General features: G+C 29.4%; 5 protein-coding genes across 5 annotated transcripts in view; 3 read left to right on the top strand and 2 right to left on the bottom strand.

Moving 5' to 3' along the window:
* The window catches only part of Hcs (holocarboxylase synthetase-like protein), a 74579-nt gene extending 60313 nt beyond the window's left edge, over window positions 1–14266 (top strand). Inside the window, exons 14-18 of the mRNA XM_075371441.1 lie at window positions 1280–1412; window positions 4960–5120; window positions 5350–5464; window positions 11320–11533; window positions 13807–14266. Coding sequence (XP_075227556.1) covers window positions 1280–1412; window positions 4960–5120; window positions 5350–5464; window positions 11320–11533; window positions 13807–13984 — 801 coding nt within the window. The 3' untranslated portion in view covers window positions 13985–14266. The remainder of the gene's footprint in view (window positions 1–1279; window positions 1413–4959; window positions 5121–5349; window positions 5465–11319; window positions 11534–13806) is intronic.
* Window positions 14267–52310: 38044 nt separating this feature from the next.
* tweek (transmembrane protein KIAA1109 homolog tweek) lies at window positions 52311–312619 on the top strand. The gene is made up of 90 exons (XM_075370220.1): window positions 52311–52540; window positions 52978–53301; window positions 62936–63079; window positions 71347–71505; window positions 74103–74215; window positions 75594–75740; window positions 80265–80388; window positions 84924–85012; window positions 85150–85248; window positions 87246–87353; window positions 92476–92613; window positions 95570–95720; window positions 97957–98112; window positions 98404–98501; window positions 99883–100043; window positions 101049–101238; window positions 106824–106946; window positions 108075–108305; window positions 109576–109773; window positions 110724–110843; window positions 110938–111186; window positions 112072–112259; window positions 113840–113965; window positions 116120–116311; window positions 117768–117924; window positions 121147–121337; window positions 121951–122206; window positions 123602–123819; window positions 125378–125531; window positions 126587–126709; window positions 126971–127147; window positions 130808–130910; window positions 133284–133466; window positions 133602–133722; window positions 137838–138102; window positions 146279–146422; window positions 148617–148815; window positions 151843–152003; window positions 154823–154924; window positions 156786–156939; window positions 157071–157164; window positions 159671–159808; window positions 163862–164042; window positions 165192–165350; window positions 167161–167289; window positions 176894–176993; window positions 205403–205608; window positions 208395–208548; window positions 215061–215356; window positions 218973–219177; window positions 219389–219538; window positions 223528–223745; window positions 223993–224131; window positions 225859–226089; window positions 227566–227728; window positions 227868–228025; window positions 228406–228643; window positions 230294–230477; window positions 234819–235022; window positions 236530–236676; window positions 237992–238100; window positions 239272–239393; window positions 245605–245736; window positions 248162–248408; window positions 250084–250295; window positions 250899–251015; window positions 252752–253043; window positions 254630–254829; window positions 255221–255453; window positions 255613–255759; window positions 259730–259873; window positions 267668–267811; window positions 270561–270752; window positions 272824–273037; window positions 273357–273561; window positions 273865–274108; window positions 276242–276354; window positions 280328–280510; window positions 281863–282040; window positions 284208–284296; window positions 290690–290840; window positions 292008–292165; window positions 292768–292963; window positions 293604–293851; window positions 298945–299232; window positions 304565–304759; window positions 308006–308197; window positions 309148–309278; window positions 310773–311002; window positions 311533–312619. Exons 2-90 carry the CDS (start codon window positions 53049–53051, stop codon window positions 311747–311749), a joined length of 15282 nt encoding a protein of 5093 aa, XP_075226335.1. The 5' UTR covers window positions 52311–52540; window positions 52978–53048; the 3' UTR covers window positions 311750–312619.
* Window positions 312620–329367: 16748 nt separating this feature from the next.
* On the bottom strand, window positions 329368–359538 carry LOC142328287 (serpin B4-like). Its single transcript, XM_075371991.1, has 8 exons — window positions 359445–359538; window positions 349906–350024; window positions 342747–342926; window positions 338566–339022; window positions 336575–336795; window positions 333591–333782; window positions 330193–330331; window positions 329368–329504 (listed from the first exon to the last, which is right to left on the bottom strand). The coding sequence occupies exons 1-8, from the start codon at window positions 359485–359487 to the stop codon at window positions 329368–329370; spliced, it is 1488 nt and encodes a 495-aa protein (XP_075228106.1). The 5' UTR covers window positions 359488–359538.
* Window positions 359539–370860: 11322 nt separating this feature from the next.
* LOC142327295 (constitutive coactivator of peroxisome proliferator-activated receptor gamma-like) lies at window positions 370861–477473 on the top strand. Its single transcript, XM_075370199.1, has 10 exons — window positions 370861–371087; window positions 374062–374446; window positions 377918–378187; window positions 379855–380050; window positions 385818–386008; window positions 388540–388696; window positions 465624–465790; window positions 466811–467017; window positions 473327–473425; window positions 476915–477473. The coding sequence occupies exons 1-10, from the start codon at window positions 370996–370998 to the stop codon at window positions 476990–476992; spliced, it is 1842 nt and encodes a 613-aa protein (XP_075226314.1). The 5' UTR covers window positions 370861–370995; the 3' UTR covers window positions 476993–477473.
* LOC142327294 (uncharacterized) lies at window positions 390711–461470 on the bottom strand. Its single transcript, XM_075370198.1, has 15 exons — window positions 461313–461470; window positions 434532–434662; window positions 432654–432842; window positions 431438–431651; window positions 428826–429040; window positions 423326–423511; window positions 419678–419819; window positions 417830–418006; window positions 409077–409186; window positions 404922–405107; window positions 401855–402068; window positions 398760–398974; window positions 398138–398323; window positions 396199–396340; window positions 390711–392760 (listed from the first exon to the last, which is right to left on the bottom strand). Exons 1-15 carry the CDS (start codon window positions 461359–461361, stop codon window positions 392411–392413), a joined length of 2706 nt encoding a protein of 901 aa, XP_075226313.1. The 5' UTR covers window positions 461362–461470; the 3' UTR covers window positions 390711–392410.
* Window positions 477474–495216: the final 17743 nt, after the last annotated feature.

Raw genomic sequence — 495216 nt, 5'->3', positions numbered from 1 at the left:
AAAATTATTTGCCTGAGAGTGTGTAAATAATTTGTCAGATTTTAGTTTTTTCAGAAATTATATAAAAAGAGCTCAATTACTAGTTTCCCCTTCTAATTTTATAAGCAACTTTGTTTTGATTTTCTTGAAAGATGTTTATCTTATTTTGAAAATCATCTTATGTATATTTCTTTGTTAGTATTTGTACAATGTATACTGCCTGCTTAAATTCACATTTTTTCACAATTTTGGTTTTTTACTTACAATTCAGGTTTTCAGTAGGAATATCATACATATAATTCTATTTATTGTGAAAAATGTCTGTATGAATATTGTTGTAGAACTTTTTAAACTAAAAAGTATTTATTTTTTGTGTGATAATGTAATAAAAAATAGAGAAGTAAATGTATAAACATCTCCTGAATCTGTAAAGTACCAGGTTGGAGTTTATTGAAATATTGATTTTATTTTTAGTAATTTTTAGAGTTTTCCATTCTAATATATGTACTGAATAATATCAGAATAAAAATTTACATGATTCTTCTTTTATCTGCTTTCATTATATTACTCTGCTTTGATTGTAATTATTTTTACATTGCTGAAATGTAAAATTTGTTGCATTTAAATATTTACTTAGAAAAATTAATAAGCAACAGGACAGATCAGTATAATTTGTAATAAGTTTTGTATCTTCTAACTGGTGAATGAAACCCAGAAGTTATATTTACAATTTTTTTTGGCTGATGTCACCATGTAAGCTTGTAGCTTGTGTGCGGGATATAAAAATGGAAGTTAGTAGCTTAAGAAACATTCCACACCTGATTGGGATTTGAACCTGGGACTTCCGGATGAAAGGCTGAGATGCTACCACTCCACCACAGAGCTCGGCAAATTATCAGTTAGTTGATAACGTCTCTTAAAGTACATTGATTGCAAATGCAATTTGTTACATTGATCGTATCATTTTTATTAGAGTGATTGTCATCTTGATGAGTGAATTTAAAAGGCAGTTGCTTAAACTAGCAGTATAGGACAGTACTATCAGTATTAGTTCAACTGGCAGTCATTACACAGTAGGAAATTAAGGTCACTTAATGACTTTCTACGACAACTTTAACACTTCTAAGATTAAAAACAGGTACAGTATTTTATTTTATTTATAAAATTGATATTTTAGGTATATAAGAGTGTAAAGAATCATTCACTTCAAGCCTATAATCAAATGTAAGTTAAACACCCTACATTTATAACCATATTTTCAATACATCATTTCATATTTTTAAACATTTCTATTTTCCAGAATCTTGGTACAAAAAAAATAGGAAGGTTGGTAATTTATTCTCAAGTTATGACAACTTCAATGGCAGTATTGAATGGTCCTCCATTAGCGCATGGATTAGCCGTTATACCTTGCATTCAGACAAAAGGAACAGGTTGTTATACTTAGATTATTATAAATGTAACTTATAAAAAATGTGTTATTGTTTTGTTTTTCATATTTCTTTTCAAAATATTTAATATTTTACTAGCTGAACAAAGAAATTTTCATATTTCAGTATTTCAATAGCTCTAAAAACCAGATTTATGGTAATGTCTATACATTCACCTAGGAAACCATACTGATATTGAAAAACTAGTTTGTATATATCAGAAATGGAAGAAACAACTTGAAATTGAACTGTGTCATATTTAATCAATAGTTATTGAAAAAATGTAATATACACTAAATTAAGGACTGTTTTTTTTAAACAACTATAATTAATTAATATTTAAAGATAAAGATTTTGGTCTATGTAACTTTCATAGAAGTATACCTGTAAAGTATAAAGACTTTCCAATAAGGATGCCGCCACCAAGATTGATCAGGTGAACAGATTACTTTATTTTTACGAAATGGCATACTGAGTGAGTCTAAAGTATGGAAACCCCCTCAACAACTTTAAAACTGGCAGATAGAATATTGTAACATTCAGGATAAGGTATCGTCCACTACTTTACCTTCTGGCGAAAAATATAATTTCAACCTCTTCTTGGGGGATGGCCCAGAAGTTATAACCCAAATATTTTAAATGGTAACACCCTCTGTGTTATACATCATTTTAAAGGTATTTTTAAGATGTGGAAATCTTTCATTTGCTGTAAGAAGTTTCTTCGAATACCAATTTTTGTGAACGATGATGAATTGATGTTGTTGAACTACATTAATACTTTCAGGCACAATGGTGATGTTCTTAATAGACGACTAAAATGAGAACCCTCTGGTAATTTAATATTTGCAGTTGAACCTGTGTCTTCAAATTTCTTGATCAACCTTCAAACTTTCATCTCAGGTTCATTATGATGACTGAATATTGCATGAAGCTTTTGAGCAGCCTCTGTGAAACACTTGCCATTCTTGTTATAAGTTTTAACAATCAAAAGTTGTTGTTCCATTATGTAGGACTACATCACAGTTAACTGCAACAAAAACAGATAACAAAATTTATAAGAACAGTGTAATCAATCCAACAACAAAGCAATCACATGGAATTCAAATCTGATGTTCTTGATGGAATACCTGTTAATTAAACTATATTAAATATTGACTTTAATTTTTATTGTAAATAAATTTCAAATTGATAGTGGATATTAAAAAGAAATAATATCAGTCTAGAGTTAGTACAACAAAATGATTCTAAATATGTATAAATATATATATATATATATGTATTTTTTTTAATTTAGATTACATTTTTTATAGTTCTTTCTTTCTCTTTTTCCTCTGTACATTAAATAACTATAAATAATACATAATATGAAAATGCAGAGAGTTACATTTTCTTTGAAAAAATAGTTGTAATTTAAGGTTGCTTTCAGCTGTACTGTGTTCAGAAGATTGAGTGATGTTGATATGGCTGTTTAAGTCCTCCTGACCTACACCCTTAACAACTACTGAAAGAACTGCTGCCCTCTTTCAGGAATCATTCTATAGTCTGACTCTCAACAGATACCTCTCTGATGTGGTTGCACCTTCGGCGGAGCTACTCTGTATCACTGAGCACTCAAGCCCCCTCGACATCAGCAAGGTCTCATAATTCATAGAGGGAGAAATTTTTAATGGTCACATTAAAAAATTAATGTATACTATTATTTATTACTATTTCTTTCTGAAGCTTTTGTTTTTTTATCTCTATTCATTACATCATACTTTTAGGCTTTTGTACCCTTTATTTTTTAAGCCCTTTCAAATTTATTTCTTAGGTCATTTTAATGGTGATAAATATTGCTTATATTTATACAAAAGAATAATGGAATATAATTAAATATTTAATTATATTTAAATTATTATTATTATTATTATTTCAATTATTATTTTGCATGCTGAATATTATCAGGCCACTGAATCCGTTATGTTCAGGTTCAGAAATACCTCGGGGTGCTCCTTCACGCAAATTTTCAACTCAAGGACAATTTACAATATCTTGTGAAGAAGGCCTATAGTGCTTTGTGCTTCTCTGATATTCGGCGTGTGATGAGTCCAGATTGGAGTCTAAATTTTAAGACTATGTGTATTCTTTATAAAGTTCCGTGTGAGGCAGTGATGTTGAATGGGTGGATACCTGTATGGGATACCTCCCATATTATCTATGTATGGGATTTTATGGGATATAGATACCTGTTACCTGTATGGGCAGGTAGGCTAAAATATAAAAATTATAGGTATATTTTACTGAGGGCCCAGCACGTCTTGCTATTAACAGTAATAGGGGGTTATCGCACTATCTCTCGTGAGGCTGTTCTGGTGACTGCTGGAGTGAAACTCATTTATGTTCTTGCAGTTGAGTGTAACAGCGTTATTTTGCTAAAAAGTTGGGTGAATTGATTTCTGCAAAAATTCGAGAAATTAAGAATAGTGGATTTCAATTGTAGCAGGAGAGATGGGGTGAGACAACTAATAGGCGTTTTATGTATGGTTTCTTCCCTGATGTGAGGAGTTTACGGGGCTTCTCCTGGATATCTCCTAATAAATGTGCCACACAGTTTCTTTTGGGCCAAGGTGCTTTTAGGAATAAATTGACTCGTTTTTGTCTGGCAGATTTGGGTCTGTGTCTGAGTTGTGGTATAATGGATGATGATGTTTTGTATGTCTGTTTTTATTATGAGGACAGACAATTAGAGGTTGTGAGGCAGCTCAGAGATATTGGACCTTACTTTGATTTGGCTGTCAATTGTAACAGCTGAGCCGAATGGGTTATGGTAGAGAGTTTCATAAAATAAAACATATTCACTGAGTTGGGGAGGGCGTATAGGAATGGATGTTCATATAACATGGGTGACTATGGTTGCTTGGATATTTTGGTTGCCATGATAGGCATTTTTGAAGTTTTGGTTTTGTTATTGCGGTGCTGTTAATTTAATTTTCTTTGTTGTTGGGCATTTAGCTCAAAATCTATAATTTATTCTACCCGGTCTATTTTGTACGAGTGGTTTTGGTTATTTGTTTTTCGTTACGTTAGTTTATAGGGTTTGCACTGATGGAAATGTCATTCATGGCATTTGCATCTGTGGCACTCTGACAGAGACCAAGATGATGAATGAGAGACATCAGTCAGTTTGTGGGCCTAGTAGATGAATGACCGGAATCATCACATGATGGGATCTTCCCCTTCAAGATCAGAATGATGTTGAATATTCTAATAATTAAAATTGTTTAAAGAGTTGTTAAAGAGGATTTTACTTAATAATAAATTATTTTCTCTTGAATTTATTAATGTACAGAATTAAATACAGTATTTATTTGACTGAAAGTAAGTTAATTTTTTGTTTTGTGTTTTGTTACTGAGATTTACAATGCAGCTAACAAATACTAATTTGAATTAGTTGTTAATCGATCAGTTCCTCCTTCTGTTACATCTATTTTCTTTTAATGACTTAAATTTTAACGTATTTTATTTACTAATGTGTAACTGTGATTTCATAAATGTGTATTTTTTTTAATAGGTCGAGGTGGTAATGCTTGGTTAAGCCCAGAAGGATGTGCTATGTTTTCACTGCAGCTTCACATTTCACTAGATTCTATTTTAGGACAGCATCTCTCAGTATTACAACATCTTACTGCACTTGCAATAGTTTCAAGCATATGCTCTCTTCCTGATCTACAGGTTATTATTATTACTCATAATTTTATTAGTTGTTTAAAACTGATGATTTCGTATTGTTTAGGTTGAAGTTTATAAAATGAGGAAGATATCTTATGTACTGCTCAGTTTGATGACCTGTCAGAATTTTATCTTTTTTTTTTAAAGAATCAGTTCTAATAATTGTGTCAAAATTGGTTTAATTTGGTTGTTCAATGTTACAAATTTACATTAATTTTCTTTTTCTTTACAGGGATTAGATCTTGGACTTAAGTGGCCAAATGATATTTATGCAAGTAGGTCAATAAAGATTGGTGGAGCAGTTATAAATAGTACATTACAGAATGGAATTGCTATTTGTAATATTGGTCAGTTTGTAAAATAGTATGTTTTATTATAATTTGTATTATGAAAGAACTTTGATTGTTTATGTGTATAATTAATTTCCTATATATCATTTATTCAGGAAGTTTACAGATTTGAATCTTGGTTAGATTGGATATTTTTCACCCATTATAAAATTTAAACATCATATCCTTTGCACAGACCTTCTAAATTTTATAATCCATTATAATAAGTTATATATAATTTATTAAAATTGGTGATTACCTTTAACCCAGCCATACGCAACCTATGGCCCATGGGCCATGTGCTATTGCATTAATAATACATTAATACATATTACATAAAAATAAAAATTACATAAACATAGATTGTTACTGACCTAAATAGGTATTCTTCTTGCAAAATGTAAGACAAATAAATTTTTTAAGTAGAAATACTACAGTTGTTAAGGGACAAGATAAACTGGTCCCCCCCCCCCCTTATGAGCACGGAGGTTGTCATGAAGGAGGGAGGCCTCGTATGCTGACCTTCTGAATAAAGTAAAAGAAACTTAGGTACCAACTTGGTCAAAGACATTATGTTCGTAAAAAAGGGTAGAGGCGGTGAACTTGAGGTTAAGCTGTTGGGGAAGAAGGCCTCCAAAGTAGTTGCAGCCACAGATGTTATTGCTATAGGCAAGGGAACTGGATCCAAAGGGGTAATCTTGCATGTTAAAGATCTAGACATTGATACTACAAAATAGGAGGTCATGGAGGCCATCAGGAAAACATTGAAGAGAGATGTAGAAATAAAAATAATGTCTACGTTCTGCATACGGAAGCTGCCAGAACGCAACAGTTATCCTACTAGGTAAGGATGTCTGTCAGCTCTCAGTTCTGAGCTGAGTAGTTGTCGGGTGGCATTCCTGTAGAATTGAAGTCATCAAACTGGACTCCAATTGCTTAAGGTGTTGGGAGCCTGGCCATATGGTGTGTACAGTCTCGGATTGCACGAACTGCTGTTACAACTGTGGTGGGTCCGGGCATAGGAGGGCAGAATGTAAGGCTCGTCAGAAGTGTGTGGCTTGTGGAACTGTCGGGCATTGGATGGGGGCCCAAGTCTGTTCAAAATTTCAAGCATGAAGATATTGAATGTAAACAGGAGCTGGGCTGTGTACGACCTTGTGTGACAGACAGCAAACGAGTGCGACAGGGATTTCCTCATCATCACAGACCCAAATCAGGCTCGGGACAGATAAGGACTCAGACGTGGCAATTATCAATGTCTGGAGGCAGTTTGCTGTGGAGTAAGTCACCTCTTGTGATAACTTTGTCATTATTGAACTCGCTCACTCTGTTGTGGTGGGTGGATACACCTCCCCAAACTGGGAACAGTCAGTTTTCAATAAATTCCTTGACAACATTGTGTGTCAGGAGACAGCAAAAAATTTGTTATCATAGCCGGGGATTTTAATTCCAAAAGCCTAGACCTAGGTGGAGTCCGGGACACAAGAAGGGGCTTTAGGTTTGCAACAATGTTGCAAACCTTTACAAGGGGAAGGGACGGATCTGTCCTAGATGTAGTTGCAATCTCAGTGAAAATGCACAACTGGGTAGAGGAATGTAGGGTACTTGAGGAAGACCATTGCAGCGATCACAGGGTTGTTCTGTTCCAGATAGGACATCATAAACCTAGGGGTGTGGTGGCTCATACAAGATGGAAACCCAGTGAGAGACAGACTCAACGGATCCTCCAGGTCATCCACTCAGGGCGCAGAACTGAAAAGGTTGCATGAACCTGCAAGATTGAGTAAGCTCCTGCAGGAAGAATGCCAGAAGTATAATGCGATAAGGTCTAACAGGAATCAGGTCTGTTGGTGGTCCAATGAAATTGCTGAGCTAAGGAGAGGAACATATAGGGCTAGAAGAATACTCCAGATGATGAGGGGTAGACAGTTGAATGTTATTGACTTGGCTGAGGCAGAGTATAAAACCGCTAGGAAGAAACTAAGCGCTGCGATTAAAAAAGCAAAATCAGATACTTGGAATAAATTAATTTTTGGCTTTGACTCTAACCCCTGGGGAAAAGGCTCTCAGATAGCCATTAAGAATCTGGGTAGACGGCTCCACTGCTTTTCTAGGGAGCAGACAAAGAGGGCAATATCTGGCTTTTCTGGGTTGTAGAAAAAGATTGGACTGAGATTGTCAGTGATGAGGTACACAGGTTCTCTCTGGGGGAGTTATAGTTGGCTATATTGCCAGGGTCTGTAATAAGAAGATAGGCAGAGTGCCATCCCTGGGCCTTGTTGGGAGTACTGAACATGGCTCTTGGAGGGGGAGACTTCCCCTACAAGTGGAAAGTCACAAGGTTAATCCTGATCCTAAACCTGGAAACCGGATGCAGGAGAATAAGAATTATAGACATATATGTCTTATTAATTCAATAGGAAAACTGTACAAACAGATAATTGCTAGACGGATACTGGAGGAGATAGAGCTCTCCTGTGGTTTCTCAGACAACCAGTACGGCTTCTTCATGGGGCGCTCTACTGTTGATGCTATTAACTATGTGATGCGATAGGCTGCGATCAAGGTCGCTGGAACAAGGAGGAAGAGACAGATTCCCCTTTAAATTTGTCAGTGGGTTGCTCAGAGAAAGCGGGTCAGTGGGTTGCTTAAATATGGAGCTGGCTCCCAATAAGATGGTGGTGTTGCCATTGGTTGGTCAGTGAAATTTTAGGGAGGGATATGACTGTTGTAGTAGACAGACAAATAATAAAGAAGGATAGGGTAGTTATACTTGCAGAGATCCAGGAAATTTACTACTCATGCCAGGAAGGCTGTTGCAAAAGCTGAGAGGACCATGATTGCTCTAAGAAAACTGATACCGACAAGTCTGAAACCAGAACTGGTGTAAGGAAGATTATTTTATCAGTAGCAATACCTGTACTGTTAAATGTGGCCCCAGCCTGGAGGTCGGTATGAGAAATTAAGAGAAGCTGTGAGCTTTTACAGTCATTCCAGTGTAGACTGGTGATCATGTCTGCTATGGCATACCGAACAGTATCCAGGGAAGCAGTTGGAGTAATAGCTGGGTGCCACTGAGATCAGCCTATGTATGTAGAATTTTGGAAATTAGTGCCTAAAAAATATAAGGCTGTACAAAAATGTGTACAAATGTTGCTCATATTTTTCACATCAATATATCTTTGTGAAATATCCTATTCCAAATGAAAAATAAAAATACGAAAAATGAGAAATATGAAACTGACTTAATAAGCCGGTTTCTATTTACAGAAACCGGCTTATTATTATTGTTAATAATAATTCACATCTTGATGAATTAAGAATACTATGTAGCAATTATAAACTTAGTTCATCTAAAATTTTAAAAGTTTATCTTGGTGTCAAAAATTGCATTAATACTTACATAAATATTTTTTTTGGAATATTTAAAGTTTATTCTATTATATTATAACTCCTTTGATTAAAGTTGGCAGCAGTTTTAATTAATCTGAACAATTTTTTACATTACAAATTGCATTATGTAGCAAACAAATTTAACTGGCCCAAAAGAAAAAAAAGGTTGAGTATGGCTGCTTTAGCCTATTAACTATCATAAGCAGATTAAATAGTGCTTAAAATTTTTAAATTGTTTTAGCTCAATACCATTGTGTTATAATGTTTGAAAGAGTGATAGAAAATATCAGAATTCATTCAAGTTTAACCCACACAGGGTCTTGGTGTAAAATCTTTTCTAATATTATTTTTGTTATGATTTGTAGAATAACAAGAAATATAGTAATTAGTTTTTTCTGTATATTAAAATTCTTAATTTGTGTAATTTGTTCTTAGGAAAGTCTAAAAAAGTTATTATTTTTGCTTTAATAGTGAAAATTATATAATAATGAAAAGGGCGTATTAACTGTGTTGTATAACAGTTAAATAGCTGATTAGTGTGGTAATAATTTAGTACATCTTTAATTAAATTACATTTTAAGTAACTTGTAGCTATGTACCATAGATCACAATCTTTTGTAAGTTTTTGCTTAAGTCAAAAGAATAACTATTAAAAATTCCATACAGACCCATGAGTTAGTTCATTAAATTAATGTAGAAAACATTTTGTAACTGGTTTCTACATAATGATACTGGTTTCCACATAATGACGTAAAAATGTGGTATATTTCTGTATGTTCTGTGTTAAAATTTGATGTAGAATGAAGAAAAATCATTTGATGGGAACTGTTGGCATGGTGGGTCTTAAGCCTTTTTTTTTCTAACCTATACCAATGTTTAAGTATTGAGATCCTTTAGAGATAACTATATCTTTGCTTAGAATGATCTTGTAGTTATACTGACATATTAATCCACTAGTTTAGTATATAAAAACCCACTGGTGATTTTTAAAATTATATATCATTTTTTCAATAGCTTGAAAAAATGATAAGCTATTGAAGGAGCTTATCATTTAATAAGAGGAGGCTGCTCGTGGATAATCCTTTGCAAGTTAATATTTTATTATAGTAATTACAGTGCATTTTATCTTTTTCAACCTTTTTGAAATAATTCCAATCATCTGACATCTTGGGCTAAACTAAATAAATAAATGAAAATACTTACAAATTGATATTTTTAACAGTATAAAATTATAATAACACTGCAGTCTGTGCCACAAAATATTAAACATGAGAATTGGATCTGAATTTCATTTAAATAATCTCTACATACATTTGTTTACATACACACCAAAAAAAAACATGTTAATTGCACATTCCTCCAGTCTGGTAAAGACTGGCCCACTGGGTCAGCACATCATGTGTTCTTGTGCAGTTGCTCTCTACTCAGGCAACAATATTGCCAGACCTTTCTCCAGTATAAACAACTTGCTGTGTAATTTTTGCTAAAATTAAAATCATTATAGCGGATTAATATATAAGTATTATGTATAAATTTAAAACTGGCTTTTTCCAGTAAAAAACCGGTTTTAAATTATACACAGCAATTTTTTACAAAAAAAAAAAAAGGTTTTTGAATTACATTTCTTTTAAAAACCGACAAACCCTATTCTGAAAAGATTGTATTACTGCTCTTTATGATTTTTTCTTTTAGTATCAAATGTTCCAGGTTTTTTTTTTATTATCAAAAATGTAAAGCAAAAAGAATGGGTTGTCAGATCATTGTTTGGTGCCCATAAATATGAATCTGATATTTAGTTGGCTGATGTTAGTTGATATAGGCTGATATTTAGTTGATTAAAAATGTTAATATACAGTATTTGAATATACAATATATAATATATATCTACACAATATCTGTACTTATAACAAAAGCCCTTCTTGTGTTTCCACTGGAATTTTTAATAAAAAACCAAATCATTTATACGATTTTCTCACTAATTTATTTAAAACATAATTAAAAGATATTTTTAACAAGACAATACCATTTTATCAATTAGTTTTTGAATAAAACTACTTGCAACAAAATTAAAAAAGAAAATTAAATTTTCTGCACCACTATTTAATGTCTACATAAATATTGGCTTATTCATTATTTTATTAATACCTTGTGAATGTGCTATATTTTTTAGTTATTTTATTATGTATTTACTATCTTAATTTATTTTATTACTAATTTCATCATTTATATTTTAAATTATGAATACAGCCTTTAAGCACTTCTAATTTTTATTTTGTGATGATGCTATGATTCAAGGTTTTACCATGAATTTCCCTTAATCCATTTAGGCAGCTTTTTTTTATTCTGTGGGATAGCATACCTAATGTTTACTGAGATATGATCTAAATAATTTTTATTTTTATATGCTAGATTAAAATTAAAAATTTATTTATTTATCATTGTTTTACTGAGCAAATAATTATAATAACATTTATTTTTAGGTGTTGGATTTAATTTAAACAATAAAGAACCAACAACTTGTGTCAACGAAATGATTAATGAACTTAATAAAAAGACAGGATCAAAAGTACCACCTTTATCGTTTGAAAAGTATTTTGCTATTATATTTACTGAACTAGAAAGATTAATCAATTTAACCCAAAGCGGTCACTTAGATGAAGTTATTATGTTATATTATAAATATTGGCTTCACAGGTATGTATTCTTATAATCTTATTTAAATTTCTTAACAGAAAATAGTTCATTGATTGACCTGTAAGTTCCTGAACCAATATTTAGGTTCATATCTTCCTTACTGCAACACAATACCCCAATACAGGAGATTATATTTATTATCATTTACAACTTTTTAATGTAAAATCCGCGGAATGAAAATTTCCATTTCAGTTAATAGATCAAATATGTTTGAATCTATTGTGTTTTAAGTTTTGTTTAACTTTTTTTTTTTATTAATATCCTTTACTCAAAAAAAAGTCTTTCTAAAAGCTAATGAGATGCGTAGGATATAAAAATGTAAACATTATATAAAAATGAAAATTGGGTGTATTTCTAAGACTATCTTTTCTGTTTAATTAACTGATAGAATTGAGATAGAAACTTAATAGTGATTAGTAAAAGTAGTTCCTGATTACTGCATTAGATTTATTAAAAAATTTTACCAAAAAAACAGTTCATAACCTAAATAAAAGTTTGGTAAAATGACAAAATATATTTAATAATCCCATCCTATTATTACAAGATATTTTATCAGTATTTTATATTTTTAACATATTTCTAACATATCAGGTTAAAAATTAATCTATTACAGTTGGTTAGAATGATTCAAAATGTAAGCCAGTGTTCGTTCAAATACAGAATTTTTAATTTATTAAAAATTTTTTTTTTGTGACTACATCTGTTAACTTTTGCTGGTTTAAAAACTTTTCTTGCAATTAAGAGAAAAAGTATTTTAAATTGTATTTTTATATTCATCAAATCGGTTATTAATTTACAAAATATTTTTAATAAAGCAGTTGTACTGATCATATTACATGTTCTTTATTAATTAATATAAGAATTGAGATGGTTTTGTTTTAGTATGAAACTTATAATTTCTCTACGTAATAGTAAATTGAGTAAACTTTAATTTTACTTTGTCTGGTAATGTGTCACAAACTAATTTTTTCCGCATAAGAGGAATGATTGTTCCAATAATAGGTAGATTCATTGGAAATTGATGCATTACAGGCTTATATTGTAATAATTTATATCTATTTTAATTAAAAAAACCTAATTCGATATTAAAATTTACTGACCTATTGCTATTAAAAAAACTGTTTAGATTATAAACTTTCCTCATTATTTCACTTAAAGCCTAAATAGCCGTTATACTTGTTGGTGATAATGAATATATAATCATCTCATTCAATCACTACTGATACATTCATCATTAGTTGATTGTACAGTGGTTAGGCGTGCTGGACTCTAGGTCTGATAGACTTGCAGATTAAGAAATTTTTCTTTCAGTAACTCAGAACTTAACTGGAATAAATTTACTTATTTGAAGATTGTTGATTTTTTGTAGTTGCATGTTTATTGTAGGCATGCTCTAACGCATGTATGTATTAGTAAATATACTCTATATTACTATATAGTATACTAATATAGATGAATTTTAATGGGAATCTCAACAAAAATGTTTGTTAGTTTAACAATCAGTTGAAATACTGTAAATATCAATTGGGGTTTATTACAACTTAATAAATCTTCTTTATTATAATTTGTAGTTTCAAAACAATTACACTACATACTAAATTTCCTCATTTATGGGCTCTATATAAAAATATTTATAAATTATTTAATCTGTATATTCATTTTAAAAGTTGGTGCACATACACAGATATGTCATGGACTCTAAGAAAAATAATATTTTGGTATAATACAATTCAGTTGTGGTAGACTTATTTCCACTAGTATTAAAATATAAATTAATTTTTCTAAATAATAAAAACTAAAAAACAAAATTGTATGAAAAATAATTAGCTATATTTTGAGCATACTATATTATATAAGTACTGTACTTTGTGATTCTTTAGTTGTCATGTCACTATATTGAAAAATATTGGTGATTGGATGAAATGACAAAAAGCTCTTGTATTTTCTCACTCAAACTGGGTGAAGGGAATTGTCAGTGTAAGGATTAAACAATAGCTTTTGCAGTGTAATGGCATGCTGTTGGTAATTATTAATGGCTATATTAACATAGGAATCAATGTCGTGTAATGGAAAATTGATTCAGTAGTCCTACTTCCTAATGTTGGAAAGAAAAGATGTGCATGTCTGTATGATGCATATGATGTATTTGAATCTGAACATACTTATTATGATTTGCCAGTTGAGTGTTTTCTTGAGTGTAATCTTGTGTTTCAATCTGTTAATGGTTATCTTTAATTTTTTTAATTTAATAGTAATTTTCTTATTCTTTTTAGCAATGCTGAAGTCTCTGTTGTAACTTCAGATGGAAGTTCTAAACAGGTAACTATTATTGGTATTGATGATTTTGGATTTCTTAGGGTCCAAGATCAAGAAAACATTGAATTTACTGTTCAACCTGATGGTAATTCATTTGATATGCTGCATGGTTTAATAGCTCCAAAAGTTAATTAAATACTCAGCTATTTTCAAAAATTATATCATATGCTTTATTTGTAATAAATTTATTCTAAAATTACAGCTTTTGCTGTTATCAAATTTTAATTGTATTCTAGGCACTACTTGTGTTTTATTTGAATTTTTTTCTGTTAAGTATTAGAAGATGTATATGCGTAAACAACTTTGAATATTTCTTTTAGTTATTTATTAAATTAATTTTAAATTGGTAAATAAATAAATATATAATTACATAAGAGATATTCAAATTGATTTCTTATCTTAATTTCAATTAATAAATTCTAAACTGTACTCAAGTCATTCAACTTGATATAAAGTGTGTCATTCTTTAAACCTTGAATTATTACTTTTAACAACAGAAATTTTGCTTATAGTAGAATTCAGCAGTTTTTACAATCTGCTCCTTTACAGTTTATCTATATGGTTTTTTAAGTTTGATATTTTACCAATGTATTTTTAACTTTAGTTAAGTCGTTTCAGTAATATACTCACTGTTCTTTAACTTTCTGTAATTTCACTCAGGTGTCAGATTTTAATTGATGATTCTGAATCCATTAAGATTTTTCCCTTTGATAACTTGTTCTTTAATGAATTATACCAACAAAAGTAATATAATAGTTGTGTATAATAATTAATTTTTATTCCAAAAAGTTTTTATGTTGGTACATACTGGACACTGTGGTATATTTATTAAAAAAAAAATTATTATGGGATTTAAAAAATCTTATTTGGAGTAAAGTTTAAATGTTTTGATTCTTTTTTATTTGGATGTAAAGAAAAAGAATACAGAAAATAAATTATTTATTGATGATATATATATATATATATATATATCACAGTTATACTCTATTGTATGATATATATATTGATATATTTAATTGTGTCTGGTTGACTAGCTTCAAATTATACTCTTTCTTGCTCTAATATTCGAGGAATTTGATCACACCTCTTTTTACCTCTCTTTTGTCTATGGTGCTATTCAATTTGCTGGGATCATATTTACCAGAAGTTCGCAATCGAATAGATACTTGTTATTCTGGATCTTGCTGCATTCAGAGGTTCAGAGCTGGAATGATCAGGTCTCTGTTTTTGATGGATTTGGCTTTAACTGGTTAGCTCTGTAATAAGTGTCAAGTTCCTCTATTGCTCCACTTTAATGGTTTTGGGTTGGGCTGTTAGTGCGAGATCATCTGCGTACAGGAAGTGATTATTGTGTTCTCCTATTGGCTGATCGTTGTTGTAGGTATTAAAGTGTTGGTGATAGTACACTGCCTTGCTTATGATAAAGCATTCCTTTGCCATCTCCAATTGCTCTCCTTGCCATCTAGTGTTACATAGAACCGATGATATCTCGGTAACATGGTTACTATGTGCTGGTCTTCAGTGTGCTGCATCAAGTTCAAGATTTGGCCCATACAGGACTTTACTGGTTTGAAGCCAACTTGTTGCCAATTTAGGCATGCATCAATCCTCTCAGCCAAGCAGTTACGAATGAGTTGTTCGAAGAACTTATACAGATTGACATGCCTGGTTTTTGCCAAGCTATGACGTGTGCTTGTCGACAGAATCTGGGTATCTTCAAGGTTTCAATTATGAGTATTATACATTTTCTGGATCCAAGTTATTGTCCATAGTATTGGCCATAGTATTTGATCTGCCCTACATACATGTTATCTACCCCAACAGCTTTGCTGTTTTTGGCTATTTGGACTCCAGAAGTTATCTTGTCATTAGTGATTCGGATAGCAAAGTTTTCATCTCGGAGACATGACATCTGGTAATTTTCTTCAGCTTTCCTTGACCTTTCGTCTTCCCATTCAGGAGTAATTGGTGGACAACCTGATTAGCTGTTATGTGTGTGAAGTTGCCTTGGTGACCTTTTTCGCCGTTTAATTTCTTTAATACCTGTCACACCCTATGGCTGTCTTTGCAGAAGTGCAGGTTTTCCACCACTTCCCATCAGTCCTTTGTCTTGATTCAGCTACCTCAAGTACGAGTTTATTGCCCAATTCTATAATATCTGTGTAAAAGAGGAGTATGTGGTAATATTAAATATAATCGTACATAAAAAGAGAATTATCTTGTGAGCAGTAATTATGTGTATGCAAATATATGAGGAGCAGTAAAACGGGTTATTTCTACTAGGATAAAGAAAAACATGAACATTTTTTTATTTAATGGAAACTAAAAGCTGAAAATTTACTTGTCTCCATATTTATTTTATCAAAATATGCTGTTAGATTTTACATGTCTGTTGAATTTTTCAAATTCCTATTCATCTGTAATAACCATTCCTGAGTTACATTTTGAACTTCTTCATTTGGGTGATATCACCACTTTGCAAGGGCCTCCTGTTGCACGAAAATTGCCTGCTACAAGGTAAGGACTCTAGGAAGGGTATTCTATTCCCATACAGTTATTTGAATTTTTTCAGAAGGTCCTTCATGATCTCTATCAAATGAATTGCTGCATTTTCATGCTTTTGTTAGTTTTCCAGATCATCTATTTTTAATCACCTTTCTCAGTCTACTCAAAGGTTCATAATGTAAATCTGCAATAATTGTAGAGCCTTTCAGCTTGAATTCAGTATGTACATACCTTGTTTGCCAAAGAAAAGTCAGAATCACCTTTTTCATAAACTTTATTTATTTTAACCCTTTGAACCCTGGACCAAAATTTTACGTAAACTTTTTTCAGGAGGTATCCTTAAAAATACTGCTTTAACCATCAAAACTTTGTAGCGTAATGGTAAAAAATTAATTTCTCATCTTCTATAAGTATTATTGTTATAACTGAGATGTCAAAATGATAAGAATAAAATTTTCTACATTAAGAAGCTATTTTATTGATAAAAATACATTAAATTTTATTTTAAAAATAAGAAATAAATATAAAATGTAAAAATAAAGCATTTTCAGAATGTTTATCTAAAAAACAAGAAAGAATTATGGGAAATTATTTTATTTCATTCAGAACATAGTTTATAATGTACAATAAAAAATTATAACCCTAAATAAAAAATTAAATTCACTACACAATTTTTTGAAATTTTATGCAGCGATTAAAAAAAAAACTTGAGATTGACTTACTAAGTTGTATGAGAAAAACACTGACTCACCTTATATTTATATTGATATCCATATAAGCCCTTCAATTATTAAAAAAAACTCAAGAAAAACTATTTACAATATATAAATATATATATACACACACTAAACTATTAACATTTAATTTAATTTTCAAGGACAGTAACTATTTACATAAGTGCTTTGAGAAGTACTCTGGATAACATCCATCCTTACACTTATGCATACGGTTTTTGATTTTTTCGTCCCTTTGGTTATAGTTGGTCATCTCTTATTACATAACCCAGCAAGTTTTTTCCTATCTTTCCTCTAATTTTTGTAGACCTGTTGTTCTAGAAGTAATTAGTATTTTCATGTTGTTGGTTAGATAGCCATTCATCAGAGATAGCATCAGTGGAAACGTAAAAATGTTATCTAGACATTGGTTTCCTCCCAGGTTGAATTTGAGTTTCCTTGAAAATAATATAAGAGTTTAAAGCCATCCGTGCAAATAAGTTGAAAACCACTTTTTTCCAGAATGTGACTGTCCTATATTCATCAAAATAAGAATAGAGCATCATATCATTACTCTCAATTACACCCATATATTTGTTGTAGTCAGTAATTCCTGATGGCTTTGTTTCTGTACTTGTTCTGCCATGCCTTCTTTTAGTGTTCTCAGCATCTTTCACTTCTGGTTTTGATGTTAACAACATAACAGGTTTTCTTTGCGATTTCTTTTCCCTATACGCTAATGTAATTGCATTCTGTTTTTTCTATTTTTCTTAACAATTCCAGTGAAGATTGTGCAATTGTCATACAAATATTTAACCACGTTAACACTAGTGAAAAACCTATCAGTAAAAATTTGGTAATCTTTTCTTAGGTAATTGCTAGCAATGAGAAGTTTTCTTACAGCTGTGTATCTAAGACCATATCTAGTTACTACTTCTTGATCATCTATATTACTTTTCCCTTTCCCTTTATAGCAAACTAAACTCAGGCAATAATTTGAAATTGAGTCGCACAGTACCCACAGTTTTATGTCCTAGTGGTGTTTATATATATTGGGCATGTATTGCATAATTTTGTTTGATTTTTAGTCCCCATAAGAGATTCATCTACAGAAAGCTGGATGACCAGTGTAATAATGTTTGAATAATCTGTTACAATGATTAATCATAGGTTGAAACATTTGGGCCACATTCACCAGGTTTTGGAAGAGCCTCACTGTTTACAATATGGAAAAACTTAGAAAAGCCTCAAACAAATTCCTAGTAAACATTTTCCCAAACCAAGGGGTTGATTGTGAATCCCTTGTAGACCAGTACAATTTTATAGATGGCTTCTGTATAAATCCCATGTTGGGAAATGTGTAGGCCCGGGTAATTTGTGAAAATCAAAAGAATGAATAATATTTTGGGGCTCTGCTTCGTTTATTCTTTCCCAAATTTCATTATCATTTGCATCTACTTCAGATAAACAAGAATTATCATTAATTATCTTCCTACTAAGTCTATACTGAAAGCTGAGAAAGCTGGTCAATCATAAGATCTGTATCTGTAAACAAAATATCTCTAAAATCAGACTCTGAATCATTTTCAGGAATATATGTGGGCTCTGTATTGGTATCATCATAAAGAAATGAAATTTCTGAGGCCAATGATCCATCATCATTCTAAATGTAGCATCAAGCTGTCGGTCAATTTCATTCAATTTGTTGACTATATTTTCAGCCACAGTTCAGTTAAATTATAAACATAAAACAGTAAAAGTGTATACAAAAAAGATAAAAATAAAAATCACTATACACATTGAAATAAACAGGAGCACTGGTGTTAAAATAATAATAGAACACACATACCAGCAACATTAGTAAACAAAGATGACAGCACATGATCAGGCTACTATCAAAATAACCTAGTAAACAAAACAACAGCTGATACCAGATGTCGGCTTCGTACAGTATACATACTTATTTTGTTACAGCACTTAAGTAATAAAATTTTTATTTAGTAACTATTACTAATATATTAAGGATATCATGGAATACAAAAAAAACATGTATTATTTTCAGAAAAATATAAAGATAATCAGTTTGAAAGCAGAAATATCTCTGTGACAATATATTGCCACTGTGGGATTTTTAGTAGAATACTTTGGTAACGATAAATTGGCGCCTAGGGTTTAAAGGATTAATACCCTAATGGGTCCTCAAGTAATGCTAATACCTTCTAGGACACTGTTTATGATGCATTTATTTTCTACCATATATATTTTGTCCTTTTTTGATTTATATAGCTTTCCATATATATATTTGTGTATATTTGGTTGAGGAAATTCTCATATAATAATATACATAAGTAAACAAATGTTGTTACTTAATAATTTTAAGCTACTCTCCTTTGCATTAAATTAAAAAGTAAACTGAACCAGAAGGCCAAATTTTTTCATGATAGTTAATAAAAGAATTTGAAAAAAATTTGTAAAAGAAAAGTCATATTTGACTTGTACTGTGTAAAGATGTCATTTTACGTCTACCAACGTAAAATTTGCTAAGAATTTATTTTGATTTTATTGTATGTTTGATGATTTTTTTATTCTTGTCATCAAAATATACATTCAGATTTTACAACAGCAAATTTTATATTATAAAATACTTTTATCTCTGAATAATTCTCTTATGCTATATTTATAATCATATTATTAATGTGTAGATATATTTTATTTAAATATAACAGATTCTTAAATTATTTTGCTTAAAATTGCACAAGTTATTGCTATAGAATTATTATTATTAATTTTTTTGGGGTGCCTAGAAATATATGTATAATGAATATGTTATCTGTGTATTGAAATAATTAGAAATATTTAGCTTTATGTAGTTTCTCTGCAAATAAGGTGGATCATAATTCATGAATTTACATTTATATGAATTAATTTACATGTTAATGTAAATGTTGATGAATGTTCATAATAATAATAATTTGATACATTCCATTTTTTAATACATACTTGTGCTTAGGTGTGTGTACTATTTTTATCATTATCTATATTATATGTATAGATATTTTATATGAATAATAAAATAATAAATTATTAAAGATAAAGTTTAATATAGATTGTGTAGTGTATATTAATAAAGAAAGACTTTTGGAATTGTTAAAAAGAAACATATGTTTATCAATTAACATGATTATTTATATTACATCTTTTAAAAATAATCATTTTTCTAATATTATTTATCTATTTATTATAATAAAATTAATTTTATTTTTATATTCATGTATTAATTATATAATTTTTTATGAATAGTTGTCTTGAAAGTCATATCACTGAACTAGAAGAAAAATTAAATTTTTATATGTGACTTGAAAAAATAACAATATTTAATTAATACTTTTAGAATAAAAGTAGTATTTCGAATAAGTGATGCACATTCATTTAAAAATTAAATTTCATACTCATCTTATATTTTTAACTGCTTCCAACTCCTTACTTAATATTTTGTCCATTACATCATTACGTGTTTTTACTCAGTCTGACATAACCTTATTTTTAGACAGTTATTAACTAATTTAAATACATTCTCCTTCTCTGTATTAGGCTTCTTTTTAACATTTGTTTTCATAAGTTTTCAATTATCCTGAAGTTAACTATTGCTGGTTGATAGTTAAAATTAATCTATTCTCTCAGTAGTCATTGAATTCACCAAAAAATTCCAATATACATGCATAATGAATCTTTGAGAATATATGCTCTAACAAATTGTACAACTGAATTGGATATGTCTACATTATTAAAATTTTGTTTATAAGTATCAAATGTTATGATGTTTCTACTCTGTAATTATTACTATTATAAAGTATCTAATTAAACAGTTGCAGTAAAATCTATCATGCATATTCAAGTAAACTCTTGTCCTCTGTGAACACGTACACCTTATGGAGTAAGAAATAAAACTAAGATTTCTTAGTTTTTCTTCTTCTTTTTTTTGAAAATTCAAATAATCCATCAACAAATTGACCACTGTACTAATTAAACTCAATAAACAACAAACTAACCACAAAAAATGAAGTATAAAGTACCATGATAGTTTTACAAAATTACAAGAAAATAACAGAAATTAATTAGTAATAGTATTTTTAGAATACAATTATACAAATAAAATAATAGAAAAAATTACTAGTGTGTATCAGAAAAATAAGTGCAAAAAAACATGGGAACCAACTAACCATATTATGAAATATTTAAGGAATAACAATAATAAAAGTGATGGGGAGTACTTAAGGGGATATATAAAATTAAATGTAATAAAAATTATATTGGTAAAAACTAACAGATCATTTAAAAAAAGGTTAATGAAACATTACATTTTCTTAACAAATAAAAGTTTTAATTTTGAAATTAATGGAAGAAAACTAGTCTTAAAAGAACCTCTTGTTGAACATTTTTAATTTGGTTATTTACCTTTAATTTTTTTAAAGTTATATCATAGTAGCAAATTTTTATTTCATTTGGAAATTTTTAATTTGTGAAAGAAAAGGTAATTTTTACTACTGAAATCATACGTCCATGTTCAAACAAGACATAAAAAATTATAGAAATATTTTCTCATTCAATTTTAATTCATGTGCAGATTTAGTTTATATTTTGGCATTTAATCTATTCTAATTGTAAGATATTGTAATTTTCCACAGTATACTGTTAATTAAGAGGCTTCTCTATATTAAAATCCTGTGACAACAGTAAAATATTTTATCAAAGTAGCCAAAAATACTTTTTTGGTGTTATTTTGAACATACATCTTTAGTGTTTCCTCCACAAATTTAAACACACATTGTATCATTTTATAATAGAACTATAATATGTGAATCACAGCTAATTAATTGGATCTAATGTTTTTTTAAGTTTGAACATTATCACTGGTTACATTAAGCAAGTAGCTTTTCTCTTTAAAATACTTATTGGCAATGTGTAGCCTTCATCAAAGTAGCATATAACATTAATTTTGACTTTTTCCAGTTATTTTATCCGTACAAACGTTTTCTAAAAATCAACCCTACAACTATAACTTTGATAAAATGATGTTGTATGTCAAAAGAAAAAAAATTAATTTTCGAAGAAGGCTAACTTATTGATGGTTAAATCAAATTAAATTTTTTAATACTGGTGTGTTCTCTATTTTTAAAAGTGTTTTGCTTTTACAAAAGTTTTTTTGTTACTTTAGTTTTTAAACAGTGAAAATCTAAGTAGCATGAAAGTCAAATCTTGATTGCGGTTAGATTCACTATTAAACCCTAACACTATACTGACTCCATGACTTAGTTCAGAGAAATTATACAATGATAATAATAGGGTGTTCATGCTTCTAAGTGATTAAATAATGATCTTGCAGCAAATTTGTGTTGAGGAAATATTATGTCTGAAAAAAATAGTTAATGTTAATAATAATTAATGTGATGGACTTGTAAATAATATTCTGTCATTGAAGTACTTTAAAAAAATAAAATTTTAGTTGTATTTGTAGTAAGTTTAAATTCAATAAGATGTGACATAATTAAATAGTGTGTTTGACTTTACATGTTATGTGAAAATTATTTCTTTCTTTAAAATAGTTTGTTTATTTTCAGGTCAAATTAAAAATTTTAATTGTAAGCATATCATGTAAATTTAGAAAATTTTGGCAACTATTCTGTTATATAATTTTCTTTTTTGAAAATCTGAAAAGTTTGAAACCAAAGATTAATCATGTATATAGTAGAATTTTATCTTGTTTTCTTACATAGAATGAAACTGGTAAATTTTTAACAATTCCATAAATTAAAGCTAGTCATGTTCTAGGGAAATAGTAATGTTTATTATCTTAAGTGTTTTAATTTATTACTTTCTGTTTTAATTTTTTTTTTGTGATTAGTTTAAGTTGTATTAACTTTAATACATTTATAGTTACTGTTAATTTAAGAGGTGGATTTAAAAGGTACTATTTATTACCACTTTTACTAGAATGCATTTATTTTTAATTACTGTTTAATTATTTAGGTGTATAATTTAATTGTATTAAAATTGTAATTGTAATTAGTTTAGGAAGTAATTCTCTAATACCATAAAAATTTGTATTTTAATAATTATTTACTCATTTTTGTATGGTTATTCATTCATTCATGTTAATTAAAATAGTTTAATTTTTAATAAACCATAATTATAGATTGAATATAAAACTGAACTTTAGCCATGTTTGGAACTGTTAAGTATTTGAATTATCTTTTGTGACCACATAGGATCACTTTAAGTCAGACCATTATCCAAGTCTCTTTGATGGGACTGTTTGGGCCTTGCAGTCCTCCCAGTACTTTTTCATATGTTCTGATTTTTGTGCCCCTACTAGTGTTGAAAATGTTTGTGTTGCGAGTTTTTTGTTGTGACTGTGAAACGAGTGTTTTTGTTCTTGATTTTCTTGTTTAATTTTATTTTATCTGCGTCTTCTGGTGTAAGGCCAATTTCCTTCAGATCCTCTCTTATTTCTCTGATCCGTTTGCATCCTGTCTTGGTGTTTTTCGAGTCGAACTTATACTGCAGTAGCTGTTTCAGAAGTCTTGAATCTCATCCATGTCCAAAGAATCATAGTCTTACACCAGTTACAGGATATCAGTGACAGGTTCTAATGTTTTGTACAAAACTTTGTTGGGCACAATCCACCACTGCCTGTCATTCTGATACGTTTTATTGTTCCATTGATGATTGTTTTATTGTTTCGATTTTCTGGAATCTTTCCTGTCTTTGATTGTTTGTTCAGTTGGAAGTGTATTTCTGCTGCAAAGTGGCTTCTGGTTTTAAAATTGTGTTGTAGTGTCTCATTTTTGCGTTTATTGATAGACATTTTTTATTTTAGGTGTACCAGGTGAATTTTTGAGTTTTAGCTAGTTTGTTTCTTCTTAGTTGGATTGAGGTTTTTTCATATAGGTTGTTTGTTATTATTTCTCAGAAGTATTTAAAGTAGATTACTATTTTGATTTTATTATTATATGTTTACTTCTTTTAATCGTATTGGTTTTTGGAGTATAATTTCTGATTTCTTGAATGATATTTTGAGACCAATTTTATTTGCAATGTTTTGAGGTTCTAATATCTGTGATTTAGCTTTGTCAACATTGTTTGCTAGCAGTGCCAAGTCGTCTGCTAAACCAAGACAGTTTGTTTTGATTTTTCTGCCTAGTTTTACTTTTGCGGGCATTTTTTGAGCCATTCCCTCATTACCATTTCTAGACTGTAGTTGAATAACAACAGTGAGAGCTTTGGCGCAGTCCTGTTTTGATCTCAAATGGTTCCAAGAGCTTGCCTCTGAATTTTACCTTCAACTTAAGTATTTGTGGGGGGTCAGTTTTATCATGTTTATTAATTTGGTATGTAGTCTGAGGTGAATTATGGTATGAGTCTTAGAATTCTTAGTAGGGATTCTTTGTGGATGCAGTCATAAGTTTACAAATTTTATCACCATGTCTCTGTTTCTTTTCCTGTTGTAATCCATTATTAGCTTGAAACTCATGATGTGGTTCTGGACAGCTCCTTCTAGGTCAAAACCTCCCTGGTATTCTCCTAGTTCTTTCTCAAGTTGTGAACCGATCCTGTTGAGGATGATTCTTGAAAGGATTTTGTATGTTGTGTCTAGGAGTGAGATTCCCCTTTAATTGTTAGGATCTAATTTTTCCCCTTTTTTGTTTAGCGGATGGATGAGGGCTGTCGTTCAGTGTTCTGGTAGTTCTTTTTTGATCCATATTTAGACAAGCTGTTGATGAAGGGCAATTTTTTCTGATCTTCCTGCACGTTTTCAGATCTCTACAAAAGTCTGATCTTCTCCTGCTGCTTTGTCAAGTTTTATAATATAAAAAATAATAATTGAATAACTTGGGCACAAAGATGGACAACTCTTTTTTGGACAAAAAACTATGGTGAAAGTGTATGACTCCAGAATCTTAAAAAAAAACCAATTACATAATTTTATGGTTAAAACAGCTGCAATTTAAGATTCAAAATTGCGATTCTCCACATATAAAAATGAAACTGCTAGTTGTCCGTTTTTGCAACTAACTATGACCACTGTACATTTTTGCAACCAATTTTTTGTAGTGAGTGTTATCAAAGAAAAACTTTGATAATAATGTTTTGCATTTCTGTTATTTAATTTGGTTAATAATATTAGGATTTAATTTTTCCATAATAAGTTCGTGCATTATACATTTTAAGTGACATTTTTTATTTACCTGTAGAATCTGACTAATGAAAAATATTACTTAATGTAAAGAAACTGGCAACTAACAGAATTTGCTGTTCTGTTTTTTTATTATTATCCATGAAAGAAACTAGTTTAAAAAATTACAAAATTATGTAGATACACTGTATTGTCAAAAAAAAGTAGCTTTTGTTATAATACATACATATCTTTAATTTATTTTCCTAAGTTTTTTCCAGTAAATGTTATGTAATTTTGTTTTAAATCAGAAGTAGTTAAAATATCATGATAATCTTAACATCCATAACAACATTTTCATCTGAAAAATCATCTTATTGAATACATTCACATTCTTCTTATAGACAGTAATTTTCATATGAACAAGTTTGTGATTATTTTCATTGATCACAGAAACAAAGCACTGAAATAATTCCAGTGTTTTCCACTCATTGCTGAAGTGTTTAGTGAGCAATTTTTCTAAATTTCTCACTTTATCTGTTTTCAATTTAACACCAAGTGGGAGCAGTCAGGGATATACTACTTTGAATGTTTTGCCAGCTTTACAAGTCGTTCATTCATGACCAATGTCAGGGTTGTAACCTTATTTTCCTTTTACTGGAATTTTCCTTTTTGCTTCTACTCTGTGATACCCTACTATACTGGAAAATCTTGAAATGCAGTTGATTGGCTGACTTCATAGATACCTTGGATTTTTCTTTCCAACTGTAAGCTAGCTATCCAGTCTTATCTCAATCAGCCTCACACACCCAAATATCTAAAATACTTCATTATATTCTTCCTTAACAATTATATATTTTTTGTTTTATTTCCCTCTCAATTAGCCCAAAAACCTAATCAGAGATAAATGAGTGTGTCCAGTAATAGGGTAAATTATTTATTAATTTATTAATATTTTCAGGTATATAAGATTTGACCCTCTTACCACAGATTCATAAAGCATTAACATTTTTGTTTTGTCCTGCATACCAATTTGCCTTAAGGTGAACAGTTGAGTTATTTTCTTGATTAATGCTATTTTGTTCATTAAATACTACGGAGGCCACTTCATTATAATTTTTTAATCCACTTCTTTTATTTACAAAGTAAAAACTAAAGCATAGTTATTGAGATTATGTTTACCTCATCATTTTTTTGAACATTTCTTTCCCATGTTTCAGTATGACGAATCCTTTCCTTTGATTTTTCCTGAGAAACTGTTAGCTATTTCTTCATCCATTTTAATACAAACAGAACTTGATAATTGCTTGTTTATTTTAAATGTAAATAATAATAATAGCTAGATTCACAGGAAAAACAAACTCACATTACAAGTGTGTCAAAATAAGATGCCATGACAGTTAAATAGGTCATGTGACTCATCTATGCAGTGTTATTGGTACATAATGTTCCTGGCCATTTTTTTAAGCTAATCTGTCTGTATTTTTGGAACAAAGTAATTCTTACACTGAAAAGAGCATGTAAAATATACCGAATTTCGATTAGAAACAGTTTAGGATCAGTTTCTATGATTTTACGCACTCGGTTAGTTTCATTTAATTTTTTGAATTTTAACTTATTTCATGCTGTTATGCACATACTTATATAAATAAATAAATAAATATATATATATATATATATAGACAAATATAGTTTTTTAGAAATTCATGTTTAAAGCTATTTTTTTATGCAAATACAATTAATTATACTTGAAATTTTTGCTTTACTTATTTGTCGATTAAGGATACAGTCTTCTGTTTCAACAAAAGATATGTAAAAGAAAGATTATATATATATATATTATTGCAAACAAAGAAGAAGCATGGTCTTATTAGGTTGCTATATGTTACTTTAAATAGAACTTTGTTCTTTATAAAAATGCAAACATTAATTTTTTTTTTATCTTCAATCACTTGACTGGATTGATGCAGCTCTCCAAGATTCCTTATCTAGTGCCAGTTGTTTCATTTTTTTATACCCCCTACATCCTACATCCCTAACAATTTGTTTTATATATTCCAAATGTTGCCTACCACAATTTTTTCCATCTACATGTCCCTCCAATATTAAAGCGACTATTCCAGAATGCCTTAATATGTGGCCTGTAAGTCTGTCTCTTCTTTTAAGTACATTTTTCCAAATGCATCTCTCTTTATCAATTTGCTGCAACACCTCTTCATTTGTCATTTCTTCCATCCATCTGATTTTTAACATTCTCCTATAGCACTACATTTCAAAAGCTTCTAATCTTGTCAGGTACTCTGTCCTGTTTGTCCAAGTTTCATTCCATATAAAGCTACACTCCAAACATATACTTTCAAAAATGCTTTCCTGATGTTTAAATTAATTTTTGATGTAAGCAAATTATATTTTTGACTGAAAGCTCGTTTCGCAGTACTCAGAAGATTGAGTGATGTTGATATGGCCGTTTAAGTCCTCCTGACCTATGCCCTTAACAGCTACTGAAAGAACTGCTGCCCTCTTTCAGGAATTATTCCTTAGTCTGGCTCTCAACAGATACCTCTCCGATATGGTTGCACCTTTGATCCAGCTATTCTGTATCACTGAACACTCAAGCCCCCTCACCATCGGCAAGGTCTCATGATTCATAGAGGGAGAAAGAATATTAATTACACTTTATTATATTTTTTGAAGTTCTTTGTTGAAAATGTTGGTCAAAAAGGATGTAAAAAGTAACTGCGAAATAAACATTTGTAAGAAGCACCACACTTGAATTTATTGAAATGAATTTATTCTACTGTTCAATTTATTGAATTAGCCAGATGAACAAAAAAATTTTAAATGAAGATATTTTGAAATAATGTTAAACATGTATTGATATCTTGAATCAGTAATTTTTTTGTTACGGTGATATAATAATATGTTATTGCAAAGTTTAATTAATAACTTTTTACTGTACACTTTTTTCTAACTTTTATTTCAACCAAAAAAGTGGAAATTGTTTCTAATATAAATCTGCCTGTACGTGTCAAATGGGAAATAACTGCCCATTTAAACTCTCTAGCAAACTATACATAAACACATTTTTCATGCTTTATTTTTCTCTTAAATGAATTTAAATTTTTCTTATTTATAATCACAATATGCACAATATATAAAGAAATAGATGACAATAAAATTAATAAATTTTCTTCACAACTTTTATTATAACAAATTTGTGTATCTCTACCCCAACCGTTGGTCTAATCGAATCCAAAATTGCCCAATATACTTAAGTGAATCTATGAATTTTCATGAATATATCTTTTGTGGTTCCAGAATTAATCCTTAGAAGTGGTCAATACATGTACGTACAAATCTGTTAATTTAGAGATTTTTAAGGTTGTATTTTTTATCTTGGGAGATTGAAAATGTTAAAAAATATCAGGGAAACGTGAAATTGTTACCTATAAAGTAAACAAAAAAAATCTTAACCTGCATGCAGCTCCCTTTTTTTCTCATGCTCTCTCTCACACACCGTCCACAGTATTTTCAGATGTTATCCCCATATATATTTTTTTTAAATTAAATATTTTTGTAGAAAGTAATAGGTGCCCTGTAAACTTTCTCTAGTGCTCTTTTATTGGTAATGATCTTCTTTTTTGTATTTTATGTATTGTGCATTATTTTATTGATAAACAATTTAATTGCCTATGAGTAAATATTTTTAGATTAAAAATAAAAGGCCTATTACTAAAATTAAAATTAGATAGATATAATTTAGCATAGTAGAATAAACTTTTAGTAAATTAAATTTAAAAAAAGAAATTTATGATCTGCAGCTTTTTTATTTACAATTATTTACTGTTAACTTTAGTTTAAAACTGCTAGTAAATTGTGTACTCATTGATTTTTCATATTAGAATATCTTACTATGATGATTTTTAATGTACTATGTTGATTACCTTATAAAATGTCATAACAAAATTAGTATATACTTACTTTCTTGTAATTTTGTTAAGTAGACGTGATCTCTTGTACTGTTATACTGTGAGCTGTTATTATGTTTGCTTAATAACTGTTAAATAAAAAAAATATTTTTAAATTGAAAATGTTCTTTTTTTTATTTATTTTTTTAATATACTGTAGTTTATATAATCTTTTTATATTTTCTAAGAGGATAATTTATATATCCTAATTATATTTATATATAATATATCCCAATATTTATATATTCCATTGCCTATCTTTTTTGATGTTTATACTGAATACTCATTAATCAGATGCAGGTATTTATTTTTATATTTTTTAACAAGATTTTTCTACTTCATAAATCCTGAAGTCTTCTATATAACAATATTATTTTTGAGATTCATAGTATCTGAAGAATACTAAATTTGTCCAGAATAGAGGACAAAATACGTTTCAATCTGAGTTAGGAGTTGTGATTTTATTTATATTATGCTTAGAATGTCAATGACCTTGATCGTTGACATGTCATGTAACATGTTGTAATAACATTGTCATAAATTATAACAAATTAGTAAACAGTACACAGCTACAATGATATCTTACAATACTACAGTTTTGTACTGTATTTTCAAATTATTTCAAGGAGTAAGCCACTATTATGAAAGATTTATTTTAAAATTTAGATTTCTTATAAAAGATTTTAAAGTATGTTAAGAAAAATGAAATACATTTATTATGAGAGAAGTATTGTTATTATGGGTGAAGTTCTTAATAAATGAGTTCATTAGGCTGATCCAGGAAGACTTTTATGAAGAGATATGGGAGAGTTTATGAAGACATGGTGTAAGGAAGCAGGTACTTAATTGTAACCATGAAAAGTGTTTGACTGTAACTACTCAACTTGGAATATTTTCATTGTTATAAAATAGAAATGATATAATTTTTAATTGTAATTTTCATAAAATAAAAGAGAACTTATAAATCAATTTTTTGGACAAATCTTTCCTTTATAACCCTTTTTACCCCTCTTGGGTCCTTAGTGTGGAGAACCTGCTACTTATTACTGTGTTTTTTAACAAATGTATTACTTGACTGATAGTATCGAGTGTAGTAATAATAGTAAAAAATAAAATTAAATATATATAAGGGTAAGCTAAATTACAGATTTTCTTTATATAACCAGTAATTTATAAACAGCTCTTCTGTTTCAATTTTTCAGATACAAGTTTTTGTTATTACAAAATAAGTGTATTCTTATTTTGAAGTAGTTAACAAGAATCAACAACTTTATTAATTGATGCCTGTAATGGTGAATTACAGAATCTTTTTCTTATTGGGTTCATTTTCTTTTTTTTTTCATTTTTAAAAATTATTTTATGACTTTTTTAAGTATACTTGTATTTAATCTACACTGATAAGATGTCCGATTAAATTCTATACTACCAGGAATCAAGAAGTCAGTTTTTTTTTAATAAGGAGGATAGTAAATAGTTATACTTTTGGCTAGAACTTTTTTACACTGTTTTGAATATAAGTATATTCAAAATATATTATGTTGAATATAATATTTATAAAGTTGGTAATATTTTTTTAATGATATCAATGAATGAAATAAAAAATGTATTTAATAAGTCAATTATATTTTTGCGTAAATTATGTATTATGTTAATGGACTGAGGTGTAGTTTTTATTTTTTCTTTACATTAAGTAGTGTGAATGTAAATAAATTTATCATAAATCCAAATTTTATGGTTTTTGAAAACAACATAAGGTGTATGAAGTAGCATTTGTAGATGCTACTTAATATTCTGATGGCAACTTTGATGATAGAATATTTCAAGAATTTGACCTAGATATTCTAAACAGTAATGTTTACCTTAAGGAAAATTTCAAATTAAACTAATTCCCAGTAGAAAAGTTTTCAGTTAAATGAAATTGAAATCATGTTTCTTTGTTATAAAAATAAATTATCTTTGTTAACAAAATGTTGAGTTATGCTGCTTTTTAGAAAAAAGTTAGGAAAATCTTAAAAATTCATGGGATTTTCAGTAGGTTTGCAATTTCCTTTCCAAGTATTACTTTTACATTATCTAAATTTTACGATTACCTGCTTCAGACTGATGAGCTCTAGAATCAACCAGTAAGGTTAATGTCTCTTATATAGACAGACTGAATTGCACCTAATATATGAAGTATGTGTGGCATGTAACTTAGGACTTATATTTTCCCATCTACTTTGTCACCATATTTCTAACTTGGATTATTGCACAAAAAATAAATTTAACTCTGTTAAATATAAAAATAGATAGATTTAACATATTAAAAATTATTTACATAGAATTGTGTTCTATAATAATAATATAAACTCCCAAAACACTTATTATAGGGGCATTAAAACTCCCAGAGTAGATTAGAATTATATTATGTGTAATACATTTTTGTTCTTATATTGAATTTTTTTACAAAACTAATAAAATAAATAAACTACATATAAATAAATACTAAAGTTTATAAGCATTTTTTATGATGCGTGTTTTTAATTTTAACACATATCGATCATCATCATCGTCTCATTTTGACTTTCACTTCATATATACACTGATTATAAAAAAATGATCATACATAGTTCAGTCAAATTCTTTTGACTACTGTAGTTCATTTAATTTGTTTCTTTTCATAGCATTCAGTAATTATTACTTTTTTTACTTCTTTTTTCATATTTTGATAAAAGAATAATCTCACTCATTACAAATTTAACATATAAAATCATATTATGCAATGATCATTAATACAAATTAAAGAGATAAATGACTGTAGAAAATTATTAAATATTGACTATGAAACTAATGCTACTTTCCAACATAATCCCTGGCTACATTTAGGCACTTGCCCTGTCTTTCTGGGAGCTTTTTTATTCAATTCAGGTACTAAAGAGTTGTTCATCTCTGCGTATGAGCTACTCCTGACAAATTTTTCGATTCTGGCAACACTTGTAGGCAAGCATTATCATTCAGAAGAATTATGTATTTTGAGAGTGAAAGAGCAAGTTTCCTCCTTATAGCGGGTTTCACTATTTTCTAGCATGTCAAAGTAGTAGTTGTTGAGGAGTGATTTACCACGCTGCAGTAAGACTAATGTTGTTGGGCATGCACATTTACCAGAGCCAAGGTGGTTTACTGTGGCCAGGCTCTGTAGAGAAGGCTACCATTGTGATATTGGGGGGTTGTACATATGTTGTTCTTTCAAATAATCAGAATAAATTGGGCCTTTATAGTCCCAAAAGTTTTTCACAAGTTGTGCAATCTAAAGAATTATTAACTTCTTCTAAAAACCATTTAAGTGCCATAAAAATGTGATTCGTGAATCTTATTCATTTTGAATCAACTGTTTTCAAACCCAGATTAAACATGTATTGTGGTAATTCTGTTTATCACTGCATGGATAATGTAATGGATAGTGCAAATACTCACACTGCAAATTTCAGCAGTTTCCCAAATTTTTATGCATTTGTCCTTGCAAATAAGATAATGTGATTTTGCAAAACATCACAAATCTTAGTTTGTGATATTTGTTTTGGAACAAAATGTGGAAATGGGAGGGCTTTTTCGAAAAAAACAAAATATCGCTGTAACTTTCCAATTAGTAAAATATCTAATTCGTTTTTATAAAGTTTTTTTTATATCACCAACCATTGGCCCAGGAGGTGGAAAAAATCGGGTTTTGAAGACAAAAGAAAAATCATACCTCCCTTAATAGGCGCAGTATCGAATCTGTTTAAAGTGGTCATTAGTTCTCTAAACGTTACCTAAAACTTTTGTCTGAAACAATTTTTGATATAACCAACCCTTGACAAGGGATGACCAAAATGTTGCTGGAATTGTAAGAAAATAGAGCTTGTCATATGCTAATCATGTGGAACTTTTTTTACATGCAACCATTGTTGTGCTACTTAAGGTGGAAATATTTTTTATCCCTTGCTTAGCACCTCTGCCTTCTGGCGTGCCAAAAGCAATTTTTTTTTTGTAATGTTTAAAATATAATCAGAGTAGACCCTTTTCAATTTCAGTTTAATATAAGATATTAAATTGTTAAGTAATAGTAATATTTTACACATAATTGTATTATTAACTGTGAAAACAGACCTGCTTTGACTTTACCTGTTTCCTTTTTGCATTTTCTGAGTGGGAATTGTATTGAGCTGTGGCCAGACATGTTTCATGAAATTTTACATTCAGTGTAGTTCCTGCCGTTTGTTAGAACAATGTATGTTTATCTATTTTCTATTAAATTGTATTAAAAATTTCAATTCTGTATATTAGTTAAGTTTTAACGAATTTAATTGGCTACTTTATTTCATATACAGTACTAAATACATAAAGTAAATCTACTACAGAACTATTAATCTTTTTTTTTACATTCTAAGTTAAGACAATTTGGTATTTTCCATACAATTAAGACTGGAAAATATTTTTTTTTTGTGATCTACAATTTCAGTGGTAATCAGTATTGTTGCAAATATCTTATTTGTTCTACAACAATGATATTGTGAAAAATCTGCTTTAACAGGATATTTATCAGGGAATAAAACAAAATATCATCAAGGTGGAATTGGTTTTTTTTTTACACAGTTTTCTCCTACATGAGGTGGCCACAGGTATTACCTGGATTGAATGTGACAAAGTAGTCTGAAGTATTTTGTTGGATGAAGTGGTGTGACTTACTTCTATAGTGAGATTAAAAATATTTCTCACCAATTACGCTATCTCATCTGTAATATGTGACAACTTAGAATTTGACATTGAACAGTTTCAGAAATTGTTAAATCTTACAAGGAAAAGTCAGTGGAGCACGTTACTTAGAAAATAGGACTACGTATTAACTAAAATTTTTAAACTATGTACAGATTTTTAACTGTTTTTATATATAGTGACAGAACAGCCAGATTGCTGTAGAAGAATGAAAGCATACAATAATTATTTGTATAACCTTCTATTTAGACAATGTTCCTGGAAGTATGCCACATACTTATGGGTTAGGGTAACAAATGGACACCATATTATGGATACTATTAATGTACTAATTTTTATTTATATTCTTATTAGAATATTATTAATGGTAGTAAAAACAAAAAGAAATAGTTTTCAAAACAAAATTTACAGAGGAGTTAAAAAACTTACAGAAACTATTGTTGTCATGCGAGACATAAACAAATTTTTCATGAAATGAGTTTTTGTTGTGTTACAAAAATGAGTCATACTAATTATTAACTGTGCCATCAAGTTTTGTGTTAAACTCTGAGAATGCTACCGAAACTTTTAAAATTGAAAAGTGCGAATGGAGATGACGCAAGCATTTTCAGATGGCCAGGAATCAGTTACAGACGATCCATGCTCTGTAAGATTTAACATCAAAAAGGGACAATGTTGAGTGAATCAGAGACTTTTGGAATTTTTGTCTACAGGACAGACTGTAAATCAATAAGTTTACCAACAAATTCTTGAAAGACTGTGGAAAAGAGTTGCCCGTGTGAGACCAGCCATTAAAGACAACTGGATGTTGCATCATGACAATGCACCTTGTCACACTACACTCAATGAATATTTGGCAAATAAAAACATTCCTGTAGTTGCTCAATCACCTTATTCACCTGACTGTATCCCTGCAACTTTTTCCTGTTCCTGACTTCACCTCAAATGACACCAATTTGGAACATTAGAAAACAAAAAAATGTAACTTATTATTTTAAGGATATTCCGGTTTCTGAGTTCCAGCACTGCTATGATGGGTGGGAAAACCATTTCAAGTGTTGCGTGGCTTCCCAAGGGAACTATTTTGAAGGTGATGTATAATTGTAAATAAAAGGGTTTTCTGTACCAGTCTCATTACTTTATTTACAGAAAAATTTACTGATAGACAATAATATATCCACAGTTTTCAGTTTGAAAACTGTGGATATAAACTGTGGAAATTCTTAAGACTTTAACAAAATAGAAATATTTGTTTTGGTCAACTGCTATGTGCTAAGTGTCAAGTGGCAAAAATGAGGTTTATCCCATTGTCGTATATTGGTATGGTTAGTTACTAATATACGACCTGACGAAATTGGTTTTACCATATCTGCTGATCAACAAAAATGTTGATCCATTATTATATGCCTGTTTGTAAACATGTGTTACAGACCATGACATATGGAAAATGCACTTAGGGAACTTTTTTTTTTTATAAATCAGGTGATAAGTTCTGGAAATAAGTCTCATTTTAATAGGATAGAGATTTTCAAAATGGCTTCTAGATTAAGGATAGGGATTTGAGTAGAAGTACAAAATTGATGCTAACAGTTTACATTCACAAAATCACAAAAAATATTCTACTGTTGTATACAAAGTCCCTTTTCAACATAGTAGATATTTTCAACATATATATATATAAACTAGATAACACAGTTAAAGGCTGATGCCCTATTAGAATCATCATTCACTAAAGGCTACACATTGTCGATTTAGCCACGTCATTCTCATCTACGCCTCTCTCTTCAAATCATTATATGAACCAAGGCCAATCTCTTTTTTAACATTATTGATGATGATGATTGCTGTCTATCTATCTACCCCTAGGTTTTTTACCCAAAACCTTGCCCTCAAATATATTTGTTAAGAACTGGTCATGTATTATTACATGTCCTATCAATTTCACTCTATTTCTTCATATAACATTTAGCAAGGGCCTCCTCTCACTCACTTCTGCTAACAATATCATTTCTTTTCTTATTTACCCAGCTTGTTCTTGTTATTCTCCTCCAAATCCACATTTTCATTGCTTCAAATCTTTCAGCTTTCTTAAGCGTCCTTTCACACCCACAAGTTAGAACACTCCAGACACAAGTTTTAGCAAACTGTTTCCTTATTTGCATACTATGATTATATTTTATTATATGGTCAGTATATTATTTTTATCCTGGAAAGCTCCTTTTGCCAGTGCTGTTTTTTTTTACTTCTGTGGCACATTAATTATCGCTAGTGACGGTGCTTCCCAAATAAAAACTGTCAACCTTCTCTACAACAGTACTGCCTAATTTAATATCAACCTTTGTACTTACTTTGTTTTTCCTACAATCATAATCTTTTGTAGTTTTATTAATTTTTAGTTTTGTAAGTACTTTAGTGTTTTTAATATAATATCCATTCCTCTTGCTGATTCCACTAGTAACACAATATCATCTACAAAGTAGAGGCAATGGTTTTCCATTGATTCTGATTCGTAATTTTTTTTTTTCATTTCTACAATAGCTTTTTCAATAAACTAATTAAATAGAAACTGTGACTAGTGTGCTACTTTGCCCGACTTCCTTTCTTATTTTGGCCTCTTAAGTAGTTCTCAGTTTTCTGCATTTTATACAGATTCAGATCTCTCCAGTCTAGCTTTTATTTCCCTCATTCTTTGAAATAGCAGTTCCCAATCCACCTCGTCAAAGGATTTTTCATCTTCTACATATTCCCTACTGTTAATATCCTTCATATAGCTCCTAAATATATTCTTTCCATCTGTCACCTATATTATCTAAATCAAAGAGATTATCCCCATTTTTATTCCTTACCATATTTGTTTTCGTTCTTGATTTTATCATCATTGACTTAATACTCGAATAAGCCCTGTCAGTTTTCCCTCTTTCTAGGTTTTCACCTTTCTTTTTCTAGTCTGCATTCTCAAGTAATCATGCTCTTTATCCTTTTGTACTTCTTCAGTCTTTTCCTCTTGTTTCACTCTTCGATGAGGTCGAGTATCTCTTTAGTCATCAATGGTTTCTTTGGTTCTAACCTGTTTAGCCCTATTATTTCCTAAGCCATTACTGTTATAGTTTCTTTCATTCCTTCCCATCCTTTGCTGATTCATTCCATCCTCTGCTGATCAACTCATGTCATTTTAAGCTCCTTAACTATTTCTTCTTCCTTGAGTTTTCCTATACACCATTTATGCTGGCTTATAATAATAAGCTTATTTACAAGGACATGATCACTATCTATGTCATATCCAGGGTACGAATGACTAGACTTTATTTGATTTTTAGGCTTATCCTTAAGAATATAGTCTATCTGGTACCTCCATCACTTGGCATTGTCCAAGTATACCTTCTTTTGAGCATTTCAAAACATGTGTTAGTGACATTCATTCCATACTGTTCACACAAATCTAGCAGTCTTTCACCTCTGGCATTCATCTTTCCTAATCCAAATCTGCCCTTCCATTTTTGTTTAGCGCTTTCACAGACTGATGCATTGAAATCACAGACTATAATTAGATTATCCTTGTCTTTAACGAACTTCATTAAATCAATCTATCTGTTCATACATTTCCTCCACTTCTTCATCCTTACTATTAGTTGTAGGTAAGTAGACTATAACATAAATTAACAGGTTGGGCTTTAATTGTAACCATGATTACTCTGTCACTACGGTGGTATGTGGTCAAAACATTGTTCTTTCATTTCCCTCTTAAAACTACAACTCCATTTCTTCCTGACCTGGCATCACCACTGTGAATAACTGAAATCTTCAGACTGAAAATCTTCCTTTCCTACCCATCTATGAAATTTATTACAATTTTTAAATTTACAATCTAAAATTTTTAAAAATTGTAATAACTTCTATCTCAAAAAAAGAAGACAGTTCTAATAGGACATCAGCCTTTAATTGTGTATCTAGTATATCTACCATGTTGAAAAGGGACTTCATTTATTTTCATACAGCAGCAGAATATTTTTATTTAAAGTTTTCCCATCTTAATCCTGACTATTTTTTTTAATGATTTTGTGAATTTAAGCTGTTAGTACAAATTTTGTACTTCTGATCAAATCTCTATCCTTAATCTATGAGCAATCACTATCCTATTGAAATGTAACAAGAACTATTACAATTAGAAACAAAACTAATAGAATGCATATATACACAGCACCAACAATTTTTTTTTATTTCATTACATCATTTTAAACATAATTTTTTATTAACACATGTAAAAGATAGTTTTACACAATTTTTTTATATAAAATGATTAACCAAACATTTTAATATTATATTAAAATAATTTCTTTCCTTTCATCAACCTTTTTTAAATTAAAATGAATTAACCAAATATGTTTTAATAATATTTGTTCATGTTAAAAAATAATCTCCTTTCATAGACTTTTTTTAATACTGGATACTTTGCAATTCATTTACAAAACCTTGCTGTTTTGAAGGTGTCGTTTGTGGAGGCACACAACAGGGGTTATCAACTTGTATCACCTGTTGTGATATACTAAAATTGAAATCTTGTAAATCTGGTAAACAACAGTTATTCTGATCAAACATTTGTCCATTCTGTACCATATTTGAAGGATAAGAATTCTGCTGAGGATCAAAAGGTCCATTTCCTTGCTGCAAGAATGCTTGTATTGAGGGGTTTTGAATTTGAGGATCTGGGCAGCACTGTTGCTGTGGCTGTGTCTGTGGCTGTGGCTGTGGCTGTGGCTGTGGCTGTTGCTGTTGCTGTTGTAGAAAATATTGATCTAGCCCTTCATCACAACAAAACCATGCATTTTCAGATTGTTCTGAAGGACAAGGGCAATCATATCCTATTGGTACTGATCCTTGATTTGCTTCTGGTAGGGTTAAATCCATAATAGCAGGATCAAAACTATCCTCATCACTGCAGTCATCTTCATCCTCAGATAATTCAGATTTATATGGTCCATTGGTTACAAATGACTGTGGTGGGGGAGGAAGTAATTGAGATATTTGAGGCTGTTGACATAATTGAGGAAGTTGCTGTTGATTTTGTTGTGATAACTGTTGAGGAGGAAGTTGAGAAAACTGCTGAGGAGGTAGTTGACACAACTGCTGACATAGCTGCTGAGATAACTGCTGAGGAGGCAGCTGCTGAGATAACTGCTGAGGAGGCAGCTGCTGAGATAACTGCTGAGGGGGAAGCTGCTGAGATAACTGCTGAGGGGGCAGCTGTTGACATAACTGCTGTGGAGGTATCTGCTGCGATAACTGCTGAGGAGGCAACTGTTGGGATAACTGCTGAGGAGGTAGCTGTTGGGATAACTGCTGAGGAGGTAGCTGAGGAGGCTGACATACCTGTGCACATAACTGTTGTGGTGGTGGTAGTTGTTGAGATAACTGTTGGGGTGGTAGTTGTTGTGATAGCTGTTGGGGTGGTAGTTGTTGAGATAACTGTTGAGGTGGTAGTTGTTGAGGTGGTAGTGGAGGCTGACATACCTGTGCACATATCTGTTGAGGTGCTTGTTGAGATAACTGCTGAGGAGGTACTTGTTGAGATAACTGTGGTGGAGGTGATGCTTGTTGAGATAACTGTCGAGGAGGTATTTGTGATAATAATTGCTGAGATGTTTGTTGAGAAGATGATTGAGCGCTTGCTGAGCGTACTTCAATAGTTGTCGGTGTTCCTGGTACTATAACTATTGTTTCTCCTTTGGATACTTGTATAGCTTTACCTTTTGAACTACTTGAACGACTTTTCTTTGATTTACATTTTTCTTTCTTCAGTTGAGAAGGTGCTTGTGGTACTGGCTCATTTACTTGTCCTCCCATCATCGATGAAATTGGTGGATATTGTTCTATTTGAGAAGCTGGTCTTGCTTGTGTTGATGGTGGTCCTCCTGGTGCAGTTTGAGAGAATTGTCCAGCTCCTGGTGATACTGGTGGCCTTTGTTGCGGTTGGGAATAACCTCCGGCTGAAGGTATTTGAGGATATGGTCCTGGTAATGGCATCGGATACTGTACTAGTGAAATCGATGGTGGTCGATTTGGATAAGAAGCCGGTGCCGCTTGAGGAAGACAATATGGTGCCGTCACTTGATTTCTTGAAGGCGGAGGCATAGATTCCACTGTAGCAGAATTCTGTCTACCTTCTGAAACTTGTCCCTGATAATCATTCTGTTGTGATCCAGTACGTGGTGGTTTTTGAACACATCTTGATTTTTGTTTCTGATATTGTCGTCCATAATTTGATGATGATTTAGGTTTTGATGTTACTGTAATAAACAAAATAAAAATCTAAAAAACATATTTTTAGCATTTTAAAATGTTTAAAAAATATTATAATAATATCTTATATCTGTATTGAGAAAGTAAGAGAAATGTAAAACTAAGATGAGTTTATATACATCATTTAACAGTTTGAGTTAATTTGTAGAGTTACTTGCAGGGACTAAAGAACAAAATTTGTTTGAAATGGGCAATGAGATAAGAGTTAAAACCCTTCTATGATTATCCTAAGTATTGGCAAAGAAGATGACATTCCTACATAGCATCTAGCTGTTATCTACAACAGCTGCTAAGATTCCAGATCATAGTATTGAAGATTAAAAAATATAACCTGTTGATTAATTTCAGTCATTTTATCTTCCTTGTTAAAAGACAAGAAAACCAATTTCCAAGATTAAAACAAACACTAATCTTTATTGACTTTTATTCTATAAAAAATGATAATTTTTATATTATTCATATTTATTTAGAACTACCACAGACTGATATAGTATGGGAAAGAAATAAAACCAAAATAGTTGTAATGAAAAAGTTACAAGTCAGGTAGTAAAAATCTCTCATTGCTGTAACTTTTGTTTCATTATTTCCAGAGAAAATATGAAAACTGTAAATAGAATCCTTCCTCAGCTGTCAGTAAAATTTACTTTTTCTACAAAGTAAATTTATGTAAAATTTACTAACTCAAAATATGATTGTAGAAAGCCTATGATTATAAGCCTAAGATTATGATTGTTAACACCTTGATGTAGATTCTGACAATAATAAAGAAACAAAAAAAATGTAATGCTTAAAAATTATTACATATAGTAAAACATTTTTAAATTAATGGAACTTGTTCTTTCAAAAGCCTTTCAGAACCAATAATTACCTCAGTGGAGTTTCCAGTAGCACTGTTAACAGTATTAAGGGTTAGTCATTCAATACCTTAATACATACTCAAATAATATATTTCAATCATTAAATGCTAGTAAATATGTTAATATAAATTTAGAAATTAATACAGAATTAAAAATATGACTATTCTGGTTCGAATCCTGGTCAAGCATATCATTTTCATATGCTACAAAAGACCATTTCCATATATTAGCTCCTCTGTAAGGTTTTGTGGTGAATTAACATGTCAAGAAGAAAATGTGTTTACTACTGTAATTATAAAGATTCATAATTTTATATGCTTAAATTCTTTGGGGTAATATATCTAGAATTATAAAATGCTGCAAAAAATAAATAAATATGTTATTAACAAGTGGGATAAAAATGAAAGATTTATATTATTTGTTTACCCTTCGAAAGAAGAAATAGCTAAATAGCAAATTTATTAGTGAAAAAACCTATGGCAAATGTAAGAATTAGGTAGTAGGTAGGTGGTGGTAGTTAGCATAATTAATAAATCTTGTGGAAATAATATAATAACAAAGAGGTTAGAAAAACAGGTTTACTATGCTGTCTGCAGTTGTTTGGAGCAATAAATGGATGGCATTTCTGTTCTTTGTTTTAAATAAACCTGGATTTTTTATTTAAAATATATATGTATACATACAATAATTCCTTAATCCTTAATGGGTTCCTTAAAACTTGGAAGTCAAAAATTGTTACACCCAAACAATTTTTCATGATTATGAAAAAACAAACTTTTAAAATGACCAACTGAATTAAATTTAAAAATATAGTTTTAATGGTATTTTTCAAAATACCATTTTGTTGTTTCTTAAGTTTACTGATGTAAAGCCATTATGTAAATGCCATTTTTGTTGTTTCTAAAGTTTACTGATAAAGCCTTTATTACACATTTATGTTATAAACTCTTTCTATAAAATAAATAAAAACTATGTGTATGTAGTTTAAGAGTAGGAGTTGTTATGTTGTTATGGAGTATAAATGTTAAAAGGTAGTTAAGAAACTGAAGTAAGTTTAGATGTTAAGTAAATTAAATTTTTTTTAGATTTTGTTACTCCAGAACAACATACAATTAATCAGGTGATATTGTTTAGTGTTGCAAGAATGTTACTTTTCTTAATGTAATTTTTGTGTTGGCTTGAGAACTTTTTTAAGAAAGTTCATAACATAATTTTAGTTAAGTTACATAATTTTTTGTTTATTATTATTATTATTATTGTATCTCACTCAAAGCCACCAGTACATTTTGAATAATAAAAGTTAATGTTAATTTTTTTTACATTAATGAAACAATATCTTTCAGTGGCAGTATTTATCCAAAACCTCCTAAAATTCACTTTAAGTAGGCTCAAATATATAAAATGATGTACAAAATATATGAAAAAAATTATCCATATAAGTCTTATATTTAAAAGAAAACTTAGAATTATCTATGCTGGCATTTCTATAATAGTTTTATTACAAATTTAGCAAGCTACATTTTTATTTTAACAAGTAAACCTTGTTTAATAAATAAATGCAATGAAATAGGTACATCAGTTCACAGTGATTTACTCCTCTATTGTATACAAAATTTCTATTTAAAATTGATATAAAAGACTCACCATTTTCACGAGCAGCTTGTTCATATTGTCTGAAATTTCCCTCACTGGGTGGAGAGGTAAGACTATCCTGTGCTGGCTGTGTTTTTTGCTGTGCTCCACAGCATTGAGATCTTGGATCTGAATCAGTACTACGTCTTCTTCCATTGGAATTAGAGCTACTCTGTTTTCTTGTTTGAGATTGTGTTTGACTTTGTTGTGTTTGTGCTACATCTGTAGAATTTACTTTTCCTCCTCCTTTACTTTGATTACGACACGGTCTCATACTGATGAAATTTGTATTATACAACTATTGTGCAAGAGAAAAAACTTTAAAAACATGTTTAATAAAGTAGTAAAAAAATCAAAATATTATTATTTAAAAAAAATACAAGTAATTGTTTCTGAAAAATTCTTAAGTTTCACGTTAAACCTGAATGTACTATACCCCACAAATAAAACAGATCAAAAAAATTTCTTTACATGGCTGTGCCTAATTTGTACATCACATTTTCATAATTTGAAAAAAGTACATTTCATTAAATTCAGTTAAAAATGTGTGCCACTCACACACATTTTTAGAAACTTGACATCGATTTATTGTTCTTATGTTGCAGTTATTCATAGTAACTGCTAAATACTTAATGTATTTTATTAAGATTAGTTAGTATAAAATATATTTTATGATCCACTGCTGTGGTTGTTAATTTTTTCTGTTGCATCATTCTCTATTCAGAGCAATTTTAATACCTATATCAAAAATTAACTAAAACAGATTTAATTCAATTAAAGACAAAAATTATGTATGTAAAATTCAGTGAGACTTCAATCCTGATTCAAGGCTATCCAGTCTGAGAGTGTCAAATTGAATATCTTGTTCAACTACACTTAAAACTTTTAATTTAACACTTAAATTTTATGTAATTTGGACTGTTCTGCCATATTATAGTACAACAATCAGTGCTGAAAAATGGGCAACCAAAATTTTGGATTTTCTATTTCCCTAATAAAATATAGTTTTTATAAAGAATTTTTATTTCCTCTAGTAACAACAGGCTGATAAGAATTACAATTACTTATTACATCAATTTGTAGATTGTGAAAAAATATCTTTCCAGATAAAAGGTAGAGAGATGGCTTTCAATAACATTTCAGTTATTTTAATGTTGCTATATATAAACTATTCTAATTTTGAGTTGATTTGATAAAAATGATTCAAACATCAAACAGATGTAACACTAACTTTTGGTTTTTGTTTCATGGTTATCACTTGTTTAATCATAATATATAAATTGTTAATTTTACTATTTATTTTTGTCTGTAATTATGATTCTAAAGAAATATCAGGATACTTTTTGAAATCTAAAAGTAAAATTCTCAATGTAGTTTTATAAATCAGTACTTAAAAATAATCAAATCTTAATGTGTAGAAAAGAATAAATTATAAATTTTATAAACAAGGAGAATTATTTTTTCTGCTGATCCTCTCCCTCTTGAAAGCATTGCAACAACCTTTCATTCAGAATGGTGAAGATACGCCTTGTGAAGGTAATTAAATTTAACATTTTTTTCAGCGAAAAATAAATGCAGTGTAATAAATACTTTTTATATCAAATAAAGGGTACTTTTTAAAGGTATCCAAGGTAGAAGTTTTAAAGATACATTTTTATCTTAAAATTAAATGTGGTACACAGATTTTTAAAAGGTTATAGATAATTAAAATTCTGAGAGTTATTTGCCAGGTGATCATTCACATGGTTGTAAATCTTGTATATTTAAAAAAAGAAAAGTTGCAGGAAAGCTTTCTTAATTAATAAACTCATTTAGGAAAAATTGCTTGTCATCATGTAAGTTAAGAACTCTTATTTTAAAGGCATAAATTTAAAAATTAAGAAATTGGATTTCACATTGCAAAGATTGTGTACAAATTATCAAAACTAGGCTCGATTCATAGCGAGAGAGAAAAATGTTACTTTTAGCCATAAAGAATAGAAACTGACAGCTATTACAGAAATCTGGAATAGGATAAAATAACTCTAACCTTAGTAAAATCAGTAATTTTTAACTAATCTTAAGACAAAAAAAGTTTATTTTTTTTGTAATAAAGAATTTAAAAATGCTAAATAATGTTATTAATGTTTTTTTATTGTTACAATCTACAAAAACATGGCCACTTTAACTGGATTTCTTATGAAACTTACAGTAAGTAAACTCTTTAATAATTAAATAAATAAAAGCTATCTTTTATTAATTAAGATTATGATTAATAATTCATGATTATTATAATTAAAAGCATACCTGAAATCTTTTACATGTGTTAAATTTTTTTTTTTAATTGTGTAAAAACATGTGTGTTAAGTATTGATTGATGAAAAGAAAAAAACTAAATGGTCATTATGATCAGTTGCTATGTTACAATTTTTTTATCACAACAATGTTATTATGTGTGTGTCAGTTGTCATAACCTGAATCTCTACAAATTGTAGGCTACATGACATGAGACACAAGTCACTTCCAAAAACCTAACATATTTTTAAACTTTAAAATAGCAAAACATTATAAAGTTGAAATTATAGATAATAAGAAATGAGACTAGTCACTAATTATAAAGGTTATATGTCTGATTAACCAAAATAATTGGATTTGCCTTTAACTACAGGAAAAAAAGAAATTAAGAAAAGGGGGACTACAATGCTTATAAAATACCATAAAAAGGGTCTTTCGATGTTCTGAAATAATTTATTTTGATAAAATAATAAAACTAAATGGAATAAAAAACTGAGTTGTATATACTTATTAGAATATGTTGTTATTACTTCTGTTTTTAAATGTTATCAACAAAGTTTAGCAAAAAGTAAATTGTGTTTGACCAAAAAAAAGATTTCAATAATAAATTGTGTTTACTTTTTGCAGTTTAAATCAGTTTTAGTGTAAGTAAATTTTCACTAAATAGTTAACTTGTTATAAAAGAAGTGTTCAAACATTTCATTAGTCATGTGACAAATTTGTAAAAGTAATACATTAAAAATAGAAATCATATTAGGATATATATTTACATGTTTTATTTCTTTTTAACAATATTTAGTATTAAACAATAAATATATTACACACAGTTTATCAATATTTAAATTTGACAAAAGGTTTCAAATGAAGATTAAAAACGTTTCCTTGTGAAGGTAACCTCACATTTAATATCAGTTTAACAATATCCAATTGTGTTAATCAGTTATCAGAAATAAAAGTTTACATAATAAAATTTGAATCCATGTGGTCACTGAAAAAAAAGGACAATCCTTATCTAAATTCCTGAGCGGCAAATGGTACTGTAAATTTCTGACTGGTGAAAATTTTTGTCATTGAAATCATCGCCTACCATATTTGTCATTACTTTAACTCTCATCTCTCATGATGATAACTCTTAGAATTCTATTTACGTAAATTTTTCCAAAACTAGTTGCTGTATCTGTTCTATTCTCGACCAAATATTGTATTTGTACATGCTCTTTTTTGTATTTTCTTTTGAGCGTAAGAGAACAATCTTAAAATCAATGAGCAATTTGTAGAATAAAATTAAGTTAAAATTCAGTCCGAACAAAATGAGTGAATTTGTATTTGATAAGGTTTTTTATGCCACAGTCTAGTTTGCTATTGTTCCTAACACTTTTACTGTTAATATGAAATCACATTTTGTAGTTTCACCCTTCAAAAAGTAGATTAAAGGGAAATCCTGAAATACGCTTTCATAGTGTGTTTTAGTAAACAACCAAATTTTTATATTCTATTAGTAATTTATGTCCCATGAATAATAGAATCCATGTTTAATCTCTCTAATTTTTTCAGATTGTGTGCTGAATAATAACGCACTGACTCCCGATTTCCAATTTGTTTGCTCTTCTGATACACTACTTCTCCGGCAATCATACTTCTATCGCTTTCAACAAACGCGTGAATGTTGAACATGTCAAACATTTTGAATATTGAGTTCATGGCAATGTAAAATATTTTAAATAACTGTGTATTATCTATTTACCCTTAGTGTATTATGTTGATTCTAATTTAACTAACTGTGTTTTCGATGTTTCAGATCTCAATCGGGCCTTTCCTGTGCGGATTGTATTATTAGTAAAAAAGTAATCTTAACTGATTATTTAAAAAAAACAACATATATTTTAATAATCACTGTGAATACATCTCTAAACAAATTATTAAATAGTTTTTGTAAAAATAAAAAACCAATGAAAAATTTCTTAAAAAATTTTCTTTACGTTGAACATCAAATGTCCAACATCACAGATAACTGTTTTTTTTGTTTTTTTTTTTACACTTGTCACTTTTAAAATTATATTTAATCACAAAATTATGTTGAACAAAACAGATATATCAAAATAAACAGTTAATTATTAAAAAAAAAAAAACAAAGCATTGTTATAAAAAACTTTCGCATGCAACGAATACAAATAAAAAGTTATTACTTCAGAGGATGAATGAGAATGATATGTATGAATGTAAATGAAGCGTAGTCTTGTACAGTCTCAAGTCGACCATTCCTGAGATGTGTGGTTAATTGGAACCCAACCACTAAAGGACACTGCTAACCACGATCACTCTTAATCCAGCTTCATGTTTTTAAAGGTGGGCTAAATTTGAAACCTCAGATATGTTTTCCAAAATTATCAAGATTTAATTTTTTTTTAGTATTGTTGGATATCTGATAAATTTCAGTGTTTCATCTCAATTGGAACCACTATTTTCGAAAAAATTGGTTTAAACATTTATTAACTCTTTAAGCGAGAAAAAAATACTCTTGAGTTGTTTACTATATATTGGAAACATAAATTTTGAATTAAACATGTACTTTCATGTAGCTTTCAAATTTTCAGCCCTTCAAATTTTAGCATCACTTTTAATTACTTATTAACATACAATTTTTTGAAAGATTTCGTTTCCAGATAATACACCTAATATATTAAATATAAATGGTACTTAAATAAGACCCTAAGTGCAAATACAGATTTTTTTATTTATACGTCTCAGTACACATGACCCAGCGTGTCATCAGGTTGCGGTTGGAGGAAAGGGCTGTAAGAACGGATGTAACAGTTAATGTAACAAACATACGCGGACAACTTTTCTGAGCTGGGTGTAGGAATGATGACACATATAATGATTGAGAAACATAAAAGAGGGTTGACATATAGAGCCCAGAATAAGTTTCGTATGTGAGATAGTGCTGTTGGAATATCTGGTATCTGTAACCCCGATGGCCAGCCAGCTCATACAAGATACCCGAAAGAAGCTGATTGGGCATGACAGGGCACCGATTAGAATGCAGTCCGAACCTTGTACTAACCAGCTGGAGAGGCTGTCTACATAGTCAGTGAGATCCTTGTAGTGCAACCTAGGATCTAGTGGCAAAAAAAGTAGAAATGAATATTTTGGTGAAAATAAATTTATTTATAATTATTTAGAAAGATGCCGTGCATTAAAAGGAGGTGAATCCCCTACCGGGAGTCTTACTCTTTAAGACTTTGGGTTGGTGTCCCCACGACCTTTGACTAGGCAGTTTTACTTTCTGCTACACACTGAGCTGCTGAACCTTTTACAATACACATATACCATATCACAAACGCTGCACAGATTACAACATATATACCCTTACACAGCAACATAATAACATCTTACACCATTTCTTCTTACATTTATATTCGTTGGTGCTACGTCACCTTACGAAACACAACCGTAACCCAAGGTGGAAAATACCGTGACTATGGATGGATGGCTCAGCGTAGTGAGTCTCAAACGATGTCCTCTGGGTACCAGGATGAATCCATGTGTATGCAGCTCTAGCTCCAGTACGAGTGCATTCTGCTGAAAAGTCCGATAAATTTTCGGTACTCCTGGAAACCGAATGTCAGTCCCAATTAAAAATCATTTGATGATTGTTGGTTCACTTGAGAAAACCAATAGAAATTGAGGTTTGAAAAGACTTCGACCAATGTTATCAGACAAAGATGTGTCGAGTGAGTGAGAAAATTAATTTAAGAGAATGCTAAGTTATATAATGATATAATGTTATATAATGTAAGATTTTTTATAGTGATACGTAAGAAAGAAGGTAAATCATTCCCTAAGGTTTCCCCACTTTTAATAAATAAATGCGTAGTAACAGCTTGTGGCTATCGAAATCAATTAAACAACTTAGGAGTGGTGCTCTGTTGATTGAGGTGAATAATAATGAATAGAGCTGGAAGCTTGTAACCCTTAGGTATGTAGGAAAGGACGAAGTGATAGTGGAGCCATATAAAACGCTAGATTCCACCTTTTGCCATGACTTGGCTGTTATTGAACTATCAGATATCTCAGAAGAGCTGTCACCACAGTCTGTCACTTCTGTGCAGAGGATCATGAGGAAGGAAAATGATGCTGATGTGGCAATATCCTCACTTATCCTAACCTTTTCTTCAACAACTGCTCCTGAGAGAATAAGAATTGGCTACTTCTCTGTCCATGGGCGACCATATTTACCAAACTCGAGACGCTGCTTTCAGTGTCAGGGTTTTGGTCACAACAAAATTGATTGCATAAATGATTAAGTATGTGCGCGTTGCAACTGTACGGAACTTGGTGATAGCGCATGCACTGAAACTGAAAAGTGTATTAACTGTAAGGGTCTACATTTGGCTAAATTTAGAGAATGCCCGGTTTATAAGGAGGAAACAGCTATATTAAGAATTTGTATTGAACATAAAATGTTCTTTCCTGTGGCTCGTCGGGAATATAGAAAATCTTTCAACATGAGGAATCCTGTAACTCCCGGTGTTAATTTTTTCCAGGCTATTTCTAACAATGTACAAGTGCGAATTGTGGAAAGAACTGATCAAATTGGTCCAGGCTTTGTCAGACCAGGTAAAATCCCTCACTTCTGCTATTGCAGCGTTGACTACTGACAAAAAGAAGGATATTTTTGGTGGAAGACATATAGTGTTTTACCGAAAACCACTTCAGTTGGTACACAACTAAATAAAATTCCCGCTGCAACAAAAAAGCAGCAAACTACTAAGATCTCAATGAAGGGATCTACAAAAAATAATTGTCTCCTGGTATGGTATCTGTATCTCCGGCTTCCTAGGCTTCCAAATCCCCTTCACCATCTCGAGGTTTCTTCGAGGATATCGAGGCGTTTGAAGTGCTCGAAGAAGCAAAGCACTTCCTAAATGTTAGAAAATCTCAACAAAAAAAACTGGATGCAAGGATTCCTTTGGCCAATACGACGAGTGGTAGCACGATCCACCAGCTTGCCAAGTTTACACATCTAGTACTCGATAGCACGAATGAATTTATCTCTTTAACATCTGGTAAGCCAAGGAGGTTTGTTGTTCCTTGGTGGGATGAAGACTGTAGGAGTGAACTAAGGGATCGTCGCAGGGCTTTACGTAATTTCAATCGAAGACCTACGACTGAATTTCTAAGTGCCTTCTGCAATGTGAGGGCTGTATGCTGTCGTGTGTTTCGATGTGCTAAAGGGAATCATGGCTGAATTATGTCAATACCATTTCTCGGACAACTCCATCTTCGTTTGTGTGAGGGAAAGTTCGGGCCGTGTGTAGATCAGGACAGTCACTGCAGCCGATTGGACTGGAAAGCAATGTCATCCTTGTCACCATGCTAATTGATGTGGCGAACATGTTTGGAAACTCGTTTAAGTCAGTTTCACTTACTTCATCATACTGTACTGAGTTTAAAACTTTTACTTGCTAAACCTTTAACTGAGTTAAAGTTTTTTTGTCTTCAGTCATTTGACTGGTTTGATGCAGCTCTCCAAGATTCCCTATCTATTGCCAGTCATTTCATTTCCCTACATCTTACACCCTTAACAATTTGTTTTACATACTCCAAACGTTGCCTGCCTGCACAATTGTTTCCTTCTACCTGTCCTTCCAATATTAAAGCGACTATTCCAGGCTGCCTTAATGTGTGGCCTATAAGTCTGTCTCTTCTTTTAACTATACTTTTCCAAATGCTTTTTTCTTCACCGATTTGCCACAACACATCTGTATTTGTCACTTTATCCACCTATCAGATTTTTAACATTCTCATATAGCACCACATTTCAAAAGCTTCTAATCTTTTCTTCTCAGTTACTCCAATCCTCCAAGTTTTACTTCCATATAAAGCTACACTCCAAACGTATACTTTCAAAAATGCTCTCCTGACATTTAAATTATTTTTCATGTAAGCAAATTATACTTCTGACTGAAAGCTCGTTTCGCATGTGCTATTCGGCATCTTATATCACTCCTGCTTCGTCCATCTTTAGTAATTCTATTCTCCAAATAACAAACCTTTTCTACTTCCATAATCCATGCCGTTCCTTGTTTCTTCTAAATATTTTTTACTCTCAGCTAGAATTACTATATCATCAGCAAATCGTAGCATCTTTATCTTTTCATCTTGCACTGTTACTCCAAATCTAAAGTGTTCTTTAACATCATTAACAGCTAGTTCTATGTAAAGATTAAAAAGTAATGGGATAGGGAAGATCTTGGCATTGTATTTTTAATTTAATCTTAGCATATGCTACAGGTTTTTCATTTTAATATGTATTTTTATTTTTTTAAACATGTTTTGGTTTTTAATTAATTTTTACTTTTAATTTTGAATTTTTATCATTTAGTTTTTAAAAACACATACTTCATGTTAGGGCGATGATAATGCTGAAGCATTTTTCCGCAGACAAAACAAAAAAAAAAAAACAAAAAACGCTTTCCCCTGCAATGGTGAAGAATGTGTCAATATTACCAAAAAGTAGAAAATTATTAGTTTTTTTTTTGGGTTGATAAAACAATTAGTTTAAGATATAATTTTGTATCTTGACAAGAGTCAAATGGATACAAAACAGAAATCAAGATTGTCTACTTCGATATCAGGAAATTAGGAAGGTTGGCTGAAGATAGAGACTGGGAGACCATTGTTGGTGGATGATTGAATTTTCGAATTCCTAAGGATATGGAATAAGTATTTATAAAAGCAGGATTGTTAAACTCTCACATGAATTCACTACAAAAATAAATATTTTAAAAGGACTAGAATAAGGATATGTTATTAATCAGTTTTAAAATAAAAAAAGAGAAATTAATTCCTCTGTTTGGTACACTTAAACGTATAAAAACCCCTTAAATTCTTCATGACACTTGTAGGCAAAGTTTGAAAATGACGCTAATATATATAATACTTGTGAAGAATAGCAAACCTATCAATCTTTTAAGTGCTCTCGTCATATGCAATCTGATATAATTTAATCTTATTGTGAATATTATATTATATATATTTATATACTGTAATAATTTTAACTGATTAAAGTATTCCATTTATCACATTGATAATCATTTTTTTTTCTGAACACAGAAGTAAATGTTTTATTTTGCAGACTATTTTTCATCATTTATAATATCCAAGAAATTACGGCTGATATAATTTATTGAAGTCAATAAAACTTGCAAAAGGAATTACTTTACTTTTTTTTTAATTTCAGTTATTATATTTAATTTCATATGATGTTTTATTTTGAATGTTGCCAACGCTGTTTCGATTCGAGATTTTTGACAGGTAATGGTTAAGTGTTTTCGTAGTGTAGTTTTGTTTTAGATTTTAGAATTGATATCGATTTTAGGATTTTTTTGTATTATGAATATTTACTATTCATTATATTTACGCTTGTTTTGTGACTACTTTACGAATGACTGCATTAAAGTCGAAGGTCTCACTCACTTAGTCGAAGTAAAAATGTCAAGACGGCATGAAGATTTAAAAAAAGATTTTTCTTTAGTGTAAGTCCTTTTAACTTTTTTCTTATTTTTTATATCTTTATAAACTAATTAATAATTTAATTAAAAGTTATATTCAGTTAAGGCTGTATGATAGGTCATGTTGTATAACCTAAATTCATTTTAATTGTATTCTTTCTTGAGAATAACATTTATTTGGAATCAACTTTGAACTTAAATTTTTCAGTCAATTGCAGTTGTTTTTTAATATATTAGTTTGCTTTGTAGCTAATAGAATAATATTACGCAGTTTTTTAGAGGTTTAATATGCTTGCTGACAATTTGTTTATTTTTCTTTTTTTCATACCATATTATTTATTTTTGTTAACATTGGTTTCTTTAGAATATTATTTCTGTTAAATTTGATGTTTCACTTAATACTTTTACTCTGAGTCAATGTGCCTTTAAAAACTGTAATATGCTTTTATTTTGTTTTATAGGTTATTAAGATAAATGAATATGATAACTTAATTTGTACTACAAAGTGTAAAAGTTAAAAAAAAACGTAAAAATGGTTTTCCTAGCATCTTCATTACATCCTGAGCAACTTGAAACATTAGAATCTGAATCTTCTCATTTTAACACAAGTCTAGTTAACTTAGATGATATAAAAATGGACAGTAATTTTGCTTGGCTTCTTTGTTCACTTGTTTCTACCATGGCATGGGTTATATACATAACATACTACAATTCAAGAGTTGCTGGATATTTCATGACAAAATTGCTTAACAGACTTTTTGTCAGTGAGGGTTACCTTAGAGTAGGTAAGTAACTTTTATCTATTGTAATAAGTATAGATTTTTCTCTTTCCAGAAACATTTTCTTTTATTACAATTAAACATTTTAGATAATATTTTGAAAAAGATAACAAAAATAAATATTTGCTCCTAATAATTTATAATTTTTAAAGGAATAAAAGATGTAAGTTTATGTTTCATATAGTCAAATCTTTGTGCATATAATGATGGATTTTTAGCCTTGCTGAATATTCTCACAGCTCTTTTGTATTGAAATTCATCAATTAAAAACCTTGGCAATTGTGGTAGTATTGGGGGTCCACTAATAAATTTTTTCCGTCTAACAACAGTAAGTTATTCTGTACTTTTCTGTTATTCACCTCCAATTCTTTAATATTTAAGACCCATATAAATATATATAATAAATAAATCTAAAAGTATAAATATAGTTGAACCAAACTTAACGTACTCTTGCTTTGCTCGCCAATCAAGGTTAGCGAGCGAAGCAAGCATAGGTTAAGTTTGGTTAGATTATATTTATTTATTATAATAATGTTGGGTCATATATATGTGGGTGTTAAATATTAAAAAAATTGGGGGGTTAATTAAAAAATTAACAGAAAAATACCAGTTATTCTTATGCTGATTAACAAATTCTGGCAAGAAAGTTTATTTTGCTAACAAATTAGCTTTAAAAATAATGTAAATTGGTACAATTATTTTGTTCTAAATGAAACCCAACTTACTATTTTGTGTTATGTAATCATTACTTTAGTTTAATTATTAGGTGTTTATTGATACTTTTTAGTAATATTTGTATGTGTGTGGTGCATGCAAGTGGACATATGTGTAATTTGAGCATGATAATTGTTGAATGTCAGTGAAAAGTTAGAAAGTCGCGTTTTTTGAATACATAAATTGTATTGTTTATTTATATAAAATAAATATATTAACAGGTTAACTGGAATTTAAGAATATTTAGAATTGCATATTTAATCAAAGATTTTTTAAACATTTGTATTTGATTTATTATTAATAGTATAATTAGAAAAAAATTATATTATCATCCATGGAAATATATAAAAAAAATTTGAACAATCCCTATGACTTCTCTGGGTTGGGTAGATGTATTTTATAGTGGTAAGCAACTCCTATCATAGTTATCATAACTCCTATCATAGTTATTTCTTGCCTTCTTCTGTCAAGTACATATGTTTCACTTCAGTATATTTTTCATTATTAGTCTACTTTTTTTAATCTGTTATTATTATTGCATTTTATTCAATTGCTACATTATTATTTCATTTTTACAGTGTGTAGTTATAAAGTTTGTTATTTTATTTACTACAATTTCAATATTAGTTTAGAAGTTAGATTTTTTGACACTTGAGGATGGATGGTTTGAATAACAGGACAAGGACGTTGATGGAGTTGTCAAATCCAGCTAATGAAAAATAAGTTATTTGCTTTGTGTAGTTCAATACTTTTCTTTTTTTTCAGTTTATTTTTTTTGTTATGCTTTCCTTTCAAATATTTGACTACCTGAAAGTTATATTTTATGATTACATAAATTTATGAAATTTTAGTTTGTTTATATACAAAAATTATATTTTTTGATAATATATATTTTTTATTTCCTGAAAGTATCAGTACACCTGTAAAGTCTACAGGAAGTCAATTTTGTATTTACTATTTGTAAGACTGGTAATTACAGTCTTAAAATCTTGTCAGTTATGTCCAACATTTTCCCTTAATATATTATAATCTTTAGCAGTTTGTAACCTTAAAAATCAACATTATTAATGTATTTAATTTTTTGATTTCTATATTAACACCCATTATTACCAATGATTGAAAAAATATAATGAATAAAACATTTCATTTATTGTATTTTTGGCTTAATTAAAATTAAGATCAAGTCTATGTGTGTCATTTGATCCTAATTATAATTATAATACACTGTTAAAATTTTTTTGAAAGTGTAAGGTATGGAAGGAGTCTAATGAATTGTTATTTTTGGTCACTGTGAAGACAATGCTCTTACTTAGAAATTTAAATCATGCTGTGAGAATGAAAGAAGCCCCTAGAAAATGAACTTAATGATCCAGTTAAGCATCAGGTGAAAATTCTGCAGCCCAGAATCTGAAGTTCTGGCTACAGAAACAAGTCATATTACTGGAGATTAAGGCCAGTGTGATGAGGCTACTAATTTGGATGATGACACTGTGTGGAGATGTTTTCTTGGAAATACCAGTTTTGATAATGGTGATGAAGATTTCATGGATGAGATTCCATATATATTTTTTATCCTTTATTAATGATTCAGCTAGTGATGATAGATGAAATTAATTTGTGGGTATTATTACTATTCATGTTTTTAAATTTTGTGGCTTGCAGTCTATTGTCAATTTACTATTTCTCTTCAAATTTGAAAGGTGAATTTGTATTGTAAGTATTTATAGACAAACAATATGAAAAAACAGATTTGAACTTATGTTAAGTTGGCATTTTAGTTACAACAAGAAATGTCCAGGAGTCAAATTTAACAAAATACTGTCTATAATAACTATGAAAAAAAATTCAATTCTGAGGACAACTTGTACAGACATTTAATTCTGCACAAGACTATGGAATAAACTATTCAAGCCTTGTTTAGGTAATGATCATACTGGAATTTAAAGTTATATTTTGGTAAAGAAAAGATGTGATTGTTTCAACAAAGGTTGTCGTGCACTTCTCAGAAAAATGATTAGGGATGGGGAGGTAAAGAAAACTGATAATTATTACACTAGAGTAGAACCTAAAAATAAATTGCTTTTTACAAAAACACATTCACTTGGAACATTAAGAACAGATAGAAGAGGGAAACTATCAAAATAACTTGAAAGAAATTGACAGATGGTGAGATTACAGCCAAAGAAAAATCAGCATAATATTTGTTATGAAATTTCATCTGATATCCTAGAATTAACATCAAATATATCAGTATGAAGGTTGTTACTTTCGTGTCAGTACTGTTGAAAAATGCGAAGTAATCATTGATTACTACAGTGGATAAACTCAACAGTGACAATTGACATACTTGACCAGCTTATGAGTTACAATACTTGTAAGTTTTCAGAAAAACATGAAAGGTACTGGAAAAACAGAATTAAATTGATTTTAGGTACACCACTTCTTAGTTCACCTAATAACACTTAGTTCAATATTTGTCTTTACACTAACAGATTTTTATATGAGGATTCTGTTGATCATATGTTAATGAAACAGGAATTTAAAAACAATAAAAAATTAATTGTCCAGTGCTAAACAAGTGGTAAGTAGCCTAGATATCCATCCACTTATTTTTTTTTTAAATTCTTATCTATTTCATAAAATGATAAGATTTTTTTTGGACTCTAAGGAAAGAGAAGTCCTAACCTCCTCTTACATATTATGCTTGCGAGGAAATATCTTAAATTTTTACATATTTAAGTTATTTTATCACTTTCGGGATTTTGTATGTATTTTATTTGTAAGACTTAATTGTATAAGCATCAGTATCACCAGAAATTATTTTCTAATAAATTAGTGATTCTAAAACCACAAATTTAGCCTCATACTAAAATGATGATTGAGTCAGGTATCAAATAAATTAGCAATATTTGCTATTGATTAACAATACTGTGATACCATTAACTCAGTGATAAAGCAGAAAACATCTAATTTCATGTGGGTTTCCTTTAATCTATATCATACATTATTTTTATCTAGGCACTGTTTACAATTGTGAAAACTTTTTAATGAAATAAACTTTCTGCCCTTCAAACAAGATTAATATTCAGTATGCAACTGATGTGCAAATTTAGTATGAAAAAATATTTAGTTAAAGTTAATTTAAATTAATTTTATTTACTATATTTCTAGATTGACTGCCCGGTTGTTAACAAGAATTCTAATTATTTATGAAAGTTGTTAATTAATTTTGATTATATATTCAATGACGATTTATTTTAATGTATTAGTACTATTTATCCAAAGATTTCTGGCATTTAAAAAGTAATTGAATGATTATTGAATTTGTATAATTAATTTATTACATGTAGGAAATAAGTGAGAAAGTTTAACTCTGTAACTTATTTTGTGTGTTAGTACTGGCAAAGTGATACTGAAAGATAAATCACTTTGTTGGAGTATACATATAAATTCACTAATGCAGAATTATGGATGAATAATATGCAGTCCCAGTTTGTGTAAAAATATCCTGATCTTGAGAAGATATGCTGCAGGCAGTACATACACATGGCCATACTGCTGCATTATGGAGATCTTAAAGCTAATCTTTTGATGATTCTCATTTGTATTGCCTCTGGGTAGATCATCTTTTCTTGCAATTCAACCCTTTACCTTATCCTTGGTTCCTTCATTTTCATTTTGGATTCTATCAGTGTAAGTCATAAATTGTTGATTCATATTAGGATGAGGTATTCTTTGTTGCTGATTATTTTTGTGATTTTAGAGGAGGTTAGTGGTTATGCACTTAGCGGAAAACTGTTTCCTGTCCAAAGATTGGCATTGTAGTCTTTTCTAAAATACATGCAGTGAGGTAATGTACGATGCATGAAGTGAATTTTCTTATTCCACTTCATCGCATTATAATAAAAAAATAATATCTAGATAAAATACAAAAACAATACAGATCTCCTCATCCTAATATGAACCAAGAATTCATAACCTAACACAGACAGAATCCAAAATGAAAATGAAGGAACAAAGGGTAAGGATTATTTTATTGAAATATATTCTAATAATTTTTATTTTATGATTTTCAAATGAAAATAAATTTTATCTGTTCATACATATGTGAATTAGAATAACAAACTTAATTATGTTTTTAATTAATGTTTTGTTATTGACCTTGAAAAAATAATGTGTTTCATTAAATAGAGTATTGTCTATTGATTAACAAGTTTAGTTGCATAACTTGATTTGCAATTTCTGTTGCCAATTATATTTGGATCAGATATTTGAATTTAAAAATTATAATATACATAATAAAATTAGTGTGTATTCAGTTTTTTTAAAAATAAAAATATTTTATTACTTTAAACCTAATTAACTAAAATTAATTTTTTACTTAAATAATTTTAAAATTATCTTTTTTGTGTTATTTTAAAAATTATTTAAAAACTTAACAGATTATATTTTAACTTAATGTGTAGTACTTTTTATGTTTTAATTTCTCAATAATATTGAATTAATTCAACATTAAAAATTTCATTATCATTTTTTGTTTGCTTCTTGTTTATTTATTAAATAAATTTTTATTTAATTTATATAGGATTTATTAATGAAAGTAATAATAATAATTATTATTTATTTATTAATTACACACCCATACATAAAAAAATGCAAATATGTTTTCTTTTGAAGTAATTTTTGATCTAATGATTTTTTGTTGTGATGACACTTAACATCAATAGTGCTTTCTCCCTAAAATTCAAACTAATCATCTGCTATCAGATTGTTTTTAATATATTTAAAAAAAACAGATGTCTTAAGAAAAAAGTTTTCTAATGGAAAGAATTACAGAAATTTAATGGTATCAATGCCCCATATATAGAAGTAATGTGACCAAGTTTGGTCAAAATTGGTTGAGTAGTTCTGGAGATATAAGGTGATTTAGGAAGTGACACCGAACACATACGCCACACACATATATACAAACATTCAGAAAGTTTCCATCTGGTTTTTTGGGTTTCTTAGATATCAAAACGTAAAGATCCGGTGAAACCGCATATGCCCAGATTGGACCGGTTACAATACTTACCTTCTAAAGCTATAGCTCTGCTATAGCACTAGACAGGAAAGTAAAAATGACATTTATAATTTTAACAAACAATAATTTTTGTTTTTAAAATTTATAATTTTTCTAACAATATTTCATTTTTTGTATGTGCAATTGTTAATGCCTATGGTTGTTAGTAGTTGTAATAAATAACTTCCTTGGTTTATTATATTTTTCTGTTTAGTCCTGAATAGTAAACTTTCCTTATTTTCTGAGGCAGTCTGTTTGTCCTACTTGTAATTTGCTCATTCCCAACATTTATTATCTTTTATCAGCTGTAATTTCTTCTTCCTTGGGTAGATACCAAGGGAATTGCCACAACTTTCCCCAATTTCATCACTGATGCTGTAGTGATACCATCTTTAGTCCATAGACTTACCATGTAGGGAAGCCACTTTCTTTCTGGGATTGGTGACTCAGTTTGTAGGATTGCCTGTGTCTCTTATTTTTCTCTTTGAGGATTACATAAAAAACTGAATTTATGGCTACTATGCTGTGTTTATTATGTTAAGTGGAAACTTACTTGAATATTCTTATCAAATAAATATTTGATTCAGATAATAATATAATTAAAATTAATATAGTTATATATTTTGCATATAATGTTGGAAATATCAGTTCTGTAACTGGCATAAATTTTATGCAGGAGGAAGTATTATTTTGTTATATTGGCAGGAGTGCATATAACGATATTAATTCTTGTTAGTTTCTGTCTGTCAGACTGTTTCTGTTAAGTCGGTTCTTTTTATGGTACTTTGCAGGATGTTGTAAATTTATTGTGAACAATAACTTTTTAAATGGTTCAGATATGGTGGAAGCATGAGTAGACTGTGAAGTTATGATGAGTTTAGTGCTAATTTCTAGATACATCTTTTCCATCTTGACTAGATTGGTGAAAATTAAGTGTAATATTTTAAATGTTGGGAAGTTTTACAGTTGTAAGTGTAAGGATGACCATAATTGGCTCAAATTGAATTAAATTTGTCTGGTTGCTTAGTCTTATCTAAATTGGTCTCACAAATTAATGTGGAAGATTTCCAGCGATGTACTCATATCCTGAAGAGCATGTAAATAATGGTGAAGGATTTAAATATGATTGTTGAAAACGTTAAAATTTTGAAGAATTTATTGTTCTCTTTTACTTCTTTTCATCATTAAAGTGTAATAATGGAATGAAGCATATTATTTTTAAACGGTAATGAAGCCGATCTAATTTTTTTATGAACTGATGACACATGTTTTAAGATGATGAGGTATATCATGTGTATTAGTCAAACAATAATCCTCATGAAGTTCTATGGATGGAGGAAAATGTGTCCTGGTATTATGATGCAGGAAAAGAATTAGAGAAAGGGAAGAACTATTTATAATTATTATTATATTTTGAATTATTATTGTTATTGTTAAAAGGGCTTCTATTTTTTAGGAAACCTTTGCCCCAGCAAAAGTAGTGTTACCAGAACTATAAAACAGTCTAGATTATGGTATTCATTATTTATCTAATAGTAAATTGGAGGGTGTATCTGGTAGCACGTTTGAGTGGTTTAAAATTTTTTAGATTAAAAATTTGTTGAATGGGTTGAAGTATTTGGCATAATTGATTTGCGTCTAGTTGTTTGGCTTGACTTGTGATTTTTCTCTGTGAGCTATTATTAAGAATTTAGAGCGTTCTTTTTTTTTATCAAAACATCAACAAGTGGACTGAAAACATTAGTTGAAAATGCAATGCATTTGATATTGTAAACTAAGGTAAACAGTTATTGTGAATCTGCTTTCAAGTTGTAAAGTTGTATAGAATATATTGAAAATCAAGTAGAACATTTTGATTAAAAAGTGATGTGTTATAGTTTGTGTAATAAAAAATATATTTTTTCTAAAGTGTAATTTTGTTATTATTTTCATTTTTCATTATGGAAGAGAATACTGTCTTATTTGCCACTTTGATGATTGTGGGAATGGTTGGTGAGGTATTCCATAGATATTGAAAAGGAACTGTCTAGCATTTAACTGAAAGGATCAAAGGACATTTTGATAAAACCTTCAGATAATTACAAAGTATAGATAAAATAAATGAATTAAATGAAAAGTGGTTGTAGTCCATTATGTAAAGAATAATAATAATGTTAAGTAGTAGATAAACAGCTATATGAATTTAACAAATAAATAAAATTGGTTCAAAATAAAATTAACAATTTTTAAGGCAGTTATTGTTGAGTAATTGTGTACATTAAGTAATTTTCAATAAATGCATGAAAATTTTATCTAATTACTATTATTTAATAATTCATTAACAGAGTAATATTGTTTCTATAAAAAGAATTGTTTAATTTAATCTTAAATAAATTAATTGAAAGGCCTTTAGAAGTTATGTAATTTATTAAACATAAAAACAAGCACACTAAGGTACTTCTCATAGTCTGAAATATTATGCTATATAACATGTGAGCAGTTCTGTTTGGTTTTATAGAAGTGAATGTTCTTATTGTTATAATGTGTTATTGTTATGTTCTTATTGCTCTTGTTCTTATGTGTATAAATGACTATTTTTAATACTCATGCCAAACAATGATCTGATTGGCCATTTTTGTGTCCTAAAAACATAATCTAACTTTTTGAAGTGGCTTCAAGAGGTCAGATTATTTTATCTAATTATAATTTTTATTTACTTATAGACATTGTAGCTTTTTCTTTATTGTTTGAAAAATATAGGAATTCCTTTAATTAAAAAAATATTACTTTGCTTGAATTCTTAAGTGTCATGTCATTTATTAATTTCAGTTAATTTTATTTATTCACAATTTTACTATAAACCACAAACTATGAATATCTAATTATACATAAACAACTTAACAATTAATAAAGATCTGTTAAGCTGTACCATAAAGTGTGAAATTAAATAAAAAAAGTTACAATCAGTGCACTGAATGAGTGCATTGAATGTAAGTGTCTTGTGTAAACCTCATTAATTTTATTAATGCAGCAGTTTCTACATTTTATATGCATGTGGGTGCTGTGAATGAAACTTTTATTACCTTAAAAAGTATATTACAGTTTTCTCAATGGAAACGGATCATGTGTTTCATTGTTCCCAACCTCGAATACTAAGAGGTAAGTTTTACTGCAAGAATATTTAAACAGTATTACAGATCAACAGTCTTGTATTGAACATGCATGTTAAATGTAGTAACTGTCAGAGAACAGTCTCATATCTTTGGTTAAGAAAAGTATTGTCTATCCAGAATTTTGTGGTATTGGGAACTATCCAATCAGGCACCTGCTGAAAGATGGTTATCTTAGATGCCAAGCTACATTCAGTTTCATCATTTTTTATTTGCTGGTAGGTATTATATCTTTTTAATTTGACATTTAATTATAATCTTCATTGTTAGGTATTAAAAAATTATATTTAATTCCTTTCTTGTAATGAAAGCATATAACCAGTTTTGATGTATAATTTAATTTAGATAAACTGTAACAAATGTTTTAGTTATCAGTATTATTTTGATTATCAGTACTGAAATATATAATGATGAGAATAAAATTTTGTTATATGTTAAATAAAAAAATTGATGTGTGGAACCTTTTTAATAAGTGTGCAAAAACACTTAAGTGGGAAATTTAGATAAATTTGTGGAAATTAGCTGCAATAAAATGCATCAGACTTCAGGCTAGTTTTCTTCTGATTTTTTGTGATTATATCACATTTGTGATAAATCTGCAAAATTTGTTTTTTATTTCATACAGTTTTAAAAAACTTCAGGGAATTCCTGAACTTCTAATTTTTTTAAATTTGGTTTTTGATACTCACCAATTTTTAATATTTTTTTTTTGCAGGTTCTTTTACACTGTGTGCTCTTTCTGGTAAAATTATGTTCAGGGATATTGTGTATATCACATATGATTATACAGTTCGAATACAAGATGGTTGGATGATTTTTCGATGGTGGAGAGCCTATGTTCCTAAAGATGTCTCTGAAGGTGTGTAGTCTATGTTAGATCATGTAATATTATTATTTTTCTGTTAATTAAAAAAAGGCTATTATATTAATTATTGCCATAAATTATTATTAATTTTTACTGTGATTTTATAAAAAATTAATTTTAATTTTTTGTTATAACAAATTGAAAGTATTAGTGTCTTATTGAATGTTGTAAATTTAGGTTAAGACAATCATAATTTATGATTAAATGTAAAATATGTTTTTGTTCTAATATCTGTATTTATGATTTGATTTTTTAATAAAATTCTTTTTTCTTCAAGCAATTCTCTTGATTGAAACTTTTTATATTCTTCTGCCTCCTCTATGAATCATGAGACTTTGCCGTCGGTGAGGGGGCTTGAGTGCTCAGGGATACAGAGTAGCTGGACCGAAGGTGCAACCATATCGGAGGTATCTGTTGAGAGCCAGACTAAGGAATGATTCCTGAAAGAGGGCAGCAGCTCTTTCAGTAGTTGTTAGGGGCGTGAGTCAGAATGACTTAAACGGCCATATCAACATCACTCAGTCCTCTGAGTACTGCGCAGCTGAAAGCAATGGAAAACTACAGCTGTTTTTTTCCAAGAAAATGTGGCTCTCTGCATTTTCATATAGCAATGATGGAGGCGTCTTCCTTGGTAAAATATTCCGGAGGTAAACTAGTCCCCTGTTCGGATCTCTGGGTGGGGACTACTAAGGAAGGGGTCACCAGAAAATTAAAAAATAACATTCTACGAATCGGAGCGTGGAATGTTAGAAGTTTAAAAAAGGTTGGTAGGCTAGAAAATTTAAAAAGGGAAATGGATAGGATAAATGTGGATGTAGTAGGAATTAGTGAGGTTCGGTGGGAAGAGGAAGGCGACTTTTGGTCAGGTGATTTTAGAATAATTAACTCAGCTTCAAATAATGGGCAGGCAGGAGTAGGTTTCATAATGAACAAGAAGATAGGGAAGAGAGTAGAGTATTTCAAAATGCATAGCTATAGAATCATTGTAATAAGGATAAAATCAAAACCTAAACCGACGATTGTTAACGTCTATATGCCTACAAGCGCCCATGATGATGATGATGATGATGAGGTAGAGTGTGTATACGAAGAGATTGATGAAGCAATTAAACACGTAAAAGGAGATGAAAATTTAATAATAGTTGGAGATTGGAATGCAAGCATTAGAAAAGGCAAGGAAGGAAATATAGTGGGGGAATATGGGCTGGGCAAAAGGAATGAAAGAGGGGACCGACTTATAGAGTTTTGCACGAAGTATAATTTAGTAATTGCCAACACCCAATTTAAAAATCATAAAAGAAGAATATACACTTGGAAAAAGCCAGGTGATACTGCAAGGTATCAGATAGATTATATCATGGTTAAGCAAAGATTTAGAAATCAACTCGTTGACTGCAAAACTTATCCTGGAGCAGACATTGATAGTGACCAAAATTTGGTGATAATGAAATGTAGATTGGGGTTTAAAAACCTGAAGAAAAGGTGTCAGATGAATCGGTGGAATTTAGAGAAGCTTGAGGAAGAGGAGGTAAAGAAGATTTTTGAGGAGGACATCGCAAGAGGTCTGAGTAAAAAAGATAAGGTAGAAAATGTAGAAGAAGAATGGGAGAATGTTAAAAAGGAAATCCTTAAATCAGCAGAAGCGAACTTAGGCAGAATAAAGAGAACTGGTAGAAAACCTTGGGTTTCAGATGATATATTGCAGCTGATGGATGAACGTAGAAAATGTAAGAATGCTAGTGATGAAGAAAGTAAAAGGAACTATCGACAATTAAGAAATGCTATAAACAGGAAGTGCAAACTGGCGAAAGAAGAGTGGATTAAAGAAAAGTGTTCAGAAGTGGAAAGAGAAATGAACATTGGTAAAATAGACAGAGCATATAGGAAAGTTAAGGAAAATTTTGGGGTACATAAATTATAATCTAATAATGTGTTAAACAAAGATGGTACACCAATATATAATACGAAAGGTAAAGTCGATAGATGGGTGGAATATATTGAAGAGTTATACTGAGGAAATGAATTAGAAAATGGTGTTATAGAGGAAGAAGAGGAAGTTGAGGAGGATGAAATGGGAGAAACAATACTGAGTTCTGAATTTAAGAGAGCATTAAAAGATTTAAATGGCAGAAAGGCTCCTGGAATAGACGGAATACCTGTAGAATTACTACGCAGTGCAGGTGAGGAAGCGATTGATAGATTATACAAACTGGTGTGTAATATTTATGAAAAAGGGGAATTTCCGTCAGACTTCAAAAAAAGTGTTATAGTCATGATATCAAAGAAAGCAGGGGCAGATAAATGTGAAGAATACAGAACAATTAGTTCTAGTCATGCATCAAAAATCTTAACTAGAATTCTATACAGAAGAATTGACAGGAGAGTAGGAGAAGACCAATTTGGTTTCAGTAAAAGTATAGGGACAAGGGAAGCAATTTTAGGCCTCAGATTAATAGTAGAAGGAAGATTAAAGAAAAACAAACCAACATACTTGGCGTTTATAGACCCAGAATAGGCATTCGATAACGTAGACTGGAATAAAATGTTCAGCATTTAAAAAAAATTAGGGTTCAAATACAGAGATAGAAGAACAATTGCTAACATGTACAGGAACCAAACAGCAACAGTAACAATTGAAGAACATAAGAAAGAAGCCGTAATAAGAAAGGGAGTCTGACAAGGATGTTCCCTATCTCCGTTACTTTTTAATCTTTACATGGAACTAGCAGTTAATGATGTTAAAGAACAATTTAGATTCGGAGTAACAGTACAAGGTGAAAAGATAAAGATGCTACGATTTGCTGATGATATAGTAATTCTAGCCGAGAGTAAAAAGGATTTAGAAGAAACAATGAACGGCATAGATGAAGTCCTACGCAAGAACTATCGCATGAAAATAAACAAGAACAAAACAAAAGTAATGAAATGTAGTAGAAATAACAAAGATGGACCACTGAATGTGAAAATAGGAGGACAAAAGATTATGGAGGTAGAAGAATTTTGTTATTTGGGAAGTAGAATTACTAAAGATGGACGAAGCAGGAGCGATATAAAATGCCGAATAGCACAAGCTAAACGAGCCTTCAGTAAGAAATATAATTTGTTTACATCAAAAATTAATTTAAATGTCAGGAAAAGATTTTTGAAAGTGTATGTTTGGAGTGTCGCTTTATATGGAAGTGAAACTTGGACAATTGGAGTATCTGAGAAGAAAAGATTAGAAGCTTTTGAAATGTGGTGCTATAGGAGAATGTTAAAAATCAGATGGGTGGATAAAGTGACAAATGAAGAGGTATTGCGGCAAATAGATGAAGAAAGAAGCATTTGGAAAAATATAGTTATAAGAAGAGACAGACTTATAGGCCACATACTAAGGCATCCTGGAATAGTCACTTTAATATTGGAAGGACAGGTAGAAGGGAAAAATTGTGTAGGCAGGCTACGTTTGGAATATGTAAAACAAATTGTTAGGGATGTAGCATGTAGATGTATACTGAAATGAAACGACTAGCACTAGATAGGGAATCTTGGAGAGCTGCATCAAACCAGTCAAATGACTGAAGACAAAAAAAAATAAAAATATTTTTCTGTTCATATTAAAAGCCAACATCTATTGGTTTAAATTATAATCATTACACTTTTTAATAGAGATTATCAAAATTCTCTTTTTGGCTTGCTTATTTATCTCTACAAGTGTCATTTTCTGAGTCTGATTCCTGGCCTAGTGATCTAACATTTCTATCTAATAATCTTTACCCCCTAGTAATCAAACCCCTTTCAGGGGTTTGGCAAAACTATACATACAACTACAACAAAAAAGTTCATGTGAACAAATGTTGCATCTTGCTTCATTTTTTCTCTTCCCCATTTTGTGTTTTTTCTGTAAAAATTTTTATCTTAACCTTTTGCACTCTTTTGTCGAATACAGTTTGACATCATAATTTATCAATACCACTCCTTTGTCAAGTATAACTCAACAGTGAAATTTACACGAAGCATTCCTTTGTTGAGCATGGCTCAACATTTTTAAACTAACTGCTAGGGAGTACATGTTGAGATCTGAGAGAGTGAAGATGCCTTGTTCGAGCTCTGTTTTTGTCATACAATTGTGCTTTCATTTTCAATTATTTGACTTTATGTTATTAGTTGTTTTATTGGTGGTTTTATGCTATTTGTTCATGTTTTTATTAGTTTTTTGTGTTTTTGTTGGATAGTACCGTTTTAGTTAGCTTCCATACAGGCTACTCCTGACCTAATTACCAATGTATTTTTTGTGACTATTTAATTTAATTTAATTCAAACATTTTCCTTGTGTTTTGTTTTTTATTTGTTGTTAATTTAACTATTTTCTGTGTTTTTATTTAATATTTGTAAGTATAGCCTACGGTTGCTAGGGTATATTTATTGTAGTTACCCATCTGATTTATATTTATATTACTTGTTTATGGTCACCTTGTAACAGTTCCTAAGTCGAACAACTCTGTTGATATTGACTTAGAAAAACTTTTTTTATTTATTTTTTTGATCAGTTGTTTGATATGGGGAAATTGTGGTGAAAAATTCTCTCACGCAGTGTTAGTTTGTAATTATGACTGAACGTGATCGATCTGGAGGTAGGTCCCCTCCTATGGAAGAGGGATTTACTACTGTAGAAAGGCGGCGATCTAGTAGGATGCCAGGTGTTGGTGTTGTCCGTGAGGTCCTTTTGGCCGACAGCGGTACTGATAGTACGTCGAGCTACAACCGTGAATCATATCGCCGGTCGGTAGCTCGGCAATTAGAGGCTGCCAGACGACTGTACAGGTGGATGTATCCGAGCATCGTCAACAATGTGCTGTATATGCAGTTGAGCGATATTGATTTTATTGGAAGTGACATTGAACTCCCTCCACTGCCGGTTTCTTTTGTTGAGAGGATTGGGAGGTGGTGGGACGATCGTACACAGAATTTTTCTGAACGGTTCGAGACATTGTGTTGTCGGATGATGTGAACATCTTGTTGGTGTGCAGAGGTCAGGGAGAGGACCTTCACATCTGGGTCCAGGACATAGGAGACGTGGCTACCATGTTAAGACAGCAAATATTGGACAAAGTTGAAGGCATCATGGTTGCAGCGGGTACACTTACTCATTGATGTTGACCCTCAAGGATGATGACTCAAGGATGTTGACCCTTAGCTCAGAGGAGGGTTTGGTGCGTGAGATGTGCAAAGTTGTTGGTGGTTTGGTTATCATCAATGTCCTCTCCCTGAGGGCATCATATGGTGAAAAGCAAAATTGGCAACGGTGGTGGTCCCTCCTCTGCTGGCGACAGAATTATTGAAGGTTAGCCGAATTAATCGGGTGGTTGCCCAGAAGGTCTGATGAAGAATGTTGCTATCAGTGTTGGGGTAAAGGGCACCAGGCAGGAACCTGCAATGGTCCTGACAGAAGGGGGCGATGTTTCAACTGTGGGGCATCTCCATAAGGACTGTCCAATGGAGGCTGAGTGTTTGCACTGCAATGCCCATGGGCACACTCTTGGGGTCGTGGCTGCAGGGCTGGTGCCCAGAAATCAATTCTGTTGTCTTCACTTTTGGAATGAATTTAAGGTTGGGACAGCCCCGTCCAGGAGGGATGGGCCGCTTAGGTGTTCCACCCTCGATAATTGGGTGGGGACTCCCTTGTGGCTTCAGATTTTGGGGGGTAAAGAAGACTAGTTCTGATGAGGAATCCCCCCAGGAGTTCCTCACCAGAGGCAAGGTGTAAAGACCAGAGTTCTGGTGGGGGGACACCTTTGGGATTTCTCATTAGAGGCATGGTGTATCACCAAAAGACTGAGTCCCAGCCTTGAGATGAAAGCATCTCCTGGAGCTGAGTTAAGGCTTTAGTTGTGTGTCCAGCTCCAGGTGGGGGATAATAAATGACGCACTCAAAAACTAATCACTACTATGCACAGAGATTCAAAAATGAACTCACATCTGTTTGTAAGATTGTAAACCCATGTAATATCAATATTCAATATTGATACAATTGAAAATTAATCATTTTACCCGTAATTACGTTCCTGATGTGAGGTTTTGTATTCTGTGAGTCAGTATAACATCTACAGTCATTTTTGTAATTGATATTGAAAATGTGAGTTTCATGATAATAGTGAAAAAAATTCTATTATAATTTTGAAGAAAGTGATCAAGAAAATCCTATTTTTGACAATTATAGTAAAAGTGAAGGTAGTGATGATGAAATAGTTGAACCTCAAGGTAGATTTACTCCTATCATTCCAGAAATCTGGGTTTACACCCAAATTGTTTCAACAAATATCACACTGAAAAAAATTACGTAACTGACTTTTAAGTCCTATTTTTTCATTAAATGAAGGTTTTTTGTAAAAAGATTTTAATTATTTTGATATAAGCAATTTTACCATAACCAGCCATAAATTTAGTTAATAGCTGAGAGGGAACTAAGTGATCAATATTTCATGATTGGAGGATAAATGGTTAAAAACAAATTGAGATATTGTTATGAAATTTGGTTATTATCCAACAACAAACATCTTGTACAAAATAAATATGAAAATTGTATCCTTTAAAATTCCAAAATGACAGCTATTAATAGTTCTTAATTATTTACTGTATAAGTAAAATGTAAAAATATTAGTGTTATTGAATTATGTTTTATATACAAGGGCTATTTGGAAGATAACTTTCAATTTGTTTAAAAAAACACCAATTGATAAAAATCAATTTATTATATACATTTTATAGTTAAATCTTTTAGCTTCTTTTCTACATAATTGCCTTGCAAAAGTAAGGCACTTATCATATCTGTAAGCAAGTTTTTGTATATCCTCGTCCTAAAACTATTACCTGTTAATTAAGCCAGTTAGTATTACTGTTTTTCAGCTCCTTGCAATAGAACTGAAAGTTAATTTTTGAATAGCCCTGAATTGAAATAATGCTGAAACTTAATGCAAGGTGTTGCAGAAATTGAGAAGGGCCTTACAAAACAAATGATGCAGCATACTGAGTTCAGGCATCGTTTTTCTTCATGAAAATGCTTGTCAGCATACTGAAGTACACAACACCAGATCGATAGTTTCAAATGGGAGTTGATTAATTATCCTCCATATAGCTCTGATTTGACTCCCAGTGATTATCACTATTTCCTGAAAATGAAAAATAGTTGGTGATGCTGCATTTTGAAAATAACGAGGAGTTGATAACTGTGTTACTACCTGGGTTAATTCACAGGCGGCAGTTTTATGACAAGGGTATTCTAAAGTTTGTTTATAGAAATGACAAGTGTCTTAATTTGGATGGCAGTTATGTAAAACAGTAGCTAAAAGGTGTAACTGTTAGATGTATGTAATAAATTGGTTTTTTATCAATTGGTATTTTTTAATAACGAATTTGAATTCAATAATGAATTTTTCAAGTAGCCCTATAAAATGTTAAGTCTTTCATTGTGAACAAACTGATACATCATTTGTTCAAATTGGTTGTTAAGTAGCTGAGATATGGCTGAAACTGTTAGTGGATCGCAAAAATTATGCTTGAAAGTAGGCACAAAATTGTCAAACTGTATAACTTTTTGTAGTCTGTCATCTGTCTCTCTAATCTTTAAAAACTATGTTCTTGTATTTTTTTTTTATCAATCCTCTGATTTGAGTCATCATTATCTTAGTAAATGTAACCTTATGAAATATATATTTACATACAAATTACACAACACTGATGTATTAGATAAACAATATAATAGAAGTTGACACTTTTGAACTGGATTCTAAATTTGTATTTGCCGAACTCAGAAAACCTGTCAGCAATAACATCAGCTAATGTCGAGGTGAAACAGTAGAATTATTACTGAAGATGGTTTTAAGAGCACCTGAAAATGTTTTCAAATAAATGATTAAAAAGATTGCATTTATTGAATTTGATTCAATTTGTTATTTCTAAAGTTAATAGTTTATTACTTTTAGTTAATAGTTCATTTAAATGTACTAGCAGAAAAATATATGTAATATTTATCGTGGAATTATACACAGCACTATTAAATAAAAACAGAAAAGAAATCCAATAATCCAAAAGGAAGAAAAATTAGAAGAAATCATTCACTATTTTTTCATTTATTGCTTTTTTATAAATTAAAAAAAAAAATTTTCCACATTTATTTTGAAATTTTGATTTTTATATTGGCTTAATCTTTTTGTTGTTTTGGGTTTCTTATTCTTTTTTTTTCGTAATAATTGTTTATTAATTACCAAAGTTTTATGTTTCAGATTTATCTCATTCAGATACTCGACTATCTGTTATGTTAAATGGTTTTGAATTGCATATTTATAATCGATGTGCTGTTTATGGACATCTAGAAAGAGTTTTTGGATTAGAACCAAATATTTTTCCTAGTGATGTCCATGAATTCTCTAGATCAGACCCAGGTATGAGTATTATTTAAAATTGAGTTTAATTTGATACGTAAACTACTATTTTTTTTCATTTATAGTTCACATTTAATCCACTGAGATTTTGCTATGGAACATTTTCATACTCTCCTTCCATTTGTTCTAGGAAGGTTTAATGTCCACAAAAGCCCTTTTTAATCATCTTACTTAAAATTTGTATTTTAACATTTAAAATATGATTTACTTATAACATCTTTAAATATTTTGATTAAAATGTATTATTTACATGATGCTTTTGTAAAGCATTCTTAAATGTAATGTATTAATACTTTCTTGTTCTAACCTAATTCTGACTAATAGTTCAGTAGTAAAAAATGTAGGACAAATGACTACAAATTAATGAAATTAATTGTTGTATTGATTTATTTTGAGTGTGATTTAAATAGTTCAGCAGTGAATGTGGGCAAATATGAAGAACGAATCATTATTATTATTACTGATGATGAAACAGTTGACTATATGCAGGATAGCAGTTACTTCTCGTATTTAAAATGAAATGTTAGATTGTATATGTGAGTTGTTAGAGTATGTATATTTATATACACATCATATTTACTCAATTCTAAGATGTACTCCCATTTTAAAAATTCATTATTTGAAATAAAAAAGATTTGTAATTAAAGGAAAAAATATAAACACATAATTTTATAACAATATAATTCAATTTAAGTTTATTACAGTAGAAAATACCTATATTATTAAGTACCTATTTGTATCTGAGAAGTCACTTTTATATTCATTTTTATTATCACTTTCTGCTTCTGAATCAGTGCAATTTTTATTTGCATCTTTGCAAATGTTGGACTAACTTTTCTGGGATTGTTAGTCTCAGAACAACAATCCCATGGGTTTGTTCAATAGTTTTATTTTTTATTTCTTTGGTTAAATAACCTCCAAATGCATCTAGTATTAGCATATTAGGGGATAGTTTACGTAGAAATCTACATCTATTCCATACCACATCCAACCAATCCTTCATAAGATCTGCTTTCATTTTCATCAAGCGTTGCTTTTGTGTTATGAATACAATATCACTGGGAAATTGTTCATTTTTTGGCATTGTTTTTCTATTTAGTTTTAAATATGGTGGTAATTTTTTACCATCAGTTGTACACATAACATTACCATAATTCAGTGTTTTTCATAGCCAGTTGTAACGACTTTAATTTCCTCTTATCAAAAAAAATATGTGTCTCATCAGCATTACCAAAGTGATTAAATTGATAGTTTTTCTTTTTAAATTGAATTGCTTATGTTTGAAAATTTGTTAACTTCTGTTCAAAATCTACTGGAAGCTTGTGATAAATTGAATGATCATATCGAAAAAATAATGATTCTTAGAATTGAATAAGTACAGTATATATTTAATATATGAAATACAAATCACCAAAACACAGTATTTAGATAGTTAAACTGACATTATTAATTTTCAATAACCAGTTTTTGCAGTATCCTGCATTTTCAGTTGATATTAAGTTCTATTTTTATTATATTAAAACTTATTATTTTTAATGATTTATCATTTGTCACTTGTGTTCTTCAGTAATGAACAAGTACTGCCAGGTACACATATGTTTATAATGTAATTTAAAATTTGACAGTAGAAAATACTATAATTTCTGAAAAAAAAAAATCATTAAATAGAATAAGTTTTAATGTAATAAATATAGAATTTAATATCAACTGAAGCTACTGCAAAAACATGTTATTGGAAATAATTAAGGTAAATTTAACTTATCTAATTACTGTGTTTTGGTAGTTTATATTTCATTTAGTATTAAATATTATTAGGACAGTGATCAAAGTTTTATTGAATTATTTGAATATTCAAAAAAGAAAAAAAAATATTTCAACAATCTAATTGGACTTTTAATAGCCTATATTAAGTATATTGATTTAAAGGAGGTGTTGTATTTTACCTTTGTGTTGCATTTCTGAATTTCATTTATTTTCTATGATGCAAAATATTTTTCAAGTGGCAGTGGCTGAAATTCATTATATAAGTTCAAGCTTGATGTTATGTCTGCCATTTAATAATTAATACATGATTAAGCCAGATTAGAGAGATTCTATTGTTATATTTTTTCCAAAAATCTCTTGAATATGGAAATAACAATCATGTATTAGATATTTAAGAGTGATTTAATGATAAAACATAAATTAAACCATTTTGATAATTGTATTTTGTACTCCGGTGTAAAGTTAACTATGTTTGTTCTTTCTTAATTGGAAATTAATTTATTTGACCATTATTTAATTTTCATTGCATTATCAAAGATCTTTAGGTAAAATAACTAGTGTTGCATTAGTATTTTATGTAGATCTTTCAGTTTTGGTCATAGTGTTCTCTTGTTATTTTCATTTACCACCTTTATGTTGAAATGTTTGATTGTATAAAGACAATAATAACAAAATGCAACAGTAAGAACTTTCTTAAAAACAAGTACAAATTCAATTAATCCTTTTGATTTTTGTGTAATTTGTTTTACTGATAATGAAATGTTAAATTTTAAAGTATTTCTGATTTTTATTAGTTTTTTGTGTTTCTATTTTCATTTCATTACATTTTTCAGAACGACAGTCTCAGGTATCTCTAAGTAGGCGAGAAAGGCCGCAACCTGGAGCCGGTTCGCTTGGGAAAAGTTGGCGAGATCTTATTCCTGTTATTAAAGTAGATGTGTCTTCTGTAAGAGCTTTCAAAAATATGTTTATTTTGTGTTTGTTATTCTTATTATTTTATTTATATGTTGTTATTGTGGTACATTTTTTCATTGTAACTTAGTTGTATTAAGGTGAATCTGATACCAAAACCAAGTATTTTAATTTCATTTGTTTGTGGTCGTGTTCTGAATAATCTGGTTAAGGTTTTAATTAATGAGATTGTTTTCTGTTATTTTGAAAATTTGTAAATTAATAATAATAATGGTAAAAAAGTATATTTGTACATTAATTCTTTCATAACTTACATGTGATGCTTGTAATTCTACATCACTTTTCAGTGCTCTTCTAGTTTAAAATTGTAAAACTCGTTTATCTGTTAATTTAAAATAAATTGTTTTATGATTTAATTTATCATTAAGCTTAAAGCTTACTTTTGAAAATGTGATCTTAGCATTTTCTTACAGGTGAAAAATTGCCAAGCTTGGCTGGGATTTGATCCTGGCTGGGATTAGAATTTCATTGAAGAATTTAACTACCCAGGAACAAAAAAAAAAAATTGTCCCTGGCTGGTTATTAATTATTTAGTATGTATTGTAGGTATATTTATCTGCTCATGTAAACTTCTGCCGACATTTGAGGTAGGACAAAAATGATTATCTACCTTCATTACTGTAGTGCAGTCATAATGTAATGCATCTTGCCATATCCTTTGTTTTGTGTAACAGTTTATGTGGTGGCATCTGTGAGGATCAAACTGTTTGTAAGGTAATAACTTATACTTCATTTTTTATAACCTTTTACATTATATTATAACCTTTTTTTTTTGTAAATTGAATATGTTTTTCCCGCCACTTAACAAATTTTTGAATGCAGTAAAGAAAAAATTTAGGTGAATTATTCTTCATTCATTGCTGGACTGTCTCCTTTATCATTTGTGTTGAAATGAGTATTTTGCCCTTTTTGAATTTAGGTGGTATCATTTGAGGCGTTGAGTAGCATTTCACTACTTCAATATTCCACTAACAGTTTATAGAAGTTTGGAAGGAAATTTAGATATTGTTTTTACACACTGCTAGTAAAAAATAAGTGAATATAAAATATAAAGCCTTTTTCATAAAACATCTTTTACATTTAAAATAATCATTTACTTGTGAACAATTTCAGTTTTCTGTTATAAAATAATTCATTTTTGTGTAATTAGTTCACTTTGTCTGTTACTTATATTTCACTGCATATTCATATCTGTTTCTTTTTAAATATTTTCTCTAGTGGTTTTGTCCTGTACATCAATGGACAATTTTGTTCTTTCCAGACTACTAATGTGTATATTATGTATTATCTTATTTATATTATGCCTTCTACTTCAGTAATGTTTGAGTTAGCATTTTTGGTTTATTCAACAGGGTCGTTTAGTGTTTGGCAATAGGCTTGTTCCTACTACTCTCTCAATTCTTGTTGAAGATGCTCATTTTGTATATTCAACAAAACCTGCTGCTTCCAGACTTGATCATTTTATGCACTTTGCCAAATGTAAAGCAGAGAATTTTAAGGTATGCAAATAACATAGTTTTTCCATAATTTTTATTGCTGTTAATATTTGTGTTACTTTTAAACTAATTTTGGTTTTATTAATGAATATGTGTTATTTATTGTTTGTTAAAAAGAATATTGATGTACATTAAAAGTATGAGGGTACTGTATTAGTTCATCACTTAAGCAATCAAATCATGGTAGATTCAAAACACAAAAATGATATACATAAAAAATCCTTTATAATGTGCACTGAATCAGACAAGGAAATGTTAGTTATATTCTTTATTTAATTTTGCAATGGAATAAACTTTATATGAGCTGAAAAAATTGGATCATTAGTTTTGGTTAGGATAAAAACAAATTATTGGATTTGATGGATATTTTTACTAATAAAAAATAAAAAATGTGAGTATCTGTACTGCATTTTCAGTTGGCTTAAAAGTGAAGCTGAAAAGGTTTGTCTGTAAATGAGTGATAAAAAAAATTGTTCAAGATTGGATTTTGAAGAAGAAAGTAAAGATCTCAAAGTTGGGAACTATAATTTCAAAAGAATAGGGAAATCTAATTACCAGAAAAACAAAAATTGAACTGAAAACAGCTTGCAACAGATGGGTGTTACGGGCTTGAAAAACCTGTTATTAGATATATTTTTTTATTTCCAGTTAAATTAAAAATAATATATATATAAAGCAATTCTTTACTCTATATATTTAGACTGAAATGTGAAGACTTAATTCGTTACCTCTGTTACAAATACATAGACCTGTAGTCTTGTGTTCCAGGACCAGACTTACCCTAAAAACTGATGTTGGTTTGATCTATACTCAATCAATATCAGATCCCATAATATATAAACAATTTCAGTATTTTGTTTAACTTTTTTTTATTCAACCTTCATCCACTTATATTCATTTTGTTGCTAAGGCATTCAGAACTATTTCTTTTTCATTGTCTAAGTGTTGGTTCTAGTGAGGTCTTTTTTTTTTTTGATGCAGTCTTGTTCAGTCTACATTTTGACACAGTTTAGCTAGTAAAAGTATGCTTGTTAAATTATTTTTACCATAAAATGACAAATAAGGCATAAATTTACAAAAAAAAAAAAAAAAAAATGCATTACATTGTTATTGAAAAGGAGTGCAAGGTTACTTGCCAGATTGGCTTTGCCCACTATCAATTTATATGATCTTTTAGATTCTTTACAAATATATCTAATAATTGATTAAGCGAGTAATTGAGTACATTATAATTTTTAAAAATATAAAAGCTTTATTGACAGGAAACTAATCATTCTGATTTAAAATTTTCTCATCCGAGTAAATAATAATTTACTCACTGGAATAAATGATGGATTTTCATATAACTCTTATAATAATTTATTAGATTTAATGTAATATTTAATTGTGCGACTGCAGATTTGTATTCTCTGTAATAAAACATGTGGTGTGGAATTAATATATGGAATATTTGTATCACAATATTTATACCATAAATACAATTTTATTACTCGTAACTGAAGATGTTCAAGGAACTTTTTAAGTAATAATAGTAAGTTTACAGTTCTGCCATTATAGACTTTGAAGTACAAACTTCTCTGCTTTCCCATGTGAGATAATGAACTCATCCTTTCATTATAAATCTAATTACACTAAAATTTGAAAAAATAAATACCTGGAATTACATATACCAGTGATACTAATCTGTTTAGTTTTCTGTTAATTTAATGGAGTTTATTTGAAAACATAATAAATACAAGAATAGTACAGTATCTGCATTTTAAAGCCTGATATTTCAGTCGCAATAGAGTTTTCTTGTGAAAAACTTTACTATCAAGGTAGCTTGCTACATATCTTTCCTATAAAAAAGGATGGTACATGGGTGTTTGTTCATTGTATGTGCTCATATTTTGATTTTAGCTGCTATTGATGCAGAGCAAACCAATGGTGGTACGCCAGGTGACTGTGTGCAGTGCACGAATGATTCATTCATTTTAACAATTTGTACGTCATTTACTAAGCATTTGGCATCTTTGGTATGAATACAATTGTATAAATTAAGTTTCCACTTACCAACAATTTAAAAAGTGTAAATCCTAGTACTTTCAGAGCTTTTACTCCGTCTTCAGGGATTTTCTAAAAGATGTTAGTTTAAATTCAAATCAATAATCGTTTTTAAATTAAACTGTTATGTTCATAATAGTCGGTAATCAAGAATAAAATTAATTCGTACTTCAATAAGACACTAATGTCATGTTTGTAAGATGTTTGCAACTATTATGATAATAATCACAAACGAATAGTATTACTAATATTTATAGTATTATTATATTTATATATTTTTAGTGTATTAGTACATTTATACTAATAGAATTATAGTAGTACTAATAATATAAGATAATAGTCGCAAACATCTTACAAACATAACATTACTGTCTTATTGACGTACGAATTAATTATTCTTGATGACCGACTATTATGAACATAACAGTTTAATTTAAAAATGATTATTGATTTGAATTTAAATTAAAATCTTTTAGAAAATTCCTGAGGGTGGACTAACAGCTCCGAAAGTACTAGAATTTACACTTTTTAAATTGTTGGTAAGTGAAAACTTAATTTATACTTCTTGAACAATTCATTCATTTGAACAATTTATACTTGTTGATACAAATTAACTATCTAAAACTATATTTGTGTTTTGGGAATAAAAAAGGAAAACATTGGGGTTAGAGCTGTGTTAAAAAATCGCAACTCAAGAAACAGCTAAAAATGTTCAAGATTTTGAAGCTTTTCATTGTAAAAGCTAAATTATATGCTAAATTCATGAATGTTATTTAGTTTTACAGTTGGCAGACATTTAACAAAATCATGTGTAATGAAACTTAAACCATGTAACATTTCTGTGGCAGGCCCTAGGCCTGCTTTTTATCTAGTTAATAATATTACTTAAAATAATTTACAGCTTGATTCTTCTGTAAATTTTGCGATCTACATCGATTTTTTGTACTATTTTGGATATATACTTTCAAAAAAATATTTTTTTGCTTGCATACATGTAACATTTTATATAGGGTTAAAACCTTAAAAATGATATAAAATTAGAATTAAAGAATAATTTGCCATACAGCATAGTTTTTTGATCTTAGTATGTCCTATTGTGGTGACACACTGCGGCATACTTTCTCCATATATGTCCTATATATACTATCTCTGTATATGCTTTAGATTGAATAAAAGTATTCCTAACAGTCTAAAAATAAAAGCTACGTTATGACAACAGGAATGTCATTTTATGAAAAAGGGTGGCACTGAGAATGTTGCTTCAGAGAGGAAATATATAGTTTTTTATTTTTCCAGAGAAAAATTTAGGTCTGCGTGAAAATTGAATTTAAAAAATAAGGAAGAGTAAATATTATTATAAAAATTTATAACAAACCTGATACATAATAAGAGAAAAGAGTGCCTGAAATGTATTATGCTTGTATATTATATACTCTAGAAAAGAAAGAGGTCCAGTATTAAGATATATCTGGGGAAGGGAGAATAAGCATATCAATATTCAGAGGATTTTCCAAGCTTAGGTGGGTAGACCAGATAGTTATGACTTGTATAATATTCAGGTATTAGTGGAAGAAATGAAGGTGGAACCGTTTTATTGATGAGATATAAGACTATTGAGCTTCAAGTGACTGTAAAAATAAGTAAGGAATATTTCTTGTGAGTTAGTGGGCCATTTAAAGATTCTGGAATTGAAACTGCTGTCTGTAAAGTGCACACAGAAAAAAATGAACTCTATCATTGGAGTTCAAACATATATACAAGTATGAGTATTTATATAAGTATGAGGTCTGTACTGAGGTGATGTTCTATAATAACCATAAAGTTAACTTTACCTTTTTCTAAAAGATAGTTTAGATTCCAAACTCTTTTAGTGTGAATTTTTTTCTTCACAAATATTTTCCACCCTTTTGTTTGTTAAATTTATGGAATAATGTACATAGTGGAACATTTTGTTAAAACACATGGTTTAACAACATGATTTTTAGTATATAACAAATTTTCAGTAAATCTCAGCAAAGATTTACAGTGACTTTAATAAAGTGAATTTAAAAAAAAGACTTCTGCATTGAAAATGATCTTCAGAAATTAAAAAAAAAAAGAAAGTATTTTAATCATCTTTAAAAATCTGTTTTTAAATGTACTTAAAAGCCAATTAAAAAAAACAAAAACCACTTAAAAATTATAGAACGTTAAAATTTTCAGTACTGAGATGAGAGGTAAAAAAATTTTTATCATTAATGTTCCATGTTTTCTTCAAATGAATTGAAAGGTTTAAAAATAAGATAGAAAATTACCTTAGAAAAACTTGCTAGAAAAAGTTTTATTGGAGTTTAAAACTAATTTTTTTTCTCGTGTGGTTCATAAGAATAATTCATCAAGGACAAGTTTTTTTATTCCATAATTGATATTGCAGTTATTTTTGTTTATATATTCATGTGTGTTTTGCGTTCTGATATTAGCAGGAATATTTTATATTTTTAACAGGTTATTTTAGCACCTAGTCCTAAATATACTGGAATGGCGGATGATCCACCTAGATATATGGGAGAAGGATTTGTTGTACTATCTTCAAATAATGTTGAGCTGTACTATTATATGGATGAACCAGGTAATTATTTACTTGGTCTGAAAGACATAACATATATTTAAAGGTATCTGATAATTACTGTAGGATTTAAGTTGTGCGACATTTTTTTCTGTTGTTTGGCAACGTTCTCTGAAAAAATACTATTAATTATGAAAAATATTTAGTGGCCTCATAAAGTGGTTGCATTAAAAATATATATTTCAATCCTAACAAAATATTAAAGGATTTAACAGTTTGTTGCTTTAAGATTAACAGATATTCTAGATATTTACACTTTTAGAAGCTAGCCATTAAAATACTTAAATAAATTGTCATCTTTTATTTCTTTTGGTAACATATTATTTAAACTGGGAACAACTTTCAATGACTTTCCACATGTAAATTATTGTATTTAGAAATAACAAATAGATCTTTATATCTAGTTCGATGAATTTTTTTTTTATTTAACATTTTTTTCATATGGAACATACATATTTACTGATAAAAACCTACAGTGATAAATTAGGGAAACCTACAGGTGATAAATTAGGGAAACCTACAGGTGATAAATTACAGGTAAATTATGGAAAAACCCTTTAACTAAATAATTTCATCTGCAATATTCCTTAATCACAAGCTCTAATTGAATCAGTTCCAGGGATTTGTTGATATTTATTTGTAATAATATTTCCTTAATAACTTGAATTGTTGCTGCAGGTAAATAAAAATGAACTGATTCTGGGTTTGTATTCAATCAATCAACTCAACAAGTTGGTTAAGTTTGTTTTACAACCAGTACAAAATTATGGCATTTATAAGTAAATGCCATATTAGTATCTTTGTCAGAATCCAAACATCTTGAGTATTTAACAAGTATACTATCATAATCATCAAGTATACTATCATAGTCATCCTTGCGTTTTTTTCCTGTAACTCTATTTATTGCATGCCATAATGTTTTAGGGTTGGATTTATTTTTTATAATTTCTGGCTCGTGAAATTTATATTTTCTGCCCCTAGTAAGTCTATTCACTCTATTTCTTCTTATTCAAATATGTTCATTTCTAAGCCTATTTGTTGGCATATTCTTCCATTTTCTAAAAGGTTTACCGTTTTCCTGGATAACTTATAATAGTAAAGTTTACCCACAGTTTACTTGTCTGAGACTAAACTATTTTCAAATTTTTTTGTATAACAAAATTAAAACAGAGTTTTGATTTTAAAACATCTTAACAATATCATCATATATTAAATTATCATCATTTTGCATATAATTGCTAAAAAGATTCTTTATTATTGAAAAAAATTTTTGCTAATTTTAAACTATCTCTTAAAATTAAATTACCAGAAGTCCTATCAAAGCTAATACCTACAATGTAGTGATCTGAAATATTATACTTCATAACACAGATGTTAATAACATTACAAGAGTTTTTAATATATATATATATATATATATATATATATATGAATATTATCTTAAATGTAATTTATTTAAGTTTATTTTCCTCTTAATTGGATAGAATTAAATATAGTAACAAGAAATATTTTACTTAAAAATATTATCTTTATTAATCTCTTGGATAACCAATCAACTAAACTAATTAAATTCACTACGTTTCAGTTAGAATTCTCTAAGCTTCCTTAGGTGACAATATACACATCATACAAAATTCTCTTACATACTAAGAAATTAACTGGTCTACCCATCGTACATGACAATATTTATCTCCACCCTTGTTGTAACAGATCCCCTACTCATAAACTCATTTTATCTTTAGATAATTATATGTAACTCTTTGTATAACCTATTTGCTATTTCCTGTGTATTGAATCCTTTACAATGCACATATTTTCTCAACAAAAAAAAATATATATATGTATATATGATCTAAACATGATTGAGCCAAATTGACCTTTCTAATAGCTTCAAACATAATGCCATAAATCCTGCTTACAAAACCATGTGATGCTAAGAACATTCATATCCAACATAACATACAGATTGTTTAAATTGAGGAGATTAATATTAGTATCCCCAATTACAATGTAACAATTCTTTTGTCTACAGGTATTCAAAAGTGATTCCAACTCATCAATAAAAAATCTTAAGCATTTAGATTGGGGGGGGGGGGGGATGATAGAGACTTATTATGCTAATTGTTTGTCTATCACTTAAAATTAAATCACCCAGAAGTATTTCAAATGAATTGTAGTCAAACCTATTCTTAATAGAATCTGAGCTATATTTGTAAAATATAACTATATCACCTCCATTAATATCCCTTAATTTATAACATTTATTACTATTGTTAGATTGAAGTGTTGAACCATGAAACATTGAAGTGCTATTCATCAATAGCCACTTTAGACAAAATTATGAGATAAAAATCATAATTATTAATATATATTTCAAATTCTGACCATTTTCCTCTTTTGGATCTAATATTTAAATGAATAAGAGAGATGAATCTTTTATCACTACCTAGAATTTTAATCCAGTCATTTGCATCATTACACTCACTATATTTATCACCAGTTGACTCTTAAGATATCAGTTGTCCAGCCACTCCTGTTCATCTCAAGCAAGGTATAGTATTATATAAAGGGAATTTAATAACATCCTAGTAGATAATGTTGATAAACCAAAATAAAAATAATAGTACTTCAAATGTTTTAAGAACATGTAAATAACATACAGCAGTAGTAATAATAATAACAGTACTAAGATAGTAAGTAGAAATTATGATGATATGCTTCAAATATTCTGAGAAAAAAAATACTAATAAGGTATAATAAGTAGAGAGAGTGGTTGGAATTAAATTCCACTTTTAAATGATCACTCAGATAAACTATTATTTATAGACTACTGTACAAGCACAAATTATAATCAAAACTGCAGCATGATATTGTGATAGTTTAAAGAAAGTAACAGTTTATAATTTAAGTCATGTAATTTCTAATATTAACAACCTTTGAGTCCCCATCCATTCTACACAAAATCCTGCCATTTTTGAATCAAATGTATTTATACTACTTTTCTTTAGCTTTTATTCCTTAAGTAATCTTCTTGAGAAAATAAGACATGTCCTCATTAAAATAAATATTTGAATTGCCATTATTGATTAAGATATCAGTACAGTTAATTAGCCGCGAGATTTCTTTTTGCTTTTTTCGTGCACTTCAATCTGTGAATCCCTGATGATACTAGAATGAAACTACATTAACAATTTTGCGTCTTCTGAGAATTTTTTCTCAGACTCCTATGTGCTACATCACGTCTTCAGAACTGTATTTAAGCAAGGCTGGTAATAAACCCATTCACATCCTCCATATTGTGGTTAAGAATATCGTGAATGTCTAAATTCATCCTCCGCCCTTGTTGTTCCAAATCATTCAACTTATCCGTTAAATCTAAGATATGTGTACTGCAACCAATAACATTTTTATGAGAAATTTTATTTCACTTTTAAACTTTTTCTTTTTTTTTATCTTCAAAACCTCATTTAGAAGTTATATTTTTTTGCTAAAAATTCAAGTGATCTTTCCACATTCGTAACCAAGTTTTTCCAATCTAACAGAGAGTTTAACTTTTTTTAATAGAATTTAAAATTTCTTTCATATCACCTGATATAAAATTATTAGCTAGACATACTTTGGACAGCCAAGCTTCTTTTTCTTCTTTAGTCACATTAATGTTGGTAGTTTTTTTAACACTACACTTATAATGAAATAAAACTCACAGTTATTACACATAACACGTTCACCATTTACAGCTAAACCCTTATTACATTTTCCGCAAACACTTTCCATGTTTAAAAGCTGTAATACAAACTAGTGATTAAAGCTGTTTAAATAACTTTACAAAATCAACCAACATGTCCGCTCTCTACGATTGCCTCCGATCGAAGGAGAAGAAGAATTGCCAAAAGCGATGTTCAATATTTCCAATGTGGTGCTGCAGTTTATTTAATTCTTAAAGAAAAATTTAATGCAAATTCTTTTGTTTCATATTTTCGACAAGTTAAAAAACCATACCAGAACATGTAACCTTTTTGACAGCCAACAGTCAACTAAGCATCCAATATGGCTACCAATGCAAATATATGTTAGGGACAATTGTACAAAAACAAAACAAATTATGACAATTGGACTTATACAGCCCAGGAAATTTAAAACTTCCACAAATTTTTTGATAATAAATTTTTTGATCATAAAATTTAAAGTAAATTTTATGATTATTTAACTGTTTATTCAGTCTTGTAAGGGAGGAGTCCTCCAGGAAAATGTAATGATTTTAATTGCATTGCATAAATGTTATGAAAACATTTTGCAAATGTTAATACAGATATAAGTATAATACAATTTTACTACATTGCAAATTTTAACACCTGAACAGTAAGTTCAGCAGTTTTACTGCCAAGTCAGAACAGGTAAAGGTTTTCAAAATATTCAGAATTGCATCTCTGTCATGAAAATGTCCAATAATTTATATAATAAAACAAAAATTCAGTTAGATATTGTATTGTTTTTGTGTAAATTAATGATCTTTTTGTTAATTCTTTTTTGTTTTCCAGGTGTTGTACCTGAGCAACCAGAAATGTTACGGCTAGCTAATGGTGATATTGTTGAATCTGCACCTCCTATATGGGGAATGGATATAAAGGTAATTTTTATTTTAGAGTTGGTACAGAAATTATTTAACTCTTCGATTATAAACAGTTAAACATTAAATCCTATTGTGTTTTAAAATTAAATTTCAGTTGTGATATATTAGTTACATTTTTCTTTTTTGCTTTCTAGTGTGGAAAAGGTACAGATTTCAGTTATGGACCTTGGGCTGATAGGCAACGAGAACATCTTTTCAAGTTTTTTTTCCCACAAGACTGTCAACCTCTCAAGGTAATATTTTGTGCAATACTTTGATTTCAGTTCTGTTAGTATATATTTTACTTTTTGTTATTAATCATGTAACTGGTTTCAGCACTTCAAAATTCCTTTCTGTTCTTTGTCAATCTCTTAGCTCTATTATCTTACATACTTGGTTAACTACTTCAAATATATTAATCTTTATTCCTTTATTACTTTTACCTTCAATATCCTTTGTAGACCCAAATTCACTAATCCTGGATGCCTTCATAAAATAAAATTATGTTTTATTATAACGCAGTAATGATCTGGATATTTATTGGCTTGAACTAGTGAAAGAAAGCCATTTAAAGGTAAACAGAAACTACCTTTGATGTCAGTTTTTATGTGCAATTACAGTATTCAGTTTAACCTTATTTAGTTTATTGGGCTAATTGATGAAATCTGAAGACAAAAATCCTCAGTTTCGTATATTCATACGAAATGCCTCAGTTTCGTATGAATATACGAAACTTTATGTATGAATATTATTGTATGAATATTAGTCAGCAAAAATTATTATGGGAGATAAATTGTGTAGTAGAATATAAGTTGTAACTTGTATTATAAATTGTAATGAATTGCTTTCCTGTATTTTATGTTTACACTATGAAACTTATTATATGGGTGTGATTTTTATCTTTGCTGTTCAATAGAATTTATTTGATGTTTTGCGAGTGCAATGGACAGAATTTTTTTTGCGTAACAATAACTGTGAGGTTATAAATTCTATGTCCTAATGAACTGTCTGATAAATTCTGCTGTTTGACTGTGCCAAAAAAAAAAATGTGCATAAATCCTGGTGTCCACAGAGCTGTTAAGTAAGAGCAGTTTTGCGATGGTGATCATCAAAATATGTGATGGTAATCTGAAGTGGCATGGTGGTAGCATGTCCAACAGTAACAAAAACTATAATTGCTGTGTTGAAAAAATATTCTAACAAAAATATTTTTGATGACAAAAAATTTTAACTTTTTTGTAACAAATTAAATGAATCAGTATGTAAAACAAATAATATATTTTGATGGAAAAAAAAGATTTTAGAAAATTTAGTTATTTAAAGAATTCAATGTTTACTGAAAAGGTCTATATTATTCTATCAGTAAAAAGTTAAATGTGCAATATTTTAGTTTAAAATTTACCTTCTAAAATTAGTAAAAAGAATATAAGTTGGAGACTTTCTGCAGTGCCTAAAAAACGTATTTTTGTAACATTAAAATAAGTTGACTAATAAAGAAAGAAAAAAGAAACTCTCTTTTGTCAAAAGATTGTGTACTTAACTGGAACTGTACTAAACATGAAACCATTGAATCAGCAAAAATAGAATTGTAAATAGTATAGCTGTTTTGCTATGATACCTCTTAGTCACTACATCCCTGGCAAGTTGTTCTATTGGCACTACTGCTTATTATTCATTGTTGTTAAGTGTTACCATCCGCCTCATGCCATTTCTATGATTTTGGGTGCTCTGGCTTAAAGAGGCTTAATATTACAATAACCTGTACAGTCAAAACAAACACAAAAAGCACTATAACGGAGTTGTTTAACACAACTTTTAGCTTCATTGTCATCAGATTTGTTTATTTTCATTAATTATTGTTTATCTGGTCAAAAGTACAGCAGTGGAATATTTATAGGGAAATAAATCAGTTATTTTCAAATAATTTCAGACACTAATTTTTTAGGCATTTTTCACTTTGTGATCACTTTTTACAGTGTGTTGAAATACTAAAATTTAATTATAAAATGGGTTACAGAATTCAAAAGGAAGTTATTTTTATTTTTCCATTCATGTCATTTTCCTCCAAATGTAAGAATTTTATGCAGCTTGCCAGTCCAGATTATGTGGGAGCCTGCAATAACGGGTTTGTATTGTGTTTTTAATACTATTTATTTGTATTACTAATTCTTCTTTTTTCTTGTTAAACATTTAGAGTATTATGTGCAGTGAATTTTTACACGTATTCTTTTTTTTTAATTTTTGCTTAAAGGTGACAAAAGCACCACAACCAGGTGAAAAACGACAAGTTCAGTCATTTGATATTAGACTTAGCACCTTATTTGATGCCACTATAGATGTGCTATTTTCAAAAAACAAGGTTTGTATAATATTTTTATTATGTTTCTGAATACAAGTATTTTTTTTTTCTTAATTCATAGTGATGTATTTTATATCACTGGGGATAGTGTAGAGCACTATTTCTCAACATGTAAACAATAATGAAATCATTTTATGAGAAAAAAATCATTTATTATAAACATTTTACTTACATTTATAAGTACACATTATGTAAAGAAAATAAATTAATGAGATGGATGCATTTGTTTTTCACTCAAAAGTTTCTCCATATGTGGATATGTTTTAGAAATCCACAAAAGTAAATTGTTTTCAAGAGATGTAAGACGATTCCTATACTTATTTCTTAGCATAACTGTAGACGAAAAACCTTTTTCACAGAAGTAAGACATGGTGAAAGATGTTAATATTTTCAATGCTTCTGTGAATAAATTTTGATATTCACTTTGATAAGCAAGCCAAAATGCATGTAATTATTCAGAGGTGAATTGTAATTGTAACATTTTATTGGCAGACATTTCAATCAGCTGGTCGTGAATCTCAATTGGTAACGTAGCAGCTCAGCAATGTTTTCACTAAGTGGATTCAGTACCCATCTCTTCAAAAAATCATTTTTATTTTCCGGGAAATGCTCTGCCAACTGAATTTTTAGCTCACACAAATGCATCTTCATGCTATTTAAACTGTGGTGAATAATAGCGTCTTCTTCATCAAAAGTTTTCTAGATGTAATCAGAAGGGATAATCAAGCTTCTTAATCTTAACATGAGCTTTGTCATTAATAAAATGTTTTTAACTCATTCTTGTAAATTCACATTCAAGTTATTTAAATGCGAAAATAGATTAGCTAAGTAACCTGACAACAACATATGTTCATTATTCTGTAAAAAAATATTGACAATGGCATTTGCTTATCCTGAAAAAAATTATTAATTCATGTTGCAATACAATAACTGGGTTTAGCACTTTCCTCTGAAATAATAATCTGACTGTATGGAAAAGAAGAGATTTTTCTTTTCGCCCAATTCATCGCATAGTTTAGCAAAAAGCCTATTCTATAATGGCCAAATTTTAATAAAATGAACCATTTTTACAGATTTACAAAGAATCTAGATTTTCCAGCTTATTTTTTATGGCAAGAGCAAGTCTGTGAAGGAAGTAGTGTGTTCATTCCGCCCTTGGTATAAGGTAATCTTTTAATTTTTTCAGAAGCCCACACTGTTATTGCCTTTGTACCTTCACTACATACTGCAATACATTTTCTTTAATCTATGTTATAGTTTGTAATAGCTTCATAGAAAATATCAAAAAGATATTGTTCTATTTTATGACCAGGAATTGATTTGCAACATATTTTCTTTGATTGAACTGTAATTGCATTCACATCTCACAAAACATAAGAACTAAGAAACGTTTGCCACATCTGTTGATTTATCAAGTTGAATACTTAAAACTTCATTTCAACTCGCTGAATTATTTGATTGCAAACATCAACAGCAATGTCATCAATTTGCCTTGATATTGTGTTGTTAAAAAGGGGAATTCTTTTCAGTTTTTTTGTTTCTTCCACGCCTATTAAAACACTGATCATATCAATTGCAGGAGGCAATATGAGGTTTTCTGTGATTGTACAGGATGTGGACATCTTAGCTACAAGATAAGATGCTTCAAGTGCAATTTTATCACTAATCAGGCTCTATTTATAAATAGAAGCCTGTTGATTTCTTAAAGTAGTAATTTTATTTTGAAAAATTCCAAGGATTTGCTTTTGTGATTCGGATGTTTAGTTTCCAAGTGTTGAATTAAATTTGATGGGTTCATGCTTTCATCAGAGAGAACTATAAAGCAACCAGTGCACCATGGCTTTCCATCCAATGTAAAATCATAATTAAGATAACTGTCATTATACAATCTGGTCTTTTTACCATCGATTCACTGGATGTAGATGGGTAACTTTGTTTTTTCACAAATTTTATCCATTTTGCATAAGAATTTAATTGAAAAAAAAGAACAAAAACAGTTATACTGTACACACTAAAAAACTGAAACCTCAATTATTATTATTTTTAATGAAATATACTTTTAAAAGCTTAAGTAAAGGCACCAGATACACACATCACATTCAAAACCAAACTGGCTTTCTGCAATCCCTTATGCCTCTTTTATACTGCTGAGAGCATGATGTGTACAATATCATAAGCATGTTCAAACAGGACACTCTTACGAGTATTATGCATACAGACCAGATCCATTGTGTAGTGATGCATACTGCATCACTATACAATGGATACCAAATGGATTTGTTTTCCATCAAATTGCTGCAAAAAAAGCCAAACTAGATGCTGGAGTGCTTGCTGAGTAAATTTGGGTTTCCTATTCCATATATCCTATTACTAATGTTATAGTAACAAATATTGAAAAATACCTAAAATAACATTTCAGATAAAAACAAAGCTAATGTTATTTTTTTTACATTAAAAGAAATTTGTTTCTTTTGAATCACTTTGGATGATAATAGTCTTTGGATTACTATTATTTAAAAAAAGAAGAAATCATTAACATTAAAAATGAACCCTGTAATACACAGAATGTAAAAATACACAACATAAAATGTTACAACAATATCCGTACATATACATATGTATGTTATATAGCAAATATGAATGCGTAAGGAACAAACATGGCAGGTTGTGAAGTCGACCCACCGGATTGGTCTAGTGGTGAACGCGTCTTCCCAAATCAGCTGATTTGGAAGTCGAGAGTTCCAGCGTTCAAGCCAGCTATTTTTACACGGACTTGAATACTAGATCGTGGATACCGGTGTTCTTTGGTGGTTGGGTTTCAATTAACCACACATCTCAGGTATGGTCGAACTGAGAATGTACAAGACTACACTTCATTCACACTCATACATATCATCCTCATTCATCCTCTGAAGTATTATCTAAACGGTAGTTACCGGAGGCTAAACAGGAAAAAGAAAGGTTGTGAAGTCAGCTGTATGAAATAGGATTTCATAATGATAAAATATTTTTGAAAAATTGTTTGAAATATGTTTATATCTAAATTAAAATTGGGTCAGTCCATTTGAAGTGTCCCAAAAAAAAAACACGCTGGTTGCTTGACCAGTTCAAAAAACTGAAACTTACCCACTTGTTTCACAACCATTATTATTATTATTACTAAAAAGCTATTGGTCCTGGAAGGACCAATGAAACAAAAGCAATTTAATCATATTTTCTCAAGGTAAAAGATCAGTCTTTTACCGTGAGAAAATATGAATAAATTGCTTTTTGTTTCATCCTTCTAGGATAATTAGTTTTTTAGTTATGATTTTTTCCCGTAAACCCTTACAATCACAAAAATAGGTGTACAAACAAAAATGGCCGCCGCAGGTATACTGCTTAAATAAAAAATCTTAAAAATTAGTTTTAAGGTCCTGAGACATGTAGGAAACAAGTGGGTAATTTAACATTTTTTTTTAATTGGTCAAGAACACCACTCTTGGCTCACTTCAAATGGATTGACCCAATCACCTTATTAAAACGATAATGTTTATATCAGAGTTTAAAATTATTAACAAAGTTGTTTTCAAAATATATAACAATATTCTAAATATGGTTTTTCAGTGCTACCACTTGTGATGTTTGAATATTTTTTTCCTGATGTGTATGTTGCAATCTGTTCAACTAGTGTACAATAAACAACCCCTTCTCCACGGCGCAATGTGTTGGAGATGATATATATGGCATGTAAAAGAAGTGTAGTCTTGTACAAGCTCAGGCCGACCATTCCTGAGATGTGTGGTTAATTGAATCCCAACACCAAAGTACACCAGTACCCATCGCCTAGTATTCAAATCTGTATAAGAAAAACTAGCTTTTACTATAATTTGAACCTCAGAACCTTCAATTTTGAAAACCAGCTGATAAATATCTGAAATGCAACAATGAGTTAACCACTAGAGTAGTTCAGAGTCTTAGTTATTTATGGTTTGTTATTGTAATTACTTTACTTATCTGAATCTATTGTAGAATGTAATCTTTTGTTCTTTCATTAACCTTTTATCTGCAATATTTATGGAGGGAAAAATATCTTAAAAAATGGAAATTTATTTTTGAAAACTTTTATTTTAAGTAATATTTAAATAATTGCATACAACCTGACATAGTTAACTAGGAGCAGATTAATCACCATTGCCATTATTGAAAGAGCATTCACTAGTATTATTATTTTACTACTTGCATATTCATTTGCATGTTCATTTTGTTTTTCTCATCATTTGTTTTGGTTCTCAATATTGTCTTGCTATCATACTGACTAAATACACCATCGCAAATGCTGTCTGCAAATAAATGTCATAATTATTTTTGCTATTCACTTGCTTCACACTTATAATTAGTAAAATTTACTGAAATACAGTTTAAAAATATAAAGAAAAAATTTAAAACAAAAAGCACTACAAATTGAATAAAATAAATAAGTATGAATTTAAATATATAAGTATGAATTTAAATATATAAGTATGAAACATCTGCATTTTGACTAACATAAATGTATAAATAAATTGATAATGCACTTTATAATTGATATAATTTCACTTTATTTAGATCAAAAGCATTTTGCTAGATGCATTTGAGAAAATTGTATGTATATAACAAATTACAAAAAAAGCTATGTCAGGATGTATGTATAAATTGTAAATTGCAGTATGTGACTTCCACATGTTTAAGATTATGTAGTAGAATATAGTAATGTGTTTTCTCCAGAAAAGGTTTAAATTAATAATGATTAAGTCTGCATAATGCATTTTTATGTCAAGAATAGAAAATTTCTACATTTACATTTTTCTATTTATTTTTTGTACACAATATTTATATTTTGTAGTTATAGTGAATTTTTTTGCTTTAAAGTTTGTGAAAACTGTGATATGAAATGGCCATCCATTTTTATTTTAAAAAAAATTATTTTAAATAAATAAATAACATTTCTGCTAAGGGTAAGTATGTCTTCATTAAAAAAAAATTAATTTAAGTTTTTTTTTTGTATATATTTTTCTCACAGAGCTATTTAGGTTTATTTTAATATGTATGTCTGATGTAACTTTTATATTATTTTTTAATTTATATATTTAATATTTAACAGGAAACAAATGCAGTACATATTAATGTTGGTCCAGGGTCTTATTTAGAAGTAACAATGCCTTGGGTTGTTTCACCTGATGGTTATACAACTAAAGTTACAGGCCAACTATTACATTTAGAAGCTACAACAAGTTTACAGGTATACAAATGATTTCTTTTTTATACTGTTTAAAAGAATGACAACATGCTACCTTACCAAACAACTATTTAGAACCAGAATGTCATTAATTCTATCAGGTTGAAAATTGTTGGTTATAGTAAATAATAATTTCTAGTTCTCAATTATCATCAATATCAAGTATCATCAATTTTAACCTTTCAAGTGTTGTAAATAAATAGTTATGATGACCTGATATGACTGATGAGATTAATTTTAAAAGTTTAAAATGATTAAAAATTGTGATGTGATGAAACTTGACACAGCTGTTTTCAAGAGTAGAAGTTTTCAACAACTAGACGTACTTCGAAAGTAGGAGTGATTGGTTTCTTGTTGACTTCCACAGTGAGCTGACTGCATTCATGATATCAAGCAAACTGGATTTGTGTAATTCATTCTGCTAGCAATACATTGTTTATCAGTATTGTATTGTCAGTGTATAGAAAACACTGACAATACAGTTTTTGTTTCCTAATGTGTGATACATGATTTTAATCTGTTTTTTTGATGCTGAAGATGTACTTAGAATATTTCCATCACCCATAATTTATGACAAATTTTCAAATTTGAATTAAAAATTTTTTTCATTTTTCAACATATAGTTTGTTTTTTTGGAATTTACTTCAAAAAAATACAAAAATTTCAGGCATTCAAAGCCGACAAACTAACTTTCTCAGTACTTTATTGAAAATAATTTGGTTTATTGCACAAATATTGATGAGCTTATGTTGGACTTAGGACAAATTCATAAACCTGAGGGCTGGTACCTTTTCATGGATTTGTATAATTTAAAAGTGGTTCTACTACACAACAGTAACAAATATCCTTCAATACCAATTGTTTATGGTATTAATTTGAAAGAGACAACGATGTGATGAAAGACGTTCTTGAAAAAATATACTGGAACATATGTGGTGATTTGAAAGTTATAGCTACTTTGTTAGGCATGCAGTTAGACTATACTAAGTAAATGTGTTTTCTTTGCGAATAGGACAGCCGAGTAAGGGATAAACATTATGTTACCAAAGAGTGGAAGAAACAAGACAACTTAACTCCAAATGGGAAAAAATCAAAAATGGGCCTTTAGTTAACCCAAAAAAATATTTTTACCGTCTTTTCATATTAAGCTAGGACTAATGAAAAATTTTGTAAAAGCAAAGTCTCAGATTTTTGTACATCAGGCAGAAATTTCTGAATGTAAGTGAAGGAAAAATTAAAGAAGGAAATTTGTTGGTCCTCAAATAAGAGAGTTGGTCAAAAATGATGTGTTTAACTTAATGTTAAATAATGTAGAAAGTGCAACTTGGGCTTCATTTAAAGATATTTGCAAAAATTTTCCTGGCAAACAAAAATTTGATAATTACTACGATATTGTTAATCAACTTCTTACTTCATACAGAGCTATGGCATGTAATATGTCTTTGAAAATACATTTTCTCCATTCACATCTGGACAACTTTGGAGATGTAAGTGATGAACATGATGAATGTTTCCACCAAGACATTTCTATGATAGAAAGCCACTATAAAGGGAAATTGAATACTAACACGCTAGCCGACTGTTGGACATTAATTCGGGATGTACCTGAGGCTATTTATAAAAGAATAGCATGATTGTAATCATTCTAACATAGGTATGGCCATGCAAAATTATAAATTTTACAGATTTTAACTATATTTTCCCTTAATTTTTTTTGAGGCGTAATTTATTTAAAACTTATGATGATAGAAAAGTTGTTATTTTCAGATGTGTAATGTTCACAAAAAAGCAGCAATTCAAGAAATGGTATCACACTTAGAGAAACATTAAAAATTTTTTTTGTCTATCAGTGATATTTATATGAGGTGTGGTATTTAACAATAAAAATTGTTATTTTCTTCAAAGAAAGGAAATTTTGATTACTTTTACCTCAGGTACGTTTTGTGTATAACAGTAATGGGAGAAACTTTGGGAGAGGTAGGACAAAGAAAATTAATCTTTGATCACATTCAATCATGAAAATATGTTGTGGTCCCTGCCATTACTCAGTATGGAAAGTTATTAACTGAATCACTTAACTATATAATGTACCAATATAATGAATTAAAGAATAATGATATAACCAAATTGCATTACATTACAATGATGGATTGAAAGATCTAACTTTGAGGTTTTGTCTGTTTCTGTAACTAGTATTTTTAGTATGCTGATTAAAGATCTATTTTCAATCTTTTTTGTTAGATAGAATGTTTTTAATATGAAGGGGGTTTTATTAAAAATTGAATTTTTATTTAGTAAAACATTTATAAATTTTCTTGTTGAATTAATAAAATATAAAAATTGTTTTTTGATGGTTCATTTAAAATTAGAATATTTTAGAACGTTAGTCTGTTACTGCTTTAACCAAAAATATTGTTGGTAATTTATGTTAGATACAAGTTTCTTGTGAAAAAACTATAGCCTTGATTATGAACAGTAGTCATCAGTTGCTGGGCATATAACACAAGTTAATGAAGTAATTTTCTGTTGTCATTATAAGTGTTAAATATGCTATTGTACATCAGCTAAATAACTGGAGAACAACTTTTGTAGAATTATGTACAACTTCTACATTGTATATACATAGTATATTACATACTATGTAATTATATTACTACATCTACATAGTATATTACTTAATAATGTAATGTATGTTATTATGTAATAAGTTAAAAATGCTCCTTTCTGCCATGAATTAGTATTTATGACTTATGTATTCAGTGGAGGATTTTGTATGTTTGTAAATTTGCAAACATAGGTAAAGGAATTCTCAGAAAATTATCAGATTTAAAAGAAAGTTATATAGGAGGTGGAAACTTTGTGACAAGCCTTAATTTCATAGATAAGCCTTAATTTTCATTTTTGTCCCAAATATTTAATAATATTTTCTGTTATTACTTTTTATTTCTTTTCAAAATAGTACCGAAGTCTTGTTGTCAGTGAAACTCTGGAATTTACAGTTAGATCACGATATCCATTGAAATGGAATGATCATCAGGAGTGGTTACTGAATTTAACTGGTTGTAAGGCAACTGTCTGGTTTATATATGCACATAAAGAATTTTTTCAAGGTAAGATTGCTATTATTATACTCAGAAATGGACAATCAAATTATATAATTTTAACTCTTTATTATTTGTTCTTCAGTTATTTGCTTATTTATTTTAATAATTAAAGAGTAACATTCAATAACAATTATTAATGAAAGACAAATTTTGTAGCACATGAAGAATGTCAAGCTTGACTGGGATTTGAACCCAGAATCTTTTGGATGAAAATGTTGGGAGACATACCTCTGCATCTTGGAGGTTGGCAGATTTCCATGATATAAGATAATGATTAAAATTATTGTTATTTTTATGTTTATTATAACATAAAAATATATTATATACTAATATATTATATGAATTGATTACACTCATCTGCAGTATATGCACAAATAAGTTTTTGCACCAGTGAATTGATTTCCAACTGCAAGGATAATAAGCCATCATCTGATCTTAGCGATTCCTGATGTGAACTTGTACCCTATAACAGCGGGAGGCTTTTCTATTTCCTGGCCTCTTTTGTTTTGAAACGCAGCAAGTGTATTTTCAAATTCTGTTGTGATGGAATTGATTATGTTTGTCTCACCATTTTTGTACATGCACTCCATTAAAAAACATTGATTTGTTTTCTTCTCTTTTCAATTTGGCAGCCATTACTTCCTTAGGAATATTTTTTCTGTTAGTCTGCAAAGTTCCAGTGCAATATGTATTTTGGTCCAATAATTTGATTGCTAAATTAACACTATTGTGGTAATTAACTAGGTACACTGCTTGTCCTTTACATAAGTTATCTTCAAGTTAGTGACATACAGTTTTTCCGATTCCACTTTGCTACATACATCTGAAGAACTTTCATAAATATCAAGTTTTTGTATCTGTCCTCTCGGTTGAGTCATCGTATACAATTTGAGTCCATACTTATGGCGTTTATTTTTTAAATAAAAGGCAACCTAAAATAAGAAGAAATCAATTCCTTGATTGTAAAAAATCATCATCTATAATTAAGTGGAAAAAATCTATTTATTGGTTTATCTTCTTCAAGAATAGGCACCAGAATTTCTTGTTCTGTAAATTTAAATTTTCATAACTTACCTGTGTTTTGCCATGTTATGTTGTGTGATGTTTGGGCCACAGAAGCAGTAGAAACTGGTGACCTGTTGGGAAAATTGCTGGTGAACCAGAAATTAATGGGGGGTCTTATCTTTGTTATCAGTACTTTTACTTGAACTTGAACCATCAAGGTCAGAATCAGGATTCCAATTGTCACTGCTGCTGTCACTGTCTTGTAATTAATGCAACAACTCAGTATCACTTGACCTTTTATTTGAAAAAGAAAGATTGTATGCATTCAATGAAGGTCCTGGATTGTTACTCATTTTCACCAACACATTGTAATAAATTTGGAAAAAAAACCACAAAACCACATTAAACCCTGTTAAAAGCAGTTATTCACTAAGGACACCAGATAGTAACAACAACTGCACATAATGTTGATGACAGAATAAGGCGGGAAACTGTGGGATGGCCCCCCTGATTGGAATGGGTGGCGCTAACAAATGTAGCTGATGCACTCTGATTGGTGGAGTGATTGGCAGTCAACCTGTTAAACTTGGAATTTCAAAACGTTTAGAAATTGATTTTTAGATATTCACCTGAAGATTACATACACCAAAAATCAAGTTGGAATCTCATTTCTATTAAAAATAATAAATTGTAAATTAAAAAAAGTAGTAAATTTCATTGTTAATCCATTTTAACTCTTTAAACTCAGATTTTCAAAAAATTATTTTTTAGTGTACACTTGTGCAATTGCACCATAAGAAGAATGCTCGTACAGATTTTCATCAACTTATCTTCAGTAGTTTTAAAGGCCGTTGATTATGAATCATTCACGGCATGTTCTTTTATATATACATATACACATATACATCCATTATGGGCAGATAAAATAGGTATATTAAGGATTGGGATAGGAAGTTGATACTTGGAGTGTTTGAGAATTGATGTTGAGCACTTCACTGTTTGTTGATTAGGAAGTGGAATTGATTTTTTTATTGGAAACAAATTTTTATTTTTGGCCAACTCTCGTCATTTTTCAGTATTTCCATTTTTGTTATTTTCAATATTGTTAAAATAAAGGAACTGTTTATCTCTATTAATCAAAGGATAGGTGTAAATTTGTGTTATTTTTATTATCTTGCTACAAGGTAATATTATTTTTTCTTTTATATTATTAACTTTGATTTTCTGTGATTTTTAGATATGGTTAATGATTGGTCAAGTAAAGCAAGGCCTGATCTTTTACATTTTATACCATATACTTGGCGATTGACTCTTTTAATGAAAGAATTTGAATTTATCATGCCATGCAATGAATATAATTGGGTTGATTGTTCTTCACAGAGTCAAGAAAATAGTGAGTATCTTACTGCATGTTTTTGTTATATTTTCTTTACTAAATTATGTTTTACAAAAATTAATGTTTTGTTTTTTTATTAAATTTATTTTTGTTTTATTGTAGCATTATTATTATTTTCTGCATGGTTATGTTTTATGTTTATTTATCTATTTTTTTTTTTTTTTTGTTCATGTTTACTAAGTTGTATATTACAACTTTTCTTTTGCCATATAGATAAATATTAATTTTTTATGAACCTGTATTATATTATTTTTGTAGAATTCTAATGATTATTTATATTGTTTTCAGTGTGCATTGCTTTCTGTGGAGAATTGTTTGATTTTTCATTTGATCTTCCATTTACTGATTTTTTACCTGCAACACTGCCATTAAGATTTTGGATTCAGGTAATTCACACTGAAATATTATTTTATTTTACGTATTGTAAAGGCATTTCAAGGTATATATTAGTTCTAGAACTGAAAATTCCAGATATACGAACTTTAAAGTTGTCCATATACCTTTCCAAAGGTTATCTGGATGACCTGCAGTTATGATATTAGTTCAGCTATTAGAGTTTTAATGCATTTTACCTTATATTCTTTACATATACATACAGAACAAAATAATTGAACTGATTAGAAAAATCAGGAATTAAGTATAGTATTTAAAATACACCAACAACTGGAACACATCCAAAATATACATTGTCATTGGCATTTGATATTTTAAGTCATATTTTCAGACTCAATTTACATATTGTTTGGTATGATATAAATTAAATTTCAGTGAATTGTAATGTATTTTCACCCCCCCTTCCACCCACCCACACACACACATGTTTGCATGTTTCACTTTTATACATACTTACACATGTGCGTGCGCACATGTGTAAGTAAATATAAGTAAAGAAATAATTATGTAATAGCTTAGAAATGGTAATAATAATAATAATAATAATAAACTTCCCAGGGAAACTTATAAACTGTATCCTGTACAATTTGATGGTTCTGCATCAAATTGTATGGAACATCTTGTGTAATGGTATGAGTTGTGTAAGGATTTAACCACTTAGAAGATGTAGAGGTATTATACAGTTAACTGAAAACATTCTGATTTTACCTATATAGAATATGCTTGTGCATTAGGAAATCACTAGGTAACTTAAAAGTGCCAGCCTCCGTGGAGCGAATGGTAGCGTCTCGGCCTTTCGTCTGAAGATCCCGGGTTCAAATCTTGGTCAGGCATGGCATTTTCAAACGTTACAAAATTTTCATTTCATTTCATCCTCTGAAGCAATACCTAACGGTGGTCCTGGGGGCTAAAAAAAAAAGAAAAAACTGAGGTAATTTAAAAGTGACTTGATGATTTATGTGAACTCAAAACAAGAGGCATATTCATTGTGTCTCACAGTTATAATGAGTAGAATTTATACAATATTATGATATACTATTATTTAAATTTTTTTTTACTTTTAAATTAATTGGCAGTGATTGCTACCCACAAAACTGTATCCATGGTAGTTTTAACTTGTTTGGGAACTTAACTTAGTTTTTTTAGTAAGCTTTGTTGTTAATAATCAATATTTCATCTTTATTTTAAACATTCAGTTTTTTAGTATCTTTTCTTTTTTAGTACCCTAAAATATATTCCAAGGTTTGTACGGTTCTATCAGTTTGAATGGGATTCTTTTGTATTCTCTTACCCTGAATTAAAAAAAAAAAAAAAAATTAAAATAATAAAATAATGATGTGTATTATTTTTAAGTATAGTTTAATTCTCTTACAGGGAGAAAGTATGGATCTATCGTTATATTTACCTGGAGTTTTTACGAGTAGGGCAGTATTATTATCATTAGACCAGAATGCTAAACTGCTTGGAAGAGATGGTAACATTATTCATCCTAAAGTAGAAAGCGCTAGAAAATGGAGAAACATTTGTCAAAGAAGGTAAACTGTAGTAGAATTTTTTTAATGATGAGGAACGTGAGATGTAGAGTAAGTAAGAAATAGGTGTACATAAATGTCATATCAGAAGTCTGAGTTGTCACTGCAGTTCATTAGAGCTGTTGTACAGGTGGAGCAGAAACAATAAGATGATGTAAAAGTCGTGCTACACCGACATCTGTGTAGGTGCTGGGAGGAAACACCCCATTTTATCTGAATAAAGCAGTTTAAAGCCTTTAGTTGTGATGCAATGTTGGTTGAAAGAGTTACTCTTGGAGGAAAGTCACACATGATTTTTATACTGAATAGTAGTTAGTTTAATTACCGTATGTTTAATTTATTTTTAAATATTTGATGATTTCTTTTAATTTTAGTTTTTAAGTGATAATCTCTTATCACTTAAAAAAAATTTCATAGTACGTTATAAATTCAATGAGATTAGTTTTACTTTTTTATGGGTTTATTTTTTCATTCAAGTTTGAAAGTTTTTCTTTTATTTGATCTTTACAACTTATTGTTTTCAAAGTTTACTATTTGTTTTCATATCTAATTTTTTTTGTGTTTGCAGCATTTTACTATGAGTAAATCTTTATTGCTAGCTTTATCTTTTATGTTTTGGTGATAATTACCTGTTTAGCTGTTCTATTATTAAAACAAATCTGGAAAAATATAGGAAATCTAGTAGCAGTATTAGAAGTTTTTTCCTTCTATTAATTGAATTTTAAGTAAGTTGAAGTTGGTGGAACAAGAGAAGGTGGAAGAAGAAGAATTGATGACTTTTTTCTCACCACTTAGTAATTGCTGTTAAAAGGTGTTTTAAACAGTTTGCTATTTTAATTTTATTTCTCTTTAAATAATTATGCTTTAAATTGCAACTATTAAATTTTTTGTACAGACAAAGTGCTCTTGCCTAACTAATAAAAGAATTTGACTAAAATATAATTATTTATTTAAATTCAAGATGTATTAATGTATTGATTTTCATTTTTGTTTCCTGTTTTTTGTTAGTGAAGGGTGGTTGGATTGTTGGTCAGTTCCTATAGTTGCTCTTAGTATTAATTATACCTATCATCCAATGCCACCATACGGTCCTCCACCTCAAGCTGATATTACAACTCCTGAAAAAGAAGAAATTCTCCTGTCTCCTATGAGAATACCTCGTAGTAGAAAATCACCTGCGATTCATCAGTGGAGACAGGTAGTGATTTTTCAGTTGTATTTTATACAAACTGGTTTTTTTTTATTTTGGTTAATATTTAATTTGTGTTAATATTTAATGTTGTAATTAATAGGTATACTCGTAAAAAACCAGTAATTGTGTGTTATTTACAGAGTCATCATAAATAATCATAGATAGTTCATTTTTGGTTATTATTTTAATTAATGGTTTCTTTTTAATAGAAAACTTGTTTTGTAATGACATTATATAAAAGTGGTGAAATATCTGATGTTAAAAATTATCAGCCTAGTAAGTGCAGTGTTATAGCTAAACTATTGGAAAAATTGTTCTGCAGTAAGATCACTTTATTTATTAAGAAATATATGAAATATATTATTCCAGAGCAGCATGGTTTTCTTGTGGGTAAATCTACTCAGACAAATTTAAGCATTTATACAGAATACATTGTTAGTTCTTTCAGTAATGGCTGGATTGTTGATGCCCTTTACTCTGATTTTAGATGTGCATTTGATGTAAATGTCAATCCACTTATTTGGAAATGATCAGTTCTTGGATTTAATGAACCTTTACTTTCATGGCTTTATTCATTTCTTATGAATAGAACTCACCTAGTTAAAATAAGTAATTTTATATCAAGACCAATTCATGTAATGTCAAGTGTTGGTCAAGATACTCATTTTGGTCCTCTGTTGTATGTAGTTTTTATAAATAATGTTAGTTTATTTATTCGATTTGCACAAATTTTGCTATTTGCTGATGATTTAAAACTATAAAACAGTAAATAACCTTAATGATATTAAATTACTTCAAAGCGATTTAAGGCTTTAAAAAATTGGTGCGAGTCTAATGAGGTTTGTTACAATCTTGTTAAATGTTTTCATATTACATTTGGAAAAGTTAATGCTGCTGTTCATAATTACATTTTAAATGGCAACTTGTTTGCAAAAGTTGTCATACGTTAAAAATCGTGTTATATTTATTGATAGTAACCTGACATTCCAATACCATATTGAACATATTATCTCAAAAGTTTTTAAAAAGCTTGATTTTATTAAAAGATGTTTAAATATATTGAATTTTCTAGAGCATTGTATTTTTCATATATTTAACCTGCTTTAACATATTGTTCAGGAGACCTTAAACTGATTATCTTAATAAGTTGTTTGAAAAACCTCACCATGCTTTTTTAAGATATCCTGTGTAGAAAGTACTAAGGATATATATATATATATATATATATATATATATATTTACTTTATATATATTTTATTTGAACTTGTTGAGAATTCCTAATTTTGAATTTTCTTTTGATAGAATTGATTTATTACTTGGTTTTAGGATGTTTAGTAATTATTTTGACTGCTTTGAGCTATTACAGTTATTTAGTTTTAATATTTCTCATCATTACTATAAACAACACAGAAATTATTATTTTTATATAGATGTAAATTCACAATGGAGATCACCAATATCTCGATTATCTGTACTTTGTATTTGTAAAACTGACTGGTTTGACATTTACTAATGAAATCCAATTTCTAATTTATCCAGAAATATGTTATTTGAATTATACTTTCTTTGATTATAGTATCTGGATTGATTATTGTACTTTGTATTATTTTATTTGTATATTTTGTCTGATTATTATACAAAAATAAAGGTAAGAATATTCTTTAATTCTGTACTTTGTGAATGGCTGAAAAATTATTATATTATATGATTAGTGTGTATATATATATATATATATATATATATATATATATATATATATATATATAAAAAATAGGATACTTATATATATTAACATTCATGGTAGATTTCCAATTCATTTGAAATTTATGTTATAGAATTAGTTACCTAAATACCTTGAAAGTATTTATTGCACATGCAAATTATATATGAAGTGTCATGCCGTGCACATAAATGTAACAAAACAATCCTTTTTTATTAACTATAATATTTTGCACAATTCAAATCTATGTTATTCATAATTTTTAGTTTCCTTAGCTCGGTGGAGATAATTTATGTTATATAAAGCATTATTTCTTGGTAAAGGAAATAAGATTAGTCTGTTACTTTATATCACCTATCCCAGTCTTTCTTAGGGGTGTGATGTTTAAAATATCTTGAGATACAAGAGATGTTAATTAAAGTCTATTTCTCTGACAGTAAAGTTGTTAATTATTCAACCAATCCCTGTGGTGAGCAGAATGAAGGTATCACTTGTTGGCCTAAACTTCTGAGTTTTGGTGAGCTTTGAATGCTGATGTTCAGCAGTATGTTAGGCACAGTGAACAATAAAAGAGAAGACTACTTCACTCCTTACTTTTCTTAGTAATCCTGGTGTGGATTGCTTGGTATCTTGAGAATGGCAAGTGCACAAATGACTTATGTCTTATGTCACGTCGCCTTCAACCCTTTTGTTTGTGATGTATAACATATATATTGTTTTATAAATTCCAAGAAAAGAGGATAATAATTAGATAAATTTAGGATTACTGTTTGTAATGTATTACAGTTTTATTTTAATAAAATGAATAGGTTTATATAAATGTAAAATCTACTCAGTAGTTAAAATTTATAGTTACTTCAGTTTAATTGTAAAATAATATTGGTTGATATTTAAAAGATATAAGTAAAAACTTATTACTAAGAACTGTAGGCTAATTGAAAACCTTATTAAATTAAATTGAAGGATTTATTAAGAAGTGTAAGTAAAGTTAAAAGTTCTGAAAGCTCTAAAAAAATATTACTAAAGCAGACAGTGAAAAATATGAATGGATTAGACACCAAGAGTCTCCAAACTACGGCCTGCAGGCCAACACCGGCTTGTGAATATCACCAATCCAGCTCGCGGATGTACTCAGTATCTGACCCGCCATTGTTTATTTTGATTACATTGTAAAATTTACAATGTAAGACATACATAATAATAAGCAGATGTTTTTTATTTAACAACCAATTAAAATTATAATAAGTGATGTATATAGGTAATTCACAAAACAAAATTAAACATTATAATTATGATTAATGAGATTTATTTAGCTGTAACTTTCCGCTGACAATTGTTTGCTGTTGTGGATCAAGTTTACTAGTGGAAATTATCCAATTCTCTACAGCGACTTCAAATGCTCATTGGTTAATTTGGATCTGCAAATAATTTTTGTATATTTCATTTTGGAGAATGTTTTTTTACACAGATAAATGGCTTTTTTCTGCGAGCGGAATTTCCACAGAAAATTTATGTAACTGATCAAATTGTGTGAGTGGAAGAAGATTTATAAAATTCCACCAATGATGTCTTTAAGTATTTTTATTTAAAAATATTGCAACACTGCAAATAATTCATTTCCATTTGAAGTTCTGAGGAAAAGGTTTTGTTGGGTTGTTTTTCGTGTTGTGATTTTAGTTTTATGATCGTTTTTAGTTTATGACTGAATAGCCAATAGGGCTGTGTTGTTAGTGTAAGGCTTCTGCTGTAGCAGTAATTTAAAAAAATTGGTATTGTAATGTTATGTCGTTGAGTCATATCGGTGTTATATTTCTTTTTGTTCCTGTTTTACGTGGTTCGATCTCTTGTTAAAGTTAGAGTGAACCAGTTTTGCAGCCTGCACACCCTGATGTTATGCTTAATGGTGGTTCTGGGGTGAGTAGAACACCTTACGGGTTGGTGGTCCTTACGGGGCTGGTTTTTAGTTGGTAGTCTGCTGTGCTGGTAGCGGTTGGATAACACTATCAGCAGCAGCCTGACACTCTGTGTGTAAATGCATTTTCACCTCAAAAAAAAAAAGAAAGGTTGGTCCTTGGGACTTAGTGGAGGAGTCGGTATGGCCCTTAGGTTAAAAAGTTTGGAGACCCCTGGACTAGACCAGAAAAAATAAATACTTAGAACAGTTGGCATTAGGGAAAAAGATTGGGGATTTAAATTTTATTTATTTTCTTTTTGTATTGATTGAACTGTTTACTCTTTGCTCCACAGCAAAATATTGCAAACAAAGTTATTATAATAAATCTATTAAAATATTATTATAATGTAATAAGATATTATAAAATTTAAGAAGCAAGAAATAATTTTTAGTTTTTATATATTTATTTAGTGTTGGCTTTCTTACGTATATTAATAAAATTACTGTCTGTCTGTACAATCAAATTTTTAAGAAACATTTTATTTGCTTTTATCAGTTAGTGATGCTAAAACTAATGTGATCTAATTTTAATAAAACATTCATTATTGAAAATTTAGACATAAAAATTACTTATTGTTGGTGTATTTGTACGTCTTAAGCGTTTTATTTATTTATTTTTTTTTTAAATATGCAGTATCTATCTCAATTAAAAACTTACTTTGGTGTACTCCAACTGCAATCATATCTTCTGGCTACATAATAATTAGAATTAAGCTATTCACTATTTTCCCTGTAATATATATGTAATCTATTTAGTACAAATGGTATTTGTAAATTGATTTGTGCAGACTCTAATAGTTTCAGTGTCAAAATAGTAGTTAAATATGATATTTTAAAGCTTCCCATATTCACACCATAATGAAAATATTCAGCATTGAAGGAAACAGAATCATTAAATGACTTTGGTAAACTTAATTAGGGAGTTCTATAAGGAAGTAAATATATAAATACTATATAAAAAATATAGTTAAGGATTTTCAAAAAAAAAAAAATTATTTTCCCAGAGGAGGGAGTAAAAAAAATTACATTTTCAGAAACATACAATGTTTTGGAACCCATTTAAACATTGTATGTTTCTGAAAATGTAATTTTTTTTACTAGAGATATTTACTAAATTAAAAATGGGTTCAATTCTTCATAGGAAAATTATAATATAAGGATAACAGTTCTTATATTTAATTTGTTAAAAAAGAAATGTTCACTTTCTGCTAAGTGATTTAGTGTTATAAAGAGTGCAGTGTTGATTAGCAGAAGAAGAGTTAACATTTAAATACTAAATCAGCTTTTGTCTCAAGTATCCTTCATAGTTGTGAATCCACTTTTAGTAGTGTATAACTTTTATGAAAAGCAATTACAGCTCTTCTCTTTTGTAACACTCTTTGTGCATTCTGCTTGCAGCAAGCTATCAAAACGAAATCCCAATTAATTTTAAATAATTTCTCCAAATTAATTTTAAGGCTCGTGTAACCTCAAAAATGATCAGTAACAACCTAAATATGCTACATCCAAGAACTGGATTTTGCAGTGTTTTTGAGTCATTACTTCAACCTAATTTCATAACTTCCTGGAAAGTGTTCTGTGATTGTTTCTGAACTAACAGCACTCATTCAATTTGAGGTTACCAATATCTGAGAAACCATATTCCTTCATTTTTGTACAGTAATTTTTAAAAGGGATGTTTTTTATATTGAATAGATTAGATAAGCCAGTTTTATGTGATAGATACCATAGTCAAGACTATTTCTGCAGTTGTCGGTAAGTATATATCGAGAAAGATAAAAAGTGCAAAGTTGTGGAAGAACAAATTTCTCAGCTTTGGCTTTGTTCAGTATATTACAGTACCTACTTAACTGTAACTCACACTAAAAGGTAAAAGTATTGTTTTGTTAATTGTAATATTCTTTTTTGATTTTTCAGGATGGCTGTCCAAAATTTGACCCGACATCATTTTCACCAGATAAAGTAAATTTGGAGTTAGAAATAGGACCATCTGTCCTTCTTGTTTATGGTTCTTGGATTCGAGGATTTGTTAATTTAAAGGTAGGTTTGCAGATCTCTTGTGTTCTTGTCATACATTTTTTTTACCTCCAGGACCACCGTTATTAGATACTTATATAATTTATTTTTTACTTTTCAGTGCATCTTTATATTTGTTAATATATTATATTTTTTTGTTTAAAATTCTCAATTTGATTTAATTCTTATTTTTTACTTTTTAGAGGGGTTTTATAATTTGTTTCCTTTTTTTATTAATGTTAATATTAATATTAGTTAAATAAAAGCTTTTTTAAAAAATAATTTTTTATATGTAATCAAATATATTTATATAATTTTTTTATTTTTTACTTTTTAGTCTTAATGAACAATAAACTTTTTACATTCAAAAAAAATATTCGTAGTAATAATTATATCTGAATATTATTGTTTGTTTATTAAGACTAAAAAGTAAAAATATTTATTTTTACGCATCAAAGTTACATACGTGTACCAAATTTCAATCATTTTCATACGATAGTTCATGAGAAATGAAAATTTTCAACTAAATGCATGAATTTAGCATAGGGGTAGCACCTTTGGGCGGGTGGGGGTGGGTCATATCAAAATGCTTGTATTGTCATCGAAGTTACATACGTGTACCAAATTTCAGCAGTTGCAAGATTTGATTATAACTAAAGCAAGTTAAATGAAAGCTTATAATAAGAAAGGATTTTGATCGATAGTAGTGAAAAACATAAAACGCAATTCTGATGTGGATCTCTGAACGTAAAAATTAATGGTTGTGAATGTTTTGAAGAAAATAAGAAAATTTGTTTGTTTATGCATGTGTATGTGTGTGTGTGTGTGTGTGCATGTGCATGTGTGTGTGTTTATGGGCACACGGACAGGCACACATACACAGCTATTTTTAAATTGATAGGCAAATCAGCCAAATTTATAGAACTTTTTTGCATATTTATATTAAGATATTTGTACTGATATTTTTTATATGTGAAACTAATAAGGAAATAACAGTTTTTACCTGTAACTTTGGTTAGTTTAAAAATTATTTTTGTAGTTTCAGTTTTATTCAGTTTAAGTAATTTTCATTAGCTTAAAAAAAAGTTAATATTTTATTGTGGATGAATTCTCATTGTCTTATAAATTTATTGCATTATTAATTTTATATAGGAAAATATATTTGGTGATGATCAAGTCTTTACGGATATGAATGAAAAACCAGAAGTTCCTTCACCTGCCGGAGTACAAAGTTCTGCTGCTGGATTAAGTCAGCCAACTGATAATTCAAGTGCTGATGAAGAAATTGGACTGAATAAGAAAAATTTTGATCCACGTTTATTCAGACCTCTAGAAGTAACTGTGTCTATTACAATGCACGACATTCAGGCACATCTTGTTAAGGTAGAAAATCTCATTTATCAAAAAAACTTCTTATCGTTTATTAAAAAAAAAGTGGTCCTTAGCTTTGTGTAGCTGATTTTCTTGCAGTACAGGCTAAGATGCTTATAACTATTTTATTTTAAAATATATAAATTTTAAAGTAAAAAAAGTAAATGATTAAAAGCAAAAATTTAATTTTCATGTAATTTTATAGTTTTGGTTTTTAAGTGGAAAAAAATTTATTAAAAGGATTTTAATATCAGATTTTTTTTGTGATTTAATCTTGAGCTAGGTGATAAAACTGCCAATAATCTAAAGGTTTATACTCCTTATGCAAACCTCTTGATTTACCTTCACCACTCATCTCTTTTTTTTATTTATCTTTTTCTCTAACTGGTTTTTTGAAACTGTCATTCAGTTGATACATTGGCTTTGTTGCAAGGCTGGGGGAGTAGCAGCCAAAGCATCTGGTAGTTCTATAGTGGAGCTTTGTATAATGGAGGCTCTGTCTGAGAGTTTATGCATGGTTTGTCTGACCGTAGTTGCATAAAGACCCCAGCAGGGGCCTCATCCATTATTGGGTGAGGTGTATTTTATATAGTTAGGCCACTTATTTCTGCTGTAATCTAATCTAAACTGTGTTGAATTTTGATTTTTTTCTTACTTGTAAACCATTACATTAAGGATTTAATTTTTTTTTGTTTTTGAAGAAAATTTTTTTTTTTTTACTATTAGTATGCACTTTTAAGGTTCTCAGATTTTTCTAGAATGTTTGTACAATTAGTTAAACTTTATGGTAAAGAAAGAGAACTTTGTAGGGGACATTCTATCCTACTAGCTGTAAGGGGGTTGATCAACTACAGACCGATTGCCCTTACAAATTTATGGTTAGACTATATTCCCCTCTGGAGAGCATAATTATGTATGATGATCCCCTTGATTGAAGTTTATAAAAAAATAAAAATCATCAGTATTTTGTTTTAAAATTGCTCCTTCTCTTGCCAAAGCTGCTTCTATCAACATTTTCTCAAATGTCGGACCTTTCTCAAGATTTTAATGATTTTTTTAAAGTTTTGTAAAGTAATGCTGTATTTTACATGAAGGAAGCTGGAGTTTGCATTCTGATAAAAATCCTGTTTTTATATTTGATTGATTTTTTTAGCTGCTGCCTCTCCTGTAGTAGGCCATTAACCCAAATATTGATTTTGTAAAGTTGAAAAGTATATTGCTATAATTGATATAGATAATTGTTCTGATTTTATTTATTGTAATGCTCATTTTGTTTTTGTAGAATTGTAATGAAAATGACCCACCTTGTCCAATAATATTATTAGAAAGGTTTGGATTTGAAATGAAGAAAGGTTATAAAGAGACACAGCTTCAGTTGTTATTGTCACCAGCAATTCTTTTAAGCACAGATAAAGTATCTAGCCGAACCAGCAGAGAAAAACATCTTAATCAAGGACATTTAATGCTTTCAGGTTTCCAGGTATGTTCTTAATAGGTCTTAGAACTTTAATTATTGTTATTAATTATTATTTTATTATTATTATTATTATTGTAATAGAGTAATATTATTTTATTAGTAAGTGGTTTTACCTTTCCCTAGTTGTAAGTAGTTATCTTTTTGATTTAAAAGTTAAGCTTTTCTTTTTTCTTTTTAGTTAGTTGTTTTGTAAATGTCCTCTAAATAGTTACATTTGTCTTTTTTTGACAGAACAATATAAATAAATTTTCTTGTTTTTTTACTATCGCTTTTGTCTTTCTTTTCTTTTGTTTGCTGGATGTGTAACTACACAAACCACCATTAGATTTACTTTTTTTTTAAGATGTTGATGTTGATTATTAAGTTAATCCCTTTAAACCAACTAATGGTGTATCTTGTAGAGCTGAATATAATCTTTCAACTATATGGCACTATCATAGTTTGCTAATATATATATATATATATCATAGTCAATCATAAATCAGTATCATAAGTTTACTGACGTTTAACAATATATTTACATTGTAGAAGAAAACAGAAACTATTTTTACTGTCTGTTGTAATTTGGGCATGAAATTGCTGTTTATTTTATAATGATAAGTTTGCCTTTTGCAGTATATCTCCTGTTTTCTATCAATTTCTACATTTCTTAAATATTTAAAAAAAAATTAAGGAAATTCAAACTTAAATAGTTTTGTTCTCAACTAGCCTATAAAAATAGATGAGATATTTATAAATTGCTAAGGAATAGAACTAGAAGCAATATTCAACTGAAACGTTTATCATACGATGGTAATCTGTATACTTTTGTACTTAAGTGGGATATGGGTCTGTGAATGAGCAATAATAATTAAAGTTATTTTTTATATCTCTTCTTATATGATCTTGAAATAAATAAGAATGTATTATTTAAACATTATTATTGATTTACCCTTTTTTTAATTTTTTTATAGTTAAGAGGTCAAGCAATGTTCAGTGATGAAGGAAGACGTGTTGATCAAGAAACTTTGGAATACTCATGGTTATTAGAAATACAACTTGGAAAATTAACTGGAAAAATGACAACACCTCAGGTACATTTTCTAAAAATTAATACTATATGATGTTTTGTAAAATTTTAAAATGTGTATAGAGATTTATTATATAATTTTTCTATTTGTATTTCAGCTTCATCATCTTTTTACTGGCTTAGAAACATTACTGTTGTTAACATGCGATTCAGAAAATAAATTAGTACCACCTCGTTTACCACCAGCTTGTCATCATGGTTTGCCACCAATTGAATGTCCAGAGAGTGATCCTGATGGTTCGTACAGATGTCCTTCTACTGATCAGATAAAGTACAGAATGGTTCGTATTGCTGTTGATGCTCTTGATTTGTATGTACTTGAAGCTGGTACTGCTATTAATCTTTGGGTAAGTTTTTTATTTTCATTTTATTTTAACTGTAATTCTCTCCCTCTCTCTCTCTCTCTCTCTCTCTCTCTCTCTATCTATATATATATATATTCATTTTGGCCATTCTACTGGTGGAGAAGGAGGAGCAATTCTAACATTATTGATACAATTGGTAGTGGAAGATCACTGTATATATAGTAAAGTATTAGATCTAATATAATAATGTATCAGTTGACCTAGCCATTTAATTTGTAGTAGTCTTCCAAATTATTAGTTATTATGAATTATTAGCATTATTTATTATTATAAAGGCTGTTGTTATTAGTAGCATTTATTCTTCATATCCCTATTTCCTGTATTTCCCTATTTCCTTTTTGAAATATTGCAACCATCGTAAAATTGTAAAAGAATACTACCAGGACCACAGAAAAAAAAACTTTTCCTATACCTACTTCTTACATTCTAACATTGATATTTTTTTCATTTTTATCACTTACATAGCTACATTAAGATAGGAACATAAAAACATGTTTGATTTAAACCTTTTTTATTTTGGATTTTGAAACTGTTAGTACTGCTTTGTTCAACTTTTATGTATCTCAAGTGGTGGATTGAATGCAAAAATAGATCTTAGGTAAACATAGACTTATCAATATGTCTTCTTTTAATGTAGATTGCTAACCATTTGTAAGCATCTATAATTCAATCTTGGTTAAAAAAAAAAAATATTTACGAAAGATTTTTCTGTATTTGGGCAGTAAAAGAAGGTATGAAAAATATACCAGTGTTACTTTACAAATCATGAGTTTTTTAAAAATTATAAATAGCAATTTATTATTATTACTTTAATTGTCAGATTAGCATTATAACTTCTTTTAATTGTTTATTTATTCATTCATTCAGGCTTCATCAATTAGATTTTCCACATGTAATCTTCATGGGAACCAAGTGAAGTCTGGAATGACTGGTGTGTTGCCATCTGTAAAAGTAAGACAGTTTATTGCAACTGCTAATCATTTTGGCCATTCTACTGGTGGAGGAGGAGGGAGCAATACTAATACAACTGGTAGCGGAAGGTCACAACATGGCAGGTAACACTTTTTTATTTTATTAATCCTTTTAGATGTAATATTTGTTGTAAGTTTCAGTTTTTATTTTTTTATTACAAATGTATTAACTGAATGTCAGTATATTATAAATTTCTATCTCTAGAATTGTTGTTGTTTCTGCAAGTCTTTTATAATTAATGTTATTTTTTGGTAGCTGCAGATTTGTATGACGGTCAATAAAATATAAACCAGACCTTTGTTGGGTCATCCTGTTTACCTAATGACTTGGTCATTTGCAGGTCTTATGTAATTCGTTAATTTAATTAATGATGTTATCTTTTGGGAGCTGCAGATTTGTATGAAGATCAGTAAAATATAAACCAGACGTTTGTCTGGGTCATCATGTCTGCCTCATGACTTGGGTCATCATGTAGCCAAATCTACTAGGAATGAGCAACAAAGGAGGCCATGATGTTGTAACACGGTACATAAATAATATATCATTCTATGTGTTTAAGAACAAGTGCTGCAGATGAAAACATTTGATTGATCCATGATCTTATTGAAAATGATCAGCACCCTATGGTGATAAAATTACTTCAGAAGTGTGAGATGGGTTCCAAGTGTTTGGTCCAAAATCAGAAACAGGCCTAACAGGAAATTTACAGGTGCTATTGAATCAGTCTTGATGAGAGGGAAATAGTTTTTTTGCTGTGAATAGTCACATGAGATAGACAAAAGTCGTCCTTTACTACACTCCCAAGTTGAAATCTGCAAGTATGGAGTGGTGTAGGAGTGGAGAGCATTTGTGTAAAGGCTAAAATGCATCTGTCAGCTAGAAAGTCCTCGCTTTGTCTTTTGGGTGTAGAAAGCCTTATTGTTTGTCAATTTCTCCATGTGAATGCTGCACACTACTGCCAGTTCTTACACAAAGTGAGCTGCCTACAGGAACTAAAGGTGCAGTCATCCAGTCAGAGATGTGATTCTTCGCAACCACATTAGACCTCACACAGCTGTTAGCAATTAGGATAAACCAGACAAAATTTTCTTAGAACATCCTTGAATAGTCCAGATTTATTCCACTATGATTTCTTTTTGTTTAGGCCATTGAAAGAGGCACTGGGAAGACATTGATTCCAGAACAAAATAGAAGAGTTTGTAGACACTTGGCTTGTGTTCATAACCTCTAACTTTTTATAAAGAAGGGATCCACAAGCTTCCCACTTGTTGCAGAAAAATGTATAAAAATTCATGGGGACTACATAGAAAGGAATAAATATGTATCATACTTTTATACATATTAATAAATTTAAAAACAAAAGTCCAGTTTATATTTGACTGATTTGACTGATGATATTGATAAATTCATGTTTATTGATCTGGAAAAATGTAAATGTATAATGTATAAACGTACTCAGTCTTGTTTATTGTAAAAAAGTTTTTCCATAATTAATTATTATTACTAAATTTTCATTGTGTGCAAGATTTTTATGCGCTAGGTTTTTTTAATGTTTTGGTTTCTATTTTTTATTTTATGACAAATAGTGTTTATTTCTATTCCCACATACTGTATTCAGCTTTTTTTTTAATTATTACCATATGTATTATTTATTTATATGAAGGTCAATTGCTGCTGATGGTGGTGAATTGTGGCTCGAAGTTGGTGTAGTTTCATTGGGCCCTCTTATATTAGAAGCTGCAGTCTCCTTATCAAATTCTGATCGGAATCTTCATCTTGTTCAGCATAAGTATGTAAATTTTATTGTTTATATGAAAATATTTTTGTTCCTTAAGCATTAATTGAGGAGAAATTATTAAACTATTGGTTGGCTGATCTTGTCAATTATATTGGCTCTGATGTTATATATACATTCTTACATTGATTCAAAGTGGTGGACTTAAATAGTATTTAATGTTAAATTAATTTTCTTTATATAATCAATTTATTATTAGTTTAATTTCAGGAAAATTAGTTAATGTGTTTCAGTTCTTTAAAACCAAATAATTATTTTAATTAAATTAAATCAGACACTGGTATGTACATACTGTGTGTATGTGTGAGTGTGTGTGCATGTGCGTGCACATGTGTTTATATGCATAGTAAACAGAAAAGTTAAACTTATCAAATTAATACCAAGAATCAATTTTGGTGGTATCCCGCATCTTCAGTTTATATTTAATTCCGTAATTAGATACCACATCATTCAGACTTCATTAAATCATTTACCCATTAATTAAATATCACATCATTCATCATTAAATAACACATCATTTCAGTAAATTTAGTTAGCACAGTGGTCAATAAGTTAATGTATTATTTCAATTTAAAAATAAAAATATATATTTATATAAGCCATCAAATAGTTATGGAGAAATTGAAACGGGACAGTACTGAGTTTTAGCGTGATACCATTTACAGTTGTATTTGAGAATTGTAATTAGTTAGCTAGAAACCATTTGTGACTCATCTACTTAAATATTTAATGATTTGTATCATTTCACGATTCATCTACATCTACCTAAGGATACTGGTGTTCTTTTTCTTACTCCTGTTAAAGCCCATCAGGGCTAGAAAGGTGAGTGGTGGTGTGGTGTCTTCTCCTACGGGGTTGGGATGTTCTTTTTGTTAACATGCATACAATACAAATATGTGGTCACTTGGTATGTTGATGTATTAGGTGTTGTAGTTATGTCAATATGTTCATTGCCTGTCCTGTCTGTCAGTCATGATTCCTAGATCGTCTCTCAGCCCTTCCATGCTATAAAGGAATGCTAGGCCTGATTATTTTTTATTAAAATAAAATAACTATAATGCATGGACATTGAATAATTTAACGAAAATAAAAGTTAATGTTTTTTTAGGTTGATATTTAGATGTAATGGCCGGAAGTCCATCAAAGTCAATTCGTTAAGTTACCATAGCAGCAAGATATCAGACTTACTTGCTACTGCACATAAAGCTGTAAGAAAAGAACTGAAACCTACAGATCATGTCAAAAAACTAAATTGTTGTGTCAATGGTTTAAACATTTTATAGACCAAAATTCCATAGGTATCCTCAACATTACATTTTTTTACAGATGAAGCATGGTTTCATCTGGGAGGGTATATTAATTCACAAAATACAAGGCTGTGGTTGACTATTCTTTTTGATTTTAGGTATATTAATCATTATTTATTATTTTATTTTTATCATCATATAAATCTCTAATGCTACACTATCAAAATGCTACACTATATCTCTAATATATTATGTTCACTGATGTGTTATTGTGAAATACAATTAAATACCTAGAATACCAATTGAATACCTAAAACACAACTATAAAATAACAAAAATACTATACTAAGTACATATGTTTTGTTTAATAGTTTTATGTGTTTATTAGTGTTTAATAGTTTTATGTGGTTTGATAGTCCCTGGAGAACCTTGTGATACACCTGTATTTGATTGACAACTCTCAGTAAGGGTGTCTGAGAATTGGATATTGAAGCGTACTTTTGTCTCTAATTCTGGTATTATAGTTATGAGCCACGTTCCTTGAAAAGAAGGCTACTTTATTTTTCTTAGCATGCACTAACAGTTCATAAATACAAGTCAAAAGGTTCAGTATATTCATTTTTATACAAAAAAAAATATTTTCTCTGCAGGCACATCAAGATCTTAAGCTTTTAATTTTAAAAGCTTCAGCTGCTTATGAACTGAAGCCTAAAAGTTAAAAAAAAATCGTATGTTTAAAATTATAATGATCCCAGTTAATAAGTAGTTGCAATATTTTAAAAAATTTGTTTTAATTGTATTTTGAAGGATTATTTTTTTAAAAAAACTATTAGTTGAGAATCATAAAGCGTACAGAATTTTTATAATCAAGTTTATTTTTTTATTTATAATTTTTAATTAGGTATCTAAAGATACATGATGAACGTAGCAAACGTTTGTGGTTTTTATGGACTGGTGATGGTAAAACTACTAATACAGGAAAGTGTGGCTGTATTGGGGGATGTGTCTTTTTTGGTCAAAATTGTAATGGACAGAGATTCTTCAAACCTTCAAAACAAGATGTTGCTGATGGAATAAATATTGCTGCTTTCAGGTAATTATTTTTTTTTTACTTTGTACTTTTCAGTTTTAAAATATTATGTGTCCATTTTTTCCACATATTAGTTATGTTATGTGCAGCTTTGTTTTTAAATGTTCAGATGCTTGTATACTGGAATAATTAATTAGTTTATTTACTTGAGCTTGCAATGGTAGGATGATGTTGAGGTTACTAATGAGGCAAAATACTTTTATTTGGTTGAGATATAAATTGATGTATTTGTGTTAATTTTATTTTTTATTATTTTGCATTATATTTTTTTAAATATGCTTGATTAATGAAGTATCTCTTTAATTTCTATTGCACAAGATGTGAATTAGATCTGGATTTTTTTGTTAAATCTTGTAAGGTTCTAGTTTGTTAAGATTATGAACCCCCCAGTTGTCATTTTCTGATGGAAATTAGACATGTTTAATGTCATGAAAAATTATATAATATAAAGGAATTACTTGGCTCGTTATTTGATTATGATGTAATTAATATTTTAGAAATTCTTAATTAGATCTAAGGAGAATCATTAATTCAAGAAATAAAAAAAAGTTTGAACTTGCAAAAGTGACAAAGGAACAGGAATAAAAAGAATAATATCACTGTAATTTATGATTTGAAGGCTGTGTAAAGATTATTGTTATGATTAATCTGTGAAGTTATGCTTCTTGATATCTCTTCCAGTAGTAGAATAAACATTTTTTTTTTTTAGAAAAATCTTTTGAATTGAGAAAAGTATAAATAAATAGGATAATAAAACCTGTAGATCATGGAATCTAATGTGAAATATATTTTAAAAACTTTGTTATTAATACAGCACAGTTAATTGATGTACAGCATTGGATAGTACTGAATTATTTATGTACAAATAAAATGAAATTCAACCTTACCAACAATTTGTCCATGTTCTCTTTTCTAACACTTTCATCATTCGACCATCCCCAGGAAAGTTATTCTTCAATTTGAGATCATTAAAATTATAGTATGTAGAATTTAAATTTATAAAATGTTAAAATCACAGCAACTGGCCGTCATAATATAAAGTTAGTCATATCTATTATGTAAGATAACAACTGTGACCTTCTTACATAACAGACATGACTAACTTTATACTATGATGACCAGTTGTGATTTTAACATTTTATAAATTTACATTCTACATACTATAATTTTAATGATCTCAAATTGAAGAATAACTTTGAGGATGGTTGAATGGCCGAAAGTGCTAGAAAAGAGAACGCGGATGAATTGTTGGTAAGGTTGAATTTCATTTTATTTTTATATAAATAATATATACCAACTGCGCCATAAAAAACTTAACTTATAATAATGAATTGTTTATCAACTCAGAGAGAAGGAGGATGTAATTATATGTGTGTTTGCATATGCAAATTCATTCATGCACTTGTGCAATAACATAATGTGATTAACGATTATAATTTAAAGCAACTTTTTTTTATAGGATAAATGAATCTGGTAAAGATCCTGGTTTCGGTCAGAGTATATTGCATGAAAATCAACTGGTGTTTCATACTCCTCCATATAACTCACATGATGTCTCTATTCATGACACTGCCGCTGATTGGAATGAAAATAAACAAAATGCAGTAAATGTTAAGGTAAGATTAATCTATATGTAATAATATATTAAGCATATAATTTTAACATTTTTAAAGTAAATGTTTATTCTGATTCTATTAATTTTTAAAATGAAATTTTTTGATCAGGTAAATTCTGACAGTGTTCCTGACATCTTGTTTTAGAATTTTGAAATTATCAAACTAATTTGAAATTTTTATTTTTTTCCATTGAAATATTTTTGTAAATATGAGAAAATTAATTATATTGATGGGAAAATAACTAAAAATTCTCTACTTTTAAATAAACAGAATATACTTGATATATGCACTTTATTAAAAATAAAAGGTAGTGATTTTTTAAACATCTGTTCAGAAAATCTTTTGTACAAATTAAAAATAATTTTTAATAAATTATCTTCATCTCATAATCTGAGAGCTATTTTAAATTATACTCCGGCTGAGGAATAAAAATAAACAAAAACCAGTAAACAGAAGTTACATTCATACATATATTACCTTTCTATATAATCCCTGCCCAAATTCAAATGCTTGTCTTATTGTGATTCCAGCTTATCTATTGCCTCTTTAAAGACCAGCCAAATTACTTTTCTAGTCATTGAGTCCATCCATGAGTTCATCATTGCTTTTAAAGTGTTGAGTAATTAGCTAACGTATGACTAGATGAAAATCAGATAGTGTTGAATGAGGGCTGTAAGGAATGTAAGAATCTGTCCCTTAAACTTATTTAGTGCACCTGTAGTGGTAGCAGCACTTTGAGGATATGTGTTATGCAAAAATATGATTCTGTTCATTAGTATCCCTTGCTGTTTATTCTGTATCACTCACCTAAGTTTGTTAATGTTTCACAATAATCGTCTACAATTATTGTATCCAGCTTCATAAATTCTGGAATGAATGAATTTATTCCTTTATTTTTATAAAGGAATATTTTGTCATCAGAATTCCTTTATTGTCCTAAAACATGGTAGCCATAATTTTTTCAAATTGGTTTGTTTAAATTTTTTGAGCTTATTTGGTGATTATGTTGTGTCCATCATTTGGACTGTTGTGTCAGTATTGATGAACTGGATCCCTTTCTTGTCCCAAGCAGCAGTATTGTCAAGAAATCACATCCTTTATTTTGGTATTGCTGAAAAAAAGTCAATGCTGCTTTCATTCTTTTTGTTTTGTGGACATCTGTAAGTCGTTTTGGTATCTATCATGTACAGTACCTAAGCAAACCCCAGTCTGTAACATCTCTGTATAAACTGGATCTTGAAATTTAAAGAAAATTTTCACTAAGTTTTTTTCATCAAGTTCATCACTCAGAATAGAATTTTGTTTTCTTCCTTCCTTGTAGTGCACATTTAGTTTGCTCTCTGAATTTCCTGGATCATTCTCTCACAGAACCATCACTCATTACATTATTGCCGTAAACTACATGTTGCTGACTGGATCTCGGCTGCAGGTATTCTGCTTGCAAAAAAAGAATTATGCTAAGTATCTCGAAACTGGTGGAGCTGTAACAATCTCCATATTTCATGTACTCCATATTTCTTCATGCACTACTCAAGTGGTACAGAAGGAAATGGTGACTTAATTTTTTTTGTGATGATATTTAAGCTTAACTAATGTCTGCTGTAGATGAACTATGTTGCTATGGAAACTAGTAACGCCCAACTAGAAGTTAATTTATAAATAGTGAATGGAATAGATATCAATTAAAAATGTTTTTAATAATTTTTTAGTCTTTTGCTCTGTTCGCATTATTTAGCTTCCATTTATGATAGCGTCTTTTGAAATAAATTTAAATTGTGCTGTTGAATGTGAATACTGCCATAAGGTATTCAGAACCAGAATAAAAGCATAATTATCATGGGTGTCTTCATTCTTCTTTATAGCCAACTTTTTAAAAACTAAAAAATATTTTTTTTAAGGGTAACAATTTTAGATCTACAACATTTGTATATGTAGAAACTTAGAGCTGCCAGTAAACTGAAATCCTTTCAGAAAATCCTTTCTACACCACTATTTTTTTCATATTTAATAGGACTTTCCTGAATTTAAAGACATCGTTAGAACATCATGAGTTATCCCAAAAAACAATTCCATATTTTAATATGTGACATAATGAGACCATGATGAACTCTCTTATATCTAATTTTTTATTGTTCAGTCTACCAATTCTTTTTAATATATATATATATATATACACACACACACACACACACACACACACACACACCAGATGTTACTTTACCACATAAATCACCAATATCTGTTAAATATTTTTCAATAGAAACCACAAGAAATTTTCTTCAGTGTATTCTCAATGATTTTTATGTTTAATGTTAAATAAAACAAAGAATAACATTATGTTGATATTGAATAAAACATTTTATTAATTTTAATATTAATATAAATATAACCCTTTTACTGGTTTGTTCAGCTTTAGTGAAGTTTGCAAAATCTTCCTTTATTGCTTAATTCATGGTTATTAACTATTTTTCCATTTTTAGCTTTATTTGACTGTAGTTTATAGACTAGACAAAAATTACACTATTAGTCTCTGAAAATGTGCTGCCACCTTGTGGTGCTTAGGAAATATGGCATCCAAATGCCTAGCTATTCATAGTTTTGGTTATTTATATTCTTACTGAGCATAACAAATGATTTGTTTTTTGTTTTTAGTATAAAGAATCTTATTTTAAATGAAGTAAATAATTGTTTTAAATGGCATTATTCTAATCTCTGTATGTGTCAAATTTTGAACCGCAATTTTCATAGTTTTTTGTTAATGTTTGCATGCTTAAAGGTTTTAATAATAATTTTTTACTTTATATTGTAATAATTAACTGCTTATTTTAATTTAAATTTATTCTGCTTAACATAATTTTGTGATATATCGTAATTTAAAAATTGGGATAGAAACAGTTAATATTTTCATAAATGTTCATTTGATAGTCAAAAATAATTTTAGAGGAAGTTTATAGTTAAAAATTATTGAATATTTAGAAAAAATACAGCATTCATAATGTTTTTTAGGTTAAATTAAAGAAAAAAACTTCTTTGTCAATTACGTAATCAGTAAGGAAAAGAGCTGAATATTAATAAGAAATGAAAAGATGGATTAATATTAATAAAATGGGTTTTGAATGATGTGTTTTTGTGGTTATACATATTGATTGTTTTATTTTAATATAGTTTGTTATACTCTATTTATGCCAAATTTTGTTTTCAATTAAATGCGTTTATTTACAGATTGGGTCTGGTGATTATAGTCCAGGATTACAATCGAGAGTAGAGCGATCACGTTCAGTAACTGAATCACATAAAGATAGCCCTTCAGTTAATAATACTGGAAGTCGTCTATCAACTGCAACTCCTAGTCCTGTATCTTGTGTTAAAACATCTCTTGGAAGACGATTCTCCTACACTTCTTCTAGTAACAGGTGTGTGCATTAAATAAATTGTTTTAAGTAAATTTTTTTTGTGCTTAGATAATTTAAATGTATAGAATTTGTAAGTAACTAATTCATCTCATAATTTAATACATGTTACTCTCTTGATTTCTAAATCATGAATTTGAAATAGTATCTAGGTTTTAGGGGTGAATTTATTTTGTATTTTTCAAATATGGGAATATCTAATTAATTAATATATTCTATATTGTATATAAAATATGTCTTTCACCTGCAGAACTTCATTAAAAAAAATCTTAAATCAAGTTTTTTTATAAAATTCTATATTACTTTCTTGTAAAAAATATTGAATACATCTGAAAGACTGTACTTATGCTTGAGTTTAATTTATTTGTCAGTCAATTCAAATTTATTATGATGCTATTTTATTGCTATCTTTATTTGTTAATCATTTATTTTTTATTTATTTATTTATGCAATTATTTTTAATTATTTATTATTATTTAATTATTTATTCACACAATCATTTATTTCTTTAAGTATCACAAGTAAAGAAATAAAAAATACTAAATCTTATTGTCAAAAGGTGAAATTGTCTTGATTTTGTAAAAAAAAGTGGTTTTTCTGTTTTATTTTGTTTCAGAACTGTTAATAATGGGCAATGTAGAGATGTACCATATGCACGCCTCCTTGATTCTAGTCCTACTAGTTTACTTCCTCCTAAGTTAGATTCTGATTCTCGGTTAAATACAAATGAAAGAACACGGTCAATATTAAGTGTGCCAGAAGCTGAACCGACTCCTAAATCTAGTGTCTCAGATTCAAAATTAGCTGTCGATTATTTTAATTCGACAGCTCAACAATATAATGCTCTAATTAATAGTGTTAATATACCTCAGGTAAATTTATACATTTTCATTAATTAGAATTTCATTCTTAAATCTCATTGAAGTTTATAGTTACAGTGTGTGTGAATATTTGACTGCAAGATGAGCTTTTTGCCACTCTCTTATTTATTATATTCCAGATTTGATTCGTTTGTTTCATTAGTGAAGTGAAAGTAAAAAAAATTATTAGAGAAATAGTTTTAAAATGGTTTATCTTGCTTGATGATGCGAAGTAGGTTGCCTGTAACAGTACAGTTGGGTTATATATTTGATTTTAACTGGGATAGTTATGTTTGGTCATTTAAGGAGTTCTGCTAAAACTTGGATAAATATATTTTCTTAAATAAAAGAATTTCCCTAAAATCAATATACAGTTTCATTTTTCGGTAACTGAAATCTTAAGCAAGAATTGTTTTTATTGTTATTATTATTTCTTTGTGATGGTTTCTGTAGGAAGTAAGTTATGAAATAGTAATTACATCCGTAGGTACATTCCACATCAAACATGAATTTTTATGTTTGGTCGGTAAAATATTTTTGCTACGTCAGTAGAGTTTACAGTTTTGTTTTCTATCAAGACTGAATCACCGTAGACTAGGTATCATGTTTATTGTTTCTGAACACTAAGACATTACTGTATGAAACTATTTGTTTTCACTAACCAAATTTTTTAATTAATTTGGTGGCTCATTTTGTTGAAATTCTGAGAAGCCTGTTATAAATTTTTGTTTTGGTTTTATGAAAGCAACTAGTAAGTCTGTTCTATTGCAGCAAAATTTATTGCCATTATGTTGGGTTCTAAATAACGATGCATGATGAATCTGGGAAATACATTGCTTTAATATTTGCTCTTAATTTATGAGCAAGAAATATTGCTACTTACAGGTTCTGATTTATAAAGCTGGTCTTGATATTCTGGAGACTTTTAAGATTATTGTGTGACTGTAACTCACTGAAATTCTAAAAACAGCTGTATGTAATGTATATTATATACTTATCAGTGTGTAAATTGTTCTCCTAATCTGGTAAATTAAGTTTTGCAGAAGCTAGTTGTGGAGGGTGCAAACAAAAATCTTTGATTTAAGAATAAAGTGATAACTGAAAGTGATGAACAAAACCTGTTTAATAGCTGATCTTTTTGGGATTTCAAATGTTACTTTTGCCATGTTAAATAAATAAAGCAAAAAAGTAAAAGTTTTTCTTTTGTTTCTCACAATGGGGAAGATTACTCCCGTCATCTCCTAGAGTTGCGCATGATATTTTCAATTTATTAATTTTTTAGTTAGCACTAATTCTGTTTTTTATAGAATTTAGATTATCTATAATTACTTGTTTATTATGATTACTTGTTTACTATTGTAAACAATATTGCTTATTATTATTGCTTGTTTATTATTTTATTATTAGGGAGGAAATACTGCTGTTTTACCATCAGATTCTGATCATTCTATTGGTCAAGAAGAAAAAATGGTTGAACGCACTATGTCTATGTGCAGTGAAAATCAGTCTGAAGCTTTCTTTTCTGCAGAAGAAGAACTAATTGGTGGAGCTTTACCATCTAGTCGATCATCATCATTACGCCATTCTATTGGAATCTACAGACAAGACAGTACTTCACACAACAGGTAATTAATTGTTTTTATATGGTTTTTTTAATTTGGTATGATATCAAAACCAGTTCATTGGAAATCTGGTATTCTTTAGGTTTAGAAAATATATATATATTTTTTTTATTAAAATTTTTCATTATTTAGTTTTGAGGAATTTAAGATTAAAGTTGAAACTATTAATTTTTCAGAAATATATTTTGCCCACTGAAATGTAAATAAAATTACTGTAATGTTTTTCACATTGTAGCAGTTCTCAACCGCTACATTATATTTTCTAAAAATAACATGATAGAATAATCTCAAATAAACTAGCAAGCAACAACTTTCTTAACAAACATGAAAAAATAAATTTTTTTGAGTTAAATATGCTTGTTGAGAACTGATTGTACTAAAATCATTGCTAGAAATTTGTTAGTTTCTGTTAAAGTATTATTATTAAACCAGAAATTAAATTTTTTCATTTATAAATATTTGTTCATGTTTTCTTGAATATTAATTTATTGTAACTTGCAAAGTTGATCTTGTAAAGTGGTAATTCATAGTTTTGCATTGTGGACTGTAGTTCCATTTGACTGAAACCATGTGGTATCAATTTCTGAATAAATCTTCATTTCAGTGCTGAAAAATGTGACATTGTTCTGAAGTGTCAGTAACTAGTTGTGCAACCTCTTGGTCAGCAAAATTTGCTGCATTCAAGTAGTTAGTTCTTTTTTTATCGTAACTATTTTGATGAAAGTGAACTTCATCAGACAGTATATTTTCATCAGATTTTGTTGAAAGTTATCATCTGAAATAATTCCTCCATTGACTTTGTTTTCAATACCTGAAAACATATGAATTTATTATAGTTGAAAGTTAAAATCAAAAGTCAACATTCTACCTAACTGTGTTTAGAGAAGGCTAATGATGCATGATATCTGTGATGAATGTTATGAATTCTGAGGGAATGAGGCTGTTATTATCTTGACAGTTTCTGGCTTTTGGATATTTTTTATTGAACCAGACTGCTTCAGTCTCAATACTAGTCCATAACTGTAAATTTTTATTCAATTTCTTTACAGCATGAACTGATTGGAACAAATCATGATGCTGAAGTTAACAGTAACAACATTCTTGTGTCATGGCTTCATAATAATAACAATTTTATAATTGGTTATAACCATTTTATTAAAAGTGTGACAATACCTTCCAGCCAATGTTTTGTTGTAACTAAATAGAATTAACTAGGGAGGAACAAACTATGTGTATCAGTCCTGCCACTCACACATTGTACCTTTACAGTATATGTCTAAAAATCATACATTTTTCCATCCCATTCATTGAAAAAACCATGTATTGTGTTAGTTTATGGTAGGCTTTGGATAAAAACAAATGTGGACAACATACGCATTATGTGTGCACACAGATTTTATATTAAAACCATAAACTTGCTGTGCATGTTGTCAGTGGTAAAAGTGTTACTTTTGGTTATGATGAAACCAACCATTAAACTTGTTTATGTTAGGTTATTATCATTATTTTCTGAATGGAATGTCAAGACTTACTAATTGTTATTGCAATTTTTTTCTGGTAGGAAAAGGTTTGGAAGTGATATGAGTATTGTAGCTGGTGGAAGTGCTTCTGTACAGTCAGGAGCAAGTGAAAATAAGGTACGCCTTTCAACTCATAGAAGTGATCATGAGATTCATACACCTGAACATAGAAGTAATAATGGTCGTGGGGAGCAGGTAAATATTTACTTTTAAATATAAACCTTTATATTGGAGTGGAATGCTTAGTAATTTCCAAGAAAATTATGTAAACATGCTTTCATTTTTTTAAAACACGTTTGTTATAAACAACTTGTTTTTTAAACAAGTTTGAAATAAACTTAAAACAGATTAAAACAAAATAAATTACTTAAAACTTAATTTAAAACAAGTTAGCCCTTGAACACTATGAATAAAATATTTATTGTTTGTTTATTTGATCTGCCATATTTCCATGTGAATCTCCTAACCTTTCTTTCTGATTTTGCGGTAATCATTTAATTTCAAAACACTTTTATACATTAAGTTTAAATATGTTCTTTATCTTTAATTTGATTTAGAGTTTACTGTAAATTTTTTCACTGTTTCTTTATTTTTTATTCAGTTTTACTTGAAACTTTTTTCATAATGACATCTAATTGTCTTTCTGTTTGAGAGAAATTGTAGCCAAGTCCCAACCATAAATTTTTAATTCAGCATATAAGTTCTGTATCTGGCATGATATTTTTTTTGCTAAGGTTGTTTTAAAAATTTTATTGTTGGTGGTAACTGAAAAAATTTAGTTTCTAACATTATGATTGTGTGTGTGGGCACACGTACATGCACATGTATACACGCATGTGTGTATCACCAAAATGTAACCTGGTGGGTAACCCAGAGCTTTGAAACAAATGGAACAGATTCATTAAATCCATCTCATGGATGGGATTAATGAATGTGTGGATATCTTTATATTGACAGGGCTCTATTAAAGACCACATATGATATTTTTCTGAATATACACACATTATCATATTGTGTGGTGGTTATGTTGTGTCATTAAGTAGATATTTTTATACAGGTAATTTTTTTTATTTTTGTATACTAAATTGAAAGATAATTTTTGATTTACTTTTACAACTTTAAATGAATCTTTTTAACTATTACAAAATACATGTTGCATCATTTTTTATGATTTTTCATAAAGCAGTGTTTTCTTGTGTAATTTTAGATTTTCAAATCATTGATGCTGAATAATTTATTTTTATTTATAGACTCTGAATGGAGTGGATGTTGAGAAGACTGGTACCAATGTAGGTTTAGCTACTCCACTTTTGAGACACGGTATGCCGAGGTCTGTTAGTCCAAGATGTGTTGGTGGTATTGATGATGCTCAGGTGAATGATTGAATTTGAAAAAGGTCATTTTAGTAAAACCAGATAGAAGTTTACATATTAAATGTTATAAATTAGCTGTTTAGCATAAACGAACATAAAATTAGCATTAATAATAAAAGCATAATGGTAATAATAATATAACTTTATTTAATTATTTAATAATAATTAAATGCTAACTTTGTTATTTTCTAATTTTTGTTAAGTTTGCATAAATTTTTCCCATACAAACTCATCTATTAATGTAATGTGTAATTTTTTCAGGATGCATCAGCTGCTTTGCTTGATTCGTCAGATACCCATTCTATTTCTAGTACATCATTTATTTCTGCAGTTTCCTCTCAAGAAGATCTTGCTCTAGTCAACCTTCATATGCAAGTTAACAAACCTATTATTGAATCACCATTATTAATGTCCAGTTATGTTAATCACCTTTCACAGGTAAAAAATTAGTACTTTTAAACAAATTATTGTAATTTTTTTTTACAGACATCAGTTAGTCATCGACCTAACTCCCTATCTTTTTTTTTTATTTATATATCCTACTCCAGAATGCTTATCTAGGTCCGTTTGTATTTTAAATGATTTATCCTCTTGGGTTGTTTACTTTCTGTGCACCTTTTTTTCATTTTTTATTTAACTTATCTTGATTATTGGTTAAAATCTGTAACATGTCCTCTTTGAAAGGTTTGTAGTTTATGTGTTGACTTATAATGCACTTGTGCTGTTAGGTTATACCTTATAACCTATTTTCTATTTAGAGAGGTAATATCTTAGATTACATTACTCTATCTATTTGTATTTAGTACTTGTATGTAACTTCAGGCACTGAATTTAGTACTTAAGTGTGTGATATATTTTGTATACCAATATAATGAACTATACCATTTCCTAGAGAAATATTATTACATGTGTTTTTTGCTATGGTGCTATATCTTTCATGGTGGAAGAATGAAGAAAAAAAAAGATTTTAGAAATCTCTGCATAAAATAAAAAAAATAATTCCAGTTTTCTTTAAATTTGTTACTTTCAGAATTCAGCATCAAATTAAAAATGAATACCACTCATGGAAAACTTCTCATTTTCACAAACTCAAAAAAATCAGAAGTAAGAATTAAAAGTGTTTTCCTTTTGTTTTTTAAAAAGTACACAGTTTGATGTCAGTGATATTTTTTTTAAATGTTCTCAGAGTTATTTTAATGTAAAATTTTAATTTTTTTTTTTTTTGTCTTCAGTCATTTGACTGGTTTGATGCAGCTCTCCAAGATTCTCTATCTAGTGCTAGTCGTTTCATTTCAGTATACCCTCTACATCCTACATCCCCAACAATTTGTTTTACATACTCCAAACGTGGCCTGCCTACACAATTTTTTCCTTCTACCTGTCCTTCTAATATTAAAGCGACTATTCCAGGATGCCTTAGTATGTGGCCTATAAGTCTGTCTCTTCTTTTAACTATATTTTTCCAAATGCTTCTTTCTTCATCTATTTGCCGCAATACCTCTTCATTTGTCACTTTATCCACCCATCTGATTTTTAACATTCTCCTATAGCACCACATTTCAAAAGCTTCTAATCTTTTCTTCTCAGATACTCCGATTGTCCAAGTTTCACTTCCATATAAAGCGACACTCCAAACATACACTTTCAAAAATCTTTTCCTGACATTTAAATTAATTTCTGATGTAAACAAATTATATTTCTTACTGAAGGCTAGTTTAGCTTGTGCTATTCGGCATTTTATATCGCTCCTGCTTCGTCCATCTTTAGTAATTTTACTTCCCAAATAACAAAATTCTTCTACCTCCATAATCTTTTCTCCTCCTATTTTCACATTCAGCGGTCCATCTTTGTTATTTCTACTACATTTCATTACTTTTGTTTTCTTCTTGTTTATTTTCATGAGATAGTTCTTGCGTAGGACTTCATCTATGCCGTTCATTGTTTCTTCTAAATCCTTTTTACTCTCGGCTAGAATTACTATATCATCAGCAAATCGTAGCATCTTTATCTTTTCACCTTGTACTGTTACTCCGAATCTAAATTGTTCTTTAACATCATTAACTGCTAGTTCCATGTAAAGATTAAAAAGTAACGGAGATAGGGAACATCCTTGTCGGACTCCCTTTCTTATTAGGGCTTCTTTCTTATGTTCTTCAATTGTTATTGTTGCTGTTTGGTTCCTGTACATGTTAGCAATTGTTCTTCTATCTCTGTATTTGAACCCTAATTTTTTTAAAATGCTGAACATTTTATTCCAGTCTACGTTATCGAAAGCCTTTTCTAGGTCTATAAACGCCAAGTATGTTGGTTTGTTTTTCTTTAATCTTCCTTCTACTATTAATCTGAGGCCTAAAATTGCTTCCCTTGTCCCTATACTTTTCCTGAAACCAAATTGGTCTTCTCCTAACACTTCTTCCACTCTCCTCTCAATTCTTCTGTATAAAATTCTAGTTAAGATTTTTGATGCATGACTAGTTAAACTAATTGTTCTGTATTCTTCACATTTATCTGCCCCTGCTTTCTTTGGTATCATAACTATAACACTTTTTTTGAAGTCTGATGGAAATTCCCCATTTTCATAAATATTACACACCAGTTTGTATAATCTATCAATCGCTTCCTCACCTGCACTGCGCAGTAATTCTACAGGTATTCCGTCTATTCCAGGAGCCTTTCTGCCATTTAAAAAAAAAAGCCATTTAAAATTTTAATAGACTTGCAAAAAATGCTGAAAAGAAATTCAAAACCTGTGTCTTGTATAAATAAAAAAATAAATGCAGAGAAACTACATAAAGAAATTTCTTTGGAGTGTATGCTAAGACTGTCTTGAATGCTGGAATGTGCATTATTTTTTTTTATCTTAAGATTTTCAGTCAATTTTCTTGAAGTTTTGGATGAAAATATTTTTAATCTCAGAATGATATTTGACTTTATATTATTATGAATAAAATAAAGCAATACTCGTGAATGACGACAAAAATTTTTTTAAAATCTTAATTATTTTTGTAGACAGTGTGATTTTTTATTTAAAAAATCCTCCACATAATTTATCTGGAAGCACAATTGATCAACCAGAGAAACTTCCTCTCTTCAGTCTTTCAATTGACAGGTTTCCATCTAAATCTGTAACAAACCATTCTTTTTCATTCCTGAATTAACAATGAATTTCCTGTACAAAATTAAAAAAAAATCGATCAGTCCATTATGTGTTGTAAAGAGCGAATAAAAAACAAGATAAAACAAGTCAGATTGAGAATTTTCCTTTATTGAAGTTTATTAAAAAAATCACCTCTCTACTGTATGCATTATGGTGCACAACATTGAACATACTAATTTAAGAAATACTTTTAATCTTTTTTTTAGAAATGTTTGTTATTTAGTATTGTTTAAACAAATATCAGAGTTTCTTATGTTTATATAAAAAAGCCTATAATTATAATGGCTTTTCTTCCAATGCAAACTTCCCTAATATTGTCTGATACATATTAGCATGTTTAGATTATTCAAAATTTGTCTTCATATATTTTTTCTAGATGATCTCTAATCATTCTAAACGTTGTTGATTTCTTGAGGAAACACATTTTCAGTGTTTTTTTTTTTTTTATATGTTTGTCTTCATATGTTGGGGATTTCATTTTTATATTTAATCTATCTTTGAATGTACTATTTTAATATATGTTTAACGTAATGTTATTATTTGGAATAAAGATCTTTTTCTGAGCATGGAATAAAATCTTTTCTTTAAAAAAAAGTGTTACACTTTATTGTTATTAAAAAAGTAGCTACTGTTTACAAGTACAAGTACCATTGGTACAAGTATCATTGTACCTGATTGTTTTCATATATCTGCTTTCTCTCAAGTTCTATTTTTTATTGAACCTTCCTTTGAATTTAATTTCAATTTAATCGATTGTATTTCTTAACAGCTCAGAAATATTAATGTTTGTTCCTCCTTGATTAAATAACATCAATGTGCAGTATGTATTTAATAATATATATTATTTATAAAAAATAAGGTACTACTTATTTAAGAATTCTTTTATATTTTTCTGTATATCCAGTACAGTATAATTATTTAAACACTGGTTTCAATTTCAGGTTGGTTGTAGTAACTGGGCTTGTTCTTCACTACCTTCTGGATCTGATGCTTTTACAGTACCTCTTTTTCAGAGGACAAATGATGGAAGACTTGTTTATGTTGGTCAGTACTATTTTTCATTAACTTAGTGGAATGTAACGTAATTTGATAATTATCCTCAACGTTTATGACAGATTTTATTTATTACATTTTGTATTACTGGTGTTATTTTATTCAAAGGTTTTGCCTGAAGATTTAACTTATCATGTTCTCAAAGCATTATTAAGATTCTTATAATCACAAGGAAAGATTACTTTTTTTTACAATAATATTGCACGTTTTTTCTTCTTGTAAATGATTTCATGAGATGTGTTTCAAAAGTAAATGTGAGTTGCTTATAAAAAAAAAGTGGTTGGCACGTACATATTGCACGTACATAGCAGCTCAATCATTTCATTAGCTAGCTTTCAGCTTTCTTGTTTGTTATTCTTTGCCTTACTATTGGTAGTGATTAACATTGGCTGCAGCAATAAACAGTCTCTTCAGTTTGAAATTCAGAGTCCTAAATGTGAAACATTATAATGTTTCTGAAATTCATTGCAAATTGTGTAAAATTCATAGTTCTACAATAATGAATTAGGAAAGGTAGGACAGTAGTGTTTTGAGGTTAATAAAGGCAGTATAAATGTTCATGATCTAGAGAATATGGTAGGCATAGTATTTAAAAAGATGAACAAGTGAACGCAAATGTTCAAGAAAAGTGACGCTGTATAGTTAATTCCACGTATTCCATGAAGTATATTGTTTGGAGTTATTACTGAAAGACTAGGCTATTATACACTGTGTGCTAGATGGGTCCTGAAAATGTTAATTGACACACAAAAATCAAAGGATGGCATCTGCTTGTGCCTTCTTGGATTGCTGTGAGAGAGGGGGGACAGATTTTCTTTTTTCTGGTAATGAATCGTGGATTTTCTACGCCTACATCTAATTAAAATAACAATATATGCAGTGTAGTCATTCACGTTAACTAAAGCGAAAAAAAATTCAAGCAAACCTAACTAGCATGAAAGATTACTGTGACTGCTTACTGGGACAAAAAAGGTATCCTACTGGTAGATTTCATGGAGCCAGGAACAACAATCACAGGAGAGATATATTGTGAAATACTTTCAAAACTAAGGATGCAGTTCAGAACTGGTAATGAGGAATGATTTTGTCTGTAATTGTTTTCATTGACAGTAATACATGCCTACTATTTCGAGAAGATAAAACAGATGGGAACTTTTTGATCACCCACTTACAGCCTAATTCTCACATGAGTGAAACTGATACACTAGTGACTAAAGTGTCTTCATTTATGTAAAATAGACATTTGGTTCTTAACAGTGGACAAATTGAAAATTTGTTTTGATTTGGCTAAAATATCATGTAGCAGATTTTTTAACAGATAATTCATTCTTTATTCTTTGTTTTTTTTTAATGACCGACTGCCCCTTAGTATTGAAATGCACCTTATTCTTGTTCTTTTTACTTTGAATTGTTGCAGTTCTTGATTATTGAAAGGATTGGATTTAGGCTGTTTGTGAAAAATTTGATTGAGTGAAGAGTAATGAATAAAATAACAATTTTTACAATTTATTCATTAATTTGGGTTAAAGTGAGCGAGTTACATGATAAATGATTTTCTTGTGAAATCTGAAGAAGTCAATTTATTTTTTAATAAGTACTTCTTTTTTGAGCAACCAACAAACAAATTTTTACAAATGCAAAATTGTGTAACAATCATTTATGAAATGAAATTATAGAAAACATGTTGCCGTAATTTTTTATTACATATTATTCACTTTCATTCAGTTAGCATACTGATAATTGCTACTGTTATAAAGTTACTTGGAACATTATTAAAACCATTTCATACTTTTTTTGTAGCTTACCAACATTACAATCAAGTACTTATAGATTGAGCAGTATAATTATAGACTGACTAGTACTAGCAAGTGCTGTTAAATTGACACCCAATTACCACAGATATTAGGATTAGTACTAAACAAATTTCAAGTAATTGTATCTTTAATTTAATTTAATTTTTTTAATAGATAAATATAAATAACACACACAGAATACAAAACAAACATAATTTTAAATAAAACTTGAAAAACAGCATAAAATTTAGAAAAGTCTTTGCAAGGATAAGTTGAGAGCTTAAATGTTTTTGATAAACTGAGCATTGAGAACTATTATAGCAGGGGGAACCACTATGGTTTGAATTTTTTTTATTAAAGTTTTAAAGTATTTTTATTAAAGTTAAAGCTTGATTACAGTTTTCTCTAATTTAATATGTGTTTACTAAATCACTTCTTTTAATAAAAAAGTAGGAATTACAATTTAGCATAATAATAAAGTTTTTATGTTAATTATTTTAAGTTTTGTTTTTTTAAATATACAGACCAATTTATCTGAATTATTGTTGAAATTTTTGTATTTTTCTTCTAGGAAGTAAATATACTCCAAGATTTGAAACTCTAACTGAAGGGTTTACATCACTGAAAATGGTCAACAGAGTTAAAGATGGAGGTCCAAGTTCACCACCACCTGCCTCAACTAAAACACCAACTCATCCATACAACTGGGACCAGTCAGAGATTTTTGGATCAAATAACAATAGTTATGAAGCAGGTGATTTCAATTTTTTTTATTTAAACTAATTTTTTACTAAACATAATTCTACTTGATAATTTTTATAATGAATTTAGTTTGAGATTTACTTTTTATATTGGGTTTTTATCCCTTTTTTCCTTTTTACTGTTGTAGGAATTCAAGAAGAATTTTTGTCACTGAGAAATGAAAGTGGCACTCGTACTACAGTCGTTGTAAACATGAAAGGTGATGTTGATATAATGATAAGTCCACTTGTATTAGAATCTTTGCAGAGGTAAGTACTACTTTTAACTATAAAATTTAAAAAAATATTTTTTTATAATTTTCTATTATCTGTATGAAATTTACTATATTTAGCAGAAAGGTAGTACATAAATAAAAACAACTGACACGATTGTTATTAACATTGTAATGAATAAAGATAAATAAATAAATAATAAGTAGAAATTTAGCAGAAAAGTTGTAATACATAACAAGTGACAAAGCCAAATTCAGCATTGTAATAAATAAAAATAATAAAACTATAAACAAAATTATTATAAGAAAAGCTTTCTGTTTACATATATAAATTCATAACTTAAAATATTTTTCTTTATATGCATGCAATATTTAAGCTTCCCAATAAAGGTGATAAGACAATGAATAGTATCGAGAAAATTGCAACTTATTTTGGAAGTGCATTATGAATAATGACAAAGCCAAAATGACAATGACTTTTGTGTCATTGTACACAAAGCCTAGACTTCACAATTTTAGATAGGGTTTTGAAAAACCTGTAGCAGGTTATACAAGAACAAAACCTTATGTTATCATTTGAGTAGAAGACAAAGAAATCTGATGAAGAGATAAGTTTGATATGTAGAATAGACATAATAGAAGGAAAAACAAAAAAAGTAGAAGATATCACAGATTATTTAAAGTCTGTGAAATTCCCTATTATTGACTTAAAGAATAGATATTCTATTTTTGACTTAAAGAATGATAGACCTAAAATCCTGAAAATAAAAAACAGAATTTTTTAAAAGTTTGGATAAGTAATTCAAATATATAAATATAAATGTGTATTGCCTATGAAATACAGTACTACCCATGAAGTAGGTAATGCTTTATTACATATGATTATAAATGTGAAATCTTCTTTTAAAAATTTTATGTTTGGCAAGTTCCTAAATGAGTTATTTTTTAAATTACATATGTTATTTATTATTTGATAATTAAATCAACAACACAGTACAAAATTATTCAAGAAGAAATCATACAACTAAAAATTTGAAAAGAAGAATAGTTCTGTATTTTGCCAGATAAATAAAACTTTGTTTGAACTTTTCGAGATAATCAGATTCAGTTAATTTCATATTAGAACCAAAAGCATAAAAGATAAATATATTAAAAAAAGACAAAACAATGAGGTACATAAAGCAAGTAATCAAGGACAAAGAGAGTCGTACATTAAAATAAAAATTTATATTAAAGTCTTAACATAGAAAAAAGTGAACGTAGAACTCCCCAAAACAATCCCAATTATGGGGATGATGAAAAAATATCTTGAAGAAGAATCCATACGTATTTTTTAAAAACATAATAATTACAGTATTTAAAATATTTTGAATTTATTAGTTGTCTAGCATCTAAATTAAAAAGGTATATTTTTTACTAGATAATGCCAAATACTTCCCAAATAGCCTAAATCATAAAAGAATTATAAAAAAAATCTGATGTGGACACCACATGACTTCCATGTACACCTATTAAATTACATATACACATTTAAAAAAAATGAAAATTACATAAAATTTTATTTCATTAATAACTTCTGATATATTTCATATTTTTTTTATTTATTTATTGTTATTATTGGATTATTATTTATTGTAAAACTTTTATTACAATCAAAAACTTGATTGTGAATCAATTTTTTTGTGATCACAATACTTCATATAAGGAAGTAATAAATAACTATTAGTGTACAAATTTATCTGAATTAATTTTTTTTTTTATTTCTATGTTGTGACTATACTGCTTGACTATACCCATTCTTTAAGTTGTTTGTATAATGTTACGTTATTGCTCTTTGGTTATTTAGAAATTTTCATGTTATAAATAGTATTTTGTGAAAGTTTATTCCATTTTTTATTACAAAATCATATTTTTGTATTTTTTGTTCAATATGTCTTTAATTATATTAATGGACATAACTCCAAGAAAGCATTCAAAGATTGTTTCTCTACCTGAGCATACCAGTATGACACAATGACCAATAGCTTCTGATTAGGGTGTTGGACTAGGGACAGTGAATGCTATTTTTAAAAAATGACTTTTTCACCTCAAAGCAAAGACAAATATTGTTGTAAAAGAAAAAATTACTTCAACACATGATCAGTTATTCTAAATAAAGTTTTTTTTTACTACTTTCCTTGTCTTTTTTTTATTTAGATTTATTTTTTTAATTTTCTTTCTGGTTTTAATGTTAATTTAACTTTGATTTTAATTTTCTCTGTGTTTAGAACAAATTTTGTTGTTCCTTGTGTATTTTTTTAAAAGTTTGTATCTAGCTGTATTTGTAAGAAACTAGTTGTTACTTATGGTTGTTCTATTACCTAAAACTGCTATCGCTTGGTAAATTGAAACTCTGTTAGTTTTCCTCGAATAGCAAAATTAGAAATTTTTACTTCTGTCAGAAATTCTAATAGAAACGATTCTAAAATATTATGGTAGCTGCTAAAATATTATAGTAAGTTGTGTGGTAGCTGATCTACTTTGTTACTTTTTATTCTATTTTCAAAACATTATTATTATTATTATTTCATCTTTTCATATAAGTAAGCCAGTATTGTATCAGATATGAGTTGTAAAATTATGGGATACTGCTTAATAACGGCTAAGATCCATATAATTTATATTTACATGAATTTCCATAATAAACCACTGTTAATTTTTACTTCCTTGTATGAAATTGGTTTTCAGATTTCAACAGAAATATCAATTTTGACCATCCCTATATTTGTTTTTACTAGTTTTGGCATGATGCCTGTACTACGTACATATGTATCTCGCATAACTCAAAAATGATTAGCAATCAACTGGACCAAAGGTGTACAAAAAAGTCCAAAATCAAAAAAAAATATGGATTTTGGAGTTTTTCTTAACTGCAGTAATAAGCCCTCATTAAGAGCTTTTCAACGATATCTCATAAGTGGTACTTTCATTAGTTCCAGAGTTATAGCCAAATAAAATTTTAATTAATGAAATATTTGGATCTTACAAGAGGAAGGTACATTATTAAAAAAAAATATTATTATAAATTTCTCTGTGATCATATATATTATGTTTAAAAGAATTAATTTTTATTGCTAATTAATAAATACACAGATATTAAAAAATAAAAGGAGAAATTCTTTTATTAATTTATTTTTAAAGTTTCTATATAATTTTGACATTGTGATTGTTAATCATGTCAAACTTGATCCCTTAAACATCTGAATAAAGCAAGTGTGCCACATAGGTGAAAGAAGAAAGATTATTAAATTTCTAAATTCAGACCATCCATGAATGATGAAGGCCACTTTAATAAGTCTGAAAAACATATATTCAAAATTTTTTATCCTTCACCATTTTTTCTCAAGAAATTTGAAATACAATTATGATTCAAAGCCACAGAATTGACTGTTGATAAATGATTAATGAAGTAATATATACACTTTACTTACAATCTTTCTTTTTTTTGACATCGATTAGTTTCTTAGTTTATATATATTCTTAAAATTCTTTCATTTTTAAGTTCCTAGTAATTAAATATCTATCTGTATTTTTTAAACTTAATTTATTAATTTGTTAAAAAAGTTTTTTTTTTTGAGAAAAATGACATCCTGTTTTAACTTAACCTTAAAGGGTCTTCATTTATTTGTTTGCATTTGTCATGGATTTAAGGCCAAACACGTTTTCCTTTTATATTGTGAGGAATGATTTTTCTTAAAAATTTTCTGTTTAAAAATGTCAGCTACTATTTTTCTTAGAATGATAGAGAACTGCAGTAAAGGTAAAGTTTTCATTACCAAGCCACCCATAATTTGTTCTTTTCACTACTCTTTATGTTACTCGCTATTAATAAATTTGTGTTTCAGTGCTAGACATACAATATTTCATTCAATCATGCTTTAAATGGAACTGAGCTAACAGAATTAAAATTAACATTAAGCAATTTTATATTGTTACTATATCATGTTTTAAAGTTGTTCTGTCTGCATAAGCCTGGGAAAGTTATGCAACCCTTTGCTGTTTTTTCTAGTCTACTTTAATTTTATTCTAGTTTATGTAAAATTTTATTTTCATCAAAACTTTATTGTAAATTTTTATTATAATTTGTCTTATTCATTTAATTTTTTTATGAAGATTTATAGACGCATTAACTCCAACACTTAGCAGTTTACATCCTTTAAGCGTATTAAATCATTTACATTGGAATTGTATGGAAAGAGTTGAAGCTGCTAATATATTAAAAAAAGATAAATATTTAAGTCAACTACAGGGTGGAGGCAGTAAACGCAGCACTGCTGAAAGAACTAAGCCAGGTGGAACTGATGGAAGTAATCAGCCACATAGTGTTTATGAAGAATGTATTGCTACACAGATTCAGGGGACTGTCATATTACCTAAGGTTATTGTTTATTTTACATTTATATTTGCTAGTGTTTTATATTTTCTTTGAGTATACCTGACAGATGTTTAGAGTACCTATTAAATAAGGGTTATTTTATTCATTCTAATGCGTATTCAAATTCTAATTGTATATGTATGAGTACTTTAATTTTCTTAATTATCAGTGTTTAAAAATTTATTGTAACAGGTGTTTCAATAAGGATGAATCATTCTGTATCAGTGATTGCTAATTTAAATATTGGTAAAACTCTTAGAAAGTTATCTTAGTATTCAACTGTCAACTATTGCTGCTTTCTAACTTATCCCATTGTTGTTGTTCATGAGTTGAAACAATCAAATCCTGAAATATGTTTGTTGTGTTGTCATTGGTTTCATTTTTTAATGATGAATATGAAATTGAAGTACAAAAACACGTTTATTTTAGAGATAAGGCGCGGTTCTGCCTGGTGAACCATCTTTGGCTATGTGAACAGTCAAAACATATCGATGCAGAATAATGAAATCCTCTTATATTTCACCAATAATGATTAACCAATATAAAATTGGTATATGATTACCAATATAAAATTGGTATATGATTACCAATTTTAAGGTAATCTTCATGCCTTATATTGTTCCTGTAGATTTTTAATAAAACTAGAGTTGGTGAAGTTTATTATGACATAATCGAACAGTCTTATTATACAGTTTCAGCTAGATTTCACTACTTGTCATATTGGTAAAGTGACAATACTCATTTGGAAGAAGTTTTTCCAGATTTTACTCTATAAAAGTTTTTCCTTTAGGGATGCAATATTTAAAAAGTATGGTTTCATAGAGCACTCCTTGTGTACTTGATGAACAGGTAAGTAACATAACAAGTGTAAGATTTCATATACGAGGGTAAGTCAATTATTATTCGCAATGTAGTTATAGATTTTATTGCAATACAAATGGGAAACTTACATGTAAATCTTTTGTGAACATAGTCCACTTGCATTTCAACGCACTTGGTCCATTATTGCATAAGTTTCCTGATGCCTTTATAAAAGAAGGTTTTCGGTTGAGCTGCAAGCCAGGAATGCACAGCTTCTCTCACTGTTTCGTCTGAGGTAAATAGACTTAATGCCTCTTCGAGTGAAGCATACAAGTGGTAGTTAGAAGGGGCAAGATCAGAACTATACGGAGGATGAGCCAGTACTTCAGAGTTGAGTTTCTGGAGTGTTTCAGCAGTGTGGGCAGCAGTATGTGGATGGGCATTGTCGTGCAACAACACAACACCTTTCGACAGGAGTCCTCAGCGTTTGCTTCGAATTGCAGGCTTCAGCTTGGCAGTAAGCATCTCACTGTAACGTGCACTGTTTATTATCGTGCCCCTTTCTTCATAATGTTCCAATACTGGGCCTTGTGAGTCCCAAAAAACCGTAAGCATCAGTTTTCCTGCAGACGGTTGGGTCTTGAATTTTTTTTGCAGGGCGAATTTGGATGTTTCCATTCCATACTCTGCCGTTTACTTTCCAGCTCGTAATGATGGATCCATGTTTCGTCACCAATGATGATTCTGTCTAAGAAGATGTCCCGTTTGTTACCATGCGATCCGAATGTTTTTGGCAGATGTCCAAGTGTGTTTGTTTATGCAACTGTGTGAGTTGTTTTGGGACCCATCTTGCACAGACTTTATGAAACCCAAGTCTATTGTGGATGATTTTGTAGGCAGAACCGTGACTAATTTGCAGACGATGTGCCACTTCATCAATAGTTACTCGTCTGTCTAAAAAACCCATGTCATGTGGACACTCAGTGTTTTCCTCATTTGTGGAGGTAAACGGTTGTCTGGCTCCTTTGTAATGCGTAACGCTTGAGCAACCATTTTTGAATTTTTCAATCCATTCATAGACACTCTGTTGCGGCAACACACTGTTCCTGTACTGTATCGAAAGTCTTCGGTGAATTTCGGCTCCTGATACACCTTCCGATCACAAAAAACAGATCACTGAACGTTGCTCTTCTTTGGTGCAAACAGAAAGTGGAGCAGCCATGGTTAATGGCAGGGCAGCAATAATGGAACTAACCTAGCAGCATCAAACCTGCACAGACATAACAACAATTAAACCATGCATGCGTCATCTACACAACACGATAGTACTACCAACATAAACAAAAATATAACTAAATTGCGGATAATAATTGACTTACCCTCGTAGTTCATATTACGGAAAGTAACTAAGTATAGGTTGTATAAGACTGTTATTGAGAGAATTTTATTGTACGGGTCAGAAGCTTGGGAAATTAGAAAAAGAGATGAGGGAAGTTGGTGGGATAATGATGAGGGAAGATAATGGTTGTGGAGATGGATGTGCTGTGCAGGAGTTGTGGAGTTTCAAGAATGCAGTGCAAATCAGCTAATTTTGAAGTCAAGAGTTCTAAGGTTCAACCCTTAGTAAAGGCAGTTACTTTTATACAGATTCGAATACTAGATCATTAAGATTAATACTAGATCAGTTAACCACACATCTCAGGAATGGTCGATATGTGGCTGCACACGACTACACTTCAATTACATTCATACATATCTTCCTCATTTATCCTCTGAAGTGATACCTTATGGTGGTTCTGGAGGCTAAAAGAAAGAGGAAGAGTGCATGAGAAATGGAGGAGATCAGAAGAATTGGGGCAACTGGTATGATGGTGGATGTTTTGGAGGGAAGATGACTACAAAGGTATCAGCATGTTCAGATAATGGAGGAATATAAATGGCCTCGGAGGTAGTTAGAATGGACTCCAGGAGAGAGGAGTAGACATGGTCAACCTCCAAAGCAGTGGATGTCTTAAGTGATAGAGGTGATGGAGAGAAGGAATGTGGAGGAGCAAAGTTGCCAGGTTAGAAGAGTTTGGCAGTTGGGATGTGAGAGACAGCCTTTATAGATGTAAACACTCTACACTAGAAGAAGTGTAAGATTTTGTATATTAGTGAACAGAAATTTTGAAATGTTCTTGCAGTAATGAATAAAAACCTGTATTCAGGCTAGAGGAAATCATTTGCAGTATCTACTGTGAGATTATGTAATCTTAATATTTTTATAATTTGAGTAATATGTTCAGAAAAAATAGTACATATATATGTATACAATAGCGCACAAATTAATCTGATCACAGTGAATTTTTTGTTTATTTCTATGTTAAGGCTGTACTGCTTGACCGCACCCATTCTTTAAGTTATCTGCATTATGTGAGGTTCTTTGGTTATTTAGCAATTTTCATGTTGTAAATAGAGTTTTGTTAAAGAGTATTCAGTTTTTTCAAGATGCTTACTTCTTGCAGCTGGATGGAAAGCTTGTCAGCTATCTAAAAAGCAGCTTTTAACACCAGCAATATGCAAAACAGTGTTCTTGCGGGCCAAAGCACATGCTAACTGGACCAAAGAAGACTTGAAAAATGTATCTTTTCTGGCAAAAGTTCCACGTGTTAGAAAAGTATCAGATGAAAATACATCAGCAGCTTATATTCAGCAATCAGTTAAACATCTCCAGAAAAAATGTTTTGGGTTGTTTCACATTTGAAGGTCCTTGTTCATTACTTCCATTAGGTGATATGTTGAAAAGCGATGAGATATCAAGATTCTAAAGAAAATGGTTGTGATGCAACTTCAAAACAAATTTCCACAATTGACTTTATTTAAGCAATAATATCTCTTGGTATGGTTTCATCATGAAGTAAAAAAAAAAAGTGTAGTACATTTGTTGAATCTATGTCAACTCAAGTATGAATCGTGTTCGTGAAGTGATTTAGAATAAGGGAGGACATATTATTTTCCAGATATTAACAAATTTTACAGTTATGATTTTTTTAAAGTTATTTTTTATTAAATTAATCTTTGTTCATATTAATTTTCATTCTACTGTATAAATATATAACCTGTAAAACAAATGCATACACAAGAAAAAAAGTTAATCATATAAATATTCTTTCAGCTACTCCACAAAGTACAGAATTAAAGACCATTCTTACCTTTACTTTTTTTTTGCTCATTGTAGCACTTTTGGGCATAGCCCATCTTCAGTAATGTTTTCTTTAAAATTTTTATCTTTATTTACATTTACAAATTAAAATAAAGTACAATACGAGGTTTATTTTTTTTGAAGGTCCGATCGGTCGCAAAATAAAAACCCACGCAAAAATTGGATGAACCTTTGCGCAAATGTGTTGCGCAGCGTCTCTAGTATGGCCTTCAATCACGCCGCGTCACTTCATGTAGTTCTAAACATGCACCTAACACGTAAACATGTCTACAACAATAGCATCTCCTGCCAAGTGTGAAGTGCGTGCAGTAATTCGATTTCTTCAGGCTGAGGGGTGTAATGCAGCTGAAATTCATTGACGAATAAGTAATGTGTATGGTGAAACTTCAATGAGTGACAGCAAAGTGCGACAATGGTACAGGAACTTTAAAGCAGGACGTGCAGATGTTCATGATGCAGGCGGTCAGGGAAGGAAGTGAGTATCAACGGATGATCTCGTTGAACGAGTGGATGAGACAATTCAAGAAAATTGTCTGTTCACAATTTCTGTATTGAGTGGTTTGTTTCCTGAAATTTCAAGGTCAGCTCTCTACACCATTGTGAATGAGAGACTTTAGTACCGCAAACTGTGTGCAAGATGGGTTCCCAAGATGCTGTCCGACCATCACAAAACAATGAGGATGGATGCCTCCCTAACGTTTCTCCAGCGCTACCACAATGAAGAAGAAGATTTTTTGAACAAAACTGTCACAGGGGATGAGACATGGGTCCATTTCAAAACTGAAGAAACAAAAGAACAATCCAAACAGTGGATGCATTATCATTCTCCCAGTAAACTAAAGAAGTTCAAGCGAACCTTCTCCAACAGAAAGTGTATGGCTACTGTGCTCTGGAATCGTTATGTAGTTTTCTTGGTGAAATTCATGGAACGTGGCACGACCATCACTGCAGCCTCATACTGCGTGACTCTTCAATGTCTATGAAGGGCAATTCAGAATAAGCGGAGAGGAATGTTGTCATCAGGCATTGTCTTTCTCCATGACAATGCTTGGTTGCACACTGAAGCTGTAACAAAGAAGCTCCTGCAGCATTTTCGTTGAGAAGTGTTTGATCACCCACCATACAGCCCGGACTTGGCTCCATCCGATTTTCACCTCTTTGCTCATATGAAACGCTGGCTAGGAGGACAACATTTTGGCACAGACATTGAGCTGCAGACCAGCATAGAAACATGGCTGAAAACACAGCCAGCTCATTCTATGACGAGGGTATTGGAAAGTTGGTACCACGTTACAACAAATGTCTAAATTGGAGTGGTGACTATATAGAGAAATAGCGTAACTATGTAAGTACTTGTTACAAATAAAAAATGTTTTATTTTCACTGTGGTTTTAATTTCGTGACCGATCGGACCTTGAAAAAAAAATAACCCTCGTACATTAAAATCTATAGAACAAATATTTGTTTAGTGAAAAATTTCTTTTTTTAAATTTAAAATATTGCTATTTAAAATTTTCTATAACAAGTTATCTGTGTGTTAATACAGTGTACGGTACTTATTATTTGATTAAAATTCTTATCAGTGTATTACCAACTTAAGTAATATTTATAAGAAAGTCCCCATCACCCTCTGTCTGCAGATTCATGATGCTGAATTTACGTTTATATATATATAAATTTTTTCAAAAATTTCTCATTTTTTTATTTTTACTTATGTGTTTAATATTTACTTTTCAATTATTTCTAAATTATTTTCCAAACTAGTTATATTAAATATCAATAATAAAACAAAAATGATATGCTTCGATATAACTAATATATACCCCAGTATTCCTATTGATATACAGTTTTATTAATAAAAAATAAATTAATAAATACATGTGAAGATCAAAAGTTTATAAGCAATATTATAATAATAATTAGAAATATTTGTAAACAAAATTATTTCAAATTTAATGGTATCTGTTATACACAAGAAAATACTTTACCTATGGGTTTTCCCTTATCTGCGGTAATGTCAGAGATTTACCTACAAGAATCTGAAAGCAAAAAAAGTGTTTAGTATAAATCATGTGCATAAAATTTTATTATGGGTTAGATACGTAGTTGATCTTTTAGTTATACATGAACAAAGTTTAAATAACGAATATGAAATAATTTTAAATAAATTAAATTTTTATCATGAAAGATTAAAATTTACATATGAAATTGGACATAACAGGGAAATAAAATATTTAGATGTAAATATTAAAATAAATAAAAACAATCAAATAATATCTGGAAATTATAAAAAACCTACCTCCAACGAAATTATTATAAACAAAAATTCCAACCATCCTTGGTCGCAAAAAATTAATATTTTTAAAAACATGATAAATAGAGCAATAAAATATACAAACGATAAACAAGAATTGCAAAACTAAATAAATAATATAAGGAATGTAGCTATAAAAATGGATATGATACCTCATTGATCAATAATATATATATAAAAAATATAATTTCAAATACTTTAATAAAATAAACATTACTACATTAAAAACCCATAAATGAAAATGAAAACAACGTAAATGTTTGTATAAATTACTCCTATACAAATAAAATTATAGAAAACTTAATGTGTTCTACAGTCTCAGGTTTAATTAATAAATATAAACCTGCTTATATACCTGATAACCATGTAATAGAATATTTAAAATAATAACTTTTTAAATTAAAAAAAAAATTTTTTTGACTAAACAAATATTTGTTCTATAGAGTTCTATACATTAAAATAAATACATTTTATTTTAATGTGTAAATGTAAAGAAAGAAAAAAAATTAAAGAAAACATTACTGAAGATGATTACTGAAGATGTTATGCCTGAAAGCGATTCAATGAGCAAAAAAAAAATTAAAGGTAAAAATGTTCTTTAATTCTGTACTTTGTGGAGTGACTGAAAGAATATTATATGATTAGCCAAAATTTTTGTACGGAGGAGATAATGACAAAACTTTAATTCAAATAAATTAATATATATATATATATTTATGTATATGTGTAATATATATATATATATATATATATATATATATATATATATATATATAATATTATATGTATTTTTATAGGTTAATGTAGCTCTGTTATAAGCATCTGTTGTTGTCACTTCCTGCTCTTGGCAATATTAGTGATGTAAAATGTGTTTCTTTACTTGCTGTTTTTACATATACATATGAAAATTTGGGGTTGCATTCTCGTTTTGAAACCAATTTTGAATTTTGAGCCAGTTTTTGAAACTGTTAATTTATTGATTACAGAACTTTAGAATAATTGAAAATAAAGTTTTCTTGTTAGATTTTCTGATATAAATAAATTATGCAATAAGGAAATTCATTGAAAATTGTTTATTGTTGCTGTATCACGATGGAAAAAGTTTAAAAAGGAAATTCAAATCAACTGACATGGTCTTGTAAGTCAGAGTTTGTAAATAGTTTGATATGATTATTCTTAACTGGATTTTTCTATATGTTAAAATTCTCTTGAAGCTAGAAAGGTGTCCAAACTCATTATCATGCAACCAATTAACTACTACACTTATTCACCTATTGCTTTGTTTTTTTTTGTATTAAACTTGCAAAAAAGAAGTACAGAAAGTTTAGTATAATTAGTAACATTAATAAAGAAACATAAGTTACAAGTACGCATAAAATTATCTTGTACATCACTTTTTTTTTTGCTGGTTATAAAAAGAAATTAGTACAAAAAAAGCATAAATATTTAAAGTACAATATTATAATGATAATTACATAAGATAATATTTTGTACTTGCATATTTCATAGAATTTTAGCTACTTAGAAAGGCATGTGCTTTAACTCACTATTTTGTTTTATAATATAATTTTTGTTAATAAAAAAAGTTGAAATTATAGACTGTAAAGTATGAACCCTATATTATTTTTAACATCTATGTATATTTTTTCAAAAATGTATTTATTTAATATTATTTTATAAAGTCTGAGGAAGAGGATGGGCTTGACTATAATAATAGTTGTTAGTTATGTCTCCTTTGATATATTTGTTTAAGTATTAATAATTTTTGTTTCAAGTATCACCATATATTTACCACACACACATATATATATATATATATATATATATATATATATATATATATATATTTGTGTTTTTTATAGGTTAATATAGCTCTGTTACAAGCATCTGTTGTTGAAGAGGTTATTTCATTTTCTGCTCTCGACAATATTAGAGACTTAACATGTGTTTCATTACTTGCTGTTTCATTGGAAAGTGTCACTGCAAGATTTCATTGTGGCAAACAGGTATTTACTCATGTTATTTTCTGTTTATTGAAGTTATTTGTGAATAATTTATGTAAAGAAAATTTGTGTTTTTTTTTTATAATTGTTTGACAACATGCTGAATTCTTGACCTTAGTAAAACTTACAGAATATATATTTTTTAATGTACATGTGTATGATTTAGTCAATTTATTTCCTTTGAATACAGAATTATTCACAGGTAATCAGTAATAAAACTGTAATAAATGTTTATTATTTAATTTAACCATATTAGTAAATCCTTTTTATATAATTAATTTAAAAATGAAACAATTAATGAATTCTCAGATAATTGTAAATGGGGAGGGGAGGTTTTAATCAAATTATCACAAAAGGTGGTAAGAAAGTTGTGTGTGTGTGTGTGTGTGTGTGTGCGCACATGTACGCATGTGTGTAAATATATATATATATATATATATATATTTATTTATTTATTTACTTACTTTTCTAAAGTCAATTTAAGAATCATATTCTTCTAATATCCAATTATGTTATTTGATTAACGTAAGTAAATAATTAATAGAGTAGGATGACACTTACACTTACTTATTCCATTATACATGCAAAAACGATACTATGCGGAAAAAAAGAATCTCTTTCTTTGGTCATCTCATAAGGACACCGGAAACAAGACTGTCAAGAAATATTGAATAGCTCTGGTTCCAAAAGCTAGAAGTAGGATGGATCAAAGAAATTAAAGAAGATATGAATGAATTGGGAATTTTCCTGACTGACCTACAGAATAAAACTGGAAAAATTACAAAGCTAAAAGACAAAAAAATTAGATTTAAACAAAAGACAGACAAACGACAAAATGCAAAGAAGAGGGTGTTTACAGATGAAGAAAGGAAAGCAAGATTTGAACGGATGAAGAAATACTGGGCAGCTCGGAAGAGTAAAATAACATACTTTTCTCAGAAAAGATCCAACTAAAATTGAATTAAGTGGTCCCATGTTGGCTGTAAAAGCATAATAATAATAATAACATGCAAAAATGCTTTTGCGAATTTCTCGCATCATCAGTCGCATTAATTTCTTTTACAAAAAATTAAAAATTTTTTAAATTAAAAATTAAACTTGAAAAGTAAAAATTAAAGACTACATATATAGAAATAGTTTTAGTAATTGACGTGATATTTCTATATATGTAGTTTTTAATTTTTTACTATGTAAAGTTTTTAATATGTAAAGTTTAACTTTAATTTTTGAATATAATATATAAAAAATAATTTTTAATTTTAATTTTAATATGTAATTTGATGTGAATAATTTGTAAAAATTATTAAGCGTGAAAGCGCTTTTGCACATATGATGGAATAAGATAAGTGTTATCCTGCTTTATTTATTATTTTGTACTTAGGTTGATCAAATATATATATATATACTGACACTTATAACATTTTTTTAAAAATTAAACATAACTAATTTAAGGCTTAGCTAGAATACTGTAAAACAATTAAGGTAACTGTAATAAAAAATTATTTTTTAAGTGTTTTATTTCAATTACATAGTAGATTAGATAAGATTTTATGAGGATAAACTTCATACAACAGGGAAGTTTGGCCTTCTGTACAATACCCGAATAAAAGACAGAATTCTTGGAAAATTTCACTGATGGCTACTACCCTACTGAATACCTACCCTACTGATAACTAAAAGGTATGATGAGAATGATTTCATAGTTAGAACTAGGGCAGTACGTGGCCCAGTTCCCATGACACTCATCACAGGAAGAAGGAATAAAGGATAAGAATAGAGGAAGAATAATAGGTTGTTCAACCTGTAGAGGGGCTTTCTTTGATCTGTGTAATTTACTGACTTGCTCAGAACTTCAGTTATGTAATAATAGTATTGCATAATGAATATTGCTTTTACCTTTTATAAATACAAATGATGTAGGTAAGAATATGTTAAATTTATATTTAAGATTATAGAAATTCATTTTTATTTATTGAAGGCTTATTTATTACTGAAGGATGTAAATTTGACATTATGAAGTATTGTAGTCTAGTATTGATTTAATTTCAGTAATCTAAAAAAGATATTAATTCAAAGTTATTTAAAATTCTTTATTACAGTTAGTGGGATTAATTTCTAATACAATGTTGTAATTAATCTCTAATTATTGTTTGGTCAAATATAATGATATTTATCTTTTTTGTTTGTATTTTTGTAGGCTAGAGAAGTTGTGCAAACATTTCATCGACCTGCTGTTTTACCTAGTGGTCATAAGAAAGGTGGATTGGTTAAAAGTGGTAAAGCAATTTTACTTGGACATCAGACATCGGCAGTTGCTGATGTCGTAACTGGGGAGCCTGTTTATATTGAAACATCAGAAAAACAACAAGAAGAATCTGTTATTACATTAAATATCAGTAAGTTTATTTTTCTTTGTGATTGGATATGTTGCATGTTTATTTTTTAAAAAATAATTTCTGTTTTAAACTACATGCTCTAAGCATGAATTGTTGACATAATTATTCATTTAACTTTTTTGTGATAAATTTTTAATAAGCTATACATCAATTATTTATGAGTAAAATATTAAGTCAAATAGGAATTTATCAACATAACATTTTTTATTTATGAAAGGAAACATAAAACTAATAAAGCTAACTGCATAGTGAAGTTAACTTTGAGATAAAAACATCAATTATTTACCAGTTTTACTAAAAGAAATTAATCTTTCCTTGACTGATATGGTTAAATACATAATTTCACCAAATTATTAAGATTTTAATTGTTTAAAAATGATTAATGTTTTGTTTTGCTGAGTTTGAAATAGTTCTCAATAGAGACTACCTATGCTTTTCAGTTCTCACAATCTTTTTGGGTAGTGTTTCTTGTTAAAATATTTTGTAACTCAAAATATTATCAGTTTAAAAGTTTCAGATGGTTTTTTTGTTCTCGTTTTCCTATACCAATCAATCACTAATCAAAATTTACGAATGACCTTACCTAGAAAATTTATATGTTGTTGGTACCCAGAAAATTAACTATTTTTTCCTGATTTCGTCTTTCTTTGTTAGCAGCATCTGTTTAGGCTAGGTAAAGTTTTTCCATTAAAAAATCATGTAGGCCCAAAATAGTGTTTTTTTAACCAGAGAAGTAATTTTTTTTGAAAGCTTAATATATGTTAAAACACACATACATATACACACACATGCGCACGCATGTGTGTTTATATCTATGAAATATAAACCACCAAAACACAGTGATTAGATAAGTTAAACTTACCATATTAATTCCAAGATTCGATTTTCACAGTATCCTACATCATCGGTAAACAAATCATAAAGAAATATATTTTAATGTAATTACAGAATTTAATATTAACTGAAGATGTGGGATTCCTTCTGTTTACTGTGATTTGGTGGTTTATATTTCTTTTAATATTAAATTTTACAAGCACAGTGGTGGTAATGAATTATAATGTAATTTCAGAATTTAATATTAACTGAAGATGCGGGATTCCTTCTGTTTACTGTGATTTGGTGGTTTATATTTCTTTTAATATTAAATTTTACAAGCACAGTGATGGTAATGAATTATTTGAATTTAAAAAAAAATAATCTATATATGTTTGTTGCTTTTAGGATGTTTAAAGTTGATCTTCAAAAATACCATAACTTCTTAGAATCCTAATAAATTATAAATATTCTAATTAAATTAGAAAATGAAAAAAAATAATTTCATATTAATCTTGCTAGTTTTTAAATAAATAAATTTTACAATAATTCATACCAATTAATAAAATAAAATACAGTAAAGGTAGAACAAGGATTATTTTTAAAAATGTGTAACATTTCTAATCTGATAAAGAGTACAAAATAATAAACAAGTACGAGTATTTAAAAATTGTTTTTATATTTTGGGATTTTACAGTAATGAGATCATCTGCTTTAAAATTAAATCAGACTGCTAAGTTTATCATTGAAGATGAATTAGAGAACATTAACTTAAAGCCTGAGTAGTAAATTAATTTTTTCCAGATAAGCCATTCCCAACCTATTTAATATTTTAAATAATGTTACTACAAAAATTTAAAAATGTTTTCAGTTAAACACCTATTAAATGAATCCATTAAAAAACTATTATTTCAGAAATTTATGGGAAACTGGAATTTCTTGCTGCACATCCAGCTAGATCTACTAGTCATCATTATCATCACCCATTATGCAGTTGTTAATGGGTCAGGTTGCAGATCACGGGCTTCTACTTTACTCAATTTCTTCATCATTCTTAATCAAAAGCAAAAAGAAGAGAAGAACTTTTGTTCTCTTTTTCAGGTTTTCCTTTACACAGTCTTTTTCTTGATTTTCCTGAGGGTCTTCTTCCTATTGTTATTAAATTAAACAGATCTTTTGTTAAGATCTTGTACTTACATAAGTAGTAATTTGCTGATATTTGATATACTCTGTTTGATATTTATAACCTTAGAGTTATTGCTTAAAAAAATTAAGTTACAGATTTCATGTTTGTCCATTGTTTTTACCTTAAATTTAGGTACTCTCTACATTCCCAAGATTATTTTGTGATTTTTTAGTATGTACACAAGTTAAATTATCTTTGTTAAGATTTATTGTAAATATATATTTTTTTAATTTAATGCTTCTAAAATTATTTTAGAAAATTTATTTTCTTGTTTGAACGATATGAGTAATCAAATTTTTTACTTAATTTTAATTTTTGCTGCTGTGTTTTGCTTATAACTACATTTATTTTTCTATTTAAATTTATCAAATAATGGATTTTGTGCATTCATATTTGCTTTTACTTCAGGATAGCTCCTTTTGCTCCCTACATGCATTGTCTCTTATTATCTTTGTATACCATTACTTGAGAAAATTTTAAGTATATTTTTTTATATGTTTGTATTGTAATATCGTAAATATTGTAAATATTGTAATATTGTAAAGTAAAATTAAATTTTACATTTGTTTTTCGGTTGTTTGTTGAAAAAAATGCATGTTAACTATAGTAAAAGATGCATGTTAACAATATGATGTATTCAGTAACATCTACAGCTGCTGAAAAACCAAATTAACCTATATTTGTTTACCAAATAATGTAAAAGTTATATTTTTATTTAACCTTTTGCTGTGCATTATTGTTGGTTGGTAATGCATTTATGGCCAAACACATTATTAAATTTTTATACAATTTTGCAGTAACTTTTCTTGTTATCAAAGAGATTGACAGGTGTGTAATAATTTTTCATTTAGCTTTCCCTTTTCAAATGGCAACTGCAACACTTCCTACTAGGGTTGGATAGAGAGGTATGATAGAAGAAAATTCACAATCAATCACGATTGACATCAATATAAAACTTTTCATATTTTAAGAATATATTTTTTGTGCTTGTGATTATATAATTTATAATGGTATTTTTTTATTTTTAGATAAAGTTCATGGACAGCTTAGACGTTTACGAAATGAATGTTCAATTTTAAAAGATGCTGTCATTACTGCAATCCCTAGTCATTGTTCTCGTGTTATGTTTACAACTTGTTCACATGTTAGTACACCTCCACAATCACGTAATAATGACAGTGAAGATAAGGTAATGAAAACAGTTACATGTATATATTCTATAATCTATATTTTGTAGATGATAACTTCAAAAATTTAATTATTCTTGTATATTTTGTAAATTTTAACTTTTTACTTTACTAATCCTGGGATCTTATTTGAAATGTACACATTTAAATTATTACATACTAACGTGTATGGATTAGTATCAAATCAAGCAAGTTTTAGTTTACAAAAACTAAAGTAAAATAAAGTTTAAGAAAAATAAAGTTTACACTAAAGTCATGAAGTACCTTATCAAAGACCTTATGAAAGTCTAAATAAACATCAGCTTGTTTCAAACATTTAGACTCAACATCTATAAAAGACAAGATTTCATTGAGATTAGTAAATCTTAAAAACCCAAAACTTCAGTGATAAGAACATCAACTGCACCTCTAGATCTTAGAGACTTGATGACTTTTAATTCCTCTTCTTCTGAAATGTCATGCAAGCAATAACATTCATTTTATATACTCTTCATCACAATTGGCAGTGTATGGGATTATTCTTTTGAAATAGAAATTGAAAATATATTCCAAATTCCTCATATAATTCAGCTGCATGAGTAATTATTTTTTTATCTTATTTCATTGATCTTGCTCAGCAGTTTTCATTTAAAAAGTACTTATATATTAAAAAAATGTAGTCTACATTTTAGATTAGCCACTTCAGCTTTAGCTCAGGTAATGTTATTCTTCTTTAAAAGCAGCTTGCTTGTCCCTTTAACTCTGAAAACCTTTGATAATGTATATCACACCGGGGATTATAAGGTACATCAGAGACGCAGATAATTAGTATTTGGGGCAAAAGCAATCTCAGTGCGGGAAAACTCAAAATCAAGAATATTTTTACCACCTTTAGGAAGTTAGTAATTAAACTAAATTATCTTAAGATTATTCATGAAACTGAACAAAATTTAGTTTTCTTTTTGGCATAGCAATGAGCATTTAGTATGTTAAATTTCCAATCAATAACTAGCATATGTTAATCTCAGTCTGGTTAGGTACTTGATTAAAATAGGACTCAAGTAATGCCAGAATGGTATCGGGTCTAAAATATTGATTATAGATTAATAATTATATCCATTTTTCATTTTTACTTAAGTTCAGACACACTCAGGTGCTTATTCTAAATCACTTGCACAGACTCTCTGAATAGAGGACGGAACAGTAACCTCAGAGAATTTCTATCAATTTTTTACCAGAAATATCAATCTGACTATCAGCTTTGTACACCACCAAGTTATTAGGAAAAAACACACAGAACTGTTGTTGAAGGAAGACTGCGACAGTATTGATGATAGATTATGTACTACAGAAATATAGAATTCATCAGATTTAGCATGAACTCCTTTGATATTCTGATATGTTAAGCAGAGGAATTTACAAGGCATTAATTACTTGGAGTAGAAGTGCCCTGTAATAGTGATGATAATTAAACCTTGTGTGTTTTGACATTATTTTCACAGTAAAGCAACTAGTTAGGTCTCTAAGAACCATATAATGAAAAAATGCACTCAGAAGGCCATACCATTCAAGAAGCTGTAAATTTACATTCAACCACCTTAACATGAAATGAAATATAATCTGGTTTATTAGTAGAAACTTAATTCCAAATCTTTAACTGAAGTAAATTTAAAAGTAATCTTTTCAATATCATTTTCAATAGCAGTAGGGCTAAACCTGATGATAAATAAAGCTTAGGCTGTTGGTAAGACTTAAGCTGATTGCCAGTTGTCTGTTCTAATATTTTAAATAAAAAATCTCAGCAACTTGAGACTTTGTCAAGAAGTTTATTTTTATCATTTTTAATAATGGTCATTAATTAAATTTAAATGGTTCATGACTAACTTATCTGGACAAGATTCAGCATCCAAACCTTTAGCCTAGATTTTTTCCTGAACCACAAGTAGCTGAATGATCCTGTAATAAAATATCTGAACAAACATCATTAATAGAATATCTGAATTATCATCATCAGGTTGAGTTGACTAAGAAACCCTTAAACAAGAAATATTATCACCTTTACTGCAACTGAAGTAAAGGTGTCTAGAAGAATTACTCTTTATGTAAAATTCATACTTGGTCAATTGCATTTTAGCATGACAGATGGATTGTCTTTTTACATTGGTCTTTATATTATAAGGCAGCTTTGCTTGCTACCAAAACCTTTTATACACAGAACAGGTCAAAAACTTTACAGGAACCATCAAGCAAAGTATCTGATCAAACAAAAGTAAACAAATATTATACTTAGCCTCGGGGTCAAAAAAGGATCATTTCCGATACCTGCCAGAAGATCTAACACCAGTTGACCTCAAGACCTACCTCAACCAGAATATATAGTGAACCTATCTAGATGGAGAAATTAGTGGTATGATGTAAACCACTACCTAGAAAAAATCTGCATCAGTTGTAGATCCTTTTAGCTGTACATGAGGAAATAACCTACAGTGACCACTTAGGTTGGGCATACTTTCCAATCCCAGCTCAGAGATTATATTTCCTGTGAGGCAGATCTTGGTACTTAAGAAGGTATAGTATAGTCAGCTAGTAAATGAACACACCCATTGCATAGGCATAAAATAATTTATTAGCTACAGCATTTGAATATCAATTAAAGGGAAAATTGCAGACTCATTGTGAAACCATGGAACCAGAGGCAGGAAAACAGTCATAAATCATTAATAAAGTTAACAATCTGGTTAATAAAGTGAATTTTGTCTACTGGGATGTGAGTTTTATTAAAATAAAATTTGTTTTATAGAACTTAAAAATATTTTTTCTTAAATTTTAATTTATTTTTTAGGTACTTTGTTCATATAGTGAAGACACACCTCTGGTCGGTTTATCAGAAGAAAAAATGGGTTTTATCATGTTTGAGTGTGGATTGGAAGGAGTATCATTTAAGGTAAATAGAAAAATATTTATTTTTGTTTTGTTTCATTTTATAACAACTGATGGTTTTATATATTTCATAGTTTTTTTTTTTTTTTAATTTTCTGTGATATTTACAAAGAGAATTTAGTTATTTTAACATTTCTGGATGGAGATATTTGTGTGTTTCTGTGGTTGTTGTTTATTAAGATGGAGAAGATTTAAGAAATTCTTATCATTAACATCTTTCTCTGATCATTAGAATGCAGTTAGCAACACTGTCTCAAGCAGCACATGAACAATTCATTCATTCAAACGATTTATATTTTTCGAACAATTCATTCGTCCAAATGATTTATTCTTCTCAAACGATTCATTCGTTCAAACAGTTAGTTTTCTAAAATTAAATTTGTGTTTTGGGGATAAAAATGGAAAACATGGGGGTTAGAGATTTTTTTACCTCTGGGACCATCGTTAGGTATTACTTCAGAGGACGAGATGAATGACAAGAAGCCTGTGTAAATGCCATGCCTGACTGGAATTCGATCCTGTGACCTCCAGATGAAAGGCAAAAATGCTACCACTCGTGCCATGAAGGCCGGCATAGGGGTTAGAGCTGTGTTAAAAAATCACAACTCGAGAAACAGCTAAAAATGTTCAGGATTTTGAAGCTTTTCATTATAAAAGTCTTTGTTATTCTTGGTACGCTAAATTCATGAATAGTTTTTAGTTACAGTTGGCAAAAACACTTAAAAAATCAAGTGTAATGAAACATAAATTATGTAAATTTTCGTGGCGAGCCATAGGCCCACCTTTTTTCTAGTATAATATTTGTTGTGGGCTTTCTATAAACTTAAGTTTCTATTAAATTATTTATGCTTATTTTAATTTCAATATCTAAAAAATGTATTTTTTTTGTTATTTTCTATTTTGTATTTAAATTCTAAATTCTTATTGTAATTGTTAAGTTTAATTAAAGTGATCAAATGTTTGTTATTTATAGTTGGGTTATATATGACCAAAATAACATCTATATAAGTTATCCATAATAATATTTGGTGTGCATTTAATGTGCCATGAACTATTTTATTTTCAAAATCTTGAATAAATATTTCAGACATAATAGCAGCTATAGATAATCCCATTCGTAAGTCTTCTGTTTTTGAATAACAGTTATTTTTATACTGAAAATAATCTTGAAAAAAAAATTATTATAATAGTGATTAATGCATTGGTGTATTCTGAAATTTCATTTAATCTATTTTTTATTATTTCTACTGTTTTGTCAATTGGTAAATTAGGGTTCATGTTAGTGATATCATAACTTACCATTTTGTGTTAAAATTAACTTTAAAATACTATGTTTTAAATATTACATCATTCCAGTACTGGACAGCAGAATTTGCATATACGTTCATAATAAATTTCAAAATTTTAAAAATAGAATACAGTTTCAACAAATTATAAAATAAATATGTTAATACAATTATAAATTCAATACCAACTGAAGATCTTGTGAAAATTGATTATTGGAATTAATATGCTAAGTCTAATTTATCTAAATAAGGTAGATTATCTAAATAACTGTTTATTTAAATAATTTATCTGTGACTTATCTAAATAACTGTGTTTTTGTGGTTTATATTTCATATAATACATATACAGTTGTATAATTAGCTTCTTTTTTCAAAGAAGGATAATAAAATATTGAAATGTGAAAAGAAAGATTACTTTATATTGAAAAGTTATGTTGTTTATTTGATTGGAGAAAACTTAAGCATAATAATAATTAATAATGATAAAATAATTATGGCATAAATTCTACAGTGGGAATATAATTTTTTTCATGTTTTTATTTATTATTTTATGTTTCTTACAAGAAGATTTATTTTCAGGTTGTTAAGAGATCTAAATTTGATAAGGAGAATGAAGGAGATAGTGTGAAACCTCAGGGTGCTGAAAATGAAACAAATTATACAGATTCTGTTCGTTCTAAAGAAGAATTTGAAAATGTTGTAGTTGTTAATGAACATACTCAGCAATCAAGTAGTAAGTGTTATATATATATTATCTAACTAATTTAATGCGCATTGCTTATAATATTTTGAATGTATTGAATTTGTGAGAAATTTTGTGTTTTAGTAATTTTTATAAGTTTGAAATTAATACAATTGTTTTAGGTGGAAATGCACCAGTTGCTTCAAATACTTCAAATAATCAGCCTGAAAACAGTAGTATCAATACTCAGGAAGGAACAGCAGATGCTAATAACAGGTGTTATATTGTTTTATATTAAGTATTTATATCTGTATTTAGTTGCTAGTTGGAGCAGTCTTTTTATCTATTTTTAATGCATGGGAAGTCTAATCATATCAGGATACCAATCTTTAAAAAAAAAATAAGTAGCTTATACCTTGCATTTTTTTTAGGGCAATGTTCATTGTTCTATCACCTTCATGTAATGTTCCATATGTTATGAATTAACAAGAATACATATTTATTCCAGTAATAGCTGGTAGTGCAAATAAAAACATGGGTTCCTGAAGGTAGGTGGTGCCCTAACTGAAAAACATTGAATGGTTATATCTATTTATAGTAAACATATTGTATTTTTATTAAGAATTTATGAACATGAAGTAAACAGTGATGGATGACTTATAAGATTTTCAACTTAAGTATAAAAATTGGTTCATGAAAGCTGATCCATTAAGTCACTTGTAAACGACAAAGATAATGCATAGTGGTTTACTTATTTTTATTTTATTGGTTCTGAGCAAGATGATAAACAGTGTTGATTATTCCTCCAGAGGCAGGTCCTTCTTTGGGTCATTCATCCCTTCCTGCTACCATCTCCCTTTTATTATCCTTTCCTTTTTGTTGTGTAAATGTTATGGGAATGATGTGTATGCCAGCCACTACTATGGCTCAATCTACATTATTATTTATTATTAATGGAGCTTTTCAGTGTTCTTGTTTTTTTCCTATACTATGAACTTTACGCCAGCTAGTGTCTAAAGTGCCTCTCTGATAAAAGCAGGACTTGTTTTCCTTTTAAAGTGTAGATATACAACTCTTTATTTTTGTACTATAAATATATTTGCTTGTGACGATAAGTATCTTCTTAAAAACCATTATGAAATTTATTGGTACGCATGATAGATGGAAACCTAAAATGAAAACCATGATATAAATGAAATCCTATACTCCTGTAGTATAGTATACGGTTTGTATAAACAAACCATCTAGACCTGCAGGCAGCTTTTTGTTTTAAAAATCAGAAATTATCCTGTAGATAACATTGTCTATAATTTATTCTTTGTTTCCTGTATTTGTTGTTTCAGCACACAGCATTCATTTCATTTTAGTCAACTAAAGTTTAAATGTGTGTTCAGTTATGTTTTTAGAGTTAGTAAAAATGAGCTATTGAAAATAAACAGTTATTCATGAAGGTGAGGAAATTGTTGTTAATTGTCAGTTGGCTGTAAGATTTCTTGATTCATGTATAACAGACTGGAGAAAGAAAAAAAAGAAGCTTAAAAGTAGAAATAAAAATAGAACAGCATTTCACAGCGGAATACAAAAGTTTCTACCAGTAGAAGAGCAACTGCCCTCTTGTGTTTAAGACAGATATCAACAAGGGTTTGCTTTATCAAAAGTGATTGGTCAATTAAAGGGCACACTAATAGTGAAGGAACTTCATGTACTGGCTGACAATTTTAAAGCAAATTGAAGATGGCTATGTCATCTTATGAAAAGGCACAGACCATTTTTAAGAAAACATATGTCTATTTCTCAACATTTGTTGGATGCTATGACAAAAAATTATTGGTCTTTCAGAGACATTCAATTCAATTACAAAAAGAAAATAATTTTTTAATGCGATGAAAAGGAGATTCTAATCAAACCTTTGTTTATATTATACTAGCAGATTTAATGCGGTTGGGGATAAGGCTAATTATATACACATTTGTTGTTGTAGGTAATATATTTATAAATATGAAAAACTTCTGCCATTTATTTTATTTAAAAAAAAAAAAAACCTTCTAAAGGGTAAGCAGGAGTAATTGTTTGGTCCCTAGAAAAAAAAAAGATGAAAAAGCTCCAGTATTAGATAGTGTAAAGTGTGATTGGGAGTGTCATTATGGTACTTTTTTAAAATTGAAGAATGTGTTAGTGATGGACTGTTTCTACAGACATACAACAAATGATGTGAAGAAAATGTTTTGAGAAGTTAAAACAAAGCAAGTTTTTAATCCTGATGGGATGACATCTTTATTCATTTGATGTTTATTATAATTGGCCTTTCAAGGCTCATTTAAAACATTTATTTGGAGTAGATGGTGGCTATAGTCAATGAAAAGAATGTCTTCTTCAGTCTTAGTGGAAGACTGAAGAAGCCTCATTTAGTCTCTTTTTAATATGAGTGAATTTTGGCTGCATGGTGCCCTATTCCAAATAATCTTGTAGTGAAGATCTTAAAGAAATATTGCGTATCAGTAGCCTTGACATAAGTAAAGATTATGTATGCATTTCTATGTGTTTCAAATTTCAACTTTTGTATAGCTATATGCAAGTGCTATCAATCAATATATTTTTCTTTAAATATAGTATTTAAAAACAATTTTTTTATTGTAAACAAAAAATTAGATCCATATTTTTGTATGGGGTCTTACATTGGATGCATTGTATGCAAGCAGATAGTTTTTTTTTTACTATTCATTGATAATAATGGGCGTTGTCTTTTTTTTTAATAACTTGAAATTTTTTTTTAATAACACAGTAATCCAGGAACTAATGCTGTAGTTGTTAAAGGAAAAGATGGTAATGCTTCATCATGTGTTATTCAAGTCCAGCAGGTATGGTTTAATTTTGCTGCACCACCTCGTGCACCCATTACCAGAAAAATTGATTATACTAGGTAATTATATTATTATTTTGTGTTTTTTTTTTTTTTTTTACGAGAAATTGTAAAATAGTACAGCCTTATTACTTTACATTTCAATGTTTACTATTTAATATTTTTTGTGTTCATTATCTGTACTTATTGTTAAAATTTTGCTATTACTGTCAGAGCTTTCTGAAAACTTTAAAATGATGAAAACTACAAAAATAACAAGTTTAAGAAATATGTGGTAAATGAATATAATCTGTGTTTATTATAACAGTTTCCCAAATTAAAATTAATTAGCATTATGTTCATATGTTATATTTGAGGAAACTTGTAATTTTTTTCTTTTTGTAAATCTGTGAGAGAGATTGTGTGTTGCACAAGCAAGACAATCTAGCCATGGTTTCATATGCTTTTAAGTTTAGGTGTTAAGTGTCTGTATATGTATAAATTAAAAAAAATATTTAACACATCATCACTGAAAAAAAATGTCTGTCCAGTTTGTCATCAGCTTATTTTCACTTTAATCAAAATAAATGTAAAACATACCATTATAAAGTTGCTACAGTAGAAAATTACCTTAATGTATTTTCTGTAGATAAAACTTAAATCAAACAAATAATGTAAAGAGTTTAAAAGAGAACGCTTTACTTTTTCAAAGACAAATTAAAACTGTTTTTATATTCAATATAATTGATTTTTTTATTGTTTTAGATGGCAGCAGCCATTTTAAAGTAATAATTTTTAAATTGAATCAAATCTTTTTTAATAATATTTTTGTTTAAATGTAAATGCACATAGTGAGTAACATTTCCAATTCATTGTGATATCTATCTTTATTATTCCAATTTTTTATTATTTTTAAGTTTGATTCCATTTTTATTAATTGAATCAAATATGCCAAAAAATATCTGTGATAAATTAGATATTGCTAAGTTATAAAGAATTTGATGAACTGTGAAATATATATAAAAAAACATGTTTGCAGTATTTGCCAAATCTTTTTTACTATGTATAGTCAAAACTAAATGTAGGCTTACATTTTGAATAAATATAACAAGTTCAACATTTGGCCTAGATGTTACAAGATAAAAACATAGAATTTTAGTCTTGTATAAAATGTTTCATGATGTCCCTGTAACCCCTGTAGCATTGAATGGGTTAGTAGATTCTGTTATGAGAAGTTACTCACACTGTAGTTATAAATTGATAAAATTTCTTTAAACATTTTTGGGTACTTGTGCATTAATTGGAATGCATATTTTCTTTTACATATACAGTTAATATACATGTATAAAGCTATTATTTTACATTTATAGTTATATATTATTATTTTTTATATTATTATTATGCATTATTTTCATTGTGCGTGCTGTTATATATATATATATATATATATTACGGTAAATTTGATTAATCTGGTAATTATGCATAGTTACCAATGAATTTGATTTATTGCCTCCAATGTTGGAAAATAACATCTATAATTTGTATATTTAACGTTAAATGGACGAGGTTAGCAAGCGAAGCAAGTGTAGGTTATGTTTATGTACTGTCGCCGAATGACTTCAATGGCATGTGGCACTTACTAACATCATGGTAGCCCTGAGAAGGGTAATTTTGTTGTCGATTGGCTTCGACAGCTCATTGTAATTGCTAACCTTATGGTAACTCTGAGAAGGGCTGTTGTCGTCAAATGGCTTTGACGGTTTGTAATTCATAACCTTGTGGTGGCCCTGAAAAGGGCCGTTTTTTGTGTTAGCTCTAGAAGAGCTGTTGGGTATGGAAGCTGGGGAGTTGCGGCTCATCCATTGAAGTCTGACCGAGCTTTTCCTCAGTGGCAGTTGGGTCCCCACTTCAGTATGGCAGTGGTGGCCCCCCGAGCCCTGCAGTATCAAGTCAGCATCGGTCATCCTTTGCCGGCATGGTCAAGCCGGTTCTCCTCAAGCGATCCCACGTTGGACTGACTCCTGCTGCTGAGTTCGCCAGCCTGGGTGATTGAAGCCTGATTAGCTAGAGCTGGAGCAGGAAGGTAGCGTCCATGTCCAGCGACTCCCTTGGTGGGCCAGCCAGGCCTGCTGTTCCGGCAGGGATGTTGGCATCTGCCATGAGGTCCCACATTGAGTCAGCTGGGGAACTTCTGTCTTCTTCCATCTTCTTCTTGGTATTCTCCAGGTGGTGGTCGACGATGAATTGCAAATTCACTCTCATGTACGCTCTTTTATTGGAGCTTGAAAGTGGTGGGGCTGCAGCACCCCTATGTTGGGAGAACTGCGCGGCAGTAGTGATGCTTGTATCAGCACGTCCATATACTGTGCGCCAGCTCGCATCTGAGTTGCCATTGTGTTTGCCTGTGGATATTAAATTAGGTATATATGTGGTAACAATACGTACAATTCATCAGTACATGGAATCCACATAATCTAACACTCACTTCACTTGCTAACCTCGACTAATTAATAGTAATGTTTTGATTATTTAAATAATAAAGTCAGTAATTACTGCTGTTAACAGCTGCATACATAAAAAAATATGGGTGCCGGTTAATGCACAAGTACCCATTTTTGTTATTCGTTTTATTTAACATGTTTTATGAAAAATTATTTTCATTAACCACTATAAAGATTAAATATAAGTACTACATGAATTACTTTCATAGCAATTCTGATTTAACTTTTGGGCAATGTTTAATAGATACATGTGTAATATGCATACAATTCTTAGTTAAAATATGAAGGCCAACATTAAATGAGAAACCTAAGAATTGGCTGCTCCTAAGCTAATGGTTCATAAGGAAAGAGCCAAGAAATAAATTTTTTACTAACATGCAGCACAGTAAAAAGATGAGCCAGAAAAACAGAAATGTACTCTCTGATTTTATGCAAAATTTACCTTTCCCATGGATACTTGCACAAGATGTGTTTTATTTGAGACAGCTGAGGGTTAATATTTTCAGTATTCATAATCTTGATTCTAGAGTCCATTACGTATGTATACCATGAAGGCATAGTAAAAAAGGGCGCCAGTGATGTATACCCTTTTATTTTACATCATATTAAAATTCATGTATCTGATAATATAAAAGAATTTCACTTTTATTCCGATGTATGCATTGTATAAAATCAGAATCATTCTCTAATAAAGAGTTTGTGCAACATTAGTTGAAACTGGTAAGTTTGAAGCTGTATGTCTTTTTTAAAGGTTCATCCACAAGCAGGATAGGATATTATGTAAACGAGTATATTTCAATCGTTTTAGCAGCTGCTGAAAGTAACAGATTTACTGTGGGAATGGTAGATAGTTATGACATTGTGGATGTTGTTAAATGTGGGCTAACTTCTATAAGACTGCTGTAATGACTGAAACTATTAACAGACCACGCGACCAATGAATTCTGTTTCATTGTTTTTTAATCAATTTGAATACTCTTCGAAGGCCCGTGGACAAGTATCCACCTCAAAATTTATTGGTGGTTTCTCTAACTGCATATTTGATCTAAGAAAACCAGGCTGAGCAAATTTAATTCAGCTTCCAACTTTTAAAACATATATTGACAAAGTGCCTTAAGTAACAAAAAGATAAAAAATCTGAAAAAACTCATGTGTTGCATACATTCCAGAACACAGACATTTCTATGAAGAAATTTTGAACTGGTCAACATGTGCAGAAGCTATTGATGAACTATAATAATGATTTGTTGACATTTTGCTCGTTTGTTATTTATTTTGTATATTGAATCATATATTTAATAAAACTATAATTTTTGCTTTCATTTTAAATTGGTATTGTAATTTATTTTTAACCTTAACGTGAAAAATTTTCTCAGTTTCCAACAATGTAATTTTTGAAACTGCTCAATTCCATGATTTCAGATTTATTTGTATTACAAAGTACTTCATAATACAAAGATTTTAAGCTGTTGCCAGCTTAAGTTCTTTAAACAGAATATAAAGATACCATAACATAAAAAAATTTGTTTTTTGAAAATAATTAGTTTTCCCTCTCCTGAAAAATGTTCATTTGGATCATTGAGCCCTTTCTTAAAGCACTGATTCATTTATTATTTTTTGATGTATTTTACAGGTTGGACTGGAATTTGTTAAGTACAGCATCACCTGCAATCAATGCATGGATGAATCCAAGCAATCGTTTTGCTATTAGAGTTGTGCATATGCTTCGTGGTAGATATCGTAGATGTACTGCAATTGTGACTTGTCTTATGGCTGAAGCTCTTGATGTACAAAGTATACACATGCCAACTAAGGTCATTAATTTTTAGCTTATTGAAATTAAAAAAAATTGTCTTTAATTGTTAATCCTTTCACTGTTAAAGCCAATTGAGCTGATATGAAAGGTTTTTTGTCTTTAGTTGTATTGAGCTGATCATATTAGTTTTTTGTTCTATTATTATGTTTTCCTAATTATCATTATCTTTTTAGCTTATAACCCATTTCACTTCTATATGTTACTAATATTAAAAGCTTCTAAGTAATATCCGCTTTTTGCCGTCACACTAGTTATTTTAACTAGGAGATGAAGATTAAAAGATCACTGATCACTGATCACAGCCGGTTTTTTAATCTGTACTGTGCATGTTTATGTATTTATTTGCTTTATTTTCATTTGAAATGATATTTACATGTTGAAATAATTTGTAAAATTAATGGATCTATTACTGTAAGATCAAAGAAAAAACTGTATTGCTCTCTTTAAAAGAATAGAGAAGGCATTCTGTAACAACTTGCATTTAGTACAACAATTGTGTGAACAAAACATGTCAGTTTTTTAGATTATTTCAGTGGTATCTTTTTTAAATAATTTTTTTTTTTTTATTAAATTATATTATCTTCTTACACACCTAACTAATATTACTGAAAAGGTAGATGTATGTATCAAAAATTTTATTTTTATTCTACCTAGAAGATATTTATAATTTTTATATTTTTCCTATTTCAGTTATTTTGAAATATTTAATGAATCTTCCTGGAATTCATAAGATTATAAGGAAAAAACTATTTATTTTTATGGTTTACTTTAAACAAATAAGTCATTTTTTATTTAAACATCATTATATTATTTACACATTGGTAATTAAATGTTACAGATTGTAAATATTAAATAAATTACATTGATCAGGATTTATCCTTAAAACAATAACCAAAAATATTATTCCATCTGAAAAATTGAATTTTCTTCAACTTTTATTAGAAACAGATGAAAAGTAAGATGTTTACTCTGTTTTGTGATTTTCCATTTTTTCTGTTCATGGTATTTTTCATTGAGTAATGATTGTTTTGGATACAGAATTATTTCTAGTTAGAAAAAAGACTTAAATGTTTATTTAGATGAAAATAAATAATGTTATTAATTTAATAACTAAAATAATTTTTTGGTGATTTGTAATGTTTTTCAGAGTCGTTATGGAAGGTTTACCCCACTGTCAAAAGCTCTACAAGAAGATCCATCATGTCAACTGTGTTGTGTATTACAGAAATATCTTTTGCAAAATACTACCAACGTCGAAGAAAATTTAAAAGAAGCTGATCTTCCTCACCTTTCTACTCTTAGACAGGTTTGTTGTACAATTTTTGTAGCATTTAAAACTTCTTGAACTTTCAGAAAAATTTTAATGTTTTTTTTTACAGTTATTTACTTTAGTATAACTTGAAGAGTAGTTTTACAGCTGTGTTTCAAAAGAATAGAAGCATTGTGGTGATGCTTTAGAAAATTTTATCTTGAAATATATATTTTTTCTGAAAATTGGTCTTTTCCAAGAAAAATACGAGTATATCAAGTTTTATATATTTTTTTGAATTTACTAAGTGAAACCCTTCAAACACCAAAATAAAAACTTAAGATAAAACTTTTAAAATATATAATAAATTTGTTTTTTAATGATTTTAATGCATGAAAATAAGCCTTGAGGCTGAGTTGTTTGTTATTTAAAAATACACTTTTTGGTAAGCAAATTTTTATCAAAACAGATAAAAAGTGAACTGTTGCCTAGAAAAAATATGAAAAATTATGAGAAAACTGTGATTGGAGTAAATAAAATTAAAAAAACTTAATTTATAGAAATAATTGAAATTTTATGTTAAATTTCATAAAATAAATAATAATTGAATTTTAGTTTACATTTTATACCATGTTTTAAAAACTGATTATGTTTCAACTTCTTAATAAATTGCGAAAGATTTAAAACTTCTAAGATTTAAAAATCTTAATTTTTAAAATGTTTTCAATAAAAAAAAAAAAAAAAACAGTTCCTTGGGTTTGCAGATGATTTAGTAATTTTGGCTAAAAATGAAGAAGAAGCAAGAATAAAAATCCAAAAATTAGAAAAATGTGTGAGTAAAATAAATAGGTTTACAAATCTCCTTTAAAAAACACAGAATGGTTTTTCAACAGTAAAAGTAATAGAAACAAAATAATCTAAAGATCAGAAAATAAAATGATTAAAAGAACAAATAAATTTAAATATCTGGGAGAAGTAGAGTAGTAGTTTATTTAACAAAAAACTTATATAACAAAAAATCGCTTTCAAAAAATGCAAAAATTAGACATTACAGAACAGTCATTTAACCAAAAATCCTATACGGAGTGGAATGTTTAAAAAATTTTCAAAAATAAACGTATTTAAAATGGAGAAGACAGAGCGGAATGTTTGCTAAATTAAAAAAAAAATTAATATAATTAACACAGAAGAAAATATTAAAAATTCACGGCCCTAAAATCATCAATAGAGAATATAGGCTTAAAAGCTCAGAAGAAATTTGGAAGTAATAGGAACTACAATAAGAAAAAGAAGACTTATTTATGGACATCTATACAGAATGGATTAGAACAGAGTAATTAAGCAGTTATTTACATACTTTAAAAATAGAAAAATAAAAATTGCATGGTGTAAAGAAGGAGATCAGGATTTAAAAATATTAAATATCTCAGAAGAAATAATTGAAAATAGAAACACATTTAGAAAATATGAGTGTAAATTTCCAGAAAAGCTGAAAACTAAAAATGAAAAATGAAAATAGAATAAAGAGAGAAGAGAAACACACAGGAGAAGAATGAAACAACTTTGGAAAAGGAGAAAGAAGCGTGAAGCTGTGCAACGTGATCCTTAGATGGTCCATTAAAAAAAAAAGTTTTGAATTTAATAAAATTTATTATTTAAAATTTTTTGAGAATATATTTAAATTGATATTAAATTTGTTTTTCTTTGCTAACTAAATTATTTAATAAACTAAATCTACTATTGAAACAGTTGAAAATAAAAAAAATTGAATTTGGTATGAGTTTATTATTTATAATTTTACATTTTAAATTATTTTACCAATATTTGAAATGTACACCATGTTACAGTATTTCTTTTTTTTATTCAGGGAGTGATTGTTTTAAGTAGACAGTGGAAAAATATACTTTATACACCTCTTTTGCTGGAACACAATTTCAAGAGTAAACATCTTGTGAAACCTTTCAATGTCACTTTTGCTATACCAGATCCAGATGAGGTATTGTTATTTTTAATATTTATTGCTTATTGTATATGTATATCTTTTTTTCTTTTAGTTTGTATTAACAAGTCATTAATAGTGCTGTCTTTTTTTTTGTCATCAGTCATTTGACTTGTTTGATGCAGCTCTCCGAGATTCCCTATCTAGTGTCAGGCATTTCATTTTGGTATACCCCCTTCATTCTACACCCCTAACAATTTGTTTTACATATTCCAAATGTTGCCTGCCTGCACAATTTTACCCATCTACCTATCCTTCTAATATCAAAGTGACTATTCCAGTATGCCTTAGTATGTGGTCTATAAGTATGTTTATTTTTAACTATACTTTTCCAAATGCTTCTTTCTTCACCAATTTGCTGCAGCACTTCTTCATTTGTCTCTTAATCCATCCATCTGATATTTAACATTCTCCTATAGCACCACATTTCAAAAGCTTCTAATCCTTTTTTCTCAGGCACTCTGATCACCCAAGTTTCACTTCCATATAAAGCTACACTCCAAACATATACTTTCAGAAATGTTTTCGTTACGTTTAAATTAATTTTTGATGCAAGCAAATTATATTTCTTACTGAAAGGTCGTTTTGCCTATGCCACTTGGCATTTTTTATCGCTTCTGCTTCGTCCATCTTTAGTAATTCTACTTCACAAATAACAAAATTCTTCTACCTCTGTAATCTTTTGTCTTTCTATTTTTATATTTAGTGGTCCATCTACAGTATTTCTACTACAATTCATTACTTTCGTTTTGTACCTGTTTATTTTCATGCAGTAGTTCTTGCGTAGGACTTCATGCCATTCATTGTTTTTTCTAAATCTTTTTTCCTCTCAGCTAGAATTACTATATCATCAGCAAATCATAGCATCTTTATCTTTTCACCTTGCACTGTTACTCTGAATCTAAATTGTTCTTTACCATTATTAACTGCTAGTTCTATGTAAAGATTAAAAAGTAGCAGGGATAGGGAACATCCTTGTTGGACTCCCTTTTTTATTTTGGCTTCTTTCTTATGTTCTTTAATTATTAGTGTTGTAGTTAGGTTCCTGTTAGTGTTGGCAATTGTTCTTCTCTCTCTCTCTTTCTGTATGTGAACCCTAAATTTAAAAAAATGGTGAACATTTCATTCGTCTGCATTATCAAATACCTTTTCTAAGTCTGTAAGTGACATGTATGTTTGTTTGTTTTTCTTTAATCTTCCTTTTACTATTAATATGAGCGCTAAAATTGCTTCTCTTGTCCCTATACTTTTCATGAAACCAAGTTGGTCTTCTCCTAACATGTCTTCCACTCTCCTCTCAATTCTTCTGTACAGAAAGTTTAGATTTTTGATGTCTGAGTAGTTAAGCTAATTGTTCTCTATTCTTCGCATTTATTTGCTCGTGCTTTCTTTGGTATCATGACAGTAACACTCTTTTTGAACTCTGATGGAACTTTCCTTTTTTTTGTAAATATTACACACCAGTTTGTATAATCTGTTTATCACTTCCTCACCTGCACTGCGAAGTAATTCTACAGGTATTCCATCTATTCCAGGAGCTTTTCTGCCATTCAAATCTTTTAATGCTCTATTAAATTCAGATCTCAGTATTGTATCTCCCTTTATCCTCTTTGACTTCTTGTTCTTCCTCTGTAACTTCAATATATTCCACCCACCTATCAACCTTTTTTTTGTATTTTAAATCGGTGTACCATCTTTGTTTAACGCATTATTAGATTTTAACTTATGTATCACAAAATTTTCCTTAACTTTTTCCTGTTTGCTCCATCTATTTTATCAGTGATCTTTTCTCTTTCCACTTCTGAACACTTTTCTTTATTCCACTCTTCTTTCGGTAATTTGCCCTTCCTGCATATGATATTTCTTAATTGTTGATAGTTGCTTTTACCTTCTTCATCATTGCATTCTTATACTTTCTATGTTCATCCATCAGCTACAATATATCCTCTGATATCCAAGGTTTTCTACCAGTTCTCTTTGTTCCACGTAAGTTTGCTTCTGGTGATTTAAGAATTTCTTTTTTAACTCATACCTTATCTTTTTTACCCAGATCTCTTGCGATGTCTTCCTCAAAAATCTTCTTTACCTCCTCTTCTTCAAGCTTCCCTAAATTCCACCAATTCATCTGACATCTTTTCTTCAGGTTTTTAAACCCCAATCTACATTTCAGTATCACTAAATTATGGTCGCTATCAATGTCTGCTCCCTGGATATGCTTTGCAGTTGATGAGTTGATTTATAAATCTTTTGTTTAATCATGATATAATCTATCTGATACCTTGCAGTATCATCTGGCTTTTTCCATGTGTACATTCTTCTATTATGATTTTTAAACTGGGTGTTGGGAATTACTAAATTATACTTTGTGCAAAACTCATCGGTCCTGTCTTTCATTCCTTTTGCCCAGCCCATATTCACCTGCAATATTTCCTTCCTTGCCTTTTCCAATGCTTGCATTGCAGTCCCCAACTATTATTACATTTTCATCTCCTTTTATGTGTTTAATTACTTCATCAATTTCTTTGTATACACACTCTACCACATCATCATAATGGACACTTGTAGGCATATAGACGTTAACAATCGTCAGATTAGGTTTTGATTTTATCCTTATTACAATGATTTTATCACTATGCTTTTTGAAATACTCTACTACTCTCTTCCCTATCTTATTGTTCATTATGAAACCTATTCCTACCTGCCCTTTATTTGTTGCTGAGCTAATTATTTTAAAATCACCTGACCAAAAGTCATTTTCCTCTTCCCACAGAACCTCACTAATTTCTACTACATCTACTTTTAATCTATCCATTACCCTCTTTAAATTTTCTACTCTACCAACCTTTTTTAGACTTCTAACTTTCCATGCTCTGACTTGTAGAATGTTTTTTTTTGTAATTTTCTGGTGATCCCTTTCTTAAGCAGTCCCCATCCGGAGATCCGAATAGGGAACTAGTTTACCTCCAGATTATTTTACCAAGGAAGGCGCCTCCATCTTTGTTACATGAAAATGCAGACAGCTAAATTTTCTTGGAAAAAAGACTGCTGTAGCTTTCCATTGCTTTGGCTGTTTAAGTCCTCCTGACCTATGCCCTTAACAACTATGAAAGAGCTGCTGTCCTCTCAGGAATCATTCCTTAGTCTGGCACTCAACAGATAGCTCTCCGATATAGTTGTACCTTTGGTCCAGCTACTATGTATCACTGAGCCCTCTCACCATCGGCAAGGTTTCATGATTCATAGAGGATGTTGTCTTTTAAGAAACATAATTTAAAAAAAAGAAAAACAATCTTAGACTCTAAAGGAAAACTGTAGATGTGACTGCCCCCCACCCTTGAGTGTTAGTTTTTTTTAAAAATATATATTCTATAGATTTTCATTTGAAAATGGGTCAAACATTTGGGATAATTTTAATTAAAGTACATCTAATTATTTTTTATTACAGAATGCTTTTGAACGTAATTTTTTTTTTATAAAAATAAAATGTTGGACAATTGTATTAATAGTAAGGTATTGTGCGTATAAAAATTATCTGCAAACTGCCATTTAATTGTTTAATAAAAACAACTTTAAAAACTTCTTTAAAAAAATCTTTTTATGTAGTTGGTAACGGTGTTGCTGCTCTGTTTTCTTAATTATTTGTTTGTTGTCTCATAATGCAAGAATGACAGCATTTTTAGTCAAACCCTAGATTATTTACTCTTTCACTGAAAAGATATTTCTTTAAGGAAGGCACAATTTCGTAAGTAGATTGTTAAAAGTTCTTTTTATTAATTTCTTATATTTTACTTGTTTAATTATTTTTATTGATAATCATGTTCTGATTACTCAGTGCATAGTTATTTGAAATAAAATTTCATTCTGTATTATCATAATATTCACTTCTGAAAGATATGTTTGTCATCAAAGGGGTAGTATCCCCATTTAAAACAATTTTTTAATTATAGATTTAGTTTATTCTTCTTTGACAAATAGATGAATTTATTAACCAACACCCTTTATTACTTGGCTAGTAATTAAGGTATTAAAGTAGGTTGTGGTTTTGAGCAAGGATATAAAAAACTGGCCAGCAGCAATAAAAATGTATACTCTGATGTCAGTTCAAGTACTTGTACTTGCAGATGAGTTATGTTTCAGTCATATTTGCCACAAAAAAAATAATTCAGTTTTATAAAAAAATTATTTCTTTCATATAAACTATAATTTTAATGTAGAAATTACAGTTTAATTTTTTTTAAATATTTCTTTTGTGTACACAGTTATACACTCTGTAGTGTACACTGCAGTTTTATGTAAGTATAAGCTAGATATGTTTCAAAAATTAGTAATGCAAAAATTAATTTAAAAAAAATACAATTCCATTTTATGGATTTACATATTTTTTTGTGTGTTATAAGTCTTCAACTTTATTATTGTTCTGTTATTAAGACCAAATGACCAAATGGTTCCAATTATATCTCTTTAAATTATTAACTATTTTCTATTTACCTGAGCATTTTTGTTCATTCCGTTGTAATTTTTTCTCTCTTTTTTGTTTTATTATCTAACTGACAATTATTTTATTTCTGTTTAGATTATTAGATGAGTACAACTATAAAAAAATTTTGTGAAAATTGTTAGTTTTTTCAGTTTTATATCTTATACAATTTTTATGCAGATTAATCAGTTTTTATTACAAAATTGTTGCTCTGTTGTGTGTTAAAATGTAACAACTTTTAAAAAATATGTTTTAATTTGAATGATTCTTTTACCATTTACAAAAATTCATTATAATGGAGCAAACTTTCTTTATTACCAATAATGATTGTATTTGATATATTTTTAAGTACCCATAACTTTTTAAGTGCATTTTTTTACACCATATTTAGCATTTGTCAGGGTCATTGCAATTTATATAAAAATTTCAAAAAATATTATGAAATTAAAGATTAACTCTATTCTATTAATTCTTTAAAGTTGAAACCATGAAAATAATAAATTATGTTTCTTAAAATTCATTGTGTGTGGTTGTATATGTGCATGAGTATGCATGTGTGAATGCATTTAATATTTAGTCCTAGTAATTTTTTTTTTTGTAAATGCTAAGTCTATAAATATATTTTTTTTAAAGTATGTAGTTATTGCAGTAGAATGTTTCAGAACTTTTTCTTTTAATTCTTCTTAAGTTCTATATATATTTTCTCTGTATTTATGTTTTATGTAATTTGTTTAGCGTTCATTGCGGTTAATGTATGTAATGTATGACAAGCAATGTATGATAAGTTACTTTACACTTGTTTTATAATATAAACTTCTTAACTTGGCCAGTAATGTTGAGCCAGCTAATGCACTCATTCTCATCAGCTTGTACAGCTTCTAATAAACTATTTTACAGAAAGGATTTTCGATATGGAGAATATAATCTTCAAAACCCAAAATCTTTTTCAAAGCATTACTTTGTAATTTTAAAAGCTATCACTATGTGCAACTTCAGGAACATTTCATGCTAGACTTATGCAATAATCCTTGACATAAAAGCAATCAGTAGGATACCAAACTGATCCCAAAAAAAAGTATGCATCAACATGAACACAGATGGATTTTTATTAATTTTATATGCTGTTGGTGGTTTTTTTTTTTATTTAAGGATCAGTCTGATAGTTTTTTGATAATTTCAACATCAGTACGTTTCTTCAAGTTGGTGATGATCTAATTGTCAAGACTGCTCTTTGTCATGCAGTCTCACTTTACCATTCTGTAACATTTCATACCATTTTCATATATTTGTTTTATTAATTGCATTAATATTATATACAGGAAACTTTTCCTGTACGTAATATTACTGTTATTTTTTTCTACTAGTGTGTCATTTAATTTTGCATATGTAATGAAGATATTTATAATCTGTATAGGAAACCAGACAGCCCTTTTAATAATATTACTAGTTAAGGTTACTGGAAGGTATGCATTAATAGAACATCCATATCTATACAGAAAGAATCATATGCTTGTTGAATTTTTGTGCAATAAATTCAAGAAATAATGGGAAAAAGTTTTAATAACTTTTTGGGTTCTAGATGCCATGTTGTGAATAATATTTGGGTGATAGAAAGCAGTATGTTGAAGTGATGATTTCAGAAGAAATTCCTTTTTAAATAGACCAGATTTTTAAATGGAAATTGATAGTGTAAAAAATTCACAGTTAATTGTTAGCAGTTGCTGTTATTCTGTAATGGGAGGAATTGTAAGTTAAGGCGCTCAGATCAGATTTTATTTATGGTCACCAGGATCAGAGGATCTGTGACTGGTTCTGAACTGTTGGATGTGAGCTCAACTAGTGATTGAATAATTACTATCTGCCTTTGTGAACGATTTTCTTAATTTTTTATATGCCAGAATATTTATTTATTAAAACAAACAGGGTAAATCCCATGATACAAAATAAATGGTCAACATTACACTGTCACATACAATTATTTCATTTATATTTTAATAAACATTTAGATTTAAATTTAATTTTATACAAACTAAAATTATACAAATAATATTCAGAATTATACAATTCATGATACTTTTTCTTATTACTAATCGTTTTAAGTTCCTTTGAGAACGACTTTGGAATAAGTACTTGATGTAATGCAAATTTTTGGTACATTATCAAGAATAATATTATTTATAAATGTATTTAATTCAATAATATAATCATTAAAATTATTTTCATTACACATCAGTAGGTAAATCTTTATCAAAGAGACTTAATTTACTACAAATAGAAGTATAATCAGTATTTCTGAAATAAAAATGTAATCATTAAAAGTTAACTTATTAATAAAAATAACTAGAAAACTAATCTCTAAAGCACTGTGAAATTCATCACAATCATGCAATACGCAGCATGAAAGCTTAATAATATTAGAAAAAACAAGATCCAGAATGTTACCTCTAGCATATTCATTAAATTGACGGAGACTGTATGTTATACAAAAGTTAGTGGCACATGAAACCGAATCTCTAATTTCAACATTATTATTATTATTATTATTATAACTCAACACTGATGATGCATTACCATTTGATATACATTTGAAACCTTGATATTAAAATCACCAACAATCAATAAATTTTCATAACCAACACTAGACACGTGGAGAGCTAGTGAATAACAAAAAACACCATAATAATAATCAGATAGTGAATCAGGTGCAATAAAAGAACTACCCAAAAAAACGAATTTACCATTATCAATGCAAATTTTAAAAATACACATTCAAAAAAATTATCAATGAGTGTAGTATTTTCAAAATTAAATTTTCTCTATCTACTGCAACTAAATCACCACTATGTTTTTTTTTCACTCCTAAGAATTGATCTATCACATCTGACTATATTGAATCTTTCCATTCCCAATTCACAGTTATTAATGTCCTCATCTAGCCAAGTCTCCGATAAAACCTAATGTCATAATGTTCTAAAAATTTTACTCTTGCTCTAAACTCAGTTAATCTACCATGCAAGTTTCTCACATTCTGATAAAAAATTTTGAAGTGATAAGATGAATGGGCTATATATAGGCAGTTACGAGACCCACCTTCCTGTTGGGCGTCCGAAGTGTCAACATCAGAGGTTAAGTCAGCCTAATGCGGTTTTTCACAGCTATATAGAGAACAAAAGTAAGCGCACAAAAGTGTAATACTTACTTTATTGGATATCATAGATGATATTCGATAGAGTATTCTTATCTTCACCATTTTCTACTCTTGTTTTAATGCCATTTCTTAATTTTGTAGAAATCCAATTGCTTAGGTGTAAAATCTCTTTTTATCCATAATCTACCATTGCCGAGCAATCTTTTATTATGAAAAATCCAGTCAACATCTTCACTTTCTTTAAAACCAATTCTTAATAGGTGTACTCTTTTCTTACCAGATAGATTACTACCTAACCTTTTAACAACAATTTCATTGAGATTGAATGGCAAATTTAGATCACAATCCAAAAATAATTGTTTAATAAGTGCCAAATCTGAGTAATCAGGTCCTGGTTCTGAAAGTCATAGATAATATTCTTCTTCCTACGAATTCTATCATTACTTCACTTCATTGAATCCAAATTTTCTTCTGTTATACAAATTCTCTCCCCAATAGAGGCAACATTCAATGTTAGAGCTTCAAGCTTCTGAACAGTATGATTATCAATTAATTGTCATAAGGGCTGCATAGATGCCTCCAAATGAGCACCAGCTTTAGCTTTTACATCAGATGAAGACTACTTATTAATATTTGTAGTAATATTTGTATTAATATTTTCTACTCAAAACTGAACTACCATCCCTTTTACAGTATAAATTTCTATTATCAACGCTATTTAATGAAACACATTTTGCACAGCTCTATGAAAAAATTCATGACACGACTTACATTGTACAGCTGCATTAATATTCAAATCACTACTTTTGTGTTTACAGGAAAAGCATTTATCCATAGTCATGATTAAAACAAATAATAACACAATCAAAAAAAATAGATAATGTAGTACCTCAAGAGAACGTGCAAATTTTAATCTACCACGTGTTGAATTTTAGGTTAGAATTCTTAGATTATTTATTATACTGATAAATTAAAAAGAACAGCAGCTACTTCCCTAAATCCTTTTCACATAGTATTGCTGTATATGAATAATATCAAATAAATATCATTAATCCATAAAAACAGTCAATTAATATTCACAATAAGCCAAAACTGAAAGAGAGTATACAAAGTCCACTGTACGCGACAGCGCCACTTTGATATGTGATGAATAAAGAATTATTCATCACATAATAATATAGATAATATATACACATAATAATATAATAAGAGAGGTTTGTTACAAGTCTGACAGAGAGGTTTTGAAGCTGATTCCTCAATCAAGTAATAATCTGAGTGCATAGTCTAGTTGAAGTTATATATAGAAAGAGTTTTTGTGTGAAACCTTTGGTGTTAGAGCAACGCACAAGGATCATGCCTCCACAAATTGGTTAATTTGGTAGTTGAGGGTTGTAAGTTATAGTAGGTGGTTGTGGATGGAGGAGGCCATGTGAAGGTTGTGTAAATACACTGACTGAAATGTCTGCCAAGGCATTTGCATTGGTGGCATCCTGACAGAGACTAGACTGATGATTGTGTTGTGTTATAAAGTTTAGAGAGTCTAAAAGATGACCTCCAGTAAAGCCCATCAGGACTAGGAACGGAGGGTGTGGTGTGGTGACTGGGATTGTCACAAGGCGGGTTTCTCTCTTTCCCTATGTGTATAGGATGATCCCTCAATATAGCCAATTTTCCAGAAACAGTAGGATGGATTGCAATATAAATCAAATTAAGTTAACTTGGTATATATTTAATTTTTTTTTTTAAAGTCAAATTGCCTTTTGGATAATTCTCTTTCTCTGTTATTATTAACTGGACTGATATACTTTATTTGTAATTTCTATAGTGTTCTTCTTTGCTTCTTATGTAGCTGTGTTAATTCTCATATTTTTTTATTTTATTTTTTTTTCAGTTTTTGTTTCAGAATTTTTGTTTTAATATTTATTATAATTTTGTATGTATGTTGTGTTTTTTCTATGTTGTTGTTGTTGAGATAGGAATGTACATCACCACCTGCTGATCATACATACACTTGCTCTTATTGTGGTGAAACTCTGGAACAGTCTGACCCAATTGTCTGTCAGGATTATGTTGATCGTAAGATTGTATTATGTGACTTGTAATTTTAATTATTTATTGTGATCTAAATAATTTATTTTATAATCAACTTATAAATATTATTTCTTCATTTAAAAAATATTTGTTTTCTGTATAGTCTTGAAAAATTTTCAATACAATATTTTTCTAATTGACGAATTAACAGTTTTTAAAAATTTTTGATTAAGTACTAATTATAAAATTAATTAATTTTTCAAAATGAAATAGCTAGCTATTTCATTTTGCCCTTATAAAAAAAAATAAAAAATAAAAAAAAAGTTGGAAAAATTAATCAAATTCTGTATATACATAAGTACTTTTTAGAATTACCCAAATTATCATTATTATTTTTTTATTAGATATTTTCATTAAAAACCTACCTTTTTTTAAATAACTTTTCAGTGAAGAATTGTAGAGTTTTGTAGCTAGAGGAATAATGGTGGTAACCTTTTAGAGTTGTCTGGTTTAAATTATACAATTGCTTGCTTATTGCCTAATCATTGTGTTGGATAATTTTGTTTTTACTATTTACAAACTTTTGCTTAGTTACTATTGTATATCATAAATGAATTCTTTCATCAATGATAATGATCTAATCAGGGTCAGATCAAGCCATTTCTGCTGTTTCAAATTTACTAAATGATTATTGAAATATCAAAGTTTTTTTAAACTAAAAATGGATTTTTTTCTACTGTACAGAATTGATGAATCATATGATTTTTTTTCTTTTCCATTTAGTAAAACTCAAGATTACATCCATAGTAGAAGCAAAAATTAATTTTCTCTCTCCACACACACACACACATGATTTATAGGTAGAGAGAGATTAAATAAATTTTATAGTACTTACATTTATTTTGTTATAAATATTGTATAACATCAATATTCTTTAGAAAGGTTTACTGTATTTTAAATTTTCATAATTTGTTTTTTTTGGACTTCCAACTCTAAAATTTTCTCATTTTTGTAAAGACTTTTTTGTCTGTATTATAGGACTGATCCTGATTATTATATTGTAATAATTTTTAATATCTGCTTCCTACATCTCAAATATTATGCCTCCCAAAATTGTTGCTGTAGATGAAGACAATCTTACTTCCTACATAGTAAAACCCAGGTTGTACAATAAACAGATTTTTCTTTTTGTTTTGCACAAATGTCTTATATAATGGCTATGTTGTTTTACCAAAATTAATCATTTTAAGATTCATATTATTCCTCTGTACTGTTAAATTATATTTAAATTCTATTAAATAAACCAACTAGTACAGAATAGTGAGGTACTTTTTCATGAGTGGCCATTTTATATTGGCAGTTAATTTATTTTTTTTTTAAGTTCTGGAAATTTTAATAAGTTCCTTATTTTTAAAGATAACAAGTTCAAACAAATATTACACCAATCTGCATAGAATATACTATATTTTATTCTAAACATATTTTGGTCTATAATGAAAGAAATAGCTCAGAAAATTAATTGAAAAATCTAAGTTATAGAAGCACAAAATCTTGGAATTAAATATTTTTAGGTAAAATAGAGGCCTATCTTCAAATATTTATTATGATTAGAAACTGCTTTCTGAAGAAGTCTGAGACCTAGAGTTATCCTTACTTTTTTAGAAGCCTTTAAATATTTTTAATTTACGTAAAATTGATACATTCAAACTGAAATAGCTAAAGATACATCACAAAAATCTCTAATTCTCACAAAAACAACTTTAAAAGCTGCATAAGTTCAGAATGTGATAAAATTATGTTTACAATGTACTGCTAAAATTTTGTTACTAAATTGTAGCAAACAAGTTAATTAACATTATTCTTTAAAGTGTATTTATTAACAAATTATTTTATTGCTGTTTTTGTTAAATTTATAGATCTATCTCTCATACTATTTATGCTAATAGTTTTGCTTTATTTGACAAAAATTAAAATCATAACTATTTTTTGTTTAAAAACTGTGATAAAACTACTGTAAATAAGTACAACAGATCCTATAAAATTTGTTTATAATAACCTGTTAAATGTGTATTTTTTATTTTAAAAGTGAAAATTGTGTTAACTACTATTAAATTTAAAGATAAAGTCAAAGAAAGGTGTTCGTAATTTTTTTATAAATTTTATAAAACCATAAAATAAAGATGATAGATCTTCTAGACGACCATTACCAATAAAACTCACATCACCCATGATGGTTAGATAAGTTTTGAAGTGACAGATATATCACAGTCCTCTGCTAACCTAAAACTGTCATATAATGAATACAACAAACAAAGCACAAAGATGGTAGTTAACTCAGTAAGTTAGCATAATAATATAAAAACAGCATTAATTTACAATGAAGGTTGTTTTTTTAATTTAATTGTCATCAGCTGTCTATCCTTGAGATTATTTAAACCATTCATAAGTACAGATAACTCATACACTGATCCAAGTCAACTTTGAAGTCTTTTTGAATACTTTAAAGTCTTTTTAAATATTATCATAAGCTTGTCATAAATTGTTATGTAATTCCTTCCTTCATATAAGCCAGATACATTTTAAAAAACAGATAACACTTTGTAAGTAGTCAACAAACTTATCCAATACTTTGATTAAGAGCAAGAAAATGATGCTTTTTTCATTTTATGAAGGTAAACATTTATTAGAAAATGTTACTTAATTGATGATTAAGCCTTTTAGATAAAATTTATGTGATGCTCTTGGATAGTTATTGATCTGTATCTTGAATAGGTAGATTCAATCTGTAATTTTTTTCAATACATTAAGATATTTTTAGAAATGAATTTGATTTAATTTGTTATCTTTGGAATTACATTTTGAAATTTTGTTAATTTAATGGAAGTATAGAAATTTCCTATTTTTTCACTGTATTCTTATATTTCCTAATATGATTGCCATTATGCTACTTTTTTTCAAGTTTTATATATATATATACATATACACACAAAACTGTACCCATAAATATGCAGTTCTATAGTAATCCTAAATAACTAGTACCAATATTTGTATGAACTCTGATTTTTTAAACCAAAAGTTTCATTATAACCTTTACTATTACTCCAGATATAGGTTGTCTATCAGCTTGTGAGCTCTGCTGGTTCATGTCGAAGGAACTCCACTTCACCCTCTCATCCATACAGTGTAGTCTCTTGACTGTTAATCACAACTATGTTGATTTATTTCCATAAACAATTTAGTGACCTAAATTGCCTTATAAATTTACTTTTACTCTTTTATTTATAGGTTCACTCTTGTTTATCTAATCACCTTATATTTATGTTTACGTCCTGCTTTCTTATTTTGGTTCATTGACGACATAATAGTTATTTTTATGGAATATGTGAATGTACATCAACATTTGTTTGTTATTTTATTAAATTTTATGAAAACAAAGTGTTTATACTGGATATATTTGTTACTGAAAATATTTCTTAAACATAGTTGTTTATTACTGTATTGCATTGATTTAGTGTTTAAAATATTTGGTGCATATAAATCGTAGGAATGTGCAAAAGATCTTCGAGGAAATTAAAAAAAACCACAAAAAAGGATTAAGGGTGTTGAAAAAATAAAACTTTTAAATTATTTTTTTTTGTGAATTTTCATCTTATTTGTAGAAATGATATGTAAATACAAAAATAGTTGTCATTTAATATTTTGAGCAAGCTAATAATTATAGTCTATTTTTTGTTATTTCTAGGTAATTAATTTAAAAATTCCTTATAAGCTTTAGTAATTTCAATTTAAATTATAGCAATAGTATTAAAAAAGGAACTTTGATGAAATATACCCCAACATGTGTATGAACAATTATGTGAATCAAATTTATCTTTAGAATAAATTTCTGCACAATAATAACAGATTGTTCTTTTCTTTTTACACTGAGAGGTCTAGTGTTGATATGTGGTAAGACTGTACCACTCAGAGCTCACCAGTGTGTAGATGTACTCTAGCGTTTGGAATTTCCAGTTCTGCAATCAGTCCAGTTCTATTTGTGCTTATTATTTCTTATTAATGCGCACTGTTTCAGGGATGTCTGTAAGTTATTGCATGGTTTGAATGATATGATGCTTCTTGTTTCGATGACTTGTAAAAATGAACTGTATTTATATGTGTTGATCTATTTATTTGTATTCAATTTTCACTGATGCTTTATGTAAATTGATGTATTTTATACGCATTAGAAAATGTGAAAATTACTGTCATATTATATTATAGTATTATGTACTTGGTATTGTTAGATTAAATTTAGTTTTAAAGAGTACAGAGTCTAGCCCTTATAAACCTCAGATTAAAAGGTATTTTGTATACTCCTAACCTTCTAGCATAGTTCTATATCCATAGCAGGATTCTGAACCTGGACTACCAAATTAAAATTCTTTACCCAAGGAATTGAGTACCCAAAAATTAAATCCTTCAATTTTGGAGCACCTCAGAATTCCAGGAGTGAAGGCCAAGTCTCACTGGATTGTTAAAATAACCAACTTATGAAGTATTCTTGAAAAATAACCTTATTTTAAACTGTTCTTTAACTAGTATTTTACAATACCAATCTACAAAAAGATTTAGCTAGATTCGGGGAGAATCCATAAATTTACCTTATATTATGAAAGAGTTTTTTGGAGTGGGATTTTCATATTTATATTTTGTGTAGTGGAAAGTTGTTCATAAGTAACATAGGTTTATCCATGAATGTGGCTGTTGCTGCAGCCTATAATAATTTTACAGAAGACTGCTGTCAGCTTGGATCCCTGAAATTCCTACTTTCCATATTCTCAAAAGTGGAGAGTTCCTGAGTGGAAGTTGGAGTAAGATTTTCATTCATTTTGAAAGAAGGTTTTACACTTATTGCTAGTATACATTTTTATGTGCACATTTAACATCTTTTGAAAACTGCTACTTTTACATATGTGATCCTTACAGTATTATTAAACTCACTGATTCTGTATATGTATGTTTTAGCACTTTATTAATGATTATATGTGTCTGTGTGTGAGCTAATGTGTATGGATTTTTTAATTAAAGGTGATGGGCTCTTTTATATTATTTCTTGAAGGATGTAATGTAAGTATAATTAAAAATGTTGAAAAACATTTGAAAGTTGATTTATTATACTGATTTATTTTGGATATGGTGGCAGGTAATTAAAATTTGATTGAAAGATTATGTTTATTTACTTTAGAAGTGTGGGTTTTTAGTTTAAAATAATGGGGCCATTTTTTTTTTTTTAAATTCAGTATAGTCCATAAAGAATGATGACTGAACCAGATACATGTGCTTTATTTCTTAACATGTGTTTGTGTTCAAAAAGAGCTTCAAATCAAACCATTTAAGAAATTACTATAATTAGTTGCAAACAAATTGATTAAGCAATTTAAACCTAAACTTATTTTTAATATTATTATCATGGTATTATGTTTTGCTATTTAGGCGACACTTAGTATCACTTCATTAATCCCTGGTAGCCTTTTCATTCATACCTGTATTTTTCATTTTTCTTTGATATCCGTGAACTTCTACATCCTCCTCTTTTTTACCTTTACCAATTTTTTTGTTTTTAACGTAATATCCAGTTTTTTATCCATAATAAGTTTTTTACTTTTCTGACTGTTGCTCTATTGCATAGCTATGAAAAAAATTATAGAATCAGGAAAAATGTTATCATAGTTTTTGCAAATTGTGGTTGATGTTTCAAGAACTTTTTAAAAAAAGGGGTCCATTGAGATCTGGCTGCAGAATTTAAACAATTTTTTTTATTCTTTTTATAATTTCTGATACTATTTGATTTTCAAGTTGTGGATGCCATTAAAAATTTTATATGAAGTTGCTATTGAATAAGGAATCAAAACTTGTTTACTAATTATTTTTTGTTTATTTATTGAATATTTTGATTTTTTTTTTTTACAACTGTACTCTAAGTACTGCACAATTAATATTCATTAATATTCAAAAATCCTATGGCATATGTTTTAACTCAAACAGTATTTTTCAACTTTACAAAATTGTAACAGACTCAGCAGAAGAAAACCAAAGTCAACAGGAAGATGTTGATCGGTAAACTTAATTGTTTTAAACAAATTGCATATTTGAACAGGATTTAAGAATACAGGAGAGAAGGTAGACTTACAGTATTTCCTAACAAGTACTACATTCATTCAACACATGTGGATTGTAGTGAACATTTACAAGAAGAAAATTGTAAAAGGATCATATCCACACTGATAATTGGAGGAGTGGAAAATCATGTTTTGGTATTCAAATCATCAAAAAACAGAGGACTGCCACAATGGAACAAATACGAAAAACTTCAAAAAATGGACTAAAAGCAAATTGATTAGAAATCTTCCTGGAGATTCAATTTTTGTGGAAGATAATGTTCATTGTTATCAAAAAATACATCCTACTCTGAACTCGAATAGTAAAGTAACAGTAGTACTGCTAGAATTGTTAAGAGAAAGGAAATTTTATCCTCTGAAAAAGATGGTAATCATAGCTACAATTTCTAATGAAAGTAATTTAAAAATATCATGATATTTACCAAGTGACTGATTAAATTTTTTTTTTTTAAATCTACTTTGTTTTCTAATTTTTATACATTTTGATTTAAGCCTTATAAGATTATCAAGTCAATGTTGTACAATATGCAAGTATTTTATATCTCATGAGATGGATGGAGTAAAACTTTCTAGATATGAAAATACTTTAAAACAATGTAGAATTAAAAATTACATTCAAACTTTTCAGTCACAAATTGTTTCTTCTTTTTTGAAACTTACTTCCTCTTCAGATTCTAAACAACCACTAAAAAACAGTTAACATAAGCTCATTTTTCGTTATGTCTGTAATTTTGATTTATCAATATTAAATTTGGAACCATGTGCTAACTATTCTTTCTTTTTTTTAGACGATCAAAGATGTATAGGTCATCTAAAAAAAATAAAGAACAGTTAGCACATCGGTTTCAAATTTAATATTAAAATTATAATTCTAAGTTTAGACAACACTATCCTCTTTCTTTATAATGCATTTGAATTAAAATTAAATATTCAATTCTTTCAAAAGAATAATAATGAATAAATAATTATGCCAGAAAAGAATTAATTAATGTAATGCACGAAAGCTGTGGTGTGGGAAATGAAATCAGTTTTTTTCTCTCTTTCCAACCAGCTAGTTACAAAACCAGAAGCCATATATGCAGCAGAAACACTGTTCCATCTGAAAGAACAATCAAAGATCGACAGACTCCAAAAAGTTGAAAGAAGAATTAGATGAACTTACATCAACAGAAAGTACCAGAAAGATGGGGAGTGGTGGTGGATCGCGCCCCACAAAATCGTGTACACTTAGAACCCATCTCTGATACCATGCGTAAGAGGAGACTAGGATTCTTGGATACATCATGAGGATGCAAGACTCCTGAAACAGCTGGTAAAGTACAATCTTGACTTGAAAAACACAAAGACAGGATGCAGGTGCATCAGGAAATAACAGAGAGTCTGAAGGAAATTGGTCTTACACCAGAAGACACCATAGACAAGATAAAAGTAAAAATCAAAAAAGTAAAATCAAGGACAAAATTACTCACTTCATACTCTGAAGAAAGAAACTCAAAACATGAACATTTTTAATACCAGAAAGGGCATGAAGATCGGAATGTATGAAAATGTACTGGGAGAACAGCAAGGCCCGAATAGTCCCTTCGAAGAGACTGATAATGGACTGGAGTAAAGTGATTCTGTGTGGTCATAAAAGATGGAAAAAATATATAAGCAATTGTTTTTTTAAATTTTCTTTAACTATTATTAATTTCCTTTGGCATTGATATTTTATTTCTGTATTTGGATTCTTTATTTTCTATTAAAAATTATGTTAATTGATATTCTTCAAAAGGATGAAGATTTCTTGCCATCCTCTGATAGCTGTCTAGTAGAAGTGAACATTTATATCTTATATCCTTTCCAGTTGGTGTAAAAGGATTACATTTTAAGTCACGAATGTCAGATAACGTATTCACATATTCGTAACGTACTCACATGTACATGGGAACAAAAGATACAAGTAATGTAATTGTCAAAGAAGTATTTTTGTTGTTGCCATGAACTTTTAAGAGTCCTTGCAGTGCTCATGAAGCCGTATAGTGCTACCAACGAATACTTGCCCTAGTGAAAATGGCTAATTATAATTTTTCATTGAGCATAAATTCTCTGTTATTATATTTTTTATAAATCCTGAAATTCCACTACTAATTTTCATTGAATTATTTAACTTTTATATGTTAATGCATGCCATAACACTGTTAGTACAGATGGATGGATTGTAAAAATGTTTAAAACATTGAAGAAATGCTGCCTGTGAATGAAATTGTAGTGAAATTTGGAATCTGATACATTACACTTCATACATTGGATAAGAGCATATAATAATTTGTGAGCTGTTGTGGTTTTGTCACAATAGCTGATGACCACAAACTCAATGAGAAAACATCACATCAAACTACTTAAATGATGAGGAAACAGAGCAGGATTTCCTGTGCAATATTGTAACGTATGGAAGTTGGTTTTAACATTTTGAACTTGAAATTAATTCTGGAGTATGTGTTATCAGCTCTTAAAATGAGGGTGTACTCTTTTGGGATGAAGTTGGATTGAATATTTTGACTTAATTTTTGGAATCTGGAGAAATCATAAATGCTGGTTATAATATAATATTTAGATACTTAAAAACTTTTTTGTACAATATGCAGACAATGCCTTTGGGGAAACATCATCCTACACTAGACCAATAACTTGGCTCAGGGCTCTTCTCAGCATGGTGAGATTGAGAAAATTGGATGATAAATTCAATTTCCAATTTGCATCTTCTTATAATAATATTTTTGATGTTATATAACATAATGTAAGAAGAATAAACAAGAATCAGCTATAAGAAGAATGTTGGGTAAAGTTAAAAAATAAAAAAAACACACAGCTAGTATTTGCCAAAAGAAATTGGACTTTAATTATGTAAAACAACTGAACTTATGTTAAAGCATAACCTTAAATTGAATGAAATTATGAACTAAACATAACTTAATTTCACATAAGAAATATCAACTGAAATCATCATATCAGTAATAATATTATTAAAATGAGATTTACAATTATATACTTAGAAAAACAAAACATCAATAGACATAATATAACTGGAAAACTATTGCATTACTGACAAATGCTGTAATATTGAAAAATTAGCAATGAACAAATGTCATAACCTTAGAAAAATAAATTAAAGTAAATCTTGATTGGCATTGGCCTTTCCTGATTTATGAACCACAAACTTAACGTTAAATAATGTAAAAATGTAATTTTAGTTTGACGTAGAAAAAGACACAATAATATTACAGTACAAAAGAGTTAATTACAATATAATCACACTGAACTTAATTGAGCACATGAAATGGGTTGCAGCTGAAATGACAGTCTTCTGTAAGTGACCTGTCGTGACCGTACTAAAGTGAAATTGAAACTTGAACGGCATAGGTAGGATGAACGGAATGTTCCACAGATTTGAATGATAACATAAAGGTTTAACGTAATGAGCAAAGAAAAACTGAACTTGCCTGTAGCAACCAAATATTTGCCAGAGATGACCTCGTAACAGCAAGTACGGAAGAATACCTCTGTAGTCCTGGGCGTAGTCCGCACGGTGAATCAGGAATACAGCGGCGTGATGTGGTTTAGTGGTAGAGTGAGGCGCGGAATCTCAAATGTGTTGTGATGAGTTTGAAATTCTGCTTGAGCGTGAATGTTAACACAGAGTTTTGCAGGAGAGTATTGCCATAGGCGACTGCACTGGTTAGATGTTGGAGGTACTCAGCCGAAAAGATGGCGAAAAAAGGCGGGGGTAGCCAGATCCAGGTAATGGACAGGAGAGTGTGTGTGTGTGTGTGTATAAGGGGACGAAAAGATAACGGGTGTTTGAAAAGGTTAGTCAGAAATAGCTCGATAGAATAAGGGGCGCGGTCGCTAAGGATGACGGGGGGAGGTTCGCACGAGAACAATAATAGAGACAGGTGGACTTTACCGACCCTAGCAATACGAAACCAAGTGGAATTCAAACATTCCTTGTAACAAAACAACGGGACCTACCCTAGCTGGGAACTCGTAGAAATAACGGAAAAACTTTATGCCAGAATGGCGTAAACATACTGGGGGGCGAGCGAGCAGAATCATGAAGAGAAGACCAGAGGATGAATCTTGTTTACAGGAGGAGTGATGAAACCAGAAGAGAGTTTGATACGGATGACACGGAAGATACCATCCTTACCAGGAAATGTTTCCGAGATGACATCAATGGGTTTTTCGGTAAGAAGATGCGGAGTTGAAAGAACGGATTTGAGAAGTCGTTTTCTTGGGCTTAGAAAGAGGTATGCGATTGATAGGAACGTGGAAGGCTGGTGGTCCATTCCACCAGGAATCGCGAGTAGGAAGCTGTGAGGCAGAAGATCCTTGAAACGCGATGTCAGAAGCGTTATTTGAAGAGTTTACAGAATGAGGTGAAGTAGTTTCCAAAGTTTGTTTAACACGGTTAGCCTTGTAGGTCCGAAATTTGTATGATCTGTTGCGGTTGTTAGCTACGGTCGTAGCATCTGAAGAAAGAGCTGAAGCGACAGCGTATCGTTTTTCAGGACTTCGAGTGGTTTTAGGATGAAAAGGATGCTCATATCGTTGATCATCCGGATTGGGAGGCTGGGCATACATAACTTCCTCGGTTTCCCTACATTTATGAAAAGTGTCACCAACAGAGTCTTCTTGTGAAAATAGGGTGTTGAAAAAGGAAGTTGATTCTTCAGACGGCGAGGCGAGAAATTCGGAGGTGTTGCCGATGATTATCCATCCAAAGACAGTGTATAGCGCGGAAGGAAATCCGGATTCTTGAATATTGCCGGAAGGCGCCAAAACATGGCAGAACAGGTCACTGCCAATGAGAAGATCAATAGGCGAGGAAGAGCAAAACGTCGGGTCAGCGAGATGGAGATGTTGAAATTTGTGGGCGACTGAAGGGGACAAAGAATGCGAAGGAAGGTTACCAGAAATATTAGGAAGAACAAGTGCCTTAGATTGAAAGGTCCTTTTGAATTGAGGTAAGGAGTGAATTTTGATGTTAGCGGTACCAAGAACAGAAGCATGGGTAGAGGAAATACCGGAAAGGCGTATTTCAGAATTTTCCAAAGGAAGGGCAAGACGGGAAAGACAATTTTTGGTAATTAAGGTGCGTTGCGAGCCGGAGTCCAAAACAGCACGGACCGTATGCAGTTTACCGAACGAGTCTTCTAAAGAGACGATGGCAGTGCCAAGCAGCACAGTCGAAGACTGTTCACAAGAAGAATGACAGGCAAAACAAGTTGCGTTGGGATCAGACTGCGGTGAAATTGGAGTAGAACTGATACGGGCGGAATGAGTGACGGGTGAATTATTCGAGTGAAAATTAGGGGCTAGAGCGACGGAAGGTGTCGTGGGTGTGATTACAGCGGGTGAGGGGCAAACATTATGAGCAGAATGACAACCGGATAGAGTGGGGGTATGTGGGCGTAGAGACGAGTGATGGGACGATTGAAAATTACTGGAAGACTGAGATGGACAATTCTGTATAATATTTTGCCGGGAAAAATTAGGAGACGGAGGAGTGGTACAACGACCTGAAGATAAAAAGGGTTTCAAAGTGCTGTCGTTAGAACTTCCGAATAGAGCGATGTTACTCTTTTGACACAGTAAAGTATGGTGCGAGGAGTTATTGCAGTTTCTGCAGTTGAATTTTGACATACAAGTTTTCGGCGAATGAGAGCCCAAACAGCGGAAACAACGATCATTTTTTCGTAACCAGGCGATTTTTTGTTCATGCGACAAAGTTTGAAATTGCTTACAGCCATAAATACGATGAGCGTCCGCACATACCGGACAGCGGCCGGACGGAGTGTGATTTTGAAGAAAGAGGGATTTTATTGGCTTGGAGAATTTTGATGTTTGAGGACTAGGGTTATTAAAGTACGTAGGAGATTTTTCAGAAAAGGTGACATCGGCGTCAAGGCTTTCGGAAATTTTTTCCTCAACCGTGAGGAATTCAATCAGCTCTTCGTATGCGGGTACGCTTGACGAGGCGATACGATTTTCGAAACGCGTTCGAACATTGGGGGTGAGTTTTTCTAAACCAAGCTGCAGAAGAAGAAAATTTTCTAAATTTATGTTTAGACTTTTCAACGCATTAATGGAGGAAATGTACGTGGCCTTAAAATTAGAGAGGTAATTTTTACGATCATCGGACTGAAAACATTTAATACGGCTGTAAAAGCTATTTAGAAGAGAACGTTTGTTGTCATATCTGGAAATCAAAATGTCATAAGCGACTTGATAATTTTCCGCAGAAATTGGCAGAGATTCAATTAATAGGAGCGCATTACCAGATAAATGTGTTCTTAGAATTTGCAGTTTTTGCTCAGAAGATAACTGTGAATTTTCATGGACGGAACCTTTGAACAGATTGTGAAAATTTATCCAGTCGTGGAAATTTCCAGAAAAAATGGGAATTTTGAATTTCGGAGTCTCTAATAAGGAATGAAAAACTGGTTTGATATTCTGTTTTAAATCGGGAGTTTCTGATTCTACAAGTTTAATGGGACAAAACAATGAATCCCATTCGGTGCTGATTAAATTTATATCACAAATTTCGGATTGGTTTTTTATTTCTGAGTTATTAATAAGAATTTCATCGATGATGCCATAAAACTGTTGATCGAGGGCTTTGATATCATCAAGTTGTTTACTAGATACAGAAATTCCGTGAGAGTTGACAATTCTACTGAGTTTGTTAACACGAAGCTGCGCTTTGGCTAACAGCGCAGCGTTAGCTGAAATGATGGTGGCCTGAGCACGAGTCATGTTGTGCATTAAGTTTACAATAAATATTTAAATAGTAAGATTAGATACAATATGAAATACCACTCTTAAAAATAGCAACTTAATTATACAACAATAATATAAAATCAGAAAGAATTTTTTATCAGAGAATTAATAGATACGATAATCGTTATATTAAATTATCACAAGCAATAATTAATTATATAATTACTGTAATTAGTAGTTGTTTACAACTTTCATGACATCATTACTTTCAGTAACATGCTTAAAAACAATACAATATAAGATATTCTAAATTTGAAAGAACAATTTAAAGTATTTATATAATAGAAAAAGTTTAGATCAAAAATGTTTGAAAGAGATTTTATGACGAAAATTTACTTTAAGAAATGTAGTATGAACTGTAAATCCGGAATTATATCCGGCAGCCGGAGGACCAAAAACAACTAGCTATGTTGGGTAAAGTTAAAAAATAAAAAAAACACACAGCTAGTATTTGCCAAAAGAAATTGGACTTTAATTATGTAAAACAACTGAACTTATGTTAAAGCATAACCTTAAATTGAATGAAATTATGAACTAAACATAACTTAATTTCACATAAGAAATATCAACTGAAATCAGCATATCAGTAATAATATTATTAAAATGAGATTTACAATTATATACTTAGAAAAACAAAACATCAATAGACATAATATAACTGGAAAACTATTGCATTACTGACAAATGCTGTAATATTGAAAAATTAGCAATGAACAAATGTCATAACCTTAGAAAAATAAATTAAAGTAAATCTTGATTGGCATTGGCCTTTCCTGATTTATGAACCACAAACTTAACGTTAAATAATGTAAAAATGTAATTTTAGTTTGACGTAGAAAAAGACACAATAATATTACAGTACAAAAGAGTTAATTACAATATAATCACACTGAACTTAATTGAGCACATGAAATGGGTTGCAGCTGAAATGACAGTCTTCTGTAAGTGACCTGTCGTGACCGTACTAAAGTGAAATTGAAACTTGAACGGCATAGGTAGGATGAACGGAATGTTCCACAGATTTGAATGATAACATAAAGGTTTAACGTAATGAGCAAAGAAAAACTGAACTTGCCTGTAGCAACCAAATATTTGCCAGAGATGACCTCGTAACAGCAAGTACGGAAGAATACCTCTGTAGTCCTGGGCGTAGTCCGCACGGTGAATCAGGAATACAGCGGCGTGATGTGGTTTAGTGGTAGAGTGAGGCGCGGAATCTCAAATGTGTTGTGATGAGTTTGAAATTCTGCTTGAGCGTGAATGTTAACACAGAGTTTTGCAGGAGAGTATTGCCATAGGCGACTGCACTGGTTAGATGTTGGAGGTACTCAGCCGAAAAGATGGCGAAAAAAGGCGGGGGTAGCCAGATCCAGGTAATGGACAGGAGAGTGTGTGTGTGTGTGTGTATAAGGGGACGAAAAGATAACGGGTGTTTGAAAAGGTTAGTCAGAAATAGCTCGATAGAATAAGGGGCGCGGTCGCTAAGGATGACGGGGGGAGGTTCGCACGAGAACAATAATAGAGACAGGTGGACTTTACCGACCCTAGCAATACGAAACCAAGTGGAATTCAAACATTCCTTGTAACAAAACAACGGGACCTACCCTAGCTGGGAACTCGTAGAAATAACGGAAAAACTTTATGCCAGAATGGCGTAAACAAAGAATAAGTAAGAAGAATGAGCAGGTAGATTAAGATATTTCTGGAAGATGTGAAAAGAATAGTGTTGTATCTTGAGGAGATTTTTTTTTTTAAATCTCCAGAATGAGGAAGAATGTTTATTATTAAAAGAATGGAAAGAACATGGAAAAATAAATGAAAATGATAAGATTTACCAATTTTGTTTGCAATAAGTACTCCTGTATTTCTTGCAGCTTATTACTTTCAATACAATTTTTTTTTGTTCATATTCACATTTTCTTTTGTTTTTTCTGGTTTGCATCTCACCAAGACATATATTTCATTGCTTCTCTTTGTCTCAACTGTTAAAAACAAAAAAATAAGTTTTGTCATCACCAAATAATTACTGCCTATGTTTGCCTGATCAAATACATCATGTCATTAAGCTTTCATTCTGTTGGATTCATTGCTTCTTAATGATTCAGCTTAATTAATTGGTTTAGTTATCCCTACCATCTGAGAAATTGACAGTAGTAATGCAATTCCTATTTTTTCCCTAATAACATAAAAATGCTTAATTAGTTGAAGAAAAGAACATGTTTAGTTATAATTTAAATTTGCTAATTTAATTAATTTCTAATTACAGGTTGTATGTTAGTATTATAACACTTATGTATTAAATTTTTATTCTGTGATTATTTTGACTTGTATTAAATTTTTAACTATTTTGTCACTATAACATTTATTTCAGCTTATTTATTTGTTTTTCTATGATTCAGAATATTTTTTTTTGTAATCTATTTTTATTCTTAATATGAATTAATTATTCACTATTTTATTATAAAGCATGCTCACATTTGTTTTTATGTGTATTTGTTTTTCAATTGAGGTTTTTATTCTTAATTGTACTATTTTTCCTTTCATTATGTATACATATTCTTTGGACATGCTGTAGCTATAATGTCATCACATGGTCATTTTTATTAGTATCATTTGAAATTGTAATTACCTTTTATGCTACATTTTTCATCTAATGATATTTCATCATTAAAAAATGTTTTAAGTTTTGTTTACTGCCGTGTTGTAATTTAGCTGTATTAGTAACATTAGTTAGTTGCAAATTAAAATAGACAAATGTTTATTTTAACTTTTTTTTAATGAAAATAAGCTAATTACCTTAAAATTTAATTATACCTGTTAATTTTTGTTTAGAAATATAAACCCTTGTTTATTATTATTATTAAATATTTAAATTATAATATATAATGAGTTTAAAATTACATCAGAAGTAAAATTGTTGCTTTCAATATTATGTAATACCCATCTACTTTTTAATTATATTATCTTCTTTTAGTTCTTTTCTTTATTTAATTAATTCCCTTTGTTAAAACACCTTTTTATTTTATAATTAATAAAAATATGAGACCAGTTCAGTTGACCTGTAAGTTTTAATTAGATATTTTTACTATTAATCAAGCTGTAGTTTCATGCCGGTTGGTTTAGCAGTTCTCATTTCTCATACATTTGGTACAAGGTTTGATTTCTGATTAAAAACTAGGACAAGTTGCCATATTGGTTTTTCAGAAAATTGTCTTGACATTTAAAAAAAGTATATACTGGTACTAGCTTGTGTAAAGTGATGTGTTGATAGTGGAATCTTTGGGATATATATATAAAATATTTTTATAGAAAAAATTTTAAATGTAGATTTTATATACTTTATAAAATTAATTTACAGATATTTAGTTTACCTGCTGATAATTTGTTTTTTTTTACATTTACCTGCTGATAATTTGTTCTTAAGAATTTGTACATATTCATAGTAATGGTCAATAATTTTTACACCTTAACCCCTTTGAGTTTTCATTAATTTTCGTTTTGTAACCTTTAAAACTTTATTTTTACACAATTAAAATAAAAATTCTTTCTCTAAAATAAATTATCTTCTACAAAAGCTTTTAAATCAAAGTTCCCTTTTTATGAAATTGTGTTTTAATTGGAAAATGAAACCTGATTTAAAAACGAAAAGTAAAATCTACAATATGAAATGAATGAAACAAAATTTATTAAATAACCTATAAGACACGTTGCAGAGCAGCCTAAAGTACATACTTAATTTCATTGTTTTGGACTGTTGCCTAAAGAATAATCCAAAAGAAAGATTTAGATTATGGGTTAATATGCAATAAATAGCTGCGATAATCAAAAGCTTAGTAGTGACATAAAACAATTCAGAATCAAACATTTTCAGCTGTGTCAAACATAGTTGACTGTAGTGTTACTATGTTTACCTCCAACATTTATAGTCAACAAAAACTTTTAAGAGGCTAACCTAGCTTCTATGTGAACAAATCTGGCCCGCTTCAGTACTGTGAATGTAATTAGTCTGTGAACAGCACACATTTACTGTAGTGCTACTATTATGTTTACCTCCAACATTTATAGTCAACAAAAACTTTTAAGAGGCTAACCTAGCTTCTAGTGAACTAATCTGGCTCGCTTCAGTACTGTGAATGTAATTAGTCTGTGAACAGTACACATTTAGTGAATTTGTTACAGCAGATGATAAAATATTATTTATTATTATGATGTATATAAATTATCAATTGAATAATAGAAATGTTTAGGGAATCCTTAAAGAAAGTCTGTTTGTTTGAATTATTTTTATTATAAATTAAATAAGAAAGAGGATATTAGCAAAAGTTTTCAATTAGTATAAACAAACCATGTCCTTCTGGAATTTAAAGAAAGAACCGTTTTGTTTAAATACAGTAATTTATTTCAACTCTAATATCAAATTAACTTACTAATACACAAACATAACATTCTGATTTGGCTGAATTATGACAGAACTGGTAAATTTAGAATAAAATTTAAATTGTTTGGGTCAGTTTTGTTATGTTCATTTATCTTATTTAAAGCTCATTAGATCAATTTATTTTACTAGAATTAGTGATAGATGTGATTTTCACTTGTCTTTTTTAGAATTCTTTTCTTTTTGGCTGAATCTTTTTTTTAATCCTTATATTGGTTCTACTATCTCAAAACATCGTATTTGCTACACTACACAAAAAAGAGACCCCAGACAGGCCCTTAAGTTACTGCTTTCTACTTGATCCCACCAGAAATAAACCAGCCTTAGAAGTGCTTACATGCCTACAATTCAGACTGGGAAAAAGAAATTGAGGATAAATTTTTGATTTTCGATTTAAAGTTTGATTTTCAGGCAGAAAGTGTCCATCTCACCCACACATTGATAGGAAAATTGATATATTCTTGTCTTAAATAGGAGCTAGACATTGTTAATAAAAAAACTTTGCTTTTATCAGCTTAAATGTATGTTACAAAAAACTTGATTTTCTTTCAAAATCTAAAGAAAAACCTGGAAAAGGACTCAAGGTTTCTAAAGAGGAACACTTGCAAACATTCCTGTACTTGTGTAAAACTATCTAACCAAACTATACATTTTTCATCCCCGCCTTTCTTGTAGGGTCTTCCTATGTATAAAAAAAGTGATTTGATATATTTTGGAAGTGTGTTCCTAACATCAGTATAAGAAAAAGGGGTGCCTGTGTACATAGTCTAGAATTGGCTCTTTATCTGTCCATTATTGTATTTTTAAGTAGAAATCTATATCTCCAGAACAGATTAACATTTTTAATGAAATTTGGCGTATCTTTTTGAAAAAATATCTATATGAAATAAATATGGAGATTTTATATTTTTAAAAGCCAATGGCTTAATTTTTCATTCCACAACTGTTCAAGAACTACTGGTATTAGGTAGTAATTGTGTATTGCCCAGAATTTAAAAATTCATTGTGAAAAAATCTGTTTTTTCACTTTAACTTGAAACAACCACGTTCCAATGGAAAAATTCAAGTTTGCAATTAAAATTACAAAATGTTTCTGTAGTAAACAAAAATTAATATTAATAATAATTGGCAATCTTTGTGGTGGTGTAGTTGCGTCTCTGTCTTTGATGTGGAGGTTCCAGGTTAGATTCTCAATCAGGCATAGCATTTGCTGCAGACTACAGTATTCATTATCATCCATTATAGTAATTGTAAATGGGTGTCAGATCGTTATTGTTTAAACAAATAATTGTTTGGATTGTTGCATGTATTTTAATTAACCTAGTTATAAACACAAATATGTAGACTGGAAGTCATTTCCATATATATATATTGGGGACATTTTTCTTGTATTGATGTTAGGAGTGCACTACTGAATAACCTTACTTATACAGTGCATTTATATTCATGAAAATCACATTTTTAATCATTGTGACTCAGCTTCCTAAAATATTACAGGAATTATGAAATCATTAGATTGTAGAAATGTAGTTAACATTATTGTCCATGATCAATCGGTTGTTACAATTACAATTGTTCAGTGTGTCATTTAATACCTGGCATTACTCATTGGTACTGGCTAAAGAATTATCATTTTGAGATCAATCAAATCTACTGTTGAATAATAATTAGGCTTATAGCTTATTCTGAAGCAGGATAATTAAAAAAAAAAATTGATTTCTGGATTTTTTAACTTTTCAAAACTTGTTGACCATTCAAAATTAAAATTGTTGGAAATCGTTATGCCCAGGTTCTAATGAATAAATTTTAATTTATTTGTTTTAATAAGTACAGCATATCAGTCTATTGAGCTGCTCATGCTAATCCTGCAATTTTAATTTTGTAATAATTTTAATGAATTATATTGAATGAAAATCTTAAGTTTTTTTTTAGATTTAACTTAAAGATTCTTTTAAATTGATATTTTATGAAGGGATGGTGATCAGGTACCTCTTTTTTGCCTTTTTTTTACCTAACGTAGTGGACATATTATTGTATGTGTTGGGTGTTTTAAATTTTAATTTAGTAACTGGGAAAACTATGTGTGTGATTTTTGTTGCGGCATGTCCTGAGATTTAGTCTACAAATTAGTTGAATGTATTGCAATGCTATACGTACCGGGTTGTCACAGGAGAATGTGCTTACGGATGGTGATGGGGAGGGGTCAGGTGAAGAATGCGAAGTTACTGATGAGTGCGCTATGCTACTGAATGCTGAAGGGGGGTCAACTCTTCATAAAGTCCTCAAGGGTTCAATTCATAAACATGGTAAACAAGACATTCATTCATGTAATTTATATTTGTACAAAAATTTAACATTTATGTTTTTATTTATTAATTTGTTTATGTCTGAATTTGTTTCACCTTCATTTGTACAGAACTACATATTTTTTGCACTTTTTATGCTGTTGTAGCATAAAGAAGGTGAAAAATATTTGGTAATCAGTTTTTTTTTGTGGAAAAATATTCCTGTGAAACTTAACTTCAATTAATGTTATCTGTGCTTTTTCTGTATTAATTATCTGTTAATTTTTTGGATTATTTCTTAGTTTTTATCTGTAAATGCTTATTGTGTTCCTCCATGCATGACTAATGAAATATATGGTTGTATTTTTCACATTTCACTGACCTTTTAATTATTAAAACCTCCACATATACAGCAGTTTGAAAATGGAATTAAGAAGTCACAACTTTAAACTTTAATTTAAGCACTTTTGATTGAATAGCCCTTTCTTCATTTTTGATACTACTGGTAAAATAAGATAAGATCTTAACAGATCGTTTATTCAAAATTAAATAAAAGGTTTTATGTTTAAAAAAATAAATAAATTGATTTATTTAAAAAGAGATAAAATGTTTTAATTTGGTCAATTTTTATGTAATTAGTATTAAGTAATTACTGCTAATCTAATGATGTGACTCGGTATTGAAATTAGTTATTAATAATAAGATATGTAATATACTGTATTCATATTAGTAAAATTGTTGTGTAGCATGTAAAATAAGTACGCTTACAGCTTATTTTGCCTACATCAAGATTTATGTAAACAGCTGATGGCTTTGAATAGCTATACTTTAATGAAGTATCATTTATTAATATTGTAAGTTCTTTCATTTTTAGTTTTATTCAGATTTAATTTTGGTACTTATTCTACCTTGTACAATCTTAATAATATTGTAATATTTTAAATGTAATTTATTTTTCTGCTTCTCAAGTTGTACTAAATTATTATCTTGCTGTAAAATATTGTTAATTACATGAGCGTAAATTAATAATTTTAGAAATTAATGTGACTGTGCTGCTCAGATAATATATTAGTGATGTGAAAGCTGTTTTCCAATTAATTTGCTTAAAGGTACTACTCTCTACAGTTTCAATTAATGTGATTTAAATTAGAACAATATTTCCCTTTTGGAGCCGATATTTACTAAAAAAGTAAAATAAATTAAAATTAATTTTTTCATTTTGATTTAAGAAGGAACCTTTAAGGTAAACAATATTTTAGTTTTTTTTTCAGAAAATAATAAAAGCTAGGGGTGAAATTTATTTTTAGATAAATGTACTTAAATCTACTGTAATGATATAAAAATTTTGTGCTGGCTAATTGCTGGTATACAAGGTAATTTACTGAATAGGTAGTAAAGGTTTTTGTTAATTCAGTTTTATCAGTCACAGTAGTTTTATATAAATGAATTACCTATTTTGTAAATTATCTTTATGCACAGTATCTTTATGCAAATTTTTGCTGAATGTTATATTGTATTATTAATTTTGATTAATTTTTCCAGTTTTTTTTTTTTTTTAATTTTTTTTTTATACAATTTTTTATTAGTTGGTTATTGTTCTAAGTTATTTTAAATTTTATGTATATTTTAAAAGTTTTTTTTGAGTTTTAGGTTCATTTACATAATAATTTCTATATTTTAAAGGTTGCCAAGACAAATTATGCTGTCTATGCATTTGATTATTGATTTAAATTTATTAGAAATCATATACTGGCAAAATATAAGTGCTGCAACTGAAAATAGTTACATTATTGTTGCTGATTTTTGTTTGTTTTTATTAATTTATATTCACTATACTACTCTGGTTATACTTTGGTTATAAGTAAACAGACCTTTGTTGGCATTTGTTTAAATGACAACTTGTCAGTTTAATTATTGTTTTTCATGACTTTCATGGCAGTAAATATTTATTATTATTATTATTCATTAAAAATGAACACAGATTCAATATTTTTAATTAAGTTTGCATATAAAAATTTTCTGATAAATAAATAAAAAATAAATTGCAATTACACATTTTCCTTCTATATTTTTTGTATTTACGAATCTTAAATGTATGATTTAAATTATTTCAATGTCATATATTTTTTACAGTACAGCAGTTTTAACATTACTATAGCCTTATTTCCATAAGGAAGAGGACTTTATCACTATCTTCTGTGTGATAACGAATTGATAAATTGATATGAAAAGAACGGTTATGATAATTTCCTTTCTTAAACACTGAGTTTATCATAACTTTAATGTCTGCATATGTGTCTGTTGTGCATAGTAATAAGTCATTTCATATCTTCTTCTAATACAGATACATTTTAATAAATCTCAATATTTTTGTATTACAATATGCTTGCCAGAATGATAGCATAAGAGTCTTTCACCCATTAGATTCTGACCTTGAATCTCAGTTATGTTTAACATTTTTCTTTCAAAGTACAAACATTAAATTACAAATATTCACACCATATTCCTTTATATAAACTTTTCAACCTTATGTATAGAATTAATTATCTATAAAATCTCATGGTACCTGTACCATTTATTATTGTCAGCTTACAAAGTAAGTTTATATTATTATTTGAAATTTAAAAGTCATTAAGTATGTATAATAATGATTTTTAAACATTAAGAGGTATGAACATAAATTATTCTGAGATTTTTAATTTATTACTTATGTAATGAAAACATAGTGGCTGCAAACATTAGCTAATGCCTATAGTAATTAGTGTTTCTTAATTTGCATTGACTGTGTTGTTTACTCAGTCACTGAATTTTGTTTATTATCTACACTAATAGCTAAATAACACTAATAACATTTTTTCTAACAGTTGTTTGGCCTACTTAGTAAGAAGCTTTCAAAATTTGTTTCATTAGTTTAGAGAACCAGCATGATAGAAGTGTTTAGTGTGAAACGTGCAATATATCTCTCTATCTTTAATGTGTTAACGATCTATTTTTCAGCTTTATTTATAAACAATATTACTATTCTTTTTATTATAAATAATGTTACATAAATTTCAAATTTTATCAAAAATAATTAGATTATGGCTAATTAATTATTATAACAAAAAATTAAGAAAAGAAATTTTTAAGTTGTTAAATGATGGAAAATATTGTTTGTTTAAATTGATATTTATTATAGCTAATTTATCTAAACAGATATTTATTTTACTTAATACTAAAAATGATTGGATTTATATTTCCAAAAACTTAATTTATATGTAATTAAAGTTAAAATATAAGATCTTTCTTTATCCCTGGCTCAGTTATGAACAATGCACAAACATAAATCACTTTTATAAAGCCAAGCGTATATTACCAAATGCCTACTAACACCAGAAATATCTCCTGATTGGTGTTAAAAACCAATGTGTACTGTTGTCTCACTATTTGAGGCAGCAAGTTGATAAATAAAACCTTTTTCTCTGGTAAGACATCCTCAGCAAATAAATTTATACTAGGAGTTTTAAATATTCAACAACTATCTTAGTGTATTGATCTAAATAAGTTCTTGCATGCCGAACTAGATAATGGAATAATAACTCTTACCACTTTACTTCAGAGTGTATCTGTTTATTCCTGTACTGAAGACATCAGTTGTTCCAGCATTCTGTTGCACATTTATTGACTCAAACTTTCAATTATAATGTTTTCTGCAGGGGACTTATAAATTGTGATTGGAAAATTTAAATACTAGGCTTGTAATTTCAAAATGGCAGTACTAACAGGCTATTGTGATGGATCTCCTTCTGACTGAATACTCTGACTCAAATAGTGTTTCCACTTTTAGAAACATTCTCTGAAATTTTCTTTCTTAAGAGTCTAAGAAGAACTCTCTCTGTATGTGCCTGGAAGTCTTCAGTTGAGTCAGATCAGTTCTGTTTCAGCAAAAATTCCAATTTAGGAAACAAGTAGAAGTCAGCAGGGCTAAATCAGGGGGATAGGGGGGTTGCAGAAGAACAAGGATTTGGAATTCGACAAAAAATTATGCGATTAGGAACGAATGATGAGCCATTGCATTATGGCGAAGGACCCAATTCTTGTCTCACCAGATTGCAGGCCTTTTCTTCAGCACATTTTCACACAAATGCTGAAGGAAAGTTTTATGTTATTCCTGGCTGATTGGTTGCCTTCTAGAGGCAAAATCTTAATGCATGATACGTGTAGAATCGAAGAAAACCACCAAGATTGTCTTCACATTCGACTGAGTTTGTGACACTTTTTTCATTTGTGGTGAATTTGGACCCTTCCACTGCGATGATTGTGGTTTTTTTCCAAGTTATACCCATAAACCCATGATTTATCACCTGTAATTACCCTATTTGACAAACCTGGATGATGAGGGGCAGGGATAAGGTGGAGCCTTGACCTCCAGAGGGGGAAGGGTGTGACCTTGACCTTTATCTGGAGGGGTGACATCATGTAGTCAAAGGTTAAGTTTGTCATGGAACAAACATTTCTTTACTACTAATAGCAATTGAAGAAAAATTGTAGGCAATTAGAAGAATTAAAAATGGTGAGATTTTGCAAACTGTGGGAATTGATTTTGTTGTTGGTGTTTCTACTATTTCTATTTCTGATTGGGTCAAGGTGAAAAATAAATTTGAAGAGTTTGCTTGTATGATGCCAAACAACAGAACAATGAAAATGTGCCAAAACAAGAAAGTGAATGAGCCTGTGTTCTTCTTTGGTTTATGCAACAAAGGGGAAAAAAATGACATTAACAGGCCCAATTATTGAGGAAAAGACAAGCTTTTATCTGAAATGACAGGTGAGGGAGGTACAGGATTTAATTGCCAGTGCAGTGCTAGATGGCTCAAAAAATGGAAAAATAGGTATGGAATACATCAAATGAATCTCTGTAGAGAAAGGTTATCTGCCAACATCGATGTTGTAGGCAATTTTATATATAGAAATGGACATGACTTTTTCCAAGGATACACAGAAGACAGATCTATAATGTAGATGAAACTAGCTAAATTTTAAAATGTTACAAATCACTTGCTTCAGGGGATTAAAAGAGTGCTTCTGAACATAAGATGAACATATAAAGAGTGACAGTGTAGGAAAGTATACACTATCACTAAGTATATACTGTATTTACTGATTGTATATATATATATATATATAAAAATAAAAGTATAGTAATGCTTCAGGAACTCGACTATGCCAATGACTATCGACTGTGGCTTATGTTCATTTGTAAATCTCAAAAACTCTGGACCTTGAAAGATATTGTGTAAAATGCAAAATCTAAAATATTTGGATTTTGGTTTTTTTTTTAATTGCAGTAATAAGTCCTCATTGAGAACTTCTAAATGATATATCATAAGTGATACTTATTTTCATTGGTTCCAGAGTTATAGACAAATTAAATTTTAATTAATAAAATATTTGGATCTTAACAAGGGCAAAGCACATCGGTTCAAATCCGACTTTATATATACATATTTTTTTTGTAATTTAAATATATTGATCTATTAATCTCTGATAATAAAAATATTTTTTCAATAATAACAATAAAAAAAAAAATATGAAAAAAATCAAAAGTTATTAATGAAATAAAATTTTATGTACTTTTAATTTTAATTCAAAAATTTTTACAGAGGTTAATAATTATTAAATCAATATATTTAAATTTTTAAAAAAAGTAAGAAGATAAAAAAATATATATGTATATGAAGTCAGATTCGAACTAATGTGTTCAGGTTAAGGATCCAACATGATCTCACTTACACCACATTACTACGTGAGCGACATGAAACAAAATTAATATATGAACTAATATAAAATGCTGATATGGATACCACAAAAAAAATGTGATACAATGTGATGTACATCACTATGCAATTGTGTAACTGTCCAGTTTATTAAAGAACTGGAGGATCGTATCTCATTTTCAAATTAAGTAAGTTTAAATGAATTGCAGCAAAAAATGTGTATATGTAATTTAATAGGTGTACAAGGAAGTCATGTTGTGCCCACAGGTAATTTTTTAAAGTTTAAAACTCTTTCTGGAAAGACTGTTTTACTCATTGAACACATTTTCAGAATCTGTGCAACAGTGACATAATTGTCTGTCTTACAATCAAATATAGCAAATTTGATCCAACCTTTAGATCAAGGGGGATAGAGTGCTTCAAAAGGTATTATTGAGCATTCTTTCTGAAACTTCTATTACAAGAGGCAAATGACTCAAAGATTGTACCCGAATTCTTGTCCTTGAAAATGATAAACATGAAAGATGTTGTTTACTGGTGTGTTCAATCCTGAACATTATCCAGTTTGCAAAAATGTTGGAATATACTTTATGATGGAATATTAATTGGGGAGTTTAAAAAATATTAGTTTTTAAGAATTTATAAATCTTCAAAGCGGATTTCTCAGTTTTCAAACAAAATTTGTTACAAACTCATTGTTCCATTTTTTCATCCATTTTGCGAAATCAGTAATCTGCCAAAAACTGAAAACACATTTTCATTCACCAGGATGCCTCTCTCTACTAAACAAAGATATTGTGGTGATCTTTTCAGGACGTTTCAAAAACAAAACAAGCTTCCTCTTCAACATTTGTAGGCAATCCTATGTCCTCTTATTGAACAATGGTGACACCTGTCTTAAAACTTTCCAGTCATACTTTGTAGAAAAATTTGATCCTTCCTTCTATCAACTGACTGATAAAATGATAATTTTTTTATAGTAAACTTATTTACCTTATGAAGGATATGATTTGTAGACATTTTAATTTTGTAAGATATATTTTAACATTTTAAATTGTAAGCACACTACTATGACCAGTGACTACTGTATTTACTAAAACAAAGATCTGTTTTTCAGTACTGTTATAGAAATAATACAATTAGTGATGAAGTAATATCCTATGCAATTATTTAGTACTTCAATTATAATAAGATTATGGTCTCTTGTGTAATTGATTATTGAAAGACTACAGTATAAATTCTTTTGAGTATGAAAACTTTTTCTATAAAAAAAAGTTGTAGTGTAGCAGGTTCCTAATTACAGCATTAGCATTTTTTCATATGTACTTAGCTCAATCTTTTTGAATTCCTGTAATAGTCTAGAAGATATGTCAAGGAAAATAAAGAAATTGGATAGGAAAATATGAAAAATTCTTCTATTTTGTTATATATTTCTGAATAATAAAATTTAATTTTAATGTTTTGATATACTTCAGTATTACTAAAGAGAATTGTTGAGAATATAAAACATGAATACTGTTACAAAAGTAGATGTTGGAAGGTTAAATATAAAATGGTCAACATTATTGGAATCAGTGGTATATATATTGGCACTGTATATGGCACTATATATATATTTTACCTATAAAAAGTGAGGAATTTTCAAATTATTCATTTTTTGGTTGTAAATCAGCTATGAAATTCTTTCAAAGACATTTAGTATAGGTAAGCATGACAAAATAATATTTATACTTTAACCAAATAGAAAAAATCAATGACTACCAACACCTGGAAATACACTTTCAGAAAAAAATTTCTTGATGTTTCAAAAGAGAGTTATTAAAAAATAAAAAGGAAAAACTACTTGGACAGATTTTTGTAGAATATAATCATTATTTTATGTTTTATTATTCAGTTACTTTCTAATTAAATAGAAGAATTGAGTATACAAGCTTCTCCTTACTTGACATGGTCTGTTTATGGGTTTATTTCCAAAAGGAAACCAAAATTTTTTAATTTATTTTGTTTTTACTTATTACAACTTGATTAGATTTATCTCTTTTCAAGTTATTCCAATATTAACACATCACTTCCAATGATTTTTCAGCTATCCACATGTATACATGTTCATTTTTTAGAATGGAATAAATGTCCTGTATTAAATTATCTTTAATCTTGTATAATCTCTGAGACAGCATGTTTGCAAGATTGATTTTATCATAAGAAACAAAACAGATACATAATCAAATAAATGGGGGAGCTGAAGCAAAAAATTTCTGTTATGCTTCACCAAATATTCTCCAAATAGTTGTTGAATATACGGGCACTTAATCGTGGTTCAGCAGTATTCATGCTTTGTTTGCCTGTATTTCATGTTTTGTTTTCAAGCCCTTTCTTTCTCACTGCAGTATTACTTCTAAATAATACTGTTGATATCACTACACGATATGAACTCATAATACCATTCCTCTAAAATATATTATATATATATATTATATATATATACATATATTTTGCAATTTTGATATATTTGATTTGAAATGATATAATCATATCACAGTGCACAAATTGTAGATTCTTCCCCATAAACTACTTTCAGCATTTTCAGTGTTTCTGTAAATGTCCTGCCCAGTGTAAAACAAAATCTTTAATAAACATTGTTCTACAAGAAGCTTAATTTTTTCAGTATCAGAAAATTACAAGATATACAAAACACATCATGATGTGTGTTTTGTATTTCTGCAACGTGTTATATCTGTGATGTATTTTACTACAAATGAAACATCTAGTGACATGGAAAATTTAAGATTATTTCTAAAGGATACTGCTATGCAGTGACACTAGCATAATAATGACTACTGATAATTATTAGTGCACTATTTCTTATTTTGGAGAGATCTCATAATTTATTTACTGTTGTTTTGCTTATAAAATAAAGTAATATGTTAATATATAGTTGTCAGAATGTGATTTAATTTTGTTTCAAAATAATCAGTGTTTTTGCCTTTCTTTTAATTAGGAGTAACACAAGTATCATCTGGTGTTAATCGTGCTAATATGACATCACCCGTTCATTCCGGTAATGTTGCTACTAGTACTGCCCCAGGTGGACCATCAATTGCCATACATTCACCACCGACTCATTCACCTCCTAACGCTCATTTGACTCTTGATAGTCTTATATTCAGTTCACCTACATCACCGAATTCATTACAGCTGCAGCAGGTAATTATTATTTAAAGAAACTTATACTTTAGATAGGTAGATTAATAATTTATTTTTATCATTGTAATGTAATCAAATGTAAGTTAAACTTGGCTTTGCTTGGGTACTGCATGCTGTAATTCACCTATACCTTATTGACTTGGTCAGTAATACTTCATCCAAGAAAATTGTACAGGTACAATTATTAAACTCAATTCAATTTTTACACCTTTGTTTTATATAAATTGGTTTTCTAAAATAAGGGAATTACTTCTCATCATGAGAGGGGCAAAACTATGATTTTAATTTATAAAAATCATCTTATCATTTATCACAGCAAATCTTATTTTTATTTTAATCAAATTTTATTTTTGTTGCTGTTAAAATTTATTTTAAACATTTTTTTATGTTATCACATCATAAACCATAAGAGAATGTTAGAAGAAAAGGTTAATTTAAAATGTGAGTTAAACTGCACTTGTAAAACCAGTCATACAGTTATATTGAGAAATATGAGTTTGTGGAAGTGGGATGAATTACAAATTTTGAGGATTTTTAATCTTCCATATTTGATTTTAATTCATCAGATACATTTATGATCTATTTGACTTGAAAAAAATGTATTTTCTCTACTAGATGTATGAAAGCCTCACTTGTAATAACATAAAAAAATCTTTGTAAATTTCATTAGCATATTTTTTATTGTTTATAATAAGAAATGGATTATACAATGGAAAAAAGAGGTGTATTGTGCTGTTGAGTTCTTGGCCCATCCTTATTATGTAGTAAGAACGAAAGCTATTCATAAAATGAAGTAAATCAGCAGTTGCAGTTTAGAGTAACTTGTCTCTATTCAAATTGAAACAAGCTCTTCATGTTATAGAGACGGGAATCATTACATATAAAATCAAGGCTGTAAGAAGGATAATTAAACACTTTCTACTTAAATTTTGCAGGCAGGTATTGTCAGGCAAGAAAATTATACATGAGCTCAATATGCTATCAGGTTGGTTTTTAATAGCTCTTCTTAACTGTTTTTTAATGTTTTACAATATATTTCCAAAATTATTCTAGTGTCACCTTCTATGAAAAAAAAAACAAAACTAAAATATATATATATATATATATATATATATATATATATATATTTACTATTATTTTCCTGGTAGTTTGCAGACACTTTTTTTTATATTTTGTGAGCGAATATGAGTCCATTCCATTAGCTGATTTTTTGTCTGTATGTGTATATACAAAACCCAAGACCCATTGTCTTTAGCAATTTTATCCAAAAATAGCATCATCTTCGATGTTGTAATGCTCAAAAAAAAAGAAAGATTAATGCTGTCTTCACCTTCTGTGTCAAATATTTGTTGTGAAAGAAGCTTATGAACCATTGGTTACAAAATATCGCTTACTAGTATTACTGTGATCACTTTATAAAAATCTGAGCAAGAAATATGATAAAAAAAAATAGAAAGTTGTGAAATGATAAATTGATAGTTTTCATAAATCTTCTTTACAAAATTAATATTTTCATTGTGAACATTGTTCTACCGATTTTTTAATATGGTTCATCGTTGCCTCATTACAGTTACTCTGAACCTTCACAAAGCAGAAAATTGAATTAAACTGATTTACAGTTTCTGACTAACGGAAATATGACTACTGGGAATAATTTGCAGCTGACAGTCTTCTTAATTGTAGCATGCATTTTTTAAATGGTTATTATTGAACAAGCAATAGGAACATATACATATCTTGTTCCTACCCACATTTATTGCTAATTGTGTACTGTATCCTACTACACAAATGGGCTAATGAACTCCGCTACTCATACATATTTAACATTTAAGTTACCTTCCTGACAGCCCTGATATAAATGTAACACATTTTTTTTTTGTTAAAATTAACAATTATTAAACAGTCCATTTCTATGTGCATAATGGTGTAAGATTAAGTTTTACTATGGAAAAAGTTAATATTAAAACGTATTTATTATAGAAATATTACATTTTTTATTTACCTTCATAGTGCATATAACATAAAACACTAAATTAAGTATACAACTTGAACATTTTTAGAAGTATTTTCTATTCTATTTTTTTTTTTTTAATGTTCCCAGAAAAGACTTAAGTCACATCAGCTTTATGCGTTGTTAATTTGTAATTAATTGATTATATAGAATATTTGTTAATCCTGTCTAATACAGATGTTCTGATCAATTAATCAATCATAAAAAAATCAAATTTTAGAATTTCCTACAATTTGGTAAAAAAAAAAAAAAAAATGTGTGTGTATATATTTTTTTTTTGTATGTATATACACATATATATATATATATATACACACACATATGACAGTGTGAACGCTTTCTGTAATAGGGCTCTTCATAGTGAAAATTTTCTTTAACAACAAAATTGGTTGGTCCTTTCACAATTCCTATACCAGCCATTATATTTTAGGCTCTACATTATCCAAAAGAAAAAACCAAAATTTTCCTTTATGGCTGAAAAGTGTGTGCATAACTATTTTTGAATAAATGGGTTTTTCAAGAGTTAATGACCATAGATGACTCAAATCACAGGTGGAAGAATTAAGTTGAAGGAATTCAAAAAGCTTGCGGATTGTTGCAACAAAAATCTAAGTTTGACCAGAGACTTTATAGAAATGTAAGTTTTAGTAAAATATATTGTAAATATATATTTTAGTAAAAATATTGTTACTATTTATATCTTTTTTATAATTTAACTCTTTTTTCGAGATAATCTTACATAATTTTTTTAATTCTATTATATTTAATTTTATAGACTGGTGGTAATAGAAAGAAATCATTGCTACCATCTCACCCTCCAGCATCATCTAGAGCTAGTATTGTTTTTCCACTACTTAGTGGTACAAATCCATTTTTACATCACCAGCATCGGCGTGTTGATAGCCAGGGGGGTAATGAGAAATGTATAGGTAAGTTTTTTTAATATGAGTTTTTATGTGTATATATATATATATATATATATATATATATATATATATATATATATGTGTGTGTGTGTGTGTGTGTGTGTGTGTGTGTGTGTGTGTGTGTGTGTGTGTGTGTGTGTTATAAGAATAAAATTTTACACAGGATATGAATAAAACCACTTGCAAACAAATAAAAATTTTAAAAGTTTTAGATTTTTATTTTAATGATTTATGTGCCTGTCTTGTTAAGGGTTTACTTCAATAACTGTTTCTCATAACTCTTTCTTTCGATTATAAAAAAATATATAGATTTATTTATGTATTTGTCTGATTGATAAAAATGCTAAAGAATTTTATGGAAGTTGAGTATAAAAGCTGGCAAAAAATAAAGAGAGAATACTGTGTTAATTTTAATAGCTTTTTATTTATAATAGTTTTTTTTTTTTAATATTAAGCGAGCTACTGATAAATACATAAATGAGTTATTACAATTTTTTTTAAATTTTATTTATTCTAAATGACTGTTTGTCTTGTACTAAATTCCTGAATCTGTTTTGAGAATGAATTGAGTAAGAACAGTAAATAAGGTTAGTTAAATAAAGGATAAATAAAGGTTAGATTGTATGAAATTGAAAATTGAATATATAGGGTGAACATTGTGATTAAGAGATTGATATTTGATACTTTTTTTTATTAATTGTCATTAATTATTTGGTTAATGAAATTAACATAATAAAATATATTGAATAAAATTCTCACACTATATTATACATTTACAATTTCTTGTGAAAATTAAGATAAGATTGTGGATGCTGACATAGATATTAAAAAAAAAAAAAGTAATATCCTCATTTAATCAGTCAACCGACACAGGTGATTGATGAAATAGAATAAAAAAGAAGGTAAAAGCAAATAAAAATGAATGGGAAAGTGCAAAAGAACACTCACATGACGGATGGTAAAAACTATCCTGTTAGTACGAAGGTCTTAGCTTCTGGGTATGAAAACCATTAAAGGGTGAAGGAATATTCGATGTCCTCTTGTCACAGTTAATTTCAGGTGGTTATTTACCACCTGAAATATATATATTGCACTGGCTTTCTACTTCTATACTTTTTGTTGCACTTCTTTTCTCTTGTTGGCTTTCAGTTAAAATACTAATGTGAAAGTTTTAAACATTAATAGTTTTTGTAACCTGATGTGGAAGGGAGATGTTCTGGCTAACAAGATGTGCAGGTTACATTTATTGTTACATACTTTACCGATGTTAATTGTTTCACCCCCTCTTCATACATTATTGTTATGGAGCATTGTTATACTTAATATATTATAAAAAGAAGAGTTTCCATAGTACAGTTTTTTTTTAATTTTTTGTGCTGTGAACCAAGTTATTGTATTATTAGTATAATAATAAATTGTTATCTTTTCATTTAAATTTTTATCTTTATCTTTAAATATTTTGTTTTAAGTTTCATTGTAAAATTTAAGCTATTCAAAAAACACATTTTTTATCTTAAAACTCTATTATTATTATAATTATTATTAATATTATTAATAATAATAATAATAATATATTTTAAATCCAAATAAAGACTATGCAATTTATAAAACAGACATCTAGACAGTTTTTCTAAGCTATATAAATGAGTCATTTGGAAAGTACTCAGCCTCATAAAGATTTTTCAGAAATTTTTTTTATTTTTCAACATCGTCACCTTGTGATTTGATACAGAAAACTTTCCAACTTTTTAATACATCAGTAAAATAAGCAGTTGCCTCAGTTTTGACCTTCAACCAGTAAGTCATTTCACCAGGTTTGTTATAAGGAAGTAATTGCACTCTGGAAGTAATCTGGTGGATACAGCGCATGTGGAAGCACTATTAAATTAAACTCTTTTTTATATCCAAAGGAGTTAAACCTTTTAAAACAAACCATTTTTTAACAGCTCCAACTTTAGTTTAATCCATTTTCAGAAAAAGACTGTTTGCTTTAATTATTACAAACGAACGACTAAATGCATACATCTAAAACTTTGCAGCATGCTATATAAAGGATCATATTTACAAGATATCATAGTCATTTGATCATACTTGTGCCATCATTTCTGTATCAGGCCGAGAACTTTCCAAACAACCCTAGTGTGAGTATTTAACACACATCTTCCTGTTTTCCAAAATCAGTTTTTGGTCAGGACTTGATGGGCAATGTTCCTTATCTGTTTCACTCCAGTTCACACATCTTTTCAATGATTGTATTTTCTGTTCTGTACCTTCTTTATCTTATGAAATAAGTTTTCCTAGGTAGACCTATTTTACTTAAATCATTTATCACCAAATTACAAATATTACTATTAAGTACTGTTTTTCCCTTTATTCTTTCATAATATAGCTGAACTCCTGTATCTAATCGACCTATATTTACAACATAGTGTCTTCCGTTTGTCCTTCAACATTTTATTACATTAACCTATCTATTCTCCTCAGCTTGAAGTATAGTAAAAACTGTGCTTTAATTTAGATACTAACAAGATTATTCTGTTAGGACTTAAGGTGCCAGGAAGTTGTGGGTGTGATACAGATAATACAAGTATGTTTTTTTAACATAATTAAATCGTATCAGTAACTTTTGGTTCTGCATTATGTAAATTAACCTTTTCTTAGATGAATATTGTTATTGTGCTTATTTAGTAATTACAAAAAAAAAATCATGAATTATATCTGAAAACATTTGTAAATACTAGTTTAGTACTTTAAAATGTTTGGACATCTATCCTTTATGTTCCAGATCGTAAGTTGTTAATGAATCATCCTTTTAGGTTTTTGAAGTCCATGAACCTGTTGATTTACCTCTCAGTGTAGTCAAAGAAGTATTATATGTAATACAGTATTATTTTTTTATATATAATATTTTTATAGTATTACTTTGGATTGTTCTTATTTATTGTATTTAATTAATATTTCAAAACTTGCTGTATTGCTGCCCCAATTTTCTTTTCTGATGTGAACACTTTTTAATACCATTTTTATCAGACAATAATCATGCATATAATTTTTAATGATGAAAAGTTTTAAAGGTTTATTTCTGCATTTATAATGCCATTCCCATGGTAGGATGGTGTAATATCTGCCTTTCATTCAGAGGTTCTGGGTTCAGGTCCCAGGTCCCAGTAAGGCATGACATTTTTCACACACTTTTAAGAATTTATTATCATCCATTATTGTGGTTGTTGCTTAGCGGGCTTAGCCTACTGTTAATAAGGGATGTTTTAAAAGAACTTCTTGGTTTCAATTATTATTTAAACAGCATTATATTTAAAGTATTACTTATTTGAATTTATATTTTGAAAGTGTGAATTCTGAAATTGTTTTTGTATTTAATACACTTCAATATGTGTACCATTCATTGTCCTGCACATACTCAGATGTTGTAATTCCCAGCAATTCCCACGTACTCGCCAATATATTGGTCGTAATGAATGCTACTGCTGCAACAATCTTCTCCTGTAGCTGGTTCTCCGAATAAACAATGTTTTGAAACCAAATGTTTAATGCAGCATAGACATGGTTGTTGTAATGTGGTGGAGCGCCATCTAGCTGATAGAAAAATAATCCTTTTTCTTCTTCTATATCATCAGTCTGCGTCGTAAATTTAATCTACCCAGAAACTTCCGTGGTATCTTGTACAATGATAATGAAATTTTGAACCGGATGTTTCTGTTTTTGCGTAGTACAAAAAATTTAATATTATCATTTATATTTTATGCTAGAAGAGTTTTTGGTAATTTTTTTCCTTTACTTTCAATTTTGATTTTTTGGTTCTGTCTTTAATTTTATTATCCGAGTAGGGAACCTTTTGCACTCCCTATCGGAATTAGTTAAGTTTTATATAGTTTCCTTTTTCTATTATTTTAGCTTTTATATTTTAAAGACTCCATCTACAATATTAATTTTGAGTTTTATTTCACTTTTTTAACTTTTGTTTTAATAAATTTTTATTATGTAATTTATATTAGTTTTAAACCTTATTCAGTTTTATTATTTTAGTGTTATTTTACCTTTTTATTAAAGAAAATTCCGGGCGATGATAACGCACAGACGTTTTTGGCCCCCCCAAAAAAAAAATCAGTCTGTGGAAAGATATTAAGATCAAACATATCACAGAAAATATCCCCATTAATTGTGCTTTCTACAAAAATGAACGAGCCCACAATGTGGTCATTCATCAATCCACACAAAATGTTGACTTTGGGAGAGTTCCGCTGATGTTTAATAATTTTATAAGGTGGCTGTGATCCCTAGGTCCTACAATTGTATCAGTTTACTGACTCACTAATGTGGAATGTCGCCTCATCTGAAATCACACATTTTCCAGGTTATCCTCATTTTCATTAATATTGTAAAGCATTACAGCTGCAAACTCCAATTTTTTCACTTTGTCATTGGGTTTGATTTTATATAAAAGTTGTATCTTTTATGTATCTAGTCATTCTGTTTTGATATTAGACAGCATGCCTGGTGAATTCCCCTTTAAAACACTGCCTTTCCTTAAACTGATTAAACCACTAGAATAATGTTTTATTTGTAGGCATGGCTTTGCCACATTCACATCGATAATTATGCTGAATTATGATAACTGATCTTGTTTCAATAAACCAAATCACGCACTCAACTGCTGCAGTGTTATCATGACTGAGAGTGAGACTGCCGACCGGATACATAGTGAAGGTTACACAGTGGTGCCAACCGCAATGAATATTTGTGATGAAAAACTTAGTAATATAACAAACATAAATATGAAAACCAGATCCTTTTAATTGATCCCATTACGATTTTTTGGAACCATGGAAGTTTTTTTATAAACCCCCACATTGTCAGAATAAATAAACTCTAAAATTCTAAAGCAAGCTAAAATTTTTCCTTTGGCATGTTTTAATTAAAAGTCAGTTGTTCTGCTACTGATATCATCTATTATTTAATTTGCAAATAGCTATTTATAAAATGAGTCTTTGCAAATGTTGACTAAAATATTAAGTTAATTAATTAAAATTTTATTGCTATTAGTAATTCTTTTTGTATATAATTTTTCAAGTTAGTGTGATTTGATTTTTTGTTTTCAATTTGTAAAAAGACTATAAAAAAAATTTCTGCCTAGTTCTCCCTGTATAAAATGCTTTGCTTTTTTTTACACACCTGTTTCATTATAAATTTACGATTATATTTATTTTTATTAATCATTTATTTATATTTTTATTGTTTGTTTTATCATGCTCTTTGTATCTTGTAGTTTTATTTAACTTATATTTATAATTGGTTTTTATATACTGTAATTGTGTTTGTCATGTTTATATGATGAAGTTTTGTAATTATTATCTATGTAATTTAGAACTCTGTTAATCATAATTACAGGTTGCTATTATTTTTAGTAATAAGGATATTGGTTGTTTATTGTATTAAAATTATTAGTTTCCTGTAAACTCATAATTCTGATTTTTTTATGTTTATATATTTAAAAAAGGATTATTTTATTATTTCATAATCTGAATTAAATTTTACTGTAAATTAAAAGGATCATAGTGATCTAATATGGTCTGATCAGTTTTACCTGATCAACTATTTTATCAGCCTTGAACTATATTATACATATATCATTTACAGCATCACCTGTAAGTAATGTGTTGTTTAAGTAACATCAAATTTTGTGGTCCTTAGCCACTAAAAAAAATCTCTGAAACATGTTGTGAAACTAGACCTAACATTGTTTATTTTGGGTGATTTATAGGCTTAATTAATATGGTTTTAGGCATTAACATTTTATTTTGATATTAAGAAGTCTGTTCAGTAGGTATATAACTTAAAGGCATTAAAACAAAAAGATTTCATAAATTTTCTTTGAAGTATGATGCTTTTCGTTCAATATATCTAGATTAGTGATTTTTCCTTTGTTAAAAACATTTCTAATAATCTTGCTTTGGAATGGCATCAGCTATGACAACATAATTTTCATATTGACCTCTCAGTTCTTAAAACATAACCCATTTAAATAGAATTCTCAGCTTTTCAATAATTATAATTTTTAATTGTGGGTTTTTTCAAAGTAAATTTTTTTTGCAAATGGCATCAGTGTGGTGATGGAGAACTTACTTATGAGTATTAGCTATGGTAATAAATAAATATATATATATATATTTATTAGTCACTGTATTGTAGCTAGTGAGTGAGTTTGATTCCGTAGCAACCTCACTCACGTGTTTAGTTATTACAGTTTAGTATATATTGTTTATTTTATCACAAGAAATGAGTATGTCATGGTGAAACACGTGTTTGACAATAGTCAGGAAAGGTACCTGATCATCTTTATGTATTGTGTCTGTATTATTATCAACTTTAAAACAAAGAAGTTATGCAAAAGATTTCTGAGATTTATTGACTTCTCTTTACAGATTTCATGAATACAATGATGATCTCTAGTAACTGTTTAGATTATAGGGATTTTCTAGATGTATTATGAATTGCAGGTTATTCAACTCTGAAAGAAGATCATAAATCACACTCTAGTCATCCAAGTCTTTATTCAGGTGGAGGAGGAGCTGGAACAGGAGGTCAAGGTCAAAGTACAGCAGGTAATAATGCACCTGAAAGTCAACATTCTATGACGAGTCTGGAGAACCAGAATTTCTCTCCCAGTTCTTATGTACCACCTACTTCTAAAGAAGGTGAAGACCTTTATACATGGATGGCCAAACAGCAAGAATTTGTACAACCTAAAGATGAAAAAGTTACCATTTGTGGAATTCCTAAAGGACATTATTGGGTAATTAGTCTTTTTTTTTTTTTTATAACTTATGTAAGAAGTTTATTATAATCTTGATGTTTAATTTATAAATTAGTATGTCTTATTTTAAATAATTTCTGAGAAGAAAGTAATTGTTATTTGTTTCCACTGCTTTTCTGTAAATTGACTTAGCTAGGATTTCTTAATTCATTTTTCTTTGTACAGTCCTGTCAGGACTCATTTTATCAGGAGTCTGCTGTTTGAATTTTATTTTTGTTTGATTTTATCACATACATTTACATTTAAATTCATCTGCATCACTTTATTAGTATTCCTTTATGTTTAGCAGAAAGCAGGATACAACATAAAAAGTGATGTTTATTTACTATTATTTAAACTGTAACTAGCATTTCAATAATGGTCAGGATACCAAATCATCTTAACAGTTGCCCTTCCTGCACTTTTTATAAAAAAAAACCACCCACATAAAGGTCTGATAAAAATGGGTAAAAATTTATAATGAATAATTAACTTTTCAGCTGAAACAGTTTAACCATAATATTGGAATGCATTTCTGTATCATATATTATTTACTTGGCACTTGTCTTAATATTTCACTTTGATTCATTTTTGAAAGGACTATTGCTGATGAATATTACCAAAATTTATAAGAAATTGAATTTGATATAAAGTATATGGGTTAATTTTTGCTTAGACAGTATTTTGAATTATATGTTAGCAGTTTAAGATAATAAAAAATACATTTATAAATAGGAAAGCAATTATTATTATTTTTTTTTCATTCATTAATCATAGTTAAAAAAATCATTGTAATTATAAATATTTCAAATTATCAAAAATTGATTTTTTTTTTTTTAACTGTTGCAAGTATTATAAGAGAAAAAAATTCTACACATTATCTAAGTAATAAATCAAACTTGCCTGTTGCTAGATACAATGAATAAGTTTGAAAAAGAAAACATTTTATGACAACCAAGAGAAATATAGATTTTAATAATATAAAACGCCTTTGTCAAAAACTCAGATATTTAAAAAAGATAAGTACAATGAAATTGTACTTAAGGGTTACAACTGTAGGAGTATGAGAATTGTTAGCCATATCTATCAGCTGTGCTGTTTAATAAAGTTAACTCTCTTAAGTACTCTGTAAATTGCCAAAAAGCATGAAATATAGAAAACAGAAGCAAAATATAATAAACCAGTTTTCTGAGATCTCTAAATTTAAACAATGTGAGTACATCCTGACCCCATAGGGGAATACACCCACCACCACCCTTTCTGTACCTAGCCATTATGCACTTTACTGGAGATCTTTAAAATTTTGGCATTTGACATATTTCAGTCCACCTCAGACAGGATGCCACCAATGTGAATGCCATAAGTGACATTCCCGTCGGTGTACTACTATCTATAAAGAACTCATAACAAAAATATCAACCAAGTGTTAAACAAGACTGAATGGACTAAATTAGCTCAAAGGAACTCTGCCTACCCAAAATAGGTAAAGTTGAGCCAGCATGCAACAGCAAAGTACAATAAAAACCTAAAAACAACAGAATCATAAACCTCAAATCAAAACAATAACAAGAATACAAGAAAGGAAACCCCAAGCAGGAGCCTGTATTCCTTCAGCAATTCTCTCTTTTGCTAAATAGACTATAAAGTTTTCCACAATTGCCCACTCGGCCTGATTCTCCGATTTACCCAGAGATCCAATACTGACCCATTAATATTGGGCTGAGAAATGGTCTCTGTGCGCATTAACTTGTACTTAGAGCATTTGTACAGTACGTGGTAGGCATCATTTAACCGTCCACACTGTGGACACATTCATGAATCCACCATGCCAAATCTCTGCAGTCTTTCCCTGAAGGCCCCATACCCAGAAAGAAATTGCATCACATACTTGTTCAGGTGTACCCAAGAGGCATTCCACAACATCAGGAAAGAGTTCATGTGTATAATACCCAACCTCATTCACTTGCCTGATCAAGCAACATGGCATTGCCTTGTTGCTCAATCTCCTGAACTTTCTCCAAAGTCAACTCACCATACTTCTTAACAACATAACACCGTTGCCTTTCTGATGCAATCAAGTCAATCAGTTTCACACCTGCAATCACCAAGATCGCCTCCCGTGAAATTGTACGGTAGCCTCCTGTCACCATTAACAATATAAAGGGTAAGCCCTTAATAATATATTCCTACAGCTTTTAAATTTTAAACTATCCACCCAAACAGGTGCCGCATGTGTCATAATTGCCTAGTACACGCCCTTTAACAGGATACTTGTGGTCTTTAAGTTAAGACCCCACACAGGATTGCCTACACATTGAATTCCAAAGAAGGCACTACAGGCCTTCTCTGCGACATATTGAAAGTGCCTCTTAAATTCCAGTTTCTCATCAAGAAACACCCCAAGGTACTTTTGAACTTGAACATATATTATACGCTGGCCTAACATTGATACAAGGGCTTGCCGCCTCACTGCCAAATGGCCTTTGAAGAGCATCATTGTGGTTTTCGCACTGTGCCAGAAGCAGCTCTGGGATTCTAAGGAATTGGATGAGGTATTCATACTCTTCCTCAAAAGATCTGACCAGAGGAACAGAGCCACAGCCTTCCCATCCATCCTAATAAACTCCTCAGTCAGACTGTCCTTACTGGCCTATGAAACTCCAGAGGCACACATCCAGAGGCTCATTCTCTCCAAAAGAAGAGGTAGAGTCATCTAACTTCACCTCAACCATTTTTTCAGGGGGTTTGACCTGCTTGGAACTTCCCGTCTTTTTCCCTCCTTATCAGACTTCAAATATCTGAATACTCACAAAAATAAAATAAAATAAAATTTAAATTTAAACAAAACACAATGTAAATACAAAAATAAACAAAATTCAAATATGAACAAGTAAATAAACAAAACCAATAAGGTCGTTGTAAACAAACAAAAACACTCCAATCATATCGCAGCAATATGGCTATCATCAAACACAACAACCAATCACAGCGAACAATATGGCGCCATTGTCAACATAAACAACCTCTATTGAAATAATATAAAATTTAACAATTGTAAACTAAATGTAGAACAAACAAAAATTATGTTATATATATCTAACACAATATTAGATAAAATATAACTACACAAGAAGGCACTTTAAAAATTAAACCACTCTTCAGGCTGATATCCTAGTTAGCCTTTGGGCTATCTAAGTAGTAAAATTCCTAATAATTAACAGATAAAGTAAAATTGTTAAATCTGTACAAAACCCAACAGGTTACCTCCTAACAGACAAAACAAAAACAATACTTGCATATAATAATAATAATTATTTTGCAAATGAAATCAGTATTTATGGAGCCTACACAAACACATCTGACACATTGAAGTCATGTACTGAACTACAATGTGAGTACAGTACTTAGTTTTAAAATAGTACATACTTAGTTGGTTAACTGCTATTTTAAAGTTTTTAATGAGAGTAATTGTCAATAGTACCTGTATAAAGTGGACATTTTTGACACCAACACTAAAATAACACACTATTCTAATGTATTTTACAAAAACACTACATTTTGTATTGAAACAAATTCCAAACTTGTGCAATTAAAATATATTTAATTTTTTTTTCAGCCGAATTCTGAAACAAAGATAGCTCCTGTCAATGTAGCACCAAATGGTGGTACTTTTGTGAATACAGATTATTTATTATTAGCTGCGGCAGGATATAGTTTATATCCTATGCACGATTCATTACGACTTCTTGATGCACATCTCATTTTTGAACCTCTTCTCTCAAGCCTTGGTGTTATGCCTCAGCAAATGATTAGCAGTATTGGTATGTATAATACTAAATATTTTTATATTATTTATATTTTAGCTCTTAAATTGGTGTTACATAATATTGAATTATTATATTAATATAATTTATTATTTTTAAAAATTGTAATGACCAAAATTTAATAAATAATTGATATTTAGTAAAAACAATATTACAGTATATGATGTAGATATTAAATTCAAAACTGACTAATTTTTCTTAATTACAGCAGGTGGTACAAATTCGTTAGATTCCTGGGGTTCAAATCTCTCCTTGATTGGTGGAATGGAAGCAATGAGAATAGATATTGTTGTTAGCGAGTTTGGAAAACCACAAGAGAAAAAGCCAAAACCTACTAAACCACAAACTACTAAAACAGGTATTTACTGATCTGTTAATTTAGGAAAATTGTTTACAACTGTGTAAAAATCATAAGAGTTGTGAAATTTGGATTGAAGATTTTCAGCTATGTAATTTGTTAATGGATCATTATTTTAACTTGCACACATATTAGCCAGCATTGTACTGGAGGTAATTGGTTATTTACAGCAGCATTATTTGAATATTTGTTTGTTGATATTTATATTAATTTTCTACCTGGAATAACAGTTTGAAAATTAATTTTAGCAGTTTAATATGTATAGTTTTTATTTTAGTTTCTTATCATTAATACTTATATTGAATTTTTTAAGTGTTTCAACTTTATCTACTTGTATTTATTTATTTATTTATTTAAGCATAGTATGAACTTATGAAAGAAATCATTAACTGAAAAAATAATCAAGAAATTTTACCTTTAATGATATCTAGAAAATTGTTATACACACTGTCTTAGGAAGTTTTTTCCATATTTAGGTTTATTCCCCTTATAATAACAAAAAAGTTAATAAACATAGATTTAAAAATAGGTTTTTTTTAGTTACAGCTAGCAAAAGATTTTCCCTGTATTTCTGCTCTAAAAGTCAATTAATGGTATTCTAAAACTGCTGACGCAAATTAAATGTACTTCATGAAAAATTGAAAAAAGGGAGTCCCAAAACTGTATCTCCAAGAAAATTGTTGTAAAACCCCCCAAAAAATGGAGTGAAAAAGCAATCTTTTTTGTATTTAATGTAAATCTATTTTGTTAAATTGCCAATTAAAATTAATTCTGAAAAATTTATGTGAAAAGATTGATTCTTAGAAAACTTTGTCCAATTAAAAAAGTAAATTCATCCCAAACCTAAAAAAAGTTAAAATAGGTATCTTTATTTAAAGTTTTTTGTTTAAAGTGATTAACTTACATACCTTTAATCTAGAGCAGTTTAATTTAAAATCATCAAATTTTTTCAATACAGGCTTTTTACATTTACTTTTTTACTTGATGTTTGTACAATCTTCTTTTCATTTCATATTGTATATTATGCATATTTATAATGGATAACATCCATAATTTCACAGTTAACAACACTATATATTATTTCCAAAAAACGGGTATTTTTTTGCAAAATTTATTAAAAATGATTGTCTTTTCACCACTTCTTATTGGTTTACTTTAATTTATATTTCAAAATTCTGTAGGAAGAATTGTCATTACCATCAATATGAGATTGCATAATACAAGATCACATATACAATAATTTACTGTTCTACAGACTTAATTTCTGATTCTAACAGAAGAAAAATGATAATAATTATATAGCACTGCTTCATTAGAATACAGCTTACTGCCTATATCAGGTAAAAGAACAATTTTATTATGAGCCATTTCAAACATCATTTAGACTCGAACTGATGTAAAGGTTTTGTATTTTATTCACAGTACAATAATAAAAATATGACTGTCAAACATAAGACTATAATTATAATAATGTTGACAAATAACACCAAAATTTACATTCATTGTTCATGAATTAAAAGTACTAGACCATAAAAAATATTTTTAGTATTTTCATTGCAATCATTTCTTGCTGAATATGAGATTGAGGTGCTGGATCACATTTATTTTAATGAAAGTGCTTAGTATCAATTAGCAGCTTCATGAATAATTAAATTAGCTTAATGTGAAAAGTCACACTTATGACCAACCATTGAATATGTATTGAATTGATGTTTAGTATGCAACCTCCTGTCTCCTTGTTATAGGTCCTTTATTTTTATTTTGTTTAAACTCTACATGAAGAAGTTATCACATAAGAATCCAACAATTCATTTGTTTGAGGAAAACAGATAAGAATGTTGGTTTTTTAACAAAATGAAATTGTTTTACTGCTGATAAGACAATACTAGTTGCAAAAAATTTTTTTCATAATGTGGCCTCAAAAAGTTTTGGCTACCATGATCTCTAGATTTTTCAGTTTCAAGATTTTTTCTTTTGGAGGTGTATTGAAAAAGTGTAATTTTTGAGATTAATACCACATATGAGGTGTGTTAACAAATTAATGAAAATTTTAAAATTTTGCCGTTTGTATTAGTCTGATTCTCTGGATTTTTTCATTGTTGTATTGGTAAACATGTCTGAAAAGTATCTGTACATGTTTAGCCATACTGGATGTTTAGTCTGTTGTCAGCTGTCAAAAGGATAACGCATGTTTTGGTATGATCAGCAATTTTTTATTTGTATAAATAATGGATCAGAGAATTTGTATTAAATTTTGCTATAAGAATGGAATAAAGTATACCAATGTTTTAAAAATGTTAAATATTACTTTTGGTGAGTCTGCTATGAGTAAAGCGAGAATTTACAAGTGGTGTAAGCGTTTCCAAGAAGGTAGTGAAGACGTTGAAGATAATGAGCGCTCCGAATGCCCTAGCACATCAACAACCAATGAAAACGTGGAAAAAGTGAAAGAATTTGTTATGAATAATTGCCAAATCACAATCAGAGAAGTCGCTGATGATGTTGGGATATCAATTGGCTCATGCCATGAAATTTTTTCTGGTGTTTTGGATATGAAATGTGTGACAGCAAAATTTGTGCCGAAATTGTTGAATTTCAAACAAAAACAGCGGCAAGTGGAAGTTGCTAAATGAAGTCAACAACAATGCAGAACTACTGAAACGTGTCATAACAGGTGATGAAACATGGGTTTAGGGATATAATGTCGAAACGAAGGCTCAATCGTCCAAGTGGAGGCATTCTAGATCACCAAGACTGAAAAAAGCTCGACAAGAACAGTCGAATGTGAAGGATTTTAATGGCATAGTGCATCATGAGTTCTTGCCACAAGGTCAAATGATCAATAAGGAGTATTACCTGCAAGTTCAATGCCATTTGTATGAGGCAATCCGAAAAAAATACCTGGATTTGTGACAAAGCAATTTATGGCTTTTTCACCATGATAATGCGCCTGCTCACAGTTCATTGCTTGTTCTTAATTTTTAGCCAAAAACAAGACTGTAATAGTACTCCAGCTGCCATATTTGTCAGACATGACCCCATGTGACTTTTTCTATTCCCAAAAATAGAAATAACCTTAAAGGGCCGTCATTTTACAAGCATAGATGAAATTAAAAGCGAATAGCTGATAGAGCTAAACACTATTCCAAAGATTTTATTCCAGAAGTATTTCGGGGATTGGAAAAAGCACTGACATAAGTGTATAATATCTAATGGGGACTATTTTGAAGGGGATAACATTAATGTAGACAAATAAATAAAATTTTTTCCAAAAAACAAAAATTCTTGTTACTTTTTGAACACACGTTGTATGTGGTCAAAACGTATCCAACCTTGGCTTATAAAGACAAAAATACTTAATCTGATTAGTTCAATGACTTGTTCCCAAAGTAGGCCTCTTGTAATGGGACACTTATCTCAGCATTGTCTCCATTGTTGGAAGTATTTTTAAAAGTCATTTTTTGTAAACACTATAAGTCCTTGTTGCAATTCTTTTGATCTCTTCTCTGTCTTCAAATCTCTTTTCTTTAAGTGGAATTTTAAACTTAAGAAAGAACCAAAAATCAAAAATTGTCTGGTGAGTAAGGAGCCTTCTGAAGTTGTTTTTTGCTGTGTTTTGCCAAGAATCTCTGAATAGATTGTGATGCACAGGCTGGAACATTGTCGTGGTAAATTTTCACGACAGATGAAGGTCATACTGATGGACTTTCTGATTATCAAGGCATGGTTCATCATGAGTATAATCCTTAAAAACAAACTGTTGATAAAGAATATATAACTGTTCTTTGTCGGCTAATAGCTGCTCTTTGATGCAAGAGATCGCACATCTTTGGGAAAGTGGTGATTGGAAATACGATTTTATTTTTTAATTTAGAAAATATTTGGTTTCATAATATATGTATGTTTATTTTTTCAGGTGATTTTTTTTAACTATTTTAGTTTTTTTTTAATTACTTGATTATTATTTTTTGCTTATTTCACTTTTTCAGATTCAAAATTTTTCTTAGAAATTCCACCAGAGACTCCTGCGTTCCTTTGTGAAAGAGTTGGTGTAGAGTTAGAAATGTGTAGACTGGCTGATATGACTATAGTTGAAGACCTTAGTAGACAAAGAAGGAATATGTTATATGTTTCTAGAGGCCAGCTGAAAAAGAATTCTAATACTACTTTGAATCTCAGTGTTTCTGTTAGATACATTTCTCAGCAGGTCAGTTAAATCTTATTTTAATTTACATCTAATTAATTTGTGAAGGTCGATAGTGAATTAAGTTATTAAATAATGTCAATAATATTTTTCCATTTGTTTTAGAATATAATATTCAGGGTAATATTGTGATGTATGCATTTCTTATTAATGCATGATTATTTAAGTTTAAGATATAAATATGTTGAAGTATAGAATAGTCTAATCTTTGTTACTAGATCTTAAAATATGTAATGTTTTTTTTTTTCAGGTAAATATGCCTCTTTTAAGGCTACTTCATCAAATAAGTAATATGTATCAGAATGTTAAAGAAACACAGTCTGAACTTCGAGAACAACAGCCAGATAACAAGAATAATGCACCAAAGACTCCTCCAGCTAATAATTCTGGTAATAACTTTAATAGTTATTTTGCTTTTTATTTCTTTTTGTTTTATTATCAAAATTATTTTATAATTAGATTGCAAAAAAAAATATTTTATTGTACCCATTAATTATTAGTATATCTAATTTACTTTTCTATATAATGAATGTATCCATGTTAAGGCATTTATCACATGACATCAACTTTTGCAGACTTCTTACCAAAAAATTTCTCCTGTCAAACTAACAATAAGTTATTAACCTCAACCATAACTTTTACAGCATTCGCCAATTTGTTTTAAAATGCTGAATACCCAGCCAGCCTAAGTGAAGAACGCAGTCAAATGATGCCAAGTCCAGGCTGTAGAGAAATAATGCAAAATCTCCCAGTTGAACAGCTCTGTGAAAGTAAAACCAGCTCTGTTTAGCAGTATCCAGCCACCCATTGTGAACATTCTATATTTATTTTCAGTTAACCTAGAGAATTTCTTTAGCATTATACAATAAATGTCTGACAGTTGTAATTTTTTAAATTCGATTGGTGAAATTCTTTAACATCCAAACTCTGTTAATGTAATTTTTCACTTTGTTAGTGTAGTGTTTGCTTGACCTATTTTTGGCTTTCACAAGAACAAATGTGCATCCACACTCATTCACCTAATTATGGTAATTGCATTAATTTCGTTGACAAGATATTCACCATTGATGAACTTTGGCAGTCTTGTCTGTTATTCCTGTTAAAACCAAATTTCAACATGCTTTTCAAAATTGATTGGGGTGAGAATGACAAATTCTCTCTGTTTCAACAGCACTGAGTAGATGGTAGACAGATGGATGGAGGATAAGATTTTAACAAGATTGGTGGTGGTTGTTGTGCAGCTTATTGATGCCATGACAATTGGTTTATTTTCAACAACCAATCAAAAATTCCGTAACATTGTTTTAAATAATTTTCTTTTTGTACCTACTTATTAAAAGAATCATCATTCTAATATAAGTTGTTCTCTCAAAAGTTATTTACAGTGAATATTTTTTAAACCAGATATTCTTTTTATTTATTTTGTTTTTTAAACTGGTTACTCACACAACTTGATGTTTATTAGTGATTTATTAATAATATTACAAATACTGTAATTGAATATCTCCTAAAAAAATAAAAATAAATAAACTAAACCATCAACAGAAGTTCATCATTGCTGAAACAAATACAAAATTATCATCAATGTATATGAATTAATTGTTCTTTTAACTTTAGATATAGTATTTATTCATAAACTCAACTTACAATTTTAAAATAAATTTTGTCAAAAATATTAGCTAAAAATTAATAAATCTCATAAAATCTATGTATTTTTTATTAGATTTAAGAAATTGTATTTAATTCTAGGCTATGTTATCAAGATATGGGTAGAACAGAAAACTAATATGATTACAAAATGATAGTTTAGTATACCTTGAACATCAAGTATTACCATTCTTAAAATTGTAACAATAACAACAAAGTTTTTTATGTGGTTGTCCACTTTATTATGTGGGTTAATCTCTTTTAAATCATCAAATTAAATCAGTACTGAATATAATTTTACATGGTAGGTGATTTGTATTGCTGATTGTTGTTATAATAGTCTATGCTAATAAAAATAATGTATTTTAAAATATTATTCTTTTATGTAAAATGTTTTTTATTTTAAATTGTAGAAAGAGAAACTTATTATAGTTAATAAGTGATAATTTTGTTATTTCTTTGATTTAAGGCCTCGATTTACCTGAATTAAGCTTACCTTTATTATCGGTTGAATTTGATAAGAAACTACCCGTACCACCTTCTCCTAGTGAAGCAAGTAAACCATCAGGTCCTCTACCAGGACCAGCGCAGTTGTCATCTACCACTGGTGCAGTGATATCCCCATCATCTTCTGTGAAATCACCTCAAAGGCATCAGACATTTGCCCAAAGACTTCGTTCATCAAGCAAGAGTGTTAGAGGTATTTTATAACATTATCTTGTGTTTTTTATTATTATTTTTTTTCATTAAGATAATTTTTTTATCATTAAGTGGTTAAGAATCATATATGGTCTCATATAATTTATTTTATTTTGATTTGTAAGTAATTGTTTTTTTGTTACACAAGTAAGTATCATTAAACACTTTTATATTTTCTTCCATGTCATGTTTCTAGTTTAACCCTTTAAACCCTAGGTGCCGATATATTGTTGCCAAAGTATTCTGCTAAAAACCCCATGGCAACGATACATCGTTGCCTGTGTCAAAAATACCAGGTTACAATATATTGTCGTCAAGGTATTTATTTTTTAAAATGATTATTTTTATATTTTTGTGAAAATAGTACATGTTCTTTGTATTACGTATTATTCTTAATATATTAGTAATTGTTACGAAATATTTTATTACTCTAAAAAGTGCTGTAACAAAGTAAATATGTATACTGAATGGACCTGTTTTGTTTACTGTGTAGTTTACTAGTTGCCCGTTCATGTATTGCCATCTTTTTACTAACATTGCTGGTATATGTATTCTATTATTATTTTAACACCAGTGGTCCTGTGTTATTTCGATGTGTATAGTCATTTTTATTTGAATCTTTTTTGTGTATAATTTTAGTGTGTTACATTATAATTAAAATGAATTTTGGCCAAAAATATAGCAACAGATTAAGTGACAGCTTGATACTACATTTACAGTCAATAATGGTGGATCATTAGTCTTAGAAATTTCAACTCTTTTTGTTGATACCGATGCAGACCCCATATATATTCCTGAAAGTGATTCAGAGCCTGATATTAGAGCTATTTTAACATTTATACCGAACTTAAGTTTTTATTTAGGATTATAATTTTTTTGTACATTATAAACTATGTGTGGAATGAAATAAAACAGTTTCCTACAGATAAATTCTCTTGTTTTTTAGATAAAAATTTTCAAAATAATGTTTTATTTTTACATTTTATATTATTTCTTATTTAAAAATTTTTAAGATAAATTTTAATGTATTTTTATCAATAAAATAACTTCATAAATGTAGAAAATTTTATTCTTAACATTTTGACACCTCAACTATAACAATAGCACTTACAGAAGATGAAAAATTTATTTTCTACCAATACCCTACAGTTTGAATAGCTAAAGCACCAGTATTTGTAAGGGTACCTCCTGAAAAAAGCTTACCTAAAAAATTGTAATTATCAAAATTTTGGCCCGGGGTTCAAAGGGTAATGATGGCTATTGTTTTGAATGTTAAACAATTTCATTAGTAAGATTATATTCAGTTGCAGTGAATGTTTACAGTAAATTAAAAATCAGTAAATTTAACCTTAAGTTACTTTTTAAATATATTTTTTATACAATTAAGTTGTTATAAAATGCACAATAAATAAGCTCTTTACTATTATTTCCTTTTATTTATCTTTCACACTATATTTTATTTGTTTTTTGTTATCAGGCTACATGAATCTTAGTGAAGCTCAGGTTACTGGTGTCAATATTCCTCCTAGTCCAACAGCAGAAAAAGAAGCTGTAATAATGACTCCTCGTTGTTGGAAAACAGTTTATTATTTATTGGATTTATATGCAACCATGCCTGAGACTAAAACAGTTGCACATAGGTAATCTTAATACATAATGTATTTATTCGTTATTTAGTTTTTGTCAGTATACCTGTAATTTTTGTTTTTGTGTATTTTATCTGTGTTGCAAATATTATGTGCATTAAGTGTGTGTAATTAATGTTTTCATCAATTCCAGTCGATTTTCTGTTGCTGGCGATGTCTCTGAAGGATATAAAGGTAATCGTAAATATGATATATTGCCAGAAGTCAAATCAACAGATGATGTAGAAAGAGGAGAGAATCCCCCTCCATCTACACCTACACCAGTGCCTTCACAGCAACTAAAAGAAATGAGTAAGTAAAATTTTTATTTATTTATTTTTTATTTCTTGTGTAAGTATCTTTTCAGTTTTAATACTATATGAAAGTTACTTAATTTTAAAGTAGATTAATGCTGTTCTCTAAAATATTTTTTAGTTCAAACTTCAGCTTAACATTGCTTTATGCAACATTTTTTCCTTACTTTTGAAAGTAATCATCAAATGAATAATTGTTGCCATACTTTTTTTTTACTACATTAACAGTGCAATTAATATTAAAATTATTAACTGTATGTATAACACATATTAATCTGTATTTCAAAAAATAACATTTACTGACCCAAGATTGTAATCTGCTTTTATTCATTTAATATTTGATTGTTATTAATTTACTTTGTCTTTTTTTTTATCTAGATGTAGTCAATAGTAGTGGGGAAAGAGCAAGATTAGTGGTATTAGCAGTTGCTAGAATTCATAGAACAAGATTATTGGCTACTCTTAGTGGTTTAAAACTAGAAGCGGAGATAACAAATTTACATTCCAGTTTAACTGTTAAAAAGAAAACACGTCCACCTAGCCTTGAATGTTCTCTTACTGGACATGTTGGTCGTACCATGATTGTATTACTTGAAGGAGTTGCTCCAAATCAACAGTAATTATGAAAAAAATTTTTTATAAATTTTATTGATTGAAATAAGTGCAATTCAGATTTTTTTTTATATTATGGTTGTTATTATATATATGCATATATATATATTTTTTTTTTTTTAATTACCTGAAATTTTCCTTATATCAATATTTTCACTTATTAATATTTTATCTCAGTTTCTTTTTTAAGTGATGTGTTAATTAATTATTGCTCTGTTTACAATGTGAAAAAAAGAAGCAAAGCCTTTTTATTTTCTTCAATTACATGTAAAAATTTTATTATATTAATTGTGTAAAGTAGCTTTCTTGCACATATGTTGACATTGTTTTGAGTAAAAACAAATATTTGTATATTTTGTAAGAAAATGCTATTCTTACACTATAGTGCAAGGTTATTTTTTAAATCTTTTAGTTTTTAAAAGTAGCTCATGTTTGAAATTATAATTAACATTAATTTACTTTTAGCTAGATTTTAGTAATAAGATATTTAAAATTAATGGTACTTTGAATTTTAAACAATAGCAATTTTTTTATTAAAAATTAATTGCTGCCTTCATTTCTGTCCAAAATGTTTGAACCAGGTGCTACATTCATAATATATTGTCAAGTGTCTCTCCATATGGAGGTAATGTCAAAACAGTCATTGTTTTGTGTTTGAGGTTTGAATTCATGAAGGTGGCTCTTATTGCTATTAGCAAACAAGGAAGTCGGACTTAAAATCTGGAGAAATTACTGGGAAATGTCCCAAATTTCAGGATCATTTTAGTAGTAGGTTTAACAAGGCTATACAGCTTTCATCTCTTCATTAGTATTTATTTATTATTAATATTGTAGCACGTGAATCTTATCAAAACAAAATTTAACTCATTAATATCTTGAAAACACTTTTCCTGACAACTTTAAAGCCACAGATACTTCACAATTTGTTTGTAGGTTAAATTTAGATATTGCATTTATCACTTAAGTTTCTTTATAAGAGAAGATCTAGTATTTTCTCCGATAATTATTTGTCAACTAGAGAATTTTTCAGCACAGAGATACGTACTGTTACAAGAGAGAGAATTATGTCATTAGACCACCTATAAAACTAGTTTATATTGCAGGTTATTGAAATAAATTAGCTTTTTCTGTGTTTATGCATAGATCACTGCTCAATCACTGAATTTCCTACTTGGAAACTGTCATGTGGTATTGTGAGAGGCAATGTTTGTCAACATTTAATGCCATAAATTTCAAAATATTTAGTGTTTCTATTTAACCATCTACATAGCAATCCACCATTGATTTCAATGTCACGTACTGATTGCTGGCTAGATTGAAAATAAAGCACTAATGTGTGAATTTATATGGCTGGATTCAGAAATTGGGCTTTAGAGTTTATGTGTGATTGGTTTGCATAATTATGAGACACTTTGATAATTTTATTGAACTCTTTTTTCCTTTTTTTTTTTTTGAGATTGATGGGCATTACTGCTGTGGTTATTTAGCCCCTTAGAATTTTGTAGCGTATGAAAAATGTCATGCTTGACTGTGATATAGTCCCAGGACCTCCAGATGAAGACCGAGGTGCTTCTACTCTCCCATGGAGATCAGCTATTAATGTTCTTGTTAATAGTGTTGTTATTTACTTATATATATAAATTTTGTATTTCAGGACTGTTGTTAAAGTTACGGTTGGTAAATCACAAGCTCTATATTCAAGTGTTACACGTAGATTAAAAGATAAAAATTCTGGACTTTTGACTATTGGTGCAGTATCAGTTGATATACCACAGCATCCTGTTGCTTTGCATGGTATGATGACTCGAGGTAGCAAACAACTGTCATCTACTCTTCAGGTTTGTACACAAAAAATATTATTTTAAATGTATTTTTTAACCACACACACACACACATATATATTATTATTATTATTATTATGCTTTTACAGCCAACATGGGACCACTTAAGTCAATTTTAGTTGGATCTTTTCTGAGAAAAGCGTGTTATTTTATTCTTCCGAGCTGCCCAGTATTTCTTCATCCGTTCAGATCTTGCTTTCTTTTCTTTATCTGTAAACACCCTCTTCGTTGTATTTTGTCATTTGTCTGTCTTTTGTTTAAATCTAATGCTTTTATTTTTTAGCTTTGTAATTTTTCCAGTTTTATTCTGTAGGTCAGTCAGGGAAATTCCCAATTCTTTCATATCTTCTCTAATTTCTTTGATCCATCCTACTTCTAGCTTTTGGAACCAGAGCTTTTCAATGATATTTCTTGACAGTCTTGTTTCCGGTGTTCTTATGAGATGACCAAAGAAAGAGATTTTTTTTTCCGCATAGTATCAGTAACAGGCTCTATTTCTCGATACACCACCTCATTTGGCACAATCCACCATTGGCCTTCTTTTTGGTGTTTTTTATTGATACACGTTCTGAAAATTCTCCTCTCTATTTTCAGAATTTTTTCAATTTGGTTTTTCTGAGTGATTTTGAAAAGGGTCTCGCTTCCGTAGGTGATTTTTGGCTGTACTACAGTTTTATAATGTTTAAGTTTTGTTTTAGCAGAAAGGCATTTTTTGTTATATGTTGACCAAGTTAATTTTTGGGAATTAATCATTTTATTTGTCCTCTTTTGCCATGTCACTTTTTCATTTAAATTATAAGTTATTATTTCCCCTAGATATTTAAATTGTTTTACTATTTTAATTTTCTGATTGTTTACTGTAATGTGCTCTATTACCAGAGGATCTATGGCCATTAGTTCAGTTTTTTCGAAAGAGATATGAAGCTTTTGTGCTAGGTTCTGAAGGCTCATGATTTGCGTTTTGGCTTCTTGAATATTATTTGCTAAAAGAGCGAGGTCATCTGCAAATCCTAGGCAATTTAGTGTGATGGAGTTTTTCTTAGTACCATTTTTATATTTTTGGGATTTATTTCATACCATTTTCTCATGACAAATTCGAGGGCGCAGTTAAAAAGGAGTGGTGAGAGGCCGTCTCCTTGCCTCAGCCCAGTTTTTATGTAGAAGGGTTGAGAGAATTCAGCTCTGAATTTCACTCTGGACTGGGTATTGGTTAAAGTTAATTTTATCATGTTTACGAGTTTAGGGTGAAGGCCCAGGTTTCTCAGAATATTCAGCATGGATGGTCGGTGTATACAATCATAGGCCCTTTTAAAGTCGACGAAGGTGATTATTAGTTGTTTTTTCCGTCTTTTATATAAGTCCATCATAAGTTTTAGGGATATTATTTGCTCCGGGCAACCTCTCCATGGCCTAAATACCCCTTGGTATTCCCCAAGTTTCAGTTCAAGTTGGTCTTTGCATCGGTTGTATATGATTCTCGACAGGATTTTGTATGTGCAATCCAGGAGAGATATGCCTCTGTAGTTTTCCAGATTAGTTTTATCCCCTTTTTTATGTAATGGATGAATGAGGGCTGTGGTCCAGTGTTCTGGAAGTTTTTCTTCGTTCCATATTTTCACGAGGCATAGATGTAGGGAAGTTTTGACTGAATAAACTGATGAGTGTTTCCAGAGTTCTGCGAAAAGCTGGTCTTCTCCGCTTGCTTTGTAGTTTTTTATTTCATTTAAGGCTGCGAGAACTTCTTGAATTGTTGGCGGGTTGATATTTACTGGTGAAGTTTTAACTGGAGTTTCAGTGTCAATCTCAAAAAGCTCTGGGGGGTCGTCACAGTTGAGGAGTCTATTGAAGATTTCTGCCAAAATTTCAGCATTTTCTTTATTGGTGTGGGCCATATTTCCTTTTTTTCCTCTCAGCATAAGGGTGGGTGGTTCATATCTTTGAAGAGCCTGACCAAAAATTTTATAATAGTCTCGGAAGTTAGTTTTCTTGGAACTTTTTTCTATTTGCTGAATCAAGTTTTTTTGGGCTTGTCGTTTGGTTCCTCTTATAATTTTCTGAGTTATTTTCCTTTGTTTGGTGAATTCATGGTTAGATTCTTCAGTTTTCTGGGTTTGGTGGTTGATCCAAGCCCGGTGTCGGTCTTTGACTGCTTTGTCACATTCTTCATTCCACCATTGGTGTTTTTTTCTTGGGTTTATAGGGGCTAGTTCTTCAGCTATTTCTTTCAGTTGGGATGTCAGTTCTTTTAAATTATTAGTTAATTTGATTTTTTTTGTTGTTTCTTCAAAGATGGCATTGTTTATTAATTTATGTGGATCATAAGCTCTTTTGTTTTTAGGTTGGGATTTTTTCTTTTTATACGGGGTGAATTTTATTTTAACATTAATTAAGTAATGGTCCGATCCAGTATCTGTTCCTCTCAAGACTTTTACATTATAAATCTCCATGTGATAATTCCGGTCCATGCAAACATGATCGAGTTGCCATTCTCCTTTTTTCCAATCTGGGTGTTTCCAAGTCTTCAATTTGTTTGGTTTTCTCATAAAATAGGTGGATTTTGAGATCATATTATGGTTTCTGCAAAATTCTACAAGTCTTTGGTCGTTCTTGTTAGTTTTCTTTTGGGCAGGCCATTTTCCGATAATATCACGATATCTTTGTTCTTTACCAAGTTGGGCATTAAAGTCCCCTATTAAAATCTTGGTGTGGGTCTTATTTATGTTGTTTGCAGTTTGGTCAAGAAGTTCCCAGAATTTGTCCATCTCTTCTCTATCTTTTTTAAGATTGTTTTTGTCATTGGTGGGAGCATGGACATTTATTATGGTGTAGAATTTATTGGCTGATTTTAGGGTTAAGGTTGAAATCCTGGGGGAGTAAGACTTAAATTCTACGACTGAGTCAATTATTTTTAGATTGATTGCAAATCCTGTTCCGAACTGTGGGCAATTCTTCATCACACGTTTCCCGGGGATTCCTTTGTAAATTCTGTAACCCTGAGATTCAAACGGCTCTCGATCGGTGTTTCTCATTTCTTGAAGTCCTGCGATTAGGATATTTTGTTTGTCCATTATGTCTGTTAGAGTTTTTAGTTTGCCGGGTTGAGTTAGAGAATTAATGTTGTGAGTGGCAATGTAGTTTATTTGCTTGTGTCTTATCCTCAATTTTGAAGTTGTGTTGTTTTTGGGTGTTTCCAAATGCTCCGATTCATTGTTATCTTTTAAGCAGCTGCCCACCGGATCCGAGTGCAGCCTTCTCTGGTATTTACCAGACGGTGGATTTTTTCTTAAAAGACCTTCCATATTTGACTTTCCCGAGTTACAACTCTGGATGTGATCCAGAGAGGTGATTCCGATTTAGTTCACCAGTAGAAATCTCCACGTTTCTAACTGGTTATCCAGACGAACCAACGTGGAGGCGCAAACCGATTTTCTTAATTGAGATTTTAAGTATGGAGAAAGTTTAAATCGGTTCCGGAGTCATTTCGTCCACACACACACACATATATATATATATTATTTATTTATAAAATTCTTGACTTTTTATTATGGAACTGTTTTTTATATTATTGAATCTAATGTAACTTGCACATGCCTTATGCTCTTATATATCTACATTTTGCTTTTTTATTTCTTATTCATTTTTGATGTATAAGAGCCATTAAAGATCAAGTTCAGAAAAATATATCTTGTTAATTATACATGAAATACTTAGAAATTGTATGTTATTGTATTGCAATTGTAATATGTAACAGAAAAAAAAAATGGTATAAAAAATCATAGAATCATTATGTATGTATTGTACATTCATCCATAAAAATGAATTAGTCATACCTAAAAATTTAAATCACTAGAAAATGATTTCAGTATACAAAAACAAATACCAACATAATAAAGTAAACTTTTTAGAGAAGATTCTGTGTTTGGATTAATTACATTTATTCTTATTTCTTGTACTATGATCATAGTTAGGTAGAAGAATATGGAATGATTCTTTCGCCCAAAAAGTAGGAAAAGAGGCAAGTAAATATTTGTTACAGGTGGTACACAGTGTTATTGAAAACAGGGAATGTTTTATGAAACTTTAACATTAATTAAATTTGCCTGTCTACATACACGATCAACTATTTATTTATATGATTGAGCTAGTCATTAACAAGTAATAATAAAAACAAAAGCATTATTTTCAGAGTTTTTAGCCACAACATCTATATAGCTATTTCAATTTGGAACCCTGCAAATCATTGAATATTTGATGTAAAATGCATCTTCTTCAAGATATTTTGTTTTTATTTAGCTGTAGAAAAGAATTAACTGATTATATTTATTATTTTTCTTTCAGGAATTACGGGTTACACGCACTAGTAGCAGGATGAGTAGAGGTACTACTGTCGATGATGTTGATTCTGCAACACAACAGTCACCAGGACAAACCAGAGTGTTTAATCCATTACAGAGAAGTCATACTACATCACATAAACATCAGATAGTTGAATCTAGTCCATTGTTACAACCACTTGTTATGCAGTTCAGTGTAGTATTACAGGTAACCATATTACAGTTTAATGTTTTCATTGTTAATTAGTATTTTTTATATAATTAATTAAATTGTGTAATAAAACTTTGTTTAATCATCTTAGGTAATCTTAGGATTGTTGTCCAAAAAAATCTTTCCCTCAAAAAGAATCTGTATTCAATATTCCTTGGTTAAACGATGAGTTAAGCTACCATGTAACCATCAGATGCTTCCATTTTGAATCGGTATAGGCTTCAGTTAGAGGAATTAACTCCAAGTGAATTTTATGTTTGCCGCCAGAATTTTATGACTGTGCAGCCACATACATGTGTTTTTCCTGTTGTTCCAGAGGTTCCTTTTTTAAAAAAAAAAATTACTAGTTACATATATAATTATATAATAGATACATATCAATATTATAAAATACAATGTAATTTATATATAGTTATAAAATAGTTCATATATGTATGATGAAATACAATGCCTGTATGATGAAACACATCAAGCATAAATAGCATACAAGTGATAAGTATCAAAAAGTTAATATTTTATATATCTTAGGTTTCAAAGAAATATTTTAATGTTAAAATATTGTTACATTGTTATAAAAATATGTTTGAATTATCCATGAGTAATTATAACGTTTTTGCTGTTTCAGTGAATAATCTTTATTCCATAACAATACATTAATCTCCAACTAATAATTTTATTTGATACACAGTATTTTATATTAATTCTACATTGAATATTCTATTTATTCAAAACAATATAAAATGATTCTGTTTCCTAAAATAATAATATAATTTAGAGACTAGAAAGGTCATTACATAGGATGAAGCAAAGGCAAGATCTTATCGACATAGCAAACCCAATAAAAAAGTAGATACTATAAATATTGCCTGATCATGGTCCAGAAATTGTATAATAATTTTAAAAATAATATTTCCTTGATATATAAAAACCATAAAACATTTCTACTGAAAAACTTGCCAAACCTGTTAAAATAAATTAATAAAATAAAAAATTATGTTTGATGACTACTTTTAAAAATGAGTAAAGGTTTAAACTTACATCAAAATACTACCCTTATTTTCATTCATACCACATTTAATTTTAAACCCTGCCTCAAGTTATATAATTCTTTATAGTAATAGCAAATCTAAGTTGTAGCAATGCATCTGTTGAGTTATTTATTTAAGCACTACAAAATTTGGATCTTTCTGAGTTCTGTATTGTAATAATAAGAGTATTGATAACGTTCTTTAACCCTTCACTGTTGAAGCAACTAGAAATACCCAAAACTCCAAGAGCAGGAGCAAACTTATAAATTCATGACTAGTTACTTATTCATTTAACTGAGTAGTTTTGTAAAATCCTTATTGCTGAGTTATTCTGATTTTGATGTCTGATAGTTCATCTAAAAGGTGCAGTTGACTTTTTAGGTTGTTGGGTGAAGAGAACTGGTTGTGGAAAAAGTAATAGCTGTTGTTTTATATTCTACATTGAAGATTTAAAAAAAATCTGTTTCTTATTTCAGAGCCTTAGTATCACTGCTGCATTATTACCTTCTCTGCAAGCACAATATAAAATGGATCAAGTCACAAGTACTGGAGTTACTGGTAGCAAAGCTAAGTTTATCATTGATCTTCCACATCATTCTTTATCATTTTCCACTAAAGTTCAGGTGAGTTTTTATTATCACTCAACTTACTATGACACATATGACACTAGAACAACTTAACTATGATATAAATAAATAAGAATTTAATTGTCTAAATTTATGACTTAAATGCAAATTACATTTTATTTAACTTTATGAACACATAGCTACTTGCATTTATTAATAATGAAATTAATTGCATTCATGTATTATATAATTTTCTTGTGTTAGTCCTTACTTCCTGATGTTTAATAACAGTTTTGATTAACAAAGCATTTGTATAAAAAAGAAAACATATAATGTTTAATGTTTTGTTCTCCTATAAACAACCTTTTATGTTGTTTGAATTGTCAAAAATTGATTATTCTATCCTAGTTTTCTTGATTTTATCTCACATTGCATGTCAAATCATATGTTTGATGGATTTTTCTAACATGGAATAATGGTTAATTGTGTCTCAACATTATTATATATTTTATGTAGTTAACTTATATATTGAATACCAATATTTTCCAGTTACCCATCAAATTGCAACATTAAATTTTTATTTTAGCCATTTTTTTAATTATTTGGCATCACTTTAATTTAGTGATCTATAGGAATTGTTGGAAAATAAGACATTGATCATTATTATTATTCATCTTTACTTCATGTATCTTCTAATTTTTCAGGATTTCATGTAACCATACTTTATTTACAACCTTTACGAGTATTTCTAGGATACTAATCTCTGTTATGTTCCGTGTGTGGGTGAAACCATCATTTAAAATTTTGTCAAACCAAATTTGTCTTTTTTTATATGGATGCATGTTAGGTACAAAAAAACCGTAATGGTTGTAGATGTGAATTACATTTCCCTCCTGAAAATGGCAGAACGTTCTCATTAATAACAATCATCTGTTCTAAGCTTAATAAGGAAAGTAAGGAATTATACTGTTTTCAATGTCTTATTTATTGAACCAAAATATACATTTGCATATCAGTATGTCAATCCCACTGATGAAGTCTATACAATATTCAACTCTATGAGTGATACTGTGTTTATTTTTAGCATAAAGACTAGGTTATACAACTAACCTTATTATTATCATTTTCAGAGAAAGAGAATGATTTAATATTACTTATGTAACAAATTCGAGTATTTGTATGTATATGCCTGACAGCCATAAGAAATACAGATTGATAAAATCAAGTTACAAGTTAAGGGAACTGTTTGTCATATTAACAATAAATAGTACACATTATCTAAAAAGTAATGAATAATTTATAAAAGTATTTTGTATTTTACATTTACTAACCAAACTCTGTATACATATTTACTAAATTTATTGTGTTTTAGGTAACTGAAGCAAATCTACCATCTGAAGCTAGTATAGAACTTCCTAAAGTTCATGTTTCTGCAGAATACGTTCAAGATGGTAGCAATACACGTGATGGACATTTTGCTGGTACATATGTATATAGATATATATATATATAGTTTAATTTTTTTATAAAATATTTACAAAGTTTGTTTAATTTTATTTATTTGTACTAATACTTCAATTTAATAAAAATCTTGTTAAAAAAATTGTTCAGTGAATGATAAATTGAACAGTATCAATGAACAACATTCTTTTTTTTAAAGAACATATTTTATAGAAGATTATTCTTTTAAAATTATATTTTTAATGTGTAAACAAAATAGGAAAACCAGAAAATGGGTTTAGAAATATAAGCAAAGATTATTACCAAAAGAAAATTATACAACTATCTAGAATAGAAAATTAGAATAATTATCAGTTAGGGTAACTAGATTTTTAAAAAGTAATAGAATGTTCATAGTTACTGTGTTGATCTTTAAGTACATTACACTGAATAAATTGATCAAAAAATATTTACAAAAATAAAGAAAAGATATTCTGAAAATAAGGAAAAAGACCAGAGAGAAAGAAAGGGATTTTTATTAGAAATTAATTTACTATTTTGTTTATTTTATACAGATTTTAGACAAAATTGATAAGTAAAATTAAAAAATAAACTGAATTTTATTATTATGACTTAAAATTCTAAATATAAACATTTATGCAAAACAAACATTCCATAAGTTTCTATACAATGCAATGAAATGTTTAAAAAATACAAATCTTTATTGAAAAAAAAAAAATGACCATTGTAAAATATATTATTATACATCATTAGTAAGAGCCTAAGACAATAAACTAGTTCTTACAGTTTATCCTACCCCACTATTCAAATCAAAAGTAATAATCACAGATTTGTACAATTCTACTCGAAAGTTATTAGAGCTATCATGAGGAATCCTACTGCATTCTCACGTGATCTCTTTGTTTTGCCTATAATGCTTCTGAGGAATTTCATTTCCATAGGTTGTAATTTACTTTATTCCTACCCTTTTGTAACCCAAGCCTCACACCTTTTGTCAAAATTGGCATGTTATAGTTCACATTTCCTTGGTACTTTCTTACTCCATAATAATTTTTCTTACATTCTAATGAAAGCTTCTCGCGTCCTGTGTTCATCCTATCTCTCCCCAATCTTCTACCAGCTCTCTACCCAAGTGCAAAAAATCTGTACCATTTTATATAAATTTATTTAATCATAATCATTTTATTACAGATGGAGTTGTTTTAAGGCAAGGTAATTACATTAGTGCAGTGGCTGATATTGGAGTATTTGAACATTCACTTACCACTGATCTTCTTAATCATTTGGTATTTGTTCAAAAGGTTTTTATGAAGGTAACATTAATTACATAATTAAATATATACAGTAATAAGTAATATTGTAAAGGTTTATATGCATGTAATAGATTTTACCAAATTCATTAAACTTTTTAGTATTTTTTATAAAATTTCGTAAATAATAGAACGAAAAAGTATTAAATTATATTTAAGTTCTTTTGATAAATATCTAATAAAAATATAAAATTAAATTTTTTTGGTGGTTTGTTGATGTTTGAAGATTATATCAGATTATTTCAAAGTATTGAGACAATAAAACAGTAAAACTATTGAAACAAAACATTAATACATATTATCACACTTGTTATTTTTTTGTGGCATTCTACATTTGTAAGTAATACAGAGTGGATCATGAAAAATAGCCCTGCCAACAGTCTATAGCCTAATCAGACAACTGACGGTCAAAACATGGAAGGGAGGAAAGGGAGAGACAATCTCATGACTTAACACGAGGGGAATTCTTATCTAGGAATGTACATCCCCCTTCCTTTGTTCCAATTTCCATGTCAGTGTCTTGTGCGCAAACTTATGATGTTATTCTAGTCAATATAATACCATATTCTGTCAGGGCTACTTTTTCTTGGCTCACTGTATTTTCTGTATTTAAAATATTCTGTTGCTTTCTGCTGCAATAAACACGTTTTTCTTTCATTATGTTATGAATATTTTTCTAAAGTTACTGGTAAAAGAATTATATAAATACTATATTTTTCAATACATTTAGAAGGTAATTTTATATTACAATCATAACAAACATTAACATTATTAGAAAATAAGTAACAGTGAAAAATGAAGCAAAAGTTTCTCTATCAGGCTAGTTTCAAGCTATTTATAAAGAAAAATGATTATTCAAAGTTTATTTAATTTTTCATGTATTTACTTTAAGATTATTTAGTCATGCAGTTCAATTAAAAAAAAAGCTGACAACACAGTTGTAGGACTTTCCCGCCACACGGCTTTTTTCTGATGACGGCATACACACACAACTTAATTTAAAATACAGTGGAATTCCTACAACTCAAATATTAAAGTGAATAAAAAAAAAATTGACTTATAGAAAATTCGAGTTACAAAAACATACATGTTACCAAATTACTACTCACTGTAAATTCACCACATAAAATGTACAGCACTATTTGAGAAAATATTGAATTTTTTCCATATACAGTCTTATTATATCATAGCAATATTATTACATGACATGATTCAGCATTATAAATACAGTATTCAGTACGTAATACTGGTTAGTACGTATATGTAGTTAGTAAGTTAAACTTAAATTACTGAAGAGTATTCATTACCAAGGAAAACACTAAACAAAATGTAGGCTAATAAATACACATGAAAACCGGTACATTTATCACATTTTTTCTCTCCGATAATCAATTTATTGCACAAAAATATTAATGAATGAAAAATACAAAAGGTTTAAACTTAATATGAATAGTGAAACATACTTTTATATATAAAATACGATTCATTTTAAATTCAAGGATTGTGTTAAAAGTTTTTCAGATAAAATAAAAACAATATTAAAATTATAAAAAATAAAATAAAAAGTGAAGGAAGAATAATTGGTTGACTCTTTCATAAAAGAAATTGAATTTAATTAAAATCGATTAAAAAAATTGTTTATAGTTGTCTGACGTTTATTCTGATGCAGTGTAGTCAACCATTTTTCTACATTTGCCACCGCGGAAGAAACCAATTCTGGTACATCACCTTTGTACTCAACATATCGTCGAACAGAATCAATGTTATCCATAACTCCCATTAAAGTTGGGTATAGTACGCAGGGTACGTTCATCATTGTCATTATCTGAATCAGTCTCTATGGTGTCATTCTCATTTGTCTTTGCGTTAATCATATAGATTAAAACATTTTTTTCAGTAGGGTATTTGGCTACTACCAAATCTTCATCTATATAAACATAAGTCTGAAACGTTACGTCGCTGGGTACTTGCAAAACATTGGTATCTGACTGTCATTCATCATCATCATCATCACCATTATTGTTGCTAGAACAAAGGTTTTCACTGTTGATTTTGTTTCTAGCAAAATAACAGGTTGTTGTGGATTTTAAATCCCACAACAATCTTTCTATTTTTCGAATGATAATTCGATTTGAATAACCATTTTTTTGAAGATTTCACTAGTAACCCACGCTTTTCTATTGGCTTAGTACTGAATAGGTAAAGATTTAATGTTAGCAAAACAACATGGATTTTTCGATTTACCAATTAAGAGAGGTTTCAACTTTTCTGTCCCTGACATGTCATACCTAAAAGAACTGTGATGCAGTTTTTAGTTTGTTTCCCACCATGGCATTTAAAAGTTAAAGTTTTGTCAGGTAAACATTTATAAAACAGTTGAACATTTGTTTTGTTTTAACATTTAATGGCATCAATACAACATATACAGAAGTTATCTGAAGTTTGGTCAAAATTGGTTGAGTAGTTCTGGAGATTAGAAAGTGATTTGGAGGCCAACACCAAAAATTGAACACACATACACGTGCATACAAAGATCTGGAAAATTTCCATCTGGTTTTTTGGGTTCCTTAGGTGTCAAAACATAAAGATCCGGTGAAAACTGCATATGCCCAAATTAAACTGATTACCATACTTTCCATTTTATTGCTACAGCGTTAGGCAGAAAAGTAAGAAATTCTTTGGAAAAAATATTTTTACTTAATGCTTTAAATTAATTAAAGTTTCAGATTTTCCATGCAAGGGTCAGGAGTTTAAGAAGTTAAAAAAATTTTACTTCTGTTCCTGAGGCGCTTAGTAAAATGATTCACACACACAGTTATCTTAGTTATTAATGAGTTAAAATTTTGATTTTTGGAAGAAGTTATATTATCAAATTTGTAATTTTTTTATTTTTAAACAGTTTGGAGCCTGAGCTTTATTAATCACATTTTTTATGCTTTTTACAGTCTCAATTGTGACGATTTTTTTCCATATTTTGTAATTTTTTATATCTTTGCATTACATGTCTAAATAATTTAAGTATTTTTTGTCCACAGTATTTAGTAATAAAAGTTACACTAAACTATAAATTTTTTAAAAATTAATTAAAAATTTAATACAGTGCACCCTCAATTAACATGTAATTTTTTTATGCAATTTCAGTTATACACGCTTGAATAAGTTAGGAAAATTATTTTTGAATACATGATAGGTTTCACTTACGGTCGTTATCATATTTTACTCTTAACAGAGTAAAATACTGTAATACAGTACATATTTTGATTACGAGATTAAAAATCCGCACATTTACCAGTACATTTATCCTGTACTAACAGGAAACACCTATGAGTCATTGGAATGAACAGTGTTTTCACAATCATCGTTCATTCACAGTTTATGTTAGCCTACATGTGCCTGTGTACAAAAACACTGCGTTGAATTCATCTCATTATTGTTATTGAGTATTGGTGTGTTTTGCAGCTACGTTTGTAAGACTATTTTTTTTTGTAATGTACTGTTCCTTTACATAATGTAATCAAAAATGAGTGCTGTGTTAAAACCTAAGAAACAAAAAAAATTTTATCGTTATTAGAAAAATTAAAATTCTAAATTGTCTAGATAATAAAGATACTGTGGTGTCTAACTAGAAAGTTTAACTTAAATGAATTGTCTGTGCGTACAATATGGCTTAATAAAAACAAAATACACCAAAGTATCGCGACCAGTGTACCAGTTTGTGCCAAGGTCATTTTGTACACATGAAATCTGGTATTGGAGAAAGTTGAAAAGTTGTTAGTGACATGGATTAAAGACCAAACTCAAAAGCATATGCCATTAAGTTCAGCTTTAATTTAAGAAAAGGCTACGCAGCTTTATCATAGGGTGTTCAGTGAAAAACACGTAATGAATCTGAAATTTCTATCAATAGTTCATCCAGTTTCAGTTTTAATGCTAGTAAGGGCTAGTTCGAGAGATTTAAAAAAAAAAACAGTTTGCACAATGTGAAACTTCAAGGTGAAAAAGCTTCTACAGATTTCAGAGCTGCTGAACAGTACCCAGCACAATTTTTAAGCATCATAAAGGAGAAAGGTTATATACCAGAACAGGTTTTCAATTCAGATGAAACTGGTGTGTATTAAAAAAAAATGCCAAAGCATACATTCCTTTTTAAAGAACAGAAAACCGCACCGGGTCATAAAGCAGCAAAGGATCATTTTTTGTTGTTCCGCTCAAATGCATCTGGAGACTGTTTGGTTAAGCCATTGTTAATTTATAACAATAAAAAACCAGTCCTTTAAAAACATTTTTAAAAATCAAGATCATTATTAGATTATTTTTATTTTTTGCATTAAAAAAAAAAATAAAAATAATATTCTAGTTTTCTGGTGAGCTGATAAATATGCTTGGTTATGGAACTGTTGTTATTTGTATGGATTGGTTTAATAACTGTTTTAAACCAGAGGTTAAAAAGTACTTAGCGTCCAAAAATCTTGCGCACAAAGTTTTGCTTATTCTAGACAACTGTACGACTTACCCAGAGGTGCTACTGAAAAAAGCTGTTGAAAATATCCAAGTTGAGTTTCTCCCACTCAACACTTCACCACTTTTGCAACCCATTGACGAGTGTGTAAATGCAACTTTCAAAGCATACTAAATTCGTCAAACATTTAAAAAACTTTTTGATGTCATGGAAGAGGATAAATCTTAACTTTGAGTGAATGCTGGAAAAAGTAGACAATTGCTGATTATATTGCAAATATAAAAAACGTTTTAGACGGTTACAACAGAACACATTAAACACCTGCTGGAAGTAGCTTTGGTCCGAAGTGGTAAAGACCTGGCCAAAGTGAAGATGTAATGAAGCCATAGAGGATAGAGACAAAATAAATAAAGAAATAGAGGGTACTTGTAATGAAGTAGTCAACTGCCAGAATAAGGGTGTTTAGACATATATGTGCAGGATGTAAATAAAGAATTAAGTGATTCGGAACTTATGGAGGTGATAAAAAATGAAATCGTATAAGACAATGATGAAAATGAAGAAGAGAAAATTTAGATAAAAAATAAACAGTGAACTTGAACAAATTTAGACAAATTTGTAAAAATAGCAGAGAAATTGAAAGAACTTATAATTGCCGAAGATCCAGTGATTGAGTGTAGTTTGCGGTTTCAATGGGAACTAGAAAATATAGTTGCACCATACAAGGAAGAACAAAGACTTGCTGAACAAATCCAAACAGTCCACCATTACTAATTTTTTTAATGTAAGTAAAAAAAAAAAATAAATTTTAAATGATGTTAGTGGAAATAATCTATGTGCAGTATATACAGTACATATTTTTTTCTTTTTAAATAAAAGTATTATTTTTAAATACATATATTGTACTGTAATATCATTAAAATAATACAGTGATACTGTAATAATGAAATAATAAAATAAAGTACAGTATTTTTTGAGTACTGTAATATACGCATATCATTTACTGTATAACAACTAAAACATAACCTGTATTTCTGCATTAAATGTAAGTCTCAATTTATGGAGTTTCAGTATATGCAGAAATTTTCTGGAACGTACCATCCGTGTAAATTGAGAGTACCTACAGAATTTCAAAAACTCACATCAATTGACTTCATTAATAAAATAGTTATTTTGCTTCTATAAAAAATTATTTGCCCAAACTGTTATTCAGGTATATCTTATTTTATTTCAGATAAGATATGATTATTACATTTTGTTTTGAAATTGTTTAAAAATGTAAAATTTACAGAAAAAGTAATGTAAAAGTACAGAAATGCTAACACCGCTACAAATGAACCAGTATAAACTTCATGGCACTTGTATAGAAAAAAATTAATTTATTTTGCAGCCTGATTTATCAGGTAAGGAAGCTAAAATCACTTTCAAATATTCATAAGATGTCAAGCATTAACAATTTTGAAAAAATAATACTAATGTATTAATAATGTAATTATTTTGAAATAATAATAAACATGGAATATGTTTGATTTTACCTTTGGATAGGTGAGGATTTGACTGGCAATATATAAGCTACTTCATTAGGCTCAAAAGTGTTAAGAAAGAAGTTCTTAATATATAAATAACTTATTTAAATTTATTTAGTGACTGAAAATAAAACTACTGATTTAAGGTTTGTTATTGGAATATAAGATTTTCGTTAATTAATTTTTATATAAACTTTCTACTGATTATTAAAATACTTTAATTTTGTAGGAGGTTAATGAAGTAGTACAAAAAGTGTATGGTGGTGAAAAACCAGTTCCATTATGGTTAGAAGATGCAGAAGAAACTAGTAATACATCTGCTGTTAAACGTATACTTTTTTCCTTAGTTATCCGCATCAAGGTATATTATATACTTTATTTTTATACTGTTTATTTTAATATTTATTTTACCTTATATATATTAATAAGTACCATTCTGGAAATTGCATACTCAGTAAGGTGAGAATGTAACACCATAATCTATGGCCTATAAACTGGTTTCTTTAGATCTCTGAAGTTAACACATAATCGTGTTTGCTTTAAAAATAAATTGGTTGTCATCACTATCATTGCATGTGTAGCTGGATTCATAATGAAGTTGGGTCTTCCATTATTTTCTGTAATAATTTTCAATATGTATTTTAATTATTTCGCTGACTATTGTAGCCTATAAGAGAAACATTTCAAGATCCCTTGAGTTCACCAACATTAAGATTTTGGATATAAAGTTATATTTATGTATGTAAGCAAGATAATCTGTGGAAAAATATAGTAAGCAAAATATCTGTGGATATTTTTGTTGGTATAAATAAGTACTGACAAAATGATTAATTAAATGCTTATATTTTGTTTTACATCTAGAGATGTAATTATTTTTACCTAAGGGAACCATTGTCAGTTAATTAGTTTTGAAATCTAATTAGTGAGTTCAGGAGCAATTACTTTCCTGTAAAAAATACAAAGTGGAATCTTTTTTAACTTTTTGCTGTTTCAACCTATCAACTTTAGATTTATTTCTGTTTCTTAATGAGATCTAATCGGTTTTTATCACAAATGTAGATAAGATACTTTTTTAAAAATTTCTTATGATTTATATTTTTCTGTAAACAACCCAAGGTATTGTAATTTGACGAACTTTTATGCTTGTTTTAAGATATATTACTATAGTTTAGCACAGGTCTTGTATTTTTACATTCTTACAAGTTTAATAAAAAAATCTTAGAGCCATTTTTTATTAGTTAAGTTACAAAAGTATAATTAATTATAATTAATAATTTAATTAATTAATTTATAATTAATTTTCAATTTTATAAGAGAATTGAATTTTAATCTATATAAATGTTGGTGCTGTATATAATAAATATTGTTGATCATTTAGAGCTTATGATGTTATCGGCAAGTATTATGTCAGGATATCAAATAAATTAGAAAAACAAGTTAGAGGTTATTAAATGTGTGGAAAATGTGCTACATTACATTGAGTCTGTGAGGAAGTTGGAAATTAAGAGTTTCTTGGTCAAGTATGTAGTACCATTAGTAAGATTCAGTCATTCTATCAGTGACTACTCAGTATCCTTTGAGAAGAGTATGCAGTATGTAGTTTACCATATACATAAAAAAACAAAGTACTTATTTCACAATTTCTACATTTCAGTCTTGCAAAATTTCTTTGTAGTAAACTAAGGACTGAAGTAATGTTAATGTGTGAAGCTTAAATTGGTTAGGACTTTAGCTGTTCTTCATTAATTTCTACAGTAACAACAGCCTGATGTCCAACTACTGTGGTAGATAGTAATAAATTTTGTTGTGTGTAGAACACATGCCTCTGACCAGGACTCGTACTCAGAACCTCCCCCCAGAATGAAATACAGAGATGCTACCGCTCCACTATGGAGATAAGCAAAACTTACTTAATTATAAGATAAAAATGATTAATAAACTGTGCAAAAATGTTATTTTTAAGTACCTACAGGCTAACCACCTAATTAGAGCTGCTGATGGGAGTGAATTTTGTAGCATATGAAAATTTCTCTTCTGCTGATTGTGGTTGGGACATGAGAGAGTTACGAGTTTTTAATGTCAGGAGAAAATGCTCCATTATGTACATGATGCAACGGCCGCTTGACTATGTGCCACTTCCTTGTGGATTGCATAAGTTATGCAACGTTGCATCTTAAATATAAATTTCTCAGAAACATTAGATGAAACCTGGGCAACAGTAAGGAAATTTTAGACCCACCGTTGTTATTTCTTAAGGTTGTCTGTTTATACTCAAATATTTAATTCAATGTAGTGTGTATTGGCGCTTCATGCTAGTTGCCATGTAACAGTTTGAAGTTTATTATTCTAATTAAGATGTAAAATGTGATATCTGTTTGTTTTATTGCAACAAATGTATTATGTCCAGGCAATGATAATGCCAAAGTGTTTTTTGCCCAGAAAAAAAGAATAAAAATGACAAGCCTGACCAAGATTTGAACCTGGCCAAAAGGTTAAGAAGTTCACTTCACTATGGAATCAATAGACCTCATAAAAAAAAAATTCCTCATAACTTTTTTTTATTTAATTTTACTTTAATTTTGAGATTATACTATGTCACTGCAGAGTTTTAGTCCAATTTCAGTTCTGTATGTAATGTTCCAAGTTTAGTTTAACAAAATTTAATTATAACATTTCAATTGTGCTGTATTGCAAAATTTTATTTATTTTATTTTTATTTTTTAAGATATGCATGTTTAATTAATCACTTGTAGTGTCATGTATATGTTTGTGATATTTTTATGCAGAGAATACAGTTAACAGCAACAACACCTACAAATTGTGCTGTAAGATTAGAAACAGGAGCAGTTGATTTTCAGTTATCAAATCGTGTTCAAAATGTATCAGGATGTACTCAGCCCAACACAACCCTTAAAATATTTGGTAAAGCAGCTGTTGATGTCAATTTAAGTCTTGGACAACTAATTAAAAATGCTCTTTTTGAAGAAGCTGAACCAGAATTTCAACAATTCGCATTCTTCAAAACACGTATTGGTCAGTAGCTTAAAAATTCAAAATATATATATATATATATATATATATATATTACTTTACTGAAATTAATCTTTTTAAGATTCATATTATTCCTCTGAACTATTTAATTATATTTCAATTTTTTAAATATACTACCTAGTACAAAATATTGAGATAAGTATTTTCAGAGGATCCCACATCCTCAGACCATCAGACAGTGTTTCATGGTGACAGTCTTACAAAAACTACAAGAGATAGCAGCACTCATTTAAATTAATATGCAATTTTCTTTATTTTTATTTTTAAATCTTTATTATACAGTAACAAAATTATTTCAATCATGACTGAGGATGTGGGATCCTGCAAAAGTATATCTTGAAAAATTTAGGTAATATGTCTTATTTCAATATTCTGTGCTTGTTAGTTTATTAATAGAATTTAAATTAAATTAAACTAAATTTAATATTAATGAAACTTAAACCATCAAAATACAGTAAACAGATAAGTTAAATTTACCTAATTATATACCAAGAATCTCTCTTCACAGGATCCCACATCTTTGATTGGTATTAATACTACATTACATTAAAATGACTTGTTTTTTTTTAATTTAGAGTTTAGAAACTGCTGAAATTATTAGTTACTGTTTTATAAGTTATCTATTACCTTTAACTTACCTTATAGGTAAGTATAAGTTACCTTTTATAGTACACCTATAACTTTGTAGTATTAGTTATCTTTTATAACTTAGCTATTTCAACAAATTTACAAATTACAAATAAATATTTTAATATAATTATAGAATTTATTAGCAACTGAAGATGCAGGATCTTGAAAAAATCAATTCTTGGAATTAATATAGTAAATTTAACTTGCCAATTTACTGTGGTTTATATTTCAATTAATATTAAATTTTATTAGTATAATAATCTATATGTTAATGAGTTATTTGAATTTTCAATAAATGATTTTATATATAAAAATTTAAATAATGCCATTAACATATTGACCACTGTGCTAATTAAACTCGAAAAACAACTTAACCACCAAACACAGTAATAAAAAAACCTAAAACAAACTAATTTGAGTTTAAGTTAGACAATAGTCAAACTTGACTTGAATAGTCAAAATTGACAATAGTCAACTTTCGACTGTATATTGGTATAACTTTTTGGTATTGGATATATGGTATTAGTTTTTCTGTAAGTATGTTTGGTGGTTAAGTTGTATTTTGGATATATATATATTTTTTTTTTCTAAAATCCTTACAAGACCCAAATCACCTCTGCACTAATAGTTTAAATATATATAATTCAACTCAACTCAATCCATCCAAGTACAGAAATAAGACAACTCTTACCTTATTTTTTTATGTTTTTGTAATTTTAATCGTTTAATTTTTCTTATGTTTGATATGTAATTTTATATAAATATATACGACATGGTGCATGATCCCGCAAAAGTGCTTTTGTAAAAAATTATATGAAAAATAAAGATAAGGTAAGAGTTGTCTTATTTTTGTACTTGCTGGATTGAGTTGAGTTTTATTATATATATATATACACATAAATTGTGTTTTATATTTGTATTTAATTATATTTATTTAGTTTGGTGTAATTATTCATATGTTTATTGGTTCTAATTTATTTCACATTTATTTGTTGTTAGTTTAAAAATATTTTAATTGTTTTTAAAGGTTTAAGAAATGCTTTTCAAGGAGAAATGGTTGGTACTGGTAGTGAAGATAAAGAAGTTGTTCTGATTACTTTAAAAAGACCTTTAGTTTACATTCAACCAGTTGCTGTTGATAAAGCTATACTTGTATGGTTAAATTATAAAAATGCATATGAATATTGGAGTGAACAACGATCTAACCTTAATAAAGAAGTTTTAACTGCTACTCAACAGGTGTGTATATATTTAAAAGTGTAAATTAATAAAAGAAAAATTATTTATTTCAGAATAAAAAGATTTCTTGCAAGACGTGAGAAGGTTTAAAAATCAGTTTGGTTCTTTAAAACTTATTTCAGTATTTACATTTATAGTATTTGCAGTTTAATGCAGACTTTGTTAAGTATAGTCAAAATTGTTTGTATAGACTGATTCCAGCTAGTCATATCAAATTATTAGCAATAATTTTAATGAAAATATAATAAATTGTATTACTTCCCCAACTTAATATCCAATTTAATTGTTGTTTTTGTGTATTTAACTTATTACTGAATAGCAGAAAATACATTTTTGAAAATGATGTATTTACTTTTTCATAAAAATTCTATTGTTGTACTGTCAGATTAATTCAGCTTAAAAATAAAAAAAATTATTAATTTTAGTTTATGTTTAAATAATCTAATAAAAAAGATTTAATTAATTTTTTTATTTATAAATAATTTTATTAAGGATTTATTTCTTCTATTCCTTAATTTGCTTAAATTCAACAATAAAATTAATGTGGAATATTAATTATTATGAATTGAATTATTATTAAAAATTCATGTTTATTATTTTTAGGTATTTGAGAAGGTACCATTTGAAAAGCTAACAAGCAGCCCTCATTTAGGAACTTTGTTTCTACAGTTAACTGTGGAGGATATGGGCATCTGCATACCTCTAAACCCTTTACCGCCTGTAAGAGAAGTATTTTATTGTGCATTTGTGTTATGTGTATGTGTGTTTTATTATATTCTTTCTGAGATATATGTATTTTGACATTATACATTTATTTTGTATTCTTTTCCATCTTAACTCCTCTTTGTACAGTAAATATCATTATATATATGTATTACATCTAAAGTAATTTACTCATGTACATTCTTTTTATGTTAGTAAATGTTAGTGGTCCCAAAAATACATGAAGACAGAAATAAGTAACTTAAGCAGAAATGCAGTTTAATATACTTTAAAATCGTTTAAAAATCTTTCTCTGAGTCCCTGGCCTCCTATGTTTTTTCAGTTGAATGTAGTTCATTCTTCTTAACTATTAGTAATTTTTTCGTGTTTTCTCTCACTTGGATCTTGGCTTGTTGCGCAATATTTCCGCCATTGTATTTTTTCGTAATCCATTTATCTCAAGTGTGTTCAAGCCATTTTAAAAATTGTCTTTGGAATATTACTTTCACACTTTTTATTGCTGCATTCATTTTCATTACAGTAAAACTTATATCCATTATTCAGTCATCAGGGCCAAGGAAATAAGGCTTTTGCATGTTATCACTTTGCTAAAATTCTATTTCAGCTACTGTACACCAGAAAATTACTCTGTCTATACTAGTTTTATTCCACTATATCTTGGAATGCTGAGTTTTGAAACTTAATAATTCACTTTATAATACAGCAGAAATTCCAATATGGTCTTACTTATCACATTTCAATTAAAACCCATACAATTAAAATACAAAAGTATCCTTTTCTTATTTTTAAAGTTGTCAAGTTTATGATGATATGAAATGCACTAAAATAATTCTAAAATTGACTCCTTAATAACCAATTTTTTCATTCTCTTCACCCATTTAGACATTTTTTAAAACATCCAAATTGAGTATTTTGAACATTTAAAAAATGGAAATATCTGTCTACTGGAAATGGAAATAACTGTCAAATATCTATTTATTAGTTTGTTTTATCTTTTTGTAGATTCTAGATCTTCATTTCCACTCTTACCTTTTTAATTTCAATATAACACCAGGATATAAATAAAATGAGGTACTTTCAAAAGTATTATTGTGTATTTTACAGTGACAACTTGCTACAAATTATTTAATAAAAGATAAAAATTGTAAAAAAAGAGAAGATATAATGTTGTTATCCAAAAAGCAAAAAGAATATTTTACATTTTTCTCATCATCTTGCCTAGTATGTTCCCAAAAAGGTACAGACATAGTCTACAAAATCAAAACCTAAAGCTGTGAGAATAGTTGGCTTAGAAAAAGTATCTTCCATTTTAAAACCTCTTATATTATAAGAATGTTAAAAAATTCTAAACAATTAAAATTTATAATAAATATCTTAACTTATTAATTTAAAAAAATGCTTAATAATTTTAATTAAGATCATAAATCATAATAAAATATAACAGATATAGCTTAAAAAATCTGCTTACTGGTGATGATAATACAATTCAACTTTTTCCTGTTAAAAGAAATGTATTAAAAGCACCTTGCATAAACTCATGTAACAGATGTCAATTGTCTGAGTACTTCATGCAAATAAGCATGAAATGTTCATTTCAAATAAGCAAACTCATGGAAATAATTACAAATAAGGAAACTGTAAATGTGTTATACTTACACCTTGTGTGTGATTTTTAAAAATCACATTTTTATTAATTTTTGATGTGTCATATTTACATATTACTTTTATTTTAGCCAACCAGTTTTTGGGGTATAAACAGGCAATTATTCATGGATAGTGACTCATGCGCTGCAGTGGTTGTTACTTTGGAATCTACAAGTATTTCTGCTTGTAGCTCAGGATCTCTTGTTAGTAAAGGACGATTTGTTGGTCTTTGTCTACGATTTGCTGATGATTTTGAGACATCATTAGATGATTGGAAACCAGATACTAGTGAATCTGCAATTGCAATGAATCTTTGTGTCGTATCAGAAGGAACATATGAAGTCTGTAGTCGAACAATAGCTGCACAAAGATTGGAATCTGGTATGTTTCTACTGTTTTAAATGGAAAATTAGGTATACGAACTATTTGTTAATATGTAGTATGAATACCTTTTTATTTAATGCTTGCTCCAAGGCACACTTAAAAGCTCTAAATAAAAAAAAAACATACAGCTTAACTTTTTTAACACCTTGCATAACAAATAACCAGTCATGAAGTGTTGAAAATATGATTGAAGCATTAATCATATTGTCATCTGTCTAATCATCTCTGTCTATCAATTCAAAAGTTTTACTAGAAGTTGCTTGTATTCTCAGTAAATATAAATAGTAAATGCTATTTTGGTTTAGAAAACAATCTGATATAAGTCAAATAATTGAGAAATCTTGTAAATTCATTCCTAAGAATGCTATTCTTAGGTATTAAGAATACCTAGATGCAAGTCAATGCTAGACTTCACTATTAAAATTCATAACTGTAAGTATACTTGTAACACATCATTTGGAAATAATATGAATAATTGACCATAATAATTCACTTTCACTGAAATGAATCACAAATTGCAAATTTAACTTGTTTACATCCCATTGTACACATAATGCAGATGATTTTGAAAATAGTTTTGTATGACACTACAGTTTGTTGTTTTGTTTGTAGTTAGTGGTATTAAAACCTGTCCAAAGGGAAACTTCATCTAGCATTGTGTGATTTTGATGATGTGTGTGAGTCAGTACTTGAAACAAATTTGGTTTTCCTTTTACTCTGAATTGTTCTAATGATGTGGAAAGTAACATTTTAGTTGCAAAATCATCATGTAATAAGGGAATACAGTTTACTATCTTATCAGCATCCAGTTAATTATTTATAATTCAAATTAAATGTATTATTATAATATTTGTTTAACATAGTTTTATATTATATTTTTAGATATATTCCAAATATTCATGATTTGTATGATGACTGCGTATTAAAAACGTTTGGTTGAAAGTGAGAATTATGTAATATGCAATATATATTTCATACACATCCTTAATTAATGTTTTTGATTTAAATCATTCAGAATATGTGATTGATTATATAATATGAACAACTAAACCAAAGCGTTTTCAAAAAATCTTGGTTGTAGTTGATGATGTCAAGATTTCCTAGAACACTACTCTTATCATCCGTGTTCATTGTTTCATTCTGAAACATTTTATAAATTTTATGCATATCTTGTATTCATTACATTAGTCAGTTTATGGATTTAGCTAGGGAATTCATGTTGTTTTGAAAATCCAAAAAAGTATCAACACCTGAAAATTATAGCAGGTCATAAATGATAGCAATTTTCTTATTTATTTTGAAATTTTATATTCCATACATAAATAAATAATAATGAGCTGCAGTGAATGGAAGATTCAAACTGCTGATGTCAGCAAAAAATGTAATAAACTAATTTGCGTTATGTCCGATATAGAAGGGTCAGAATCAGTTACGTAATATTAAAGCATAATTTAATTTAATCTTCTGATTAGATTTGTTTGTTCTATGTAGAATACAATATAATTAAATTGTAGTTATACACTGTAAAGTATTTTATACTATATTTTAAAATAGTGTAGTTTTTAAATATATTCTGCTTACAGAGAATGCTAAATGGTTTCTTAATGTCCAATGGGCTATGGAAGGAGTTGATATTCATTTGGATGTTAATATTGGTAAACAATTGTCAGCACTAGGTCATACATTAACTATGTTGACTGGTGTACAAGAAGATGAGGCTGTTATTCCTGGCAGCTATGATAGTGATGAACAAGATACTGGTGATAATGCAGATGCATCTCAGGTAATTAACTCTGTCTTTAATCACTCATTAATTTTATTATATTTTGAATCATTAATAATGTAACTGAAATATTTATAGTTTATTATTATTTTATGGGAGAGAAAATAAATACCATTAAATAAAAATTGTTATAACGTTTAAAAGGTACTATCTGATGACTTGATACAATCAATGTGTGTAATATATTAAATTGCCTGTTAGTTAAAATTCTTTTTTTTCCAAATCATCATAAATTCTTTATGATGATTGATCTTTATTGTCATTGATCTTCAGTTTTTCATTTTTTTAAATCAGTTCTTAAGTTTATCAAGTTGGTATAGATTTTTTCTGGTTTGTTTTTAATATAAGTATTATGCTGTTCATTTTATATATGTTTTATGTTTTCTTACAGGAAAGTATGCTTCTCAGAAGAAGTCGTAACTTAACATGTGATAGTTTACCAGCTTTTGCTTTTGATCCATCATTAGATGCTAAAAAACGATCGAAATTAATAGAAAAAGAGATGAACGAACAAGCAAAGATAATTAATGATCTACGTGCCTTAGGTGCTTCTCATGGAACTATCGAACAGGAAATTAAAAGGTTACAGGAACTTGAAGCAATGGTTTTTAAAGACTTCAGAAGGTATGTTTTTAATAACTTATGATTAATCTTTTACCAAATATTAATCTTCCTTTTATTTACAATTTTTAAAATAAAAATAATTTAATTATTTTGGCAGATAACTAAAACAGTTATATTTTTATGATTTATAATTAAATTATTTATTTATTTATTTTACAGAGATATGATACAAAAATTACGACGGCAGAGTGTGAAAGCAGCTGCTGTAAAATCAAAATTAAGTGTAGGCTCTAAACCAAGCACAGCACGATCTCGCTCATTTATTGTACCGTCCCCAACAATAGAACACCATCTTGAATTAGACAGGTAAAAGTTTTGTGTAGATGTACATGCATGTGCATATATATGTATCCTCTTCTTGTGTTATCAATTCTTGGATTGGTTTGCAACTGATATCCATGCATCACAATTCTCCACAAGTTCCTTAAACTGCACGTAAGTTCCACAATCTGATAGATTTACCTCAGTCTTAGCCTACTTCTAGCATTTTTTCCTTTCCACAGTACCTTCTATTATTGTTTTAATTAACCCATTATTCCTTAACAAATGGCCAACCCATTTGTCCGTTTGCTTTAAAATATTTAAGAGATCAAGGCTTCACCACATCAATCCTCCTTAACACCTCCTCACTTTATCCACCCATCAGACTTTAATCAATCTGTAGTAGCACCTCATTTCAAAACTTCGGTCCTCCTTACCTCTTCAACCTCCGTACAGAATATTGAGATAAGATATATCGTATCTTAATTTTGTACTTATATCTTATCTCAGTATTCTGTAATAGATGGTTCATATTAATAAAATTTAAAATATCCTTTAACAGTACAGAGGAAAATATGAATCTTAAAATATTAGCTTCAGTAAAATAATATATATATTTAATATTATATGAAACATAACCAAAAAACACAGTAATTAGATAAGTTACTTACCATATTGATTCCAGTATGGACAGCAGAGTTTGCATATATGTTCATAATAAATTTCAAGACCTTTTAAAACAGATAACAATTTTGACAAATTATAAAATTAATATGTTTTAAAGTAGTTATAGAATTCAATACCAACTGAAGATGCGGGCTCCTATGAAAATGATTATTGAAAATTAATAAGTAAGTGGTAAGTTTAACTGATCTAATTACAGCATTTTGTATAAAGTATATATATATATAAATATTGAAAATGTAAAAGTCACATTTGAAATAGATAATAATAGAATGCCAAATTATTTAATGTCAATATCAAAATAAACAAGGACAACCAAATTGAAACATCAGTGTATAGAAAAACTACATCTAATAATATAACAATTTATAAAAAATCAAATCGCCCTTGGTCTTGTAAAATTAACACTTATATGATTAATAGAGCAATCAAAAAGACACATAATAATAAAGAAAAGTTGATTGATGAAATAAATACCATAAAACATGTAGCGGTTGAAAATAGATATAATACCACTACTTTAATTAATAATATTTATAAAAATCAACTATCAAAACATAATAATGAAATAAATACCTTACAAACAATACATTATAAGATACAAAAGAGTGAAAAAATATACATTAGGTATTTATGTACCAATAATATAATTGAAAACATTACTAAAACTTAAAAAAGAAATATTTAAATCAGCATATAAACCCTAATAACCACATTATAAAATATTTAATAAACAAAAATAATAATAACAATGTGTGGAATTTATAAAAGAAAAAGAAATGATTGTGATGCAATTTAATAGGAAAAATAAATAGATCTTTTAAAACTAATTTCCTTGAACATTACATAAATGACAAAAATAATAAGTTAGGTTTATCTAATATGGCAGACCGTTTAATAAATAATAGACATTATATTTCTTATATTAACACTAATTTAAAAATTATTAGAAATTAATAAAAATAACATAAAATTAAATATATTTTTAAAATATTACATATTTAAATAAACAAAATTTCATTTGATAAATTATCAGACAATGTTTGAGTGAGACCTTATAAAAACTGCAACAGATAGCAGCATTCGTGTGAATTAATACGCAACTATTAGTATTTTTATTTTTATATTTTATTATTCAGTAATGGAATTATTTCAATTGCGGGATCCTGCGAAAGTATTTTTATGAAAAATTAAGGTAAGTATGTTTATTTCAATATTCTGTTGTAGGTGGTTTATTTAATAGAATTTAAATATAATTATTAATATATTATCTAATATTAATTTAACCTTGATGATGAATCAGTCAAGAATGTTTTAAATAATTTAAACATTTTTTACTTAAATTTGAATTGACTTTAATTGTTAAAATGCATTAGTATTTTACACTAAAAATTTCTAGTCTTTAACGTAGTTCTAAATCCTATATTATAACTCTCATGTTTTCTGAAAGGCAAAGCTCTGTAATAATATAGTTTTGAAGTCTTCATTGTTTACAATAACATAAGGACATTTAAAATTGGTTTTCATTTATTTTAAATGCATCTCTGCCTGTCTGTCCGTCCGTCCGTCCGTCTGTCTGTCTGTTTTTTTAGTCAAATTCCAGTAGGATTTGTGAGATTATGTTTAGTGAAGTGTATGTAAAAAAACTCACTTTTCTGAAAACCTTTGCTTTTAAAATGTTAAAAAAATAATATCAATTTTATATAGCTGAATTTTTTTTTTGTTTTGATAGTTTTATTATGTAATAGAGAGCAAGTTTTAAAAACTAAGATGAGGTAAAAAAGAAACATTATAAAATTCCTATTTTTATAATAAAAATGCACATAGCATTTGTGAAAAACCTGTATGTGACTAGGTTTAGCATGCAAAGCATTTAAGAATTATGTCATTAAAAAATTTTAAAAATAAAACAGAAATAACCTTCAAAAAACACTAGCTGACATACCTGTTGACTATGGATTGTAAAAGTACATCTTGTTACACGACTAATATTTTCATTATTTTTTTTTAGAATTTTAAGAGTTACAAATTCATGAAAATTTTCTTACTTAAAACCTTATCCTTAATGTATCTTTATTTATTTGTAAATCAGTTATTTTTCATGAAACGTTAGTTTTTATTAGAACAATAAAACCATGCCTAATTTCAGACCTTCAAAGATGAACTAAAATCAGTTTTATGATGCGGGTATTATTGAAGTAACTGCTGTAAAATTGTTTTGGTTCCTTGTAATATGTTTTTTTTTGTTGAAAGTATGATTAGTAAAACAAACATATTTCTTATCGCACTATTTCTATTCACCATTGCACTTTACAGTATAGACAGTTTTGCTTTAATTATTAGATGTTTTTTACTTTTTTGTTGAGTCTAGTTGAAATTTTTAACACTAATATGGCTAAATTTTATTTAGCCATATCTTTTAAAAACATTACCAATCTTTATTTTATTAATATCTTTAAGAAAATTGGTAAGCTTGGTTTTTTATCCTTATTGCTACTTTTATTTCAGAATTATTACTTTAATATTTTTCATTAATATATAGTGAATTGTTTTTCTTTTATCTGAAGTCTAAATTGTAATTAATCAGATGATGAATTGTAGTTCTGAACCCTACAAGTTTGTAACTAATTCAATAACTTTAAGAATTTAAACAATATTTATAAAACTTACAAAGTTATACAACATGATAAACATTGTAATATAGTATTAAGTGAGCTCTGTTGTCGATATGTATAACATGCTATATCAGCATAGTATTGTGTCAAAATTATGCTAGCTAACATTAATTCAAAATTTTTAATCGTTTACTTTTGTTTTCTTATTTAAATTTTTGAAGAATGACATTAATTTTACGGGATAGATATTTTTATCAATATGCATATTATAAGTTATTAACTGATGATGAACGTGCTTCAAAATGCATTTTAGCAAATACAACTGGCTGAACATCATAATCATAGGTTTTCATCTATAAGTAAATTTTTTGGAAATTTTAAACTATTAACTTGTTTTTTAGCAGTCTAATAGATTATTTCCTGCGCACATTTTTTGAAACTTTGGTTTCAAAAAAACTTTTGTTTCATAGAAAGGTATATATAAGATTTTTTCATGGAATATCTTTGGTATCACATCCTAATTTAATTCATACTTTGTCAGTGTTGTGTAGGTATATAATGAAATTCAAATCAGCTGTCGAGCTGATTATTAAATTATATATTAATATTATATCATTGATTTTTAAATAAATAAGTCAAACATAGAATATGTTCATAATTATCAATTTCTACTTATTCTTAATTTATTTCTTCTATTTTTTTTTTTTTATGTGAAGTCCTGATGAAACAAGAGCAACAAGCATTACTTCCGGTAGTTTTGATAGTTCTCCACGATCTGGACCTAGCCGTTCTGCTTCCTTGAAAACTACTCGTGGGCTTGGTGCTCCAAAAGTCACATTCTGTGAACAAAATATAACAAGGTATTGTTAAGTAACTTTTCTACATGTATTTATGAAAAGTAAGGGTTTATTATGAATGGAGGTTGGACTTTTTTTTTGTGTGTGTCATGAAGCAAACCGATTTTATTTTGCATGTTATCTGTTGTTCTGAAGCTTCCAAATGCCTAATTATCAAGAATTCAGTTGAAAATTCATAAGATGTATTTTTCATAATTTTTTTCATTCTTATAAAAGGATTGTATTCTTTAGAAATATTACAGTTTTTATGTACTATTTCTTTTTATTTGTTATTCGCTTTAATTAACAAAAATTTCTTATGTTTTTTTTTTTTTACATTTTTAAGGTTTATAAATAAAATTAAAAACAGTTTTACCGTAGGAAGCATTTTATTTGTTTCTTTTAGTAACTGTAAGCCTCCAAATTTTGATTCAGTCTGATAACTAAATAGACAGATTTGTAGTATCAGTATTGTACAATATCCATTTGATATCAAATTGCAGTATGTATCAATATGCATTCACCCATTTACATTAACTGGTACCCAGAAATTCAATTTATTTTAAGGGAAATATCTGTTTATTTGAGCAAATCAATTGTTCATTATATCTGTTGATTTCCTTAATGCATAATTTTAAAATAGGTTCAGATAAATAAAAGATAATGATCGGTAGGGGCAGAGAGGAAATTTTCCTTATTTTTAGTCTCATCTACATCAGATTTTATCTTAAGTTCAGAGTAACATAACTAAAATCTAAATCTAGTGTATATAACAACTCTCATAACTTATATTATTCAATTTCACCATAAATCTCAGAATTGAGATCATGTGATGAAAACGTCTTTTCATAAAAAAAAAAAGAGAACATAAAGATTTACTGGGATCTTACATGGAGGATCTTGATCAACATTATTATTAAACAACAATCAATCTGTACATGAGTTATATCACAGTTGTGTTGCCAAAACCGTAGTAATTTCATTTGTGAAAAAAGTATCAGTTATTTTGAATATAAATAACCTGAAAAAATTTTTAAATAAGCACTAAATAAAATTAACGTAGTGTATTTATACTTACATTAACATTAGCATTAACGTTTGTCAACAATTTGACTAGCTTAGATGTCAACAAACACAGGATACCAGCTTTGTTTAAGTGTTGCTACTACGCACTAAACAACAAGGGCTAAGATGATCTGTTGTACTCTTTTCACTTGTCATCTGATGTCTAATTATTACACAATAAATTTTGAAAACTGCGAACTTTCTCATCATTTAATGTATATTATTCTATCATTATTGTCAATTAATTAATTATTCTCAAATGGTATTTTCATGTAACTGATACAAATTTAGCCATAAATTTTCATGTAATAATTATTAATAATAATATTATTTGTAAAAAACATTACTCAGTAATCTCAATATTGTAAATTGTATGAATACTGATCATTATCTTTTAATTATTTCATTGGATACATACAAATAAAAATCTTGTTGCATTAAAATAAACTTACTTATATTCCCCAGTCATCATTCAGTGCATTTCATTTTTCATATTGTTCTGTTAGCTTTATATTTGTTTGAAAAATGTTCCCTACCATTGATTTAAACTATTAAATGGTAATTATATATTCAGTTACTAACTTTTAGATCCTCATCATTCCCTTGTTATGTAAGTTACTGTTAAATTTAGGAAAAGTATTTATTATTCACTAGGCATAAAATTGAGACTGGTGGATATTCAAGGTTTTCCCAGTAAAATTGATTTAATTATTGAACCATTTTTGTTGTACTATGCAGTTGAATGTTGCCACACAAAAACAAAATCCCATTGCTCTGCTTCTCCTATCTATTTTCTCAACAGCATTTAGCCCTTCATAAAAAAATCAAAGAGTTCAGTGAACAATAATATCTATCTTCTCAAAACAAAGAGCACCATATTTTAACTTTACCTTTCTTTATACATAAAATTTAGTTCATAAACATCGCAAATTTCTTTGTGGATTTCAACTGCAGATTTATTTTTCACTTAAAAAATGATTATTCAAACTTTACACTTCATCAGGATATTCATTTTACTAATCACTTCAGTCAGGTTATGCATTCCACTAAAGTGAATTAACCCAACAGATGGCTTGTGATACAAATAATAGTGACGTAAGGACTATCTTTCTCCAAAGTATAAATTGATGTGATGACAAAGTTTCAGACGGGCATTACCTTAAAAAAAGCCCTGTAGATACTCTTCAGTATTAGTTTTCACTTCATTCTTTTTCTTGGCTAATTTTTGCTTATAAAATTACCACTTCTTTTTATATTAATTTACAGTTTACTAGAATATTCATCATTGCCAAGAATTAGATTCATAATATAATTACAAAAATAAAATATAATATAAATGTATAAAAACAGTGTTATTGATTTACATAGCAGAAAATAACTGTGATTGCTCTCTCAGGAGAAAAAATTGTAATATTGAGTTGAAAATTCAATATTAAAGGCTGCTACTGCTGCAGCCCTGAACAGTATTGTAAAGGGTAAAGAAGGTTCCACTAATAGTGCCAGAATAAGAAAGAGAGAAAATGAAAAACAAAAATTGAAACACAGATTGAAAAAGAAAAATCTCAAAGAAGCAACAACAAAGAAACTTTGTAGACTAGTGTAAACCGTTTGGACAATAGAAATCATTATGCTTGAATGAACAGAAAGGTGGGTCGGTTGCTGTTATTACAGGTCAATCCCTAGACTCGAAGGTATAAATATAGCTGGGGATCAGTACAATGTTTGATAAATGGGGAGACAATGGGCAAGAACATTTGAAGTGAGTGTACGATAATCATTGAGCATATGAGCAAAGAGTGAGTGTATCATTCCAGTTACCGGTTTGGAAATGGGTTCTTTTCTATGGTTAAGTACAGGAAGCTGTTCAGTGAGCTCATTGTAAACATGGGACAAGGTGACCTAATTCATTGATAGAAATATGAGCTAGTTTCCTTTTCTAAATATTAAAAGCTAATAATTATTGTATAAAGAAATTTCACCTCATGCGCAATACATACTGGGTGCTTCATCCTTCCATTTCTGGGCACAATTGGTGATTGCATAGTTTGTTCATTGCACCAGTTTGAATATCTATTGAATTGATGTAATCAAAATTAGGCTGATATTTGAAAGAAGCCTAATTGACATAGAAGCATTGCCGTCTGTTCTGCATACAATGAATACACTGGTCATCAAGCCAATGCAAGTGTTTAGCTGACAATTCACATTGTCTCTTGAGATGAAGTCTCTGTCCATTGTTGTAATAAATGTATTTCTCAGATTGGGCTTCTTGCAGTTGGATGTCTATTTGCAGCGGACATTCTCATTTGCAACAATCAAACTTCATGCTTGTCAAAATTTTCATTTATTGTTACAGATGCCACATAACGTGCGGTAGGTATTCTCAAAGACAAGGGAACAGGAAAATGTTCAGATCCCTGAAATTTCCCCCAAACACAATTTTTTTGATCAGAAATTTCCCCAAAACTGAGGCAATGGTTTATTATGTTTTGCCGACCAATTTATTATGTGTGATGAATTAAACAAAAAGAAGTAATAAAAATACATGGGTTGGAGACACTTAATCTATTCAAAAGATTATCTTATGAACAAGAAATACATTAATAATCACAACTCAACAAACACAGTAGTCTAATATTGGCTGTATTGTGATAGCTTCAAGGGAAGATGACCACTAAAGAGGACACTGAAATAAAATAAATATGTTAGGCTTAATCTAAGAGACATGTTAAAAGATATTACTTATTAAGGTAATTTTTAGAATACAAATCAGCAACTGAGACGTAAACAGTCGTAAATCCAATTGAAATCCGATGGATTTACCATCATTTACTTCACAGGTGCTGAAATTTATCCTGTTTTATTTTTAGAACATACGTAAATATTGTAGGGCTAATAAAAATTCTGCTGAGTTGATCCTGTAGGATTAACTATTTTGTTAAAGGTACAGTAATGAAAAATTGTTTTAATATTATGATAAAATTAATAATACTTCATATAGACAATTACCTGTAATGTGTGCAGTGATGATTATCAGTTCAAGTCATTAAGAAAAGGCAGCCTTCCTTTATCTTTGTTAAGATGTTAATGACTTTTGATGTTTTGAACATTTTTATACGATTGGTTGAGGAAAATCTCTTAAAATGTTATTTTCTACCATTAAAGTGTCTGTGCAAAGATCTCTTTAAAAGATGTGATGCATGGTGAATGGGAGGACCATTCCATGAAATGAATACTTCTTGAAATAGAGCGTCAAATTTTACATTTTTGTTGTGCAGATCGTTGCAAATGACTGATCCAACAGATTCACATACAGTCTCACTACAGATTTTTAAACAGTTTTTAAGGAGTAAAATTGTTTCTGAGATTTTCAGCATCAACTAAAGTGTAAATAGTTATTTAATCACTCTGTTTTGTTCAATTAAAGAAGGTTTTTGGCCTTATTTGAAGAATTAAGTATTATTTTGAAAAAATGTAAGTTTGCAAGATTGCTCTTTATCATTTTTAGCTGTAAAAAAAGAACTTTAACATCAAAGTTGCACCCTCAATTTTTATTGATCCAATTTGTTAAAATTACTAAAGATTCAAGTTTATTTGCATCTGTTTCTTCTGTTATTCTTACGAACTTGCTTCTAAAACATTGTCTCATATTTTCTATAACAGGAGGCTCACTAATTTTCATTTAAGTCAATTTTACAATGCTACACAATACACAAAGGTTTTTCTAGTTTTTTCTAGAACTTATGAAGGTTTTTTCATTTGAATAAATTTGTTCTCCATCTTGAAATTATTTCTGAGTTTTTGAACGGCTTGATCTCCAAATCTTCATCAGGTACTAAATGTTATTGGTAAACATTGTTATTAAGCTTTCAAGCTCCTTAAAAATTCTCCTCACTTAATTTTGCACTTTTCATTTCAATTTCCATTTTCTTCAGTGTGTTTTACATTGAAGTGTAATAATCAAAAACTGTCCAGATACATAATCTGTTTACATTTTGTGTATGCAACTAAATTTCATCACTAATTCTAAAATATCAATTGTCACAAGTAGCTGGTAAATGAACTCAGACTTAGAGAATTCTATTAGCTCAATGTTTTTATTAAGTCCGGATATCGCCTGATTTATAGTTGATAAATATTCAAAAACATTATGATAAATAATAATTATGGTCTGTTACAATCGCCAACATTGGCATTGTTTTGCCTGCAAGATAAATTCATTTCTGTACAAAGTAATTGTGATTCATCAAGTTTTATTTGTTTGTTTAAAGGTTCACTGCTACTTATTTTATCAGTCACATGTTTTTGTTTTTAAAAATACAGAAATACTAGCTTGATCTTTAGTTCTTGCTTTTTCATTTGGGTGTTTATTTTCAAAATGATTTCCAAGTTTATCGCGTCTGCCGTGCCATTCATAAAAAGCACAGTTTACATTTTGCTTGCTTTTAAACGTCAATATAGTTAATTAATGTACAATTATAAATTTTGTACTCACTATATTGTATATTATATATCACTTATACAATATATTTATCTATACTTATTTTACAATTTACTTATTTTATATTGTACTGTATATCACTACGCTTGCAGCTGGCCAACTAATATAAACAAAGAAACACTACCCAAGAAGATGAGATGTACTTACACATGCACACACTGATGACCACAATGCGTCTTATCAGTAATGCATCCCTTGCCTATCGTGATTTGAGTCTATGAGTTTTCACTCACCAGGAATGATGTTGCTACCTTTATTCTCATTATGCTATTAGACATAATGAGAACAAATAGGATACTCAATAGGATAAATGTTTCTTTTCAAAACCTGTTGAAAGATCAATTATTCTAGTTAATAATTGTATAAATGATGTGAATACAACATCAGTTGGTATTTACGTCATGATTTCTATTTTTCATGACTGGTAAAATATTCTTGAAATTTCCCTGGACAGCCCAAATTTCCCCCAAATCACATTCACACGTTCGGACATATTCTGATCCCCTGCTCCAAGACAGTCTGGATTTTGGCATTTTACAGCCGAGATATTTGTCCTGAGAAAGACAAATATGAATAAATCTGATCAACTAAATGGCCAAATAAATTGCTAAAACCTTCACCATATGCTGAACTACAAAGTTTTATCTCGATGAATAGACAAAAATTGACTGAAGTCGGTGACAAAGAACATTTTAGAACAATGATGAATATTTTTCAAAATCAGATATGCTGACAAAAATAATTGGTCAATATCTAAAGACTTTTGGTGTCAATTTAACTGCAGTAGCGGTTTGCCATAAGAAAGAAACATGAGAATTTAGCAGCTCTTACCTATCAGCCTGAATGGGAAGTGCAGCATCGTAATAGATTATTTATTATTTACATGTTTTAATAAATAATTTTCCATCTTAAAATAGCTTCTGACACTTCAGATTACATAATGAAGCTACTGTTAAAATTTGATAGCAATTAGTGTAGTGGTTCTTGAGATTTATGTTTACATATAAACTGACGTTTCCTCTTTATATAACAGTGACATGAGAGAGATAATTATTTGTTAATTTTGTATTAGGTATTATTAAGTTATAGTGTAATCCAGAATTGTATTTTAATTTATAATTGATTTATTTTTATATAGTAACTTATTTAAGAGTAAATAAATTATATTTGTAAGAATTTTTATATGTGCTATCTTCAACATCCTTGTTGAACCATGAACACGTAACAGTATGTTTGTTAGTACAATCATAATTAAATTCAAAACCAATATGCATATTTATATATAAACAGTAAATCTCTGTAATCTTTCTTAAAACTCTTTCAAAATGAAGCTTCAACTTTTGCTTTGGATAAACTTGTACACCAAAGATTAATTGTAATTTATATAAGTTAATTAATCAATAACAAAGCTTAAACAATATAAAAAAAAAAATAATAACACAAAAATGAATTCTATGTCAAAAAGTAGATTTTTGTTTCAAACTTTTTTTTGAAGTTTATCATCTCACACATTTTTATCTTTTTAACTGCAATCAGTCACTTTCAGTATTATTTTTAACAGAAAAAAATAACCACCTAGATAGATTCAGTTAAAAATAATTACAAATTAAATTCCATAAAAGTACTGTTCATTGGCTATTTTTTATTTCAGTCTTTGTTTTTTGAATGTGTCATTTTATCTTTGAATTTATTTTATAAAAAATTTCATTGACCATGAAATTTACTACTATTGTTTGTTTTGTTTGTTTTACGGCTTTTTTTAAGGAATAGCTTTTTGATAGTTTTTAGTTACTAAAGTATGTAATGGGTGGTCATGTATTATTTGTCTTTTCATTACTTTTATGTATATGTCTTTTATCAGTCAAAGTTTAACCATTTAATTAGAAACTAGACTACTTACCTTACTCAGGATCTTCCTGCTCAAGAACATTTTGGCAGTCTAAAAGTATAAAGAGAAATCTGGTAAGTTTGCTACACAAAATTTCTGTACATTCCAATTGAGATCAAAGTCTACTACAATACCCAGAAAGTTGATGGAATTTTCTCATCTAATTTATCACTCTTCTGTTTGTGGTAGACCAACATTAGAAATTCAAAATAACTATAAAATAAAAAAATTAAAATTCACTTCATTTGGTTTTATTTTAATGAACTAAATGTTATTGTAATTTTTATTATTGTTTACAGTTTACAGTTTATAATTTTTTCTGGCTAATGTAAATATTTTATTGCATTTTATTTGCAATTTTTAGGCAGTCTTCATTGCCAAGTGCTAGTTCAGAACTAAGCCTTCCAATTGATGGAGAGTTACTAGATTGGCATAATCCAGAAGGAATTCCTACTTTAAGAACTAAATTATCACCTAATAAATCTAGTTTTGATTCCACTGATGGAAGGTACTACATGTTTATGTATTTATTAGCACTTGCATGCAATTGCATAGAATTATAACAGTTGTAACAGGTAAACAAAAATAAGAAAGCAGAATAACAATGTTAGCAACTTGCATGCAGAAATTTCAGAAGTTAGGTTATTTTTTTAAAGAGTGTTCAAAAACTGACACAACCTTATGAGAAAATGAGTAGATGACAATAGTTGTTGATTGTGGCGTCCAGTATACAATTCACATAATCGTATATGATGTTACATGCTCTTAAACACATGTTGTAACCTTTGTTGAGGAATTGCAGTGACATATCGTTCAGTTTTGCTCTGCAATTCGGGAAAAGTGTGAGAATTAGTTTTTGTAAGCAGCATCCTTAAGGTATCCCCACAAGAAAAAGTCAGGAGGGGATAAATCAGGAGACTGAAGGAAATCACAACCCTTTTTAAATCACTTGTCCATGAAAACATTGATCCAAGAAAATCATAGTGTTGTTGTCTGTATGTGTTGTTGTCCGTAGCATTGTCATGCTGAAACCATGTGTCCTCTAGCCGGTCTGCAGGTATAGTGTTTGCAAATTGTTGCAAACACTATATGTAGTGCTCACTGTTCACTGTACCATGAAAGAGTGTCATGAAGATTTTTGCCTATATGACATTGCACACCAAATACCCACTTACTGTCTGTGCAGAGAAGACTCTTGCAGCTGATGTGGATTTTCCATACACTAGATGTTTGAATTCTGTGCATTCACTTATCCATCAAGGTGGAACCATGCTTCATCAGACTAAAACCAATCATCAAGTTGTTCCCCATATAGCATTACAGATGACATGAATCACTGAAGAAAGTACATGTTTTCCAGTGATTGCAGGTAACAACTCGTGAACATCATAGATTCTGTATGGATGCTTCTTTTAACACTTACACAATGTCATGTGGGCATTACCAATGGAGAGACCTGTCTGGCTAGATAGGTGTTGCACAGACTTCTTGTAACTAACAGAATATGCAGCTTGCATGTCAATCAACTTTTCTGGTGGTAGCACTTTCAATCAACCACTTTTGGCTGCATCTGCCACATTCCCTGACTCTTGGAACTTATTATACAGTCGCTTGATAGAGAACTTGTTTGGTGCATTCATACCATATTATTCTATGAAGGCATTCTGGATTTGGGCATAACCTAGAGACAATAAATTGAGAGCTGCTGTATTCTCTGCTGTATTGTGTAACCCATTTTTCCTCAATTAAATTTGCAACAAAAGAAGGAAACATTCTTCCATAAGATTGCATCACTTTTTGAACACTAGAATATTTAAAAAATCACTGTATATAAAAAATATCCAATAATCTTGATTTTTTTTTTTGTCTGTCTTTAAGAAGAATTTTTCTCCTGATATTTTTTAAAGCAAGTGGTTGTAAACTGAAAATATTATTTTACATATATAACAAGAAGAAGCTTCAAAAGCTGATGTTTGTGGCTATCAAGTCTTAGGAACACCTTATATCATGATTATGCATGTGCTCTCCAGTACTGTAGCGTAACACGTGTTTAAAAGCTTATTCACCCTGTTTCAATGAACTTAATATTATATTCCTTAAACATGTCTCTGCATAAATCCATCGGTGATCTACTCGTTATCAGGCACAAAAACCATTTCTCTGTTCTTAAATTTCTTATACATTATAGACTTACCCCTCCCAAATAGCAGATGTGGTGTATTTAATAAGTGATCCACCAACAAAGGTATAATAAGCTGTCATCAGGGTCTTCCTGCTCAAGAACATTTTGGCAGTCTAAAAGTATAAAGAGAAAGCTGGTAAGTTTGCTACACAAAATTTCTGTACATTCCAATTGAGATCAAAGTCTACTACAATACCCAGAAAGTTGATGGAATTTTCTCATCTAATTTATCATAGCATAGGAATAGAAGAATATAATGAAGTAGTCTATCATTTTTCAATTTGAAATTAATAAAATACTTTATCTGAATTAATACTAAAAAAAAATTAGAAACAAACTACTTCTTCAAATCATCAATGGAACTGCTGCTTAAAATATTTTTTTTGTGACTAAATGTCCTTGACTGATAGCACACAGCGATCACATAAAAACTCGTGGAATGTCATTAATGAAAATGAGGAATGAAATGGCCAAAAATGATCACTGACACATCTGAAAAAATATTCTTAATAGGAGAAAAATGTTTAGCATTTTGACTACTACCAAATGAACAGTACACCCCAATAAACTAATGTCCACCCCCACAAATATGAGTGTAATCATTTCAGTGTCCATCAGAAATACCATATTATTTCAGCTTTCTCAGGAAGAAAGAAGATTCAATATTATAAGATGCTTTAAGAATATGGATACCAGGGAATAAGTGCAGTTTTCTCTCAGACATTGAGTCTGGTTGAAACGCTATCAGGAAAACCTTTGTTACAACCTCTACAGTAGTTCTATCTTTTTGAAAACCTGACAGACAAGGTAATAAGTTTTTTTTTTTTGTAAAATTATCCATTATCTCCTGATATACTATTTTTCCATGACATTAGTTGATTGTGAAAGGAAGGCAGTTGATACATTGTTATTATAGGTTTTAGCTGTTGAAAAAATCCAATTTAGTATATTTGAAATTTTGTGCTTGATGTTTTAAATCTTTAGTCATAGATAATTCTAAATTAACAAACCCCTGTTGTATTTCATTAATCTTATAATTATTAACTATCTTTAAACCATTTTTTTATGTTAACAGTACATTGCTATTGGTTGAACCAGAAACTGCTCGAGAGCAAAGTGGTTTATCACCTACATGCAATCCATCTACTTCTCAAACTAAACCACATGAACCAAATATTGATTTTGAGCTTGATGTTAAGGTCTTAATAAATAGTGGAAAGTGCGTACTTCATACCAAAGATCAAGCTAGAGAAGATGAACTAAAATTGTATGTATAAAAAAACATAATGCAATGTATAGATTAATCTTTTTTTATGATTTATTCCTAAATTTTATATTAATTTTTTTCACCTAATTGATTAATTTTGAAAGATTTTTTTTTTAAAAAATCACTGCATTCATCTGAATATTTAAAGTATTTTTATTATTAGTGTGATATTTTCTTGTCAAACATTGTATGTGGAGTTGTTATTTACCTAAGTTTGCTGTTTAACTAATAAATGATATCTTTTAAATTTAAAGTAAAAATGAAGATATTCCTTAATTTTGCATATTTTTTTAATGTTTAAAGCCCTGTTACTTATTTTGTAATCTTATTACAGCTATAAACTATTCAAATATTAAAGTATCACATACAAGTGACAAAAAAATAAAAAATAAACAGGAACTTTGAACTCCCTCTATGACTTTCCAAACTATCATTGGTTTTGTAAATTATTTTATGGCAAAAGCATGTTGTTGACCTTTGCACTGCTCCATGAAGATTGAATGGCAAGGTTGCCGTTGAATAAAGCAATCCTACCAACTATGTACATGCCTGCCACTACATATATGGAAAGTTTCTCTTTTTTTTTGTCACCTGTATATGGATCTTGTACTCATAAATTATCATTAAATTTATGTCATGAATGATAGAAATTAAAAATTTAGAATATATTTAAATTATGTGTGAGGATGCTCACACTGATAGTTGCGTGCACATTCTCTTACAGCTTAGCAGTTTGTGTTTTAAATTTAATTTTAATCAGTTTGTTTTTATTCTTTTATCAAATATTTTTCCCTTCATTTCTTTGTCAGTGACTACAATCATCATCAGTACAGGTTACCAGTAGATAGTTGAAGAAAACATTTAATATAAATATTAAATCTCCTAAAGGGATTTCAAGCATTATTTTTTATAGATTACAAAGAAAATGGTTTATGCTGGGGGATGAATTGCATAAAATTGTTTCATGTAAATAAAACAATCTCATTTTATAAATGATTCGCTTATGTGAATTTTTTTTTAAATTTACAACTACTTTTAGTTTTTAGTGTTCAGCATGTTTTCAGAAAAATATTGTGCTAGTACAATTACTGTTTAATTGAAAGAGGACTTAATGTCATGAAACATTAAAATCCTGTGAGTGACACAAGTTCTTATGTCCCTTGTTTCATCAGGAGATGTCAAGCTTGTTTATTAATAAATTTTCCAATTGCCGTAGTACATCAGAGGAAAAGTATTTTCTATTGGTCAGATAATAACCTCTTGTTATTACATTTCTCAATTTTTTGTGAGCCTTCTGTCAAAAAATAATAGAATAGCCCTTGTTAGAAAATTACATACCTGCTTATGTATGTATAACTTATGAATTTATATATCAGAAACCTTGGACCTTTGGATTTATATCTCAGAAGTAATTTAATTTATAATGTTGAAATATGTGGAATAATAGTTTGTATATCTGATAAAAATAATATATCATAAAAAATACATTTGCCAGTAATCCTATTGAAAAATATTTCCTGGGATTGTTATTTTAAATTAGATTTTCCACCTCTAAAAATCTGATTTTTATTTTTATTTTTGTTGCTTTTGACTGTTTCACCCCATAATTCTAAATTTTTGTTACTGTTTTTCACAAAATGAGGTGTTGAGAAAAGGAGACAATTTCATTCCTACAAGGCTAGGATTTAATTCTATCCTTAAAAGTAAAATTCCATAAATTTTTCGTACCAAACTTTTTTTTGTTTCAGCCAGTGGACTCAGAACTTTCTTTATTATTCTTTTTTTTCTGAATAGGACATTAACAAGTAGACTTTTTAACATCTAGAGGTAAAATTTTAAGTAATTATTTTTCAGCAGATCAAAACATTTTTATACAATGTATAATGTAATATTTATTTTACTACAAAAGGCATAGGAAACATTTTTCTATGCTTTTTAATTCTGTAATAAGAATAACTTAATATACAAGTGAATGTGCACTATTTTTTGTACATTAACTACATCTATAAATTACAATGTAAATAAAGTTTTAAGGATCATTATTATCTTCATTTTTTTTATCACTTTTCAGATTAAGTCGTATGAAGAAGGAAAGGAGCTGTTCTGGTGGTATGTTTGAATTTCCTCCATCTAGTCCTAACTTAAATCGTAGATCACATAAAGACAGACATAATGCGAGTTCAACAACTAGGTTACGTCATAATCTTCAAATGCAAGCTAGTGCAGCAACTGTTGCTCAGTTAGTTGATCTTACTATTTTTCATATTCCAGGACTTGATGTAAAGGTAATTGTTAAATAACTTCTATTGAAATATTTTTTTTTTAGTTATTAAAATTTAACTTGATTTAATAATAATGTTATTCTTATTTTATTGTTAATTTAAGTTAAACCTAATTTTAATGTTAAAAATAAGTTTATTTTTATCTGTTATTACAATAGTGAGTAACATTATTTTACTCACAAAAATAAAATTATTATACATAATAATTTTGCCTAGTTAAATTTGTATAGCTAAAATAAGAATTGTATAATTAAAAAAAAATTATGAACTATTCTATTAGGAAAAGCAATACAGGTTTATTTTGAAATTATTATTTTTATAGGTACATTATGAATCAAAAACCTTATCAGAAGAAGGAGAAGGTACTGCTGGTCGCAAAGGTGGTACAAAGAAAGCTAGTCTATTTGCATGGACAACATTGCAGAGTATACCAGAGGAAACAATAATATCGCCTCATATACTTGAATTCTTAGAACAAACTCTTGAACCGATCCCAGCTCAGGGAAGATCTCCATTCCCATCTGCGGGTAAAATTTTATTTATTTGTTATTATGATTAATCTGTTGATATTTCAACTTATAAAAATTTTTACTAGAACTTGTTAATTTTCTTTTTTGTATTTGATATATTAGTAAACATCATCTATCTTCTCATCTTCTTGTTAAATAAGTTTAACAATAAAATAGATTACGCTCAATTCTAAACTCACCTTATTAAAGAGTTACTTGACTTTTTTATTTTATCTTTGTTGTTTTCTAATTATTTTATATACTTTTTTATTTTATCTTTGTTGTTTTCTAATTATTTTATATACTTTTTTTTAATTACAGTAGGTCCAGTTAATTCAATGTTCACAATGGACAGAGATGATGAAATGACACCTGGTCCATGGATAACACCTGGTGGCCAATATGTTTATGCTTCATTTCCTGTTGATGTTATTGTTTACTTCCATATGCAGCCATCAACTTTTCGTTTTTCATGTTTACCAGTATCTAGAGTTGAATGTATGTTACAACTGCCCAGCTTAGATATTGTATTCTCTTCTAAGCGTGCAGAATCAGAAGTTAGCGGGTAAGACTAGTTAGTATTGTTTTATTTGTTTGAATGTTATTTTATGTTTTTTGTTTTATTGACTTAACTTTTATAAAATTACATGTTATATAATTTCACATTCTTTAAATCTGTGATTAATATTTTTATAATTTTTTTTTAGAAAAAATTAATTTGTTTTTAATAAAATTACTTAAGGGTGTTCTGTTAACCATTTGCTATATAAGCTGAAAGGAAAGTAAAGTATCATTTTGATTTTGTGATACTTAATTTTATCAAATTCTGCTTCATGTTAAAGCTCCTTACATTTATGCTTAATATGTAGATGATTCATTAACATGTTTGTTGTAATTTTTCCAGTAATCTAGTTTACCAACCTAAACAAATAGTTTTTCACAGTTCTGGACATGAGGGTTACAATAAATGGGGAAGAAATTTTCAAAAAGTTTACACCATTAGACCCACCCAAAAAAAGAGGGGATCTTGTAATGGATTGGATCCATGTAATCTGTTTTTCATAAGAAACCTATTTGAAATATCCTAATAGTCTTGGAGCATCCTGAATCTACACTTTCATGCAATAGTGTATATTCAGTACCAAAAATATAATTTGTTTTTTAAGTGATGACCAATTTTTGAAACAATGTAAAAAGTTTTAAAATATTTGTTCAAACAAACATTGAAATTGTATAATAAAACAATAACGGATTTTTTAACCAAAAGTCTTATATAACTATAATTCAAATTTTTACACAAAACATGGAAGATCTTGATGGTGAAAATGAAAATATAACGAAAGACAGAATGATAAAATAAATATAGAACTCTGAAAGTTGACATAAATATCAAATTAGGGGAAATAAGTTTTTTTTAAATACTGACAAACTGTCAGTACTTTTATGATTGTTGTATGTTGCTACGTTTGTGTATGTTGCATTAAATAAATTAATCCAGAAATTGTTGGAAAAAATAAAGATAATAACAGATATGATGACAGAGTATTGATTAAATAATAGGAGATTTTTATCAAAGATTAGAATATCTGAATAATTTTACTTCTTTTCAGGAGTTGAACATTAACTCACACATGTTTATGTTTAAATTGACTAATTGAGATGAGGGTTATAGCAAATAAATAATAGCAAAAAATAATATTATATGTATTTTGATTGTTAAATGTTCATTCTGTAAATTATTCAGTTGTAGTTATTAAAATTAAATCTGATATCACAAAGTATTTTTAAATATAATATTAAAGCAGATATAACATGGCTAATGCTCATCTATATCATTTTATAAGATTAATTTACAGATAAATCTCACGTGAATTATTTTTTTGATTCATTACTTAGTATTTATCTTTAGCTGAAAATTATTATCAGAAGTTAATTAAATCCTTTAGGTTTAAATTAATTCATTAAAATTCCTTCAAATGTTACTTTTAGTCTTCTAAGAGGCTGTGTTTTCTGGTTTTTTTTTTCACCTATTTAGCTATTTAGCAAAATTGGTAAGTCTCTGAGCACTCAATGGTTCACTTATGTACCCATTTTAATGTAATAAATAATTAAATTACATTATTTTACACTTGTATCAATTATTTACAGTGTTAAAATGAGAAAATCATATTATAAATTTACAATTTTCCTTTGACAATAATTGAAAATCAAGCTAGAGTAGAAATTTTGTGACATTTTAATTTTAACACATATATTTTAAATGTTTATTGAATCTATAGAAAAATACATTTTCATATCTTTGTCTCCATATCTTCCCAGTATTTATAAATGAATATTATTCATGTATTACAGTGAATCAGTGTGATTTTTTTTTAAATGATTGAAAATATGTTTATAATGTTAAGTTGTTACAGTTTATCTAGTAGAAAAAAATATACACAAAAACAATTTCTTTCTAGATGATACTGACATGGAGAGAACTGTAATATACAATATGGAATGGATGCTGTGTGTGATACGGGATATAAATGTTTAGAAATGTTACAGATTGTTCTCTCTGTCTTTTAGGTAGCTCTGTTATGGGTTAAACAGTTATATCTAGCAGGGTGTGTGTTGTATTATATTCAGAGTTTATAGGCGTTTAGTTTATTGATTGAAAATATTTGTCAAGAATTTTTTTTTTTTTTTTTAATTTCAGAACATCTGGAAACAACAGTTCATTACCAGCTGCTATGGGTGGTCTTAGTGTAACAGGTTGTCTAGCCGATTTTTCTGTTTATATATTTCATCCATATGGAGGAAAGAAAACTGGTTTGTAGTTTTTTTATTTTTTTCTATGTTTATAATTTTTTTTTACTCCTGATGAGTAGAGTACATTGCAATTTGTTCAGCTAGTGAACAATAAGTAACCCCCTCATGGCCTAAGGAGATGAGGATGATACATGTGACATGTTTATGAGATGTAGTCTTGTACAGAGTCTGGCTGTCCATTCCTGAAGCATGTTGTTAATTGAATCCCAACTACCAAATTACATTAGTATCCACTATCTAATATTCAAATCCTTATAAAAACAACTAATTTTTACTAGGATTTGAACCTCAGAACCTTTGACTTCAAAAACCAACTGATTTGTGATCCGAGTTAACTACTAGGCCAGCCCAGTGGGCTATATGACCAAAATCCATATACAACCGATGCAAAGACCAACTTGAACTGGAACTTGGGGAATACCAAGGGGGATTTAGGCCATGGAGAGGTTGCCCGGAGCATATAGTATCCCTAAAACTTATGATGGACTTATATAAAAGACGGAAAAAACAACTAATAATCACCTTCGTCAACTTTAAAAGGGCCTATGATTGTATACACCGACTATCCATGCTGAATATTCTGAGAAACCTGGGCCTTCACCCTAAACTCGTAAACATGATAAAATTAACTTTAACCAATACCCAGTCCAGAGTGAAATTCAGAGGTGAACTCTCTCAACCCGTCTACATAAAAACTGGATTGAGGCAAGGAGACGGCCTCTCACCACTCCTTTTTAACTGCACCCTCGAATTTGTCATGAGAAAATGGTATGAAATAAATCCCAAAAATATAAAAATGGTACTAAGAAAAACTCCATCACACTAAATTGCCTAGGATTTGCAGATGACCTCGCTCTTTTAGCAAATAATATTCAAGAAGCCAAAACGCAAATCATGAGCCTTCAGAACCTAGCACAAAAGCTTCATATCTCTTTCGAAAAAACTGAACTAATGGCCATAGATCCTCTGGTAATAGAGCACATTACAGTAAACAATCAGAAAATTAAAATAGTAAAACAATTTAAATATCTAGGGGAAATAATAACTTATAATTTAAATGAAAAAGTGACATGGCAAAAGAGGACAAATAAAATGATTAATTCCCAAAAATTAACTTGGTCAACATATAACAAAAAATGCCTTTCTGCTAAAACAAAACTTAAACATTATAAAACTGTAGTACAGCCAAAAATCACCTACGGAAGCGAGACCCTTTTCAAAATCACTCAGAAAAACCAAATTGAAAAAATTCTGAAAATAGAGAGGAGAATTTTCAGAACGTGTATCAATAAAAAACACCAAAAAGAAGGCCAATGGTGGATTGTGCCAAATGAGGTGGTGTATCGAGAAATAGAGCCTGTTACTGATACTATGCGGAAAAAAAGAATCTCTTTCTTTGGTCATCTCATAAGGACACCGGAAACAAGACTGTCAAGAGATATCATTGAAAAGCTCTGGTTCCAAAAGCTAGAAGTAGGATGGATCAAAGAAATTAGAGAAGATGTGAAAGAATTGGGAATTTCCCTGACTGACCTACAGAATAAAACTGGAAAAATTACAAAGCTAAAAGACAAAAGCATTAGATTTAAACAAAAGACAGACAAACGACAAAGTACAACGAAGAGGGTGTTTATGGATGAAGAAAAGAAAGCAAGATCTGAACGGATGAAGAAATACTGGGCAGCTCGGAAGAGTAAAATAACACGCTTTTCTCAGAAAAGATCCAACTAAAATTGACTTAAGTGGTCCCATGTTGGCCGTAAAAGCATAATAATAATAATAGTATATATATCTGTATCTGTCAGTTATAATCAAATATTTTTTTATGCATTAATGTACATTTTAATAATACATTTTTTTTAAAAATTAGAAAAGCGTTTTTAAATCACCATGTTATTTTACATATATGTAGATGCAAATATGTTTCTCTCAGATATAATGATGAAAGACTTCAAACCATTTTTTTATTATTCATGGAATAGGATGTTATAAAAAAGAAACAATTAATTTATGAGTAATTCATACAGATCCATTATTATGTGTAGTGCACTTAAATGATTTATCTTCATTTTTTGAACTGTAAATTAAGAAGGTTAGAGTCATGTTAGAAAATTATTAAACATCATTTATTTCTCATTAATTTAATTTTTATATAACTATTTTAATAAATGTTGGTAAAACTATTAATATTTATACATTTGCCACTGATTAATTATTATATTACATTTCTATAATCAATAAAAGATTATGAATAATTTATATATGTTTATTACAGTAAATTGTTTCATATCAAATATAAATCTACGGAAAAGTTTTAATATATAAATAGTAAGAATGTTGTATTATATGCATATTTCAAGTGTAAATCTTTATCCTAGAATCTTCTTCATATTTCTGGAAATTAAATTGTTTTTAATGATATTAATAATTGTTAAGTTAAATAGTTTTTTTGAAACAAGATTCAAAAACTTTTTTTTAAAAAAATGGCAGGGAAAAAAGTATAGGATTATAGAAGATCTTGGAGAGATAAGTGGAGGAAGCAAGGAAGCTCTCTCATATCAGAGAGAAATGGTAGAGAACAATTAATGGTAGGATTGATTACCAACTTTACATAAAATAAAATACAAAGAAATATCCATAATGAACAATTACCAGAAACAGAAAATGCGTAAATAACATTTTACTTCAAATTTAAAATTAGAAGCAATTTTGATTGTTAATCATCATAAAATTGAAATGTGTTAAATCTTTACTGAGGAGTCAATAAACATATGAAAAAAATAATTATTTAATAAGTAATACTGACATAACACTATAAATGAATGATTATTTCTAAATATGTTTCAGAATAAAAGTAAAGAATACAAAAAAAACCTTTTGTCATTGCAGGCAGCCCAATCAAACCATAAAGTAAGCTTTTATAAACATCTAAACTACTGAAACTTTCAATTCAAATTTCACAAAGAGCTAATGCAGATTTATTGAATACAGATTTATCTCAAGAAACTAAAAGTATTATTTATTAATTATCGTTCTTTTGTTTATTTATTTTTATTTACTAATTCTTCAGTATCTTCTGATTATGATTATTTAAAATTGAAATTAAAGTAGATTTGAACTACATTTTTTGTAAATAGTTCTTGTGCATTTTCTTGTTTTCTGTATAAGATTTGATAAGATAAGCACAAAGAAAAATTAAGAATAACTCGTACTTACATTCAAAGTAAATTTTAAGGGTTTAATAATAGTATTTAATTATTTTTTTATTATTGTAACATATTCGCTGCATGGGATCATCCTGGTTATTACTCCAGTGCTGATTTAAATTTTTTTAGCAAATATTGTAATGGAAATGGGAAAATTTTCTTGAAATGTTTAAATCCTTCCTATTACGATAAAAAACTTATGGCATATCTGTGTGTCATCAGCACATTGCATCTGTATTTTTGATATGCAGATGATGCTCATGTACATAAACATTTTAGTTTATTAATAAACATAAAAAAGGATGATACATGTGTTTGTTTTTTGATGTGTGTGCTCAAATTTTTATTTCAGAACTGTACTTATTCTGTCAGTTCAAATTAACATCATTTTAAAACTCTAAAACTGTTATTATTTTAATGATAAACTGAAAGTATTTATTTAGGACAATGTTTTAGAGAGCTCATTTCACTTTTAGTCACGTTTGCAGCAATATTCAATGACTAAATTACCAAGGAGAATTATTACAAGTTTTTAAGCATTATATTGGAATTGCTTTTGTGTTTATCATTAAAAAATTAATGACTTTAAATATGTTTCACCACCAACAATAAATAATAAAATCCACCATACACACAATCGCATACTATCACCATAAATAAAATTATCAGTAACTCTGTTGCATTTTCCAATATTTAAAAAAAATTTCAAAATTATAAATTAATTTAATATTTGATATATCTGTATTTTATATAGTTAATTTTTTCAGGTTTAAAAGAAGCTCAGTGGTCACCATTATCAGATAGTGAACGTAAGGATTCTCTAAGTGTAAATGTTGAATTTGTTAAATTTCATTTGTCTCGAAGCCGTAAAACTAGTTATGAAAATATTACATCAAAAGGTACAAAGTCTAGTGGCTCTGATCTAAGTCAAGCTATTATACGATTTTCTAGTAAGTAATATTTCGGTTATTAATTTTTATTGTAAAATTATCATAAAAATATAAAATTGTTGTTTGAAAACTCAGTTAATAAATTTTATTAAGCAACATTAATTTAGTCTATTCTTGTTTTATACTTATTTAAGATACTTTTATTAAATCATTCTAAAAAATAATCTCCTATTTACCTTTTCTCCATGAAAATATTTTCTAATTACCTCAATTATACAAAATATAATTTCTTTATTTTCCATTTAGTTAATTTTTATGTAATATAATTTTTATTTTCAGGAAACATTTTAATTTTAAAAATTCTAATATTTTAAATGTAATGTTATTGAAAAAGATAGCATAAACTTAAACAGGAATTGTAAAATTAAAAAATATCATAACATTATAATATGATGATGTTAATAAAGCATAATATGGTGTTATATTATAATGGTTTATGTTAACAATAACGACAAGCATTTCCACTTACTATAACACTTTGGAATATCTTAGGTTATTTTACATCCTAGGGAAAAAGGATGTAAAATAATAGTAATTGGCAGTAAGTAATTCCATATTTAGTAAACTAAATTATCCCCATTGAAGAATACTTCATTCAAGTGGACGAAAGTATGTGACTTAAACCACCATTTCGGTTAACCAAAATATTTAAAAAGTAAATTAAAAAACTGATAAAAAGTAAGTACTATTAACATAATTTAAATAAAATTAATTTGATTACTCTGTAGACAAAATAATAGTTTTTTCTGCTTATTTTTTTAGAATGTTCAAGCCTAATTGGTCATATCAAGTAATCATAGAAAAAGAAAAAGATAGTGTTAATTTGTGATATGCCATTACCATAATGATTTTAGGCAGTCTGAAATTTGTTAAATAATCACTCCAAAAATGATTCACTCGTAAATAAACGCTCAAAAATCTTGAATAAGGATTATTACCAAAGAAAGGGATGGTTAAATTAGTTTTATGGGGCCAATTTACTGTTTCATATAAGCACAAAAAATTACTGTTTCCTGAGCCCACAAAAATGAAGGTGATATTTTGTCCCATAAGTGAAACTTTTAGTCTGTTTCCCACAAGGAGTGGTATATAAACATCATTATTTTCATAGAAGTCAACCTGCCTAGTTCCATTTGTAACTCAGATGATTTACATGTCCCAAAGCCTTAAGAAAAAAATCATTCATATATTTTAATAATAAATAGTAATAAATTCACCCTTTTCTGTTGAGAAATAGTTCATTATACTTGATTGCTCAACTTATTAAGGTAAACAAAGTTCATAATAATGTTAATTAATTGTTAATGTTTAATCATTAATAATATTCTTAAAATTGTATTTATTATTTTCAGCAATTGTTGATATTGGTTCTGCTTCGTTTAAATATGATATGCGTCGGTTAACTGAGATTCTTGCATTTCCAAAAGCATGGTATAGGCGAAGCATAGTACGTAGATTGTTTTTAGGTGATTTAAGCACTATGGCTGTATATAGTGAGGAAGATTCTAGTCCTGAACATGATATCGAAAGGTAAATGTATATATATTTAAATTAATGTATTATTCACTTTTTTATAGCGCAGGTGAAACAAGCCTTCATTCAGAAATATAATTTGTTTTCATCAAAAATTAATTTAAACATCAGGAATAATTAATAATTAAATTAAACATCATTTTAATGTTTAAAATTAATTTAAACATTTTTGAAAGTATATGTTTGGAGCTTAGCTTTATATGGAAGTAAAACTTGGACGATCGGAGTACCTGAAAAGAAAAGAATAGAAGCTTTTGAACTGTGGTGAGACAGGTAGAAGGGAAAAAATGTGCAGGCAGGCAACGTTTGGAATATGTAAAACAAATTGTTAGGGATGTAGGATGTAGGGGATATACTGAAATGAAGAAATGAGATGACTGGCACTAGATAGTGAATCCCGGAGAGCTGCATCAAACCAGTCAAATGACTGAAGATAAAAAATATATATATATATACAAAAAGGACGGCCAACTTACATATGACTATGCAGATATCACTAATTTCTAGCTTCTTTTCAGTTCTATGCGTTTCTCACTTTTTATGGCAGGGCCTTCATTATTGCTAAGCTGTCCTTTTTTCTGCCATAAGAACTTTTATTTTGTAAATTATTCTTTGGAGATCATCTTTACTATAGTTGTATAATGTTTTAATTTCACAATCTTCTGATTCTTCTTATACTAAGTGTCTTTGGTGATAAATATAAGTTTCTCCAGTTTTAATATTCTATTTTCAATTGAAACTATCTATTCATGATCTGCTTATAATCTCTTCTAGGTACTTAAAGTGATTGGTGACATTTATCTCTCCATATTTAGTCCCTATTGTCCTTTGTGTGAATGTTTGATGTTTGTCTTGATCTCCGTCTTGGTAAAGGGGGGTATCTGGTGGCCTTTTTTTGGACTGTTCCTGTTAACTCTTCTATTTGTACTACTGTATCTTCCTATTCAATTCAGATAAAAAAAGACTCAGGTCATCAACAAAGGCTAGGCATCTTATTTTGATTTTTTGGATCTGATCTTTGCACCTGCTACCATTTATATGCCAAATTCTTTTCGTTATCTTGTCCAAAACCACATTGAATTTTATGGTTATAGTCCATCACCTTGTCTCATTAACTCTGTTGTGACTAGTAAAGATTTGCTTATTTCTTTTATAAATTTAACTTTATGAGTGTGTTTGTGAGTGAACTGAATGAAGTTCAAAGTTTTCTGGTATTGTTTTTATTATAGTTATTTCTTTTTTTATTTACTTTTTTACATATTTTGTTCTGAATATTCTTTTTCTGTTATTTTTACTTATGATGATTGTTAAATTATTGAAATTGCTATCTAGGTTGATAAAGGTAAAACTTTTTGTGAACAGTTTTTAGAACATTATCTTGTGAAGATAAAAATACTTTAGAACAAAATAATTATATACCTTTCACATAAATTTGTCATTACAGCTAGTACAATTCATTTCCATAACCTCAAGCTCATTAATATTTTTATCATTTGCTTAACATCAAGATTTAGTATAGCCATCATCTATTTCATAAAAACAGAATTATTATTTATATTGTATTCCCACATTTTATCTTAAGGAATATTCTGAAATTATGCCAAAATAAAATGTAAAGTTAGAAAAACAAACAGTACTAAAGCATATATAAATATGCAATTCACTAGTATAGATGGTGACTTATATCTGATTGGTTCTGAATTTCATATTATTGTTTATAACACTGCAATGGTTAAAAACTGTAGATACTTCTGGAATGTGTTGTGATTTGTTAATAAACCACAAGTTTGCTTTAAACCTATGTTAAATTATTGTGTAGAGCAGAAGTTGAAATCATGCATATATAAGCGTATCAGGAATCACTTTTGCAGAATCGTAAATATACAAACATATTGATTAAAGGATTAATTACTAAACCTTAAACAGTTTCAAAACATGAAGCAAAGGAATGGGTGTCGAACATGAGAAAACAAGTGAAACCCCCCCAAGAATTGGAAATGCCTAGGTCTATGTTTTAAAAATCCTGTAGTTCTGAAGATTATCTGATAAGAATTAGCTGATTAATTACCATTGTATTTAAAAAAAATACAATTTATTTAAAAAAATTAGTTTTGATGTTTTAGAATTTAAGTATTTTTTACTATAAGTGTATTGTATGTTTTAGTGAAAGAAGCCCAATGTTGCTCAGTAATAGAGAGAAAATGAGGCTGAATATAGATGGTGATCTTAATCATCATGCACGTTTACGTTCAGGTATTATACGTTTTATTTTATTTTTAATGGCATACTTTAGTATTACAGTGTAATCCCATAAAGACAACTTTTGTCAATATAACAGCCTTGTAATTGCAACATTTTTATCACAACTCCATGAGAACAATATAAATGGTTTCCATTCATTATACTTTCATTGAAAGATCAAATCTCATTGCCCAAACACTTTTTATAAATGAAAATTCTGTATTTTATCAAGTCTGTAATGTTTAAAATATTACAATGAAGGTTTGTCATGATCAGCGTTTCTTACACTTTTAAAAAGAAACTGATCAATAAATTTTTATTTTTTGAAGTACGTCTTATTATATCTTGAGAAACAACGTAACATCTCCTTCTATTGCAGTTTATTTTAAAAAGATAAATTCAAATATGCAGAGATAATTCAGGCAAAATTATAGTAAGCAAGGATAAATGACAGCTACCGAATTCTATTAAAAACGTGAAAGAAACTTAATGTTTGAAGAGATGTAGTGATCATATTTCAAGATGGTTTAATAAGAGATTTAGATAATGAAATTATCAGCATGGGTGTAACTAAACCAAATTCATTGCATATAAGATAACCCAAACAGACCTACAGTTTTTTTTTTTTTTTAAATGGTTATTGCCTTCTACAGCAAGAAACTGCTATTCAAAAAAAATCCAACTGAACAGTTTACTATGAAATTGAGCATAAGGAATATCTCATATCATCTTTGCTCGCCATATTTATAAATTCTGTTTAATTTTATTATATTTTCAAATGTTTAAATTAAATCAGAAAAAGAGCATATACTGTGATTTAGTTTTGAAACTAATTAATACAAAATAAAATTAAAAATTAATTAATTGTTTTATAATACAAAATAAAATTCAAAGAAGCATTTAAAATATACATAATATAAATACATAAATATGAGTAACAGTATATTATACGAGGTGCTACCCAAAATTTCGGGGAATTTTACCATAAAAATAAAATATCTTACCATAACTTATAATTTCCACTGTCTCCTTCAAAGTAATCCCCTTGGGGATTGTTACAGTGATCCCAGCTTTTTTCCCATGATTCCATGCATCTCTAGAAGTCTGCAGGTGTAAGTGTTCCAAGCACGTTCTGCGTTTCTTCCTGAACCTCCTTTGAAATTTTATTTTTGGAAAGAGAAAAAATTTGTGCGGGTCAAGGTCAGGCAAAGGGTGGTTGGGGAATCACTACCGTCTTTTTGGAAGCCAAGAAATTCCAAACAGCTAGCGATGTGTGCTCGGGCGCGTTGTCATGGTGCAGAACCCAGCTGTTGTTACCCCACAGATCTGAACGTTTGCGCCTAATGTTTTCACGTAACCGCTTCAAAACTTTACAACAGAACACCCCATTGACAGTTTGACCAAGAGGAACAAATTCCTTATGGATAATGCCTTTGATGTCAAAAAAAACAATCATCATGGACTTCATGTTGCTGCGAATTTGATGTGCTTTTTTGGCCACTGTGAACTTGGCGACTACCACTGCGACGACTGCTGCTTAGTTTCAGGGTCATAATCATACACTCATGTCTCATCACCAGTTATGATAATGAAGTTAGCGTTATCTCTTGCTGAAATTTTCAATTCACTACAGACAGCTACGCAATTTTGTGATCTTTTTGACAAGATGCGTTGCACAGACCCATATGACATTTGTACAATTGCACAAACATCATGGATTGTTTGTCTACGATCTGCAACAATAGCCTCTCGCACTTTCACAATGTTTTCCAGTGTTGCGCTTGTTGATAATCTTCCTGAACGCTCATTGTTATCGACTGTCGTTCGTCTATCTGTGAATCGTTTGTACCACAAAAAAGTTTTACTTTTACTCATAGCATTGTCACCAAATGGTCCCACAAGCATGCAATGGGTTTCTGCACCAGTTTTTTTAAGCATGAACCAAAATTTGATGCAGGTCTTTGCTCTTTAAAATCATTTAGAACTTCGCCAAAGCAGTAAAACACAACGTTACACAACCGCATGAAAGTGAACAATGCAGCCTCTCATCGTCACAGCTGTTGAACGCTGATTCACAAAGAGTACTGTTAATCACATTTAGCGGCAGCAGGTCGTACCAGCAATGTTTCGCATGTGAAATTCAAATTCCCTGAACTTTTGGGTAGCACCTCGTATATATAAATAATATAACATTGGTTGGCCAGGTTACATAGTATCTTTCAATTTTAGTTTAAAAATATTTATGTTTGTATGTAATGTTATGTAAATATCTTGTATACAACTGAAAATGCGTGATCCCGTGAGAGTGCTTTTGGAATAAAAAAATAAGGTATAATTTCATTTGTAAGCTTCTATATTACACCAAATTTAATTTTTTTACAAAAAATAAAAATTTTTAATGAATTTGTTTTTAAAAAAAAAAGATGAATTTACTAATGTTGGGATTTGCGAAACAATGTACTGACTATGCTGCTTGATAGCTTATATCCTAAGATAACATAATACCAGTTGCAGTAACTCAACACATCAAAAAATGTTACTAACAGCAGTGAATAATTATACATTATTCGTTTTGAAACAAACTATTTATATGTAAAAAGAACATATAAAACAAACTATTTTGCTTAGTGGATGTTTGACTTGATCACCCATTATTAATCTACTTGAACTTTGATATTTCTATATCAGAATTTCACAAATCTTCTTATTAATACTTATTCTAATACGGAACTGGCCAATCCGAAATTAATTCTAGTTATAATTTTAAACATAATTTATCATTATAACAAGTAACATTTTTAATAGTTCTTTATTAAATAGTCGATGGATTAGTAATACTGTAATGGATCCATTGAAGTATTTTTTGCAGAGAGGCCTTTAATAATAGTTTCTCATACCTGTATCCAGAATAAAACATAAATTGCAAACCTCCTGAACAGTTTTCCAAACAAAGTCATTGCACTCAAGCTCACACCGACAAATCCGAACACAAACTGCGTCTTTTGATGGTATCCCAGTCTGCCCCACTACCGTTCCTGAGAATTACTCAGTTTATGTGAGTGCATGTATGCACACTAACATAACGCTTTGTGTGGAAAAAGTTTGTTCCCATTGCGACCATGTTATCGTACTATGATAAAATTTTATTTTTAGCAAGAATGTGCGATAAGAATTGAATTATGCCGTGTTTATCCACAATCAGTCTTCTCTGAATAAATCCTTTTTATAAAATAAAAAGTATATAATACAAATAAAGTAACCAACTTAATTAAGCCCTATGAGCCTATTTTAGTCAAAATTTATAATGGTTACACATTTACTTTGTAATTCTGTACTTGGATTGTTCATGTTGGTTTTTGATTATAAAAATACAAAATATATATATATATATATATACACACACACACACACACACACACACACACATGAGGCATGTTTTTGAAGTAAGGCTCATTTTGAAATGAAAATAAAATTGAAAAATATGAACAAATTTTATTACTTGCACATAAAAATTACATTTCTTTTCTGCTTAGCTGCCTTCAACTGCAACACATTTTTCGTAGCATTTCACTAGCTTCTTCATTCTCTGTTTAAAAAATTCTGCCACCAGTGACTTAACTACACAGTAGTGCCATTTTTCAAATAATCATCATTGCAAACATTTTTTATGAAAGCCACTGTTAAGGTGAAGAAAAATAAAATATTTGCTGGGAACTAAGTTGCCTTTATTAAGCTGTAGGATGAATGATTGAAAATTTTCCGACAAAACTTTTCCAATTGCACTACTGTCTGTCTGATATGCTGGTGTCACCAGGCATTATCCTTCAAAAACAGAATCCCACAGGTTAGCATCCTACATCGTATTTTATAGCTCTTCTCTCTTCTAAGATTTTTTAAATTTTGCAATATGTATTGGCATTCACAGTAGTTCTACGATTATAAATTCAACAAACAAGACACCCTTTTTGTCCCAAAAAACTGTAGCCATAATCTTCTTTACTGAACATTCTTTTATGAACTTAGGTCTAGGAAATTATGAATACCATCATTGCATTGACTGCTGCTTTGTAATGTCCAAAGAAGAAATTCAGATTTCATCTCTGGTAACAATGTGATCAAACAATTAATAACCTTAATTTTTGTAATGCTGCAAAAATTCATGTGCTGCAGCAAGATATTTTTTCTTTTGTGTTGATTCACATCTTTGGCAGTCATCGTGTACATAATTTTTTATAGTCCAATTTTTCAGCCAAAATTTCATTAATCAAACATCATGAAACATCAAAGACAATTGTGACATGGTGAAGCACCAGTTTCCTCAAACTTTTTCGGCAAATTTTCCATTCGATTACGTTATATTTTCAGGAAAAAATAAATCATTAAAGAATATGTTTCAGTATTATAAATATAGAATTTAATACCGACTAAAGATTTGGAATACTGCGAAAACCGGTTATTGGAAATTAATATGGTAAGTTTAATTAATTTAAATATAAAGTTTTATTAAATAAACCACCCAATACAGAATATGGAGATATGTTGCCAATGCAATAACAGTTGGGAGCAATTACATAAGAACAAAGTAAAATACAACGTTTTAAATATTACATCAGTCCAGTACTAAACAGCAGAATTTGTTTATTCTTGTATAATAAATTTCAGAATTTGTAAAACAGTAACAATTTCAACAAATTCAGAATTCATAAATTATAAAACAATTAGTCTTAATGTACGAGGTATATTCATAAAGTAAGGGCCATTTAATCATTAAAAAAAATTAACTCTGAGAAAAGGTTTTTACAGATTTAGTTTACTACATATCTACTTCACTTTTCCACATAATCGCCATTCATTTTTAAACACTGTTAGTAACGCTGCGCCAGTTTTTTATCCTCTCTGCATAGAATTTACCACCTGGGAATTGAACCAGTTGACAGTGACAGTCTTGTTCCTTGTCGTTTTCAAACTGTTATCCACAAAGCTACTTTTTCAAATGCATGAAGAGGAAGTAGTCATTAGGTGCAAGGTTGGGACTATATGGAAAGTGTTCAAAAAGTTCCTAATGAAAATTTGGAATCTTCTTCTTGGTTAAGGCAGCGGTGTGAGGACACGCATTGTCATGAAGGAGAATTACGACAGTTTCCTGCGGTCAATTTTGGATCGCACGTCTCAGTTTGGTGAGCGTTTCGCACTACACATCAACTGTAATTGTTGATCCACGTTCCTGAAATCAAAATGACGTCCTTTTTGTCCCAGAAAATGGTAGCTAATATTTTTCAACTCTAGTACGGAGATTGCTTAAACTTTTTCGGTTTTGGGGGAACTTGAGTGGTGCCACTGCGTTGAATATTGTTTCAATTCTGCATTGGTGTAGGATATCCTTTTCTCATTGCCCGTAACAATGTGGGAGAACAAATCATCTCCATCTTGTCGATAGCGGTCCAAAAACACTCATCCATTGCACATTCTTTGTGTTGGTCGGTGAGCATTTTCAATACCCACTTTGCACACGGTGTGTGATATTGAGTTTTTCTGTGACAGTCGTGTAAATAGAGGTGCGTCCAACATGTGGAAATTCATCAGCCAGAGCACTAATCATAAATTGCCAATCACATCGCAGTTTTCGGTACACTTGTTCAATGATTTTATCAGTCTGAATACTGGGCCTGCCACTCCACTCTTTGTCATGTATATTTGTGCAACCATTTTTAAAATCTCATTACCATTATCGTCTAATGTTCCTTCACTCATTACTGTAGCTCCATACACTAGGCACAACTCCGATGAATTTCAGCTGCTGAAGATCCTTTAGCACACAAAAATCAAATCACAGTACGCACTTCACAATTGGTAGGAGAAATGATTGTCATGGACATTGCAATCTGCATTCACCGGCTGGCAAACAACTACTGAATCAAAACAACAACTGCACTGGCTTCGTAAATAGCCAATAGATGGCCCTACATGCATGAAACTGTGTTCAGATCCGCTAATATTTAAATATAAGCCGACAGCCTTTACTTTATGAATATGCCTTGTAATTATAGAATTAAATACCAATTGTAGATGTAGGTTCCCATAAAAATTGATTCTTGGAATTAATATGGTAAATTTAACTTTTTCTGTATTTGGTGGTTTAAATGTCATTTAATATTAAATTTTGTTAACACAGTGGTCAATATGTTAATATGTGATAAGATTATATGCATTTAAATTTGCTAGCAGCAAGTGAATTTCAGTTGTTATATCTACATTAAAACATGAATTTTGTTTTTTTGAGTATATTTTCTTTACAGGATTTATTGCAGAGACTGAATATAAATATTTACTGATATCTCTTTCATTGATACTGTTATAATATGTTTGTTTTATAAGATTAATTATTCAATTTATTTCTAATTTTAGATAGAGGAAAAAGTGGTTCTAGTTCAGAAAGTGCAAGTCCATCAGATCCTAAGCCAAGTGGATCAGCATGGGAAACTTTAGTACTATTTGCTGTAAATTTCAAAAGACTAAATGTTCATATGAACATGGGAAATGTAATGGGCAATGTTACGTAAGTGATAACTTTTATTTTAAATTGATATTTTTATTTTTGCAAATATTTTATTGAAAAAAATTGATTAATTAATAATAGGAATTATACAGTTTTACTGATCTCTAGGTCATTCAGTTAAGTTCATAGATTTATAAAAATAAAATTGCTATGCCCTTAATTTGTGATTACCACTATGGAATCAATGTATAACTGTGACAGTCTTCTACAGGTCTACACGTAGCTAAGTTAAGTAAGAATTTTTTATTTATTCTTTTATTTAATTCAAGCTCTGATGTTATTAAACTAGTTTACCTTAACACAAACAGATCAGCAGTATGTCGGCAAGTTTTATTGTTTGATCTCATGATTATATTTACTTTCTGATTATTAATTAATTCAGTAGTATGTTGATTATTAGAATAAGGAATTACCAATTTGTTAAATTCAGGTGCTATATTTCTTGATCCCTTAACATTAAATTGCTTAATGAAATAATTTTTTTTTTAAATGCCTTGTTTAATGCAACATCTTGTCAAGCATTCTTAGTTTGGATCTTATAGTTAACTACCTTTCTTGTTTTCAAATTAACTTATCAAATTAAAGTGATTTCAAAACCAATTAAGAAATAAAAGTTACATATCTTTTCAGAGAATATTTTTGCACTGCCATTTGCTACACTCTACAACTTTAAAATGAATTATTCAAGCTGTTATGTTTAAATTTAACAAATATGATAAAGAAAATTATGTCACCATTGTCACTACTTGGTAACAATAAGGGCCATATATATAAAGAAACAAACAAGAAAGGCCCATTACAATTGCATTACATTTTTTATTTCTTCGTGATATGTGGATGGTCAAGATAGTTTGAAATTTTATTAAATGCTGAATCGGATGATGAATGTATAAGTGAAAATTTCTATTGCAATTCATCAGAAAGTGAAGTGATGTTGGTATGATTGGGATTAGTGAGATTGCTTTTCATGTAGAAATACTTAACTTCTAAAATAATCTTAAATAAAATAAATTAATTGCATTTAAATTTCAAAATCTAAAACAGGCTACTAAAGATTAGTTTATCTTCAAACAAAGAATTAGTTGGTGTACCCGTAACTTAACTTGTGTATTCTTTCATTTAAAAAGAAAACTGTTCAGCCTAAATCTAACTAATTTTTTTTTTCAGGTGGTTAACCAAAAACTTCCGTTCAGAGGGTCGATTGTCAATAGGAAGTACAGGTCACAAAAATATGTTTATAGGTTTGGGTCTTGGTGGCAGTAGCCTTGATGCTAAATGTGGTATTGTAGGTGGTACTATTGAACTCAGCAAGATTGATACTTTCAGTAAGTATACAGTTTATCCAAAAAACTTCTGTTTCTGTAGCTGTCAATTAATTAGTCATTAAAATTTGAGGATTAATTCTTTAACCCTAGTTTTTTATAAAAATTATTTTTTAAGAATAAAATAAACATAATTTTAAAAAAATATTATTTATATATTTTTTGTTCTTTGTCTGCAAAGTGTTAAATATTAAAAGATAGCCGTAGTTTATAACCATTGAGCCCATCAGTCAACTAATTTTAACTTACTATTGTGAGCCTACATTTCTGAAATTAATTTACATTCTTAAATTGTGACGAGATCAAAACTCCACTTTGTGTGAGTGTTGCTTAATAATAGTTGAAAAATGATAATTTGACATAAGTATTTATTTAATTATTTTAACTTGTTTTTTTTTTTTAACAATTTTGGCAGTTTTTCTTTATGTAAGTAATATCTATAATGTTTATATTTAGTGTTTAGTTACATAACTGAAAATTCCATCATTTTAATGTTTTAGGACTTTTTTGTTGATCATTTCATTTTAATATTATTAAGATTACAGTGATACTTAAATATAATATCCAGTAATAAAGTTCCATTAAAATAAAATATAATTTTTCAGTTTTAATTAGAGAGGATCCTGGTATGGAACCAGATCATACTGTTGGATTGAAGCTGTTTGCTTTAGAGTTGCGTCTTGATTACATGGGTACTGGAGTTCTTATGTCTCGTGTTAGTTCTCTTGATGTATCTCTTCGAGATGAATGGAAAATGACTAATCGCAAAGCTTCGATCGATACTTTTAATCCAACTCGCCGGTAAGTTAAGATTATATTTCTTTGTAATTAAAACAATCTTCATGGAAATTTATAATCTGTAATGCCTAAAACTAGTTTGTATGAAGGCAGGTAATTTAAATTATTATACATCACATCTTCACAAATATTTTTACAGATTTTTTCTTTATAAATTTTATTTTGGACTTGGAAAAATAGCCTTTTATCTAATTTTGTGTGCAGTCTTTATAACTAATATACAATTTTTTTTTATCTTTTCATTATTATAAAGGGTAAATATAGTAATTTTCTTTAATACAAATAAAAATTAAATTATATCTCTGTACAAGCTATGGCTCTGAAAACCAGTAAAAAATGTTTTAAACCATTCATTCACTTCTATTGAGTTTCTTCAAGACGTAATATTTTACATAATGTTGTTTAATTAGCATTTCGTTTATGCATTTATCAACTTTCAAAGTAAAATATACCAATTTAATTTTACTTCATTTAGATAAGTGAAGATGGATTTTATAAAAATTACTTCATGATTTTGTTACAGTGAACTTATGATAATTATAGTGTTACAATATTAATTTTTAGTGTTTTATAATTAAAATTTATGAAAATAATTTGAAGTAGTTATTTTGAATTGACTTTTTATATTTTTTTGTTAATCTAGTCCAGCTATGATTTTTATGCATGGTGATCTTGGTTGGGATCAGCTTCAAATAATGATATCTAAATCAACAACTGTTGATCTTATGAAAATGTACTATAAATTAGATGAATTTTTCTCTCAGCAGTTCAAAAGTAGTAAAAGAGTATTTTCATCACTTGGTTCACGAAATAAAAGCAACAGTGCTAATAGTAGTAGTTTTAGAAAACGTGGTCAGCATGCTCGTAGGAGAGGGAACTCTTCTTCAGAAGGTTTGTAATACACAAATCATGTTACATATTTATTTCTTTTTAAATAACCTAACAACCTAAGTGAACAAAACCTGGAGCTAAATGAACAATCTCTCAAAACAAGTAAAAAAATAAACAGCATCATATCTTAACACCTAACACTATTATAAAATATATATTTAAAAATAAAAAAACTAGCACAGTCATATGATTCAAAACGTAAATTTTTTAATTTATTCCTAAGCATATGATGTAATTCAAGAAGATCCTTTTGGGATCTTCTTGAAATAGGATCCTTTTGGGATCCCAAAAGTAATTGAAAACATCTTGAGTAAAAAAGGTTGCTAAATTAAAATTTTAATAAATTAATAATTATGAAGGAAACCTTCAGGATAGTAAAATTGTAAATTTAAACATCTAGATAAGCTGTCTGCTTATAGCAAAGAAGGAGTTTTTAAATTCTTAACAGAATGTAGAAAAACAGTTACAAATACAAATTAAGAACTCAATTCAATAACACTTCATTTATCATCTGTCATTATATCATATTAAAATATAGATTGGAAAGTTTGTTTGCTACTCAATCACGCAGAAACTACTGCATCAATTTTGATGAATTTTTTCACTGTTTTTTTAATTTTTTGTACATTACAAAACATGTATATTACAAAAAGATTTTCAAACCAAACTTCAAGCAGCATCCAGAGCTGTAAGACTGAATATCAGACAAATGAACATCGAAGGGATCAAGTAACACATGCAAAACCATGGATAGCTGCTAGTATAGTATTAAACGATTGCCAATAAGGCTTGAGATTAAAGCACTTACAGCTAAAAATTAAATGAACAATAAATCAGAAATCAAATCTGAAAAAGTATCACTAACAAACACAATTTAAACGGTAAAATTGTAGATTCTATCCTTAAAAACTTTACAAGACTCAGAATGGTTGAAGAGTTAAATACCACATTACAATTAAAAATATAATAAATTGGAACATGTTAATCAAACTGAAAAATGTTCCTTGAACCAAAGCAGTGGTTTGGTTCAACATCCACTCTTTAAGCCCAGGAAAAAATACGCAAACCAAATGTGTCTATTCCCCATTGTGAATTATCAAAATGTTCCTGCTCAGAAACTTTACTAACTACCTTAAAATACATCCAACCTAAATTAAATATAAGAATATCTCACATACTGTTGATATGTTCAGTAGACATTTTAAGAGCACTATAAAAAATCTTGCCCATGACAATCTGTATTTTGTTATATTGATGATTATGAAAAAGGAAGAGAGTAAAAAATTGTAGTTTTCTTTTTAAGTGAATGATTAGTCAGATATTAACGATACTGACCATAAATCTCAATATAACATTGTAATTAGTTTATTCCCAGTGTAACGTTCGATAAAAGATTTCTGGGGTTTTATGTTAATATTGATCAGATTATCTAAACATTGTTTAACATAGTGTCAAGTTTTCTCAAAAAATTTAACTATCAATCAAAATTTATTGGACAATTTTTTGTTGCCATAATGTTAAGAGAGTTAAATAAATTCTTCAGTCAAAGCTTACAGGAATTGCACCACAAGCAATTTTAATTAATCATGTGATGTACCTTCTGAATTTAGTGCTATAACTAAGTTGCAATAGCATTTCTAATTATTATGTATTTTTTTGCAACTGTAAGCTGTTAACTCATATTTATCCAACATCTGCTAGCTATACTTGGGTAGCCAATACAATCATTGGAAGATGAATGAATATCCGCTTCTGTTATTACACAATTAATATTAAACGTTTTAGATGTTATATGTAAAGAGTGGGACTCTAAAATAAGCATTTACTGAAATTATAAATGATAATAAATGATTATGGTGATGGAAAAGTGGTGATGCCCTTTTAAATTAATTCATTTACTTTCAAGTTTTATGACAGCTTGTTGCAACCCAAAATTCTCTACTACACTATTAGCTATGGTAATACTAGTCAACTCCTGATTATCTGCGATAATAACTGAAAAAAAGATCACAGATAATCCAAAATTGTCGCAGTTGATCTAAAAATAATATTTAATAAAGTAATGTGTGTTAAAATGTCCTATTACAGTACTGCAGTACAATATTTATGTGCACTATTGTATTTAGGTTTAATGGTAAAAAATACAATATACTACACTACACTTTTTCATACCTACTAAAAGTATTATCCAGAAGTTTATTCAAAACATCTATTAACATAACAAATTTCTATTGTTAATACTGTACCCAAGTAGATTGTATATTCATTACTGTATGTAATTTGTAATATATTTACAAACACTTATTAAAACTGCAGTAGCTAACAAGAAAAAAATACAGACATTAAAAAAAGAATTAATAAATTGTGCATTTTACTCTTTCATATACGAGATTTGGCTATTAAATAATGAGACTAATGCTGCTACAGAAGAACTGCGCGTGTGCCAAATTTGTACGACCAACAGCTGTGTAGTATGAAGCCATCTCTTTCAATTGTTGCCACTCCAGTCTCTGTAGACATATTAGTCTGGCCATGGCCTTTGTTTGGATAATATCTGTTTTTTTGTTTTGCAGAATAAATGATAAGCATTTTATTACAGCAAAAAATTGTCATGAAATTTCACATGAAACTTGGAAAAACCACTACTGAAACTTATCTTTTATTAAAAAAAAGTGTATGGCATTGAATGTTTATTGCATGTGTGTATTGAATAGTTTAAGCGTCTCCAAGATGGTCGAGAAGATGTTCATCCGGGTTGCTCTTCCACGTCAAAAACTGATAAAAATTAGAAAAAATTGGTAATCTGATCCAATCTGACCATCAGTTAACTATTCTTGTCTTTATTCAAAGTTCTTGCTCAACTCCATGTAAAAATAAGAAAAAAGACCCAAATTATGGAAGAACAAGTCATGGGTTCTTCATCAGGACAATGCTGCGGCTCACACTGCATTGTCTGTCAAGATGTCTCTAGCGAAATATAATATCCCAGTGTTAGACCATCTGCTCTATTCGCCTGACCTGGTACCATGTGACTTTGTTCCCCAAGGTCAAATCTACATTAAAAGGAACAAGATTTCAGACCGTTGAAGTTGTGAAAGAAAAACAGCATTTGTCATGAAAAAGCTCACAGAAGAAGACTTCCAGCACTGTTTTGAACAATGAAAAATTTGCATGGAGCATTGTAGGGATAAAGGAGGGGTTGTATTGAAGGGGATAACAACTAAATATGTATAAATTTAAAATAAAATATTTTACAGCATTAGTCTTGCTATTTAATAGCCATACCTAGTAAATATATTTTTTTTGAATGAGAAGCAATTGATTGTTGTTTTAGTGACTGAAAACACTTTCTTTTAACTGAATATAGTAGTTTGCGTAGAATAATCATATCGCACAATAAGCTATCATCCTATCATATCCACAATGAATTATAGTGCAGCATTATCATATTCAAGAAAGCACACATTCAAATAGAAAATTAATGAAGGAATAAAACCTATCACAGAATGATGAAAAAACTTAAAATTTTTAGTTCTGTACAGGTTTTTAAAACTTTATTTTTTTTCAAAAGGCATTGCAGTTAAGCCCATGATTAAACTACTTACAGATAATCAGGAGTTGACTGTACTTCAAAGACCTCGGATTGAACTACTGTACATCTATCTGTGTACACTTTATAAACTTTAACAAATAATACCTAGTATTACTAACACATTCTTTCATTTTGTTTGTCCATGTTTGTGTTTACAAATCCCAGGAAAAACATATTTACAATTTTTATAAATTTTGTTGAGAATGAAAATTGAGGCCATCACTGAATATGGTTCATGCACTCCTGCATTCATGAATCATGAATTACCATTGTTACACTTATATATTAATTTGTACTTGTTTTGAGATTAAAAAATTTAATTCTGGCGCAGAGTGTGTAATCACCTAAAAATTGACTTTGTCATTCTTTGTAATAGTAAGAAAACTAATGAAATTTATATTTTTTAATAAATTATAGACCTACCTCAAAACTATGTATCATAATTCAGATCATACTGAAAATATTATCAATACAAGATTTATTTGCTTTAATTTGACACCATTGGACACCACCTGACTTCCTTATACGCCTATTAAATTACATTACACATTTTTTTCTGCACTTCATTTAAACATATTTCATTTGAAAGTGAGATAAGAGCCTCCAATTCCTTAATAAAGTAGACAGTTGCACAACTGCATTGTGATGGACACCACATAGCATCACATTTTCTGTGGTGTCTATATCAGCATTTTATATATTAATTTTGTTTCACTTCACTCAAGTAGTTATGCAAGTGAGAACATGTAGGATCTGTAACCATGCACACATTGGTTAGAATCCATCAAATACATTTAAAAAAAATTTAATTTATTAATAATTATTAGCCTCTGTAAAAATGTTTGAATTAAAATGAAAAGTACATAAACTTTTATTTCACTAATAACTTCTGGTTTTTTTTCATTTTTTTATTGTTATGGAATTATTATTTATTGTAAAATTGTTTTACAATCAGAGGTTAATAATTATTAATAAATCAGTATATTTAAATTTCAAAAAAAAAAGGAAGTAAAGTCGGATTTGAACTTACGTGCTTTCCCTTTGTAAGATCCAAATATTTCATTAAATAAAATTTTATTTGTCTTATAACTCTGGAACCAATGAAGATAAATACCAGTTATGATATATCGCTGAAAAGCTCTCAGTGAGGGCTTATTACTGCAGTTAAGAAAAAGTCCACATTTCTTTAATTTTGGGCTTTTTTTTAGACATTTTTGGTCAAGTTTATTGCATTCAAAAGGGGAGGTGCACAACTAGGTGTTACAACAGTCCTAAATCCAAGATTTTAACATTCTACAGCTAATCATTTTTGAGTTATGCAAGATACATATATATGTACAGACATCACACCGAATTAGTTAAAATGGATTCAGGGATGATCAAACTGGATATTTCCATTGAAATCTGAAATTTTTGCAATTACAATACTTTCTCTGCTTCATACAAGGAAGTAAAAAACAATAACGGAAAGGTAATTAATTTCTGTTATTTTTTATTACAGTTCCACAGCCACCACAGCAGTCAGCATGGGTTGTGCAGGATGCAAAACATCACAGACACTGGCAAAAAGTATTTGCAATGGTTGCCGGTTTACATTTGTCAACTGTCCGTTTACCTTTACCTGATTCGGGTACAGTACTTGGTGGTACCATGGAACTGCATGGGACAAACATATCATTGGCTTGTTTCCACGGTATAAATTTTAAGTCAAAATCATGGGCTTTATTCTCTCTTAAAGAACCATTTATATCATTTGCTACAGAAGCTCAAGAAGTTCACTCTAGTGATTGTAAGTTTAATTTTAGCTGAAATTAATATACATTTATACCTAGTTTAATTTATTTTAATTTTTGAAATGGGTTGATCGAAAAAAGTTAATTTTCTCATAAAATAAATGTGTTTGTTCATGCACACATTTATGATGTTAAAAGGAAGTAAGTGTTGCTGTCCAATAAGGATAATGTAGATATTTAATTGGTACTTGTTCACCTCTTGACTAATGATTTAATTGTTTATCATCATAGTATTGAAGAGTTATGTTTAAAAAATATATTTTTAAACTAATTACAACATTTTGTTACAATCAGTTGGATAAATGAATGAAATTTCTGTAGGTGTTTTTCAGCTTAAGTATCAGTTTATGATAAAATTCTGTTTCATGAAGAAGAAAAATTGCTATATTCTCAAAAACAGTAATTCCTGGTTTTAATTTTTTTCTTTAGAAGAAAGATATTTTTATCTGAAAAGTACATTTTCTTCTTTTTTTTAAAGAAATTCCTTATTGTTTATTCCGTTGTAATTCTTTTGTTGCCTATCAGTAATTTTTACTTTAATGAAGTTATAAAACGTGTAAGTTTATACTGCAATATAGATTTTTAATGTAAATAAATTTATGATTAATCGCAAATTAATTTCTTCTCCAGTATACTATCTTTGTCTATCCTAATATATTTAACATTCAGGTGAGTTGGATCCCAGAAATCTCTGCAGTATAAATTAACTGTAAAGTTTCTTACCTCTGTATGTACTAGGTCTGTTCAGAAAATAACCAAACATTTTTAATTACTTGCCAGAGATATTTAGTGATATGTAGTTGGCAGCATTGTGTTTCGCTTAACCTCTTCTGTAACCACATGTTCTTGGATTGTTGATATCTCGTTTAGTTTTTGTGTTATTGTTATTTGAGTGCAATATGTTTTAAGTGCTAGTAGCGATTTTTTGATGATTGAACTTTTGTCTCAATGTCATGGCTGTAAACTGTAAACCCAGGTTTCGTCTCCCATTACGATCCTTTGGTTGAAAGTTTCATTGTCATTGACTTGTTCAAGAAGTTGGGACAAACGTAAACTCAATGTTCTTTCTGCTGTTTGGTCATCAAACAAGGAACAAATTTTGCTGCAAATTTATGCATATTCAATTTTTCAGTCAAAATGTCATGGAATGATCCAGTCAAGATGCTATCTTCTTCTGCAAGTTTTTTGACAGTCAATCGGCGATTTGTACGCACCAGATCGTTGATTTTCTGAACTTGGGTATCATCAATTGCAGTTGAAGGCCTTTTTGGTGGAGGGTCATCTTCAATCAACTGATGACAACTTTTAAATCGTGAAAACCATTCATAATATTGTCTACGACTCAGAGCATCATCTCCGTAAGCTTGTTTCAAAAGTTGAAATGTCTCTGTGAAAGTATTCCCCAGTTTCATGCAAAATTTTACGTTGTATCGTTGCTCCCAAATCACATATTGCTACTAACGCTTAAGCATGTTGAACAATGTTATTGTTGACTAACAATAACAAGAAAACTAAACAAGTTATCAACAATCCAAGAACATGTCACTAAATATTTCCATTGGCACGTAATTGAAAATGTTTATTATTTTCTGATTAGACCTTGTACAGCTGATATGTTTATACCACATAAAACAAAAGTTTCTATATTCCTTTTAAATTATACCTTTTTTAAATTATGATTTTTTTCTAAATTACATGAACAAAATCTTTTAAAATACTCTTCATTTATTAATTGCCATATTTGTAAGCTTTAACTAAGAACTAAAGTTATGTTGTAAATTAACTCAAATCTATATTAATATATTATGTTTTAGATAAAAGCTGGTTACACTTACTACTTGCAGATTATTTGCAGTTATGCTGACTATGCATGGGAAAATGAAACCCATTCGTTGTTCCATTATTGTTTATAAATTTTCAGCTTTTTGCAGGAAGTTGTAAATTCCTTTATAGGATTTTTTACAATTTTACTGTGAGCTTTCTTATTCCACCAGTAAAGAATTATTCATTTTTGTGTCTGAGCCTTACTTCTTATACCGCATTCTTCACCTGCTTATTGTTGCCTAACTCGGCACCTCATAAAAACTCTGAGATGATCAACAAAAGTAATCTGATGGTGCGTGACAAAGGTGGACATGGCAACACCTTCCAACCCAACCCAACTTTTGAATAAATTTTCTTGTCGTTGTAACATTGTATCATGTCTTTTTGCACCATGTCTTAACGTGTAGAAAAATTATGCCTTTTGAGAGAACTATGAAGTGTTCTTATTGCAGGCTATAATTTGTTTTCTAGCATGTCGCAATAGTACTTATTGTTAATTGTACATTGTTATTCCCAAATATTTTTCAATAAATTGGGCCCTTTATAGTCCCAAAATATCATTAGCATCACTTTGCTGGCTGATACATAGGTTTTCCTGGTGGGCACTCAGATGTTTCCACTTCATAGTCTGAGATTTGGATTCTGGTTCAAAATTATGAACCCAAATTTTACCACAATTTAAAAGATTGCTTAATAACAGTTTTTACCATTATTAATGGTTTTTACCTTCTGCTAAAAACAATTGTTTAAGTATGGTACTTAAATGATTATTGTACCTTGATTTTTAATTTGTACATGACAACATGGTAATTATACAACTTGAATTCAGGTGCCTGATTTTGAGTCAGCTGTCTCAGAACCCATCTTAATCATATTTTTATGTAATTCAGCTTACGATGGTTAATGGAATTGATAGTGCTGATACTCACAACAAATTTCAGCAATTTCGCAAATTTGTATGTGTCTGTCCTTGAAAATATTATTCGTGCAATTTTGCAATGCATCGGTCAAAACTTCCATCAGTCTTCCACTACAATGAAAATCAGTGATACTTGTTCTGCCCAGTTTAAACTATTCAATTCACTTATAAAAATGTTCATGGTAATACACTTTTACCATACTGTTTTCACTGCTGCTAGTGAATTTTGGAAAGTTTTACACTTTTAGAAAATAAAAACCCTATCAAAGGATGCTGTTCTTCCACAGGACATGTTTCAATCAGAGCCAACATTTTGAAATACAGAAAAGAGGTTTTAATAATAGACATTTTTTTAACAGCTATTTTCGATGATTTTTTAAACAGATATTTTCAATCTCAGACGTGTCAGCCTTGAACATCAGACTGTTTCAGTTAATTCTAGTAAATTATTTTCTGCTGTGTCTTAAATTGTTGAACCCTCATGTAATTCTTTACTCTCGGTTGTTGTGCTTTTACACGATTGGTAGTAAGAACAAATAAGCTGTAAGTGGGAAATAACTAAGCCCTTAAATTAGTTTCATTGAAAAATTTATATCCAGGATTAGATATCTTTTAATTGTTAACTATTTTTTTTTTCATAAGAAGCTTGTTAACAGTTCAACTTTCTATCTATGAGAATCATCCATTCATCAAGGTGAGCATAACTTTACCTCAGAATTGAGAAGGATATCCTTTCTTTTATTGCATATTTAGATTCATATTAGATGCTGGATGTCTGTAATCTAAGAGAACTGTCCACTAAGACAGATAATATTACCTCACATATAAAATATTTTCCATCAGAGTAAAAAGAAAAACCTAGTTACACTTTTACCATTCCTAGAGTTATTTGGAAATTGCTTTCATTTTGGAATAGATAGTCCTTGGAAACATAAATTAAATCTCTAAAATTTAAATTCTGTATCTCTTGAATTGCTTCCTTGTTCAAGGATTATTGACCCTTACAAACATAAAAAGTGATTTATAATATGAGGATCGATCCAGAAATAAGGTTCCCAAAGAGCTCCAGCCACATGGGAAGGTGTGAGGTGAAATCTGGCAACACCACTGTATGTGGCTGTTCTTCCACTCTCGATTCCACTTCGCTGCGCCGCTCAGTCTTGGCTCAGCAGCCGTCCGAGATGTAGGTTCGCAAGATTTGTTCTGTAATTCGCTTTTTGCACGCCAAAGGGACTCCACTCGTGGTTATTCATCATCAGTTGACAGAGGTGTATGGCGACAAGTGTATGTCTATTCAACACGTCCGAAAGTGGTGCAGGGAGTTTAGTGCCTGTCGGAAGGAAGTCCATTATGAAGAACAGAGTGGAAGACCATCAGTTTCAGAGGCGGTTATCAAGATGGTCCAATGCGAAGTGCTTCAAAACAGGAGGATCACCATCCATGAACTTGTTGCTTGGATTCCTGGGAGTTCTTACGGTACAGTGGGAAGAGCTTTGACTGAAAAATTCGGGTACCGTGGCTGTTGACATCAGAACACAAGGAGATACACCTTGACTGTGCTCGCCAGTTTCTTCAAAAGTCTCAAGAAGATAAGGAAGGATTTTTGGACTTCATTGTTATGGGAGATAAAACGTGGGTTTTTCATTTCACTCCCAAAACGTAACAAAAATCCAAACAGTGGTGTCACTCAGGGTCACCAGTCGCAGTTTTTTGGGATCATAAGGGGGTACTGCTGATCAATTACAAGGAACCTGGGACAACAATCCACTCAAACAGCTATTGTACAACACTAAGAAAAACTCAGGCAAGCTATCCAGAACCACCGACGAGGACGACTGACAGCCAGTGTAACGTTGCTTCACAACAACGCCTGACCTCACGTCTCCCATTAAACCCAGGAACTTTTGACACACTTTGGGTAGACTGTCATGCCCCATCCACCTTATAGTCCAGACCTCGCGCCTAGTGATTATAACTTGTTCCACAAGGTAAAGGAACACTTGAGTGGCCAATGTTTCCGGAGCAACGATGAAGTCAAAGAAGAGGTGAAACGCTTCCTCAACGGGTTGGCAATGGAGTTCTACGACATTGAGATACAGAAATTGGAGCACCGTCTACAAAAATGTGTAGAAAAAAATAGCAAAGTTTCTTCTTTCCAACAATGTAAATTTCTATGAGAATAAACAATGTTGTCTATTTATAAAATTGATGGGAATCTTATTTCTGGATCTACCCTCGTAGTTTAAATAACTTGAAGTTTTATTATAAAATAACAACAAACAAGAGCACTTAAATTACGTATTTTTAAAGGTAATACTTTAAATATTGTGTATTAGAAAGCAGTTCAGAAATTGGTTTACTTAGTTACAATTCCCAAGACTGGCTCTGAAAACTTTTTACCATCATTTTAAATTTTATCATACAAATTTTACCACTTTAAGACAGATTTAAAAAAAAATATTATAATGCTTGTATTTATGTTGATGTTTAATTTATAAAGAAATAACCTGTTTCTTAAATATATGTTTGAAGTAGATATCTATAATCTATCATTAACCAAGTTGTAATATTTTTATTTTATTTAGCAAGCAACGATTTAGATGTACATATCGTTCAGACTTTAACATTTAGCTTGGGCATGACTGGTGAAGAACCACACATTCAACAACATGATAGCATGGCAACAGTTTGTAAAGTATCAAGGAATGTATTATTCCCACCACAGTTTCGAACACTTCAGGAATGGTTCCATTATGCGTTTGCCTGTAGTGAAATTGATGGTATATCTTCTTTTTTTTTTTTTACTTATCTTTATCATAAGAATAATAATTGATGTTTAAAATTTAAATGTGTTGGAAAATTATATTATTATTTTAATATATATTTTTTTTATTAAAAGGCATGGGATACATACCATCTTATTAAAAAAATGTGCAAAAACGTTTATTGTACAATAATAAATATTTCTTGTATTTTTAATTACAAATTACATTGATGAAATAATGTTTTCTACAAAATTTTTCAATAAAAATTAAGAAATAAATCTATAGGGTAAAATATTAGTTTATTAACTTTGTTGCTTGGTTGCATTTATGTTTATTAACCATATTTAAAACCACTGTCCTATTGTTAAATATTACAGTGAAATCTTCAACTGAAGTACACTATTGGGACCTAAAAAATATTTTACTATTAGGAAATTCCATAATTTAGAGAAACTCTAAAAAAAATTATTATAGCTCTAGGCTAATGTAATAAAGAAATGTTCTACATCACCATATCATTACACAACAAAAAATAAATAAATAAATAAAAATTATAAATTAGCTAGAAAGCAAGACAACTTAAATTATTTTTAAAAAAACAAATTACTAATATTTTTTCCATTTTTTTTTTTTTATATCAAAACATTTTCTTTCTAATGAAAAATTAAATATTATACCATGTCAATACTTTTCATTGACTTGTCCAATTCTGATAATTCTTTTACAGCCATGATAAAGTCATTCATTGTAATATATGATATAATCTTTGATAAATCTCTTGACGTAACAGTGTAGTTCATCTGTGTAAATAACAAGCATTTTTTAAACTCCTCTTCTCTATTTTTTTGTGAAACATTAACTTTTAAACATTTCAAATGATTAAAATTTTTTCAAAAGCATTTTTTCAATGCTAAATATTAATCTATGTCAACAAAATAGCTTGTTTGTGGGCTCTAAGATTTGCTCTTAGGTAATATATGTTTACATATGGGAAATCATGGTGCATTTAACCTTTATGAACAATAAAGTTTTGTTTCTGAATTGTAAGTTTTTCTCTTAGGTAACATGTGTTTATACATGGGAAATCATGATGCATTTAACTTTTATGAAAGTATTTTAATTTTAGGTGAATTTAAAATGTTTTAATTTGTGATTTCATCTTCTATTTACTTTAGGTAAAGAATTGTAAATTCCTCTGTGTAAATAAGAATGTGAGAAATAGGAATTGAATTCATGAACAAGAAATAAAATCTGATTTCAGTATAGTATACTTTTACAATATCAATAAAATTTTAATATGTATTATTTTTATTGTATTATCTCATCCATTATTTAGTGTCAGTTTGGAGAATTTAAAGGGTCAGGGGATTTTAAAACCCTCCTACAATCTAGAGTTGCCCCCAGTTGGAAGGTATCCATTTATAGAGGGTTTACTGTGTATATTTTCCAAACAACAGAAGTATAAAATGATATAACAATGCTTTTGCTGTTTAATTATCCTAAAATTAATTATGCCTTATCAATTTCTAAAACTGTACATTCCATTTTAGAAAGAGTTTAAGTTTATTATTTATTTTGAATATTTCTAGATATTCATTTTTTATTAATACTTGAGTTGGTTATTGAATAACCATTTGTATTGAGGAGATCAGTAACATTTGAAAGTTTTCCTTTATTATTTTTTGTGTAGATCTTAAGTGTTCCAAAAAGTATTGTTTTTAGGAATATTAGTTTAATTGGCTTAAATATATCTCAGTTGTTAACTAGTTATTCAAAAAATTCCACGCTATTAAATTATTCCCTTAAGGTATAGTACAGTTTTCACTTTTATAAAAATTAATTAGTTTTTCTGTTTGTGAAAATAAATAAAATAGTTTTGACTTTAATTTGTTGTAATTTTCTGCCTTATGTATATGCATTATATTATATCATACTTGACTAAAATTAATTAGAATATTTTTTTTTATGGCAGTATTTTGAAGTGTTGATTTTTTAAAACCTTCTGTAACTATTTCATTGTTTTCGTTAATATTTATTTTTACACCCAAACAATGTAGTGATTTGTTATTATCAGTTTCTGCAGTAATTCTAATTTCTACGTCATTAAATGTTAATTTTTCATCTTAGCTTAAATAATAAAATTATTCTGTCCATAAAAGATTGTTACTTGCATAAATTACCCCACATCTCTTCTTTTTTTCAAATTTTGAACATAAGCCAATTTTTATGCCCATTGGCAAATCTTTGTTATGTCTATAAAATTCTATATTAAATACAAAATAATTTTGCTTACATACTTTATAAATTTTTGTAATTAATTATTCGTTGTTTTTTCATGTTCATTTTTGAAAAGTTTAATTATTGTATTTTTAATAACTTCGATAATGCATGCATGTGTATTTGAATACATACTTCTTGCATCATAAGAAAAAATTGTATTAATTTATTGATTTTTAAATCTATAGTTTATCAATCAGTTCATAATCTTTACTTTTTATTGTAAGTATATTGTAAATTTAATTTTAATGTTTTATTTATCTATTTTATATTTCTTAGAAAACATGCATGTTTTTAATAATCTGAATGGGATTCTCAGTTAATGAATCTTTGGCAAACCATTAAGCATTCATTATTGCTTTAGGGTAAAGTGAATATACGGTGTACATTTCATTATTATAATTGATGATTATCAATCAAGATAGTTTCATTGATAATAATGATGTATTAACTATTTTCAGATATTTGTTAGCAGGATCCTTTATTTCATAGAAATTATTTTTATTAATATATTCATTCATTTTGTTTTTATATTATTTATTAATAACTGTGGGCATTTATTAATAAAAATATATATATATATATATATATAAATTAAAGACATTTGTTAACCTGAATCTGTGTAATGAAAAAATTCCCAGATAATTATCAGTTTTGATTGAATAAATTTTACACACATGGTATGGTTTTTTTAATAGTGATTGAAATTTATTAGTTTTGAATTTAATTCAGTTGTTATTGATACTTTTAAAAAATTACTTCATAGATTTATGTTATTTGCATTATATAGATATTTGGCATTATTTTATTTTTTATTATACATTTCTGTGTTATTTTATATCCTTCAGCAAATCTGAAAAAGGAAATAATGTTTAATTGGTGCTTAATCTAAATTTATAAATATTTTTTTACTGCAACATAGTTTTGTTCAATTTTTATTTTAATTTATTCCCCTGGGAACTTTTTTTTGTTTCTTTTGAACAGCTGTGGATAGATTTCCCAGTTTAGAAAAAGAAAGACTTGAAAGCAATGAATCAACTGGAACATTAGTAAGAAGTAGGACATCAAAATCAACTGATCCAAATCATACACGTGAAGTAATTTTTGCTTTGCCATCACTTCAACTTCATCTGAAAACAGAACACCTGCAGTCTGCATTTACTCCTGAAATGTCAGGTATTAATACTTTTTAATATAAAAAGTAAAAAAAATACTTTTTAAATAGTTAGTTATTATTTATTAATTTTCTTATATACAGCTAATATTTCTTTACAGAGTATATCACAAAGTTCTCCCAGGACTCATAATCTATTCTACTCATGAAAATAATGGAAAAAGTTCATATAAACATATATTATAAAATGCTTGTTTGTGAGTTACAGCAACTGAAAGATTTAACTCGGATTTTAGCTACCCCAGTGAAACGAGGTCATACTGAAATTTTTAAGATTTATTAATGGCCATAATTAATTATTTATTATAGTTTTTAGTAAGAAGAAATTATTTTCAAGGTTTTCACCTGAAAAATCAAATAAAATTGGTTTTAGAACCGTACCTGCAGTAGTTTTTGAAAAATCTGGAGTGAATCAATTGGGATAGAAAATACTGTTTTTTATGTTAATGTACAATAACTTTTTTAAATGTGTAATAAACACGTAAAACTTTTAAACTGACTTGTAGAAAATTTAATTCTGAACAAAATTTATTGAATTTAATTCAGTACAATTCAAAAAATGTAAGATAAATTGAATAAGACATGGAAAAGTTGGAAAAATTTGAATTTATTTAAAAAGAGTGCATTACTACATTGATGACAATTAATTGTACATTAGACTCCTCTTGATGAAAATTAAATAGGTTTAAAGAGTGCTCCAACATTTTTTTTATTTTAGTGAAGTTTCCTTCTAGTCACTTTTGTTTTTGTTATTCCATTTGTTAATTTTCATCTGTATTTTCAAACTAGACCTCTTAATGATTTTCAGATCGTTGTATACCTATTCACATGTACTTATTTAACTTATTATTATTTCTATTACTATTTTTTATATTGTTCTACTAAGACATTTCATATGAAATATGATTTTATATTATTATTGTTATTTATGTATATATTTTTAATTTTTCAGATGAAAAACCATTAGTGGAATGCAGCTTTGTTACAGAATTTGAAGATCATATATTTGTTACTGTTGACGCTGAAGCATTTTTCTTTTTACATGATTTAATTACATCATACATCAGGGAAAAAGATCGAGTGGTAAAATAATATATTTTTATTCTCTTGTGATATATTAACTGATTAGCTTTTGTACAGTTATTTTATGTATCCCATTAGCCAAAGTGTTTTTTTTTTCAGTCTCTTGTTCAGATAATCTTGCAATACATGAATATATTTGTTTACTACAAAAAAAATTACATAATATGAAGATATATGTGTCCATCTTTAGCATGATGGATGCACAGTGTATAAAATCGTGTTCTAGTTTACCACATATATATTAGCACTTGTTGCTTATGTTGATGTACATCAGAGGGTTTGTAATTATACAGCTGTATACAATATTTGAAAGTTAAAAACAAAATGTTATAGTGTAGTGTATTATTATAGTGTCTTATTGTAGATTACTATAACAGATGGGAAATGTTTTTTGTTATTTTAGAATATTTTTTATTTCATAAAATATGTATACACTATGATAAGTAGACCACCAAAACAGAAATTGAAGTGTTTACTTACCAATCATGTAACTAAAACGTTTTTCAATTTATTACGTTTCATTTTCGGAGAACTATTAGTTAGATTAACATATTAAAATTTTAAACAATTGAAAAATCCTGTAATTTAACTATTGTCATAAATAAAGTCTATTTTAATCATAGTTTGGCTAATAGGGAGATAAATAATGAGTGAATTAAATCATTATTCATAATATCTAATATTTCAACAGAGGAAAGATGTTATCCTTTATTGTTAATACAATTATCATAAAATATAATGTATTTACATGACTATTCTAACTTTTAGTAAGTTTTTTTATTTTTGTTAGAATATAATTCTAATTATAAATATTTTTGAATTTTTTGTTGGCAATTAAATTTATGAAATTATATCGATTTTGTAAAGGCTGAACAGTCATTGAAGTGGATAAACTACTTCACCAATTACCAAATCAGCCTACCTGAAAATAAAAGTAGGTAAATATAAAAAAGTGGATAACAAATGTAGGTAAAAATATTCAATTGGTTGAAAAATACTGAAAAAATTCAGTAGAAATTTAATAATAATATTTCTTAAAACCACCAAGTTTTCTTTAATGTTGAAAATACTCTTGTAAAGTAAACAAAAAAATATGTAAGTAAAAGAAAGGAGAAATCCTCCTTTTTAAAATAAACTAATGCTTATATAGATAATGTTATGAGAATATACACTCATTATTCAAGCTAATCTGTGTTTTAAAATGTAGATAGATATTTTAATTTTTACTAATTTACATAGATTAATTAATCATAATATTATTACAAGTTTTTACAAAATATATATGTATTTATAAAAATAGAGAATTTGCTTTGGAGGATCGTGTATCCAACATGATTAAATCTATATATTGACAGAACATTTTTTGAATTAAATCAAATCAACTAATCAGAAAAATATCAAATAAAAAGTTCATATTAATTGCATTTTATTTTTAGATGGGTTTTGATTTTTTTAGAATAAGCTTAATTATTTAAAAATGTTGTTTAATTTCAGTCAAGTTTTGGACAAGGTTTGCGTGCCTGCAGCCCAGAACCTAGTAAACATAATATTGGTAAATCTGCAGAAGAAGGAAACATTGGTATTGAAACAACTAGTGAACCTGTGGGAAGTGGTGGTTCTAGCGATGAAGAGAAAAAGAGAAAGTCATTTGAACCTGGTGAAATGTTTACAAAAGATTGGCGGACATTCCATTGTAAAACTTGGCATCTTGAACCGACTGTCCGGTATAGTATTTTATTTATTAATTTATTATGTACTGATTGAATTCATTTATGGAGACATTATTACCAGCATTACATGCTTAAATTAAGTATATATTTATTCAAATGATCTAATAGTTTTTAATTAATGCAATATAAAATTTTGTGTATAACTCTCATTTTTAACTACAGGAGTTAAAAAAAAATATATATATGACATGTGGCAAAAATACATTTCTGATATCATACTTTTAAAGCATTATGATAATTTAAACATCATTAGCCTCATGAAACATATAAAGATTCAAGAGTACCTGATTACCTTATAAAATTGAACATTCAGAAAAAGTTTTACCTTTTGGTGACCATCTGTGTATAATTAAATGTATAAATAATTACTCAAATAATAATAACCATAAATTCAGTTATCCTAACATTAATCCCGAGTTGTTAGTTGCTCTTATGGACCATCCATCAGCAGTATCAATTATCTGATATTAATTATATAATTAATTTTGTAATTATTTACTTTATTGTGTTTTATTTTTTGATAGATTATTATCTTGGGGTGGAAAGAGTATTGAACCATATGGTGTTGATTATATATTACAAAAATTAGGATTTGCACATGCAAGAACAACTATACCGAAATGGATGCAACGTGGTTTTATGGATCCATTAGATAAAGTTCTTTCTGTCCTTGTTCTTAATATGGTTCAAATTATTAAAGAAGATCCAAAAACAGCTTCAAGACATCGTTCTGATCATTGAGTGCTCAAGTTTTTTAAATTTTAAGATTTTTTTATGTTTTAAGTTACCAGTTACTTTGATTTTTTACTTTTTTTACGATAGCTTTTTTTAGTTATTCAGTTAGTGTGATATAAGCAAGATTATCCTTTGTATGAAGTTATTTATTGTAATCTTTTTTCTTATATAAAATAATTCACTTTAATGATCATTACAAATTTCTATCCCAGTTGTATTTTAAAGTATACTTAGCACATTTTATTAATATTTTTTCATCTACTTTTTGATGAAAGTAGTAGGTTGGTCAAATGCAGCTGAACATTATATAATCATATCCAGGTTTTATCTAGTTTGGTTATTAAATAAACTGATTGTATCAAAAACAATTGATTATTGAATGTTCAGTAATCCGTACTTTCCTAACAATAATGCTTTTGGCTAATCTATATTAGAATTAAAACTAATTTAATTTTTATCATATTGTTTTGTTATTTGTAATTTTATTTATATTTTAATGCTAAAGAATCGTATCGTATAATTCATTGTTAGTTCACACATTAACTGTGGACCACTTATAGTATATATTAAAGTAATGAATGTGTTATTGAATGGTGACTGTACTTAATGGTTACAGCATTCACATATTGTAAGAACTATTTTGTTATCTATTACAAAACCTGATTATGATTAAAGCATATTTTGTTATTTATTCAGTATTTAAAATTCTATTAAATAAACCACCTAGTACAGAATATTGATATGTCTTTATCTTATAATATTGATAAACAGATATGTCATCTCAATATTCTGTACTAGCTCAGTTTATTTAATAGAATTTTAAATATAATTTAACAGTATAGAGGAATAATATGAATCTTAAAAAGATTAATTTCAGTAAAGTATATATATATATATATATATATATATAAAATCATGGTTAAAAGATTCATTATTCACTACGATTGGTCTAGATCAACTTAATTATAATAAATATCTTTTTTATTGTTAGAATATTGTCTAAATTCAAAAATTTTGAGGTAAAGTTGTTATTATAGAAAACTTTACACTTTTTTCATTTTAACCATTAATTAAAATATAATTTTGTTTTTCCTTTTCATCAAAGGTTTTATATACATCAGTTAATAGATCATTTTCACATAATTTCTGTTACCAATTGTTATATAGTTTATCTTTATTTCTATATCCCCAGAAGCATGATATAAGATAACGTCATCAATTTATATGTAAATAATTTAATACATAATAAAAAAATGAAGATTTTGGTTAATAAATGGTATAATATGATTCTGATTAAAATTAACATCTATATTTTATAAATCATTTATAATTATTTTTTAAATAGCCTTAATTAAAAAAAAACTTGATTTTTGACAGAGGAATTGGTTCTTTACAGTTGTAAGCCACTTGTAATTTCTATCATCTCTTTGTGAATTCACATTTTTACAACTTCCAAATTTGTCATAATCTTTTTTTATTATATGTTCTTAATTAAAATCTTAGATAATATAATTTTAAAATAATATATATATATATATATATATATATATATATATATATATATATATATATGCATTTTTTTCATTTTAACCTAGAATTATTACTTTAAGTCCACAGTTAAGATGTTGAACTAATTTAATGTAAACTTCCTAGTCAGTTATGTACGTGAAATTCTCTAGAAACTTATATATAAATACAGAACGTGTAAGTTTTCTTCTTCATATTTGCATTCTATTATTTTTTCTATGTTTATAACCAATTGGTTAATTGTTTATTAACTGAGATTAAATTTGTATATATATATTTTATACAGAATTAAAGTATATATATTTATATATTAATTAATATAAATGAACCATTAATAAACCTGTTAATAGATAAATCAGACGTTGAAGTAAAACAAAACCTACCAATTGAGAGATAATATTTCCTTCAGGTGTACTTTACTTGGATAATTTTTAATCCTTATTTCAGTTGTATGATTAAAATATTAAATTACTGGTATATTAATAATACATAATGTAAAAAGAGACAAAAAATTGCATGTGATCAAACATTTTTTCTTTTCTTAAATTAATGATTATTACTGTATTAATAATAAAAATTTTTTGTAGCCTAAAGACCAAAAGATATCTTGCAGTTGATGAATCATGCTATATTATTTTTATTAGAATAATTCATTTATTAATATTAAAATTGATACTCATATTTATTTATTTTTCAATAAGATCTTTGTTATTTACTCATACTTTATATAATTGTGTTTATATTGTTTTCCTTACATTTGTTTCTATAATCATATATGCTTTTTTTTATTTCTAGTTTTTCTTTATTATTATTTTTATTATTCTGTCAGTATGTTTTATCTACATCATATAATGATATTTTAAACCTCTCGTAGTCTTAAATATGTTTTTATTCCATAATTTTTTTCAATAAATTACTTAGGTGGAATGTTAATTCTCGTTCATATCACTTAATGTATTTATATACAGATTATATACTGAAAAACAAATCTTAATCATACATTTTTTTATTTTTTATTTAATATTATTCAAATAAAGTTCAGAATAATAAATTGTGCAGTTTCCGTTATGGGTAATTTTATTTTAAATTGTTCATTCTCCAAAAACAAACTTTTAATAAGTTTAAAAATGTACACTGGTTTGTATTAAATACTAGTATTAGAAAACTATTGTATTATGAACTGTTTAGACTTCTGTGAAATTGAAAGATCTGACATTTGTCTGACATGTTATCATTTTCATTCATCGAGGTTGTCCTTAATGTCCCAGTTCCATATTAATTGTTTAAATTTATCCCAAAAATGGTAACCACTAATGAACATTTTCTAGTGATCGTCAGCCATTATCTGTTTGAGTTTCCAATATGTTAATATCAATAAAGTTAAAATAACCATTTCTTAATCAAACCTTTTTTCTTCTCTTGAACAATAAAGAGTACCACTTGGGACCTATTAACAACATCCTATTATTCATTGATGAGCTAAGTATTTAAAGTTGTAACCTCATGTGAGTAAAGTATAGAACAATTTTAGCTGTGAATAGGTCCTTGCTTGCTGGTTAAAGTTTATCAAAAATAATTTTCTACAGAAATTAGTGATGACACTTAAAAATCAAATTCATGTTAGTTCCCTATTTAAGGTCAGCTATTGTGTCAGCTTTTTATATAACAATATAATAACATACTATGTAGTATTTTGTTTATTTCCTTCAATGATTGAATAAATTTTCCCTTAAAATGTAGATTTCTGACTAATACAATGTTTGGTTAGGATTTCATACATATCACTTTGCAAAATGAAGAGTAGCACTAGTTCTGTTATTTTTCTAAAGAAGGATTGTCTTTTTAAGAGGAATACTGTCACTTTTTCTATTTATATATATATATATTTTTTTTTTTTAATTGTTAATTGTGTGTGTTTTGTAATTAGGAGAGTTTTTATTATTGTTAAGCACTCGAACATAAAAATGTTAAAACAAAAGCTTCCAAAATTAATAGTATTTATAAATATAATATTCATGTCTTCTTAGTATTTCATCAGTTAATGTAGGAATAAAATTAATCTTAGTTTAAATAATTTATTTACTTGAAATTAAAATATCACCTTATTGTTGGCACTATATTATTGACAATTTTTTTCAAAAATGTTACATGAAAAACATTAACTTATTTTTAGCTTTTGTCATTTAACATTGAAGTATGAAATACCTGCCAAATTTGTATATAAATATTAAATAAAATAATTATGAAACAGTTACTATTATGTTCAGCTATCACTTATGTGCATTAAAATTTCTCCCAAATTAGTAAAAATGTTTTATGTAGAATAATTATAAAAATAATTTTATGAATAATTACCAACTAATTGTAAGTAGATAATTCTGCTTATTATTTAGCTGTAAACATAACACTTAAAAACAATTGCGAATCTTTTTATATAATGATATAACATACTGTGTAGTATTTTCATATTACATACATTACTACTACATTAGTTTCAAAGAATCTTAATCTTTATTCCCTATATCTCTTGAGTACTTATGCAGGTGCTAAAAAGGTATTTATTTATCTTTGTTTACCATTGTTTTATCTGCTATATCAGTATAACTGCTGTCTATAATATGTATGGAACTTTTGTCATATAAAATATACTTTGTTATACAAAATACATTTTTTAAATCTAACTTATTTTATATCTAATTGAATCTCTTATTAATAAATTGTCAGAAAATCATTAAGCAAACAAAACATTTGTTTGATGTTAATACTAATATAATCATACACAACAAAATGGTTTTAAAATATATCATAACAAAGTTTTTGTGCTCCAAAGTAGAATAAATTCATTAATCATGTCATCCAGGTTCATTAGTGGATGAAGTAATTCTGATCACCTTCATTCATTCATTCCTATTTATAAACCCTTATTTAATTTATAAACCATTTGCAATATGGATGTTTAATGCAGGAATGGATGTTTAATGTGCAGGAATAAATTTACCAATTTATTCCTGCACATTAAACATCCTCAAGTCCTGCTTGATCAAAGCATAATAGCCATTTCTTTATGGTGAAGTGCAGTCAATCTGCACCCAATCACCAATTTGTTGGAGCCAGGATATTCTTCTGTTAGGATTGTCACATTTTAACTAAAAATGAGTGGTGGTTTAAGGTGCCAGGTACTCATACTTCACCTTTCCCCATACTAGGTTAGGATTTTCTGGTTATGTGAAACGTTTCTTGGTATAAACTTGTTCCAGTGACTCAGCATTAGTGCCTTTCAAAGAATAACTAATCTTTATTCCCTACTTCACAGCTCAGTAATAACAGGCTACTACTTCCAGATGTTTTAAAATCATCAGACTGTGTGAGGAACAGTTTGTCATCTTAACTAGAATTAAATAGATTATATTGGATATGATTAATATGTGACATTTTAAAATAACAGTAAATATTTGTAAAATAATAATTAGATTTAGAAATGATAGAATGTTATTGAAAGAATCATGCAAAAAATTCATTGTGTTCTGTTTGTCATAAGATGTTATACTAATGGTGTGAGATTTATATAAGCAAATTTACTTTTCCAAATAATTGATAATAGTTGACTTTTTCAAGGTAATAAGTATTTCTGTATGATTTTATTGTTTTCTGTTTGTTATGTATACATATTTTAAGAAGGTTATGTTTCATTTTAATTTATTCCTAAAATTATTATGCATTTTCAACTTATTAAAACTACTATTGTGGTATACCATGACTTAAATGTTTTTATCCCATGGTCCTTCAAGATTTTCCATACCAGAGCACTCCGTTTGGTTCAGTGGATATTTATAAATCTGTATCAAATTTCATACTATGGGTCTAGCCAAATACTTCATAGCTGGATTATTAGCGAGACTTGTTGCAGCCTGTATGTTTTTCATTTAAATATAAGTTGTGGTTTACAGTTTTAAGTGATAGTAATTGATAGTAATTTTTACTTTAGTAATAACAAAAATGACTGTTATTTCAGGCCAGTGTGTATACATTTAATATACACAAACACTCTATTATGTTATATATTGTTTTTATTACATATTTGACTGAAGCTATGATTATGTAAATATTATTATAATGATGATTAATAATGCATATTTGTTATGCATTTTGATGTACAGTTGTACATATTACATAATTAACATGACTACTCTTATGTTTTTGTTTTATTTTCAAAAAATTGTTTTGAAAGTGTAATATTAAACCAGTATATCTGTATTAATATTTTGTTTTTGTTTAATAACTAATGTTAATTTTTTAAGGCTGTGAATTTTATCACTTAGTAAAAAATATTTTTAAAATTTTCTTTTTCAATTTACATATCTCATTCTGTATCATAATTAAAAATATTTTTAAATGTACAACAATTTTTCATGCTTTTTAAATATAATAATTTTAACTGCAATAACTTAATATTTGAATTAAGCTAACCTAATAAAAAAAAATCAATCCAAGAATTACCAGTTTAGTAAATTACTTTTATTATAATATAAAATGAAATATTAAAAAATAAATGAAAGAAAAAATTATAGGGAAATTCAAAAAACTATAAATTTGTAGATAGATGGAAATTTACACAAAAAAACGTAGGCAACTGAAAGAGCAATTACTTGAGATTGGAAGCAAGACAATAAACAAATTTGGTTGGTTAGCTTTTGATTCAGTCATGCATTTAATACATTTTTAATTTATAAAAATATAAATAAATATTTAAAGAAAGATGTTGAAGAAAATATATATATGTAAGTTCTTTTGAAAAAAGAAAATACAAACTGATGAATGAATTTTGAGGCAGCAAACTTTACTACAAAATAATTAGCATTGTCATCCCTTATGTTATTATATATTTTGTATGGTCTTAAAGATTTCTAATATAATTTCTTGTTGATTATAAACTATTTTTTTAATTAATGAAAGTAGAATAACCTCTTTTACAGTTAGATTTTGATTTGTTGACAGCATCACGGAAAAATAAATGTAAAAGAAAACATTGAAGAAGTAAGAATTATAGAATTTTAATTTTTATTTATTTGACATTTTTTATAAAAATTGAACATCCTTTTATTTTCTAAGCTAGCTTATTCTTTTAATTGCAACAAAGACTAATCATAATACTAAAACTTGTGTCATTCTTCAATCAGGTAGTTAATATAGCAAGTTTGATTATTATTTTCTCTTTTGTTTGTGATATTTCTTTTACCCATTTCCATTCTTTTAAATCGTTTAGCATATGCTTTGAGTTAAGTCATCATAATTAGACCATCTCTTTTAAGATGTATTCTATTTCCTTGCTTTCTTTTTTTTGTTTGAACTATTTAGTTTAATTAATTCATTTTGCTGGTGTGGATGGATTGTCATTTGATAAAATATATATTTGTGTTATATTTTTTTCAAATATTGGCCATTTTATAAACTCATTCAAGTCAATCTTCTACTTCGTAATTTTTTTTAAGGGGAACTCATACATCTGGAATGAGTTGTAGAACCTTGGGGCTAATTTTTTCCAGAAATTCTTTTTAGTCTCTTAAGAGGGACCCACATTAATATTTTTTAGTAGAAGCACTAATGTCTTAACTTTGCTGCCTCATTCAAGATGATAAACCATTTTTTGAAATTCTATTTGATTAATTTGTGTGTATGTGTGTGTGTGTGTGTGTGTTTTGTTTAATGCATCTTGAATGTTTACACATCTTCATTTTTTTTTTTTTTTTTTTTATTACTGTAATTGCTCAAATTTATATTTATTAATATTTTTATTTAAAATTTTATTAATTGTCATTAAAATAATTTAAACAAAACCAAAAGTTAATTTTTATCTTATTTAAGTAAAAACTTATAATATGTATGTATTATTTTGAATGTTTAGTTTAACGAAAAAATATGTATGTATATAATGATGGTAATAATAATTCCTTATAATCCATTCCCTTTTAATTGTTAACTTATTTTGAAAGTAAACCTAAATGACATTATACCATTATTGTAGTTTAAATTGTTTTTTTAATGTCGTATAGTTTAATAAATTATTTATTTTTGTGAATTATGATTTTGTATAGTTTATTTCTTTATTATGTTAATTATGATATTATATGTATTTTGGTGTGTAGATAATTTTATTAATCAAAATGATTGTGTTTATGTAAATTTGATATTTTTATTATTACTAAATGTGAATTCTTCAATGATATATATAGTATTTATGTAATATATCATAATTTAATTGTGATTATCTTTTAAGTAAATTAATTGTATTATATATTATTGATTAATGTAGTGTTAAAATGTGTGTATGTATTTTAATTAATTGCAATCCAAGTTTGTGAATTTTAAAAGTATAATAAATAATAGGAAAATTATTAAATTCAATAAATACTTATGAATTATTGTGTCTATTTTTATTATTTTGTGAATTGTTTTCAGGAAAATTTTATCCATGTTCTTAAAAAGTAGTAGTAGTTGAAGTATCACAATTCTATTTGGTTTAATGAAATACATCCCAACCCCATAGGAGGAAGACACCCACCTTGTGACATTACTGGTCGCCACACCACCTCCTCCATTCCAAGCCCTGAGGGGCTTTACTGGAGGTCGTCTTTAGACCCTCTAACTGATTACATCTCACAGTCATCAGCCAGGCCTTGGTCGGGATGCCACCGATGTAAATGCCTTGGCAGACATTTGCATCAGTAAAAATACATATCAAATTTCACCTTCACGTAGGCCTCAAACAGACATCTTTACATCCAACCTAACATGATTCCCTCAAACTAACTAACCGAACCCCACGCCTAGTACAGATTTGACAACACCATTCATCTGTGAATGCCTCTGAAAACAAACGAGGTTAAAGTTAAATCAGTACTACACTCATACCAATCAAAATTGTGTTTTACGTAACAGAAATTCAGACCTACACCCAAATAAGTCAACCAGTTTAGGTCACCTAACAAGGGGAATGCAACCTCATTTCGGTCTGCGCAGAAGCCGGGGACAAACCCTACACCCCCACCCAGTCCCATCATGGCGTCTCGCGTGGCATTACCAAGAAGTCACAATCAGGACCACCACCAGCAGAGGAAAGCCACGCCCCTGAACACAACATATGCGGCTGAATATAACTCGAGACTGGAGTGATGAAACATAGTGAAATTTTGTACACACACTTGTCAGACATCATACTACATAGTTCCTTGGTTGTCCAAGAGATGGTGCTACTTGTATTGACTACAGAAATTTATCTATTGTGTATATAAAAGGCAATGTTTAGTTCGAATAACTGTGCCTAAGTGCACCTTCCATTATTCAGAACTTATGCCACTTGATCATTAATATCTTCAAAGTTCTTGATAGCATGATCAATATATATTTAATTTATAACACATTTCAATACATTTTCACTTATTTAAATATTATTAGTAACTTATCTCACATTGTTGAGTTTAAAAATGGTGTATATATACAATATTTATGTTTAAAGAGTATTATAATTAATGTATTCATATTTAGTTTCACATTTTAAGGTAAATCCTTTACTGTTTTATTTACACCAACAATACTATTATAAAGATAAAATACATAATATAAAAAAGGCTGTTGAATTCAACTAGATTAACAAATTTATATGCTTTACATAAGTAAGAAGAAAAGAGATATATAGTTTATGTATCATTAATGAGGATGACATGAAACTGAACAATGTTTGTATGTGTGTCCGCTATAGACTAAAAATCAACTGGACCAATTTACATGCGGGTTTTTGAAAAATGGTCCACGTTGTTCAGAGAAGGTTTAAAGCTATTGAAATCCTTGATCTGACCAGTAGAAAGAAGGTTAGGGGTATTTTGAACTGACTACTGTGTTTATTGAAGTTTGAATTAAATCCGATAGGTGGTGCTTTGAGAATTGGATTTATATGCATTCTGACTTTTATAAAGCGAGAGGTTAAATTTTGTGAAGTTGCGTAATGTTCAGTTTTTTAATGTTTTATCAAACTTTCAAAAGATTAGAAACTTGAAATGTGGTGCTATAGGAAAATGTTAAAAATCAGATTGGTGGATAAAGTGACAAATGAAGAGATGTTGCGGCAAATAGATGAAGAAAGAAGCATTTGAAAAAATAGAGTTAAAAGAAGAGACAGACATTAAGGCATCCTGGAATAGTCACTTTAATATTGGAGGGACAGATAGAAGGAAAAAATTGTGCAGGCAGGCAACATTTGGAGTATGTAAAACAAATTGTTAGGGATGTAGGATGTAGGGGGTATACCGAAATGAAACAACTAGCACTAGATAGGGAATCTTGGAGAGCTGCATCAAACCAGTCAAATGATTGAAGACAAAAAAATCAAACTTTCAATTGTGTTCATTTAATCTATATACATATACTCAAATCTAGCAATAGTGAAACATTGCCAGGTCTGCTAGTTATTTATATATTTTACTGGTTTTTTTCTCAGTAATGTTGAGTGTGAACAAAACCGATTTTAAACCATATTGTGCTTACAGCTGTATAAGACTGTTAAGTTTTAAAGAAAAGAGAAAATCTTTTATTTTTAAATTATCTAATTCACCATATAATTTATATTATGTGGTTAAGAATATAGTGTATTCATTTCTATTATTTTGACTGATTTTTTAAAAAATATATTAATGTAGGTACATCAACTTCTGTTTAAAGAAAAATTATTTTAATAAATTTTATGAAAATTATTGTAAATAATTAGATTATTTAATATTAAATATTGGGTATAAATATGCCAGTGGATGCAGATAAATTAGAATAATTTGTGTCAAAAAAACCAACAGAAACTAAATACATTATAGACACCACCACTATTTTCTATTGAGTAAGATGCTTTTTTTTATTTAGAAATCAAACATTTTTATTTATTTAATTTAAATAAACACGCATGAAACCCGTGAATACAAAATTATATAAAGGAAACATAACATATTAATCGTATAAAAAACATATGTAAAAAATAAAAATTTCAAAAATTTAAATAGATCTTGATAAATTACTAATAAAACAATATATTATTATAAATGTCTTGCCAGATTTATTTGTTCATTGCGTAGTATAGATAGCCTAGAAATAGGTGATATATGAGAATTGATTAAAACGTAAAAATATTGAAATTATGCCTAAGCAATCTAGTTGGTACATGAAAATCAAAAAGTTGTAAAAAAATTGGGTTAGTCAAAAAAACTATTCAAATTTTTGTAGGAAAATATTAAATCTATCCTCATCACAGATGATTCAATACTTGGTAGTTTTAACAAATTCTAAATAAGAGTAAAGTTAATGGTTGGTAAAGTGCATGGATCATCGTTTTATGGGAAGCATATTAAGAAAGATTTTACTTTGGATTTGTAGTAATTTTAATTGCAAATCAGTAAAAAATTATCAGACAACAGGGCCTTAAGTTAGCACTGGATATATAAAAAATATTGATATTGCAAAAATATTAATATTTCTAAAATTTGTAGAGAATCTCTTAATAAAATTGTCAATTTTTAATGAGACAGTAAAACCAGTGTGTTCACTGAAGGATAACTTACTATCAAAATATGCACCTGAATCTTTAATAGAAGTATCATCTTTTGTATTGTGGTATCATTCAGTAAATAATTATAAACAATATTATTATAATAATAATTATAAACAATATTTGCAAACCTTACAAACTGAATATGAGAACTTTTTTAAAGTTATTTTTAAAAAGTTACAAGAAACACCATTTTTGTATTGAATTCAAAGCAGATTGAAGCAACTGAATCTGAATATCAACCAAATTTGTAGTAGGTTTAAATGATTTTGTATAATCTGTAAATAATAAAAAATGTGAATAGCATACAATTAAATCAATGTCATTTACAGATAGTATGAAAAATTGTGGATCCAAATTGTACTACCGCAGAAGTAACATAAATAGGCTTTGAGAAAGATTATAAACTTTAACGTACTGAATTTTGTTTATAAGAAATGAATGTAATCAAGACAACAATTATGATTAAATCCACACGCAGCAAGGTTTATAATAAGTAATTTGATATGAACTTCATCAGATTCACAACAAAAATCAAGAGCTTGATAGAAGTGCAATATACATACACGATTAGCTAACGTTCTATACACTAGAAAAATCATTACTAATAAAGAACCCATAATCGGTTTTCGCATGTAGTTTTTTTATATTATTTATGGCTATGGCAAATGAAGTAACACTTCCCTGAAAAACTCAGTTTTCTAGTGTGAAATTTTCAGATATCGTCGTTCCAACTCAAACTCAGAAACCGAGGTTTGAGGCCAGGTTTCCGCCAGTTCCAACTGGCGGGAACCGCATTGTTCTGGGGTAATCAGGGAGTTTCTCTCAAGGTGTCTCACTTGATGATGGTTTAAAGATGTCAAAGAGCACTATTTGGAAAATGTAATGAAAATGAGAATTATTCAAGGCATATCCGAGCTCATTGTAAGGAAATGCAATGTTTAATTCATTTTGCGACTCTCCTGTCACCAACAAGATATTTTCTACCTGCAACTTATCTCAAACTCAGGTTTAACGATGAAGTAAATGAAACTGCCTTAAACGATCTTCCAAGTGTGGTTGCCACATTAACTGGCACTGTAACAAGGTTTCACTGCTTTGTAGTCCTATCAGCTGTGGTGACTGTACCGATCCACACATGGTTCGAACCTTTCTCCATACAACTGATGATGGTGTTGTTTGAGAAATGGATTCGACGTAATTCAGCCAAGAATTCCATTTAGCACATCTAAACACTGAAAGGCAAATGGCACTCACATTGTGGAAGGTGTAAAGCAAGTCAGTCATTGGTATTAGATTGAAATTTCATAAACCCCTGCGCCAGTCTCTTAGTGCATGCCTACACTCTTCATCCACTAAGGAACAGTTAGGCCGCCTCGGCTTTCCAGATGTTAAAGAGATGAAGTCATTTCTGCTATAGAAAATCTGATGTATAAACTTCGTAAGTTGGATTGCGCTACCGCTCCTGTCATACCAGCCAAAGGAGTCCTCGTACCCAAACCAGTTGTTTTATGAGCTAGCCATCTGCATGGCTGAGTCTAAAGCAAATCACAACTACAGACTCAAACTCACGGATATTAGAATTTGGAGGAAGAAGTAAGTTGCAGATACTCATATGGAATGACGCCAGTATTTTTACTGAAACTGCAGGGATGTTTGTCATTAGTGGCACATAGGTATCTATAATGATTTCCCTCAGGAAAACAGCCATAGCTTCTCGTCCTCTGTCCTCAGTCTGATAATCGGATCTTTCGCAAACATATCCTCAAAAAGATACATCATCCTGGGGACGGAAGTGAGTTTACTGCAGCACATAACTGAAGGATTCTCTTCCTTTATTAGGATTTCAATATCCTCATAGTGAGAATGGAGACCGCAAACATTCCAATGAATAATATTTGTAGCTATAAATACTTTTTTCTGTTATATACAAAAACTGCATGCAGTTTATTTGTCAAGCACTATTTGGTTTTTCTGTTAATAAATTTTAGAAAATGCTGTGCTTCTTCAGACACTTCATCTGCCTCCTTATTTTTGAAGAGAACTTGAGATGGTCATGGTGACTTGGAAGCCTGGGAGGTCAGAGATACCGTACCAGGCGACAATTTGTTTGTTGATCCCTTCATTGGGATCTTATTAGTGTGCTGCGTTGTTGATGCAGTGGAATTTTTATTGGTGGTGTAGCAACTGGAGTGATTTTCGTTAAACCACTCTTGGCTTTAACAACAAAAATATCCTTCTTCTTGCCTACACCAACGATGTAATAGCAGAATTGTGGGCTTTTACCTGGTCCGACAAAGCTTAGTCCAACTGAGTCAGTTCCTTGTGCGATGCGCACTTGTGTTTTTTGTACTTTGTTGGAGAGAGCTTATACAAAACTAACCTCAGGTTGTAGCTGGGTTCTTCATGTTGAGGAAATTTTTATGAGTATGTTCGTGATGAGTCACAGGAAAGAATACTTTTTGCTTAATATAGATCATTAATAGAGCTTGTTCCTCCTTATAAACAGGCCATTCTTAAGATCTCGGCAAATGTGAGCCCTTACAGTTTATACACTTTCTGTGCATTTGCTATCATCATGTCTTTAGAGCTAGAACATGCACAAACTTGCTCCCTAGTGTGACCAAAACTCTGACACTGAAAACAGTGTCTCAGGTTAGGTATGTATGGTCACACACGGACAGAGAGGTAGCCAGTTTTTATTCTCTCGGGAACAGTCAAAACCGAGAAGGTAAGGATAAGAGAGGATGTTGGCACATCAACATAATTATCCTTCTTCATGATCCTCTGCACAGAAGCGACAGAGCTCTTCTAAGATCTCTGATAGTTCAACATCCACTAAGTCGCAGCAAAAGATTACTCCCTGCTTGGAATTTACAGTTACATGGCTCCACTATTTCTTTGTCCTTACCTGTAGACCTACGGCCAAGAGCTTCCAACTCTGTCATTATTTCCGCTATTAACAAGGAACCACTCCTAAGTTTTTTAATGGACTTTGGAGAACCACAAGCTGCTAAAACACACTTGTTTATTAGGAATAGAGAAACCTTCACCAAGGATTTATGTTCTTGCTTACATTTCACTACAAGGAAATGGATATTAAATAATTTGGCACTTGCAGTTATATCTATCATTAAAACTTATTTCTTTCAAAAGTTTTTTTTTTTTTAAGTCTGGCCCTAAACTTTCTGTTAACACTGTAATTGCGATTCCTCAGCAAAAATTTCAACATTAACATGATCAATATCAATATTTAGAATCAAACCTCATTTAGTAAATATTGAATTGTGTCAAAATTAATAATCTATGTATGTATTTTTCAGATATAAGATTAGAATTCAAGATCTTAGGTAACCTTATCTCCAGAGATAAATGATATTTATCATAATTAAAAATTTCATCATAAGCAATATTAACACTGATGGCAGTAAGATTAGAAAAAACTAAATCAAGAGTATTACCACAACAGTTTAACAAATTATTTGATTGTAAAAAATTATGATTTGTACAAAAATGTGTAAGATGAGTAGTAGCATTTTGAACATTTAAATTTGGATGATAATCTTTAGCAAAGAACATTTTTTAAGTTATCCCATACAAAATGAGGCACATTAAAGTTACCTAATAGTAATAATAATTTAACTGTGGCTGAACTGTTAATGTATATGGTAAGCAAATTAGAGATACAATTTATAAACTCATCATAGTAATCAGAAAAAGAACCACGTAAATTGTATGTAACTTACAATAAAAATACTATTGTCATTAAATGTGACTAACTCACACTCAAATGAATTTTTATCTAATAAATATTATATTTAAGATTTTTTTTTAAAGTTAGCAATACACCTCCCCTACTTGTCTCCGACTTTTAAAAATTGAATGATATATTTAATAATACTGTAAGAATCAATACCTAATTCACAATTTTTAATGTTGTGAAACAACGATATTTTGGGTAGTGCTGTTATGTTGTAATCTAAAATGCCTTCAATTTCAGCTTCATTTCAAATAACCATCCCCTCGTGGGTCTAATATTCTGATAAAAGAGCTTAACAGAATCAACACTGCTGCATTTTTACTTGGTATTCTTCTTTTTGCAGGTATTATATGGAACCTGATTATCATAGGCAATGAAAAAATCCTTTTCACCATTATCAATTTTGTTTAAGTTCAGAGAGCATCTCATTAAAATAAGCTTCTTGCTTTTTTTTGTAAGGTCTCCTTTTATAACATACCTACCATTTGAAATATTTATTTATTCTAAAATTTCCAGTTAACATGAGCTGATGATTTGAAAAGAACCTTCAAGGATAGTCTTAACTTGAGTAAAATTTTTAACCAGGTGGTAGGCTTTTAGTTCATCCAAATCAAAATGAAGATCTAATGGGCAATTTTCAAATACATCTTTTATGATAAACATATCAGTGTTAGAGGCGTTTGAAGAATTGCCAATAGTAAATATATTATTATATTGTTTACCCTATTAATCCTTTCCATAACTTCATTAAGTGTAGTATCAGTACTGAATTTAAAATTTTGTTCAATACTTGATATTCTACCTTCAACTTGGCCCAATCTTTCAAGAGCACCATCTGTTTGTTAACAATTATCCATTCTTTTTTGTCTGAAATGTTGAATCTGTCTGTGATTAATTACACCATTTACACATTCCAAAAAGTGGTAGAAGATTTGGATCAATTGTGGCTTCAATTTTATTTGCAGAAAATGAGTTAGAATTAGCTGTACAAGAAGAATTAGCTTGACAACTTCTTAATTGCAGCATGATTTGGAAACACCACTTTTATTTAATCGAATTATATCAGCACATAATTTATGAAAGTAAACTTTGCACACAGTGCATTTAATTACACTCTCAGTAAGAAGAGCATTTTGCTTGGTTGGACACATGAAACATTTGATTCCTGAAATGATTGATGATACAACAAATAATGAATTTCAATAAATAACCACTAAACACTACACAGTGTAATAAACCACAAAAAATAGAAAAATGAGAAGTTGGAAACAAATGGTAAAAATGTGGTTAAGTTACATATTAATGAACATTAAACTCTATATAATGAACAATTTGAGTTTTTAATTAATTTATTGGGTTGACAAATTATCAAACATTAAATTTGTCAACAAGATAAAACATGTAGTAAATTATACTAGAAAATTAAATTAAATTTATAGAGCTACAAAAACACTAACTGACAGCAGTGAAACCATCTTGATCTCCAATATTATGCATGATATGTTACATCACAAAGACTTTTCGATGTTTTCCACATCTAGATCATAAGTTGATGAAATGAACAATTAGATACAATAGAAAACCATTTCACTGTTCCTTTCTTGGAAAGTCTGGCATGAGATTGTATAATAAAATCTAAGTTCTGAACCAACCAAAACAAATTTCGCGTAAAAATGAACACATCTACATAAACATTTCTTTTTTTTTATTACCATTTTCAAAAATACTGTTTATTTTTTGTTTTTTTTTAAAATTGTAATAGTTTTATTGAACTGGAATTTGTACCTCACACTGTAATTTACTCGAAGTTGTAAAATTTATATTGTAAAAATGTTTGAATGGATAAAGTGACATATGAATTCAAGTCGTTGCACCTTTTTACATGACTGCCCAAAAAGGAGTGTAAAAAAGGAGTGTTCCACCATAGCAGCTGAATGGCTGTACCGATTTAGATCTATGACCCCGCGTTGGAATCCTTACGTTACAGGGAGTGTCATAGCCTATAAAAATATGTATATTATTACCGTATATATGCCTAATTTAATATCAACGGGTGGCAACAGTAGCAGCTCAGATGTTAGCTGAATCACAGAATACGTACGCGCTGGTACAGCGTCACTCCTTTGATCATGTACTCATGTTCTTTTTACTGCCAAATATTAACTAATAATCCCTTTCTTTTATTTATACGACTGCCCAAAAAAGAGTGTAATGTATGTTTATTTAGTGTAATTAGTATGTTTGTTCCACCGTAGCAGCTCAACGGCTTATCCGATTAAGATATGAATACGCGTTAGAATCCCTACGTTACTGGGAGTGACATAGACTATAAATATGCATATATATGTTTAAATAAATTTAAAAAAAGAAATATTTACAAAATTGTCACCTGCATGCTCTTAATTATTCTATATTAAAGAGCAATATTTGTCAGCAATGTTTTTTTTGACAGTCGTATTTTTTAATTTTCAGTATTTATCTCTTGTGAGATATTTATTTTGTGTAGAGGTACCTCAACTGTACCGATTGTAACAACTGTATGCTTAAGGAAAGGTAGGATTTTATAATTATATTTACTGGATGGTATTTATTGATACATGAATAATAACTTGTGGTATTTTTTTTTATAAATCTTTATTCTAAAAAATATTAATTTTATAACAGTATATTTTATTATTATAATAAATAAATTACTTCAAAAATAAATGCAGTCAACTATTATACACTAATTATAAATTTCTTCTTTGAAGTAAATTAATTTCTTAATGAAGGATCGTGTACTTTACCAGCTGCTATTATAACATTATCAATCTTATCTCTTATAAAAAATAAAAATGGATGATCAACTTTAACTTTTTCAAAGTTGCTTCGAGTTTCAGTTACAGTACCAACTGAAAAAAAAAATTAATTCATGCCTTATATTAATTTATATTACAATGCTCCTAATATCATACATTAAAATTACAAGCTGTGCATATTCTAGTATAGTAGAGCCATTCTAGCAAGGTGCTTTTTCCTCAACTTACAGCTGTACATCTACGCCCCTCTTATCCTAAGTTGGTTTCTCTGAGAATAATGATGTTAATTATATAGTCAGTCACCCATGTGGTGTACAGAATAATGTTGCCACTTCAATGCAGATAGTGATAAATACCTACCTTTTAATGAGATTTGGTATACTGGTAAGCGACAGTAGAGCTGGTTTAGTAAAAATGTTAATAGAAAACTATTGCAGTTCTCATTCTCCTTTGTAAGCCTAGCACAAAATGTTTTTTTATTCTTAGATGACAATGCCATTTTGGGAGGGACTTGTATCATATCAGGACCCTGCAACAAAATGGTTATGTCATCTAACATATGTACTTTGTTTACTAATTTCATTCCCAAATTATATATTGTGAAGAGTATCATAAAATACTATTAATACTTAATTTTTGTTCATTTATTTTCAGAAAATGAAATATTTATCCCTCTAGATATCATTCTTAATTCTAAACTATAAGCTGTGTCAGTGTTTTGAGAATAAAAATTGTATTTAATATTTATTATGTATATATTTTTTTTAAATTCTTCAGTTACCTGCTAAGAAATTTGTTTCGGAACTCCTTTCATCTACTTCTACTGTAACTAACTGAACAAGTTCATCCAAGAATAAACCAGAATCACTGCTTATTCCTGTTAAATCTGCATTCTCTGAAAATATGTCTTGTATTCCATACTGTAACAGTTTTTAAAAAAAATTTGTAAATATGAAAAATACTGATTACACAATTTGAGCTGATTATACAGTTTGAGCTTATAGTTTTATATCTCTTGTCATCTTCTTAATTGTGTTACATAGTAAAGTTAAAATAATTAGGTAAATATTATGTTTCCTTTTTCTTTAAGTTTTTACATCGCATGCATGGATGCATTTATAATAACATTCTTTTGATGGGGACAGGGATCACAAAGAATTAATAGAAAGATTTAACTCACTAATCTGTTATTAAAATTTTACATTATTTTTTTATAACATCAGTTCAGTAGACTATTTTACCATTTCTCGTTACAAATTAGTAAGAAAATAAATAAAATGTTTAAATTAAGAATTAGTTTTAGTATAAACTCTCTTTCATGCATTTATGGTAATTAGTTATTGTCATAATTTAAAACACTGATGCTGCATTAATTAACATATAATAATATGTGTAAATTATAATATTAAGGTGTGTAAGTGTATGAAACAAATTATGTTTCGATTTTTATTGCATTAACTTCTCTCATTTTAATATCACCACTTGTCAAAAGTAGAATTAACTCTTTGATTTTTATTATTTTTTTATAGATGTTTTGTATTGCAACATTACAGATATTACAACCTAAACGCTGAAAAAATAACAGTTTTTGTTCAACTGGCAAGAAGTTAATTCCTTTTTTTACAATATTTAAAAAAAAATAAAAATAAAAATATTCCAAACAATTATAAACAAATTAAATTCAAGTATAAAATGTATATTAAGATACATTATTGTGTTTTATTTTATTCAACAGAAATTTGCATGCTAAAGTTGTATTATTTTCATGTAAATTGAGTGCCTATATTCAGCTCTGTAAGTTGTAAAAAAACTTACTTCCTACCATACTAAAACAAGTATCTTTTTTTTTTACTGAAATCTTATAAAACTGGATTACCTCCATCTTAAAAATTTCTTAAATAAAAATACTAATAACACTACTATAATACTAATAAGCTATAATTTGTGTATACTATGAAAAACATATGGTTATTGAGGTGATTACTTAAACTTTTCCGAAAATCAGTCTTTTCCACTATATTTCACATTTGTTCTGCAAGAATTGAGGTTCAAATAACCACACTTTTCTAAAAAGCTTTAATACATAAATCTGTTTGAAAATGATGAATAATTATGTTCTCTTTATAAATAATATTAATACGAGGTTTGTTCAGAAAATAGCCGGATTTATTTTTTTAATCTTTATTATTATTAATTTTACAGATTATTTGTCCTTGTCCCCTCTCCTATTTACACTTTTCCTAGCTGTGTTTCCACTTCATGAAGCAGTCCTGAATAGCTTCATTTGAAATGGAATTTGAAAAGAATAATCTCAAAACAGTGTTCTTTCATTACTGATTTTAATTTTGGAAATAAGAAAAAAATCAGAAGGGGCCAGGTCCTGAGAGTAGGGATTTGGAGGGAGGACAGTTATCTGATTTTTGGCACAAAACTATTGTGCTGAGTGTGCAGGTGCATTGTCATGGTGAAGGAAGCATGAGTTGCCTCGCCACAACTCTGGTCTCTTTTTGTGGATTTTTTCAAAATGCCTTGTAGTATGCACAGTTCACTGCTTCATCTTGAGGCAAGAATTCAAAATGCTCAGTTCCATTAAAATCTAAAAAAACAGAGAGCATCACTTAGACATTGTATGAAGACTGACCGGTGTGGAAATCCTTTGCCAATCCATTGTGATGATTGAACTTTTGTCTCAATGTCTAAGCCGTAAACCCAGCTTTCATCTCCCATTATGATCCTCTGTGTGAATGTTTCATAATCATTGTCTTGTTCAAGAAGTTGTCAACAAATGTGCACATGACTTTCTTTCTGCTGTTCAGTCATGAAACAAGGAACAAACTTTGCTGCAACTAAATGTATGTTAGTTTTTCAGTCAAAATTTCATGGCATAATCCAGTTGAGAAACTCACCTTTTCTGCAAGTTCTCTGATAGTCAATTGACGATCTACATGCACCAGATCATTGATTCTCTGAATGCAGGTGATATCAGTTAAATTTGAGGGCCATCTTTAATTGACTGACGACCACTTTTAAATCATGAAAGCCATTTGTAACGTTGCGTATGACCCACAGCATCATCTCTGTAAGTTTTTCTTAAGTTGAAACGTTTCTGGGAGTTTTCCCCAGTTTCACGCAAAATTATACTTTACTGAAAATCATTACTAACACTTAAAGCATGTTGTACTCAAATAACAATAACACTAAAACTGAACAAGATATCAACAATCCAAGAATGTGTGGTTACAAGGAGGTTAGTGGAACACAATACTGCTCCAACCGCACGTCACTAAATGACTTGTAATTAAAAATGTTCAGTTATTTTCTGAACAGACCTCATATGTACCATATGTCATATAATGAATGACTTGTAAAGCTTTACTAGGAATCTTTCGTACAAACAGTTAGCTTTATTTAATTTTTTTTTTTTTAGCTAATGTTGTGTGGTAAATTTTTTCCAGCAAGCATTTAATCAATTTTTACATAATTCCAACCATGAAAGTTTCACTAAATCACTTGAAATAAGATTATTGAATAATTGTTTATTTTAACAAAATTCAACTTTAAAACCAGCTTCTTTTTTATATTTTCAGTAGAGATATATTGTAAGTGGTTTTAGATCATTGGAGTGTTACAGAAATGGGCTGAAGTATTCTGTATATTGCTGCCCAATTATGTAGATATAAGATATAATGAGATTATTTATTTTTTTTATGCAATACAGTAGGATACAGTAAATATTGATGACAAACATTACTTCCTACTTCTGAGGATGTAAATATATCAGCAATTTCTTTTATATCTTAAAATTTTAAACTATGAAGTACAGTATAGTCTATTAATCTATGCTATACATATTTACTCATATTTTCTATGTTTAAATTTTGAGAGTTACTGTAATAGTAGTAAAAAATTAATTTTTATGTGTACCTATTTAAATCAAAGCCATGAATGAACAGCACAGTACACTCTACTATTTTGGTATAAATGAACTCAGAATTATTATTTACTAATATTCAGTTAAAGTCACAGATCATCATGACAAAATGATGAAAATACTCATATCTATTTCCATTAGTGATCAGCTTGATATTAAATGAAGCCAACTGAGAAGCCCTAATTTTGATACATGCTCTTAAAATACAGCTTTAAAAATACAAATAATGATAATAACATTATAATTACCTCTCGAAGTATATTTTCTGGTTTACTGATAGTTTGGAACATAAATTTTGGAAGATATACTTCAGCTAACTTGGATGTTAATTGTTTTTTCATATAAAATCTGCTTAATGAATAACCTGCAAGATCTGCTGTTAATTTCACTAATCCATCTCGAGAATTTGGTAATAATATCAAGAATGAGTACCTCTCTCCCTAAAATACATATAACATATTATTTTAATATAATAAAATATATATTTATATAAATAGTCATATATAAAACATTTGTGTTCAGTTACTTTACTATATTTTACTTCTATTTCTAATACTATTCTAGGGGATAATTTTGGAAGTATAGGTGTAGTCTTCCTGAAGCCTAGGTTATTTGCATTAATTTATTTAAATATATACAAACTGTACACCTTTTACATGAAAAAATTTTTAATTTGTTCTTATGCTTACACGTAAACAAATGCCATCAGTACCAGTTTAACCCAAATATTAGGAAATGTAGCTTTAACATCTAACTTGCCCATACTCACAACAATCATCAGGGAATAGCACTAAACTGAACAAATAAACAAAAAATATTGATAATTAAGTAGATTTGTAAAGTAGAAAATGAAGTATTTTTAAGACAAACAACAAAAAATGTTTGTTCCAAAATATTGTGTAAATTGAACAACTTTGTGGGCCATACATTATGAATGGTGGAGTACTTAATTTGATCACAGAATAAATGCATTAGAGGGAACATTTGTTAAAAAAGACAAGGATACATGTAAAGGATAATTGAGAATATAACATTTAAAAAGTATAATAATGTTAAGAAATAGTCACACAAGAAGGAACAGGGAAGTGGATTAGACTAATAAAAAATTACTTAATTTTTTATTAGAATCTTTAATTAATTACAAGGTAAGTTGTTAATTACAAACTGTTTATTACTTAAATAATTCTTCTGTCATAGCTTAAAAATTTTTAGACACAATTCACTGAAAAACACTTTCTTTTCAATAAGTTTAAATTAGGGACTAAAAAATATTGGGCTTTTCAGCATTTAAAAAATAATAGAGGTAAAATACATCTGTACATTTTTAACTACTTTTGGGGAAGGAGATCAATAATATACTATTGATTGCTGGGTAAAACTATAAACTTTAATCCTTTGCAACTTGGTTCATAACAGCTAACATACAAAAGATACAATTTTAAGAAAGGATCTCACAATGACACTCTTGGCCTTATTACTTACAAGTCACTAGGAAACTGCTCTTTTTAGGTCCTTTGCAACTTAACACATATTTTTACTTTCCTGTCTAGGTAGCACTGTAGCAGAGTTATAGCTATAGAAGGTAAAGTATTGTAATCAGCCCAATTTGAGCATATGCAGTTTTTACTGGATCATGACGCTTTGACACCTAAGGAACCCAAAAAACCAGATAGAAATTTCTGGATGTTAATGTTCATATGTATATGTGTGTGTTCTGGGTTGGCCTTTAAATCACCTTATATTTCCAGAACTACTGGTTTGATTTTTACTAAACTTGGCCAAATTACTTCTATGTATGGAGCCTTGATGCCTTTAAATTTTCAACTTTAAAGGTTCAGGAGATGAAGCTGTAGAGCAAGGTTACACTCAGTATTTTGAGATTTTGCCTAATTAAGGTCATATTTTTCTTAGGCACATTTGTTAGCAATTAAAAAATAACAATATTTGCAAAAATAAATTTTGTAAAATCGCACCCCCACCCCAAAAAATGCTATAAACTACTGCTATGTTGTGACGTCACAAGTGAGCGGCAGAATTAAATAAATTAATAATATTTAAAGTGTAAAAAAGTAATTAGGTCTGGCTGGGTCTGAAACTCGATCGCCCAGTTGACTCAGTACTTGATGCATTAAGCCTCTCAGTTACACCAGTCTGAGAGGCTGGTGTAACTGAGAGGTTACAAGCAAAATTTGTTCTATGTAAGATGTGAAATTACATTAGTTTATTTATTGCCGACCGTCAGCGCTAGTACTGCCACACCCGTGTGAATTAAATATGGTATGCGCACATGCTTTAGTTAGAATCATTGAATTAAATAATCAAAAAATATTGTATTTAAATAAAGTGATAAATATTTTTAATTAAGTTGTGTGTGTAAGCCGTGCATCAGAAACTACCTACAGTTGTAACCTTTTTTTACTACTAAGCATAATATTAAAAAGCATTCACATCCATTTGAGATAGAACGTGTGAATAAGGAATTTTGTAATCATATACTCTTGTAACTACAGTTTATCTATGTCTAACCTTTCATTCCACCATTTAATTCTGAACATTTTTTAATGATTATATTGGCAATTTGAAACTGTAAGACAATCTAAACTACCTATTAAGTATGTAATTGGATGTTTACAAAATGTTATTTTTTTCAGTATGATTATAGTGCTCATAATACATTGTTTTTCAGCAGAAAGGATTACATTAGTTTATTGCTATATGTTCTGCACCAGTCTTTTCATGCAAGGATTCCCATGAGAACAATGATGTTTACTATGTAACAGAGTCCTGTGATGAATGAAGTGGAGATGACACGTAGCTGAATATTACCTCCACTTCAGCGAGTTTGGCATAATAATAATAATCCAAGAATGTTTCCAACGCTTTGAAGATTGATGCAGTGATAAATTATTTAATTCCTAATTTTTTTCTAGTAAAGTTGTTTCGTCCCAACACTGTGGTGGTTGTATTTTGCCAGATTTCCAGAACTAATTTGGTCATGGTATTTAACAAAGAGTTCTGTATATAAAGAAGATTAGTGAAATTGCTGAAAGAAGATTGTTTCATGGAGAAATGGATCCCTTCACCGATACACACATTACTCCTCTACTAACGCATTATACACATTATTCATCTACTTTAACACTACATAAAATGAAGTTTCTACACAAATAATTTAAAATACAAAAAAGGATTTTTTTTTATATCATAAGAAAATAAAATTATATATTATTACCAAATATGGAAGTTCAATTGCTGTTGATTCTAATTCAGGTAAATCACCAATTTCAAACATTCCTTCTGTCCGTAACATTGTTACTGGTTTCTTTTTTTCATTAGATATGTAAAAGTTCTTTTCTTCTGCAGATTTAGTGATTTCAAATGGTGTTGACCATTTTCCACGATAATATAAGCCATTGAATGTGATCATCTTTGACACAATATTTTTACCAGTTTCTGTAAAATTAAAATATATATTCTGCATAATTTTATTTAAATTATAGAGTTTGAAAATATAATCTTAGGAGTATGCAATCCAGAAATAAATTTTCAATTATAATGTTAGTCCGTTTGTGTAGTGTTCCTAAAAACTACTATCAGAACATATTTTAGTAAATACAATTCCATAATGTATTTTCCATAAGGTAATGTATTTTTCCATAAGGAAAAATAAATAATTAGATTTTTTACTGGTAAATAGAGTATACGTACATTAGTAATAAAAAAATATTTTTCCCTATTCCCCTGTTATTTTACTTATAACTTGCTGTTGTTCCATACTCCATTCTCCATCATACTTAATTTATCGTAGAAGCATATCGCAGAATCTTACACAAATCAACCATTATTTTGTTTTTCAGTTCACAGAGTACTGATTATAAAATACTGATCAAACTAAACAATTAATTAATTAGAGTTCTTGGTAAAAGTGTAAACAAGCTTTCTTACAACCTAATGATTTCAATGTGAATCTAACTTAATTCTTACAACCTAACTTTTAATGTGAAGTTAGTTAAATTGCAATCAGCAAAACCCAAGTTCATTGTACTTTCTCATAGATCACCAAACTCTGGATGCAGTTCCGTGCATTTTTGTTGGAATTTGTTACATTCTGTTGGTTTTTTGGTATTTATTACTAAACTAAATAAATATGCTTAACCTTAAATATTTTACTGTAAAAAATGTGCATAAAAAACTGTATGAAAGATAATGAGAAACCGGGTATGTTATGTAGTTGAATAAATGTAATTGAATGATTGTGAATTATAAAGAACTTTTAAATTAACTATAATCAATCCAAGTAGAATAAAAGTTTCATATGAACAGGACAATCATGGCCACCTACCACTCATTAGTGAAAGAAAAATGATTTAGCATATTCTTATATAATCAGACTTATGAAAATCAAATCTGTTAGTTGTATGATAGCTAAAGCAGAGAGTGATCATGAAAGGAATGTAGAATTAAAGGCTCTCACAACTACAAGAAATTTTGTTGGATAGAATACTGAGAGTATTAACAGAGTGAGAGAGTTAAAAATTGAGTATCAAATGGAAAAAAAATTGCGAGAAATCAGATGGATGGATAAATTAATGAGGTCATAGTAAAAAGGTGTATAAAAGTACTCAAGAACTCGTATATATTCATGACAGATTTTTATACATATTAAATTATGAGTTGTGTTTTGTTTTCATAATCATAATTATAAATGTGTATTTATGGTAATTTTACAAACTATTTTTTTTTTTTAATCTAGTATTTAATGTCTTCTAACTTCCTGCTAGTATAATAGTATATTAGTAAAACAGTATACTAGTAAGACTGGGACAGTCAGGACTGTTTTTAAATTTTAACTATGATTTTTAAACTTTGACTTTAATGTATTAATTTTAACTCCTGACAATGGCTTCCAAGTAAGCCGAAAGATTTAGAGAACGTATCAACATGCTGGTAAGGTGAACTATATTAATTGTTAATTTATTTATTTAACATATCAGAGGTACCATATTTGAGAAATTAAATAAACTTTAGTTTAGTCACATGAAACCATACTTCTTACAGTTCCACCATTACTATAGAAAAATATAACTGCTGTTTAATATTACCATATTTGATATTTGATTGATCTCAATGGAAAGACCTACTGAATTAAATAAACTGCTCATTGAATATGTTATCAAAAAATTTGTTTTCAACAGAAGACAAAAAAAATATACTTTTACTTACCATCTGTTTTACTAGCTAATTTATTTACTGAAAGCGCTGCTACTGATTCATTATCAAAGTTATATACACTTGAAGTTGTAGTTTGATCATCAGAAATATCTTTTTGTTCTAATATTTCTTTCTCATTTTCTGGTTTTTGTTCTACTGGTACAGTACTAACTGATGTACTTGTTTCTAATGGTTTTTGTTCATATTTTACAACAGAATTCTTGTCATTGACATTGCTTGGAGAATTATTTTCAGAAACTGATTTATTGCTGTTACTATCATCAGTAAATTGTACTTCTATTTTCATTTCAGTTTCTGCATCTGGTCTTTCTACACTCAATACATCTGTTAAGTAATTTTCTTCAAGAATTTTTTTATATGATTCATCAATTGTAAAATTTTTATAAACATAAAACCAGTTTTTGAACTGAGGTATATTATCTGTATTATCTTCACAAATAAGACAAGACTGTAAAAAAAAATTAATTTATTATTATTATTATTATTATTATTATTATTATTATTATTAGCCATCAATGTGAGCAAGGCATGCTGCTAGTGAGAACTGACAGAGACAGTGGATGCAGACCCTTGGGGTCTGTGTTACAAGATAGTAACTCAACGATTGGGGGTCTCGCGGTCACCAACTCCAATAGACGAGGCTAAATCGGAGCACGTCGTTAAGACGTTGTTCCCACTCCACACGGTCCGTGCCGAGCGGGACTCTGGCGACTTCTCGCTCTTCTCAGTGGAGGAACTGGAGGGAGTCCTACGGTCGCTGAAGGCCAGAAAAACTCCTGGTCCCGACGGCATGCAGGGCCGAAGTGCTCAAGCTGGTGGGGCGTTTCAAGCTCCGCCTGCTTCTAGACATGTATAATACTGTCTGGAGGCTGGGGCATTCAACGTCTGATGAAAGACCGCGCGTCTTGAGCTGATTTCCAAAAGCAAAGGAGACCCAGAGTCGCCGTCCTCCTACCTCCCACTGAGTATGTTTTACACAACTGAGAAGGTATTGGAGAAGCTGTTAAAGGTTGTGGCGATGTATCAGGCAGGTGGCCTGTCATCCAACAAGGGTCAGTCGATCCTAGATGCAATCCAAGAGGTTGTTGAGGCAGTGCAGTGAACGGAGGACCTCAATTATTTTTCGCGCCGTGTTGTTCTTCTCGTTACGTTGGACGTGAAAAACGCCTTCAACAGCACGGTGGACCAATATGATTCAGGGCCTGGAGCAATCGTTCCACACACCTCGATACCTCCTTAGAATGGTAGATGCATACCTGAGGAATCGCGATCTCATCCACGAGACCGTGGCAGGCTGGCGTAGTACTGCGATAACGTCAGGGGCGACTCAGGGTTCCATTCTCTTACCCGACCTTTGGAACGCCGTCTATGACGGCTTGCTGAGGCCGGAGATGCCTGAAGAATCGGCCTTGGTTGGGTACGCTGACGACGTTGCGCTACTTGTCACAGATTGCGATGTGGAACGCGCCCAACTGAGGCTCAGTCGAACCGTGCACAGAGTCAGTGTCTGGCTGGACGACCATGGGTTGTCTCTAGCCCTCAGAAAAACGGAGATCGTGGTTCTAACGAAGAAGCGTATCGATAACCTCCTACCCCTGCGGGCTGGGGACGAATTATGGGCTCAGGCATTAAGGTTCAAAAGAAACTGGAAGCAGCTCGCGCAGATGCAACGCAGCACGGCCTTGCGAGTCACTTCCCCCGTACTGGTGGTTTTCAAGCCTGCCGTACTGGTGATCGCCGGCATCATACCCATTGCTCTTTTGACAAGGGAGTACCAGGTGGCCTGCAGGAGAAGACGGGCAGGCGAAGACCAGGAGACCATCGCCAAGGAGGAACGGACTCCTTTCTCGCATGGCAAGAGATCTGAGACCACGAGACTAGAGGACGATGGACCGTAATCGGTTATCCCTCTAGTCAGACCGTGAACTGAGCGCCGGCAAGGAGAAGTGGAGTACTATGTGACCCAGTTTTTAACAGGTCATGGGTACTTCCGCGCTTATCCCCATGTCACAGGCAAAGCGCCGTCCTCCGACTGCCTCTATTGCCCCGGTGTACGGAACGACCCCGAGCACACCTTTTTCAAATTTCCTTCTTGGGCGGCAGATCGAGGAACACTAGAGGCGGATCTCGGAACACTCAGCGCCCATAACTTGGTTGCGATGATGTTCCGAGACCTGACCAGCTGCGAGGGAGTGGCCTGATTCGTAGGCAGCATTCTAGGACAAAGTTGGGTGACCTGAATGGTTGTGAAAATTAAGTAGCGGCCTTCTCAGGCCACTACTTAATTTTCACTGGTCTCACTTAATTTTTCATTAGTCTGCTGATGGTGACTGGATAATATCATCAGTGGGAGCCCAACAATCCGTGCGGAAATGCATTTCTATCTCCACTACGCATAATCCGAACATTATTATTACTAGCTTATTGTTATTATTACTATTATTATAAATAAAAAACTTGCTAACCTCTAAAATAAAAATAATTTTCTAAATTATTTTAATAGAAATATTTTCTAAATATTTAAAAAAATTCTAAATTTAATAATAATGCCTAACTATAAGAAAGCTAATTTCAGGTTGTTATATTTATTTTTTGTAATTAATATTAATCTTTTTTCAATTTTCTTATTCTTCCTCGATCATTGTGTTGAATCTTGTTTTCTTAAGTTTAGTTAATTTCTTTTTGGTTACACTTGACAAAAAAATGAATCATTTCTAAGAAAACATAGTATTGTGCTTATATTTGACAAAAAACCTTACAAATTATTTACAGTAAAAACTCTGATAAATAAAACTAAATTTACAATTGATTCTTATAAATTGACTGCATTTTATGATACAATGTTTATTCTAAATTTTTAGTTTATGGTTTTAAAATATTAACAGTAAATTAATGTGCAAGTTACTAACAATTACTCAAAAGTAAGAGCTTTATGTTATCAATTAGTATATAGTTTATGAATTGCAACATGTTATGAATATTGATTAATTTATTTAAAATAATACAGGTAGTGATGGAAATAATAATTTAAAAAATTGATAAATTTTGTGGCATAAAATGGAAAAAAGGCTGAAAGAAAAACAGCAAGAAGGCTGGTTGACTCAATTCCCAATAAGATGGATTTCATTTTTTCATAATTCTGAAAAAATATTGTTAAAAAGTTTCTTAAAGTTTCATTGGTTAATTGTATTATATCAGTTACTGTTTACATGGTTCTTTGCCAATAAATTTATTGGAGTTTAACTGTTAAAATGATAATTAGTGGTACAGAATAGTGTATCTTAAAATTTCAAAATTTTTGGTAATTTAAATATAAATCAATACAGAAAAATTTAACAATCTTTTGAAAAGTTCTTTGCCGAACAACTGGTATAATAAGTATTTTGCTTTCTGAAACAGTTATTATGTTAGATATATAGTATGATTCATCCTTCAATCCATTACCATCTCAATGGAACTAGGCATAATCACTTTGGAAGGAAATGTAAATATATATAAATTTACATTATTTTTTCTTAATGTTAAAGCATTTAAATATAAAATTTGTACAGTTTTGCAAAAAAATATGTTAATAAAAATGAGGATACTATTACTTTATGCCTTTTACATATTATGTATTGGAAAAAGTAAAGAAAATACTTCACACTCTAGAAAATACAGGTGTGAAATGAATTTTTAAGATTTTCCATATGTATGCTTGTGGCAGAAATTTGGTACTATCTGATAATGGTAGACATGATCAGCTGAATTTAACTACAGCAAACATTTACTACTATATTCACACAAACATGTGAACTTGATCGTATACTTAAAATCAGTTGAAATGTAAATTTCTAGATTTCAGAAAATTTAAATCTGCGAGATTGAATTTATAAATTTTATTTCAAATGTTGACTAATTTTGGCTACATTAAACTATAATATCATTGATTTTCATGGAATTTACATGTTATTACAGAACTAACAACATTCCAATAGGCTTATTTGATAGGATGACTGGATTTTAAATTGTTTTTTTACAAAAGAGTATACAGAAAATTCATACTACAGATTGATTTGTTCCTGTACAGGAGAATGTTATACAACTGCACTGAGGCTACAGTTTCAACGTGTAGTAAAATTAGAGCAGCATTACAAAAAAAAAAAAAAGTTTATTTATATTTATTTACTTACTCTTAGGTTTCCTAGAACTTTCTTATAGGTTTGTCTAACAGCGTATGTGTCTTCTGGTAAATGAAGAGCAGAAACTAACTGATTTCTTGTATTTCCTCGTGCTCCCTCAGCTAATACACCTAAAATTACAGAGTATCCTAATGGACTAAATACAAAATTCTTTTCTTCATTGACGAAACCCTGGAAAAAAAAATTTTGTAAAAATTTATTCATAAAAAGATTAGCTACATAAATTTCTATAAAGAAAATGAATGTTCTTATTCGTTCTCAAAATCACCTCATTTACCGTTTCTGGAGTAAAATAAATATCCAAGGAGAAAAAAATAAATTAACATATCAAACTTTACTGACTACATTTTTTTTTAATGAAAAACATAGATGAATGAGAAGAAATACTGGACATAAAATTACTATATTAATCAATACTAGGAGTTAAAAGAATCATTTTTACAGACCATTTGCTAATTTGTTAAACATTTTGTTGATTTCGTATGCATGTAAAATATTTGTTCACAGTATGGATAATATACCATTTAATAAAAACAACATAACAAAACAAATATGTTTACCAAAGAGTATTTTTTACTTGATTTTGTATATAACATAAAGAAAGATTTTACGAATCTGATAATGATAAAAATGCTTAATATCTAAAAAAAGATTGTTGACTCGTGTATGCTAACTGTTGAACTTGTTATTTTCTGTTTTAAGCCTTGTAATCTTCATTATACATATTTAAACTTATCATTTGTTGTTACCAAAATCTTGATTATTTAATTTTTTTTTATTAATGTATCAATACAAAAAAATAAACTCAACTTTACTTTATAACTTATAACTTTATCACAAAATTATTTTAGTTCAAATTTTCAAACTAGGGTTATTGTAAATGTATGTTTTTGTAAAGTGTATATTTGTATATCAAAATGTAATATAAGCTTTTGTAAAACATGTTAGAATAATTATTTTTTTTAATTTTTAATTTATGAGTTGTAATTCCAGAGTATTTTTAAAAATTTTATTATGTTCTGCATATAATTACTACATTATTTAACAAAACTATTATACTGTTTATAACTGTAATACTGTTTCATAACTGTTAAAAACATATATATCATAATAAACTGAATAAACAATCTTTTATGAAACATTCTATAAAAAATTTGTATAATTTTTTTAAAAACTTAATCTGATATGATAATTTGAGTAGAACAATTAACAAAAATTTATTATACTTATTGAATTTTAATTCAAAAATAATGGCAAATTATGAACAGATAACTTTAAATAGCTTATCTTTTTTTCATATGTACTCATATAATAACTGCAGTAAATATTTTCACAAACCAGTAAATTGCAATAAAAAATCAAGACCGAAAAATACCGAGGAATTAAAAGATGCCACTCATTTGGTGAGTTCTGTTCACGTAAAGCTGTTGTATTGAGTCGTTCATTTATTAATTAATTTATATATATATATATATATTGTAAATTTTAATTTGTAAAAATCCAGTTTTTTGGTGCTTAAAAGAGGATTTGAAAGGAATTAATGACTAAAAGTTCGAAGATCATTTAGAGGTTAGACAGTACTTTATGGAAAAAATGTTTCGGACTAGACAGACTTATGCCTAGAATCTAAATTCGCGGTGAAAATATCCCATTTAAGAAAATGAATATCCGGTCTAGTGTTTTTTCTGGTCGAAACAGAAGAGGCGCCTCCGATTTGGTGATAAAATTTGTTTCCATTTTCCAGAAAAATCACTTCTTCAATTTTAGAAGAGGTAGATGGGTGGTATAGGACACCCGGTATATATTGTACGTGTATATATACAGAATGTCCCACGAAGAAAGAAAAACTTTCAGGACAAGTTGTAGTGGTGAAAATAATGAAAAAAATTCATATAAACATATGTCTGAAAATGCCTTGTTTTCGAGTAACTAGCGAAAAATTTGGCCCGGGTTTCAGCATTTCTAATAAAAAGAAACCCCTATTATAATCTTTGGGACCCACATTAAGGAGTAAAGTTGGTGGTTTCTTATGTAATTTGAGCTGGGAAATAGGAAAAAATAGGTCCCAGAACTGTAACTCCCAGTAGTTTTGAAGATGGAAAACACCAAATCGATGTTGAAAAAGTTTTTTTTTGGTTTGAAGTACAATTGCTTTGTTTAATGATTAATAAATCCGGAAGATTTAAAACTTATAGAGAATTCAATTCTGAGAAAAGTAATATAAATGAAGCCAATAAAAAGTGAAAAAATTGGTTTTTATTGAAGCAAAACAGATGAAAAATAGACAGAAAATCGCACAATACTTTCTATACCTAATAAAAATTATTTTTAAATCATTATTTACGCATTCTTTTTAAATATTCTTCAGTGTTCGGTGTATCAACATTTACGAATGAAAGGGCTATTTCCAACGTGTTCGTTTTTTGTTGAACGCCAAGTAAATCGTGTTAATGATGAACATAGTGCAATTCACCATTTTCAGCGTAGCTCAGGCACTAGTACAAGGTGAATTTCATGTCGCACTGGTTCGTAAAAAAACAAAATGTGGCACATCCTACGGAGAGAAAACCTCTGTCCTTTCCGCCTGCAGGAGATTCAAAATTTGCGGCTAACAGATTACCCCTGCGGTTAAACTTTTGTCGTTGGCTTCTAGACAACGCTGGTAAGGTATTTTTGATTTTATTTACTGATGAAGCCATTTTTACGAGAAATTGAGTCTTCACTTCGAAAAATAATTATTTGTGGAGCGAAGATAATCCACATGGTACTGCAGAAACTAGTTTCCAACATAGATTTTTAATTAATATTTGATGTGATAATATTTATGAAAAAATTCTGGAACCGTTTGTTTTCGATGAAAACCTTACGGGAGATGCATACGTTCTTTTCTTGAAAAATAATTTGCCGGCTCTTTTGGAGAATGTACCTTTACAAACTAAATTGCAAATGATTTTCCAGTACGAAGGTGTAACGCCATATTTCTCTTTAGTAGGTAGAAATCACTTGAATGCTAATTTATTTAACTGGGTTGGACGTGGTAAACCGATCGATTGGCCTCCACGATCACCCGACTTAATGCCACTAGATTACTTTATTTGGGGCCATATGAAGACGATAGCATATCTACAAAAAGTTAATATTGAAGAAGAGTTACTCATTAAAATACGAAATTAATTTATACAAAACGATCCTGAGATGATACAGAAAGCCACCGGAAATGTTTTACATCGGGCAGATTGCTCCGTACATTGTGAAGGAGGGAATTTCGAAAAATGTATGTAACTAGGTTTGTTATTCTGTTACCATTTATCATTTCATTTATTTTATTTTTTTGTTTTGCTATACAAAAAATAATGTTTATTAGGTACAGAAAGAATAATACGATTTTCTGTCTATTTTTCGTTTGTTTTGCATCAATAAAAAACAGATTTTTACCCACGACGGAACGGAGACGGTTTATGCATTTGGAGTAACAACTTGTGTGTGTATGGCTGTTACCATTTTCTCAAAAACTACTGGACCAATTTCGATGCGGTCTTTGTATTACATAGGTATCACTTACCTAGAGCAGAGTTACAGCGTTCAAGTCCTAGTAAAGCCAGTTATTTTTACACGGATTTGAATACTAGGTCGTGGATACCGGTGTTCTTTGGTGGTTGGGTTTCAATTAACCACACATCTCAGGAATGGTCGAACTGAGAATGTACAAGACTACACACTTCATTTACACTCATACATATCATCCTCATTCATCCTCTGAATAATTATCTAAACGGTAGTTACCGGAGGCTAAACAGGAAAAGAGAGAGGTTCTTAGGTTAGTTTTACGGTTATAAGCTGTCAGAGGGCGCTGCAGTTGATACGTTTCTTCAAAACGGCTTTTGAATGTTTGTAAGTCTTGTAACTTCAGCAAGACTACTTATTTTGTGGATTATTAAATAGTTTGCGCTGGTCAAGTATACTAAACTTTCATCATCAGCTTATAAACGTCCTACTGTTGGGCATAGGCCTACTAATCTTTAAGAAGTAATAAATAAAAAATAAAATTAAAAATTTTAAAAATCACGACGAAAAAACCTTAAAAAAGTGAAATAATTAAATAACTGTACTTTTACCTTATAATCCTCTGTAACATTATGATATTTTTTAAGACAATAAAATTTAAGATTTTGATTAACCATACGTCCCGTACGGGACTATGATGATAACTAAAGCTTATCTGTGCTGGAGACCATCATCACCACCATGTTGCGGAGCTTCAAGAATTTTGATACCATCGCAGGTCGATTCGTGACGAGGGTTCTTCAGGAGAAGGATCGGGAATGAGGGACAGCCCTCTGATGAGCTGCCGTTCGCTCGTGCTTGCACGAGTGGTCGGTAGCGATGAGGCACGGGGACTCTCGAACCCCGAGCGAAAAAGACCGAGTCCCGGTGGGGATGCCCACTCGGGGTATCCCCGTTGGCCCTCAGGGGGTCCCCGAGGCGTTGGCTTAAAGACCGAGTCCCGGCTCCCGGAGTGGGGACCCAGGGACAGCATAGCCGAGCCTGGTGGATCCTACTCTGGGGGTTTGAGGCGGGCGCAAAGTAAGATCTGACTGGCGGATCGGGACGGGGAGGCCCGTTAGAATATAGGACACTCCCTTGGGCTGCGTTATACTCAACTGCAGGATCCGGTTCAGGGGAGAAGGTGAAAAAAAAGCTTATCTATGCAGTCTAAAGGTTACGCACGACGATCAATCAAAATTTTAAATTTTATTGTCTTAAAAACAATTTTACAGAAGATTATAAGGTAAAAATACAGTTATGTAATTATTTCACGATTTTAAGGTTTTTCGTATTGGTTTTTAAACATTTTTAATTTTATTTTTTATTCTTCCTCGGTCCAATTTCTTCTTATGCTCCTCTTATCCTTCTCTGGAAACAGAGATTTTTTGATTAATTTTTTAAATCGGTGTCAATTTAATAAACAGGTTTCTTTGCAGATTTTTTAAAGTTTTACTATCGCTTTCTTCTTCTTTAAACAGACTAGTTTTAATAGTTCTACGGTTATAGAAGTTAAATATTTGTTTTGCTAATCTGTTTTTTAATCGGCATTTGTATAAATGCCCAATAGCACAAGCTAAACGAGCCTTCCGTAAGAAATATAATTTGTTTACATCAAAAATTAATTTAAATGTCAGGAAAAGATTTTTGAAAGTCTATGTTTGGAGCGTCGCTTTATATGGAAGTAAAACTTGGACGATCGGAGTACCTGAGAAGAAAAGATTAGAAGCTTTTAAAATGCGGTGCTATAGGAGAATGTTAAAAATCAGGCGGGTGGTTAAAGTGACAAATGAAGAGGTGTTGCGGCAAATCGATGAAGAAAGAAGCATTTGGAAAAATATAGTTAAAAGAAGAGACAGACTTACAGGCCACATATTAAGGCATCCTGGAATAGTCGCTTTTATATTAGAGGGTCAGGTAGAAGGATACAATTGTATAGGCAGGCATCGTTTGGAATATGTAAAACAAATTGTTAGGGATGTGGGATGTACGGCGTATACCGAAATGAAACGACTAGCACTAGATAGGGAATCTTGGATAGCTGCATCAAACCGGTCAAATGACTGAAGCCAAAAAAGAAATGCTTAGTATTTTACTATTTATTACTACTTGATACTCACGGTTAGATTATGATTTTACGTATTATACATAATACGTATTAATATATACAGAGTGATTCACGAAGAATGTAACAATCATTCAGGACATGTTCACTGGTGAATTTAAAGAGAAAGTTCATATAAAAGTAGGTTTAAATTTTGGTTGTTTATTTTTCTGAAATTTTCAATTCTTTTGATTTTTAATATTGAAAATTTCGTCTCATTTAATACCCAGTTATGATCTATCACATTTTACTATGTTTTGTTTTTAATAAACTTCTAAATTCTTATTTTTGTATTTAGTCTCTGTGGACTTTATTCATTCTATTTTACTCAGAATCAAATTCTCTGCAAGTTTTGTTAAAATCTTTTTTGAGTTTATTATCAATTTAACAAAAGTTATTTTATGGCAAACACAAATAGTGTGTTTTTCGACCTCAATATTTTTGTCTTTTACCTTAAATTTCTCAAAAACTACTAAAAGTACAGATGTGGGATAATTTTTTTCAAATTTTTCAAGCCAGATTTCATATTAAACTACTAAACTTACAGAAGGCGCAGAAATCAGGACAAAATCTTTCGCCAGCTTACACTCACCGAAGCGTTTCCAAACGTATGTTTATATGAACTTTTTCATTTTCACTAGTAGAACATGTCCTGAAAGTTTATTTCGTTCTCTGTAAATCACTTGTATTTACAAAAACGTTACACCATTTTCTGTCATTTTTAAAACATTATATTTTTCTTAATATTATGTACTCACTTATCATCTAATAAAATGTAGTTATAACTCTCACCAAAAGTATTCATAATGTCAAGGAATAATTTTAAAAATAAAATAATTAAAAAAAAAAAAAAAAAATATATATATATATATATATATATATATATATATATACACACACATATAGTGTGTGTGTGTGTGTGTATGTGAGAGGAGACTTTTGGCTTTTGAAGTATGATGTTACAGAAGGATGACAAAGATAAGTTGGATGTAAAAAGTGTCAAACGAGGAGGTATTTAAGAGAGTTAACGAAGAGAGAAGCTTTTTGAAATAATTAAAAAGAAGAAGAGTTCAACTAATAGGATACATTCTTAGGTACTAGAGTCTGTTTAAGAGGCTGATACAAGGACATATGGAAGGAAGAAGTTGTAGGAGAAGGGATTATATTAGGGAAGGCCTGGGTTGGACTTCATAAAATAGATAATGGAGAATATGAACTGTGATTATTACTGGGAGCTAAAGAAAAAGGCTGATAAGCAAGAAGAGTGTGGACAGCTGCTACCAACCAGCCAAGGGCTGTTAACCAAAAAAGAAGATAGTGCGCGCGCGCGCGCATGTGAGTGTGAGTGAGTGGTTAAAACTCAATAAATGAGCCGAAGCAAAAACTTTTCCCACTTGTTTATTACAAATATTATTGACACATATTAACTACGTCATTCCGCTGAATAATCTTTCACGCTTGAGAAAGTACTTTAATTTATTAAAGATTAATTACAAATCTTACTTGTAAAAGTGCTGTTGCCAGTTCATTTGTTCCTTCCCCAACAAAGTTGCTACCATGAGGGAAAGTGGGAGGTAAAATTGTTGCAGCTTCTGATTCAACTTGTAAGAAAGCAACCAGTCCTGAAAATCAAGATTTACAAAGTTATTAAATATATTTTTTACTGGTTTTTTTTATAATTTACTATTAAACTTAATTATGTAAAATAGAACAATGAAGTTGTAAACCGAACGGCAAGTGTCTCGCAGATATCATTTCTTCCGCTCAAAAAACAAAAATTTCTGTAATATAAACAAAACGATACAGATTACATTACATTTCTATTATCAAAATCTGTTATTAATTTAGAATCTTCTTAAAAAAATATATATGTTAAATATGTGTAATAGACATTAGATATACAATAATAGATAATAAACAATGTTTAAGTGTTTCATATAATAAGCAAAAAAAAAAAAAAATTGTTACAAAACTCTTACCAGACCAATTTCATTTATTAATCAATGAATAATCATAAGAATTGTATTATTTTTGTAAATGTGATATGTATTACATATAAATCATTCTCGTCATACCATATTTTTCCTTTTTCTAATAAAAGTAGTATAATGACCTTTAAGAATTTCTGTTTTATTTAACCTTTTTTAATAAAACTATTGTAAACTAATACTTTTATTTTTTTTAAGAAGTGATAGGAATTAAAAAAATTGTTTCATCTTCAGTACTTTCATTTACATAAGAGCATTTACTATTAAAACAAGCTGTAGTATATTTTCTTTTAAATTTTATTATTTCAAGTACATTATTAAGTTTTTGTACGCTATCTAGTACTATCAAGCACTTCTATCTAGCGGCACGATTCGTAAAGGTACATTAAAAACATTAATAAAATGACATATTCGAGTCCCGCGGTTCATCAAATGGAAAAAAACGTTGACTAACAAAATTCGAGGTATTTTTTGAGAGTATTCTTTATTACTAATCTAATTGAACTCCAATATAATGTTTTCACGCTTATTTTTTCCTCCCCCATTTTCATTTCACTGTTAGGTTAGGTCATGTTTAGAAATGTAAACGTAGTTCGTTGACTTCGTCGCCTCTTACTTTCTTTTTCCTGTTTAGCCTCCGGTAACTACCGTTTAGATAATACTTCAGAGGATGAATGAGGATGATATGTATGAGTGTGAATGAAGTGTAGTCTTGTACATTCTCAGTTCGACCATACCTGAGATGTGTGGTTAATTGAAACCCAACCACCAAAGAACACCGGTGTCCACGATCTAGTATTCAAGTCCGTGTAAAAATAGCTGGCTTTACTAGGACTTGAACGCTGTAACTCTCGACTTCCAAATCAGCTGATTTGGGAAGACGCGTTAACCACTAGACCAACCCGGTGGGTTCGTCGCCTCTTACCGTCGAAGTTCTAACGAACTCCGTGATAAGCACGTATAATTATAGTACAAATATAATTGCCAGATGGAGTGGTCAACTTGTAGACCACATTTTTACTTTTTTCTTTATATTTTTTGTTGTTGCTTTACACTCATGTTTCAATCACTTTATTTCAATATTCATCAAAATATGTATTTGTTTTTCTTAAATTTATTTATACATAATATTTTGTTTTTTTCTTTTTTGAAGTCTAGAAATGGATGTGAGGCTTGGGACTGTACTAGGTTCTAAAATTATTTCTAATGAAAAGTTCCTTCCCAACTCTGAAGGATGCAACGCCAGTAATTGAGGCTATAATTGAACAAAACATTTAAGACTGCATCTCTAATGTATACTGACTAAAACCTTGAAATAATTTTTTGAGCCTCTTGTAGGAAATTTAATGAGATTTTTATGATAATGTGCTAGTTCTGATATCAACTTAATAAAAGAGATGAGTTATTAAAATATGTAGTGAAAATGCCAAGATTTGAACATATAACCTTCTCGATGAAAGGTGGAGATACTACCTCTCAGGGTCAGAGTTTGGTTGAGTGTGCAATCTCTAAAAACACATAACTAAAATACTATAGGTTCTATAAATATGTTTTTCATTTATGATTACTTTTTAGAAAACATGGATCATTCTATAATCCAATGAAAGGTTTCACTTAGTCCAAAACATTTCCAATTCTACATAGTTTATTATAACAAATGCTGCTATTGTAACAGCATTAATGTTAACAGCAGGCTAGATAATTTACATTTAAATAAAAAAGGATCAAATCTTTCAAATTTGATGATTAAGTGATTTGATGACAAAAACACACAGAGCTGATAATTAATGGATGAACTCAATATTCGAGGGGTAACCAAAATTAGCTGGAATCGTGTTGCGCTGGAGGAGTTTCGTAATACGCGATTCTCCCGATAGGAGAGCGTTAAGCGACTTTTTTCGTGTAAAATGTGTCAAGTGGCGTCGCCTGGGAAGGTAATGTCTGACCTTTGTGAATTTTTTTATGAAAGCTGTTTCGCCTGCTTCTCGTTTTTTGTCGTTGCGGACTTTAATGAAGATTCGCTTCCTGCTAAATAAAAACGCCCCAGAAATTATGTGATGTTGAAAACGTCTTACAAGGATACTGCTACGGGAAAAACTCAAGTATGTGAGTGGTTTTCGCATTTCAAAATAGGTGAAATGTCGATTGATGACCAACCTCGTTGTGGAGTACTTCAACTTTCCGAACGAACGAATATGTCGATAAAAATTCATACAATTGTACTTGAAGACCAACGACTTACCATTGAAGAAATTGAGAAGTTGTCTGGAGTAACCTGGAGCTCGGTAAAACAAATTTTATCGGAAGATTTGGGGATGAAAAGAGTCGCTGTAAAATTTGTGCCCGACTGCCCAGCAAAAAGCGAATTACCTGGAAGCTTCCCGTTTTTTGAAAGAATAGTCCCAAACCGACCCAGATTTCTTTTCTAAGATCATTACTGGTAATGAATCATGGTTCTATGGTTACGACTCCTAAACCAAACAACAATCAAGCCAGTGGAAGACTGCAACGTCGCCTCGTCCAAAAAAAAAGCTTGTCAAGTAAGTCAAACATCAAGAAAATTTTTCGATGTGTGAGGAATGGTGCATTCGGAATTCTTACAATAAGTTTGGCGCACCCATCCCCCCCCCTCTATCTCTAGAGACAACACTTCGGGTTGTCGAGGAGCTGTTCCCAGTAGCTGAAGCTCTGTGGAATGAGATAGCCCTGGAGCATGAGCAAAGATTCTCCACTGAGACTGGCGGCCAAGCAAATTAGTGCAGATAAGAGTCCGGGGTTGGACAAGGTCCCTGGATCTCTCGTTAAACTAATGGTGACAAGACATTCTTGGGTCATACTGGACGCCTATAATACATCTTTGGAGAGCTGTCGCTTTCCTTCCTGTTGGAAGGAAGAGGGATTGGTCCTGGTGTTAAAGAAGAGAGACATGCTTGGGAGTGGTGTCTCATATCGTCCGATATGCCTGCTCAGCACCCTGGGCAAGCTGTTGGAGAGACTTATCGCTGACAGGCTCTGGTGCGAAGTGGAAGCGAAGGGTGGGCTTTCCCCTGATAAATATGGTTTTGTTAGGCGGAAGTCCACAACTGACGCGTTGAAACGTGTAACTGAATGGGCTAGAGATCGAAGTAGTGGCACAGGGCGTCGACGGAGTATCCCATTAGTGGTCCTCCTAGACGTCAGGAACGCCTTTGGTAGTCTCCAGTGGCCGACGATTATTGATGTGCTGAGAGAGAAGATTATAAGTGGGTATCTCCTTGGCATAATTAACCTACATTGCAGAATGCTTAAAACCCCCCACAGAAGATGGTGAGTTGGTTTTGACGTGTTTGGTGGGGTTCCGCAGGGGTCGGTTCTCGGCCCACTTATGTAGGACCTCACTTTTGATGGGCTTTAGAGACTTCAGTTTGATGGGGACATTGAACTTGTTGTATATGCAGATGATTTGACCCTCCTATTGGCCGGACACACTGAAGCAGAAGTAGAGGAGGTAGCCAATAATGCGGTCCGGCGAATAAGTTATTGGCTTGAGGTAAGAGGACTACAGTTAGCACCTAATAAAACCTCCGTTGTAGCGTTGGTCGGGAGAAGAAGACTGCGAGAAATGCAAATTAATGTTGCTGGGACCAGTATTCCCACGTCGAGGTGCGTTAAGTACCTCGGCGTGTGATTGGAGAGGAGCCGAAACTACAACGTCCACCTTCAGCAGACCTTAGCACGTGCTGAGACAGTTGTTGATAATCTCGGCAAGCTTATGCGTAACCACAAAGGTGCTCGTGCTTCTAGACGACGTATAATACTGACGGTGGCTTCTTCTATCATATTTTATGCCGTCCTTGCGTGAGTACAGGCCCTTGAAAAGAAAAGAAATGTAGATAAAATATCGTCGCTTCAAAGACGTGCTGCATTGAACATTGCGGCCGCATACCGCACGGTTTCAGAAACGCTATTGAGGTCATCTTCCCCCGGTGCGGCTGCGTGGATTGATGCTCCGGCGGGTTTATCTTGGTATGACTAAGACCGAGGCTAAAGATTTACTTCTGGCCGAGTGGCCGAAGGCCTAGAACACCTCACCTACTGGTGTACGGACGCGTAAATTAATTCCGAGAATAGCTGAATGGGTGCAGAGAGGACTGTGTGAGGTAAATTTTGTATATAACGCAAGTTTGGACATGACGAATTTGAAGCCTACCTGCATCGATTTGGCAGGAGAGCGTCTCCTCTATGCAGGTACTGCGATCTTGAGGATAGCGTTGAGCACACCATCTACCAATGCCAGCGGTGGGATGTGGTCAGACAAAATGTCGGGCGGGTTAAGCTGGCTTTCTCCGGAAGAAACAGTTCCATACATGTTGACAGGAAAAGCGGAATGGGACAAGGTAGTACACCTAGCAGCTAGTATCCTGAAAACTAAAGCGAGAGAAGCTAGAGAATGGGATAGAGCCTGATTTAGGACCGAGATCTGTAAGAGGACTGAAGATCACCAGTAAGGAATCATAGTTCCATCAAAAGACCTGAGACTCAAGCGAAGAAAGTGACTTGAAGATGAAGGTGAAGGGGCGAAGGACAGCCCCCTGTGGAGCCGTCGTGCGTCTGCACTTGTGCGGATGGGCGATGGTGATGAAGCACGGGGACTCTGGACCCCTGGACCCTAAAGGCACCTCCTGGGCCCGCGCAATGCTTAAACTGCAGGACCGACCCCGGAGGAGGAGAAACGGTGAGATATGAGTTTTAGTCGGTAGGGTGCGGGTACACATAGACTCTTAATAACATCTAGCCGAACCTGTGCGAGTCCGACACTTCCCCATTTATGGGGGGTGCGTAAATGGCATTTCTCATGCTCATCTATAACAAAAAAAGAAAAGAAAGAAAACGTTACACTCAGTCAGTCATTCATTAATCGAACATCATTGCGCAGAACATTGCACTAGGATTTAAAAATGTTTCCTTACAAAATCCAATTAGCCCATTAAATGAACTCGAACGATTACGTATAACTCCCGGAATTCTTCCTGCAATTTATAACTCTGACGATCCCTTTTTGCCTAATTTGTGGATGAGTGAAGAAGCCCATTTCCACCTTAGTGGCTAAGTCAAAAACAAAATGCTCGTTTTTGGGGTACTCTCCCTCTCTTTTTTTGTTTTTACTCCGGAACCACCGTTAGATATTACTTCAGGGGATGATATGTACGAATATAAATGAATTGTACTAGTGTCTTTCGCCAAAGAACACCGGTGTCTACAATATAGTATTCAAATCCGTATAAAAGTAACTGCCTTTATTAGGATTTGAACCTTAGAACTCTCGACTTCGAAATCAGCTGATTTGCGATGACTTTTGGGGTTCTGTCAATCCCCAAGTTACACATGAACGTCCTTTACAGCCACAAAAGTTATGGCGTGGTGTGCTATTTCTCAATAAAGAATCATCGGGCCGTATTTTTATTCTTTTTTTTTTAAGAAAATGTTGTTTCGATGACAGTGAATAGAGTTAGATATCAGGAAATGCTTGAGGAAGTTTCATTCCGAAACAGGCTTGGTTTCAGCAAGATGGACCAGCAGAACCAGAATGGAGTTCTTTAGGTCAAAATTTGGAAATCGAATAATTTCGATAAATTTAGATTTTTGTTGGCCTCCAAGGTAACCGGATTTTACGGATCCTGATTTTTTCTTTGGGGTTATTTGAAAGTGAAAGTTTACGTAAATAAGTCACAAAATTTAGAAGAGCTGAAAAACAACGTTTGAGCCGAATTAGCGGCAATATCAGAAGAAACAAAGGTTTTAACTATGTAAAATTTATTAAAAAGTGCCTAGATTTGTGAACGCTTCAGTGGTCAGCATTTAAAAGATATTATTTTTAAAACCTAATACAGTAAATCATGTTTTGACTGAAATTTAATTTAAAGATTTAAAAATAAAATAGTTTTGAGTTATTTGTAATATTTTATTTAAAAACAAAAAGTTGAGAAGTTACTTTTGGCCCATTCTGTACATAGGAATTATTTTTTTTATTCACTTTCCAACGGTGTTAAATTTAATTATAGAGGGGTTCAATTTAAATGATAATTACAGAGTTTTTTTAGTGAATTTGTGTGTCCTTCCAATAAGAAGAAAATGTTTCTTGTATGAAACAGGAACATTATTAATTTTAAATCAGCAGTTAAGCGGATGATTTTTTCTATTTTATTCATTTTATTTACTGGTCCTTTTGAATATTTTGTTAGTTTTTGAGCCCATTTTAAGTACGAATTATTTTTAATCGACCCAAAAAATGAGGAACTCAATTAGAATCGTAATTACTTTTTTCTTATGTAAGTTTATTATATATAATGCTTTGAGAAAATACTTAAAGCATTTTTGTGACATTCAAAAAAATTACTGAAAAAAATACGCTCAGTAATGATCTCCTTATGTTGTCGTTGAATTATGGATTCCTTTTACTTTCCCATCTAGATAGGGCTATAGCAGAGCTATAGCTCTAGAAGTTAAGTTTACATCGTTAAGTTTTCAATTTCAAAGGTCAAAGGGATGAGGCTATAAACCAAGGTTACCCTCAGTATCTCAAGGTTTCACCTAATTAAGGTCATATTTTTCTTAGGCACATTTGTTAACAGTTAAAAAATTTTTCAAAATCGCACAGGTTAATATACAGTCATGACTGTATAAGTATTTTAACAATTGACATTACTTCAATTTTTTATGTTAATTGTAATATTTTATCTCTTGATGATTGTTTTGAAATAAACCGAAAAATCTCGAGTCACGCTTAATTTGCTGGTAAGGTGGATTTTCATTTTTAATAATTTATTAAATATATCAGCGGTAACCATGTTTGAGAAATTGATTTTAAAATAAGTTATGTGTGTGATGCAAATTTTCCCACTTCCGACGTAAAACAAAAAACAAAGCCGTCATCAGAAACAACCCACAGTTGTCAGTTTTATTTTATTTCTTTTACTGTTTAGCCTCCGGAACCACCGCAAGGTATTACTTCAGAGAATGAATGACGAAGATATGTATGAATGTAAATGAAGTGTAGTCTTGCACAGTCTCAGGTCAATCCTATTAAAGGCAGTAACTTTTATACGGATTTTAATACTAAATCGTGCGTACCGGTGTTTTTTGGTGGTTGGGTTTTCAATTAACCACACATCTCAGGAATGGTCGACCTGAGTACACTTCATTTATATTCGTACATATCATCCTCTGAAGTAATACCTTGCGGTTGTTCCGGAGGTAAAATAAAAAATAAAAATACAAAGTAGCTTTTTTTAGGTTTATCCATATTTTAAATAAAAATTACCTTCAAAAAATAAAAAAAAGATGTATAAAATTAAAAAAATATAATTATATTTTATTTAATTTTGACTTTTTGTGTCGACGCCAGTTCGTAAGTTATTGTAGTTTTGTTTTTTATTTATTTATTTATTTTATCTAAATTTTGCGCAGATATCTGAGACGGAACTAGATATTTTTTTTAAATTGTTTTTTTAATTTTTCAAGCGTTGGTTTTATTGTATAAAAAAATACTTCATTGCCGAGCGTGAATAAATAATTTTAAATTAATCTTATATACGAATAAAATTTGAATGTTTTTAATGAAATTTTAATTTTATTGTAAATCTTTCTTACAAGTTAAATTGTTGAATATTGGGGTAGTTAAACCCGTCATCGCAAAATCAGCTGATTTTCAAAGTCGAAAGTTTTAAGATTCCAGTCCTTGCAAAGGCAGTTGCTTTTACATGGATTTGAATGCTAGATTATGAATACCGGTATTCTTTGGTGGTTGGGTTTCAACTAAACACACATTTCAGGTGTAGACGACCTGAGTCTGTTCAAGACTATACATTTAGCCCGGTACATTTATACTTTCACGCCAGACTGTCAACAGTCTGCAGTGGCATAATGTCAACTGTAGTACTCTGCAGAGTACTACAGTTAACAGGGCATAAACAGACCGAGCATATAATGAAAGACCGGGCATAAACAGGTAAGGTCATTAGCTCGGTAGAAATTGGTAGCGTATGAAAAGATGTCATACCCGGCACGTAAATATTAAATAAGTAAATAATAGAATATTGTGTAATTCACACAAATATTATTAATCTGAAATAAATTAATTAAAAAATATTTTGAAACTAAGATTGTGTAGTTTTCTCTCTTTACTTCCTTGTTCGAAGTAAAGGAAGTATTGTGATCGCGAAAAATCTCGGTTTTCAGATTTCAACGGAAATATCCATTTTGACCATCCCTGAATCCATTTTGACTAGTTTCGGGATAACATCTGTTCTTACTTATGTATCTCGCTTAATTCAAAAACGATTAGTCGTAGGATGTTGAAATTTTTAATTTAGGACTGTTGTAACATCTAGTTGTCATTTACCCTTTTGATTGCAATTGACTTAACCAAAAAAGCCCAAAATCCAAACAATTTGGATTTTGGACTTTTTGTTAACTCCAATAATAAACCCTCATTGAGAGCTTTTCAACGATATATCATAAGTGGTACTTATTTTCATTGCTTACAGAGTTGTAAACAAATAAAATTTTTATTAAAGAAATATTTGGAAATTACGCAGGTACATCGGTTCGAATCCGAATTCATTTCCTTTTTTTAATTTAAATATATTTATACCTGTTTATAAAAAAAATTACAAGAAATAATAATTCAATAATAACAATAAAAAAAATAAATATGAAAAAAATCAAAGTTATTAGTGAAAAAAAATTTTATATACTTTCATTTAAAAAAAAAAATGTGTATATGTAATTTAATAGGCATACAAGGAAGTAATGTAGTGTCTACATTAGATTTTTAATATCAATTAACGTAGTAAGTACTAAAACTCTAGATTTTAATATATTAAGTTATTAAATTAAAAAACAATAAATTAATTTTAATGAATTATTATAATGTAAAATATAAAAACTTAATGAATAATCTAAATTAATAAGGAATAGAATGAATTTTATTCTAATTTTTTTTTTTAATTTTGTCACATATAAACGAACCGTTATGTTATGTTAATTAAAAATATATTATTCTCAACAACTCACCTATTGCGCACGTGATACAAAGACGTAGGTGTTGGATACCCATCTTGTTGAGAATTACCTCGATCAGGTCACTTGCAATCCTGTTTTAAAGTCGTACTCCCGCTTGTTTGCGGTTTTATTAACGTCTACCGACCAGTTTAACAAAATATTTTTAGCTCAATCTATCCGATAATACTGAATACGTATGAATTAATTAAAATTGAAAATTTTAACCATTATTTGAAAATTTTCTTTTTTCACTGTACGTAATAAAATTTCTGTTGTGTGATTTATTATTAATTTATTTAGATTACTTCTTTAAAAGTTATGTTAAATTATCTGGAGTTTTAATAGATTTTATTTGTCGTCTAATTTTTTATTACTTAATTTTTTCACTTCGGATAACACTGAAAAGAAAATCAATCGTGTATTTAAAAACAATATGTAGTTCTTTTGCGTAATGAATTTACGTACATTTATTTTCATTCCAATATTGTGGCTTGGAAGAGATTTAATTATGGCGAATATAAGTAATGAAACTTATATTACCCACCTTATGATTTACCCACCATCTCTATAATATAGAACAAGAATTCGTAAAAAAAAAGTTTCTCTTAACCTCTCTTATTTCAACTTTTAACTTGAACCGCTAAATCAATCAATCAGCGGAAAGTCGGATACACGATACTTCTTTTTTTCTGATTAGCCTCCGGAACCAACGTACGGTATTACTTCAGCGGATGAATGAGGATAATATCTATAAATGTAAATGAACTGTAGTCTTCAACAGTCTCAGATCGACTATTCCTAAGATGTGTGGTTAATTGAAACCCAACCACCAAAAAACACCGGTATCTACGATCTGGTATTCAAATCCTTATAAAAGTAAGTACCTTTACTAGGATTTGAACCATAGAACACTCGAGTTCGAAATCAGCTTATTTGCGATGACGAGTTCATCACTAGACCAACTCGGTGGTAGATACACGATCCTAGCAAACTATCGAGTTTATAAATCAGTTTGTATAGAGGAGATTTCTATTCTCGGTTTAACCCTAACAATCTAAAGGAAATAGAGATTCTTTGATAACTCAGGAACTGGGAATGTTTTTTTAGAAATTCCGACAAAGTGGTCATTATCTTCTAATTCATGATTAATCGCATTTTTGTAATATGAATTTGTATACATATTGATTTATATTCTTAATATATTTTTTTTATGTCCAGTCCATTATTTACCTGTCTAGTGCAGTATTTACTGCATCTTAACTCAGCTGCAAGAAGGAAAGTATGGTAATCAGTAAAAAGAATGGGGGTATGGGAGTTTTTTTTTCATTTCTCGACGTTTCATGATCCAGAATCCCAAAAAACAAAAAAAAAAGTCGGGAGGTAATGTTTCAGACGATCATGTATATCGGGCAATTTATTGATAAATGTTTGGGATCAATATCTCCAGGGGAGATATTTTATTACTTAAAAAGGGGTAAATAGTTTTTTGGGTCAATTTAAAAAAAAAATTGCAAATATAACCCCATTTTATTATATTAAGCCAGTACATGCGTGCCATTTAAAAAAAGGTTTTCCCCAAAATTTACTCTTCCCCAAAACTCGAAAAAAGCTATCTTTTTATTCACTGCATATTTCTTAACCGACTTTTTATACCTTTGTAAGCGTAGTAGTGGTGCAAATGATTAAAAAAAATAATAAATACTTTGAGGTCAATACTGGGGGTGGGAGACCAAATCCTCTAGTCTGTCCCCGATACGAGGTCGAACGTTCACGAGCTGTTAGGGGACTTGAGAGAATACATTCCTATCTGAATCTCCGTATTAACTGGATGATCCGCGAGGAGGTTTATAGTGGCTGGTTTTCTTCGCACCCTTGCGGTGTGTAGGTCTGCAGAGGTAGTTTAATCGAGATATTCGATCGTGGTAGGATCCCGGGTGGCTAAGGTTCCGACCTAGGCATTGGATTTGTTGAAGGTAGGCGTACTGGCATCGTGCCACGGTTATATTGGTGTTGTTTGTGATTCGATTAGGGGCTCCCGCTAGTGGGGGGTGGCCGCGCCGCCGGGGTATGGTAACCAGTGCGATCGGGGGCGTGGCTTCTTTCCGCCGGTGGCGGTCCTGATCGTAATTTGGTAATGCCACGCGAGACACCATGATGGAACCGAGTGGGGGTATGGGATTTATCCCCGGCTCCTGTGCGGAACGGAATGAGGTTACGATACCCTTGTTAGGTGACCTAAATTGGTCATTTTATTTGGGTGTAGGTCTGAATTTCTATGTTGCGTGAGACATAATTTTGATTGGTATGAGTGTAGCACTGATTTACCTTTCGACTCGTTCGTTTTCTGAGGCATTCACAGTCACGAACGGTGCTGTCAAATCTGAACTAGACGCGGGGTTCACGCTTCTGCGGTTTCGGTCAGTTAGTTGGAGGAAATCATGTTAGGTTGGATGTGAAGATGACCGTTTGAGGCCTATGTGAAGGCAAAATTTGATTTGTATTTTACTGATGCAAATGTCTGTCGAGGAATTTACATCGATGGCATCCCGACCGAGGCCTGGCTGATAACTGTGAGATGTAATCAGTTAGAGGGTCTTAAGACGACCTCCGGTAAAGCCCCTCAGGGCTCGGAACGGAAGGGGTGGTGTGGTGACCGGTAACGCCACAAGGTGGGAGGGTGTCTTCCCCCAACGTGGTTGGGATGGGGATGGGAGAGCCGATCAAAGTTTTAAAATGTCGATTTTTTTTTTTAACTCTTAAAGACTTTTTTGGTTTATTTAAACTTTTTTAACTTTTAGGTAACTTTTTTCATGTATCATTATTTTTCTACTGTATAAAAATAAATAACCAATGCCGGGAAAAAATTAAAACTTTATTGACAGCTTTTTTTTAAGTACAAAAACCTAGTTCATGTATATATATAAAAACTTTTAAGAATTTTAATACCTTTGAATGATTATCTCATCTCATCTTAATTCGTAAATTTATCTAATTCCCTATTAAAATCTAAACGCTTTCTGTATCCCGCTGTCAGAGCTTCCACCCCAAGATTTGAGAAAATAAGAGGATAATAGACGGTAAAAACCAACCTATAACATTTTAATGGAAAGTCTTCAGTAATAATAAAAATTCCGGTAGCGGATAGTTTATTTCAAGGTTACTAAAGATATAACAGGAACATCCAAAAATTTCGTTGTACTTCCTCAGACTCTAGATCATTACACTTTAAGTAAGGAATGACTTTATTACAGATTAATTTTTTTTATATCATTGTATTATTGTGTTAGGTTTTAAATATACATAAAATTCCTATGTTTCATTAGGTTTACCATCCGAGTAAAGGGTAGTAAATAAAGTTAGCATAAATAAAAAGTAAATATTAAATAATTTTTTATTATTATCCAATTATTTTAACTAATGGCCTTTTGTCTAGGAGATATGAGATAGCTGTTATGCTGTTTCTAAAAAAGAACGGAAAAAAGGAGAAATGAATGAAATTATCGGATTGCATTTTAGTAAAATTTATTTTCCACATCTTTGATTATTGATCTACTTGCTTAACATAACCAATGATTGTATCAAATTTTAACGTGACGAATGTTGTTTACAAACTTCGATATATTTTGACGATATAGTTATAATAAAGCTTCAATAGAGTTTGAAAAATTGTTCAATGTAAATTGAAAATTTATTAATCTATCGATATTATCGATCCTATATTGAGTACTACTGAGAAATAATGTTGATCGTCTAATTTTCTTTATTCAATATACAGTAAAAGGTTTCCTAATTTTAGGTTGGTAAACGAGAAAACTATTTGTATGTTTGTCTAAATATTCACGTTTTACAATACCTAGGTAAAAGCAAATAGATATTAAAAAAGTAAATAAAATTATCATCAAATAATTAACTAAACTGAATAGAGCAAAATATTTGTAAATAAAATTGATATGTACTTTTTGATGTTTATAAAGCTGACATTGACCTGCCCTCCAATGAAGGTTAGTGACCGGCTTCGTGATTAGACTAGTTCCTACTTGTTAGCTGGAACGTTTCGTCTTACGTTACCTAAGCCAAAACAATGCAAAAGTTTTCTATAAAAAACAAACTTTTTTTTATATTGTACGCTTTGTTTAATAATATTAATAAATTAGTTTTAGAAGCTTAATAAATTTGGTAAACCAGTTCATAATCGACAGTGGAATATATATGTATATTTATTAATTTAAAATGTACTCACAAAATACAAAATCCGATCTCAGTTCAATGTTTGGTTTTGTCCAGTTTTTAAATTTACATATAAGAATTGAATCAATGTCATTAATTTAAGTGGTAGTTTTGTTTTGAGTTAATTTTATTAATCCAACTGTAGTAACTAAAGTACTTTGATAACAGAGGCTTCGAATCGAGTTCTGCAGCATTGGAAAACGGTTATTCAGCAAAGATACTTACCACTTCTCCATCGAATTCGATTTCTTTTTTTTATTATTAAATTTTACTATTTCCAAAATTTAATGAAAAAAACGTTCGTGTTATTATACTGGGTGATTCAAAAAGGACCACACAAATCTAAAAGCATATACAAATTTATTTAGATAACATACAAATTCGGTTGAGATCTCATTTCATAGAGCAACATATCAAGTTTGTCACCCAATATTCACTTTGGATCTATATGGCTTCCATTTCCATTTGTAATACAACGTACATCCCACCTAAGTCGATTTCATTCCAGATTGTAGCCAGCAAGTTGGGCGTTATTCTACAGCTGCGGGGTTATTCAAAGTCTTAGCTCAACAAGATCAGCAGGTAAAGGTGGTACGTAATCCCGATATTTAATGAAACCCCACAAGAAAAAATCTAGCCGGGTGAAATCTGAGGAGCGAGGTGGCCATGCAGTTGTACCTTCATAAACAATCCACCGACCTGGGAATCGAGTATCAAGAAATTGTTGGACTTCTAGACCATAGTGAGGCGATGCCCCGTCTTGTTGATGGTAATGGCGTCCATTTTGGTCATCATCGTCTTACTGAGGAATTAGAAAATTTTGAAGTATGTCCAAATAAACGATACCGTTTACTGTTGCCTCTTGGAAGAAGAACGAGTCGTACAGTATTTGTTTGTTTAGGGTACAAAACATCGATCCTAGGGCTATCATGAATGTGCTGCAAATTTTTATCACCTCATATTCGGCAGTTATGAGTGTTCTCCTTGCCATTGATGTGAAACTTTGACTTATCACTAAAGATTACATTGTCTTAAAATGTATTGTTGTCTGCAATTCTATCCATCATTTCCAAACAAAACTGCAGCCGAGCAACTTTGTCGTCATCTGTAATGTGTTGAACCTCGGTTAGTTTGTATGGCTTCAAATGCAATAATTTACGTAATACATATCCAACAATCATTTGAGGAATACCAGTCTTACGTGACACATATCGAGTTGATTTCTTCAGAGTATGTGCAAAGCCTTCTCTGAGTTGTTTTACGGCAGTTTCAGGGACGCGTGGTCGTTCTGGTGATTTTGTATACTTAACAGAACAACCTGTCTCAACAAAGGTTTGGTACCAAGAATAAATTGTATGCCTACTAGGAGACTCCCTACCGTACTATCTACGAAAATTACGTTGACCTGTAGTTTCTAACTGAAAATCGGGAAACCAAAACGCACAGCGAGCACGTTCCGCACAGTAAATGTATTCATTTTTAACAATACTGTTGCCCGAATTCAGTACTAATGAATTACGTGAGTCAAAACGTTATGTGTTTTGCTATGAAATGAGACATGAACATAATTTGTAAGCTATCTAAATAATTTTTTATATGCTTTTAAAATTGTGAAGTCCTTTTTGAATCACTCGGTATTATTTCATTTGAGAATGTTGCAACACAGTTCGAAATAAAGCATTGTTTTAATAATTATTTTCAAATGCAGAGCTTTACTTAAGATCCCTTTGATTATACGCTATCTCTGTTTTGATTAGAAATAAATTAATCCTTTTGGATTATTGTTCGAGAGTGAATACTTTATTTATTGGCTAACTCGTCCAGGAACGATACCTGATTGTACATGTTACGGAAGTACAATAGAAGAATCTATAAATAGTTTTGTCTTTGGTTGTTCAGCGAGGGACATCAGATGAACAGCGTAGCGTAGCAATAACAAGCACTGTCAAACGTTTTTAATTCACTCAGCCCGTTCTTGTTCTCTATTTTTCGATTAAATTTAAACAAATCAAATCGATATCATAATTGACGATATCGTAGTCGTATTACCTGCAAATCAAAACTATAATATTTCTTAATTTTCTTTGCACTGACTATCTCAATTGAATATCTTTCCATTATAATTTGTAAATAAATAGAAAACTTGTTTGTTCGCTATCAAATGATTATAGTGATTGATTGGTTTTAAGATATACTGCCAAATGCATACTTTTACGATGTCCTTATGGTGAAGAAAAAGGTGACGCAAAACAGATATTAAAAATTCTTCAATAATGTCTACGTAACATTAATGTTCACACGCCGATCTCAATACTTCCTAAGTTTTCACAGTTTTTTTTTTTTAATTTTCTGCTCTAGAAAAGCTTTTTTTAATCATAGCTCTAGAGCTATGCTGCAAGACGGAAAGTATGGTAATCATAAAAAAATAGTCTATGAATGTTTAGCATTTCTCAACTTTTCATGATCAAGCAACCCAAAAAAAACGAAAAAAGTGGAAGAGGGGTAATGTTCGTAGAGAAACTCGTGTAGTTATATGGGGCAATTTGTTTGTAAAATCTTGGTGTTAATTTTCTCAACTAACTCCACTTTATATTAACCTCAGTACATGCGTCCATGTCTATCTTACCAATTAAAAAAGAAAATTTCCCCCAAATTCTCCACTTTTCTAAAAATCGAAAAAAACTGTTTTTTTATTTGTTGTATATTTTTTAACCAGTTTTTTTTAAAATGTGTTTCTAAGCATAGTAGTAGTAGTAGTAGTAGTGCAAAAAAATACTTTGGGGCAATATTGGGGGTGAGGGAGCCGATCAAAGTTTAAAAATATCGATTTTTTCAAACCTTTTTTTGGTAATGGTAATAAACTTTTAGTAATATTACAATAGAATTACATCATAATTTTTTTTTATCCCCACTTCCAAAAAAAGTCCTTGATAACTTTCTATTGGTTGTACACTTTTCAATGGAATTTTTTTAGTTTCTTCTATTTAACGGAGTAAACATAGAAAAGTCAAAAAACTTTCTTGGAAGGTAATTTTCGAGGTGGGGAAAAGAAAAAGATACCGATTTTTTTAAAATTTGTATAACTTTTTTTGGTTTATTTTAACATATTATGATAATTTTACAATAAAACTTCATTATAAACTATCCCCCACCCCACAAAAAAATTTCAGGTAATTTTTTTCATCTGTTATTTTTCCAGTATTAAGAATAAATAATCAATGTCAGAAGAATATTACAACTTTGTTGTCAGAATTTTTAATTTCGCGTTAATATACTTAAAGTTTTCGGTTATATACCGTTTCAGAAGGCTGAAGTTATCAGCGGCAAGGCATCAACCTCGATTCTTCAAAATCTAAAAAAAGTATTTTAGTGTTTTTTATTTTCATACTTGTTGATTAAAATATATAGACTGTTTTCCTTTGTAGTAAAATTCAGAACATTTTCCTCTTTCTTGAAGTGTTCAAAGATTACTGACGACTTATTATTGTTTTATATACAAGATACGTGAAAACGATTTATAGAGGATGTTTCATTTTAATAGCGCCAGGCAATTTTCGCGTAAACTACGCACAATATAACAAAATTAACCTAAACAAAAGTAATACAGATTGGAGGGGGACACTTCATGGTGACCGAGTGTTATTTCAAGGTTAACACGATCTTCTCAAATGGAATGACCTATTTTTGTTTCCACCAATGAAAAGAGCGAAAATATTTACATTGGAATATGTGGTCATACATATGACCACATATTCCAATGTAAAAATTTACATTTACTTTGAAATTTTTTGAAGGTCATAGGCTAAACATCAGAGGTAGTGTTATGCGGGTGCTGGATTCTTTTCACTGGTGTAGATATTTACAGTCACTGGATTCTAAGTTTTGAGAAGAGGATGTTATCTGATACTGTCTTGAATGAGAAAGTTGTGTTAATCGGATACCGTATGTGATCCTAAACCATGAACTTCAAGAAGCTGGAAAAAATTAAACATAATCCTATAACGTCATGACCAAATTCAAGTATGTCGACATGACATTTTTTGCTCTTTTCATTAGTGCTATCGAGAAAATTAATTCCATTTTAAAGACCTCCTTGGTACGACCCCCAAAGGGGATCTGAAGGTCATGGTCAAGGTCACCTTCGGATATCCCTCTTCTATCCACACAACTTCTATAAAGTCATTTTTATGATCTTTCCCATAGTTTGCGAGATAAATGGCCTGGAATATTATTCCAGGCCATTTATTATTTATTTATTCCAGGCCGGTGGGGTAAAAAATAGGGCATTCCATTTGAAAAGATCGTGTTAACCTTGAAATAACAGTCAAGGTCAAATCTAAGGTCACCATGAGGTGCCCTCCTCAAATTTGAGTAACTTTTGTTCATGTCATTTTATTTTTATTGTGCGTAGTTTAAGTGAAAATCGCCTAGGGCGATTAAAATTAAATACTATATATATATATATATATATAGGTTCTGTTTCCTTGCTGTGGTATTTTGCGTTTTCTGTGATAGTTAATAATTTTCTCGGAAATTTTTTTATTATTGTTTCTTAAACAAATTTTCGTATGCTTCCCTATTCATTTCATAGAGCTCATATGCTGCATTTTTATGTAGAGAAACGGGTCATTTTATATTACCTTCGTAAACCAATATAAAATGAACATACGAAATGAGTCCTTAATCCTGATCTTATATAAGTTGCACACCAGCTTGCTGAAAATTAGGATAGTTTTATTACTTCTATACTGTTTTCATTAACAAGAAAAAACAGTAAAATAAGATTCATCAAGAAAAAATAAGATAACCTTATTACTTTTATGATTTCATGATAAACTATTTTTTCCCGGTACTCCTACTGTCTTTTTGTCCGCTGCAGACAACAATTTTTTTTTTTAATGTAAAACAGTGTTAAATTTGTTAAAAACTCTTAACGAAGTAAATGATTGAGAAGAGCAGATTTCCGGTTTTAGTTAAAGATAGGATGTTGCACTGTTGTAATGATTTTTGAAAATAATATTGGTTTCGGTGTTTTTGCTAGCTTTTTATGTTTTTCTGTGTTTACGTGGTCAGTATCATGTGTTCTTTTATTGTACGGCGAGGTACTTTGTATTGTTTCAATAAATACATTATATTTGTATATTTGTGTTTTTCTTCCTCCTTTTCACGTAATTGTTGAGTTGTGATTGCATCATTTGATTAACACTGTTGCTTACCAACAATTTACATTGATAATGTTACCCATAATTTGTGTACGGTTTTGGAACCGTACTCATGAAAAAGAAAATGTTCATATTGATCCAAAACAATTAAAACGTTCAAAACTGACTTTTTGGACACCAAGTCCATTCCGTCATAGCAAATCACATTTTGGATTATTGCGAAACTAGCTTGCACCTGGCAATGCTCGCAAAAATCTGATTTGGGCCGCAAACGTTTTTTGGGGACCAGTGGGAAACCAGCTAAAAGTCTAAATTTGGCCTTCAAGTCTTGTTACAATATGAGAATCTTGGAAACGTACTCGAAAACCAAGTTTTTTGTCTCTAAGATTTCTGAGAATCGATTCGCTTGAAAAATCAATAGGGTTCTGTTTCTAATAGGTTTAACTATCCTACCAAATTTCATTAAAATCGGTTAAAAATTGTACCTAGTAGAACGAAATAAAGTTGAAAATGTACCCAAAAACACCGTTTTTTGGTTCTAACTCCGGCTCCTGTGAACCGATTCGCTTGAAAATCAATGGTGATTTGTTTCCAATAGTTTTACATCACGACACCCAATTTTGTTAAAATCAATTAAAATTTGCGTTCGGTAGAGCGGATGAAAACATTTTACACATACATACGTATATATTGCAGAATCGTGTTCAGGAGATTCGAAAAAGTAAAAAAAAACGTTGGTCCCACTCCCTTCGACTCAGCCCTTAGAAAATCTGAACGGGTCTGCAGTAGCGATTTCTACAAATTCTTCGGAAATCAGCAAAAAATTACTTTCTCTTTTTTCTTATTTTTTCTTGTCGTTTTCTTTTCTTTATTGTTTTGTATGATCCATCACTTAAGGTCCCACACTTTATACACAATACACGATATTTACAAAATATCGTGTATATTATATTTACAAATATAAAACAGATTAAATTAACATAGAACAAAGTTAAAAATTTAAATAATAAATACAATTATCACGCTAAAATAACATTTTTAGGTACATACAATAAAGATGTCAAAATAATTGAAGTTCATTAACGCCAAGAATTATTTGTACGAGTATGTGTATTACACAGTTGGTGATTTTTAAATAATGCAAATAAAAATAAATAAATCTGAATTTTTGCATTCTAATTGTAAATACAAATATTACGTACTCAAATAATAGCAATCTGATTGATTATTTATGCTAAAAAATCAGTTTATGAAATTTCACGTCTACAGTAGTTTTTCAAGGTCTGGAATGTGGAAAGTCAAGTTCTTACTACTACCAAAATTTACACAGAAGTTGAATATGTCTTTACCACTTAAACATTTTCCTTTATTTGATGCGAAATTCTGTGGAAACAAAGCAGATTATAACTACACCGATTGGGGTTAACTATATAAATGTGAGAATTTCAGCAACTATAAAAGTTGAAACATTTTTTCCTTGATGAATTAATTCACCACAGAAGTTTACAAAGAAGCTAACAGAAATTTACAAAGAAGGTAACATGGAAATGGAATTTTGTATGAAATATCATGCTTTACCGGGATTTGAACCCGGAACCCCCGGATGAAAGACCGAGACACTACCACTCCGCCGCGGCTATCTTCAAATTTATTCCATTTGGTAACAAAACCATATGAATTAAAAAAAAAAATATTTGTTACCTTTGCTTTTGAATGGTAGAAAAGTTATTGTAAATTATCCTCTACCTAAATTAATAATAATTAGAAATTATAAAAGTTTTATAATAAAACTAATAATAGTTTTTATAAAAGTTTAATAACGAAAGTTAAATTAATAAGATAGAATAGCATGTGAATTTTGAGTATTACGCTTCGAAACTGAAATGCATAAAAATAATACAATAATAAAATTTAATCAAATAATTACAGCTGAAAATGCCTATGAAATATTGTACTTTCTTTAGCCACATCTGTTTTAAAAGTACAGAAATTTGAATCGCGCAATTGAAAACAGTCTTTCACCAGCTCCGCTAGGTGCGCTAACTCCCGTAGCGTTAACCATCTACAGCGTTAGGATTTGTTTGTATAATGATGTGAGAAAGGTTATTTTATTTTTTTTACAGTTTATAGTTAATTTTTATTAGTTTAAAGTGTTAAATTAAGATAACTTCAGTATGGGAGTTTCTGGGCTGCTATCATTTCTGGAAAACTACTGCCCGTCGGCTTGCTACAAAGTAAAAATTGAAACGCTTTTAGAAGAGTACAGGTATAGTGTACCTCCTAAGTTGTTTGTATTATTATATTAATCAATTTAAAGATTGCTATTTTTAATCTGTCGATTTAAAAGGGAAAATAATATTTTCTAGATTACTCGTAAAGTTAAATTCGGTATCTGATGTTAATATTTTGATATTGTTGTTTGGTTAACCTGTTATGGTATCTTCTAGTGGGAATAATGCTTATGGATTGGGGATTGCAGTTGTATGTGCATTATTGGTATTTTAATCGATGCCTGTAGTTACTAAGTATCTTTATTTATGTTCTGTGAGTTTATCATTTTTTCCTTCCTCATTTGATGATTTGCTTTTGTTATCTGAAAATTATTGTATTTTGAATATATAAGAATTTTAAATTCTTGATACAGTTCTTGATTAAATTTTTGATACAACATTAAATAAACATATATTGGCTTTGAACATATGTACATCATGTGTTCAAAATTGATAGAAATATGACAATTTTACCTTAGTGTGATTTGTAAGCAAGCATACTTGTGGCATTAAATAAAAGCTCTTGAAATATCACACTGTGAGTATCTGCCATTTTTGAATTTATAAAATATAATTGTTTGCTTATTCAGATAGTTTATATGAAAATTATGCATTAGAAAATGAATGTTAAAAGAACCCCAAATTTGTATCCATTGATATATGTAATATAAAGTTGCTAACAACCTTGTCCTGGTTAAATATGTGTTTCAGTTATTTAAATTATTTGATTATAATAACCTAGATTTGGTGTCATAAATTAATAACAGTTTTCTTTTCGTTGAGTAGCAGTTTTACTTGGTATAAGCCAGTATTTTTGAAATTGTGACACGTGTACTATTACAGGTTTGTAAGTCATTTCTATCCAACTATTGAATTTTAATAAAAGTAATAGATTATATGGATGTTTTATTTTAATTTATTTATTAGAAAATTTGAAACTTTTTTAGTAAGTGGGTACCACGTTTTTCTTTTTTCTCAAAAATGACAATAAAAAAACACATTTTTACATTTCTATATCGATAAACAAATAATATTTTTAACAAAAAAAGAACCAGTTTTCCATATTAACAGTCAATCTTGAATTTGTCTTATATATTTTTTTATTTGTACTAGTCAATTTTATTCAAACATGGGTCTTCCAAATATACCTGAGAGAGGACCAGTAAAAGCATTATTGTTTATAATTTATAAATATAAATTAATATATATAATCTAGCCAAACTTAACCTATGCTTGCTTTGCTCACTAACCTTAACTAGCAAGCAAAGTGAGTATAGGTTAAGTTTGGTTAGATTATATTAATAATTTCTCTGCAAATACCTCCATATACCCACTAATTTGGAAGGAAAGAAGAAAAAAGTGGTAACCGCTTACCAAAAAAGCTTTGAAAATTTTCCTCTCAATTTATATGCAAATAATTATGTGAATTACTTTGCTTCAATATTTTAATTGGAAAAAATATTTCAGCTGAAAAGAAAATTGAATGATACATCTATTATTAAAACAAAATAGTTCATATATGAGAAAATAATTATGTAATTTTAAATAAATTGCAGTTTTTGAAGAATACTTGTAGCCTTGTCGCTTAGTATGCTATGATTTAAAATACTTCTTTTAATTCCCAACTTTTTATGAATTAAACTATAGTAAAATTGTTTGATTATGTTACCTTGTTCATTGATCTCTTCTAAATGACATTAGGCTACATTATAATAGGCTACTAATATTCTGTTTTCTATATAAAGTTAACCATATTATATGACATCCACCCATCTTGGCATGTAATATTCCCCAAATAATGATGAAAACAACAATTGATTGAATTTTTTGTGGAATGAAATTTATTGTTTATAATTTATCAATATTTAAGTTTAGTAAATTCAGCACTTAATTGTGACTGCATAAATCCGTAAATAATTACAAATTAGTCACCGTTGGTTTATCATGCTGTGTAATGTGAGCATATTTATTTCTTGATATAATGTTGTGTAAAGATAGATCACAGTGTTGGTTTTGTACTCATTTTCATGTTATTACATTGGCTAATTTAATTTACTGATTTTTATATTTCAGACTAGTATTTCCAAAAAAACAATTGATTATTAAGCATTTTGGCAGTGCCAAGAAATAGATAAAATTTTAATTGTTAAATAAATAAGGCTTTGATATTTTTTAAGCAATTTAACTTTTTAACAACGTATTGATAATTTTTTAATTATAAAGATTAGTTATAATCACTGCTTTTTCTTGCTGTATAGTGTTGTGATGTTAAATATTTTATATAATCTATTACTATTGTTTTTGTTTCTCTTATTTAATTATATTTTATGTCATTAATTAACATTAAGTTTTTGTTAAATATAATTTAAAAAATTGACTTTTAAAGTTGTATGTTTAACAACATTTTATCATGCTAATCAACCATTTTGGATATACATTATAGAAATCATAAGTTGTTTTAGCATCAGTAATTTATAGTACATCAGTATTATTCACAGATTTTTATGTGAGTAATGATTTGATTTAAAATTAAGACCTTGTAAATTTAGTTTTATTACTTTTTATTGATTTGTTAATACGTTAATTAAATTTGTTTTTACTTTTTTTAAATATTTTATTTTGTTTGACACACTATTCATGTTTCATAATGTAACAATTTCATTTGTGATATTAATTGTGTCTTTTTACTTTCTGTTTCCATTCAGAAATATTATTACAGGCAATTGACAGATCATAATTTTTTACTATTTTGGTTATATGCAAAAATTCATATGTTAAAATTGAGTTTTCAAATTGAGCACGTGAGTTTCTTAAATAAAAAATGGATATTAAAACAAATGTCTTAACAGTTTTTTGTGAGTGCTCTTCAATTAATGTGGTTAAAAATATATTTCTTTTATTATATTATTATTTTCCTATTACATTATTAAGTTTTTCGTTTATACAGTGTAATTTTTACTTATTGTACAGGCAACAAAATGGAACTGTTACTCTACCCACAATTGTTGTTGATGGGACTGGTTGTTTGCGAAGTCTTTACGGTGATCTTGACTGGGTATGTGGTGGGCAGATGAAAGAGTTCAAAGAAGTAGCTGAACATTTTGTTCAGAGTTTTAAAAATCTTAATGTTCGACTTGTTTTCTTTTTTGATGGACCTACAGTAGAAGAGAAAAGACCACGCTGGGTGGAAAGGAGAATACAAAGTATGAGAGATGTTGATGAAATTTTAAATTTAATTTCTATGCCTCCATATAAAAGTCAAAATTTGAAACGAAAACATAGAAATTATTTTATTTTGCCACCTGGATTAGGAAATGTGGCACGTTTTCTGTTTAAAACAGAATTTGGATGCGAGGTGAGTAAAATTAGTTGTTATAGTTAATGTGATGATAAAATAGAGATTTTATGTAGTTATGTAGTGATAAATTTTTTAAAAGTTTTATTTATGTGTTTAATAAAGTAACTTTTTTATTTTAATTTGCTTACGTATAATTAAACATCTTTAACTACTGGAAATCATACATGTACATACGTTACTGGATAATTGATAGATGGCCTACAGTTTATTAAACTTAACATCCATTATTTGACCTTGAAGGTGTTTCTGTTTCTTGATTAAAAACTATTTCAGAGTTTTAAGGTGAATCAAATATTAGAAATAAAATTGTCATGTAACTAGTTTTAAGTTAAAATTATAACTGTTTACAAACATCAGAAATTCTGATATATGTTTTCTTAAGAATAGAAAGGGGTGTGAAATCTTGGATACGTTGCAGTTAATCATTGCTAATAACACAGTTGCTCATGCTTATAGTAATGGTAACCTAGAGGTAGGTAAGGTTTATAGGCAGCTTACAAGTGAGGTGGCTGTTTTTGTGTTATCATTAATGAGATAGTCATCATATAGTTGAAGGAGAAAAGCAAAGAAAAATAGAAATATTGAAACTGGAAAAAAGGCATATGGTATGTTTCCCACTGCAGGTTTAGAAATTACTCTTTGTAATTCATGTTGCAATAGTTTTGTGCCAACATTTTGGTTCTTGTTTATTATGTTTCCTTATTTATTTTTAAAATAAAATGTTCATTTTGTCAGAAGTTAAGGAATGTATGGCAGGCAGCTAAATCTTTGTTCTTTCTTCTACACAAAGCTCTATTATGTAAAAAGTTCACTATTATATTTCATATTTTCTCTTTTGTAAATGCAGTTTTTTCAGATGAATGTTCTTATTTAAGTGCTTTGTCTTGATTTATGTTCAGCAATAAATAAATGGTTATCTATGTGCAGTAATAAAATTATAATTATTAGATGTTACTAGTTAATTAATCAAGTGATTAAAATGAAAAATAAATAATTATCTAGAAAAGATTATATTCTTTATGCTCAGTTCCACTTCTGGAGATGAGCAATTCATATATGTTTAATATTGAAGTCTTATTATTTAAAATAAAATTTATTTCTTTATTTGTGTTTATTTTTCATCAAGTTTAAGTGAGTGGAAGTATTCCATTAAAACTGTGATGTATTATATTTTGATAGGCAAAAAAAGAATTTACCAGAAGTGCTTTTATATAAACCAAAAAAAATGAGTAATTGTATTTAATCTGTATTTTTTAATTATAAAAAAGACTATAAATCATTTAAGAATTACTTTACTACTAGAGTTATTTTTTTCAAGGTCCGATCGGTCGCAAAATAAAAACCTACACAAAAATCGGATGAACCTTTGTGCTTGTTGCGCAGCGTCTCTAGTAGGGTCTTCAATCATGTCGCGTCACTTTGTTTAATTCTGAACACATAAACATGTCTACAACAATAGCATCTCCCGCCAAGTGTGAAGTGCGTGCAGTAATTCGATTTCTTCAGGCTGAGGGGTGTAATGCAGCTGAAATTCATCGACGAATAAATAATGTATACGGTGAAACTTCAATGAGTGACAGCAAAGTGCAACAATGGTGCAGGAACTTTAAAGCAGGACATGCAGATGTTCATGATGCAGGCGGTCAGGGAAGGAAGCGAGTGTCAACTGATGATCTCGTTGAGCGAGTGGATGAGACAATTCGAGGAAATCGTCTGTTCACAATTTCTGTATTGAGTGATTCGTTTCCTGAAATTTCAAGGTCATCTCTCTACACCATTGTGAGTGAGAGACTTCAGTACCACAAACTGTGTGCGAGATGGATTCCCAAGATGCTGTCTGACCATCACAAAACTATGAGAATGGATGCCTCCCTAACGTTTCTCCAGCGCTACCGCAGTGAAGGAGAAGATTTTTTGAACAAAATTGTCACAGGGGACGAGACATGGGTCCATTCAAAACTGAATAAACAAAAGAACAATTCAAATAGTGGATGCATTCTCATTCTCCCAGTAAACCAAAGAGGTTCAAACGAACCTTTTCCAACAGAAAGTGTATGGCTACTGTGTTCTGGGACCGGAATGGAGTTCTCTTGGTGGAATTCATGGAACGTGGCACGACCATCACTGCAGCCTCATACTGCGTGACTCTTCAACGTCTACGAAGGGCAATTCAGAATAAGCGGAGAGGAATGTTGTCATCAGGCATTGTCTTTCTCCATGACAATGCTTGGCCGCACACTGCAGCTCAAACAAAGAAGCTCCTGCAGAGTTTTTGTTGGGAAGTGTTTGATCACCCACCATACAACCCGGACTTGGCTCCATCCGATTTTCACCTCTTTGCTCACATGAAACGCTGGCTAGGAGGATAACATTTTGGCACAGACATTGAGCTGCAGACCAGCGTAGAAACATGGCTGAAAACACAGGTGGCTCTATTCTATGACGAGGGTATTGGAAAGTTGGTACCATGCTATGACAAATGTCTAAATCGGAGTGGCGACTATGTAGAGAAATAGTGTAACTATGTAAGTACATGTTACAAATAACAAATTTTTTATTTTCACTGTAGTTTTAATTTCGTGACCGATCGGACCTTGAAAAAAATAACCCTCATATATTATTGAAACAAAATAACCACCTTAAACAATTTTGTCCAACGTACAAAATTGTTTCTTATATCAATGTAAGAAAAAATTTGTATAAATATAATTCTATAAAATTGTGGTTTTGTTTGTTCATGTTTTTTAAATAGAATTCCATATCCAAAAACAGATTGAAGCATTTTAACATTTAGTATACTTATTCTGATTGATGTTATTAATAAAAAATAAATAAATTTGAAAGTTTTTATGTCCTTAAATTTGAAAATTGCATAATTTATTTCTTAACCATTGATATAATTGTAACCTTATTCTTTGGTAAAATTATATTTTATTTGCTTTTTGGCATTATATTAACAAACAGTATAATATTTCAACAGTTTCAACTAATTATACTAAAATTGTTAGAATGAGTCAGCACCGTAAAATTAAATAAAATTACTCTGAAGAAATAGTCTTTTTCTTGATTTAAAGTTTTGTTTGGTGAAGTACTTATTTTTTATGATATAACTGTTAGTAAGGTAAAAAAGAAGTGTTAATTCTATATTGGACAAGAGCTGCATTAAAATGAATGATAGTGAGAAATTGTTTTTTTTTTTAACCACAGTTCTTATTTTGTTTATTGTATAACTATTATACAACAGTATATAGTCTGACTTTTTTATATATAAGAACCAAAAATATGATTTGTTTTTTGTTAGAGGTTTAAACAATTGTTACTGTTTGATTAGCATCTCTTTAACATAATTCAAGCACTGTTGTAGTGTAGAGTTTCTATTAGTACAAGAAAATAATTTTAATTATTAAATAATTAACTTATGAGTTAATATAATTACAAATTAAAATTTCATTGAATATTTATTTTTAGGTTCATGTGTCAGTTAAAGAAAATGATGAAGAAATTGCTGAATTTGCTAGAAAAGAAAACTGTTTTGCTGTACTTGCCCAAGACACTGATTTTGTTATACTAGAAGGAGCAAAGTATTATTTATCTATGGCAAATTTACGGTTAACTACTATGGAAACAACACTGTATGATCGATCTGAATTAGCTGTGGCTTTAAGTCTGGATAAAAAATATTTACCACTTTTGGCTACGCTTATGGGAAATGATATCGTCAAGAAAAATGAATTAACTGTGAGTACTGCTTATTTTTCATTATTAATTTTTTTAATCAGTTATGATATATTTTAGTATTAAGACATTTTTAGAGGATTAATTCAAGTTGGAAACTTGGTTCAAATTAACCATTTACATCAGTATTATGTTCGAAATTTATATTAAAAATAGATTTTGGCAGATTGCTACATCATGTAAAACTTTTACATGTAATTATCTTGACTTCCTTTAAGGTTTTGTTTATCCAAATTTCATTCTGCTGTTTCTTCTGAAAGCAAATTTTCAAAATATTTTCAATAAAACATTGCAGTGTACCATTATTTCCCAAGATTTCATATAGTGTTTCTAAACATATTAGAAGTATTTTGATTGTGAAAAGTTTTGGTTTTCAGATGTCAATGGAAATATCCATTTTGACCACCCTTGAATCCATTTTGACTAGTTTCGGCGTGACATATGTATGTGCATAACGATTAGCCGTAGGATGATTTTCAACATTTTTTTTGATTTTGATTTTGAACTTTTTCTTAACTGCACTAATAAGCCCTCATTAAGAGCTTTTCAATGATATATCATAAGTGGTACTTATTTTCTTCATTGGTTCCAGAGTTATAGTTAAATAAAATTTTAATTAATGAAATATTTAGATCTTACAAGGGGAATCCACATCGTTTCGAATCAGACTTCATTTCCTTTTTTTTGTAATTTAAATTTATTGATTTATTAGTAATTATTAATTTCTGATTGTAAAAAATGGTTTACGATAAATAATTCAATAATAACAATAAAAAAAAAAATTGGAAATATTTCAGAACTTATTAACGAAATAAAATTTTATGTACTCTTCATTTCAAAAAACTGTGTATATGTAATTTACTAGGCGTACAAGGAAGTCATCTGGTATACATCAGATTTTTCCTCATTAAATAAGTATCATTGAACTTGAAATAAGGTCCTTATCTTTTTGAATTTTGATGTCTTCATTATTGTTATGATCACTTTTACATCTTTTGCTATGGAGATGCTATCATTAAATCAGCTTCTATAGCATTTTCGCAAACAATATTGTTCTTTATTACTGTTAAGGAATTTAATTTTCTGAAGATTAATTTGTAAAGTTTCTGTATTTTCAGTTACATTTCCTTTCATTTGTTCATATGTTGAGTAAAATTTTTTTTTTATTAAAATTAAATCATGTGTCAAAAAATCATTATTTGTATAGTAGTTAAATGTTGTGAAATTGAACAATTTTATACAGTAAAGTTTACATAATAATACAGGCAGTAATAATGAATTTAAATAATACAACAATTCATTAATGTATATATTTCAAAAAGGATAAATTGCATTATCTTACCACTCTGATACTGTGGTCAGCAATTAATGTTAGAAAGTAACATGATAAAACTGTACAAAAAATAATACTATAAAAAGATGTACAACACAGAATCCAGATGTTGATTATACATGTTGGTGTTTTTAACAATACAGTATTTGCTGTTAAAGGTGGTATAGACAGTATTTCACATTTTTTCCAAGTGTGAAGTTAAGTTGGTTATGTGATTCCTTAATGTTAATTACAAAGAATAATTAATAGAATTTGTTTAAAAAAATAATAGTTTTTAAAAAAACCTAATTTTTTAATAGCACTACTAAAAATAATTTTGTATTTGTGTATTTTTTAGAAATTTCATACAAAAATCAGCAAAAAGAATCACTATAAGACTGCTAAACAAGTTGCTGCATTTATAAATGATTTACAAATAAATGATGATGATGAGACAGTTTATGATAAAATTGCAGAAGAGGTTTTTGGTGATACATCAAAATCATCTATCATAAAATACAGTGTTGAAAGTTATAAACCGATCTCTAGTCCAGGTATAACAGTTAATTAAAATATTGTCATTTAGGTTCATTATAAAATACAATATGATATTCATTCATTCGCTCACACGTTAATTGTTTTTAATATTATTTACATGATATAATATGTAAATATTTAAAAAAAACTCCAGTCCAAGATTCTTGAACTTTTTGTCACCCGGTATATCAAGTTTTTTTTTTATAAATATAAATTGCTTTTTACAGTAATTAACTTCATACATGCATAAAGATGTAGGTTACATAAATTACACAATTAAAATGTAATGTAAAGAAATTACATATTATGTTTTAGAGTGATTTCAAATCATATTTTTTCATAAATATTAGGCATAATATTTTGAAAAAATTATGATTTTGCTATCCTAAAAAATACTTAGAATTTACCAGTAATTGGATGTTATTTATCAGTAACATTTAACAAGTAAATAGATTTAAAAAGATTACTACTGAAATAATTATAAACAAATCCAGAATGTGCTTTATCTTTTTGTCTTATTATATTCTTTAACATTAAAATGTTACTTAATACATAAATCTTAACAAACAACATAATAGAGGCTATTTGTCAGTGTGTAAAATTTCATAATTATTCATATCCGCATAAATTATTATATGGCTTATAAAAGCGATTTGCATTAATCTGATTAAAAAATATTGGATTATTTATCCAAAAAACCCCGAAAAAACGTATTATTTTTTTTTTTAGCTGGTGCCATGTGATTGAAAATTGTCTGGATTGGCTGAATCTATGATGACGTCGCATGTCAGTAAATATGTCTGTCATTGATTGCCGTTCTTTTGCATTCTTGTGTCTTGCTATTTTGAAACTATTAATTATTATAATATCAAGTGATATTGTGATATTTTACGAATTCCATATTACATTTTTGTATTCTTTACAACTTCCATATTACATTTTTGTATTCTATCTGATAATGGTATCTGATCTTACACATTTACTGGTGCAGTTACATTTACTGGTGCAGTTACATTAACTGATAGTCACCAATGACTTTAATTGTTGATGCAACTATAAAAAAAATTCTTGAGATTAGAAAATATACCAGTAATTTGACATATTCTCTGTATTAACATATTTTACATATTATAAAATAACATGATCTTGGGTTAAGCTGAGAGCAGTAGTGCACCTAAATGACCAGTCAGGCCTGACTCAGGACTCCCCTTAGGTAAGAAAACATTGAATTCTAACTTCAAACACATTGGTAAAATAGACCATCCATACTTGAAATATTATGTCTTTATAATGAAATATTCAATAAAAATAATAATAATATGTTTACTTACATCAAAGTGGTCTTCACAGAAGAAAACAGTTGAATTATTCGTTATATCATCAGAATTTCAGCAAGCAAGTTGTAACCACTTTTTGCGCATTTTGGCATTTTTTGGAACACATTCAAATAGTTTTTCTGGTATCTTTATTGACATATGTGTCCATTCTGGCACTAACAATGGTCATTGTTAAATATATTTTGCCTTTGACCAGGACTCTTTTAATTATTTTTAATGGTTTTATATTCTTCTAATTTAAAGCATAAATCTAAAGTTATTTTAACGTTTTAAAGGGTTTCATATTTTGAAGATTTATAATTTTAAGGGTAATAATGGTGTTGTTACGCTCCACTTTTGTCGTCGGGTGCTGCTACCTAGTGAGGGCTAGAGCTCCCCAGCAAGCTATAATCATACGATCCTTCGTCATAATACCGCAAGGAGTGGTCATTATGATGTAGCAACTTCTATTCATTCGGCGCCAGAATCTGACCCAGAGCGGTCGTGTTGTACATTCAGTCCGGATGGACACGCATACTAATGTTCAGATGAACGCTTATTTTATTTGTATACTTATATGTTATTAAGTTGAATTATATGTGTCACGTTATATGTTAGATGTTCAATTACATGTTATCGAAATGTCAAGACGACAAGAAATTAAATAACAATTCAATAAGCAACAAGGCATTGTTTCAATTCATCACCTATGCATCTAAGTTCATACTCGCTCTAAAATTTACCACAAAGGTTTTATAGTTCTCCACATTGCAAAGGATCTAACAGGTGTAAAGATTATTTTTTAAAAGAACATTATTGATAATTGGAAAAGTGTTTTCAGTTTTTAACAATTAAACTTTCCAATCCTGGGGGAGACAGAAACAGATAAGTGTGAGAATTATTACTCCACCAGTTTAACATTTCAGTTTGTCCTGAACATTAACTTGGCTAATGTATAGGAGGTAAAATGTGAAATAGATGTGCTAGATTAAGACCAATTTGGGTTCACAGAGGGAAAGATGCATTCCCTTGATCCTTTGATAAATGATACTTCTTAGAAGACATGATGAAGTAAAACATTGCTAACTACTTTACTTTTGTGGGTCTTCTTAAGAAAGGCGGAAGGAATTTAAAAATGTGATTTCTGATGGATGATGTAAGGAAGATATTACATGCAAATTAGAATAAGAAAAGAGAACCTTTGTGCATAAAAGATTTCCTCTGTATTATTTGCCATTAAATAAAAAAAGACCATTATAAATAACTGAGTTTTACTTAGTATAAAACCCTGTATGGAAAATTATTAAAAAGTACCAAATTGCATTTTACTTTTGAGGTCTTCAATTATGTTTTGCAGTTTTTCAATTTTATAGGCAATGATCTTTACAATTGGATGCTTTTTCTGATGTTAACCTATTAGAGAATGGCAAAAACGTACAATATAAATGAATAGGTACTTACGTACTTAAGCATTAATAGGTACTAGGTATTAGTTACTTATCAATCCAATTCATTAGGGCTTAACACTATTAACAGCATTGACAGTGAAGATGTAATCATATCAGATATAAGAGTTGATTTTCAATTTTATAAAAAAGTAACTCAGTTCAGTAGAACTACTTGCCTTAGTTGTAGTTACATTATATTGGTTGCAATATGTTTATATTTGTTGTTTGTTATGTTGTAATTATTTATTAAAATACAATAGTTGCTTTAACAAAGTGGTATGTTATTCCCATTTCATATTGCAATTTGTAACAGTATATATACCTTATAAATATAAAATAATACCATTTGATTTTAAGTATTTCTTTAAATTGCTTGTGCAGTAAAGATAAATTAATACTTGGAAATTATGCGTAAGTATCATATTGATGTAATTTCTAAATGACATTATTTTACATTATATTATTGCATTTCATATCTTGACTGGTTGGTTACAAGATTTACACAAACATTTTATTTCTTTGTAAATACATTCTCTTTAGTAGCTAATAAGAATCTCTTTCACTGGTAATAAGTAATATGAGAACTGTTTTGGCCTGACAAAGAAAACACAATGATTTTTCAGAAACTTATTTTTCAACAGCCACATTTATAATTCTATACATTTAGACAAACAAATTTCCAATTTTTTAATATCCTCGGTATAATCCAATTTGTCTAACTTTCAAAATAACTAGTTATCTCAGCTTTGAACTCATATGAAGTGAATCTTCATCCAGCAAGCCATTTCTACAGATTTGGGTGGAGAAAGTAATCACTGAGAGTCAAATCCAGTGAAAAACGTACATGTAGAAGCACTTCAAATCATAGATCATGGAATATTGCAGCAACAATTCAAGACGGATGCAGGCCCTGTGATGGAAAGAGCACTTTCTTTTTGGCTAGATGTGGACGTTAAGCCTGATATCCTTATGTTGGTCCTGTAGTGAAGCATAATAATTCCCATTGATGTTCCTGCCTTTTTCCAAGCAGTTAATGAGAACCACATTATGAGAACCCCAAAAACTGTAGTCATAAATTTTCATGTACGTCAGAGTAAGTTTTTGCTAACTTTGGTGCACTTTCACCAGCCCCCACCCGCTGTTTGGTATCTGATGTGTAATGGTATATCCATGATTCATCTACTGTTATAAAACATTGATGAAACTCATGGAATTGCTTTTAAATAAATCTAAACACTCAAGTGTCCAGTTGAATACATTTTTGGTTGAATGCTAACAAATTTCAATAGCTTTTTCATACCTAAAACATTGATTATGGATTGATATGGTCCATTGAGATGTTTGCAATGTCAACAAGCTCATGCACTTTAAATTGGCAGTCATGTAATACAGCATTGTGGATTTGTAGCTTAATTCTTTACAATATAAGTTCCATAATTTGTGCTCATTTATTTAGCACCCTACAAAACCATTTCTAGAGTGATGTCAAAGTTCTTTCCATACAGCTCTTTTAGCTTGGTGCCACTTGCTCCTATGACTTGAATATTTTTAAGTACATTTTTTTATATTGAATTTCTTCCAGGACTCTGCTATTGAAATCAAGTCATTACTAATAATGTTTTTAATGGTTAAAAAGTTATGTTTAACTGGCTGGAATTAAAAGCAGTTTAGATCCCTCATCTCTATAGGTTGTAAAATGATAGGTGGATAGGTGGCAAAAACATAATTTTTTTATTTTCATATATCATGGCAGGAATCCTCCTGCTAGGGGCATTATTTATAAGCTACAAACAAAACTTCAAAGTGAAGATTATTTTATTCAAAACTTTTTTTTTACTGATGGACAAAAAATCGTGATCAATTATCAAGACCTTGCTTTTAAATTTTTTATCAAAAACTATAATTTGTATAAACTCATGTGAGTCATCAATATTTCTTTTCCAAGGTGATAAATAGCACCATAAATAACATTTTGTTCATTATGTTTGTGATTGATTACACTGCTTCACTTGCTGGTAATAATCCCTAATTTTCAGTTCTAACAGTAAAACTGCATTTTCCTACAAATGTAAATAAGATCTAGTGAAAAAAAATTAAATAAGAGGTTTCATTTTACAACCTCTTCAGTTAATAAAGTGCGTGTTCCTCTTTTTTGTACATTTTTGAGTTTATTTGTACTTGTGAAACACATTCTTGTTTTTATTTTTTCTACTATTTTAATATGCTATTGTTTTAATATAAAAACAAGTTACAAGTCTACCAATATATTTACCATCTCTGCTTTATTTTTTTTTTCATTTTGTACATGAGTTTTTAAAAATATTTCTGGATAACTTGATAAAGTCCCACTAGGTGTTAACTTAGTTTAGTTGGAAAAATAACAATTGAATATAACAGACATTGCATCCTTAAGTAAGTAATAACTTTTTTTAACCTCATTGTCTACTGAAGTTTAGAATAAAAATTCTTGAGCCAGATTAATCAATAAAGAGCTCTACATTTGTTAAACATTGAGTGCTGTTGTGAATTTAACCATATTTTGTTATTCCAAAGGATGAAATGTGAATCAGTTGTAGAGCTACCATACTTTACTCTTCTTTGAGCTAAATGTTTTGGTTACTGTTTACAAACACTAATAGACTGCTACAATGATTACCAGCATAATGGCAAAATATAAATTACAGTTTCTTCAGTTGAATTCCTGTTCAGAAGTATTGATTCTGTCTTTGGGTTTGCTCACCATGCAAACTTCACACATTGTAAAAATGATATCTATAATGTATAATGATTTTTTGTATATTAATTTAGCACGCAGTTCTTTCACAGAAATTCTCGTTTCTTATGAATCAGTTTATTAAGTATTGGCATCTTATCTTACTTCACCTCTTTTTAATTTCAAATTACAACTCTCTGGAAATTGTAAAAATGAACATTATGAAGTTTGGCTGAATTTACTAAGTTTTATGTTATTGTTTTGGTTAAAATTGAATTCTTTCTATTTTTTCCTCTTCTCTTTTTAGCTGATGACAGTATAGTTAGCGAGTTGGATTGTAAAACTGAATCATGGAAAGAAATAGTCCGTGAAGCATTGAGAAGACATCGTAATGGTTTAACATCAGCTCATGTTTGGGCAATTGTATATGGACAACCTTTTGAATTAAGTACTGCATTAGAGAATTACAGATCAAACGATATGCCTTTTGCCGCTCAAGTAAGGATTATTAGTAATATTTTTATAATTATCTAGTATTTCAGTGATTGTATTAAATAAAGTTAAAAATTCTATCAAGGTAAGAACATTATGATTTAATTACACCAGTCAAATGTGTAATTTAAAATACACAATTCTACTATTTTCCCTGTTAAACAATTGCATTAACAAGCTTATTTTGAGCATGAAAGTTGCAGTTTCTTACTCCTTAAACCTTTAAGCACATCAATATTTATAATAATCTAATTTATTTATTTGTTTTCTGTTTCTACATGGCAATTTTTTGGAAAATGCTAGATTTCTAACATTGCGTTGATTAATCCTTTTTCTTTTTCGATGTGCTTGAAACAATAATGTAGTAAATCTGTTTTCAGTTTTTGAAAATTCCATGCTGTTAATAAGCAAATTTGAAAGGGATGACGTAATGTTTTCACCTTCTAATAAGCAATTTAGTTGAGCTAGTTACACTGTGTAGTGAATGAAATATTCTCAATCCCCTTTGCTAGAAAACAATTTGAAATGAATACATGAATTTGTTTCAGATTACAACATTTATTTTTTGACTTTATCTGTGCTACTTGTATGATACTTCAGAAAGAGCATGATGTAGTTCCCTTTCAAGGAAAGGGATCTGGTAAAAGAACGAATTAATAGAAAGTCTACCGACTTATAGGAAAATAATTGAAAAAATATTGAATAGCAAGGAAGGAAAGAATTATTTTATTTATTTACAAATTATTTGTAAATAAGAATTGATTGATATTATTTATTTATTACTTATTATTCCATATAAATTGGAATTACATTACAAACTCTCTTGATCTAGGTAACTCAATGTTAGTTGGTTTTGGATATTGGAAGCCTTGAGTAATAGGGACTTCCAATTCGGTGTACAATAAACTCTTATCAGAGATCTTTCACAATTAATAGTTGTGATCAAGAATGATCTAATTTGGGGATTTATTTTTATAACTACCAAAGAATACGTGAGTAAAATCAATCAGGGAATTGAAATAAAAATAAACCTTTAGTGGCATATAAAGAAATAAAAAATGATGAGTTTTGTAGAAAAGCAATAGAATAAATTAATACAAATTTGTGAATCAACTTCACACGCCAACAAAGAATAAATAGGTTTTAACTAATGCATCATTAAACATCTGGTTAAAATAAGTTATATTGAGGGGTTTATTAGTATCACATAATTCATTTTACTTTGATTTTGCTTTGAAAAGCAATATGTGTTTATTATATTAAATTTGTTTGTACAAATTAGTTATGTACAACAGTTATACACAGTACAAAAGTAGATAATACCAATCTAAAGGATTATAACATTATAAAATACATTTATCTAAATAGCACTTCTCTTAAGCGATGAATTCACTCTTGAACTTTTATTGTAGCCATACCACCTCGATTAATGACCTTCCAGTTGTCAGGCTGAGGATTAAAAATATTGTCTGTATTAGTATCTGTTACTGTGGATTGCAGTCCATTTCTGCTTTATAATCTATTGATATGGATTGTGATTAGATTATTTGAACATAAATTAAAACTATGGGGATGTCCTGTGTTATTGCTTCTATACAAAAGTATCATACATGAGAAGTAATAGATGCTTAGTTCTAGTTATGAGCAACTGTTCTAATTTTTAAACAACTCATTTTGTTTATTAAAGCTTTTTCATAATTCGTTATGTTTGTTTTCTCTTCTCTGTCACCATAGCACCAGAAAATTTGTATTCATCTGTTCCACTTTTCCCTAACATAAAAAAAAAAAAACACATTCTACATTCATAAACTACTTTACCCTTCTCCCACTAGCCATTCAAGTCACATGCCTGAACTACCATAAATATTTTCAAGCATCTTTTTTACTGATGTCGTTAATTCTAACTTCTCTTCTAATCACTCACTTCTGACTATCCCGTAGCATTTTACTTATTGATTTTGTATGATATTTAATCTCTACTGTTCTTGTTTTATTTATTATATTTGAATTTTTTTGAAGAGACTATGAATGAATACTTGTAGAAGACGACAGAAGTAAATTTCCTTTAGAACAGGAAACAAGTCATTAGTTTCTGAATACTATTTGCCGTAAACTATACCTTGCTTTTTTGAACATGATACAATGCTTTGAAATATCTTTACCAAGCACTTGCTTTGGTATTAGTTTCTCTTAAATATCCTTCAAAGCACTGTATCAAGTTAAAAAAAACAAGGCATACTATTTAATAAAGTATAAGGGAGTAGGTATTTAATAAAGTATTTTTAAGTTTGCCTTTCTAAAGATTTTTGTAAATCATAAAACTATCTTCATAATCATTGACTCATTCTGAATTAGTTTTACACAATTAAAAAGGTTTCCATTTAAAATTACTTTTTTAAGTAGTGACCTTTAAATAAGGCTGCATATTTTTAATAAATTGATAAAATCTGCATTAATATATTTGTGTTTGAATATCTTATCAATAACTAATATTTTAATAAATTTACCTTCTAATTAAGACGTTTTAATTTTTTTAGCTTTACTGCCCTCTTCGACAGCGGATGTATGGAATACTTTTAAAAGAAAAGCCGTTTCCAGAGGGAAAAACTGAACATCAAATATCCGAGTGGGTTGTAGTACCAGGTTTTGAACTGATGAAGTCATCAATAGTAATCTCACCGATTTACCCAACAGGTAAGAAGTTTTTCAGTTATTCAGCTTTTTTATTTTATTTTTTATTCAAGCTGCAAGATAGTTAAATCTGTCATTAATGCAATTGAGGTTTAATTGCTCATGGTTGGTAAGTTTTTTATTTTTTGGTGTATTTTTATTATTTAAATTAATTTATATTAAAAAAAATTAATCGCTGATTAGCTCTTATAAAAAGATACCAGTCTTTTATGATGTGAGTGTTACTCAAATATTTGACATACATTAGTAAATTAAAAAAACATAATAAAAACAAAAAAAACTGATATACAATTATTTGCCATGTTATTGTATAAGTGATATTTCCAGAATATCTTATAATAAGTAAAGATATTAGCATAATTGTAAACATTTTTGATCACTTTTTGTTTAATTTTATGAAATTTTAGCATCCTAGAACAGTTTCAAATGATTCTGAAAAAATCTTTTGTATGTACTTATTAATTAGTTTTTATTTTAAAAGAATTTAAATTAAAAACAAGTGTGAAAAATGAAGCCATCAGAAAACACTTGCTGATAACCTATCAATATGACAATTAATTCTATTACCAATCAGCTGTTATTATGCCTGAGTTCTGTGATGCTGGAGCACCCAATTACAAGCCCATTTAGTGAATGGATGAATAGAGAGGCCTGACATTGTTCAGTACCTCAGTCAAAGGAGTCTTTTTAAATGATTCCGTAAAGTTTTTTCAGTATTTCCTTGGGAGATTAAAATATATCTTCACCTTCTGATCTTCACTTTACATCTCTTATCTGATTTGGGAGTTATACATTACTGATCAGCAATATTGATTTGACCAGGTGAAATTTATGCTGTAACAAATTTCTTTTCTTCAGGTATTTAAATCAGAACAGGCCAAGCCTGTTCTGAGGTGATTATATGAGGAATAAGTTTTTCTGCTAAATCACGATCATAGAGCAAATTCATTTCAAGATATTGGTAACTTTTAATTGGATTTGAATGCATTATTATATTGATGTATAATTTGATTGTTAGGTTTCCTGGGACCAAATCAGCCTGAGCTTGACAATTTGATAATTGGTGTTAACCCAAGTTAATTAGGTTTAAGCCTTTACTGTTCTTTCATAGGATACGGATTAATAAATAAATCTTTTATATTTTGTAACATCATATTTTTTTCACTAATGACCAACTGTTATATTTTTGGCCAGATGTATTTTACTAGAGTAGCTTAAGGTAAGTTACCGTATGGTAATTGTATTTACAATTGGGTGATCTGTTTGTATAAAAATAGGATATTGTTATTTAGATAATGATAGGTTTATCACATAGAATAATTTATTTGTATTTATTGAAGAATATTTTAAATTTGATAGAATGAATTCCTCTAAGTTTGGAGTGATTAATAAATTTCATAGCATTGGTAACAATCTAATATCTTTGTTAATTAAAATTACTGATATAAAAGAATTTTATACCTGCTATATGTTAAAAATCTGTTTTTGTCAGGGATTATACTTCTGCTTTTTAACTTTGCAGCTTACTTTAAACATCTCTAAAAATATTAATAAAATGTTATATATTTAGCCATAGCCTCTAACTATTAATATTTAGTAACGTTTATTAGTTCGGTCCTGAGAAGTGTGTCATTTATGAAAAATAAAACCAAGTTTATGGGTTTTCAGAAATTGATATTAAAAATCTATAAAAAACGTTGATATTGAACTCTAATAGTGTTCGATTCTTATGGATTTTGTATACTTTGTAATGGTCATGAGTTGTCTGTTTAATAACAGTAATGTGCCGTTATATGGTATCTTCTCCATCAGATGTCTGACTAAACAGTACAACTAAAAAATTCAGCTAGCCAAGGTAACTGATGTTATTAAATCTTCAGTCTTCTTCTATGATGCTCATGTGACAGGACTTCTTTAATTGGCAAAGTATTACTTAAAATTATATTACATGTCTGTTTTATGTATAAAATCACAAGTGTTAGGTTACTAAAGGGTTTATTAAATAAGCTTCTAAACATAAAGTCCAATATATTTTATTTCTTATACACTTTTAGTTAGTGTCCTAAAATGTAACTGTTTGTAATAATTACTTACAATGTATGAATAGTGTAATAATTTTATTGAAATTTGCTTTTATTTTTTAATAAAGTCTCTTTCCTCTGGCGACCAGTGTTTGTTATTATTGCATAAAATTTCAATCAACTTCATACCATCTAAATATGGTGGTTCAAGTCAAAAAGGCTACAGATGAACTCATACAAACAATGAAAACAGCTGACTGTTTGTCCCAAATCAAGAAAGCTGGACTAAGTATCTGAAGACCTCCAGAATGTTTTAGTATTAATCATTCAATCAGAAAACAAAGAAATATACACTTGTAATCCCAATTGGTGGGATTAAAACAGTCAAATTTAATTGAAAAATTTATAAAAGCAAGAAGATTATGCATTTTAACATAGCTATCTTTGTTATTCTATGAAATAATGCTTAATTACTCACCTCATTGGTAACAGGCAATTTATTTTTATTACAAGAAAATAGCAGCTGGTTTTCAGATGTTTTCATTTATTTGGTAATTAGTTAACATTTTTTTCTTTAGGAAGGTAACATTTTTGTGAAATAATTCATTGTTGTTACTGGACAGTGTTTGACCTTTATGGGAATTGCCTGTCATGAGTTTTTGATGTTTTCATTTTTAATATAAAAAATTACATATTTACTCCACTTTGAAATCTTTATAATTTTACAGCCTTGTAAGGCCTTTTACAGACCTGTATTTTGGTATCCTGTATGATAAGAGCTGTTTGGCAGTGTAGATAAAACTCTCAAAAACAGGATATTTGTATTTTTCATTTTAGTGATTTAATCTAAATCTCATTGTTTATTTCATTTGATTATCAATTTCTATGGAGTTAAAGAATTAGTTACATAAATTTTATTCATCATTATTTATTTAACTTGGGTACAAATTCTACTAACCAAAATTCTCTTTACAGAAACTTTATTTTTAAAAAAAATATATGAGTAGGTCTTTTATTAATATTATAGTTTTTGTTATTCTATCTGCTTATAATTAAAATGTTAATTGCACATATTTACATTAGGCCATTTTTACAGTTTTATTATTTTTAGAATATGGCCACTGTACAAAGTATTATTACAATTATTATACTACTTATAAGCATTTCATTTACATACTCTTTTAATAAAAAATACAATTCACTTTATTGAGCATTTGAAAATTATAATATTATTCTGCATTAGTCAGGAACTTTAAATTTTGTGGCTGTTTGTGACATTACATCTGACACATTTTGTTTACTTTAAAAGCTTTACATCATAATACTTGATATTAATAATATAATATATGTATATTTGTAAAGCTCTCTTAAAATTAAATAAAAAATTCCACTGGTATCTGAAAAGTTTGCTAATTATTATTTAACTATAGTATTTTTGTAAATCTTTAAAAAAAATTCGAGAACATATAGTTAACATTGTAAATTGCTATGAAATTCAGTTACATGATTTTCTGTAATATTTATAAGTAAAATCATCACCCATATGAATGTTTCTTTATCTGGGGATCTGACAGTTTTCAAGCTCTAGATATCTTAATGCTTTAGTTTTGAGTGAAAAAACTTGATCTATTTTCAGTCAGATTTGTTTGAGTAAGTTGCATTTGACTGTTGCAGGTACCTTATGAATTAATTATGTTTAATATTTCATAAATTTTACTGCATCACGATCAGCTGTTGCACTTCCTGGTTGATAATAATTTATCACTGGTGATTGTGACTGGTAGGTTCCTGTACGTACGGGTTGTTCATTTGTTGTTCGAAATGCTGTTGATTGTTGATAATTGGGTGGTATAATTAATTTTGGGTCAGAGGTTGGGTGTTGAAGAGGTATGTGTTTAAATTTGTCTTTACTAGCTTCTTGAGGTTTATTTAAACGACCCTCAAATATAAGAATATTTGATTTACTATTATATATGAAAAATAAAAATGGGTGATCTGCTATAAAATTTACTGTATATGGTGACATTAATGGCACTACAGCTGCTCCTAAAAAAAATAAAAAAATTAATAAAAATAACAATTTTAATACTGTTAATTATACATAGTAATACAATTTTTGTAATTAGTCTTTTATTCTTGACAGAGTATGGTCACTTCCAAAATTGGTTTTAGTTTTAATTGAAGTAGCCATTTTTAAAAAAAATTATGTGTAATATTTTTTTTCTTATTTAAAAAGCAGAAAATGTGACAAATTGATGAAGGTTCCCTTGAAAAAAAAATTAAGTTATTTCTTAGCAATATATAGGATGTGAAATAAATTCCCTACTTTACTAGAGTTCAAAATTAAAGCTCCTGGTGATAAAAGGAATTTTTATACACTTTACTACATATGTATGTATATATTTAAAATTAAATGAAATATAAATCACCAAAACACAATTAGATAACTTAAACTTAACAATCAATTTCCGATAATTGAGGGGTCCTGCATTTTCAGTTAATATTGAATTCTATAACTGCATTAAAACATATGTGTTTTATAATTGTCAAAATTATTTTCTGTTTTAAAAATTTTGACATTAATATGAACAGATATGCAAATTCTGTGTCCAGTACTGGAATGATGTAATGTTTAAAACATAGTATTTTCCTTTGTCTATTGTCATTATTGCCAGCCGTTAAATTGTATTTTTATTATGTTTTTAATTAAATCATCATCTTTGAACCTGATCTGGTGGTTCAATTTATATTTTTGTGTATATCTATAAATGTAATATTTCTTGAGTTTATTCATTTTTCTATCATTATTAAAAACTTCCAAAATCTCTAAATTGTTTTTGCAATCAGTAGTACTAGGTTTGCATTCTAACAGATGGTTAGATACACTAGATTTACCATTTTTTTATATGCTATGTAATGTTCTGTAAATTATTTTTTAAATGATCTATTGGTTTTACCAATATAAATATTATTACATTCATTGCATTTAATTTTGTATATTCCTCGTAATTCCTCTGTATTATTTTTTATTATTGTTACTTTTTAAATATTTTATAATGTGATTATTTGGTTTATAAGCTTTTTTAGCATATATATGCTAATAATTTTTTCTATTATTTTATTTGTTTTGTTGTATTTGAGGTATAAACTATTAACCTTTGAAAGTAATGTATAAAATTAACATTGAGCACTGTGTTAATAAACGCAACTGGATGGTGATTTATATTTCATATAATTATATATATATATATATATTTATACACACACACACACACACACACACACACACATTTTTTTTAGACACTGCCATAAATAATGTGATATTTTTGTCTAAATAAAAATGTTGTGGAGCTCATTTGTATTATTATTACCTCTTGTATGCCACATTCTAAGTACTAAAACTATAGAAAAAAAAATCAGTTCATAATTTTTTTTAGTGTTAATTATGTCTTGTAATTTTGAAAAGCTAAACATTTGTTTTGTAAGCTAAAGCTAAACATTTTTTTCATTCATAGGTTTAAAGTTTTATTCAAATAGGAGTTGGTAACTGATTTGCCTAACAGCTATCTTGGCCACTAAACTAGAAATACTCATCCTATGGAATTTTTACCATTTTATAACAGGATGTGGGGAGATACCACCAACACTCACTTTTTCAATACTAAACTAGGCTGTTGCCTAGTTTCCCTATGGCAAAAAGCCCAGTTGTAAAAAATTTTTTCAATGGAATCATAGTCATCCTACAGTTCATTTCTTCATCCAATGAGAAATAGATCAATATGATTTTCTAAACTAAACGTGTAGTTGTTTGACAGTAGAGTAGCTCTGTGAATTCAGGCAATATTCCAGTTAAAGGTGTGTGAGAATATTTCCAAAGAGAACATAATAATGGATCTTCTTTCCTGTCAAGTAAAGCTATTGAAAGTGTAGCTGATGTTCTGCAGATTGGCACAAAACTAGTTTCCTTACTTGAAATAATCCAGTATTAGGTTAGTATCTAGTGAATTATGTAAACTTGTGTTAAGGAAAAACTTGTTTCCAGTTTAGATAAATTTTTAGAAGCTGCTTTAAGAATATATTCTATAAAAATTTTCAGAATAAAGGACCACCTACAAGGAAATATGTTAAAAAATAAGAGAGATTTAATGTGGGGATGAATACATTGTAAAAATCTTATGTTAAATTGAAAAAATGAACAATATTAATTTCTCATGGATTGATTGAATATTATTCCAATGAGAAATGATTTATTGAACAGTGCAACAAAATATGATAGCAGTTTTACATTAGTAAAAATTAAAACAACTTGTTTTCAAATTATATGGAAATAATTTGAACGTAGAGAACATTTCAGCTAATTTTCAGTACCTTCATTGAAGTTACTGGTTGTACGGTTTTTAATAGTATCATTAGCAGTTCGTTTAGAAGAAATATTTCCATATAATTTGAAAGTGTTATTTATAGTTTTTAATAATATTAGAGAAATTTTTGTTTCATTTCTTGCCAAGATTTATATTAAAAAAAGCTGACAACACAGCTGTAGGACTCTCCTGTCACACGGCTTTTTTCTGATGCATGGCTTACACAAACAACATAATTAAAAATATTTATCATTTTATTTAAATATATAATTTTTTTGTTTGTTTAATTCAGTAATTCTAACTAAAGAGTCCGCACATACTGTATTTCATTCAGGCAGGTGTAGCGGTACTAGCGACCACTTTAAATACTTTTTTATACTTATTAAATAATTATTCATTTATTTAATTCTAATGGTCACCTATGATGTTATAACATAACAGATGACTACAGCACAGCAGCTATATGTCAGTGCTACACTAGTATTCCTTGTGGTGAGAGGAGATACTAATGACTCAGTATACCCATTTAGCCACTAGTATATTTAGATCATTTTTGGGATGGGGTGCAATTTGCAAATTGTTAACAAATGTGCCTAAGAAAGTAAGACTTTAATTAGGTAAAATCTTGAGATATTGAGAGTGACCTTGCTCTACAGCCTCACCCCTTGATTTTTTAAGTTAAAAATTTAATGGCATCAATATTTAGAAGTAACCTGACCAAGTTTGATCAAATCGGTCCAGTAGTTGTAGAAATATAAAGTGATTTAGCATGTGACACCGAACACACACACACACACACACACACACACACACACACACACACACACACACACATATATATACATATGAACATCTGGAAAATTTCCATCCAGTTTTTTGGGTTCCTTAGGTGTCAAATCGTAAAGATCTGGTGAAAACCGCATATGTCCAATTTGGACCGACTACAATACTTTACTTTCTAAAGCTATAGTTCTGCTATAGTGCTTGAGGGGAAAGTAAAGTTAATTTTTTTAAATTCTCATTCATTCAGTTTCTTAACTTTTAATTTTATATGGAAAAATATTCATTTGACATAAATATGAATGTATTAAATTATAATGTTTATATCATTTCACATTCTTACCAGTTGCTGCCGCAGCTGTTACTCCTTCTTCATTCACATCTATTACAGCTTTATGAAGCATAGTACTGACTTTAAGAGTTGTATTTCCTTCAATTATATTAGGTAGTTCTGCTATATCACTGAAAATTGTTTTTGCTCCAATCTGAAATTATTATTAATTAAAATTTTACTATTTTTTTCACACATGATTACTAACACTATCAGCATATTATAAATTTTCCTTTACAGATTATATCAGACTTGTTTCAATCATACATCTATATCAAATTTATATTCTTACTTCTTTTTCGAATTAAATTTTAAGTGAATTGACTGCTAATAGTCATTGATCAGTAATAAATGCCAACAAAATTCAGTTAAACTGTACCCAATATTGTTAAACCTGAGGGTATTTTTTCATTTAATGTGGCTTTAATTAGTAGCATTTTACCTTCAGTTCCAGAATGGTATTCTACAAGACATTCCAAGTGTCGCAGACCCATCAGCTTGTAAGGGATGAAATTTTTCAATTTACTCAGGCCCCTCTCCAACATTTATGTATACATAAAACATTTTGTTTTCCCTTATAAAACAGTAGAGAGTTGACCTATATAACCCTTTATTTACAAATTAACTGAATCTGAATGTCATAGTGTATTTAATGCAGTTCTCTTTTCAATAGTGTGCCTCAAGTTTTTCTTTTTTCTTCTTCTACATGTGCATGTAAAGAGACCTTTAAAATGTGATATATTGTTAGATTGACATTTCGGTTAATATATGTATGTTATTTAATATTAATTAATTAATATTCCTCAATAAATTTTAATATAAACAGTGATATTCAGTGCTAAGTGTATATCACTGAATGTAGAGTATGAAGATGAACAAAATAATGAACAACTTTAAATTTAGCAGATTTCAGTGTTGGCTAAATAAATATTTCTTCAAGGAATAAAAAATAAATGTATTTATCAGAAAATATTGAACTTTTGTTTTTTAAAAAAAGGTTTGTTGTTGGAGCATAGTTTTTCAGAACACCAATAGATAAAAAGCTAAAAATCTGGTCCTGACCCAAAAACGTAGGATGTATTAAATATAAAGTGTATTAAATGTGTTAGTTCTGTGGCTAACATAAATATAAAATTAATAATTAAAGAAAACCAGTCATTTAAAAAAAAAAAACAACATTTCCTGTAACTGACTATTTAAAGTTATGTTAATAAGTTAATAAAGTATGCTTATATTTTTAAAAAAAATAAAAAATAAACTGTTATTTAATTTCATATCAGTAAATTAAGAATCTCTGCTTGCAAATTTTTAGTCGGAAGTATTAATTGTGTAGATTTTTATATGGAATATGACTGCACACTTGCAGAAACTTTATACAATCTTGTGTGTATGAAAAACAAATCTAGGTGAAAAAATCTTAAGATGAGTTAGGTTTAACCATCCAATTATATAGATAAACCAATATAAGTTCTTGCTTTTCCTATAAATCGTTAAATTTTAGGAATGACTTGACTTATAACCCAGATGAAACAAGCACTTTAAAATAGGTATTACCAATGCTACTTAATGGGCCTAATTTTAATTTTTGCATTCAGCAATCTTATTGCATTTTGTTGCATTTTCTGTCTTGTCTATCTATCCTTTGATTTAATTAGGAATCTTTATATATTTAGTTGATGGATCAATACTTAACCAATTTATAACCTTCAGTAAGGCAAAAATTAATTATCTCTTGGTGATACTGCTTGCTTGTCATCTGATTAAATAATTTACTAAATTTTACATTAACTACTATTGAATCTCCTTTACATTGTAAAGGAAATTCATTCTGATTTTTTTCATAATTTCAGATTTAGTTATGATTTGATTTTGTTAAGAGTGAAAAAGATTGGGGATTTAATTAGTTTAAAATTTTATTTGTATTATAAAACTACTTTAAAAATTAACTTACAGCACTCAGTGGTTCAGACAGTTCAAATTCTGACTCTATCTTAAACCGTGGAAGCGATAAAGCAACTTCTTGTTGATCTTGATTAAGAAGAATGCTAATTAAAGGATTATGAATAATAGCCCTTGATACTTGATGTAAACCATCTTTTTCTTTTGGTAAAACTATGATGAAATTGTACTTTTCATCCTGTAAACATAATTATTTCTGTAAATTACATTTCATCTTAAAAATACTGTAATTACTTTAATATGCTATAATGAATTTAAAAATCTTAAAAATGCATCTTACATATACAACAATTTTAGATGTTAATAATTTAGATGAGATGTATTTGTTATTAACTTCAGTATGGAAAGGAAATAAAAGTTTCCTTTTCATTCTGTCAGTTGGATGTAGCCTGGTTGTCATCAAAGGTATGACTTAGATTTAGTTCACAGTGTTGAAGAGACTTGCTAATGACTATTTGAATTGTGAAAATTAATAATTTTTATATGTTTATGCAGCTTGAAAACCTTTTAAACAATAAATTACATCATTAGTGCTTATGAAGTAAATTCTTGTGAGATTAAAGAAATTAAAATTTAATCTTAGTTGTTTATTATAAATCGTATCATAAAATTACCTTAAATGGAATTTGAACTACACTAGCCCCTAAGGTGGGTTCGTAACTGTGTTTAAATATTCCCTTTATGTTCATCATGTATGTAAACATTTTTTCGGTTTCACTGACATAAAATTCTTGCACTTTAGTTGCTGTTGGTTGAAAATTGTACAACCATGTTGCTTTAAAAACCATTGCATTCACTAATACCATCTGTGTATCTTGTTGTATTTTATCTGAAAATAATATAATCATTATTGGACAACGTAATATGAATTCTCAGGGGTACCTGTTACCTGTTTATCCTTTCTGTTTTATTTAATTATCTTAAAGTAAAAAGAAATGTTATTTGTTACTAAAGTTCTAAGCAATATTAGATTATCAAATTTCATTTAAATATTCTGTTTTCCATACAAAAACAGTGCGATGAGTTATAATACGTACTTTAACCTTAATTGTACAAAGTTTTACTTTTTTTTTAATAGAAAAAAGGTTTATATAATCAGTAATTTAAGGAAATTGTACCCATGCTTTTCTTGGTTAATAAGTTCTTTTTTTTAAGTAAAAGAACATTTATCTTTAAAACAATCCTTTTCTAATTTGTTTTTGAGTCTCATTTTTAATGCAGAATTTCCAAATTTTAAAGAAATTTAAAGAGATTTTTTTAATTCCAGTTACAATCGCACATCAACAAATTAATTCTTCTAAAATGCACTAATCAAACCTTTCTGTGTAGCTAGTAGCTACAATTACTTTCCTGTTCTTTATCCTTGTGGACTGATCCTTGTGACTGATCTTATGCAGCCTTATGTTGCAAATTTGAATTGCTGAGGGACATGTGGCGCATCCTAGGAAGTGACAAGAATGTACTAGACTGGGCATTGTTACTTAGAAGAATCAATATACTTAATAAGATTTAACCCATTATAAATTTTTATATTATTTTATTATTCACATTATATATATTATTCTAAATGTTGCATTTCTTTTACTATTTCAATTTTATTCCTATTATTATCTTAATTTTCATCATAGTTTTAACCCTATTTTACTAATATTTTAATATCCAAGAAGGAACTTGTTATTGTATGACTCAGGCGATGATAACATGAAAGCATTTTTCCCCCTCCAAAAAAAAAAAAATTAATAAAAAACATCACTGGATATGGCCTTTTTATTATTTCTCAGTGCATTTCAGAACAATCTCCAAGTTGCCATTACTGTGGTAAAATCACTGCTTATCACTGATTTATGTGCATCTCTTTCATTAGTTCTATTTGTAGTTTTTCTAGCAGCAGACACTTTATAATTTTGCTGTTATCATATTTTAAAGACTGTGATCAATGATGTTTGTCATGAATTAATTTAGTCATCATGTCTGTACCCTCATATTTTGGCAGTTATTTTGCAAGGTTCAATTCATGTCATACATTCATCAGATCATCTGTGTTCATAATGCATTTATAACTCTTGCTACAAATTTTTTGAGATTTGACTTCCCAGTGTATAATATTTTTTTAATAATTTGTTTAACTTATTGGGTATTGTAAAATTTACTTATAAATACAAATAATATCTTCAAATTATTGTAACAAATTGAATCTGCTTAATCCAAAAATTTATACATTGCAGTTCAAATTTTCTTAGTTGGAGATTAATATTTAAAAAAAAGAAAATAAAAACATACATTTTCAATATCTTTTTAAATTTTAATTCTTTAGGTTATAAAACATATAAAATAAATACAATAAAAAAGGATAAGCTTACCTATCAATGTTTTTAAAACAAAACCTAGGTTTTGCCACTTGTAAAATTAAATTCACTGTGCTGACCAAACTGGATTGGCCTACCAGTTGCAAGGGTAGTCTAATTTAGTTTGAAAAGTATGTGTGTATTTTTACACTTGAAAAAGTGTACAGTTTTAGGTTTAACATTTTCTAAGTTTAGCCTAATTCTTGTTTTTTTATTATTTAGTTTTATATTATATAATTTCATTTTGGTTTTTTTATATGTTGTTTTTTTGTACTGGTGTTTGATATAGTTGGTAAGCTAAAGAAAAATTAAAATAAAGGGAATGTTGATAATGTATGTCTTGACTTTAATTTTTAGATAAAAATTTATATATATATATTTATATATAATATGTGTGTGTGCATTTATAAAACTAGTTTCAGTTATGAGTTATTACTTATTTACAGCAAAATATAATTATTAACTAATTTTCAGCATTATATATGAGTGTACATGTGTTTGTGTATTTTTGCTCATTTTAGGTTCAATTTTTTATTTTAATATATATGTGAAGTGTCTGACCAAGATGTTTAATAAATGTGTGAAGTGTAATTAAAAACAAAGATTTGTAAATATATGTATTTGTAATTATAGTATATAAAAATTAGATAAATCTAATTAAATGTAATGTACATGTAATTATAATTACAGTACATTTATCTGAAATTACAACATATAAAACTAAATCATAGTCTTTAATTACACTTAATGTATTTTCAACGTTTTGCATAAGGCACTTCATATATTTATTTTAAAAAATAAATATGCTAAATAAAAAAGAATTACTATTTAATAGCAATTACATGTAATTATGCCATCTAGCAAATACAGAAATTGCACAAAGAAAAGTTATATGCATGTAGACTCATAAAGTAAATCAGGTAGTCTCTACCAAGCAGTCTTATGTTCTCTCACCCATTTATTTATAATAAACATAGTTTTCAAAATACTGACCTGTGGCAAAGATTTCTAGGCAGTTGTTCGGTAGCATATATTTTTGGGCTTGTGTCCAACACCATGCACAGTTTTCTCACTTACTTCCTATGCAGCCTACATTTAACTTTGTGTCTAAGATTGTTGTACTTTTATGTCTTATTACTTGCTTGTAGTGACTAGTGGTGTCACTTCTATTTATCAAACGAGAAGTGGTTTTATTAAAGAATTTGAGCAAGTAAATTATTTGTGAGTATATTACTATATTGTGCATTAGTTGTACATGTATTATCTTTCATTAAAAATTATTTTGTATTAAATATTGTGTTTGCAAAATGTATTAGTAGATAGTTCATATGAGATACAAAGTAAAATAAAAATTATTTACTTACCTGGAGTTATAAATGTTGGAACGAAACCTCCAGTTTTTCTGTTAACCCAGTCATTTATTATTTTTGCTGCTGTTGCTGGTGTTTGAAAATTAACTGGTTGTACTGCAGCAAAATATTTGTTTTCAGCCACAGTTTTATATTCAGCTTTTACTTTTGCTTTATCTGATAAGAACATTGCATTTGCAGTTTTCATTGAAAACTTATCAGTCATTGCCTGGAAATTAAAATTTTTCTTTTGTTTATTATTTTTAAAAATCTAGTTATTTCTTATTTAAATTATTAGAATTGTTTTTGACAAAATAAACTATTAAATTATTATTTTAATTAAAATAAAATTCCATTAATATATAATTGTAAATGGTGTAAATTATCAGATCATTTTTTTGTAACTGTTTTTCATTTGTGGAAATTTTTAAGAAAAACACTTATTAGATTAGTTATTGAAAAAAGTAAATATTAAATACTACTTCATATCAAAATTTTCTTACCAAAATTTTATTATTATTTTTTTATTTTCCTTTTTACAGACATTTATGAATGAAAATATTTTATAGAAAATATTCATGGACACTTATGAAGGAAAATTTTAACTATTATTTTATTGCACTTAGTAAAATCCAAAGGCCTTTGATTAATTACTGATGAATTTTGAAAATTTATCCCTTTTTTTATTTAACAACTATAGATATTTTAGTAGAACTTTTTTTTTTGTTTTATTATAATGTTAATAATATGAAATCCTTTTTAAAAGATTTCTTATATATCTTAACAAATTAGAAATGTCAGATTAATTGTAGCATAAGCTAGAATTCTACTACAATTACCGATGCTAGATGATAGCATCACCAGAGAAAATAATTCGTTATAAATTTTGATTAATATGTATGCATTAAGTTGGCTCAGCAATCCATTTCTAGTTCATAAAAGTGCCTAATTTCATCATATGCAATAAGAGGCAAATCATTAGATTGTGAAAAACTTCTTATTTTAAGTTAACTGTAAAAACCATGTTTCTATAGACATCAGAGTCACACTTGTTCATTCGTTAACAATATGATGTGTTAACGAATGACTTAAGTAATATCTTTTTACGGGTTTTTAAAAATATTTTCAATAAAAGTCTTTTCCTAAACTTAAATTGGGATTTTTTTTCAATCTATAAATAAAAGAAATCATTGAATTATTTTATTTTTTTATTTATTTTATTTGTTTGGTACGAGGCTTAATCGTAAAGTTTGATCTAAAATACTTTTGACCTTTTGTTATCTGCTATGAAATTTTAGTTTGTTATATTATTTATATTTATTTACTAATTGGGTAACAAAAGTTGATTGATAAGATAGTTATTAAAATTGTCTTCTTCATTAAAACTGACATCAGAAATGTGGTAAATATTATATAATAATGTGGTATTATAAAATATGGTAAATATATTTATAATTAATTACATATATTAATAAGAGTTCAGTCAATGGCAATCAAAAAATGTCGATTCATTTGTTAGTCAAACATGTACGTAATATTCTGTGTTAAGACTTTCTTTTATTTTTTAGTACATTAAGTGTGTTGTTAAATTATACAATACATTGTTGTAATTCTTTTTTACTGGGATTGAATTTTGCCTTTTGATATTAGTATTATAATTTGATGAACATATGATAATAAATCCACTATCCTTTTAAATAAAGAGAGCATGAAATTCCTTGTAGATGAGTGTTATCATTATTTTTTACTGAGTGGTGTAATTAAATAACTTTTACATGTAATTTTTTTACCAGTTTTATTTTTTATTAACTGAGCATTGTAAGAATTGTGTCACTATTACAAATTATTAATTGTCATGAAATGCTCAACTTCTTGTTTAGCTTGTATATTCTAACAGAAAATTGCAAAAGTGAAGAGGAAATAAAAATCTCAGTCGTAATAGTTATGGGAAAATTTAGTAAAAAGAAATAATTTTGTAACAAAATGAAGTTAGACTCAAAGAAGTGTTAGTTTATAGCGTAATTTCATATGAATAGATTAACTGGAACATTAAACAAAAAAGAAAGACTGGAGGGTTTTAAATGGAGGAGATATGAGAAAATTAAGTAGACAGACAGGGGAAAAATGAAGTAGTTTGAGGAGAGTGAACGAGAATTGTACATCAAGCTCATTAAAAGTCTGGTGATATTTAGACCTACCAGGAACATCATCTCTCTCTGTTAACTATAGGAATCATATAGTTAACAGCATCACTATCAGAGAAAGTAACTGTGACCTGTGCCTCTTGTACCTCAGGGGCTTTACTTACATCACAGTTCTAAGAAATTAAGACAGATATTAAAAAGCATAGATATTTACAATATCTGTGGTATACAACATAGAGTATTACCATGTATGTAGAAAGTTAGTCAGAAATAATATAATTTTTATAATAATTTAATTAATTTTTTTTTTACCCATTTGCAAAAATAGATATTGTTAAAAAGAAGCCATCACTCAAGCATCATTTAAAATGATTAAGTCATTCAAGTATGAAGCCTTAACTTGAAAATATTCATTTTTTTTGCCCTGGATACCCAGATGAGTACCCTAAGTGGGAGTGTGTTTTTTTAATCAGAAATTGCATCTTTGTTCCCTGGTTTTGAACACAGACTAATTTCATTACAGTTCTCTTGAAGTAATTTGTTATTCCTTAAGGAAGGTTTTTTAAATATCTGGAATTGTGTACTTAATTTTGTTAATTTTTCTCCCAATTAAATTATGGTGTTCCTCTCATGTGACCAACCATATCACTACACTAGTTGCTGGCAAGTATTCTTCTTCGACATGTGAATGAAATCATAGTAGCATGATTTGAATTTTGATAAGAGCCACCTGTCAAATGGTGATCTGCATTCTTACATGTATTATATTAAACATACGTATGAACATATGTCATCATGGATTTTAACGTTTTTAGTTTTTCTTGTATGTATAGTATACTACATAGGTATGAATATTATACATTTTATTAATACTGTAGTATTTTTAAAGTGTAATTTTGTTTTTTAATCTGATTTTTAATTAATAAGATTTTTCTTACCTTTAATGCTAGCTGTATGGTATGTAGTCTTTCACGTGCTACTGTTGCATTTTTAGTTAAATGCATTACCATTTCTAATTCTGACGCTGTTTTACCTTCAGCAGCTTCCCATAATAATCCAAGTACTGATTTGATGCTTGCAGGAGATAAAAAAATATTTTTTTGTGAATTTGTACTTCCTAAGTTCTGTAAAAAAATGATAAATGAAATTTAATTTTTGTTACAAAGTTTAGTTCATCTTCATGTAAACATTTTATAAAATATTTTTTCCATGACAAGCATATATACCGCATTGATTCATTGTGTACGCGTGTGCACTTAATGGCTGCATTTCAATTCCTGGAAGCTGGCATGTAATTTATAGAATCTTGACCTTTAATTAAACTTTCATGAGTAGAGTCAAGAACAGATCATAAAGACCTGCATATATGTATTTTTTTAACCCTATTATTTTCGGTCTTAATCAGTAATAAATAATAAATGTTAATTTAATATGTACATTTTTTTTAATTCTTTGCTGTCCAAATTTTAATTCTTTGCTGTAATAATTTTTTTTAATTTGTTCTTTAATATTCTCTCAAATAATGAATTGTATTGTTTGATTATCCAGTTAAATTTTTTGTATAAATCATGGAACAATAAGATGTTTCTATAAGTCATGCGGCTTCCTTTTTGTATGAAATAATACCAGATTGTTGCTATAGTTGAGAAACTAAAGTAATTTAGGTTTACTACAATTATTGTTAATTAACTGTGATCTTAAAAAAAAATATATTTATTAATTAAAGTTGTAATTAAAATGCCAAATAATCTAATGCCAGATCCAATTGTTTATGTTATTGAATAAATTATCTATTTCCTATCTGAATTCTGTTTTAATCTTTAATGCTTCTGAAGTTTTATTTAATCTCCTTGCAACAAAGTATTGTAACACGATCTAAAACTTAGAACTAAAATTAGTCTATATTCAATATCTGTGTTCTATAAAAAATGAAAGATTGCTCATTATAACAATTTACCTTTTCTTAAATGGATTTTAGTTTTAAATTGTAATAATTGGGTACAGCTTCAATGCAGAAAACCTCTCATAAATGTAATTATTAGCAGGACACCTACTAAATAAAGGAAATTTCTGGTTAGAGAAAAAGATGGTTTTCATGTTACAGTAGTGTACGAATTTCTTAACAGTAAAGTAAGTTACACTAATAATGTGTAGTATATAGCTAGATTATTACTTCCACTCAAGCGTTATGATATTATAATAAGAATCATTACTGACCTACAACTAATACAGAATTTTGTAACTATCACATTGGTTACTTTTTCTTCTGTACAATATGTTCTGAAAAAGGTCACAACCTTTTCTTATTGAGGAGAAGCTAAATAATACAACTTCATATAGTATTTCATAGCTGCAATTCACTGCTGTAGCATTGTGGTTTTGACCCCTTTTGAGTTCATTAGAGAATTTTATTAATTTTTCTTTTCCCTATATCCAGCCACTAACAATTGATGCTACAACATATAAATCACTGCAACAATATGTAATTTACCTCTTTCAATTTTTTTAATGGCTTCAGCCTTTGTTTCATTTATAATCATTGTCTTGTTTTTCTTTTTGTTGACTTTCAGTTAATTTAACGTGTGTAAAGATAAATTTTTAAAAGTAGTGAAGGTAGAATGCATATTTCTAAAAATAATTTACTGTAATCACAGAAATTTTAAACTGAATGAGCCTTCACCTTTCAACAAAGTATACTTCATTATAAATAAACATAAACAATAAAAAGTTTTACTGGGATTTTGGGTTTCAATTGTCCATTTGTATACTAGTAGTGCAATATACTATAACAAAATAACTTTATAGTTATATCATAAAAAAGTTATCTGCGAAGGAAATTCACGTCAATCCAGAACTTTTGTTAGATTAGAGTGTAAATGGAGATTCTGCGCATTCTGTTCATTGTACACATAAGGTACAAGTGTTAGCTATATCTGCACGGCATGCTGGCGTGAGGCAATATTAAACAACAGCCAGTCGTATAGAACAAGGCATCCAATGTAGTGAACGGATATATGGAACAGAAAGTTGTAATGAAATTTCTTTTCAATGAAGGCGTAAAACCCGATGAGATTTATTCATGTCAACTTGCACAGTACAGTGATGAGACCATTGAATGGTGCAAACATGTTAAAGAAGGCTGCACATCAATGAGTGAGAATCCCATTCGAGGTGGTTTAGAGCTACAAAAGTTATGGCCTCAGTTTTTTGGGATAAAAATGGCATCATTCACATCGATCTTCTACCCCCATGGAGTCAATATTAACAGTGAGTACTATTGCAAAGTTCCTCAAGATGTGCTCAGTGCTCTCAAGACAAAATAGCCTAGTGCAATCACTAAAGGCAATCTGTTTCTACAGGACAATGCACAACTGCATACCTCCCACTGCATGATATGCACACTACAAGATCTTGGCTGGGGGTTATTACCACCCTCCCTGTACATCTGGACCTTGCTTCCAGCGATTTTCACCTGTTCAGGCCCCTGAAATTGTTCCTGGGAGGCCAGCATTTCAACAGCAAAGATGACGTTAGCAGTCAGTCTTATCTTGGTTTCGACGTAACAACAAATCTTTCTACACTGTGGGTATCCAGGCACTAGTGAAATGCTGGGATGAATGTATAAATGTAGCAGGGAATTACATCAAGAAAGTATTTTTTATTATCGTAAGTGTATTCTACATTTATTAAGAATTAATAATCCCAAATTGACCTGTAAATCCCTTGTATCTGCATTCACACAATGCAGGATATTATTGTGAGCACATTATTTAATAGAGTATTCTTTGAACTCATGAAACTATGAAGTCCAGTATTTCAATTATTCATTTGTTTATGGAACAAAGTGAATTATAATAATTTGTTGTACAAATTTCCATTCCAGCAAATCATAAAGGAAATGAAATAAAAAATGAAAAATAAATAATGAAATTAAAAAAATACAAAATAAAATTAATTTTTTTTCTTTTTTCAAATTTTTGATCTTTTCATTTATGAAAAAATTTAGATATAAAAAGTGTGAAGTTGGGAAGTTTTATGGTGCAAGTATTACATTTCAGTGTTATTACTATGCCTTGAAATTATTCTTTAGTGTTAACTATTGTAACTTAACTTTGAAAATGTACAAAAAAAGTCAAATTATGAAACTGCTGTCTACTTACAGTGGATATTAGGTGCTGCTACAAGTGACAGTTATTAGGATCCATTAATAGAGAAATGTTTTATAATATATCATGAAAAATCATCTACTGACTTTCAGTAATGATCACATCAATAACTATCCTTTTATTTTTGGTAACAGGCACAGTAGATTGCACTTTCCTAAGGTTGATAAATTTCAAATTAATAAGATTTATTGGGAAAAGCAAAGAATTCCTAACATATGCATTGATAAAGCTTACATACTGTACAGAAGTTCTGTTTTCAGTTTGATTATGAAAAAAAAATTCCCTTTGTTTTCTTATTAAGGAACTTTTCCAGTTAATATTTTTAATACAGCAGCTAGTATAGTAAAACGAGTTACTTTACTTTAAAAATAATGTTTTTTTGAAAATAATTTTATAAAAAATTTCCATTAAAGTAATAACTGTGTAAAATATATGAAAACATTAGTATGCATGACTTAGTAGACATATTAATACTTTTTCAGAGTCATTCAAATAGTTTATTGACATCAAGGTTTAAAATTTTAGCATTTTTTGAAAATAAGAATACAGGTTATTCCTGGTATTTAAAGTTATTAGTTTTTCACTATTAATTGGTGCTTCAGTACCACAATTGTTAATGAAGATTCATTTGTTTGATTTCTTTCTGTCATATAATTGTATGTGTGCTTTAATAACAATTTTTAAGTAGAAAAATGTAATTAATCAGAGGAGACTTTGAAATAATTTGTGTTAAAATCTTACTGAATTTCCTTCCGTATTCCAAAACTGAAATAACAAAATGATGAAATTAGTAAATATAGAAATAATAAGTCTAAAATTTGAACACATGCTTAAATAAAGTTGGGTCTGGTTTAATTTGCAACAGATTTTCATTTAATTAAATTTTTATTTTAATTGTTTGGTGTTGAAATTTATTAATGTACTTACTAATAGTAATTCAGTATCAAAGTATGTTTGTAATTCCTTTTCTGCAAGCTGTGAAGAATTAAGCACTTCATCATTTTCATTGGTCTTTTCAGTAATTAGTGCTGTAGATCCTGCAACAATTGGAATTAGTTAACATTATTATTATAATTATTATTGTTGTAATTCAAAATTTTTCCAACTAACTTATAACATTCATTTTATTATAACTTTTAGCTTATTCTATCAATACTGGATGTTCTGGAAGGTACCTTATAATTTTTATAGAACTATTATTATTCCTCTGATTAAAATAAGAGAAAAAGTTTGTATAAACACAGGTCTAGAAACTGTTTCTCTTTTAATTACAACTATTGAAAAATTACACTTCAGTTACTTAATGATAAATGAGACCACACTAAAATTCTTGAGACAGAACTGGTATTTTGTATGTTTTTGATCTGATAATTTTGAAAAACAATGAATCCCAGAACTGCATTTCTAGTAGCCCTACCGTAGAAAGTTGTTAAACTTAAAATAATTGAGTCGAAAAACACCTTTTTTTTTAGGTTTGGAGGAAATTAATTCTGTTTAATTTTAATAATAAGATCTTCAAAAAAAATTGGTTCAGAATTTGATTCAAAGAAAATTTATGTAACTATAGTCATCTGAAAAAAATAAAAATTGAAGAGATTTTGCTTTTATTTATAACAAAAATTGTAGTAGCAATATTAACTACACAGAATAAATAAAAAATGACAATAAATAAAATAAAATATCAGTTTAGTATCAATCGTTATTTTTTATAATTTTTTTTAAGATTAACTCAGTGCATAACACTAAAGTTTGTGCATCGGTATTTGTAGGAAATAAAAACTGATTTCAAGATCTGAACTCGTACGTGAATCCAAATAAAGTCGCATTAAAAAAAAAAACCATAAGAAATCATCATATTAAAAATTGAATTTAAAAATGAAATTATTTTTATTTCATAAGTTGGCAGTATTTATTGGATAATTTTATAAGCTTAAGGAATTGAATTAAATACGTTACATGCTTCTCATTATCTAAAAATATATTTTCATTTATGTAATGAATAGTATGCTGAGTTATATTAAATAATATAATAGTTGTATAAAAAAACCCTTAGTTTAATTTAAAATATTTCTGTTCACTAGTCATAAGTAAAGAATAGAACCTAATCACAAATTTTCTGAAGATATTAACTTATAGGAAATTTTTTATTTATTTATTTTTTCTGTAATGAAATATTTATTGAAAAGTAGTAAGAGAAATTAATACTTATTTTGTAAAAGTAGTTTTGTATAGTCAATAAAGTCAGAATACCAGTAAAAGCTAAATTTAAAATATTGTGTTTTTTTCCATTTATTGGTGAGCAGGAGTGTTATCAGTCTTTTATTTTTGATTTACAATTAGTAGATTAAAGTTTATTTTTTTATTTCATAACTACTAATATAAAAAGCTTTATGAATATTATTTTTTCAAACATTAGTGAATGCAACTTCCTGAGATATTCCAGGTGTTGTGGAGTCATCTGGTTTTGAGCTATTATTTATTGCTATAATACAATTTGTCTCTGTTAATTTTTGCCACTTCCCTAGTTTAATAATTCCCCCCGCCCAAAAAAAATCATATATACGAGGTGCGACAATAAAATAATGAGACTGATTTTTCTTTGCAAGATGTGGCAACCCTGCAGCTTGCGTAGGCACACCATCTTTGACCTTGGTATATAAGCTTCTTCTAGTCCAAGCGGCACATTGATGCAACTGCTCAGTTGTGAGTTGTACTGTAATAAGTGAACACGTGTTTGTGTCTCTCGTCACAGAAATGAAACCGCAAAATATTGCGCAATGGTATGCCATTTCTTTTTGCGTTAAATTGGGTGAAAACACGACGACAACTTATGGTAAGCTTCAGAAGGCCTTTGGAGAGGAGGTTATGTCAAGAGCTCAAGTTTTTCGGTGGCATAAAATTTTTAGTGAAGGCAGAACGAATGTTGAAGATGAAGACCGCAGTGGACGACCATCAACCTCACGGACAGATGTCAACTTGACCAGGGTGCGTGAAATCGTATGATCTGATCGAAGATTATCCGTGAAAATGATTGCAGAAGAACTCAACATCAATCGAGAAATGGTTTGTCTAATATTAACTGAAAGATTTGTGCAAAAATGGTCCCCAAAAATCTCACACAACAACAGCGAGAAACACGGAAAAATGTCAAAGTCTAAAGTGAAATGCATGCTTGTGTGCTTCTTCGATTCCAAGGGAATTGTTCATAAAGAGTGGGTGCCTCTTGGACAAATAGTTAACCAATATTTCTACAAAGAAATTTTAGAAAGACTTCATAAACGAATTCTTCGTGTCCGTGCCAACATTGCTGATAATTGGATTCTGCATCACGATAATGTGCCATCCCATACTGCTCTGTCAGTACAGCAATTTTTAACCTCAAAACAAATTTCAGTACTACCACAGCCACCTTATTCACCAGATATCGCTCCGTGCGACTTTTTTCTATTTCCAAGAGTCAAAATGGCGATCAAGGGACACCATTTTCAAACAACACAAGATGTCCAAAAAGCTGTGATGAGGGTCTTGGAGGATATTACAGAAGATGAGTTCCAGAAATGTTACCATCAATGGCAGAAGCACTGGAATAAGTGTGTGCAATCAGAGGGGAACTACTTTGAAGGAGACAACACTAAACATGACTAAAACGGTAAGCAACATTTCTTTTCACATGTCTCATTACTTTATTGTCGCACCTCGTATATATATATTTATAAATATACTACTTTTTCTTGTCAAAACCAAAACCAAAAATGCAGAATGAACATCCACTTGACAGTAGATAATCATTAATTCTAGATAGCTTTTCAGTCATTTTTTTATTTATAAATATAATAAAATGTATTACTAATTATATCTCGTAATTGATATGAATTAATTTTTATTATATTTTCTTTAAAAAAAACAGAAATATTATTAACTAGATTTAAAAAAAAATTAAATAGACAAATAATTGTTCCAGGTTAAGATAATTAAATTTTTAGTTATAAATATTATTACGTATTTAGAAAGAAAGGAAAGATAATAATTGTTAAAAAGGTACATGCTTTGTTACTACTTGCGTTTTTTTTTTTTTATCAATAATCTGTAACTGTTTAATGTAAATTATAGTGAGTAATTATATGCAGAAAGTTTTTTGTCCCAATGCTATAAAGTATGTAGTATTACATTTAATATTTTATTTGCTAAATAATTACAAACTTATAGCCAAAACATATTTTGTGTGTATCAAAATATGTATGCAGGTATATCTGTGATTTTTTTCATCTCATTGTTTAAAAGTTGATATTTCCTGTAATTAACCTATAATTCTAGTAGTCTGCAATTTAAATAACTCTCTGATTCAAGTATCAGTATATTAAATAATTTATTCTGTATTTAATTAGAGAAGTTTTATGTCTAATATATTATAATTATTTTAGTTGACCTGCAATTGTGATAAGTATAATCCAATTCATGGTTGCAGAAGTTGTGTTATTCCACTGTTCACTACATACTGACTGTTTGTTGGTTAGATCGGTCTTTATATTATGACCTCGATTATAATACTTTTGTCTTTATTTATCATCATTTCCTCTTTGTTAAATTTGCTTATTCATTCCTTCTGCATAACTTTTATTTTTATGTATGCTATCTTTTTAATTTTCAAATACAGTTATTAAATTGATTATATGTTATTAAACTTTTTATTTCATTTTTAATCCACCATTCATATCTAATTAGATTTACATTTTATTTATAAGTAGCAAGCACATTATTTTATTTCATTTTTAATCCACCATTCATATCTAATTAAAAAAATATATATATTACAGTCATTAAAGCTTTTTTAATGAACATAACATTTAATTTTTTTGTTTTAATTGGATTTGATCTTTGTTAATATTACGTGATTTTTTTTTACTTTATCAATTAAAAGAAATTTTGACCTTGGATATTTAAACCAGTTTTGACTGTGTTCTCTGTTCCCCTCTCAATGTGCATGTGTATATTCTTCACACACATGCACACACACACACACACACACACACACACATCTATGTATTTATGAGTGGTTTTTCCCTTTAGATTTCGAATTATAATTTAAAGAATGTGATATTTTACTATAACAGTCTGAAAGAAGTACATCACATTAAGTTGGAGATGGAAATGAAATTAAAATGTTTATATATATATATATATATATATATATATAACAATTTTTCTTGAAATGACGTTTGCCAAAAACTAAATTTAGATAGAGCTTTTAGTCTAACAACAGTTCTTGGACAAGACAGTAATTCACATTGATTATAAATACCTAGATCATCTTTTAAAATATTAGGATTTAGAATAATGATAAAATCTAAACAGTCAAAGTTTGTTTAATGAGCTGGTTCTCATTAATCATCAAAGTAAAAAACTTGTAAATTTTTGGGTATTACTTAAAGTTAACTTTTTTAGTTATCGTATTAACAGTCTGTAAGGAAAAAATACTACTTCACCCACTCAAGTAATATTGCAAGTAATATTTAAAATGTAAGTTGCAAGTAATATTTAAAATACTTAGAATTATTTTTTTTTAGAACAAACAATAAAGATTATTACTGTCACAGAAATCAAATTTTAATTTGTATATGATGCAACCACTCTAACCATGGTAGTAATGAAAATGTAATCCATAAATTAAACCAAAAAATAAAATGAACATTTTGAGAGAAAAAAATTTTAATTATTATTGATATATCGGTTATTTTTTAAATTCTTTTTCTGATTTAAACGTGGTAATGAATGTTTTTTTGCTGTTGGACATTTTATGTGTGATCTTCTACATTTCTGTATTGTATCTTGTACAACTTTTATTTGCTTTTGATTTTATCATCTTTTTGATTAATCACTCATGTTGTGTTCAGTCTAAATGTCCTGCTTGATTCTAGATAATTGATATACTATTCCAACTCCTGTACTGTCAGACCTTGTCCTTGCTGTATCGCAGCTATTTTTCTTTTTTCTTAGTCGTATTGTTAAATAAATCTCTTTCAGTCCTTCTTTGTGTTTCTATTATTACATTTATTATTATTATCCCAAAAAATGAAGTTGAGCAAAATCATTTTATTTTTTATTGTATTCCATTTGTTTTTTTTTACTTTTTTTATTGTATTCATCATAAACTCATAAAATATCAAAATGAAGATAAGAATTTCTTGATTTTGTTTCAAATTAAGCAACATCCTGCATTTCTTAACATTATATTGGAATAAAAATTATTTCCTGATTAAAAAAATAATCATAATGATAATTTTAATTAATGAATAATATTCCTCATTATAAGAATTACCTTCATTTCATTTACACTCACCTATAACCATGTATGACACAGCCTGGTGATGTGGTATTCTTAACATCCTCAAGGAATGGGGAATCAATGGCAATATGCTTTCTTTTATCTGGGGATTCTTAAATCACCAAACATTTCGTGTTCATGTAGACAATTCACTCTCAGATTGTGTCGTCTTGGAAAATAGATTACTTCAAGGTAGTGTATTAAGTGCCACTTTATTTTCTGTGGCTATAATTAGTATTACCGATTATGTACAGGCTCCTGTCTCATGTTCTCTATTTGTTGACAATTTTGTTATTTACATTGCGAGCCGTTCAACAACGGCATAGCGACTACTACAGAACACTAAATGGGGAATCAAGGGCAATATGCTTGCTTTTATCTGGGGATTCTTAAATCACCAAACGTTACGTGTTCGTGTAGACAATTCACTCTCGGATAGTGTTATCTTGGAGAATAGATTACTTCAAGGTAGTGTATTAAGTGCCACTTTATTTTCTGAGGCTATAAATAGTAGTACCGATTATGTACAGGCTCCTGTCTCATGTTCTCTATTTGTTGACGATTTTGTTATTTACATTGCGAGCCGTTCAACAACGGCAGAGCGACTACTACAGAACACTATATTTCGTCTTGAGGCTTGGTACAGGACAACTGGTTTCACATTTTCATCTGACAAAATAGTATGTGTAGTCTTTTCTCGGCTACGAAACCCTTTTATTCTGCAAGTTTTTCTGAACAGAGAGCTTATTGCTATCTCTCCTTACGTCAAGTTTCTAGGTTTGATTTTTGATAGCCGTCTTACTTGGGTCAAACATATAAAGAAATTAAGGACAAAATGTTCCAAACTTTTAGATATGATGCAGGTCCTTAGTAAAACACCAATTGGGGAGCCGATCGATCATGTATGTTACATTTTTACTATTCCCTTGTTCGTTCCTGTTTAGATTATGGTTGTGTCGCCTACTCTTCAGCTCATCAAACCGTGCTTAAAGTGCTGGATGGTGTATATCACGCTTTTCTTCGGCTTGCCACAGGTGCTTTTAGATCAAGCCCTGTCGCAAGCTTACTTATAGACTGTGGTGAACCATCTTTTTGGGATAGATGAGACCAGCTTTTGTTATCTTACTTTGCTCGTCTCAAAGGACAGCCAAATCACTTGGCTTTTGACTCAATTCTTAGAAATCCTAATTTAGGAAAGTTTGAGGACCGTCCACGTTGTACTGCACCCGTAGGTGTCCGTACCCGACGTCTGCTGCAGTATATAAATGTTGACACTCCACCATTCTTTCCATCATATCTGTGCTCATATCCTCTGCAGAGAATAAACCTTGTAAATTTTACTTTTGACCTTATGACATACAATAAACAATCAATACTACCTACTGTCTTCCGGCAAATGTTTCAGTGTGTTCTCTCCAAGATGAACCCAGACACGGTGATATACACTGATGGATCGAAACAAAGCAATGCCATTGGTTGTGCTTTTGTTGTCAATGAAAGAACTTATATGTTTGGCTTACCAGGTATCACAAGTGTGTTCACCGCTTAACTGCTTGCTATAAAAAAGGCTCTAAATATCATTAGCCCTAAATATAGAAACATTCTTATTTGCAGTGACTCATGTAGTGCTCTCCAGGCATTAGAAAACTTTTATTTCAAACATCCTATCGTCATTGGAATTTACAACGCAATCGCTGAGTTGAATAATCACAACACAGAAGTAAGTTTTTGCTGGGTCCCCCAGGTAATGAACAAGCAGATTATGCTGCCAAAGAAGTATGTATTCAGCCTCCTTTCACCACCTGAATTACTACCTCTGATTTTATTAATCGTGTAAAACAATCACTGAGAGCAAGGTGGCAAGGTGACTGGATGACTACCATCGATAATAAACTCCGGCAGATTAAAGATTCTGTGTTGGCATGGGACTCCTCATGCAGAAAAACTTGACGTGAAGAAGTAATCCTCTTCTGATTGCAGATAGGACATACGAGGGTCACACATGAGTACCTAATGTCAGGAGGACACGTACCCCTATGCACACGATGCAACATGACTGTGCACCACATACTCATAGACTGCATATTTATGTGGCTTTGCGTCGTAAATTTAATCTACCCAGAAACATCCGTGGTATCTTGTACATTGATAAGAAATTTTAGACCGTATGTTTCTGTTTTTGCGTAGTACTAGGTTACTGCAAAAAATGTAATATTGTCATATATATTTTTTACGATGGAAGAGTTTTTGATAATTTTTTCCCCTTGCTTTCAATTTTGATTTTTTTGGTTCTATGTCTTAATTTTATTAACCGAATAGGGAGTCTTTTGTACTCCCTATCAGAATTAGTTAAATTTTATATAGTTTCCTTATCTATTATTTTAGCTTTTATATTTTAAGGACCCCATCTCTGTGATATTAGTTTTGAGTTTTATCTCACTTTTTAACTTTTGTTTTAACTTAGTTTTAAATTTTTTATTACATAATTTATATTAGTTTTAAGTCTTATTTAGTTTTATTATTTTAGTGTTATTTTTCCCTTTCATCAAAAAATTTCGGGCGATGATAACGTACAGGCGTTTTTCGCCCCCCCCCCCAAAAAAAAAACAAATTATGTATACACTTTTTTCATCAATATTTTTGCTTCATTAATTTTACCATTTTCATATGTAATTTACTGTTGTTAGTTCAAACCTCGGATACAAATAGTACTCCAGAACACAAATAATACAATTTTTTTTTTGCCCTTTCTTTGATTGATTTTAATGGTGAAATTTTTTTTAAAAGGGATTAAATAAAAAAAATAAGATTTAAGTGATATATATATATATATAGGTATATTTTCTTATAAAAAAACATTACTAGCATACATATATTAATATACAGTTAAATATTTAATATCATTAAATATTAAACATTCACATTCAGCATTAATTGTATATTTTTAATAGCTTTATTAATTCTCTTTAATCATTATTTTAAATTTAAAAAATGTTCACTAAAGATAGTGAGAAATCTCACTCTGGAGTAAACCTGAGATAAATTGCCTAATTGTACATGATATACGGAACTGTGGAGAGACTTCTCTTATTCATTATCATGTAATTTATTATTGAACAATTAATTCAGTTGTAATTTAACTTTTAACATATACATTTTTTAAATATATTTATCCAAAATGTTACCTTCACCTTTAGATTAAATTATCCAGAGTAATAAATCTGGATATAATAATTTTTTTATAGATTTATCAAAGCATTTTAAAAGCTGCACTAATTTAAGTATTATTTTTAAGCACCAAATTATATTGGTGTAGTTTTTAAAACTTAAATTATTTTTTTTGTTTCATTAAATCTACCTGAATCAATTTTATTCGGCAATGAAGGAGGCAGTTCCAAATCTGCTGTAGGATTTGTTACTTTACCGACAAATACTACTGTTCTTGATTTATCTTCTTCTATGAAAAATAAGAATGGGCGATTTGCTGTAAAATCAATTGCTTGTTCATCCCCAAATTTATTCTGTATATTAACCTCTAAAACAAGATAAAACAGATTACATTTCAATTTTTTTTAATAGTCTATGTTTGCTACTTATATATATATATATATATATATATATATGAGTATTATTTCTTTTAGATTACATATTCATTAAGTTTTAAAGTAACAAAATTAAAATTGTATGTACAAATTTGGAAAAAACTTAATTTTGTAGAGTTGCAGCTCATAAACCAACTGTGGAAGAAATTAAGTTTGAATTATTTTAAAAGTTTTTTTCTACCTTATTATTGCTAGTTGCAGTTTATTTGAAGAATACCTATAGGAATTAACACAAGATTATGTGTAATTAATTCTTAAATAATGTAATTAATTATGTACCATGAAGGCAAAAAAAGATCAGGGCTTTCCCTGATCTTTTGATCAGGGAAATCTCATCATTCAATCTGATCATTTGATCTAATGAAATCTCACTATCATGAAAGTAGACAAAAGAATGGAGTGCTTTTTATGCATAAATTTCCATAATTACTACATATATCCTTCAAACAAATTGCAATTCATGACATATTACAGAATTGAGCAAGTTTTTCTATCAAGTGATTTATAAGCTATAATTCTTTCGAGACAAGCAGCATTTTCCTTTATAATTCTTACTGAATAATTATAGTTTATTTGTAATGAATTACTGTAAATCAGTGAAAAATTTATCAATCTTAATTTCAATATTTTTTAGATTGATAGTAATTTATTTTCGTAGTAGAAATTTTATTATATTTCTCATTTTAATTCTACATGTGATAGTGTTACTAGACACACTTTTCCTTCGTGCAGATTTGTTGGTGGTGTATCTTAGTCTATAATCAGAAAGAATCATTTTCATGTGAGCTAATTCTAGTCATTAGTCCTGACTTTTAAGATGTTGAGAAAATTTTTGTAAATTTCCTTTCTTGTGTTCAAATGGCAAATAAATTAACTATAAACATCTAAATTTGTTTTTATCTTCCGCTTATTTTTTTATAGTTAGCATTTCCTGTTTTAAAAAAAAAAAATATAAAAAGCTACCTGTCAATAGATTGATGGTTAACATCAGCACCAGACAATTGTTAACGTCAGTTATTTTGCATGTAAAAATATTCATTACAAATAAATGATTATATTTTGATAGAAATGCCCTGTTTCCAGCAAATATCATCATTCAGATTCAATTTAAAATAGTTAGTGGTCAATTTGATCAAATATAATGGGCAAATTGTAATAATTGATCTAATATCAGGGCAAAACCTAGCATTTAATTGCTTTCCCTAAATTATGTATTAAAATAACTTTCAGTGATAAGGAAATAACTGATAATCAGTTGAAATCGCTGCGACTTGCTTGAAAAGTGTAGCTGAAAACTATATAATAAAATTGGTAACTATGTGATGGTAGATAATGTAATGTAGCAGTGTTTTTACTAATAGTGCTTTTGTAAAACATTTTGCAACAAAAACATTTTTATCTGTATAGTCATTCCTACTGATACTAAATTGGGATACTTGAAATCACGTATTAAAAACATATGTGTCACTAATAGTACGGTTAAATTTTTATTAATAGTGTTATCTGTAGAGTTGTAGGTATTTATTTTAAGCACAAATAAAAATGTTTTTCTAACATTTAACTAGTTTTACTTTGCTTTCAACTTCAATTAATGTTTAGTTTACCTGTTGCAGCATACGCTATACTTCCTTTTTCATTAACTTCTATTCCGGCTTTTTGTAGAATATTTGATACAAACAAATTGTGGGTGCCATTTTCCATGTTTGAAAAATCAGCATTTGTGGTGAACATTGTCCTTACACCAAGCTACATAACAGATAAATGTTTTTTACGTATTTGTGATATTATTGGATGTTCATTTTTATTTTAAATGATTATTTGTCTAACTAATCAAAAAATGATTATATTTGGTTTTACATACCTACCTTTTTTGGTTTAGAATTATTTTAATGAGGTTTTAATTTTCCTTATTTTGTAATTTATTTGACCTTTTATGGAATTGATTTATTTAACTTATTGCTATATTTATAAATATATCTTTCCTTTATTTTTAAATTCTTTTATGATAATAATAATAAGTGGTTTTAAATTCTATTTTTCATTGTAGATCTACTTTGTACTTATGAAAAAGAAGCTATCATTACATGGAACTAGTTTACTATTTGCTCATAAAACCCAAATACATTATATAGAATACCAGTATGAAGCAGTAAATGCATTTGTCAGGTAGTTCTTTATACACTTGAGTGAAATCATTTACCATAATTATGGGACAATATTTTTCAGGATGGGAATACAATAGCATGTGAAGAAGTACTGTGCTACTGAAAGACAGTTTGAGTTAGATTGAGATCTTACAAAGGTTGTCTGATAAGTTTTGAGCCTCAGCATGAAGATGGGCAGCATTCAACAAAAGTTAGGGAATATAGTCGTGCATGTGTTGAAAGGTACTCACTAAAATTTCAGCCATTTTGGACGTTAAGTTGTTGTTTTATAATCGTTTGAGTAAGTCATTGTGAGTGTTTTTGTGAAAGTGGAAAAAATTGAATAACATGCCGTGATTAAATATTTGCATTTGAAAGGCAATACTCCTACGCAAATTAAAACAGAGTTGAACGCTGTTTATATGGGGACTTTGTCCCATCATTTACCACTGTGAAAAGATGGGCAGCTGAATATAAACATGGTCATAACAGCTTGGTTGATGATGAGCGTTCGGGATGGCCAAAAACTGCAACCATTACCGATATCATCATAAAAGTTTACCAAATGGTACTGGATGACCAATGAATTAAGGTTATAAAGGTAGTAGAGGCTATGGTCATGTCGAAAGAACATGTTTGTCATATATTAACTGAAGAATTTGATATATATAAACTATCTGCGCATTGGGTGTCGTGTTTGCTCACTTTGAACCAAAAAACGCATTCGACTGAACATTTCCAAGGCTCTGCTGGAGCAGTTTAAGCAAAACGAGTCAGATTTTTTGTATCAATTCATAACTGTGGATCCACCATTACACTTCTGAGACAAAACAACAGTCAAAATAGTAGACTGCAAATTGTGAACCTGCTCTGAAAACTGTGAAGATGGTTCCATCGACTGGGAAGGTAATGGCAACCGTTTTTTGGGATAGTAATGGAATTTTGTTTATCGATTATCTTCAAAAAGGTAAAACAATAACGGCACAGTATTATGCATCATTACTTGACAAGCTGAAGGCAGAAATTGCAAAGAAAACAACCACATTTGAAGAAGGGAGTGCCTTTCCATCAGGACAATGCACCTGGTCACACTTTGATGATTGCCATGGATAAAATTCACAAATTGCAATTTGAATTAGTTGACCACTCACTGTATTCACCAAGCAAGATTTTTTCTTGTTTCCTAATCTTAAAGTTTTGCATGGAGGAAAGAGATTTTCATTGGATGAGGAGGTTATTGCATGCATAAACACCTATTTTAAGTTTTACGCAAGAAGGACACCAGCTACTATTTGGAATGGTTAAAGTGGTTAGAACATCACTGGAAAAAGTGTATTGACTTAAAGGAGACTTTGTTGAAAAACAAAACTATTTGACAGAAAAAATATGTCTTTCTATGTTAGGCTCAAAATGTTCAGACATCCCTCATGTAAGTAGACAATATCTGTTCAGAAATCATTAAAATTTGTCAAAGAATTTTATATTTTATTGTTTAGGATACAAAATTGTAATATAGAATATTTTAATAATTACCGAAGCCTTAATTTTAAAAAAAGGCTTAATTAGGAGCCCATTTTACTCCTAAAAGTTACCATTTTCCATATTACCTAGGAAAAATTTTAACCACTTATTTGTGAAATGTTTACAGATTATTATATTTCACATTAATTAGTTATGAAAGATCAGTCTTAAAACCAGTTATTAATCCAGTTCTTTTAACCTCTTACTAACAAGAGATCTGGGTTCAAAAGTGGACTTAATCTTTTATTTTATTAAAGGCAATGTTATTATTTTATTTAATTTTATAAAATGCTACTATTTTGCTATCTATTTCACTCTATAGCTAGCAAAATTGTACATGCACAAACTCTAATAACAATACTAAAAGACTTATGGACTGCTAGTTGAGAGTCTGCATAAAAATGTTTGAGAGGACTTAATAAATTAGCTTTGTTTGTTTTTTCACTCTTTGTATAATTATAAAAAATGTAATAAAAAAAAAGTTTATTGATTGATTTTTATAATTATTTAAATATTATTATATCATTACTTAAGTTACTTCAAAGTAATAATTGTTTTCAGTTGGTTATGTTAACTTGCTACCTACAATATAAATATTGCAGTAGCTTCTGATAAATACTTAGCTTAGGAAAATTAAAGTAATGATTTTTTTTTAATAATTAGTACTGTGTGCTAGTTGCTGTACCTTAAAATTACTAATAATAATTATTTACTAAAATAAAAAACTTTCTGAAAGAGGACAAGACTCAGTAATAATAAAAATGAAAACAGAATGAAAATTTTTAAAGAGATGAGAATAAAGTTTATTTTATTTGGCAACATAATAAGCTCTATAAAGTAAGTTCTTTGCCAGATTAATATAACGTTATTTCCTTGGCAGGTGTTATAAAGTTGATATAAAAATAAAAAAATTATGCAGGAATTTTTTTTTGTTTTGACTGAAAAGAGAATAGTAACAGTGTTACATTATAAAGTATTTTTACCTAAGAACTCCAGACACCCACCTACATGGGGTATCTATTTGGTGTTTTTATTTTATTACAAGAGGTACTTATGATGCCTAAATATATTGTCTTTTACTTTCCCACCTATTGCTATATTAGGTAAAGTATGGTAATCAGTCCAGTTTGGAAATGTGTGGTTTTCACTGGATCTTTACGTTTTGACACCTAAGAAACCCAAAAAACTGGATGGAAAATTTCTGGCTCTTTGTATGTAGTACGAAAAATGTAGTACACAAAATTTTTATTCTATAGTGCATTTATGGGGAGAAGACTGTGGATGTTAACAAATTAAATGAAAATATCTCTCTTAGTACTGTACTAAACTAGAAAATCTTTCAGTAAACTAGTAAATCATATTATGAAATATGATTATTTTGTTGATGTGAAATATACAGGTTATTAAAATTATTATTATTATTTATTAATATAAGTTCATGGAGTAACTATACACTTATGTTGTCAATGGTTTATTTATATAATTTTTCTTCTCTCTGTGAACAGGTTATTAGTAATTATTTTATATTCTACTTTTAAAATTTGACACAGAATCATTGAAATTTTTTTTTTAATATTTAATACTTACATTTTCCAATACTGTTTTAAGTCCAACAGAATATAAGAACTCAAATCGTGGAATTGATAGATTAACAGTTGTAGGTCTCATAGTTTGCATTAAAGAATGCACCCTTCCTGGAGTTATGGTGTTCATTAATTCATCTAAGCCATTTTTATTGAAAGGAAGTAAAAAGTACATAGCAAATTTGCCACCCTAAAAATTAGAAAATAAAATTTTAATTATATTTAATATTTTTGTGAAATTAATAATGATCCACAACTATACCTTATATATATATATATATATATATATATATATATATATATATATATATTCAAACAATTCTTGTTATGAACAAAATGGTGAACTAAATTGTTTTCAACATTTTCTTTGTAAGATTTCACTTATTTTCAGGTACTGAAAGTAACAAGATTAGTCTTAGAAATATATACATTTGTTTATATGCTTTTAATATCTTTTGTATCTTTTTATCATGTAACTGTAACTTTATCATTATCAAATGTTACACAAAAAATTGTTCAACTAGTAAAATATTTTTAAAACTGGTAGGTTTAAAAATGTTTTTCTATATGTTTTACTCCATTTTTTTATTTTACAGATAAAGAAACTAAATAGTATGTCTTTTTGTTTTAGTTTTTATAAAAACATGTGACATTTGTTATCTCTTAAAATATTCCTTAAATACATCTTTTTAATGTAGGTAGGTTTAAAACTTTTTTCTGTATTTTTTGCTGAACAAGGTATAATTATATTAAATCTGATTTAGTGCACTGATTTAAAAAAAAAATTGTTTACTAAGATCATCCAGGAAGTAAAGAACATATGGCTGTTGTTGATTTATTACAAATATTAACTAAAAAATATTTCTTTAATATTTACAACAGACTTTTCTTTATTTTTTTATTCCTTTTTACAGTATCTATTTGAATTTAAATACATATCATATTGTATCATTAGTTTTTTCTGTCTTTTATTAATAGCTTTTTCAACCTTATCACTTTTAAAATTACTGATGCCTAAAAATACTTTTAGATTAGGAAAGCTATGTAAGACACTAAGGATCAGATCAAAGAAGTATCATGGTTTAGGTTTAGTCAAATTTTTTAAGCTGCACTTCAAATTGTTGACACAAAACTTTGTTGCCATCGCTTAGTGCAGGCAAGCATTATTAACAAATAAAGCACTGTTGCTTGACAATAGACTGCATTATTTTCTAAATTGACTTTGTATAATAAATTTACCAATTTATAATAATACCACTTTTGTGTTAAATTGGTTGAGAAATATCAAGGTTGTTTCTACATTTTTTGTATCATATTCATACAGTATTTGTGGAATCCATTTAGCAAAGTTTTTTTTTATGTCTCTTTGTTCAGTGACAATTTTAAATAAAGAAATCGTGAAATCTGAGGAAAAGAGAAAAGAGCTGTATACTCATTAGTAGTAATTTTTTTTTTCTTATAATTTTTTAGTCTACATTTTGCTTTTATCCTCTTCACAAGAGAGGGTCATCCAGAACAATTTTCATCATTGACATTCAATCATCTTTCATTAAATGTACAATTTTCTCCTCCTCAATTCATTCATAACATCATTGCTGTACACTTTCCTTATTTGCATATATAATTTTACGTGACAAATTTTTTTTGCATTTAAATTTGGTAGGACTTTCTGTTTTTCATATACTTTAAACATTTAGGAAAACAATAAAAATATATGTCACAAAACCTGGCTCAAGAAATGATTGAACAGCAAACTAAATTAATTTGAATAATTTATAAAAAATTTTGTGACTTCTATGTGCAAACTTTGATTACTTTCTTTAGGGCCTTTTAATATAGAAATATGTTAAGGTAAACGCAATTGCTAAATATAGTTCAAATTTTAATTATGACCATATTTTCAGTTACCTTACTGCTATGATATAAATCCTGCAATTTTACTCTCTAATGAGACTCAATTTCTTCCAGTCTAAGATAAAAATTTTCACAAATAATATTCTTAAAGAAAAGCGAACTGGATATTCATTACTAGGTTGATTTTTTAAACTGGAAGTTTAGTATTATCACACAGTAAATAGTCTTATATGGACCATAGATACAAAGAAAAATTAGCCATAAAAAATTAGTAATAAAAAACATATATTAAATCTTCTGGATACTCATTTTTTGAATTAAATAGCTGTAAAGTCCAATCAACAGAAATCAAATGAATGTATAATCTGTTCATTCTTAGAAGGAGATATGAAATAAGCAAACTGGGAGTGTGGTAGTGTGTGTATGAACAGCACACTATTGTTTGCACTGAGCTGTTGTAACTACCAGATGTTTATAAACAAAACATCATTGTTTATCACTGACTTCAAAATAACAGTATAAATTTTCTTATTCTATACTAGATATTTTTAATTTTCTTTTAATTGTAGTTCTGTGTTTTAATAGTTTTTTTTGGTGCACGTGACTGTGTGTATATATTCAGTTATTGTGAGATTTATTTACTGTGCGATTATTACTGATTATTGTGAGATTTGATAGTGTGATTAGCCTTTATGTGTGCGTATTTTAATAGTTTATCGATGTGGCTGATAATTCAGATCTTTTAATAAGCACAGTAAAGGGAAACATTTGCAAAGTGGTGAAAAAAAAAATAGTTTTAAATGTATTCAGTTAACTGCTGGAGAAAAATCCTACATTGGTTAAAAAGGAAGTAGTGAAACTTACTTCTGAATTAACTGGTGTGTAGGTTAGTAGTATTAATAGGTTACGGACTGAAATAAATAGGAAATGAAAGGTAAAAACTCCTGTTAAAAATAAAAAACATGGGAAACCTGTGCTAGGAAAATGGGATGAATTTGACAAAAATGAAATAAGATTGACTGTATATAATTCCTTTTTTCAAAATGAAATGCCAACCTTAAAAAAATTGCTGGCTGTGATAAACAGTGACAAGAGTTTACCAAAGATTGGGCACAGTAGTTTATATAAATTATTGTTGTTGATGGATTTTAAATTTATTAAAGGAAATAAAAAAAGTGTAACTTTTGATGGAGAAGAGATCATAATTTGACGGCGTAATTATTTAAAAAAAATATAAAATTATAAAAAAACTGGTAAAAATATATTTTATTTGGATGAAACATGGGTAAATGAAGGCCATATTACAGTTATATTGGTAAAAACAGCATTTCAGTCAGGATTAAGTAGAAGCCTGCTGCTTCCAAAAAATAAAGGAAAGCGATTAATTGTAGTACATATTGGCAATGAAAATTGATTTTTAGAGGGGGGATTACTCATTTTTGAATCCAGATATCCGGAAACTATCATGATGACATGGAACTATTTTTAGGAAATGGTTTGAAAAAATATTTTATTATTACCCAAAAATAGTATTGTTGTAATGGACAATGCTCTGTACCATAGTGTAAAACTGGAAAATATTCCAAACAGTTAATCGAGGAAACAAGAAATTGCTTTATGACTGCAATCAAAAAGTATCCACTTTGGAGAAAACAGTTAAAACAGAACTCCTTGAACATATAAAACACAATCGTGACAAATTTAATAAATTTTTAATCAATGATTTGATTGAATCAAAAGGTCATTCAGTGTTAAGGCTTCCCCCTTATCACTGTAATCCGATTGACTTAGTGTGGAGCCAAGTAAAAGGCTATCTTTCTCAAAATAATAATATATATAAAATGAAAGATGTTAAAATCCTGCTTGAAAAAAACACGAATGAGGTATCAACTGATAAGTGGAAACAGCGCATAAAGCATGTTACAGAAGAAGAAAAGAAGTTGTGGGACTTAAGATTATTTTCTTGATGAACTAATAATTAATGTTAGAGATGATTTGTCTTCAACAACAACTTCTGGAAGTGATGTAGAATCGGCTATAATGGAAGGAATCCAGTGTTTGTCGGACACTGACAGAGAATAAGGCAAGCATTTATTTATTTTCTTAACATTTCGAAGTAGTAAGGTTTTGTTCAAGTTATGTATCTTACATATTAAATTATTTTTAATAACATGTTAGTTATTGTTTGGGATATTAATGTCTTCATAGGTTTTATTATATTAAAAATTTTGTGAGGAATTAAAAAGTTATAAGTTTAGTATAAAATTAAGTATAAAGTAAATATAAATTAAATAAATTATAATAGTAATCATAATTATAATAAAATTAATTGTGAAGTATAATAAAATTTTGTGAGGAATTACCAAAAAGTTGTAAGTTTAGTATGCAATATTTTTTAGGCATACTGTTCCACAGGACTCTGTCATCTGCAGTGTGTTTATGCAATATCTGCTTAGAATGAACAGAGAGTATATTGAAACTGTTGTAACACATTGTACAGTCTAATCAATGACATTATTATCACAGACATTAAGTTATTTAATTAGATAACTAAATATTTAATATTTTCTTGCCATACAGATGTAAAATTAACTTTCAAAACAAATTTCTGTCAAAGAAGATGTCAAATGTCATAGATTGCAAGATTGCATTTAACAAATGTGTTCACTCACAATTTTCTTTTTGATAAGAAGGCTTATTGACTAAACAGTACTCATTTCAATAACAGAAAGGTAGAAAGGACTCTTCAGTTTTTTATCCAGTTATACATTTTTTAATAATACTTATTGAATTGTGCGTTTCTGTTCAAAAAAGTAAAATTTATTTTCAAAAATGTTTTCTAAAAAGCACGGGATTAGCAATTAAAATCAATTTAATGTTTTATCAAAAAGAAATACTGATGTTAAGTTCTGAATTTGTTACAGTGCCTAATTAATCTGAAATATCCAGAAAATTGTCAAGAATCCTATTTCTCGGACAATATCAGAAAATTAAAAACAATTTCATTGTAAAACTAGTAATGGTTTTTTTAAATGAATTTTAATATTATTTCTTTACTTCAGTTTTTTAGTTGAAAAATTTAAAATTGCAATGTTTTGTTCTTTAAAAGTTTAGAATTCAACTTAATATTAGACTTTTACATTTAATTTAATATCCATTTTACAGAGGAAATTAAGATCTTTATATGGACTATTGGTACAATTCTATTTTTCACATAATTCTTATAATCCAAAGTTTCATAGCTACACATTAGAATAGCAAATTATATAAGTTTTTATAAGGAGTGATCACTAACTTCCATTTAGTTTGGTTGATTAGATTACATAATCTAATTAACCAAACAAGGAACATTGTAAATGCTCTTTAATAACGAAATAAAAAATAAATTATATCACATTTTTTATATTGAATTGATGTTGAACAGTTCTTTAAAAATTTCATAAGTAAAATACTTTAGGTTATGCCATAAAAACTGAAGAAGAAGCAAACAAAGAATTTGTAAGGTATCTTAATTTGTATCTGTACATTGTTTTTAAATGAAACTCGCTATGAAGACTTTATCCAAACACATACATTTACTCAAAAATATTAATACAAAATAAGCATACCAATACTTAATTTTAGGTAATAAAATATGAATTTTTATTTACCATATAAGGAAGCCGAACCATTTGAAGATCATAATCTGATGTTTCTGTATATTCTAATACTTGTTGTGACTTCATCATTTTTACATTAATGTTTTGATTGGCATTGACAAAAAATGGTTCTGATCGTGTTTCATTGGTATTAAATGGAAGAGCCCATAAACCATTGAAATAAATTATATTCATTAATAACATTACTGCATTTTTATCTGTATCAGCTGTTTTAAATAAAAAAATTAAATTATTTTATATCGCACCATATTACATTTTTAATATTATAAATAATAGTAGTAAGTGAATTTTTGTTTGGATGAACTGGGTATTGGGGAAATTTTTTTGTACACTTACTGTTTGAGAGAAATCGAGAGTCTGGCCTGAGGTAGTGATTTGAAAAGAAATTAAAAAACCACTAAACTCAGTTAAATTAATTTAAAACTCAGTTATTAGGTTACGTAGTCAAATGTAGACACAAAGAAAAATAATTTAATATATATATGTTAGATAACATTATAAATTCAACGATAGCAATTACAAAAAAAATATATACACTTGAAAAAAGCTAAAGTCATTTTGGAACACAAAAAAAAATATAAGTCTTGAATTAAGTTCTTTTTGCTAATAACCAAATAAACAAACTAAGAACTCCTCTGAGAACTGAGATAGAGCGATGTCCGGAAGCGTGCCTCTAATCGCCGGATTGTTGAACTGAGCAGAGGGTGGTGTTATCCCGCCGAAACGGCTCTGAGAGGTCAACACTTACTCAGTGATAATGCCTTCACCTTTTCTTGGCAAATCTTTTTTTCCCCATTAATAAGAAATAATTTAACATTAAACTCCCTCTACCTGCATACATTATAAAGTTTATAAATAATCCCTTTGTTTGTAATTTTTATTAACTAAAGCGCAGTTGGTTAAATAACTGTGTTTAAGACTATAAAATATATTTTGCAAATAAAACTACTCCATTCATGTAACTGTAATTAGGTTGGTCTGAATTATTTTTTGGTCGGCAGCCTGTTAGTGCGTGGTTCTGGAGTTTTCATTATCCCAGTGTAAGTAATGTGTCTTCCTAAGGCGAGATAGAAGTACAGTGTTCTATTGTTATTGTGTATGCTTATTTTAAAACTCGCTGCATAGCTATTCTCTTACTATAATTACAGCTTATGTATTTCTTATCTTAATGTGAGATAAATTTGTTAGAATTATACGTAATTTTTTTCCAAATTATCAATATGTGCACAAAAACTTTGCAAATCAAGATTATTTTAGTATTTAATTCTGAAATACTGTAATTAAAATTACATCTTGTAATATAATGTTTAATAATATAAAATTATTATATTATAATTGTAATTATATCTGTGTACAACATATTAAACATTATGGCTTTATAAAAATAAAATTATTTTAATAAATCTGTAAATATTAAAATATATAATGATTAAGATAATTGTTTTGTTTTAGATAGTTTAGCCAATCTCAATAATAATAGTCACTTATATACTAAAAATGCAGTAAGTAGAAGTAAATCAGTTTACCCATATCTTTTCACAGAGCCTAGTACACTGTTATATATTATCAAGCCAAGCCCATTGAAGTTCATATATTAATTCTAAAAAATGTTACTTAACAGAGGGACTTTGTTGAATGATGAACTTGTTTATGCTCAGACAAAGCAATTCTTACTAGTGTCATCATGATGGATGCTTTACATGCACGGCATAACAAAGATTAAAATAAATATTAAAAAGCAAAAAATTAATTTACTGACTTATATTAAAGGAAGCATTTCTCGCACTACCCCTTTCATATGGATATTCTGTTAGATAACTGTATGTAAATTTTCTTTCTGTTTTTACTTTAGTAGGATTTTTAATTCATTAAGCATCATTTTGTAATATTTCAGATCATTAGATTTTATTCATTTATTACAGTTACTCTTTTGTTAGGGATATGATTATTTTGAGTTACATAATGTTTGTTTTTTTAATATATATATATATATATATATATATATATAATATATCCTGAATCCTTTCACATTTTCAAAATTATATACCTCAGAATACAGTACATATGTACTACACATTGTTTCAATAGAGAAATTGTTTCTAAATTGAAATTAGTTCATACTAAGTCAAGGGTCAGTATGAAATAATAAGATGTATATATCAAATTTGGTTGAACTAAGGATAAAGATCAGTTTCTTTTTTTTAGTATTTCTTTTATTATGTTTCTTGACTCTATTAACTTTATTTTTAATTTACATAAAATTCTTATTTATTTCTTAGGAAATGGGTATATGGTTTTTTCTATCTTCATTACATTCATTGTCAGATGGTACTAGAACTTTATTAACTGTATAATCAATTTTTTTTATCAATTTATCCATTTGTATTTTAAATTAATTTGAAAGTGTTTATCATTAAAATATGTAGTTGCTCAGTGATGTTTGCTTTTTGATGAAAATAAAGCCATTTATATGAAAAACTGATAATACTCATATATTGTCTTAACTCAAATATAAGTAAAATAAGCTTAAATCGTTTTGTCCTCAGAAAATCTATATGGTACACATCATATTTAATTATCGTTTAAACTATATATTAATTTACCTTCAGAAATTAAATCACGAATGTGACCATGTGTTGCTATTTTTGCCCAGCTGTTTATTTTTTTAATTACATCTGATAATTGACTAAAATCAACACTTTCTACATCTGTTCCGTAAAACTCTTTTATACCTCTTAAAAATGTTTCATTTAGACTTGCTGTATTATGTGCAAATATTCTTGTTTCAACATCAGATACTATTGAGTCTGTTGTTTTCTGTAACAGTATAAAAAAAGGATTAATTAGCGTATTTTTTTTTTTATTACAGTTGATGACAATACTATTACTTACACCTAATAATTATTATATTATTTTAAATATTGTTGGTTTGAAAATGATTTTTTATTATGGATCCAGTTATAACATTTTTATTTATATTTCGTTTTTTGAGTTTTTTAATTGTTATCTAATCTGTAATTAATTATTTTAAATTCAAAACTTTTAATATTTAAATTAAATTAAGACATATGGTATGTGTTTTAAATATATAGCTTTTACTTATAAATTTAATTTTGTAATTCTCATATTGAACAGTGTTAAAGTATCTTATTTATTAGTAAATCAGTTTAAAATAAACTGCATTGTAAGTATGAATTAGTAATCGTTGAAATTCTCTATACATATTTCAAACTTTTTGTGGAAATTTTTGGAGAAAGATTAGGTTTGGCTTTACCCAATAAATCTCAGCACCATGTTCGTTTCTGCTTAGTTACAATATAGATAAGTCCGTAGACACATATGTTGGCGATGAGAAGTGCCCATCAAATTGCATAAATACTAAAAACATAACTTGAACCGGTGTTCATAAACTAGCACGCAGATAGTAACCATCTACCTAAAACAAAAAAAATCATGGAAAAAAGGATAAAAAGAGGGTTGGATAGTGAGAAGACGTGTAGAGAAGCCTTGAGATAAGACTGACAATCTTATTCGAGGGAATGTTATCATGAAAGATTACCACCCAAATTCATAACATTATACAACTGATTTTGCTTAAATATCAGCTTAAATTTTGATGTAATAAATCTCTTTTCTGTGTGAGAGTTGTATAATATGTAAAAATAAACAACGAATATTAAACATTCAAGCCTTAAAGAATTTTAAATTTATATTTTTAAACATTTTTAAAAAAGTTTCATAGTTTTACATATACTTTCTTAAATTATTTTAAAATAGGATTCACTAGTTTTATTGTATTAATACATAAACAGAACTCACGAGTGACTTCAGAAGCTCGTAAAAATACATTCGACTATCTTGTTTGTTGTTTGTATTTATTTGTAAAAAATTAGCTAATTCATTTGCAGTTGTTCCATTTGCTGCATCAAGTAATGTTGCTAATACTACTTTAAGACTTAGCGGTGATACAACTACATTGTCAATGTTTTTGTCTCGTATTCCCATTGCCTGTAACATAAAGAAATGTATCAATTTTTTTTTTTATTATGTTAGTTTTATATATTTATACATATAATATAATTATTACTGCTTAAAAAAATAAGTTATACTTCTACTATGGGTAAGTAGTGAACTAGATAAGATGGTTTTTAGTTTTAATGTCTACATCTTTGAATTTTGTTGTTTCTTTTCATTTTGAGTTTCCCTTACTCATTCATTGGCAAGTTGTATTTATTTATTTATTAATGCAATATTCCAGCATAGAAGTTTAACCTAGTAGTGTTGTGACTGAGTTTTGAATTACTGTTTAAACATACCCCTAAACACAGAAATGTAACATCTAATGAATTATAAAAAAAGACCATACAAAAATCAAAATATAAATTTTGGATAATCTTAAAAATTTCCAATCTGTGTTTGTTTTCTCAATTGGTATTATTGTTTTAGCAAACATTCATCGTTTGTAATTAAATTTTAGGTATTAAAATATATTTTTACTTCAATTTTAACACCAATAATATTATACAAATATTCATTATACTTTTTTTAATAATGATGTCGTTTTTTAAACATATTAAAAATCATAGTATGTACAAGAGTTAAGTTTTTGAAGCAGTCTACTTAATTTTTTTATTTTATGTAATCATTGTGTTACTGAAAAATAAATTCCAGTGTAGATAAGAACAGTTAAATTTTTATCCCATTAAATGATTTTCACTGTTGAAAATTATTTGTGTATTATATTACCATATTTGTTGAACACATTAAAAGTAGGTGCAGTAGACTATGGTTACATCTAATAAGAAATATTCCTTTAACACTTATTCTTTCAGTTTTCATATTATTATTAAAAAGAAATACATTATATAAGCCAACTGTCATAAAATATCAGATTATTTGATCTAATTTAATCATGATCGCAAGATGTAGAGTATATTATTATTCATTCTGAAATTCAGCCTGAGTTTTCTTGTCTTTTATCCTTTTTTAATGCTTAATGTTATGGTCATTAGTACACACATTATTCTTTTATTTGGTTGTAATGGGTTATTAATTATATTTAATAATGCAAACAGAAGGAAATTGGAAGGCTATTACAGTATTAATGAATTGTACTAATAGATTTTATCTGGTTGATGGAGTAAGAGTACTGAATATGTCTACAGTTTTTTTTTTTAAATTGTTCTTCTAAAAAAAAAATAAAAGTATTATTGAATATTGTCAACTAAAGTACAGGATTTTTTTAATTTGATAGTTCTATTGAAACAAAAATGGTTTTTTTTCTTCACTATGCAGTTCTTGCAAGAACATATAACCATTAATACAATTTTCAAGCAACACGGTCTTGCGGTAAGCATTCAAAAACTTTTAATGTTAAATTATTCTAACTGCAAAGGCCGGTTCAGGACCAAGATATGGGCTCCCTTCTTGGTCAGAAAGTCAGCTTTCTCATCATACTTAATACCCATAACTCCTGAGTATATGTGAACCCGACGTAATTGTTATTTTGGAATGAGAGGGTACCTTACTACTGGTTTGTGAGATTGAGGAATAAGAGTAAAAACAGTATTAAATAAAGTAGATTCTTTTTTCTTGAAGATTGTTTTGGATTTTTTCATAAAACAGAAGTGTGAGTCAATTGATGTGTAACACTTTATTTTAATCTTATTATCATATAATATTAGTTACATTACTTACTTTACTTATTTCCCAGTCTGCGTCATCAAATCTTCGTTTACCAGTTCCTGGAGCTACTCTCTCCTGGTTGTTGTATGCATAATTGTTGACGTCTGCATTGCAAAATACAGTGCAACTTAATGCTGTTAAAACTGAAAAAAAAAATTGTAAATTTTCTTTCTGTTTAAATTAATTATTACAATTTAGTTTTATTTTATAAATTATTTGATTAGTGTATTAATTCTATGAATGTAGATGAATCTTATATTCTGACCAACATTATTCAGGTTTCTTGTTTTTTGCTTTGCGCTAGATTTTGTTCTATTAAAATGTATTTTAATTTTTTTGTCTGAATTGGAAAACTTCATATTTGTATAAAATTTGACTGAAATCAAATTTTACTAGATGGATATTGTTAAACTATCATTATCAGTACATATTGGGAAAATGTGTAATGATAATAAACACTCGAAATAATAAATGAAACAATAAGCTTTTTAAAGCTAAATTTATACTTCTCATTGGGATTCCCTAAAACAACAAGAGTTTATTGTACATATATTTTTATTGCACAAATGCTGTTAGAAACACTCATTTTATGGGGTTTTTTGTAAAAATTACTTATTTGTCCTATAATATTTATTATTACTTTTCATTTATTTATTTAATTTTTTTATCATATATGTAATCAGCACTTACTGTATACTGAGGATTGTTCAATCATCAAAATGGCCATCTAATTTTATAATTAAGTGAAGTTTTTTAATGGTTTTTAAAATTAATTTTCCCCATTTATTTAATTAATCGTAAAATAGCTCTTTTTTATTCAGAATTCTCTTTAATAATTTGATGTTATACCAACCCATTCAAGCCTTTTAGGTAGATTTCATGAGAAAACTACCTATTGTATGGGTACCAAAATTTGACTTCCAGAAAATTTTGACATATCTTTGCATTTCACATCCCCCAGACTCCAAATCACCATCAGTTCAAAAGTTTATATATAGATATATATTTCACTTTCTTGCGGATACGATAACTGCCATAATTTTGCGCCAATCACTTTCAAATTGATACATAAAATATAATGGCCCAAAATCTCAGTCGAGTTTGTTAATGGCAAAATTGGACCATGAAAAAAACAGAATATCACTGTAACTTTCTTAAGTAAAATATTTTATTCATTTAAAGTTTCTACTATTCTTTGGATACAGGCTTAAACTTATCTAAGTAAAGATTTTTGATATCACCAACCATTGGCCTAGGGGGTGGAAAAAATGGGATTTCAAAGACAAAAAAAAATCATACCTCTCTAGGCACAGTAATCGGTTTAAAGTAGTCGTTAGTGCTCTAAACATTACCTAAAACGTTTGTCTGAAACAATTTTTGATATGACCAACCCTTACGGCAAGGAATGTCCAAAATTTTGCTGGAATTGTATGCTAAACATGCGAAATTTTTTTCACATGCAACCATTGTCATATTTAGTAAATTTGAAGTTCATTATGACATTTATTCTTCATTTATTATTAAAATAATTATTATATGGATAGATAATTAAATTATTGGAAGTTCATTTAGATTAAGCTGTATTGTTAGCTTTTTTTTTTTGTTCTTTTCCTGCTTAAAAAAGTCAACTTTTTGAAGTCTTAAGTTTTAATTAAATTTTTGTTGCTGTATTATTATGTAAGAGTAATTCATGAAGTCAAAATTTATAGATAGAATAATATAACTTTTTAACAAATTTTTTTTGTATGTTTTTGTTGAAGTCTTTTATTTCAAAAACATAACAAAAAGGTTTTTGTAGTTCATAATCATATTATTCATAGTTTACTTTATTTAAGTTTAAATGTATTTCTAGTTTACACAAAAAATCCACAATATAGTAATACTTAGTACCTTATTTTCCTTAAAAATTACTTTATAATTTTACAGAATTATAATGTAATTTCCTTGGAATTGTGATAAGGAAATTATTACTGAAATATCATTGATCAATTGTGTATAGTGTTGGTATTTTAAAACAGTGTAATAGATAGAGGATTGCATTCATTATAATGGGTATTTGAATAATTACTAGTTTTATTGTTTTCTGGTATTCCCCAACAAAGCGGACATGATTTCCGTTGTTTCTTGTTCTAGTCCATCCATTAATAAAATAGTTATATGATATGTACTGTTGCTTTCTGTTTTATTTTTAAATATAAACTGTACTTTGCAGTTCTTTTATTTGTACTTATATTATTAGCTTCAATTATTTTGTTTTGTTTCAATATTTTGTTAAGTTTAATTTTATTAATTTATCTTTGTATTCTTATAAATCTTTTGTTAATCTCTGAGCTTTGAAGTTGTTCTTACAAAGTTGATTGTAAATGTTATTTAAAGATTTTCCTCACTTATCTTTTATTAAAGTAGTTTATAGATATTAAAAAAAAATATTATCAGTGATTATTTAGACAAAAGGAAATGTAAAACCATTATTCAAGGTTAAATTAAATTATTTTTACTTATTATTTTTAAATAATAAATGTAAGTACATAAATGCTTATTAGTTATACAATAATAAAAATCTGATGTGGACACCATATGACTTCCTTGTACGCCTATTAAATTATATATACACATTTTTTTTTTAAAATGAAAAGTACATAAAATTTTATTTCATTAATAACTTGTGATATTTTTTTTTTGTTATTGAATTATTATTTATCGTAATTTTTTTTTTTACAATCAGAGGTTAATAATTATTAATAAATCAATATATTTCAATTAAAAAAAAAGTTTAAAAAAAAAGAAGATGAAGTCTGATTCGAAGGAATCAGACAACTAGATGTTGTAACAACTAGTGATGATGTAACAACTAGACGTTACAACAGTCCTAAATCCAAAATGTCAACATACTACAGCTAATCTTTTTTGATTTGTGTACATACGTACGTACAGACATCAAGTTGAAACTAGTCAAAATGGATTCAGGGATGATCAAGATGGATGGATATTTCCATTGAAATCTGAAAATCAAAATTTTTCAGAATCACAGTACTTCCTTTACTTCGTACAAGGAAGTAATAAATGCAACCTTTATTATACAGAATTTTTATAATAAAAATTACATTTTTTAATAAGTTTTCTTACTTTAAAAGATAATTAATTACAAAATGATGTACGAGGGTTATTTTTTTCAAGGTCCGATCGGTCGCGAAATAAAAACCCGCGGAAAAATCGGATGAACCTTTGCGCATATGTGTTGCGCAACATCTCTAGTATGGCCTTCAATCACGCCGCGTCACTTCGTTTAGTTCTGAACACGCAGCTAGCACGTAAACATGTCTACAACAATAGCATCTCCCTCCAAGTGTGAAGTGCGTGCGGTAATTCGATGTCTTCAGGCTGATGGGTGTAATGCAGCTGATATTCATTGTTAATGTGTACAATGAAACTTCAATGAGTGACAGCAAATTGCGACAATGGTGCAGGAACTTTAAAGCAGGATGTACAGATGTTCATGATGCAGGCGGTCAGGCCGCACACTGCAACTGTAACAAAGAAACTCTTGCAGCGTTTTCGTTGGGAAGTGTTTGATCACCCACCCGCAAAAACAGCCTGGACTTGGCTCCATCCGATTTTCACCTCTTTGTTCACATGAAACGCTGGCTAGGAGGACAACATTTTGGCGCAGACATCGAGCTGCAGACCAGCGTAGAAACATGGCTGAAAACACAGGCGGCTCCGTTCTATGACGAGGGTATTGGAAAGTTGGTACCACGCTACGACAAATGTCTAAACCAGAGTGGCGACTATGTAGAGAAATAGCGTATCTATGTAAGTATTTGTTACAAATAAAAAAAATTTTATTTTCCCTGTGGTTTTAATTTCGTGACCGATCGGACCTTAAAAAAAAATAACCCTCGTATTTTAGTAACAAAAATCCAGAATGATTTTAAAGCTTTAAGAAACATACTAGTTTGTGAACAAACCATATAAATCATTCAACAAGTTTTGGTTATTAATTGGTTAGTTAAATTTTATATTACTGCCCTTTAATGCTTATTAAGTTAAGTCTATTGGAAATAAGGTTTACCAACTATGTAAAAATTATGCATCCTGTATTACTCCAACATTATTAAAATAATATTAAAATTCAGAATACTAATATAGAATATTAATTATATTAAAATAGTGGTCAATAAAATCTTGTTTATAGTTATATCAATAAGACCTAATAAAAATGAAGTTGTACTCGCTAAGATAATAATTATTATTATCTTTTCTGCTAAGATCACTGTACATTGTCAAAACTTATTGTAATGGTGTAGTTCTGAAATGCATCAACAAGAAATAAAAAAAAGTCCCTTTCGGCATGTTAGAAGGTAGAGGTAGATTTCACCATTGCTAAGTAGGGGATAAAAAAGATTTCCACCTTAAAGCAATATTTTGTTTTTTCGAAAAGCCCTCCCATTTCCACCCCTGTGGTCCGATTTTGCCCATTATCAAACTCTACCAAGATTTTGGGTCGTTATATTTTATGTATCAATTTGAAAGTGATTGGCACAAAATTACGGCACTTGTGTGAAAAAAGTGAAATATATATATAAACTTTAGAACTAACAGTGGTTTTGTGATCTGGGGATCTGAAACGCGAAGATATGTTGAAATTCTCTGGAAGTCGAATCATGGTATCCATTACAATAGGTAGCTTTCTTATGAAATTTACCTAAATTGAAGCTAAGAAAGTAGGCAGTACTACTAAACATAGAAAAGAAGAACTTATGTTTACTTGTTTTTTAGAATTGGCTTTTTTCATGATATCTTTGTACCTTATACATAATTGAAGCATGTAATTATATTGATTTGTGTGTGATTGTTGATATACCGTACACTAATAGGTGAACAAATTTAAAAAACAAAAAAATTGACGTTTCTGTATCTTCTGAACCCTTTTGTTGAGATATACACCATTGCTATCCTTTTAGTTAATACTTAATTTTTAGTATAAAATGTAAACATATTTGTAAGGTTTAATCGAAGTCAAATCACCAATAACATGGTACATAAAAAAAAAATGTTAGTTATTAATAGCTGTAATATTTTGATTAATGGCAAGTTGTTTATTCTATATTATGGAATTTCTAAAGGATATATGTTTCTACTTTAATTTCTCTTGTATTTTATAGTTTTTCGCAAAATCTATTAAAGGATTGATGATCTGAAGAAGGAAATTTTTCCCTAACAAGTAATCAATAGGTTTACTTTTCCTTTGGCTGTTATAATATACAACAGAGGGAAATTTTGATATTGTTTAAAAAAAATTGACCCCCTCAATTTTTGTTTATTTTTGAGAGTTTTAAATCCCTTTGTCCAAAGATTCTTCGTGGTTAATGTGAATGTGTGTTTCATATCTCTTTTGGTTGTTAACTGCATCTTAACCACAAATCGTGAAATTAACCTTTTCAGGACTTGTGTTATGCTTAAGCAACTGCAGTTAACTGTCTGCACAGACTACACTCTTAAACTCATTTCAGAACTTTATCATTTGATTACTATCATCGTGTTAATGCGACTAATATAATTCTTTCACCAACATGTGCTGCACGTTATTGGCTTTAAAATGAACTATTTGCAATACCAATAGGTTGCTGCTAACTGCTGGAAATAGAGAGAATAAAATCATGTTATCAGCTTTTTAAAACTAGGTTCTGTAAGTTTTGTTGAGTTCTGATACATCCAATATATCACAGTTGTGTCCAGGATTTAGTTCTTCTCATTAAAGCTTTAATAATACCTGAAATTACTGAACATATAGTGAATAAAATAAACACATATTATACCTAAGTCTCTGAACAAACTGATGTTGTTCATTCAAATTTACGATGGAAACCAATTGACATAGATTGCTTATGCCAAGAAATATTCTATAAAAGAGTACTGGTCAACAGACAGGCTACTACCATCCCCAATATTTTCCGCAACGATGGCTAGAGACAGATATTTGAAGATACTTAGTATGCTTCATTTTACCAGTAATAAAGATCAACCACCCGACTTCTGTCTTTTCAAACTACAAGCATTATTATATAAATTGAAAAAAAATCTATTTCTCAGTATGTTTTATTCCTTTCAAAATATAGTAATTGATGAGTCCTTAGTTCTGTTCAAAGGAAGGTTTAATTTTGTTTATGTTAATAAAAATTGTGTTTTAAAATTTGATTGCAAAAAAAAAAAGTTTAAAATTTTAAATGAATTAAAATAATATTCTAGTGAATATGAAGTGATCAGTCATACAGAGAATGACTAATAAAGATGAGTAACTAATAAAATAACCTAGTCTGAGCATGAACTAGGATTTACTTTATGTTAGTCCCTAAAAGGTTAGTTTGTTTTTTTGTTTTTTTATTGAAGTGGTACTGTATTTCAGAGGGTTTAGAGTTTATAAAAGTTCTACTGTTTGTTTATATATTTGTTATGCTTATAAATATTCATAAAATGTCTGTGGAAATACCAGTGGACATAATAATATTGAGGATTTTTTCTTTCAACACCCCTTATTTGAAATTAGGAGCTATATACTTCTGTTTTTTCTACTTATTTTGGTTGTTTTCTTCATATCTTAATAAGAGATTATCAACTGCTAATGGTTTCCTTTCTCCAATCAAAAGTGTAGGGATATATTTTAGAATTTTAAGTAATTTTTTTTTATAAATTACTAAAAATTTTGAATATGAGTTTTTTAAATCCATTCTATTATAAATTATGACAGTATAGTGTTTTTTTATGCAAACTTCTATAGTATGTTTTTAAGAAAATAAGTAATGAATGGGGGAAAAGTAAGTTTTCAATTTTATCACTGGAAAAGTGTCACTTTTAAAATTCTTTTCAGTGCATACGAGGTCTGTAAATAAAGTAATGAGACTGGTTCAGTAAAAAATTTTTTTTACAATCCAATTATGGACTCTATCACCTTTGAAATAGTTCCCTTGGGAAGCCACACGACGTTTCAAACGGTTTTCCCACTCTTCATAGCAGTGTTGGAACTCAGAATCCAGAATATCCTTCAGATAGTCAGTTACATTTTTTAAATGTTTTCTGTGTTCCAAAATGGTGTCCTTTGAGGTGTTTTTTTAGAGTCAGGAACAGGAAAAAATCGCAGGGACTTAAGTCAGGTGAATAAGATGGTTGAGGAACCAAGAACCACAACTCAGGAATGGTCGCTCTGTATCTATATAATATTTCATGTACATGTCATATCATCCTCATCTCATTGGGCTATGGAGTTGCTTATTGTTCACATGTTGAACAGATTGTAAGGAACACATTAGGAATAGAAAATATAAAACAAAAATATTTCCATTACCGTATTACTGCTATACTGATGTAGATATAATCATTTTCAAATATAGAAATCATTCCATGCCAGACTTACTAGGAAAACTGATGAATGAAATTATTTCTTGTTGCTTCAATAAGTCACAATGGAGGTGGTGTTCAACCATCCAAGTTACACCTTCTCTATTTTTACTGTAGGAGTTAGTTGTAACAGTATTACAACTAACTAGTTTAATCAAAGAAAGTCACTAATTGATGTGTCTTTTATCTTGGGTGCTTTGTATGTGTTATAGAACCCAGAAAACTAGTAGAGATTGTGTAGAACAACAAACTAACGTTCCATTTCTGTTATGAAAACGCATTTGCATTATATACACTGCTTCAGTTTAGTGTAATTCAGTAGAATACACTCTCCTCTATCATTCAAAACTAACAATTTACTCATTCGGAAAGATAATAACTATGATGGGAATAAGTGATTTATACCATATTTCATTTTGTCAGTCGCTAAAGGTTTTTTTTTTTTGTAATGGGAGCTTACATTAATTTTTCAGTTAGTATTGACATGTTTTAAAATGGAATTGAAATACAATAATTTTTGCTTCAGAGGACTGAAAATTCTAAATGACTGTAAAATGTGTGGTATATTTGTAATTGAGGTTGTTGAGCAAAGATATATAATATTTGACCACATTCAAATATTTTAATACAAAAATTTAATTTGTAGTATTTTTTGTGCAGTAATGCCAATTAATTTTATTAATATATTAAATTTTGAAGGTTGATCGATAGCCAAAAGTATCGAAAGACACAAATGTGTCACCATTAGAAGTTTGAATGAGAATATCTTATGCTAGTTCTTGTTAGTTATTTGGTTTTAATAAATAAAATTAAGAACCCATAAATTACTTAAATCATTTTATGTCATTTATACGAATTTCAAAAAGCATCATCACTAACAGTAATGGTCCTGATCAGTTGGTGGTTAATTTTGCTTAACAAAATTGTGATTGTAGTTGCTACTGTTTTGTGATTAATTTCATTATACTTCCATAGTGATTATGAAAATTTTTTTTACATACATACAGTAGGATCCCGATAATTCGTCACTTTTGGGACCAAGTGGGTGATGAATTAACGAAAAATTAACGAAAGTTGGGTTACATAAAAATTAAAGGTGTATTGCCCTAACCGTTATCACCACCCCTTCCGTTCCTAAATGTGTCATAAAAAGACTGCAAACTGATGAAATTTAACTACAGTATTCTATCGAACATTTAGTATTTTATTATACAACATGTATGTAGTATACTTACATAAGTAAATCATTCACTTACTTACTACTTTACTTTACTTTTTCGTGTCCGAGCGATGAGACATTAAAACCTTTGCGACCAGTATTGTGCCACCGAAACACCAGAAGCATTTCCTTGCCACAGATCTTCTAGTGGCAGAAGATCAATAATTAATGATCAACTTAAAGATAGGAGGCCTTGACTACGACGCTATGCGAACCAAATGTACACTGCCTCATCAATGTTCAGCATTTTCTGCTGTTTTCATTTTCTTTCTAGTCGTTTCATTATCGTCAGTAACATCCATTTTTCTTATAAATTCTCCTATTTTATCAGCATTTTTTTCTAATATCGTTTACTGATGCACGAGGGTTCTGAATTCCTGTGACAGTTTAACGGCACTTTCATCCTTAACGTAGGCATTGAAGAATCTCAAACTTTTTTGTCATTTCTAAACTTTTATAACTTCCACGATTGGTAGACATTTTTGCTCCTTAAGAACAGCATACAGTAATTGGTATGACACTACGACACTAGTACGAACAACTGACTCATATGACGCAAAGTTCACTACTGTAATGAATTTCAGAAACGGAAAGGAAATGACTTAATACAATATTTTTGATAAAGTACTATACTGTGTAAGAAATATTTAAACACTGATTAGATAATAGTGCCCGCATGAAAATGTTTATATGAGTGAAAGAGATGTAAAGTAATTTTATCAGTTCTTTTCTCACGCCGTTACTGTAATTTATACATAACGTACAGTAGGCTCCTATAAAAACATCGGTCGAAATTAAGGGAATTTTATGCTATAGGCCTAAACAAACAGAGAACTTTTTATTAGTAATTAAAAATTTAATTTACTTGTGTGTATCAGTATTGTACCTCTAAAATAAAAATCGCATACTTGCCAAAGGGGTGACGAATTATTGGGGTCCTACTGTATTTTTAATTTTTTGTGAATTTTAAATGTGTCCCATCTTCAAATGCGACATAAAAATGAAATGTTTAAAGATGTTTTAGGAATTATATAAATGATTTTCATTAAAAAAAGACCTAGTATATGCTTTAATTATTTATTTCTCAACCTCTACAGTTTCATTTAGATCAACAAAATTATTTATTTTTCCACTTTCAACCTTATACTTATCCAGTTAGTGTCTGGTTGAACAGTTTACAGTTCAGTTGGTTTGGTTCCGTTGTCTGGAAGGACTTTATCTTCCAGATGGAGTTATTTTCTTGTGGCGTAATAATTCCACGGATAGATCTTTGATTTTTGCTATCCACTCCCCTGTAGCCATTCCCATTTTTTATCATTCCTTTTTTCCAGGTCGGATTGTTTAATGGTAGATTAAACCCTGCTAGCTGTGTGATAAGGATCCACCTATTTATCTGGAGATTGTTTCATATCCAGAGGTGACACAATAAACCATTAGAAACTAATAGCTAACGGTTAAAGTGTCTAATAGGTAAAACCGGATTCTATAATTTTAATTAGAATACAAATATAATAAAAACTTACAGTGATTAAATACTTCTGTTACATGGCTTTCAGGTCTATTGTTGTACTTTAAACAATTTCTCGGATTTGAACCTGACGCTTTCAGTACAGTAGAAAAATTGTAATGACTTATGTTATTTATTGATACATACTATTCATTATACATCATAATCATAAATCTTCAACTGGGTTACACTAAACAGAATGGAATTTCACAACTTCTTTTATGAATTATTTTTTTTTTTGATTGGAAAATATTTCTGCAAAGCGGTCATCGTGTTCACTTTATGATTTTAACAGAGTTCTAATCTTCATATTATATTAATTTCATTAATTATATGTTTTATTTTAAATTCTTGTTTATGCTGTTTAAAGCATGTCTGTTTAAATTCTTGTCGATTAATATTCTTGTTTATGCTGTTTTCAGCTGGTAGCAGTCTTATTATTATTATTATTATTTTTTTTTTTAAACTTATTTATAATGTAAAAATAGGAGTTATTTGTTTTTTATCTCATCTAAGTCCTAATATCGTTATTATTTGCTTTGTTTCCTCGTTTTTTTCTTTTATAAATATTGACGTAAATATTTTTTTTATCCATACAAGATTTAAACTTCCCCATTGTATTACGAACTGAAAACCAGTTTTGAGTTTACAACTGCTTGCCTTGTATATCACTTAGATTGCATCGAGTTGAGGATCAGTTCGAGGTCAGACATGCTTCATTTAGTCGTGCTGGTTACTTTAAACAACTCTCTCCCTCAGTGCGGTTTTTCCTTATGATATTTATTAGTTTCTGTTTTATTCGTTTATTTTAGTTTTTTCTCCACATCATGATTTGTTTTACATAATCGTTGTGCGCTACGTTTCATCTTAAATTATATTAGAATTCGTTTTCGTTAATAATTATTGCTCTTGACCATAAAATATTGATCAGGCATAGATGTATAATTAGAGAAGAGGCAAATAATGGTGATTATTTTTTATATTATATGTACGAATCATGTTTTAAAGAATGATAAAGATGGCTGAATAAAAAATAAATTGTGAATAAGTCTTCACGATAGAATTTTTTCCATTTTACCTTACCTTTCATTAAATTACGTTTAATTTACCGATACTACGATCTGAAATATTCTAAATTCGAAATGTTTTTTCATTATATATTTAACATTTTTGTCTTCCTAGTTTTTCCTAATTGCTCCTTGATTCTTCTGGTCCTTTAATTTTCCTTAAATCTGTATTTTATTGATATCGGTATGAGTATATAGTATTTAAAACTTTAGTTCTCCTTAAATGGATATAGATACCTCGTGATTAATACAGCTGGAATAATCGTTTTAAGGTCCTGATTTCATTTTTTTTTAGTAGATTCTGTTAGTAAGAGATTTTTAATAAAATATAATATTATTCAAATTATTTGACAAAATAACTGTTTTAATTTACCTAATTTTGTTTTCTCAAAACCCTCTAAACTATCAGATTCGTTTTCAAAAATAATTTTCGGAGCTTCTTTTCCAAGGTTATCTTATTTGACATCGTGAATGGCTCTACTATTTTTAACTGTTTTCCCATAAATCCTGAATCGTTATTGTTTAATATATGGAAACATATTCATAGTCAAGTGTGAATAATGGTGTTAACTTAATTTTTAAAAAAACGTGACCTATAAGTTTTGTAATTGTAAATAACAACTAAGGATTTTCATTGAGAACTGTTTGAAGATAGAACTTTTGTTCTTTATTATTCATTGTAAATTGAATTTATAGTTGCGCATTATTTAGTTAGCCCGGTGTAATTATTAGAAAACTTTTATACAGGTACGTGATATAACATGTTAGGCGATTTTATTAATTTATTTTTTAATGATCCTGTATCCGTATGATTAATTAGTTATTGGTAAGTACGAGTAAATTAGCACATCTTAAAGTTTCGTTTGATTTCTGAAATTAGCCGGAGACTATGCATAATTTTTTTTCTATAGTACTTTGAACTTCCTACTCCATTTTATTCAGTTAATGACCTGAATTCAGTTCACTAATGACTTGTAATAAATTATTATTATCAGATTGAAATTTTTTTTACTAGTAAGTACTTTTGCTTGTAACCATCATCAAAAGCAGAAAACTATTTTCTTTAAGGTGAAGTTATTTTATATAGAATTATTATTATTAAATTAAACTTGTATTTATTAAATTTATTACAGCGAAAGAAATACCGTTTTTTTTTCTAACTTGGTTGACAAAAAAATGTCGTAATTGAATTAATTGTAGTGACGTTTATTTATTTATATTTAATTAATTCGTTGTGAAGAAGAATCAGAATAATGCTATTTGATAAACTGTATAAAAATGCAATAAAAAATGAAGTATTAAATTATTCATACCATTTTACTTTGTTTTTTGACGTCAATTTTTAACTCCCAAGAATTACAGTTGACTTAATTTTGGCTTAACACACACACACATAGTATATATATATATGTATATATATATATATATATATATATATATATATATATATATATATATATATATATACTATCATCCCTGTTGCGGCTTCGCTCAAGTTAAATGCTTACTTGCGTTTCCCGTCGTGGTCAGGCAATGTTAATTCGGTCAGGGCTCTGCCCCCTGAACCCCCTGTGTTCATTAAACTCGTGCTTGCGAGAATAATAATTAAACTCTGTTCAATTTATAAAAACCATCAGTGAATTGTAATTTCTTTATAGCAACAGTTTAGTCAGTACAGGACTCGCTAATTGGTTTTTAGATTTCCCGTCGCAGTTTCTCGCACGAAATACATAATCAGAAGAATGAAAAATATAAATTACCATCACAATGTTAACAAAACTCATGAAAATTGATTAATAGCGGTACCATAAAACGGCAAAAATGTAAAAAGCAATTTATGTATTTTTCCCCCTTAAAATGAAAAACTCAAAAAACCCAAAAATGATTTTTAGTTATTTACTTGAAGAGTATCTGTAAGTCCAAATCGAGTGAATATAGTATAGTCGGAAATGGGGAAAATGTTACCTTTCTCCAACCATTATAAGATCGAATTTGGAAAAATCTAGATATGTGAACATTTAAAAATTAATACTTAAAATATATATATAAGGATTACACGCATCAATAATTAAGTTGATATCTTCATTTGTTACAGAGAAATTTAAAAAAATAGTAATATTTAATTTTACTCCATTTTAAACCTTTAAACTTGGAATTTCAAAAAATGTCTTAACTCGGAAATTCAGAAAATAGCCAGCCAAGTTGCAAAAAATCCAAAAATTCGTTTTAACTCTTTAAATCGAAATTTCAAAAATCTAGAAGTTTGTTTTTAGATATTTACATGAAGATTACACACACACAAAATCAAGTTGATATAGTTATTTGTTACCCAGACAAACAGTTTTAAAAAAATTGTATTGTTACTCCACCCTTTAAACTCAGAATTTCAAAAAATCCTTTTTTAGTGTGCACGTACATTGTAAAATCGTGTATACAAATTTTCATCCATCTAAGTAATTTTTTCGGGATGTTGATTATGAATCGCTCACATCTTTTATATATATATATATATATATATATATATATATCTTTTTCTATTTAGCCTCTGCAACCACGGTAAGGTATTATTTGAGGGGATGATATGTAAATTTAGTCTTCTACATTCTTAGGTCGATCATTCCTGAGATGTGTGGTTAGTTGAAACCCAACCACCAAAGAACACCGGTATCCACGATCTAGTAATAAAATCTATATATATTTATATATATATATCTTACATAAGCAAAAACAAATATTATTTAATGATTGATGATAATAAGTTGTAAAAATGTTAGTCAGCAATTAATGTTTTCACATTACATTAGGATGAATCATACATATTGCGTACACACATACACACATATTATATATATATTATATATATAATTTATACATTTGATTAAAAAAAAAAGTTTTTATATTTAAAAATTTGCTCTATTTACATTTTTACAAGAGTGTATCTGTTTGATTTATCTAGTAGAGTGACATCTGCATTCCGTAACCGAATGAAGTGTCATTTTTAAATTCTGTTGTGAAGCGATTAAAAAAATATATATATGTATATATATCGGTTGAATAAGTGATTTGAATAATTTTTTCTCAATATTTAAAAATATTGAAATTTCATAAATAATGTATAACAGCGTCTTGGTCTTAAGTGCCTTGAGGTACACTGGATACGTGTCAGTTATCTAGTAAATAATCAACCGTAGTAATGTAATGTATTCATTTCTCTGATCTGTTGAAATAATAATAAAAAAATGACAGTTCCTTCGTTGGAAATTAATCCCCAATGCATGTGATAAGTTGTTGAAGCGTAATGATTACACAGACGGATTGGCAGTTGTATGGCCTTTCATACACATATGTTAAGTTGTGTGAAATTTTGTAGTTTAATGAACTTGAGTTAGAATATATATTTTATTTAACTTGTTTTCTGGGTAATCATAATTTCAGGTTTTCCCTTGTCGGATATTACATCGTTATTTATAATTTTTTTCAGTTTAAGATGTATATGTGACCAGTCGCATATCTTTTATATATTTATTTTTCTTAATTCAATGTATAATTCTCGTAAAAAATCTTCCAGTTAATTCCACTGAAGTCTGTTCGTTTTCTTAAAGCAACATTTTTACTATCATCTCGGTTATTCATTATGTTAATAAAATTCAACTGGTTTTGTAGAAAACAGCAATTTATAAAAAGAAGAATATCAATTTCAAATGTTATTTATAATCGGCTTTTATTTATATCAACTGATTCCAGTCTTTGTAAAAATAAAATTAATTATTTATTCATTCAATAAAGTCTATACACAATTGTTACGTGCCAATAGATAACGTCTTTGTTTAATATACTAATCGCTCTATGTATTTTCCGATGAGTTTTTAGATCTTAATGATTGTAAAAAGTCGAGGTATATTTTATGTTACTCCCCAATTTATTTTCCCATTATTCGGTTTCATCACATTTGAACTGTTCTTTAAATTAATGAAGAAAAGTCCTGAAGTCCTTTTTTGACTAAACTTTAATATATCTCTGCTGTACCTCTATGCGAAATTTGTAAATGATTAAAAATGTTTCCTGTTAAATATCTGAAAATATTCGTAAAATCTTCAAAATGTCGACGCCAAATTTGGGAGCATTACATTAATAATTATCCATTTGTCGGCCATTTTCTGAATAATAGCTAGTGCAGTCAGAAATTCTCGATTTACACAATTAAAATGGAGAAAGCAGAAGGTATAATTTTAACAGAGTATTCGTGATAAACCGATAAATAACATGCATATAGTAATTACACGTTACCTTTTATAATAGGGTGATGTTCTAGTTTTAAACAAAAATTTTGTTAACATTTTATTAATTATTGCAGAGAGTAAACGGTGGTGCTACTGTCCGTAATACTCGAATACATAGTTAATTTTAAATATCAGTTCATCCGTCAAGTAATCATTTTCCTAAATGTTTTTATACTTTTCTTATTTACCTTATCAAAAAGAGCATACCAGTTTTTCTTTTTTGGTTTTGAGGGTATACATGTTTTTGCATAAACGAGTACATGCACTTTTTGTTCAAAATATTCGTATTGCCATTGTAATTAAATTTTTACGGTAAAATTAAAATTTATTAAAAATAAATAATTTTTTTTCTTTCTGTAAAATGATGTGGGTGTATAACACGGCAGTGTAAATATCTTATCTATGTAAAATGTTAAACGTCATCCCTTATAATTCCATGGGTGCACTCGTGCCGGAATGCCTTTCAGAAGAAATAAAGAATTGTCCTTTTAACATTTATTTAACTGTAGGTCGATAAAAAATATCACCTAAATTATAAAAATCTGACCGCACAAAAATGGTCCTTACTTTTGGATATCCGTAAGCAAACGGCACAAAATAAGTTGCTAAAGTCAAATTTACGAAAAAAGTTAAAAATTTGATATGAAAAAGATAAGTTTTGCCCCTTATCAATGTAAATATCGAAATAAAAGAGGATTTTTCGTAACATTGTCATACAGCCTGTGGCTGTGGACAATATTCTTGCGGTCTGCCATAATATTAATTTAAACTTTCCGGTACTGAAAAATTTCCGAGTGCACCCCTCGATGTTCCGTAATATCTAGTTCATCTTTAGAAGGAAAATCATGTAAATTGAAGAGGGTTATGGAATACTAGAAAATGCAACCCGCCAAATTATCATACTTTATTAACCCATAATCACAAATTTAAACATTGATTGCAGTTTCACTAGAAACTATTGGTGTTTTTTTTTTTATTATTATTTTTAATGTCATAGTTGTTAGTGTCACTTAAATTTACCGTAAGTAAAAAAAAGACCAGTGTGTTTAAAACGGTGTACCACATTTTTAACGTGATTTCTAGTGTTGTACAGATTTGTGCAGCAGAAGGATTTTCATGCCTTTTAGGTAGATTTCATAACAAAGCTACCTATTGTAATGGGTACCATGATTCGACTTCCGGAAAATTTCGACATATCTTCGCGTTTTACATCCCCCAGACTCCAAAACCACAGTCAGCTGAAAAGTTTTTATATACTAGGTGTGTGAGAAAAGTAATGAGATTGGTAACACTGCGAGCGATCTGGCAACGCTGTGTCTACCGGTCTGTGCTATACCGGTTTGTTCATCCCTTCCACATGCTCAGTACGAATTTCAACTCCGTTTAGCCACAACACATTTTTGACAGCATAAAAGTGAAGTTGTGTTTTTGTTCTGTGTTACGAAAATGAAGCATCGGAATTTAGAGCAACGTTGTGCAGTCAAGTTTTGTGTTAAACTAGGGGAATCCGCGAGTGTGACCTTTGAAAAGTTGGAACAGGCTTATGGGGCTTATCAAGGCTTAACAGGCTTATGGGGAACATTGCTTATCAAGAGCCCAACTTTTCTGCTGGCACAAATCATTTTTGGAAGGCCGAGAACACGTTGAAGATCAAACTCGCTCAGAGAGACCTTCAACTTCAAAATCTGACGAAAACGTTGAGCGTGTGAGGGTTCTTGTGAGATCAAACCGTCGTTTAACAATAAGGATGATGAGTGAACAGTTAAATTTAAACACTTTCACCGTTCGTCAAATTTTGACAGACGATTTAGACATGCGAAAGGTTTGTGCGAAATTGTTGCCGAAAAACCCTCACAACGGAACAGAAGGACAATCGAAGAAACTGTGCGTTGATCTTCTTGAGAGGATTGACAATGATCAAGAATTCTTCAATCGTGTGATACAGGTGATGAATCCTGGATATTTGAGTACGATCCTGAAGCAAAGCGAAGAGTGGCACACTCCGTCATCTCCTCAACCGAAAAAATGTCGAATGAGCAAATCAAAGATCAAAACTATGCTGATTTGCTTTTTTGACAGTAGGAGTATCATGCATAAAGAATTTGTTCCTCCAGGACAAACGTCAACCAAGTGTTTTACAAAGGTGTCCTTGAAAGGCTCAGGAAAAGAGTGATTCCTGTGAGACCAGACATTGCAGACAAGTGGATGCTTCATCATGACAATGCCCCGTGTCATACGGCCATATTCATCAGGGAATTTTTGACCTCAAAACGCATTCCTACAGTTCTTCAACCTTCCTATTCACTGATTTGAGTCCTTGTGACTCAAACTGAAACACGTCTTAAAAGGACGCCATTTTGGAACTGTGGAGAACATTAAAAAGACTGTGACCGACCAGTTAAAAGTCCTACCAGTTGAAGCCTTCCAGCGCTGCTATCTGGAGTGGGAACAACGACTCCGCCGGTGTATAGCTGCCCAAGGGAACTACGTGGAAGGGGATAATATTGCTGTTTGAAAAAAAATAAAAACTTTGGTAAGTGAAAGGTCAGTCTCATTACTTTTCTCACACACCTTGTACATATATATATATTTCAGTTTCTTGTGGACACGATAACTGCCGTAATTTTGCGCTACTCATTTTCAAATTGTTCCTTAAAAATAACTCGTCCCAAAATCTCCGACCATGGGGGTGGAAATGGGGGGGCTTTTCGAGAAAACAAAATATCGCTATAATTTTCTTATTAAGTAAAATATCGAATTCGTTTAAAGTTCTTACTATTCTTTAGATAAGGGCCTAAAACTTATGTAACTACAGTGTTCTGATATCATCAACCATTGGCCCAGGGGATGGAAAAAGTGGAGTTTTGAAGACAAAAAGACCATACCTACCTTAATAGGCATAGTATCAAATCGGTTTAAAGTGATCATTAATCCTCTAAACATTACTAAAAGCTTTTTTCTGAAACAACCATTGTCGTATTGAGTAAATTTGAAGTTTTTCTTAACTTTAAGGTGGAAATATTTTTTATTCCGTACTTAGCACCGGTGAAATCTACCTCCGCTTTCTGGCGTGCCGAATGGGATTATTTATTTATCGGATTTTTCTTTTTTGAAAATATACTTACATGAATACGTGTAATTTAGTTTGATGGTTTCCGATTACTCTGAATTTAATAATATTTCCGATGATTTTCCATATGTTCTTACAAAGAACTTCAATCATTGGAATTGTTGCTGGAAAAGAACTTTTTTTTTAAAATAACGAAACAGTCTTTCATTATAAGACAATATAATAAGAAAGTTTCGTTAATTTTTATTATTCTTTAATGAATTTTGTTTATTAGTTAACGATAGTTGAAAAAAAAATCCTTCCAATTCTGACTGATAAAAGTAGTAAATATTCTGTTTATTAGATGTTTCTTTTTTAACCTACATGGATGACCCTTTTAAGGGAAAAGAGAAGTATGATAAATTTTATCAATTTTATTTCCTATTCAGATTGCAAAATTAAATACATTTATTGGTCTTTGTTTTATTTTTATAAATTATTTTGTTTCCTCTGTACTGTTCACAACCAGAAATGTGCAAGTAAAGTTTTTAGACCTTTACTATAAATAAAGTTTTTCATAACGTTTTAGAAAAAGCGTTTATTTAAGAACGAAATGCGTATACGTTTGTTTATTTTTATAAAATCATTGAACCTCAATGATGGGCGTAATTTTACAGTTTACAGTTAAACCGTTCCATTGTTATTTTATCTGTCCTTTGTTTGTATTTTCTCTCTCTCTCTCTAACACACACTTTCTATCTTTCCAAATATATATATAAATTAAATGACTTTTTCCGGTACTTTGATTCTTATTTTATATTTTGTATCCGTTATGTTCCGTAATACATTGCAACATTGAGTTGAAAAAGTTGGTTACATTTCAGAGTTGCTAGATTTACTTCCATTCACAAATAAGTTCCTGGTAAGTGTTTCTGAAATGATTGAATTAAACACACGTCATCACTACTGCATTGGTCATTCACCTCCATCATTTATATAGGAAATTGTCAGTGAGAAAACGTTGAATAAGCTGGTATTTGCTAGTTACTTACCTAGCCTTATAATAAAATACAGGAATTCTAGTACTTTTTCGTTCCTAATACTTAACGATGTATACTTTGTATTTGGCTCAAACGACATAAAACATAAATGTTAAAGATTTAAAATTTTCCTAATTGTAATTTTTGGTACAAATGCTTTTTCGGTCACATAGTTTGAGTCGGAGATGAAAACACATTTTCTTTATGTTTTGAAGTATGAAGAATACGGAAATACCATTCACTTACTGGGTGATTCCATTACCCAAACAAAAAATAAATAAATATATATATATATATATATATGGATTGTTCAGAAAGTGACGCAACCTTATGGAAGAATGTTTCCTTCTTTTGTTGCCGGTTTAATTGAGCAAAAATAGGTTATACAATGCAGCAGAGAATATTCATTTTCTCCCAATATATTAAATGTGCCAGTTATGGCAAGGCCCAGAATGTCTTCGTAGAAGACATCATGCGGCTGTACTACAAGTTCCAAGAGACAAGGAATGTGGCAGATGCACCCAAAAGTGATCGACCGAAAGTGCTTACACCAGAAAAGTTGATCGAGTGCAAGTTACATATTCTGTTAGTCCCAAGAAGTCTGTGAGACGCCTATCTAGCCAGTCTGTTTCTCCGTCGGTTGTGCCCACACGGCTTCGCCGTGTTTGATGTTTGCATCCGTACCGAATTTGTGTTGTTCACGAGTTGTTACTAGCAGACACTGGAAAAGTATGGCTTTCTATCAGCGTTCATGTCATTTGTAACGTCAGAAGGGAAGAACTCGATTATTGGTTTCGCTATGACGAGGCGTGGTTCCATTTTGATGGATACGTGAATGCATAGAATTCACGCATTTTGTGTACGGAAAACTCACATCTACTGCCCGAGTCTCCTCTGCACGGATAAAAAGTGGGTGTTTGGTGTGCAATGTCACTTAGGCGAATCTTCATGACATTCTTTCACGGCTCAATGAACAGTGAGCGCTCCATACAGGTGGTACAATAATTTGTAAACACTATACCTGCAGACCGTACACGTGATTTTAGCAGGACAATGCTACGGCTCATACAGCAAACAACACTAAGACTTTCTTGGATCAGTGTTTTCATGGACAAGTAATCTCAAAGAGGTTGTGGCCCCTCGGTCTCCCGATTTTTTCTTCTGGAAATCCTTAAGGATGCTGTTTACAAAATATTCTCACACCGTTCCTGAATTGCAGAGCGAATGTGTCGCTACAATTCCTCAACAAACGTTACAACCTGTACTTATGAGCATGCAACGTCGTATTCAATTACATGAATCGTATAATGAAGGCCACTTTCAACAACTATTGTAACTTACTCATTTTTCCATAAGGTTGCTTCACTTTTTGAAGGCTGTGTATAAAATTCTGCGGCTCAAAAATCTCCAAACTACTAGATCAATCAATTTCATTGAAATTTAGACATGCTGTAGTAGTGTATCTAAAGTTGTGCATGTGAAAATTTGATGAAGACTGTTTGAGTCGAAACCTTAAGACATAATCTCAATTTGAAGTTATGTTGACTGTGTGATGTATTTTTCATACGCGTTTATGGGGCATCACAACAGCGAGCGAGTTTAAACTTGATGTTTGAGTGTGTCGTTAATTGAACGTATGTAGTGCGTTGTACTCTGAAAATCGTGCGTTTCTTACTATGAAATATTCAGGATGCCGGAAACGAAAAGTCGGTCTTCTTGTGCAGTTCTGTGCGAGAGTTTTTTGTAATATTTTGTGAATGAAAATCAGAAGCTTTATTTTTTTTTATCAACATTATATTAATTGTGCCTCGTTATATTTTGAGTAAGTAATTATTTATTATACCCTAAATTGAACAGAGTGGTCTTTTATAATGCATAGTTTATTTAAGACAGAGTAGAATCGTTAACCTTTTACTTAACACTAACCGGTTCAGTAACTTAGCAGCTGTGATTTGTTGAAGCATCGCACAAAAGATATGTACTACACTCTTATTATGATATCTGATGTACGCCCAATCCTCCTTATTGTATCACTTGGGCAAATTTCGCCTATTTACTCGGCTTGCGGATGTGTGAAGTACATTCGACTCGATAATGAAATTAACGGTTAATGACCTTACCCTCATATTTCCTTGTACACTTGGCATAAAATGCTTTTTATTCTAGAGACCGATTGTTATTTATTTATTTTTTTTAGTTTCTTAAAGATCACTTACATCCGTTGCCATTAAATAAATCGAATGGTTTACTAAGCGTTACTTGCAATTATACCAGTATAATAATAACAACAACGTATTAAATGGAAAAAAAATAATGACATTCTTAAGTAATCATTGGTTTTGGATGATCAGATATAAAGAGATCTAAATAGTACTGCAATTCTACCGAATTGGAGTCCGCCATTTATTTCCAGATTTCTTTAATGAAAATCATTACGTTAAAGATAGTCTATAAGTAAATACAACTGTTACATGGCATATTAATTGTAATTTATGTAAATTTATTTTTGTCTCTTTGTCTATATTTTCATTATTTTTAGCGGATGATAATATTCAAGTAAGGAAACTGTTTTATTTTTGGATTGTCAATTTGCATCTTTAACTGAATATTTTGTCACTTTCTAATAATTTGCAGTCTCAAATAAATTTCTTTCCCTACTACCCCTCGCTATTTTCTTCCTTTTTTTAAACATTTTTGCCAATAATGTATTCTTATTGCAGTTTTTCATCTTAATTTTATTTTTAAAATATTGGATTAGTAATTTTTTTTTAAATTATGGTGTAAATTTAGAAAGTTGTTTCGTGAAACAAGGAAAACGCTGGTTATTAATATGAAATCACCTCTATTAATTTGTGTAATCACCAATATTTTAAGAATTTCTTATTATTCGAGTTGCTTACGTAAGTAGAAATTTTAATGTGTTATTTTAATTACGTATTAATGTTTGAATTTGTAGTTTTAATGACTTGAATGTACGTTTTAGTTAAGGAAATACGGGTAGTAAAATATAAAATAGTGTTTTCCAGTTAAGTTTTATCTGCGCGCGCGCACGCATGTGGTTTCTTTGTTTTTGTAAACATATTATCTATTTCTCGTTCTAAGCTTACACGTAACTGGTTATTTTATTTTTGTACACTTACAAAACGGATATTCATAACTTTCCTTAACTGTGTGTAATTTACAGGTTTTTTTTATGAATGTTTTTATGAACAAAGGATTATCTAAAAGGAAAATAAATTACAATCGTTTTGTTCCTTATTTGTTACGTAAATGCGTTTCACATTTGATAAGATCTGTTTACGTTTTTACTCTAATTTGTGTTATATGCGTACATCGTGTGTCATCAGTTCTATGTTTGTATGATGCGAGTGCGTGCAAACGAATGGAAGATATTAATTCTTTTTTTATACCTGTGATAAATTTAAATAATTTTTTTTTAACCTGTAAATATATATATTTGTTTGTTTTTCCCCGTTAACTTAAGATCAGCTGTACCGATTTCATGAAATAGATAACAAGTGATTCGTCTCGCCAGTACAAATGATATGACAATTTTGGAGAAAACTTGAGGACGGTTGAAGTCATTTTCATAATTCCTCTGAATTGTTTGAAATTCATTAAGAACCAATTAAAAACGGATTTTAAAAAGTTATATTTATTTGTAAAGGACACTAGGAAAGTTTTGCAATACGACGGAACGGATCGTTACAGGTAGTTACAAGTAAGCGCGTGTTTAGGCAGGTCTTCGTTGTAGCCGTTCTAGTCATTATCTTAATGTCATTTGCTTTATAGCTGTATTAGTAAAAAGAGGTAGTGATGTCGTCGTGTCGAAAACTGAACACCGGGCGATTTTTCACTACAATTTTGCACACGGGTTAGTGTTAATAAGTGTTTAAAGGAAATGATTACTGTGCTTGGTGAGAATTTTCCTCATCTTACAAAAATATTTAGGTGGTGTCGAGGAAATTTTGTCCTTGAGAACGCTCCAAGATCTTCGTTTGTGACTGAGGGAAACATTGCTGCAGTACGAAAAACATTTGAGGCAGACAGGCGTGTGATCTACAACCCAATGTCCTTAGGCATTAATGTGTCAGCAGTACGTGCTGTTCTGTGAGATCCCCTTCAAGTTAAAAAGCTTTGTAATTGCAAAATTTTGTAATTACAATTCGAATTGCAAAATTTTCTTAGTGCCTATGTATATATGTATAATTCATTGGAAAAAAAAACAACAGGTAAATGGAAAATTAGAAGTTTAGATAAAACTGGGGGTTAGATAATACTGCATAAAACAAAAGATGGGTATATTAAAGCCAAATGTAGCAGGATTTATTGACGTAAAATGGATAAATGAACAAGTTTTTGATCAGGTTTAATTAATTTTGTGACAATAGAAAAGTGTAAAAGGTAAAAACTACACCAAGAGGAAGACGAAAACATATATATATATATATATATATATATATATATATATATATATATATATATATATATATATATATATATATATATATATATATATATATATGCATGTCGTGTGTATGATGACAGTATTTAGCAACAAATACATTAGTAAAATACATGACGTAAAAGTTTTAAAAATGTGTAATTTATTAAACGTAATCATGAGAACATTAACAAAAATTAGTAAAATACATTTTAATTTAATAGTTATAATAAAATTAAAAAAGGGAAGGTTTACTCTGTTGGTCAAATTACTCCTCTCACTCATTTTTTATTTTATATTTTCTACATTTTGATGTACCCTTGTCAAAATATTAAGATTTTGCGTTACAAAAGAATATACGTATCTGTTTGTATACCGGCATTAAACTTTCGTTTTATAATTCAAGAAAGTTTTACCTTGTAAACGTGTTAGGAGTATTAACTCTCTTGTTAATTGATTTAGAAATTAAATTTGGTTTCGGAAATATGGATAGAATTAAAACCGCATCAAAATTTTTATTCTTTCGTAGGTTTTAGTTTGCCGAGCAAATATCATTGCAGAAACGCCAATGGAAATGAAATATCACTGAAAATCTTTTGAAATATTTTTTTATAAATTTTAGGTGTATCTCCTACACCTGAAAATGTTACTTGTTAACTTCTTTTTTTTTTAACTATGAAGTTTTATCAACACGAGTTGAAGTGAGTACATGATCGAAATATGAATATAAAAATATTTTGTAAAACTATTACGTAATTACGAAAAACTTAAAAATATATTAAAACTCATCGGTATCAAACAATTACATGAAAATATTTAAAAACAGGACATAATATAAGACTTAGGTGAATAATTTTCAAACTTTTATTTTATTTTTTTAAAGCAATCTCAAACTGTGATTAATGAAAATTTAAGACAATTTTGGTAATTAAAAAAAATTTAGTAGTGGAGTTCTTTTAAGCGCTATAACATATAGTAATCGTTTTCCGTTTGATAAAGCAATAAGAATCGTTTGTTTCTAAAAAGTAAATATTTTTTATCATTTTTTCTCTAGGAGCAATTTAAATTTTATGCAAAGCTTGAAAAGTTTCTTAGCATCGTCGCCAGATTTTTTTTCATGATGAAAATAATATAGTGGCTTTGGCGTGATTGTAATAGATTATTATGCTTAATCTTTATATTGAATTTTTTTATTTAGAGGCATTACGAGCAATTTTGAAAAACTTTCAATGAAAGTTTTGTGCCAGATATTGATTTGTATACATTATTTTTTAATTAGTATTGTTTTTACTTGTTGGCTTTTATGTAGAATGACGAGAAGGCGTAAATGCACATAAACAAACATTATATATAATCTACATAGACCGATATATTAACAGACTTTTAATATTTCTAATTTCAAAAAATTTCAAATTTAATATGAAATTACGTACCGATTTTTTTTTTCTTAGGCACAGGATGAAGTGTAATCTTAACTTTACAGTGAAATAAAGAATTTTTTATGCGTATAGCTTTAGGAATGATTATTAGCGTGTTATCTCCTTAAACAATAATATTCTTGTAAGTAGTGCTGTATACTTACCGTTAAAGTAGATTAATTAAATAAACCTTTTTGTAATAATGATAACAAATCGATGAGATCATATTTTATATGCCAATCTTTTTGTTAGGGTTTTTTTAAAATAAATTATTTATCTGGAAATCCCGGGTTCGAATCCCGGTCAGGCATGCTATACGCTACAAAATTAACCGCGTCATTGTCGTATGAGTAGCATCTCAAAGCTTGTAGTACTGTTGTTAGCTTACGAAAAACATTTTCAATTTCCATATTATTTCTGCCTTTAATATTCACAAATCTTCCGCTGGTAAACCATCCAAAAATTTTCGTAAATATTTTGAAGAAAATTTCATTAATGAGATGAAATTACATGGGTTAATGGAAAACTAATCGGATAATTAAATACAACCCCTCCTGCGAATTTTTTTTACGGTTAATGAAAATTATTAGGCGTTTTAACTCATCGGCAAAGATGTAACCAGACTAGTATGAAATTGGTTTAATCGCTTAATTATGTTAATCATTCTTTACCTCTTAAAACCTGTTTTAATACTTGTATTATAAATATGCGAGTTACTTGGTTATAATTGGTTTGAATTTCTTCACGAGTAAAATTGTTTAAAAATATTTAAACAATTATTATTATTTATTTTTTAAAAATAAATTTTACTTTCTCGATACAAATACGATTGTTTTTTTTAAATAAAATTTACACATATTTGTAAATATTATAATGTAAAATTATAATTATAATTAAACAAAGCAAGATTTTAATTTATTAGTGTTCTGATGATGTCCTTTTTGCGGTTATGTAATGTAAGTTTATATTGTGGCAAATGATTATATATAAGGTTTTACAACGGTTTACATGGATTCATCCAGGCAAGTGCTGGGATAGTTGATTTTTTTTATCCGTTTGTCTATAAAGTTGCACCATTCCTACCCATGATGTTATCTATGTAATGTATTATTACGCACCGATCAAAATATTTTTTTTTTGCGTGTTCAGTTTTGTAATGATTATTTAAATAAATAAAAATTAAGTAAAGGAAACATTTGAAGATAATAATTTGTTTCTTAATACGGGGCAAATGAGGAGTTAAATGAAGTATTTTTGTAGTTTTTATTTTTATGCATGACGTATAAGGTATAATTTATTATAATTGCGTTAATGAATTTGTATAATTAATGATTCGACTGAAAACTTGTAATTAATAAACGAAATTAGACTTACCTGTCAGGTACGACCGCATCATTAGGAAGTTGGTTGCATACTGAATCATTATTTTATTACGGTCGGTGTAATAGTTGTTAATAGTGTTTGGTGTAGTGGACAACCTGTAGTGAGTTGATGGCGGTTGGATGATTCTTGAACTGGAATTTCCCGGTACGAAGACCTTACAAAACCACATCGACGTTGTCAGCCCTCCCTCTTTTTTTATCTATTGTCGATACTTAGAATCTCACAGAGTCGTACGAACAATACGGTTGTTATACTTATTTTTATTACTTAAAATTTTTTATTCCTGTTTCGTGTACGACTTCTTTGAATACGTTCAGTTTTAGCTGTTTACTGTTATTTACAAATAACGGGTTTTTCTGTATTAATATGAATGACAACTGTAGAACTTACTTTATCAAATCGTCTAAGAATATCACTTACTAGTTTTTTTTCAAAAACATCCATCTTACTTTTCTACTTTTTACATACATTCTCTATCCCCTCCTCTTTCTTATAATGAGCCTATATTTTCATTGTAAAGGAAAAAACAGTACATTAACTATAAGATTTATTAGTGTTTGCTATGGAGCTCCACCTTTTGGCGGATATTCAAATTTATTAATGAAATATTATCTCAGCGTAGTTACAACATCTTTGCTAGTTTACTCTACAGCTTCAAAAATAATTAATCTTGAATATTTTTTTTTTCAAAATTGTAGCATTTTTCAACGATTCTATTTTTCACTTTAGCAAATTTTCTGTAATTGGAAACAGTATAAATATTGAAATACCATGTGTTTGCTATTAACATTTTTCTTTAAAAAAAATAATAAATTCTTATAAAAAAAAGTAAAAATTTTATTTTCTTACTTTTGGTAATGATTATTAAATTTTTTGAAACATTCTGAAACCTTTCTTTTTTTATGTTTACCCTCCAGAACCACTGTAAGGTCAGAGTATGAGGATGATATGTATGAACGTAAATGAAATAGTATTGTACAGTCTCAGGTCGACCATTCCTGAGACATGTAGTTAATTGAAACCCAACCACCTAAGAACACCAGTATCCACAATCTAGTATTCAAATCCGTATAAAACTAACTGCAACATCCTGAAACCTTTCTTTCTTTTTCCTTTCTAGCCTCTAGTAATTACTTGTTCAGAGGATGATGTGTATGAGTGTAAATGAAGTGTAGTCTTGTACAGTCTCAGTTCAACCATTCCTGAGATGTGTGGTTAATTGAAAACCAACCACCAAAGAACACTAGTATCTACGATCTAGTATACAAATCCATGTAAAATAACTGACTTTACTAGGACTTAAAACGCTGGAACTCTCAACTTCCAAATCAGCTGATTTGGGAAGACGCATTCTCCACTAAAACAACCCGGTGGGTTAACATCCTGAAACCTTTTCTTTCTTTCTTTTTCCTGTTTAGCCTCCGGTAACTACCGTTTAGATAATTCTTCAGAGGATGATATGTAGTTTTGTACATTCTCAGTTCGACCATTCCTGAGATGTGTGGTTAATTGAAACCCAACCAACCAAAGAACACCGGTATCCACGATCTAGTATTCAAATCCGTGTAAAAATAACTGGCTTTACTAGGACCTGAACGCTGGAACTCTCGACTTCCAAATCAGCTGATTTGGGAAGACGCGTTCACCACTAGACCAAGCCGGTGGGTTAACATCCTGAAACCTATACTTAGAAAACATCACATTGGTGGTAACATCATTGCCAATCTTTTTAGTGTCAGTATAAAACTAGAAAACAAAGAGAAGTGAGCCAATATCAAGCTTGTAGAGTGTGCTGAATGCCCCAAGAATGTTAAATTGTGCTGTAAGGTCTTCTTGATCAGCATGGATCGAAGTACTACCATATTCTCATGTGAAAGAAAAATTTCAAAATAATTTTTTGTTTTACATGTTTCTGAATATGTCTTTTGACATTGAAGAATATTGATTTGCATTTTTATTTCATTATTTGATCTTCTGGAATGAATTCATGTTGTACAAATACTCTGTAATTAAAAATCTTCCAAAAATATATATATATATATATATTTTTTTTTTTATCTTATCCAATACCTGCAATACCTGCATGCAACCATATGCTTTTTCTTGGAGTGTAAATATCTCTGATGAAAATTTTTTAAACAAAACAATATTTGACAGTTTTGTACTATTCAAAAACAAACATTTTGAATATCATTGCAGTGATGTCACACACACATTACACACATAGATGTTGCTGTTGGATAGAGGAGCGTCACTAGTACCCCCTCTGGCAAGTATGACAATTTGACAGAGAGGTGGCAGCATTATCTCTTTTATCTTTAAAATAGGGTTTTTCAACACCTTTTGTACCTTCAAATTAATTTTATTAAATAAATAATAATTTTGGATGTTTGAATTGTGTTAAAGAATTCTGAATAAAAATTTAATCTTATGCACAAAACAGTTTTTTGATTAGCATTCTTTTTTTTTATCAGAGCACATGAAAGTCCCACAGTAAGTAAAAATATTCAGACTTCGAATTTTCAAGTGTTCTGACCAATCATCAGATGATATATCTATTTATACATAAGAGAAAAAAAAAGTTTCTTAACTATTGATATAACATAAAACAGGCAAATCTAGGTATTAACAGCTGCATTTATAGCTACATTAGTTAGATGTATTTCCATAACATTTATGTAAATGAAACATTCATACACCGTATGGTTATTTCAGTATAAGATATTCTTATTAACTTTACATGGAACCCTATGGACAATTATATTACATCTCAAGTCTATGCAAAAAATAAAATCAAAACACATCCAGTCAAGTATTTTTCATGATTTATTTAATATTTATGTTGAACACTGTTCACACATCCAACCAGCCTTTTTCAAAACAGAAATGTGTTTCCAAAATTAGTGATCTTTTTTTTACAAAAATGATTATTTAGGAGCAAGTATGTCTATGGTCCACACACTACTTGTGGATTTTCATTTGATAATTTTTCTACTACATCAAGTTTTTTTTTTTTCATTTCAACATGAGACATTTTTATTAATTCTACATGGAACTCTACCGACAATTTCATCTTCAACTCTATGCAAAAAATTAAATGAAAACACATTCTGTCAAGCTTAAACTTTTATTCAGCAATTTTCCTACTACATGAGGTTTCTTTTACATTTCAATATGACTTTTTCTCCATACAACTCTATGCCTAAACATATTTATGTTGAGCTAAAGTTTTTTTCAAACTAAGCCACTTATACACTAGATTTCAACAAAATTGCTGTAATGAACAAAACGTATCACAACTTATTTTTAAATAGTGTTCCATATCTTACTGAATTCATTGTAGGATAAAAGCAAAATGTCTTGTATTAAAATGGGATCCTTGTAGAAAACATGGAATCGACCTAACCCACATCATTATTTGATTTATTTTCAATCAAAAACACATGGGACTTTGACCATTCTTGACCGGTCTGCGGAAAGAGCTTTCAGAGTAAGTTATACTCTTATTTGGAAATAATTGGGCTACTTAGACATTTAAAGTTTTTATTTTGTAATATGTCTTTAGAATTCTTATATATATATTATATTTTTATTAAGCAATATAATTTATAAATCTGGGAAAAAATTAGATTCAAATCATTCTAACATATGGCATCTACTCCAAGCTGAGACCAATTTTGTCATCTCTGCTATCTTTAGATTGGATGAATGTTAATGTATACTTGCTTGGACCAATATTTGTCCCTTCTTTAACTTAAGTTCACTCCATCTTCATTTAAAATACACAGGATGCTGAGCAACCTAAATTATCTGAATTAAAAGCCATTTTCCTTGAGTGCATTTCTAATACAGTCTCAATCTTCTTGGAAGTTAAAATAGGTACTGAAGCGGTGTTAGTGGAAGAACTCATCTAATCCAGTTGTGTATGAAATTCAAACTATTCAAATGAAAAGATAAAAGTGAAAATTAGTAATTCATTAAAAAATTAAACATAGTTGGATAATGTTATATTTTTTTAAATGCTCAATTTTGTCCCGAGTACATGTGAAACTGTCATTGTCAATCTTCACACATCACGGATGTGGTTTGAAAGTTCCATGAGATCAGCAGGAAGTTGGTGTACAAAAACAGTACACTTCTCAAATCCCCATAAAAAAGTCATAATTAAAAGTATTAGTGGCTTACTACCAGATCTAATGCTGTGGTTTCCACATCCAAAATAGTTGTGATTTTCTTGGGATCATAATAGAAGTTATTTAGTTACATAAATGTAAAACATTGAATTTTAATTATTTTTTTTAGTTCCTCATCCTGGTCTTCTTGCATTATGGAATGATTCAAGCCAAGATGTTGCTGATAAAAAATGGAACTTGTTTGTTAATGCGGTCTCAGAAACAATAAATGGTGATGAGCTTAAAAAGTTAGATTCTCATCTTATATTACCAGCTGCAGCTATTCGGTACATGTATGTAAGTACAGATATTTCCGTTGTATATTTTCTTTAATTTTATTATCTATCCAGAGGAAAATTTTAGTAATCTAGCTAACTTTGGTAACTTATAGTAGGCACTGCATTAAACATTATGTTAACTGTTGGCATTTTTATGCAATTAATTCTATGATGCCACTTCTTGAGACATTCCAGGTGTAAAGGAAATGTAACCTTAAAGTGGAACATAGTATTCTGTCTTACCCAAATCAACTGTGATGTTAATGGATTCTCTATTGCATATTATTATGGTAAATGTATGTCCATTTCAAGTTGTTCTGCCTTACAAAGGTTACAGGATGAGATACACTTGATGTTCATACCCACAATCAAATAATTGAACCCCCAGCAGCCAAAATAAACCTGGCATACAGGAACTTTATCCTACTTATTTAGTTTAAAATTATGTATGATTTTTTTTATATGCCAAAAATTCCTCTTGTTGACTGAATGAAGAGGTCTAACACGTTAGAGGTCACTATAGCATTTGTAAGCATGGTTCCATTAGTTTGCACACAGGTGTGTATAATTTAAAGCATTTCCTTGAATTTTTGTAAAAATTCATAGAATTGATCCTTGAACCTTGGGGGAAAAATAGTTTGATGGAGAATAAGATTGGTCGTGGGTTGAACCTTAATTAGGAAGCTGGCAGACCTCTTCATTTTTCCCTACCTCCTTTTTTATTCTTTTTTTTATTTTTATAAAAATTATTTGTGTGTGAAAGTTTTTATTTCTTTGGTTTAGATTCTCCTAAGCAATAATATGTAATTATTTCAGTCAGCATATATAGTACATATCTTAATTTCTGGCTGCAGTATCCAAGATTTGAGTTTACCTTAGGCAACTGGTATTCAAAGATATTTCATTCACAGTTAGTTAAGGTAAAAGTACTTTTTTTACCTGTCATATACTGTGTTGTATGTTCTTTCTGAGGGTGTTTAATTTTCTTTTAGTATTTCTTTTAGAATTATTTTTTAGTATTTTTAATTATTTGTTTTAGGAATATGACGTTATATCTGAAGATGAAGCAAAAGCATTCATAGCTACAGCTGTTGTTGTCAGTCATTCCCCTGCAGAATGGCTAAGAAGACTGAATGTTCCAAAAATAAACGAAAGAGCTGTCAGACTTGCCACACTTTATACTAGAGGTTTTGGCATGCTAACGTTGTTAGTCACTGCGATTGGTGAACCAGTTCCATTAAAAACGGTAATTTATGTTCATAATTAGTATTTGTGTTCTATATATTATATTTTTTCTGCAAAAATTTGTTTTGATGAACAGGTTTTCTTTGTGTTGTTACATTATTTGCGTTAAAATTTGGTAGATATGTTTAGTATCTGACATTAATCTCATGAAAAATTTCCCAACATTATTATTTTTGTTGTAGCGTGTACATATTTTTTGTTTATTTTCATTCTATAGTTTAATTTTTACAATACAAGTAAATATTACATGATAACTAGCCAATAGAAAACACTCATAGCGCATTGTAAATGTTGGTTTGTTTGTATTATGATATTTACATTTATTTCTGTTCCGTATATTGTTGTCCTTCTAAAATTTGATTTCATAGCAAAATAATAGTCGATTTGTCAATTTATATTTGGTTTTAGTTAATGATGTATTAATTTTTTTTCAACTCATTTCAGTACAGTATTCAATAGCATTTAATGATATAATTTTAATATTTTTTAGTTTGTATTAAACAGAAAGATTATAAATAAAATAGATACTTCTGTTGATTTGTAAAATATTTATTTTTTAAATGAGTCCAACTCATCCCAAACACATGAAAGTATATCCTTCTCAATACTATCAACAGCGTTTATGATATGTTGTTTTAAGTTACCACATCAACAAGAAGGGGAGAGGCAAGAACTCTGTGTTTTATAAAACCCCACAGAAAGTAATCACGAAGCAATACGTCTGGATTTCTTGGTTGCCAACATATCAATGCTGTTATTTTTATCCGTGTACAACTAATCCAACATTTTGGAAGGTATTCATCCAGATAATTTCAAACCTCTACATGCCAATGAGTTGAAGCACCAACTCGCTGAAATATGAGAATGAAGTTTTTAGCATCTTCCTCGAGTTGATACATTATCCATTCACTTTATATCTAGAGATAAATTCTTCTAGTTTTACATGTTTATGAAAAAAGAATGGTCCATATACCTTTGCATGAAAATAGTGCAAAATAAAACACATTCGCTTTAGGTGAATTGCATGTACATTGCATATTTTCTGTATGGTCTTCTGTTCTCCATATGTTGTGTCTGTCTATTGATCTTTCCACTAATATTAAACATACACTTGTCACCAAAAATTAGGCAATGAAAGAAACCATCCTTTTCATCAGTATGTTTATACATGTCCATACAGAAATCTTTACGATAAGATTTTATTGTTGTCACTTAAACTTTGTAATAACTGTAATTTTCAATCATTGATTGCAAGAATTTATAATTCTAAACTTGCTGATCTAGTTAATTTACCTGACTAAGTTAGTACAAGGCATGAGCATAATTGACGATCTTTTTCACAGGTCTTCCAGAGCTTTCCCTTTTATACAGACTCCATGTGTTTTACTTTCCTGGCTGTAGCTATAATGGTAAAGTAAATAAAAAATAGGCCTTTTTTAAGATTTGTGCCTTAATGAGATATTTAAAATAATAATTTTTTTAACAAAAAAAAGTAAGTTTAAATAAATTGTAAATAATCTGTAAAAAAAATTATTTCAATGCTTCCAAGTCCAAAGAAAGATTGTTTTTTTTTCAGACTGACATGTGTGTATATGTATGTTGACCTAAACTGGATCCTGTTGACCAATTTTTTCAAACTTTGTAAACGGGTAGTACTACCTACAAAGAGGAAAATGTATTAAATTTTTGCAAAAATTGAAAAAAGGAGTGAGGGTGATTTGCCAAATCTAAATAAAATGTCAAATCTTTACTGTCACTTTAGCAAAATTATTTTTAAAAGTTTTTCCATCAAGGTCACAAATTACTGAAGCATTTTTAATAAAATAATTAAAAGTAATAATTAGTGATATATTCACCTTAAGTCCTCGAGATCTTTTGGTTTTTCAAACCATCATCAGGAGTTAAAAGTATTATAATTAAGTCAAAAGTTAAAATACAGGCACAACTGTTTGCATGTTAACAGTATTGCATATTTACAGTATTTGGTGAAAAACCAAATTAAAAAAAAAAAAAGAATTTTAACAGTGTACTGAAAAGAATATAAAGATCCTCTAATGGATTGAAATATAGTTTAAAGGAAAACCATGTTATCAGAGATGATATTTTAGTTGTTATGATTATTATTTCTTTATGTTTGTATCTTCTTTAAAGATTCTTGTTCATTAATTAGATTTTATCTAACATTTTGTTTGTATAATATACAACAATAAAATAGATAACAAAATAAAATTAGAAATATATTGTAAACCTTTTTCTAATAATACAATAATTAACTATAATTCATTTCTTCTGTGGTCACAAAAGATGGCTGTTTTAATGCACTTTTATATAGAGTCATACATTATTTAAAACATGTTAAAATTTATTTAAACAATGAAATAGAAATAATTAAAAATATTGCCCTTACAAAAGGTTATATTATTAATACTAAAAATAAATGATAAAATAGAATAAATAATAAAATTAATAAGATGGTAAACAATATAAAATTATTACCAGATAAAATTGAAAAAAATATACATAAAAATATACACTCCATATAGTCAAAAAATTGAATTAACACCTGCTTACACTACAAATAATAAATTAATTTAATATATTAATAATAATTATAGTAAGACAATAAACAGTAATGATTCTAACCTTAACAAACGTGGGGGTATATAGTCTGGGTTGTGAGGATTGCGATATGATATATGTCAGTATGACCAATTGTAAATTTGCTATACATGCAAAAGAACACATTGACAATATTAAAATCAATAAACCAAAAAATTGTAATTTTGCTAAACAATTTAAATAATGGTCATACATACATCTTGACCCCACAGGGGAAGACACCCTCCATGTGGCAGTTTCAGTCGCCATGCCACCCCCTCTGTACCTAGCCCTTATGGGCTTTAACAGAGGTCATCTTCAGAACCCCAGAAAAAGGCATCTCTCAGCCTTGTTCTTATCTCAGTCAGGATGCCACCGATGCGACTACCACATGTGACATCTCCATCGATGTACTACTAATATATACTAGGAAATAACTCATTAAAACAAAACACATCTATGTCGAGTAGAGTGACATGAAGGAACTGAAATTAAAAACACAACTACCTACCCAATAGGTTAGAAGTTGAGTTCAACACACAACCATAACATAACACAAGCCAAAAAAAAAACTAAATAAACAAAATACTACAAAAACATCAAACCTCATAACACCAGAACAACATAACCATGACACAGGAAAGACCAGGTGGAAGAATCCTAAATTCCCTCAGCACTCCATTCTCTTGCCAGGTACCTGATGCAATTTTCAACAGTTATCCATTCGGCCCAGTTTTTCCAATTCTCACTGAGATGCTGACAAATATTCTCAGTGCACAAAAGTTTGTATTTCGCATATCGTAAATTACATGATATGCGTCATCTAGTTTTCCACAATCTGGACACACACACCTAATCCACCAGGCCAAATTGCTGGAGTCTATCTCGAAGGCACCATGACCAGAAAGAAATTGTGTCACATACTTATTAGGGTGGACACAAGGGGCGCCCCATAAACCAACAATGTCTCGGAAGAGATCATGTGAACAAAACGCCCACCCCTGCCTCATCCCATGTGGCCTAAAGCATTACCAAGCCGTTCTATTTCACAAATTTTTTCTGAAGTCAATTCACCTGACTTAGCAACATAACACTGCTGCTTTTCTGATGTAAATTAATCTATTGGTTTCACGACTGCAATCGCCAAGATTGCCTCCCATGAAACAGTATGGTAACTTCCTGTTATCATTAATAATATAAGGCATTAAGCTCTTAATAATGTATCCCGATAGCTTCAAACACAACGAAATAATGATCATAACAACTAAAATATCATTTCTGATAACATGGTTTTCCTTTTAATTACATTTCAATCCACTAGAGTATCTTTATATTCTTTTCAGTATATTGTTAACATGCAAACGTCATGACTGTACATTTTAACTTTTGACTTAATTTATAATGTTTTAACTTATGATGATGGTTTAAAAAACCAGAAGATCTCGAGGACTTAACACTTATTTGCTGATAAGGTGGATATATCACTTATTACTTTTAATTATTTTATTAAAATATACCAGCGGAACCATGTTCAAGAAATTTGTTTAATATTCATCCCCTCCATAAAAAATGACTTCTTATTTTTATTCTTTACCTATATATTGCTTCAGAAAAGGAATTAATGGGAGTTTTTTACATATATATTATGAACCTCTGAAACGAAAAAAAAATGTTTTTGCAATTTCAAATTTTTAATGCTCAAAACAATATTATGTTAAACAATAAAGTAACTTAATACCCAAACCTTAATAGGGTATCACAAAAAAAATAACATTTTTAAAAAACCAACAAAAAAAATTTAATTTAGACATTTTATTTATTTAAAATCAATTTTAGTGAATATTGTAATCATTAAAAAAAATCCCCAAAATGTTTAGCCAGGAAAGTTATGAAATTCATTGCCAACTCTTTTTAATTGCTTTTTCCAACTCATACATAGATGGATTTGATAGTCTTGTTATTCTGAAATATCACTGAATGACAGTAACAAAGCTTGTTTTTGAACCAGATCAGTTATGCAACATAAAAATCAATGTTGATGCTAATAGTAGCAGTTGTACTAACTTAAAAATATTCCCTGTAGAACCATATTAGTTACTATCTTTAGACATAAAAGTTAAAATTTTTTTATGTAGTATTAAAAGTGTCTTATTTTTTTTGTAACTACCCTGTACTTGAAATTTAGTATGTATTATGAAGTAGACAAGCTACAAAAAATAATAAAAATGGCAAAACACAAGCTCTTGTGTTATATTAGTGATTTGAATATATTGTAACAAGACAAGTTTAACGAACCTGAGTCACAGATTTCTGCCAATTAAGAAGAAAGTAGTAGGAAATAATAATGGAAGGAATCCAAAGAGGACTTAAAGGAATCCTTTTTCTAAGGCTAACAGGTCTGTTTAACAGTCAATCTTTGTAATACTACCCGCTGACACACCTCAACAGTTGTTCAATGAGAAGAATTATCGGACCAGAGTAAGTATTTTTGAGAAAATTTAAGGACTCAGAAGTTGGTGCTCATGCTTCAAGTTGGGTCTGGTTCTGCAGGTCAAGAGGATCGGAGTATAAATACTGCAGGAAAGATGAGTTAAGTGCAGTTTCAGCGAGCAGTGAAGAAGTAGTATAATCATTGTATGTGTTCAACACAATTGTAAGACGTTGTTATGTGTCAATGTTTAGTAGTGCAGGGTGTTTCATCATGGTGTACAGTCCACACTGCAATGCTTGTGACATCACGATGAAACACCCTGCACTACTAAACATTGACAGATAACACCATCTTACAATTGTGAATGCAGGAAGTTGTTCAGTGAGTTACTGATTAGTGAAAGAGATAAAATACTAAACTCATTCATAAATTATTATAGTTTTACAATTAGACAGTTTTATTTGTAAAAAAAGAAAGGTATTTATAGTGAAAGAACTTTAGTCTAATCTTATCTTCGTACTAATACAATACCAGTTGTTAAGGTGTAAATATTAGCAGTAATTATAGTGTCTTTTGTCAGTGGGACTGAATTCTGGTTTTATGATTTAAATACCTATAAATAAATCCTGTCTTTAATTGAAATTTTATTTTGTATATAATTTATTGATTATTATTATTATTGAGGTTATTTATTATACACTATTATTATTTTTTTTTTTGTTATTACTATTACAGTTATTGTTATTGTCATTAATTATTATTATAACTATTCATTTTTATTATTATTGATTTGTCTTATTTTATCTATGTTCTTAAATCAATAAATTGTAATTATATAAACATTTTAATTGTCAGTCTCTCAATATCCTGAGCTGCGAACACGCAACAATGTTATATAGAAAATTTGACTAAAAGAATAATATATATTAGACAACTTTAGATTTCGCTCAGTATTAGTTACAAAGTATTAATTCTCCGCATTGCTGTTCTATCTTTATCAAGAAGTTGGTTTATTCCCTTTTGCATTTCATGGAAATAGTGTTATGTTTTTATGTCTATTCATATTTTAAACAAAATAAACTTTTAAAAACTAATAAAACCAGTATCAAAATAAGGATTGGAAAGTTTTTGTAGTTGTTTTCAATTTGGTAAAGAATTCAAAATGCCAAAATTTATAGAAAAATTGAATGTCATTGAGTTTTAATTATTTTTATCTCCTGATTGTATGTATTTAATTTTAATTATGTGACTATTGTATTATTTTGATTTCATTATTTGCAGGTAATGCCTTGGCTAAGTTTTGATGGCAAGCTTTTCCAAAAGATTTATGATGCAGCCACACGCCGAAAAGAAGAAAATTTCATTCTTTGCAATAAAAAGGTATTATTAATTTAGTAAATTAAATATTTCTGAATATCACAAAAGACTGTAGCACACACTGGCAGTTCATAACAAAGAATCTTATACCACTACTTTATTATACAGGAGAGAAACTTAAAACCAAACTACTGCAGACTAAATACAGTTGCAACATGTAAAATTTTATGAATGAAATGAAAAAATAAATTAAATTAAAATTCTATTTACATTAGCAAAAGTTACCATATTTTTCTTATTTTTACAAAAGATATTTGAAGTGAACACCCTGCACAATGACGGTTGAGTAATGACATTGTGAGTTATCTGACGCAAAATGTTTTTGTCAATGTTGTTGATTTCTTGTTGACTGTTTGCCATCATTTCATTCAGTATTGTATGATATATTTCTGTATTGACAATTTGGTCAAAAAATATTGTCTCCATTGTACAATTACCAGAAACAGTACACTGTACCCTGATTCTCACATTGTGAAGTATCATTCAAACATCTGGAGAATTTTAGTCATCTAATGCCTGATTGTGCGAACTAAAATGTCCAGATAAATGAAATCTTAGCTCATCAAACATGAAATACATCAGGCTTATATGTATATCGATAATGTTTTTAAGAAGTCAATCGCAGTAATTAGGATATTTCGGTTTGTCTGCTCTCTTAAATTGTTGCAGAATATAATTTCAAATTTAAATCTTGAAAAATTGTATGGGAAAATGTGTATTTTTACACCATTTTGTTTGATTTATTATTTAAATTCTTTCCTCAATCGAATAAGGCATTTTAGAAAAACACAGCAGCAAAGAACATAGCTATATTGTACTGAAGCATAAATAGTTTATAATTGATAACTATAGACTATGGTAATAACAGACAACCAATAATGGCATTAGTAGTTGCAGTATAATAGTTGCTGTTCAACAAAAAATTGCAGTTTAAGCCGACTTTGGTTTTAAGTTGTTCACCCACTATAAATAAAAATGTACTATATTCAAAACAACATCTAATGTTTAAAAAAAAATTATCCCATTTATCACAAAAGAAAATATTTGTCATTGAAGAGATACATCTTATAAAGCAATTTATAAAAAAAGCTAAGTATTATATCATGTTAAAACTTGTATTTTTCTGTTTGTTGCAAATTTCAATTTATTATTAAATTTGTTAAAAAAATAATAAAAAATATGTTTTTTTTCTTTTTTTAAATTTTCATTTACATATATTTTCTTTCGTGGTGGTTTTTTCTTTTTTCAGTTTAGCAATAGATATGTATGAAAGTGAATCAAATATAAACAAATTTTTTATTTATTTATAAATTTATTGATTAATAATATTCACAATTCATACCTTCATCATTTCTCTATATAGTCTCCTGCACAATCTATACACTTCTGCTAATGATATGGAAGCTTGAATATTCCTTGTTCATAAAACGTTTGAGGACAAATCGTCAACTAATTGCGCTTGTGTTCCTCAATGTCTTCATTGTTTTTGAATCGTTTCCCTCCAAGCAATTTTTTCAAGGGCACAAACAAAAAATAGTAACACGGGGACAAATCTGGACAATAGGGAGGGTTGTCTAGGGTTTCTCAGTGCATTTTTTCTAGTTTATCCCTTGTCAAAATCGCTGTGTGCTGCTTGGCATTGTCATGGAGAAGAGTGACATCTCTGATGTGCATTCACCATTCATTGATGAGTAAAACTCCCCTTGAGTCAAAAAAAATTGGGAGAATTTTTCCAGTTGACAGGCGGGTTTTTGTCTTCATTGGGCAGCCCTTATGCTTCCACCACTCCTTATTCACCATATTTGACTCTGGAGTGTAATGATGGATCCATGTCTCATCACATGTGACAATGCACCTCAAAAAATTGCCCCCTTCTTGCCAAAATCGATTTAGAAGTCTCTCACAGATCTCCAACCTGACCTATTTTTAATTTTTAGTCAACAACCGCGGAACCCATTGAACACTAATTTTTCTGAAGCCAAGGTGATCATAGACAATGGATTGAGCACTCCTATAGTTGTTACCCACTTCTGATGCGTTCTTAACAGTGAACCGGCAATCACCTTCAATAAGCTCTTGAATGGCATAAATGTTGTCAGTTGTGAGACTTGACCTTGGGCATTGATCATGATTTGTTTTCTACACTTTGTCGCCTGCCCTTAAATTAACTGGCCCACGTATACACTCAGTTCTGGGACAGTGTAGCATCCCCAAACTATACCTTTAAATGAGTTTAAAATTCCACGGGTTTAACACCTTCATTTGTTAAAAACTTCATGATTATATGTTGTGCAACAGACGATGGAATCTCTTGTTCACTCATGGCTGTACTTATGACAGAACAGAGAGGTGAAATTAATGAAGCTGGTTCCTCTTCTCTAACGCCAAACATTAATCCCCCACTCCGCCATCCAGCTCAGAACTGCTTGCTGCGTCGAATAGCAAAATTACCATTTAAATTTGATTCACCCTCGTAGTTTAATAATTTTAATGCATTACAGGATTGTAAAGTAGTAGAGTTGTAAATGATAAAAGAGTTTTCATAAAATCTTCTTAAAATCTTGATTTTCTGGAACAAAAGTAGCTTTATGTAAGCATAAAATTGAATGCACACCTCATACTTTTCTATTCAGTTATTTGTTTTTCTTACTAGACTTGTGAAGTAACTATTCTCTAACTGACAGTCAGGATTCCTATTGTAGTAGCAATTTTCCTTCTCAACCCATATTCTATTCTGTTTTAAAATTATAAAACTATTTACCTAACATAAATTTTTTGTTGAAACATTATTAAACTATCTTAGCTAAAATATTTTTTTATTGGCCTCCACATGAGATTATTGAAAAATTTTGTTTAAAAACCAGATTTCTCTCAATTCTTCAATGTAGTTAAACATTAATTTTTTTATATAGCATAACAAGGATATAGAATTTTTAAATATGCTACCAGGAAAAGAAATGAAAAAAATATATTTTTTAGATTTTTTATAACACCGGCTTTCTTTAAATAAATTGAAAATTTTTATTAATAATACAAAAAATAATGTGTTTTAATGACATAAAACTCAATTTTTCCATCAAGAAGTTCATATTGGGAACTCTTCAAAGAAGCTTTTTTTTATTGAAGATTTTATTGGTTTGTTTATAAATATATCATCATTAATTAAATTCTTTGTTGTCAAGTTGGGATGTATTGCTCTTTTATTAGATTTAAATGATTAGATGTATTGATCTTTTTATTAGATTTTGATTTTTTTGGTTTTGTAGTTGATTTTTAAAACATATTCTGAATCTTCACACCTCAGGTTTTACAGTAATTGACTTAAAATCAGTTAATTGTGGATCAACATTATTTTTATTTTTGAGTAAAAAAAAAAAAAAGTCAATTACTAACCTAATCATAATAGTAAATAATAACATATTTTTAAGAACAAAATATTGTAAAATTATTCAACTCCATGTTACATTTGAATTTTTTTTCTCTGTGTTTCAGGAAGAAAATTTGGATGCTTTCTATAAGGTTGCATCAGTTGTTTTTAATGACCCCCTGTACAAAAACAGAAAAAGCTGAAAAAATTGATTCTTCTAAATAATTTCTTTTCTGTAGATAAATCTAACATTTCATGATATTCTTCATAAATAGCTTATATAATTTTAGTTCATGTAACAAAAAAATGCATTAAAATTATATTTTACATTTAAGTGTAATTTCATTAATATGGTTAACTAACTGGGATTTTTTTTTTATTACTTCAATACATTAAAGTAATTTTTTTAATCTAATATAGTTATTGATATTGTCTAGTTATATATTTACATAAACTGAAAAGTGTGAAAGGTAATGATACTGTTGTTGTGACTAATAGCATTTTTTAATAACCATTAGTATAGTACCTACTGAAGAAGTAATTTGTGTGTGTTGAAAGTGTCATTGTTTGATATTGTATTATGTTTTTCAAGGTGGGATTTTTATTTCTTTATTTCAGAAGATGTATATGAGCTTGATTCTGATGTAATGTTTATTTTCAATAATATTAAAGTAATTGCATAAATGATGTTTTGTTATTTCAAATCTTATGTTTAAAACTTTAAAAATGTGTTTTTTTTTTCTGAATTTTTATGGGCATCGACTGCTAAGGTCATTAGCCCTCGTCACAATCTTTAAAAGAAACTACTATCACCATCTGGATCGTCATATGTAAGGGTGTAAAGGGCCCTTACATTTTATTTAAAAACACAAACTACACAAAACATTTAAGACATAAAGACAAGGACAATCACAAAACACTTATGGGGTGTAAAGGGCCCCAATATTAAAATTTGAGATAGGTTCCCAAAAGACCATTAAATTAAAATTAAAATTAAAACTTATCCTACCATATCTTTCTTTCTTTCTTCATTTTTAGTTTGTTTAAGCACCCTTGGGGCGACCAGAACCGCCGTTGAGCAGTATATCAGTCGCGCCAGGGTGCCGTGGCAGTTGAATCCTTCTTATAAACAGGCTATAGGCATGCACAGCGTACACCCACAGCCTCGCGCCCTCAATCCACCCTTGAGGGTCCCCCATGCCATCATCGGACACAACCCGACTCACTGCTCTTGAATGCAGGTGAGCCAAAATGGCCTAGGCAAGAGGGCTACCTCCCGTCACTATACGTGCCACGTTTTGAGACTCCCTTATGTATATATGCATACATTTAAAATTAAAATTAAACTTATCAATACCATTTTCTCTTTATATATATATATATATATATATATATATATAAGCTACCGCTTAGAGTTTCTTTTGTCACAGCTTTAAACTTTCATTTTTATAGACTTTTAAGAAGTCCACTGGCGTGTAAAAATGCAACTATATTTTCTTCATTTCCATTATCCAGATCAGCAGTAACATTATTTCTAAAACGGAACCTCTTTCTGAGGTCCTCATATATGGTACACTCTTCTATAAGATGCTTGATTGTCAGTGTTTTATTACAAACACCGCACATTGGTCTCACTTCGCCGGTTAACAAATATAAATTTGTTAATCGCGTATGACCGATTCTAAGTCTGGTCACCGCTACTTGTTCACGGCGAGTCAACTTATAGTCGCTTTTCCATTTATAAGGAGAAGATTTTACTGTGTTTAATTTTGTATTTAATCTCCTCCATTCAGCATTCCACTTGTTTTTTACTATGTTTGTTAGACGGTTTTTAACATCTGCCACTCTTACAGGAAATGCATCCAAAACATCGCAGACTGTTGCCTTTCTGGCAGCTTCGTCTGCGATTTCATTACCTGTAATACCAGCATGCCCCGGAGTCCATACAAATACGCATCGCTGTCCTCGTTGTTTTAGTACGTATAAAATGGACAGGATGTTTGCAATTAGGACATCCTTAATGTTCTTGTTCCGAATTGCGACGAGTGCACTTAATGAATCGGAACATATTAGCACTCTCTCTTTGCAATAGTGTTCAGTGTAGCGAAGAGCTTGCTGAATTGCAGTAAGTTCTGCCGTGTAGACACTGGCCACATCTGGCAGTCACCAAAAGTGGGCTTCTTCATTTACATATATCGAGCATCCAACACCATGTTCGGTTTTAGAACCGTCAGTATAAATTCTAATATGTTCATCGTAACTACTGACGGTTGCCAAAAATTCCTGCTGGATGATCACTGCTGGTTTCTTTTTTATTTCTCCTTGATAGAGATCCAAACTTGTATTAACCGCTGGCAAGAGCCATGGCGGTATTTCTCTAGTAGAAATTGCCAATGTATCTGGAATGGCAATTTCATATTTATTTCTTAATTTGTGGTACCTAATTCCGGCTGGTCTGGAATATGTAGCACGACGTTCGTATAATGCAGCCATGGGATGATTCGTAAACAATTTATTATTTATATGAGCAGGGAAAGCCCATATATTTGCTGCATATCTTAACAAGAGGATCTCTCTTCTATAATGTAGTGGCATTATTCCGGCTTCAGACATCAGACTAGCTGCCGGACTTGTGCGGAAAGCACCTGTTGCGTATCTTATTCCGCTATTATGAACTACGTCTAACTTTCTTAAGTGCGACTTTCTAGCGGATGAATATACGATACATCCGTAGTCTAGTTTAGATTGAACCAATGCTTTATACAATCTCAATAATGTCTCTTTTTCTGACCCCCAATTTAAGTTCGATAAACATTTTATAATGTTTAGGGCTCTTTTGCATCTATCACTCAAGTCCTGTATATGTAATCCCCATGTAAGGGATTTATCCAATACTAGTCCTAAATACCTTACGCTGTCTTTATATTGTATTGGATTATCATCAATTGTCAACGCAGGACTTTGATGAGGAATTCTCTTCCTACAAAAGTGTACACAGCACGTTTTTTCTGGTGAGAATTGGAATCCATTATTCCTTGCAACTTCATTTAGAGCATTGATCGCTCGTTGCAATTTGTACCTCACCATAGCAGTCTTGTTGCTGGCATATACGATTGCCAGATCATCAACATAGACGCTTTTGCTGATTTCTACTGGAATGGCTAATATCAATTTATTAATGGCAATGGTAAACAAGGTACCGCTCAACGACGAACCTTGCGGTATGCCATTTTCCAAGATTCTTTCACATGAATATTCATTGTTGACGCGTACTTGGAAGGTACGGTCATTCATGTAGTTGCTGAGCAGTATAGGCAGATTGCCACGAATGCCCCATTCATGTATCTGGAGCATTATACCATGACGCCAGGTCATATCAAAAGCCTTCTGAAGATCAAAGAAGACTCCGACTTTAAAGAAGACTCCTTTTAATAAAGCTGTTATATATAATGTCCTCTAAGCTGATCATTTGATCAGTGGTAGAATGGTATTGCCGAAAACCTGCTTGATACTGTGATATCAGGTTTTCTTTTTCCAAAACCCAGACAAGTCGATTATTAATCATTTTTTCCAATATTTTCCCCATAGCACACGTCAGAGAAATAGGACGGTAGCTATTGGGGTCTGTTAAATTTTTATTTTTCTTTGGTACTGGAACAACATGAGCTTTTTTCCACTGCTGCGGGTACGTTCCATCCCGCCATATTTTATTATAAAGTTCTAATAATCTACGCTTTGCAGTGGTATTCAGCTGCCTGATCATATTATAGTGGATTTCATCCTGACCAGCAGCTGTGTTACCTGATTTTTCCAACGCTTTCGCGAATTCTTCCATTTTAAATGATACATTATATGAGTAATTATACTCAGTTCTAAAATTTAGTAGACCTTCGAGTTCTTCTTTTTTGGTTCGAAAACCTTCCTCGTAGTTGGCTGTTTTGCTGGCCTTTTCGAACTGATTGTATAACAGCTCTGCAATTTCATATGGAGTATCTTTTATTTCACCTTCATCTTGAAGGCTAGTTATGGGAGCAAAATCATTACACCCACAAATCGCCTTCACTTTCCTCCAAACATCTGATGCAGTAGTAGTTTTGTCGATGGATGAGACGTATTGCTGCCAGGATTGTTTTTTCGAATCTATCATAAGACGTTTTGCATACGCCCTGTATTTCTTAAAGGCAACAAGATTTTCTATACTAGGACGCTTCTTAAAGGCGTTATACGCCATTTTCTTTCTTTTTATAGCTTCACTTATTTCATCGTTCCACCATGGAACGGGTTTCTTTGTAAGTTTCCCAGATGTTTTGGGAATATATCTCGATGCCGACTGAATTATTGCATTTGTTATGGCGTCGACATCGTCTCCGATAACTCCAGTTGTTTCTGGGAGTATCGTTCTAGCTGTGAAGCTCGTCCAGTCTGCCTTATCAAATAACCATGTTTTAGAGACTGGATATGATTTTCTTGTAACATCAGTTACAATTTGCACCGGGAAATGATCGCTTCCATGCAGATCGTCTATGACATGGAAGCTGTACCTCGGTGCTATCGATCCGCTTATAAGTGCAAGATCTATACAGGACGTCGATCCATCTCTGGTATTGAAAAAGGTTCCTGATCCGTCGTTTAATATAATAAGTTCTGAATTCATCAGGAACCCTTCCAGTTCTCTTCCACGGGGATCTACTCGATCTGATCCCCAAAGAGTATTATGAGCATTAAAGTCACCCACCAGTAAAACAGGTGGGGGAATCTCGGAAATTAGTCTTGCTATGTCATCCTTATTCCAATCAAAATACGGCAAGTATATGCTGCAGACAGTGACCTGGAGCGGACGCTTCATTCTAACGGCGACCGCTTGTAGGTTTGTGTTTAGAACAACCGCTTCGGTGGTAGCTCTAGTCGATGTTAATATAGCTACTCCACCTCTAACTCTTACATTTGGCGGTTGATCTCGCCAAAATATATCGAAACCTTTTAATTTAAAATTTTCATTTCGGCAGAAATGTGTTTCTTGCAGACATATACAAATCGGGTCTACATCATGCACCAAGCGTTGGAGCTCATGGATGTTTGAAAAACATCCATTGATGTTCCATTGTACAATCGACTCGCTAATTTTTAATTAAATTATGACCTTGGTTTTCCTTTCGGCCATCCTTTTTTTCTCTTCTTCTCCATATTGCGAACGGCATCATGTTCGCGGAGAACTTCGTCGCCGGTGTAGCTTCCGGTCTCCGAATCGGAGACCACCGAAGCCGCCGACGACGACGGGCATGGATCGGCGCCGATTGAGAGGCGGTAACCTGGCCGCTCCCCGACACGGGGGGCGCACCGGTCACCGCCCGTGGAAGGGGGGGACACTCGTCACCCCTGTGAAATTTTTTGTGGCCTCTGAGGCTTAGAGGCCACTTCAGTTACAGGAGGCTTGGGAGCCTCCATAACAGACTCTGTAGCTGTCACTTTCTTATCTTCAACTAAAATCTCGCTAAGACGGACTTGGATATCAGGTTTAGTGTCCGTTTTCTTCTGTGCTGTTGCGACTTTTTGTTTTGCAGATGTGTCTTCAGGAGGCTGTACAATTATTCTTGGCTTAACAGGTTCTTTAGTGCTGAGAGGCTTCATTTTGTTTTCGATTATCCTCTCAATTAAGCCAGCCAAGGTAGGTGCGAGTTTGTTGATGATTACACTCTCATCAACAGCAACTGGAGCAGGAGCAGGAACAGCAGCCGCAGCCTGAGCATATGTTGTTGTTGCTCTAGGTCTGCGGGTGTTTACGATCTTTTTTGCTTCAAGTAGCTGACTTTTTGCAGGGTTTTTACTTCCTGCACAGCCACTTCATCTTTGTAAACAGGACAGTTCCTGGATCTACAGGAATGCTGTCCTCTGCAGTTTATACAGGTAGGAGGCTCCTTACACGGCTCTCCTTCATGAACTGCATCACCGCACACACATATTTGCGGCCTCTCACACCTAACAGCGGTGTGTCCAAAGCGTTGGCATTTAAAACATCGCATTGGCTGTGGGACAAATGCCCGCACATCCAACCGATGTATGCCCGCTCTTATCTTCTCCGGTAAAGTAGGCCGGTTAAATGTAAGAACATGGGATGCAGAAGGAAGGTCTTCGCCATTCCTTCTCATGTTCAACCTCCGACATTCTAATACTCCTTGCGGCGCTAATTCTTCTACAATTTCCTGCTCCGTACAGTTAAGAAGATACAGACCACAACACCCCTTGAGGTGTTGAGCGTGCCGTGGGGATCAACACGTACAGCTAGCTCTCCAATTTTCTTTAGTCCTAGAATCTTCTGAGACTGTATATCATTAACAGTCTCTACATGAAGTCCCGTGAAAGTTTTTCTTATTTCTTTAACAGGGCCTCCAGCACATTTGTTTATTTCCCGAGCGATGAGGAAAGAACTCAACTTCGAGAAATTACCTTCTTCCTTCGTGATAACCAAATACTTAGGTTTTGGGATGCTGCTCTTAAAAAAAGCTTTCTGCAAGCTTTTTCTAGCCTCAATCTCAATCCTCTTAATCTCCGTACTCTTTCGGTGTTTCACCTCAGGCGAAACAGCCGGTTCTAAACGAGGGTGTGTGCGTGAACCCTCTGCCACATTTAATTGTTCAGTTTCCATGAACAAATAATCCCTTCTGTAGTAAGGCTAGCCGCCGGGGTACACCCCCACTCCAGGGCTACCAACCCTGGAGGTCCGTTCCGGTACTCCGGTGGAAACGGCATATGTCCTGGCAGAGAGCGGATGCGCAATCTCCTCACTGACTCCAGGCCCCTAAACACCGAAGCTTTCAGGGCTCCCGTGCTCCGAACATGGGCACCTTAACTACATGCTTGCCATCGCGGGGGGCATGTGGATGACAAAAGGTCTCCGTTACACCTGCAAATAACTTTGACCGTGGCCGCCACATCGCCAGCTCTAAAGGCGGTATTAATCCATTTCCATAATCGTTAATAATGTCGTATCTGCAGGTGGCTGTAAAGTCCAGTCCTGTAATTCGGCCTATAGATGTAAATTGACCGAAAAAAGCATATCCGAGAAACAACACTCGGAACCCCGTTAGCCAGCTATATGTAATGTACTTGAGTATAGCTGTTGCCGCCCTGGACGTGGAACGTAGATGTTGTGTTCCAGACGTGGGGAATATCTACCTCAGGGCAAATGTGTTATTTTTTACATTTATATAAGTTATATTATCCTTTCCTTACCTATTAAATTCCATTTATTATTTTTTTATATTTATCATAATTGCCTTATGGAAATATTGCTGTGACTTTTCTTTGACAGAGTACATAACAGAACTGTACATACTGCATATGGCAGATAGGACTGAACCATTCTCTCTCTATATATATATCAAATTGTTATGAAAGAATTATTTTTTTTTTTGCAAATGTATGGTTATAATTCCATATTATACATCATGAAAGAAAGATGTTATTATCTTTTGAATCACTATGGAAAAAACTAACTTTTATACAATATTAATCCTTATTATTTTACCATTATTTTTTAATTTCATTATTAAGAAAATATGCAGGAATTACAGAAATTTACCATAAAAAGTATACTCATTTTAGCCTGTTGTTTGTATAATACAGTTTTAACATTTGGCAGAATCATTAAGAGATTTTGTAAAATAAAAAATAATAATAATATTCAACTCTATTAAAGAACTATTTTCTATTGTGTAATTAAAAAATAAAATTCTGATAATTTTCTGTTAAAAAAAAATTGTTATTTTTGCTCTAATTAAAGGAAAAACTTTTTGTTACAAAAATATGTATTTTAATATGTTATTTAGATAGTTTCAATAGAATTCTGGTGCTCAACAATGGAGTTTTTATAGAAATTCTTTACTAGACAACTTCTTTATTGTTCTCAATTGCAGTTTTGCAACTGTGTCATGTTATACTTGAGTTGTTAAAAATGTATGATTCAGAGTAGAAAAAATGCCTACCTATTGAGAGCAAAAATAACAAATTTTTTCTGATCTCTGTGGCAGAGTGGTAGAATCTCAGCTTTTCATCTGCAGGTCCTGGGTTTGAATCCCAATCAGGTATGGCATTTTTCATATCCTGTTTTTATTCTCATAGGGAATGAAAAAAAAATTATTTTTCTTTAATTTTGCTGCTATATTGGAAGTTACTAACAAAATAATAATTGTAAATCTACTTAAATATTACTTACTGTTTTATCGTAATATCCTAATAAATTTGAACATTAAGATTGCCACTACTGGGAAAAATTGGCAAAAGAATGAGTAGGTATTTTTTTAGTGTAATTTATCATAAGTCCTACTTGTCTTCTTTCAGTAAACAAAAATAAAGAAAAGAACAAGGTTGAAAATATGGTATAAAAGTCTTCCTTTTTTTCATCCAGTGGTTCATATGTTATAAACTCTCGAAGACAAGCTTTTTCTTTTGCTGCACATACTATACAGAACATCTATGGTTATACTTATACTGTTTTGTCATACACATAAGACAAACCAGTGTGTATTTACTGTATTGTTTCAAAATGGCAACTTAATTTTTGTGGCTATTAAACTTTTTTTTTTTTAAATTAAGTGGTCAAACTTTATTATTTGCTTGTTTTTTTCTGTTGTAAATACATCACATGTTTCAGTTTTATTTTATAGAAATTTTTTGTATTAAAAATGTAATGTTTCCTTTTTTATTTAGATTAATATTTCAACAGTTAATAAATGCTGTCATGACTTTAGTTATTTACATTTATTATATTTTCTCATATAATATTCACAGCAGCAGTTAATAGGCAGAATAATGATGAAAATCTCATCATTCCATATTCTACAATGAATTTTATACCTGCAATAAAAAACAGGTTATTGAAACAGATGAAAGCAAACCTATAGTAATAATAAAATAATTATTTTGAATTAATATAAAACTATATATGGCAATAAGAAAAAGTATTTTTTATTTATCTCAAAAAACACCACTATAAATTTTTAATCTACAAAACTTAATCAGAACTTTTGATTTAAAAAAAAAAAAAAAAAAAAATGTAAATGAAAATTATACAAAGTTCTGTATGTTATTTACAAAGCAAGTAATGAGTTAGTTGCATAATTTTCCCAGCTACACCAGTCAAGTTATGCAATTCATATTTTATATTAATGTTTTAATTTAAATATTTCAGTTCAATCATTTTAAGCTATTGATTTTAATAAATTAAATTGAAAAAATTATAATTTTTTTTTTTTAATTTGGAAGCTCCTTCATCAGGGTAACAGGTATTAAGTTATTGTAGTGATGTTATTGTTTAACAAAATACATTTTGAACATTAAAAGTTTTTAAATTGCAACAATTTTTTTTTTTTCATTTTGGTGGCTCCCATATTCAAGAAGAAATTGGGTAAAATTAATTTTTAAGATAATAATCCGTAAGCAGTGATCATACATTTTTAAAAATAACTTTTTAAATTTATTTTTAAAAGACAACCATAATTCTAAATAAACAAAGTTGTAATTTTCTAGGAAGGGGGTGAAAATTTTAGACTAATTTTTTTTTTAAGTATAAAGAGTAAGGGCTATCAAAGGATTATTATTTCTGCATTTTAAATGCAGTTGGTAACTTGCAAGATAGATTTAAATCTAACAATTTTTTTTCTAAATTATAAAAGTATTTTTTGTTATGCAGACTAGACTATTGGAGTGGGATGGGGAAAAAGATTTTATAGTCATTTGAAGGCCTGTTGATGTGAAATTATTGATTCAAAAAAGCTCGCATTTGCAAAAGCAATATACAGCTAAAAAATATATAAAATAATTTTTTGGGAAGGGCTGAATATTAAATAAAAATCTTTGGTAATTCGAGACCTCAATAAAACGATTTTAACTTTTGTGAGAAACATTTTTGCCGTACTGCCCCAGTAAAGATTTGAAATTTTATCTTGACCAATTCACCCTTACCCCTTTTTCCAGTTTTTGGAAAAGACCTACCTGATGGTAGGTAATAGCCGTTTACCAAATTTGAAGAAAATTGGTAAACAGGGTCCACAGTTAAATACAGGCCAATATATGCTTAAACATTTGTCTGACAAAAGCAGATTTTTTTTTGGGCTTAGAAGCATAAAATAAAACATTTTTGTAGATTATTTACAACTTACACCTTAAATCTGTATTTTTTTTTTATAAAAAAATTATTTTTAAAATATCTCCTTAAGGCATAAAAATCATTATTTTTAGATTTTTATCAATCAATGAGACATTAATAAACTAAGGGCCATTTGGTCAGTGTAGTTTTAGTGTACTATATATCTACTTCACTTTTCCACATAATAGTCATTCAGTTCTAAGCACTATTTGTAACACTGCACCAGTTCCTTTAATCCCTCTGCATAGAAGTTCACGGCCTGGGAATGAACAATTTGATAAAAGCAGTCTTGAAGTTCCTCGTTTTCAAACTGTTGTTCACCATGCTACTTTTTCAAATGCAAGAAGAGGAAGTAGACACTACGTGCAAGGTCAGGATTATATGGAGGGTGGTCAAAAAATTTGCAAAGAAAATCTTAATCTTCTTGGTTATGGCAGCAGTATGAGGACGCATGTTGTCATGAAGGAGAATTACGCCTGATGACAAGTTTCCCACATTGTTGATTTTGAATTTCACGTCTCAGTTTGGCAGTACACAAAAGCTGTAAATGTTGATCCACGTTCTATGAAATCAACCAAAATGATGCCCTTTTCATCCCAAAAAACAGTAGCCAACATATTTTGACTCAAGTAAGGAGATTGCTTAAACTTTTTCAGTTTTGGGGAAGTTGAATGGTGCCACTGCATTGGCTATTATTTTGGTTCTGCATTGGTGTAGGTTATCCACATCTCATCACCCGTAACAATTTGGGAAAACAAATAAATCATCTCTATCTTGTCGATAGTGGTCCAAAAATGCTCGTCCACTGCACATTCTTTGTGTAGGTCGGTGACCATTTTTGGTAGCCACCTTGCACACAATTTGTGATATCCAAGCTTTTCTGAGACAGTTGTGTAGATAGAGGTCCATTCAATGTGCGGAAATTCATCAGCCAGAGCACCAATCGCCAATCACATCACAGTTTTCAGTTCACTTATTCAACGATTTCTGAATACTGGGCCTGCCACTCCACTCTTCATCATGCACATTTGTGTGGCCATTTTCAAAGTCTTGACACCATTGTCTAGCCTTTCCTTCACTCATTACTGTAGGTCTGTACACTAGGCACAACTCCTGATGAATTTCAGCAGCTGAAGAGCTTTTTACACATAAAAATCCAATCACAGCACACACTTTACAACTGGCAAGAGAAACGATTGTCGCAGATACTGCATTCTGTATTCAGTGGCAGGCAAACAACTATTGATTCAAAAAAACAATTGCAGTGGCTTCATAAATAGCTGATAGATAGCCCTACATGTGTGAAACTGTGTTCAGACCCGTTAATATTTAAATGTAAGCCAACAACCGTTACTTTATGAATGTGCCTCATATATACTTTTGCTGTTATTGCTACAGCAGCTTATATTGCTGTATTCCAGGATTGCCAAAATATACTAATTAAACAGAATTCATCACTGGAAAGATGTCTTTCAGTATATCTTCAATCTTGTTTCCCAATTATAATTTACTTTTAAAAAGTTAAATTATTAGTTTATTAGTAATAATAATATTTAATGTAATAAAATAAAACCAATTTCAAGAAATCAGACTAAAGAAAAAACAATAATTTTTATTTTTTTGTAGTTGGCACCATTTTACTAAGTGTTGGTATTGTTTTCAAGACATCTATTTTCAAATCAAAATTAAAATGAGAATTCAAAAAGCATTGTTTTTTTTTAATACTTGTAATTGGTCTCTGTTCTGGATTACTGGTATACAGTATTTTATTCATATAAATGAAGATGATAATGGTGAACCATGTTTGCCATGGGATATTTGATATTTTTTACATGAATTTGCCAGTTTTGGTGTGATGTGTATATTATTATATTACTTACAATTAATAATTTTAACTACATTCATTCAAATCTTTTAGTGTTCATCTTCCAGGCCCTCAAAAACTGTTTCCTAATTTCAGTTTTAAACATAAAAAATATTACATCCGTTAAAAATTTGTGCCTTAAATATTAAATTAAGATTAATTTCAAGTAATATTGTAGATTTTGTTGTACAACATTAGAACAGAACTAAAACACCAATGTTTAATTTTTTTATATTTTCAGTTTGGAATTAAAAATAAATCTTTTTTTTTTATTAAAGAAAATATGTCAAATTTCTATCTAGTGAAAATCATCTGTTCTAACGTAGACAGAGCATTGATTTTATTCATAATATTTTTTAATTGTTAGGTTTTAATTTTATCTGAGCCATAAAGCCATTCCATGACTTCAAAATTTAATCAGTTACAATTTTTTCATTAATTTTTAGCATACATATTGTTTTAAGAAATACATTATTATTATAATTTGTTATTTTAACAGGTGATAAAAATATTATTAATTTGTTACATTGGTTACAAAATTATAATATTAGGTACTGAACTAATTAATTCATTGGATGTTAAGTGTCCTCACCATTCAGCTTTTCTGATGGTTGTTTTGTAATTTAAAATATGGATGAACCATTACATCATTCATAACACTTGTGAACTGCTCAGACATAAAGATCGAAAGCTTGTAAAAAATTTAAGAAAATGATCAATTGTTCATTAACTAATCTCTTTATTAACATACCTTTCAACGAAATTTATTATTATATATGACAGGAAATGCCAAAAAAAAACAAAACAGTGCACATAACTATAAACAAATGATCAACAAAACTGCTTGATATAGGGGCATAAATACTTCACTCAATCAAGTTTGCCATCTTCAATTGTTTGTAGTCTCCTGGATGAACTATTTTTTTTACAGATTATTTTGAAATTACACTTGTACACCACAATATGTGAATGTCAAAATATTACATAGTACTGATCAAAGGTAACATATAAGCAGCAGTTTCAATCATTTTTCATATTTACAACAGAATATACCCCAACTTGCAGTTAAGTTCCTTCACCCAAAATTCCAATAATTTTGAATACGAATGGATAAATCACTTGATTTCTTTGACCTTAATAAACCCATAATAGATCAAATAAGCACACCTTACGTAATATACAGATAACCTATTATAACGTAAACAAATCCCCTTCAGTTCAAAAATGCAGATTTTAAATATGTTCCATTACCTATTACACAAACTTGTCATCTATAATAACTACAATAAAGAAATTGATACAGTAAATTATCTGCTTCATGTTAATGATCTTTCACTTTCATTTTAATAAAAATGAAGAAAAATCAAAATACATCTAACATTAAAAAATACTTGAAATATAGACACATTAATTAACCAATATTCATTCAAAATTCTCAATCAAGAAGAATTTACTTCTTCTTTCTTTAAAATGATAAACATTCAACATAGAAATGTACAAATTAAACTGCAATGATCGTTGTAAATACTATATGAGAATAATAAACATACAATCAATTGCCAATAAAATTTCTTTCACAGAAGTTCTGTACACATCAGAATTAATCTTTGCACATCACCTTATATGAATTTGATGTAGCACATCACATTCATTGAGTATCTATCTATAGATATCTACATACATTGTTAGATATTAACCACAGCATACATACAAGATTAACATATTTTAATGATAAATACTATTTAAAGCAGTTTACTAACTACTTTTAAAAAAATTTACCTGTATTTCTCCTGCAGTTGTAATAGAAGCTCTGAAAGATTCTGGAGGGATAAATTCTACCTTCATAGAAAGTAATTTTAATTCACAAAAAAGTGTAATCAATTTTGCCATACTAGTCGAAAAAATAAAGTGATGAATGAATTGTACGTGATTTCATGTCTCAGAATTAAAAATTTTTGTTGCATTGTTCTTTATTGTGATGTGTGTAATAAATAATTACTTCATTGGCAAGGATAAATATTGTAGTAACAATATTAATAAACTTTTCAGCCACAAAAAAGTGCAGACTACTCATTTGTTGGCACTTATATACATTATCTCTATAGTAATTATTCATTGATTTTTATTGACTTCAAAGAAAATTACAATATTTTCAATCACATGGCAGGTGAAAATGAATGTTCTTTGCATTTTAAGATATGAGTACAAAAATACCATTCACTTTGATTGGGGTTTCCTTTTATATAAATGGTCTATATATAAAATGTGGGTCAAAAATCTCTGTAACTAGTGATCTATCAATTTCATTAAAATTTTTATATATTGTAGCTGTGCATGTGAAAATTTGGTAGAAGATTGCTTGCTTGAGTACTTCTTGAGTTATGCTCAATTTAAGGTGCAAAAATTATACCATTTTGTGGCTCAAAACTACATGATCAATTTTATTGAGTTTTAGATATGCTCTAGTAGTATATCTAATGCTACGCATTTTAAAATTTGATTAAGACTGGTTGAGTCATTCTTGAGTTACAATCAATTTAACCCACAATCACTCGCACCATTAGACATTAAACCACTACTCACACGTTAGGTAAAATCTAACATGCAGTAAAAATGAATAAAAACACATAATACATTAAAAATCATTACTTATTTGACATATAAAGTTAAAAAATCATAAACTATAATATGCTTTAACATTTTAGCATATATAAACAAAAATTTATGCAAAAAAAATTAGTGTAAAAAAGAAAAGCATGTCATATTAGAAAAAAAATTATAATAAAAGGAAAAAATTATAAAGTTTGCATGTATTATGAACATGGAAATATTATGAAAACTATGTACACTCACATTTAATATCTCAAGCATCTAGGCATAATATCTAATCTGAATCTTGTGGAAGAACTGTAGTTGGACACTGGAAGCAAGTCAGTACTGTAGATGCGTATCCTCCTAACAAACTGTATGATTACAAGCACTACATCTGGCTTGCATGAACCTGTTCTTTCATAATGGGCAATATACATATTGGGTCTTTAGACCGGCTTCACAAGGAGGTTCCACTATTGCAGGTTTTCCACAATGTTTTTGATCTTTTGTCGTAGTGAAACCGACAAATTTAGCAGCAATGATCGTCTTGTCATGTGAGGGAGCACAAGTGCCCTTGCCAGCTCATTCAAGTATTTTCATCGTGGCATGAAAGTATTTGTGTTAGTCTTAGGATTATCTGACTATTTATGGCCCCAATGTTTAAAAAAGAATAGAATATTGTAAACAGCCATCTGTTGCTTATCCTAGTAACATAGTATTCAGTTTTCATTCTGTTAACCACATCTACAGCCCCTTTAGTAAGGTTATAGAATCTGATCAGTTCTGGTTTTTGTTGATCACCAGTTTCCTCATCAATCAAGCTTTTATTATGCATTGTTGAACCAACCAAGACATCTTTTCCGTTTTTGGTATACAAGAGGTCGCATATAGTCACTGGGGTTTCTAGAGTTTGAACTATGTACTGGATGCTGACATAAGTTACAAAGTTCTAATGGCAACTAATGCTTATTTTCACATACCTGTGATTTAAGTAAAAGTCAATTGCCAATGGAATGTACATAAAATAATTAACTATCGTAGCATTTCATCTGGAGTGGTCGATAGGCTTCATCATTTGTTTTACAACACTAACTACATCATTGTAATCTTATACTCTCCCTGCAGCTGCTTACCAGTGTAAATTTCAACAATGCTTGTAAAAAACATTCTTGCATCGATCAGTGCGTAAATCTTGATTTTGCATTTGGTGGATTTATTAGCAATATATTGTCTAAATTTGCATCTACCTCTAAATGCCTCTAACATTTCATCCAGAGTTGTCAGTTCATCAACACTGTATATATCCTGACACTTTTATACAAACTCTTCAAAAACATACCATATGGGTGGTATGTTGTCTTTACTTGCATGGAATGTTGTCATTATCTTGTACTCTTTTTGTCAAATCTATTTGATTGGACAAATGTTTGGAAATGTTTTTTTGACATTGTTGCCACAAAGAAATTTGGAGCCATGCCATCATTTGCATACAATTCATTTCATTTCAAATGGTTGGCTTTCTAGACACTTGCCAAATACAAAACACCATAAAAGACTTATATTTCACAAAAATCAGTTTGAGGGCAATCTCTATCAACCCTCGTATACTCCTGGTTAATAACTAATAATTGTTCATTTGTATAATGTACTATTTCATCTCCTATATTCTCAGGAAAAAGTAATTTCCACAAATCATAAACTGTCCTAGAATCACGTGCCATGAGCTTAACTCCAAGCAATTTAATTTTAATATTTTTTCTGGGAGTTCTTGATGGAGGCTCATGCACATTCCACTGTAAATTCATCCCTTCCCACATAATATGGTCCCTGATTTTGTTTGCACCCAGTAACTTTGTACATGAGAAGAACTAGCTCTTGGTGAAATTATGATTGATATATCTTCTAAATCAGACTGTTCTGAGGTGCTGTTAAGATCGTTAATTTCCATTTGTCCATCCAAGTCTGAGAGTTGTCATTTTGAAGGGGAATGTTTTCTGTTGTTCCTCCTCTTGTAACCAACTCAAAATCTTTAATTCATTATTTCTATTTATTGTTTACATTTATTCATAAAACTTAAATGTCAAAAAAAAAAAAAAAAAAAAGATAAAAAAAAGTCATAAAAACTATTAATCCATATACCTGAAATCACTAACATGGTTACTTGTGTCAATAGGTTCAGCCTAAAAATATAGATGACGTACTTACTTGTGTGTTAGAATTGAACTAAGAGACGGTGCACATCTTCACTCCAATAGTACCAACGCTGCCTATTTATCCATTATGTGTGGAAACATCATTGATCTCTATATAACTGGGTAGGGAACCTTTGGCATAAAATAGAATTAAGTGTTCAATATTGAAGCATACTCCAGCGCTGCAGAGTGAGTGGCTGGGAACTAAATAAAATCATTAAACACTTTCGCAACTATAATCATGATGGTAGGGATATTTTACTCAAGTCAGATAACCAACCCACCAGGTTGGTCTCTCATTTTCTGTTTAGCCTCCGGAACCACCATAAGGTATACAGAGGAGGAAATGTATAAATGTAAATTAAGTTTAATCTTGTACAGTCTCAGATTGATCATTCCAAAGATGTGTGGTTAATTGAAACCCAACTACCAAAGAACACCGGTATCCACAATCTAGTATTCAATTCAGTATAAAAGTAACTGCCTTTACTAGGATTTGAACCATAGAAATCTCAACTTCGAAATCAGCTGATTTGCAATGATCAGTTCACCCCTAGACCAACCCAATAGCCCATCGAGCTGGTCTTGTGGTTAACTCATCATTGCAAATCAGCTGATTTTGAAGTTAAGAGTTCTAAGGTTCAAATCCTAGTGAAGGCAGTTAATTTTATACAGATTTGAATTCTAGATCATGGATACTGGTGTTCTTTGGTGATTGGGTTTCAATTAACCACACATCTTGGCAATGGTCGACTTGAGACTGTATAAAGACTACACTTCATTTACATTCATATATATATTCCTCATTCATTCTCTGTGTTCCTTACAGTGGTTCCAGAGGCTAAACAGAAAAAAAAAGAAAGTCAGATAACTAAACGAATGGTCATTTTCGTAACAAGTAGAGATTTACAGACAGTTGTAGAAAATTTATATAAAGATCAAAGTTCAAAATACAAAATCAGAACACTACTACATCAGTTAAAAACGTGGTTTTATCCCTACTCTTACACTTACCTCTGCGCATGCGCCGTTTCTTTCATTTAGTTCTACCACTTATTTAGTGGCATTAGTTTATGCTTCAAATTTTACCAATAACAATATATGGGTCCCCTATCCAGTTATATAGAGATCAGCGGAAAACATGCACACAGTAACTGTTCTGAGGAGTTGACAAAAGTATGACCAAAAATAAATAGTTTAAATTGTAATATTTGTGCAAAGATTTTAACTAACAGCGCGAGTGATCGCGTGCTAAGCTCGAGAAACTTTGAGCGGTGCAAGTTAAAAATGTGGTTTGTTATGATGCTGGAAGTTGAAGTTTATAAAATCAAATTAAATTAATTAAAAGTCAGTCTTCTTACTCAGAACTGCTTAAGGTATTTTTTAAAATTAATCTTCCAGTAGAAATAACTTCCTATTACGATACTAATTTCTTTCTTTTTTATATACTGACTCATAAGTAAAGCTATGATTTATTACTCTGCAACTGCCGTACGTTCAAAAAAAAAAATTTGTCCTTATTGAATTGGAATTTTTTTCTGATACAATCAATTTAGTATGCAGTTTTATGTTTAATTTATGAAGAGGAATGTTAAATAATAGTGTTGCCAAACAATTAACTCAAATAGCTTATTT

The sequence above is a fragment of the Lycorma delicatula genome, chromosome 7 (genome assembly GCF_047948215.1).
Source record: "Lycorma delicatula isolate Av1 chromosome 7, ASM4794821v1, whole genome shotgun sequence".
Classification (NCBI taxonomy): domain Eukaryota; kingdom Metazoa; phylum Arthropoda; class Insecta; order Hemiptera; family Fulgoridae; genus Lycorma; species Lycorma delicatula.
This window is presented reverse-complemented; position numbering and strand designations above follow the sequence as displayed.

Bases quoted from the DNA above. Each gene is read 5' to 3' on its own strand.
- tweek (XM_075370220.1), top strand. From the start codon at position 53,049: ATGGTTTTCCTAGCATCTTCATTACATCCTGAGCAACTTGAAACATTA. The intron at 113,966-116,119 runs GTATGTAAATTT...ATTTTTAATTAG, and splicing joins CTTCATCTTGTTCAGCATAA to GTATCTAAAGATACATGATG. The intron at 152,004-154,822 runs GTAATGAAAACA...TTTATTTTTTAG, and splicing joins ATAATGACAGTGAAGATAAG to GTACTTTGTTCATATAGTGA.
- LOC142327294 (XM_075370198.1), bottom strand. From the start codon at position 461,361: ATGATTCAGTATGCAACCAACTTCCTAATGATGCGGTCGTACCTGACA. The intron at 429,041-431,437 runs GTAAATTAATAT...TATTTAAAACAG, and splicing joins TCGTGATTTAATTTCTGAAG to CTGATACAGATAAAAATGCA. The intron at 392,761-396,198 runs GTAAGAATGTGA...TATTTTTTTTAG, and splicing joins AACAGCTGCGGCAGCAACTG to GAGCAGCTGTAGTGCCATTA.
- LOC142327295 (XM_075370199.1), top strand. From the start codon at position 370,996: ATGGGAGTTTCTGGGCTGCTATCATTTCTGGAAAACTACTGCCCGTCG. The intron at 378,188-379,854 runs GTGAGTACTGCT...TGTATTTTTTAG, and splicing joins TCAAGAAAAATGAATTAACT to AAATTTCATACAAAAATCAG. The intron at 388,697-465,623 runs GTAAGAAGTTTT...TATTTTTTTTAG, and splicing joins CTCACCGATTTACCCAACAG to TTCCTCATCCTGGTCTTCTT.
- LOC142328287 (XM_075371991.1), bottom strand. From the start codon at position 359,487: ATGGGTATCCAACACCTACGTCTTTGTATCACGTGCGCAATAG. The intron at 350,025-359,444 runs GTGAGTTGTTGA...CTTGATTTTCAG, and splicing joins TTGTATCACGTGCGCAATAG to GACTGGTTGCTTTCTTACAA. The intron at 333,783-336,574 runs GTAATAATATAT...TATGTATTTTAG, and splicing joins CAATTGAACTTCCATATTTG to GGAGAGAGGTACTCATTCTT.